Genomic DNA, 472,346 nt, shown 5'->3' with positions numbered 1-472,346 from the left:
ATTGACTTGATACAGTGTCTTCAACTACTGGCTTTTCTCTGAGTGATAAGAGATCAAGAAAAATGTGTTGTCATATTACAGTCTGCACTGTGTGAACAATTACTCTGCAAGTTTGCCATCTTGATGTGATTAGTGCAATAAAAATAACCTGTTGTTACTCCTAATAGCTTGTTGCCTTTCCAGTTTCTTTGAATTCTGCCCCCAAGGTTCCAAGAACCAGCACACTTGGCCTGCTGCCAGCAGCCGTTCATGCATTCCCTTGTATGAAATAAATTTGATCTAGAAGCTCTTGTATCTTGAATCTTTTTTCTACTTGCAGATTTGCTGCTACTATATAGCTGGTTAGTCTGCGGTATGAATGAATCGTAAAAGTAAGCTTTGCTTAAAATGTGCGCATGTGAACATTTGAAATGAGCTTAAATCTGTGTCTGCACCGCATGTATCGGAAACGTGCAGCTGTTGTGAACGATGGTTAGCGATAAATGGCGCTCTGTTAACGGTCACTGACATAATTATAGGCACGATAACTCTCTTGGCGACGGTCATTAACCTGCTGGTTTCGGCAGCCAAAATGCGCTATGTGTCCACCTTACGTGTGTGAAGTTTTAAAAACTCTTTAAAACATTTCTTGCTTTCTGACCATGATAAGACAACTTCATATGCATGCTGAAAATCATTGCACCGCTTTTTGTGGCAACGTACTGCGCGTTTGCGAGCGAACTTTGGAGCTGTTCGAGCCACTGGAGTACCTTATTTTGGGGAATCGAAGGTGGTCCTACCCTTTATTTGTACGTTCGTGCGTGTTTGTATATGCGTGTTTACATCGGTACATACAAAGTTTCGGTTGGTTGGAAGCCCACCCCCTCCGGCTGCACGAATGACTCGTTCGAGCGTAGCCTGTATTAAGAAGTGACCTTTGCTAAGCGCCTGCGAACAATTGGCGCTTGTAGCTCGCGACCACTAGAGAAAAAAATTACCGACGATTACGTTACTTCCTAATGCGAAATTTGAGCGCAGCAAATAAGCTGTTTCACCTTTTCGATAGATTGAGGCAAAGAAATCGAGCAACACATGTATGCGCTATCACAGAATTCTTTTTGTTATTTTTCACACGTATTCCTTTAACAAAGACTGCACTAACAGTTCTTGACAGTCATGAAGGAAGCTTTGTGGTCGGAGAAATAGACTGATATATGTTCGACTTGGTACACCAATGCTTGATTCTCAAAGACGAGATCTATACAAGTGCCTCGCGAGGTTGTCACAGCCGTGGGACGCGTTACGAGCGAGAGGAACGGGATGTTCTCCCGCATATGTGTTAGGAAATTGCTGTTTGTCTTTATGTCAACATTAAAGTCCCCCACTACTAACATCGGTGAGGATCGATGGACGGTTAATGCGAGTTGCAGGAAGTGCACGACATCTTTCGTGAGTGCGGTAGCGGACTCACGAAAGCGGTATCAGTCGGTCGCTGCTAGCGCTGGGGGGATGAAAGGGGGGTGGAGCTGGTTACGAGGCCGACGACAACGCCGACGACGACGCGAAACGCAGGAACGGACGCCAAAGAGCCATTTGTGTAGCCAGCCCTCCTCCACAGTCTCTCCTCCTCCCTTCCATCATCCTCCCTCGCCCGGAGAGCCGACAGCGCGCATGCGCGGCGGCGGAGCAGATTCGTCGGCGAGCTGGTTACGAGGCCGACGACGACGCGAAACCCAGGAACGGACGCCAAAGAGCCATTTGTGTAGCCAGCCCTCCTCCACACTCTCTCCTCCTCCCTTCCATCATCCTCCCTCGCCCGGAGAGCCGACAGCGCGCATGCGCGGCCGCGGCGGAGCAGATTCGTCGGCGAGCTGGTTACGAGGCCGACGACAACGCCGACGACAGCGACGACGCCGACGACAACGACGACGCCGACGACGACGCCGACGACGACGCGAAACCCAGGAACGGACGCCAAAGAGCTGCGCTCTAAAAAGCGGAACACCGCGCGGCATTTGGCTCCTGCGCGCGCGACGAGTGGCTTTGCTGCAGAGCCGGATCACGGCGGCGCACCTATGCGCAACTCTGCTCCCGGCAGGAGCATATGGGGAACCAGCGCTGGATAGGCGGCGCGTCGAAAAGAGTGCGTTGCACGCCGCCCTGGCGACGAAACGCGGCATATTTCAGCCACAAAGCCACAACCAGACGACACACACATACGCAGCCGTATTATAGTTCGTATGTTTCCGTATTCGCGCCGCTTGAAGTGGAGTTTTTGAAAAGAAGCTAGCGCCATCAAGTGAAGAAATGACGAAAGAAGCTTTTTAGGCTTTATATATTTTTCACAGTGCGTCGCGGTGAGCACGTGTGTTTCTTTAACGGTTGCGTCGTGTATCGATGCCATGCTTGCGTGGCTGCCTGCCTCGCAAATCTAGCAGTTATGGCTCCGGTCGTGCTGCGCTATGGTTTCGTAAGTATTAGTTGGCCTGAAGATATTCCATATTTCTCTGGCTAGGCATAAAAAATTCTGATGTTACTTCGCCACAGCAGTCAATGGAGAAGAAAGCTTTATCGCATCAGCTTACACGCGCAAGCAAAGGTTTGAGTGCTCCGCTGCTTGATCCGTAACAATCCTGGCTACATTTAGTACTAATTACATAAATTTGCCGGATGCATCTCAGCGCCGAGTCCTCATCCGCATGCGCATTTTTATAAACACACAGGTGGCTTAGTCGCGCGTGCGCCGGCACTATGCGCATACAACTCGTATTACAAGGCAGCTTCCCTCCCACATAATTCTTGGCAATGAATGGATAATTTTTACCTTTCGTATCGTTCACTTTGTGCGGTGGCGTTGGAAGGGGCTTGGCGGTGGCATTGCGAAGGAAAAATGGTACATATGCCGGGTGGTGCACGCTATTGCTCATTTTGTTTCCGACGAAATACCGACTGCAGATTCTGCTGTTTGGTACTGTCTGCCATGGCTGACCGTCTTCACTATCGAATAAACAAAGGATACACGCGAAATTTGATTTAGAAACCAGCCCGACACCGCTTGATAGAGCGACAAGACGGGAGCTTACTCCGCTCGCCTGACTGCCTGGATCCAACGCCGCCTCCGTTCTTGTTCGTAGGGTTTAGATGGAAAGACGCAGAAGGATACATCCTCCCTCATCCCGACTTAGTTGTGGCACTTGTATGCGCAACAGTATCGTCGGCGCCCTTTTGTTTTCCTTCGACTTTAAGGGCACGCAACGCAATTTTCGTCCGCGGGGGAGGCTGCATTGTGCACGTTCTGACCGCCAGGGCGGCGCTGCAGGCGCCGCGAAAACTCCAGCGCTGGTTCCCCATACAGGAATACTAGGTCAACAGAGCCCTCCTTGCCGCGCTTGTCGGTTTAGGGAAGTACAAAAACTGAAAACATGTCCTCCGAGATCGGGCGGCAAATCTCGGAGGCAATGTGCGAAGCATTGGTGGTGAATTAAGTAGAGAAGGGAAAAAAGCTGTATGCCTAGTGCGAACTCTGCGCACGAGAGGTTGCGCAATGTACTCGGCCAAAAAGCAGAGTTGATGGAATATGTTTTCATCCATTACTGAGACACGCACGTTCCTTTCGAGCGATGTTCTTCGAAGAACACTTAAAGACTTTCCACATACACCTCGGCGAATTCAATTCCCAGCCACATAACTGAAAACTCAAAATTGGGAGTGGGCATTCGAGTACTCTAGATTTGTACGTGCCGTCAGGGACACAGCTTCTCGCCGTGCCCGTCCACCAACATGGCGGCTACACCGACGTCAGTACAAGCCATCCTCTACGATTCGAATAGTCCCACCTATTCGGATCGTATTCGACCCGAGCCTTCACTATTCGAAGTTGTCGCGCACCATATGTATAAGGGGACAACTGCTTCTCTTGCAGTCTACAGGGAGGAAGACAGATTCAAGTGGACACTCTTCTGAACCATTCTGGCGCAGGGGAACCACGCTCCTTGCGCAAACGATCCAGTTCCTACACGAACGTATGAAGGAGGTCACAAGCACAACAGCTACGAGCCGTTGAATAAGAAAGGCTTGCTTTAGGAAACCCACAAATTGTAACTTAGGGTGATGGCTCGAATTAGTGGGTTTTCCGTAAGAATGTGTGAAGCAGTGCGAAGAGGGACAAGGGACACCGAAGAACGAGGACAACCGCTTGTATTCGTTTTTCTTTATCTCTTGTCGCCTTTCGCTCTGCACAACATACTCTCCTACAAATTGGTTCTCTCGATATTGTAACCCGGTGTTGACGTTGAAGAACACAGTAGCAATACTGTGAGAGACAAAACTAACTTTTATTGGGCGAACATGTGCCCACAAAAACAGGTTACACTTACAGCCCAATGATAGCGGTGACTACAGCCGGCAATCGTCCAAAGCCCGATCAACGGGTCAAGCGCTTCGGCTTTATTACATCAATCGCCGAACGTTCCAAACTAATCGCAGGGACTTTCGTGTCTTCAACGAAGTTCTACACTTTTTTGTCGCGCATACATACAGTCAGATTACACAAGGTTCGGTGACAGACAGGGCATGGAACCATCGATAACATTCAGGAAACTGCAGGCGCGTCCTGCGCTGCGTGATAACATTTGTTAAGCGGTGAAACGTGGTCACCCGAAAAAGATAAGTATGTACACGTGTCAATGTAGACAAAGCAATTTATTGTATGCACAATCTCACCATTGTTGAATACCTTCAGAACGATGTGTGGTGATGTAGCATTGCCCTCAGCTCCCGTTTAATGAGCACTATACTCAATAAATAAATCAGGTGATGTGCTATTCTTGTTTTTACATTATTGTCATTACCATGGAATTCTAGATATGATCGCATACCTTGCGTCACACAAGTTTGTCATTACCAATTTTCTCCGGTGACGTGGCCCTAAGTTATTACAGTCAGAACATATATAAAATAACGTAAACAAGCCCCTTTTTCTCAGACGTCACAAATATTTAACTTACCGCGATCGTTCAAAGGAAAAAAAGCACAACAATTACATTCTACAGGTGCTAACATATAGGGCTGTAACTAGGAGGGTAACAATGATGCTCGAGAACAAGCTAAGAACCCCGCGAAGCGCGACGGAGCGAAAAAGAAATATCAGAGCCATTCCACTCTGTGAAGAAGGATGACCAGCGAAGCTGTGCAGGAAGGCCCCTTAAAGGCGAACTGCACCTCGCCGCGGGTCGGCCCGGCATTGCACCAACTTCGCAATGGGCCGGCGTATGGGGAGTGCTAAACGCCTGCTTCACATCTGCCGCGTGTCGGCCTGGCATCGCACTAACTTCGTGGCACAGGTGAAGCAGGCTTTAAGCACTCCCCATACGTGGGCTGATCCTGAAGATAGTGCAATGACGGAGCGACCCGCGGTGGAGGTGAAGCAGGCTTTAAGCACTCCCCATTCGTGGGCCGATCCCGAAGACAGTGCAATGACGGAGCGACCGGCGGCGAAGGCAGTAACAAGGAGGGTAACAAAGAAGCTCGAGTTCAAGCTAAGGACTGCGCGACGAGCGACGGAACGAAAAAAATATCACTGTCGCTCCACTCTGTGAAGAATGATGATCGGCGAACCTGTGTATGTGGGCCCCTTAATGGCGAACAGCATCTCACCGCGGGTCGGCCCAGCATTGCACTATCTTCGGGATGGGCTCGCGTTTGGGGAGTGGCTAACGCGTCCTTCCTCTCCGCCGCTGGTCGAGCTGGTATGCGGTATCATACCAGCTCGACAAGCGGTCAAAATCACGTATAAACCTGAAAGCACATTGTAAGCTACCATTAATTATTTGTTTCCTTACTAACTACACATCCATGCATGGCCACAGTCGTCATTTTATGGATAATTAATTTAAAATATCCTTGTTTCACGTACTGGCTATTGAACATTCCTTTCCCACGATATTGTAGTTGTTCGGGACCTTTTAACAATTTTGTTGGGTCTGCGAGGGCGTCAAAAGCGCAATGTTGGGTTCAAGGAAATCTACGACACATTTCAAACTTCATTAGCCGATAGTCGGATTGTGGTAAGGTGCAGACACTACTTGCTGGAGCCGAGTGCGGTTGCCAGTGGATTGATCGTCTATGGGAGCTCTTGGAGGATAAATGCTTGTCCGAGGTACAAAGCTTTAGTTGTTAAAACACCGTCCAGAAGTGGAAGTGGAGAAAGTGGTCGCGTGGTGTGCTGTTTTCCTAATTAGGTTTGCAATGGGAGGCGTAACATGTTTCGCTTAGGCCAAGTCCTGCGGACCAGCCACGAGTGCTGAACGGGTCTGGACTACCTGGTAAAGGGTGGCCCGCCCACCTTCAGGCATCAACAGCTTGGTCTCCGAAAATTAATTTTACTCGCTCACTGCCAACGATGTGCAAATCAACTTGGGGAAGGATGCTCTCTGAATATCAGTGTGCCTTTTGTAAGTGGCAAAACAGCTGTACTAACTTTTTTTTGGAAATCTCCGAGTAAACAGTCTGTTGTGGTTAAGCAAATTTATTTGCCTACCCATTGCCCTCGAGCATTTTTATTGAATTCGGTATCTAAAAGGAATATCAATCCCACCAGATTGCTGTCAATGAGTTTTATGCGAGCGTTATTCTAGTATATATGTGATGAAATTATTCCGACAAGCTCTAGAGCTTCTTTTGACTATGAAGGTAAATTTGTTAAATTTACCTTCATAATCATTTTACGCCGGCGAATCAGACACATGACATAGGCGTGTACTAAGGGAACAAAAAAAAGCCATAGAAATTTAAGAAGTGCTCGCACAGCAACGAGCTCCCAAGCTCGAGGGAGAGGGATAGAATCCCATGGCCACGGAATTTGGTTGTGAAGCGAACCCCCCCCCTCCCCCCCAAAAAAAAACAAAGAAAAGCTCGTGCACCATGCATCGGGCGATAGTTAAAGAAACCGAGGTGGTCAAAATTATTCGAGAGTCCTACCCCCACAGGGTACCTCATGATTGTATCGTGGTTTCGGAGCGTAAAACAAGGAAATTCATTTTTAAATCGAGTTTTCTGGCATGCTCACGACAACCGCGGTCAGGAAGGCTGTGAAGTTATATCACGCGTTAGATAACACGGAGGAAGAGATTAGTAAGGCAGCAAAACTGCGCGACACAGATAGAAGCGAAAACGCTCCATCCATGACTATGAATTCTTAAATCACACAATTTTCAAACGCCGCGCTTTTGCAACAAAATGAACGTCCATCACACACGTGTTGACGAAGGGAATGAGGTGTTTTAATCTGTCTCGCTTTTATTTCTGTCTAATATTGTTTCCCTCAGTTCCTTTTTTTCTTCTGACTTCCACACAATAGCCACTGTACTCTAACACAAAAATATTAGTTGTGAGTTGACGCATCATCTTATCAGTGCACATTGTTTTTAATTTGCCCTTCGTTAAGCAACGAAGGAGCGCGCTCAAGCACGATGCAGCGCCGCCTATAGTCCCTACCAAGCGCTAATATAGCGGGGCATTTAGCATGCACCAGACAGAAGCGGGTCGGTTTGTCAGGCTTGAATTGGCCTGTCGAGCTCGTGCAAACGCTGGCCGTCGGCCTGAATGAGCGTCGAGTCGGGTTGAGTTGGCCCTACTCTACGAGGTTGATCCAGCCCGACCCGATGGCAGAGCGAATGGAAACGCTGACTGGCCGCGGCTGCAGCCGGTGCTCGGACTAGCACGGAAGCAGTGGGACGTCGCAATTTATGCGCTGTGCAGACAAGAACCCAACCCAATCATAACGACAAGACCCATGAAACTGACGCTGTTCCAGGCGACTGCGGGAACCGGAAGTCCAGTTCTGACGCATAGATATGTCGGCAGGACCTTATATGCCATCGTTGTTCGGACCTATCAGAAGCGAGTTCATGTAAAAATTGGCTGCGATTTAGCTTTGGTTAACCCTAGTTGAACTACGAAAGCAAGAGCTGCATGGCTACGCTTGCGCTGTTAGCTTGTGGTTAAGCGATGGTTTAGCTCTATTGTACAGGTTCGAAGCTATATCGCTTGAAGCTGGCTCCGGTGCATTGCAGCCACACATGATTACCTACGGTAAAATCTTATCTCGTGTAGGGTATCATAACCACGGATTCATGCATCTACGACTGCATACTGTGAAGAAGCAGGCACACAGAAGTGGGTGAAACGAGCGAACAACTTTGTCGCTTCTGCAGAACTTCATCAGAGTTCACTGCTTTCAACAATGATGTTTGCCGAGTAAATGTGGAAAACTCGTTCGAACATCTTGCGATAAACGCACGCCTTCGCAAATCTCGTGGAAATATTTCTTCGCCACGCCTTGGGAGTTACGCCAGCGCCACCGCACCTCTGTGACGTCACGTTGCTAGCGCGTAGTGTATCACGTGTGCAAAAAACATTTGTCAAAAGTCGTGCGTAACGCTCGGTAAGCACCATTGCCTTTCCCCGTTGCTTCGGCCGCGCCACTGGAGCCTCTACAATTGGCCGAGCGTGAAGCCCTCCACTAAAGAAACAAGGCACAGGGGTAACAAATAATGGTCGTGATACGCGCCCACCAAGGGCCGTCTTCTCTGGTTGAGAAGCTAGACGCTGTGAAATATGTGTCGGCTATCCGCTCACTCGACTTGACGAATTGCATTCTTCTCGAACCGAACGAATTGCCTCTGCACATCGGCAAATGTGCGCGACTCCAATACTTGCGGTGCGCCGCCTGCCCGCTCAGGCCGAGCGCCCTGCTCGATTTAATGCTAAACCGGCTTCCGCGTCTAAAGGAAGTTGAGTTCTCCCTCGTTGCTGAGACGGACGTGGACTCGGAAATAAGGGACATGCACAACACCGCGTCGCAAGTACCAGGCACCCTCGCACTCAATCTCCGCCGCATGTACGCCGAAGTGAGCGGCGACATGAACTTCAAGCTTCTCTCGGCGCTCCTGAGCTACTGCCCGAAGCTGGACGAGCTGCGTGTTCATTTCGTGCGCGGAAACTTCATGAACGCGCTCCTGGAATGTAACACCATCCTCGAACAGGGCGTCAATTTGGAAACATTCACGTTCTCTTCCGAGGTGCCAGCCTCCAATCAACGCCTGCAGTCCACACCAGTGGACTTCATGAGCTGCGCGGCCGTCTGCGCCAACGTCAGCTACCAGAAGTCGAGCAACATGTGGAACTGTGTTCTACTCCGAGATCTCGCTGTCGGGTACACAAATCCCATCCATTTGCCGCAACAACTGGTCCTGGTTGCCGTGCACCACGCAGAAGGCTTCACGACGGAATGGATTGGCCTGGCCGGCTTTAGACACTTCTGGACGAAAGTGCGAGAACTCTGCCTTCTGCTGTTTCCGGCACAGCCCTCCGATGGCGTTTACGCGACGGCTGGCGCCGCGTATGGCGACAGTCTTCGCGACTTCATCTCTGTCAAGCTCCAGCAGGTCGTCGAGCTTAACATAAGCGCTTTCCACTTCGGCTCCGACCTCGACTTCACGGCACTACTCCAGGATGGCTCACTGGAGCATCTGCGATCCCTCTCCGCGACCCCTTGTGGGCTTCGCCGCCCGTCTGCTCTGCGCCGTCTGGCGCAGAACTGCTCCGACTTCAAAGAACTGGACGTCCGCATCGATAGGCGCGGCAGCTTCGTTCAGTGCGCTGTCTGCGAAGGTGAGTTCTACAACGATCCCAAAAACAAGCCGGAAATGCAAGACGGCGGCCCCGTGTTTCACAATGCACTTGCCAGGCTTACCCTCAGTGACGTGCATGGCCCTATGTCCCTTTGGTTCATCGAGACCTGTCCAGCGGATTCCGTGCGGCTCTCAGACTGCCCTAGTCCCTCGCTCACAGACTACCCGTATTTGGGTCGGCTGCTCGCCAGAAACAGCTCGCTGAGTTGTCTAGTGCTTCGGCACGATGCCCTGCCCATCGACGAGGCGTGTCTGATGGTGAGTCGGGTTCCTACTCTAAATGTGTCAATCGGGCTGGAACCCGAAATTTCCTCGTTTATACATATGCTCAGTGAGTTATGTACCATGCAAAATATGTGAAAAATCGTGGAGGGAGAGGTAGGACAGACCGCAGACTACCAATTGTCGATGAGGATAGCTATAGGGGCTTGTTGGTATGCTATATATTCTTTTGTTGTAGCGCAGGCTAAACGAGGACAACAGAAAGGCACATCTCACGCACAAAGAGCTGCGTGTGTCAGATGTCCCTCTCTCTTGTCCCTGTTCAGCTTGCGCTACAACTAATTTAGATATACCCAATGTTTTATTGCATGAAACGACAGGAAGCCAATATGTATGTAAAGGGACCACTAGCACGACCCAGAAATGCGCAAACACCTAGAATAGTTTTGCCGCCACTGTGAAATGAAATGCGCACACTTTCCTTTCAGAAGCGAACAAAAAGAAATACAGATTCTGCGCGATGCATTACTTGTTGTGCATGAACCAACCAATCAGCAACAAAGTACTTTTGCATTAGGTGCACTGTAGTTGCGTATCTTTCTTGAAGCAAATGCTCACGGTAACTATATAATTACACTCGCAGACACTGTCGCCCTCTAACGGCAGAAGAAACGAAAAAATAATTATTTCTTCCCAGAGCTTGCTGTTTCGCTCAGAACAGGCAACCGATCGCAACCATAAGTTCCTGCAGTATCACAACACCGATTTGCTCCCATCAAATTCTTTAGTTTGTTTAACACAATTTCTGAAAGCTTAATTTCACTTTATAATGTTTACCGCAGACACGGGCATCGAAGGGTTACATACGGGGAACTGAAATTGCTTCGGCAAAACTTTCTAGCCTCTACTCCTTCCCTGTCGCACTCGCATGTTCCATCGCTCCTGGTGCTGAACAGCGCAACATAATACCATGGGGGAAAAAAGGAACAGACACACATCCTGTTATTCCGTGATATTTCTGCTCAGGTAATGAACTAACAAGCCCAAATGCATGCACTGTACAATGCACCCAAAAAGAAAGGATAAAGCATGTAAATGTCTATCATTCATCCTTGCATCATTTTTTTTCACCATTAGAGTGCGAGTTAAAGGCATATACGCCCTTATTAAATTTTTGGACGTCTAAGTTATTTAAGAATATAATTTTCTCGGGCATCCCTCCATTACAGGAAGCCATCTCCCTCATCGGCCGCCTGCAGCACCTGTGCCTTCTGTCGGCGGTGACGTTACTGGACAGTATCGCCGAGGTATGCGTGCAGACGTTCAGCGACAGCCTGAAGCCTCACATAAAGTGTGTACACGTTCACTACCAAAACTCTACCGACGGCACCGAGAAGCGCGTCACGTGGATGAAGCAGCTTCGCGCTCCAAGCGGTGGCGTCCTGGTTCGAGATGGTCCCTGCTTCCTCTATTGTTCGACGGCTACGTTCATAGGACTCGCCAAGCCGCTGAATCGTGACTTCAAAGAGATCATGTATTGAATGCACCGTCGAGACGTAATAATGTCTCATATATACGCGTAAAAGTGCCTACAATGGTACAGCTTCTCATTTGCTTCTTTGATTTCTATCTTCGAATGTGCATGCCTTATCCCTTGCTTATTTTTCTTCCTTCCCTCAGTGTCTGAACTCGCGCAAAAATGCGCCCTGCAAAACTTTTTGAGCCCTTTAAATAAATCGCGCTACACTCTAAGAACAGTTTACACCCTTTGGCTTGCCCCTTCTGCCACACAAAAACAATCGTCATCTGCCTTGATGCGTTTCCTTTCTTTATCGCTGCGAGCACGGAACTTTCCAGTAACGAACGGCACGCGCGTTATCAGCATAGAACAGCTTACACCCTTTGGAGTGCCTCTTCTGATAACGCGCGTGCCGTTCGTCACTGGAAAGTTCCGGGCTTGCAGCGATAAAGAAAGGAAACGCATCAAGGCAGATGACGATTATCTTTGTGTGGAAGAAGGGGCAAGCCAAAGGGTGTAAACTGTTCTTAGAGTGTACATGTCAGACCATGCTTCAGGAGATCACATGAGACAAATATTGCTCGCTTTCATGAATCGGAAAAAGTAGAATAGGGCGTGACGGCCTCTTCAGCTGGCGGTGCGGAAACGCCGGTCAACACTTCATTCCGTGAAGTGCTTGTCGGTTACGGGTTGTCTAAAAATTGAAAGCACGGCCTCCGTGATCGGGCTGCGGTTCTTGGAGGTGATGCACGAAGCCCTGGTGGTGAATGCAGTAGAGTGGGAAGCAAAGTTCTATGCCCAGTGCGAACAAGGCGCACGAGAGGCTGCGCAGGGTACTCGGCCAAAGACCAGAGTTCGTGGAGTATTTTGTTATCCGTTACTGAGACACGAACGTTCCTTTCAAAGGATGTTCTCCAAAGAACACTTAAAACGAACTTTCCATGTAGACCGCAGCAAATTCAATTCTTAGCCGCAGAACCGGAACGCTGAAAATTCGGAATGTGCAACCGACTGTTCCAAACGCACACGTGGCGTCACACACGCAGCTTCTCGCCGTGCTGGTCCTCCAACGTGGTCAAAGATAAGACAACGGCAATTCAAGGCATCGCATGCGAATCGAATGGTCCTTGCTATTCGGTATCGTATGCGAATCTAGAATTCACTATTTGAAGTTGTCGAACACCATATGTGTAAGGGCACCACTGCTGCTCTTACAGTCTACAGGGAGAAAGGCAGATTTAAGCGGACGCCCTTCTGAACCGTTCTGGTGCAGGAGAACGGAGGTCTTTGAGCGAACGATCCAGTTCCAGGACGAACACATGTTGGAGGTCAGCAGCTCAATAGTTACCAGGCGTTGAGTAAGAAGGGCTTGCCTTAGGAAACCGACAAATTGTAACTTAGGAGGATGGTTTTGGCTAGTTGGCTTTCCATGAGACCATGTCATTCAGCGCGAAGCGGGACAAGGGATGAACAAGAACGAGGACAAGCGTTGTCGTAGTTCTTCATCCCTTCTCCCGTATCGCGCTATACAACACATTCTCCAACAAATTGGTTGTGTCGATATGCACAAGGTACTCTTCTATGTCCACAGTCTCACCATTGTTGGATACCCTCACAACGATGCGGGGTGATGTAGCATTACCCTCAGCTACTGTTTAATGAGCCCTATACTGTAGTTATTATATCAGGCCATGTGCTATTCCTTTTTTTACATTACCGTCATTATCACGGTGGCCTAGACGTGATCGCATACCTTGCATCACACAAATTTGTGATTAACGATTTCTGAGGTGACGTGACCATAAGTTATTAGAGTCAAAACACGTATCAAATAAAGCAAAAAAGCTTCTCGTTGTCAGACTCCACAAATATTTAACTCGCCACTGTCATTGAAAAGAAAAGTGCACAACCATTGCATTCTACAGGTGTTAACATATGGAGCCGAAACATGGAGGGTAACAAGAAGCACGAGAACAAGCTGGGGACCACGCGAAGAGCGACACAACGAAAAATGTTAGGCGAAACGTCAAGGGAAAGGAAGAGAGCGGTGTGGATCAGAGAGCAAACGGGGGTCCCTTCTTTTGCGATGTCAAGACGCGTCGATGTTTCAGAATTCCTCCTTCCGAAAGAGGCTGGTCATCCAACTGGTTCAGCACGACGGAAAGCGATTGTATCTGCGCACTCTACTGCGGGCACTGGCAAAGAACACGACGGATCGTTCCCGCATCGGTGCAGACGCCACATGCAAAGGTGCCGTAAATCCCTATGCGGAACGATTAGGCACTGGTAAACGCGATGCCTAAACATAGCCTGCACAACAGGGTCGCATCTCTTCGAGGAAGTCTTGGTGGAAGCAGGATGCATAAAGTTGGATCCAGGGTGTGTTAACGGCCCTGCATTCGTGTGGTTCATGCCACTGTGGTGTAATGCAATGGCGTGCAAGTAGACGTATTATCCTTGCATCATCGGTCCTAGACAGCGGGATGGATAGGCGGTCGTCTTGTGCATGACCTGCACAAGGAGCCTGATGTTCATTGCATGAGGAGCCAATTGTTCATTGTTCGTGCAAAATGCGCCATACGGCTGACAGTAAACACCTTACTGCCGTCTTCGTGTCGCAGAAAATCGACCATTCGTGTCTTGGTTCATCATTAATAATGTGTACTGCGACTCGAAGCGCATCGAGTTCTGCTGCCTTCGCCGTTGTCAAGTGATGCGTTTTCAACTTGATAGTGGTGGCTTTTGCTGCAATGACTACAGCTGCGGTAAAGCTTTGTTAGCACGGATTCCTCAGTGTCTGCGGGTGTAATACCGCTATTTCTCATTTAATAGGAGTAAGGTAAGCTATTTAAGAGCCGCTGATGACATATCTGCTATTTTTCGGAGGCCAGGCATTGTCAGCTTGATCTTTCGGCGAGTGAGGCACCACCATGGAGTCAAAGGTATCGCGGAAGGTGTGAATCAACATAGTATTGCCTCACGATGTCCGGATACCGTTCGGCAAAACGAGGCACGCGGACTCTCCGCATGTAGAGCGGCTTGAATGTGGCAAGCAGAGCGGGAAAGGTGCCTTACGTGCACGCTTAGTGCTTCAACTTTGATGTGGGTCTTGATGAGGTGTTCCCTGGCGACTGCAACAGTTGCCGCCATCGACGCACTTGGAGGAAGACCTAGACACGTCATAAGGGCCTCTGCCTGAAAGATTTGAATATTACGTTGGCTTCTTTTACATGTGGTAGTCAAAACTGGGAAGCTGTACCGCAAGAAGCTGAGAGAAAGAACCCTAGATAGTTGCAGCGTGGCGTTTGGGGACATTCCCCAGGTCATTCCGCCGAAGAACTTGAGAAGGTGACATATGACTGTCAACCGGTTCTTCATGTACTATGTCTCTACGGGGTGCCAAACACTGTTCGAAGTAGCTCCCAAATGAAAGGGGTTGAGTTGTGTGAGTAACGTTTTTGCCTTTCATTTCATAGAGTATTTTTTTGGAGCTCGTTCTTCCCAAGGTGTGAAACCACATAGCTTAGGGTGCACTAGAGTATTAGAGTATAGGAAGTATTATCGACGGGAACTTGAACGTTATGAAATTTAGCCATACATAAATGAAATTTATTGCGATAGTTTGGTATGATGCGACTGAATTGCGTGCTTGGTTAGGTTTTGCAAAGTAAATATTACAACCTCTACGGCCACCAAATGGGGAGCGCATAGGTACAACCATAAATGAATATTTGAAGGAAATATGTCGGCTATTTGGAAAGAGTTTTTCACATGCGAAGAGTGACCCCGTCGAACCCCTGACCAGAGCTTATTCACTTATTCCAAATTCTATGAAAAATAACATCGATTATAATTTGTACCTTGTTTTTAGAAAATCACGTATAAACCTGAAAGCACATTGTAAGCTATCATTTATTATTTGTTGCTTTACTTCATTGTTTGTGCTTTACTTTTTGCTTTATTGTCCGCACGCGCCGTGGTTGCTCAGTGGATATGGTGTTGGGCTGCTGAGCACGAGGTCGCGGTATCGAATCCCGGCCACGGCGGCCGCATTTCGATGCGCGCGAAGTGCGAAAACACCCGTGTACTTAAATTTAGGTGCACGTTAAAGACCCTCAGGTGGTCGCAATTTCCGGAGTCCTCCACTACGGCGTGCCTCATAATCAGAAAGTGGTTTTGGCACGTAAAACACCATATTTAATTCTTTTAATAATTGTTCGGGGCCTTTTAACAGTTTTGTTGGCGCGGGGAGAGCGTGGAAAGCGCATTGTTGTGTTCAAGGAAGTCTACGAATAATTTGGAAGTTCTTAAGTCGTTACTCGGATTGTGATAAGGGGTAGGCTTTACTTACTGGAGCCAGGTGTGATGACCACTACAACTGGATTTATCGTCTACGGCAATTTTGTGGGGTTTAAAACTTATCGGAGTTTACCAAGCTATCGTTCTTAGACCACCGTCTACAAGTGGAAAGGGTGGAAGTTGTTGCGCGGTGTGCTGTTTTCTGAATGAGGTTTGCAACCGGAGGCGTAATACGTTTTGCTTAGCCCAAGTCATGAGAACCAGCGACGGCTGGTGAACCAGTCTGGGCTACCGGGTATCGCCTCAAGAGACGTCGTTGACTGTCGTCAGCGCAGCTACCCGTGGATAGCCGTGCAATTTCATCAAAGAAATAAATAAGAAAGAACGACCTTCGGCTGAACTTCCGGTTCATAACACGGTTCCTCCCCAAACGTTCCACTTAGCTACCCCGATTTGCGACGCCCCGTGAATAGGTTTAACAGGCGTAAATACACTTGGTTGAATCGAATAGACATGTCGAAATTACGCATGATGATGCCGCACCGCCCCGTTAAAAGGCGTTGTTTCGTTTTCGACGAGTTGGCTCGGGTTCTCTATGTCGACAAAATAAAAACGCCGAGGGCAGAGCCATGACGCAGGCGTGTACTTAGGGGACAAGAAAAAGGCATAGAAATTTAAGAAATGTCCGCACAGCAAGAGCACTGCTATGCGAGCTCCCAAGCTCGAGGGTGCGGGATAGCATGCTGCTGCTATGGCCGCGGCATGTGGATGGGAAGCAAGACGCAAGAAAACGCTCGTCTACCATGAATTGGCGCACTTTAAGGACAGCCAGGTGGTCAAAATTATTCTGGGTTATTCCCTATCATGAGCATGATCGCATCGGGGCTTCGGCGCATAACACAGCGAAATTTATATTTAAATCGAGTTTTGCGGCAGGCTCATGAGAACCACGCTCACCAACACTGTGAAGTTATCTCGCGCGTTAGATAACACGCAGAAATTGATTAGTAAGACATCAAAACTGCACCACACATATAAATGCGGAAACACGTCATCCGTGACTATTATTTCTCAAAACATTGATTTGTTTTTTCAACGCCACGCTTTTCCGAAAACATTTACGTCAATAGCGCACGTGTTGACGAAGTGTGTGAAGTGTGAGCTGTTCATGTTTTAACTCTGTGTCGCTTTGCTTTTGTCTAATCTTCCTGCTATCAGTTTTTGTTCTTGTGACTTCTGTACAATAGCCGCCATGCTCAAACGAAAAACTTTTGGTCGTGAGTTGGCGCATCGCCTTATCGGCGTCGCGTTGTTCTCAGCATATCCTTCGTTGAGCAACCAAGGAACGCTCAAGCACGATATACCGCCGGCGGTATATATCGTGCTTGAGCGTCAGAGCGCTAATATATCGGGGCGTTTTGCATGAACCCAACGGCATCGGGTCAAGTCAGCTTGGCGGGTTGGAACTGGCCTGTCGAACTCGTGCAAATGCCGCCCGGTCGGCCTGAACGAGCGTCGGGTCGGGCTGAGCCGGCCCGACTGCGCGAGGTCGACACAGTTCGACCCATTTGCAGCGCACATGTAAACGCTCAGTGGTCGGGCTACTGTCAGCGCTGAGACTTGAGTGGAGGCAGTGTGACGTCGCGATTTGTGCACAGTGCAACGGGAAGGCTATCACGACAAGGCAAAGACAAGCATCTAACATAATCATAACGACATGACCCATGAAAGACAAGCTGTTGCAGACGGCAGGCGGGAACCGGAAGTGCAGTTCGGACGCGTCGATATCCCGGCACGGCCCTGAGTGCCATCGTTGTTCAACACTTCTCAGAAGCGAGTTCATGTTAAAGGGCACGCGGTCACGCCATGTTCATTCTGCCCAATTTTCTGATTGCCGGGTTCACTTAAATGTAGCCTCTAACCTATAAGTAGGTGTAACCTGTAACCTATAGCCTCTAACATATAAGGTTAGAGGCTATATCGCTTGAAGCTGGCTCCGCTCTATAGCAGCCACACATGCATTCCTACGGTAAAATCTTATCTCGTGTAGGTTATCATATCCACTGGTTCATGCATCTGTAACTGCACGGTGCGAACAAGCAGGCAAGCAGAAGGGGGTTAAAAGAGCGAACAGCTTTGTCACTTCTGCCGCTCTTCATAGCAGTTCGTCGCTTTGAACAATGATGCTTGCCGAGTAAAGGTGTAAAACTCGTTCGAGAACCTGCTGGAAAACGCATGCCGTCGAAAATCTCCCGGAAATATTTCTTATCCACGCATTGGGTGTTACGCCAGCGCCACCACACCTGCGTGACGTCACGTTGCTCGCCCGTAGTGTATGACGTGTGCAACAAGCATTCGTCGAAATTCGTGCGTAACGGTCGGTTAGCCCCATCGCCTTTCCTCGTTCGTTCGGCCGCGGCACTTGAGCCTTTATGATTCGGCGAGCCTGAAGCCCTCCACTAAAGAGACACCGGCACAGGGACACCGAAATAATGGTGGTGCTACGTGCCCACCAAGGGCTGTCTTCTCTGGTCCAGCAGCTAGAAACTATGACACTGGTTCCGGCTCTCCGCGCACTCGACCTCACAAATTGCATCCTTCTCGAACCCAACGAATTGCCTCTACACATCGCCAAATGTACGGGACTCCAAATTTTGCGGTGCGTCGCCTGCCCGCTCAGGCCGAGCGCCCTGCTCCACTTAATGCTAAACCGGCTTCCGCGTCTGAAGGAAGTTGAGTTCTCCCTCGTGGCTGAGACGGACGTGGACTCGGAAATAAGGGAGCTGCACAACACCACGTCGCAAGTACCAGGCGCCCTGGCTCGCAATCTCCGCCGCATATACGCCGAAGTGAGCGGCGACCTGAACTTCAAGCTTCTTTCTGCGCTCCTGAGCTACTGCCCTAAGCTGGACGAGCTACGTGTTCATTTCGTGCGCGGAAACTTCATGAACGCCCTCCTGGAATGCAACGCCATCCTCGAACAGGGCGTCAATTTGGAAACATTCACGTTCTCTTCCGAGGTGCCAGCCTCCAATCAACGCCTGCCGTCCACACCATTGGACTTCACGAGCTGCGCGGCCGTCTGCGCCAACGTCAGCTACCAGAAGTCGAGCAACATGTGGAACTGTGTTCTACTCCGAGATCTCGCTGTCGGGTACACAAATCCCATTCATTTGCCGCAACAGCTGGTCCTGGTTGCCGTCCACCACGCAGAAGGCTCCACGCCGGAATGGATTGGCCTGGCCGGCTTTGGACACTTCTGGACGAACGTGCGACAACTCTGCCTTCTGCTATTTCCGGCACAGCCCTCCGATGGTTTTTATGCGACGGCGGGCGCCGTGTACCGCGACAGTCTTCGCGACTTCATCTTCTTCAAGCTCCAGCAGGTCGTCGAGATTAACATAAGCGCGTTCCACTTCGGCCCCGACCTTGACTTGACGGCACTACTCCAGGACGGCTCACTGGAGCATCTGCGATCGCTCTCCGCGACCCCTTGCGGGCTTCGCCGCCCGTCAGCTCTGCGCCGTCTGGCTCAGAACTGCTCCGACTTCAAAGAACTGGACGTGCGCATAGATAGGCGGGGTAGCTTCGTTCGGTGCGACGTCTGCGAGGGTGCGTTCTTCCTCGATCCCGAAGACATGCCAGAAGTGCAAGACAGCAGCCCCGTGTTTCACAATGCGCTTGCAAGGCTGACTCTAAGTGACGTGCATGGCCATATGTCGCTTTGGTTCATCGAGATATGTCCAGCGGTTTCCGTGCGGCTCTCGGACTGCCCTAGTCCCTCGCAAACAAACTACCCGTCCTTGGGTCGGCTGCTCGACAGAAACAGCTCGCTGACTTGTCTCGTGCTTCGGCACGATGCCCTGCCCATCGGCGAGGCGTGTCTGCTGGTGAGTCAGGTTTGATCTACGTGCTTTCAGTGCCACGAGCATCCTTACGGATGGTTCAGTAATCTAAACGTGTCGACGGGGCGGAACTAAAATTTCCTCGTTTATACATTTGCTCAGTGAGTTACGTACTGTGCAAAATATGTGAAATATGGTGGAGGGAGAGGTAGGAGAGACCGCAGACTACCAATTGTCGATGAGGAGAGCTATACGGGCCTGTTGGTATGGCATGTCTTCTTTTGTTGTGGCGCAGGATAAACAAGGAGAGCACAAAGGCACATCTCACTCACAAAGAGCTGTGTGTGTCAGATTTCCCTTTCTGTTGGCTCTGTTCAGCTTGCGCTACAACTAAATTAGATATACCCAATGTTTTATTGCATGAAACGACAGGAAGCCAATATATATGTAAAGTAACCACTAGCACGACCCAGAAATGCGCAAACATCTAGAATAGTTTTGCCGCTACTATGACACGAAATGCGCACACTCTCCTTTCTGAAGCGAACAAAAAGAAATACAGATTCTTCGCAATGCATTACTTGTTGTGTATGAACCAACTAATCAGCAACAAAGTACTTTTGCAATAGGTTCACTGCAGTTGCGTATCTTTCTTGAAGCAAATGCTCACGGTAACTATGTAATTACACTCGCAGACACTGTCACCCTCTAACGGCAGAAGAAACGAAAAAATAATTATTTCTTCCCATAGCTTGCTGTTTCGCTCAGAACAGGCAACCGATCGCAACCATAAGTTCCTGCAGTAACACAACACCGATTTGCTCCCACCAAATTCGTTAGTTTGTTTAGCACAATTTCTGAAAGCTTAATTTCACTTTATAAATTTTACCGCTGACACGGGCATCGAAGGATTAGATGCGGGCAACTGAAACTGCTTCGGCAAAACGTCCTAGACTCTGCCCCTCGCCTGGCGCACTCGCATGTTCCATCGTTCCTGGAGCAGAGCAGCGCAACATAATACGATGGGAAAAAAAGGAACCGCCACACACCCTATTATTCCGTGATACTTCTGCTCAGGTAATGAACTAACAAGCCCGAATGCATGCGCTGCAATATGCACCCAAAAAGAAAGGATAAAGCATGTAAATATCTATCATTCAACCTTCCATCATTTTTTTTCACCATAAGAGTGCGAGCTGAAGACATTTACGCCCTTACTAAATTTTTGGAGGTCTATGTTATTTAAGAATATAATTTTCATGGGCATCCCTCCATTCCAGGAAGCCATCTCCTGCATCGCCAGCCTGGAGTACCTGTGCCTTCTGTCGGCGGCGCCATTATTGAACAGTATCGCCGAGCTGTGCGTGCGGGCGTACAGCGACAGCCTGAAGCCTCACATAAAGTGTGTACACGTTCACTACCGAAACTCTACCGACGGCACCGAGAAGCGCCTCACGTGGATGAAGCAGTGTCACGTTCCAAGCGGTGGAGTCCTGGTTCGAGACGGTCCCTGCTTCCTCTATTGTTCGACGGCTACGTTCATAGGACTCGCCAAGCCGCTGAATCGTGACTTCACAAACATCTAGATGAAGGCACGGCCGACACGTATTAAAATTTTAGATACGCTTAAAAGTGCCTACAATGATACAGCTTATCATTTGCTTCTTTTAATCCGTATCATCGAATGTGCATGCCTTATTCCTTGTTTATTTTTCTTTCTTCCCTGAGTGTCTGAACTCGCGCAAAATGTGCCCTGAAAACTTTTTGAGCCCTTTAAATAAATCGCGCAACATGCGAGACCTTGCTTCAGGAGCGCATGAGACAAATATTGCTTGCTTTCATCAATCGGGGAAACTACAATGGGGCGTGACGGCCTGCCCAGCTGGCGCTGCGGAAGCGTCGGTGAACACAACACTCCGTTACGCGCTTGTCGGTTACGGGTTGCCTAAAAATTGAAAACACGGCCTCCGTGATCGGGCAGCGGTTCTCGGAGGCGATGCACGAAGCCCTGGTGGTGAATGCAGTACAGAGGGAAGCAAAGTTTTAGGCCCAGTGCGAACACGGCGCACGAGAGGTTGCGCAGGGTACTCGGACAAAGACCAGAGTTGGTCGAGTGTGTTTTCATCCATTACGGAGACACGAACGTTCCTTTCTAGGGATGTTCCATAGACCTTTCCATATAGACCACAGCGAACTGAATTGTTAGCCGCAGAACCGGAACAATGAAAATTCGGAATGGGCAAGCGACTGTTCGAAACGTATACGTGACGTCCCCCACGCAGCTTCTCGCCGTGCTGGTCCTCCAACGTGGCCAAAGATAGGACGACGGCAGTTCAAGGCATCGCATACGAATCGAACGGTCCTTGCTATTCGGTATCGTATTCAGCTTTAGAATTCACTATTCCAAGTTCTGAAACGCCTTATGTATAAGCGGACCACTGCTGCTCTTGCAGTCCGCAGGGAGAAAAACAGATTCAAGCGGACACCCTTCCGAACCGTTCTGGTGCAGGAGAACCGCAGTCCCTGGGTAAACGATCCGGTTCCTAGACGTACACATGAATGAGGTCACAACCACAAGAGGACAAGCGCTTGTCCTCGTCCTTCGTTGTCCCTTGTCGTGCTTTGCGCTCAACACACAGTCTCCTACAAATTGGTTGCCTCAATATCGAGAAAGCAATTTATTATATGCACAATCTCACCATTACTGGACAGCTTCAGAAGGATGTGCGGTGATGTAGCATTGCCCTCAGCTCCCGTTTAATGAGCGCTATACTGTAGTAATTATATCAGCTGATTGTGCTATTCCCTTTTTTTAGATTACTGTCATTATCACGGTGGTGTAGATGTGATTGCATACTTTGCGTCACACAAGTTTGTCATTAACAATTTCTCAGGTGACGTCACCCAAGTTATTACAGTCAGAACACGTATCAAATAACGTAAACAAGCCTCTCGTTTTCAGTCTCCACAAAAATATTTAACTTATCACTGTCGTTGAAAAGGAAAGTGCACAACCATTGCATTCTACAGGTGCTAATTACATATGGCGCAGAAGATAGGATGGTAACAAAGAGGCTCGAGAACAAGCTAAGGACCACGCCAAGAGCGAGGTAACGAAAAATGTTAGGCGAGACGTTAAGAGAAAGGAAGAAGGCTGTGTGGATAAGAGAGCAAACAGGGATCCCTTCTGATGCGATTTCAAGTCGTGTCGATGTTTCAGAATTCCTTCTTCCGAAAGAGGCTGGTCATTTCACGTCTCCTACTGCAAGCCGGCCTCCGCTAGAGTGTGAAAACCAGCTATGACCGCTGGATACATGACAGCAGATTCCACAAAACACTGCATCAATTCATACACAACACAGGCCTCACAGCAAACATATAATACACATATACGCACCAAGAATTATGCCTTAAGGGCAAGTCTTTATCGCAACAAAAAAGAAACTGCTTCAGCTTGGCGGAAAGCGATTGCCTATGCGTACTGTACTGCGCGTACTGGCAAAAAACATCGTGAATCGTTCCAGCGTCGGTGCAGCCGCCACATGCTAAGGCGCCGGACATCCCTATGCGGAACGCATAGGCATTGGTAAACGCGACGCTTAAACATAGCCTACACAAAAGGGTCGCAGCTCTTCGAGGAAGTCTTGGTGGAAGCAGGATACATAAAGTCAGCTCCAGAGTGCGTAAACGGCTCTGCATTCATGTGGTTCATTCTACTCGGGTGTAGTGTATTGGCGTGCAAGTAGGCGTAGCATCCTTCCATCATCAGTCCTCGACAGCGGGATCGATAGGCGGTCGCCTTGTCCATGAGCTGAACCATCAGCTTGAACATTCCTTGCCCATTGTACCACAGTTACGTGGTAGCTTCTGATAAATTATTTCATGTCGTTTCTCCGTAAGGTGGTGTATCTCTTCTGTGATTTCAAATACCATTTGTTCGCGCCAACCGCGCCGTGAGGCTCACAGGTATGCGCCTTGCTACAGGCGCCTTTAGGACTAGCCCTGTGCAAAGCGTCTACGTCTAATCAAACGAATGGTCATTGCACTACCAAAGGACATACTTAACTTTCGCCTACGCCCTAAAAGTTAACTCAGATGTTAAACATCCTTGTCATTCTACTATATGCGACTTGTCCACTGCTAGGCTGTTTCGTAACCGCCCAGCCACTAGGCCACCTCTGTCCCTCCGGTTGGAATCACTCTCAGAAACAACAGGGGTCCCTCTTTTACACAATGTCCTAATGGCTCCTACACAGCTCACACCACCTTGGGAGTGGCAGACTATCCAATGTGACATCTTTCTTAGAACTATCGAAAGAGCCCCGGAGGCACACATATATTCGCATTTTCTGGAACTCAAGGAGAGGTACTCATGTGATGAGTTTTACACAGTTGCTTCGAAGTCTCCAGCTGGTGTTGCTTATGCAGCTCTGAGACCCTCACTTACAACATCTGGACCACTAAACCCACACACCAGTATCTTTACAGCGGAAGCATACGCCATTCTTAAGGCTATTCAACACATACGGCTCACAAATATCGCTAAGGCTATTGTCTTCACAGACTCATTAAGTGTAGTGAGAGCCCTAATTAGCTTACGAAAGCATAGGAATTCGGTTTTTAATGAGCTGTATAGCTTGTTATGCTCCGCATATATGTGCAACCAAGCGATTATCCTTTGCTGGGTACCTGGCCATAAAGGTATAAACGGCAACGTAGCTGCTGACGAAAACACTACGTCAGTGAGTTTTAGCGACCCAGATGGAAATATCCCAATTCCTAATACAGACATAAAGCTCTTTCTGCGCCGTAAATAGAGGAATCATTGGCAAGCAGAGCGGGATACAGAAATATTGAATAAGTTAAATAGGTTACACATCATAAAACCAAAATTGCGGAATTGGATAAGTGACAAAACAGCACGGTACAAGGAAGTACTTCTTTGCCGATTAAGAATAGGACACACTTACAGTACTCACTCCTACCTCTTGACTGGCGGGGATCCGCCTACTTGTAGTAGGTGCGGCGATAGCCTAACAGTCCTCCATGTTCTTATCCAGTGCCCTGCAATAGAAACAGGGAGGAAAAAGTATTTCCTTTCTGCATATGGGGAAAATATACCTCGCCATCTTGCATTTTTTCTTAGTGACGAACCATTTTTTTAAACTGCAAGTAGTCTTAGATTTTTCAGCTGAAACCGACACCCTGAAAATCATTTGGCCAGGCAATTTTTAGCGCATGACTAACAGCCCTGCATTCAAGGGCTCTCTTGAAACTCTGGTTTCAGTGTTATGTTTTATTGCATAATGTTTTAACGAAAGCCCATAGCCATAGCCCACATCACTGCCTAGTCACCGTCATTATATTAGCAACTATATATTCTACGCCATTTACAGCTACAGGTTTTAGGCCCTTTTACAGCCATGTGACATCTAGCATGAGGAATTCATTGTGCACGCCAGCCATAATACATCGTCAACATTACCACTTGTCATGGCGCTCTTTCGCCAAACCTAGCCCTTGCGCCATAAAACACCACACATCATCAACTTCTCATGACGTAAGTTTCCTAATGCGCTTCTGTTGAGGCTTTCCTTTCTTTTTACAGAAAAATGAGAACTGGATGTTTGATGGCCACAGTTTCGGAATCGCTGAGGAACCAGTCGAAGCAGTAGGAGTCTAGAGCAAGGGAGGTCATAACGTGTCGGTAGTTGAGCTGTGACAACGGTGCGATTGAAATGTAGGTTTGGGATTCTAGGGTTATTGGTTATACATTGAGATCACTGGCGAACGCGAACAGTGTTAACTGTGCAGCGGACGCAGTCTCCACTAACCGGGTTTCGAAGTGAGCGATATACATTGAAGTGGTCCAACAATGATTACAAATGAGCTAGTGCAGGATGTGAGTGATGCAAACTTGGATTTCCTCGAGGAGTTGTTTAGTGCAATACGAGGTGGTGGCACAAACGGTGACGACAGAAAATTTAAAACCGTCAGTCACGCCGTGTGTGCTACTGCTATAGCGATTTTGACGTGATTATGAGTGTTTCGTACCTATTAATGGGTGCTAATAAGTATACCGGCAGTATACGCCCCGAAAATATGGACAGGTAAAACGAGCCCCTTACGTCAATGGGGCGATACATGGGAATGTTGCCGTAATAACGACCCCGTAACACTCGGCACGATGCAACTAATCAGCTCAAGAGACCTCGTTGACTCTTATCAGCGCAGCCACGAGTAGGTGGCCATGGAATTTCCGAAAAAAAAATGAGACCGACCTTGGGCTGAACTCCCTCTTCGCAACGCCGTTCCTCCCCAAACGTTCCACTTAGCTTCCCAGATTTGTAGCGCCCCATCCATAGGTTCAGCTTCTGCAAACAAACTTGGTTGGATGGAATAGACATGTCGAAATTACGCCTGATGGCGCCGCATCACCCCGTTCAAAAGCGCGGTTTCGTTTTCGATGAATTGGCTCGGGTTCTCTGTATCGACAAAGTAAGGACGCCGTAATAAGGACATGACGTAGGCGTATACTTAGGGAACAAAAAAAGCATTGAAATTATTGAGTGTCCGCACAGCAAAGGGCACAGCTATACGAGCTCCCAAGCTCGGGGGAAAGGATTATAATCCCGCAGCCATGTCCGCGGCATTTGGATAGGGGGCTATACGCAAAACAGCGCTCTTGAACCATGAATTGGGCGCCCTTTAAAGAATCCCAGGTGGTCAAAGTTATTCCGGAGTCCTCCCACTACAAGGTACCTCGCGATCGTATTGGGGTTTCGGCGCCTAAACCAGCAAAATTCACTTTTAAATCGAGTTTTTCGTCATGCTCACCAGAACCACGGTCAGGAAGGCTGTGAAGTTATATCGTGCGTTAGATTACACGGTGGAAGCGATTAGTAACGCATCAAAACTACGCCACACAGATAGATGCGAAAACGCTTCATCCATGACTATAAATTCTTAGAACATATTATTTTCGTACGCCGCGCTTGTGCAATAACATGAACGTCCATAACACGCTTGTTGACGAAGGGAGTGAACTGTTCAAGTTTTAATCTGTCTTGCTTTGTCTAATTTTGTTGACCTCAGCTACATCTTTTTCTGACTTCTGTACATTAGCCACCGTGCTCTAACGAAAAAATAATAGTTGTGAGTTGACGCACCATCTTATCGATATCACGTTGTTGTAAATTTGCCCCTTGTTAAGAAAAAGAGGAGTGCGCTTAAGCACGATGCACCGCCGGCTATAGTCTCTGGCAAGCGTTAATATGGCGGGGCATGCACCAGACAGAAGCCGGTCCAGTCGGCTTGTCGGGCTGGAATTGGTCTGTCGAGCTCGTGCAAACACTGCCTGGACAGCCTGAACGAGTGTCGGGTGGGGCTGAGTCGGCGAGACGTCACGAGGTCGACCCAGCTCGACCCGTTTGCAGCGCGCATGTAAAGGCTCACTGGTCGGGCTGCGGCAAGCGCTGAGACTTGAGCGGAAGCAGTGTGACGTCGCGATTTGTGCACTGTGCAACGGGAAGGCTATCATGACAAGGCAAAGACAAGCATCTAACCTAATCATAGCGACATGAACCCCGAAACAGAAGCTGTTGCAGGCGGCAGGCGGGAACCGGAAGTGCACTTCGGACCTGTCGATATCTCGGCACGGCTCTGGGTGCCATCGTTGTTCAAGACTTCTCAGAAGCGAGTTCATGTAAAAGCGCACGCGGTCACGCCATGCCCATGCCCATGCCTGTCGGGTTCACGTAAGTGCAACCAGTAACGTATAAGTAAGGGTAAACTGTAAGTGTAACGTCTCAAACATATAGCCTCTACTCTATAAGGATAGCGGATGTATCGCTTGAAGCTGACTCCGGTGTATTGGAGCCGCACATGCGTACCCTGGGTAAACTCTTATCTCGTGTAGCGTATCATATCCACTGGTTCATGCATCTGTATATGCATGCTGCGAACGAGCAGGCAAACAGAAGGGGGTGAAACGAGCGAACAACTTTGTCACTTCTGCTGCTCTTAATCGCTGTTCGCCGCTTTGAACAATAATCTTTGCCGAGTAACAGTGGAAAACTCGTTGGAGCACCTTCCGGATTACCCACGGCCTCGAAAATCACGTGGAAATATTTCTTCTCCACGCCCTGCGAGTAACAACAGCGCCACCGCACCTCCGTGACGTCACGTTGCTCGCCCGTAGTGTATCCCGTGTGCAACAAGCATTCGTCGAAAGTCGTGCGTAACGCTCGCTTAGCACCAACGCCCTTCCCCGTTCGTTGGGCCGCGCCACTCGAGCCTCTATAATTCCCCGAGCCTTAAGCCCACCACTAAAGAGACACGGCACAGGGACACCGAAATAATGGTGGCGCTACGCGCTCACCAAGGGCTGTCTTCTCTGGTCCAGCAGCTACAAGCTATGACACTGGTTCCGGCTATCCGTACACTCGACCTCACAAATTGCATCCTTCTCGAACCCAACGAATTGCCTCTACACATCGCCAAATGTACGGGACTCCAAATTTTGCGGTGCGTCGCCTGCCCGCTCAGGCCGAGCGCCCTGCTCCACTTAATGCTAAACCGGCTTCCGCGTCTGAAGGAAGTTGAGTTCTCCCTCGTGGCTGAGACGGACGTGGACTCGGAAATAAGGGAAATGCACAACACCGCGTTGCAAGTGCCAGGCATCCTTGCTGTCAGTCTCCGCCGCATGTACGCCGAAGTGAGCGACGACCTCAACTTCAAGCTCCTCTCGGCGCTCCTGAGCTACTGCCCGATGCTCGACGAGCTCCTTGTTCATTTCGTGCGCGGAAACTTCATGAACGCACTCCTGGAATGTAACGCCATCCTCGAACAGGGCGTCAATTTGGAAACATTCACGTTCTCTTCAGAGGTGCCAGCCTCCAATCAACGCCTGCCGTCCACACCGTTGGACTTCACGAGCTGCGCGGCCGTCTGCGCCAACGTCAGCTACCAGAGGTCGACCAACATGTGGAACTGTGTTCTGCTCCGAGATCTCGCCGTCGGGTACACAAATCCCATCCATTTGCCGCAACAGCTGGTCCTGGTTGCCGTCCACCACGCAGAAGGCTTCACGCCGGAATGGTTTAGCCTGGCCGGCTTTGGACACTTCTGGACGAACGTGCGACAACTCTGCCTTCTGCTATTTCCGGCACAGCCCTCCAATGGTGTTTACGCGACGGCGGGCGCCGCGTATCGCGACAGTCTTCGCGACTTCATCTCCTCCAAGCTCCAGCAGGTCGTCGAGCTTAACATAAGCGCTTTCCACTTCGGACCCGACCTCGAGTTGACGGCACTACTCCAGGACGGCACGCTGCGGCATCTGCGATCCCTCTCTGCGACCCCCTGTGGGCTTCGCCGCCCGTCAGCCCTGCGCCGTCTGGCGCAACTCTGCCCCGAATTCAAAGAACTGGACGTCCGCATCGAAAGGCAGGATAGCTTCGTTCGGTGCGCCGTCTGCGAGGGTGAGTTCCTCCTCGATCACGAAGACATGTTGGAAATGTGCGACAGCGCCCCCGTCTTTCACAATGCGCTTGCAAGGCTGACTCTAAGTGACGTGCATGTCCGTTTCTTCCTTTGGTTCGTCGAGGCTTGCCCAGCGGTGTCGGTGCGGCTGTCAGACTGCTCTAGTCCTTCGCACCCAGACTACCCGTCTTTGGGTCAGCGGCTGGCCAGAAACAGCTCGCTGAGATGTCTCGTGCTTCGCCACCATGTCCTGCCCTTCGGCGACGCGTGTCTGCTGGTGAGTCGGGTTTCCGCTACGGGCTTTCAGTGCCACGAGCATGGTTCCGTAATCTAAATGTGTCGAAAGCGCCGGAAATGAAATTTCCTAGTTTGTTTATTTGGGGGAAGGGAGGCCTCACTGAATGGCGTACTGCGCAAAATACACGAAAAATGGTGGAGGGAGAGGTAGGACCGAGCAGGGACTACCAACTCTTTTATTGCATGAAACCACAGCAAAATAGTACATAGCCATGGTATTCGTGAGCACCACCCAGATATGCGGAAACATTTACAATCGTTTTCCCACGACTGTGACATGAGATACGCATGTTTCAATCTCAAGCGAAAAACAAAACCAACAGATTGTGTGGTGCGTTGCTTGTTCAGCAAGAAAAAAGTACTATGCAACAAAGTACTTCTGCGCTATGTTTACTGGGGTTGCAAGATTCACCGCAGACACAGACATAGAAAGGTTAGACATGCGCAACTGAAATTGCTTCCGCGAAACGTTCTAGGCTCTGCCACTCGCCTGGTGCACTTGCATGTTGCATCGTTCGTTCAGCTGAACAGCGCAAAATAATAGGACGGGAAAAAAGGGACAGACACACATCTGTTATTTCGTGATATTTCTGCTGCGGTCATGGTCTAACAAGCCAAAAGGCGTGCACTGTACAATTTTTAGAACCCAGAAAGAAAGGATTGAGATTGTAAATGTCTATAACTCACACCCTTGCAACACTTTTTTCGCCATAAGAGTGCGAGGTGAAGATATTTGCACCCTCGTTAAATTTTTGAGGTCTTAATTCACCATCATCATCAGCCTGGCTACGCCCATTGCAGGGCAAAGGCCTCTCCCATACTTCTCCAACTACTCCGGTCATGTGCTTACTATGGCCATGTTGTCGCTGCAAACCTTTTTTATCTCATCCGCACACCAAACTTTCTGCCGCCCCCTGCTACGCTTCCCTTGTCAGGGAATCCAGACCGTAACCCAACCCTTTATGACCATCGGTTATCCTCCCTCCTCATTTCATGTCCTATATTATTTAATTCCTATATCCTATATTTATTTAGTAACATAAATTTCTGCGGGCATCGTTTCATTCCAGGAAAACATTTCCCGCATCCGCCACCTGCAGTACTTGTGCCTTCTGTCAGCGGCGCCATTACAGGACAATGACGCCGCGGAATCCCTGCAGGCATTCAGTGCCCGTCTCAAGCCTCAGATAAAGTGTGTACACGTTCACTACCGAAGCTCTACCGACGGCATCGAGAAGCGGATCACGTGGATGAAGCGGGCTGGCGCTCCAACCGGTGGCGTCCTGGTTCGAGACGGTCCCTGCTTGCTGTATTGTTCGACGGCGACGTTTATAGGACTCAGCAAGCCGCTGAATCGTGACCACAAACAGATCATGTAGATGAAGGCACGGTCGACACATAATAGTGTTTCATAGATGCGCATAAAAGTGCCTACAATGATAGAGCTTATTTGTTTTTTTCATTGGAATCTTCGAATATGTAGGCCTTATTCTTTGTTTATTCCCCTTTCTTCAGTCAGTGTCTGAAATCGCGCTGAAGGGGCCCTGTAACACTTCTTGAACTCGTTAAATAATTTGCGCTACATGTGAGACAATAATTCCGGAGCGCATGAGCCATATATTGCTCCCTTTAATGCAGCGGGCAACGTGCAATGGGGCGTGACGGCCTGCCCAGGTGGAGCTGCGGAAACGCCGGTCAACATAGTGTTCCTGTATATACTCCCGCAGGGAGCAGAGTTGCGCATACCTCTTCCGGCGCCGCTCGCACCGCTATTGGCCGAGCGCGAAATCGACGTCAAATGATCCGCGCCGCTGCGAAGCCCACTTTGCGGGCGCATCGCTGACTCATGCGAACTCGTCGTTTCCGTCAGTGCCATCGCCACTGCAATCAGCGGACCGTCGATCGTGCGTTGAGAGGAGCAGCTGCGGGTTGGGTGCTAAGTTGGCATGGGTGCTAAGTTGGCATATGCACATTTAGCTCTCTAGCTGTGATAATTGTAATATATTCCTTCTCCATGTGAAGTTTTGAGAACAGTAAAATTGATTCTCGTCAATTTATTGTCTTGAAGTGCATAGGCTTATTTATTTTGTTAACTAATTGCTGCCATAGAAGCTAAGCCGGAATTCTATGTGTGCTAGCTTGTGAGCATCATGTATCAGCCTATGGAACAAAAAATTGTTAAATTAAACATGCTGGAAATCTACGTTGTGCTTTGGTGAATGCTGTTTCCTGTGGGCGGGAGTGGAGTGAATGCAATGTTGAATGACGTAAAATTTCCTTGCCTCTGATGCGATAGCTCACAAAGCTTTGTAACCTGACTTTTTGGCCAAAGCTTGCTTCAGTGATTTCATTGACTTGATACAGTGTCTTCAACTACTGGCTTTTCTCTCAGTGATAAGAGATCAAGAAAAATGTGTTGTCATATTACAGTCTGCACTGTGTGACTAATTACTCTGCAAGTTTGCCATCATGATGTGATTACTGCAATAAAAATAACCTGTTGTTACTCTGAATAGCCTGTTGACTTTCCAGTTTCCTTGAATTCTGCCCCCAAGGTTCCAAGAACAAGCACACTTGACCTGCTGCCAGCAGCCGTTCATGCATTCCCTTGTATGAAATAAATTTGATCTAGAAGCTCTTGTATCTTGAATCTTTTTTCTACTTGCAGATTTGCTGCTACTATATAGCTGGTTAGTCTGCGGTATGAATGAATCTTAAAAGTAAGCTTTGCTTAAAATGTGCGCATGTGAACATTTGAAATGAGCTTAAATCTGCGTCTGCACCGCATGTATCGGAAACGTGCAGCTGTTGTGAACGATGGTTAGCGATAAATGGCGCTCTGTTAACGGTCACTGACATAATTATAGGCACGATAGCTCTCTTGGCGACGGTCATTAACCGGCTGGTTTCGGCAGCCAAAATGCGCTAAGTGTCCACCTTACGTGTGTGAAGTTTTAAAAACTCTTTAAAAAATTTCTTGCTTTCTGACCATGATAAGACAACTTCATATGCCTGCTGAAAATCATTGCACCGCTTTTTGTGGCAACGTACTGCGCGTTTGCGAGCGAACTTTGGAGCTGTTCGAGCCACTGGAGTACCTTATTTTGGGGAATCGAAGGTGGTCCTACCCTTTATTTGTACGTTCGTGCGTGTTTGTATATGCGTGTTTACATCGGTACATACAAAGTTTCGGTTGGTTGGAAGCCCACCCCCTCCGGCTGCACGAATGACTCGTTCGAGAGTAGCCTGTATTAAGAAGTGACCTTTGCTAAGCGCCTGCGAACAATTGGCGCTTGTAGCTCGCGACCACTAGAGAAAAAGGCGGAACACCGCGCGGCATTTGGCTCCTGCGCGCGTGAGGAGTGGCTTCGCTGCAGAGCTGGAGCACGACGGCGGACCTATGCGCCACTCTGCTCCCTGCGGGAGCATATACAGCAACACTAGGTCAACAGAGCCCTCCGTGCCGCGCTTGTCGGTTTAGGGAAGTACAAAAACTGAAAACATGTCCTCCGAGATCGGGCGGCAAATCTCGGAGGCAATGTGCGAAGCATTGTTGGTGAATTAAGTAGATAAGGGAAAAAAGCTGTATGCCTAGTGCGAACTCTGCGCACGAGAGGTTGCGCAATGTACTCGGCCAAAAACCAGAGTTGATGGAATATGTTTTCATCCTTACTGAGACACGCACGTTCCTTTCGAGCGATGTTCTTCGAAGAACACTTAAAAAGAACTTTCCGCATACACCTCAGTGAATTCAACTCCTAGCGACCTAACCGAAAACTCAAAATTGGCAGTATGCATGCCGATATTCTAGATTTGTACGTGACGTCAGGGACACAGCTTCTCGCCATGCCGGTCCACCAACATGGCGGCTAGACCGACGTCAGTACAAGCCATCCTATACGATTCGAATAGTCCCACCTATTCGGATCGTATTCGACCCGAGCCTTCACTATTCGAAGTTGTCGCAAACCATATGTATAAGGGGACAACTGCTGCTCTTGCAGTCTACAGGGAGGAAGACAGATTCAAGTGGACACTCTTCTGAACCATTCTGGCGCAGGAGAACCACGCCCCTTGCGCAAACGATCCAGTTCCTACACGAACGTATGAAGGAGGTCACAAGCACAACAGCTACGAGCCGTTGAATAAGAAAGGCTTGCCTTAGGAAACCCAGAAATTGTAACTTAGTGTGATGGCTTGAATTAGTGGGTTTTCCATAAGATTTTTGTTTTTCCCAATCACTCGAGGACCTTTCTGTGCGACCTGTGCCCGGCAGAGGCTTGGTGGGCGAGCTCAGCGCGGTTCCGCACGCTCAAGCCACGATGTCTACAGCTATGCAAATCACCGTTGACGGTGAGGATATCTCTCCCGACGAAGTCAATGAAAGCGCTGGGTGGACCACGGCATTACACAAACGAAAACCCATCATCCAGGACCCGCTCGGGCAGGGCGGCCGAGTCACCGACATGCGACGTGGCGGGAATAAAAGCCAGGCTACGGCGAGTGTCAAGACACGGCTAACGACTGCTTCGAGATTGCCTCACCTACCGAAAGAGCATGTTCGAATCATAATCCGTCCCCGTGGAGGACTGGACATCAAGAAGATGGGCCACTTCAGAGTTGCCCAAGCCCTCACTACCGCTGCTAGACTTACGGAGGCGGATACGGCGGAGGATATTATCTGTCCGAACGTGGTGCAAAACATATTGGTGGCAAGCACGCCATCAAAACGCAACGCCATGGCCTACGCCGATGTGAAAGCTTTACTCATTGGACAAGCAAGCTACGAAGTTAGTACATATATCGCAGCCCCCGAAAACTCATGCAAGGGAGTTATTCGTGACATTGATCCCACCATCGATCGAGAGGAGCTCAAACGCCTTATCATTCAACCCAAGAACCCAAGCGCCCTCGAGGTGAGACGAATCAAGAACACAAGCACTGTAGTCATCCTGTTTGATGGACTCAAAGTCCCGGACTACGTAAAATGCGGTCCCAGTTTAATCAAATGCTCACTCTATCGCAGACAAACTGACGTTTGCTATGCATGTGGAAAGCTTGGCCATAGAGCTGACGTCTGCCCAGCCCCTGAAAATGCCATCTGCCGCGGCTGTGGTGCGAGCAACCCGGACGATAAGCACGAATGTACACCGAAGTTCACACTTTGCGGAGGCCCTCATCTCACGGCTGACAGAACCTGCAAGCAAAGGTTCCAAATTCCGTTTGTAGTTAGGCAACGGAGAAGAGAACGGCGCAACCGCGACCAATCCAAACAACCAACTGGGTCGCCAATGCCTCTCAAGCCGGCCCTCAGCAGCTCGCACAGATCCAGGAGCCGATCCCGAGACCCTGGCGGCGAGGATAGCGGATACCAGGACCGTGTCCCTTCTAGGGGTCGCTCGACGGAACGCTCGTCTTCCAGAGGCCGCAAGGTCCCCGGGACCCGCTCCCGCTCCAGAGGCCACTCTCGTTCCAGGGGGCCTGCAGTTCAGATTCAGGAGCCTGCTCATCGTGGTACCACATGGGCTGACCGGGTCAAGGAATCACCGAAAAAGGTAACGGGGGGTCAATCGCCAGAGCAGGACAGGATTGCACAATTAGAAAGAGAAAACGCTTCGTTAAAATACGCTATGGAGCAGCTCAAAGCAGAAATTGCAGAGCTAAAGAAAGCCAGCAAGCGAGAGTCAGTTCAACCCAGTCAGGCCCCTGCAGTAGAAACGCCCATGGAGATCCCCGTAGCGGAACCGACTGCCAGCAAGCAAGCCAGCAAGCGAGAGTCAGTTCCACCCAGTCAGGCCTCTTCTGTAGAAACGCCCATGGAGATCCCCGTAGCGGAACCGACTGCCATTGGTTTACCCAAAAAGAGGGCGCTGGCAGTTCATGCCTCAGACAAGAGCGCCAGCGTTCGAAAATTGGAAAAAACGATAGATAAAATTGATGAATCCCTCGAAAAAGTCCGAATTGCTATTGACAAACTTGCGGAGGTGGTCAAAGCACTAGGAATCAGATGCGATAATCTGGAACGCCACGTCTCTACAATGGCTTCAGTTACACCGTTGGAAAAAGTGAATGACACCGACACTGAAAGGTCGGCAGCGGCTGCGCTCCGCAGCATTTTCTAATACTAGCTATCTACTACGTCCCACCATGGCGGCACATCACAAAGTAATTAACATCTGGCAGTGGAACTGTAGGGGATTCCATCGCAAAAGGAACGTCCTCCAACAGTTCATTCGGACCCACTCGGAAAAGCCACATGTAATATTATTACAAGAAACGCTCACGGATAAGGTCACCCTTCCAGGCTATAAATCGCATACCCAATATGCTGATGGGAAGAGGGGAATAAGCACATTAGTCTCGAACAAATGTGCGTTCATAGCCCACGATCTGAATCTGCAATCCAATAAGGTTGAACACTCGCTTGTTGAAATAATCCCCAGCGGACCATTCAAGACAAGTATCTTTATACTTAACATATACAGTACTCCCAAAGACCTCAGGCAAAGATTCGCTGCAATTATTAACAGGGCTACAAGCAAGGCCAAGACATTTCCACTCCTGGTGGCCGGAGACTTCAACGCTCCGCATCCAGCATGGGGGTACCAACAAGCTAACCGCAAGGGCGTTGACCTATGGCAAACTACAGTCAATAATCACCTCACGCTTATAACAGATCCGGCTTTTCCGACCAGGATTGGCAACTCCTGCTCTAGGGATACCACACCCGATCTCTTTTTCATACGGAATGTGGAATCGGCATCTTGGTCCAACCTCCAAGTTGACCTTGGCAGTGATCACAACATCCTGGCCACCTGCGTCAACGTGAAAAGCGGGGACCTCAAAGAGTTCATTATTACAGATTGGGATTACTTTCGAAAGATTCGGGAAGAGCGAGCACAAACGAATGACTCAGCACTTAGCCTCGAGCAGTGGGCTGAACAGTTAAAGGAGGACATCAGCGCGGCGACAAAGAAAATCCAGACTGAACTGGAGGTGGACAGGATGGACAGCCGCCTCGCTCATCTTCTAGAAGCGAAGACGTCACTTTTGAAACGATGGAAAGGGCAGAAACTCAACCGAAGGCTCCGAAAAAAGATCGCGGAGCTCAACAGAACTATAGAAGATCACTGCCAAACCTTGAGCAGACAACAGTGGGATGAGGTCTGCAATTCTGTGGATGGCCAGATGAGAGTTGGAGCTAAATGGAACCTACTCAAGCATCTGCTGGATGATACCAATACCAAGTCAAACCAAAGACAAGTGATAGCGAAGGTTCTACACCAGGCATCACAATCAGAGACATTGCAGACCGTACTCGACAGATTAGCTCGCAAGTATCTGCCACTGGGCAACTCGAGTGACGAAGACTATCCCCCCTACAAAGGCTCATCTTGCCCCGAGCTAGATAACCCCTTCAAGACATGCGAGGTAAGGGAAGCTCTCCAGCATCTAAATGGCAGGTCTGCCCCTGGTCCTGATGGCATCCCCAACCGCGCCCTCCGAAACCTGGACGACTGCTCTATAGAATGGTTGACAGAGGAGATTAATGGAATATGGGAACGAGGGGTTGTCCCGGAGTCCTGGAAAATGGCCTCGGTCATCCTCATTCCAAAGCCTGGAAGACCCCCGAGTCTCTCAAACCTCAGACCCATTTCCCTCACGTCCTGCGTGGGGAAAGTAGCGGAACATGTCATACACAATCGAATTTCTAAGCACATCGAGAAACAAGGATTGTTTCCGTACAACATGATCGGCTTTCGTCCGGCCCTGTCAACGCAAGACGTCATGAAACTCATCAAATGTCAAATCATTGACAACACCACAAGAGATATAAGAGGCATCCTAGGCTTAGACCTAGAGAAAGCCTTTGATAATGTATCCCATGCTCACATTCTGAACTCCATCTCAGAGCTCAATTTGGGAGACGCCTTCCACAGATACATCAGCTCGTTCCTACGGGATCGCAAGGCCACGCTCAAAATCGGTGACCTCAAGTCCGACAATTTCAGTTTGGGCCCCAGAGGCACGCCACAAGGTGCGGTAGTCTCACCACTGCTTTTTAACATCGCCATGACGAAATTATCGCAAAGACTCTCCAACATAGAAGGGATCAATCATACGCTCTACGCTGATGACATCACAATCTGGTGCACCGGAGGAAGCGAGGGAGCTGTTGAATTAGGCTTACAGGAGGCTGTAGATCAAACAGAGATGTACCTGGAAAATACGGGGCTTAGATGCTCCCCGAGCAAGTCTGAGCTCCTCCTCTACAGGCCAGTCAGGAGAGGCCCCAAACCTAGAGGATGGAAACCGTTGTCTGAAATAAACATCAAGCTCCACACTAAAAGCGGCTGTACCATCCCCACAGTAGACACCATTCGGGTCCTTGGCATGTTCATCGAATCGAATGGCAGTAATAATACTACGCTCAACAAGTTGACAGCCAAGGCTGAGAACATGATGAGACTCATCAACAGAGTCTCGAATAGGCGTGGAGGCTTAAAGGAAGACAACCTCCTCCGGTTGTTCCACGCCTTCCTCATGAGTCATATTGTTTATGTGGCCGCCATGCACAACTGGTATAACTCCGAGAAAAAACGATTAAACACACTCATCAGAAAAAGTATAAAAAAAGTACTAGGCATTCCGTTACGGGCGAGCACGGACCTCCTTATGCAACTAGGAGTGCACAACACCTTGGACGAGATAATCGAGGCCCTGGAGTCAGCCCAACTGGCCCGTCTATCCTGTACCCCGGCTGGAAAGAAGATCCTGGCAGTTCTTGGGATCAACCCTATCCTCATGGAAGAGCGGAAATATGAAATATCAGACAATCAAAGGAACAACATACGAGTTGCACCGTTTCCCCGTAATGTTCATCCTCGACACAACGTAGGCAGACGCAGGGCAAGAGCCCTCGCCCTCCTCAAGCGTACCAAAGACGATCCTTACTCGGCATGTTTTGTCGACGCAGCCCAATATGGACAGTCGTCTAACTTCGCCATTGCCCTCGTTGATCACAACGGACAGATAGTGAATGCGGCTTCCCTGAAGTGCTCAACACCAACCAGAGCGGAGCAGGTCGCAGTTGCTATAGCACTCCTAGACAACAGCAGATCACAAATCTTCACTGATTCGAGATCGGCGGTCAGGGCTTTCGCTTCAGGATCCATCGCTGAGGAGGCTCACAAGATTCTCAAGAACAAGATAATCTCTCCGCACACCATCACGTGGTTTCCGGCTCACCTCGACCCCCAGCTTGACTCGTTTCCCAATCTTAATGACATTGCCCACTCCCAAGCGCGCGCACTAACCCACCGCGCGGGAGCAAGATTGAGCTCAGACTCTGGGGTTCTCGAGTTTCGGGACACTCTCACTACTTTCAGCGAAATTACTATGCACTATCACCTGGGTAGGAGGACTTATCCTCCCCCTCACTGCAAACTGGCTAGACCTCTGGCGTCCACTTTACGCATGCTTCAGACGCAGTGCTATCCGAACCTGGCCCTTTTTCACATGATCACTCCAGAGGCTTTCAGCTTTACTTGCGCCGACTGTGGGGCTGTTAGCAATCTCGAACACATGCTCTGGCGATGCCCCTCGTTACAGGGACCCAATCGCATCACAGAACAAGAGTGGAGCTCTGCCATCCGGAGCTCGGAATATGCACAGCAAACTTGGGCTGTCCAGAGAGCCCACGATGCGGCGGTTAGGCTCGGCCTACCAGTCCCCACGTGGGAGCGGCCCGCAGCTCTGCCCTAGGGCAAAGCGTCTCAGGACCTTGCTATTAAAGTTCTTTGTCTGTCTGTCTGTCTGTCCATAAGATTATGTGATGCAGTCCGAAGCGGGAGAAGGGACACCGAAGAACGAGGACAACCGCTCGTCTTCGTTCTTCTTTATCTCTTGTCGCGTTTCGCGCTGCACCACACACTCTCCTGCAAATTGGTTCTCTCGATATTGTCACGCTGTGGTGATGTTGAAGAACACAGTAGCAATACTGTGAAAGACAAAATTAACTTTTATTGGGCGAACAAGTGCCCACGACAACAGGCTACACTTATAGCCCAGCGACAGCGGCGAATACAGTCGGCGATCGTCCAAAGTCTGATCAACAGGTCAAGTGCGTCGGCTTTAATACGTCAATCGCCGAACGTTTCAGACTAACCGCAGGGAGCTGCGTGTCTTCCACAAAGTTCTAAACTTTTTTGTCGCGCAAACATGCAATCAGATTAAACAAGGTTCGGTGACAGACAGCGGATGGAACCATCGATAACATTCCAGAAACTGCAGGGCGTCCTACGCAGCGTGATAACATTTGATAAGCGGTGAAACCTGGTCACCCGAGAAAGATAAACATGTACACGTGTCAATATAGACAAAGCAAATTATTGTATGCACAATCTCACCATTGTTGAATACCTTCAGAACGATGTGTGGTGATGTAGCATTGCCCTCAGCTCCCGTTAAGTGAGCACTATACTCAATAAATAAATCAGGTGATGTGCTATTTTTGTTTTTACATTATTGTCATTACCATGGCGGCCTACATATGATCGCATACCTTGCGTCACACAAGTTTGTCATCACCAATTTTCTCCGGTGACGTGGCCCTAAGTTATTACAGTCAGAACATATATAAAATAACGTAAACAAGCCCCTTTTTCTCAGACGTCACAAATATTTAACTTACCACGATCGTTCAAATGAAAAAAAGCACAACAATTACATTCTACAGGTGCTAACATATAGGGCCGTAACTAGGAGGGTAACAAAGAAGCTCGAGAACAAGCTAAGGACCCCGCGAAGCGCGACGGAGCGAAAAAGAAATATCAGAGCCGTTCCACTCTGTGAAGGAGGATGACCAGCGAAGCTGTGCATGAAGGCCCCTTAATGGCGAACTGCACCTCGCCGCGGGTCCGCCCCGCATTGCACCAACTTCTCAATGGGCCGGCGTATAGGGAGTGCTAAACGCCTGCTTCACCTCTGCCGCGTGTCGGCCTGGCATCGCACTAACTTCGTGGCACAGGTGAAGCAGGCTTTAAGCACTCCCCATACATGGGCTGATCCTGAAGATAGTGCAATGCCGGGAAAACCCGTGGCGAAGGTGAAACAGGCCTCAAGCACACCCCATACGTGGGCCGATCCCGAAGACAGTGCAATGACGGAGCGACCGGCGGCGGAGCTGAAGCAGGCGTCAACACACCCCATACGTCGAACAATGCCGAAGATAGTGCAATGACTGAGCGACCGGCGGCGGAGGCAGTAACAAGGAGGGTAAAAAAGAAGCTCGAGATGAAGCTAAGGACTGCGCGACGAGCGACGGAACGAAAAAAATATCACTGCCGCTCCACTCTGTGAAGAAGGATGATCGGCGAAGCTGTGTATGTGGGCCTCTTAAAGGCGAACTGCATCTCACCGCGGGTTGGCCCAGCATTCCACTATCTTCGGGATGGGCTCGCGTTTGGGGAGTGGCTAACGCGTCCTTCCTCTCCGCCGCTGGTCGAGCTGGTATGTAGTATGATACCAGCTCTACAAGCGGTCAAAATCACGTATAAACCTGAAAGCACATTGTAAGCTACCATTAATTATTTGTTTCCTTACTAACTACACATCCATGCATAGCCACAGTCGTCATTTTATGGATAAATTATTTAAAATATCCTTGTTTCACGTACTGGCTATTGAACATTCCTTTTCCACGATATTGTAGTTGTTCGGGACCTTTTAACAATTTTGTTGGGTCTGCGAGGGCGTCAAAAGCGCAATGTTGGGTTCAAGGAAATCTACGACACATTTCAAACTTCATAAGCCGTTAGTCGGATTGTGGTAAGGTGCAGACACTACTTGCTGGAGCCGAGTGCGGTTGCCAGTGGATTGATCGTCTATGGGAGCTCTTGGAGGATAAATGCTTGTCCGAGGTACAAGGCTTTAGTTGTTAAAACACCGTCCAGAAGTGGAAGTGGAGAAAGTGGTCGCGTGGTGTGCTGTTTTCCTAATGAGGTTTGCAATGGGAGGCGTAACATGTTTCGCTTAGGCCAAGTCCTGAGGACCAGCCACGAGTGCTGAACGGGTCTGGGCTACCTGGTAAAGGGTGGCCCGCCCACCTTCGGGCATCAACAGCTTGGTCTCCGAAAATTAATTTTACTCGCTCACTGCCAACGATGTGCAAATCAACTTGGGGAAGGATGCTCTCTGAATATCAGTGTGTCTTTTGTAAGTGGCAAAACAGCTGTACTAACTTTTTTTTGGAAATCTCCGAGTAAACATTCTGTTGTGGTTAAGCAAATTTATTTGCCTACCCATTGCCCTCGAGCATTTTTATTGAATTCGGTATCTAAAAGGAATATCAATCCCACCAGATTGCTGTCAATGAGTTTTATGCGAGCGTTATTCTAGTATATATGTGATGAAATTATTCCGACAAGCTCTAGAGCTTCTTTTGACTATGAAGGTAAATTTGTTAAATTTACCTTCATAATCATTTTACGCCGGCGAATCAGACACATGACATAGGCGTGTACTAAGGGAACAAAAAAAAGCCATAGAAATTTAAGAAGTGCTCGCACAGCAACGAGCTCCCAAGCTCGAGGGAGAGGGACAGAATCCCATGGCCACGGAATTTGGTTGTGAAGCAAACCCCCCCCTCCTCCCCCCCCCAAAAAAACAAAGAAAAGCTCGTGCACCATGCATCGGGCGATAGTTAAAGAAACCGAGGTGGTCAAAATTATTCGAGAGTCCTACCCCTACAGGGTACCTCATGATTGTATCGTGGTTTCGGAGCGTAAAACAAGGAAATTCATTTTTAAATCGAGTTTTCTGGCATGCTCACGACAAACGCGGTCAGGAAGGCTGTGAAGTTATATCACGCGTTAGATAACACGGAGGAAGAGATTAGTAAGGCAGCAAAACTGCGCGACACAGATAGAAGCGAAAACGCTCCATCCATGACTATGAATTCTTAAATCACACAATTTTCAAACGCCGCGCTTTTGCAACAAAATGAACGTCCATCACACACGTGTTGACGAAGGGAATGAGGTGTTTTAATCTGTCTCGCTTTTATTTCTGTCTAATATTGTTTCCCTCAGTTCCTTTTTTTCTTCTGACTTCCACACAATAGCCACTGTACTCTAACACAAAAATAATAGTTGTGAGTTGACGCATCACCTTATCAGTGCACATTCTTTTTAATTTGCTCTTCGTTAAGCAACGAAGGAGCACGCTTAAACACGATGCAGCACCGGCTATAGTCCCTACCAAGCGCTAATATAGCGGGGCATTTAGCATGCACCAGACAGAAGCGGGTCGGTTTGTCAGGCTTGAATTGGCCTGTCGAGCTCGTGCAAACGCTGGCCATCGGCCTGAACGAGCATCGAGTCGGGTTGAGTTGGCCCTACTCTACGAGGTTGATCCAGCCCGACCCGATGGCAGAGCGAATGGAAACGCTGACTGGCCGCGGCTGCAGCCGGTGCTCGGACTAGCACGGAAGCAGTGCGACGTCGCGATTTGTGCATTGTGCAACAAGAAGGGTATCATGACAAGGCAAGACAAGCATCTAACCTAATCACAACGACATGGCCCATGAAACAGAAGCTGTTGCAGGCGGCAGCGGGAACCGGAAGTCCAGTTCTGACGCATAGATATCTCGGCACGACCTTATATGCCATCGCTGTTCGCGACCTGTCAGAAGCGAGTTCATGTAAAAATTGCCTGCGGTTTAGCTCTGGTTAACCCTAGTTGCATTGCGAAAGCAAGAGCTGCATGGCTAGGCTTGTGGTATTAGCTAGTCGTTAAGCGTGGGTTTAGCTCTATTCTACAGGTTAGATGCTATATCGCTTGAAGCTGGCTCCGGTGTATTGCAGCCACACATGCATACCTACGGTAAAATCTTATCTCGTGTAGGGTATCATAACCACGGATTCATGCATCTACGAATGCATACTGTGAACAAGCAGGCACACAGAAGTGGGTGAAACGAGCGAACAACTTTGTCACTTCTGCTGCCCTTCATCAAAGTTCACTGCTTTTAACAATGATGTTTGCCGAGTAAATGTGGAAAACTCGTTCGAACATCTTGCGATAAACGCACGCCTTCGCAAATCCCGTCGAAATATTTCTTATCCACGCTTTGAGAGTTACGCCAGCGCCACCGCACCTCCATGACGTCACGTTGCTAGCGCGTAGTGTATAACGTGTGCAACAAACATTTGTCAACCGTAGTGCGTAACGCTCGGTTAGCACCATTGCCTTTCCCCGCTGCTTCGGTCGCGCCACTCAAGCCTCTATAATTTGCCGAGCGTGAAGCCCTCCACTAAAGAAACAAGGCACAGGGGTACCGAAATAATGGTCGTGATACGCGCCCACCAAGGGCAGTCTTCTCTGGTTGAGAAGCTAGACGCTGTGAAATATGTGTCGGCTATCCGCTCATTCGACATGACCAATTGCATTCTTCTCGAACCGAACGAATTGCCTCTGCACATCGGCAAATGTGCGCGACTCCAATACTTGCGGTGTGCCGCCTGCCCGCTCAGGCCGAGCGCCCTGCTCGATTTAATGCTAAACCGGCTCCCGCGTCTAAAGGAAGTTGAGTTCTCCCTCGTTGCTGAGACGGACGTGGACTCGGAAATAAGGGAGGTGCACAACACCGCGTCGCAAGTGCCAGGCACCCTCGCACTCAATCTCCGCCGCATGTACGCCGAAGTGAGCGGCGACATGAACTTCAAGCTTCTCTCGGCGCTCCTGAGCTACTGCCCGAAGCTGGACGAGCTGCGTGTTCATTTCGTGCGCGGAAACTTCATGAATGCGCTCCTGGAATGTAACACCATCCTCGAACAGGGCGTCAATTTGGAAGCATTCACGTTCTCTTCCGAGGTGCCAGCCTCCAATCAACGCCTCCCGTCCACACCATTGGACTTCATGAGCTGCGCGGCCGTCTGCGCCAACGTCAGCTACCAGAGGTCGAGCAACATGTGGAACTGTGTTCTACTCCGAGATCTCGCTGTCGGGTACACAAATCCCATCCATTTGCCGCAACAACTGGTCCTGGTTGCCGTGCACCACGCAGAAGGCTTCACGCCGGAATGGATTGGCCTGGCCGGCTTTAGACACTTCTGGACGAAAGTGCGAGAACTCTGCCTTCTGCTGTTTCCGGCACAGCCCTCCGATGGTGTTTACGCGACTGCGGGCGCCATGTACCGCGACAGTCTTCGCGACTTCATCTCTGTCAAGCTCCAGCAGGTCGTCGAGCTTAACATAAGCGCTTTCCACTTCGGCCCCGACCTCGACTTGACGGCGCTACTCCAGGGCGGCTCACTGGAGCATCTGCGATCCCTCTCCGCGACCCCTTGCGGGCTTCGCCGCCCGTCAGCTCTGCGCCGTCTGGCGCAGAACTGCCCCGACTTCAAAGAACTGGACGTCCGGATCGAGAGGCAGGGTAGCTTCGTTCAGTGCGCTGTCTGCGAAGGTGAGTTCTACAACGATCCCAAAAACAAGCCGGAAATGCAAGACGGCGGCCCCGTGTTTCACAATGCACTTGCCAGACTTACCCGCAGTGACGTGCATGGCCCTATGTCCCTTTGGTTCATCGAGACCTGTCCAGCGGTTTCCGTGCGGCTCTCAGACTGCCCTAGTCCCTCGCTCACAGACTACCCGTATTTGGGTCGGCTGCTCGCCGGAAACAGCTCGCTGACTTGTCTCGTGCTTCGGCACGATGCCCTGCCCATCGACGAGGCGTGTCTGATGGTGAGTCGGCTTTGATCTATGTTCTTTCAGTGCCACGAGCATGTTTACGGATGGTTTCCTACTCTATATGTGTCGATCGGGCCGGAGCAAAAATTTTCTCGTTTATACGTATGCTCAGTGAGTTACGTACTGTGCAAAATATGTGAAAAATGACGGAGGGAGAGGTAGGAAAGACCGCAGACTACCAACTGTCGATGAGGATAGCTATAGGGGCTTGTTGGTATGCCATATATTCTTTTGTTGTCGCGCAGGCTAAACAAGGACAACAGAAAGGCACATCTCACGCACAAAGAACTGTGTGTGTCAGATATCCCTCTCTTTGGTCCCTGCTCAGCTTGCGCTAGAACTAAATTAGATATACCCAATCTTTTATTGCATGAAACGACAGGAAGCCAATATATATGTAAGGTAACCACTAGCGCCACCCGGAAATGCGCGAACACCTAGAATAGTTTTGCCGCCACTGTGAAATGAAATGCCCACACTTTCCTTTCAGAAGCGAACAAAAAGAAATACAGATTCTGCGCAATGCATTACTTGTTCTGCATGAACCAACCAATCAGCAACAAAGTACTTTTCCATTAGGTTCACTGTAGTTGCGTATCTTTCTTGAAGCAAATGCTCACGGTAACTATGTAATTACACTCGCAGACACTGTCGCCCTCTAACGGCAGAAGAAACGAAAAAATAATTATTTCTTCCCAGAGCTTGCTGTTTCGCTCAGAACAGGCAACCGATCGCAACCATAAGTTCCTGCAGTATCAAAACACCGATTTGCTCCCATCAAATTCTTTAGTTAGTTTAGCACAATTTCTGAAAGCTTAATTTCACTTTATAATGTTTACCGCAGACACGGGCATCGAAGGGTTACATACGGCCAACTGAAATTGCTTCGGCAAAACTTTCTAGCCTCTACCCCTTCCCTGTCGCACTCGCATGTTCCATCGCTCCTGGTGCCGAACAGCGCAACATAATACTATGGGGAAAAAAGGGACAGACACACATCCTGTTATTCCGTGATATTTCTGCTCAGGTAATGAACTAACAAGCCCAAATGCATGCACTATACAATGCACCCAAAAAGAAAGGATAAAGCATGTAAATGTCTATCATTCACCGTTGCATCATTTTTTTTTCACCATCAGAGTGCGAGTTAAAGACATTTACGCCCTTATTAAATTTTTGGAGGTCTAAGTTATTTAAGAATATAATTTTTTTGGGCATCCCTTCATTCCAGGAAGCCATCTCCCTCATCGGCCGCCTGCAGTACCTGTGCCTTCTGTCGGCGGTGACGTTACTGGACAATATCGCCGAGGTATGCGTGCAGACGTTCAGCGACAGCCTGAAGCCTCACATAAAGTGTGTACACGTTCACTACCAAAACTCTACCGACGGCACCGAGAAGCGCATCACGTGGATGAAGCAGCTTCGCGCTCCAAGCGGTGGCGTCCTGGTTCGAGACGGTCCCTGCTTCCTCTATTGTTCGACGGCTAGGTTCATAGGACTCGCCAAGCCGCTGAATCGTGACTTCAAAGAGATCATGTATTGAATGCACGGTCGAGACGTAATAATGTCTCATATATACGCGTAAAAGTGCCTACAATGGTACAGCTTCTCATTTGCTTCTTTGATTTGTATCTTCGAATGTGCATGCCTTATCCCTTGCTTATTTTTCTTCCTTCCCTGAGTGTCTGAACTCGCGCAAAAAGGCGCCCTGCAAAACTTTTTGAGCCCTTTAAATAAATCGCGCTACACTCTAAGAACAGTTTACACCCTTTGGCTTGCCCCTTCTGCCACACAAAAACAATCGTCATCTGCCTTGATGCGTTTCCTTTCTTTATCGCTGCGACCCCGGAACTTTCCAGTAACGAACGGCACGCGCGTTATCAGCATAGAACAGTTTACACCCTTTGGAGTGCCTCTTCTGGTAACGCGCGTGCCGTTCGTCACTGGAAAGTTCCGGGCTTGCAGCGATAAAGAAAGGAAACGCATCAAGGCAGATGACGATTACCTTTGTGTGGAAGAAGGGGCAAGCCAAAGGGTGTAAACTGTTCTTAGAGTGTACATGTCAAACCATGCTTCAGGAGATCACATGAGACAAATATTGCTCGCTTTCATGAATCGGAAGAAGTACAATAGGGCGTGACGGCCTCTTCAGCTGGCGGTGCGGAAACGCCGGTCAACACTTCATTCCGTGAAGTGCTTGTCGGTTACGGGTTGTCTGCAAATTGAAAGCACGTCTCCGTGATCGGGCTGCGGTTCTCGGAGGCGATGCACGAAGCCCTGGTGGTGAATGCAGTAGAGTGGGAAGCAAAGTTGCATGCCCAGTGCGAACAAGGCGCACGAGAGGCTGCGCAGGGTACTCGGCCAAAGACGAGAGTTGGTGGAGTATTTTGCTATCCGTTACTGAGAGACGCACGTTCCCTTCAAAGGATGTTCTCCAAAGAACACTTAAAACGAGCTTTCCATGTAGACCGCAGCAAATTCAATTCTTAGCCGCAGAACCGGAAAGCTGAAAATTCGGAATGTGCAACCGACTGTTCCAAACGCACACGTGACGTCACACACGCAGCTTCTCGCCGTGCTGGTCCTCCAACGTGGTCAAAGATAAGACAACGGCAATTCAAGGCATCGCATGCGAATCGAATGGTCCTTGCTATTCGGTATCGTATGCGAATCTAGAATTCACTATTTGAAGTTGTCGAACACCATATGTATAAGGGCACCACTGCTGCTCTTACAGTCTACAGGGAGTAAGGCAGATTCAAGCGGACGCCCTGCTGAACCGTTCTGGTGCAGGAGAACGGAGGTCTTTGAGCGAACGATCCAGTTCCAGGACGAACACATGCAGGAGGTCAGCAGCACAATAGTTACCAGCCGTTGAGTGAGAAGAGCTTGCCTTAGGAAACCGACAAATTGTAACTTAGGAGGATGGTTTCGGCTAGTTGGCTTTCCATGAGACCATGTGATTCAACGCGAAGCGGGACAAGGGATGAAGAAGAACGAGGACAAGCGCTTGTCGTCGTTCTTCTTCATCCCTTCTCCCGCTTCGCGCTATACAACAAATTCTCCAACAAATTGGTTGTGTCGATTTACACAAGGCACTCTTTTATGTCCACAGTCTCACCAATGTTGGACACCTCCACAACGATGTGAGGTGATGTAGCATTGCATTCACCTCCCGTTTATTCAGCCCTATACTGTAGTAAATATATAAGTTGATGTGCTATTCCTTTTTTTTTTAATTACGGTCATTTTCACGGTGGCCTAGACGTGATCGCATACTTTGCGTCACACAAATTTGTCATTAACAATTTCTGAGGTGACGTGACCATAAGTTATTAGAGTCAAAACATGTATCAAATAAAGCAAGAAAGCCTCTCGTTGTCAGACTCCACACATATTCAACTTGCAATTGTCGTTGAAAAGAAAAGTGCACAACCTTTGCATTCTACAGGTGCTAACATATGGAGCAGAAACATGGAGGGTAACAAGAAGCTCGAGAACAAGCTGGGGACCACGCGAATAGCGACGGAACGAAAAATGTTCAGCGAAACGTTAAGGGAAAGGAAGATAGCGGTGTGGATCAGAGAGCAAACGGGGGTTCCTTCTGATGTGATGTCAAGACGCCTCGATGTTTCAGAATTCTTTGTTCCGAAAGTGGCTGGTCGTGCAACTGGTTCAGCACGACGGAAAGCGATTGTCTCTGCGCACTCTACTGCGGGCACTGGCAAAGAACATCACGAATCGTTCACGCGTCGGTGCAATCGCCACATGCTGTGGTGCCGTAAATCCCTATGCGGAACGATTAAGCACTGGTAAACGCGATGCCTAAACATAGCCTACACAACAGGGTCGCATCTCTTCGAGCAAGTCTCGGTGGAAGCAGGATGCATAAAGTTGGATACAGGGTGTGTTACCGGCCCTGCATTCATGTGGTTCATGCCACTGCGGGGCAGTGCAATGGCGTGCAAGTGGACGTATTATCCTTGCATCATCAGTCCTAGACAACGGGATTAATATGCGGTCGTCTTGTGCATGAGCTGAACAAGCAGCTTCATAGGCACATTCATTGCCAGTGATACCAATGTGATTGTTATCCACTGAAAAAATATTTCATGTACTTTCTCAGTCAGGTGGTGTATGGCTTCTGTGGTTTCAAATACCAATTGTTCGTGCAAACTGCGCCGTGCGGCTGACAATAAACACTTTACTGCCGTCTTCGTGTGGCAGAAAATCGACCATTCGTGTCTTGGTTCATCATTAATAAAGTGTACTGCGAGTTCTGCTCCCTATCAAGTTGAAAACGTGCGACGTTTTCAACTTAATTGTGGCTTTTGCTGCAATTACTACAGCTGCGGTAAAGCTTTGTCAGCGCTCATTCCTCAGTATCTGCGGGTGTAATACCACTAATTCTCCTTTAATAGGAGTTAGGAAAGCTATTTAAGAGCCGCTGGTGACATATCTGCTATTTTTCGGACGCCAGGTATTGTCAGGTTGATCTTTGGGCGAATGAGGCACCACTATGGAGCAAAAGGTCTGGCGGAAGGTGTGAAGCAACATAGTATTGCCTCACGATGTCCGGATACCGTTCGGCAGAATGAGGCACGCGGTCTCTCAGCATATACAGAGGCTAGAATGTGGCAAGCAGTGCGGGAAAGGTGCCTTACGTGCACGCTTAGTGCTTCAACTTTGATGTGGGTCTCGATGAGGTGTTCCCTGGCGACTGCAACAGTTGCCGCCATTGACGAACTTGGAGAAAGACCTACACACATCCTAAGGGCCTCTGCCTGAAAGATTTGAATATTACGTTGGCTTGTTTTACATGTGGTAGTCAAAACTGGGAAGCTGTACCGCAAGAAGCTGAGAGAAAGAAGCCTAGATAGTTGCAGCGTGGCGCTTGGGGACATTCCCCAGGTCATTCCGGCGAAGAACTTGAGAAGGTGACATATGACTGTCAACCGGTTCTTCATGTACTATGTCTCTACGGGGTGGCAAACACTGTCCGAAGCAGCTCTCGACTGAAAGGGGTTGAGTTGTGTGAGTAAGTTTTTTGCCTTTCATTTCACAGAGTATTTTATCGAGCTCGTTCTTCCCACGGTGTGAAACCACATAGCTTAGGGTGCACTAGAGTATTAGAATATAGGAAGTATTATCGACGGGAACTTAAACGTTATGAAATTTAGCCATAAATAAATGAAATTTATTGCAAGAGTTTGGTATGATACGACTGAATGGCGTGCTGGTTTAGGTTTTGCAAAGTAAATATTTCAGCCTCTTCGGCCACCAAGAGGGAAGCGCGTAGGTACAACAATAAATAAATATTTGAAGGAAACATGTCGGCTCTTTGGAAAGAGTTTTTCACATGCGAAGAGTTACACCGTCGAACCCCTGACCAGAGCTCATTCACTTATTCCAAATTCTATAAAAAAATAACATCGATTATAATTTGTACCTTGTCTTTAGACAATCACGTATAAACCTGAAAGCACATTGTAAGCTATCATTTATTATTTATCATTTATTATTTATTATTATTTACACCATATACACTAAGCACCCGCCGTGGATGCTTAGTGTATATGGTGTTGGGCTGCTGAGCACGAGGTCGCGGTATCGAATCCCGGCCACGGCGGCCGCGTTTCGATGGGGGCGAAATGCGAAAACATCGGTGTACTTAGATTTAGGTGCACGTTAAAGAACCCTATGTGTTCGCAATTTCCGGAGTCCTCCACTACGGCGTGCCTCATAATCAGAAAGTGGTTTTGGCACGTAAAACCCCATAATTTATTTCTTTTATTAATTGTTCGGGGCCTTTTAACAGTTTTGTTGGCGCTGGGAGAGCGTCTAAAGCGCATTGTTGTGTTCAAGGAAGTCTACGAATAATTTGAAAGTTCTTAAGTCGTTACTCGGGTTGTGATAAGGGGTAGGCTTTACTTACTGGAGCCAGGTGTGATGACCGCTGCCAGTGGATTGATCGTCTACGGCAATTTGTGGGGTTTAAAACTTATTGGAGTTTACCAAGCTATCGTTCTTAGACCACCGTCTACAAGTGGAAGGTGTGGAAGTTGTCGCGCGGTGTGCTGTTTTCTGAATGAGGTTTGCAACCAGGGGCGTAATACGTTTTGTATGCCCAATTCATGAAAACCAGAGACGGCTGGTGAACCGTTCTGGGCTACCGGGAGTCGCCTCAAGAAACGTCGTTCACTCCCGTCAGCGCAGCTACCCGTGGACGGCCGTGCAATTTCATCAAAGAAATAAATAGGAAAGAACGACCTTCGGCTGAACTTCCGGTTCACAACGCGGTTCCTCCCCAAACGTTTCCCTTAGCTACACCGATTTGCGACGCCCCGAGAATAGGTTCAGCAGGCGCAAATACACTTGGTTGAATCGAATAGACATGTCGAAATTACGCATGATGATGCCGCACCGCCCCGTTCAAAAGCGTTGTTTCATTTTCGACGAGTTGGCTCGGGTTCTCTATGTCGACAAAATAAAAACGCCGAGGGCAGAAAAAGGCATAGAAATTCAAGAAATGTCCGCACAGCAAGAGCACTGCTATGCGAGCTCCCAAGCTAGAGGGTGCGGGATAGCATGCTGCTGCTATGGCCGCGGTCTCTGGATGGGAAGCAAGACGCAAGAAAACGCTCGTCTACCATGAATTGGCGCACTTTAAGGAAAACCAGGTGGTCAAAATTATTCTGGAGTATTCCCTATCATGAGCATGATCGCATCGGGGCACAGCGAAATTTATATTTAAATCGAGTTTTGCGGCAGGCTCATGAGAACCACGCTCACCAACACTGTGAAGTTATCTCGCGCGTTAGATAACACGCAGAAATTGATTAGTAAGACATCAAAACTGCACCACACATATAAATGCGGAAACACGTCATCCGTGACTATTATTTCTCAAAACATTGATTTGTTTTTTCAACGCCACGCTTTTCCGAAAACATTTACGTCAATAGCGCACGTGTTGACGAAGTGTGTGAAGTGTGAGCTGTTCATGTTTTAACTCTGTGTCGCTTTGCTTTTGTCTAATCTTCCTGCTATCAGTTTTTGTTCTTGTGACTTCTGTACAATAGCCGCCATGCTCAAACGAAAAACTTTTGGTCGTGAGTTGGCGCATCGCCTTATCGGCGTCGCGTTGTTCTCAGCATATCCTTCGTTGAGCAACCAAGGAACGCTCAAGCACGATATACCGCCGGCGGTATATATCGTGCTTGAGCGTCAGAGCGCTAATATATCGGGGCGTTTTGCATGAACCCGACAGCATCGGGTCAAGTCGGCTTGTCGGTTTGCAACTGGCCTGCCGAACTCGTGCAAATGCCGCCCGGTCGGACTGAACGAGCGTCGCGTCGGGCTGAGTCGGCCGGACTGCGCCAGGTCGACATAGTTCGATCCATTTGCAGCGCACATGTAAACGCTCACTGGTCGGGCTACTGCCAGCGCTGAGACTTGAGCGGAGGCAGTGTTACGTCGCGATTTGTGCACAGTGCAACGGGAAGGCTATCACGACAAGGCAAAGACAAGCATCTAACTTAATCATAACGACATGACCCATGAAAGACAAGCTGTTGCAGACGGCAGGCGGGAACCGGAAGTGCAGTTCGGACGCGTCGATATCCCGGCACGGCCCTGAGTGCAGTCGTTGTTCAACACTTCTCAGAAGCGAGTTCATGTTAAAGGGCATGCGGTCACGCCATGTTCATTCTGCCCAATTTTCTGACTGCCTGGTTCACTTAAATGTAGCCTCTAACCTATAAGTACGTGTAACCTGTAACCTATAGCCTCTAACCTATAAGGTAAGAGGCTATATCGCTTGAAGCTGGCTCCGCTCTATAGCAGCCACACATGCATTCCTACGGTAAAATCTTATCTCGTGTAGGTTATCATATCCACTGGTTCATGCATCTGTAATTGCACGGTGCGAACAAGGAGGCAAGCAGAAAGGGGTGAAAAGAGCGAACAGCTTTGTCACTTCTGCCACTCTTCATAGCAGTTCGCCGCTTTGAACAATGATGCTTGCCGAGTAAAGGTGTAAAACTCGTTCGAGAACCTGCCGGATAACGCACGCCGTCGAAAATCTCCCGGAAATATTTCTTATCCACGCACATTAGGTGTTACGCCAGCGCCACCGCACCTGCGTGACGTCACGTTGCTCGAACGTAGTGTATCACGTGTGCAACAAGCATTCGTCGAAAGTCGTGCGTAACGGTCGGTTAGCACCATCGCCTTTCCTCGTTCGTTGGGCAGTGCCACTTGAGCCTCTACGATTCGGCGAGCCTGAGGCCCTCCACTAAAGAGACACCGGCACAGGGACACCGAAATAATGGTGGTGCTACGTGCCCACCAAGGGCTGTCTTCTCTGGTCCAGCAGCTAGAAACTATGACACTGGTTCCCGCTATCAGCGCACTCGACCTCACAAATTGCATCCTTCTCGAACCAAACGAGTTGCCTCTGCACATCGCCAAATGTACGGGACTCCAAATTTTGCGGTGCGTCGCCTGCCCGCTCAGGCCGAGCGCCCTGCTCCACTTAATGCTATACCGGCTTCCGTGTCTGAAGGAAGTTGAGTTCTCCCTCGTGGCTGAGACGGACGTGGACTCGGAAATAAGGGAGGTGCACAGCACAGCGTCGCAAGTGCCAGGCGCCCTGGCTCGCAATCTCCGCCGCATGTACGCCGAAGTGAGCAACGACCTGAACTTCAAGCTTCTCTCCGCGCTACTGAGCTATTGCCCGAAGCTGGACGAGCTGCGTGTTCATTTCGTGCGCGGAAACTTCATGAACGCGCTCCTGGAATGTAACCCCATCCTCGACCAGGGCCTCAATTTCGAAACATTCACGTTCTCTTCCGAGGTGCCAGCCTCTAATCAACGCCTGCCGTCCACACCGTTGGACTTCACGAGCTGCGCGGCCGTCTGCGCCAACGTCTGCTACCGGAGGTCCAGCAACATGTGGAACTGTGTCCTACTCCGGGATCTCGCTGTCGGGTACATAAATCCCATCCATTTGCCGCAACAGCTGGTCCTGGTTGCTGTCCACCACGAAGAAGGCATCACGGCGGAATGGTTTAGCCTGGCCGGCTTTGGACACTTCTGGACGAACGTGCGACAACTCTGTCTTCTGCTATTTCCGGCACAGCCCTCCGACGGTTTATACGCGACGGCTGGCGCCGCCTACCACGACAGTCTTCGCGACTTTATCTCCGTCAAGCTCAAGCAACTAGTCGAGCTTAACATAAATGCGTTCCACTTCGGACCCGACCTCGATCTGACGACGCTGCTACAGGACGGCTCGCTGGAGCATCTGCAATCCCTCTCGGCGACCCCCTGCGGGCTTCGCCGCCCGTCAGCACTGCGCCGTCTAGCGCAGAACTGCACCGAACTCAAAGAACTGGACGTGCGCATCGATAGGCGGGGCAGCTTCGTTCGGTGCGCTATTTGCGAGGGTGTGTTCGTCCTCCATCCCGAAGACATCCCGGAAATGCATGACGCCACCCCCATGTTTCAAAATGCGCTTGCAAGGCTGACTCTGAGTGACGTGCATGGCCGTATCTCCCTTTGGCTCATCGAGACCTGTCCTGCACTTTCGGTGAGGTTGTCAGACTGCCCCAATCCGTCGCACCCAGACTACCCGTCTTTGGGTCAGCTGCTCTCCAGAAACAGCTCGCTGAGTTGTCTCGTGCTTCGGCACGATGCCCTGCCCTTCGGTGAGGCGTGTCTGCTGGTGAGTCGGGTTTGATCTACGTGCTTTCAGTGCCACGAGCATGGTTCCGTAATCTAAATGTGTCGAAAGCGCCGGAAATGAATTTTTTTAGTTTATTTATTTGGGGGGGGGGAGGCCTCAGTGAATGGCGTACTGGCCAAAATACAAGAAAAATGGTGGAGGGAGAGATAAGACAAAGCACAGACTACCAACTCTTTTATTGCACGGAACGACAGCCAACGAATACATCAGGCAAAGTAATCGTGATCACCACCCCCCGATATGCGGAAACATTTACAATCGTTTTCCCACCACTGTGACACGAGATACCACGTTCCAATCTGAAGCGAAAAAGACGAACAGATTGTGTGGTGCGTTGCTTGTTCAGCACGAAAAAACTAATTTGCAAAAAAGTACTTCTGCGCCATGTTTACTGGCATTGCGTATCTTTCTAGAGATAAATGCTCAAGGTAACTACTCTAACGACAGAAGAAACAAAAAAAACTGCTTCCCAGATCTAGCTGTTTCACTCAGAACAAGCCACCGATTGGAACCATAGGTTTCTGCTGCAACACAATATCTATTTGCTCCTTTCAAATTCCTTAGGGTGTTTAGCACAATTTCTGAAAGGTTAATTTCACTTTATAACATTTACCGTAGACGCGGACATAGAACGGTTAGATGTGGGCAACTGAAATTGCTTCGGCGAAACGTCCTAGGCTCTGGCACTCTCCTGGTGCACTAGCATGTGGCATCGTTCCTTGAGCTGAACAGCGCAAATTAATACGACGGGAAAGAAGGGACATGCACACATCCTCCTATTTCGTGATATTTCTGCTTCGGTCAGGAGCTAACAAGCCCAAAGGCGTGCACTGTAAAATATTTAAAACCCAGAAAGAAAGGATTGAGAATGTAAATGTCTATAACTCACACCCTTGGGTCAATTGTTTCTCCGTCGGACTGCGAGCTAAAGATATTTACGCCCTCATTAAATTTTGGAGGTATATTTCACCATCATCATCAGCCTGGCTGCGCCCAGTGCAGGGCAAAGGCCTCTCCCATATTTCTGCAACCACCCCGGTCATGTACTTAGTGTGGCCATGTTGACCCTGCAAACGTTTTCATCTCATCCGCCCACCAAACATTCTGCCGCCCCCTGCTACGCTTCCCTTCCCTGGGAATCCAGACCGTAACCCTTAATGATCATCGGTTACCTTCCCTCCTCATTACGTGTCCTATTTTGTTTAATTCCTATATCCTATAATTATTTAATAATATAATTCTCTGCGGGCATCGTTTCATTCCAGCAAAACATCTGCCGCATCAGCCGCCTGCAGTACCTGTGCCTTCTGTCAGCGGCGCCATTACAGGACAATGACGCCGAGGAATCCCTGCTGACGTTCAGCGACAGCCTGAAGCCTCGCATAAAGTGTGTACACGTTCACTACCGAAGCTCTACCGACGGCATCGAGAAGCGGATCACGTGGATGAGGCCGCATGGCGCTCCAACCGGTGGTGTCCTGGTTCGAGGCGGTCCTTGCTTCATCTATTGTTCGACGGCTACGTTTATAGGACTCAGCAAGCCGCTGAATCGTGACTTCAAACAGATCATGTAGATGAAGGCATGGCCGAGACGTAATAATGTGTCATAGATACCCGTAAAAGTGCCTACAATGATACAGCTTCTTTGTTTTTTTTTTCCTTGGTATCTTCGAATATGTATGCCTTATCCTTTGTTTATTTCTCTTTCTTCACTCAGTGTCTGAAATCGCGGTAAAGGGGCCCTGTAACTCTTCTTGAACTCGTTAAATAAATTGCGCTACATGTGAGACAATGCTTCCGGAGCGCGTGAGCCATATATTGCTCATACCTCATTTAGCGAATAACAAACATTATTTTTGTTTCTTCCTACTTTCGGCTATCTGTAAATAAATAAGATGAAGGCTCCTAAGCATCCGTGATTACAACAGGGGAGACTATGGCAGTATTAACAAAGAACTTCAGACTTTTCTTTCTGGCACCTTTTTAGCTTCGTTTTCTGCTCGGTCAGTCAACGAAAACTGGCTTCTGTTTAACGAAAAGCTGTGTGCTTTAGTGGAAACGTATATCCCCCAAATAAGAATAACAGGCGATAGACAGAACCCTTCGTTCACCAAGCACCTTCGACGGCTCAGAAACAAGAAGAAAACGCTATACGCAACTGCAAAGCGTACAAACTCACCCGTGGTATGGGACAAATATAGCTCATTTTTGAAAGTTTCTGTTCATCTTTAAGAGAGGCTAAAGAAAAATACTACTCTCAAGATCTACCTTCACTACTTAAAAACAACCCCCGAAAATTCTGGCAGGTGATTTCACCCAATAGTGGCTCACATCACATTTCACTAAATGATAGGAATCAAGCTCCAATCAGTGCCAAGGAATGCCCAGTCGTCTTTAATGAATTTTTTTCATCCATATTCACAATAGAAGACCATTCTAATCTGCCGGAAGTCACTGATCTAGATTACCAGTACATGCAATCCATCGATGTAACAGAGGATGGTATCACAGGTCTCATAAATAACCTTAAGTTGACTACTTCTTCGGGTGTCGATAATATTAACTCAAAAATTTTAAAGAATACAGTCACGTTATCTAGCAAATTCTTATGCAATAGATTCCGCCAGTCGTTGTCATCAGGCCAGCTTCCCTTAGACTGGAAAATTGCAAAAGTGATACCAGTTCACAAAAATGGTAGCAAGAATTCCCCAGAAAACTATCGGCCTATATCATTGCCAAGTATTTGCTGCAAAATGCTTGAACATATCATTGCATCTCACATATATCATCATCTGGAATCAAATAATTTTTTCTTTATTAACCAACATGGGTTTAGGAAAGGTTTGTCATGTGAGACGCAGTTACTAGAATTCACTACAGACTTGCATTTTAACATGGACCATAATCTTCAAACAGATTGCTTTTTTCTCGACTTCTCCAAAGCCTTCGACCGTGTGGCTCACTGTCGTTTAATTTCCAAGTTATCCGTTCTCAAATTAGACTGCTTAACGCTCTCCTGGATTCGTAACTTCCTCACAAACCGTCAGCAATTTACAGTCGTTAATAATTTTACGTCACCCCTTGCATATGTCAGTTCCGGTGTACCGCAGGGTAGCGTACTAGGACCCTTGCTTTTTCTTATTTACATCAATGATCTGCCCAATAACATCTCATCCTGCATGCGTGTTTTCGCCGATGATTGTATAATATATCGACCCATTCGCAGCCTTGATGACCATCGCATTCTTCAAGAGGACCTTCATCTCGTTACCAAATGGTGTGAAGACTGGCAAATGAAACTTAAATCATCTAAATGCCAACTAATGACATTCACGCGAAAAACAACAACTCATAGGTTTTCCTATTATATCAACTCAAATATAGTATCTCAGGCATCAGCATATAAATATCTAGGCGTAAATCTTACACCGAGCCTTTCCTGGGCCTTTCACATTGCAACTATATGCGCAAACGCTTCCAAATCTCTTGGGTATATTCGCCGCAACTTGCGTAATTGCCCGTCTAACATCCGTAAATTAGCATTCGTATCATTTGTACGCCCTCAGCTCGAATTCGCGTCCCCTATATGGTCTCCCTACCATGAATACCTAATCCACATGTTAGAAGCCATCCAAAACCGAGCTAGTCGATTTATTTCCCGAAATTACAGCTACCAGTCAAGCATTACTCAAATAAAACTCGACCTTTCACTTCAATCACTGAGTAGCCGACGTGACATAGCCCTCCTGTCCTTGCTCCATAGATATGTTCACCAAGTCAAGCCATCAAACTTGCCACTGGAACGCGCGTCTTGCACATCACGACGACTTTATAATGATTTAAGCCTCACTCGCATTTATGGCAACACTAACGCATTTAACTTCTCGGCTTTACCACGCGCGATTCGGTTATGGAATTCGCTTCCTAATAGCACTGTCGCTCAAATGAGCAATGATAAATTCAGACAACTACTAAACCTACAGTCTTCATCATAACAAATATATTCATCTGTACATATGTCATGTCATATAATACGTGACTTTCTTGTTATTGTGGTTTCAATTTTGTTTGCTTTATGTACTCGCGCAATGTACGTTATTTCGCGCAAGTGTTACATTGCCTTTTATGTTAGAGTGAATTGCCCTTTTCATTCCTTTTCCGATAACGCTTTGTATTGATTTAGCGTTTTTTTTTTAACACTGTTTGGAAGCATGTGATCATTACAAACATTTTTAGCTCACATTTTTTAGCGCTCATATATATGTTTTCTCTTGTCATTTGTTCAATGACGCCCTCCTTACTCAATGCTCCCCTTGGGGCCTGTAAGGTACTTTGAAATAAATAAATAAATAAATAAATACACCTTTCGTAGGTTTTCTGTGTCTTGGTGGTCATGACTGCCCGGTTACCAGTCTCTTTTGACCGGGCAGTCATTGACGCCGCGTCTAATGAGTACTCTCTAGATTCCTTTTCAGGTATTTATCATACAGGCCACTTGGGGTTTCAAACAGCCATTCAAGGGGCACGGACATCCTTTCACTATCACCATCTTCTCCTCGCCAGACCTACAAGGGCCCTTTGCAACCCGATCTTCACTATTCACTTTCTTTTTCAAATCATGACACAATAAACGCTCTACGCGAGGACCTTGTGGCCTCGCTGATCACGTCTTGGGATACTAGCGGTTCCCGTGCCCACAATTTCGTTTTCCAATTGGCGCTTTATATGTTCAAAACTGCGCTTTGGGTCTTTTGCGACCCCATTTCATTTTTTTAGATTGGTTTAAGCCTGTTATTGCATTAGTAGGAACGTTCTTCTCCCTCTATTTAATTTCTTTTAGGTCACGAAAGGGAGCAGACTTCGAAAAAAGGCGTGACGGCCTGCCCAGGTGGCGCTGCGGAAACGCCGGTCAACAGAGCCCTCCGTGCCGCGCTTGTCGGTTTCGGGTAGTACGAAAGCGCGAAACATCCTCCGAGATCGTGCGGCAAATCTCGGAGGCAATGTGCGAAGCCCCGGTGGTGAATTAGGTAGAGAAGGAAAGAAAGCTCTATCCATAGTGCGAACTCTGCGCACGAGAGGTTGCACAATGTACTCGACCAAAGACACAGAGTTGATGGAATACGTTTTGATCCATTACTGAGACAGGCACGTTCCTTTCAGGCGATGTTCTTCGAAGAACACCTGAAAAGAACTTTCCACATACACCTGCGCGAATTCAATTCCTAGCGACATAACCGAAAACACAAAATTCGGAGTATGCATGCGAATATTCTAGATTTTGTACGTGCCGTCAGGGACACGTACAGCTCCTCGCCGTCCCGGTCCACCAACATGGCGGCTAGTCCGACGTCAGTACAAGCCATCAGTACAAGACGTCAGTACAAGTCCTGCCTATTCGGATGGTATTCGACCCGAGCCTTCACTATTCGAAGTTGTCGCACACTATATGTATACTTCACTTATCTTCCGTGCACGATACGGAAGATTTAAAACCGACAGTGGTGCCGTGTGTGCTGCTGCTATGCCGATTTCGACGTGCAAAACACAAGTGTTTCGTGTCCGTTATTGGCGCTAATAAATATACCGGCAGTACGCCCTGAAAATGTGCACAGATATAAGCATGCCTTTGAGATCACTGGGGCGATACATGGGAATGTTTCCGAGGCAATACGGTTCCCGTGACACTCGGCATAGTGCTACTAATCGCCTTAAGAGACCTCGTTGACTCTCGTCAGCGTAGCCACCCGTAGATGGTGGGCGAATTTCATCAAAAAAAAAAAGAAACATAAAGAACGACCTAGGCTGAACTTCCGGTTCACAACGCAGTTCCTCCCCAAACGTTCCACTTAGCTACCCAGGTTTGCAGCGCCCCGTGAATAGGTTCAGCAGGCGCAAATAATCTCCGTTGAATCGAGTAGCCATGTTGAAATTATGCGTGATGCTTCCGCACCGTCCCGTTCAAAAGCGTGGTTTCGTTTTCGATAAGTTGGCTCGGGTTCTCTGTATCGACAAGATAAGGACGCCGGGGGCAGAGACTTGACGTAGGCGAGTACTTGGGGGACAAGCATGAGCCGCAGAAATTTATGAAATGCCCGCACAGCAAAGAGCACTGCAATACGAGCCATCAAGCTCGAGGGAGCGGTGTAGCATCCCGCGGCCATGGCCGCGGCATTTGGAAAGGGGGCGAGACGAAAGAGAGCGCTCGTGCACCATGCGTTGGGCACGCGTTAAAGAAAGCCAGGTGGTCAACATTATTCCTCAGACTTCCAACTGCAGGGTGAGTGAGTGAGTAAAGACTTTATTTAAAAACAAGGTATTGACGGGTGACCTTGTTGTTAGGCAGCCACGAGACCCCGGGCCCGGGCGGCTTCTTCAGCTCTCTCGATGACCTTGGCCTGCGGGTCAGGGTCGGAGCTGAGCAACACGGCCTCCCACTGCTCAGTATTACTTATTTCGTGATTTGTGTGATTTTCGGCTGGACACGACCACATAATACGGAATAGATCCGCTTTTTGCTTACAATGCTTACATGTATTAGGGTATTGGTCCGGGTAGTAGTAGCGATAGGATACGGGGTTGGGGTAGGTGTTCGTCTGAAGACGTCTCCAAGCTACTTCTTGTCGCTTTAAAGGGCCCCTGAAACGGTTCGGACAAATTTTGTAGGCGCGTAGGGTACAGCTTAAGTAGAACATTCGCACCACAATTTAAGTGAAGCGTTACGTATTAATGGAGCTGCAAGCGATTAGAAGTTACCCTCCTCCCTAGCTATGCTTTTCCTCCTCAACTCGCTCGCCGAGCGAGCGGCGCTAAGCTCCGCCTTCACTGGTTCAGCGTCACGATGCGACGTCACATCGCTCACTTCCGGTTGTTTAGGAGCACGCCCCCTCCCGCGCGAGACCTCTCCGCTAGCCGCTTGGCCGTCGACCGAGAGCTATCGAAGCAGCGTGCGTTGCGAGCATTCTGTCATAGCGCCGAACGTGTCCGGTACACCGCTAAAAACAGGCAAGCTGGTCATTTCGGCAAATGACTGGAGGCATAAACTCAAGCTGATGAAGGAACTTTAGCGTAGACGTACGTGAGCAGCCTGATCGGTCTGCACTGTTCAGACACTTGCTGGCGCAGCGCTTAACCAGTCAAACAAAGCGCTAATATTGCTCTAACCAAGTCTAAAGCATTTTAAACATTTATAAATCAACGTCTTGATGATTGCACTCCTGCGAAAACAACACACCAGCAGCAAAGAATACACTGCGTTGCTGCTACTTTGTATGGTTGAGCTCTGTGCCACCAGGTGGCTGCACCGTGCAGACCATTCACATTTGCCCTTCTGCTCATCTCGTGGCTCATCCCGGCACAGTCAAGCGGCCAGACCCTGTCCCCTTGCGCTTGCGTTTGCCCTAATACTGGACTCGCGGTTTGCAGGTCGCTAGGTTTGCAGTCCACAAGGCAACAAAGTCGAATCATAGTGCTTGCGAAAAGACTGAGACCGACTCTGACCGCGGAGCTCTCGTCAAAATGGAGTACGTTGTAACACAAGCAGACGACACTTGCTGTGTGCCGGAAGTGCTGAAGTGTACTAAAAAACTATTCTTGTGTATTCTCTTTAAGTTATTTTCTTTTTACAAAAACAAAGTAACTAACATTCCAACTATTACGAGCATCATTTGTTCACCATAAAGTTGGAAAAATTATCGACCACGCGCCCTGGTCAGCCAATCAGATAGCTCGCCCATGTGACGTAATATGGGTTATTTGCATCATATGGGTAGGGGCGGCTTAAAATTCCGCCGAGCAGTGCGCTGCGATCGGCAGCGATGCGTATTTTTAAAACCTTATAATAAATTACACGCTTCACGCAGAGCACTTAGATGCATCAATTAATGACCAGAAGAACCTACTCCAACGACTCAGTACGTTTGTAGAAAATCGCCAAAATCGTTTCAGGGTCCCTTTAAGCGATTTGTGTGCTGGCGGTTACACAGCTGCCCTGGCTAACCTGTAGTGCTGAGTTATTTCCTGGTAACTGACCATGCGATGGGGTACTTCATGGTCGTATCGGGGTTTCGGCACCTAACGCAGTGAAATTTATTTTTAAATCGAGCTTTGCGGCAGGCTTATGAGAAACACACATCGGAACGTTGTGAAGTTATCTCGCGCGTTAAACAACACGGAGAACGAGATCACTTGGGCATCAAAACTGCACCACACACACAGATTCACAAACACGTCATCCATGACTATCATTTCCTAACACATTGAATATCTTGAACGCCGCGCTTTTCCGAAAACATGACCGTCAATAGCGCACCTGTTCACGAAGGGAGTGAGCTGTTTATGTTTCAATCTGTGTCGCTTTGTATTTGTCCAATTTTGTTGCCCTAAGTTATTTTTTGTGACTTCTGTACAATCGCCGCAATGCTATAACGAAAAGTAAATTTTCTGACTTGGCGCATCTTATCGGTGTCGCAGTGTTGTTAATTTGTCCTTCGTTAAGCAACCAAGGAGCGCGCTTAAGCACGAAGTACCGCCAGCAATATCCCTCGCGAAGCTCTAATATATCGGTGCATTTTGCATGAACCCGACAGAAACTGGTCCAGTCGGCTTCTCCGGCTGGAAGTGGCCTGTCGAGCTCGTGCAAACGCTGCCCGGTCGGCCTGAACGAGAATCAAGTCGGGCTGAGTCGGCCCGACTGCACGAGGTCGACCCAGTTCGACCGGTTTGCAGCGCGCATGTAAACGCTCACTGGTCGGGCTGCAGCCGGTGCTGAGACTTAAGCGGAAGCAGTGTGACGTCACGACTTATAGGATGTGCAGACAAGGAGCCAACCTAATCATAACGAGACGACCCATGAAAAAGAAGCTGTTGCAGAGGGCTACAATAACCGGAAGTCCAGTTCCTACGCGCTGATGTCTCGGCATGATGCTACGTGCCGCCGCTGTTCACTTGTCACCACCGAGTTCATGTAAAATCGCGCGTGGTCACCTCAGCCCGATTTTCGGGTTAACGTGGGTGCCGCCTGTGACCTGTAAGTGTAACCTTTAACCTATAGCCTCTAACTTATTAGGTTACAGGCTACATCGCTTGAAGCTGGCTCCCGTGTTCTGCAGCCACACATCCATTGCTTCGGTTAAACCTTATCTCGTGTAGCGTATCACATCCGCGAGTTCGTGCATCTAAACTTTATGCTGTGAACAAGCAGCCATGTGGAAGGGGGTGAAACGAGCGAACGACTTTGTCACTTCTGCTACTCTTAATCGCTGTTCGCCGCTTCGAACAATAATCTTTGCTGAGTGGAGGTGTAAAACCCGTGCGCGCACCTTTCGAGTAGCGCACGCCTTCGCTAATCTCGCTGACATATTTTCTTTGCATGCGTTGGGAGTGACGAGAGCGCCACCGCACCCACGTGACATCAAGTTGTGCACCACGTGTGCAGCGAACATGTGTGAACGGTCGCCCGTAACACTCGGTTAGCACAGTCGCATATACCCGTCCGTACGGCCGCCCCCCTCGAGCCTCTATAATCGACGAGCGTGAACAGCTTCCCTAACGAGACACGTCCCGGGAGCCCCGAAATGACGCTAAGACTGAGCCCCAGCCTACGTTCGTCTTCAATGGACGAGCTGATAAGAACTACGAGGTCGGGAGAGCCCATCCGCGAATTGGACCTCACAAATTGCATGCTTCTCGAACCCGAGGTATTGCCTCGGCACATCGGCAGATGTAGGCGACTCCAAGCCTTGCGGTGCGTCGCCTGCCCGCTCAAGCCGAGCGCCCTGCTCGGTTTATTGCTGGAGCGGCTTCCGCATCTGAAGGAAGTTGAGTTCTCCCTCGCGGCTGATACGGACGTGGAGTCTGAAATAAGGAACGTGCACTACATGGCGTCGCAAAAGCCAGGCGCCCTGGCTTTCAATCTCCGCCGCATGTACGCTGAAGTGAGCGGCCATATGAACTTCAAGGTCCTCTCCGCGCTCGTGCGCTACTGCCCGAAGCTGGACGAGCTGCGTGTTCATTTGGCGCGCGGAATCTTCATCAACGCGCTCCTGGAGTGCAACGTCGTTTTCCAACTTTGCGCGAGTATGAAAACATTCGCGTTTTCTTCCGAGGTGCCAGCTTCCGTTCGACTGCCGCCCGAACCATTGGAGTTCGTGAGCTGCGCCGCCGTCTGCGGTAACGTCTGCTACCAGAAGTCAAGCAACATGTGGAACTGCGTTCTACTCCGGGAACTCGTTGACGGCAGCGTTGATCCTCTCCTTCTGGCGCCACAGCTTGTCGTGGTTGCCGTCCACCACGCAGAAGGCACCACGGCGGAATGGATTCGTGTGGCCACCATTGGACACTACTGGGCAAACGTGAGCCAACTCTGTCTTCTGCTACTTCCGGCACAGCCCTCCGACGGTTTTTACGCGACGGCTGGCGCCGCGTACCGCGACAGTCTTCGCGACTTCATCTCCTTCAAGCTCAAGCAAATCGTCGAGCTTAACCTCAGCGCGTTCCACTTCGGCCCCGACCTCGACTTGACGGCACTGCTCCAGGACCGCTCGCTGGAGCATCTGCAATCCTTCTCGGTGACCCCTTGCGGGCTTCGCCGGCCGTCAGCTCTGCGCCGTCTGGCGCAGAACTGCCCCGAATTCAAAGAACTGGACGTGCGCTTCGATCGGCGGGGTAGCTTCGTTCGGTGTGCCGTCTGCGAGGGTGAGTTCGTCCTCGATCTCGAAGACATGCTGCAAATGTACGACCGCGCTCCCGTCTTTCACAATGTTCTTGCCAGGCTGACTCTCACTGACGTGCATGACCGTATCTCCCTTCGGTTCGTCGAGACCTGCCCAGCGGTTTCGGTGCGCCTCTCAGACTGCCCGAGTCTCTCGCACCTAGGCTACCCGTCTTTGGGACAGCTGCTCGCCAGAAACAGCTTGCTGAGTTGTCTCGTGCTTCGGCACGATGCCTTGCCCTTCGGCGAGGCGAGTCTGTTGGTGAGTCGGGTTTGAGCAACAGGCTTTTCTTGCCGCGAGCATATTTAAGGATCGTTCCGTACCCTAGACGTGTCGGTGGCGCAGGAAGTAAAATTTCCTCGTTTATTTATTTCCTCACAGAGTTAGGTAGTGTGCAAAATACATGAAAAATGGTGGAGGTACAGGTGGGCATAAAGCGTACTACCCGTTCTTTATGAGGATAGCTATAGGGGCTTGTTGGTACGGCATAATTTATTTTGTTGCAGCGCAAACTGAACAAGGACAACAGAAAGGCACATCTGACGCTCACAGAGCTGTTTGTCAGATGTGGCTTTCGATTGTTGTTCAGCTTGCCCTACATCAACATAAGATCCCCGAATTGTTTATTGCAAGAAACGAAATGAAGCCAACATATGCGTAAAGTGATCGCTAGCACCACCCGAAAGGGCGGAAACTTCTACAACGATTTCGCCACCACTGTGACATAAGAAGCGCACACTTTCCCTTCAGAAGCGGGAAAAAAACACTCTCCGCTGTGCATTACTTGTTCAGTATGAACCAACTAATCCGCAACAAAGTACTTCTGCATTAGGTTTACTGCGGTTAGGTATCTTTCATGACATAAACGCTCAAGGTAACTACATAATTACACTCGCAGAGATAAAAAGAAAAACTGCTTTCGAGAGCTAGCCGTATCGCCAGAACAGGCCATCAATCCCTATCATAAGTTAATGCAATAACACACAACCTATTTGCTGCCTTCAAATCCTTTAGGGTGCTTAGCACAATTTCTGAAAGCTTAATTTCTCTTTAAAACACTTGCCGCATAAAAAGACAACGACGGCTTACATAAGGGCAACTGAAATGGTTTCGGGAAGACGTCCTATGCTGAAACAGCGCAAAATAACCTGACGGGATTAAAGAGACACACAGGTCCTGTTATTTCGTTACATTTGTGCTCAGGTCATGAGCTAACCAGCTCAAATGCATCCGCTGTAAAATAATTTTCACCTTAAAAACAGGCATTTAAAATTGGAAATGTCTATCGCTCGCACATTGCATCCTTTCTATTGGCGTAAGAGCGCGAGTTAGACGTTTACACCCTTCTTAAATTTTTGGAGGTGTAAATCATTCACGAACGTAATGCAATTTCCCGCGGGCATCGTTCCGTTCCAGGAAAACATCTCCCGCATCGCCAGCCTGCAGTACCTGTGCCTTCTGTCGGCGGTGACGTTACTGGACAATGTCGCCGAGGTGTCCGTGCTGGCGTTCAGTGATCGCCTGAAACCTCGCATAAAGTGTGTACACGTTCACTACCGAAGCTGTAACGCCGGCATCGAGAAGCGGATCACGTGGGTGAAGCAGACTGGCGCTCCAACCGGTGGCGTCCTGGTTCGAGACGGTCCCTGCTTCCTGTATTGTTCGACGGCCACGTTCATAGGACTCGCCAAGCCATTGAACCGTGACTTCAAAGAGATCATGTAGATAAATGCACGGCCGAGACGTAAAAGAATGTCTTAGATACACGTAAATGTGCCTACAATAATACAGCTTATCATTTGCTTTTTCATTCGTATCATCGCATATGTGTGCCTTATCCTTTGTTTATTTTTCTTCACTCAGTGTCTGAACTCGCGCTAAAAGGGCCCTGCAAACACTTATAGGAGCCTGTTAAATAAATCGCTCTAGTTGCGAGGCAATGTTTCCGCAACGCATGAGCCAAGAATTCCTCGCTTTTCTACAGCGGGAAACGTACAATCGAGCGTGACGGCAGGCACAGGTGGCGCTGCGGAAACGCCGCTCAACATAAACCCCTCAATCTCCTAGAGGAGCGCCAACGACTTCCCCTAACCTCCTCTCAAGTGCCGCGCTCGGCGCGCCCTCGACAGTGGCGCCGCCTATGCTGGCCCTGCTGTAGAAGACGACGGCTAACGCGCTACCGGAGGAAATCCGCAGAAAAGTTCATACGAGCCCTGCGTAGCAGTTTTTGATGCGAAGTTGTCTTCGTCAGTCGCAAACTTGCCTGAATAATGTTGTGTTGGAATCGCTAAAGAAAAAGCTAAAGAAAGGGCCGTTATTTAAGACATAAAGCGCCCGCACATTGAGAGTTCGTGTTGCTGAAACACGATGCCTGGCCAAGGTGCGCTCAAACACGCGCGCAATTACCTCAGTTCGAGGTTTCGACTGCGTGAAAGTATGTGTACGTGGTTCCGTAGCTTAATTTACGTAAATGCCGGATACCTTTGTGCTGCCGGCGCGTGCGAGATTCCAAATGCCTGGGGCCAGCAATGCCTAGCAACTGGGCCGCTTCTACTCCGCGCCTTTTACACATGTGTGTAAGTCATGCACGCATTGTGGCGGCCATGAGAACCTTTTTCACGCGTGCACAGTATTGATAATTCAAACAGCGTACCAGCGCATGTAATCGTTTCTTTTATTTAGCAAGTACGCACTTGGCGGGACAAATTAACACTGATTCCGAGCATAATTATCCATGTCCCCCTCCCTCATTAGTCCGGGTAGCACTTTTATTCAAGCACTCATTTTATATCTGTATACAACGTCTCTCCATTCTTTTGCCACCCGCTGTGGTTGCTCAGTGGCTATGGTGTTAGGCTGCTGAGCACGAGGTCGCGGGATCGAATCCCGGCCACGGCGGCCGCATTTCGAAGGGGGCGAAATGCGAAAACACCCGTGTACTTAGATTTAGGTGTACGTTAAAGAACCCCAGGTGGTCAAAATTTCCGGAGTCCCCCACTACGGCGTGCCTCATAATCAGAATGTGGTTTTGGCACGTAAAACTCCCTAATTTAATTCTTTTGCCTTGTATGTTCTGGAAGAGGAGCTGCGTTGCTTTAAATGGAACATTCGAGGTACACAACACCGGGAACGAAATGAATTCTTGGATTTTACGTAAAAGAGCCACGATATGTTTATAGGCACGCCGTAATGGGGGACTCCCAATTTTGACCAGCTGGGGTTCTTTAATGTGTTGCCAATGGATGGGACACGAGTGCTTTTGCATATCGCGCCCATCGGAATGCGGCAGCGGTGGCCGCGATTCGATGACTCCGCGACATCCCGCCGTCATTTTGTCTGCGCCGACTTTCGTCGCACTACGCCAGCAATGGCGGTCGGAGCGCGCTGGAAAGAAAAAAGTACGCAAAAGAGCAACGCGTTCTTCCACGTGACACAGCTTGGCCAATGGAGGTGCGTGGAGGCCGGGGCGACAGGAGGCGTGGAGGAGGAAACACCGGGGAGAGCGGAGTGGCGGATAGATCTACGAATGGTGCTACTTTTGGAACATTCAGGGGTTTTAGGTGAACAGAGCCCTCAGTGCTACGCTTATCGCATTCGGGTAGTACAGACTCAAAACACGGCCTCCGAGATCGGCCGGCACATCTCGGGGGCGATGTGCGAAGCTCTGTTGGTGAATGCAGTAGAGAAGGAAGCAACGTTGTATACTCAGTGCGAACACTGCGCACGAGAGGATGCGCAGGGTACTCAGTCAAAAGCTTTACAGCGAAGCTGTATACCTCTACCGTCGAAGGATATTTTCGTGTCGTTACGGTAGGCAAAAAACTCTCTGGTGTAGGTGAAGAAGGCGTTAAGCACTCACCATACGTAGGCCGATCCCGAAGATAGTGCAATGACGGGCCGACCCGCGGCAGAGGTGAAGCAGGTGTTAAGCAGTCCCCTTACCTAGGCCAATCCCGAAAATAGTGCCTTAACGCGTGATTTAACTGGGACCTGTCATGTTGACCACATAATGAATTCTGCAAATCGTATACTCTAGATTATCTACGCCTCCACTTCTTCCTCGCCCCTCCCTCTATTAAGCAACTTGCTTTGATAACTTTTGTGCGGCCCTAGTAGATGGAGTATGCCGATGCCATTTTCGACCCCCACCACAATAACCTTATTAACGCCCTCGAGTCGATTCAGAAACGCGGGACACGATTTATGCTGTCAACTTATTCGTACAATTCAAGCATCTCTGCACTAAAGGCCCAAAAAAACTTACCCTCTCTAGCCTCACGCCGTATAATAGCACGTCTTAACCTTTTTCATAAAGTTTTCTATTCCTTCGCTTTTGACAACCCGTACACGAAAAGACCACCACGCCCCCTTCCCCTATCGCATTGCCCCCACAAAACAATATAACACCGTATATCCCCCACAAGCCCACACAGTGACTTTTCAGCAGTCATTTTTTCTGCGCACAGCACGAGACTCGAATGGCCTGCCCACCCAAGTTGACACTATCATCAACCCACTTGCATTCATGCGGCTCATTGAAAATATCCCTTCGTAATTTGTAGTATCTTTCTTTTTCATTACCCCCCCCTCCCTCATGTAATGTCTCAAGGAGAGACGTTTCAGGAAATAAATAAATACCGACCCGACCCACGGTGGAGGTGAAGCAAGCGTTAGGAACTCCCCACACGCGGGCCGATCACGAAGATAGCGCAATGCCAGGCCGACACGCGGCCAAGGTGAAGCAGGCGTTGAGCACTTCCCATGCGTGGGCCGATCCCGATGGTAGTGCAATGCCGTCCCTACCCGCCCCGGAGGTGAAGCAGGCGTTAGGCACTCCCCATGTGTGCGCCGATCCCGTAGATAGTGCAATGCCGGTGCCACGCACGGCGGAGGGGAAGCAGGCGTTAAGCACACCTCAAACATTGGGCACTCCCGAAGATAGTGCAATGCCGGACCAACCCGCGGAGGCGGTGAAGCAGGCATTAAGCACTCCCCATGTCTGTGCCGATCCCATGCTCTGCTTGGTGCTGGGTTCAGCTTTCTTTTCAAGTAACGCCGGTATGCCTTATTATGCATACCTCTGTGGAACACTCCTATTGCGGAAAAAAATATCATTTAGGACACTCTGCCCATTTCCCGTGCTCTGCAAAGCGAGCGCCGCAAGAAGACTTATTTCAAATAGGTTGCACTTCGGCGATCCTGCGATTCGGCGCGAGCTTCACTGCCAACGAAGTTCCCTACAACTGCTGCACAAAACTTTCGGTCTCACGGCTATGCCTTACTCACGCGTGCCCCTTTTAACAGTCAGTGCTCCAACGCACACTCGGGAAACAGCAACTTCCAACAAGATGTTCACGGCGTCCATGTCTACAATCGTATGCGTCGTGGGAGAACTCTCGGCTCTGCACTCAGTCGCGAGGCACATCGTTTTTCGTTCTGTCACCGAAAGCGACGTGAGTTCAGAAATTATCTGCAGGGCTCGCTGCTCCCGGATGGCACAATCTAGCACTCGTCAAAAAAGTTGAATCAAGCCTTGTGCGTTGGGGCGGCACTGCTACGTCGTCCTGTGGGGCCGCTATCGCAACTGCCGGGACAACGTCCAAGGCGTCCGCGTCGTTTGCCAGCGCGCCTTCCATAGAGAGGTTTAGCTTGTACGCTATTCCGGTAAACGGGAGCGGTTTGGGCGGATTACCGGATGGTCGGGGCGTAAACGTGAGCGGTGAAGCCGCCTGGTGTTGTAGAGCTCAACCAGACAAACGCATAGCTAAAACTGCAGTAACTCACCATATCCTGCTTCGCAACCCGTGCAAATTTTTGGCAGTGGCGTAATTGTGAACACGATTACGCCAGTGTCCAAAATTTACGCCAGCAGCTAAGCAGAATATAGTAATTAGCTCTGTGTTTGTGTGGTTGAGCTTTGCGCCACCAGCTGGCGCCACCAATCTGGCCGCTCAGGTTGGCGCCCCCGCTAAACCGGAAAACCGCCCGCGCTTGCCCGAATACCGGACACGCTAAAAGTCTCTAATGTCGAACTACCTGCCGAGGTCATCATCGCAACTGTCGGGGCAACGTCCAAGGCGTCCGCGTTGGCTGTCGCCACGCATTTTGTCGATGTCGAGCTCTCTGCTGCCGTTTCGACGCTCGCTATCGTCTCCATCGATGGCATCGGTACGACTCTTCGCGGCACATTCTCGACTGTTTTTGCCGAACCGGTTCAGGGTGTGGAATTTTCGATAGTCCTTAGGCATAGCGCTCGCGGGGGTTCGATGACAGTCTATGACAATATGGCGACAACCTCGTTCGTGCCAGGCGCCCGAGACGCCATCGAAACTGCTAACAGCCAATTACAAGCCGCCGTTTCGTCACATGTTGGCTTCGGACCAATCGGACAGCAAGATTTCGTATTTCTTTCTTGTTCGACAGCGCTGCGCAGCGTAGATTTGAATGCTCGCGCTTGGCGGGAAAGAAAGCCCGATGCATTTTCGAAGCAGACCAATATGGCCAGGCTCCGGTGAACGGCTGCGAAGTTACGAACGGCGCTGAATTGGTTGCCTTGGGGCGTTTCACCCGCATTAAACTCGCGCCGTCAACTAATAAAGCTTCAAAAGAGTACGCATTTGGGCTGGTTGGTTCATGATTACGAGCAATAAAAACAGCGCTAAACGACGGGACGTGTAAAGGGACACAGACAACGGCTTACTTTTTGGCAAAACTATGAGTTTTCAGGCGCAAATTTTTTTTCGAGCAGGTAAAGAATGATGTGCTGAACGCGATTATTACAAAATTGAAGAATCGACATCCTGGTAAATTTTTGTCTTCCAGACCCGTGTCCCCGTTTATTAAGCAGGATATCCCGCCGGCGATATACTGGTGATACACTGTAAAAACGCTAATATACCGGGCCTTTTGCATGAACCCGACAGAAGCGGGTCCAGTAGGCTTGTCGGGCTGGATGGAATTGGCCTCTCGAGCTCTTGCATACGCTGCCCGGTTAACCTGAACGAGCGTCGAGTTGGACTCAGTCGGCCCGTCTGCACGAGGCGTGGGTAGACCCAGCTCGACCCGTTTGCAATGCGCATGTAAACGCCAACTGTAGGGGGCTGTAACCGGTGCCGAGACTTGCGCGGGAGCAGTCTGACGTCGCGATTTATGCGCTGCGCAGCAGGAAGGCTACCATGACACGGCGTAAAGGCAAGCATCCAACCTAATCACAACGACGCGACCCATGAAACAGAAGCTGTTGCAGAGGACTACGATAACCGGAAGTCCAGTTCTATACGCGCTGATGTATCGGCACGACGCTGCGTGCCGTTGTAAAGCGCGCGCGGTCACGACAGGCTGGATGAGCCCGATTTTCTTACTGTCGGGTGCACATAATTGTAACCTATAAGGTTTAAGGCCATATCGCTTGAAAATGGCTCCGGTGTTCTGCCGCCACACAGGCATTGCTTCGGATGAAACCTTATCTCCTGCAGTGCGTCACATCCACTAGTTCATGCACCTATAGCCTTACGCTGTGTACAAGCAGGCACACAGAAGAAGGCAAAACGAGAGAACAACTTCGTCACTTCTTATGCTCTTAATTGCTGTTCGCCACTTTGAACAATAACCCTCGCCGAGTAATGCCGGAGAACTCGGTTGCGCACCTTTTGGGTAAAGCATGCGCCTGCGCGCATCTCCCCGCAATATATCTTCTGCACGCGTTGAGGGTGACGACAGCGCCGCCGCACCTGCGTGACGTCACGTTGCTCACTCGTAGTGTCACACGTCTACAGCAGGCATCTGTCGAAAGTCGATCGTAAAGCTCGGTCAGAACCGTCAACTTTTCCCGTTCCTTGGGCCGCGCCACTCGAGCCTCCAATTCAACGAGTGCGAATAGCTTCCCTAACCAGGCACGTTCCGGCAATACAGCAGTGATGCTGAGTCTGCGCGCCAACCAAGGGGTGTCTTCTCTGCGCGAGGTGCTTAAAGCCGTGAAAGCGGTGTGGACCATCCACGAATTGGACCTCACAAATTGCATTCTCGTCGAACCCAAAGAATTGCCTCTGCACATCGGCAAATGCACGGGACTCCAATCCTTGCGCTGCGTCGCCTGCCCGCTCCGGCCGAGCGACCTGTTCGATTTAATGCTACAACGGCTTCGCTATATGGCGGAAGTCGAGTTCTCCCTCGTGGCTGAGTCGGACGTGGAGTTGGAAATAAGGCACGTGCAGCAGAGCGCGTCGGAAACGCCAGGTGCCATGGCTCTCAATCTCCGCCGCATGTACGTCGAAGTCGGCGGCTACCTGAACTTCAAGCTCCTCTCGACACTCCTGCGCTACTGCCCGAACCTCGACGAGTTGCGTGTCCATTTAGTGCGCGGAGCCTTCTTGAACACGCTCCTGGAGTGCAACGACATCCTCCAACAGTGCGTAAATTTGAAAACATTCGCGTTCTCCTCCGAGGTGCAAGCCTCCAATCAACACCTGCCGTCCACACCATTGGAATTCATGAGCTGCGCGGCCGTCTGCGCCAACATCACATACCGGAGGTCGACCAACTCGTGGAACTGTGTTCGACTCCAAGACCTCGCTGTCGACAGCGTTCATTCCCTCATTCTGCCGCAACAGCTGGTCCTGGTTGCCGTCCACCACGCAGAAGGCACCACGGCGGAATGGATTCGCGTGGCCAGCCTTAGACACATCTGGATAAACGTGCGCCAACTCTGTCTTCTGCTATTTCCGGCACAGCCCTGCAATGGTGTCTACGCGACGGCAGGCGTCGCGTACCTCGACAGTCTTCGCGACTTCATCTCCTCCAAGCTCCAACGAATCGTCGAGCTTAACATAAGCGCGTTCCACTTCGACGAGGACCTGGAATTGACGTCACTGCTCCAGGACGGCTCACTGGGGCATCTGCAATCCCTCTCGGCGACCCCTTGCGCGCTTCGCCGCCCGTCAGCCCTGCGCCGTCTGGCGCAACTCTGCCCCGAATTCAAAGAACTGGACGTCCGCATCGAAAGGCAGGGTAGCTTCGTTCGGTGCGCCGTCTGCGAGGGTGAGTTCGTCCTCCATCCCGGAGACAGGTTGGAAATGTGCAACAGCGCCACCGTTTTTCATAATGTGCTTACCAGGCTGACCCTCAATGAAGTTCATGGCCGTATTTCTCTTTGGTTGATCGAGACCTGTCCAGCGGTTTCAGTGCGGCTCTCAGACTGCCCTAATCCCTCGCACCCAGACTTCCCGTCTTTGGGTCAGGTGCTCGCCAGAAACAGCTCGCTGAGTTGTCTCGTGCTTCGGCACGATGCTCTGCCCTTCGGCGAGGCGTCTCTGCTGGTGAGTCAGGTTTGACCTACGGGCGTTCTGTGCAACGAGCATATTTAAGTATAGCTCCGTACTCTGAACGTGTCGACGGTGGCGGAACTGAAATTTGCTCGTCTATTTCATTACACAGTGAGTTACGTACTGCGAAAAATGCGTGAAACACGACGAAGGGAGAGGTAGGACAGAGCGCAGACTACCAATGGGCTTATTGCATGAAAAGACAGAAAGTAAATATACAGTCAAGGTAATCGCTAGCGCCACTCAGAAATGCGGAAACATTTACAATCGCCTTGCTGCCACTCGGGCAGTAGATCTGAACACGTTTCTTTCAGAAGCGAAAACAAGAAAAACAGATTCTGCTCGGTGCGTTTCTTGTTCAGTATGAACCAACTAATCCGCAACAAAGTACTGCTGCATTATCTTTACTGTGGTTAAGTACCTTTCTTGAGATAGATGCTCAAGGTAAAAATATAGTTACGCGAGCAGACACTGCCACCCTCTAACCGCAGAAGACAAGAAAGAGAGCTGCTTTCGAGAGCTAGCTGTTTCGCTGAGAACAGGCCACCGATCCCAACAATAAGTTCCTGCAGTAACACACAACCGATTTGCTCCCTTAAAACATTTTAGGGTGTTTCGATGAATTTCTGATATTATTTCTCTTCATAAAATTTACCGCACACAAGAAAATCAAAGTGTTAGATAAGGGCAACTGAAATTGGTTCGGGAATACGTCATACGTCATAGGCTCTGCCCCTCCAATGGTGCACGCAGTTGCATCGTTGCTTCAGTCGAAACAGCGCAACATAACACGACAGGAAAAGGGGACAGACACACGTTCTGGTATTTCGTGATATTTCTGCTCAGGTCACGAGCTGGCCAGCCCCAATGCGTGCACTGTAAGATAATTTGCAGCCTTAAAGAAAAGATTTAAAATGTGTCTATAACTCATACCCTCACATGATGTTTTTCGGCGTAAAAGTGCGAGTTGAAGACAAATTTACGCCGTTATGAAATTGTTTAAGAATATAACGTAATTTTCTGCGGACATCGTTCCATTCCAGGAAAACATCTCCCGCATCACCGGCCTGCAGTATCTGTGCCTTCTGTCGGCGGCGCCATTACAGGACAATGTCGCCGAGGTGTCCCTGCTGGCGTTCACTTCCTGCCTGAATCCTCACATAAAGTGTGTACACGTTCATTACCAAAACTCCACCCGCGCCACCGAGCAGCGGATCACGTGGATGAAGCGGACTGGCGCTACCAGCGGTGGCGTCCTGGTTCGAGACGGTCCCTGCTTCCTCTGTTGTTCGACGGCGACCTTCATAGGACTCGCCAAGCCGCTGAATCGCGACTTCGAACAGATCAAGTAGCTGAAGGAACGGCCGAGACGGAATAAAATGTCTGAGATACGCGCAAAAGTGCTGCCTACAATAATGGAGCTTATCATTTGCTTTTTTCATTGCTATCTTCAATATGTATGTCTTATGCCTTGTTCATTTTATCAATAGCTATTTTTCATTCGTGTCTTCGAATATGTATCAACTCGCGCTGAAGGAGCCCTGGAACGCTTTTTTGAGCCCGTTAAGCAAACCGCGCTGGAAGCGAGACGCGTAGTGCGCGCCGATGGACGCGCCTCTGGTGGCGGCCTTGCGCAGAACACACGGGAGAGGAGCCAGGCGCGCGCCGTAGTTTGTTGTGTCGTTGATAGTGCTTTTCCGTCTTATTGATGTTTCCTGAGCAAAATAGGCAACGCCCTTCGCATGTGTGGGGTGGCCAATGCTTCAAGGAATGTCAAAGAAGAATTTTTGCACGGTGGGGGGCTCAAATACCGGCGAAAACGTGCCGGCGATACGGTTCTAATCACGCCCGGCAAAGCCTCATAAGCGGGAGAAACGATAGCAAACATGGATCGTTGCTTCCGCGGGAAATTTCTTGTTCTCATCCTTTCCCTTGTCCCGTCGGTGTTTTTTTTTTCCACTCCATCATAGTCAGATGCGTAAGCGACAAAGTTTGTCTGCAGTGCAGCATGCTGTTTAAAGGCATTTCATAAAGCTCGGAATGCCGTTTGCCGCTTATATTGTTTCCCGCTTCTTTACCGCGTTGCGCTAGCTAGGCAGCACGACTGCACGAGCTCATCGTGATGTATGGTAAAGCTACTGAAGTTTCCGACAACTGAAGTTGTTTGTTTTCTGTGGCCCGGTAAATCGTCGCACCAGCTTTTGCGCACTTTGTGGTTTTACATCTATTTTATGCGTGGCTTCGTACATGTTTAACTGTTGCTAGTTGCTCCATGCATAACACTTGTTGATTCTTTTGAGCTGCGAGGTTTTCACCCTGCCTCCTTTGTAAAGGGCATAAATCACGCAGTGTCTTATTGGAATGATACCAAGGAAGTACTTCTTTAACAGCTTTATTCTTTTCTCCCGAGGGCATCTTAGATATCGTGGTTTCTTTTGGAAATGTGTTTAGAAAATAGGTAGTCCAGAGCAAGAATTGCTAATAGTTGCTGCATATGGTATTCTTGCTCCATTTTTCGCTGAAAAGTTCGCGTCACGTTTGGGAAGTCACCACACCTCGATGCTGCCTGAGCAGACTTAACACGCCGAGCGATTTGTTTGTTTCACAACGTAGTCCCATCTTGCATGTGAATTTTGTACTCAACTGAATTCTTTCTTCTTATGCTCACGCTGCAGAGGACTAAACCAGGCCTTGTCGACAGCGCTCATCTACTTTGCCTGGCGCTGCTCCGCCTTTAAATATATCGTGTAGCACCTCTCTCTAGCAATATAACAAAATGTACTGAAAAGTTAGTCAGGCATTAGCTTTGTACGTTTCCAAGAAGTTCCCTTGGGGAATTTAACATTGAAAACACTGCAGCGGGAATGAAGTTCATCAGCGTATGCAGCAGGATTGCATCGGCGGTACAGCACTAACACGCGGTTTTATTAACCCGTGCGTTTGGTGACTTCGTTGACTAGTGTATGCGTTTCCATAAATAAATTACGGCTGGCCAGTTGGTGCATGTTGTGTCGTTATGCGGAAATACGGGCGGGAAGAAACGGAGCGGACAGCACAGAGGCTGCCTTACAACTGAAGCTTAATGAAAGGTTTTCCAGGAAGCGGCGCGCCGCTCATGCGCAATCAAAAGGAAGATACAAAGCTCATGCATGATCACGTGCAAACCTTGTAAAACATACCGCCCAGGGAGATACGTCTTTTCTTTATCCGTCAAGCCAACTGACGGGACACTGACACACGTGGAACACTGTGCCAGCCTCAATAATTTCTCTCGCTAGTCAGTGATTAGACTTGTTTACCATTCGGTCCTGTCCACCCCATTTCTTCCCACCCGTATTTCTGCTCAACGACACTACATAATATCGGGGTATTTTGCGTGAGCCCGAAAGAAACGGGTGGAGTCGGCTTATCTGGTTGGAATTGGCCTGTCGAGCTCGTGCAAACGCTGCCCGGTCGGGCTGAACGAGCGTCGAGTCGGGCTCAGTCGGCCCGATTGCACGAGGTGCAGGTCGATCCAGCTCGAGCCCGTTTGCAGCACGCATGTATGGCCTAGGGTTTATATATGCATCGACGACGAAGAAATAAAGAAGTTACTAGTCAGCGCCAGTGTTTGCCGTATCTTTCTTTCCTGGTCCGTCTTAGGTGTTTGAGCTGTAAGTTTCAGTTCAGTTTAAATGTAAACGAGGACTGGCCGGGGCTACAGCCGGCGCTGGGACTAGCGCGGAAATAGTGTAACGTCGCGATTTATGCGCTGTGCAGCGGGAACGCTACCATCACACGGCGCAAAGACGACCACCCTACATAATCATCCGCAACCGATGAAACAGAAGCTGTTGCAGACGGCTGCAGGAACCAGAAGTCCAGTTCCTACGCGCTGGTGTCTCGGCACGACGCTGCGTGCCATCGTTGTTCGAGATTTCTCAGAAGCGAGTGCATGTAAAAGCGCACGCGGTCACGTCAGGCTCGACCGGGTTCACATAAGTGTAGTCTGTACGGTTAGAGGCCATATCGCTTGAGTATGGCTCCGGTGTTCTGCAGACGCACATGCGATCCTTCGGCGGAACCTTATCTCGTGTAGTCTATCATATCCACGAGTTGATGCATCTATAACTTTATGCTGTCAACAACCAGGCATACAGAAGGCAAAACGTGCGAACAACTTCGTCACTACTTATGCTCTTAATAACTGTTCGCCGCTCTGAACAATAATCCTCGCCGAGAAAAGGCGAAACATTCGGCCGAGCACCTTTCCGATAAAGCACGCCTTCGCGCATCTCACCGAAATATTTCTTCTGCACGCGTTGGGAGTGACGACAGCGCCGCCGCACCTGCGTGACGTCACGTTGCTCACTCGTAGTATATCACGGCTGCCGCAGGCACCTGTCGAAAGTCGTGCGTAAGGCCTGTTTAGCACCGTCGCCTTATCCTGTTCGTTGGGCCACGCCACTTGAGCCTCTAATTCAACGAGTGTGAACAGCTTCCCTAACGAAACACGTCACCGGAACACCGCAGTGATGCTTAGTCTGCCCGCCAATGTAGGGGTGTCTTCTCTGGTCGAGCAGTTGCAAGATGTGGGAGTGGCGTGCGCCATCCGCGAAATGGACCTCACGAATTGCATTATTGTCGAACCCAGCGAATTGCCTCTGCACATCGGCAAATGTACGAGACTCCGATCCTTGCGCTGCGTCGCCTGCCCGCTCAGGCCGAGCGCCCTGCTCGGATTAATGCTGGAACAGCTTCATTATCTGGCGGAAGTTGAGTTCTCCTTCGTGGCTGACACGGACGTGGAGTCTGAAATAAGGCACGTGCAGCAGTGCGCCTGGGAAATGCCAGGCGCCCTGGCACTTGATCTCCGCCGCATGTACGTCGAAGTGAGCGGCTACGTGAACTTCAAGCTCCTCTCCGCGCTCCTGCGCTACTGCCCGAAGCTGAACGACCTGCGTGTTCATTTCGTGCGCGGAGCATTCCTGACCGCGTTCCTGGAGTGTAACGACATCCTCCAAAGGTGCGTCAATTTGGAAACATTCGAGTTCTCGTCCGAGGTGCCAGCCACAATTCAACGCCTGCCGTCCACACCGTTGAACTTCATGGGCTGCGCCGCCGTCTGCGCCAATGTCCGATACCGGAGGTCGACCAACTCGTGGAGCTGTCTTCGACTCCAAGACCTCGCTGTCGACGGCGTTTATCCCCTCATTTTGCCGCAACAGCTGATCCTGGTTGCCGTCCACCACGCTGAAGGCACCACGGCGGAATGGATTCGCGTGGCCGGCCTTCGACACTGCTGGACGAACGTGCGCCAACTCTGTCTTCTGCTATTTCCGGCACAGCCCTCCAATGGGTTTTACGCGACGGCAGGAGGAGTGTACCGCGACAGTCTTTGCGACTTCATTTCCTCCAAGCTCCAACAAATCGTCGAGCTTAACATAAGTGCGTTCCACTTCGGCCAGGACCTCGACTTGACGGCACTACTCCAGGACGGCTCGCTGGAGCACCTGCAATCCCTCTCGGCGACCCCTTGCGGGCTTCGCCGCCCGTCAGCTCTGCGCCGTCTAGCACGGAACTGCCCGGACTTCAAGGAACTGGACGTCCGCATCGAGAGGCAGGGTAGCTTCGTTCGGTGCGCCGTATGCGAGGGTGAGTTCTTTCTCTCTCCCGAAGACAGGTTGGAAATGTGCAACAGCGCCCCCGTTTTTCATAATGTGCTTACCAGGCTGACTCTCAATGAAGTTCATGGCCGTATTTCCCTTTGGTTGATCGAGACCTGTCCAGCGGTTTCAGTGCGGCTCTCAGAGTGCCCTAATCCCTCGCACCCAGACTACCCGTCTTTGGGACAGCTACTAGCCAGAAACAGCTCGCTGAGTTGTCTCGTGCTTCGGCACGATGCCCTGCCCTTGGGAGAGGCGTCTCTGCTGGTGAGTCGGGTTTCCGCTACGGGCTTTCCGTGCCACGAGCATATTTAAGGATAGCTCCGTGCTCTGAACGTGTCGACGTTGGCGGAACTGAAATTTCCTCCTTTCTTTTATTTGCTCAGCGAGTTTCGTACTGCGCAAAATACCGGAAAAGCGATGAAGGGAGTGGTAGGAGAGAGCGCAGACTACCAGTTTTGTTTATTGCAAGACAGAAAGAAAATATATAGGCAAGGTAATCGCTAGCGACACTCGGAAATGCGGAAACATTTACAATCGTTGTGCTGCAACTCGGGCACTAGATCTGAACACTTTCCTGTCAGAAGCGAAAAAAAGAAAAACGTATTCTGTTCAGTGCGTTACTTGTTCAGTATCAAAAATCTAATCCACAACAAAGTACTTCTGCATTATCTTTACTGCTGTTAAGTATATCTTTCTTGAGATAAATGCTGAAGGTACCTATATGGTTACGCTAGCAGACGCTGCCGCCGTCTAACCGCAGAAGACATATGAAGAAAGGAAACTGCTTCCAGAGCTAGCTGTTTCCCTCAGAACAGGCCACCGATCCCAAACATAAGTTCCTGTAGTAACACACAACCGATTTGCTCCCTTCAAGCATTTTAGGGTGTTTCGATGAATTTTTGTTATTATAATTTCTCTTCATAAAATTTGCCGCACACAAGAAAATCAAAGGTTTAAATAAAGGCAACTGAAATTGCTTCGGGAAGACGTCATATGCTCTGCCCCTCCACTGCTGCACTCAGTTGCATCATTGCCTGAGCTGAAATAGGGAAAGTAACACGACAGGAAAAAGGGACGCACACGTGCTGTTATTTTGTGATATTTCTGCTCAGGTCGTGAGCTAGCCAGCCCAAATGCGTGCACACTAAAATGATATGCAGCCTTAAAGAAAGGATTTAAAATGTGTCTATAAATAATACCCTCACATGATTTTTTCGGCATAAAAGTGCGAGTTAAAGACACATTTACACCCTTGTTAAAATTTTGGAGGTGGGAATTGTTTAAAAATATAACGTAATTTCATGCGGGCATCGTTACGTTCCAGGAAAACATCTCGTGCATCGCCAGCCTGCAGTACCTGTGCCTTCTGTCGGCGGTGCCGTTACTCGAAAATATGGCCACGTTGTGCCTGATGACGTTCACTGCCAGCCTGAAGCCTCACATAAAGTGTGTACACGTTCACTACCGAAGCTCTACCGATGGCATCGAGAAGCGGATCACGTGGATGAAGCGGGCTGGCGATCCAAGCTGTGGCGACCTGGTTCGAGACGGTCCCTGCTTCCTGTATTGTTCGACGGCGACGTTCATAGGACTCGCCAAGCCGCTGAATCGCGACTTCAAACAGATCATGTAGCTGAAGGAACGGCCGAGACGTAATAAAATGTCTTAGATACGCGTAAAAGTGCTGCCTACAATAATGGAGCTTATCATTTGCTTTTTTTCATTGCTATCTTCAATATGTATGTCTCGTCCTTTTTCAATTTCTCAATTGCTCTTTTTCAATCGTATCTTCCAATACGTATCACCTCGCGCTAAGGATGCCCTGCAACGCTTTTTGAGCCCGTTATATAAAACGCCTCAGAAACGAGACAATGCTTCCGGAACGCATGGGCCAAGTATCGTTCGCTTTCATACAGCAGGCAACGTATGATTTGGCGTGACGGCGTGCCCAGGTGGCGCTGCGGAAACGCCGCTCAACATAAACCCCTGAATCTCCAAAAGTAGCGCCAACCACTTCACTCCTCCTCCGCTCCACCCCCACGCTCGGCGCGGCATCGACAGTGGCGCCGCCTATGCTGGCCCTGCTGTGAAGACGGGTAACGCGCTACCAGACGAAATCCACGGAAAAGTTATTCCGAGCTCTACGGCTAACTTTTTGAGTCGAGGTCTTGCATCATCAGAGGGTAACTGTCCTTAATAATATGTTGGAATCGCGAAAAAATTTTTGAAAAGGGCCGTTATTTACGGCATAAAGCCCCCGCACATTGAGAGTTCGTGCCGCTTAAACAGGAAGCATGGACACGGTGTGCTCAAACACGCGCGTAATTACCTCAGTTCCAGGTTTCGACGGCGTGAAAGTATGTCTACGTGGTTTCGTAGGTTCAATTACGTAAATGCCGGATACATTTGTACAGGCGGAGCGTGAGAGATTCCAAATGCCTCGGGCCAGCAATGCCTAGCAACAGGGCCGTTTATGCTCCGCGTCTTTTACAGATGTGTGCAGCTCATGCACGCATTGTGGCGGTCATGAGAAACGTTTTCACACGTAGACAGTATTCATAACTACAACAACATACCAGTACATGGAATCGTCTTTTATTTATTTACTACAGTGCAAGTGGGTGGAATTTGATACCAAGAACGAACTTGATGGGACAACTGTGCAGAGGTTCCGAAACTAATTATCCCTCCCTCATTAGCACCTGTAACACTTTTATTGCAGGGCTCATTTTATATCTGCATATGTGCGTCTGTATTCTTCTGCGTTGTAAGTTTTCGCAGCGAAGCAGTGTTACTCTATCTGGAACACTCATAGCACACAAACCAGAGAAAAAAACATTATTCTTGGGCTTTACGTACATGAACCACGATATTATTATAAGCACGCACGCCGTAATGGGGGACTCCGATTGAATTTTGACCAGCTGGGGTTCTTTAACGTGTCCCCTATGGATGGGACACAGGCGCGTTTACATATTGCCTCCGTCGGAATGCGACCGCGGTGGCCGCGATTCGATCCCGCGACCTGTTGCCATCAATCCGTCTGAGCGTAATTTCGTCGCACTGCGCCAGCAATGGCGGTCGGAGAGCGTTGGAAAGAAAAAATATGCAAAACAGCAACGGGCTCTTCCACGTGACACAGATTGGCCAATGCGGCAGCGGAGGACGCTGAGGCGATAAGACGCCTGGAGGGGGAAACACAAGGGAGAGCGCGGTAGTGAAAAGATCTAAGAATGGCGCTAATTTTGGAAAACTGGGGGTCTTTAGGTCAACAGAGCCCTCCGAGGCGCACCCCTCGGTTTCAGGCAGTACAAAAACTCAAAACACGGCCTCCGGGATCTGGAGGCAAATCTCAGAGGCGATGTGCGAAGCCCCGGTGGTTAACGCAGCAGAGAAGGAAGTTGTAAGCCCAGTGCCAACACAGCGCACGAGAGGTTGCGCAGTGCGCTCGGTCAAAGACCAGAATTGTTCGAATATGTTTTATTCCTTTCAGTGACATGCACGTTCCTTTCCAGGGAAGTTCTTGAAAGGACACATTGTACATAATTCATAGCTCAGAACTCTCGAGTAATCTCCGAGTAAGCATTTTGTTGTGGTTGTTCAAATGTCTACGCAGTGCCTTACGTAGTGCCCTCGTGCATTTTCATTGCATTCGACGTCTACAAGGAATATTTATCCCACCTAATAGCGGCACAACTGGTCGTAAATGAGTTTTATGCAAGCGTTTTTTCAGAATATTGCAGAATTAATTTTTCAAGCTCTAGAGCTCCTTTTAACTGTGAAGGCTTGTTTGCTAAACCACTTTCAAGCAATTAGAATTAGTGATTCCGGAACTTCCTGTGGCGTAAGTTTTCTAATGTGTTATTGTTGAGGCTTTCTTTTTTTTTACAGAAGCAGAACTGAATGTATTGATGCCCATAGTTTGGGAATCACTATTTCGAGTGCAAAACAAACACCCGTGTACCGCGCATTGGGGGCACGTTAATAAAAGCCAGGTGGCCAACATTATTCCAGAGTCCTTCTACTAAAGAGCGCCTCATGATCATGTCGGGGTTTCGACGCATAAAACAGCGAAATTTATTTTTATATCCAGTTGTGCGGCATGCTCATCTGTACCACGCTCAGTGACGCTATGAAGTTATTTCGCGCGTTATCTAACATGAAGAAAGAGATCAGTAAGTGCCACGATCCACGTGGATTCGTGAAGGAAGGAAGCATCGAGGCACCCACACGTAAGAGAGACGCTCCGCTGCGAGGTGGTGGTGAACGATGACCGACCGCGAGGAGCTGTGGTCGTCGGTGTTTATTTTGTACGGTGAGCCATGTATTCCTACCGAGCCTTGCGAGCCACCGAGCCTCGCGGGCCACCGAAGATTATGCACGATGGGGCGTCAAATGCTCATCACACCCCTTACCCTCAGTTTCTTTAAAACAAGCAAAATATGTCAAGCATCAATGCAAAAAATACCATAGGTTCACGCCTTGACGACGCTCTGCCGCCGTCCTAACCGGTTCCTAAGCGCATGTTATCCAAGCGAGTAACGGTCCGGCGGTCTCCGCGGTCGAGTACTCCGCCTGGGTGCCGTTGTTGGCAGGCCGGGCATGGCAACGCCGGGTGCTGCCTTAGCCAGCCTCACTCCGTCCGAAGTGTCTGCAGTGGCCGGCTTTGAAAGTGGCGCTGGGCTTTACACCGGCACAACGGACGCCGCCCAATTTGCAATGCTTGCCGCCTTCGAGGTCGGCTGTGCTTCGCTGGTAGTGACTGGTGTTGCCGTCGGTCCCCCTGCGGGCTGGACTTGTGAAGTGGTAGTCGATGGTGCAAGCCAGGTTCCGAGGCGAGGCCTAACATGGTCGGCCTGCCGGTGCCACGTGGTCCCGTCCGGCATGGGAACGAGCAGTGACGAGGCGCTGCCAGGAGACACCACCTGTCCGACGGACCAGGGTGGGCCAGGGCGGAAGTTCCTGGCGAAGACTGGAGCTCCCGACTTGGGCGAAGGTACAGAATGGAACCCTCGGTCAGCAGCCAGCTTCTGCTTCAGGAGCGCTGTAGATCGTAGGTCCGGATGCAAGACGTCCAAGGGTGTCTTGACCATCTGGCCCAGTAGCGGCTCACCGGGGGCACTCCCAGTGATATCATGGGCTGTGGTCCGGTACTGGAACAGTACCCGGGCAACCTGCGTCCGGAAGTTCCCAGCATGGCTCTTCTTGAGCTTGCCCTTAACTGTTTGTACAACCCGCTCGGCTGCACCGTTTGAAGCAAGGCGGTATGGTAGACCCATCATGAGGCAGATTCTCTTCTTTTTCAGCCAGGCCATGTACTCTATTCCTGGCGAAAGCAGGACCATTGTCGGACAGGATAACGTCAGGCAACCCCTGGGCGGCGAAGACCTGTCACAACGGCGCAATAGCCGCACCTACTGATAGAGTAGTTAGAGGCAAAACCTCAACCCAGTGCGAAAAGGCATCCACCACCACAAGCAAGTAATATCCCTTGAAGGGTCCCCTAAAATCCACAAGCAGGTGGGACCAGGGTATCTGTCAGAACGGCCTGAGGGTGAAATCCACATGAGGCGAGGCCCGCTGATGCTCCTGGCAGACTTGGCAACTCTTCGCCATGTGAACAATGTCCTTGTCCAGGTCAGGCAAACAATTGTGGGACCGGACCTGTTGTGTGATCTTGGTCTTTTGAATGCCAGGATGACCCGCGTACAGCAACTGCAAGACCCCGGACCGCAGACGTTGTGGGTCACCACATTGGAACCCCACATTGCAGCCCCGCTGCAGGCTAAGCTTGGCAGCTTTGTGGCTATAGGCGCGCCGAACCAACTTCCACCCCCCGGGACACCATCTTGACCACCTGAAATTGGGCTTGGTCCTAGCTGGTCGCCTGTGACATCACAGATCTCGAGAGTACCTCCGCGTACGTGTGCTCCAGCATGGACACTTCAGCAGGTTCTGGAACAGCAGAAGGGTACCTCTGGCAAGGGCAGGCATCTCAGGGCATCATCAGGTCCCAGGTCCTTTCACGGATGGTAGACCAGCTTGTCGCCGCCTTTTCAGGCCCTAGCAGCCCCAACAGCGGTTCGTGGTTTATGACCGGCTAAAATTGCCTGCTCCACAGATACTGACGCCCGATCCCGAACATGAAGGCCAGGCCTTCCTTGTCCATCTAGCTGTAGCGTTGATTTGCAGCATGAAGCCGAGAAGACGCAAACGACACAGGTCATCCCTGGCCATACTTGTCCCGATGCGCCAGGATGGTTGCCACTTCGTACGGCGACGCATCTACCGCCAGGACGACAGGCTTGGTGGGATCGAAGTGTACCACCATTGGATCCTTGGTGATTAACTCCTTGCTGCGCTGGAAGGCCACGTCCTGCTCCTTCCAGACCCAGTGCTGACCATCTCGAAGCAGAAAATGAAGTGGCAGGAAATGATGCGCGGACAGGTTCGGCAAGAATTTCTTGTAGAAGTTGATGAGGCCAAGGTAGTCGTGAAGCTCTCGTGTTGGGGCTTAGGCGCCTTGAGCACAGCATCAACTTTGCAGGGGGACGGGGCTAAGCCAGCCTGCGAAATGACATGTCCCTGCAGGTACTGAACACTGTGGGCCAGGAAAACGCACTTTTCCAACTTGAGCTTGAGACCGGCGTCCTGCAGTCGTGCCAAGACGTTGTGCAGATTCTGCAAGTGGTGCCCGTCGTCGGTGCCGGTAATCAGGATGTCGTCGAAGTACGCCGCCACGTGCATCATGCCCTTGAATAGGTTGTCCATCTCGCTCTGAGAAATGGCTGGAGCTTAGGCCCCACCAAACGGTAAGCGCGTGTACTAGAAGAGCCCCAAGTTGTCGATATTGTGACACACTCCTAGGGGGCATCCTGAAGCACCAGCTGCTAGTAAGCGTCTCTGAGGTCAAGCTTCGTGAGATTCTGTCCCCCGAACAACGCTGACCAGAAATCGTCAATCCGGGGCAGCGAGTACTTCTTGGCGGTAGCGGCGGAGTTGATAGTAATTTTGAAATCACCGCACATCCCGACACTGCCGTCTCACTTGATGAATGGTACGATGGTAGCACCCCATTCACATGTCCTTACGGATGCCAAGATGCCCTCTCGCTGAAAGCGTCGCAGCTCATGGGTAACTCCATTCTTTAGGGCGAACGGCAGTGGCCGAGGCTTGAAAAAAACGAGTTCAGGCTCCCTCGGGTACATAGGTGCCAGCTATCGTCCCGGTGAATGGACAAGCTCCTGGCTGTAACACGCACTTTAAATCGGTCAGGAGACTTGGGACGTCTTTCACCACATGCGGGACGGCTTCTCGGTAGTCTCGCAGACGAACGCCCTGTGCGTGAATCCAGTTTCGATCCAGGAGTGTCGGCGACGACCCCTTGGTTAAGTAAAGGGAAGGAGCCAAAGCGAACGCCGACTTGGGCCTGACCCTAGGCCTGGGAGAGTTGTCCGGAGCAACTGCGCAGCATGACGCCCGAAGTCTGGACGAACACGGTGGAGAAAGTGCGCTTTAGTTTCCCCGCCATGAATTACACACTGGCCCCTGTGCCCAGATCCATGCAAATGGGGTCTCCTCAGATCGACGGTCAGCATGTACGGCGGCACGCACGACGGAACAAGGTCTGTGTGCCACATGTCAAAATTCGGCGGGTCCTCGGTCATGACTTGGAGCCTGGCGCGAGGAAGCTCGAGCCTGCTGCCGCACGTCTCCGCCGCGTATCCTTGCGACGTATTCCCTGGCCGCAGGCTTGTGTGGAACCTGGACTTGATCCAGGCTACTGCTGCTGCTGCTATCCGCTATTCGTCCTTCCACATCGGCATACGCGCGCCAGGTGCCCAGTTTTTCCGCATGTGAAGCACTGTGCTTGGGAGAACGTGTACTGTGAGGAAGAATGGTCCCCACCACAGCAACAGCAGGTACTGCCCTTTTTCATCACCTTGTTTGCCGCCGCTTCCGCCGACATAGAGCCGGTCGAGCGTGCAATGTCACAGGCGTCCTTGGCCGCACTGTCCATCACCAGCGCTGCCTTCACGGCGTAGTCCAGCGAAAGGTCGGGAAGCTCCAGGAGTCGTGTTCGCATGGCGCGGTTGTTTATGCCGCAGACTAAACGGTCCTCGAGCAGCGAGTCCAGCTGGTCTCCAAAGGCGCAGGCACTCGGTAACCCTCAGAGCGCGGCGATGAACTGCCCGAGGGTCTCTCCTTTACGGCGGCTCCCGTTGTTGAAGCGGAACCGCTCCATTTGTTGTGGACGGTGCCGGGTTGAAATGCGAGCGCAGTATGGTGAGCAGCTCCCTCAGCGCCTCAACAAGCGCTGTGGCCTGCTTGAGGAAGTCGAGCAGGAGACTGAAGACGCAGGTACCGCAGTTGACCGCGAAAATGCCCCGCTGTTTGGTCTCGGGTGTGTCGTTTACCCACAAGAACGCGTTGACTTGTTCCGTACAGCCTTCCGTACAGCGCCATGGGGTCAGGAACGGGGAGCGGTGGTTCGCCGCTCGCGGAGGCGTGCGTCGATCCCTGGCCACTCGTCGCCAGTGTCTCGATCCGTCCGATATCGCGAACGAGGTTGAGGGGCTCGAGGCATTCACCGTTAGAAACGCTCCGCAGCGGGGCGGTGGTGAACGATGATCGACCGCAGGCATGTGTGCTCGTCTGTGTTTACTTGGTGCGTTGACCGATGTTGTCCACCGAGCCTGGCACCGGACCTCGCGACCCAACGAGGATTACGCCAGAGGGCGCGTCGCATGCATGTCACGGTAAGGCATTAAAACCGTCCATGACTATAAATTCTTAAAACATTGACTATTTGAACAGCGCGCTCGTGGGAGAACATATATAAACTTCCATAAACACGTGTAGACGAAGGGAGTGAGATGTTCAACTCTTAATCTGCGTCCTACTGCTTTTGTCTAATTTTGCTGCTGTCTCTCTTTTACAGCGAAGCTAAATACCTCTACCAACGAAGAAAATTTTCGTATCGTTCTTGGCGCGGTAATCAAAAAATTTCCCATTATGCCGGGCCGACCCGCGGCGGAGATGAAGCCGGCGTTAAGCACTCCCCATACGTGGCCCGATTCCGAAGATGGTGAAATGCCGGGCCAACCCGCGGCGGAGGGGAAGCAGGCGATAAGCACTCCCCGTATGTGGGCCGATCCCGAGGGTAGTGCAATGCCAGGCTGACCCTCAGGGCAGGTGAAGCAGGCGTTAAGCACTGCTCATACGTGGGCCGATCCCGGAGATGGTGCCATGCCGGGACGACCCGCGGCGGAGGTGAAGCAGGCGTTAAGCACTCCCCATACGTGGACATATCCCGAAGATAGTAAATTGCCGGACTGACCTGCAGCGGAGGTGACGCAGGCCTTGAGCACTCCCCATACGTCAACCGATCCCGAAAATGGTGCAATCCTGGGCCGACCCATGGCGGAGGTGAAGCAGGCCTTAAGCACTCCGCATACGTGGGCCGATCCCGAAGAAGGTGCAGTGCCGGGCCTACCCGGAGCGGAGGTGCAGTTCGCCATTAAGGCGACCACATACACAGCTTAGCTGGTCATCCTTCTTCAGAGAGTGGAAGGGCACTGAGATTTTGTTTCTTTCTTTCTTGGGACTTCAGTACAACAGCCACCCTACTCTAAGTAAAAATAACAGTCATGAGTTGTTGCATAGCTTTATCGGTGTCACATTGTCACAACGAAGGAGCGCACTTAAAGGGACACTAAAGGAAAATGATAAGTCGACGTGGACTGTTTAAACACCATCCCAGAAACCTCGCAACGTTTGTTTCATGCCAACAAAAGACTTAGTTTACGACAAAAGTGCATCTGAAGGTTCCGAATGCCTTTTCTTATATTCAAATATCCCGCCACCCAACCGAGGGAATGTTGACGTTGCATATGTCATCATAACCCTTTGCTGCCTGCCGTCGGTGAGTAAAACAGCGCCCGACAGACGGCGGTACCGAGTCAAGAAGAGCTGTGGATTCGCCGCTGCAGCTGCTTTTGTTCAAGTGGCGTGGACTGTTCGGGCATCCCGCGACATCAAATGGAGGTTGAATTCTTTCGTACTTGCAGTTTGTGCGAGTTTCGCCAGCCAGCAAAGCCACCGCAGCACTACGCGACTAGGAAAGTGCTGAAGTGCGAAAGCGTGCGCGGCGCAGAGTTGAGCGCAAACGAAACCTTTGGGCCGCCCGCGTCATCATCATGGGCAATTTTAATTAGTTCTTTTTTGTTTCTAAAAATGAAATAGAAGTGGACAAGTACAATTCTATTTCATCCTATAATACGACAAAAGGAGCTCGTGCGAAAGAGCGCGCGGTCACGACAGGCTCGATCAGCCCGATTTCTTAGTGCCGCGTTTACATAAGTGTCGCCTTTAAGGTTACAGGATACATACCGCTTGAAGATTGCTCCGGTGTACTCGAGACGCACATGCGCTGCTTCGGCAGAACCTTATCTCGTGTAGTCTATCCTATTCACGAGTTCATGCATCTATAACTTTATGCCGTGAACAAGCAGGCACGCAGAAGAAGGCAAAACGTACGCACAACTTCGTCACTACTTATGCTCTTAATCGCTGTTCGCCGCTTATAATCCTGGCCGAGAAAAGTAAAAAAATTGGGCCGAGCACCTTTTCGGATAAAGTACGCCTTCACGCATCTCACCGAAATATTTCTTCTGCACGCGTTGGGGCTGATGACAGCGCCGCCGCACCCGCGTGACGTCACGTTGCTCACTCGTAGTGTCTCACGCCTACAACAGACATCTGTGGAAAGTCGTGCGTAACGCTCGTTTAGGACCGTCCCCTTTCCCTGTTCGTTGGGCCACGCCACTTGGGCCTCTAATTCGAGTGTGAACAGCTTCCCTAACCAGAGACGTCTCGGGAACACCGCAGTGATGCTGAGTCTGCGCTCCAACCCAGGGGTGTCTTCTCTGGTCGAGGACCTGAAACATCTGATGGCGCACGCCACGTGCGCCATCCACGAATTGGACCTCACAAATTGCATTCCTGTCGAACCCAACGAATTGCCTCTGCACATCGCCAAATGTACGACCCTGCAATCATTGCGGTGCGTCGCCTGCCCGCTCAGGCCGAGCGCCCTGCTCGGATTAATGCTACAACGGCTTCGCTATCTGGCGGAAGTTCAGTTCTCCCTCGTGGCTGATACGGACGTGCAGTCGGCAATAAGGCACGTGCAGCAGTGCGCCTCGGAAATGCCAGGTGCCCTGGCTCTCAATCTCCGCCGCATGTACGTCGAAGTGAGCGGCTACCTGAACTTCAAGCTCCTCTCGGCGGTCCTACGCTACTGCCCGAAACTGGACAAGCTGCATGTTCATTTCGTGCGCGGAGCCTTCACGAACGCGCTCCTGGAGTGTAAGGTCATCCTACAACAGTGCGTCAATTTGGAAATATTCACGTTCTCTTCCGAGGTGCCATCCTCCATTCAAGGCCTGCCGTGGACACCGTTCGAATTCACGAGCTGCGCGGCCGTCTGCGCCAACGTCAGATACCGGAGGTCGACCAACTCGTGGAGCTGCGTTCGACTCCAGGACCTCGCTGTCGACTGCATTGATCCCCTCATTCTGGCGCAACAACTCGTCCTGGTTGCCGTCCACCACGCAGAAGGCACCACAGTGGAATGGATTCGCCTGGCCAGCCTTGGACACTCCTGGGGGAACGTGCGCCAACTCTGTCTTCTGCTATTTCCGGCACAGCCCACCGATGGTGTTTACGCGAAGACGGGCGCCGCATACCGCGACAGTCTGCGCGACCTCATATCGACCATGCTCCGGCAGGTCGTCGAGCTTAACGTAAGCGCGTTCCACTTCGCCCCGGACCTCGACTTGACGGCACTGCTCCAGGACAGCTCGCTGGAGCATCTGCAATCCCTCTCGGCGACTCCTTGCGGGCTTCGCCGCCCATCAGCCCTGCGCCGTCTGGCGCAACTCTGCCCCGAATTCAAAGAACTGGACGTGCGCATCGATCGGCGGGGTAGCTTCGTTCGGTGCGCCATCTGCGAGGGTGAGTTCTTCCTCGATGCCGAAGACAGGTTGGAAATGTCCGACAGCGCCCCCATCTTTCATAATGCGCTTGCCAGGCTGACTCTCAATGAAGTTCATGGCCGTATCTCCCTTTGGTTCATCGAGGCCTGTCCAGCGGTTTCAGTGCGGCTCTCGGACTGTCCTATTCCCTCGCACCCAGACTACCCGATTCTGGGTCAGCTGCTCGCCAGAAACAGCTCGCTGAGTTGTCTCGTGCTTCGGCACGATGCCCTGCCCTTCGGCCAGGTGTGTCTGCTGGTGAGTCGGGTTTGTGCTACGGGTTTTCCGTGTCACGAGCATATTTAAGTATAGTTCCCTAGTCTAAACGGGTCGACGGCGGTGGTACTGAAATTTCTATTATACGTGAAGAACTGTGAAGGGAGAGGTGGAACAGAGTGCAGACAACCAAATGGTGTATTGCATGAAAATTCAGGAAGCCAATATGTATGGTTGAAGTAATCGCTAGCACCACCCGGAAATGCGCAAACACGTACAATAGTTTTGGCACCACTGTGACATGATATGCGCACACTTTCGTTTCAGAAGCGATTACAAGAAAAAACAGATTCTGCATGCTGCGTTAGTTGTTCAGTATGAACCAACTAATCCGCAAAAAAGTGCTTCTGCATTAGTTTACTTTGGTTGCGTCTCTTTCTTGAGATAAATGCTATAAAATGACACTCGTAGACACTGTTGCCCTCTAACGGAAGAAGAAACAAAAAGAAAAACTACTTCCTACAGCTAGCTGTATCGCTTAGAACAGGCCACCAATCCAAACAATAGGTTCCTGCAGTAACACACAACCAATTTGCACCCTTCAAATTTTTTAGGGTGCGTGGACCAATTTCTGACCGCTTAATTTCTCTTTATAAAATTTACCGCACACAAGAAAATCAAAGGGTTAGGTAAGGCCAACTGAAGTTGCTTCGATAAGACGTCCTAGGGCCTGCCCCTCTGATGCACTCACTTGCACGGTTCCTTCAGCTGAAACAGTGCAACATAACACGACGGGAAAAAGGGACAGACTCACGTCCTGTTATTTCTTTATAATTCTGTGTAAGGCCATGAGCTAACCAGTGCAAATCCGTGCTCTGTAAGATAATTTGCAGCCTTAAAGAAAGAATTAAGAATGTGCCTATAACTCATACCCACGCATCATTTTTTCGACGCAAGAGAGCGAGTTAGTCCCATTTACGCCCTAGTAAAATTCTGGAGGTGTGAATTGTTGAAAGAATACAACGTAATTCTCTGCGGACATCGTTCCGTTCCAGGAAAACATCTCCCGCATCACCGGCCTGCAGTACCTGTGCCTTCTGTCGGCGGCGCGATTACTGGACCGTGTCGCCGAGGTGTCCCTGCTGGCGTTCACCGCCAACCTGAAGCCTCACATTAAGTGTGTACACGTTCACTACCGAAACTCCACCAGCGCCACCGAGAAGCGGATCACGTGGATGAAGCGGGCTGGCGCTCCGAGCGGTGGCGCCCTGGTTCGAGACGGTCCCTGCTTCCTGTATTGTTCGACGGCGACGTTCATAGGACTCGCCAAGCCGCTGAATCGTGACTTCAAACAGATCATGTAGCTGAAGGAACGGCCTAGACGTAGTAAAATGTCTTAGATAAGCGTGAAAGTGCTGCCTACAATAATGGAGCTTATCATTTGCTTTTTTTATTTGCTATCTTCAATATGTATGTCTTATCCCTTTTCATTTTATCAATCGCTCCTTTTTAAATCGTATATTCCAATATGTATAAGCTCGCGCTGAAGCGGCCCTGCAACGCTTTTCCAGCCCGTTAAATAGATAGCGCCAGAAGCGAGGCAATGCTTGCGGAACGCATGGGCCAAGTATTCCTCGCTTTCATGCAGCAGGGAACGTGCAATTTGGCGTGACGGCGTGCCCAGGTGGCGCTGCGGAAACGCCGGTCAACATAAAACCCCTCAATCCTAAAGGCATAGAGGGACCTTACTCAATCCCCAAAAGTAGCGCCAACCACTTCCCTCCTCCTCCGCTGCACTCCCGCGCTCGGCGCGGCCTCGACAGTGGCGCCGCCTATGCTGGCCCTGCTGTAGAAGACGGCTAACGCGGTACAAGAGGGAATCCGCGGAAAAGTCATTTCGAGCCCTGCGAAGCACTTTTTGAGGCGACGTTTTGCTTCGTCAGACGGTAACTGTCCTTAGGAATATGTTTCAACTGCAAAAAAAAAAAATGAGAAAAGGACTGTTATTTACGGCACAAAGCGCCCGCACGTTGAGAGTTCGTGTCGCTTAAGCACAACGCTTGCATGCGGTGTGCTCAAACGCGCGCGTAATTACCTCAGTTCCAGGTTTCGACTGCGTGAAAGTATGTGTACGTGGTTTCGCAGGTTCATTTAGGTAAATGCCGGATACCTTTGTACAGGCGGTGCGTGAGAGATTCCAAACGCCTCGGGCCACCAATGCCTAGTAACACGGCCGTTTATGCTCCACGCCTTTTACAGATGTGTGCAGCTCATGCACGGATTGTGGCAGCCATGAGAAACGCTTTCACACGTAGACATCATTCATAACTTGAACAACATACCAGCATATGGAATCGTCTTTTATTTATTTATTACAGTACAAGTGGGTGGAATTTGGTACCAATGGGACAACATTAGATACTTGATGGGACAACGGAAGAAAGGTTCCGGAAATAATTATCCCCCCTCATAAGCACCTGTAAAACTTTTATTGCAGTGCTCATTTTACATCTGCATACTACGTGCGTTTGTATTCTTTTGCGTTGTATGTTTTCGCAGAGAAGCAGTGTTACTCTATCTGGAACACTCAAGGCACACAAGACAGATAATAAACTTATTCTGTGGTTTTACGTACATGAACCACGATATTTTTATAAGCGCGCCGTAATGGGGGACTCCGGTTTAATTTTGACCAGCTGGGGTTCTTTAGCTTGTCCGCAATGGATGGGACACAGGTTTGTTTGCATATCTCCCACATCAGAATGCGACCGCGGTGGCCGCGATTCGAACCCACAACCTCCCGCCATCAATCCGTCTGCGCGCACTTTCGTCGCACAGCGCCAGCAATGGCGGTCGGAGGGCGTTGGAAAGAAAAGATATACAGAAGAGCAACGGGTTCTTCCACGTGACACAGATTGACCAATGAGGCAGCGGAGGAGGTTGAGGCGACACGAGCTGTGGAGGAGAAAACGCCGGGGAAAGCGTGGTGGCGAAAAGATCTGAGAATGGCGCTACTTTTGCAAAATTTAGGTTCTTTAGGTCAACAGAGCCCTCCGTGGCGCACCTCTGGGTTTCCTGTAGTAGAAAAACTCAAAACACGGCCTCCGAGATCGAGCGGCAAATGTCGGAGGTGATGTGCGAAGCCCTGGTGGTGAATGCAGTAGAGAAGGAAGAAAAGTTGTGTGACCAGTGCCAACACTGCGCAGTGTACTCGGTCAAAGACCAGGGTTGGTCGAGTATGTTTTTATCCATTTCTGAGACATGCGCGTTCCTTTCCAGGGATGTTCTTCAAAGGATACTTAAAGAGAACTTTCTATATAGACAGCAGCGAATTCAATTCTTAGTCAGAAAAGCGGAACACTGAAAATTCGGAGTATGCATGCAAATATTCGAAATTTGTACGCGCTGTCACGGACGCAGCTTGTCGCCATGCTGGTCCTCCAACGTCACCACTAAGACGATGTCAGTACAGGCCATCGCATACGAATCGGATGGTCCTTGCTATTTGGATCGTATTCGACCCTAGAATTCACTATTCGAAGTTGTCGGACACCATATGTAAAAGGGGACCACTGCTGCTCTTGCTGTCTACAGGGAGCAAGACAGATTATAGCGGACACCTTTCTGAACCACGCTGGTGAGGGAGAACGGCTGTCGTTACGGAAACGATCCAGTTCTTGGACAAACACATGAAGGAGGTCACTAGCACGATAGTTACCACCCGTTGAGTAAGAACTGCTTGCCTTAAGAAACCCACAAATTGTAACTTAGGGTGATGGTTTGCGCTGCTGGGCTTTCCATAAGGCTGTGATGCAGCGCGAAGAGAGACCAGGGACACCGAAGAATGAGGACAAGCGCTTGTCCTTGTTCTTCTTTGTCCCTTGTCCCGCTTCGCGCTACACCACACACTCTCCTACAAATTGGTTGTCTCGATATAGACAAAGCAATTTATTATATGCCCAATCTCACCATTCTTGGACACCTTCAGAACGATGTGGGGTGATGTAGCATTACCATCAGCTCCTCTGTAATGAACGCTATACTAGATGTATCTGGTGATGTGCTATTCCGATTCTTAAGAGAAAAAGGATTCAGCTGAGCAGTCCATGTAATGCGTAGGGCAGATAAGTGGTGGACTATTAGCATTGATGCGCCGTGTACAATTGTATATATAGGGATATGAATATGTTGGCGTCAGTTGACGCAAAGCAGTGATAGTTGACATAAAAATTGTAACAGCGCAAACGCATGTATAACCACAAAGTAACAAGGACGAGACACCAGCGCTGACTGTCAACTCAATTTGTAGCTCGTCCTTAATTTTTGTTACTTTGTGGTTGCATGTGTTTGCGCTGTTACAATTCTTATGTCAAGTATGCCCCAACTCGCCCAGAAAGAAGTTTTAATGATAGTTGATAGCTTTGGGAAGCGCATTCAACCTGCTGGGGGATCAGTTAGAATGACTTTGCAACGAGTAGTTGAGCAATAGCGACAGAACTTAACTGAGGAGTGCTTTCGTCATTGGACAAGTGCTTGAACATCCCGGGGAAGTCTCCAATCAGGTCCTGCATTTACCTCAATTTCTCGATTATTAAAGCTTTCTTCGTGACAATATTGACACCTTGGAAAATCTTGAACACCAATCTATCACTTTAGGTTGACTTAGTATTTGCCTTTAGAGTCCCTTTAAGCATGATATACCACCGCTGTCGAAGCTCTAATATCGGGGCGGAAGCTGTTGGACATGTCGGTGCATGTTGTGTCGTTGAGCGGAAATGCGGGCGGGAAGAAATGGAGTGGACAACACAGACGCCCACTTACAACTGAAGCTTCATGAAAGGTTTTCCCGGAGGCGGAGGGCCGCACACGCGTAGTCAAAAGGCAGATACAAAGCTCATGCATAATCACACGCAAGCATTGTAAAAAATGCTACCGCCGAAGGAGATACGCCATTTCTTTATCCGTCAAGCCGACTGACGGGGCACTGACACACGTGGCCAGACTGTGTCAGCCTCAATAATTTCTCTCGCCAGTCTGTCATTAGACGTGTTTAGCATGGTTGCATGTCTAAAGAGCGGAGTGCGACCGCAATATTTTGTGCGCGCAGATAGGTGCATACAACCCACAACAGTTTTTAAGGACGCCCAGTGCTTCCTGAGTCGGTCGTTCACACATCAACCCGTTTGGCCAATGTAAATTTTACCGCAGCGGAGCGGAATCTGGTACAAGACCTCAGTGGCGCAGGTCACAAGAAGACTTAAGAGTGTTTTCTTGTCGCTCTGTAACACCTTTATCTTTAGGGCCTTACAAACATTTATAGAGGACGAGAGCGGAGCTCTAACGAGACGTGCGATAACAAAAGACGTAGTTGAAAATTATGTAATCATTCTGACAGCCTTGAGCGCATATAAATATACGACAGGAGAGTTTCCTATCTCTCCCTGTCAAATTGTCTTGTCGGATATTTCTGTGCGCCCAAGGCTGTCAGAATGATTACATAGTTTTCAACTACGTCTTTTGTCATCGCACATCTCGTCAGAGATCCGCTGTTGTCCTCTATAATTTTTTTAGGGCTCTGACGGTAAGGGTGCTTCCGCGCGACAAAAACACCCTTAAAACACCCTTAAGGGTTTAAAAATGTTTACAGTGTAGAGAGCACGCTTCATGCTTGCGCCCTATTTTCTTCAGGTTCTGCGGAACTGCATACATGTACGGCATCACCGTATGTAGGTGTCGCGTCTCGAAAGCTCGGGTTTTCGCTCCAGTCTTTTGGTAGCCGTGGCGGATTCGCTTTTAAACAAGCTCAAAATGGCAACCGCCGCAACCACAGAGGAAAAGCGGAAACCAAGAAAGATGGTGCTCGTTTAGGGCCGATTTACGCTCGAGCCGCCCATCGCAGCAAGCCGCACCGCACGCGTGCGGTCGTGCGAAATATTGCACGTATCAAACGCTTGTGCGCAAATTTCAGTTTACAATGTGTAAAGTATACACTGTGCACACAGTGTGAATGGTAATTTGTGCACAAATGCTGGATACGTGCAATTTTTCGCGCGACCGCACGCGTGCGGTGCGGCTTGCGGCGACGGCCGGCTCCAGCGCTGACGGTCGTTTACCAGATTCCGCTCCGCTGCGGCATGCACACGCTGCTTTTGGCAGAGCGCGCACGTGGATTTCTGCCAAACGACGTGCTAAGCACGCCCATGCTGCTCTTTTTAGCACGCGCGCATGGATTTGTGCCAAACCCCTTGTTAGCATGCCAGAACCGCAGCGACGTCGCGTTAACTCGCTTCACTGTAAAGCTTAAATTCGATCCATCCAACACTACCCCTGCAAATGCACGTACACAAACTTGCATCACTATTAAAAGAATATGCGCAAGTGCGCCATCACGGAAACCACGGAAGTCTACAGCCCGACAGAACGTCTGCGCTGTCGTGGTAACTTATCTGTAAAGCTAAATAATAGATAAGAAAAGAGCTGATTGGGTGAGGGAACAATCACGAGTTGATGATATCTTAGTTGAAATCAAGAAAAACAAATGGGCATGGGCAGGACACGTAATGAGGAGGGAAGATAACCGATGGTCATTAAGAGTTACGGAATGGATTCCAAGGGAAGGGAAGCGTAGCAGGGGGTGGCAGAAAGTTAGGCGGGCGGATGAGATTAAGAAGTTTGCAGGGACTACATGACCGGGGTAGTTGGAGAAGTATGGGAGAGGCCTTTGCCCTGCAGTGGGCGTAACCAGGATGAAGATGATGATGAAGTACACTTATACAAAGAATCCTTTAAGTAGAATGACACAGCCGCGGAAACAATTGTACCTTCGTCACTATGCAAGAGTCTCCAAGGCTGCCACTTATTAACAGTAGTACTCGTGAAGCAGTCGTAAGGCAATGCTTCATGCCCCTTCATCTGTGAAGAACTGCATTCGCTGCTGCTCCCAATGTTAAGCATGCACATGCATCTTTTGGTAGACGCGGACGTTGTTTTCTGCAAAACCACAAGTTATGCATGCACATGGTGCTTTTGGCAGAGCGCGCACATTCAAGTTTACTTTGGCGAAACGGGTCGATGTATAAATGACGGAATGAAGGAGAACTCGGCGACGTTAAAGGCTGCCGAAATGTGGAAACACCCGTGTACTTAGGTTTAAGCGCACGTTAAAGAACCCCAGGAGGTCGAAATTTTCGGAGTCCTCCACTACAGCGTGCCTCTTAATCAGAAAGCGGTTTTTGCAGGCAAAACCCCACAAGTTCATTTTTTGTTTAATTACTGTTGCGGACAGCATGCACCTACCTGCACGCATCAAAGATTGCGGTTGAACTCCGATATTTAGACATGCAACCATATTAACCAAGTCAAATGACAGACTGGCGAGAGAAATTATTGAGGCTAGTCATACAGGCACAATTTTTCACGTGTGTTAGTGTCCTGTTAGTTGGCTCGACGGATAAAGAAATTAGGTATCTACTTGGGCGGTATATTTTTTTTACAATGTCTGCATGTGATTATGCATGGGCTTTGAATCTGCCTTTTGACTGCGCATGTGCGGCCCTCCACTCCCTGGAAAAGCAATCATTAAACTTCAGTCGTAAGCGAGCGCCTGTCCGGTCCACTCCGCTTCCTTCCTGCCGGTATTTCCGCTCGACGACACAAGATAAAAATAGACACTTCTAGCGTGTCCGGTATTCCGGCAAGTGCGAGCGGTTTGCCGGTATAGCAGGGGCGTAAACGTGAGCGGCCAGATTGGTGGCGCCAGCTTGTGGTGCAAAGCTCAACCACACAAACACAGAGCTAATTACTATATTCTGCTTAGCTGCTGGTGTAAATATTCGACAGTGGCGTAATCGTGTTCACAATTACGCCGCTGCCAAGAATTTGCACTAGCAGCGAAGCAGGATGTAGTGAGTTACTGCAATTTTAACCCTGTGTTTGTCTGGTTGTACTCTACGCTACCAGGCGGCTGCACCACTCTGGCCACTCACGTTTACGCCCCCGCAAATCCGGTAATACGCCCAAACCGCTCCCGTTTACCGGAATAGCGGACAGGCTAAAGGTCTCTAATGTCGGGGCGTTTTCCATGAGCCCGACAGAAGTCGGTCGAGTCGGCTTTTCGGGTTGGAATTGGCCTGTCGAGCTCGTGCTAACGCTGCCCGGTCGGGCTGAACGAGCGTCGAGCCGGGATGAGTCGGCCCGACTGCACGGGGTGTGGGTCGATCCAGCTCGACCCGTTTGCAGCGCGCATGTAAACGCGGACTGGTCGGGGCTGCAGCAGGCGCTGAGACTTGCGCGGGAGCATTGTGACGCCGCGATTAAGGCGCTGTGCAGCGGGAAGGCTACAACGACAAGGCGTACAGACAAGCACTCAACCTAATCATATAACGACGCGACCCATGAAGCAGAAGCTGTTGCAGACGGCTGCCGGAACCGGAAGTCCTGCTCGGACGCGTCGATGTCTCGGCACGACGCTGCGTGCCGTCGTTGTTCAACGCTTCTCAGAACCGAGTTCATGCGAAAGAGCGCGCGGTCACGACAGGCTCGATCAGCCCGATTTCTGACAGTCGCGTTTACATAAGTGTAGCCTGCAAGATTACAGGATATATATCGCTTGAAGCTGGCTCCGGTGTTCTGCAGATGCACATGCGCTGCTTCGGCAGAAACTTATCTCGTGTAGTGTATCATATCTACGAGTTCATCCATCTCCAACTTTATGCTGTGAGCAAGGAGACATACAGAAGAAGGCAAAACGAGCGAACAACTTTTTCACTTCTTATACTCTTAATCGCTGTTCGCCGCTTTGAACAATAATCCTCGCCGAAGAAAGGCGGAAAATTCGGTCGCGCATCTCGCCTAAATGTTTCTTCTGCACGCGTTCGGGGTGACGACAGCGCCGCCGCACCGGCGTGACGTCACGTTCCTCGCCAGTAGTGTATCAGGTGTGCAACAAACATCCGTCAAAGGTCGTGCGTAACGCACATTTAGTACCGTCGCCTTTCCCTGTTCGTTGGGCCGCGCCAGTCGAGCCTCTCATTCAACGAGTGTGAACAGCTTTCCTAACGAAACACGTCACCGGAACACCGCAGTGATGCTGAGTCTGCCCGCCAACCTAGGGGCGTCTTCTCTGGACGAGCAGCTGAATGATGTAGAAGTGGCGCGCGCCATCCGGGAAATGGACTTCACAAATTGCATTCTTGTCGAACCCAACGAACTGCCTCTGCACATCGGCAAATGCACGGGACTCCAATCCTTGCGCTGCGTCGCCTGCCCGCTCAGGCCGAGCGCCTTGCTCGGTTTAATGCTGGAACGGCTTCACTATCTGACGGAAGTTGAGTTCTCCCTCGTGGCTGACACGGACGTGGAGTCTGAAATAAGGCAGTTGCAGCAGCGCGCGTCGCAAGTGCCAGGCGCCCTGGCTCGCATTCTCCGCCGCATGTACGTTGAAGTGAGCGGCTACCCGAACTTCAAGCTCCTCTCCGCGCTCCTGCGCTACTGCCCGAACCTGGACAAGCTGCACGTTCATTTCGTGCGCGGAGCATTCTTGACCGCGCTCCTGGAGTGTAACGACATCCTCCAACAGCGCGTCAGTTTGGAAATATTCACGTTCTCTTCCGAGGTGCCATCCTCCGATCGACGCCTGCCGTCCACGCCGTTGGAGTTCACGGGCTGCGCAGCCGTCTGCGCCAACGTCAGATACCGGAGGTCGACCAACTCGTGGAGCGGTGTTCGACTTGTAGACCTCGCTGTCAACATTGCTGACCGCCTCATTTTGCCGCAACAGCTGGTCCTGGTTGCCGTCCACCACGCCGGAGGCACCACGGCGGAATGGATTCGCGTGGCCGGCCTTCGACACTGCTGGACGCACGTGCGCCAACTCTGTCTTCCGCTATTTCCGGCACAGCCCTCCAATGGTTTTTACGCTACGGCAGGAGCCGTGTACCGCGACAGTCTTTGCGACTTCATCTCCTCCAAGCTCCAACAAATCGTCGAGCTTAACATAAGTGCGTTCCACTTCGGCCAGGACCTCGACTTGACGGCACTGCTCCAGGACGGCTCGCTGGAGCATCTGCAATCCCTCTCGGCGACCCCTTGCGGGCTTCGCCGCCCGTCAGCTCTGCGCCGTCTGGCGCAAAACTGCCCCGAATTCAAAGAACTGGACGTGCGCTTCGATAGGCGGGGTAACTTCGTTCGGTGCGCCGGCTGCGAGGGTCAGTTATTCCTCGATCCCAAAGACATGTTGGAAATGTATGAAGACGCCCCCGTGTTTCACAACCCGCTTACCAGGCTGACTCTCACTGATGTGCATGGCCGTATCTCCATTTGGTTCGTCGTGGCCTGCCCAGCGGTTTCCGTGCGGCTGTCAGACTGCCCTAGTCCCTCGCACCCAGACTACCCGTCTCTGGGTCAGGTGCTCGCCAGAAACAGCTCGCTGAGTTGTCTCGTGCTTCACCACGATGCCCTGCCCTTCGGCGACGCGTGTCTGCTGGTGAGTCGGGCTTGGGCTACGTACTATCAGTGCCACGAGCATATTTGAGGATGGTTTCCGTACTCTAAACGTGTCGACGGCGCCGGAACTGAAATTGCTTCGTTTATTTATTTACTCGGGGAGTTAGGTAACGCGCAAAATGCATGAAAAACGGTGGAGGCCGGGAGAGGTGGGACACAGCGCAGCCTACAATTGATTTATTGGTTTACGGCAGCTAGGAAGCCAATATATCGGTAAAGCAATCGCTAGCACAACCCGAAAATGCGGAAACATATACAATAGTTCTGCCACTACCGTGACATGAGATGCGCGCACTTTCTTTTCAGAAGCCAACAAAAAGAAAAACAGATTCTTACTTGTTTAGTATGAACCAACTAATACGCAACAAAGTACTTCTCCATTATGTTCACTGCGGCTGCGTGTCTTTCTTGAAGTAAATGCTCAAGGTAGCTATATAATTACACTTGCAGACACTGTCACCCTCTATCGGCAGAAGAAACGAAAAGAAAAACAGCTTCCGAGAGCTAACTGTTTCGCTCAGAACAGGCCATCGATCCCAACCATAAGTACCTGCTTTAACGCACAATTGATTTGCACCCTTCAAGTTCTTCAGGATGTTCATTACAGTTTCCGACAGCTTAATTTCTCTTTTTAAAATTTACCGCACACAACGAAATCGAAGGGTCAGATATGGGCAACTGGAATTACTCCGGGAAGACGTCCTAGGCTCTGCCCCTCCTTTGGTGCACTCGCATGTCGCATCGTTCCTTGAGTTGAAACAGCTCAATACAACGCGACGAGAAAAAGGGGTAGACACACGTGCTGTTATTTCGTGATATTTGTGCTCTGGTCATGAGCTCACCATCCCCAATGCGTGCACTTTAAGATAATTTGCGCCCTTAAAGACTAAGAATGTAAACCTGTTTAACTCATGGTATGGTATGGTATGGTATGGTATGGTATGAATAACTTTATTTAGGTTCTGAGGGATCAGTCTGGGACTGATGCGGGCCGCTACCACGTCGGTACAGAGAGGCCGAGCCCCTCTGCCGTCACACGGGCCCTCTGGACAGCCCTCAGTTGGTCCGCCAGCACTTCACTGTGCAGCATCCGCTGCCACCACTGTTCACCTCGAGAACCATCACCGGCCAACACCAAGCAGCGCCAAAGCATGTGTTCTAAATCGAGCAAACCCCCACACTTACTACAATAGAGCGAAACCCCGCAGTCCGGATTAATTTTGTTCATGATGACCGGGTTAGGATACGTACGTGTCTGCAGAAGCCTCAATGTAACCGCCTGTGGCCTATTTAATTTAGAATGTGGCAGGGGGAATGCCCTGCGCCTTAGGTAATAGTGCTTGGTGATTTCGTTGTATTAGGTTAACACATGCCCTCACATCATTTTTTCGGCGTAAGAGTGCTAGTTAAAGACACATTTACGCCCCTATTAGTTATTTAGGTGTACATTATTTAGGAATGTAACGTAATTTCTTGCGGACATTGTGTCGTTCCAGGAAAACATCTCGTGCATCGCCAGCCTGCAGTACCTGTGCCTTCTGTCGGCGGTGCCGTTACTCGACAATATGGCCACGTTGTGCCTGATGACGTTCACTGCCAGCCTGAAGCCTCACATAAAGTGTGTGCACGTTCACTACCGAAACTCTGCCGGCGGCAACGAGAAGCGGATCACGTGGATGAAGCGGGCTGGCGATGAAATCGAAGGCACCCTGGTTCGAGACGGTCCCTGCTTCCTCCATTGTTCGACGGCTACGTTCATAGGACTCGCCAAGCCGCTGAATCGTGACTTCAAAGAGACCGTGTAGATGAACGCACGGCCGAGACCTAATAAAATGTCTAAGATACACGTAAAATTGCTGCCTACAATAATACAGCTTATTTGCTTTTTTCATTCGTATCTTAGAATGTGTATTTGTTTATTTTTATTTCTTCACTGGGTGTCTGAACTCGCGCTAAAGGATCCCCGCAACGCTTTTTGAGCCCGTTAAATAAATCGCGCGAGAAGCGAGACAATGCTTCCGCAACGCGTGAGCCAAATATTGCTCGCTTTCGTGCAGCGGGGAACGTACAATGGGGCGTGACGCCCTGCCCAGGTGGCGCTGCAGAAACGCCAAAGAAATAGCCAAAGAAAATATTTACGATAAGGGAAGCTCATTGTTGTTTGAAGCCAGGACAGGTGTACTGCGGACTAAAACATACCGAGCCAGATACCAGGAGATAGATTTGGTGTGCGAGGCGTGTGGAGAGGAGGAGGAAACGGCTGAACACCTGATACTTGCTTGTAAACAACTTCACCCTGCCGTTGAATCTAACGGGGAACTATTCAGAGCTTTGGGTTTTAAAGGCAGTGAAAGTAGAATAGACTTTGAACAGGTAGAAATAACTAAACGGAGACTATCTGATTGGTGGATAATAACAACGCAAAAGTAAAGGAGTAAAGTAAAAGTAAAGTAAAAGTAAAAGTAAAAAAGTAAAAGTAAAGTAAAAGTAAAGGTATGCATGCATATAGAACCATTAAAGGCTAGGTGGCGCGCGCCGCAGCCGCCACCCGATTCAAAGGGTTGAGCCTCAATCATCCATCCATCCATCCATCCATCCATCCATCCATCAACAGAGCGCACCGTGCCGCTCTTGTCGGCATAGAGTTAGTAGAACAACTCTAGAGGAAAAGCTGGGCCGGAAAAGTGGGAACCTCTAGGGCGCCGCCCTGTTGCTACTGGTCAATGTGGCCAGCGCAATTACTATTGAAAGAGCTGAGAACAAGTACAGGTCACCTTATGCTTTGTCACCTAAAAACGCATACCTGATGGCTTTATGAAGGTGGTACGTTAATATTAAGTTTACAGAAAGCGATCGCTAAGTCCCTGACTTATGTAAATCACGATGTACGCATTCATGCAATAAAGGATGACGCGAATTTCGGTTTCGAATCTGTTTTTTGGATGCGTAGTAGTTTCGTTTGACATGCGATCGCGCGTCGACATCGGACGCTATGACACACTCGTGCCTTATGTGCCACCGAAGCCCCGAAGTGGTCTGGCATATACCTTCACATGTAAGTAAATGAATTTATCTCCTTGTTGAGAATATCACGCGAGTAGGCAGCTCTTGTGGTACATCACAATCGTTCGAGAAGCGTCACAGTAGAGCATTTTTCTGCATGTGGAGCGGTGTTTTTATTTGCAGGTTTCCCTTCAGTAGGAAATTGCTGGACAGGCGGACCAGCGCACCGGAATTGTACTGGCGAAGCCACAAGCAACTCAAAGAATCTGTTTAATTGTTGCACTTCGAACAATCATGCTTCTACAAAGGCCACAGCAGAAAAACAGCCTGATGACCGAGTATTTCTGTGCCACGAAGTAATCAAGAGGCGAGTGCCTAATGCGGACGAAATAGAGTGCATCGAGACTTAGAACGACAGAAAGCTGAGCTAGTTCGTAAGGATTCATTATGCAAAACAGAGGTGAGGCGTGCAGACAGGACACAAGAGTAGAGAAGTGGGCGGCGCGCATGTTGTTTGCTTGTAAATACTCTACTCTTGTTTCCTGTCTGCACGCCTCACCTCCGTTTTGCATAACGAGTGCATCAAGCCACATATTAATAGCTTAGGCGTTTTATTAACTGTGCAATATTTTCAACACTTCCTTGCATGCCATTTCATGTGGCATATCTTTTCTGGTCACAAATTTGTGCAGCGAATCTATTTGCATGATCGACTCCGGGCCTGTGGGACCGTTCACTTGCACTTGATGCTGAGTCTTTTACATGTACCCATAAATTGCAGATATGCACATCAGATCCCTGCGAGCACTTTCAAAATTCAATTATTTTCGACAACAGGCACATATGCAATACTGACATAATCCGGAATACCACTAAGCAGCTGGGACACATTTTTGTTGACCATACTCGCAGGTAAAATAAGTACATCATGTGGACAGCTCCAGCTCATTTTCCTTAAGTCGGTGTGTACAAGGGTTATGCAAAAATAATTTTTTTCTCGCGCACCGATTATATTGCTTTATAAGCAAGAGAACCCACCACGTTAGTGTAACGTATCTTGTGCATCACACTAATATGTGCTTTCATTTACCAAGTGAGATGAGTTACTTTTATGGCTCATTCATTCATATCACACTGCAAGCTGCATTCATCAATCTTCAATGGGATTTTGCAAATGTTTAATGAAACATGTTTCCCTTTTATGCAGATATGCAATGGCAAGCCCTTCCCTGTGTTCCAAAGGTAAAATTTAAGCTCTAAAACACAGGACCCCGGGAGTACGAGGAAATCCGCCTGTACACCCAAGACGGAAACGCAATCCCCAAAGTGAACAAGATCAAAATCCTCGGAATGATCATTGAGGCCAACGGAGCTAACGGCGAAACCGTGAGGAAGATCGCAGGCAAAGTCATCAGCGCCACGAGACTCATAAAGAGAATAACCAATAGACACGCGGGCATGAAGGAAGACAACGTCATTCGGCTGATCCACTCATTCTTTGTCAGCCACATCGCCTATGTAGCCGCCTACCACAACTGGTACGTCGCGGAAAAGAACAAGATTAACACGCTCATAAGGAAAACGTACAAGATAGCCCTGGGCCTACCGGAATCGACGAGCACCGAGCTCCTGACTCAGCTGGGCATATACAACACCATAGAAGAAATAGCCGAAGCACAACGCATCTCGCAGCTCGAACGCCTGTCGACCACCACGACGGGAAGACACATTATGAACACGCTCGGCATAACGTACCACAACCAGCACGGCCAGAAAATGCAAATCCCCAACAAAATCAGAGAGACCATTACGGTGGCAACCATCCCAAGAAACGTGCACCCCGATTACAACCGAGGTAGACGAAAGGCTAGAGCCGAGGCTCTGCTCCGTTCATTCGGCAGGGACAGAAACGCGCGCTTTGTTGACGCAGCCGAATATGCGAACGGCCAAACATACGCCGCCGTAGTCATAGACGCAGAATCAAAAATCAGAACCACATGTAGTGTATACACCAAACACTCAGAAATAGCGGAGGAAGTAGCGATTGCGCTAGCCCTCACAGAACAGGAATGCGAAGTCGTACTAAGTGACTCACAAACGGCAGTAAAGAATTATGCCAAAGGTCGAATTTCCAAGGAAGCCATGTCCATTCTGGCCAAAGCGGGCAGATCCAAAACCGCGAGCTCGAGGATCATATGGTTCCCCGCGCACGTCACCACGGAAGGCGACGCGTTCCCGAACCTAAACGAGACGGCGCACCGGACGGCGCGAGACATGACCCGCCGCGCCGAACAGGGCAACGCCTCTCGTACGATAGCGAACGCTTCTCGAGCAGAACGGGACAGGCTCACAAGATACAACGACATCACCAGTGCATATTTGAACGCCAGAAGGATATACCCCCCGCCGAGTCCCAAATTGAACAGGAGGCAGGCCGTCGCCTGGCGACAACTCCAGACAAACACGTTCCCTAATCCATTCCGTCTCAAACGCATCTTCCCAGATAAGCATCAGGACGACACGTGCAAATTGTGCCAGGAAGGACCAGCAACACTCAAACACATGCTGTGGGAGTGCAATGTAGTTATAGGAGGGATGGCAGTTACTCCGGAGACCCTGTCGTCGAGGTGGGCCGCCGCTCTGCGCAGCTCAGACCTCGGAATCCAGACGTGGGCAGTCCAGCAAGCCCGTGAGGCGGCGTTGAGGCAGGGCCTTGACGTTCCTCCATGGGAGACCTGAGCCCGGGTCGTGTTAAACCTTGCCGGACGTACAAGAAAGTTGTATCCATCCATCCATCCATCCAAATTAAAGAAGACATTTCTAGTCAGAAACAAGCAAAAATAGTGAATGCAGAGTATCAGAAGCCCAAGGTACAGAAATTATGAGAAGTGTCGAATGATTTTAAGGAAAGAGTCGTATTTAAAAATGCAAGACCCTTTAGTGGAGGTCAAGCAAGTCAATATAGGTAGAATACTCTGCAAAATTATGCGAGTGAGGGGATGTCATACAATGGGTCAGGAAATGCATTGTTTTTCTGCAAAACAAAAGCTGATTGCCATTACATAAGTCACTTTAGCATCATGATAAATTCAGAAATAAACCAAAAAACAAGACACGCAAAAATAAACAAAACATTTAATGATATTTCATCAGAACTTTTTGTTGGGCTAGTTGGTGCATATTACTGAAGTACTATAGCGCCAAACAGACGACACAAGAAGAAGAGACACAGACATAAGCGCTCGTCCGTGTCTCTTCTTGTGTCGTCTGTTTGGCGCTATAGTACTTCAGCCATTTAATGATGCTCTCTCCACACTGGGATAAATAAAAACAAACACATCACATCTAATGTGGACATATCAGATGCCTTGTGAAACATAAAGGAACAATTCAGTTTCGAGCTATGGCACTTGCCGCATAGATGTGGGGGGGGGGGGGGGGGGGCCTTGCACCAATAGTGATAGTTACCACTGCATTTAGAAATTGAAAGCATTCGTGCAGACAAGGATGATTCTTTATATTTTTGGCTACCACTTCAAATGCCTCCACCAAGTGTTACAATGCTGCATGCAGCCATACTAAGGATCTCGCAACAACACCTGCAGGTAAAAAGCAGAAGCAGTCAAAGTGCTGGTGTGTTCTGGACACTATGTTTGAAAACTTTTATGCAAGAAGAGTGCAAGAAGCAGACATAACTGCATTTATTTCCATAATTCCCCATTTAAATGGCCTTTTCTTTTTGCTTAGACAATGCCTACGCCTAGCCACAGCAGCTCCCTCATACAGACTCCGCAAACCAAGAGGCCGTGGAGGCAAATGCAGGTAAGAGGCAATAAGCAATAGCACTGGTATCGACATTCATCTAATTTCTTTTTATTTCGTTTAGGCAGCCAGCACACCTCAAACAGCCACCTTGACTGCGGGTGTGTCACCCTAGTCGCCAAGGAAACATTTGAGGGAAAGTGACAGGCAATGTGAACAGCCACTTCTCCATGTAAACAATACTCTTTCTCTCGGATGACTCCTACGCCTCACCACGCCAGCACACTTGTGCACAAAGATGCCGCAGAGGCACGTGCAGGTCAGAGGCAAGAGGCAGTGGCACTGGTGTCGACATTTACCCAATTTCTTTCTCTCACACTGAGGCAGCCAGCACACCTCGAACAGCCACCTCGACTGCGGGTGTGTTAGTTGATCCCTGTTGTACATATGCTCATAATAAACTTCAGTAAACTTGAACTTCATAATAAACTTGAAGGCAAATGGTACATTGATGCATTGTATTTTTGAACATTTATTGTACACATACAATATATGTTATACTTTGCAGTGCTACAGAGCGTATTTTGAAGCTTCCCCCTATATTTTGCACCTTTAATTACGTATGTGTTGTGTGGCCCTCAATGCAGTTCATGTTGTAGCAGCTGCTTTGTCTGTGTATCGCACATTGGCTTAAGCTCGTGATATCCACATACTTCTCTCACATATACAAAATAAAGTTCTATGTAGTCCTCAGTGTTACAACAAAAAATGAAAGTAAACAATCCGATCGTGTAATTATGTTTATTACAGTGATTCCTACGACAGTTACTGACAAGTTGACAACTTGAACTGGTCAATCGGTCCATAGCCTCCTCTATTTTTCAAAAATAAAGGAGGCTATGATCCGTCATGGCAAGGAATTGTATGTATACATAAAAAAAGGGGGTATGTGTGTGTTTGTAGTGGGGGTATAGGATTAGGGCGATACGAAAAAATGTACCAACACCGTCCTCTAGACCCATTCCGTTGAGGTACCGTAACAAAACGTATTATGCATAAAATTCATACAACCAACTCTGATATTACTACAGACGCCAGGCGACGCGAGCTACATTTGTCATGATGCATTCGCGACTGCACCGGATGCCCTCCACATTATTCTCGTTAATCGTGCTCACTGCGCCGAGGCAAAAGAAAGACCATGGGCGCAGGTGCCTTTAAAGTATCTCGACCTTGCAAGGCACGGCTGCGCGTGCCAGGGGAGCTGTCCGTGCGAACACTCCCTGGCACACACCTGCCTCGGCGGCCCCAACCTACGTACCGTTCTGCTTCGAGCTTTGATCCCCCCACTGTCCCTCGGGTGCCCTGGAGTTCCTGCGCCGCCTGCTCTACTACCATCTCAGGTGCTCTCCTGAGACTTCCGTTTGTCGGTTACATGTGCCCTACAGCTGGATCATTACTTATAATAATAAAAAACCCGATCTATCGTCACGACGATAGATCGCGAAAGCGGCTTTTGCAACATACCGCGCCCGTGCGAAGATAATTACGGAACGCCAACGAGGAATCTGACCACAGCTTCGAGCTCGTAACGTCGTCGAGTGACACTCCTGCAACAGGCGTGACCGCTGAAAACCGCATACCGCCAGAAGCTTGAACAGGATCATCCCTCGGTTGCATAACTGCCAGCTCTACGGCCAACATGGACCACACCCACACCATCCCGCAACATAGAATAAAGAACCGACTTATGAAGCCCAAACTCACGGCTGCACGCACACATCACAACACTTCAAGCGAGACGCCATGCTGCTACGCTGCTACTGTTGCCGGATTAAAACTGACTACTGTCACCAAGTCTAGCAAGCGTCTCAGGAGCTGGCAACCTCGGCGCGTAGCAACATGGCGGCGCTCTTGAGGTTCCCGATTTTAATGCATGGGCCCTATGGGTAGCTTGTCCTCTAGAGTCAGTATAGTAACTCTATGCTTGTCGGTTTCGGTTAGTACAAAACCGCAAAACACGGCCTCCGAGATTAGATGGCACATCTCGGAGGCGATGCGCGAAGCCCTGGCGGTGAATGCAAAAAGACGTTTTTTTTGCCGCAAGTTAGAACACACACAAAAGGAAGACGCATAGAGACAACACGGGCGCCCGCGTTGTCTCTATGTGTCTTACTTTTGTGTGTTTTAATTTGCGGCAAAAAAACATGTCTTCTAGCAAGCACCAACTAGGCCAACAAGCAGTTCTAGTGAATGCAGTAGTGAAGGAAGCAAAGTTGCACGCCCAGTGCGAACACTGTGCACGAGAGGTGCTGCGTAGTGTACTCTGTCAAAGACCAGAGTTGGTCGAGTATGTCTTTATTCACTTCTGAGGCACGCGCGTTCCTTTCCAGGGATGTTCTTCAAAGAATACTTAAAAAGAACTTTCCATATACACGGCAGCGAATTGAATTCTCAGCCGCAGAACCGGAAGACTGAAAATTCGGAGTGCGCATGCGACTATTCGGAACTTGAACGTGCTGTCACGGACGCAACTTATCGCCGTGCTGGTCCTCCAACGTGGCCGCTAGGACGACGTCAGTACATGGCCATCCTATACGATTCGAATAGTCCTAGCTCTTCGGATCGTATTCGACTCTCGAGAATTCAGTATTTGAAGCTGTCAAACAGTACACTGTAAAAACAGCTGCACCCTTTGGAGCGTATATTTGCCACACAACGATAATCGTTATATGTCTTGCCCGCATCTCCGTTTTTTAAAGGTGTACGAGCCCGGTACTTCCAAGTCGCGAACGGCATGTGCGTTATCAGCATGTACCACAGCATTCTCGACAGGACAGTAGCGAGCGCAGATTTTTCAATAAAGCAAAGGCAGTGGCGTAGCTAGGTCGCCTGGCACCCGGAGCCCTTTGCTCTACTGTCACCCCCCCCCCCCCCCCACCAGGTGTAGTCGAGGAAGGCGAGGATATCGACAATTTTCGGGTGTCTTCAGACGTATATGACACTCCCCCCCCCCCCCCCCCCCCCCCTACTGGGCCCGTGCACTCGGGGCCCTCGGCCCCCCCTGTTGCTACGCCACTGAGCAAAGGCAAGCAAAAGGAATGACAATGAGAAATACAGATTCAAGGGGACACCCTTCTGAACGATTCTGGTGCAGGAGAAGTGTGGCCGTTGCGCAAACAATCCAGTTCCTGAATGACCACATGAAGGAGGTCACTAGCACAATAGTTACCAGTCTTTGAGTTAGAGTGGCTTGCCTTAGGACGACTATAAATTGTAGCTTAGAAGGGCGACGGATTGCGCTAGTTGGGTTTCCCTAAGGCTGTGTGGTGCAGCGCGATGCGGGACAAGGGACCCAGAAGAACGAGGACAGCGCGAAGCAGGACAAAGGACCCAAAAGAACGAGGAGAGCGCGAACAGTGACATAGGACATTACGCGTTGCATAGGACGATTTGAAAGGGTGCGCTTATAATACCCGCGCATCCGTCGAACCACGATAACCGCACCTGCCGGCTCTGTAGGCCTGCGACAGGTAAAATGTGGCTGTAGCTGTATGCTTGCGTATCTGTTTTTATGATCGAGCGTAACTGTCAAGCTCTTCAAATCGGCGATGTCTGTCTGAAGCCGCGAAGCGTGCGAACGAGGAAGACGCCTGGAGGTGAAGGAAATCGCGCGTCTGGGAACGTATACGTTAAAGCGAGAGTGCACTAATTACGAGCGCGCCAGAGTTACTGTATATTCTACCAAAAGCTCTATATGCTACCTTTGGTAGCATACACAGTAAATCTAGAGCACGCTAAAACCCCTTAAACTTCGTAAAGTAGCACCAACAAACACGCGGGCATGCGCGAAGGCAGCGTCATCCGACTCATACAAGCCTTCGTCATTTCCCAGATAAGGTACACGGCAGCGTTTCACAACTGGACGGTTGCGGAAAAAACAAGCTCAACGCGCTCATGCACAAGGCGTACAAATGTGCGTTGGGACTTGCGCCTGGAGTCAGCACCACCACGCTCTTAGAACTAGGCCTACACAATACGCTCGAAGAACTCGTGGAGGCGCAACAAGTGTCCCAACTTGAACGCCTATCCAAGACCCGCCCGGGCAGACACGTGCTTGAAAATCTCGGCATCACATACCACTCGCAACACGGCGTCAAAGTAGACATTCCAAGACCCATACGCGAGCAACTATACGTACCCCCATTGCCTCGCAACATGCACCCCCAACACCACACGGGGAGGCGTAAAGCCAGGGCACAACAAATGAACAAAAGTTACTCTAACGACAAGGAGGCGGTCTTCACCGACGCAGCCCGCTATCGAGACAGGCAGAGTTTCGTGGCAGCAGTTACTAGCCACCGAGGCAAGCACCTCACGAGCGTCACCGTGAACACGGCACATGCCGAAGCGGCAGAGGAAGCGGCCATAGCACTGGCCCTCACACAAACCAAAGCTACATACGTGATCTGTGACTCGCAAACGGCAATTCGCAATTTTGCAAATGGGCGCATCTCGCAAGAGGCGTATCAGATACTCCAGCGACATCCCATACACCAGGGAGAGGCCGACGTTGATAACCGAAGGCATTTGCTGTGGATCCCGGCACACACTGGAATGAGCACCCCCGAAGAAGCGGCTCACGGCGTTGCTCGAGGCCTGACTCACCGAGCAGCATCGGAGGAAGAGCCCCCGCGGGGTACTGCAAACGTCTGGGCATGGGAGGATCGTATTACCACTTTTCACGCCATCACGGCACACTACCAATTACAAAGACGCATATACCCATTCCCTCACGCTAGGTTAGACAGGACGCAAGCAGTACACTTCAGACAATTGCAAACAGACTCTTACAGAAACCTCAGACTCATGCACGCCGTGTATCCAGACATGTACACTACAAACAGATGCACATCGTGTGGCGAGGTTGCCACACTAAATCACATGCTATGGGAGTGTCGGGACCTAACAAACAAGTCGGGCAGTGCCGACCCCTCCGTCTCTTCCACCGCCAGCCTCTAGTCACGCTAGATGACCGCACTGCTCAGCTCTGACCTGACAGCACAACTCTGGGCCGTCCAGCGAGCCGAGGAAGCCGCTTCAAGACAAGGTCTCGGAACCGCGTCCGCGGCGGGTGCCCAGACTCACTAAAATACGCCGGACTCAAATCTTGCTGATTTGAAATTAAAGTTTACGCTCTCTCGTAAAGTAGCGACACTCTCCTCCTTCGCATTCACTCCTCGTTTTTCCTCTCTTTCACGCTCCCTCCTCGACCGTGGCGCCGCCTACACTGCTAGAGCGTAGCAACGGCGCCAGCATGCGGTCCTCGCCACTCCGCAGACGCTTCTCGAGCGAAAATGGCGCTGATGCACGGCGCGAGGGTCCACGTGATGCTATTAGGCCAATAGCGACGCGGCGTCGGCCTCGGCCAGAGCGCGCGAGGAGGAGGCGGCATTCTTCAAAGCGTGGCACTACTTTACGAAGTTTAAGGGGCTTTAGAGCGCGCGGCAAAGTAGCGCCACCTACAGGAAAGTGCAAGTAACGTTGAGCGGAGGCGGGAAGGACAAACGAGGCGAAGCATCGCGCGGGGCCGAAGGTATTGCAGAGGCGCGCCGGTTTGACGTCCTCTGGCAGTTCGCGAGACTTGGTGACATAGCTTTCTTGACAGGGAAGTAGCGAACACAGAACAAGATTATTGCTTGGTGACAAGGTACACCCCAAGAGGGCAAACATTGATGTGTGTGTGTGCGTGCGTGCGTGTGTGTGTGTGTGTGTGTGTGTGCGTGCGTGTGTGTGTGTGTGTGTGTGTGTGTGTGTGTGTGGTTGTGTGTGCGTGTGTGTACGTGTGTGTGTGTTTACTCCCGCAACCCTTTCCCTCTGAGGTGGCTGCGGGAGAGGAGAATGGCCGGTCGCATTCCACGCCAGCGCTCGTGCCTTCGAAGTGGCTTATCACAACATATATTGGATGAATCGGCTTATATGAATAATCTCCTATATTACCACTGCAAATGTAATGGTTAAACGCTCTGTCTTCTTCGGAATTACGCAATTAGCACAGTAGACGATTTTACACCCATAAAGGTGTTTTGTGCGTACATAACTCACACCTCTGGTCTCCCTGGTATTTTTCTCCATAAAAAGCACTCTTATCGAGGATGGAATTGTCAACATTACACCCTTAGAAAGGCCCCGATATTTGAGGGCGTGAGTACAAAATTACGCCCTCAAAGAAGGAATAAGACTGTAATGCGACATGATCATGAAGTATCAAACCTGCACGAATACAAAGGAAATCGACAGTGCTACGCGACGAAATTTGCACTTGGCGCTATCTCGCCACGAGAATCGCCTATTTATAACATTGTGACTGTGTTAAAAGCACACACATCACACCAGCCATCTCCTGTCAGTACAGCACATCTCCTGTCATTTTCTGTCTCTACCATTGTGTTAGGCAGTGCTGTCCACTTAAATTTGCGGAGCGCAAGTATAAATGGTGAAGACTATCGAAAAATAAAGGAAACCAAGATAAGAGGAAGGGATATAGCTCAGACAATTGCAGTAATTAATCCTCTTCGCGCGACCAGAAAACAGATTACGGATAGCAAAATTCGCCGCTCGCTTCTCAACACTATGCAAGACGTAGTAAAGACAATCCAATCGGTATGTATAGCCGCACGTTCGAGGGGCACCGAATGGAACGGTGAGCAGCTGCGTGTTAACGGCCATCTGCAGACATACGTACGAAACCTATTCTGCGCGCTTTTTTGTTTTTGTGAGCAACATAACTGAGCATTGTCTTAAGACAGATTCGCAGAAATTATCTTGCAATGCCATCATCAGCTTTGCTGGGTTGCCACAAGAAAAAAACACTCTCACACCCTTATAAGATATATCACCTACGAAATATACGCAAGATATACTCACCCCAGAGTTACACAAGAGAACTTTAAAAATAAGGTTGTGCCAAGGGAGATTTTGTACACCATGATAACCTTCTAAGGTTGAAACGTTTTACACTGAGCACTACCGAAATATCCCCCCTGCAACAAATAGACGCCGTCAAGCAACATGAAGCTGATATATATATCTATATATATATATATTTTTTTTTTCGAGAAGTGTTCCGCTATCCGCTTACATTGCCAATCAACGTACTAGATGGTTTCTGCCCTTTTTTTTTACCTTATTAGTTGTCTGAGACGCTAAAACCACAGTCTATTCTTTTGTCCCCCCCCCCCCCCCAACATAGTAACATGGAAGTGTCATATGTGTCGGGGTGCCCTTCTGTATCCCGAACGAACATGGAAGATCATGAGTAATACTTGTTGGGGGGCTAGTTGGTGCATGTTTCCAGAAGAGGCCTAGGGTTATAGCGCCGAAAAAACACAGCACCTGCACCTGTCCCGTCTCGCTCAATTGCTGTGTGTTGTTTTTTCGGCGCTATAACCCTCTCCTGGATGGAGGATTATTATTATTTGTTTTGAACACATATACACATATACACAGGTATTAGGAAAGGGAAAGCGAGGGGCAGGCTGGCAACTGCCACCGGAAGGGGCACAACGCCTGCCTACTCTTCTGAAGGGAGGTGACAGCAACACAGAAATAGAAGATAGGAAGGAGGGGAGGAAAAAGGAAAGAGGAAAGTAGAGCAACAGGACACTGCAACAGGACAAATCTAAAGACTAAAGTAGCTCAGCATCCGGAATTAAAGTGACGCCGCGTCGAACAGCCTCCACAATTATCAACCACATCCATGGCTAGTTCGCTATGCGGCTAATTGTGTTCTCCACGATGAGACGCCAAGTAAAGCTGCACGTAATCACCGTTTCACCGTTAGTCGGTTCACGATATACACTATAAGGTGTTTGAACCCGCCACCTCCCATCTTCGAAGGAAGAAGCGTTAGGGTACAGTACTGATCACACACAGTAGGGCCGGTCACTGAAGGTCACGCTACTACAGAATGTTCAATGTTCATGCTACAAACGTGAACCTAAGTTAGTTACTTCTATAAAGGTTAGTAGGGCGCGATGGGCCTGATCACGTTTACATGCACAGCCACTGGGGTATAAACATTCCTCCGAGATGGAGGATCATGCATGCTCTAGCAAGCAAAGAAATCAATGCAAATTAAGCGTTTTGTGGCCCTCATCACATGCTCAAAAATCTCAGACGGACTCTGAAGCATAAATTTCTGTACAGTTCTTTTTTTTTTCCTTTTATAACTATGCTCTGACGTGGAAGCATACAGCAATGTTCGGAAATTCAACGCAAGCTTAACATTCCGAACGAAATGTACGTCACCCGTCGGTTGACATGAACGACTTGATCAATTTGATATGATGTGAGAAAAACCTCAAGAAAGAATAAAAAAAATAACGTTGTTTACATGAAAAAAAAAGTGTGGCCTGCGCAGGGATCGAACCTACGACCTTCGCGTTATTAGCACGACGCTCTAACCGACTGAGCTAGCAGGCCAGGCGAACGTTGCTGTCGTAAATACTTAACAAATGTTTTATTATAAGCAATTGACGTTTCATTAGTGCTTTATCTATTAAAATTATATTTTACAGATGGCTTTTATTCGGCTTGCTGAGTTTAATCGATCCACTAAACACATTTTGGCAGAGGAGTCCTCTGCCAAAATGAGTTGTTTGTATATTGCCAGCCACACACCTATTTCTTAGCATCGTCCGCAGCAACTTCTGATGAAAATTAAGAGAAGCTAACCTCGCCGAACAAAAGAGCTACGACTTCTAAAACTGATATTCATTCTATTTAGCTAACAGCTGCTCCGCATGTTCGTCAATTTTGACCTCCGAGACCTTCAACGCATTGCCAAATCTTGAAGGCTATGTTTGAGTGCGCTCGTTAGATGACATTTAATAAATAAAACTTTAACTACTTCAAAAATTTCCAAGTACAAGTTAAAATGTAATAAAATACTTATAAATTGTTTTTCTTTATTTTAGTTTAATTTATCTTTATGTTTTATTAATGAGCAACGAAAGCTCCGCATCAAAGAAAAGATGGCTGCCTCCATATTGCGTGCAGTGGACAGTGCCGTGATGCGTAGAGCAGTTGGTGCTTCACCGATTGAAGTCGTTTCCACGCGCTCTGTGGAACCGGAATTGATTTGATTGATCGGTTACTTCAGTGCTGTGTCCATCACACACTCTACAACGAGCGTCACGCTGCTGCTGCGATACGATCGGCGACGAACTCCGCGCACTTTCGGTTCGCCCGAGCGTCTTCCCACCCACGTGAGTGTCACTGCGAAGCTTCGTCCGCGCTAACATGAAGCAGAAGGGGCGCAAAATCGAAGATGACCGCTTCAAGCACATCGCCACGGATCCGCGTTTCCGCGGCGTCCCGCGATCGCAGCGGAAAGTCAAGATCGACAACCGCTTCACTGCCATGTTCGACGACAAGCGCTTCAAGCTCAAGTACGTCATGGACAAACGGGGTCGCCCCATTCACAGCACGACGACGGAGGACCTGAAGAAGTACTACGCCGTCGAGTCGTCCGAGTCGGAAAACGAAGACGAGGACCTTGTTGAGCGCCCCGAGGGCGATGAAAACGCCGCCGGCGATGACGCCACCGTCAAACCGAAATCTAAGCGCGTCGATGTTCAACCGACGTCTGCGGAAGGTGACGATGGCACGGGAGAAGACGAAGAAGATTCGGAAGCGGCGGATGATACCGAAGACGAGGACGAAGGTAAAATTGTGTTAGCAACGCTAACTTAACCTTTACCGCCACCATTTACTTTTGACATTAGCTATTTTAGAGTTCTTTTTACACTACCTGTTTTTGCGAGGCTGTCTACCTTGTTACACGCTATTTAATTTCATTTATGATCGTTTCCTTTCACATCTTCGATCATTCTTATACTTGTTTTTATCATAATACCACATGATTCGTGGCCTATCCCTCACAGTGGGTTTGTACCATTAAACAGGGAATAATAATAATCGTTGTCATCAAGTCCGCTTTTGTTTATTTACAATACTGCAGACCCTAATCAGGGCCTAAACAGGAAGGGCCACATACCATGAAGATATTTAAAAAAAGAAAAAGAAAGAAACTACAATATGCACAACTATCAGCAAATATCATAGTGTCAAATAAATCAGATGCATTGAAAAGACACCAAAAGAATAAAAACTTGGGATATATTAAAGGGACCAACAACCGACTTTTAAGGACCTAGTTTTCTGTTGTGCGACGAAAAGCTCACCCTCGGTAGTGTTTACGTCTGCAGCGGTTACGTTCAAAAGCGCGTGGATATTTAGTAAGCAGAATTTTTCTATCTGAGCAGCCCCTAAAAAAGTAAGAGTCGCACCTCCAGTAATGCTGAGAACTGAGAGCAGTGTTCATAGCCCACCTCGCAAATTGTAAAAGCCGTCCATCGTTCTGCTTTCACAGGAATGAGCGCAGCTGTGGTTAACCACTTACATTTTTACCTTTCCAACCATTTTTGAAAATAAAAAGCTGGTGCAATAAGTTCGCATTGTTGTACAGACATTTCTTATATTTTTACTGCATTTTTCCCCAAGTACACGCCCACGTCAGGGCTGGCTGGCCCCCATTGTCGTCGTTCTGTTGATAGACGAGCCAACTCAACGAAAATGAAGGCAAAGGCAGCGCCGCTTTTCTGCTTACTACAAACGAAGGCTTATCTGCACATTGTAAGTCAGGAAAAACTTATAAGAATAAAAAGTATACTGCATTCTAATACTCATAAAAAGACCAGGAACCTCGTACACTAGTAGAGGGTCACATGGTGGATCTCTTATGCAGCTTCATGTTTTTGCTGCATGGGGCATCAAAGGTCATTTCTTTCAACTCTTAGTGATGAATTAAAGATATAAGTCCACGTTTAATGACAAAAACATAGCTCATTTTAGCCACTACGATAGGGACTCATTCCGTCAGCAGGGTTATCTCAATTCATGTTCTGAGTGGTTGTCTATCCCTTTAAAACAAGATATCACACGGCGTTCAAGGCAACAACAAAAAAAGCAGTATGCACAAATGAGCATATGTATCTATTATCCTGCGAAAATGGGAAAGCACAATACACGCAAGTTGCTACAAGGTTTTCAGAAAGCCAAACATAATAATAAAGAAAATGTAGAATGCATAATGCAAAATTCATGCGAAGAAAAAAAAAGCTCTTGTGCTGCTTCACGCAAAAAGAGCATATATGAATATTTAGTGCGTTCTGTACATTAGTTAAGCTTGAAAAAAAAAATTGTTATGTTCTTTTTTTGCAGACAGCGAATCTCAGGCAAGCTCTGACGAACCCGAGGAGCCCGAGAGGGATCCGGCTCGAGGCATCGGCAATGTTGAGACAAGCTCCGAGGAAGACGAAAGCAGCGAAGGTAATTTTCTCAGTCCCTCTCATCTGACACTCGACTCTAGCACTCGCATGGGAACACTGTTCTAGCATGTTCTAGCCTCCCCGAAATATTGCTTCTTCGCCAATACCAAAGACAGAAGAAAGAAGTGAAACGCAGGGAGGTCATCCAGGTAACAATATCTGGTTTGTGAAGGGAAGAGGGGAGGATAAATAGTAAAGGGAAAGAGAGAATATGGCACCACTAGGGAGAGCAGAGCATGTGCATGAAATCAAAACCGCATTGAAGTGTGCTTATGATGCGAGCTGACAGGTTCAGGAGCTTTCATAGTTAACATTGGCAGCCAGCACCACTCCTGGCTACTCTCCCCGTACTCTCGCCATACTGCCGTACTCTCACCAAGCAGGGACCGTCTGCCAATGAAACATTGCCTGAAGGCTGGTTGGCTCTTGGTCATAGATGTAATATTGCGCTGCATACTTGTAACAAGGAATGATTTTCGCGAATCATCACTTTTGTTGCATGCTTGTCACATTGCGCATCAACGGGATTGTGCGATCGTGTTTCTTTTTTCTTTGCGCTTTGTTGCAACTATGCAATATGACCTCATGTACACAACTGTCTTCGAGCAAGGACGTAGGGTCCTTTTTTCATCAAAATATAGCTCGCATTCTGGCTGACAGCTGAATACATTAGAAAATGCTTTTACCGCCACTGATGGATACCACCACTGATGTAATACCGCCATGGGCATTAGAGTTCTTTCTGTTGTGCCCATGCTCCTGTTAAAATAAGCATATAAACAAATACTACTGTGAAACTTCATAGCAAGATAGCATCAGGCACAAAAATGCCTTTGTTATATACAATATTTGTTATATGGATATGTTCGCTGCATGCTGATATCAGCAAGTAATATATTTTTACTTTGTTATATCTGATAATTCATTATATTCATGTTCATTATATAGAGGTTTTACAAACAACACTGTGATGGCAACGCGAGGAGTCCTGTGCAGTTCAGCTTCTGTTCAAATAGTTTTTTTATCCTCCTCACTTTTTAGGATGCCTTCCGAGTCCACACAATAAATGCAAGCTGAAAGAAGCTTCACCAGGCTGAACTAACTTGGTGTTTCTGTGGAGCATCCCTTTAAGTGTGTCGTCTCCCGTGCAGAAGACGAGTTGGAAGCCGAAGGGGACGTGGCCTGGGGTGAGCTGGACCGCGACGCCCCCAAGTCGGACGACATCAGCCGCCGGTTGGCGCTGTGTAACCTGGATTGGGACAAGCTGCGTGCCCACGACTTGTTCATGCTGCTCGACTCGTTCAAGCCCCCCGGCGGCACCGTGCGGCGGGTCAGCATCTACCCGTCCGAGTTTGGGAAAGAGCGCATGGCCGTCGAGCAAGTGAAAGGCCCCGCAGAGCTGGTCGAGGCAGCCCGTAGCGGTAAACAAGCGCTGAAGAGTAGTGGTGACAACGAGGAACTCGACGCCAGAACAAAGAGGTGCGGCACTGTGGTGATGGTGCGCAACTGTTTTGTAGGCGGCACGACGAGAGGTGGGAGCTGATAAGATGTGCACCGTACTCACAACTTAACATCTTTGGTAGTATAAAAGTGCAGACCAGTCGGTCACTGTCAGAGATAAAGTAGGAAAACCATTCCGGACAGGGGAAGCAAACAGACCATGGGCGCTTGCGATATTTCCTACAAAAAGCACATAGGAAAGTCCCCTCACTCAATCAAACGGTCATGCATTCAAACATCATCGCATTTTCTCCGGTATTCCTTTACTTTTACCATCTCTTAAATAGTTACTATTGTAGTGATCGTACCATTTGATAGTGATATATACAACAATGGGATACATACACAATTTATAGCAATGGTTTACCTTTAGACGCAGCACACAAGCAAACTTGGAACAGCACAAACTATCAGGCAATGTGTTTTCAGATCACAATAACATTTTTGCCAGCATTGCTGCTGGCAATTTTGCCTGTTCGGGAAGGTGGTCTGGTTAAATCTGCTCGAAGCAGGTGCCACTCCAGATTTGTTTCACAATCAGAAGACTTCCAAGTGTATAAGACCAATAAGAATAAACGTTCTCGCAGAACGAGTTGATTTTTTTTTTTTTCATAAAACTTGCCGAGACAGCGAAACCACAGAACAAGCCCGAATTCGTAAACGTTATGAAAATTTTGGAAGAGTTGGCAGGTATGCTAATGTACTATCAAAACCAAGTCGCAGTGAGCAAAGCAGGAACATGTGGCAAAAGAGTGACAATAGCATCAAGGCAAATTACACAAAGGCTGGTGTAGCATGCCAAACACAAGCAAGAACTGCCTTGGTACGGCATTACTTCTGTTGAGAGAGCTAATGATGCTTCGCTGATACAGCTGTCTTATCCGATAATCTTCTAATATGCTGAAACGCTTCGGTTACTTCTGTCACTCCAAGCTGTGACACGGTGTAACCCTGTATGCTCTATGTACAGTGCTTACAAGGTCTCGCTTTTCTTTTCGTGTGGTGCAAGGGAGGTTGTGGGGAACAACAAAAATGGTCTATAGCTGCTCAATACGTGCACCATATGATAAGTGGCGTTTGTGAGAAACCTACGAAATGGTTGGAGCACGATACTAGGATCTGTGCAAAGAACAAGCAAATTTTGTCTTTGAAGGTTTCTTTTCCAAGAAACCCATGTTGGTTACTCTGTGGCTACACCCAAATCGATGCCAGCATTTCTTTTCGTCCATGACTTACCCTTTCAGAGCCCATGGTGAACCCTTTCAGTAACTACGAACTACCCTTACACGAGCTGCGACTCTTTCAAGGGTTTGACACTGGTGGTTAAAAGGATGTTCTACATCCACGGCAGGGGTTATGAAGTGCAATGGTTAACGCTACCTGAGCCAGATCTTGTGCGCATACAGATATATCCTCAAAAGCTCCGGGAAAACAGCCGTCACCGTAGCTCAATCAGTAGAGTGTTACACGCATAATGCGGCCTGCGACAGGCTGCTTTTTGTCCACTTTCATTTCCCTGTACCTTATCAATTCTACATCACCATCAAAACCCAAAGTTGATTTCCCCTACGCTTTCCTTAGCCTTACTGTTAGCTTCATGTGGTTGTGCCTAGCAAAATAACGAGCCCCTTGGTTCCCCTCCGTCTTGTTCCTTTCAAGGAATGTGATTTTACCTTTCGAGAGACTGGTCCTTTCGGAGACTGTGACTTACCCTTTCAAGGGCTTGCGGCTTACCCTTCCAGAGACTTGCCCCTTCAGAGACCATGCCTGCAAAGATAGAACAGGTCTCATGTGAGCAGCCAACACGATGAGAATACTCGACAAGAAGCAGAGGGTGGGGAATTGACGACCGGCACGTTCTGCACCGGTTGCTTTGCAGGGAAGCACTGCGCCAGTACCAGCTGAACCGGCTGCGCTACTACTATGCCATAGCCGAGTGCGATTCGGCCGAGACGGCCGACCACCTCTACCGGGAGCTGGACGGTCGCGAGTACGAGAGCAGTGGGACCTGCCTGGACCTGCGGTTTGTCCCCGATGACATGACGTTCGATGAGGTGAATCCAACCTGTCTGGTTGACAATGTCTCGCATGTTTGTCGTTACCTCATCACTCTCATCATAATGGCTGGGCCAGTTGGTGTGGAAGTTTGGTGAGAAATGTGGCACTAACGCACAAGACATAACTGAAAGAGGTGAACGTGTGCACTTGCGTCTCCATGTCCCTTCTGCCGTGTCACATGTTAAAAGCACCATATATTCTATCATGCTATCATTGTGTGATTGAACTTGTCAATCTAGATAAAAGGCACTAATATCAGCCTGTTCAAACAAGACATATTGGGAAAGGGTAAAAGAAAAGGATCTCAAGAACTCAAGTGCATAGATTCATTCCACATCGACATTCGCCTACAGTCGTCAAAGGCCCCTTAGCATTTCTTGTCCCAAGAATAAATGTTATCTTATCCACAATGAATGAATATGATGGCATGCCGACACACGTGTTACTAGAACTAATCTTTTGCATTATATAATGACTTCAGTAATGTCTCCTTCTCTTGTATCTTCTGAGTGCATTACGGTGCTGAAACTGTAACTTTGGTTGACGCCCCCTGTTGCATTGTGAAGCAGAGTTCCCGGAATGACTACACCATCGCATCCGTTCATTTTTCAGGAGCCAACCAGTGTTGCTGACAGTGTTCCCGATCCCCAGAGCTACACGCCGTTGAACTTCGTGACCTCCGCACTCCAGTCGGTCAACGTGCAGCTGACTTGGGACGAGGATGACCCCCGCCGCACGGAAGCCATGCAACGAGCCTTCAAGGAGGATGGTGACCACGACGACCTCAAGGTGTACCTAGCCTCGTCATCCTCCGAAAGCGAAGAAGAGGTCAATCAGGGACAAGGTGAGATCCCGGGCGACCCGGTGAAGGCAGGCGAACGAATGGACAGTGCTCTCGAAAGAAGCTCAATTAATTGGTGCATCCTGTGTGTAAGTAACCCAAAAACACACAGAACAGCCCGCCTAAAGGTTCTATCTAAATATTTGGCTTAGTTTGTGTGCCATATTTTCATACTCATATTGTGAAATAGCTGTTTGATTAAGTATTTAGAGGGAAAGAAAGAATGGTCAGAAACCATTCATAACAAGCAATTACAATGGCACCTTCTGTTCTGCAGTGTTTATTCACTAATATTGATCACAGTCGAGCATTTTCCAAATGAGATGGGTTGCTCATTATGTGCACAAATGTCTTTGCCCATTTTCGCAACAGGAATTTGACGCAAACACTACTTTGCCTCGGATGTTAATTCATTGTGACAAGGTTTGACTGCAGTCTCAGCTTCGTGTGCTTAAGATTGTGCACTACCACATTGTCAAAGAAAGAATACGGTATCATGGCTTTATTTACTTTGCTTCAAGTTTATCGTTCCTGTTGCTTCAATTGAGCGGCAATTGCAGAGTATCGTCGTATGTGCACTGTGTTATCAGGTACTGATGTAAAGGAAATGAAGAAAAAGTCCTCGATGGAAGCCCAGATCCAAAAGTACCGTGACCTGCTGAAGAGCCTTGATGATGGAGAAAAGAAACCAGATGACAACGACGACGATGTGGAAATGGAGGTCACATGGAACCCTGGTTAGTTTGTTACCACTATTCTATGTATGTAATTGCAGTACAGTAGGCTTGCGTTAGTCTCCGGTTAATTCGATACTTCAGTTAATTTGATCCTGTGCACTTTTATGGACCCAAACTTTCGCTGCTTCAATCTTAAAATTGGCCTTCACCACATAATTTGAACTTAACCAGCCAGCGTAACAACCGGCTCCTGTGGTGACCCCAATAGTGACTCCGTTACTGGCAGCTTGTGTATCGGGAGAGCTTAGGGGACAGTGAATACATTTAACATACGTAATCTCACATCGAAGATGCCTATATCTGGCCTGCCCTAGGAAGATTTTCAATCGAAAACAGTAGGTTACGATGTCTGATCATGGTATTTATCCGATTTTTAATGGCTGTCCTGACCCTCATCCGCAAGCCACACCTCCCACTGCCTGTTAAAGTCTTGTGTATTTAGTTGTGTTGAATTTATGTGTGTCGGTCTGTTTAGGCACATCCACGTTATGTGCGGTAACGTTGGTGTGTCACCGCACCACCGGCATTCGGTAATCGGGAGATCACGAGAGGCAGCAGATAACGAGAGGCAGCAGCCGCCGCAGAGCCTGTCTTGCGCAGCACTATGCTTTTATTCTCTCGCTTTTGCCCACACCCTCCTCTGCTTTCCACCTCATGGTACTGCTGTACCCTCCTCCTCCTGTTTCCTCCTCGCGATCTCTTACCTATCACCATCTTTCATCACCCACTGCGCTATGTGTTTGTCCTTTCATCCTTCGTTGTGCTCGTTCACTCAGTTACGAGGGACACTGACACTCAACGTGGGAATGGGCTCCCAAGAGCTGTGGTCTAAAACAATGTCTGTAACCTCTGTATGAGTTCCTGTTTGCATTCCATTGTTATTTAAAGATGTTGTTGAATGAAAATCCTGTTGAAGATGACAGATACAATTTGTAGACTTAGGGCTGGTCATCTGATGCAGAATGGGAGTCATTGAATATTGCTGGGAGAAGAGTTTCGTTTTGCAGGGTCTTTCAATTGCCAGTGATGATAAAAGATGCATATTCAGCACGCCGTCTGCTTCTCTGCCCTTCACCACTTAGTGTTCCCATGTTTATGTACCTAGGTCTCAGCAAGCAGGTTGGAGACCTGGTCAAGAAGAAACAAGAGCAACCCGAGGGTAAGACGCCGTTCCAGGAGTTCTTGGAAAAACGCAAAGAGAAGCGAAAACTCAAGCGAAGCCTTAACAAGAAGGTGAGGAGCTCTTAGTTTTTTTGCTTGTCTCTGTTAAGAGGAAGAGGTTTTCATTAGTACTAATAAAACTCGGATCTTAGATATGCAGTAGACAATATAAGTGTGGTACAAGGCATGTGTTCTGTTATGGCTATATTCTATTATCCTCTATTCTAAGACAATGCATTTTAGTGTTCTTTGTTCTGGCATTCCGTATTGGTGTACTTTGTTGTATTGTATTCGGTAATGCTGGCTATATTCTGAACAAGCGTTGTGGCCCCAAATGCTGCTGTCATGACATTCATTGGCTGTAATGACTTCTGCCTTGCCTCTGGAAGTTCCTGAACCAGTCACCTCGACATTCCAACTTCCCACTTTCTCATTGATCAGCAACGCGGTGGCCCTAGTTGACTCTGTGCCTTTGACATTTCCACTGCGTGCGAAATGCTGCGCCTGCTTTCACCTCTGCAGTGAGCCCTCCTGGCAACTCACTCAGCGGCTGAAGCGCGCAAGGCAGGTTTGAGCAAACTAGATGGTCATGCTCCATAGAGGGAGCATGATGCCCGTAGTATGCTCCATAGATAGTACCCTCTATAAATGGAGCAGAATGTCCGTGGGGGAACCCTGTTCTCTTTTCCGACACACTATTGCGGACTGTTTCTGATGGACAATGCACCTGTAAAATGTCCAACCACTTCGCCTTTTGAAAGGACGTCAGAGTGCCAACATTCTTGGCAGCACAGGTGCTCGTTAACGCGAGTGCCTTTTGCTCATCACTGCTTTCTGAGCATGTGTCGTTCATCATCGTTCGCATCGCTGCAGCTGTTACAATGGCTACTCATGCCTTGTTACCGCTGCCCGCTCGTCTACCGACAATGTCTGCAGAATGCACTCCTCATAAATGCGCTGAGGCTGCACAGGGCGCATGCTCAGCTTCTCTGCATAACAGCTGCTGATGTAGTTGAGGAGAGGGAACTTTGACTGGCTGATGCCGAATGCTGCTGCCACGTCATTTGGCGCTGCCAACTAGGGGTTGCTTAGGTCTGTCAAGGCATTTGGCTCTACGTGCCGAAAAATACTGTACATGTATTTGCTCAACTCTAATGCACAGATTCTTTTTTTCTTTTTTTTGGCAATATTTATAGTACAAAGAAATTGGTGTGTGTTTTTTAATTGAGCACGAGACCAGAACAGCAGTAGTGACGAGCTATCGTTATTGGGCTTCAGCATTGCTGTAAGCCAGTCCTGCCCACAGACCAGCTACAGCCATGCGGATTGGTAGGAGTTGCAGTAGGAGGGCCATCGTCAGGCAGTACGCTTAAGAAATCCATTGTTATTTAGAATGCAACAGACAGCACCGAATATAAGAAGTGATGGCTCGTGGATGGTGATAACGAAGTCTCTGACAGCTGTAAGGAGTGATACTGAATCTACTACCACGCAGACACAGTAACTTTTCTTTTTTCAAAGTCGGAAGAGATTATTATCTTGTCTCCTGCCATAAAAATCTGGCAAGTTACCTGTCAAGAGCAGTGCATTTTCCATTTCTGGCCATCATAGTCAGGTGCACATTATAGTAAAGAGCACAGTGTAATTGAGTAAACAGTAATTTGTGCGGGTGTGTGAGGCGTGTTACTGTTTTCTACATCACCGACATTGTGTCTTTTCGTGCAACAGGGCACCGAGGCAGAGGACTCTGGTGCAGATAGGAGAGAACAAGACAGTGGTGAGGGCAGCCAGTCCGACCAGGCTTTCTCAGACGACGAGCTCCCCTCTGACGTGGACCTCGGCGACGATTTCTTCAAGACAAACGCACCTTCGCAACGTGAGTTGTGGTCAACGAAAGTTCGGCACCCTACCATTTGAGGTCAAAGCTTGATCGATAGACATACGAGCAGAAAGTCACTGACATTCTTTTTTTAACTCGAGCAATGCTATTTTTAATTCATCCAACAGACTGGCTCGCAGATGGGCCTAAACAGGAAGGACTAGTACACTTTTCCTAGTTGACTTATGACTGGCACTTGGAAGTGGCTGGGAAATGAATCTGAGCCAATTTTTCATGGTAGTGATTGTTTTGACTGTTGTATATCCAGACAGAATATAGTTTGATTGAAACCAGAATCAGCATTTAGTTCGTATTTGAAATTTCAATTTGTATGCCCTTAAGAGGAAGCTTTAGCTTGAGCGCTCCTATCTAAATACATGTGAAAGGAGAATTTGTTTTTCTCGGCAACCACTGCACCAAGTTTGGTGAGGTTTGTTGCATTTAAAAGAAAAACTTAAGATCTAGTGGCTGTTGGTCTCAAATTTTTTATTTAGGTTGTCAATTTTTCAAGAAAATGTGGCAAAAATCTAACGTTTTCAGAAAATGAAACTATCAAATTCACAACTGTGTAACTTGGCAATGAAAAATGATGTCACAATTATGTTAATTGCATCTAATTGTACATATAAAGTGGACAAAATTAATATGTTACACATGAATCTCAAGGAATTTAGTAATACGGAAATACAGCTTTTGCAGAACCCTTGTACACAACGTAACAAATTCACGTGAGATATAACTTGACACATAAAAATTTGTCCGCTTTGAATGGCCTGATGGATGCCATTTACAGAACCGCTATGTATCTGTTCTTGATGCAGAGCTATCAATTTGTAAACTTCGTGCTTCTATTTTTTTTTTTTCCAGCTTTCAAATTCTTGCAAATCTTTTTAGCAAAATCCACGCCCTAAATCGAAATTCCACTTCCAACAGTCACTATAATTTAACTTTCTTTCTCAAATGCAATAAATTTAATTAAAATCGGTCCAGGTGTTATCTCAAAAAAACGTTTTTGCATTTTACATGTATTTGAATAGGCTGAATCGGAGTTGGGCCCGAGCTGAAGCTTCCTCTTAAATGCAAACCAAGTTTAGTCTGCACTCTAACAGCAGCTGAAGCCCACCCTCCAGTTAATGTGCCGATAGGAGAAGACCTTTATTAATTTTTATTAACGCTTATCAGCACTGTGTAACAAAGACTGTTGATAAGTTCTACCTGGGACATCATTGCATTTCAAAGATTTTGGGGACGCATGTCTTAAAGCTGGCACAAAGCATACGACTTCTGCTGCAGTTAAAACTCGATCTAAAAGTTCCGATCTAACGAAGAAATATACATTCCCAGGCAGGTACCCATAGGATGGAATGTTGTCATCAACCCGAATTAACGAAACAAACTTGGCCGAACTCGATTTAACGAAGTTTTCCCTGTCAAAATGAGTAAAAAAAGCTATGATTTCTTTCTAATTATAATACAGATGGGTTCTTCTTCGAGTGTGCGCTCTAAAGCTATCGTGTTAAAACATCTAGACGCCATGGTCACATCCCTAGCTTTATTTTCATGAAGCTGCACGCCACGCTCATATATGGAACAGCCAGCTCAGCACCGCCTCGGTAGGGGCGGCAGTGGTTGCTTTCATTATTTCATGGTTTATGGAAAAGATGGCTGCATTAGCGGCAGTACAATGCCGTGGTAGCTTTTGCTTTTAACATTGCATTTTTAGATTTAGAAGGACTGAAACATTTCATTATTGATTTTACAAACTTCCTGATTTAATGAAATAATTAGACCGTGATCGTCACTCTGTTAAATTGAGTTTCAACTGTAAATGGATATGGCTTCATTTGATTTAATTGACATACCATGGTGATTAATTGCACGGGTAGCAAATTTATTAGCTAACGTCACCCTGTAGTTTGTCTTGCAGGTAGTGTGCTTGCCTCTTCAAGTAACCGAGCTGACATAATGTAATTGCAATATCTGCCACAGGAGATCCTAATTAAGTGTGTTTCTGCTAAAACAGATAACCTGGTATAATGGTGGAAGTGCACAACATGTTTCCTGTCGTCACCTTTTGTCCAAGTATTTTTTTCACGAAGACCTCAAGGTAATGTCAACATTGTTTTGTTTTTTTTCTATCTTTGCATTTTCAACCATGCAGCATCGAAAGAAAGTGCTAGAAGCAAAAAGAAAAAGAAGCGATCCAACGCTGAAGACAAGGCAGAGGATGAAGAGACCACGAGAAGCAAGGTGAGCATAAGGAGTTACCTTCGAGGGCTAATGCTACTGATGCTATATAGGCGTACAGCATTGCACAGCTGACTTCTACCCTTTTTAGGTAGCAGCTACAGCATTACTGCAGAGTGACATGTGAATATATGCTTCATAAGCATTTGCTGGCAGGCCAGTTGATTTGACATGATTATGTATATATTAATACAGTGTGTACAGCCAATGGAACAGAAAATGGAGCGGGTTGAAAGTTGGTGCTTGTCCCGCATTCCTGCGGTCATTCGTACGTGCTTATAACATGCACGCGTCATAAGAACTGCACCGAGTACTAGAACAGCAAAAAGACACGAAAGCAATAAAGTGCGCAAGCAGTGATTAACAACCGTACATTCACACAGGGGGATTTGTGAACGATCCAACAGTCGTTAGTCTGCACTTGTGTACGTGCGTGCTTCTTCATATATAGTATATTTATATTTATTTATTGACATTTATTTATTTATTCATTCATTCATTCATTCATTCATTCATTCTACGTGCGCACATTACTACAGTGTCACACCAGCTAGACTCATTCTTTGCTCTACAGAGTCTTTTGCGAAGAATTGCTACAGACCGAGGAAAAAACAATAGACTGATCTCACAATGAGTTTCACTATGCCACAGTTGCCACAAAGCCTGCCGGTAATGGTAGTCCTTCGCGGGATGAAGAGCAACTGTGGTAAGAAGCGTGTCACGTTTTTGCCGTGACAAACACACTTAGCCCTCGAGATCAAAAAGCAGAGAGGCGAGAATAAAAAAACTTCCGCAGTGAGCGCGAGGTTGAGAAAAAGACACCGTCCGAATTCCTTCCATGGTTCTCTGCTAAAAAATCCACAATCGCAATGTCCTCGGCATTTCTCTCGGTGTTGTCGATGAAACCCAAGTACAGAGGAAAACTGGCCAGGAACTACTGTCAGCGTGGCGCCGGCAGGTTTGCCACACACGTGCTCTGAACGTGGCGAGATCTGTCTATTTCAACTTCAGTGCGCCTCGTTGCGTTAAAGCAGCCATGGTGGAAAGTGAAGCACCTTTCTCGAATTGCAGCACTTAAGAGAAAAAAATGTGCCCGTAATCTACCGCGAAGGTTGTGGCATTCTGTTGACAAATTCCAGGACGCGGGTGCAATTCTCAGCTGTGGCAGACACATTCTAAAAGGGGGAGCACAAAGTTAAAAAAAAAAAATGCATGTGTAATGCATTCTTACAGTAGCATTGAAAAAGCCCAGCTGGTGATCAAAGTTAATTTGAAGCCTCCCACTATGGCATCCTTCGCAGTGCCTGTTGTTGGCTTTGGAATGGTAATTGCGGCTCGTGTCGTCATCAACAACAACGTTTGTCACGTTGCTTTCTTTTTCATTTTCGTCTTCCTTTGCACTGTTTTTCGCCCAGTGCACGTGCATTTTCAAATTGGTACGAGCAAAGGTTTGACAGAATTAAAAGAATGGCAGATGTTACACATTTGTTTTCCTTGTTGTTGGTAGGTTCTTTCCTTTGTTTTTCCCTAGAAAAATTTGTGAGCTAAGGTGTTAAATGGCATGTCATCGCTGTACTTGACGTCTGCTGAATTAGTCATGCCATGATCCTCCGTCTTTCTCACTCAGACATGTTGATTCTTTGAAAAAATCAATAGAGGCAATAATGGCCGGACGATAGCAGCATGGAGGAGCATTAGCGCATACCACCAGAGCTAGCCATTAAGTGTCGTATCAGTACAGGTCAGCAGATCTGTCAGGACACTGTCACTTTACTTTGACAGTTATCCTCGACTGTTTCTGCTTCATTCATTTTCTTCTTTCCCTTTCATGTTTATTCCTATTTCTGTCCGAAAAACGCAGGCGGAGCTCGAGCTGCTTCTCATGGACGAAGAGGACGATGGCAAGCATCACTTTAGCCTCAAGAAGTTGCTGGAAGAGAACCAGGCGGGCAGCAACAAGAAACGCAAGAGGAAGGCCGAGAGAAAAGCAGCCCAGAAGGAAGGAAAGGCCGATGGCGACGACTTCCAGGTATGCAGTGCCTTGCAGTCTTGTCGTGCATGCGTGCACCACTGGTGGGAAGTTCTTTGCCCTATTACTGATACCATTCTTTACCCAGGTACCCCCTTTTTTCCAGCAATCTTGCCAACTTGCTATATCATGCATCATTTTAGGCTGCACTGAAGTGTCACCAGGTGGTGCAACATGTCCATGTAAAATTTCTGCTAAGTCGATACGACATCATTACTGCTCATTTTCAGTTTTGCATTTGGGATACGTGTCCTAAGGTGAATCAAATTACAAAGTTATTATGGTTGTAATTATAAAGAAAACCTAGCCCATTGGTTCCATGTACTCTGCTTACACAAAGTTAATTAATGAAACTTTGTTGATTAGCTAATGCCACACCACAATTTGTTGTGCAAGTGATGTTTGCCTCTTAAGGTGATCCAGTTGATGCGACCGACTGGCGCTGTCTACCTCAGGATATCTTTGAGTAAGTCTCTTTCCTGTGAAAAAAGGGAACCGCTCCTGTGCCCTCTAGCAGTTCACAGCCTGAATATCCGGGACTGAATGTTCAACGAGACAGAATAGCTAACCAAGACGGAACTTGCACAAGAAAGAACATCCAACTAAATAAAGTGAATGCTTCAGTATTTGAGAGTATTGACTGGTTAGGGCGCTACTTCAGGAGTACTCGTAATCTGGCAACATTCGTTCGCTCACAAATCGAACCGTCAGTCCATGCCCCACTCTCCTCGCCATGCCACGGGGAAAGTGAGAATTTGCACAGCTGCTAAGCGCAGTCTCACTATGTGTCATTATTTCATATTACAGTTAAACATTGATATAAAGAAGTGTGCTAAATTGGCACTTGACCTCGTAATATTGAAATTTCATTATATTGAAATTCCACCCTTTATGCAGATAAGTCAGTCGTCAACCAAGTTTTCTGACATGGAAGGGGCCATAAACATATCTGGATTATCGGGAAATCAGAAAAAAAAAATGAGTTTCAATGACAGAAAAAATTTCATTTTGTTAGGTTCCAGCATCGGTGACCAGTATGGTTTTATGCGTTGTTGATGATGTCTTCGCATTGACAGTAGACAGCTAAGCCTGCAAAGCTTTCACGTCCAGACTGCCATCTTGGCTGACAGGGTCGTGTGCAGAGGGACAACGCTAACAGTATATCGATCCCTACACAGTCCTATAGATGCAGCATCAAAACCTGTTGGGCAGCGCAAGCAAAACTTCACTTTAATATCGCATGAAATCGAGGCGATGGGTCCTTTCCCAGCGACGGAGGCCTTTCCCAGCAATCTCCACGCACCCATGTCTTGTGCGACCTGACCCCATCTTATGCCTGCAAATTTTTCTCATTTCATCCCACCACCTAATGCTCTGCCGTCCTCAACTTCGCTTTCCGTCTCTTGGTGCCCATTCTGCAACTCTAATAGAAAGTTGGTTGCCTACCCTACGCATCACAGTCACGTAATTTGTTACCATCAGACTACATCTGTGGTGCCATGAAAGTTAAGAGTCTGTGCTTAAGTTCCGGCCAGTTAATAATATTTTACTGGTATAATAATCAACTGGAACTAGACAAAGCCGGTATGTTCTATCGACCAAAGGCCAACACAATTTTTTTCACCCTATAACAAATTGATGTAGCTATGCATTTTCTTTTTTACGTCACAGTAAGGAAGTGGGAATACCTTATTGCCAGCAGTACTTCAAAGTGCTGGCATTATTTCTTCACACGATAGCTGTTGAAGACATCCCAGTTTCTCTTTATATGTGCGCAATTTAGTACGATGCTGTTTCATGTTTTGTTTTTCTGTTTGCTTGAAGAGATACTATGACCGTTGTCTATTTCATTCTTGGCTTGTGATCTGTTATCATTATACCACTTTTAGTATTCAGTGTCACTTGCTACACCGCCTAAAGCCTGGCACTCAGGCTGGTGGCACTGTTTAAAGAAATAAGGTGATTCAAATAACGAAATTCTTTAGTTCTATCGAATATGAATATGTTTGAGAAAAAAGACTTTGGAATATCAAATTGAATACAGAATATTTCCAATTTCCAACAGAGACAGTCAAATAAAAAAAAAATTTTACGTAAATGCTCATTTGCGTTATTTCAGACATCTGATGCCATGTACAGCTAGATGGCAGCTCACCTGAGAAGCTTGTAAATGAGAAAGAAAGGAAAGGTGGTCGTGTCTGGTGCACCATAATGGTGTCGGTGATCATCATCATCATCATCATTTATTATTCCCTTAAGGGCCCCATTTGGGGTATTACATGATGCACCATAACATGGGTGCATAACGCTGGTGCATCATAATGGTGTCGGTGACATAAACGGAGAAACAGCCTGTCACCAACAACCGAACGTAGTCAAATGTAACGCTCGTTCCTAGGTGCAGCTCAGTTCAATACTAACAGCACTATATTTAAGGAATCGAAACACGAGAAATTGAACAAATAATAAACTGCTTTCGTAAATCGAAACAAATTTGCAGACAGCAGGCATGCCTATTAAGCTACTGTGAATGGGTGATCACCATGAATTCATTTGGGACCTGATTCGTCTGGGCCCAACCGGGGTTCTCCTGCAGCCGAATTATTGGGAAGAGGCTCCAGTGTCATCAGTCTTTCTCCTTTTAGGCTCTGTTGTTGTCCCTTAAAGTTATAATATGGTCTAGTTATAAGGTATAGTATATATTATAGTATAGTCTTATAGTTGTCCCTCACATATTTGAATGGAACGAATAGTATCAACAACTTCAAATAGTAAATTCTGAAATCAAGTATGAATTGAACAGCAATGACTATTCAATGCATATTCAAAATTTCAAATATTTCAACACACTTACAAATTAATTGATGCAAATAATTCTCATTTCAGGTGGACCTGGCTGATCCGAGGTTCTCAGCGTTGTACGACTCTCATCATTACAATATTGACCCGACCGACCCGCACTTCAAGAAAACCAAGGGCATGGAGGTGCTGCTTACAGAGAAGCAAAGAAGAAGGCTCGCTTCTCCGGAGGGCGGTGTGTCCAAGGTCACTGCCAAACTGTCGCAGGGACCAGCACCAACGCAACCAGAGCCGCAGCCACCGTCCCAAGCCACTGCAGAGCCAAAGCCAAAGCCAAGCCGGCAATCCCTGTCATCGTTGGCCAGTTCAGTCAAGCTCAAAGTTCAGCAGATGAAAAGCAGAAGTAAAAAGTTGCCATCCTGAGCCAAAAAAAAACTTGCCTTTGTGCTGCACGCTTTCTTTCTTATTCTGCTGCTGCTGTGACGCACTCAATACAAATTTCCAGTGCTTGCAAGTGCCTGAATTCCTGCAGAAAAAAAAAATTTTTTTGACTGCGCGAAAACATAAACGACTCGTCCAAAGCTCACAAATTCTCAATGCAAAAAAAGAAAGAGCACAGGAGAAATCAGCTTCCTGTGTTTCACTGAGGTGTCTAGTAAGAGTAGTGAAGGGCTAAATTTGCAGTTAGCTTCTTAGTATTAATAAAGGGCAATATTCTACACCGCAACACCATGCAGTTTACAATGCACGGCAACCGTAACTTTGGAGCGGTACAGTGAGCAAACTACAGCTAGCGACAAAACCTTGCAGAGGAGATAACATGCGAGAAAAGGTCACAGCGAGAGAACAGAGTGGATAAACGCAGTCACGAAGTCCACTGGCTTTCCACAATCTGCTTGAAATGCATCGATGCGACCGAAAACACTGCAAAGTTTGCACAGATTCAGTCAACTGCAGTCAGGCACAAAAGATAACTGGATGCATGGCTCTGCTAAGGGATGCATGGCTCTGCCAATTATGTGAATCACTGTTTAAGTCACAAAGGCTACTGCACGTCAAAACTGTGAATTCAAGGCTGTGTTGTACCTAGGCTTCACAGCAATTCAACTTTCTCGCAAGTCCCATGCCCTGAAGCTTTTGTTGCAGACTGTACGTCCCCTAATACTACGAAAACTCTCAGCAGGAAGATCATTTCCAACATGGTTCAATGAAGAGGTCAAAAGGTAAATCTTGTATAGCGTAGGCCACGTGCTGAAATTCTGTGTATGTATGTGAAGATAGTGTGAAGGGTGAAAACCTTGTTTCACCACGCTTCCGCTTTGGTGTGGCCTAAAAGGCCCTTCGTACTACTTTAGTGTGAGCTACGCAAAGCATTCCTTTTTATAGATTGTGCAAGCTCTGCATCATGTGTGTGCAGAGTAACGGACGAGAGCCTAGCCCACAAGTTTCTGGACTGCCTCCTAAGTGCTAGGCAAAGGCAGCAGCCGCAATACTAACCTTGGACTCTGGGCAATCACCCACTGTCACTTGAGACAGTACTTGGACCTTGGACTTGTTCAAGTTTGTGGCCTTAAAAGAACAGCTTCCAGTGCAAGACTTCGTTATTAGTACGGGCATGTGCTCATGATGCTAGGGATTATTTTGTGCGGCAACTTGCGTTTGTTGCTGATATTTCATCTTTTTCTTGCCCTTTTGGGCATGTTAGCGGTTGTACATGCTAAGGTGTCCATTTCTTTACGTTGTTCTTTCTTTTTTTTCAGTTTTCTATATAAGTGAAACGGAGTGGCTGAAGCCATACTGTTTTCATCCTCTCAAGTTGGATACTGTCCCAAACCTATCTGCTATATCTATATATCTGTCTATACTCTGTGACAAAGAAAGACTTACACCGACCAAGCAAAACTTTTTAAGAGCCTTGTTCACAATCCATACGGAAGCCTTGTGAACGGAAGCCTTCCACACGGAAGCAGAAGCAAGGCTTCCGTTCACAAGGCTTCCGTATGGAATCTGAAACATCTTGTTCTTTCTTGTTTTTTCAAAAGTTTTACTTGGTTAGTGTACGCCTTTCTTTTTCATGTTTCATCTTGACCAGATGGTCTTCCATCAAACTCTCAATGACATCTATATGCCGTTTCACACATAGCAGGCAAGTTACGAAGGCCAGAGAGACTTTCACAACCAAAAATGTGTGCATCGCACAACACAATTAATATAACATTAGAGCAAAATATGATGCAATAACAGTCAACTTCTGTTATTAATTCGACCCTCGTGGGACTGCAAGATTTGATTGAACTAACAAAATGGCAAAATGAATGAACGCAATTCTTTTTTTTTTCTTCTTTCATTGCCTCAAGTAGTCTAATATTTCTGCTTCTTGCTCTGGAGGTCAGAATCGGCTAGCATGTGGTGAAGAGCACCAACATGTTTAAATAGAATGACAGAAAGCTGAGCTAGTTGGTAAGGATTCATTATGCAAAAAAGAGGTGAGGCGTGCAGACAGGGCGCAAGAGTAGAGAAGCGGTAATAAGAAGGAAGATGCGCATCTTATGGTAGAGGCATGGCATATCTATAATGGTGGAAGTGCCTGCGTGAGTCAGCCTTCGATTACTTTACATAAGGAAGAGATTAAGTGCCTTAACAATTATCTCCCGCGTAGACCGGCACATGTACCCGACTGACACGTGGCATTCCTGAGCTAGCGCAGATGAGTTTTGTGTCTTCTTTCTTTTTTTTGCCTCAGTGCTCCCTTCAGTTATAGTTGGCGTTCATGTTGTCCACTTCTCTGCTCTTGTGTCCTGTCTGCACGCCTCACCTCTTTTTTGCAGAATGTTTAAGTGGCTGCCTCAGTATGACACGACACGAAACAAGCAGGAACAAATGGCTTTATGAGCAGATGGAGTGTCAGCAACTAAAAGAAAAATAAAACGGCTTTACGCTTAGGGAAGCAGTAGCACCGTCTGCTGAATTTCTTGTGCTTCCATGCTCCTGGTAATCGCTGCATGCTCAAGGAGGTGCTGGTGGAGATGGAATCTGCCTTTCTCAAAGCGCGACGGCGCATGCGCCCTGCCTTAGCAGATTAGTAGCGAAATGTTTTGGAAGGGTCGCGCAGCCCAATCGCAGGGGAAGGTGCCACGAAAAAATTTCGAGCCCTTCCCCTACCGGAAAATGGGGGTAAGTGAAGCTTGTCCTGCACGCACCTGATCTGTCACAGTTAAGTAACGCACACGTAAAAGTGCCAGACAGCTTTGGCCTCCCGCTCCCTCAGCTCGGCATCTTCTTGTTGCTATTGGATTGCCTGGGCTCGGCCGGCTCTAAAGGCACGTTAAAGTCCGACATTATCGGCGAGCGTCATTAGCTGCCGGGGGCGTTGGCCGCGTGTGGTTACCTTGGCAGTGCCAGTGCGTCAAACCATCGGTCGAACTATAGACACTGTTGTTCTCGCCAACATAGCGCAACGTGTGCGCGCGTTCACGCTGCGTACGTCCGACTATATTTAGGCTTTAACGGCCGGATCGGCGCGCTGATGGCGGGCCCTTTCACGGCCGAGTTCACGCCGCCGCTCGTCGAACGCTGCCAGTTCCTCGGGGGAACGCACAACGCGTGGCCGTCCCATCCGTTTTCAGAGTGTGAGCTGAACGAAGCCGGAGCAGTGCGCGCGAAACCCTTTCCTGCCCTTACCCTCCTCGGCGGAAGGGAAACGGCTCCGACGGGTTGCGCGCGTGGCGTGAGCGCGCGCCTATGCAGCTGGAATCCTTGCTAATGACTCCCGCTCCGGCGCCGCTGTCAACTCGTCAAACCGCCCTTTCTCGCAGCTGCTCTGTTCCGGGAGCAACTGGGTTTTTGCGTGACCAGACCGCCACCGAAACTTGCGAGCCGATACAAGCTCCGTTTGAAAATGCGCTTGGACGCGCGCTGCTGTGAACACTGCCGTATACGGCGTTGAAACTCCGCTGGTAGCTTGACGTCGGTACGGTGCCGAAAACGTGCATAACGTATGAATGCAACTCCATTTAAAACGGAAAGCGCCCAAGGCTAGTTCATCAGGAGTGGTCCGGTTTGCACCGTGAGTCACATATAGTTGTCGCCTTTCATCGATGGCTAGCAAATTTACGATAAACCCGTGCATTACGCCTGGGCGACACTTAAGTACATCACATTGATCTAGTCTTCTTGCAGCGTCGGCGCTATATAACCTGCTGGTGTTGCAGCACGTGCCCGACATCGTCGATACGAGACCGGCAAGACGCTCGACGTACACCAACGATTGACCGACTACTCCGCACAGTGTGTCGCTCAGACCATTTTATCATACCAGGCTGACAACGACGTAACCGACGAGCACGAGTTGTCGTACTGTGACAGGCCTTCTTGTCGACGGCAACGACAGAACCGGCATGCCGATGAACGTTCGACCGAACTCCACGCTATCGGCCGTCGAACCGACAACGCGACAGCGGCAGCGCCTTCGCTTGTATATATAATTCATTGCTCTCAAAATTAGTCAAGACATGCCGACGAAGAATGCACAAGCTTCAGCCCTTCCAAGGCGTACACATGAAATTTGCACCAATGTTGATATCCTGTTCGGCGAGGCCTGGTGCCGTCGAGTTCGTGCACCCGCTACCGGCGGATCTGAACTTTTCGCGAAAAGTAAGCTGTTAAGACGAAGGAAACTGCTTTTATAGTTCAGTTCTGCCGTCAGTAATTTGAAATCAACTACTCTTCACTTCGCACGGAGCGTATACAAAAATGTATGGGCACTTTGCCGAGCTAAACTGCGATAGGCGAAAGCGTACCTATCTTCCTTTTTTTCACTCGGAACCACCTGTCAACTTTTATGGGTCACCCATCGTTCACCTAAGGGCACCTGTCAACTTTGATTGATCACCCATTGTTCACCTAGGGTCATCCATCAAGCGCTGTGACAGCTTTCACCGGCCGGCCGTGATTGATCACCGCTTTCCTGCGTCCACCACGGACTGTGCACGGACACTCATGCGTCACTAACGGTTTATGCCTTCATAAGCAGCAAACGGCAACGCAGCACTGTGCCAACATCTGCACTTAGGCTGCTGGTCCATTGGCTGCATTGGTGGGTGGGTCTGTACATGTTCTTATGCTGACATATTTCTTAAAGGGACCCTGAAACTATTTTGTACAAACATACGAAGTCGTTAGAGTAGGTCCTTCTGATTACTGACACGTAAAAGTGCTCCCCGTAAAGCGTAATTTATTGCAAGGTTTTAAAAATTTACATCGCTGTGGATCACAGCACATCGCTAGGCTGAAATTTTAGCCGCCCCTACCCATTTGACGTCATTTACCCCAATGACACTAGTAGGGCTACTAGCGAGCTATCCGATTAAGCTGCCCAGGGCTCGTCATCAATAATTTTTCCAACATTATGGTGAACGAATGTTGTTCGTAATAGTTGAAATGTTAGTCAATTTGTTTCTATAAAAGGAAAGTCACAGAGAATGCACAAGAACAATTTTTCACTACACCTAAGCACTTCTGGCACTTCCGGCATACTTGTGTTGCAACAATTGGTTGCAACGTCCTCCATTTTCACGAGAGCTCCGCATTCAGAGTCGTTCTCAGCCTTTTCGCGAGCACCATGATTAGACTTTGTTGTGCTGTGGGCTGCAAACGTAGTGACTGGAAATATGTCAAGCTGCGACATCCTGTCCCTCTGCAAGGCAGCAGATGAGCAAACTAGCTGCAGCGCATCGGACTGCCGTTATCAGATCGGAGCCAGGATTTGCACATTTGCAGCTGTCACGTTACACCGCAGGATTACTACTGCAATAGAGTTTCGCGAGTCCGGTATTCGGGTAAACACAAGCACAAGGGGACAGGGCCTGGCCGTTTGACCGTGCCATTTTACGGGATGAACAGGAGCTGTAATGTGAATGGTCTGCATGGTGCAGCTACCTGGTGGCACAGAGCTCAACCACACACAGCAGCAGTAACGAAATGTAGTCTCTGCTGCTGGTGTACATTTTTCGCAGGAGTGTAATGAAACCGTTTTTATCTAAATGCTTCAAATGTTTTATACTTGGTTAGAGCAATATTAGCGCTTTGTTTGGCTGGTTAAGCTCTGCGCCAACAGGTGGCTGGACTGTGCAAATCGATCAGGCCACCCATGTACGCCTACGCTAGAGTTCCTTTATCAGCTCGAGTTTATGCCTCCAGCCATCCATCGAATTGCCCAGCTCGCCTGTGGTTACCGGAATACCAGACATGTTTGGTGCTGCGACAGAATGCTCGCAACGCATGCTGCTGATAGCTCTCGCTTGGGGTCGACTGCCAAGCAGCTGGCAGAGAGTTTGGAGAGGCTTTGCACGCTCCCTCCTAGAGAACCGGAAGTTGACACCACGACGTGTAATCATGGCGCAGAGCCAGTGAAGGCGGAGCTTAGCCCCAATCACTCGGCGAACGAGTCGAGAAAATCCATGATTATGGAGGAGGGTAACATGTAATCGTCCGTACTTCTTTTAATATGAGACGTTTCACACAAATTGTGGTGCAAATGATTAACTTAAGCTGTACCCTATGCGCCTACAAAATTTGTTCAAACCGTTTCAGAGGCCCTTTAATTCAAGAGATGCAATGTTTAATTTTGCATCAAACGGGAAAGAAGAGATGGGGCATTCGGTACAGCAGAATTAACAACCACCTTGCTCAAGTTACCAACGGTGTCAGCGATGGTATCTGCATTTTCAACAAGGCCTATAAATGAGCGCTTAAACGGGCACAGTTCTCTCTAATAATGCTTTATGGCATACCCATACTGCAAGTATGATGAAGTTAAAGAAAAGCGAGAATCAGTAAGAAAGTAACAGCTTGCAATACATATTGCGGCAACAACAACTGGATCACAGCTACCGTTGTTTTAGTGGCTAGGCCCCTCATATTGACTCGTCTCAAAGTGGAACAATGCGGCTCATATGCACACGTGTGGGTTTAGCTACATTTTGACATCATTTCATAACAGCGTTGCACCTTTCCTTTTATACCTGGTGCTAACAACGACCTGTGGTTGTATATGTCGATGTAAACAAGTGCACCAGCAGCTTTGGCAAATCGGACGTGGAAGGCTGCGCTCGAAGGCTTCTTGAATATGTGAAATGTCTTAAAGAATGTGTATAAAGAATACAAAAAGCAAGGTGCAAGTGCAGAAATCAGCGACAACAAATTCAAACGCGGCCACGCAGCAGACAGAACTCAACGTGCCGTTATCGGCCGCACTGTTGGCACAACAGCGCAATCAGGCCTGCTCACCCAGTATATATAGTCGGTGAGTGTTACGTGGCTTCCAGGGAACAACATACTGCCCCGGAGAAGCCATCAATAATCATTTGTGATCCTAGAAACGCACAACCAACGCACACTCTACACAGGCACAGAAATCAACCAGCAAAAGCCCTGGCACCATTCCAAAACGTCTCAAACGGCGTGCGGCAGAGGGCAGCACAGGAAAATGAAAAAGGCAGATTAACCAATGTGGCAAACCTTCATGTTCAAACTATACGAATGTTCCTTTTAAAGCAATGTATGGTTTCTCGCTGGGGCATTTCGTTGTGTTCCAATTAAATGAAAAGTTGAATAAACTGAGGTCGAAATGACGGGAGTTGACCGTACTACACAAAAGGCGTTGCAAATGTGAAGCCATTTACGACCGAACAATTGGAGCGACATGGTTATGCAAACAGCGGCCATAGTGCTCTGCTTGAGCTTGTGTCCAAAATCTAGTGCATCGTACAGTGGAAGCATGAAAGTGCACAAATAATGCGACATTAGTTATCATCACATATGCAATTTAGGAGAACCAGCATGTAAAATAGTAGTATCTCCATTGAGAGTGCCTCAAATCAACTGAATTGCGAGGTACACAAGGCCAGATTTCTATCACTGCACTAGCAGCATAGCTTCCACAGCCTTGCCTGCCAAGCATGAGATGGAGCATGCATACTACATACCTACTACAGTTAAACCTCATTATAACGAAGTTGTATCTGACACGAAAATAACTACGTTACATCTCATACTCGTTATAAGTATATATTCACTGCACACTGATACTGGTGAGAAAGTTTTTATATTAGTTATATGCAACCATTCATTATAACCGTGTCTGATATATCAAGGCTTGACTGTATATAGAAAAAAGAACCATGGCATAATTTATTAGGAGGGGCGGGCTACTTTAATACACTCTGGGAAAATGGCGTACACTTGAACGCTATGAGACTTGACAACAGCGTCCGCATCAATCACTCCATCTGGGCCTCCTCCTGAGCCTTCTGCGCCCTGCGTCTCTCAGCAATGAGTCTGTGCTTCTGCTTCATGAAGGCATTGACAACGGTGGTGTGGTAGCTCAAGTCACCATCTGGAAAGAGAGAAGTGAAAAAGGAAGTGATTTCTTTATAAGTTACTGTATAGGCGAATGTATAACGTATAACGCGAACGTATCGCATACAGTATAAAGATACTTTCATTACATCCAATTCTTGACGGCGGCAATTGCATCTTATTGGTGAGCACCAAGTGTGTCCTGTGATTTCCTTCTTTCATCCTCGTGTGCAATGCACTACCTTTACTGCTTGTTATATCCGATATTCATTATAAGCATGTATTAGCTACATGCTAATAGTACCGATTCAGGCACCAATCAATTCTGTCCACATTCCTTGCTTTTACAGCATCATAAAAGTGCGCTGCGACAGATCAGATAAAAAATTTATCAATTCTTCAGTGAGCTTTGCCAAGTCTAAGAAATGTGGACTCCATGCAAGAATTCTCTGTGGGAACATCAGATGAGGAAACAAACTTGTTTCATGTCTGGCATACTGTCCATAACTCTGAACCGAAAACAGACATGGCAGTTCTGTAAACTGCGTCTGTTAAAGTATCTGAAGCAGACAAATTTGCCATACTAGTTTTCAGGTTACACGAAAGCGTTACAATGTTTACAAAGTTTGACGTAATAGTTCTGCAGAAACCCGGAAGGTGGAGGGTAGTAATTAACATCCACTCTTCGTAGCAATTGCTAGGATTGGGTGGGTGTCTCATTTTCCTTCTATTAAGAGGTTTACGAAGGTTTCACAAAAATCCTACTCCCAGATTAGTGGCCTATTTCAGAGTAGTAGAATGTCTCAATTTTGTTTTCTCTGTATAAGTTGTCTCAACAAGTGCAATTTACTCCATGGAATTGTAATATTGTTCTTCATTTTTGTTCTCCCTGTCTCAAACAATTTTTACATAACAATTTGATGGCCTAGATAAAAGTCTGCTCTACAATCAGTAGATATAAACTTTTTCTTTTAAATGCAACACACCTCATCAAAATTGGTGCAGTGTGGACGCCTAGGGAAACAGTTTCTGCATTGCTATGCTGTTGAAGATGAGAGATGCCAAGGCAAAGCTTCCTCTCAATGAGAACATGGGGCTCAATTCAATTCAGTAAAAAAATAGAAGAAAAACACAGAAGAATAAGAAGACGTAGAGTCTCACATTTGATGAACCAATTGAGCTCGGCCTCCTTGTACTGCTGGATGATTGGCTCACACTTCTCCGTGTCGTAAAGCTCGTAGGACATGCAATCATCTCGGCGGCGAGAGAGGAGGTTAACAATCTTGCCATCCACTTCCCTGCGCACAAGATTTTCATCATGGCTACCATGCTTGTCAAAATTCAGTCTATTACTCCATCCACCCCGCCAATTTCATTCAGCGAAGCGAAAGTTACAGGTCACTGCGGTGCATCACAATAGGGGTCTCCTCCACTGGGGATGTATTTTCAGACAGTCACTTTTAGAGATATAACTTCTTGCGAGCGCCGATTGAGAAAAACCAGTTGAGCTGATTGGCTGGTTGAGGAAAGCCACCTGAATCATCTAACGGCACTGTAAACTACGTTACATGAAAGTGATAGTATCACCGAAAGTGATCGTTCGAGAATGCGGCCCCTGTACACCTCTGATCGTCCTCTGTGCAACGCCAGGGCCCGCTAAACCCTTTGCAGTCAAGCACATTTGCCCAAATTGTGGTCACTCCAGTCGGGAGCATTTTCGCGCATCTGCATGCCATGCAGAACAAGCACTCAGGTAAACAAATGATTGTTAAATTATTTATTTCAGAAAGTTTATTTCCAGGGGCCCTCAATGGTACTTTAGCACTTTAGCGCTCTAAGCACTCCCACTTTTGCAACTTTTGCTGCCCACGATAGCTGCATCCGTTCGACTCGCAATGCACATATGCTTGGTCACTGTTAATAGTAACAGCACTGAAACTTCCCCTATTTAAGTGTGCTTCCAGTAGTCTTTGATTTAAGGAATTGCACTGTCAGCGGCATTCAAATAAATGCATTGCTGCTTTTGTGTTTTCCTACAACACTGCAGCAGGAAATTGTTACGCAGCTTGCAGGAATACGCATGTAAGTTGGACTTCTCCAGCCAATGGCTAAGTGCCGTCTGAATTAATGCTACGCCACGTCATGGCTTCTTTAGGCAGTGTATCAAGTTTTCCCATCAAGCTTGTGACTAGAAAAAATTTGGTGGTGAATGCATTCGTTGGAGATGATCGGTGCTGTTAATGTGATTAGCAATCTTTCTTATGATGAGTGTGTAATTGGTCATGGCTTATATGTTATGACAATTATGATCATCACTGTAGCCCTGTGCCATCTGTGAATCAAGTCTGTCTGCGATTTATACAAGTCTCACCATAAAATTTGGAGCACTCACTGGCGCTCGTGTACATTGTACAAGACTATTCACGCCATGCATGCAATCTGATTAAAGAAGACTCTCACTACAGAATAGGCAGCAACATTAAAAAAATTTCGCACATAGCAGGCACATCTTAAAACAAGCAATAACTTGATGACAGTGACAGTCAGGTGAGAACAGCTACTGCCAAAAAGTAAAACAGTCAATGCCTGACCATACCAGTTACAACTCGTACTCCGTCATTAGCTCGTACACGCCTCCAAACAGATTTGTTTTGTGTGCAAACCTTCAATGAGATGAAACACAAAAATGAACACGCACAATGGATAGAAGTCTATATTTCTGATGTTCTAGGATCGGCTGGTGCTGCAATGGACTGACTGTTACACTAAATTCTGTGAATGTATCTTTTTTTTTTTTTTTCAAGCTGCTTGCTTTGCGGCGCATATGTACTTAAATGAAACCATGGTGCATATACATATATATAGGCTTTTAAACACCATATATTGCTGGAATTTCAAATAAGCTCACTGTAGACATCGACCACACTAGTGTTCTGTTGAACACTAGTGTACTTGATAGTGTACTTGAGTGTACTAGTGTACAAGAACACTAGTGTACTTGACAACGCCGATTCTCGCTTCCCCACTCGCGCAGACTCAGAAGTATGGTCACATGTGCGCACAGGCGACCGTAAAGCCTGAATGCCCGCTTTCCCAAGCCAAAATCTCCCATTTTCGGATGCCTAGAGGGCAAGAGTTGTTGGGACAGTCGACAGCCAAAATAGCGCGAGCGTTTAGCAGTACGTCCAGAACGAACTTGTGAGCAACTACCTGTCCCTCTTGTACTGCTCGTTGGCTTCAAACTTGCACATGAGGTCGTCCGTGTAGCACTCATCGATGGTCGGCACCCTCCGGTACTTGCGGTGGTACCAGTTGTAATCGGCCCGATTGGGTTCGACAATCTTCTCTGCGTGTAAAACAAGTCACTCGTAAGCATGCAACTACGCAATGCCGCTATCCTCACTTGGTGCGCGCTGGAACGTCACTTCCCAACTTTTAGGAAGATCGAACGCACAGGTATAGACCGTCCTACGGAGTGACCTTTACTGCACCGCTTACCTCGTAGCCAGGTAACGGGGGCGTCGAACGCCGCGTAAAAAGCGTACATAGTTTTTTCGAACCCATTCCTCGGTGGATGATCGCCAAAACCCATAACTGCACGAATAAACGGGCAAAACTTCCGAAGTTTGCACGCTCTCCCGTACAACACGGCGCACGACCATAGAATAGCCCGACCGACGACGAGCAAGTCAAGTCAATTCAGTTTTGCTTCCAGCGTAGCAGTTGAGTATCCAAGATAATTTCCATCACTTTCATTGGTTGTATTTCAATTGCAGTAATAAAATTTATGTACAGTTTATCAATGCATACCCTTTATAGAGTTGCGGAAGTGAATGACGGCTTAGTGAATAAAGAAAAGTAAGAGACTAACCCTGTTTTGATAAGACATGTGATGTAAGGCAGTATAGTAACTCTATGATGTAAGGCCGATGTAAAAAGTTCACATCAATTTTTGCCAACAAACTAAAATACCTAGCGCGTCATAAAAAAACGTTCGCGCTACCTACTAGAAAATATATAGTCTACTTGATAAATACTTGCACCATAAAATTTAAACCTGTAGTGTTTTTATTTTTTCATAGATGACGCGCCAATCTGTAAAGCTAAATTTCTGAGCACTTATGTGATGTCTTTTGTTACTCGGAGCACGCGTGGAGTGTTGTGACTGAACAAATTACCCTAGATTCGCTTGTGACGCTCCACCCCTCTTCGGTCGATAGCTGCGCGAGAAATCTTTCGCCATTGCGCGTTGTTTGTCTCCGGGTTGTGTCAGTCAGCGGAAGGAAAGCACAGCGGCCAAGCAAGATGAATCGTCTCTTTGGACGCGGCAAGGCCAAGGAGCCGCCGCCGAACCTGACCGACTGCATCGCCAGCGTTGACGGGCGCGCCGAGTCGGTTGACAAGAAGATCGCCAAGCTCGACACCGAGCTCAAGAAGTACAAGGACCAAATGGCCAAGATGCGCGAGGGCCCGTCAAAGAACATGGTCAAGCAGAAGGCGCTGCGCGTCCTCAAGCAGCGCAAGATGTACGAGCAGCAGCGCGACAACCTGATGCAGCAGTCGTTCAACATGGAGCAGGCCAACTTCGCCACGCAGACCCTGAAAGACACCAAGATCACGATGGACGCGATGCGGCTCGGAGTGCGCGAGATGAAGCGCGAGTACAAGAAGGTGAACCTCGACGACATCGACGACCTGCAGGACGAGCTCGAGGACATGCTCGACCAGGCCGGCGAGGTACAGGAGGCGCTGGGCCGGAGCTACGGCATGCCCGAAGTCGACGACGAGGACCTCGAGGCCGAGCTGAACGCGCTGGGGGACGAGATCGCGCTCGACGAGGACACTTCGTACCTGGACGAAGCGAGTGCCCCGAGGATTCCCACCAAGGAACCCGGAGCCGAGAGCGTACCGGCCAACCCGGAGGGCGTGCTGGTCGACGAGTTCGGCCTGCCCAAGATCTCCGCGACTTGAGCGCACGACGCCTTTCGGAAACGCCGCAGGTTCTCCGACCGACAGTTGCGTGCGACGGCTTCACGTCGTTCCAGAACTGACACGCGGTGCGGCTTTTCCCCTGTGCTCGAAAAAAAAATTGTGAGGGTTCAGTCAGGCGACGACGACTCGTGAAAGTTTCGGTTTAGCGGCGTCGTCGTTCTGCTGTTTTTAATACACCAACTCGTCGGCACGGCATTGTATGCTCGTATTGTGGGGCGTGGTTTGTTTCATTGCTTGTCCCGTGTTATCCTGCTGGCTAGAAAACGCTTGTTTACTGCATGTTGAAACGTAGTTGCGGCGCGTAAACTGCTGTTTGCATAATCTGCTGTTTGATGTGGATGTAGTTTGTTGATGTCCACATTAAAAGTTTGCGGCGCAGCCACTGTAGCCTACCTTGACGATGTTTCATTTGTGTTTAACAGATGGGTAGTGGGACACACAATAACCACACTTAGTCGCTGCTGTAAGGGATTTGAGAGCTCCAAGGAATGATGTGCATGCAGTTGGCAGCGGAGCAGCTGGAGATTGCCAGCTAATCCGAGTCACCTTGGTAATATGCCTTGTGGTGACGCTAAAATAACTGTCACTGCTTTGCCATTCAATTCGCTGCACTTAACATCTTGCCAACGTTGCGCCATTCATTAACAGGGAGAGAGGAGGTTCCTTTTGGACACTTTTGGGTTCATGTTTTCCCTTTCGCTGCCTTCCTAGCGCTTAATTTTTTGTCCACTGTTGGTGCCATAGTCTGGCTTGTTGTTTCTTTTTCTTCTTCTTAGTTCAGCGCCGTGTTGTGTTGCAAAGCTTCATCTCATGCCCCCTTTCCCAAAACTGCATAATGCCATAGCATCCTACACGCATGTGGGAAGCTACAGCAATGCGCTGTTAAAAATTGTGCACCCCATGCAGGCAGTATAGTGCAATACAAGACCCGCTGAACGGTTTCCTGTCGCATCACCTGTCGCCACGGCGATAGAAATACAGTCGACTCTTGCTAATTCGACCTCAGTTAATTTGACTTTTCGCTAAATTCGAAAGCTCTGGGAAGTGCCATGAAGAAACGATTCATTGCTATGGAAGAAAACCCTGTTTAATTTGAACATGATAGCATGTCGCTTCCATTCCCCACTGACGCCTCTGCATGCATGTAGCAGTTGCTATAGGATAGAGAACAAAATATTCTGCAATAGGTGCTTCCCTAGAAAATGACAGTGACGGCAGCAACCTGCCCTGTAGTGATGATGATGACGTGCCCTGGGCGATGGTTTTTTTAAATATTTGGTCAGCTTCGATTATATGCTGTTGTCTGTGGGTCAGTGACCGACGACGACATTCGCAGTTATCTGTATTAAAGTAATCTGCCGGCGACGACTGACAACTTCAAGGTGTAAAACAAACGAGAAAATTGTTAATTCAGTGTTAACTTGCTGCCTCACTGGAGTCTACACTCTTAAAAAAGTTTGCGCCCTTTGGGGGCTTATCTTGTCCCGCAACTATAATAGTCATCTATCTTGCCCACATTTAGTTAAAGCTGTGTGCCCGGTACTTCCAGGTCATGAATGGCTTGTGCGTTACCAGCATGACATGTCATTCTCAAGAGGGAAGTAGCAAGCGCAGAGTTTTTAAGGAAAGAAACGCAAGCAAGGCAGATGACGCCTCTTGTTGTGGTACAAGATATGCCCCAAGATTGCAAGCTTTTTTAGAGTCCAATTAACTGGAGTCGTTTGTACTAACTTCACTCCCGCATGCTATGTAATGTACGCCCTTTAAGGTGTAAATCTTCCAGGCAGCGATAGTCTAGAGAAGTTTGCACCTTTTGGTGTCTTGTCTTGTCTCCAGACAATAATTGTAATCTCTCTTGCATGCCTTGCATTTCCTTTCTTTAATGCTGTGCCCCTAATGCCAACTGGTCATGAAAGGAATGCTTATTATCAGTGTGACATAGCATCGTTGAGAGAAAAGTTGTAAGTCCAGAGTTTTCAAGAAAGGAAACGCAAGCCAATCAGATGACGGTTATTGTTTGGGGACAGGATAGGGGTGTCCTGAAGGACAAAAACTCGTCTTAGAGTCTAGTGTCGTCAATCTTTCATTTCTTTTGCCCACTGCTTTCCTGCCATAAATGGTGCAGGACATATCCACATGGTGTACCTGGTATAGTGTTGTGGGCATACAGTTTTAAAGGGACACTAAAGCGAAACAATAAATCACTTTAGACCAATAAAGCATTGTTAGAGAACCCTGCAGGCAGTCATTTCAACAAAATAGTTTGATTATTAGACGATAAAATGAAGGTCCAAGTATCAGTATTTGAATTCTGCGCTGAAACCCCAGCGCCGGTACATCAGCGTGACGTCAGGGTTTCCAAAGTATGTTTTCGCATTTGGACCGCGTTGGCTGAATAAATGTTTCCGAAACTTGCCATGTTTAACATATGGTTCCTTTAGAACACAATGTAGTCAATCTGTACCACTATATATAATTAGTAGGCCCTAGAAGATGCCATCAAAATCCAAGACGTCACAGCCCCCAGGAGCGGCAACTTAAGTAGGCGTCGCCACCCGTATTTCGTTTGTGCACTTTTTCTGGCTTACCAAACGTCTTATCAATGTAAGAGTGGTGTTTTCGGTGTTGTAGAACGGTAATTTACTGATGCAGAAGAAATCATTTTTCACTTTAGTGTCCCTTTAAACAAGGAACTGCATACAAAATTAATGGTAGTCATTCGACAAGAATTATTTCATAAGTAGTATACGCCTATTGAAAGTTCAATGAGTTTGCTTGCCCCCGGGTGTCGGGCTGCTGTACCAAATGTGATAACGGAGCTTGCGTGCTGCATGTACGAAATTGTTTCAAGCCTAATGAAGGCAAGAAAACTGTAATGTGCATGTAGCCTGACCCTACAGTTGTACAAATTATTTTTGCACGCATGTTTCTCGGGCTGACATCTTCAGAATGCTCAGGTTGACCAGGAATTTTGCAAAGGAAGCACTATGTACACTCACGCCTCTTTTAGATCTGGAAGTGATGAATTGTGTTTGTATCAATATATGGCATTCTGTCAAATGGCTGCTTTTCTCTTACGTGGCTCAGTGTGTTTGTTTCATCCCTGTACGTTTTCCGACAAGTCACTCTAGAGCATGCAGCCGCAAGACCCACAGGCTGAAGAGGCATGTTCCAGGTTTACAAGTTCTACCTTCGAAGTGAAGGCCTGACTGGTGTAGCTTAGGCTGAGGATGTATATTACAATACGCTAGGACCTACTGCTTATATCTGATCCAGTATGCTTTCAGCCTTTCATTTTTACCCTATTTACAAAAGAATGCTGACTGCTCTCACAAAGAACCTTAGTTACAACCTATAGAGGCCCCAGTCCTGGCCAGCCGCGCCCTAGAGTGCCCAGCAGAGCCAGCAGCTGAAGGAATGGAGGACAAAGTGACTTGCGAGCGCAAGTAGTGGTTCGAGGCTCAGCTGGACCTATGGAAATGGTTGCGCTAAGTTCAAACAAAAGGGTATTACATTTGTGTGCACGCTTGCCACAGTTGTTGTAAATGTGGTGAAATTTGTGTGCCTAAAGCATAACCGCACTGATCTGCAACTACTGTTCAACCTAATTGTGGCCAGCATGCCCATTTAAGTACACTCAGTGACAACCTAAGAATCCAGTAGAAGTTCTGCCTACAAAACTGCATGTGCCCTCTGTTCCTCCCTGTTCGAAAGCTTAGTTCCTGAGAGATACCAGTATAGAAAAGTTTGCCTCCACCGTAACGTCACAGACATCATCCAATGTGATTGTCAGGTTCATCTACACAAATTCTCGTATTTGGACAATGCTGTATTACTGCCCCCCTATTCTTAGGTTATCACCAACTTTAGCATTAGGAAGGAGCATATTAGAAAGGATAGAGAGCGAGAGATAAATAGAAGAGAGAGGAAAGGCAGGGAGATTAACCATTAAATTCCTAATAAACCAGCAGCCATTTTTTCGACCACTTCATTGAGTGGTGTAACGTAGACTTGTTCTGTAGTCTTAAGACTTCACCAGAATTTAGGCAGCCTAGATGTTGGAGAAGAGTGGTTGCCAGGGGTGATGAGGTAACAAAGATACCCTGCTCTGAATACCCATTGCAGTCATCCCTCAAGGTCAACGGCTGAACTGTTCTGCAGCAGAAGAGCTTCTAACAGCAGTCCAAAGACCCTGGTGGTTCTGAACAAGGACTGGCACTGTCCAATGTTGCTATCTTCACAGACCGAATGACCAGCTGTCAATTTGCGTTCTGCATGTTGTGGCTGATGTCCACTTGAGGACTACTGCTCACACTCATTAGGCCAAGCGTGGTCTCCAAGATCGGGTGGCGTACAGTTTCATGCTGGATCCCGGAGTCCATGGTCGCTGCCTATACCCGATCATAGAGTTTCATACAATTAATAAAGGGCACTGGAGAGCTGCAAGCAGGGCAATTCAGCAAGCACAGGAATGAAGTGCATGGATTTGCCTGAGCTTCATCCTTCTGGTTTCAAATGGCTTCATGACTTTGTCAAATTATCATTTTCAAGAAAGTACTGTGTTATAAATAACTAAATAAACGTTATTGAAATTGTCCGATGCCAGGATTCGAACACACAAACTCCAGCACAGAACCTCGATATTGAAAGCGTTACGCCACGGATGCATGGACAAGTGGAACCACTGCAACTAGCGGCGCTCATGCGTGTTTGCAGAGTCTTGTTGCCTTCTGCATAAAAAAAAAAGAGTACAGATTACTTTGAAATTTAGGCAAATCAAGGCAGATAAAGCATCATAAATGAAACCGCAAGAACGTCTGATGCCACACGCACAAGGATCAAACAAATATGCTTACTAACCATCATTCCGATGGTCGTGAAACGATCATAATGCCCGAGTTCCCCACAGCAATTATTGCAGGGAACCCCATGTACCAGGCCTTTCAGCTACCATGGGAATGATGGGCAGTACATGAAACTGTCTAATCTTTGTGCTTGTGCTAAATTTCCAAGTATTCATAAGTTTTAAATGCATGAAGTGAATGAGTCTCTGTGCAGATGAATAATCATTGCAAATCATTGCATTTATAGCACAATATTTTGTTGAAAATGATCAAATTGCAAAGCCACAAAGTCAGTCAAAGGCAAAAGAGTAAAGTTTGTGTAAATCCATCCGATATTACAGTGAGCTAGAAAAAAAAAAAGGTAGTGGTGCCCATGATTCCCGCGTTAGCTGCAATGCCACACTTGTAGTTCCCGTAGATCACTACTGCCAGACTCCCCTCTAGAAAGTTTTGCATGAAACTCTATGGCCGAGACAAAGTACCATGGAGATTGAGCTAGGCCCAGCTTTAAGTTATCTTTTGCTTCTTTGCAATCTGTTTCATTACTCCACTCTCGGTAGCCTATAGATCAGCGACAGCAGGACCCACACATACATTTACCGCAATGTAATGGAATACAACATAATTTTGCCCACATAAGCACAATGCACTTGTGGGCAGGTCAAAACAAAAGGTGCTTACTCAACATACATAAATAAATGTAACAATACAGAGTCAAAGTAACTGTACTGTTAATAGAACACAAGGATAGGTCGAAATATAGGGTCATCAGTACAATAAGTCATTTCACTCTGAGGGGCTAACCATACCCACTTGAGGTTTCAGACATCTAGTAGCAGCTAGTTGAAATTAAGGCTGCCTTGCCACTTTCCTACAGCAAGCGAATATTTGGGGAATCTCTTAATGGTGGGATTTTCCCAGAGTTGGGTAGCCGTCATTTTTACTTTGAACCCATTTGAAGAGCAATTTCGTTAGCGAGTGAAACTTCAACATTTTTTACATCTCAGCAATCTTTCGTTTCATTGTTGTATTAAATCTAGCCTAGTTGAGCGCTTTCACATTTAAAACAGCACATTCGAAAAACATGCATCCAGAGCAGCACGTCTTTCAAACACTGATGCACAGTACCAGATGACGTTTCTCAATAACTCGTTATTGCAAAGCCAGGTCAATAAAAAAAAAAACATGCAGGAACTATTGACAATGATTGTTAATTTAAGCGAATACCCAAATCCTTCTAGAATACTTTTCCGTTAATTAAAGGAATGATGTGCTTGAAGGTGTAGATTTGTTGCAGTAAGAATGTTTACCTAGAGTTTACTACTTCATTGCGTAACACCGTAGAGAACATGGGCATTAACCAGAACATCTGTAGTGGCAGTATAGGGGTGCTATTCAAATTTGGTAATGGTAGCATACTTCAAGCCAATTGGAGAGGCCCAGAGGCCTGCTATGGCCTCTTTTTGGCAATGGCGGCTCGGAATGCTGTCATTACGAAATTTTACAATGTTCAAAGCAGTTCCCTAGGTGGCTATACATTAGAAGCCAATTTGTCATGTTTGCGTTATAACCCGTGCTGTGAGCACCGCCTTGGAAGGCAACTGCCATCCTCACTTCCCGGCACCTCCACAGGGGGCGCAAACCACAGGGAAAGAGCAGGGCTGCCCTTCCTGAACACTTCACCACACCAGACTCTCCACAGCTCTAACGCAAGAGCACGTGCACGTCAAAGAGCTGCAATACAATTGCCGGCTGGTAAGGAATAGGGATGTACAAATTTTCAAAGCCTTCGAATAACAGATCGAATAGCATCCAAATGTGTAGTCACTATTCGTAAATGCGAATATTTTTCAAATGCTTTTCAAATATTGTGAAACGTTGACTGCATTCAAATAAACATAAAATTGGAGCATAAGTACGGTAAATTTTCACTACCACCACCCCCACCCTCCCACAGACATAGTACAGACATAAAACACGAGAACTTGCGCACTAAGCAGGCTACCGTCACTTAGGTAGCCATACTTCACAGGCTGCAGAGCGATCATTCGCTCTCTGAAGAGCCATGTGCATGCAAAGAAGCTACTTTCTTGCTCCCAATTCTCTATCCACTTTTTTAATAAACAATGTTTCATAATGTACTATATGTAATGACAGAAACTTGCAGACTTCAAGAATACTGGGATGTGAACATCATTTTATATTGATTCTGATAATGGCTATTGATTATTCGAAAACTATTCAACGTTTGATTCAGTCTTTGAAATCACTATTCACACACCTGTAGCAATGAACATGTCCCCACAATGAGTTGTGCAAGAGCATGTTCCCATTGCATTGGTGCCTTTGTAACTGTGGTGCGAGTCCAACCTCCACCTCAGAAATGTGTGAAAGAGCCAAGGAAAGTGATTTAGGAAATTTTGCACCCATGCCCTTCCTTGCCAAGAAGTTCATCGAGAGCATTTCTGCTCGCCCATGACGTATACAGCACAGATGACAAAATACATCTTGCATCCCAATCAACTATGAACCTTTCTTATAAGGCTGAAAGCATCTCGCAACTTCTTAAGATTGAGCCTGACTACAATGTTCAGCACCTCTAACCAGGTATTAACAAAACTGATCCGATCTTTTTTTTCTTTTGGGATCGGCATTTGCCATAGAGACTAGAGAGTGCAACGGCGTCAGCAGGTAGAGTATGTACTTTATTTCGCCACAAAGATATGTTTATGTAGTTGGTATGGTGGGGAAAAAAGCAGAGTGACACCAAGAACAACGTAGTTGCTGCCTTGCATTGATGGCTAGCAGATTTATTGGAAAACCTCTGTGTTATATTTGGCTGACACTTCAAAAACATCACGCTGATGAAGCCTTCTAGCATCGACCCTCTGTTGCTGGTGGTGGCAGCGTGTGCCTGACAAGAGGCGTCATAACGCTGGGTCACGGTGCTGGGTAGACATGACACCGATGCCAATGATTGGCCAACTATTCAGCACAGTGTGCCACTGAGACCATTTTATCATAACATGTTGACAAAGACGCAATCGACAGTCTTTCTTGTCAACGGCACCAACAAAATCGGCATGCTGACCGTAATCGTTCAACTGAATCGATAATGCAATAGCCACTGACCCTTCGCTTGTGTATATAATTACAATTAAATCTCGATATAACAAAGTAGGTAAAATTGGCAATTTGCTTCGTTATATAAAAATTTCGCTGTATTGAAATTTGACCTTTTATGCAAATAAGTACACAGCTGCTGATAAATTTTTCTCACTCGGAAAGAAACCACAGAATTTTCTGAATTACCGGGCAATCAAAAAAAGCAAATTAGAATGAGAAAATTCATTTTGATGAATTTGGAAGTCGGCGACAAATGATACAGTTTCATGCCATGTCGACGACATCTTCACATGGGCGGTACAAATTAAGTGAAGCCAGGTACGCTATTGCGTGCACTCTGCTCCCGCAGCTGATAGCGTTGCCTGCGCTGGGACGACACTATCATGAAGAGTTCCAGCAGCAGGCAGCGAATGCTTCGTCTGCCTTTCGCTCCGAGTTACCAAAACTCAAGATTACACAACCTCCAATACTAAACATGCGGGAAGACAGTTTACAGGATGCCACGCCTTCTCGTCATGCCCGCTCTTTGCACACGTGGCTGTTTACCTCTAAAGCAGGGTGCGCAGCTGCGTATACGCTCAAACCCGCTTACACCCATGTGCAGCCACCGCCGAGACGAAGGCTGAAAACCGCTGTTTGCTCCAACTTACACCTCCAACCCTCGTGTGCACTTGATCGCCTTACCACGAGCTCGCTCCCATCCCCCGCTTTCCCTTTGTTCGCACGGGAAGGTGGCGCTCGCGAAGTCATCATCTTTCTTGGTTCCCCCTCGCACACTTTCACTCACACCTAAAGCACAAAGCGCGCGAGGCGCGATGGGATCTTATCGCACTTTATATGAGACACGATGCGGCTCCACTTCGGCAGTCGCACTTGTCGTGCTGCGTGCGATTCGACGTGTTTGCAAGCAGCTGGTTGTAATGAAATAATTTGACCATGTGCGTCTGTGGAAGTTTCTATTTATTGTCTCGGCATTCCCCTCCGGTGGAAGCGAAATTTCGTTATATTTAAATCACACACAAACACACTTCGTTCTATTGAGGTTCTAAATACATGGTGTTCTATGGACAAGAGGTTCTGAAAAGTTAAAATATTTCGTTATATTGAGAATTTCATTATACTTGAACATTCATTATACATTATTTTATTATACAGTTGAACCTCGATTATTATATCGAGGTTCAAATGTATTTGTACTCAATATTGTCAAAACATGGCTTTGAAGTTGAAATGCCCAATCTTCAGCCCTCTCAAGCCGCACGCATGAAGTTTGAGCCAAGGCTGATCCCGTTTAGTTCGTGCACCTGCTACCGGTGGGCCTGAACATAAGCAGTTACGATGAAAGAAACTGCTTTTTTACAGTCCAGCTGTGGCCTGGGCTATAGCGATTTAATATCAACCACTCATTACTTTGCACGGCATATACAGAAACAATGGCGACACAGCGCTGTACCAACATCTGTAAGTCGCATTTCCTACGTGACTGGGTGGGTCTGTACATGCTATGCTGACACATTTCTTAATTCCAGAGAAGCACTGTCTACCTCTGCGTCAAACGGGAAACAAAAGACAGTGCATTCGGCACAGCAGCATAAACAACCGCCTCACTCAGTTACCAATGGTCATCAATGGCATCCGCGCTTTTACGAGGAACTACACGGTCTGTGAACGAGTGCTTATGTCGAGCATAGTTTTCTCTAATGCTTGATGGCACGCACACACTGCAAGTACGATAAAGAAGATAGTCTCACTTTTCTTCTAATGCTACGTTTTCAACATTATTCCATATCTGTGATGCATCTTTCTCCGAATATTTGACCTCTTCGATGTGCAAAATACCTAAAGTATGTAAAAGGAATACAAAATGTGAGGTGCATGAGCAGACATCGACATCAAACTCCAAGGCAGCAACGTTGACAGACGGAACTGGCATGTCTTTATCAGCTGCACCGTTAACGTAACAGCTAGCGCAACTCGGGTCTGCTCACCCAGTACTCCGCGAGTGCCACACGACTTCCAGGAATGACATGCTGCTCCGGAGATCATTGAGATCCACAAAGCGCACAACTGACGCACACTCAACATGGACGCGGATACACAAATCAATCGGCGAAAGCTCTGGCACCCTTCTGAAACGTTTCCGGCAATGTGCAGCAGAGGGAACATGAAAAAAGTGGATCGATTTTACGGGGTTTTTGCATCCACAACCAACACCAGGGCATTGAGAAGTGCATGCTGTGCAGAGTGGAGGACACTTTTTACCAGGTAGTTTTTAATGTGCACGTATATCGAACCAAAGTATGCAAGCATTCTTTGCACCACCCCACCGTTTACATGCAGCTACCACCAGTGTTTTCTGCAATACATTTGCATGAAACTCTATGGCTGCTGCAAACCCAACTTGCGACCTCATGCTTTGGCAGCTTGTCTAAGCCGCCACAGTGCAACAATTTTAACCCCCTCCGTGCCACACTACTATGCCGAATTCAGACAGGAAATGGCCATATTTATCAAAAACCGGTTGCAAACATGTGGTCTCGTAGGAAAAATTCGCTTCTACTCGCACTGCCCCTTGGATGTGCTGCCACCCAGAAAAAGTATTTTAAGCGGACAGATACTTTTTCTTAACTGGAAGTCCCGATAAAATTACTGGCCCCAGGGCACCCAGATTAATTCCCAACAGCTAAAGCGACTTCGTTCCAGAGTGCATTCAGACTCCAAAATTCAGAACAACCCTGCATTGCAACTTTGGCATTACAATCATTCAGCTCACAGCGCAAGAGTGCATTAGCCACAATTTGAGTGTAGTCCGTGCTTGAAGCTTCAGACATTATCGTGCCGCAGCTTTTCGAGTTCCGATGAACTGTCCTTAACAAATAAAGGCAATTAAGTTTCTGTGCACGCACAACCACTGCAAATTGTTGCACTCATAATGCAACATTTAGCTGAAATTGATTAAATAGTAAAATGAGGCTCCTTGGAGCAAATCGATGTACAACCCACAGTCCCATGCCGGCGACTGAACCATTTAACAGACCGTCGATTAAGTGCCGCGGTCAAATGGAGCAATTTTTGTAAGGAAACTTCTACCAAATCCTGACCAAGCAGTACGCTGTAATGGCAGCAGTCTACACCGTTAATGCACCAACATAGACAAGACCACACATATGACTCCAGAATGCACATTTATTGCCCCACCGAGCCAGAAAAAGCTTTAGGCAGTCCCTTCTTCCTTCAACTTGTCCTTTTTCAGCGGGCCCTGCAAGACAAACAGGCAAAAGAGCTCAATGAAATGGTGGACACGGCAAGACAATTGCAAGCACAAACAGATGTCAGAAGGATCAGTAGGAAGGCAGTTTGGGTATGGTCATCAACGACTTACAGACAGCGCATATCCATGTTTCTCATCACACAACCAACCGAAGCAACAGAAAAAAAGAATTTGAGGCAGCGGTGCCCCACTCACCATGAAGTTGTGCTTCTCGGCCGGAGTCTGGAATCGGCCATGTCCGAACTTGGACGATGTGTCGATGAACTTCAGTGTGATCTTCTCCAGGGCGGTACGCTTGGTGTGCACCAGCAGAGACTGCACAAGAAAATCGACAAGTTTTTTTAAACAAAGAGCTTGACACGACAGCAACGCCCATCAACAGCGTCAATGAATGGGTCAGGCCTATCATTGTTAACATCCACCACAACATTCTCGGCATTGTTCGGCTCAATGAATTCATCATAATGGACAGATGTGCACTGTGCTTGCATGAACATATGGCCCCCACACACATGAAGTGCAGCAAATGTTGCTAATTAGTATGGCATTGATTGTTTGTGTAGCCTGGACACAACATAACCCTCTTGATAACTTGCTTTGATTTGATGACCTCTTGATAACTTGATTTTTACAACTTCGTGAGGTACATATAGTCAAACGATAATTGCACTGATGTTAGCACTGGGCTTCTTGTCACTTGTTCATGCAAGCACAGAGCACACAGTCAACGAGCAGCAAACCATCCTCACCTTACGCATCGTGATGACCCTTTTCTTGGGACCCATGATACAGCCCTTCAGCATCACATAGTCGCAGTTAACCACACCATAGTGGGGGAAGCCACCCTGGAAAGCGCCAGAACCACAATGGAAGATTAGCCAACCACAAATGACTGTGTACAATGTCAAGTTAGCTTGGCTACAAAGTCAGTCCGTCCTAGTTCAACCAAAATAAAAACCCTCAGGAATCAGGTCAGATACATTCATCACTCAGAAGCAAGATCAGCTTGTCATTTTGCTGCTGCTGTAATGGCACCCACTAATGCAACATTCAAAGTGAACATGAATCCCGACTGCAGATGCATATCCCTGCCAAGTCCTAATATAGTGTAAGATGTACAGTTGCAAGCTGCAGATAAAAATAGAATTTTTAAGGATTCTGCTAGCTTTGCAGATTATTAAAAAATATCCATCCTCAAATTACTGCAATTTAACATCTAAATCTGCTATCTTTATAATAAAAGATGCTAGTTTCCTGGAGTAAGTTGGGCAAACTTTCATACCCTCAGTTTGCACAAAAAATATGACATAAAAGCATTTCTGCAGACCAGTGTTCACCCATTTGCCGATTCATTCCGCCAAGGATGGCTGTGGACATCACGAAATGTAACGGAATACATGTATGGTACAGGGTAACCACCGAAAAAGCAGCAAACTGCCAAGCTGTCCAACCATCAGCGAGAACAGAGACAGCACTAACCATGGGAGTGATGCTCTTGTTGGAGGTGTCGTAGTCGGTGGCCGCATTGTTGATAACCAGCTTGCCGTCCTTCTTGTGGACGCCCTGGCCAATGCGGTAGATCTTTTTGTTGATCTCCGTGCGGTGGTGGAAGCCCTTCTGACCGGCACGGGCCACGGTGAACTGGACACGGCTCGGATGCCACGCACCGATGCAAGCAACCTGGGTTGAAGCAGACGACTCACGTTTAAGAGCAAAGCACGCTAAACCAAACAAGGCAGGAGGTTTATGCAGCTTGGTGGATTTTAAGCCCAATGGGAAGACTACCACTTAGTTGGTTACCATGCTATTGCTACCAGGAAGCACTAAATGTAAATTAGAAAGTTTTTTTCATACCTATTGCTGGGATGAACCTCCGTGCCTGACATGAGTGATCTCCGAGAATAAAATTTTTTATAACTGTGGTTTGAGGACTCCCAAAACTAGCCAGACAACATGCATTTAACCTTACAAAGCCAGAGAGCCACCGTACCATCAGTAGGTTATAACTAAGCTGCGCAGACGATGCTGGTAACAATGAAGGTAATGTTACATTGCATTATAACTAATGTGCAGACGACACTGGTAACAATAAAGGTACTGCTACATTACAGTGATTACATTACAGGACAATGGAACAGCCACAATACATGAACACAGTCCTTATGGATAACCCACCCCAAGTTCCCCAGAAGCAAGGATAGAGAGAGAGAGAGAGAGAGAGAGAGAGAGAAAGAGAGACTCGTGCACCCACCTTGCGCAGACCCTTGTGCGTCTTGCGTGGCAGCTTCTTGGTGTGCCACCGGCTGGTCACCCCCTTGAAGCCCTTGCCCTTGGTCACACCAATGACGTCAATCATCTCGTCCTGGTTAAACACCTGGGACACCGGAATGGGCTTCTCCATGTGCTCGCGGGCCCACTTGATCTTGGCGCCCACGGTGCCACCGTTCACCTGCAACACAAAAGAGAGCACCCACTTCAACAAACACTTTTTTAGAGATGAACTGCAGACACGGCTACTTCAGAAAAAAAACCAGACGTCACAGTGTTCTAAGAGACTAGGCTTAAGTTTGTTCAGAGGAAAAGTGAGATGGCACATGGTGCGGGCTTTGCAATGGATAATTTTAACCTTTATGGCACGCGACATTACTTCTAAATCGGTTGCTGACCAGAGCCATGCTGCAAACATTTCAAACAACTACCCTAAATTGTGCAGCTTGTACACAGCCATGTTAGTAAATATTTGAATAAACTTCAAGGACCGACAAGATGCTGACGACAAGGGCAACACCGATGCCTTGAAAAGTAGCGTCTAAAACAGCTACAAGTGGCATTCACATAATCTTGAGCACTTCAATTAATTATAAGGGTTTCAAAGGCCTTAAAATGGCATTTTGATACCCAAGGGGCTTTCAAGGACAAAACAAAGCTCTTGCCAGTCAGCTCAACAGGCAGAGCCACACACACACCTGAATCTCCATGATGTGGGCCTTCTTTTGGCGCCTGTGCATCAGCTTCATCTGGGTGTGGGCAAGGACGCGGATGACCTTGCAGTACTTCTTCATCTTCTTGAAGTCGCGCTCGATCTCCTGGCGGCCGAGGTCTTCCTGCCACCGCTTGCAGCTCTTGGTGAACGCCTTCTTCTTGGACTTGTACCAGTTCTTGTAGAAGCGGCGCCGGCACTCCTCGCTCAGGTGCTCGGCCCAGATGGTCTTGAAGGCGCGCAGGCCCTTGGGCGTCTCGATGTAGCCCACCACACCAACAATCATCATGGGCGGTGCCTCCAGGATGGTCACCGGCTCCACGACTTCCTTCTTGTTCACCTCTGCAAAGGTGACGCAACACGAAAGTTCGCTCCTCATGTTCATGCTCTTCAAATAATGAAACAATCTACAAGTGGCCAGAGCTTCACATTACAAGCCTACCACAACGAAAGCTTAACGCTTAGCCTCTCAACACGATGCATGCATCTCTGCTTTAAGCTCCACATGCGTTCCGAGTAATGCTGAAAATGGCTACAATACTCTGACAACTTAATCTTGACTCCCTGTCTAAGGTATAATTACTGTACTATGCTCTACAATAGCGGTCTTTAAGGTGCAATGCCATAACCAACACTATAACGGTGCAGTGTAAGCTATAGGTTGTATCATCCAATCTGAGCAGAAGTGCTCCTTTACTGTGCGCAACTTCATGGCTGTGAAGTTTGACTCAAAAGAGGCTTAGGTAACTGCAGTACCCAATTCCATCCAAGTAACACCACCCTCCACATTATGAAGTCAGGGGGTGCACTTTCATATATGCAAGCCTCCCGTTGTCCCTCAAGCCATTCATTACAATTACCTCAACGGTCACAAGCTCTCAAGACGCAGACACGCTGACCAGACAGGGAAGGTGACCCAGCTGCCAGTGGCCTCTCGAAGAGGCGTGCACATGGCCGTGGCGACCAGAGGTGCACCGCCTGCCCCGGGTGTAGGGGCAGGCGCGCCGGAACGGGCACTTACTCGATCCAGGCTTGTCGACTTCGCGCACAATGTGCGTCATGCCGGCCTTGAAGCCCAGGAAGGCGGTCAGGTGGATGGGCTTGGTCGGGTCGTCCTTGGGGAACGCCTTCACCTTGCCGCGGATGCGCTTGCTACGCTTTTTGGGCACGAAGCCCATGGACCCATGCCTGGGCGCCGAAAACTTGCGATGAGACTGCAAGGGAACAAGGAAAAGTGGCAAAATGTAACAACATGTGGCAAAATGTGCTGGTGACAAGCAATCTCGTGTTTCAAGTCGTGCTGCATGTAAACTTTAACGTGTGTGTAGAAGGCGGCAGAAGGATGTTTTGAAAGAGTGGTGACAGCCATTAAGTCACCTCGTTAAGATCGTAGCTCCTATCCTCGCAGAAGAGTCGGCTTGACTGTAGTTTGTCCAGACGTTCACACTTCTGCCGAGAACGCTAGAGCTACGCGGAATTTAAGCGTTCGTGACATGAGTGCGGCTGTCTAACATGTTACATGCGCTAGACCTGACAATACACAGTTAACAGTGCTACGGGGCAGGCATTTAGGAACACGGCGTAACAACGGCTTAGGGCAACACGCGGACTTGGCATGAATACCATGCGTGAAGCCGACCAAGCAGACGTGAGGGGCTTAGCACGTACGCCATGTTTAATCGACTTCAGCCTGTATCCGTTTCCAGGTGTCCGAGAACGAAGAGTCCGTTAGGGGCTTGGCGTTTGCCACTGGAGAGAATCGAACACGTGCTCACCGATGTCGCATCCAAACCATATTCGTTAGCCTCTTCTAAATGTAATACAATCGGCACATTTACAAGTAATTATTCGATTGCATACAAGTAACGGGAGTTATTAACCGAGAAACATTTGCCACTACGACGCCAGTCTTACTCATATGCACGTGGCCGTTGGCATGGCCTCGGCAATTTTGTCGCACCAGAACACCTGTGATTATGCTAATAAGCTTCAGAAAAGCTGCTTCCTGCGGCAACTATCTGTAGTCCTTCAGGCACTCTGGCGATATTCGCAACGTGGTACACAACCTGCATCGACATGTCATGGGTGCAAGCCAGATTACAGTGCGCCTGGGGGAAACCGAATATGCTCATTTTATTCTGAGACTTAAAAACATCGCGGCACGAATTCATAGAGCAATTCAGTACGAGAACGAGCCAAAGCACATTTGCCAACAGCAAAAGGGCTGTCGCATAGAGGGCTGTCGCATAACCGGCAAATATCGCACTAATTAAAACCAACTGGCTGAAAACTATGTGTGTAACAAAACGCCTGATAAATTCATTAAAATGGAGGCATCGATTGATCACTGTTCGTTCAGAAATTAAACCGATGCAACACGATTGAAAGCCACAGAAATAGCAAAACGAACCTACCATGATCGCAGCGTCCCGATGAAAGAGACCAGTTCCTGCGCGCACTCGAAGTCATTCAAAAAAAGGTGGCAGCACTAGTCTGCTTAATTATGCAATTCAGGTACCAGATCTTGTCATTTTATTTTGCATATATTACAAATAATGTTATAAACTCTCTAACGAGTAAAAAGTATACGGTACATGAAAAACTTTCTCAACTGCTTTGCAAAAACTGTCGCATCGAAATCCAGCATTGAAACCGAAACCTGGTGGCGTGCTAGGCCCACGCTTCTCGGGCGCGAACCACGTTTCTTCGAGTTGGTCCGTGGTGTTTTTGCGTGTGTTTTTGCCCCGAGCATGTAAAATGGCACCTAAGAAGTGGCGCTTGAGAGCGGCACAGGGACCAACATGTGTACCGATCGTCTCCTTCTCGCACGGCTCGCTAAATGCCTCGACGCGACTGCCCACCACCGTCTACGAGCAAAAGGTGACCACCGCCGGCCGCACCAAGACCCGGCGCATCCTGGCCTCCGAAGCCGACGGCTTGGAGTATGTCGGCGAAAACTACGGCGAACACGGACTCCGCGCCAACGCGCACTGCAACCACTTCGTGGCCGTCGAGAATGTGAGCACGGGAGCCGTCTCGCTTTACCCGGCCGACCTGATCGCCATGCGGCCTTACTTCGCCAGATCGGCGCCCAGCGACAGCACCTCGAAAGCGCCGGACAGCAAGACGTTTCGCGAGAAGGTCGACGCCCTCGCGACAGCCTTCGGTAGCAAGCGCAAGAGAAAGGCGGTCGAGACCCGCCTCCGACTCAACGTCGAAGAAGACACGCTTCACGAGACCACAGCCAGCACTCTCGCAGCCGTCAAGGACAGTCTGACGGCGCTCGAAAAGGACGCGACAGGCGGCGGCGGCGGCAAGTCTTCGACGTCGGTCGCCGAGTCGATACCGCCGCAGAACCGCGATGCGACCATCCCCCAGGACGTGTACCGGATCGAGGACGTCATCCCGCCAGAGCACAACGATTACCTCGACGAGGTGGCCGAGCCTCTGCTGAACGCGACGCCGGACCAGATCGCCCAGTGGAGATCGGATGCCACGTACCCCGAGTACGTCGTCAACCGCGTCGAACGCCTCTCCAAGGACCCCGAGAACAGGGCCATCGAGGCGAGGCTGCTAGCCTTCTACTGCATGCTCGTCTCGATCTCCCGCCTGAGGTACACCGACGTCAAAAAGAGGGACCCGCTGCCCGACGTCGCGCAACCGCTCAAGGGGATCCTTCTGGACACGTTCACGCTGACCGCGCGCAGCGAACGGGGCGTGACGTCACGCAGCTTTCCGCAGCGGATGAAGGACAAGGTGCTCGCCTACATCCTGGTGGTCGTGCTCGTGCTGGAGGACTACAAGTTCGACTTCAAGACGGTCCAGCTCGACACCAAGGCGTCGGACAGGACGCTGACGACGCTGGCGTACGCGCTCGGCTGTCACGTGGGCACGAGAAAGACGCCGGGGACGCGCGTGGGAAGCAAGTTCCTCGAACTCAAGCTGCCCCTCGTGGACCCCAGTCAGCATCAGAAAGCCAAGAGGGGCAGGATGTGAAACGTGTTCTTGTTGCATAAAGGGATGTTATATAGTGACGTTACAGAGCTGTTTCTGTTCCTGTGGACTATAGTTTCGCAGTACCTTTCCAAAGGTCTTTAACAGAGACTCATTGGAGGCTGGTCGATGCCATGTGAACGCTTTTCTGTGACACTCGAGCGGTTTTAATGAGGCCCGGAAGATGCTTTTTACGCAGGTGTCAGCTACACATTGAAATGAGTGCGGTGAAATTTGGAAACAACCTAGCTAGTAAGCCTCTGACAAAGCTGCTAAAGAGTGAAAAAGCGGCACTAACAGGACAGGCGAAACATGCTAACGACCGCTGCTTCTCAGATTCCATGGAGATCTGGAAGAGTGTGCATGCGGGGAGTAATTTCTGGTCTCAAACGATTGCCAATGACTGGTGTCTTCGGGCCACTGTCACCCTACTTCAGCTTGCAGCGACGTGGCATTTTGGAAACCACGAGGAGTCATCTTCCCTTTGAAAAGAGGAATAGCTATCTTTGCATTCTGCTTCTTAATTCCATGCACTACACATAACTACAAGACCTGACTCGCCAAGTTCACTGGAGGACACACGTTGCAAAGAAATGGGCTCTTCATAATGTTTGTGTTCACCCTGTTCTTGCAACCTTAACTCCTGTGTGCTCAGCAACAATTCAATAAGAACCTGTCAACGTCCCACTTCAGTTAATGCGGCTATGAAGTGTTGAGGCCATGCTGTGCTGTGAATGTTATGTAAGGTAAGATGTTTTAAGTTGGGCAGTTGCACCTTCATATATGTACAGGTGTTGGAATCAATGTGTTGGAATGTACCAAATGTTGCACTGATGTCTGAGATAAAGTGCTATTCTGAACCAAGGCGCTGACTTGTTTGCACTGATATTTTGCGCAGATGTGCCATTTCACGGCGTGTCTCGCTTAACGCCGTGACTGGCTTCATTGGCTGTCTGTCTCGTGCAGCACTTCGCAGTGTGAAACACATTACATATGCAAGCCAAAATTAGGTCATTATGTGGTGCACCGGTAGTTGAAGAAAAGGAGGTAATATTTTGTGGTAGAATTTTAGTTTAAGAAAAGCCTGAATGCTGCTCGTGACTGAACGCATGAAACTAAACTACAAAGATCTCTTGCTTGAGTTTTTTGCCTTCTTAAGTCCTCATCTGTATGTACTATGATGCCATACCAACAAGCCTGCATTGCAACGCTAGTTGGCACAACATCGTGGCGGCCTGGGCTAGTCTGTACACATGTTACAGGGGAACAACACGAAAAGACGAAGGACACACAAGTGGTTTGTGTTCCCCTTCTTGTCCTTCGTCTTCTTGCACTGTTACCCTGTAGTTGACTCACCGTGTAGTTATACTAATACTATTAAGTATTGCTGTCTCACAGCACAACCTACTCGTACAGTGACTTCAGTTTGGGACCAATTGGCATATTGAGCACATTCAATTCATTGCAAGAGAATGTCTGTTGTGAAATCACTGGCTTCGATTTGTAAATTGCATAAGAAGTTAAAATTTGATTAGCAGCCTTTATTAATTATTCAATTATGTAATTTTATTTATTGTGGAACTAATTTTCTCCCCTTTGAGTAATCTGGATCAGTGAGTTGATTTTTGCCACAGACAATATCTAAAATTCTGTTAATGTTAAAAAAAAGAAACACAGTATATTTTCAATATGAATTCCTACACAAATATGCATGACTTAGTCTGGTACTATAAGGCCAGAAGGTTTCTTTTATAGGAATACATTTGTGGTGACTTGTTACGATATATTTATTAGTCTGTAAGCAAATGGGGGCACAACTCTGAAACTGATGTTTAGCAAATATAAATTGCCTGTATGCTAATATATGCACCAATTCAAATTCCCAACGGATATCAGAAAATTTAATTCGGGGGTCTTACGTGCCAGGGCTACAATCTGACGAGGCACACTGTTGCGTGGGACTCTGGATTAATTTTGACCACCTGGGGTTCTTTAACGCACACATAAATCAAATTACTGTCTTACCTCACTTTACGAACTCTTCTATCCATGAACGATCCTGTTTGAGAACCCAGCCGCAATTCACGAACTTCATATCAGGCTCATAGAGACAGCTCATGTGATGCATAGATGATGCCAGTTCTTGTGAAATAAAAACAACTTATAATTTATAGTACTCTTTCCTTATTACTGATATTTAAGGTTAAAGTTATGTATGTGATGAAAAGTTAATTTAACTGTACTACGAAGTTTGAGAGAACACCTGTAACCAAATCGTGTCACTGAACGTGACCATGAAGACTAATGCGAGGTATTTGAGAAGATTGCGTCCATGGATAGGATTATGGAGGAACTTCTTGACAGGGAGGCTAGCAGTGGTGCCTTTTAATCTATTCTAAAAAAGAAAGAGTGAGTGCTAGGACTTCTTTGAGAAGCACTTCCCCCAACATTAGCTTACTGAGAGAGTGTTGAACCTGATGAACAGCAATGTGATCTCAATTACTGGGGGCTGTGCAGTCACTGCAGTGTAGCAAAAAAAAAAAAGTCGTGCTACAAATTTTTTGCCAGCACTGAGGAAGAAACTCCTGAAGATCCTCGCGATGTACTTATTGGAGTGGCTCTCCCTTCATCCAAACACCACCCAACAAAAGTGAGCGATCTTCAGTCGCTTTACGTAGTGTACTGCACTGTACAGTAAACTCGATTCTATGTTCTTCCATTAAGACAAATGTTGTTTAAATCCCCAGCTAGAGTATGAACGGATTAAACACACATACATTGCTTCCAATGCTAAACTCTGCTTTGGTTCACGACCAATTCTGTTTGTGACCAGAGTTGCAGAACGAATTAAGTTTGGGAACTGAGGTGGCACCCTACGCGCCCCTGTTGTCCATAAAAATGTGGCCACCATGGTGGAGATAAAACTCGTGACCTTGAGCCCAGCTGCACAATACCATAGCCACTGAGCTAAGTGGTGGGCTTTCTAATGGGCTGACAAGAAACTACGATGCATGGTTATAATGAACTGATATGAACGCCTATCAGACAAATACAATATACATCAATTAAAAGTTTCGTTAAACCCCATCGAAAGGGGAAAGAAAGTTGTTTTTAAACTCCTGCTGCTCCTCGTCGGGGCACCAGCAACAAGTGCCAGAGCGCCGGAAGGAGCAGCAGAGAAAATTCGTGTGTTTCTCCCAAAGCAAACATTCCACGCTGCCACTTCCTTTACCGTTCCTCCAAAACTCGGCAGGTCACACGACCTACAACACACAACGTGCAGGAGAGGAGTGCTTCAAAAGCATTAGCATTCCCACCTTAACAGTGCGCCCTCCCAGAATCGGCCTATATATGTGTTGCTTCCTCTTTTCCAGCCTTCAGTTGCGTTGCACTGGCTGTACTAGGCTCAAAGTTCTTTCAAGGTTGCTGTAACCCAAGACAGCTGGCTTCGAGTCGGCAGGAAATGATGGGGCGAGGGTGTATCTCAGTTGCATGGAGCAAACACTAGACTCAGCTTTGCGTACGTGTAACTGACGCAAGTGGGTCGAGTAAGAAGTTGAGCTCACCCCGCCCGACCCGACAGTGTTTGTATATGCACCTTGACAAGCATGCTGGATAAGCGCAGTGCAAAGCATTAGACCTTATGCCCCCATGACACTGGTCAACCACTGTCAACAAGCGATTGCCGCTTCGCCCTTACATTCTCTGTATATCAGCCGCTATGGTCCTGTTTGGACAGAAGTTTATGCAGTGGTTAAACAGGAGCAAAGTGTGTCGTCCTCCATATATGTATAGTAACTAGGCACATGCACATTTGAAATCAAGATTCCCCAACAAAATGTCACCAGATCTCGCAAAAGTCCCCAGATCTCTCTCTGCAGACTTTCTGGCTCGGGTAAATACGAGAAAGAAGCTCTCGTCTCAAACTGCCCATGTTTGTCGGAATACCAGTCTCATTAAAACAACAGCATTACAGCGCACGCTGAATGGATGAAGCTCGAGGCTGACAATGACAACTGACACCTGTCCTGCCAGTCTATCCACTCTGTGCATGCTGAAATGGACAGTCCACTTAGTGGACACTTACAGAATACCTCCCTTATAGGTGCTCCTGCAGAGGGGCGTTTTGATCCCAATCTAATTGGGAGTTGACAAAATGACGTAGCTTTCACAGAATGCTTGCCATCACTGCTTTTCTCGGTTGGCTACAGTCACACATACTGTTGGCCAAAGTGTGCAATAGATTATTAGTGACTTCTTTGCCAAGCATCTCTCAAAATCATGTTAAATAAACATCTTTTGCTGCCCACGCTTCGCTGGCGCTGTGCGAGCGCTGCATCACAGTGTGCAATCTTTGCAACGAAGTGACCTGTCTAACAAAGAATTTTGGAGGTCCTGACCGCTTCGTTGTAATGGTATCCGACTGTATTTGATGTCGCAATGAGAGATTTGTGTTCTTGCTACACGTTAAACAATAAAAAAAATATGGTTATCATAAGTACGAAATCTGTGATGAGAAGCACTGCTTCACCAGCTTGTAGGCGCAGTTGGGCTGTAGTGCACTCTGGCAGAGCAGGAGCTCGCAGGCCTGGCTTCTGGCTGTGTTCAGGAGAGTATATTTCTGCGGAGGACGTGGTACACCAGTACTGTGCCAAAATTGACAGAAGTGGACTGGAACAGATCCGCACAATATTGCCCATCGAGAATGCCATTCCCAATGATGCTGAGACAAAGCTCAAGGCACAGGTATGAATTACTACCTACTACGTGTAATATCGTTTTCGGCAAGTTGCTTCCTCGCCTGTGGCTCTTCTCCACTGAAAATAGCAAATTTGTGTATGAGCGCATCGCAAAAATTTTGGGCTCCTTATAGGCATGTTTGGATATACTGAATTACCTTATGCATCGAACAATTATGGCTGGGTTTGACTGTTTACTGTGGGGACACTGTGCTGTCCACTAGTGCACCAAGAGGCCCAGCGCAGGTGGGATCTTGTTTTTTGCGTGGCCGACAGCACAGATGTGTCATAGGCACGTGCAAAATTGTACTTCACTTATGATTTCCGTTGCTAATGACTCACCTTTGTGCGTAAAAAGTCCTGCTAAGCCTTCAGAAAGGTCATGCACGTACTATTCTAGCCAACCTTGTGCAGTTCTCGGCACAATCCGCCTTTTTTCATTTTCTTTTGCTGCCCCCTGCCGCACACCACTGCAGACATATTGAGAAGGGCTCTGGCTCTTTCGGCGGTTCATTTGTGTGCCTGCGCCCATGTTGAGTGCATGTTGGTTGTATGTTTCCTGGTTCGCCATTAATTATTAATGGCTTCTTCGGGTAGCATGTCGTACCTGGAAATCATGCCTCACTCCCCGACTACTGAATGAGCAAGCCTAAGCGCGCTATTGTGCTAACAGTGCAGCAACAAAGGCGCGTCTGCTGACGCGGCTGCCTTGGAGTTTGTTGTCGCTGATTTACACACTTGTATGTTGCTTTTTGTATTCCTTTTACACATTCTTTAGACATTTCGCATTCAAGAGCGCCACCTTCCACATCGGACTTACCAAAGTGGTGCATTTGTTTACATCGATCGATATCTACAGCCACAGATTGTTATAACTGTTAGCTTCAAATATTGTGGAAATGGTGCACTAGTGATATAAAATAGTCAAAATGTAGCAAAACATTTCTATGCATATGAGCCACATTGTTTCACCCCGAGATGAGTTGATATGAGTGGCCGAGCCACAAACGCAACTGTGATCCAAGAAAGCCCTTCTCACTACAACTTGCGCTTGTCGGTTGTGCCGTTGCCGGCCTGGCAACGACACATCATCAAAATGGTATGACAAAATGGTCTCAGCGACACAACGTGCTGAGTAGTCAGCCAATCGTTGGCATCGGTGTCGTATAGGTCTTGTATTGACCTCGTAAAGAAGTAGGCGAAGTTAGGCGCGCACTGTCACCACCAGCAAGTGAGGGCTGGTGCTGTAAGAAGATTTCGTCAGCAACATGAAATTTTTATAGTGTCGTCCCAAGTGTAAAGCTGGGGTTTTTCAATAAATGTGCTAGCCATCAATGAGCAACAACACAGTTCACGGTGCAGCCTGGACGAAGCTGAGGCCGCTTTATGCTTTAAAGTAGAGTTGCCGTATATGCTCCTGCAAGGAGCATATACGGGGTACACTAGTCGCGCCTCGAAAAAAGGCAGATTGTCTGAAGAGCTCAAGTGCTGTGCTTTGAGCTGCACTGACATCATCTACCAACAATGTCTGGTTCTAGATAACTTGCATCTGAGTAGTGCTGGCACACAGGTGAAATGTTCCAAATCTTTTCGTTCTTGCCGGTTACCAAGGCTTCAACAGCTGTTGGCCAGTCGAACCCAGATAGATCACATGTGAAGGGGATCACAAAAATTCAATATAAAGGCAATACAACATATAAAATAAGTTTTATACAAAAACTAAAGGAAATTTTAAAGCTGTTTGTTCTACACAATAATTCGTTACATGTGGGTTCGATATATCCGGGTTCGAGCGTGCTTTGATGTAGCAAAATGTGACATTATTTAATAGATGAATGGCATTGCAGACCTGAACCTACTTACCATCAAACGAGCAAAGTGAAGCATTTTTACAACCATTGGCAACAGCACACTGCGTGCACTCGCAACTAAAACATATTTGTATCGAATGCAGAGTAGTTCAGGTAAGCGTCATTCCCGAGTAGTTCAAGCATCATTCTAGAGCCAGCAACCAGCAAGCAACCTTTTCTTGTAGGAGTGTGCGAATAGCGATTTTTGAGACTGAATTGAATAGGAATCGAATAGGTTTAGAATAATGAACACCTGTTATCGCATATTACATAACACTCATCCTAGTATCACATCCTAGTATTCTTAAAGTTGGCAAGTTATGAAGTGGTATGTTACTAAGGGTTATTGAAAGCATGAATGCAGTATTAGGAGCAAACAAGCAGTTCTTTTGCATGCACGGGACTCTTCAGAGAGTGCGAATGATAGCTGTATAGACTGTAAAGTATGGCTACCTAAGCAACATAGCCTCCTGCACTATGCAAGTTCTGATGTTTTATGTCTATGTTATGCCTACATGGGTGAAAACATACCTTACTTTTGCTCCAATATTCTGTTTAATTGGGCACTGCTGACGTTTTGAAATATTTGAAAAAAAAAAAACATGCACAGCATGCACTAGTGGTGCAAGGCTGTAGTCAACAGCGAAGCTTGCGATCACCTAGCTTTTATGTGGCTTGCCTAAGTTATTTGTAGGTTTTGCGAGGTTATGCTAGGTTTTGCCAAGTTGTTGGTAGGCTTGGCTAAGTCGTTTCTAGGTTTTGCGAGGTTATGGTAGGCTTGGCGAAGTTGTTCCTAGGTTTTGCTAAGTTGTCTCGGCGGTCTTGATGCTGGAAGTTTTCGAGCAGTCGCAAGCTGAAATCGCTTTCTCGGTGACGTCAGGCATTCAGGTGCCAACTCACGCGTTTTCTGGACAAACTCGGGATCCTTGACTCGGCAGCGCCTCTTTTCAGCATGGTGCTCCGGATCAGCATGGTGGTGACACACTGCTTCTCGCGTGGCAGTACGGCGCTCTTCCTGGTAAGCCGCTTCTTCAGCCGTACGGACTTTCTTCGGACTTCCCATGGTAGCAGCACGTACGCACGGAGTGGAGGAGGCGAGAGGTGTGTCGCCGCGTCGGCTGTCCCGAGCTTTTACTCGCCTGTGACACCACGACTCCGCCCTACGCGAGTGGGGTGTGAGGAGGTTACATGGCTTGGTGCTCTCGCAAGTGGTTGCTAGGCAACACGAGGCGGCACAGAGTTGGGCTGAATTTTCTGGCAACGCTCCATGGCGGAACTAAAAGCTTAAACAGCTCCACTGTTAATATTTTTTTCACTGCGAATAGTGACTATTTGATTCGAAGACAGAATTGAATAGGGCACTATTTAATTCGTTATTCGAAAGTTTCGAATATTTGCACACCCCTACTTTCTTGTCTGCCCTCAGGTTCGGGCAAAAAGCTCCGATGAAATGATTACACACGTAGCCACAAAGTCACCAGTGCTGCTTTCAATTGTGTGCATTTATTAAAATATATTTATTACAACCGAGAACATTTCTCAGGAAAGAGAGAGAGAGAGGCGGTTCTGCAGGAGAGGGAGTAGTTTCATTTTTTTTTTACTCGTCACCAGTGTCTCGTATTTGTGTCACCTTTTTTTTTTTCAACCTCAGACCACCACCCGATTTTTGTTTTTGGTAACCACCAGTCAGCCAGCGTCCAACAGGAAACGGAAAAGGACAACAACAAAAACACGCAGAGTCATCATCGGTGCAGGTCATTGTCACCGGCACCGCGCGATGGGTGCAACACGTTTCCTCGTATAGAAAGGTAAAAAAACACTCGCCGACGCAGTGTCATGTTGCTTGCTTGGCACGCCCACCGTCCCGTTGTTAACTCTGGTGCGCCCTCAGTATAGAACGAGGATGGGTGAAGGAGGAGCAGGGGGGAGGGAGGTGGTGTGTGTGTGTGTTTTTTTTGCTTTGGTTAGTTACGTCGGTTTCATTATATACATGTTTATACAAGCTTCACGCTTCTTTCCCACTCGCACGACAAAGAGAGAGACAGGCAAAAAAGAAAGGAGGCTACACGTCTTTCTTCTAGATTCCTCATCGTTTCACTGTATGCTCACTTCAAAGTGGCAGAAGAAAAAAAAAAGAGGGGCAAATGTAGGCGTCCTAAACATCTCGTTTCCTGACAGCCGCTCACTCTCCAACGATCAAGTCTCGCTGTTATCATTGGCTCTGAGTCGCGCTGGGATAAGAGAAAGATAATGGACAGAACTCGGAATGGCGGCAGGTCCAATTGGTTGGTCATCAATACCCTCCGACAATTAGTCTCAGTAGCGACAGTGACTTTTTTTTGTTTTCCGTCGCTACAGTCACCAGCACCAAGTCATGCTAGGATAACGAAAAGATGACTGACAGAAGTGGGAAGTCGGACTGACTAATCATCATCCTTTTTTGCTCACAGTTAAAAGTTCTAGAAAGCGTTTTTTCAGTGGTTGTTCTTACAAGCTTATATCTCTGCCACATGAGCATGGAGTCTGATAATGTCTAATGCCTTAAAGTTTCTCAATGCTGTTAATTTCAAAGGTGGGACCACAAATCAAGATTTAATGTCACTAAGTGCCACAATCATGATTCGGCTAAAAAATTGCACTAATGTTGTTGTGTAATCTGAAAATATTATTTATAATTCATAAATAGTTGTTTCAGTTGACCCAAACCTAAAAAAGCTTTGTGGAAATTGGTATTCATTATGCTTTCACCACTGACAAAGTAGCTTTAAGCAACGCACAAAGTAGTATCAAATCCACTTGAAAGATTGTGCAACTATGGGGACAACCTGATACTGTGTTAATTTCAGAGATGATGCCACACACCTGAGGGTTAACATGTTCAAGTGCCAAGATTCTTACATGGCTAAATATTGCACGAACATTGTCATGCAATCGGGAGAGATTACACTCTACAAATGGTTTCAATATTACCCAAACGCAAATTTTAACCAATTTTAGGGACATCAATATTCACTTATACCTCATTGTTGACAACATAGTTTTAAGCAGAGGACATAGGCAGTGAACATTATATCTGTTAGTGAGGATATAGACAGCAGATATCCACACAAAAACTTGTCATGAATGCTTGGAATACTACAAATTTTTGTTGGAGAGCTGTTTGTTGAAAGAAATATTACTGTTCAGTATAAACGGTGCGAACATGAACAAGCAATCAAAGGGCAAATAAACTGTGGCAAAGTAATCAAGTTGTGGATGACATTAGGCAAAATTTGTGTGTATCATCATCAATCTAACAGCATTAAACGTTAGGCATTATATACTCACTGTCATGCTATGTGCATCAGTGGCAGGGATATTAGCCATCAGGATGAGCAGTCATGTGAGTCGAATATTGCTCCTGCAGCTCACCTTTAGCATTCTAAAGGTGCTAAAAAGAATTCACATTTGTTTTGAAAGATCCCGCGTTTTCTTCTAAACAACTCTGCAAAGTCCTCAAGCTGCTCCTATGGAATCGTAAGCAGATGTGGGCGTGATAACGCAGGTAACTAGTGTAAAAAAAAAGGTCTAGGTTCCGAATGTCCAACAAATGGTTTGTCTTCTCTTAGGCATCAACACAGGTACAAGGAATTCGGCCCTAACATTTGTCGCTAAATGACCACACAATCAGCTCCAACTTATTATGCCAATGAACACATGCATGTTATGTTGGTGACCTTAAATACCGTTTCACGTGCATTCATTATGCAAAATTGAGAAAAGTAATGTTTCTTCAAAGCGTCCCGTGATAAAGGTGACAGATTAATACTTGATCACTGAACAGCCTTGCATTAACAGATTAGCATTTCTGTGTGCCCAGTGACTTGCACAATCGGTGACAGAAATTCTGCCAACTTACACCCAAAAAGTCGCGAGGGGGAATGCAGCCTAAGAAAAAACGCAGATCACCTGCGTGGGCATGTTCATTTTCCCTTGCCTGTGGTATTTTGCGCATAACATAATGTGCAGTCAGGGCTGAATGATTATCATGCACTCTGTAAAAACAAAAAAGGTTAACTAGCAACAACTGCCCTGAAACACTTGCACGCACAGTCCAACAATACCACAAGTTTTTCCGTATCATACTCGGGAAATCAAAGGATTCCACGTCAACTTCGCATGATCATACCTAAAGGATATCTCAATTGATCACAGACCACGTTTTGGTTGGGAATGCCGATGCCATTTGCCTGTTGTATTTCTAGTCTCTTATATCGCATGCAATGGCAACGAAAAGGTCACCACAAGTGACCAGCAATCAGTGGCGAAACTGTGATACACGGCACCTCAGCTGGCAACACGCCGATAGCAAGAGTAACCAGACTGTTCCCACCTCTCATGCTCGAGAGTAATTTGGTGTACAGCTTGTAAAGAATGACAGCTGGCCAGGATACTAACTCGAGATGGAAAGATCCAGACGTGGATTCACGACTATTTCGATGCCGTTGCCGACAAGTGCCAACCTCCCCGCGCTGCAGACGTGGGAAGAGTCGAGCACCCTCGCTATCTGTCCAATTCTTGCATGTCAGCGCTGCATATCACTATTTCACTGCTTCCGTTGCCAGTCGCTTGCATTAATTTTTTTTCTACTGCCACTGTATCTCATTACAGCCAATAATACTGAAAGTAAGAACGCACAAGGTCCTAGACGTAACAAAGTCACCAAATGTCACTGCTACTTTGGTAGTGAGGCCTTGTGCCTTGAAATTTATGCGTTGTGTATCAGCCGTTAACTAAATATTCTCCATGCACAACCTGGTAAAGTCAAATGGATAACAACTGGGAAACACCGCCTGCGGCTTTTAGACACCAGTGCTGAATATCACTAGAATAATAATAATAATAATAAAAAAGAATGAAGAGCTTTTCTGATTAATGATACTTGAAGAACGCAATAACTTTTGTGGGATTTGAAGTTTCTTTTTTAAAAAAAGGAAGACGAAGAAGAAGAAATTAACTATGCAAAAAGCGCAGAGATTTGGTAGAAAGTGTTATGTGGATCAAACAATGCTGCAATGAGCTAAGCTATGCTAAAACTAAGTAGTTTACCATAATTAACAGGGGTAACATTAATGAGGTAGAATAAGCAACACTAATGATATTGTTATGCAGTTCCTGGACATTCAAGAATGTTGCATGGGCAAAAGCAAGCGTTTTAGCACCCAATAACAGTACCTAGGTGATGGAAGCTGCTGTCAAACTGTCACAGAAAGCTGGACTTTGTTGTAGAATGTTTGTCAAACTTTGTCTTATAGTCAAACCTCGATGTAATGAACATGGCTACAAAACATCAGCCATAACAAAGTAAGCCTAACACTTAATTTGCTGTGCTTTATTCCAGCGAGTATTCTGCTTCTAAAACAAAACCAAAATTGCAAGGTCTGAGACAATATTTGATAGAGCAAAGCAAACATCTGTTTACTTGGAAGCTTAATGTATGTATTCTGGTAGCAAGAATGTAAAATACTCAGTGTGTGCAACTAAGTATGACTTGATCCTTGAAACTACTCGATTCAGCAGTTGCATTTTAGCTAATGACTTGGCTTGGCTGGCCTGCAGCCGGCAAGCCAACGTGCCTATCCTGTGTGATCATACCGGTTGCACTGTTCCGTAATAACGAACGTGCACAAGTGCATCTGTAATTTAACGTTGCTTACATGCCATCTTTCAGCACGTCAAGCCACTGACGGCTCATCAAAATTGACAACAGGCCATTCACTGGCCTGTCAGAGGCAATAGGCTTGCATTTTCTTGCAATAGGCGTGAATTTCTTTTCTGCCGATGTCGGCGTAAAACTATTGAGTAAACCGAAGGCATGTTTGTGTCAGTTTGCAACTTACATATGACGAGGTCTGACATCCAAGGTTTGTCAAACTTTGTTGTGTAAACTTTGGCGTAAAAATTTGGTCGTGCAAAGTCTGTCATAAAGTGAGAATGTGTTACCGCGACTATCTTTCAAGATTAAAACACAAACAACTGAGAAAAAAAATAACGACTGACATCACACACAAAACCCATACGACAATGGGAGGTCAGAGTGCATCTGACTAGAATCAACAGGAAGTTTTCTCGATAAACATCTAAAAACATAGAAACACAAACTACTAAATATAACCAGTAGTATATCACAATTATATAACTCTAAAAAACAAAAGCCAGAAAATAAATCACACCTGGTGTGACCTAATTTGGCAATGAATGCCACTCAGATGTTCCTTTTTGTGCTGCTAGCTCAGGTAGATATAATAAAAAAGGAGTTGTAGCCGTACCTCTCTAAATTGCAACTTCTGGCATAGCACAATGCATTGTAAAAAAGGGTTGGCCTTCCACTGTTAAATTGAACCCTGTATATAACAGTAAAAATGGCAGGGCAAAAAAAATAGAAAGAAGGGGGAGGGAGGGGGAGGGGTGATCCGCAGACATCAGGCCCAATACAGTACGACGCTACACGCACAACGCCACATCGCCGCCAACAAAAGGGATGTTGTTGCAAAGCTCTCTCCATATGGAAACCGGCGTGAAATAACAGTCAACACGTCACCACCGCACATTTGAGAAAGAACATCCACAGCAAAAAAAAAAAAAGAAAACAGGGATCATCAAGCAGGTATACTATCCTGTGTCACGGAGTCCTTGTCAACCAAGCACCACAGTCCACCACATCCTGCCCTGTACAATCACCACGCGCAATATGTGACGAAAAAAACAAACAAAAGAAGTGGGGAGGAAAGGTTTGCCATTTCCCCCTCCCCGCAATCAATGAACACAAGCCTGCAGAAGCCGGCAGGCAAATTCTTGCACAGAGAGACAAGTGGGCTTCGGCAAGCACAACAACAAGTCTGTTCTCGTCCGTGCCTCTCAGCCAAGCGATCACTCCGTCTTTGTTGTTTTTCCAACACTTAACAGCTGGATGGCGTTTCTGGAAGACGAGTTGCATCATCGTCTTCCACGCTGAAGGATCTAACAGGTCTTGCCTCGTTCTAGCCTCGCTAATTTCACTTCGAGTCTTCCCCGTGTACGACCAGCAGTGCCTTCTCATCACTTCGGCCTCCCAACAACGGTCGCTCTCGAAAGCAAAGCCACGAGAAAAATGTCACAACGACATCACTCGCTTTGCAGGATAGTCCTGCTATATACATATATATAAAAAAAGAAGACAACAGCAACTTTCACAGACCCGTCGCTTGCCTCATCAAACAGTCTGGAATGCCCAGTACAACCCTGTCAGTTGTGAATGCCATCGCCAACGGCGATTACAACGGCTCCACGCTTTGCGACTCACTGGTCTGCGAGAGAGTGATCTTGCGCCATCTCTCGTCGAAATCGGACTACCGATCCCAGCAAGCAAACTCGGTGTTGGCGACGCTTTCTGTTCTTCCAACAAACTTGTTGGAAGAACAGCTCGTGCACAGCGCGCACGAGCTCGCGATCAGCCTTGTGACCACACTCCGTCCTCTTCTGTCCTCACCGTTACATGACGAAGAGCCAAGAACCTTCTGCTTCTACGGGCACTCGCTTACCCGCGCTTTGCCCCGGCAGATTCTCCATTTTCCCGTGTTGCTGTGAGACCAAGGCACACAGGAGTCGTCTGCTACGTAGGCTGCAAAATCTGTCAAATACTGTTTCGGAGATAGTGCAGGAGCAATCGTGCAGGAGACCCGAAATGGTTCTGACGGTTCTAGGTGACTTTCTGGTTTTCTTTGAAGTAAGTTGTCCTTACACTGCCATTTTTCTTTAACTCGTGAGTGCAGCCAGTGCCTGAACCACTTCGAAGGCCGACTGGTGTCAGGTGCCACTCTCCTGCTCCTACAGTACGTGGCGTTTGTTGTACCATGGCCACAGGTGCAGTCCGAGCGGCTGTCGAACACTTTCGTCGTAGAACTTGCCCGAGGCCAGTCCGTGCCAACCGCGCGGAATGGGTCATCTGCCGTCACACATGACAATGCTCGCTACCAGAAGTTGCGGCAACTTGTGTATGCACCGACCGGCCTCAATAAGTCCCATGACGACATCGTTTGATGACCACTCCAGAGGTTGTTTTTGTTTTTTGCTGATACCACCACTGTTAACTGTTCTATCCGCAGATGGCAATGGCTCACCGCCTTTCATCACTACTGCATTGGCAAACTGACTCTTACAGGCAGAGCGACTGATGTTCGTTCCTGCAAACGGCTCAGTTTCGCAACGCTCGCGAGGGACTTATGGTCTGGCTTTCATGGCCGAGCTCCTCTACGTCCTTAAACTGCCCTCACGCTCCATATTGCTGCGTCCAACACCTCCCACTGTGAACCGACGTGACAAGACCGCCTTCTTCCTTTGCACGCGCACGGTCGCTCGACTGTGACAGGCACTGCTCAGATGTTGACATGAGCCTTGTTTCCACAAAGGCCGACACTGGGAGAGAGAGAGAGAGAGAGCTCTCTCGAGACACGTCCGCACACGCGCATGCAGGCTTCGGCAACGGTGGCGACGGCGACGACGAAGCCGTGGCGGGGAGTCACCGGCAAGGGCGACAATGGGTGGGGAGGGGCCACGATCACGTGTCCTGGCGGGTGATGTTTATGCGGTGGCTGTCGCACAGGTCCCGGGTGAGGGGCAGGCAGTTGAGATAGTGGCAGAAAGAGCACTCGTAAATGGGGTGCACGTAGAACAGCAGCACGAGCCCCACAAACAGGGCCACCGACACGATGAGGCAGGCCCAAATCAGGGCCACCTTGGCCGTCCGGTCGTAGCTGCCGAAGGAGACGTACGGCAGCAGCGCGTACGACAGCAGGAAGCCAAACACAAAGCCGAACACATGCGCGTAGTTGTCCACCCACGGCAGCAGGCCCAGCAGGAAAAGCACGGCGGCGCCCGCGCCGAGCTTGAGCAGCGCGGCGCTGGGCCGCTTCAGCATCTGCCAGCAGTGGATCACCTCGACGAACAGGCAGGCCAGCAGGCCAAACTGCGAGCCCGCGGGACCCACCTGCGCGGAGAGAGGGGGCGGTGCCGAGGAAAGTGGAAAGCCAAGATTATGGGGACGTCAAACGCCATAACAATGCGAAATGCTGAGAGGCAGAGAAAACAGAAGGCCAGATTTTATTCACAGCTAACTTTGGCGTGGCTGGTAGATGGCACACTGACAGATGACATTAGTCCAAGCTAGCACTGTACACTGTTCTCTTGTGGATGCAAATAGGTGGCTGCAACCAATATGGGTCGCTTACTACGCAAGAGGACGGTTTGCACAGGTGAAACATATCAGTTTCAAATCCTATAGGTCTTAAGAGTGTGTTGAAATAGAGCCATTAAATTACTTCAAGTTACCTAGCAGGAGGTGCGGCACCACCAAGCTTTTGTCTCGAAACAGAAGTATTGCACGTACCTCGGCCCTGTATGGAACAAATATGGCGCTGGCCAGGTTTCCGGCCACCCCAGAGCACATGTAGATCACTGCTGTGCGCACAGGGCCCGCCAATTTCTCCAGGTCACGCATCACAAACAGCTGCACTATCACAGTTATCGACAGGTGGAAGATCCTGCACAGATAAGGGCCAGCGAAAGGACACGCGTCAGCATCCAGAATGCTTATCAAAAGCTCAACGTGGTCCAGCTTGGCACAGCCTACCATCTGTAAACGCAGATCTGGGAAACAGCTCAGACGTTAAGAAGAAATAACCGAATGGGGAGAGATGGTACTACAGGTATTTCTGCATCACAAGAGTGGCTGATGTTCTGTATAACTTTGCAAACTACTATAAATACATTTTCCTACCTGAAACAACGTTTCCATGAAAAGCATCCTTTTTCTTACAACAGGCGCCTTAAATTTACATTACCGGTGGATATACAAGACAAGCAGCCCATATAATACACGTCTTGAACAAGGATACCTGAGGAAAGGGGGAGAAAGATAACATGGTAACACTAGCCTTTTATCATCTTCCGTCTCTTTCAAACCACGCCTACATACAGAACCTCACAGATATGCTAATGTTAAAACATCCAGCATTACTACTACAAAATTTGTTATATTTACAGAGCTATAGAAGTATGGTATTGAAGCTGCTGCTCGTAACTATGTACCTCATGAAATGTTTTCTCATTTTGCAAGTCTTATTCTTACCATATGTTTGTAATGCATGCTCCCATGTTTAGAACGACAGAGAGCTGAGCTAGTTGGTAAGGATTCATTATGCAAAAAAGAGATGAGGCGTGCAGACAGGACACAAGAGTAGAGAAGTGGACAACATGAACGCAGGCGTTCTTGTTGTCCACTTCTCTACTCTTGTGTCCTGTCTGCACGCCTCATCTCTTTTTTGCATAATGCTCCCATGTAATTCATTCTGTACATCTGCTGTTTTGTATACTCCATACTATCACTACTGTTGCCGGCTGCACTTTTTGTTTAAGGACAAATAGTGCATCGTGTCAGGTATCGGGCCTTTGACTCCCGCAGGATTGTTACTGCGTCCTTCCTGCAAGCAAACAGATGTGAACTGGCTTGGCTTGGAAAATAACCCTGTCCATATTTGTACAGTTAATCCAGAATGACTTGTGGAGTTGAAGAGGTAGCCTGCCTACCCTGCGTGGAGGAACAGCGAAGTCCACAACCGGTAGAACTGGTCAGGCACTTCAGGGTTGACAAATGGAATCATGCCACACACATCGTTTAGGCAGGAGACCTGCGTGCAAGCAAGATTGTCAAACACAAACATGAGTGTGTAGTAAGCTATGCTGCATAGTGTGCATAATAGCCTCACATACATAAAAGTTAGTGGAAAGGTACGGTACACATTTGTATAACATGCATGAAAGCCCTCACACACAATAATATAGCAGCAGGTCTGAAGGGAAGACGTCCAGAATACCATGAAGAAATTCTGCAGTTTATGTGTGCATGGCTACATTTTCGAACAAGTGATGCTAGCTTTGCGTGGCTTGTCTAGACCGCACTGTATTCGCAAAGAACGAATGGTAAAATGCGCTTTCGTCTGTTCTCACCATCTTTGAGGTCAAAGTGTTAGCAATAATTCAAGCAAATGTCGGGGCTGAAGAGATAAATTACAGTGCTGCCAGTCAGCGGTGCTGATTTCCTTACTCAAGAGACAAGTCACAGGGTATTAGTGATGACTGGTGCAAATTTGCCAATTCAACAGACAAGTTACTGTGCTCACAGAAATAGCCATAAGGTCAAATGCTACCTGGGAAAAAAAAATCAAGTTTGCTATAGCAATGAACGAATCTGTTCAACTTTGTCAACAGACTAGAGAAAGTGCGACGGTGCCCGACCTGTGAGCAGAGGGCGGCTTCCTCGTGGAAGAACCCGCCAACAAAGTCGCAGTAGTCACGGGTGGTGATGTGGCACTCGCCATACACGCCAATGCAGCAGGGACGGCCGACCACCTCGCACGACATGTGCGCGTCGGGCACCTTGCGGCTGGCGTGCGAGCGACGGCACACGGGCCACTTGGTGATGTCGTCCGGCCACTCGAAGGGGAACACCGACGCCGGCTCCTCGCAGTACCTGGACGTACACGTACGACAAGGGGCTTCGTAAAGCATACGACAAGAGAGTGGAAGCCCCGCTCTGTCTAAAGGGGGCCGAACATCGTAAAATCTGGCCTGGAGCGTAGACTACGGACACGGTGCCGACTACCCTTCTGTCTTCTCTCTATGGTTGTCGTCTGCCTGTCTGTGTCTGTCGTCTACACTTTGCCCAATTGTTTATAGCATACACTAACCAGCCCATTTCAGCACACTCGCGTTGTGCATCAAAGTCAGGGGGGAAAAAAACCCAAAAGCCAAGCACGACTTCTTGAAACATACTTGAGGTACTTGAAACGTACTTGAAACATACCTGTATGACTGTACTCTGTAAAGCATATGATACAACATAAAGAGCCTTGCTTTTTCATACATGAGTCAAAAGCTAAGCCACAACTTGTCCCAGTACTTACATGTACACACACAAGCAAGAGCTTGTCAAAACGTTTCAACAATAAATCATCAGCCTATTTTATGTCCACTGCAGGACTAAGACACCTCCCAGTGATCTCCAATTACTGTATTGTGCCAGCTCACTCCATCTCATGGTTGCAAATTTCCTAATTTCATTGCATAGCCTCATCTATCCCTTCCCTCTGCACCCAATCAATAGACTGCTGCTTATCTGCTTTACGAGTTACATGTCCATTTCTTCCTCTTGACGTCAACTAGAATATATTGGCTACCCCCAACGTATCTGCATACTGCCGTCTTCCTGTCTCTTAATGTTACGCCCATAATTTTTGTTCCATTTCTCATGGCATTGAGCTTAGCGTTCTCTTAAGCTCATTGTTATCCTCAAAAATTGTAGATGAGCATTTAAGCTTACGATTATCTTCATATTCTTCAAAAAGAAATTAAAAAAGAAACGGAAGTGTAAGAAAAGACAGCGCTGCATTCTGTGTCCTCTTGTTCAGTGTCCCGTTTTTAGTGATGTTTACTACCAAAACATGTATAGTATTACCAACCGCCTAGTCGCGTTACTGAAGTAAAGACCATTTGCCTCTGGCAAAATCTGTGCCCACGTTTTTTTACACAATTTGTGTGGTGGACAATAATTTTTTTTATAGTTTATTTTTCTTGGTTCTTTCCTTGGCATCGCTTTGTTTTGGCTTCTTAACAGCCCCCTCCTTTATCTAAATATCGCAACTCACAGTTTCTCAGTCTTCTCCCGTGCAAGATGCACAAGTAAACTTCACAAAATCTTGCATAGCTATCCTCTCGCAAAGTGTGTCGAAAAGCAGATATTTGAAGAAGGCAGGCTTTCAGTGCCGCTGACCTTGGGTCTTGACCGCAGACAGAGCCTGACAGGCGGCGCTGGGTCATGCCCCGGTCCTGACCAACAGCTGACGGGTCGGCAACCCATCTCGGTGGTCCCGGTTGACTCACATTCCACTTCCTCCACGTCGAAATCACCTCCTAATCAGCAGAGAGGCAAGCGCCAGCTCCAAAGTGTTAGGTACGCACGTATATTATCAACTTCACCTGCACCAATGTGCTAAGGATAAAACAGCATCTTTAAGGTACTCGTCAATTTATATTTCATGCAGCTTAAATTTCGTTACATGAAGTGCTCATGTAAGTGTCGAATCGTGAAGCTACAAAGAGTAGTTTTAGAGGCCACATGTGGCCCAAATTGCCAATGTAAGGTTAAAGCTTTATAGTCTCGGTGCCTAACCTCCTGACGACAAAGTCAAGCATGGCTTAACACAAAATGACTAGCAGCACTTCCGATAAGTTCACTCAGATGGATAGTAATCACTAAAGCTCATGGTTCACCTGTGCTGACAAGTAAGGTCATGCTAGACATAACCAGCAATGCTTGAGGTCTGATCAAGTTTCAAGTTTCAAGTTGTATGTATAACAGCCGGACTGTCCTAATGGTAATGCTAATTAATGCTACTACTAAATGAAAACTGCACGGAGACACCTTTCTAAAGCGTTTACAGTTGTTCAAGCCTAGAAAGATGAGCCAGATAGATAGATGAGAGATAGTCAGATGCATTAAAGAGACTACAAAGGCAAATATTGTTTAGCATAAAGTGGCAGATTGATAGGTTTAAGTGATAGATGTAATAAAGGTATTATGTCTACCTAGAATAGACCTTTTGTAAGCAAGAAAGTCACGTTAAAGCGTTTACAGTTGTTTAAGCCGAGAAAGATGAGCCAGATAGATAGATGAGAGATAGCCAGATGCATTAAAGGGACTACAAAGGAAAATATTGTCTAGGTTTAAGTGATAGATGTAATAAAGGCATTATGTCTACCTAGAATAGACCTTCCGTAAGCAAGAAATTCACATAAGCGTGAGACAGTATTGGCACTGCCGCTATGAGAATACAGCACCAGCTCCCGTCAAGTAGTATGTCCGGTTTGTAACTGATAAAAGTAGCGGCAACATCATCTGGTGATAATAAAAGAGTTAATTACGATGCATTTTAATGTGAAACTTTAGTCGTGACAATGAAAGCGCCAAACCAAATGGGCATTCCCAAAAAATTACACGTAACATGATCAGCGGCACACCGTACCCAGACTGCCATTATGCCTGTGACAGGATGCTTTTGTGTACGCAAAGTGGTGCCCCTCTGCAGATGGTCAACAGAAGTTTGTTAGCAAGCTAAACTGGTTCTAGCATATCTATCTCTACAGGTTACTAAGCGCATAATCTGATTCAGAAGCTCGAACCAGAACTGTCACTAGGCCTTGTGCTGCAGCCAGCGTAGCGTCCACTGCACTTTGAAGATCTGTTTGAGAGAACTATCCTTCTAAACTGAACTATCAGAAGTGCTGGGAGTGAATTAACTCTGGGCTTAACATAGCCCGGCGACAAATACGATCGCGCGTACACAGCACATCGTAGACTAATGAACAGACGGTGCAACAAATGAAATACGACATAACCCCTGCCACACAAGTTAAAAAAAAACAGGCATAGGCGTCACCAAAGTTGCTATTTTCAGAGGCGGTGCCATACGTGAACATTTTTTGCAATGAACTGCCACGATTACGCTATGCTTAAACACTGCACGACTATTTTTCACCCTAATGTAAAAGTTTGTCTCTTAGAAGTATTTTGATTGATTGATTGATTGATTGATTGATTGATTGATTGATTGATTGATTGTGTTTAGCATCACAAAGCAACACATAACGGCTATGAGGAGCACTGAAGTGGAGGCCTCTGCATCAATTTTGACTACTTGGGGTTCTTGTGCCCAAAACAAGGCACGCAAGCTTTTTTTTTTCCCTGAAAGTGGCCTAGTTAAATAGTTAAAAAGTTAGAATAATACCTGTGACCTTGTGCTTAGCTGAGAAACGCCAGGGCTGCTGAGGTGGGTGGAGCTCTCAACGTTATCCAAATGCAATGTTAAAAGACTCTCGCAGAAAAGGAAGTGCTGACCTTTGCTTCGCAGCTGACACAGCAAACTTTAAATAAAAAGGCCGGCACCAGGCAGCCAGGGCCGCATTTGGTGGCTAGAATCTACTACAACGTAAATGATTTATGCCTGCACAAGGCACTCGTGATAATAGAAAATCATGACTCATGAATTTGAGCATCGTCATGCAGAAAGACATGGCAGTCAGGGCTAGGCACGATCTACAGGTTTATGCGTTTCACGGGTAAAGAAATGCGCCGGAGTCGTCGGGACTGAAACAACATAAAAACGAACCTCGTTAAGTTTTTCACATATGGCAACCAATTAAATTTAATGTTATCAACATTGAGAATTTTGATTATGCCATCAGTCACTTAACATCACTTTTTGCGCCTGTGTGGCAGGGGCGTGACAACACGAGTTGATATTCAATGCGAGTGCATCAGTCATGCTTGAGCATCAAACGCCGAGCTCTGTTCCGACAAGCAGCACTCTCAGCCAATGCCCATTTGACGATGCGCATTAAGAGACGGCACAAATTTCAACACGGCCAAAGAGCACATCACACCAAGTTCATTCAGCTTTTGTCGCATAAGAAGAGTGACTCATGCCAATAATAAAGAAAAGTGAGAAATCACATCTGCCAAGCCAGCTGTCGTGAGCACTGCACACAACCGAGTCTCTTTAGCAGTCATGCGAGGACATGGCACACACAGTGATGCAAACAAAATTGTATGCAGTCAAATCATAGCGTCAGAAAAGTTGCTTTGTGCTACGAATATACAGAGAACCAAACAGAAAGGTCAAATAAATGGTCAGTGGTCAGAAATCAAGAGAGAAATATAGTGAAACCAACAAGATGTTTCTTGACAAACACAGGCCCAAGCACTTAAATTTATGGGGGGGGGGGGGGGGGGGGAATAACGGAGTACTCAAGAATATCAAATTACACAACAAAATCACTTCAGTAGATGCATTAAGAGAAGCTGTTCTCTGTTAGCAGTGGGACTTCCTCGCTGCGAACGCAACCAATGAACTGTCTCGGATCTACTCAACTTGTGCCCTGAGCAAGCAAGATCTACAAGAATAAAAATTCTCTAACTTCATAAACAAAAGTGAAAATGTAATCATGAGTGAAATGAGAGCATCTCAACACACCAGCTACTATATTTTTTCCCCTAGAGATTTTAAAAGAATCACCTGCAGCAGATAGTGCAGTCCTGCCTATTCAGCTGAACTACTAGGAGAGGTAGACATAACTTGTGCAACTAATCACAATGTGCAACTACCTAACTTAATTATATGTTATTTACTTACGGGCACATGCTCTGGTTACATATAAGGAGCTGGCCAGTGATTGACACATGCCAATGTAGAGATAGTCCTATGAATAGCACTGGTTTCAAGATAACCATCTACAATATTTGCTATGTAATACATTGCTGTTCCACTTAATTTTGCTTATCAGTGCGAACATTGCTGTTCCACATACTTTTTGGGTGCAAGCATTGTTGTTCCATTTAACTTCACTTATCACGTACATACATTGGTCTTTCACCTAATTTTTGCCCTAAACGCTCCTGTTCCACCTAGGTTTTGCAGTCAACATGGAAATACATAGCAATTTAACTTAGTTTCACCCGTCAGCACATAAACGCATAGCTGTTCCACTTAGTCTTTCCATCACAACATAAATACATTGCATTCCACTTAGTTTTACCGATAGTTATATGGGTAAGTACATTGGTGTTTCTTGCCCATCAGCGCATGAAGAAGGTTTCTTTGGAAAACAGTATACGGAACGTAAGTGCCATTCACTGTACTTTCAGGAATGGATATCTTTAAACTGGTGGCAGTCTCAGGACATTGCTAAATGCACACTACTTCACTACTGCTGAGCTCGATTTACGCAACTGCAATGCAAGCTCAAAATCAATTTGAAATTTAATCAGGATCAGAGCAGCTTTGGCAATTTGGTAATTGCATTTTAAGAATCCTCATGCAATGTACAGTTCTTCAAGTGATCCACCCCATGACGCAGCAATTGCGCTAATCTGCTACAGACTGTTAAAAAAAAATCTGTTGTAAGAAACAGAAATGAAAATCTCGTGGTACAGAATGAGCAGCTCGAGTAAACAATTAAAAGAGAAGACGTTAAATGCCTTTGCATAAACATTACAAGTGTGATTCATAGCAACAAGGAAAAATTTAAGACATTAAAGAGCATCAGACATGGCATAAGCATGAGAATGCCTTGACTATGCAGTGATTTTCTGCCCACGCTGCCCTCTCTTTTCTCTGAACATTTGTCTGATCCGCATAAGCCTTAGCATGTGTGAGTGAATGTGCATGATTCAGATGTATTGGCACTCAGGAGCCATCACCAAGGCCCAGCAATTAACAGCTAAGACCTTTGCTGTGCTATGGTCGCGACACATTGGCCATCCTTCTAATAATTTTTATCCCAGATAGAAGACGTGCAGTATTACATCAGTTAATTTTAAGCGAAAATGTAGCAGAGCAAGGAAAAGGGATGCTTATAAAGTATGATGGTAGTCGCAGGAAAGGAGATCAGATAAAATCCTTCTTCCTTGTTCGGCAACCCGCCCTTGCCATCCCCCCCCCCCCCCCCGCCCCTTATCCAGTCCCTATCTTGAGAACACCACCTCTTGCTGCACCCTCTCTTGTTGCTCTCAACAATGTTCATGATGCCTTGAAACTGAACAACACACAATGCTTCGGAATAGTATATGGTTATATGACGAAGAACTGGCAACCTGCAAATTGAATGAATGTTTGGTTGTTATTGGCGCAAGGGCCAGGTATGGCAACCTGCAAATTAGCACGCACATGCAAGTGTGAAGCAGAAACATCAATGTTGGCAATCGGTGACACAGTGTACAAGTTGTTCAGGCTTTGGTACGCGGCATCACCAAGGAGTGGAGAACAATGAGAAATCCAGCCAGTGCACCGTGCAGAAGTGCCAAAAGGCAACACCGCGACAAGCACGTGCGACCAGATGCCACGGTTAAGTACAGCAGGCATGCGAAAGCAGGCAGTTTTAGTAGCATGCATTGTGGCAGCCATAAAGCTGTCAACATGAACATGGCAACACGAACGAAAGAAAAAAAAGCCCACAAAGGTGCACAGATGCTGTCTAAAGGACAACTGGCTAACCTGAACCTAACTAAATTCAAATCGAAGCTAAACAGTTAAGGGGAAGGAAAACAATATACTGTCAGCTCGGTTTTGCACATTGTAATCATGGCGCTGCAATTGGTTGTGCACAGGTGACCTTCAGAGGGCGTCATTTGTATGTTATCACAAAATGGCCTCCGAGGCCTCCTATCACGAGGCCTCCTGCAACTCTTTCGTGCAGTTCCTCACGTCATATCAGATAAACTGCAGGACTGCTTTCTCAACGCTTCTGTGCAACCCCTGGAGCGGCAGAAAAGGTAGGTGGAAATGTGACGGACAAAGAAGGTTTGCGTACCCCAGCCATAATTCCTCGTGTCTTTACAACCAGCAGCGTAGGAGATTGGATGAGCGGGGAATGGTGGAAAGGGTGTCAGCGAGTTTGGCGGGAAAGGAGAGGGGTGAGAAGAGAGAGAGAGAAAGAGACAGAAAGAGACACACAGTGAGTCGACGACAATGAATGACACACTAAAGAACAGGCTACGATAGCCAGGGAAGGTTCACCAGCTCCCTTGCCGACGTGGGCTGTTCAATTTTCATGTTGTCAGCCTGCTGCTTAAACTCAGTACAATCAAGTTCAAGGAAACTGCAAGTAGTTTCATTAGACAAAAAATTTAAACCGACCAGGGCCGACAATCTGTAGCGATTATACACCCATTCTTTCTGCCTTCGTCAATGGTTCGCATGTCACCATAATTGCCAGGATAGCCACAGTTGCCGATGTTCGGACCAAGTAGCCGATTCCGCCATGGCTGCTGGGATCGGCTAGTTGGCATGAAGATCTGCAACCACGACTATACTGGCAACCTTGTCGGCATACCGGCATGCAAGCCGTAGTAGCCGGCGTCAACTTCTACGGCTCATATGCCCAATATGCCTTCATAGTAGCATGTTTACATGCTACTACGGTATTGGCTACTTGGCGTAAAGTGCAATAAGAAATGAGTAGAAAGAAAAGGAGCCATTACAAAACGCAGCTGCTGGAAATTTTTTGGCTTCATTGGCACGAACGAATTTCAGCTTGTTTGCCTGACAGCAGCATTTGTAGCGCAGCTGTTGTAACAATGTTTGAGCTGGACCAATGTGCCCTTCTACATCAAGTCAATTTAATCAATTGTCAGTCAAACTGAACTAATTTCTAAACAATACACTGCATCGAGATGCTGAAACATGAACTCGGGGAGATATTGGCTCAGACTACCATCTACAGTGTTTCTTTGAGGAACACCAGTTGTCGAGGTGGTCCGACTTTCGTCCATTGGATGGATTAGTTGACATGCACCCGAATGCAGCCATCCGCAAGGATACGATGACAGGACAGTTGGCTTGGTATGATTACATTTTGGCTTGGTGTGATTACATTGGCTTGGTATGATTACAAAAGACTAGGGGTGTGCGAATAGTGATTTTTGAAACTGAATTGAATACAAATAGAATAGTTCCAGAAGTGAATCAAATTGAATAATTCTCAAATAGTTCTTGAACAAAGAACAGTCGTTATCACAATTCATATAAAACGATGTTCACATCCCAGTGTTCTTAAACTTGGCAAGCTTAATTCTGTCATTACATAGAGCGTTATGAAATGTTAATTAAAAACTCAAATGGAGCATTTGGAGCAAACAAGTAGTGTCTTCACATGTGCAGGACTCTTCAGAGAGCACGAATCATCGATGTACAGCCTGTAAGGTATGGCTACCTAAGTGATGTAGCCTGCTCCACTACGCAAGTTCTCATGTTTTATGTCTATACCATGCCTGTGGGTGTGAAAATTTGCCGCACTCTTGCTCCAATTTTATGCGTAATTGGGCGAAGTTGACGTTTTGAAATATTAGAAAAGCATTCGAAAGTCTCAAATATACGCACACCCCCACAACAAAGAAAGCAAGCGCGCCTGTCCTGCGTTCTTGTCTCTCATCCATTGTTGCATACATCATGTACATGATATGAAATTGTATGCACACAACTTTCTCAACCTTTCTCGGTTCAAGCGAGATCACTCCTGCTCAGGAGAAAGGATAATGAAGCGCTGCCGTGGCAGCATTCGAGTGGATCTCAATCCGCCCTTCACTCCTTAGCCGTTTAGTATGGAAAGCTTTTGCTGTTGCCCGTGCTTACCCACATCTTAACTCTGTAATGCCCAATGTATAGGGCTAAGGCGAGTTCGATACCTCAGTATTATGGTTTAAGCATGACAAACTTCATGAATAATCTACAGTAGCGTTTCTGATATGCTGGAGCAAGTTTTAAGTTGTGCCGAATTCAGAAAGCCACTTATGCTAGTTAGGTTAGTATACTAATGGAGCTTCTACTCACACATTTCGTTTTATTTTTTCATACAAATGAACTCTCCATAGCTCGAAATAAAGATGAACACATTCTAATTTTCCTCTATGTAAAACTATGGTTGGGCACTACAGGCTTGATAAATGCGACTAAAGTAGAATTAAAAACTGATTGAAAGATCTCACTCAGCAGTCAACTAGACTTAAGAGGCTCAGAACAAGAGGTGGAAGGGATAGCAACACAATTATAAAGTAGTAATGCGACGCTCCGGACACCTGCTAAATAAAGCTAGCGGTGGCTGGTTGCTTTAATTGTGCTACTTTTAAATAGAGTATGTTTAACTGCATTCATTAAAGAGGTCCTGAACCACTCCTCGGGCTTGGTGAAAAAACATAGTTCGCGGATAGCATAGCAGTTGCCTGTGTAGGAATTAAACTTTGGCCACCCTGCTTATTGCTGTCGATGCCGTTGGCTCTCGCCAATTTTGACTAGTGTCGAACACTCAACTAGCCTCAAACCACGTGAAAACTTAAAGGGACACTAAAGGGAAACAATAAATCAGTTTAGACTAATAAAGCATTGCTTTAGAACCCTGCAGGCAGCAATTTCAAGAAAATAGTTAGAATATTAGACGAGAAAATGAAGGTCAAAGTATCAGTATTTGAATTTCGTGCCGAAACGCCAGCGCCGGTACGTCAGCGTGACGTCAGGGATTCCAAAGTTTGTTTTCGCATTTGGGCTGTGTTGGCTGAATAAAGGTTCCCGAAACTTGGCATGTTTAATATTTGGTTCCTTTAGAACACAACATACTCAATCTGTACCGCTATATATATAATTAGTAGGCCCTAGAAGATGCCATCAAAATCCATGACGTCACAGCCCCTAGGTGCGTGAGCTTAAGTAGGCGTCGCCACCCGTATTTCGTTCTTGCGCTTTTTCTGGCTTACCAAACGTCTTATCGTTGTAAGAGTGGTGTTTTTGGTGTTGTAGAAAGGTGATCTACTGATGCAGAAGAAATGACTTTTCACTTTAGTGTCCCTTTAAGCTTCAAAATGCGCAAGTTGGATGTGGCTACTACCCGTTGGTCAAGCTGGTGAAGGACGAAGCTGGTTCACACCACATAGCGCAGTCAGTCTGTAGCATATGAGTGTGAGCACGCACTCAAGCCCTGTCGTGCATAAAGCAAACACTGTGAACTACTGTTGCACGTAGCTGCGGGGTGCTGCAATGAGTCCACTGGGTCCTGGCTAAGCACACTATGGCTCACTGAGGACAACTAAATTTGTCTTACACTTGTCTTACATTTGGTCGTAGGAGTCAAAATTGGAAGTAGTGGCATCTATGTTAACATCCAAAATCAAATTTGAACTGCATGCCATAGTGGCGTTCAACAAGCGGAGCGTTGTGGGCATGCCCTGCTCTGCTGTAGCCTTCGCATTGCTAGGCATTGAAGAAGGTGCGGAAACACCGCAAAGGCCGTTTTTTGACTGCCAATAACTGCTTCTGCTGAACACACTGAAGTGCTTTTCGTGGCAAAGTGTTTCTAAAATAGCCTATTTTAACTTCAAATGCATTTCTCCACTTTGATAAAAAGTGGTTCAGGGCCCCTTCAGGGTTGCTTAGCTCGTTTTAGAAAAGTCTGCTTCTGCATGCACAAAACAGAACTACAAGTACAGAGCAAACTGGGGCAGAAAAATGCAAGCACCATGACTCTTGACCTTTGTGTTTTGACCTTTCTGCTTGGCGCCTGAGCTATGCACCCTTGAAAAATTAGCTGCTTAATGCACACAGAACAGAGTTCATTAAGAGAAGAAGTAAGACACCAGATTGACGAGAAAAAAAAGCAATACACATACAAAATTTCTTGCTTGCTTCGAAAACCTTTACTAGCGAAAGGCTACACCACGTATCATTACAGAGATTTAGGCTGCCTGTAAAACATATAATGGCTTATGGAGCACAGGCACACTGGAGGGGCAGATGTGTGCAAATCGATTGTGGTGCCATCTTGTGATGCTTACATCAACTAGAGCACACAGAAATATAGCTGCTGCAATCACTTTGTACCGTACTGCCTGGTGTACGCAGCAACAATAACTTACGTTGGATACAACTTTCTTCTTTTTTTTCCTTTTCTGCAGGAACAACACGATGCAAAAATGTTTCTAACAGGCTCTGGTTAAGTAAAACTTCACCGCGGCACTAGTACCAGTGCCGCCGCAGAAGTTGACACCTCTGGTGTATCGGTAATCCGTAAAGTGTAATAGTTTGCGGACAGTTCACATAGCGAGCCAAAATTGGAGATTTTTATCCTGTCTGCTTACGTACGAGCATTATGGACTACTGGAATTGCAGAAACGTAGACGTGAGCCCATGCACTCATTGTGCCAGCTACACAGAGTTCAACTACACCACACAACACTGGTGTTTCCATGGCAGCCCACGCACTGCCTAGTGGCTGCTGTACACCACTAGGCAGTAGCGTAACCACTAACACATACCAGATATTTTTTTTTTTTTTAGACAAGAAGCAGTCATGCAGAGCAAATATGTTTCCAACGAGTTGTGGCTGACTATATGCATCACAAGACGATGCTTCAAATGTTTAATAACTGTCGTCAGTCCATGTCTCGTGTATTCCAGTATTCCATAAACTGTAATCTGCTTACAGACGGACTAAAGCACTCTTAAGTAAAGGTTAGGAGCGACCACAAAATTTGATAGGAAGAAGGAAGGACACAGGACAGCTACTCGCTTACAACTTAGTTTGACGCAATAGTTCTGCGGAAACCCGCAAAGTGGAGATAAATAATTATTAAAGGAAAAACCAGACATCCACCCGTTCGTAGCAATTGCTAAAAAGGAAACCCATACGGGTTCCTCGAAAGAAAAGTCTCGCAGTTGAAGAAAAATTCGTCCTGGTCCAGGACTTGTACCTCTGGTTTTCCTTTTACAACTTAGTTTATTGAATCCAGCATGCTAAAAAGAAACCTTCCCCAGATTGTCAGGCATGTGCACAGTGATGTGGGCAGAAACAATAGAACCTTGCTGATACTATCCCATTTCGTACAATATCCCGGCACACATGTTAGCGATCGAGAACACAAAAGGTGACCCCCTACAGTTACGGTCCTTTTTAAATGGGTTCCAGGAAACGCAAAGTGTATCGTATGATACACTTTCCGGCCACTAGATCCCATGCGAACAAGAAAAGGCGTGAGGCACGAGCAATTGAGAAAAGTAGGCGCCCGCCGCAGTAGCTTCCTCGCCATACTCACCTGCCCGTGTCACATGAAAATGGCAGCACAAACGCAGCTTCCTATTCTGGTAGCAGCGAATCTCTTCGCAGGTCATTGCATGTTGCATTCTCAGCTATTTCCGCCAACCCTCTTGCGATAACCATCTTCACCTACCTGTTTCACAGAGTGTGTGGCGTAGTGCCATTAGAAGTAGGCTGCGCGTTTCTAAGAGGTGATAACCCCCACGCCTCGCTGTTCCTTGCTGTAGACAGTGCGTAGTGAGTGTCATGTTTCGCTCTGGTGGCATCGAATCTGCTGTCGCCCACTAGCTTGATTTCGTTTCGGTTTCATGACACCGCCTCAAAGCGCTACGCAAGAGGAAAGCACGGCACGTATCAGGCCACATGGGCCCCATTAGCTCGTCGGGCTCACGTGTCGCAACAATTCTCACCGAGTGGACCCGTCAAAACTTCTTGCAAAAATGCCCCGCCAGAAGAAGCTGCTGACCGATGCCAAATTCGAGGAGTGCAAACGCTACCTTGCCGAAGCTACAAAAACAATGTACGCCTCGGGCCACTTGGGCCCAACCAGCTTGGCGTGTGTCTGTGTCTTGCGCTGTAATGATTCAGGCAATGTTTCGCATTACATAGCCGTCAGCTACTGTAGAGTCTGCCAAATTGTTTAGTGACTTCGGATCGTATGTATTCCCTGCTAGTAAGATTTTATCACGTTTTTTCCCAACACGTATGGACAAGGCTCTACGTATATCGCGCAGACAGATAGATGCATTAATAATAGGACCCAAAAACCTGACTTAGCCCTAAGAAGTAAGATGCTTCCTCACTTGCCGGCGCTTGTCAGGAGTGCTCAATCAAGCCGTTGTTCATGTCAATTAGTGTGTAAAAAGGCTCGTAAGAGCTCGTAGAAAAAAAACAATGTCACAGGCGAGCCGGCTAGAGGCTTAATTTATTTGCCAGGATGATGACACATGTATCAGTGATACCTTTGTTTTACCAAGGAAAACTGAATTCGACATGATAAGATTCTCTGAATGCACTCTGCAGTCTCCACTGTGCCTGACAATCTGGGAAAAGGTTTCTTTTCGATGTTCTCGATTCAATGAACTCAGTTGTAAGCGAGCACTCGTCCTGTCTCCTCCCTTGTCCCCGTCAAATTTTGAGCTCGTTCCTACCCTCTAAATATGTACCAACCCGGCCAACAACGAACGTTACTAAAGCTCTCTATTGGCTCTGTTCGGTACGGCAAAACACACACAACCCAACTTGCAGAAGCAGCACACTTTCGAACAAGTGAAGCAACAATCAACATTCACAAAGACAAGGGGAGCACAAGGGAAAAAGGAAAAAGCCTGTACACTTGCTTCTAAATCCGACAAGCGGATTCGTCTCAACTGCAGCGACAAAAAGCAAAAGCCAGCATGAGGAAAGAGCGTGACGGTGCAAAGTCGAGTTTCCGACTCACCGAGCACTTGTCGCGGGAAGTCTGCACGCAACCTGAGCGGTCGTTGCGGACGCAGCAGGCCGTGTTTCGCTCTTTCCGCCGGTCCTTGGCTATGCTGTCGTGGATCCGACGGTCTCTCCTCATACACGGTGTAAACTTGGCCCCTAAGTGAACCAGGTCCGCCTGAAAGCAGTGGAGACCATTTTACATTTGCATAATTCCAATAACTGCTTGTCTTCACGTGCTTGACAGTTCTAATGCAATGTACTTGTATATATTACTGTTCCGACTGAATCTTTCTTTGTGCTGATACCCTTGTATATTTGTCCACAGGTTCATTTGGTACTACTATTGCGTTCTATTTCTGCACAATGTACTGTCTTTCTAATGCAGCTGTATAATATTGTGTAACATTGTTTAGCATTGCGAAAGTGTATTTTTATTTGTCAGTACCTAGCAGTTCTTTTAGCTTGCATTGATTACACTAGTATTCCCAAATGGGACCATGTTCTAGTCAAAATGGTTAAGGCCTCAAGCAGTCGACACAAGTAAAAAGCTAGACTACAACTTGCTCACACATGCCTACGCAGTGATAACTTGATCATTTTCTCAATCAATACAACAGTAAGTCCAAAAGGTAAAGTAAATGGTAAGCCTGTGAGAACCAGAGCTGCACAGGGATGGAGCATCAGCCGCCAGCACCAACATTTCGTGAAGCGGAGTCATCTTCAATGAAAGCAAGACAACATTTTGAAACGAGGACACTCCACTCAGGCCAAAGCATGAGCCTGATTCTCCTGCGATTCTTCTACGATGATAAGGCACGGTCATAATCAAACTACAGACTAATCGGCAATACACATGGGTACAATTAAGGTCCTTATCGCCACAATCCGCTTCCTGAAAGCACCACTCCACGATCCCAGAAGTCTTCATAGAAGCAGTTATTACACCCCTGTACCGAGTCAGTCAAACCCGTTTCATGCCCAGAATCTTCCTAACCCTAATCTAATCACCTCTGCTACCACTGCCTGCATTTCTCTACCTTTAGAACCTCCTCTGCAGCCACTCGAACAGACCATTGGTCATGTGCTCTATGCAATACATGGCCAGCCCGACTCCAGCTCTCACTATCAATCCATCGCTCGTTACACATTTGTTAGGTTCTATTCAAGCCTCTTTGTTAGGAGGAAGCCGGGTATTGATAAGTAGATCAAAGCTTGTGTCACACAAGACGAGACAAGCCAGGCAGTACAGAGAAGTAGCTACAAGAGTCACTCCTTTCCTTTAATCAAATATACAGCATTGTCACATTACTTTACCTCAAAAGGTGACCACGGTGCACAACAGACACAAGGCACGCTCACATGAATGCAACAGAAGTGCATTGAATCAGGTTCAAGTGTATTGTGAGTGACGCAAATGAGGCAACTTGCTGGCCAATTGTATCGCATGAAATGCCCTGAACAGGAGTAGTTCTGAGATGAAAAATACATATGCCAGCTGCGTGAGTGAACAGAAGCACATAAGTGCACTTTCTCACCGCCCTGGGCCCGATCCAGAAGTTGTCCGGTTCATAGAAATCTACCTGCTGCAACGTTAGTGTCGTCACCATTACCTGCAAGGAACAAAAACAATGTAGGTCAGCTGATGGGTGCTAAACTAACACTGACAATGTAGAAACACATCCATTTCACCGTGAACAGTGAAGCGGAGAAAAAAAATTATTGTCCGTTATATCTGAAAGTCTGTTGTACGCAGGTCCGTTGTAACAAGCATAGACTGAATCAGTTTAGACTGATAAAATGTTCTTTAAGAACCCCAGTTTCATTAATTTCTAATAGGTTGAATGTAAAAGAAAAGCTGAAGGTCAAAGTCTCATTTTAAAACAAACAACAGGACCGGCGCCGGTCCTATCGTTTGTGTTCTTCTTGAGTGCTGGTCTTCTGCACCTTGCTTTTACTGATTCAAGTATAGTGTATGGTACGGACTTTGCGTAAAATGTACCGTAAGGTCTGTGTCCCTCTTGTCACAAAGTCCGCGTTAGCGTTTCTGTGCGCTCCAGTTCTGGAGTGACATAAACCATGTAGTTGCGCCATACCAACAAGCCTCTGTTGAAGGACTTCTAAATGATATGTCAGTGTGACGTCACTGATTTCCGTGTATATTCTCGTATTTGGGCCGCTGTGGCTTTGTAAAAGGTTTTCAACAACTTGCTAAGTTCAGTCATGGGCTCTTTCAGAATACAATGTATAGTTCACGTTTGACTTTAAGAAATTAATATAATTAATATATTAATATAATATATAATACAAGGCCCAAGCAGACGGCGTCGAAATCCACGACATCATGGCAAGCTGACACGGGTACTTCAAGGCAGCATCACTGCCCGTCTTTTTTTTTTCTGTCATTTTATGCTTGCCATGCCTCTTTTTCTGGTGTGCCTCTTACATTCTCATGGCAAGTGTTGCTTTTTCGCCATTGTTTAATACAGCTAAATTTAATTATATTACTATATGTGTTAGTACTGTAGTACATTATACTACATGTTAATACTAATACTAATACAGTTAAACATCATTCCTTCCCTAGTGTCCCTTGAACTTGCACCCAGAGCATGGTACGCAAGCATTCTTGCATTCCATTCCCACTGGCAGTTGTGCTTGGGATTCGGACCCGTGACCTTGCGCTCAAGAGCAGAACGCAATAGCCACTGAGCTACCGGTGTAGGTATCTGTCTAGGATATACAGGGTGTTGTCTGCTACGTTGGCACTTTCCAAGTTCCCCGATGTTTACTGGTTTTTCCCTCGAATGTGTTTATGAAAATTCCCTAGCAGTCTGTAGATTCAGATGCGAGGAAAGAAATGGTGATCAATAGCTTGCCAAGTTGTTACCGCAACCTATAACCTACAACAACTACTACACCTAAGCTATGAGTCAGGTTGGATGCGCTATAAGAATTGATTGAATTGAATGTTTTGCAACATTCCAACCAACTGGCCAAGCTCACACTCGCAAGACCAACAAAAGACGCCATTATTTGCAGATTGTGCAGGATCAGCTTAAATAAAAAACTTGGCTTCCATCTGGCATACCGATAGCTTTGCCATTAATACTCCAAGTACCGATTTTCCCAATTCGAAGCAGATGAAGTGAAAATTAATTTATTTTCCCTGCAATGTCACAGAACCGTGCTGACTTCCCCAATTCTAAGGAAACAGTGACAATTTTTTTCACTGGAACTTTACAGAGTCGTGAAGTTCCCCACAAATTCCAGGTTTTCCCCAATAGCAGATGCCCCACACAGTGCATTGTCCAGTGGTGACCTTTGCAGCAAACTGAGCCGCAAGTTTTGGCACAGCTTTTGGAAGTGTGTTTTCGGGCACCAACTTGGGAATTTAAAATCTCAGAAGGAACGGTAGTGCGAAAGCGCTTGCAGGCTCGAAGCAACTCGTCTCACCAGGCTCGTCCTCTGCGTCTTGTGAAATCCGACGGGACCGAAGCCGTAGACGGCCAGCGAGATGACGGTGATCAGGACCTGGACTATGGTCACCCAGTAGGTGAAGTACGGCCTGGACAAGAGATGTGAATGTGAATGAACGTGAGTTTATTTCTAAAACTGGCAACCAACTTCAAGAAGAGGCAAGAAACACCTGTACAGAGATGCCTGACCCCACGGACAAGGAGCCATACAACGCGTATAAAGGAACACAAATTTTGTGCGATCATTCTAATCGAACAAAGAATAGTTGGTGTTTAAAGGGACCACGACACGTAATTTTTCTGGATTAAATTGCATGTTAAACCGTACCTGTCCCACACCTAGCTGGCAAAGTTTGAGCGCATTTGGTGTGCAGAAAATCTGCACTTGAAATTTTTTTTAAATGTAGCAGTTAAACCCCACAGCAGTCTGAAAACATTGACAGGGGACAAAATGAAGTTGCGTTGTCGACGTGCGTAGTATATGCGTGGTTTCATTTTCACAAGTGCCTCTCAGCAGTCAGCCCGAGATAGTTCCTGCAATCGCTCGGGCTTTTTTTCTCATATGCAAGTGAAAGAATTGTGGGAACAATGCAATGGGCCACGGCCTTCCTGTGCCGTTGGGTGTGAGAACGTGGTGCGGAGCAAGGAAAGTCCGGCACGACATGCACATGGTTTCGGAATCTTTCGGAGCAGACGACACTATGGTGGCCCCGCACACGTCGACAATACACATGCCAAGCCAAAGTCGTGGTCGCTGCTGATGGAGGGAGAAGCTTAGAGGCAGCGATCTCAAAATTGAAATTTCGCGTTAAAATGTGCGTCGAGAGCCCAGTTCTTTAGAACGGAAGAAGTTTGGGCGTGTTGGTGGGATACATACAAACTGGGATACATAGCGCAAGAATGGCACAAGGACGAAGCAGGAACACGGGACATGTTCCTGCTTCGTCCTTGTGCCATTCTTGCGCTATGTATCCCAGTTTGCAGGAAGCCCAGTTCTGTTTTTTTTTTTGTGAGTGCGTAACCATACTGGCCCCTCTAGTGTCAGTTACAGTGATAAACTGAGAAGAGCAGAACGACCACGTTATTGCCCTTTCAATCAATGGCTGTGAAATGCACAGATATCCCAAGCGATTACAGGAGGCTACAGCTCGTGTGCTCAGAGAGAGACAGGTGTGCGCTCCCCCTGTCCCTCCCCTCCAAGGGGACTGGGAAGTGCAAGAGCTCACCTGTGGTCCTCGATGTCCTCCAGTTGCTGCCGCACGTCCTGGGTGATGCGGTCACGCCGGAAGCTTCTCTGCAGCAATTTCCCCACCATGCCCATCCCATACTGGCGCCGGTTGGAGTTCTCCAGGCACCAGTCGATCACCTGGTGCGACGGCAGCGACGAACGACGTCGTAAGAACACCACCACGGGCAAGTTCGGTACAGCTTGCGAAAGAGGAGGCCGCTGTCGGCTACAGGCTGACCTAGCACAACTACATCATACTTGAGGCCACATAGCAGAAGCTACCCGAGCAGTGCGGTGACAGAAGTCTCACTCCATGTGTTTCGCGCTGCAGTCGTTTTTTATTTGCGACGCTTTCTGCGGGATAACTACTTCACATGTTGCAGCTACAACTTGCAGACGTGAGGTTATGTCGAATCTTTCTGCTGACAGTATGCACCATACAATGTTTTAGTTGCAAGCACAATTGGTGAGCTGTGGCCACTGGTTGTAGAAAAGTGTCACTACACTTGTTCAGTAGTAACTGGGCTCATATCTGTGATGCCCTTGATGTAATAATTATGCTATTTTTGGTCACATAAAGGTATGAGACAGTGTTACACCAAATCGCATTACACATACCTATAGCTCTCTCTCACGTGTGACGCACTAATTCTTGGTCGCCCATGCAAGCAGTGAGCGAGTCTATCTGGCCTGCAGCACCGCCTGCCACGTATGCCATGGAGTACAGGAATAACACAAGAACTCAGGTCGTACCTTATCACCGATGCGGTTCATACCAACGGAGAGGCGTCCGTCCGTGGCATCCTCATGGACCGAGGCCGGCCTCTTCCACCGGGTGGACTCCTTCCGCTGGCCCTGCACCATGGCCGCAGCGGTGGTTCGGCGGGATGCCAGGTGCGGAGGTGGCTCCACGGGGGTGCGAGGCGTTGGCCACACAGGCGCGGCAGCCGCCGCTACGGCCGACGCCGATGGCGTGGCGCTCGGCGTCTTGTCGAAGAACACGTCGTCCACGAGCTCGTCAGAGGGCGCGGCCATCTGCAACGTAGGTGGGGGAACGTCTTTCAGCCAAACGTGTTCACAAGCGCAGCCAGGATGCAAGCTACTGTGAGAAGGGAAGCGGCATTGGGAGGGTGTCAGCGACAAATTGTGTCCTGTTGCGACCTGGCATACGCACTAAGAACTTTCATTATCTTAGTTACAGACACCACTGTCTCTCACAGCGCATCCACACAAAGGAAAGAATCCAGATTTTTCGTGGCTGACAGTGCATGGCACGACTACACATCACGGATTGCTGTTGCAAGCGGCTCGTTCACGATCCACACGGACACGAAACGCCAAGCTATTTGTCACATCTGGATTCTGGTGGTTGAACATTGCATATTTAGCCTAGGATACTTTTGGTAATAATTGCAGTCATTTTGCCAAAAATATAACTTTAGAGGGAACAAATACATACTCACGATGGTCCAATATGTACAAAACAACAGCCATTGTAGCCAGCTGTCATTGCCTGACAACCTTCCCCTTGACGTTACTGTCAAACAAACCTGCAGCTAACACTTGCAGACAGTGCTGAATAGAGAGCAACAACGTTTTTCCTGCTCTGTCGCCTGCTCGCCTCACTTATCATGCTAATTCTCTTCATAGCTGGATGTTGCTGCAGAATTATTGCCTGCAGAACAGTTGTCTGCGAAACCATCCACTGGGTGGATACACTTTAAGGGAGGCATTGCTGGCGAAGGTATAGCATGTCATTTCGTTCACAATTGATAAACCTGGCTGTATTCACCATGCTGTATCTATACCTTTATACAATCAACCCCTGTTTTATGAAGTTACCTTATAATGTTAATGTCAGGCAAGCATGCAGAAATCCTAACAAAGTAAGATGAGAATTTCTGCATGGTAAATCTCTTCTACCCCTTCAGAAAAAAAAGGGAATGAATGGAGAAAGCGAGAAAGTAAGAGAGACAGTCACTCGGCAGCAGTGATAGCAGAAGACGACTTCTCCAACTGGCACTGGAAAGCACAGCCTTATGCTTAGTAGAAGGCCACTTTCAAGTGAGCCCTTTCAGGAAATTTTCTTCACCGAGTTCCTTGAGTGGCCCCACGTGGGATGACGGACTAACCTGGGAAAGGCTGCCGAGGCTGCTGCCCTCGGGCACGGCTTCAGGGATGTTGACGTCGTCCGCCGAAGGCATGAAGCTGCGGCGAAGGGAGCCCTGCCTTGCCAGCTGCGGCCCTGCCGACAACCGCTTCCGCACCTCCTGAGAAACAGAAATCGCCCTGCTTAGCAACGTCATAACCGCAGCAACATACCTGCCAACCTGCGAACATTAAACCTCTGCCATACTACGCTAACGTCTTTTGTTTCCTCTGCCAGGATAAACTCACTCCCGCTTGCGCTTCCCCAAGGATGGTGCACTGCCACCTACGAGAAGCACGACAAAGCACCGAGACGAAACCAACTCGTTGATGGCATTGCTAGAAAAAGAAAAGTACCGCTGACGAGCTGAGCTCGTCCTTGGATGACTTTTTTTTTTTTACCAGAAACACAAGGACGAACCCAGCTTGGCCGTGGCATGGATGGGGGTTAAAAATTCGTAAAAATCCCCCAGGCTTGACACGGGGGAAAAGCGGGGTAGCAAACATTCCTTTTTCTAAAGTTTGTCCTTAGAACGCACCTTCTGCGAGATGCATACACACTTAATTATCGGCAATTCACCTTGAACGCATATTGTGGAGCGTGACGGCTGTCGGGGAGGAGAAGAAAGGAGGTCAGGCACACGCTCGAGTTATTTTGCATGGCGTCTTTCGCTGCCATGAATATTCCGGTACCATGAGAACATTTTGTCATGCATTTCTTTGCAATCTCTTGCTGCCAAATCTTTCAACACCATTCGAACTTCCTCGCTTGTGAACGGAACTTATTTTTTGTAAAGCCTGATACAACATTAGGAAAATCATAGAATGAGCCCTAACTTGTAAACTTGACAGGAAATTCGGGGAAGTTGGCAGGTATGCATTACAGCTGCAAAAAAGGTGGAAAGCACTTTATTCAAATGCGCAGGGGCGCTGAGAGGTGCTGACAATGCTTCAAAGGGCAAATCCAGGAATATGACACTAGCCACTGAGTTGAAAGCCCATGACGGAGTGTCTCCCACAATTCCTTCTCTGTCAAGTGCTACTCTTTACTGGATGCTATGCGTTGAAACAAATTGTCGCTCAAATTATGCAACTACATCCTTGAAATTGAATCCCAGATGCCGAAGAAACTGTAGTACACAAATGATTCAACCTTTCTGATGCCCACTGCAATACCATGTGTCACTTGCAGCAGCAAGCATATCGACAAAAAAGGAGGAAGTGACCAAAAGGGATAGTTGCACAGTTAACTGCTAATAACTAATTAATACCCCAGATCAATGTCAGCATGTGCTTGGGATGCGTCATTTTAGAGTTGTGTCACCTTCTTCTGATGAGTGTTTTACTACAGATGCCCACATGATTATCTGTTTCACCACTTGCCAGATTGCTATCCCAATGCATCGTCCTTGAGCCAGTTGGGATCCTTTAAGCTACTTTTTTCATCATTCAGCGACAATACTTCAAACAAAATTTCCATTTGATTGAAACCCATTCCTGAAATAGACTGCGTGACCTTGCTTGCATCTAACATGGTGTATTAGGCACATATCACCCTAATCACAATTGGCCAAATGGCCATTCCCTCACCGTCGTGAGGAAGGTGAGACCGTCCCAGGTCATCTTGTAGACCGGGTCTCGGTGAAACGGCTCCGCCGCAGTCTCCCTCGCGGAGACCGTTCTCCGCACGACCGAGTCCTGGGTGTCGTCCACACGAAGAGGTTGTAGATGTGATAGGTGCCAGTCCTTCGATCGCATGTACTGTTCCTGTGAGCCATTCAGTGAGGAAAAAAACAAAGAGCCAACATGAATACACTGATGTTCAGAACATACTGTCATGCCACAATGAAATGCGAACCTAGAGTAAAACTTTGCCTCAGCAAACTTCTTAGATGAAAAAAAGAAAAAGAAGGTTCTGTAGTAATTATTATAGTGCTCAGGATATTTGGCCCAAGACGCTCAGGGCGGCCAAATGTATACCAAATGTTCTAGGAAATTATGCCTGCTCAGTAATAAACGACAGATGTTTCCCTGTTTATCCATTTCTTTAACTACATAGGCCTGACAGAAAATCCTCCAATTAAAAAGGTTAGAAGGGATTAAGTCCTTACCTGATGCACCGAGTACTTCTTGACATTTGCAAGCATCATACTTCTACACTGAAAGCTGTGCTCCAACTCAACATGTGATCCAAAAAGAAGCCGGTATACCAGAAAATCCCCCACAAATGGTGATTAACAATGCATTGCAAAGACAAATTTAGCCAGCTGGTGGCAATTAACACAACTGACTAAACCCTTACTGCATACTAAACAGGTACACCAAGAAAGGGGACCCTATGAAGAAACAACAAAGTCAGCTGAGCGTAGCCCAAAGCTCTCACGAGAGCCTATCCATGCCAACAAGGCAAGCGTGTGGTGCTTCAAGCAACACATGTGCTAGCTTTCCGGAAATAAGTCTGAGCACACATGACCTACATACACGACACAGAAAAAAAAGGCAAGATAAAAAAAGTAAAAGTGAGAAATAACCACCATGCGCAACAGGCACACAGGTGCAAGCAGAAGCCAGGGAATTTCTTTTTCCCCAATCCACCTGCCGATTTCAAAATAATGATTCACCTGCCACTGACCAAATATGGATGGAATTACCATGTTAGCTCTGTTCTAACACACCCTCATTTGCAACAGGCACTTGATTTTCACGGTCAGGAATTGAAAACGCATTAGCCTTGAGTATTCACTTAGCAGATTTTCATTGTAAGAGAGAAAATAATGGCAGTTTGCTCTCGCTTGGAAAAAGAACTTTGGCTGAATCCAAGGAACATTAAGGTGTGAGACACCCTTCGTCCCTGTCGGACAGTTCCTTATTGCTATACAAACAGTGCATAGCATCTCATCTTCTATGCCGTCTATGGGATTTGTGTACCGTATTTCTTAAATGTCTTGCAGGTTATGGCAACCTAACGAGCTTACAAAGCGGGCAAAGAGCAGCAGGCCGTAGGTCTTAAGGCTGCAGCTTAGATATGGATTGGTATGGATTACAACAACCTTGAATGCCAACGACAATAGCTTGTCATTATTGCAGTTGTGGTTTCAAACTTGGTTCCAACATATGTGCATGTTATTCTTTCATGAATTTTTCAAAAAAGAAAAAGAAAAGACAGTGCACGCTAGATTAGAGTAAATATGGTTTAGTATTCACTGGCTTGGAAAATAGCAGGCACCAGCACGCTTTATCTGCATTTCACTTGATTACTATGGATTTCCGGAAACTCCTGTGGAAGTATCTCTGAACTGTCATCGCGTTAGTTTCACTTGCGATTGCGCATTCCCCCTCACAGTGAATTACACTGGTACCCTCTGGAGGAACTATTTGAATCTTCGAGTAGGTGTTCAAACTACACTCACCTTTCGCAAGATTAGCAAGTGCAGGTTGGGGCGCAACTTTTCTCGTAGTGGGCATGTTGCCATTAAAACTTGTAGCGACATATTTTTGAAGTTGTAGAGCTTCTCACATAGAGAAGCATGACAATTACCAAGTACGGTGGCTGGGAAACATTTACAGGGTTCTTTTAATTTGATGCTAAAACTGGTCTCAAAAAGCTGGGCCAGGCATTATCGAAATTATTGTGATGACGTGACACTACAGAGCAGAGATTTGCTGGTGTCGAGCAGCCGTAAGCCTGGGTATGACGACATTGATCATAAACAGAAAATAAACGAGACTGCTGAGTGTGTTACCCCCGGCTGCCCCCATACGTGACAGCCATAATGATCGCATAAGAAGAGCGAGACGGTGTATTGTGACGTTTTGTCGCACCCACCTGGTGGGTATGAGAAACGGAGAATGGTTATTAGAAACAGGCATTAGTATAATAAGTTATTTCAGGCACTCAGATGCATGCCAGCTTTTCTTTCTTTTTTCTTTTCTTTTTTTTTGCAGTTTAGAGGGCTTCCTTGATTGTATTAACAACGAAACGTCTAAAACGTCCTATCACTGCTCATTTAAACCTTTCCGGGTCCGATCCTTTTCTTTTTTTTTGTAAGTGAAGTGAATTTCATATTGCATACACCTGAATGACAAAAGTCAGGAAAAAATAAAGAAAAAACTTCCACTGGAGTTCTCGGCAACTAATCGAAGGTTTTTCTCACGACCTGCCGAAAAACTCGATGCGATGTAAGCAGCACGTTGTTCTCCAGACTTCATTCACAACCATAATGGTGCTAAGTGTGGCCACAGATTAGTATATGAGGACCACTTTTGTTTGCCACCTAAGGCAGGTTATGTCCATTAGGCGGAATGTTTCAAAGATACAGTGCAGGGGTGTAACCCGAGTGCAATGTGGTACATGAACATCTGCAAAATCTCAGGGAGAGCCATACATTTATCCACGGCACGAAGTCAACTACTAATTATGCAATCAGCATTGCTGACACTCGCGTTTCTGAGAAAATTGTGCGGAAACTACTGACGATGACTGTCAAATTAAGCAAACAGCCGAATGCTTCTAGAAAGAAAAATGCCTTATTAAATAAATGATGGGCTTGAAGGTGCATATTTGCCGCAGTGAGGTTATTTAGGTAGCGTTTGTTGTTTCATAGCACAAGTCCGTAGAGAACAGAGCCGTTAGCCAGTACATCTGTAGCGTGATAGAACATGGTTATAACAATGCGTTTTGAGGACAGGACACAGGATGCATACAGGGCAGATGCCGAACGCAAAAGTGCGCAAAAAGGCATGTTGCGCTCCTTGTAAGCTGCCAAAAGTAGGTGGCATACCGCATTCCGCTCTCTTGTGGCAAATGTTACGTCGGCCAGACTGGTTGTAGAGTTAATGACTGTTTGAGGGAGCATCAAGCAAATGTGCAAGCTCTCGTAGCGGGAGGTCACTTGACTGACCATTGCAAAAGGTGCCAGTGTACTCCAGTGTTCAGAGGCACTTGTATACTAGGAAGTTTCAAGGCTCAAAGAGAGAGGGAATTGTTTGACGCATTATGTATAAAAAAAGAAGGAGAAAGTTGCATTAGCACTGCATCGCCTAATTTATCAAGAAAAGAAGAGATATATTTGCAGAATAAGTATCAAAGTCCACAGATATGAAGACGGTGGAAGGTGTTATAGCATGGTTAAAAATGTGTCTTTAATCTTGCGCAGATCAGGACTTTGAGTAGTGAACTTAGACATGATATACTTTGTGCCAACAAAGTGCGCTGTGGCAATGTTGTTGGTAATGTTTTTGTGCAGCAACTGCTGCTCGTGTAGTTTTTTTCAGCAGTAAAGCTCTGTTCAAGTTCGGCATGTGTTCTGTGTGCATTCTGTCTGTCCTGTCCTCAATACTTGCCGTTATGACCATGTTCCATCAAGCCAGCAACCAACTAGTCCATCTAAGTCTGTTAACATCTGTAGTGATAGCACAGGTGGACATCACGCACATCTGGAAGAGCTATAACAGCTGGAATTCGCTGACAAATGTGTCTCGCAACTGGGTTACGAGAAAGCACGCTCCCCTTGCATTGGCGCCTTCATATTGGAGATGAAAGTCCACCCTACAGCCGCACGCCACCAGCCACGATAACCAGCCAAACAGCCGAAGCTCGCTTTAATAGTTTTGTCGTTTGTTCTTTTCTATGTCATATATTTCCTGCAAAAATCATGTTACTCCTAAAGGAATCACTGGACCAGGAAAAGGCGAACGTCACTAATTATGCCCGTGTGGCAGGGTTGTTATTCCTCTCCCAAACAAGAGATGCGCACTAAGATTACCCAAGTACACTGACCTTGATCTCGCCGTAGCGCTTGCTCAGCAGTCGCTTTCTCCGCAGCGTCCATCGTTGGCAGCTTTCGGGTGCAGACTCCTCGTCGAGGCCGAAAAACGACGCAGTGCTTTTTCTCACGTATCTGCGAAAGTGTAGATGACAACAAAACAATGTTATAAACGAGAAAGCGAGCCTACAAAACCAAATCTTCTCGAGGAATACCCGCAGAAACTGCCCTGCGTTTTGCCATGACTGCATGCCATCATCAGCGGTACATTTAGCTAACCGCACTTCGGCTCAAATCTGAAAAAGTTGTCTGCATTCCATGAAAGAGCTCAAAAGCCTCAGATATACTTAGAGCACCCCATAAGACTTGCTGCGAACACTAAAAAAACAAGTGCGCGTTGAATACAGAGGCCCAGCTTAGGTGTGAATGTCACGGTGATGAGAGCATCCTGTGATAGAAAAATACACAGCATATTCCCAATAAATGGCTGTCAAATAACACCTTTATACACACTTTTTTCATCATACTCTAAAAGTTTGAAGAAGCTTTTCAGAAAGCCTTCTCTTTTCTTTATTTTAAACATGAAAAGCTACGCCCAAATTCCATTAACACCTGAAATGAATGCATAAGCACAAGCATCCCCTTCAAAATGGGCTAGTGGCAAGCACTACCAACCTCATTCGTTTGTTCTGTAGTGTTCTGCCCTGACCCTTAAGATTCACTGTTTGTGGTAAAAGCCATTGAACCCTTGCAGAATTTTTATACACTATACTAACGCATCATGGTTTGCATTATCTTCATTTTTCCATTATGTTATGACACCTAGTGATGTGTGAATTCTGAGGCTTTAATCCGACTGCACAGTAGTGATCCAAGGTTAAAACCCACCTCTTGATGGTTTCACTCCGTGACAGCTTGGGCCTCCGTCGGACTTCGACGTCGTCGTCTGCCGCCGCCGCACCCGTCGGCACCATGGCAGACGACATTGAGGATGGCACAGATGACCCACGCGAGCCGCCGTATGGCTGCTGGGATGGTGGTGGGTAGGTGTGGTGCATGGTCGCCATCTGCTGCGTCTGCTTTTGCTGCTGCTGCTGTTTTTGCTGCTGCTGCGTCCGAGCCGGCGGGAGGGTTCGTGGCGCGGGTACGGGAAACTGTCCGGCCTCGTACAGCGGGTTTTCGATGAGGTCTAGCGTCGGCGGTCGGCCCCCTAGAACGAGACGGCCCCTCCGGAGGCCCCGTGGGGGGCACTCCATGTCAAGGGGACCGCGCAAGTCGCCGCGCCGTCAATGGTGACCCCGGATTCCTGGCCTCCTGATGGTTGATAAGTAAAAGAAAGTGGAGGGGGGGGGGGGTAGGTACTGTCAGAACAACTTCACAAGTAACTTCTCAAAGCAACATGTCGCACTCCAGCTTATCGGGTAACCAAAGGCAGCGAAGCCCCGCACTACATGTACATACTTAAATCACGCTGATATTACATGTACTGGCAAAACTACAGCCGAAAGAATGCATTCCAGGTAGCCTTAATTTGTGCATATTACAATTTCCCAACATAGTACATTCTGAAAGTGGAATTGCATCTTCACATTATTTGCTGCTAATCAACCTGAGACCACACCCTGTTTCCCACTGGAACAGTGATGGGGCACAGCTGATTGTGACTCGCTTGATGCATTCAACATTTCTTTTTTTTTTTCAAATTTGAAATTTATGCTTTTGTAATTTTGCACTGTGCACCCATTTCTGCTCGAAATTCTGTCCTATGTCGACACAATGTCAATGATAATGATGGCATAATGAAAAACACGATTGAAAAATCACAACAAAGACTTGGTTTCAAGTTTTTAACTGCTGTTATATTAGGGGAGAAAAAGGCAGTACAAAATTCACATGTTCCATGTACTTAATGATAAGAGGTAACATTTCAGTATTATACTTGAGACCCCTTTCTGTCAATGTGTATAAAAGACCAATCAGATACTACTACTACTACTACTACAAATGAGCACTGGAAGTGGAGACGAAACTTGGGAGACAAAACCAGCACACATGCATCTCACTTACGCTATGTTTACAGCAGCGTGCTTTGTGCCAAACTCCTGCAAAATTTCCTTCATATGAAATGCCACGCTGTTCCCATCTCTCACTCAAGAGCACTGCCGGCGTTGCCGGTGCGGCGGCAACGTTAGGAGTTGTGCCGATAAGCTGCAGATAAGTAGAGTGGACAAAGCACGTTGACTACTATGTGCATTGCCGACCACGTGTCAGTGTGCCCACACGACTTCCTCGTTGCTTTCCCACTGGCCTGCAGGTAGTGGCACTTCCTAGAGCAATCGACGCCACAGGAAATTTACAGCTGTTTCTTTTTGGTGCTATCATAGCTGGACACCATAAGCTGTCCCTAAGCTGTATCTTGTAGTTGGTCCCCAACAACAGTAACCACTGTGTTATATCGCTACAAAGATGAAGTAAAACGTTAACGAAAGACAGATAAGAAGAATGCACCACCGCTGATATCGAACCTGTGAGATCTCCCCCATCAAATACCGACACACCAGCTGACTGCACCTCCGAGAGCTCTTGTGGTTACTGAATACTTTCCAAGGTGGTTTAATCAAAATTGCGAAGGACTGGCAAAGGCTACGCGACATTTCCTCAAACTGGGAAATTGCTACTTAATCTCGACACACATATAGCCAATAAAAAAATGGCAGTGTAACCACAAGATACAGTCATGCCTACAGATCCATCTTGTTTTCAATACACACTTCAAGCATTTCTTGGAACTAAGAATGTTTTCACTGCACTATGCTCAGTTGCTAGCTTACTCGGTCACATGTCCACTTATCCTTGGCTAGCTTGCGTTTCTCTGCTTTCTATTTATGTTAGTGTAGTGACATTATTTTCCCATGAAAGCCTCTTTTATTACAATGTAGACCTGAAAAAAATATTACCGATGTTTTGCGTTTGTCTTTTAAATTTAAATATTTGACACCACTCTGATGCTGCGCACATACTTTTAACTAACTTTTGAAACATGTGTATGTGTAAGATTCACCCCCCCCTTCCTCTGGTGCATTAAAAATAAACTAAAATAAATAACCCCCAAGGTAAAAGAAGTTAGGTTACATAAGTTAGAAGTGAAAGACAGGATAGCAAGAGGCAGAAGCAGATGTCGCCATTCTCCTTAGCAAAAGTGGAGAGTAACACTTTCCGGGACGTTGCATTGCTTTTTCGCGATTCCCGTAAAAAAACAGATTAACGGTGTTCTACTGCCATTCAATACACTCTCAGATTCTCTTTTAATGGTTTCAGCAATAAATGGGTCTCTACATGAAGACATCTAACCAGAAACTTTCACTTATATAAGCAATATGGAGGGTTACCCTCGGACTGTCTTGCTGCCCTACAATAAAGGGTGCCACTTACTGCCTTATTCTGATCTTTTCTGCACCACATTTATTCTCAACTGTGGAAGAATTGCACTGCCCTTCTGATGGTAATTTTCTCTGCAAGCAATGGTACATTTGACTGTCTTCTAGAGTGCTCAACTCAAACTTGGATTGCAACAATACAGAGCCCACTTTGAACTGAAATTTGAGAAACTGACCAGTGCGAAACGTTTGGCCAGTCTACAAAGCAATCAGCAGCCGCAAGCGGAAGAATGTCAACTCTCCTGCTGCAAGCAGACATGGCGAACGAACAAGACACGCAACCCACTGCTACCGCCACGACAGGTGCCACGCAACCGGCATTTGGCTGGATCTCAGTAGCACTTTGGGGTTGAAGTTACGAGCACCCCGAAGGCGCTGCTCTCAGCCGGAACAAGGCGCTCTGAAGGACCATGGAAATGTGTTCTGAACACCTGATTTTGACCAGCCAAATGTAAAGCCCATTGCCAAAGCTCTCTAGGGCACTCGAAAGCGACTAACCAAATGTATCAGGATAAACTGAAACGTGAACTGAACATAGTTAGCCAGAATGCCTGCTATGCACAACGACATGGAGTGCAATGAGCAATCGCCCTGTAGCTGGCTTTCGAGCATGAAGTAGTTTCAAGTGTACGTTTTGAAATCTGAATTAAACAGCTGTTACAAGTACTGGCAAACCTGGAGACGAAACGATGCACTGAAGTAGTTTTGCAATTGTTCGCGTTTGAATTTATGCTGTCGAGTACCCACATTAGTCTTGACATTAAACAAACTATGCAAGATTCAAAGGTTTGTGAAACAATAATCTAACAGCATGACTTGATTCCATGTTCTCTATAGCAGTAGGTTTGCAAATACTTTCGAATAAACCAGGGCTGGTAAAAGCTAACTGGTGGTTGTGATCACAGACCATCAACAATATCAGGCTGACTTACGAGGGCTCATGAATTCAGAGGTTGATGCAAGTCCTTTACACTGAGGCATCCGTCGACCATAGGAACGAAATAAAGCAAAGCGCAAATTTCAAATGGGACGGAAAGAAAGCCAGGACACAGGACAGGCACTAGTATTGAAAAACATTATGAAATAATTCACTAAAAGTTGATCTAGTTTACATCTGTCATTTACGTAAATGAACAATGGCTGCACGAGGAGGCTGTGGACACTTTTAATTTGTGTTCAAATAGTAGTTCCTGTAAACGTGCAAGTACGAACAACTCTTGCAGCTTTTTACTGCGTAGTTCTCGTGCTAAGGAATCCCCCTGCTGGAACTTTCCTTCTAAGGATGGTAAATCAAGACAAGAAAAATATTGAGCCTCAAATGGAAACCTGAAGTTTCCATTCACATTGGCACACCATGTACAATACAGTTCACTCTTACAGAAACGGCTACCCCGTAAGAAAGCCAATGTCATGCTTACCAATAGGCAAATGTGGCTGATAGGATGAATTTGGCTCACATTTATGCATAATATATAATCTGCATGCATTCATGCCTTAATTCAGCAGTAGTTAGCAGCCAAATTCACTTGCTGGGTGTCCGCTTTGGGATTAAAAAAAGAAGTTAACTGAATTCTGGAATTTCAGATGACAAAAACTATGATACGATTATGAGGAAGGCTGCTGTGGGGCACTTCGGATTAATTTTGACCACCTGAAGTTTTTTAATGAGTGCCTAAATCTAAGTACATGAGTGTCCCCTATAAAGTGAACCCATAGTATCAATACCACGGTGGTATTTTATCACCAAGTATTTGAAAAGGGTGCTTAGAATGAGAGACAAGGTAAAGACAGAAGACAGAACATGTGCGCTGTATAACATGGTGACAAAAAGACACTAAATGGATATATTAAGTCAAGCTAGACTAAGAAATAGGGAGTCTGTAATACCAAACTCATTATTCACAGCGAGAACAGAGCTTTTGTAAGCGAGGAAACAACAAAACTGAAAAAAGAAATCAGCGTGTCATCTATCCCGGAGTACGGCATCGGTGGTATCAGAAAGATGGCACACCAATGCTGGCATGGCGAGGTAACAGGTGACTGTTGGGCCACCCGAACAAAGAGAAGCCCCCAAACGCGGAGGCACCTGAGAGCAAACAAATGAGATGCTTTTGAGGTTTGCAGCGCGACTGTTGGCCAGCCATGTGATCCTTTGTTACATGCAGAAGGACGACGTCACGGTGACGTAGAGTTGCATAAGGTGGCCAGACTAAAGTGCTGCCTCAAGCAGAAGTGAAGCCGAAGCTGACACACCACGACACAATAGTATCTCTGGTGACATCGGCACTGCCTGCTAAACAGTAGCACGCCCTCTCTGACACCCGCTGATTCACAGAGAATGACAGAGAAGGAGGTCGCATGGGGGATTACATCATCTGTTTTTGGTGAGAGCGATGCAAATTGAGAAGCAGGAGTGGCACCTTTGGTGGAATATTTCTACATGAAAAAGTCATATATTGGCATATTGACTTTGTCATGTAGACAAATAAAATACACAAAGATACACTTGTAGGCATTAAATAACCTACTAGTACACCTTGGCCTAATATTTTACTTGAGTGTCCCCTCAATGAAACACCGAAGAAAGTACTGCAACAGCAATATACAAACGAGCATGCAACTGCTGCGAGGACATTTGCACCTTTACCTTGACTCTTGTTCTGCGTGCCCTTTTTTAAAATTAATCAACGCAATCTTTCCGAGCTTGCTATTGTTCTTCTTGACGTTAGTGGTGTCAGTTCCCGGGTCAATGCTGCTTGATGACAGAGCAGTAGGTGCAGAAAGAAGAAAAAAAGGGGAGAGGGGAAAGAAAACGGAAAGCTAAATAAATAAAGCCGGTTGAGAGAAGTGTCACAATCAACTCTGGCTCCACAGCTGAACGAAACACTTGTTCTGACAGGTCCCTTTTCTTTTCTGCTGTTACTGTCACCCATCTGTCAGCGACGTGCTGCTGCCTGCTGACTGAATGGAATTGTCTGTTCCACTGGGGCTGTCGGAGTGATTGAAGTGGTTCGCACAGGGAAGTTGTTATCTTTACGTGCATTCGCTATTTCCGCATGATTCTGCACCACTCTTTCATTCCACTTCTATTATGCATGTTTCGTTTGCCCGATTTCGTTCCTTCGTATGCATGACAGAAGCTTGCGTAGCTTGAATGATTGAAGCATGTATGGAGCGTTACAACTGAACGAATGGGCTTACTGGTTTAAGCTTAACGAAAAGGGCTTAAGTGAGAGAGCATTCATAAACCCTTTTTTTTCTCAATCTGATTACTGGTAGGCAATGCAGAACCTGCAATGACTCAGTCATAATTCCAATAATGAGTATGCAGTATACTGTGAGAACATACTTATGAAGGCTGGCTTGTACATGGTGTAACATGAAACTGGCATGACGATGGGAATCGACGAATAAAAGAAAGAATTAGTGCCAACTAGCAAGCATCAGATTCATTATCGGCTCATTCTTCAAACAGTAAACACAAGGTAAAAGCAAGCAATAAAGGTGACTGATCTTCTGACTAGCGCTAGTTGTTTGTGATCTATCGTGCTCTGAGCAGTGTGAGAGGCAGACAAGAGAATAAACTGGGACAGGGGATGCGTCGTTTGCTCCCTATTATGTGTCTTTCATGCTGTCCACAGAATAAAGGAGCATTGTTTATATAAGCAAGAATTATACATTATACACGTCTGTAGTGCCCTGAGAACATGCCAGATAAAGAAAATGACAAATTATTAGCGGATAAACTCACAGCTGACACCCTATTTCCCCTGCCTAAAGGGTGACACTGTGCGACTTTTCATCAGCATGATGTATGCCCACAAGAATGCCGACAAGAATCGCCAAGTTGAATTACTGACAACAAACTAGAAAGAGTTGATAAATGCTACAGCTGGTGAAACTCGGAGGACCTTCTGCATAAATTAAACAAAATATGGCACTACTACCTGTCCCATGATTTCATGTTATTTTGCAATACCACTCAACTGCAATTAGCAAGGCAGGTCTAAATACTACAGTCAGGAAGCACCGATGTATGCTTGACATTTCCAAAAGTTTCTTCAGGCAGTAAAAGCGCAACTTAAATTGATCATTTTCATTTGTTACAAGAGGGACTAAATAAATACATTATGCTCATTCGATTCAGTATATTACAATAACATTAACTGCAGATAAGTCGGTGCCGCACAGGTATAAAAACAACTTGGAAGGGCCACTAAAAAAAAAAGCACTAATTCAGTTCCAGGCCGATAAAGTATTCTTTCAATTCTCCATTTTAGGTAATTTCGATTAAAGAGGTCAATCATTTGAAGAGAAAATGATGTATTAATGTTCTGTGTGTGTTTTTTTTAGTCTCATGCTGAAACCCCAGTGCTGGCATGTCAGTGTGATATCACTTAGCAGGGAATAAGTTTGGGCGTGTTGGTGGGATACATTCAGACTGGGATACATAGCGCAAAAAATGACACAGGGACAAGCAGAACACAGGACGAGCGCTCATCCTGTGTTCTGCTTGTCCCTGTGTCATTTCTTGCGCTATGTATCCCAGTCTGATATCACGTAATTCACAGAGTCTTTTAATATTTCGGCCATATTGGCATGTGAAGCATCCTTGGAACTTGCCACATTCAGTCTTGGCAATTCAACGTAGTCCACCTTTACCAAATAAAAAAATCAACAAATCCTGAGCAGCAGATGCTGTCAGAATCTATGATGTCACGGCAAACTGGTGCGGGAACTTCAATTCAGGTAGTGTCGCCACGCATCCTATGTTTTTACGTCTTTTTCTGGCCCTGTCTGGCCTCCTCTCACAGTGACAGTGACTGTTTCCTGGTTTGTATAAGCACGATTGAGTTGACATTTTAGAAATGACACTACAATTAGCAAGCAAACTCACTGCATTCACTGACGCTGTCACCATGCTCATGGTTGATGTCATTAAAACATGCTCATGTAGCTGCAAAGTTAACGTAATAACATTGGGACCTACAGTACAATGATGACCTACAATATTAGGTCTTCATTGGTCATTAAGTCCTTGACACCCACTGGCCTTAACGTCACCCATGTAGCACAGGTAGCCCAGTAAAAAAAAATATTTCGAGTAGCCCGGGACAATCACAGAAGATACGCTGAAAGCCTCGTGACATTTACCTACGATGTACCAGTTTCTTCCTTTCTTTCTTTCTTTTTTTAGTTCCAGTAAAACAAAAACACATTGTACAACAAGACAGACCCCACAGAAGCAGTACATTAACCTCTGCCACCAATTCACAGTAATTTGACCAACTATGATGGCTAAACGCGGTAGATGCTGTTGAAGTTGTTGAAGCAGCTCCTATAATTGTCTAGTAGTCGCAAGCAAGACAGATAGAGGCAGTAGTTGGCATGCGTCCATCTTGCTGGGTCAGCTGGCAGAAGACAGAACATGAATGATAATTTGAAATGATTATGAGGTCTATTCGGCAAGTTGGTAAGAGAAAGAGAGTATAACTGGCTACAAAAGTTTCATATGCAGGGCTCCTTAATCTGGTTAAGTGTGTCTCACATTGTTAAGCTATTGTCGGACCTCATCCTCGAAGGATGTCACTGCTTTAGGCCTGTATGCCTGAACTTGGAATGACTTGGCAGACGACAGAGAAGTAGGAGGAACAGAAGTTGTCTTCCTAGAGGCATATCATCACATAAAACTAATGCGATCAGTCAACTCTGGCCAAAAGTTGAGTGTCGCGGCGGAGGAAGGGTTTGTCGCAGCACCCTGTGACAAACGTGGTAGACCATGCTACACAGCTTGCTGCTGCCACCTCGGAGGCTATAAGCAGCTGACGCAGCTATGCGCACGGCAAAGTTGAAGCAGTTATTTCTGTGTTTTTCAGGTCACAGACATATTTTTCATTTAATTTCTCAAAGTGAGCAGTCATGTACTACTGAGAATGTCCTCGCAACCCACGAAATCAGCCAATAGCATTGGTCTACCAAATATTTCCGATGACAACATTGCAGATGTGAGAGCAGGCAACTGTCCACTGCTTTTGACAAGAGTTTGTAAATTCCCTGCTGTATACAGTGCAATAATATTTGGTTCACAGTCACCTTGTTAACAGATTGTTTTTTTTACTATATTCAAAATGTTTTGGCTGTGGAGCTCTTATATTCTAAATACATGGGAATGGGGAAAACTTATTGCTCAGAAAACACAGAACCGAATTTGACGAGGTTTGTTGCGCTTAAAAGAAACAATTATAATCTACCAAATGAAGGAAGATTTTCATTTTACGCCATATTCCTTTAATTTTTGAAAATCATAGTACTTCAAGAAACTCGAGTATCACGTTTGCAATTCTGCAACTCAACAGCAACAAATGATATTGGAATTCTATAAACTGTATCTATTATAATGTTGAGTAAGGCAATGAACGGGCTCAGTTGGTGGACGTTCATTATTGTATTGCGCTTAGTACTATACTAACTAGTGTAATACTAACTGCAATGCAATCATGTTGCTAATATAACATCTAAAGTGGACGAATTTGATTTGTAATGCACCACTCTGTAATCACCACAAATAATTCTGGGTACAACTTTTGCAAGACCTTCATAAACATTATGATTTAAGCTGCAAGCTCATTACATTTGCCCACGCCAGATTCTCTAATAGATGCAATTTACAAAAGTGCAATGTCTCTCTTTCTTGCTTTTTCTTTTTTGTGCTGAGTTACCGATTTGTAAACTTTGCGTTTCTGCTTTTTTTTTTCCAGTAATTTTCCAAAAGAAAGATGAGGCCCAAAATTAAAATTCTGCTTCTTGCAGTTGGTAGTATTAAATAGGTTTATAAATAAATAAATAAATAAATAAATAAAATAAATAAATAAATAAATATTTAGGTTTTGCTCTAAAATTCCACAAGCTTTTTTCAAATAAGTTTAGCGGTCGTCTCATATAAGAGCATTTCTGCGTTTTACATGTGTTTGACATGGGGAAACCCGAGTTGGCTAAAGCAGAGAACGGACATGACACAATGAATCATGCTTGAAGCGGTATGAGCCTTCGAATAGAAGATGAAGAAGCGCGGGAACCGGGGGGACAGAAGAAGAGAAGAGAGAAGTGAGAAATGTAGACGAGATGGACGCCAGTTCCACAGCAATGCTTTAAGTCTACTGTGTCCTTTAACTAGGATTCCATGTTGGGACCGGGAGGTCAAGCCTCCTAGCCCTATCACGGGCGTACTGGACAGCCAGGACTTGAGGGATATGATCAGGAGATCTGATCATTCCTAAAAACCGATTCCGGGAAATGCCAGGGCCGAGCGACCCACACTCCCAGAGCAGATGTTCAAGCGTGCATATCTCCTGTTTGCATGCTTTGCATATAATATTCATGTCTGCAATGTTATACCATTTCTTTATTTGTGCAGGTGAATAATAAGACTCTGTCTGTAATTGTCTAAGTGTAACTGCTTGTGCTCTGTTTAGCCTATAGTGAGGGGGTGGAAACTCCCTCCTTCCCATGTAGTAATGTTTTGTAATTTCATTGTATGTAATGAGCGTATCTCTATGCAAGTTCTCCAATCCAGCAGAATCAAAACCATATGTAAAAGCGGCCCGGTCTGTAAGGTCGCGGGCGACGCTGTTGGCCGATTCATTTGGATTGACGGGAATGCCATCGAGTGAACCAAGGTGCGCCGGGAACCAATAAATGTAACGTGTAACATTTGTTTGCCTTTTGTTAATTATTCTCGCAGCCTGCGGGGCAAGCAGGTGGCAACACCTTGTACAGGACCAGATTAAAGTTTTTCCTCCTCCTCCTCCTCCTCCTCCTTTAACTAGGAACGCTACAATGCTATTATCACTCCCTACGAAATGTAGACAAGGGTGGGACTGGCTCCGAACGAAAGATGCTAAAGGGAAGGCAGCAAAAATACAAATAAAAATTATGGGGTTTTACGTGCCAAAACCACTCTCCGATTATGAGGCACGCCGTAGTGGAGGACTCCGGAAATTTCGGCCACCTGGGGTTCTTTTAACGCGCACCTAAATCTAAGTACACAGGTGTTTTCGCCTCCACCGAAATGCGGCCGCCGTGGCCGGGATTCGATCCCGCCACCTCGTGCTCAGCAGCCCAACACCATGGCCACTGAGCAACCACGGCGGGTAACAAAAATACATGTGGAATCGAAAAAAGTAATAATAAAGAAAAGAAGAAATCACGAATGGTCAAAGGATCAAGTTGAGAATCGTAAACCATGCATAAAAATTAAAAGTACTGACGAATATGCACTAAAACGCCAAAAAAAAGAAAAGAATGAAAAAATATGGTGAATTTCCGGTGAAGCTTTAAAAAAGAAGAAAAGCAGTGTTGTGAGACAACCAGTTCGAATTACTGGGCAAGTCGCGGAGAAGGAAAAGCAATCATTCCCCTGGCTGAAACCAACAGCCAGAGAAAAAGAAATATCCAAAGAAAAAAGAAATCTCAAGAAACGCCAGCAATGCGGTGCTTTCGAAGTCGGTTTGTTTTATTTCTTTATTGTTTTACTTATGATATTCCAAGTTTTAAATTGAAAGAGCACGCGCGGAACAACGTTCCGGCGATGTATTTCAAAAGATTATTCGGAAAAAAAAAATATGCGCAGGGCTCACGGCTATGGAAGAGTCAAACAGAACAAATAAATTGAGAATAAACCGCTTATGCCCCCCCCCCTTTCCCCAAGCGCTTTTTGTTCTCAATATGACTACAGGCTGCTGTAAATGCCTTCCGCGAATCACTGTTTCGAAAGCAAGCGACAATGGTCCCCATCTTCATCGCTTTCCCAAAATCAATCATCGCAACGAAAAGTCGGCCACTGTGACGATATAAAAGCCACCGCAATATCAGCGCGCGTAAAAATAAAGAAAAAGAAACAGGCTTCCATCGCGCATAGGGCATGACGCAAGCGAAACATTTTTTTTAGACACCGATAATTGATTCCGTGCGACCGTCTAAATTTTCTCCCACTGCCAGCCACTCATCCTTCCATCGAAAATCAGTTTCAACAAAACGTTGCGTCAAAAAATGTTTGGGCTAACTAAAATATGAGCAATTCCACCTATAAACTGATAACTAAACCAAATACAACCAATGGTGTTGCTTTTACCCAAACAGTTAAAAAAATACTTGCAAAAGCAAGAACAGAAAGAAACCGCAAGCTGGTTTCACTGCCGTGTACGCCTGCGCTGCAACGGAACTAACGTTGCGGGAGAACCGGTCGAGATATTAAAAAAATATATATATATATCGATTTACAGATGAAAAAACACACACACACACAAATTTGCAAACGACGACTGATTCATCAAGGCATGGGATTATTTCAGCAACGCGTCAAAGTTAGTTATGATGCCTTCGGCAAATAAAATATTGGTGTGCACAGATTCGAATCGTTGCTATCTATTTCGGCTGTTAGAAACGAGTTTCTTTAAAAAACAAAAGAAAGAAAAAGAAACCTGCAGAGCACAACAGGTTACATCAGAAAAAAAAGCTCACGACATCTGATATCTCCACAATGTCCTTATCGCCTCTAAGCCTCAAAGTGCACTCTAAACGGAACGATCAGCTGAAACGTTCCCCCACACTTTACCTACGTCCCCATTGCAACTGGCGAGTTACCTCCTCCGTGCAACGTTATACATCAGCGCCAGCGTAATCGCGCAGTCGACCCAGATTCACGACTCCCACATCACTTTTGGTCGGTACGATAGATCGAATGAGCGCCAACAAGGCCCCACCGAAGAGCAAGGCCAACCGGAAATGCGAAGCCTGTGCCGAACAAAACGGTTCCCCCAGCAAGCGCGCTCCTAAATTTAACCACCCTCGCAACACAACCCCGACAACAGTGCCGACTTGAGGAATAAACAGGCGCCGCGCAGCAGCTTTTCTACGCTTCGAAGTCGAAACGTAACGACGAAAAAAACACACCGCACCGATTTACTATTTTATTTTCGCTCCGCGGTAAGCAACATGACCACGAGCCATTCTTCCGACACCATAACACCACCGAGAAACCGGGTCAAAATAATCCGGCTTTAAGCGAAGGCAAACCGCCTAGGCCTAAAAGGATAGGAATCATCGCTTCCCTTACCTCCGATCGCACCGTTACCGATTTTAGGAAACCCAGGACGCCACGGTTTTCGACGACGCTGGCAAAATAAAAGGTGCCAGGGGGGGCAAACGCCGAGAATCATCATGTGTTTCGCATCACCGATGTTTTTTTTTTCTTTTGCTCTTTTTTTAAGACGGGTGGAGGTTTGGCCAAGTACCTACGATATATCCTCGAAAAGCGTTTCGCTGCAGATACATCTTTCGCACCGAAAACGCACCTTCCGTACACAGGCCCCCCCAAAAATCATAACGCAGCTTTCGAGCGTCGATCCGCAAAAACACAGCAGCGAGGAGGTCACGAAAAAAAAAAAAAGGCAACATGCAAAAGCTCGCAAATCCTGCGTCGTCCACAGAGAAAAGCGTCAGGTGTTTCCGTACACCGTTGGTTGCGGGTGGCGCGATTTACCGATATTTCTCGGTCGGATCGCGTATTTTACCGAAACAGTCAACGCAACAGCATTCATAGGAAGTTCCTACGCGCACCCGCAAGGGAGTGTACAGGCTGGGAACGAAAAAAAAAAATTGGGGCATAAAATGTTCCAAGAAACGTAAGCAGACAGCGGAATACATAATCAACAAGATCCTCGTCGGCCGCTTGACCCTGCTCTGCTGGCTTCGCCCGCAAACAGCCACGCCTCTTCAAGAAAAATAGCTGATCGCACCGCAGCCCGTTCAACCACAACAGTAGCTCAGAGGTTTTCTTAGACCGTCGATGGTTATTAGCTCGCGGGGGAAAAAAAATGAGGCGGAACGAGGCGCGAATTTCACGGATAAGAAATGGGAAGAGAAAAAAAATGAAAATAAAAAAAGGGGGGGGGTTGCTACTTACCACGTTAGGCTTACGTTCCACGGGTCAGCTTGGCCGCGCGGCATCTCGTCGCGAAGCTGCTCGCTCCTTCGTTTTTCGCTCGCCGCGTATCTCCTTTCGGCTTTCAGGGGGCCAGTGTTTTCCAAAATGTCACCGATCCACACACACAAACACACGCACGCACGCACACACACACGGCAACGACGAAGGCCGAGCTTGCAGGAAGCGCGCTTCGGCGGCCAAGTTTCCTATCCGTATCGTCCGTGCAGCATTGTGACACTCAGCGGCGACGCAACGGACAGTTCTTCGTTGAGATTCCGGGGCGCCCGTACGTCCCGTCACGTCGCTTGCTCGGCGATCCACGGTGCACCCGAAATTCGTCCCTAGGCCACACGGCAGCCATGTTTCCTGACGTTTTCGGATTGAGCCAGCGGACACGGCGCGCCGTCTGTGCGGCTTCCGCCAACACTACACGGAAACGATAAAAGGACCGAGCGCGCGTTTTTTTGGCATCGCGCACAGTTGCAGACGGCAGAACCGCACGCCTCTGTTTTCTACCAACTCGAGGAGCGAACAAAACACTGAAGTTCACGGGAACTGATATTATTGACCCAGTCAGCCTTGGCGCAAATTTAAAGAAATGCAGGATAAGAGGATGTACGGATAGGGCCGCGGTTAGGTTAACCAAACGCGTATACTTCGACCTGTCTGACAATTCTTCCAGGACATAATCAATAATATAAAACGTGTTATTTATGCCGCCGTATTTTGCCTTGACTGAGAGGATCTTTTGTGGTGGCATAGTTCTTGCTTTTCATTTACGCAGGAGGTACGGGAACTGCCGTCGTTTTTCTCGAGAACACACGCTGATCGAAACAACAGTTCCTGGAATAACGGCCAGCCCGCGCTCCTTCGGAAGCGCCTGGCGCGCCGTATATCGCTTTGCGACGTACAAATTTCCTGTCGTGGAAGTTTCAGAGGAAGGCTGCGACAAATGACAATATGTCAGCACGGTTGGGAAGAAGTGACTGCGCTGAACGTTGTACAACGTAAATTAAAACGGTCTTCGAAGTGCGGAAGTTATAAGGTACGCCCGTGTGTAGCATACATGAAGCGATGTCACTGCAACATTACTGTCAAAGTGGTGCTTCACCAGCATGACAAACTCGCAGAATTAAGGAAATTTAATAAATGCCAGTTAAGGATCGACTGCAATGAGCTGGAAGAAGTAATAAACGAGTACGTCATATGATGTTTATGTTCTTCGAAAACTCTCACACAACAGGTACGATGACTGCTCTTGCAAAATGCCCTTAAATAGAACACCTGACTGCTCATTAAACTTTTCTAAGCAATCTCAGGTAATGTATCTGCCATAAATCCCAGGTCGATCTGCAACACCAAAAAAGTGCATTACGAAACTGAAACCGAAATCATTTATTGTACACTTTTCCGACCGCGTTTACAACGCTAGAAAACTGTAACAAATAGTATGCCTTTAAATTGAGCGTTCGTCTTTAATAATTACGTTGCGACACGGCGCTTTGTTATAGCTCACCCTCTTGGGGTGGCTACTGCAAACGCCACGAAAAAGCCCAACCACCATGCCAACCACCAAAACCCGTGAAGCTCGCAACATCATATCGTCGTCGACATCAGTGTGAATCGCGAAAAATTTGTGTTTTCGTCGAGCACCGGTGAGTAAAGATGGCTGCCCCACCTCCACTCGATGACAAGGCTCTGTGGCAAGACGATGATTCTCTCGGCGAAGAGGTTCTGCGGATGTCCGCCGACGAGATCATCAGCCGGACGAGGCTGCTGGACAACGAGGTTAAGATCATGAAGAGCGAGGTGATGCGCATCTCGCACGAACTGCAGGCGCAGAAGGAGAAGATCAAGGAGAACAACGAGAAGATCAAAGTCAACAAGACGCTCCCTTACCTCGTGTCCAACGTCATCGAGCTGCTCGACGTCGACCCGCAGGAGCTGGGCGAAGAGGACGGCGCCAACGTGGACCTCGACTCGCTGCGCAAGGGCAAGTGCGCCGTCATCAAGACGTCCACGCGGCAGACCTACTTTCTGCCAGTCATCGGCCTGGTCGACGCCGAGAAGCTGCGCCCGGGAGACTTGGTCGGTGTCAACAAGGACTCGTATCTCATCCTCGAGACGCTGCCGCAGGAGTACGACTCGCGCGTCAAGGCCATGGAGGTGGACGAGCGACCCACTGAGCAGTACAGCGACATCGGCGGTCTCGACAAACAGATCCAGGAGCTGGTCGAGGCCGTCGTCCTCCCCATGACCCACAAGGAGAAGTTCGTCAACCTCGGCATCAGTCCTCCCAAGGGAGTCCTCCTGTACGGACCTCCCGGAACGGGAAAGACTTTAATGGCTCGCGCCTGCGCCGCGCAGACCAAGTCTACCTTCCTCAAACTGGCCGGCCCCCAGCTCGTCCAGATGTTCATCGGCGACGGAGCCAAGCTTGTTCGGGACGCCTTCGCGCTGGCCAAGGAGAAGGCGCCCGCCATCATCTTCATCGACGAACTGGACGCCATCGGAACGAAGCGTTTCGACTCCGAGAAAGCGGGAGACAGGGAGGTCCAGCGTACCATGCTCGAGCTTCTCAACCAGCTCGACGGTTTCAGCTCGAGCGCGGACATCAAGGTGATCGCGGCCACCAACCGGGTGGACATCCTGGACCCGGCCCTGCTGAGGTCCGGTCGTCTGGACAGGAAGATCGAGTTCCCGCACCCCAACGAGGAGGCCCGGGCGCGCATCATGCAGATTCACTCGCGCAAGATGAACTTCGACAAGGACGTCAACTTCGAGGAGCTGGCCCGGTGCACGGACGACTTCAACGGCGCCCAGTGCAAGGCGGTCTGCGTCGAAGCGGGCATGATCGCTCTCCGGCGGGGCGGTGAAAAGGTGACGCATGAAGACTACATGGACGCTATCATGGAAGTGCAGGCCAAGAAAAAGGCCAACCTCAACTACTACGCTTAAGCGGGGTGGTAGAAGTGTTTGCTTTCTTTCTCCGTTTTTTTTTTCTCATTAAAGCCTGTTCTTTAATTCATGAGTGCGTGTTGTTTCTACTTTGCGTCATAGAGTTGTGTTGTTTCTTTCAGATGCGGAAACTTCATCACATCATACATGCATTGGTTCTCTGCTCTTGTTTCATAGAATTTTTTGTAGATGCACAGCCAACTGAGACATATTTCAGAAATATCCGGAGACTGTGTAGCTACTATGTTACCAACACATGAATTCCCTACAGTCGAACCCATACCAACTCATGAATTTCAAACACATGTCCTGTTTTATCCATACGTGAATGAAACCTGCAGTCACATCAACCTTATATGAGCTCTGTGCTCTTTCAAGTATTTTGTGATTCGTGGCATTTGTCGTTGCCGAGTTGCCAATTGCAATGCGTTTCAGGAATATTGGCAAACTGCGTAGGTCTTTGCAAACACATGAATTCCAGTCATGTATTGTTGGAAGTGCTCCACAAATTCAAGGAACTTGAGAGATTTCAATGCGAAGCTCACCAGTGCAGGCAAATTCTTTAAGTTGGTGTTAAAGACATTTTGGTATTTCTTATAACTGCATGGTTTAATGCAGTAAATTCATCACACATGCAAAGAACATTGCCGATGGTTTAGTCACAGTTTTATGATTTGTATCCACTGCTGCACCAGAGTCTATCACCGGCTGTAACGTGCAGTTGGCCTCTATGCCAGCATAATGTTCTGTGATAATGGTCCATAAGGAGTACATGGAATCTAAACTTTATAAGACAACTTGCAAACCTACTGTATACTTCGTGTCACAGGTGGTAACAATAAACCGCTACACAATCGCAGGTGGTAGAAACTAAGCAATACAATCGCGTGCTACGCAATGAGGCTATGTCAACGCTGCAAGAACAAAAAATATATTTGAACTGTTTCACAAAAGTTTTTAAAAGCGCAAGGTTATAAAGACATTGTCGATGATTTAGTCTTTGTTTGAGTGGCATGTTTGATGCCCGAAATTCACTTCAAACACATATGCCGATGGTAGTGCTTGCGGTCTAAAAAGAGAAACTGCAGCTGAGGTTCTGCAAGGTGGACTACGCCGCACTACTTCAGACCGGACGTCAAAACAGCTGCGCGCCAATTTTCACGTTGGGTAGATACCGCGATTTCTGAAGACTTGTTGCTGCTTGAATGGGACACTGACGGAACCCTGAAACGTGCCACTTATTTGCAGTTTGTCTGAATGCGCTACCGAAAGGATCAACGATGAGCTCGTCAGACGCCTTCAGGATCCTCATAGCCACCGATTTGCATCTCGGCTATGAAGCGAAGGACGCCGAAAGAAGTAAGCGGGCAAATGCGTGACATTTAGCGAATCGGAAAAAAGTTCGCGCAGGCCTTTCGACGCGCGTCTACTTCTACAAAAAGCTGCGATCGCAAAGTAAAGAGCGTTATGTTTCAATAATGATTTCGCGTGGAAGTTACTTGTTACGCATTTTATTTCTGTGTGCACGTCGTGGCCTTGTTATTATAATTGACTTGTTGATTACTCCTGCCTTTATTACGGAAACATCGTCACCACACCGTCGAGCACATTTCGAGAGTTACCTTATGTCGTAGATGTTAGGAAATAAGTCATAGCTTGCGCGATGGGAGTGACGTTCACTCGTGATAATGAGGATATGGGTAGCTGCAGTGGCGTAGCCCGGGGGGAAGGGGGGTTGCACCGGGCACCCCCTGCTTCCGAAATTTTTGCGTATGTTGCCTGCCCAAACCTCTCCTACCCTCTTCTCATCCTTTCCGTCCCTTGTCAAGTGCGTACGCCCCTCCCTTCCATCCCTCGAAAAAACTTCCTGGCTACGCCACTGGTAATACGTGTTTCTGTGCAGTATGAAGTACGAGATTCGTGACCATTGCGCCGATTTTCTCTCCTTGCTGCAGAGAACGACTCCATCAGGACGTTCGAGGAAATACTCCAGATCGCGACCCAGCAGAATGTCGACTTCATACTGCTCGGTGGGGACATGTTCCACGACAACAAGCCGCCACGCTGGGTTGAACACGAGACATTACGGTAAGTTCGTCGCTTCGTGCATGTGTGCGCTTCGTACGTGTGTGCCATCGTGCACCGTTTCGCATTTCCCCGAGACGTAACTTTGTAGGCTTTGACAGAACAGCGTTGGTTTCAAAATCTCACCACCTGAGAACAGCGTTCTCACATGATGAGCCGAAAACCGTAACCTCTCATTTTTACTTGTCCTTCGTGCTCAGAAATTTGTTTCTGCGATAACTTAGTACTGCTATAAAAAAAAAAGAAGGAATGAGAAGAGAGACTAAGAAAAAACTGTTGAGTAAAAAGAATAAGAATAATTTGGCAAGAACTGTGAAGAATTGAGGCAGTCAGTGCACACAAAGGACTGTCAATTAATTCATCTGCATTTTCTGGACTAGTTCAAGACCCACTGTTGTAGCTCGAGAGGCTGTAACATCCAGCTGCTGACTGGGAGGGTGCAGGTTCTATCTTCACCGCGGCAGACACATTTTGCTGGGGATGGAATGCAAAAAACACTTGTGTACAGTACTTTAGGTGGACGTCGACCTTTGACTGCCAGGGTATTTTTCACATGCTTGTTCAGTAGACATTTCGTGCTACATAGAAACACTTTCTTCATCGTCATTTCCGACTGGCACAGAATACGTCAACAGCTTACAAATCTCTTCATCTGTGAAAGTGCAGATGGACCTGCCACACTGGTTTGCCATGGCTGTCTTGCTGAGACAGAGTGAGAGAGCACTAAAACGTTTGCTCCACCTGCTATCAAGAGTTTACAAGATTTATTTGTTTTTACAACCTCTCTATATATGGTGCAATAGGTATGCAATGTTCATTTTGGCTCGAGTGGCTTTTAAGAGGCAGGGAATGCGTTGATAAAGTGTAGTCGAACAAGGAACGCCACTTTAAGCCAATGTTTCAACACGGGGACTTATCTTCATCAGGGCAGCAGCTGGTTTCCTTAGCAGCACTTTTATGTGCATCTAGCTTACTTTCCTCCTCACTCAGTAGGGGAGGAGGAGGAGTAGAATAGCTGGGGGCGTGGTGATGTGTAGCTAAGGTAAAAAAAAAATGTAGTGGACGGATCAAAAATGACAGGAAGGAAGGAAGGACAAAGGAAAATTCGGAGTAGCTCCAGTGAGAGTAAAGACAAACAATGGGGGTATCTGCTTTGGGTTCTGCCAACGAGTGGAAATAACCGGAACCAGGAAACAATTTGGTGCCGTCTAGTGGCACTGTCACGAAGCAAATAAAGAAAATTAGACAATTACCAGCCATGCAGCTTTGCCAAGACTGCTTCAGTAAGTATATACTAGCGCTAATTTATTATCAATTTAGCCAAGTCAAATTTTGTTGCAGTTTCCCTTTAATGCAACATTCTTCTTCAGTTTCCCTTTAAGAACACGTGTAACTTTCATTACAGGCTGCTGCGCCAGTACTGTCTTGGGGACAAACCAGTGCAGTTTGAGATCCTGAGTGACCAGGCAGAAAACTTTGGCTTCTGCTCCTTCCCCAACGTTAACTACGAAGACCCCAACCTCAACGTCTCGCTCCCGGTGTTCACCATCCACGGAAACCACGACGACCCGACGGGATCCGAAAACCTCAGCATCATCGACGTCCTCGCGACGTCGGGACTCGTAAATTATTTTGGAAAGGTTAGAGTATTTTGAATGCTCTCGACTTTCTTTTTTGGCGTCAAGTTTCCTACAGTAATCACTGGAGGGAAATGCGGCGATGGGAGCTGCAAGTATTGACTTTTCTGGAATGACGGGTAGTACATGGATTTAGCTTAACTTGATCGTTCCGACTTCAAATCACTCTGTGACTTTGTTAACCGACAATTTCCAATGAAATACTGCGACATAAATGAAACAGTTTGCTGTGAATATTTGTGTGTGCAAATACTTACTGCCTTCATGCATTTAGAAGGATAAACCTTAGTAATTATAGCCTTGTGTGAAGCCACAAGTGCAAGGATTAGACAAATCTGTGTAATAGCCCATATTTCTATGGTAGCTGAATGACTGCGGTGCCAGTCTAGTGATTTTTGCAGGAAACTTTACAATTTAGGGCGCACAATTTAAGCAAGCATCCTGCATCAGTTATCAGTTAAGAAATTACTGATACCCCTAGCTAATTTCCATGCTATGTGGCACTGCTTGTATTTTTGAAATGGCACAGAAACTTACTGTACCTAACAATTAAAGAAAGGGAACCTGTTTCCCCATTTGCAGTTGCATTCTTCACTCTTCTGCAGCTCGATCAGGATAATGAAAAAAGATTTAAGAGAAAGCAAGAGCTGTAGACTAGATTATGTTAGGTTAGGTTATAAGAAAAGAAAAACAATGAAAGTAACAGTAGACTTCCTTTCGATAATTCGACTCCGGTTAATTTGATTCTGACCGAAGGTTCCCGTTGGCACCCATGCATTTCTATGAGCCCAAAGTTTTGTTATTTTGATCCTGAATTTGCCTTGCTGGATAATTCAAACTTGACCAGTCGGCATGCATTTTCCTGACCCCTATGGTGACCCCAGTAATGATTCCCAGTAAGGGAATGATTACTTTACTGGCAGAGTCTGTTTTGGCAGAGTTTAGGGGACAGTGAATGCATTGAATGCATGCCATCTGTTGAAAGTGCCTGTTTGTGGCCTGCCCTAGGAAGGTTTCCAATCAGTAATGGTAGCTCACCATGGCTGATTATGGTATCTACTCAATTGTAACGTGCAGCTTCTATTATTTTTTTTCTTCAAGGAAATTGGGTTGAAACCGCATTTGTGGCTTTCATATGCTTTGCCGCATAACATGGTTGTATTGCGGCGAATGCTGAGCTTAGGGAACCTGGTGCCACTGTGAAACGTATGTTAGACCCTTGCCCATTTTTAATGCTAAAAAATCGGGTGCACGTTACATTTCTACTTTGTTTAGGAGCTTTAATGTTATCTGTGTTTTAGTTTTCTACTTTGGACACACAGAAGGCGGGTGCACGTTTGATTCAGGTGTGTGTTAGAGTTGTGGAAATACTGCAAATGTATCAGTGGTGTGTTCCAATGTCTTCTTCTGCATCTTATTTAATTCGAGCTGCCAGATGATTCAGTCAGTTTTGTAGGTCCTGTCAGGTTCGAATTAACGGAAGTTGGCCGCAGTGATTACCTAGTTGGTCTGCTCGGGGTCTTGCATCTTTAATTTATTCTTCTGTATTTTTTCACCTTCAGTAGCCGTGGCATTCCGCTGCTGAGCATTAGGTTGCAGGAGCGACTCCCGGCCTTGGTGGCTGCATTCCCGTGGAGCTGGGGAAAAAAAAAATCGCACACACACGCACGCACACACTCATTTACGTAGGTTTAGGCGCTTGTAAAAGATCTCCGAGTGCTTTAACTTAATGACTTAATTCGGAGCCCCTACACTACAGTGCCTCTCATAGCCCGCGTGTACCCTCCAGATACGTTAAAACCAATAATTTGCTTCTTTATCTTTATTTTTAATAGCATTTGAATGGAACATGGTATTGTAAAGTTACATCTTGAAAAATCGGTACATTATGTGATCATAGATTATGCTTATTGGAGTCTTTTCTGAAGGTGAGAGAAAGTTTAATGACAACTGAGGAACTGTTCCGAGAGATTCCCTGTTGCAAGTTTGTGCTGTTGTGACGTGGTGGTGACAGCAGTGAAACGAAAACTATAAGCAGATGATGAACATGCACGTGCTCACACACGCTCTCTCTCTCCACTCACTCACTCACACACACAAATGTTACTGTTTGTTCATGTCTGTGTCGTTGCTTTTCATGTGCCCAATCTACCATGACAGAAAATCACCAGCGTGACCAACAATTATTTTTGCTTGTGGCAACAGCGAGACAATCAAACAAAGATGAGGAGGTGTTTTATTATCTTCTTTTTTTTACAGCAACAATTTTTTAAATTTTTATCGAGGTGGAAACTTGGGCCTGTTCGTGTTGCATACTCAGATATGGGGACAGCCAGCCAATCAGATGAAACGCAAGGAAAAGACCGGCATGACTTTCTTTTTTTTTGTGCTTGATCTAAGTGCAGTGGTTCTCAGACATGTGAAGTGTGTTTTCTATGAGCTTGTCTTCTGTTATACTGTGAAGCTGTGCACCAAGTCTGTCATTATTCCACACCAGGTGACAGACCTGACGAACGTGCGGCTGTCACCCGTTCTGCTACGCAAGGGGCGAATGCTTCTGGCTCTCTACGGCTTGGGCTGGATCCGGGACGAGCGGCTACACCGGCTGTTTCGTGAGAGCAAGGTAAGTGTTAAACCTTTGTCGTCATGAGCATTTACCGACTTTGCATGACTGAGCGTGCAAACAAACACTAACTGTACAAGGAAACGTGGACAGGGTGTTTCCTTGAGTACTAGGTACTTGGTGCTTATTTACTCAGTAAGTCATACTAACAGAAGTGCACCACATAGCTTATCTGAACGTTGTAGGGATGAGGGAAGAAGCCAACGGCACTACGCCTCGGCATACTGCCAACTGCAGCACGGTACAAAAGCTTGAAGAAACAATGGGCGACAGCCACGTGTACACTCGGAAATAATTTATTACGCTTGCAACTGACACTTCAAGCAGGCCATCTAGCTATAGTTTGCATCACTGTGGGTTCCCTCGAAGACAACGCTAGGTAAAGAGGGGCTTCCGACTTACCTGCTGGGGTACAGGCGGCCGTGGCGACTGCCACAGCAGAAACGTAGTTGACTAACCACACGGAGAAGAAAAGTGGCGGTGGATGCTTTTGCACTCGTTGCTTGTGTTTTGTATGCGCCCTTCCCAGTGTCTTCCCCCCTTCCTCCCACTCCCCATCTCCGATGAAGTGGGTGCAACCCCCCCCCCCCCCCACCTGCACCCTGAAAAAGTTTTTGCCTATGCTACTGGAAATCACACGAGTCTCCCAGTGGCACTGATAGTGCTTCCAGTGCCGTGCACATCCCACGTGGAGGAAGTTCCCCTTTCCCCAAACCTACATGGTGCACCTGCCCGATGCCGGCCGCCCGTGCCTTGAGACTGGAATTCCCACGGTGTTGTAGCGAACTTTGAGGTTGTTTGAATTGGAAACATTTGCGACGCCGCACGGAAAGCGCACTAGTGAGAGCAAACACATACTAGTTAGCGATCTGTTTCTGAAAGTTTTCTTTATTCCTGATGCCGTCGTTAAGTGTGCAGTCTCCAGTCAGTGTTGTGTTGCGAGTGATCGCTGCAGGAACCGTGTTATCTAGTGCTTATACTTTAGTGCTTCCATCTGAGGATGCCTGCACATCAACTGAAGGAGGAATATGTTCCTCTTTGGCACCAAAATGATGTTCAGATTCACTAAACTCGCGTTGTTTCTGTCTGTAAATTGCATGCTGAGAAAACGTTGCCGTCCTTCCGACGTTTCGTGCCTAGAAAAGCGTGTACGAATTCTTTGAAGTTCGCCTATAAACACTGCCCTAGCATGCGGACGTTGCAATATGCGATTATCTGTAGCTGAAGATGTTTCCAACAGGTGCTTACCTCGGCAGACAAAAGAAAAACCAGCACAAGCAAGCACATGTGTGTGTCAGGTGATTCTCGACATCTGTTCGAAACAATATTTTCGCGTGTTGGGAGGGGACTGACACATGAATGCAAAGGATCAACAGTAGGTGTGTGCAAATGCCGAGTAGTAGATTTCGAATTGAACATCTAACTGAATAATAATACCGTAAAACAGCTGGATATTGAATCGAATATATAACATCCGAAAATTTTCACAAAACTTAATCCTTACAAATTTTGGGCAAGAAAATAAAGGGCTGCACCTGCTCGGGAGTCTGCTAGCATTGCATAACAACAATGTTGAAAAGCTATCGGTAACATAGGTGCACAGAAATCAAGATATACAGTGTGGTGTACTCTTACTAATGCGAACACCAAATTAGTATACTAGCTCAGTTCTAGTTTGAGAAGGTCTGGAAAATATTTCTTCTTTATCTCAATAGAATTTTCGTTGAGTAGTCTCTATTTTTGTTCTTCTCTGAAACTAATGAATTATGTTGTACTAAATACATACCATGGAGGTTCTCGGTTTAATAGTGGACCTGGGTTTCGTGGCAATCTTTTATTTATTGTACAGAAAGTTTTTCATTCTGGCTATTAGGAAACAGAAGGGCTGAACCAACTTTATGACAATTGGGTTATCGCAAGGCCAATCTGTGGAAAAGGCGAAAAGACCGTGCATCACGTGACTTGATCGCTGCTCCGCACGCAGCCAGCGACAACATTAAAGAGCAGACGCAGTCCGTGCCGTTTTATTCGGCATGACTTGCCGCCTGTCAAAGAATCTGAAACCTGGAGAGTCATGGCATGTCCGTGCGACGCTTGCTTATTATGCAAATTAGGTGTTTAGGTGCTCTTAGAGGGGAGATGGCGTGTGCGCACCGACATAAACTGCATACTAACCTTTCTATTCTTGATATGCTTCGCCGCATAACACGACTGTATTGCGGGCGAAGCTGACTAATAAAGCATAAATTACCTGGTGAAGGCCAATTTGAGACCGATTTTGTTCTGCTTAACCAGAGTTCACGAAAAGAAGCATTACATTTAAAGAAGTTTGTTAACATTGTTCCCATGGATGGCTAAATAAAGTTTGTACCCTTGTCCCATTTATCTGGCATTTCCGTTTAAGGGAGTTTTGTTTATCTGGATTCCGCCATATTTGAAAAGTACTTGTACTTGTGAATAGTGACTATTCGATTCAAAGACTGAATCTAATAGGACAGTAGCCGATTCCTCATTCGAATTTTTTAATATTCACACACCTCTATTTATTAGAGCATACTTGCTTCTTTTTTTTTCATATAAGTGACATGATGTAGCCTTGAGCATATTGTGTCTAACCTCTCCAGTTGGACTTCTTCCGACCGTATAAAGTAAGTTTCAGTGAGATGCCTTGTCAATTTTCGTCGCGTCTTTGCGACATGTTGCAGGTGCGAATGCTGCGTCCCCGCGAGTGGACCGACAAGTGGTTCAACCTCTTGGTGCTCCACCAGAACCGGGCCAAGCACGGCCTCACTGACTACATTCCCGAGGACTTTCTCGACGAGTTCCTCGACCTGGTCGTCTGGGGTCACGAGCACGAGTGCCTCATCGAGCCAGAGTTCAATGGCAGGTGCGTATGTGCCGCGATAACGCGTGCATGCTTCCCTGCATGGCTCCTTTGGCTTGGTGCAAAGGAGAATTTGGGGCCTCCTCTAGAACTAGCCGCAGTAGCTCATTCCAGTGAGAACTCAACCACTCCAGTGCATCGAAATTACTACAACGTAGCTCTATGTTGGTCTGGTTGAGCTCCGTGCCACCAGGTAGCGCCACGATCCCTGCCGCTCACATTATTGCTTCTGGTAATTCGTAAACGGTGCGAAGTTTGCAGATGAACTAAAATTTTTTAATGTGTTCCTTGTAGGTTCCATGTAACTCAGCCAGGCAGCCCCGTGGCCACTTCGCTGTGTCCGGGTGAGGCGGCTCCCAAACACGTTGGCATTGTGGAGATAGCCATGGTTGATGGCAAGAAGTCTCACAAGCTCACCAAGGTATGATGTGAAGCTGTGCACGAGAGCTCACTTGCTGACGTGTGACGCATTTGCAGGTGGTTTCAGAAGGCCAGTCAAGTGCCAATCAAACGAGCTGTCATTATCACCTGGCTAGAGTGAAGGGTAGCTCTGGGCAGGCTAATCCTGCATTCCATTGGAAGATTCGGAGGAGGAGGATCAGTATCACAGGCAAACATTTCAATGTAGAGCAGTGCTTTCCAAATTCGGGGTTATAACTATTGGAGCCCACTGCCAGAGTAAGGATGTGAGAGGGCACAAAAGACAAACCTAAGCAGTATGCTCAGTAGATCACTTCCAGTGGTGTCACTTCCAGGGGATGACTACTGTTTACTAAGCCAGCATGGCTGTCGCTCTATTGTGAGGCATCGTGCCAGACACTAGGTGATGCAAAAGTGAAAATACACTCGAAAGTGATCGACCTAGAAAACTGCTTCTGGTTTCTAGTTTTACCCCAGTCACACGGGCACTTTCGATTGCGATGGAATCCAATTGGCATCAAATGTATTGATCGTGGTTTTCTCCTTTGCGAGAGCTGTGGAAGAGTGTCAATCGCAATAGAGAAATTAGATCACGATAGGGCTCAAGCACACTTGAAAGTGCCTGTGTCACACTGGTATTATCTGGAGCTAAGGTCCATTCCTCCGATTTCAGTAGAGATGTTTCACCTACTTTGGTGGTCAGAATCTATATGCAGTCTCCCATGTATATGGAACATGGAATTGGTGTGAAGTACACAGAACTTATACGGAGTAATCCACAAGTTGCTTTGGGGAATCAAATCCAATTTTAATTTGACTTAGTTTACTTTTGCACGTCAGCTCTACTCAGTATGGGCTACCGGTTAGCCTGCTCCCAAGTCTTGCCTGCTAGACTAAACAAGTGTCGTGTCGACGTTTTGTAGCTTTTTAATTCAGAATGACTTCCTGCCTTTACCAGATTCGCCTGAAAACTGTGCGGCCCTATTACATCAAGACGGTGTCGCTGTTTGACCTCGAGGAGAAGATTGCGGCCATGGGCAAACGAAGCGTCGCCAAAACCTTCTCCGAGCACGCACTGGACTTTTGCACCCGGCACATCGAGGACATGATTGAGCAGAGCATCCGTGAGCACTCCAGTGAGTTCAGTCCGTACTGTATTTGCATGAACACACCTGTGTCGTTACTGGCACAACGGACGCACTTGGGTAATAAATTGTAGCCTCCAGTATTGGTCACGGAAAATTGGGACGCTTTGTTCTGTCTGACACCACCAGACTTGGCGCCGGAAGATGTCATCTGGTTGTTTAAAATAATGGGGATGACCATGTGCATTTTGCATATCTCTCTTTGATCGTCGAGTGCCGTAATTACCCACTTGTAACGTACACCTTTTTTTTTCTTTTTCGTGAGAAAGAGTCTGACAATTGAAGCACGTAGCTTGCTAAGCTAGGCACACCATCTGAGATCGCAACCTCAGAGGCTCCGCCTAGGTGCGCCACTCCGCATGTCAGTGATGGTGCCTGTGTGCGGCGTGGCAAGAACCAGTGCCTCCACTTCGTTCCCTCGCTGCAGCACACCGTGCAGGGTGGCAAAGCTGGGCGTGACCTCTGAGAGCGCATTAGCGTGGTATTGTCGGGTGATCACTCAATGCATTGGGCTTCTCGGGCTGGAATGGACTTATCAAGTTAATGTAAATGCCAGCCGGTCGGGCTGATCGAGCATTGAGTCAGGCTGATTCAGCCCAACTGCACGGGGTAAGTTAAACCAGTCCGACCCGGTTTGCAGCACGGAACTGCTGAGACATCACTATTTGTGCATCAGCAGCGAGAATGGTGTCAGTAAAGGCAAAGAAAAGCACTGTGCAGTACAACCATGTCGTAACGACAAGGCCTGTGAAATAGAGCCGTTGCAGAGGGCTGCACGAACTGGAGGTCCACCTAAAACATGTCGATGTCTCCTCCGCCTAGACTCGTCGGAAGCAAGATCACGTAAATGTGGTCACGTTGGGTTTGGTGAGCCTCATTTCTGACTTGACTCGCTCATGTTGGGTTCGTGTAAATGTAGCCACTTTCACGTGCCGAATGCATCCTTGTATACAGCCGACCGAGTTTCTGGTGCTGTGCTAATCTCAGTATCTTCGCATATTGCCAAGAACACGCTGTCGGCTGTATGCTTTGACGGGTTCGTGAAATCTCGCGAAAGTAAGCCCATCTCCGAAAGTCCCCGAGGTCGCCCGAGAACACCGCTCCAGCTGCATAGTCCGCGCACCATGATGTGCGCTACATGCTGCTCGAAAATGATGGACTTCGTTTGCAGTGCAGCGTGCTAGCTGTTCCCTTCAACCAGGTTGCCATTTTGCAAGTTTCACAACAATACGAGTGAGCCAAGTAGAAAACAGCAGCGAAAGACCATCTCGTTGGAACAGAAGGAAGCTATCGTAAAGGCCGTCATGCCAAGTGCTAAAATGTTTCAGTAAAACACGTTGTGGGGCCAGTTGGTGCATAGCTTTCAATAGATGAAGCGCAAATAGTTACGGCACACAGGAAGGCATGCAGACAGGACAAGGCACCTTGTCCTGTCTGTATTCCTTCCTGTGTGCCGTCACTATTGGCGCTTCATCTATTGAAAGCTAAAATGTTGCATGTTGCACACGCTGGAGATTCTCATGCTGTTGTTTCATGAAAATTTCATTGCATACGTGACCACAAAGCCGTAGTCGTCTTTGCATGTTTGAAGTTGCGCACACCTGTGTACATACAGTACTGCAGTGAAGGGCATTAATCAGCATAATGAAGCTATGGATGTAACAGTAATTTTGGCATCCCCTTCAACTTAGTTATAAGGAGTTTCAAGAGTGGTCACCTAGCCTGCTTGCGCTAATCAGGTATTATACACATGCCTAGCAGTCAAGCATTTTGCATATCTTTCTTTGATCTTTTTTCTCTTCATCAAAACCTCTATCTCTATATTGTAGTCACCTATGCCTTTACCAAATCCAGTTCCATCAATCTCTTCCCTTCTTTTTTTCCACAAATGCTCTAAACATCTCTTGTCTATCTCGACTGCTGATGAGTTAATGCTTTACACTGGCAAGACTGAAGTGCCATCCGTTTGTTGTAAACGTAAATACTCTGACAAACAAATTTTTCGTTATCAAAAAAGAAACAAAAATTCCATCTCTTTCTGTGCACTTCTGTGAGCACCACGTCATCTTGACCCTATATTTTTCATATGATTGAATTTATATTTTTTTCTCTTACTTTTGGATTGCCTGACATACTGGAGAAACCATGGCCGACCCCAAGCAAATGCCTCTTCCTAACCACAGAAATATTTTTTTGCAGGCTCTGGGCCGCAGCCCAAGCTCCCACTCATCCGCCTCCGCGTTGAACACGGCAACGACCACGAGACTTTCAGCCCTCACCTGCTGGCCCGCATGTTTACCGGACGTGTGGCCAACCTGCGTGACATTGTGCTCTTCACCAAGCGACGAGGCACCGTCAACAAGGACACCGGTGCTGTAGACATGAACTTTTTGCAGGAGATTGCAAACCCCGAGGCACTGGCGCGGTCGCGCGTCGAGGACCTGGTGCGCGAGTACTTCGAGACGGTGGATGACACGCTGCACATGACCGTCCTTACTGACGCGGCGATGCAGCGGGCCATGAACCTGTTCGTGGACAAGGACTGCACCGATGCCATCATGGGGGCCGTCAAGATGCAGGAGGTTGGCGCTTTGAAGAGATTGTTTTAGGATAGCGCTTTGGCTGTTTTTGTGGATGCAATGCAAAATGGCTCCAGTGACGCTATACGCATGTTCTCAACAAGACTCTTAACGGGGTGTTCCGCATTGCGAATGCGTAGCCAACCCTAGGTGCTGTGGCGCCATCTACAAAGTAGACTCTCATTAAAATGAACCTCGAGGGACCAGTGAAATTGGTTCCATTTATCAGGAGTTCCATTTACTGAGAGACAAAGCCTAATACAATTGCATAAATACAAAACCAACCAACCATGAGGATGGTGTCCCATTTAAGAAGCAGTTCCGTTTAAGCGATTTCCTTTTATCGGGATTCCACTGTATATAGAAATCGAAGCACTTTCGTGGCAACAGTAGCATCTTTTCTTTGGCCTGGAATTGTCAGAACCATTGGCTAATCTCATTAAGGATGAGAAAGCATAGGTAATAGTACTTTGTTCTCGAAGAGAGACGAGACTCAGTGAAAGCTGATTTTATCATTTATGTTTTGAAGTCTAAAAAGGTAACGAATGGTAAGACAGAATACAGAATGAGTTAGACGTGTTCATATTTTGTAGTGCAAAATGACACACTGGCACATAGAAGGCAAGGAAGAACGGTAGTGCAAAAATAAAAGAAAAGGAAAGAGGATGAGATGAGTACATGCAACACATGTGCTTCTAACAACTGAAAATTTTCACAAAAAGAATGCGGTTGACTTCTGTTTATTCGACTGTATTTAATTAAATTTTACGGTTAATTTGATCTCATCCGAAGGTTCCAGCTGGTGCTTATATATTTCTATGAACCCAAGCTTTCTTTGTTTCAATTCTAAAATTGACCCGCACCAGATAATTCAAACTTGGCTGGTCATAAAGCACGTGCCCAAACCTGGTGGTGACCGCACTGGTGACTCCAGTAGCGGCAGAGTCCTTCTCAGCGGCACTTAGGGTACAGTGAATGCATTGAACACACGTAATCTCCCATTGAAAATACCCATACTTGTGCGTTGTCTTGTAGCAGCTTGCTGGAATTATCCAGCGCGTGAGTGTGCTGGATGCTTAGTGAAATCTTTTCCAAATTTTTGCACTCCAAAGTGGGGGTGCGGGGCTTACATGAGGGCACGCCTTACCTGAATAAATACGGTACCTATTCTAATGTGCAAGGGAACAAATGTTTGCTTTGCGGTAACCGATGTTTAGATCTTGCATTTTCTGTTTTGTTGTAAGCCTGAAACGAAGTTTTGCCACCAGAATATTGTTATATCTATAGATGTATATTATATCTATACTTACACAAATTTTTTGGCTTGAAGTGAAGTTGAAGTGAATATAGTAATAGTAAAATAATTTTGAAGTGAGCAGTTTGAGTAGTTGTGAGATTTACATCAAGCCTTGATGTGGGATTTGCATAAAACATAAATAACATAAATGGCACCAGCTTTCTCTACGGCCACCATTTTTCTGCCGTAGTGATTGTGGGTCATGTCTGAAAAATTTCAGCGAGACACCGTGTGGCGTTCAAAATAGTGGATCGATTAAATAGAGAAGGTGGTGGTATCGCAGGGTTGTTCAAAAAATCCATTGGCAACTAGTAACTAATTTTTCGTCTTTGGTTTGCCTTGGCTGTGAGCCATGTTAACAGTAATGCAACTTGCTCACTAAAACCAAAACGATCTCTTGTACATGTTTTTCAATTTATAATCGCTCATTCCAAATACTTTAAAACTTTCTAATACTGAAATTAGAACCTAGGTGAGTAGTATCAAATGGCACAATATTCAACTAAGTGATTGGGGACATCGAATATTTGCACAAGCCTAGTTATGTCGATGCTCTCTTGTACCGTTTTACTATCATAGAGTAAGTTTGGTCAGTGACTGTGTAGTAACTAGTGCTGCTAGATAAGCTACGTACATCATTAAAACTTCTTTCTGGGCGAGTTGGTGCATACTTGACATAAACACTATTACAGCGCAGACACATGCGTCCTGTCCCTTATTCTTTGTGGTTGCATCTGTTTGCGCTGTAACAGTTTTTATGTCAAGCTACGTACAGTAGTTACTGGATTCGTGATGCACGTTACTGGCACAAAATAAAACAAGACACCAAACACTGAAAATGCTGGGCTTGTGCAGCGTTCGTGGTGTTTAGTTTCTGCGCTGGTCACACGTACATAACTCTGTACGCCAATGAAGTTTTTGTTGCACTTTGGATTTTCAGGCCCGAGCAGTAACCGAGCTCGGAGACGTTCCCGAGAGCAAGCTGATTGAAGAGATTTCTCAGCTCAAGACGCGCTTTGCAGACCAGCCCGACATCAGTGCCGAGGAGATCGAAAGACGAGTGACGCAGGTATCGAACCGTGCTGAACGGCGCAGAGGCTCGGACGACGATGATGACGAGGGCGAGGTCAGCCGGATCGAAGATTTTGACGATGACGACGACCCTGACAGTGTTGCGAACTCAAAGGCATCGCGTGGAAGGGGAAGGGGGACGTCATCCACTAGAAGAGGCCGTGGGAGAGCCAGAGCTGCTTCATCTTCCGCAAACACGTCTTCGACGAGAGCTCGAGGCAGGCAGAAGCGTGTTAACCTATAAATTACACTGTGGTAATATACCTATATATATATATTTTTTGAATGTGGACAGATAACAGTGTGTTTTGTAACGAGCTTTTAGAAATTGGTGTGAATTGTCATTCCTGGAGCGTTGCACAGTTTGTCACGCCGTAGTTTTAAAATGCGGTGTGAACAGCATAGGCAAGGGAGAGAAGTTATGACAACACCGCTTCTGCTTTATTAAAGTACACACACCACTCATGACTGAACAAACCAGCTTGTCAAATAGGAAACAGCAGCTGAGCTGCTCTGTTTGTGTAAGCTCGCTCTAAGCAGTTTTGCCTTCCCCCTTTTTAAAATCTTTTTATAAGGTATTGTTTATATAATGTAGCGGTGCAACACTTAGTCAAACCTAAGATGTCAGTTTTGTCAGTTTCAATGTTTCTGTATGATGTAGTTAGAACATCTGCTATATATTTTTCTCGTGAATTGAGATTCTAATTCCAACATTCCAATAACTCGGCATTTTGTGGCTCCTGGCAATTTTGACCACCAGATGTTGGAAACCTGAATTAACATTATTTCGAGGTGTTTAAAACTTTACAAGCAGTCTTTAGGAAATGAAGGAAAGAAAAAAAAAGAAAAGACCAGTCAGGAAATTAGAATCAATTTGCTTCTGTGTATTTCTTCCCTGAAGGTGTAACCCTAGTTCTGAGATAGTAGAGAGCATGTAAATGCATGTTATATCATTGCCATTTTGTCGGTACACAGGTGTGGAGTTGTGGACTGCAGCGCTGGCGGTGATGTCTTGTGATGCCAGCCAAACTTGTGCTTATGTCAACCAGCCAGCTTGTGCTTTGCCATGCGACTTAAAGCCATACCATTTCTTTTTCTAGCTTGGCACAAAGGCTATCGCAGCGACTCGAATTTCTTATTGGCGATATACTTTCTCGTGCCAAGAAGTATGACTCAACGAAAGACCGTTACTGCACGTTCTGGTTCAAATGCCACATCACCAGGTGGTGTTGTCCGCGTTCCCGCCCCATTATATTCTGCTAGCACGTTAAAGCCAAAATGAACACTATATGCGAGCTAAAGCTATCTACTGTCACAGTTATCCAGCTTGCTGGATGACCGTTTCTCTTGTGAAGTGCTTTTATGCAAGTTATTAGTTTTTATTTTTGTTGCATTTATGTACACTGATCTTCTGTTCACCAATATGTGAAGTAGGGAGGATAGTTATGTCTGTGTTACTTCAGCAGTTTCAGCTTGTAGTGAAAATAGGTGAGGTTTATGCCTACACCTATCCCCTCCCCCCTCTCCCCCCGAAGAAAAAGAAAAGATGTAGCAGTTGTAGTTTGTAGGGAAAATTCTAGCAAGTTGTGCTCACGCCTCTCTAAAGAAATGTCAGTTGCAGCTTCAGTACGATTTCCTAATGATGCAGGAGAACCTCGTGAGCAGTGTGAGAGGTAATGCTTAAATTTTTGTTGCACAAAAACAAATGTTCATGTTCTGCGGAAAGACAACAAGGTGTACATTTACACATCAGGTGCGATTTGACATGTAACCTGTTATGCTTAGCAGCAAACTTTATGTTGGGGCCAGCTTCAATTTCCCTATCCCAAAATACATGTGAAATGCATAAATAATCTAATGAGACAACTGACGAACCTATTCAAATGACGTTTTCTTGCATTTAAGATAGAACGCTCAATTTCAATTATTGTAGGAAACAAAATTTGAATTTAGGGCCAAACATTGGTAAGATTTTAGAAAAATGGAGCACAAAAATTAGACATCCCTGATTCTGCACACAAAACATCTGAAGTGGACTGACATAATGTGCGAGCTTAAAGTTTACATAAAATTGTTACAATGTTTACGAGGGTTTTCCAAAAGTCCTACTCACATGTTAGTGGTATATTTCAGAGCCATGCATAACACATCATGTTTGTTTGCTGTAGATGTCCCACTAGATATACTTTATACAATTGTGATATCATTTTATTTAATTGCTCACTTTGGTGTGAGCTTGATATGTGTAACGAAGTCAAAACAGCGGGAAGGATGGAACAATGAAGTACACAAACGCTGAAGCACCGACCTTCAACTAAAATGTATTGCATGCTACACTCTAAATACAAATACACAAAACGGAAAGAGAATTATGTTTTCAATGCAAGGGAACGGCAGGATTCCTTTTCCCTTTTGTGTATGTAAATTTTGTGCACCGCATGCAATAAACGTTAGTTGAAGGTTAGAACTTTGGCATTTGTGTTCTTACCTAGTTGTCCCACGATTCACGCTGTTTAGACTTCATAGGTACCAGCTAGCCCACGTCATATGCTTATTTCCTTTCTTATTTTAATTTTTTAATTTTGGCAGTTTTCAAACTTCTGCAAGCAAGTTTGTGACCTAAATTTTTAAAAATCTGTTCGCTACGTTAAGGAGATTTTAACTGTTTCTTTTCGTGCAACGTACATGCTCAAATTAGCTGCAGCAGGTGCCAAGCAAAATGATTTTTCTGTTCTTGTCTGTTGAGATATTGCTACTGAGGCAAATAAAGCTTCCTCATAAGTCACAGCACATTTGGTGCTCTCTAGCATGCGTCCATGAGAAATACGAGAAAGAACACAAGGTTTGATTTTTAAGGCCAGGACTATCGTAAAATCCACTCTACAGCAAGCATCTAAACATGGAAAGCTCTTTTGGGGATTCTTCTTTGTTTCATGGTACATCATCTTTTCAGCTGAAAAGCTTTTACCCTGCAGAAAAAGAGGAAAGGGGCAAAAAAAAAAAAAAACTTCAGTACTACTCAAGAATGCAGAATACAACCTGATATACTCACATAACGTGCTGGATATTATGATATTTGCCGATGTGTGTACCTGAATATGACATGTAAACGTGTGCCAAGGGTCTTTCCCGTTGAACACTTCTTGTGATGTGCTTTATAGTTGAGTATTTATGTTGAAACAGTATGGCTTTTCGGGCATGATGTTGAGTGTATCGTATCTTTCGTGGGCCTGCCTGACTTTGTTGAGGCAGTAACATACGTTAAGGGTCAATTTTTCGTTGAAAGGTTAGTGTAGTGCCTCGAGTTCAAATTGTGCACGAGGTTTAACACAAGTTGTGTGCAGTGAAAGGCTAGCGCTGCCAGAGGTACCTGCCGCATTAGTATCTGCTTCTTCATGTGTGAATACTTTGGCGAAAATTTTTGTAGCTGAAAAACTGTAGCTGTTGTTTTTATTGCCACTGCAATTAAAGTTTTGTTGTTGCTCACTTCTTCGTACTTAGTAAAGATGCGGCTGTAAGGGTTCTGAAACGGTAAACAATATCTGTGATGGTCACGTACAGATTTTAATAAGAATGTGCACACTTGGGACTTCAAATGTCAGTGGAAGTTAAATATAGTTCTTTTGTGAGTCTGGCTTACAACGTGCGAGGCAAAGAAAGTGCATAAAATATTGTCACCATCACCACCCTATTATATTGTCGTGACATTCAGGTCCCTACCGAATTCTACGACTGGTTTTGGATGTGCTGTACGAAATTGCTTCCGAAGAGCCAGGCTCGTCGTCCTTACAGCCAAGAACTTGTTCATGTCACCCGTGTAAAGCCCTACGTTCGTGCCTTTGCCGGGCCATAATCGCTTGCGCTGGGTTGGTGCTCCAACCCCGGCGGCGTAGTATCACTATGCAGAACAGGATGTGCAGACAAGAGACGATGACAAAGAAGTGTTGTTGTTGCTGCAGCGCTTCGGCTGCCATGTTCCAGTGTCAGCTGGTGCCTTCAGCATTTGCCTTGCATAAACAACATTCGTGCTTGTCTCCGCCTCGCAACAATATAATTAGTCCACTGCGGGATAAAAGCCTCACCTCTAGTTCTTGCATCAGTGAACACCACGTCTGCAAATTTCCTAATCTCATCACATCGGTGTTGTACTTGACTGCTCTTCTCTCCCCTTGGCGCCCATTCCTTAATTCGAAGCGTACTACCAGTTATCTGCTCTGTGCACTATATGACTTGTCCCACTGAACTTATGCTTCTTAGTCTCAGTCACAATGTCGCCAACACCTGCACGCTTACCAATTCGTACCGCTGTGTTCCTGTCTCTTAATGTTAATAACAGCTGTAATTGTGCCTGTTATTTCCCATTCTGCTCCTTGTTTCACACTTTCAAGCGTCTTCTCAAATTTCTTTGTTCTGATAATGGCAAGAAACATGTCTTTGTACATGTGTATACTGGTGTACGCACACATACAAAGACATGTTTATATCAAGCTTGTTGGAACCAGTGCCAAAGCTAATTGTTTGTAATGCAGTTGGGGCATGTAATTGTGCAACCGGATTTTGTAATATTATTGGCTCGTCATACTACTGCATCTGGTGGCTCCTTTTGTATTAAAGGGAGCCTAAAAGAAATGCTAAAAGCAACACCAAATCAGTTTTGATGGATAAAACAATTCTTTTCAGGAATCCACTTTCATTAGTTCAGTGGTTATAAGTTGATCGGTAGAGGATAAAACGAAAGGTAAAATTTTCAAATTTTGCACCAGAACACCAGCACCGGTTCATGAGTGCAACACCACAGATTTAAAAGTAATTCTTGTTTTACCAGTTGTGGCCCAGTAAATGTTGTTGAACCTCGCCAAGTTCACTCTTTGACTTGCCTAGAATACACTCCAGTATATCTTTACCAATAAAAAAAAGAAAAGAGGCCGGAGCCGCTACCATCAAGATCCACGATGTCACGGCAATATAGTGTATATCGCCACATGCCTTTTGTTTTCGCAACTTTTCGGGCATGGCAAAACCTGGTAGGCAGAAACACATATGTATCACTTTAAGAGGAAGCTTTAACTTGGGGCCCATTCCAGTGCCGCCCAATCAAATACATGTAAAATACATAAATGCTTTTATGAGGCAACCTCTGGACCGTTTTGAGTGAAACTTGGAGAGGAAGCTAAATCTAGTGACTGTAAGAAGCTGAATTTTGATTTAAGACCTGAATGTTTGTTTACAAAAATTGCCCAAGCTCAGTGAGCATTAGAAAAATTGAAAATGTGACGCTTACAAATTAGTAGCTCTCCACCAAAAGCAGATATCACAGTTCTGTAAACTGCATCTGTTAGTGGCAGACAAATTTGATATATGAATTTTTATCTTACGCAAATATATTACAATGTTTACTAGAGTTTTACAAGAGTCTTACATGCATATTAATGGCATACTAAAAAGACAAGTACAATACATAATTTTTGTCCACTTTAGATGTAATATTGGGTGCAGTTTACAAAATTGTGATAGCATTTTTCATTGCGGAGTTACAGAGTTGCAAACTTCATAGTTTCGTTTTCTGAAAATTGGTGATTTTCATGAAGCTCAAAATTTTCTAACCTATATGAAAACTTCACTACTAACCGTCACTTACGGTTCTCAAGAGTCATTTTCTTTTAAATGCAGTGGTTGCCGAGAAAAACGATTTCTCCGTTCCCATGTGCTCAGATAGAAGCCCCCGAGCTATGGTGGTGGCTAGGATTGGGCTTGAACCAGAGCTAAGGCTCCCTCTTCTGCCGCTGCGTTCAGGGGTTCTGGGAACTGCTGAGCAGTCAAGATAATCAAGAGGCGTTTGAGTATCCACATAAAAAAAAAAACGAAAGCAGAGAAGAGTTTGGTAGAACAAAACTTGTTACACTCTTAAATTACTGTTCCAAATAAAAAGAAACCTCAGCGATGGTGTTGTGGGCTAGAATGCAATTTGGGGTACAAATGGTTCACGGAACGGTATTGTCCTTCTGTGTGATGGCATGCAAAGAACAATTTACTAATTGGGAGCGAGCTATCCTCGGAGTTAATGGAGCTCAATCATTTGCTAAGGTCCTCAATCAGTTGTTGTAATTCGTTCCCAGTGTTGCTGAACAGGACAATATCATATGCAAACCGAAGGTTGCCAAGATATTCGCCATTGATCCTCACACCTAAGCCTTCTCAGTCTAATAACTTGAATATACTTTTAAGTACGCAGTGAATAGCATTAGAGAGATTGTGTCTCCTTGCCTGACCCCTTTCTTGATAAGTAATTTTCTAGCTTTCTTGTGGAGAACCGAGATAGCTGTGAAATCTTTGTAGATATTTCCCGAGATATTCATGTGTGCCTCCTGTACTCCTTGGTTTCGCGATGCTTCTGTGACTGCTGGCATCTGTACTAAATGAACTGCCATTTCATAATCTATGAAAGCCAGATAAAGAGGTTGATTGCATTCTGCAGATTTCTCAATTACCTGTTTGATGACATGGCCATGATCCATGGTATTATATCCTTTCCTGAAGCCAGCCTGTTCTCTTGGTTGATTGAAGTCAAGTGTTGCCCTGATTCTGTTGGAAATGATCTTGGTAATTATTTTATACAACACTGAAAGCAAAGCTAGTGAGCCTATAATTCTTCACTTCTTTAGAGTATCTATTCTTATGGGTTAGTATAATGTTGGACTACGTATGTTAGTAAATAGTATACAGCTAAGTCAGTCTTGTACTCTTTCTTTGAGCCACAACCCCTTGTGCTTCCTTAATACTTTCTGTTATTGAATATAGTGCATGTCCAGATAGAAAAGAAAAAGTAGGCTGTTCACCTTAACGGTTGCTTGATGAGCCGCTTTCACGAACAGAATCGTCATCCGCGTTATAATAAGCTTCCCCTTTAACGGCAAACTTTTCAAAGTGCAACTAGAAAGGAACTTGAAACCTTTTGCCAAATTCAACCAGTTTATTCTTAGCAAAGCATGTTGCAGGGCAGAAATCTTTACTCATTGTCACAGAACTTTCTTTCAACTCCGAACGTTTCAGAAGGACTTGTTCCTTTGTTTTCTAGATGGCAAACTTAACAATCAAGTTGCGGTTCTTTACAGTGCAAAGACGTTCCATGCTGTGTGCTCTTGCAATGTTATAGCTTTGTAAGTATTGACACGTGTACTTATCTTTATCGGGCAACCACGTTTCGCCGCTTAACAACTGTAATCGCAGAGCGAGGGACGCGCCTGCATGTATCCGACGTTTCTGGAAAGTTATCGACGCTTCTATCCGCGTGTCTGTTGTCGCCGAACCTTGTGTTATCAGATTTCATCGCGTGACACGAATGGTGTAGAACTTTGTGGAAGACACGCGGGTCCCATCAGTTAATCTGGAACATTCGACGACTGATCTATAAAAGCCGACGCGCTTGACCCGCTGATCAGATTTCCGACGATCGCCGACCGTGTTCGCCGCTATCGTTGTGCTATTAGTGTAGCCTGTTTTTGTGGGCACAGGTTCGCCCAATAAAAGCTAGTTTTGTATTCCATCGTATTCTTGCTTTCTTCACCGTCACTACCCCGTGACAGTATATTGAGATTTTACGTATCTTTAGTGATTTTCATTACTTTCTTAGACTGCGAGGCACCCTCTGAAGCTACGTCGAGCGATTACCTTCAAATTGATCGCGACTGTACTCCGGCACCAGGCCGGGTGGCATCCCTACGCATGAGAAAAACCGGTGGGTTTCCTGCGCGGGACGGGTGTTTGAACCGCGGTACCTCCGCCATAGGAGGCGGATCCTCTGCCACTAGGCCATTGCTGCGGTAAAAAAAAAAAAGGAATCTGGCATGTCCCATGCCGCCAGCCTCCCAATAGTTGGGCGTTCGTCGCTGATCCTGAAAAATTGGGCCACGGTACGCCATCTCGTGTGCCTGCGCAAGTCGCTTGTGAATCGCTCACAGGATCGTCGCATCGCAATCCCTTGCCACTTCGGTAATTAATCACGGAATGCAGTACTTAAGCGTACACTCTTTATGATACCAAACGGTACCTAAAATTATACAAGGTCTGCTAAGCTTGGTGGGGGTGTCTGCAAAGTTCGGCGTCGTCACGCCTTGTCACCTGCATGGATGTGTCAAGAGAGGGACAGAGTAAACTTTAATGAGCACCAGCAGTTCAGTCGGCTGGGCCTAGGCCTCCCACGACGGGACGTCGAGGTCTTGCCTCTTCGCCGCTTCGTGGGCCTGCTGGGTCGCCCAGAGTTGGTCGTCGAGATGGGAGCTGCGCAGGGCGGAGTCCCAGAGCTCCAGAATATTCTGCGGGCTCCTGTCGCTGAGCCCGCGACGCGGCGGAGAGACTCGGCCTCTCTGTCCCGACGTGGGAGCGGCCCGCTGCGCGCTAGTGCGCGCCCTAAAGGACCCTAATAAAGTTTTTCATCCATCCATCCATCCTGTTGCTGTTTTCAATTGCTACTTCGGTAATTAGTACCTGCATTTTTGTATTTCATCACACATTCATCATACTTCTCATTTGAATCCCTACACAACGCACAAGGTTATTAGTGCCCTTTGCCAAGACTTCCATCTGCCCGTTGGCGATACTGAAAACCGCCAGCACGCGGTTGCCGTCGGTTGATGTCGTTTAACGCAATTTATGAAATCAATGACGGACTTCAGTTTTCTAGCGCATACTTCTCACAGCAAAAATTGTTATCTACACAATGTCTGTTAGGTCGCTGCGGAAGAATCGCCTCGCTATGTCTTATCTCGCGGAAGTTTAACGAATCGCCCCCGGGCCCTCGAAATACCGTCAATTACAGCATTGTATTGTATTGTATTGGGTTTTATGGCGCATAAGCAACTCAGGCTATCATGCGCCAAACACATGGTATAATTTCGTTCGGTAATCACAACTTTCAGTACAACTTTCCACACACGGTTAGGAGTATTATCCCACATATCCAGACGAGGTCTACAAAGTTATTTCAATGTTTCAGCTCACCACATGGTCTAGACTGCCTGCGACGACGTTTGAAAATCGGCTGCTCATAAAACGCAAGGCATGGTGCAGACTCAGGAGAACGCGATTCGTTATGATCCAGCTAACACTTCCACGCGCGTGGGCCAAGAATGAGGTGCCCCGTTGAACGATTATCGCCGAGAAGACCCGTTTGAAGCCGCTTCTGCGCAGAGCCCGGTAGTATAGGGGGTAGCACAGCGGCGCCAGTAAATCCTCCGAACCCTTACCACACCAACGAGCTTTCGGAGAGAGCCTTGGCCAGCTCCGACCTCGAGGATCAGCAACGGCTCATTGCGAGGGCCCAGGACGCGGCCCGAGCTGGAGTGAGGACACCTCCCCAAAGCTATTCTGTAAGAGTCCACCTAGTGGACTGTCCATTTCGGCCGCTTGTCTCCTCCTCGCTCGCACCGCTACGTCGAATCAGCAGGGGCCGAAATGGACAGTCCATTAGGTGGACTCTTACAGAATACCCCCACTGTATTCACCTAATAAAAAATGTTTATTCTCTCTCTCTCAGGCAGAAGCGTTCGCATCACCCGCCGCTGTGACACGATGTTTCAGGCACCTCCCTTTGACAAAGGTCGAGGCGCATTGATGACGTACAGTTCATACACTTTCTGCTTTTGTATTGGTATGTTCGCATCCGTTGCCGTCAAGTGGACCACAGGTTCCTTGGCGCCAACAAATGCGTGCAGTAATCGTCTCCGTTAACGGACCCCCATGATTCGAGCGCTGTAACTGACACAGGTTAACCTTTAAAGAAACGATACTTCCCAGACCGTTTAGATAAACCGAAGCAATCCTAAACGAGTTTCTTGCAGCTGTTTCTTGCTGTGCACGGAACCTTTATATCCATTCATCTGGCAGCCTTTTTCGAATGTCGATATTACACTTTGTGACCGTAGCCGGTGCGTGTCAAAGAAGCGCCATTACGCAAGTCCTCGAACGCGGTCTGTGGCGCGATCACACACGCACACACGCGAGCGCGCACACAAACACAACTGCGATTGAAGAACTCGGGTCCGCGCCACACTCGATGCGATGTAATCTCGAAGGCCATGGTTCTCGGCGCACTGCGATAGTGATCGCTCTTGGCGCCAATGAAACGGAACGGCTCGCATTCGCGAGCCGAAATACGTGGCACATTTCCTGCAGTTTTATGCGAAGTATGCGAAGCATACTAGCCGCACAACCACGCTCTTCCTTGCTGCGCCGCGCGCGGCCGCGTAGCTACCATATGACGTCATAACAGCTGCAAAAGCGGAGGCTCAACTCGTGCGCTCGCTTGTGGCCGCGTAGCTACATAGCCGGGTCTCAGCTCGTGCGCTCGCCTGCATGAGTTGCTTCTTCGTCTAGCCGAACCAAATATAGCCAAGCAACAGCAGTTCACCAGGCTAAACAGTGGTTCAACAACTAAAATAAAGGCTAGCATGCTTCGCATCCTGGGCTTAACCTTAGCTAAGCCGCAGCCATTTTTTTGGCCCTGAAGTCTTCTCAGGGTACCTGCGAAGCCCGGAACAGACGCCAGCATTTCGCGCATGAAGATGGCGACGACCGGCACCGAATGAATGTCCGAGAAGCGATCGGCGACGTGTGGGAAGCACCTTTGCTATGGACGACCAAACGTAGAGCCTTGGTCAATAGTACTCGTCGTTTCGTCTGTGTGGCGTGGTTCGTGCTGTGCTCCCGACACTTCACACCTCTGGAAGACTAGTATGCGAGTTAATTTCATGCGTCCAGGGTGTTGAAACTTTTGGCATATCGTACGATCAACCTTAAGCCGCATGTAGTTTGCTTGGCGGTCACAGCCGACGTAGCCCGTAGCCCTTTGACAAGGGCTCACGCGAAACGCCTTTAAAGAAAGGGTCAATGAGAGTTGCGCCTGAAACTGACGCACCGAGAACGCGTTACCACATTATGGCTTATATCCTTACAAATGCACTACTTACACACCCTACTTTGGTATCGTTATGCAGAGGAAAGAAGCCATTACACGACCATGCACGAGTTTCGTGCATAGATGGCGCCACTGTCGCGCCATGTATGACGCAATCTGAGCAATACTTAACCTCGCGCACGACATTCAGAAGGGCGTATAGTTCGGCAGTACGTTATCTCCTTCCGAGCAGGAATGGTCTCGCTTGAGAGTTCTCACAATGCCATGCTAGATACACATCAAACTAAAACTTGTGCTCATCAGGAGTCGCAAGGCCTACAAATGTGCAGTATGTTGCAAGAGATTGTCACGTTTGCTTGGCTATCAGTGTTCAGCATTTGTACATCAGTGCATAAGTGTTTTAAGTGGTCGGATAAGTGAATAAGCTTGCATAATCCAGCTCCTGGAAAGGCTTGTCTAATGCGCCTGTTCCCGTTTAGTTCATTATTTGCTGTGACACCAAGATACTTGTGTTTACTTAGTTTTTTAGTAGATGGGTTGCGAGGATGCACGGTAGCGATAGTACAATATTTTGTTAGGTTCGTCAGTGATTGAATGAATAACTGTTCATGGAATGAATTAATTGTGTTATTAGGTCGCGACAGTATATATTCAACTTGGTTTAGCATTTAATTTGACCCATTAGCATAAAATCTAGCAACGACTCAATTAAACTAGCCACAATTCAACAAACTCAAACGCATCAAACCTTCATGGTGCAGGATATGGATTAAATACAAACAAACAAACAAACAAACAAGCGAACAATTACACCAGGGAAATTATTTTCATTATATATTCGCACAAAAAGGATTCGAAGGCACATAGAATATATGACATACGTAACAGCGCAATATCAGTGTAATATCAATGATTCGATGGAACAAAAAAAAAAACGTTTTAGGGTATTTAAAATAAAAGTATGTGAAGGCGCTATATCAAATTGCCAAAAACTGTTATATTAGATCCAACACTTCAGGGTGCCTAAAATGTCCTTCCCGTTATCGCAAGCTGAATGCGATTTCCTATATTAGTTCCAGTGCAATTCTAATGTACGTTTACCGTAAATGTTACGCAGTGGTATAAGGAATAAATTGCATTGAGCTGGGCTGTGAGTGTTTCTGGGTTGTCTTAGCAGGATGTCGGTAGTTGATAAGTTGTGATGTTAACTTGATGACAACGAACAAACGCTCAAATTGTTCGAGGTGAAGTTTCTCAATGGGCGCGTTAAGTTAGCGCGCTCCGAACTCCAAAGGAGCACGCTCGAGTGCGCTCGAGTGCGACGCCTTCGGAGCTTAACTTAACGGCCATTTTCGCCGACTGTTTTCGGGTGCACGAACGTGCCGTCTGGCGAATGTTATGTTGCTTCCGCATCCGCTATTGCACTTCGCGCGCTTCTCGAAAATGGCCCCGCCGACCGTACTTCTGCAGCCCTTGTTTAGACGATGAAGAGGTAGAAGAACTTGACGCGCGGCGACGGAGGCAGCAGCAGCAGCTTACGATGCTATGCAAGCTCAAAGCGCGCCAACACGTTGCCGATCTCGCCTGACAGCAGCTTCAGACGCCCGGCAGCGCGGCGGCGAGAGGAACGAGTGGGCAAGGAGAACGGACTTGCATTGGTGGAAAGAGTAGGAAACACGTCATTTTTCCGGAAGCCGTAGCAGGTGCGCGCTCTCGCGCACCGTTTCCAGGATGGTGCGCGTAGAGCGCGCTCCGCAATCACGCACCGGAAGTCGCTTTTTAGCCGTTAAGCTTAAAAGAGCGCGCTCTGCTGGCTAGAGCGCGCTCGAGCGCCTTAACTTAACGCGCCCAATGTCAACGATGCAGAGAGCGACGCGCGTGCACTTTCGTTGCCGTCCACGCATGGCGCTACGGTCGCTGTCGTTGCGCACGGCACCGGAAGTGACGAACAATGTGGTGTGTTGGGGTCGTTCTCCGTCCACGAAGTTGTTGGTCTGTCGCCGGAAGTCGTAGGTAGCGTAGATGCGGTCGCCGCTCCTGCTTTCGCCGAAGCGGCGTGCCATGGCCATGACGTCGTTGGGCCACGTGTCCTGAACCTCCGTCTTGTGGCCGAGGAACTTGAGCGTATCCACAATCTCCTGCGCGTGTTTGTGCAGTAGCGTATGGCAGTACATTCAATGATAATGATGATGATGATGTATTGGTATTCTCTGTGAAACAATGTGGTGAGAAATAGTCATCTAGCCTGCTTGAGTGAATGTATGCTAAACATCTGCTTTTCACACCAGCCATTTTTGTATTCATCTCCATAATCTTTTTTTCTCCTCCACCAAGCCTCGTTCTGCTAGCTCTGCCTGTAAGGGATCCAGTCGTATAATCTCTTCCCTGATTCTTTTCCACCAATACTCTAAACGTATCTTGCCTTTGTTGACTGCTAACCGGTTGATCCTTCAGTCCACTTTAAATCCATGCGCTTCTGCAAAGTGTACGTTACCTGCAGGCTGAGCTCGCTGGCTGAATTTCGCACTCCCTCAGGATGTGCTGGCGGTCTCCGTATTTTTGCTGCAAACATTTGATCCGGTATGTCTTTGTGCTTTGGCAGTCAGCTGGATCCTCAAACAGCAAGGTACTGCCCTGCGTGTTATCACGCAGATTTCTTCCCGTTCACCCCTTCCCGTTCTTGTAAGTCATCGTGGTACCTTTTGTTTCTGTTTTATTTGAATTCGATTAACTGTCTGTTTCTCTCACCTTCTTGTTGATGACTCCTCGATGTGTACTTACACTTTCAATTACCTTGTACTTGGCTGCCAACTTTCTTCTTACTTCGTTCTGTGTCCATGCTTTTCATGTACAGATACTTGTGCGCTTTAGCCGCCCATTCATTTTCAACCGCGCTCCCGAGTCCTCCTTCAAAACAAGTTTTGCTTTGAGCTTCTCCGACTTCAAAAGAGGCCCAACCTATATCACCCTGCACTGCATCATTAGCCTCATTTGTATTTTCGCCATGTGTCCCGAAAGCCAAACGGCCTACCGATCTTTGGTTAACCTCCAGCCCCGACAAGATATCGTATTTTAAGCGCACAATGACTATTTCGAACGCTAGCGCTGGTACTATTACTCCTTTACAGATTCCACGCACTAGCGCATACTTATTGTGGCCCCAAAGTGCTCCACGTTTCATTATTGCTGCATTCTGCTTCCCCTTTATTTTTCATATTATCTTGGTGGGTGCTTGAGTAAGCCTTTCCTTCGTTTATGTATACGCCGATGTACTTATATTGCTAGGCTATGGGTATGACTTGCTGTTGAATTGATTGATGACAGCATTGCAATTAAAAAAAAATGAAACTGGTCACTCGTCCGGATTGTTGCTCCATCTTGTAATAAAGCCATCGCAGGTTCAGGAGGCAAGTACCGTTATTCGGCGAGGTGGACGAATTGAGCTAGTTGGTTAGCGTTCAGACTAATTACCAGCGCAAGAACGAACTTAACAGGAAGCTTTAGCTTGGCCCGCTTGGTCTAAACAAATGGGAACGGAGGCATCGTTTCTTTCGATAGCCACGACACCAATTTTTGATGAAGTTTTGTTGCATTTTAAAATAAAAAAGTTCGAATATAGCGAGTACACTCACTAGAATGTTGATTTAGCCGTCAATATTGTTTTCTTTTTTTTCGATATTCCTGAAACGAGAAGATTTAGGAAAACTGAAGCATCAAGCTTACAACTCTTCGATTCTGTAGTAATACGTGTAACGATACGACGATTCCGTAAGTTACACATACTGATACATGACTATTGCACGCCCCTCTAAAATACACCACGGATTTGTGACAAATGTACTTGCATAACTTGCGGAAACATTGCTTCATACAGGTATACGCGCAAGCTGTAAACTGATAAAACATATTTGTGCGCTTTGGACGCTACATCAGATGCAGCTAACAAAACTGCCATACCTGTCTTTTGCGCAGAATTACGGATTTCTGAGCATCGCGCTTCAATCGTTTTGAAACTTGCCAATTTTCTTTAATGTTATGAAAAAGCTACAAGGCCCGGAAGCAAAATTCTGCTTCCTACAGTCGGTTAAATGCATCTTACTTTCGCAATCTGAAGCAAATTTCATTGAAACCTGTTCTTTTGTTGACCAACGAGAGAAATTATGCGTTTTACGTGAATTTGAATATTGAAATCGGTATTGACCCCGATCTAAAGCTTTCCTCTTACGAACCAACACAATAGAACACTGGACAAGTGCTAGTATTGTACAGTGGACTCGCGATCAAACAGTTTCTTGTTGCCTAGGAGGGTTCGCCATGCAGGACGGCGTCGTTCTTCGGTCGGTTGAGTTTGGGAAAGTTAGGGTTAAATACTCACGCGACTGACGGTGCTCTCTGCGTACAGCGTGTCCGGTATGAACTGGTGGTGCAGACAACCCCAGTCGGATGCTCTCTTCACCGTCTGGTCCATCCACAGCACACGCATCACCACCTAAGAGGTCGCGGGCGAAGGAGAATTACCCCGTACCTCATTGCATTCCATTCGATAAAAAAAAAAGTGTTATCACCCTAAGGGGAAGCTTTAGCTCCCAGGCTCCTATATAAATACGTGGGAAAGGAGAAATCGTTTTTCTCGGCAACCACTAACTTGGTAAGGCTCGTTGTATGTAAAAGAAAATGTTAAAATCTAGTGACCGTTGGAAGTGGACTATCGATTCGGGCCACCGATATTTTTATAGAAACTGTCGTAAATGACAAATCTTCAGAAAACTAAGCTATCAAGTTGACAATTCTTTTAACTTCAGGAACGGTAAGCGATATCACAGTTCTGTAAATTGCATCCAATAGTACAGCTAAAGCGGTCAAACTTGATGCATTTATATATAGCTCTGCAAAATACCGTTCTTATGTGAGCATGACTTTCGCAAAACTCTTGTAAAAATTGTAACAACTTGCGAAAGCTGTAAATTTAAGCGAAACATAGGGTAAAAGCAAACCATACGGCTGTACGGGTAGTTGGCGTCATACCAGCCGATGGCGTGCCGTCGATAGGATTGCATTACGGCTCCCTAACGACGGGGATGCAGTCACGCTTGGACTGAAACACGAACGCCAGAAAACGAAACAATCGCAAGAGACGCGTTTCCCTCTCTATTCGGCTGCATCGTGCATGCATGTGCATGTGTGACTACGTGCGCGCATGCATCTGTATCCGACAGGCTCGGTGCCCTGCGTGTTCTTGTTCATCACAAATTAACGCTGTTAGAAGAACAATAGCAGCACTATGGAGGAATTTATTAAGGAGTCAGTATAAAGGCCCGGTGTGCTGAAAGCAAATCGTTGCTAATTATTCGTAACGCTTTAACCTAGCCTATATGTTCGGTTCCAGGAACGGCTTGCTCAAGAAGTGAACCCCTTTTTGTTCGAGGGTCGCTTATTATGGGTATACCAGCGCAACCATTCCACATTTGCATGTGCTGACGTCAACGGGTGGTTGAACCTTTTGGCGGCATCACATGACCAAATACACAGTACATTGTGAAAGGCCGGCCGGAGTAAAAAATAACTAAACGACGACCCTATTACGAAAGATATTAATTAAAAAAATAATGACTATCCTGCAAAATTCAACGAATCAATCAATCAATGGTTTCATTTCCTTTTCAGTAGGAGGAGGCGGCACAAAAAGCAGTGAGAACAGATTGACGATGGTCCCTGTTCCCTTTGTTTGGCATACACAGCAGATGGCATAGCACGCGTTACGTATGTTCTGTACGTTTAACAAAAATAATAATTTTAAAAAACACGCAATAAACGCGGCACGTACGCCGGCATTTGCTAAGTACAGTTGGGAAGGTAAACTGTCGATGATTAGAGGAGAAACCTTCGTTTCCTCCTCTAATAATGAACCCATTACCGCGAAATGAGGGAAAATAGAGTTTTGAAGCGACACTACGTAACTCTTAGCGGAAATTCCCTGACTGCTAAGCTGTCTGAGAAAGTCGTATGGGTTTTATTTTGTGCCTTCGCGCTATTGTCGGGGGGATGACACTTTCTTTTCCTTTCAAGAACCGTCTTACACCTTGCGAGATTCCCCACAAGTGATTTGCCATATTTGATATTAACTGCCAGGCTTATAGTGTTTCTTCTTGTTCTTAAAGGGCACTCAAAAATGCGTCTTATCGAAGTCGAGCAATGCATTTGATGTTAAACTAGACTATTTTAGAAATACCTTGCAGCAAAAAAGTACTTCAACACGTTCAGCAGAAGCGGAGCCAGTGGCAATCGCAGATCGTCTTTCATCCCCTTCGCGGTCTTCCCGCTCCTTCTTCAACAGCGAGTTTTAGCAGCGCGTTTGCCTTACGCTCCGCTCCGCACGCATTTCACGCGCACCGGTGGCTTCTTAGAATGCATTTATTTCACTTATCTAACAAGCGCGTTAGATTAGAGAGGGTTCGTGTATTGAACTTTGCCAGGTGTTGTGCCACATTGCGTGCCTAGCATCTAATCAACGAGTGCTTCCCACTGTATACCCCTCGTTCTTCTGAAGTGGTTGCCCTTATGACAACCTGAAAAGTTCCAGGAAACAGCCGAACCCTTTCCGTGGGTCGAACTGAGGAGTCCGGGGACACATAGCCCTTCGACGAATCCACTGACAGCCTTCAGAATTCCGGAGAACTGCTGACCCCTCGCCGTGGAGGCCTGTGGCAGGCAGTTTGGACTTCTCCCGCGAAGAAAGAGGAAGGCGACGTGGTTGACGTCAGATCTTGCCTCGACTTGTTCCTGCCAAAGGGATTTAAGGCAGATTCTGGCCACTGTTAGAAATAGAGTCGCTACCAGCCATCCCGTCGGTCGGATTCGCTCTTCGGCACCGCTACTTCTATGCTAGCTATTACCTGCTATATGTTGCACATTGTAAAAAGCTTTTCGTCTCCTCTTCGTCTGCTCCAAGAGACCGTCCCTCGTCCTCGACCCAGGGTCAGTTTCCTCGACATAGGGTCAGTTTCCAGTGGCGACCTGTCCGGGTTCAGAGATCCTTAGCACCCTCTGCTGCATTACAGGTCTGACCGCCGCCTTGGTCAGATGCTCCGCAGATGCCGGGGACTGAGGGCTATGGGTGAACTGTAGAGGTCATGAGGGAGGTAGCGGCCGAATACTGCTCCAGGTAGATAAATTCCTGTTCTGGGGTGACAGTGTCTTTGGTTGAAGCTTCGTGGGCCTTCCTAATTTGGTTGCACCTGGATTAGTATAGCCCCACTGGCGCTCGGCATACTTTATTTGCCGGTGTCAGGCGCCACTCCAAGCCTGGTAATGTAGTGTACTAAAAGAAAAAAAGACTGAAGGATTTGAACGTCTGACCAAAGCAACAGAGCAACCGGGATAGGTCGGTCAGGTAACCCTGTAGGGGGCGAGGCCAGCTTATGGCGGAGAAGGCCAACCCACAGGATGCTACATGTCTAAAAACTCACTTGGTCGTTATTATTTATATATTGCATTGTCCCTGGTCGCATTGAGAGGCTAGAGAGAAAGAAAATAATAAAAAGAGAAAATAATTGGGGAGAAATGGTTTACGACTGGTTCTAACATCGTGGCTCTGACTCACGCATAAGCAGGCGTCCTTGAAAACGGCTAGGTGTCCTAGACATTTCAACAAGTTCGAACAGCGCTTACACGAGAACGAAAGGGGAAAAAAAGATGGCGGAGCGGGTCGGCTTTCTCACCCGAAAAGCGACGAGGCACGTATGCACGGACACACAATGAACTGCTTACTAGTGCGTCTAGCTGTCACAGGACTGCATGGTGGCGTGAAAATTCACTTTACACCATTCTTCTCCAAGAAGTGTTGAAAATTCACTGGATCTAAATTGTGGACTGTTGTCTCTCAACAATACTTAGTAGACCCCAAGCCGCAAAACTGCACCTTAGCACCTCCACGCGGCCAAGACTGATGTGGCGTGCATTACTCAAGTCATATTGAGTACGCGTCTACCTCTAGCAGCAATGATCGACCTTCTACTTCCGCAAAATCCAAACGAACCCTCTCCCATGAATTTGCAGCTATTGACCATGGTTGAATCGGTATTGATTGCGACAAATGCCGCACTCCGCAAAATTTGGCAGACCTCACATGTTCGCACCATGTCTTCTAGATCTGTATCTAGATTTGGCCACCAAATCTAATTTCGGGCTAGCATTTTGATGTTCGTCATTCCTGAGTGGCCCTCGTATATTAAAGACGGAACATTTGGCCTGAGAGGTTATGGAATAACAACCCGATTGTTTTACAACAAACAACCCTGCTCTATCGACAGCTCGTGTCGACGATTAAAAGAGGGGCAGTATTGCTCTTCTATTGTTGCCAACCGCGCCACGTCCTGTCCATTACTGCGCTCAAAACCATATCCATGCTTGTTTCTTGAGCCACTTCCTTGGCTGTAAAGAGAGCCTCTGATAGTGGAGAAAAAAGACTTGTTCATCCCTCGCAGCTGTTTCCAATAGCAGCCTTGATAAACTATCTGCGTGGCCTACTTGTTGACCCTTCTTGTACATACTTGATGAGGTACTGATAACCAGCCAAGAATTTTTTCCATCGCTGCTCTCTAGCTATCCCTACTTGACTGCAGTGTCTCTCTGGATCGAACAACTACGTGAGCGGCTTATGATCAGTCATTATTTTGAACTGCCGACCGAGCAAGTACTTATGGAACTTTTTAGTGCCAAAGGTTATGGTTAAAGCTTCGCACTCGATTTGTGCATAGTTTCTTTCGACCGCTGTATGCATGCTGGATGCGAAAGCGATACGTCTTTCGTTGTGACCTTGGGTACGTGCGAGCACCGCTCCAAGGTCATATGCTGATGCGTCACACGTAAGACGCAGCGGCTTGTTTCCATCGTACAAAGCTAGCACCGACTCCTCGCTCAGAAGAAGCTTGCATTTTTGAAAGGTGTTTTCACACTCTTTTGTCCACTCCCACAGACAATATTTTTGGAGCAGCTTGTAGAGTAGTTCTAAGGTCGCTGAAGCAAGGTTTGGGTACGGGCTAGTTGGTATTCCATGGTATCAATCGTCACTTACAGCGCATACATAGACGAGGGACTCAGCGCTTGTCTTCGTCGTCCTTTTTGTCCCTCGTCTATGAATGCGCTGTAAGTGACGATTGATACTAAGGTCGCTGCAGTGTGGCAAATGAGTCCAGCGTAAAAATTCACCAGTCCTAGGAAAGCCTTCAGTTCGGAGTCGCCAATTGGGGTTCGAGCTCTCGATATGGCTTCAACCTTATCTTTCTCCTGACGCTTCCAACTCAAACTCTTTTTCTACCTTGTCCTTCAGGGCGTACGGCACTGGTCTGGCTTTACAGAATACCGGTTGTGCTCCCTGCTTCAAAACAACTGAACCCACAAACCTCTCTATAGTTCCAATTGGGCTAGCGAACACGTCCTTGTATTTGTCTAGCAGCCCATCCTGTTTAACGATTGTGTTCACTCGGAAGACCTGTGAACAGTTTAGGCAAATGTTTCAAACAGGCTCGGCCCAGCAATGCCGGTACGGTACGTCCTGGTTCATTCGCAGCTACCACAAGCGGCAGTCTCAGAGAAGTGACCTCATGAGTTACAATGACACTACTCTTCAATAGAACACTTGAGCCATGGTATGTCCATTAGCGGAACTGCACAGGCTGATATGGCTATGTCCAAAATATTTCACAAATTCGCCTTCAGGAATAACAAATACTGCTCAACCTGTGTCTGTATTCATAGCAATTTCGCAGCAATTTTCATAGCCCGTTTACATTCGTATTAACTTTGCACGGCTGAATTCTTTCTCCTAGCGCGTACAATTCTAAACTAGACACAACTTCCCTGGTGAGATTGCTCCGCCTTGTATTGCACATGCTAGCTAAATGTCCCGTCCGATAACAACTGTAGCACCTTGCCTTCATGTGTCGACAGTCCTGCTGGTGGTGGCGAACTCCACGACGAAACCACGCCGGTATCTTATCCTTGCCAGCAAACAGTTTCGTTGCGCCCGCTGCCCCACGTCGCCGACTATCGCCTGTCGTCCGCGTGGTCGTCGCGCTGGTTCTCGTGTCGACCGCGCAGTCACCGCGTTGCCACTTGACGTCCTCCTCTGGTTCTCGAGTCACGCTGGGTACCGGTAGCATCTGCCTCGCGTGATCTTCTGCGGATTCCTCGGACGTTGCACTAGCGCGCGCTTTGTCCCTCGTTGGGACCTTGCCGTCTTCAGCGGTCAAAAGCTTGCACCGAATAGCCTCGCAGCGCACACCCACGACAAACTAGCTCCGAGTGCCACAGTTAAAATCATCCTGAACGCGCGGTTCGTCTCCAAATGCTTCTGTTCTGCGATGTCAACCGGAATCCCTGTGCGCATTTATGGAAGTTATATCGCTCTGTCACTGCCGACCGGCCCGACGTGTAATGATGCAGAAGCGCCGATTCTATCCCTTCATACGTCTTCAAGGGCCTCCGCAAACATCAAGTTCCGCAGCGTGGTATATGCGCCGTCACCCAGTATCGTGATACGCCCGTCCGTCTTGCTTTGCTCGTCCAGCTTATTCACTCTCACCAAAGCCTCGAACCCATAGTCGAACCGCTCAAGTTAGATAGCCATGTTACCTGTCGTCGTGCGGTTTTTGAAAGGCGCTCAATGAATGGTTGGCGGCCAGGGGACAGTGGTGATTTTTGAGCGTCGTTTGTGATATGGCTGCTGCGGTTTGTAGCTTGAGTCTTGGCCGGAACGTTCGTGGCTTCCTCGTCGCCATTGTTAAAGGCTAGACAACTTGTTAGGAATGGGTTTATTGGCAATGGCTTCTCGGTAATTAAAATGAAGACACCAGAACCCTTGCTGGGGTAGGCTATATATATCGTTTGGGTGGCGCTGAATTGCAGCCGAGCGTTGTCTCCTGCTGGTTATAAAATGCAACACGGGGCATCTGTATAGGCTCTTGCGCAGCTCCTGGCCTCTACGAAAATTGTCTCGCCAGCTTTGACCGTCAACTGAAACGTCATCTTTACGCAGCCTAACTAGGCGTTATAAGGATACAAGTAGATCGTATTTAGATTCGTAGACGATTTCTTAGTCATCTTTAATTTAGATGCACCGACACGCTTAACATTAGTGGCTATGTCGGTCGTAGAAATCTTTAGCAAGTGTTTTCCTCGCTGAAGTTCACATTTCAGCTCAATTCAATTACGGGGTTTTACATGCCAAAACCACTTTCTGGTTATGAGGCACGCCGTAGTGGGGGACTCCGGAAATTTCGAACACCTGGGGTTCTTTAACGTGCACGTGAATCTAAGTACCCGGGTTACATTCAGGTTTTAGATCTCATACTTTTTAATGGAAATGACCCCATCTGCTAGGCTTACATGCCGAGATCCAGGAAAGCCATTCTACCCTCCGATTCCTCACATTCGAAACTGATCTAAAAGGGCAATCTCTAAATCGTGTTCCAGGTCGGCTCTCTTGAAGTCCTGCTCACAGAGGATTACGGAAAGCTTCGGTCAACAAGTAGCAAGGCTGCAACAGGCGGGTTCCCAGCGTCCGCTCCTTCAAGCTGTCCCAGAAACGCTGCTTATAGTCAGCTGCGTAAAAAGCCTGTGGTAGACTTTGTAGGTATACCACGCCGAAGAGGCGTTTATTCTAGTTTGTGTCGTGTATCTTCATAAGCTTTCTCACAACTTGCGGAAAGTCTCTGGGAAGCATGGGGTGGATCTTGCGTCTTCTGTACCATGCAAGATGGCACGACTGTGCAAAACGCGTCATAGGAAGTCAAGTAAGGAAATACTGTAGGACGAAACACGACTATCAGCAATGTCCACTTCTGTCGCGTGCATTCTTTTAAGCTGCGGTTGTGTTTGCTTTGGACACACTGGCCAGTGCCTGAACGACGGGCTGCGACAGCACTTAGGTTAACTGAAATCAAGAGAAGGGTGCTTTACGCTGCAAAAGTTGTGGTTGCTATCTGCGGTTGAAGAATGCAGAAGTTGCATGCCGTGTGTAAAGAAAATTAGAACGAGAGCTTTTGGAAGCGATGTTAACAGGACAATTTTGAATCTGATATGTGCATTAGCGTGGTTTTCGGTGGGTTTCCAAACAAAGAAGAGCGATTCATGGGTAACTAGGTAAGCTGGTTCACTCACTTCTTTTTCGTTTTTTATGCCTCTTGTACCAGTTGTGCGCAGGTGAGAGCGTACACAAGCCTTCTACTTATCACGTTTCATGAAGTGATTGTGCAGGCATTTGTATGCAATTTTTGTCGTATCGCCTCGTTTTGCGCATAGTCTTTTTACGGGGTGTTTCGGGGTGTCTTGGGCGAATGCGCAGATTGTCCTGCTACAGTGATACTTTTCCAATAAACGTCCACAGTTGTCAGTAGCGCTAGTCCCCTCTCTCTCTCCCGCCTTACTTTGTCCCGTCTTTCGCACTTCGCTGTACTCAAATATCATCATCATCATCATCATCATCATAATAATCTCATGATATTAATTAATCTTATGCGCGTCATTCTTGTCATGTCATGTAATTGCCATGCCATACATATCGTGACGTTCATGTCATGTAAGTCATTCATGTCATGTAATGCATGCCATGCTATGTATATCCTGATATATATCCAGTTAAAGCAACGACCACGACGGCATCCCGATCACGATAATTTGCCTATCTGGTCAAGCTAGCAGGAAACTTGGGTCACTGGATTGCGTAAGAATCTAGGCAGACAGACTCATAGTTGCTAAAGTAGGCAAAGAATGCTTGGCATTAAAAAATTCACTCCACCCGAGTATTCTCTCTTCACATTTCACGACACCACCGCAAGGTGGTGTAGGAACTGGAAGGCGACCTGTTATCATGGTGGCTGTAGATTTTTAATGCGTTAGCATTCTTTGGGCACTTCACGCGCTTTTCTGGGGCTGCGTTTGTACTTATGTTGGTTGCATTTGAGAGAAAACGTTAAATTGTAGCGATTGTTGGAAGCGGAATTTCGATTTAGGGCCTGGATGTTCTAACAAAATTTGTCGCAAATCGGTACATTTAGAAAATATAGAAGAAAGAAATTTACAAATCCGTAACTCTGCACTAAACGCGGTTATCGCATTTGTGTAACTGCATCCATTAGAACATCCAAAGTGAACAAATTTTATCTGTTAAACAACTTGTATTTTACGTGAATTTGTTAGAATGTTTACAAGGGTCTTATTAAACGCCCTACTTACAATTAGTGGTTCGTTTAACGTCGACCATTGTATAATAGATCAATTATGTCCGCTCTTGAGGTAGTATCAGATGCAATTCACATAATTGTGATATCATTTTTCATTGTTCAGTTATAGAGTTGTAAACGTGATAGTTTCGTTTTTAAAAAAATAGCGATTTTTAAATATTTTTGATAAACCAACGATGGTTTAAATAAAAAACCACTTCCAACATTAACTAGATGTAAAAGTTTTCTTTAATTGTAATACCCCTAATTGAATTTCATGCAGTGGTTGCCGAGAAAAACGAGTTCTCCTTTCCCTCGTGTTTAGATAGGAAGCCCCCGAGTTAAACCTTCCCCTCAAGTCTATGTCTCACACACTAGTGTTCAACATATTATTTTCCTAATATTTATAAATACTATGCGAGCAACCTATTCCGAAATCGACTGAGCACAATAGATTAAATTTGCGTATGCGCGAGTAGCCTCTAAGCAATACACTCAAAGTCTAAATACGATTTTGTAAGAGATCTGCAAGTTGGCGTCGCAGCGATACGTACCCATCGGCCATTGTCCCACAAACGCTGCCGAAAGCGCAGCGGTGACGAAGTGGTATAGACTCACGTTTTATGCGTCGTAGTCGTCGAAATCGTGCTACTGGTATCCGTCGCTTCGCCCGAGCATGCTCCCCGCGAGTTCATCGTCTTGTCAGGACGCGAGGCGCTCACCCGACACTGCCGACCGCAGAAGCGGCTCCTCCCTGCGGCGGGCCCTTGGCCCAAGCCCCACCGTCGTCGACGCCCGGTGCCTTAGAAGAGGTACCCCGAATCGTGTACCCTTTCCCTGAAGCCACGTTCTGCCGCGCAGCCTTTGGTGCCCGCTTAGAACTACCGACGACCTCGTCGGCGCTGCTCTTACGACTTCGACGCGACGTGGCCTTTCTAGCGGGTGTGATGCCTCGGTCGTCGACAGCCGCCGATTCTCCGTGGCCGGTACCCGCCGTGGTTGCTCAGTGGCTCCGGCCACGGCGGCCGCATTTCGATGGGGGCGAAATGCGAAAACACCCGTGTGCTTAGATTTAGGTGCACGTTAAAGAACCCTAGGTGGTCAAAATTTCCGGAGTCCTCCACTACGGCGTGCCTCATAATCAGAAAGTGGTTTTGGCACGTAAAACCCCAAATATTATTATATTATTATTCTCCGCGGCCGGCGTCGCGACGGGGTGTCGGCCCCGACGCCCTGTCACCCTCGTCTCGCTTGTCCGATCGTTCGCGGCGGTTTGGGCTCGCAGGCTTGCCGAAACCACCGAATGAGGTGGTCGGGGTCTGGACGCCTTCGGGCAACAGAAGAGGCTGCTGGACGTTAACCGTGGCCTCCCCGGGCCTCGCGGTGCTCTCGACGGAACTCTGTTCTTTAGCGGCGTTTCCGACTGGACCGGAAGTCGTCTGGGAGGTCGGGTGCGACACTTGGGTGAAGTCGTTCCCGACGCGCACTTGCCAAGTCGGGGCTCCGCCGTTGGGATTGAAACTGCCCGAGAAATTGAAGGTGCCGTCGAGGTTGCGGGCTGGCCCCTCGGCAGAAGTTGCCGAGCAAGTCGGAGACATTGCACGACTTCCATGGGGCGGCCGCAGTGTTCTCCGGGGGACTGGCGACAGTGTCTGCGCACGCGGTCGCGAGTCGGTTGACAGCGACGGCAGGAGTCAGGGACTCTTCGCGTCCACCTGCGGCGTGGTTCGGCTCCTGCGAGACACCGGCACCACTGCTGGCACCACCGTTGTCCAACACGTCGGTGCCGGTTGCAGCCGCGGGCGCCTTCTTGGTGTCCTTTGGCCCTCCTTTCCTTCTAGCAACGGACGACTTTTCTCGAATGCTGCTGGAAGGCTTGCTCGTAACGTCACACTTTGGGCTCTCGGATCCCGCCTTCGTCTTCTTGGCTTTCCTTTCCGTGTTACGACGCATTTTCGTAGACGCCGCAGCTTCCGCCTTGCCTTCCTCGTGACTGGAAGCGCTGGAGCTGCGGTGAGGACTTTTCGACCTGCTCGCCGATTTCCTTGGGGACGAAGCGTTCGCCAACCCATTAGGACTACGCCCTGCAGGCGCGGTCATTTTGTGACCCGAAGATGGTGTCAACTTGTGCGAACGGCCGACTCTCGACACCGGTGTAGCCGACGCGGCGACGTTCCCCGCAGGCTGTTGGTCCGCGTTCGCCGTCGCAGCCGCTGCGCGCTTGGGATTCCCGTTCTTCGGTTGGCCGTAGACGCCCGTTAGGCCTAAGCCATCAACATGGCTGACCTACCTCTGCTTTCGTTCTCGTCTGTTTCATTGAGGAGCCTCGGGAAAAGGCGGTAGAAGCGCCCACATGATTTTGCCCGCTGCGGTCGCCTCAGTTCAGGTCCTTGTGGTCGCTGGCGTTTTCGAAGTTTTCGAGGCCCCTGACGGTGGCCGATGACGAGCTGGTGGACGCCGTGGCAGTCGTGTAAGGCGGGACCTGCAGAATTCTTTCTGACGCTGACCAATATCAAGTGATGATGATATCCTCCGAAAATGGCGCAAGCCCACTTGTAGGGATGTGCCTAGGATTGGTGTGGCAGTACGAAAACGTAAAAGACAGTACAGAAGACGATTTATTCACGGTTAGTTAACGTCCCTACGCAGCTCTGGGGCTATGAGAGACACCGCTGTATATTGAGGGCTCCAGGCTGATTTTGGTCACGTGGTAATCTGCAACGTGCACCTAAAACGACACGAGCGTTTTTGCATTTCGTTCATCGAAACGCGGCCGCTGTGACCTAGAATGAAAATGGACCAACGAAGAAGGAGATGATGAACGACCTCACTGCTGTTAAATTTCACAATTCCCAGGCGTAACAGAAATTGAAGAATTACCAAGGTAATTAGACAACGGATTAATTCGCTAATTGTACATTAGCATTCGTCGTGGAAGTAACGGCCGCGTATTCAAATAACGTGAAGAGCGTGAATTGTAGTTTCACAGGCCATTCCGTAAGAAAAGAATGTGCAAGGAAAACAAGGGATAATGATGTCCTACGCCTCACTGGGCGATCGAAAGGTTTTGCTAACACTAGAATAACACATCGCGTATAGAGATCAACACATCCATACTGTGCAGAGACTGTGCCTTTACAACGCCATTTAGAAACATTACTGCACAGAACGAAGACGCTCTGTTCTTGAATCTCGCGTCTAGAACACTGTCCTGGCGGCCAAACAAACTGCCAGAGCACAAGGCCACTAGCATGGCGAGAGTGAGTGAGTGAGTGAGTGAGTGAGTGAGTGAGTGAGTGAGTGAGTGAGTGAGTGAGTGAGTGAGTGAAACAACTTTATTTTGTCCACCATAGACGTGAGCAAACGCCACGCCACCTGGCTAGGCCCACTCGGGGACCATCAGGTGGAACCTGACGGCCCTGTCGCGACCCTCTGGACTGCCAGGGTGGCGAGAGCAGAAAAAGGCCATCGCTCAAATGTATAGGAACGCATGGTTACTATCCAGCCGGTTTCGCAACGCGTGTATTCATTAGCGATACCACGTGATGCGAAACACGTGGCCAGCGCAGTCCGGAAGAGGCGGCTCACGAGTTCTAGGCAATTGCCTTGGGCACCACACATTTTCCCTGCACCTACTTACCCGTGGCAACTTGAACGTCTTGTGCTTCCGGCCGCAGCAGAGACACCGTTTTACAGTAACCACACGAGCGTAACGCCAACCTCTTTATTGCCCGCTGACAAATACTAGAGTACAAACACTGGTCACGAGCATAGAGTTTCACGCTAGCAACACTAGTGGGAAATTATGGCTGTTTAAAGACCGGTATGGGATTGGCGGTCTGGGCCTGGATTTACCCTGAACTTCGTCCTACCGACTCCGAACTCTTCACATTAAAAACTGCTCGAAACATTTTTTTCATCACGAATTTCTTGTATGTCTGCGATTATACTTATCCACCCTGCAACTTCTGCAGTTGTTTGGTTTTTAGTGATGCGCCCTTTTCCTGCGATCATTACTGTACACGATCTGGCGTCTTGAATTTTCATCATAAGGTTCCTCTCGTTGAAGTTTGTCCTATGTTGTGTCAATGCCACTGATATCATAGACTGCTCAGGGCTTCAGCAAACAAACAAACAAACAAACAAACAAACAAACAAACAAACAAACAAACAAACAAACAAACAAACAAACAAACAAACAAACAAACAAACAAACAAACAAACAAATAAATAAATAAATAAATAAATAAATAAATAAATAAATAAATAACAAGCCATCTATTTCCTTAAAGATTGAGAGCTTTTCGGCATGATCAGTGCTACCCAACATCAATATAGAGATTGGGTGCCACCGATGTTCGAAAGTGTTACTGTTTATTTATTGGCTGGCAAATACTTAAATGCATTGGCTGTGAGCGTAACAGTCATTTACTACTACAAGGCCAACGTTGTGATGACCGTATGCATAATAGCCGAAGAAGCTGCAATGAGCCGTGACAACGAAGCCACGTCTTATCGTACCAAAATCCGTGCTAATTCTGATTTTAACTGGGGCTGAGAGATTTCAGTGCCATATTTCCCTCTAGTGATCTCCGTATGAAACTCTATGGTCACGAGGCCCAACGGAAACAGGAAGTGTTTCTTTTTTTTTCTTCTTCCAATAGAAAGGCTACGTTTGGTCCCGTAACTTGATGCACCAAGCCGGGAATTAGCCGCCTTCGCACCGAAAGAACAACAGTGTTGTTTTACAACGTAACACATACCAGCACAGCATCGCAACACAAGGCATCAATGATTTGCGGACTCAGCGGCCAAGCCGCACTGTACAAGGAAACCGATTTCGGTGAGGAATACTTTCAATGCAATCACATACGTTCACGGCGTTATACATAGGAAGGCTGATGCTGAGATACATGTTTATTTCGTTCACTATTATGTTAAGAACAGGTGATGTCAAGAACTGAAATTTGGCTTCGTCGGTGCCGATTCATCCTGCTGTCTTAGATGCCAAGCAGAGCACAGTAAGAAGAGAGCGAAGAACGTCGCTGCTCAGAATTGCAAGGCTTTATTTAAACCAAACAAATAAGTAACTCTAAAGAACCATCACTCATGTCACGAACGCGGAAGAAACCCAGACAAGGAATGAGGGAGCAGACAGGGAAGCTGATCCCGTGCTCCCCGGATAGTCTATCTCCTTAACGGGCCTTGCAAGTTAGGAACAGCTGACACAGCCAACAGAGTTCTTGAAGGTAACGTACGCTTCTGAAAATCTTCGCATACGCTTACTACTGTGCGGCAACAAGATACCTGCATTGCTAAACAACGGCTAGCAGCCACAGCTAGCTCACGCACTGATCAGCCAAGTTGCTCCAGATGCAAGTACAGCGGCATTGTCCGTCATTTTCTTATTGGGTTCTGCTTGCTATCGAAAAATATGGATGTTAAAAAGCTGACCACGCGGTTATCTAGTTACCGACTGAACAGTTTGTGATGATAGCTCTGAACTGTCATGATTCGTGCTGCTTTACCCTTTTTGGCAGTTAATCTTCTACCTAGAGGCGGATGGGATGTCCATTCATGAACGAATATATAACTGTTGTCTCACAACAAATTGGGTGATATCCACACGCGAATTTTAAGGGGGGGGGGATGGAAAGTTGTATCTACGTGGTGATATCAAACAGGATGTCCGAACACGATGATCACTGGAGCGACAAAGACGAGCTCTGTTCTTTTCTTCTTTTTTTTGTAGTTGCACCATGGTTCGATGACTGTAAAGAAGGATTCAGTATGTGTTTACAGAAAGCAGCTAATTACATTACTAAGCCGGAAATTGACATTGGGACGTCCTGAAGCATACAAAAACCTGTCGTGTTTAAAACACAGTGTTTTTGCTGACGGTTCGCAGGGAGGGAATACGCTCGCGTGGTTGCCAACAGTTCCCGATGGATTACAGGGAGACATTAAAGAGAAGCATTAGGTCAATTTGCATTAAAGGACTGTGCCTTCACAATTATGTTTAGGAAAATTGCTGCACAATACGAAGACGCTCCGTTCTTGAATCTCGCGGTGAAACCCGAGCACGGATGCGTTCGTGTGACGTCAATTAGCTTAACAATTTTTCTTGTATACGGGCCAGTTTTGGTGCAGAAAGGTTGCCAATCAAACCTCATTAGACTGACTGGTTTGTTTGTTCAGAATGCAAAGAAGTCTTTTTTTTTTCACTGATAAGCCATTACCTGGACCGGAGCAGACGCTGCTAGAAATCCATGAGATCGCGGCAAGCTGGTATACGGGAAGCTCAGAAAGACGCTGTCATCCGTTTTCCATTCTTGCGTCTTACCGACTTACCATACCTTCACTCACGATAAGAGTGGCTGTGGTGCTATAGAAGAAGCACAATTTAAGTATACAGTTTAACTTAATGTTTCCCTTCAGTGCCAGTTAGGTCAAGGGCCATGCGAACAAGAACCGTCCCCGACAGGCGACATGTTTATACAGATACATCCGGGGATTTGCCAAGCGTAGGCCGAACTCGAGCAGTGGTTTTCTACTAACAATTCAGTGCTCATGACCTCATGAAGGCATGCGTTATCGTCGTTCATGAGCGCAATACAACACTTAAGGACAAACAATGAACAACTGTCGTTAGCAGAATATACATTTATAATTACATCCGTAATTCAGAACGGCTACGCAGAGAACCGTTCCGAGCGGTTACGTTCGTGTACACCTTGTGTTTCAACGCTACGTTACAGCACAATGCGCCAGAAAAAGTACTGCGAAAGCATGTTGCAGCGTTTCGCTACGTCGGATATAATGACTAGGAAAACCTTTGCGAAGCACTTCAGACCACTCACACGCAGTGCGAATTCGGGCGGAGACGACTGTACATCGTGTCACGTTGACGCCACGTGGTACCTGTACTGTTTCATACAAACTGGACGGAATTTCCATTGTAAGAAAGCGTTTGTCAAGTCTTCTGGTCTATAATCCTCTAACCTTGATCCAGAACTTTGGCTCTTGTGTTGTTTGAGAAAAGCATTGCAATCGTAGCACGTCAGCAGCACCGGTAGACCATGATGACCATAATCCACACGTAGAACGCAGTACGTGTCTAATGCACGGAAAGTCAACTATCCCACTTATCACCGCCGAGTGGCTTGCGAACATTTCGCGGAGGGGTTAATCCGCAAAGTGTGGCATTACAACAGAGCGCCTTGTACGCGTGGATTGTGTCGGGTTAACCACGCAGCTTGTACATACCTGGCCCTGCAAACATGCGACATGCTGAAGACCTTGCACGGGAACGCTCAGAACATTTCTACGGGGCGCAGCAGTCTTGTAGCTCTGCGTCGAGGCAGGGCTCACATTCTTCAGCGGTCACTGCCCTTAAGTTGCCTCCGGTGGCAGCAACGCGCAGGATCCCGCCAAATCCCGACGTCAGTGGGGCACCCACGCGCGCACACCTATACACGGTTCAGCTTTCCACGTACAATCGGAGCACGTCTTGCAGCGCGATGCGGCTACGCGGTTCAGCGTTCCACGTAGAAGCGGAGCACGTCTTGCAGCGTGATGCGGCCGCGGGTGGCTTGCCTCACGGTGGCCGTCGCAGTCCTGGCCGGCAGAGACCGCCGGCCCGCGCCGCTGCCGACAGTTCGCAGGACGCGGGAGCGAAGCGTCGCATCTACAGGGGGTGGAAACAGACGCGGACACAGAAGCTTCCAGCCAGCGGTGACGAGCTTTGCGTCGCCAGCGGGTCGTCGAAGGGCAGGGAGAGAGAGAGACCACTGCCCCGCGTCTACTGAATGCTACACGACTCTTGCTCTGGAAGCACACCGAAAAGAGAGAGAGACACACACAGCACACTGGTCAGCACCTGCCGCTGGAACATTTTTGCACCTCTCTCTTTCCCTCTGTGGTTAGCTGCAAAGGCTCGACCTGTGGCTATAGTTTAGCTGGCAGGACACTCCATACGAGATGTCGTTGAGAGATCTTCTAGTCATGCTGCTTGTGATATTGGTGCAATACTAACGCGAGGAGCGCTGATTAAAACACAAGCAGGATGTTTTGCTGGTTTTCACTTTATTCGCGAGAAACAAAGAAACGGGCATACAATAAGTGTATAACAAGCATCATATGTCAAAAATTACGTTTCTTGAAGAACATCTGCGTCCTGTCAACGGAAATGTGGAATTTAATGTGGTTAGCAAAAAAAAAAAAAGTTGTAGAACACTCTATAAGAGCAAAGAAAGCAAAGAAAGCAGTGTACTACAATTAAGGCGAAGAGAAACCAACAAGGCAACAGAAACAAGCAGGCAAGCAAGCAAGGAAACATGCATGACATCGTTTCGTTTGGCGTCGTCTTTGAAGAAACCTCCAAATAGCATTTACCTGCGCCATAACCGTAATGTATGGCCACGGCTGTTTCCGCAACATGGCTAGTGTTGCGTCATTCATGTCTGAGCAGAAAACAGTAATAAATATGTCGGTAAATAGTCGGGTGAACGGATTCCAACCATCGGGCCCAGCGGCGTGCGCAAAAGTTCATGAACTCAAGATGGTTTTATCACTGAAGCCCCGTCCACATGCTATCAGTTGAGCTCCATGGCCGATAGTGTTCACTGCTGGTTCCAGGAGGGAACATTATCAGGCTAACACTACTGACGTTTTATCTAGAAATACTCCTCCTGCGCCTTGCTTATGTTGACTGAAGAACAAAGTATGGTTAATGCGGTATTTTGATGGGCTTAGTTGGTGCATACCGACATGTTCGGCTAGCGTAACATTACACACAGGGACGACTTTCCGTACTTGTTTCATTTCTGTTCCCTCCGTTGTAAAGTTATGCTGACGGAAACTGTAGAGGATAGTTCGGCGTATATTAAGCTCAGAGAAAAATGAGGGAGTTCGCAGAGCCTGCTCAGAAGGTGTGATATAGAGGAGCCATTGCTGATAGCCACCGAGGGTTAGAGAGATGTCAAAAATGTTTCGTGCACGTCAAGTGCTCCAGTGCCCCTGAAATACTTCGGATCCTTCTAACACGGTGTGCTCGTGCGATAGACGTGCTATAGCGATGTACAGAGACCTACGTTTCTGTTCTTGCAAGGCACTTTGCACTTATTGATGCTTCGATATCAGTCAAAGTTAGCAGCATGATCACAGTTTCCGATCCGCATTGCTCAATAACCATTTTGCTTGCCCGGTTTGTACATTAAAAAAAAAATTGCCTCCCTACGCACACCACTTCATCAAAGACTGGTGCGACTGCAAAGAGCTGAACTGGTTTCGCCTCTTGTCGGAAGCAAGAGTTTTGGACAAACCATAAAAGACATGAAATTCCAAATGTTTTGTTGTATGACACAGACCAGAAAAATGCAATTTTGTTGCAAAATTTAAGCAATAACAAAACAGCAGTAAGTGCACAAACTTCCAATATCTTTATTTTAAAAAGCACAGGTCCCTGTACAACTCTCATCGGAGCGCACAATAATATTTAGCAAGCAACCGAAGCCCTTGTGCATCAAACGCCAATCAGTCACCGTCATCAATATTAGAGAGAGAGAGAGGGGGGGGGGTGATCAGGTGGCCACGACAAGGCAGCGTGTCACGTACAGTGCAGGCCAGAACATCACGGATAGAACAGCTTCACGATGAACACAGCACGCGGGTAGTCAAGATGTTAAAGACGTACAACTGATTCGACTCCACTGTGCAGAGAACCACGTCGCATCTGGACTGAAGAAGACACTGTTCTTCAATCACGTTTCCTTATGTTTCTTGAATTGATTGAGAAACAAAAACTTCCTTTAGTGCATTCAAATAGGCCACGAAAGCACCTGGCTTACAAGCTCGTCACCCATAGATGGCTGTAGGGTGTCATCAAAGTGCAGCGACCTCTTCCGCCGAGGTCTCGTAACCACCACCTCCTACTACTTGAATTCGCACGCAATAAAAGCCTTACAGCAAAGCGTGAAAAACTGGTGCATAACGTTTTGTAGCGCATCTTGTCGCATTAACAGGCTTCGTTGTAAAAGTTTTCCCTTTTAATTTTACTCTTTGCTGTTGGATATACTTACGTAGCTGGCTTTTTTTTTTCTCCGTTGCTCTATTGCTCACGAAAGCCATAGGCTTCCGTGAGCAATGAGCGATTCCGTGAGTCGAATGAGGTACCCGCTGTGCTTCAGTAACACCTCACGGCAGTTTCCGATCGATAAACATTCTTTACACGGCGCCCGCGATCCGAATGCACTGGAGTGAAGGTGCGTTTTTCAAGCAACTCCTTTTCGTCGTAAGAATAATCAGGAACCATGATTGAAGCAGAGTGTCCTCTTTTTTAGTCGGGACCTGGCATTGTGCCCTACACATTGGAGTCAAGGTAGAGCTTCTCTTGAGGCTTGATATTGCGTATTGAGAAGTAGCCGACCCTAAACGAAAACAATGTCTTGTTGATGTTCATAAAAAAAGAAGAGAACAAGTGGAGAGACAAAATTTCAGAATGCCAGCTCCTGAATGCCGTCAGTGTAGTTCTGTCGTGGAGCTATTTGTCCTGAGTGCTGCACCATCCCTGTGCCACTCCCCCCCCCCCCCCCCTGACCCGTACTACATCGTTCCATAGTCCTTTGATACTGCACAACCACTGCTCCCTGCCTAGACCTGCGGAGCACCTCTGTTGGACAGCATTACTTATTTAATGAAATTTGATACATGTTCTAGAGAAAATATGTAATTTATATTGACGCTGACCGAAAGTCTGGGAAAAACATCGCGAAAATCACAAAGTTAGAAAAAGCACTGAAGCTCCTTGTTCGCAAATTAATAATAACTTAGCAGTGTTTATTTAGTTTATTTTATTGTTTTCACCGATTAGGGCTTCCAGAGCGGACAAAGTTGATTTATGATGCATCACGTTCCAGTAATTTGTGAGCAAGAATTTTGAAAGACTCACGTGAACAAAGCAGCTGTTTATGATAAACTATGCACTAGTACATTATATTTGTCCGCTTTCTATGACCTGAGAGGTACAGGTCAGATGTTGTGTGTCTTATTTCAATGTTCCATTAAGTTTGTATAACTAGACGCAGCAATTTCTTTCTTGAAACTAACCGGCATCAAAGATTTTGAAGAATCAGGGTCGTAAATAAAGCAGAATGCTTCAACAGTCACAACAATTTTACCTTTTTTGCTTAAAGAAAACAACTTTAATTCAAATGTGTCGAGAAGGTGATTAAAAAGAAGAACACGTATTTACCTCTCAAACATGTTTTTCTTATTTGAATAGAAAATTTGGAGGTGGCCCCAAGCTAAAGATTTCTCTTAATGGCCACTTATATCCGCATATCCACGCCACCCACCACACCTCCTCTCCCCCCACACACCTCCTTTAATTTTTGCCAGGAACATGCACCAGCGCGTGATCACGAAATACGAATTACCTTTCTTCCTCGGGGTCCTGCGGTAGCCGTCATGTAGCTGCGGCAAAGACTCAAGGGAGTCCCTTCTGAAAGGGGAGACAAAAGCGTTAGCTTAGCACAGCGTACACATCACCACGAACATTTCCCTCTACTTTCAAGATCTCAGATTTCCTTCTTGTTTATTTTTTCAAACTGCTCTATGGAGCACAGCGTCAGTGCTGTTTGCGTGCTCTTGCAGGAAAACATGCCACAGCTTAGTTTTCTTGCAGCGTTACGGTGCCTGGTCATACGCGCCCAAGCGCGCCTAGACGCGTCTAGACGCGCTTTAACCAACGAATCACGATGCTGGGGCCACGCACGCAGCCCCCCTATTCTCCTGTAGTTTCGAACAAAATTTGCAAGAAATAACTCTAGCACTACAACTCAGCCGGTCACGAGAATGATGGCTAGTATGTAGATTTATTTAATCTTGATGATTTTGGTTTCCGTCGTTCCTTTATCGGTATCTGTTGCGTTTCCATCTTTCTAAGCATCCAAAGAATGATAGCTTTTTAAGCGCACGAAGGCTATGCGTTTCTACACGTGAGCAAATCATTGGTTATTATCGCACTTATAAATCAATATATTTTGTCTAAAATTACCAATCCTGCGAAGTCACGAACCCGTTTAAAACCAGGAAGGCTAAGCTTAAAAAAATCTATGCACTACTTATCGTTCGCGTGGTGGCTAAACTGTCACACCTGCAGCTACCGTAGGCACCAGTGCCACGGTTCTTTACAGAAATTCATGTAAAGAATTTTATTGAGGGAACATTGCTTTCCTTCCCCTGTAATTGTTGCAGCCGTTTTCAGAGCATGGACAACTTCCGACGTGCGCTATTATCATTCTTACGCTTTAGCCGGCAAACTATGAGGGGCGGCAAAACCGGCCAACCATAATCAGCCTCTGAACAATGTGACCAGCATCTGAAAGAGTGGCACGCTCTGGGCGATGGCCCACTTTTTATTTCGCTAGTAGAGGCTGTCAGAATAAAAAGAAAGGGGGGGGGGGTGAGCTATGGTCAGTTTCCCAAAGTTTAGCTGAATAGGCTGGACCACCGCAGACATGCAGTCTCGTCGAGCGACGCTAGCCGTTAAAAAATTCATGAAAATTCATGCTGCATGATTATATAATGTTACAATACCTACCTATACGCAGGTTTACATTTACAAGACAAAATCTTAAACGGAAATCAACACTACAATGGCTTAGCAGCCAAACCCCTGCAAGTTGTTCTTGTTTACACCACGAGCTGCAGTCACCTGCGGAACTATCAAGAGTTCAGATCTCAGTTTTCACAATAAAATGAATGAATATGCTGACCGGAAGCTATTTGTAACTTTGGAAGCTTTTTTTTGATAGTATCCACACTAAGAGGGACAAACTTCAGTCAGGCCAGGAGGCATTCGTGATTAATCTGCTCAGGCCAGAAGGAAATCGTTTCTTTCACTGTTTCTGTATCTTCAAACCTTCGTGGGCAGATTTGCGATCGCTGCAGCAGTGGTGTTCGCTGTCCTCGTCTCATTTTCAAAATGTCTAACAATGCCGAGGTGCTCAAGTTGCTTCAACGTGATGCGACACCGTGTACAGTAAAGACATTCGAATGGTGGCGCACCGGTAGGCCGGATGAAGCAGCCTCCGATCCAGAACAGACGACGTGCCGTTGGCGAGGGCAGATGACGCCACGGAGCTTGCGTTGGAACCCACGTAGCGGCGCACCTGCGGCGTTCCCGGCGACGTACTTTCGACCAACTGGCTACGCGAGCGCTCGGCGGTGCGCAGGAACCTCCTCTGGTTGGCCAGACTGGAAATGCGCCTCGTGCTCTCCTCGATGTCTTCTCGGTGGCTGACGTAGTTGGTCAACTGGAGCGAGAAGACGCGAATGCGAACAAATTGGTTACAGCAGTGCTCCACACGCACTCCCTCACGACGGAAAAGAGAAAGTCACACGGAGCTTAGCCGTTGTAAAGACCAACTGGCCGCCTTGTGCTGGCTTAAAGAGACCAAGAAAGTTACAAGGTTCCACTTTGATGCTTCTGTTGCGTAAAGATACGTAAAGTGTCCTCTGAACGAGTATGAGTTATTAGGCGGCGCCACTCGTACACACACATATGGATATCACCGCGCTTTATCTGGTCTTCGTTATACCTCCATGAGAGGCAAGCGTGACAGCAGACGTCTTCAGAGCGCATGGAGTACATACCACGAAGAAGGCCTCCGGGAAGCCCCAGCTATCTCTATTGCTTCGGTGCGCTCCTAACAGCTGGCACCATTTTTCACGCAGATATGGCGGCCTAGGAAGCAAAAGTCGGCTACAAGCGCTCCAGACTCGGCTTGACCCAGCTTGGCCTGGCTAGTGCTAACTTAAGCTCCAAATTAGACGTCTTCTGTACAGCTTATAGTGCATGTCTTTAAGACTTCTGCTGCAAGGTCTGATGGAGACGTAAAGGCTCAAGTACGTTTTTAAAGTCGGCCTCCAAATCTTACAAGCAAAATTTACGCGCATTTTTTACCTCCGGGTTACAACGATTAGTTCAACACCATCAGTGGAATGATTACATCGGTATGTTATCGTCATATAGAAATGCTCCGCAAAATACAATAATCAACCAGTGCACTACAAAACTTGTGCATGAGACGATTTCGCAAAGAGCGCTGTCGGTGACAGCGCTTGTCAATATTTGTCAATTTAAATTTACCGCGTCATCCGAAACCAAAGCTATGCCAGTGTTTCGTGTGTCCTTGATCACAATACAACAAAAACTTTCAATGAAAATGTTTAAAGTTATTATTTAATTTGTAGAAGTTTAAATAAAGACATTCAAATGAAGTTTCACAAGCTAATATAATATAGAGTCGCGCAAGAATAGGTGCGCTACTGTGGCTTGGCCGCTTTCAACGCTGGCACCTCCGTGCTCCCATGTATTGAATCCGCTTGAATATCGCGCATTTTTTAACGTGTTCAACGGATTTGTTCCGTGCGCGCATCGCCTGCTCTGAGTCTTTCTGCGTTGAAAGCGCAGCTTCATTTGGGTAAGTGATCAAACTTTTTGCCTCGTTTTGAAAGCTCTGTTGCACGACTTTAGCACCATGACCAAGTTGGTTTATTGTTTCACATCATTTAATGCATGTCGGTTATTGTATCGTATTTCCTTGAGGCACGTCTAATGTCGCGGACACAACTTAATAGACTGGTCTAGTTGAGATTACATTTTGGTTGGTGTAGGATCACTCGGTGCCGTTAGTATCTGTTCTCCGTGTTAAAATTGTTACATCGGGAACCGGTTCTCGCCGAGTCCCCGCATAGTTTCCTCATGGTCATAGTTCCCTCGTACAGAGGGAGCATTAGCTTGGCTTCAGGAGGGCTTGTGGAGTTCTGGGGCTATTGCTCAGCTTGCACAAGCCGGATAGTAGACAACCTTTTGGCTTGAACAAGCTCAAATATAGATGTCTTCTAGATGGGTTTGTGCTACCTGGGGGTGTTCTCTTTTAATCCCGGTTCTGTCTTCGATCGTCTGCTAGCCTCCACGGGAAGCAGTTCGAGGTGTAACAATAGATGACTTCGAAGTTCTGTAGGGAGCTCCGAAACAGAGCTATCGAGAGGCTCGGCTATCGATGTAACTTTGAGACGCCTCTAAAAAGTGGCGCCACTTATGTGACCAAATATGGCTGCGCCTTTCAATTATGGCCAAGCAGTTCTTGAGGAAATCTGGAAGGTGGAAGAACCTTTGTGAGAGGGAAATGTGCCATCCCAGAGAAGCACGAACCTACTAAGGAAACCGTTACAGTCTCCTCAGAAAGAAAGTTTCGCAGTTCTGGAGAAATTTGTCTTGTGTTAATGATAGAACTCGGGACCACCGACTTTCCGGGCGGTCGCTCTACCATGTGAGCTTGCCAGGAGGTCGGCAGAACAACTGTAAGAAGGCAGAGCGATCGCCTCGAAAAGGCATTGGTTCGGGGTTCAATTCTTGGACTAGTCAGAAGTTCTTTCAACTGCGAAGCTTCTTTGTATGAAAAGAAAACTGTGCTATTTTTCCTTTGTAGCTTCTGTGTTACATGCAGGTGTACGGCAATTTTCCGAACGACTGAAAGTCAAGCAAGTGGGCAAAGATTCACAGGAATGAAACGTAGGCGTGCAAACACGGACTCCAAGTAGAACTAAAAGGAGTGACATTTGCGCTCTCTCTTCGAAGACAGCGTTCTCGCCACTTTTCTGCATCGGGTACGTCTGTTTCTGGCCTCTAGCCTCTTTAGTGGACTGATCCCAAACACAGCGTTGCCTAATAATGTGACAAAGATGCTGCTGCTGACAATCATATAGTTCGTTCGGCGAGCCGCACCAATGACTATATGATATAAATGGTGATGATGGTGATGACAATCCGTACGATAAATGACGACGGCTATGAGGATGCTGATAATGGTGATGATAATGACTACGAGGATGATCATGACGACCGATGACAAGCGTCCAGGAAGACATTACCTTTCATCGATTTCGACCAAGCGTTAAATCGCGCTTCAAAATTTTTTTCATTCTACCTATCGTTGCCCACGTTGGCACGCCCGCATTTCAGTTACCAAACCAAGGCAATATTGACACGTGTACTTATCTTTATCGGGCGACCACGTTTAGCCGCCTAACCAATGTTATCGTGCAGCGCAGGACGCGCCTGCATGTAAAAGAAGTTTCTGGCATGTTATCAACGGTTCCCTCCACTGTCTTTCCCTGCAACATGTGTAACCTGATTGCATGTATGCGCGACGTGAATAGTGTAGAACTTTGTGGAAGGCACGCGGGTGCCATCGCTTAATCTGGAACATTCCACGACTGATCTATAAAAGCCGACGCGCTTGACCCGCTGATCAGATTTTCGACGATCGCCGACTGTGTTCGCCGCTATCGTTGTGCTTTAAGTGTAGCCTGTTTTGTGGGCACAGGTTCGCCCAATAAAAGCTAGTTTTGTCTTTCACAGTACTGCTACTCTGTTCTTTAACGTCACTACCACGTGACAATATTATATATATATATATATATATATATATATATATGGCACTGTTCTCACCTCCACGGGAGGCAGGTGTGACAGCAGACTACTTCCGGGTGTGTGCGGCGGTTCGGAGACACTGTCACTGCTCCCGCCGCTGCTCCCGTTGGCGCCGTGGTGCTGGCCGTGGCGGGTTGTCCGTACTCTCCTCGCTCCTGCGATTGCCCCTCCTCCTCCTCCTCCTCCTGCGTCTCGGTGAGCGCGGAGAGCCTCGTGTCTCCTGACCGCCACGTTGTCGCTCTGACTGAAAGAGGGGCCGGCACAGCGGGGGACGCCGTCAGCAATGCAACGGACACAGGCCGAGGAAAGAAAAAAATATGGTTTCGCAGACAGAGCACCGTTAGAACATTTACGCACTCCAGTTTAAAAAATCTCAAACCTAATAGTTTATGCGAGTGGACAACCGGACATATAACGAACATATAATACTCGCAAACAGGATCCTCGACAAACCGCAACGGTTTGCACCGGGGCACCCTAAAATCCCTAAACTTCGTAAAGTAGCGACACTCTCCTCCTCGTTTCTCCTCTCTTTCACGCTCCCTCCTCGACCGTGGCGCCGCCTACACCACTCAAGCGTAGCAACGGGGCCAACATGCGCTCCTCGCCACTCCGTAGACGCTTCTCGAGCGAAAATGGCGCTGAAGTACGGCGCGAGGGCCCACGTGATGCTATTAGGCCTATAGCGACGCGGTGTCCTTCTCGGCCAGAGCGCGCGAGAAGGAGGCGGCATTCTTCAAAGCATGCCGCTACTTTACGAAGTCTAAAGGGCTTTAGGGCTCCCTGGTGCAGGGATGGAACCATGGATGAGGACGCTATGGATGAGGTCGCCTGGAATGAAGACGCCTCAGTGCTTACCCTTGCGCTATGTCGAGGATGTTGTAAGACGATCATATAACCGAGCTGCACAGCCGAAAGGGGGCTTGTTAGCACTCTCTGGCTGTCGCATCAGGTCACAAACGAGCCTTTTTTTTAGATCGCATGTCGCCGGCCTTTAGTTCAACGCCCCAGCCATAACAGTCGCAGAAGACACTATGGAATTTCCCTCCACCGAGAAGAATTAAGTTCAGCGCGCACGTACAACTGGTTTTTGTCCAGAAAGACCCACAGGCGGTCCAGCACTGGAGCATTTTAGCTCGATCCGGTGGTCATGCCCAGGGATTTCGGACATTGCCCCCTTCGGGGAATTTCTTAAACTTCGCCGCAATGCACCAGCGTAACTTAATGGGCTGCACTTTCAAGAAATGAGAATTCGAAAGATCAGCCAAATTTCAAACAACTTTCAATTAGCGACGTAGAGAGGGCAACGTCTCCCTTTAATAAGATATGCACTTACGGCACTTAGTCGGCACTTGGCCCTGCGCTAGAGCAGCGTTTTCTGTCCTGAGACTCATCAGACTCTGTGTGGCTATCAATTCTTGAAGATGTGAGGTGAAATATTCAAGATGTTCAAGAGTATGATTTACCCCTATTAGAAAGAATGTACTTAGCACAGTCTGTATTTTGCCGCCGAGTGTGGTACGTTTGTCACGTTGTACAGCTACCATCACGGATTATTAGGCCATTCCAGTCCTTTCTTGGTTCGTTCTTCTGGTCGCTAGCAGTACAGAACTGTTCTGTCTCGCGGCGCTTGGGCAACCACGCTCTCGCGCTGGGTTCGCGTTGCCATCCATGTCTGTCCGCTGCCGGCTGCTTGCTCTGCGAGCTCTGCTCCGTCTGTTACAGTGTGATCAGTGTCCTGCGCGTGAACTCGCTTGCTATTTCCTTGGCACAATAATTCGTTATATGTTACCGAACGCGTACATAAATCGCGGACCACAAGCGTTAAACGAACCTGCATTTTACTCTACAGCCGTGTAATTTTATCGCCGAATACAACAGGTACGTCCTGATGTAGGCGTTCTCGAAAACCGTGTTGTAGATAATATGTCAGCCTTACTGCTTCCTCTAGTTCCCCCAGCGCGCCGCGCACGTTCCAGTAATGTGTAGTGGGATGCGATAACAGCGTCATTTCTGCCTGGCCACATACGCGACGTCATGTGGCGTCTAGGGTGGCAAGTGATTCGAACTCGTGACAGGCTATAGAGCGGTGGGGCCTTGTCCCATATTCGCTGTGTCCGAATTGCCCCTTTCAAGGATCCAATAAATATGTGCTACTGCAATGCGTATTTGCCAGGCTATTTTGGGAGGCCGTCCATACTGGTTTCCGTGGTCTTGGAGTTAACCGCTTTATTACATCTGGTTGCTGCTCACGTGGCCGCTTTGCGCTACTTTTAATTGATGCGGGGGCTTTTTGTCTATGGCGTAACCGGTGCGAGGCAGTTGCTGCGGGGCATTGTCGCCACGCTCTGTTTCCACTTATGGGGAGGCTCTACTCTGAACTAATACTGTCGTTTCTGTCAGAGGAGTTACTCTTCTTTGGGGAAGAAGAGTCCCTTCGACAGTGGTCATGCCGTTTCCTGTCCTTGTCCGATGGACGCGTATGGCTTAATTTTAGGCCAGCCTGGTTCTTGTAGCCAGGCCATAAAAAGTATCTACTGAATGTGCATAAAATGCAGGTGCCCGTGATTCCTGTGTGCGCGTGCTCACGTATACATGATCATTTTTGTATGTACACATTTCATAGCATCACTTCAAAATTATGTAAAGTGCCTCTGTCACATCACCCTTCTACATAACTATTGTGTACACTTCATACATTGCACATCATTTTATACATGTGGCAAATAGTTTATGTGTAACTATGCCTTACCGTGGCCTATGCCGTTATATCTTACTGAAGACGCGGACGCTACTTTGAAAACGTACCGTGTGTACGATGCTTCGTTTTTTGTGTATGTTATCGTTCTGGTGTAATTGTGTCGTGATTGTGACTCAGCGTTCGTATCGTCTCTTCTTGAAGTAAGCTTTTTCTAAACACAAGCACAAAAAATCATGAACCATTCCTCTCCGTTAAGGTGGACGAGCAGCGAAGCCGCATAGTACGTGGACGCTTTGCTCCTCGGGAGTCCGGGCTATACGCGGCCTCCCCATTACGACGAGAGAAGTGAAATTCAAAATGGAGGAAGGCAACTTGTCCTTCTGCTTTTTTATATATATACACATTCGTCTGGACGACGGGACCAGCGCGCCGAGGAGCCGGAGGAAACTAGACACGAGTGACGTTTCGACAGCAGCGCCGCCACGGGAGAGCGGAAGGAAAGGAAACTAGATACGCAAGCGCTTGGAACGCCGACAAAGAGAGGGTGGTTCGAACTTCGACATGGCCGACGCGGGTCGCATGCGTGCACAGATGCAAGTCTTTGAGAAACCTTTATTATCTACCTGGGAGTCTACTGATGTTGAAAATGGTGCCTATAGATAACTACTGTGCTCAAAATCCACATCCGAGAGACGCCGACGAGCTGCAGCTGTGGAAGAAGATGACGACGAACGCCTGAGACCTGAGTATTTGCTGACACACAGAGAGAGAGAGAGAAAAAAAACATTTATTCGGACCATCGAGGTGGTTGCTCTTGAGGTCGAGTGGGTGGTGTCCTCATTCCAGGACTCCACTGGCCATGGCTGCTCGACGTACTTGCTGGACGAGAGCTTCTCTAGCCATAAACAGCTTCGCTTTAAAATTTGCTAGAAGACTGTGAGAACAACAGGCGCACAGGGAACAGAGAAGTCAAGTCGGCATAACGGATATATACCAATGGAACTTGACTACGGTTCACGCTGAATTTATTGAATCACTGACTGATCCCATGAAGACTGACCACATGAAGGGAAAGACAGGGGCTTGTGTGTCAGGACCTGAGTATTTGAGGCATGCACAAACAGCTTCGCTGTAAAAAGATTCAATGCCATTCCACTCTGTGAAGGTGGATGCCGAGCGAAGCTGTGCATGTGGGCCCCTGAGTGGCGAACTGTCCATTGCCGTGGGTGAAACGCCGTATGCACATAAATGGAAGGCGGGGCGCGACTAGTCCCTCCTCCACGATGTTATGCCTCGGAAGATGATGAGGCACCCGGAGGGTATACGTATACCCACGTATTGTTTTAAAACGTGGCACGATACCTTTTAGTAACGAATTCCGGCACGTATATAGAACAGACAAGCACCTTACCGCACTCCGAGGGCCCACACTGCCTCACCGTAACCAATGCGATCGTGCATTGGTCGATGCCCCGCAGTGAAGTTGTGGTTGTGAGATCACTCGAAAAACCACAAGTGGCCACACACAACACAGGCCACACAAAATTGTTTCCCCACAATCTCCCTCGGAAACCTGGCCGTTGCTCCGGTGAAACGTTCCAAGTTTGCGGGATCGGGGCCCACATGGACGGTTCGCATTTCTATCCGCCTCGCGGTCCTGGTGGACAGCACGCTTACGGGACCACCACCACGGGAATGTGGAAGGAGATACGCAAGCGCTTGGGAACGTCGACAAAGAGACGGTTTTGCGAACGTAGAAATGGCCGACGCGGATCAAAGCGTGCTATCGCTTCTGAAAACCTCAATATCTCATACAGGTTGTCTTTGGACCAAAGACATTAAACTTATTTTTGCAAGCTGGCGGAGTGCTTAAAGCCTGCTTCAACTCCGGCGCGGGTGGTCCCATTATTCTACAATCTTCGCGATCGGCCCACGCAAGGGGAGAAGTTCTCGACCTACACGGCTCCACATACGCACGCAATTTTTTCCAGAACCTAGCTATATGCAGCTTCGCTGTAATAATAATAAAAAAAGAAGACTCCATGAGTTTGGCTAGTCTGTGCTGTATCTCATGTGCTACTGTTCTGCACCAAACACATTTTGGTGCTCGTCACAAAAGCGCCCATCTGCACCAAGAGGAAGGAGCTGGAGCTCGAATTCGCAAGGCTTGATGGACGCACGTAATTCTAACGCAATAGCGCGAAGGGCCCTGTGACGCAGAAAATCCGGCATCCCGCGTCGGACGTCGCTTCGGTAAAAAGAACTTTGAACAAAGCATACCCACCCACGCAGGGCCTCATGCAGTGCAAGGAAATTACTGAACTAATTGAACTTCTCGAGGTAAACATCCTAAAGTACGGCTTATACGCAACCTACTGACATGACAGCGTCGGAGTGCAATTTCATTATAGGAGAAAACGTAATTCTGTTAATGCGGCAACGCAAACACAAGCTCCTCATAAGGCAATAGCGTTTTCCAGCCGCCGTTTGAGGTCTGTCTTACTAAGAGCGACACGGTCCCCTCGGATCCTTCCACACCTTTAAGAACCACAATGCAAACTTCGTGCACAGGATTCGTTGCTAGCGTTTACCGGTGAACAAGCAGTTACGATGGGCCTGAAGTGTTCTCTGATGGAGCCGAAGCTCTGCTACCTTGCTTACTGCAGGCTATAGTTACGATGGGCCTTCAGTGTTCTCTGATGGAGCCGAAACTCTGCTACCTTGCTTACTGCAGGCTATCTTATGCAACCACGAAAGCTCTTCTGGGTATTTCTGCGACTGCCGTTACAATATTTCGCAAAGATATAAACAAACCACAAACCAAAAGCAGCAATGGCAAAAATTTTGCTATCTGTGCAGGCCTTTTAATCTATCACTAGTTATACAACGAACCACAAGTAAGTGCGGTGGCAACCACAGGCACGTTCACCTGCCCGGCGTAGCAGTGCTAACGCTTGCACACTGGCGGTGGCAGTACATTCACTGTACGAATGGATTGATTGATTGACTGCGGTGTTTTCTGCTGGCGCGTTTAGTACTGAGAAAGTTTTGTACCGTACGAGCGCTGTTTGAGCGTGGCGAATTAATTCGTGATCGATAGGACGGGTGTCAGGCGGTGCATCTTTTATCGCGATCGCGTCCTATCGGGATGACATTTCTCAATCCCGATTGCCTCCTTTGCGCAAGCTGCAGGAAGAAACCAATCGCGGTCGGATAATTTTGACCCCGCTCTGACTGGATCTTGGTAAAAGAATGCGCCGTGTGACACTGGTATAAGAGAGAGATAGAGAGAGAGTAAGAACTTTATTGCATATAAATAAAATAAGGCACGATGGTTGGAGCCTCTGTTCCAGGGCCCCACTGGCACGAATGGTTGCTGGGCCTGGTCCAGAAGAGCCAGCTGACTCTCCCTACCCTCGTCCGTAAGCCATGCGTCCCACTGCCTATTCCTCATTAGTGGATGTTGGTGTAATATGGGGCTGTCTATGTGGGGAGGCCTCCTGGGGCACTCCCATGTGATAAGAACGTTGAGCTTGTCTCGCTCCGCTCTGAGCCAGTTGTGCATGGAATTGCACAACTGGCTCAGAGCGGAGCGAGACAAGCTCAACGTTCTTATCACATGGGAGTGCCCCAGGAGGCCTCCCCACATAGACAGCCCCATATTACACCAACATCCACTAATGAGGAATAGGCAGTGGGACGCATGGCTTACGGACGAGGGTAGGGAGAGTCAGCTGGCTCTTCTGGACCAGGCCCAGCAACCATTCGTGCCAGTGGGGCCTGGCCTCGGTCTACCCATCAGGACCCATACCGAGGATCTCTTGAAGCTGGGGGTACATAACACCGCCGAGGAGATTGCCGAAGCCCAAGAACGCACGCAACTCAGTCGCCTGGCCACCACAGCGGCAGGTAAACGAATCCTCGAAGAGCTGGGTTACCACCCTGCGGAATTCTCGATGGTCAGTACCCCGATCCCTAGGTGCATTCGAGACAAGTTCGTAGTGGCCCCTGTGCCCCGAAACGTCCATCCCGTCCACAACGAGGGCCGACGCAAGGCCAGAGCAGCCGCCATCCTCAAACAGATCAAGCGACACGACATTAGCGCAAGCTTCGTCGACGCTGCGGAGTACAGTGACGGGAAGACCTTTGCCGTCGTTGTGGTCGACTCGAGCGGAAACATTTCCAATAGCGCCTCGATTCGCACTTCAGACCCCGGAATCGCCGAGCAAGTCGCCATCGCCCTCGCCCTGCTAGACGGTCGTGGGTCCGAAATATATAGTGACTCCAAAACGGCAGTTAGGGCTTTTCAAAAGGGTTGCATCGCCAAGGAAGCTCTTCGTCTTCTTAGCGGCTCGAGTCCACATGCTCTCGCAAACCATTCAATTCACTGGTTTCCCGCACACGTAGGATCGGTCGAGGGTGCTCCCCCGAACCTCAATGAGTCTGCCCACGAGGCTGCGCGTGACTTCACCGACCGCGCTTCCTCTATAAGGGGCACTGACTCCCCTCCTATCTACGGTCACAGGGACGCTCCTGCTACTCACAACGAGATTATTAAATATTTCTACATGTCCAGAAGGGTCTTTCCACCCCCTCACCCCAAGTTGAATAGGGCGCAAGCCGTTTCGCTTAGGCTCCTACAAACCAGCACATATCCGTGTCTGTCCGCTCTCCACGAGGCTTACCCCGACGTGTATCGCGACGACGCCTGCCCGTCCTGCGGCCAGACCTCCACTCTACCCCACATGCTCTGGGAGTGCGGGTCGACATACCCCAAGTTCATCAAGGAGGAGTGGGACTCGCTTCTGCGTAGCCCCGCTCTAGAAAAGCAAATCCTGGCTGTCCGGCGTGCCCGCGACCGGGCCGGTGGGCTAGACCTGCCGGTCCCGACGTGGGACTAGCCGGGTGCGCGACGAGTTCGCGTCCTCGCCGGACCTACAATAAAGTTTATTCACTCACTCACTCACTCACTCACTCACTCCCATGTGATGTGTTTTAGTGTGGGTGTGCTGTGCACCACGGGCAGTCGTCAGTGAACCTCGTGGGGTGCATATATTATCCGACTCACAAGCGGCTTGCCGCCTGTTTCTACATGGAACGGCACCCAAATCAATATTCAAGAGAGAGAGAGAGAGAGATAAAACTTTATTGTGTCCTTGATGGGGTTAAGGGGTGGCGGGGGTCGGGAGACTAACCCCCAATCCCCCCCCCCCCTTCCTCAGACGGCGGCCAGTTCTTGCTTTCTGGCGGCGTCTTCGGCCATCCGGACGGCCCAGAGCTGCTCCTCTGGGTCTAAGCTGAGCAGCAATGTCTCCCACTGCTCGGCCGTACTAATGATGCGTGTGTTAGTGCGGGAGGTGTTGGTGGGTGAGGCTTTGGGGCATTGCCAAATAATATAATTGAGGTCGGCGCGGGCTTTGCACGCTTTGCAGAGTGGTGAGTACGCATCGGGGTACATGCGGTTGTAAAGCACGGGGTTCGGAAAAGTTCGTGTCTGAAGGAGTCGCCAAGTGGTGGTTTGAGACTTCGTCAGTGTTTTGTGTGCTGGGGGGTAGCGTAACCGCTCTCTGCGGTAGTGCAGTAGAATTTCTCCGAACGTGACCATTCGGTCCCGCGCGTGACCGCGATGCAGAACAGAGGGCTGGTCGGGATCGGAAGACGCAGGAGAAGGATGATGCGCCCGGTGTGCGAGAGCTCGGGCGGCATCGTGTGCGGCTTCGTTTCCAGCCAGACCCGAGTGACCAGGGGCCCAGATGATCTGCACGCGGCGTTGCCTTGAGGGAGGAGTCCCAGAGAGAATCCTCTGCGCTTGGGGTGCTATTAGTCCTCTTGCGTAGTTACGAATGGCCGTTTTTGAGTCGCTGATGATGCAGTGTGCATTGGTAGCCGCGTAGGCCAAAGCGATGGCCGTTTCTTCTCCTACTTCGGGTTGCGTGGCGAATATTGATGCGGCCGCGGAGAGGTGGTACTGCGAACCCGCGACTGCGACGACCGCCATGGCGTTTTGGTTGGGGTAGTCTGCTGCGTCCACGTAGGTTACGTCAGCGGCTTGTTCGTAGCGCTTTTGTAGTTGTTTAGCTCTTTCTGCACGTCGCTCCGGATTGTGTTCAGGGTGCATATTGCGAGGTATGGGCGGGATAACTAGCTGATCACGAATGTTTGGAGGGATGGGTACTTTTGGTCCGAATTGGGTGGTGTAGGTTATGCCTAGGGTGCCTAGAATGTGCCTGCCCGTGGTGGAATGGGCAAGTCGTTCGTATTGGCTAATACGGTGCGCTTCAATAAGCTCGTCTATGGTGTTATGAATGCCTAGGGCGTCCAGTTTCTCGTTAGAGGTGGTGATGGGAAGATGTAGGGCTTGTTTATAGGCCCTCTTGATCATGGTATTGAGTTTGGTCTTCTCAGTTGCATTGAGGCTAAGGTACGGGGCGACATAGGTGATCCTGCTCAAGGCGTAGGCGGTTACCAGGCGTATAAGGTTGCTTTCCTTCATGCCGTGATGTCGATTTCCGATGCGTGCAATGAGGCGAGTGGTTTGGTGTACATGATTATCTAATTGCTTGAGTATGTCCGTGTTTCTGCCGTTTTGTTGGATGCGTAAGCCAAGGATACGAATGCTAGGTACTGTAGGTATGCGTTGCTGGTGCACGCGGAGTTCCATCTCGGGTGGGTGAGGGTCTGGACGTCGACCTCCCCAATTAGGCTTGTACAGAAGGAGCTCCGATTTCTGTGGGGAACACGCCAGGCCGCGCGGTTCTACGTATGCAACGACCTCGTTGATGGCTTGCTGCAGCGTGTCTTGGATGTCTCCGTCGCTGCCCCCGGTGACCCACAGGGTGATATCGTCTGCGTATAGGCTATGCTTGAGGTTGGGGATGCTAGCTAATGCAGGCGGTAGTCCGAGCAAGGCCACGTTAAACAGAAAAGGGGATAGAACCGATCCTTGCGGCGTGCCTTTACTGCCTAAGTGAATAATTGGCGACTGCAACCCTCCGATGGTAATGGTGGCTGTGCGACCTGTAAGAAAATTCTTTACGTAGTTATAGGTTCGATGTCCAACCTGGAGTTGTGCCAGTTGGTTCAGTATGGCCTCATGCGTGACGTTATCAAAGGCTTTGGTTAGGTCTAGCCCCAAGATGGCTCTGGTGTCCAGCCTGGAGGTTTTGTCGCCATCGATAATTTGGTGCTTGAGCTGAATCATGATATCTTGAGCAGAAAGTTTCGGGCGGAAGCCAATCATGGTATTGGGGAAGAGGTCGTTGTCGTTCATATGTCTGTGTAAGCGTGTGAGGATGACGTGCTCGAGGACTTTTCCGACACATGAAGTCAGGGAGATAGGGCGGAGGTTTTCGAGTAGGAGGCGCTTCCCGGGTTTGGGAATCATAATAATTTTGGCTTCTTTCCATTGTGAGGGGAGGTTTCCAGTTTCCCAGTATGCGTTAAAATAAGCTGTGAGGGCTAGTATAGAATCCTCATCTAGGTTGCGAAACATTTTATTAGTAATGCCATCAGATCCCGGGGCTGAGTTAGGGCGGAGTGCGAGGATGGCTTCACGTACTTCTGCTGCTTCTATGGGCACTCAATATTCAAAATTTTAGTCACTCAACTAGAGGGGCACCACACTATCGTATGGTGTCCGGCACACGAGCGACTGGAAGGAAACGCGGGGGCAGACCGTATTGCTCGAGGATTAAACGTCTGAGCAACGGCATGGCTATAGCGACGACCTTCCACCGAATTCTCGCGACATCCTCCTACAGCAAAGGCAGGAGGAGAGACGTTTTGGATATCCTCACTCCGATTTAAACAGCCAACAGGAGAGGGACTGGCGTCGTAATCAGACGAATACATACCCCAACCTGCACCACCTACACATAATACACTGGTATAAAGATCTCAATCCTGACACACCAACCGCTGCCCTTCCCTTCGTGTGGTCAACTAGTCAGTGATTCAATAAGTTCCACGTGAACGGTAGCGAAGTGCATTGTTATATATCCGTTACGCTGACTTTACTTCTGTGTTCCCTGTGCGCCTGTTGTTGTCATAGCCTTCTAGCAATTTTTTACAGCGAGGCTGTTGATGGCTAGGGTTCCGTGTATATTTCTGCTGCGTCAACAAATACTCAGGTCTCGCGCGAATGCGCTCGTGCCACTGCTCGCGCGTTCGTAGTCGTCGTCATCCACAGCTGGGTCGTTGGCGTCACTCGGATAGACATTTTGAATACATCGTTTATCAACAGGCACCATCTTCAACACCAGTAGACTCCTAGGTAGATGATAACGGCTTGTCAAAGATTTGCCCCTGTGCTACCCGCGTCGGCCATGTGTTAAAGCCGCTTAAACTGCGTAAAGTAGCGCCACGCTTTGAAGAATGCCGCCTCCTCCTCGCGCCCACTGGCCGAGGCCGACGCCGCGCCGCTATTGGCCTAATAGCATCACGTGGGCCCTCGCGCCGTGCTTCAGCGCCATTTTCGCTCGAGAAGCGTCTACGCGGTGGCGAGGAGCACATGTTGGCGCCGCTGCTACGCTCGAGCTGTGTAGGCGGCGCCACGGTCGAGGAGGGAGCGTGAAAGAGAGGAGAAAAGAGGAAGAGTGAAGGTGTAGGAGGAGAGTGTCGCTACTTTACGAAGTTTAAGGGGCTTTAACCATGTGTACGTTCGCACCGCCCTCTCTCTGTCGGCGTTCCAAGCGCTTGCGTAAAGGCCAGAATACATGGAGCGAATATGCGACGAATAGTCGGCGTTCGACGCCCGGCGGCGCACGCGCGACGCGCGGCGGCGGAGAAATCGTCGTTCGCCGCCGATCTAGCTGGCGCAGAAAAGTTCGTCGGGCGTCGACGATACCGGAAGCGGCAAACGAGCGGCGCCCCAAAGCGAGCCAATCAGGTCTCATTATCCGCCCCGACTTCCGACCTGGCTTCCCCGCTTGTCCGTATATCCCGATCCCGCTCTATCGTTCACGCTGGTCTCCCGCTTTTCGTATTCATGGTATTCAAAGAGGCGCGGCTGGAATTTAACGACAAATTAATTTCGGCTGTTCAGAAGCGTGCCATCCTGTGGGACATTTCTAAACAAAATTTTACGCGTTTTTAGAGTGTTCCGCAATTCAAAAGCAATAATAGTTGTCGTTAAAGTTTTTTTTTTGTCATGTGTTTCACTACAGCGCTTTTGCCTCGTCTAGCCACACTGATAACAACGCAGCGGCTCGCCGGCGGCGGCCGCCGTGTCTTCGCTCCATGTAGCGCAGCCCGACGAACATACGGTGTCGCGCCGCGGCTGATTTTCTGCCGCCCGAACTTCGTCGTGAAAGTTCGCTCCATGTATTCTGGCCTTAACTACTTTCCTTTCCTACCGCTCTCAGGTTGTGGCGGTCCCGCCGAAACGTCACTTACGCCTGGCTAGTTTCCTCCGGCTCCTCGGGGAGGCGGTCGTCCACGCGAATGTGTACATAATTTTAAAAAAAAATGGCCAGGCTCAGCTTGGTTAAGCCAAGAATGCGTTGCATATTGCGCGAGTTGGGGGCCCAGCTTTTCCTCCGGCTGTCGTGACGTCACGTCACGTGGTTGCGCTAAAGATCAATGGTGGCTGCCCGGCCGCGCCCAAGGGCTGAACTGAGTGATTGCAATATGCAACGCATAAGAAGAGAAGCAACTTAATAACAAGCATAGCACACTTGAAAGAGAATAGACCCACATATGAAAAATGGCGCAGCAATGAAAAATGGCTCATACCCTCAATGGTGGCTGCCCGGCCGCGCCCAAGGGCTGAACTGAGTGATTGCAATATGCAACGCATAATGGCTCATACCCTCAATGGTGGCTGCCCGGCCGCGCCCAAGGGCTGAACTGAGTGATTGCAATATGCAACGCATAAAAAGCAGAAAGGCAAGTTGCCATTCTACACGTTGAATTTCACTTCTCTTCTATCGTCGTAATGGTGAGGCCGCGTATAGCCCGGACTCCCGAGGAGCAAGGCGCCTACACGCTAAGCGGCTTCGCTGGTCATCTACCTTCACGGATTGGAATGACTCACGATGTTTATCTCTTTAAAGCGAAGTTTGCTTGCCAAGTTCGAGGCATTTTTTCGTGCTTATATGGCCTCTGAGACCCGCTTTCTCGCGGGAAAGCAGGCGCTCTGAGATGCTTGGTGCGTTTCCATCCACGGTTGCACTAGGAAAAAAATATATATATATGAAAACGACGCACGAGAAGCACCACGAGTGTGGAACACGACACTATGTATGCACCACTGTAAACTTAAATAAATAATGTATGTGTGATGCACTGCACGTAACTATGTGTATATAATGTCCGGCGTGTCTATAATTCACTGCGTGTAAGGTCCTGCCCTTGCATGCTAATATTTATGCCTCGAAAAGCATGCTTCATATCACACATACACTTGGTTCACTAGCCAATCACTTCAAGAATTATTTCTTTTACGCAGTTGTCAATTGGAGTCGAGTCTACGTGTTCTTTGTTCTTTTTTTTATTTGGTTCTTTTTGTTTTTCCCCCCGTGATCGGCGGACTAGTTACTCCGTTTGGGTTTTGTCACTAGGTTGTAGACACTTTACAGCGTTTTGTGTTACCGGTGGCGTTATTGTGTTTGCTGTCTGTCTTGCTCGTTATTTGCTAATCCAGTGCGGGAGCTTAGCTACTACGGCGTTGGAGCTCGAGATGGCGGCTTTGATCCGGGTCGCGGGAGCCGCATTTCGATGACAAAATGGAAAAAAAGAACAAGAAAAAAAAACCATCGCATGGAGCGATTCCTTAGGCTGTCTATTTGTTGACTGCGGCAGCACCAATTTCGCACCGCGATTACAAACATCTTGGACTTGCTTGCTTGCTTTCTCTCTAACTAAATGCCTGACCCATATACTGGGGACTGGACAATTAAGAACCCAGCTCGGTTACCGGGTGGTTGGTTGGGGAAGGGGTGAAGTGGTATAGTAGTGTATGAGGTTAAAGAAAGAATATTAAAAAGTTGAATAAATATTCAATATGTAAAGGATAATTATATATGAGGTGATGTTAGAGATAGAAAGGCACGCATTAGATTATTAAGTCGTGACTTTATCTCCGTTGTCGTTTACGCAACTTCCTTGCTCTATGGCACAATAATGCATGTTAGGTATATATAAGTACGTACATCAGAACAGACAAGCATGGGCCCTCTACTATCTTATGCTTAAGTAGGCTAGATTTATTTAGTTGAAATATGGAACTTTATGGAACTTTTTGTTCAAAGGTGTTCGTCCAAAGGCTTTTGCTACTTCCTTTTTCGGTCGAGGCGGTTCAACGTTTTGCTGCTTGAATATATACGATTATAGAAATTCGTTGCATAATGTTTGTTTTTATTTCTTTCCTGCGTTTTTACGGTTCGGATGCGCTGTGGTCGGTTCACTAAGATTTGAGTACTTGTGAACACTGTGATATTTATTACGCGCTTCTGCAATTCAGTAGGACAACGTCCAAGCGCCTACCTGGCCGACGCATCGGCAGCGTCGCATCTGTGAGGACATTTAAATAAAAAGTTCATTATACCATTTCTTAAACTCAACGTTTGTGTAAACTAGTGTTTACACAAGTTGGTTTTACACAAATACAAGTTAGTTAGTGAAATACAAGTTAGTTGACACAAATACTTGGTTTTCAGGCTTCAAGAGCCGTTTCGAAAGCCTCGCCTCGGGATTAATTAACTATATGAGGCCCAAAGCTGTGGTACTGCAACTGATATCCCAAGCGAAACGACGCAGTGCCACTTAAGAGATTTGAGCGAATATTGTTTCTTTCTTCTTTTTTTTGCATTTGCAGCAAAACGTTGGGCACTTGGCGGTGGATTTGTTGCCAAAAAACGGATCCATGTGAAGCAAGTTTTTTTTCTTTTCAGCTGTATAGCCTGCACACGCAGCTGCATAGAGGAGAAGCCGAACGGCAGGTTTCGTTGGGCTCCTGCTTCGTCCACGTTAAGTGAGATCCGCCGTGGTTGCTTAGCGGCTGTGGTGCTGTGCTGCTAAGCACGAGGTCCAGGGATCGAGTCCCGGCCACGGCAGCCGCATATTGATGGGGGGCGAAATGCGAAAACACCCGTGTACTGAGATTTAGGTGCACGTTAAAGAACCCCGGGTGGTCTAAATTATTCCGGAGTCCCTCCCCCCCTCCCCTCCTACGCCGTGCCTCATAATCAAATCGTGGTTCTGGCACATAAAATTCCACAATTTAATTTAATGTTTAAGCCCGAGTCAAAAGGACGACGATGGCGATCGTGAATTGAAATAAACACACACAAACATGCGCACGCACGCACGCAATCACGCAAGAAACAAAAAAATAAAAGAACATTTGTGCGCTTACATTTAGGTGCCGGTAAAAGAACCCCGGGTGGTCAAAATTAATCCAGAGCCCCCCATATATGGCTTGCCTCAGAATGGCGTCATGATTTCAGCACGTAACACCCCGGGATGATTAGATAATTTCTGTCTACTGTTTCTGCATCTCCTTACTTTTAGGGCTATTTTTTCTGTATGTACAGTCCATCCAGGCTATACACTCCGTCCAGTATCCAGACGGTCCGATATGTAGTCTGGATACTGCTTCATTCCTGGTTTATTATTTTTTTTTTCATGCGCACCCAGTGCTAAAACGCGTCACAGAGAATGTGGAGCACAGGGGACATATCGCAAGGAGTCTCCATACATACAAGGTCTTCTGCATTGAGGCTTACTGTGCTCCGGTTCATACATACACTGTAAACCGATTTATACCTTTAAGAGGAAGCTTTAGCTCGGGCCCAACACCGACGCCTCCTATTCAAATACACCTGAAACGCAGAAACGCTTTTCTGAGGTAACCACCGGGCCGATATTAATTGCGTTTGTTGCATTTGGGACAGAAAGTGAAATTATAGTGACTGTTGGTAGCGAAATTTCGATTTAGGGCCTGAATCTTTAGAGCGAAGCTCTATATGTTTAGTCGAAACGAAAATCTGTCTCTCCGCGCCTGCGTACAGAAAACTATCATAATCAGCAATAGCTCGAGCGTCGTCGTCTTCTTCCTCAGTGAGTCTCGTTGCCGCTCATCATTCGGGCGTAGAATTTCACTTTCTTCCCGACGCTGCCCCGGATGCAGGAGCCGCCGGGGACCTTCTCCGTAGGCGTCGCCGCCGCTGGGAGGCGGCTATCAGACGTTCACAGCTGGCAGACCAGCTCTGGGCCGTCCGGCAAGCCGAAGATGCCACTCGAGTCCAAGAACTTCGAGCCGTCACCTGAGGCTATCACAGCAAGAACTGCCGGACTATTCTTTATTAAAGTTTCTTCTTCTTCTCTGCTGCCGTAGTTTTGGGGAGGCCACGTTACCGGGGGAATGAGCCATTGCTTAAGGGGGGATGAGTAACTGATGGACAGATTTAATTTTAAAGCAATTTAATTTTGAAGAATCGCAAGCGGCAATACCGGGTGGATGCTGCTAAACTCGTCCCCGAGCAAACTCAAGACATCGAAAGCAAGCGACAACGGCGGACTGCGGACACACCGTCACCGACGTCGTTCTCTCTGTCTCAGCCTAACGTGCGCCTCATTAAGAAACACAAAGACGTAACCAATAATTAAGAAAGACTTTAATGCACTGTCGGGATTAATCCAGTGATAAAACACCCGGGCCGCACGTTTCAGCTTCACTGGTTAACCATCTGCACGGAGTGCTTGGGCGGTGATTTTTTTTAGAATAACATTTTCAAAAATTGGTAGGTTTTAAAAAGAAAATAGAGCCACGAAGTTTACAAATTCGTAGCTCTGCACCTAGAACATATATCAAAGTTCTGTGAACTGCACCCATTGGAGCATGCAAAGCGAAAAAACCTAACATGTCAATATATATAAATATACGTGAATCTGTTACGTTGTTTACAAGGGTTTTGCAAAAGTTCTAATCACAAGGTGGTGGTCTTCTTGAAACCCATGCATGCTATACCAATGTTGTCCGCTTCAAATGTACTATCAGGTGCCATTTACAGATACGTGATATCGTCTTTCAGTGCTGAGTTAGAGTTGTAAACTTAATAGCTTTGTTTTTTTTTTGAAATCCGCGCTTTTACCAATATTTATTAAAAATTCGCGACATAAATAAATATATTCGCAGCCAACAGCCACTACACTTTTTTCTTTTGTATGCGACACACTTAATCAAATTTGGTGCTGCCGAGAAAAACGATTTCTCCTTTCCCAGGTATTCATACAGGCGGCCCGGAGCTAAAGCTTCCTCTTATCTCTGATGCCCTTTATGTTAATTTATGTTAATTTTATGTTAATCTATTACTCGCAAGGCGTCGCGCACCTGAAACTACATTTACCGGAGAACGAGCGGAGTGACAAGTTTCTGAGACCCGTGGCCACCGGCCACCGCTTGTGAACAAAACGTAGTCCGCCGCGTACGGCAGTAATGCGTCGTTTGACACAATCTCATACCTCCACGAGCGTAGCTTCCGCAACGCCACCTGCTAAGTATTGTCACGTGGTAGTGACGTTAAAGAACACAGTAGCAGTACTGTGAAAGACAAAACTAGCTTTTATTGGGCGAACCTGTGCCCACAAAACAGGCTACACTTAAAGCACAACGATAGCGGCGAACACAGTCGGCGATCGTCGAAAATCTCATCAGCGGGTCAAGCGCGTCGGCTTTTATAGATCAGTCGTGGAATGTTCCAGACTAATCGTTCGGACCCGCGTGCCTTCCACAAAGTTCTACACCATTCGCGTCACGCGATGAAATCTGATAGCACAAGGTTCGGCGACAACAGACAACCGAATAGAAGCATCGATAACTTTCCAGAAACTTCGGATGCATGCAGGCGCGTCCCGCGCTGTGCGATAACATTTTTATAAGCGGCGAAACCTGGTCGTCCGATAAAGATAAGTACGCGTGTCAGTATAAACAGGAGCATAGACCCTTTCCATCCGCGATGTGGCAGCAGCGCGTTCGAAATCGGGGTAATGAGCCATTGCATCCCAGAGAACATCAGGTCAGCCATTTGTGACAGTCCAGTTAGCCAAGACAAAATAAGTGTTTTGTAGCATAGCATACTGCAGGCACATATTCTTGATCTTTTCAGATATAAAGAACGTGCACCGTGCGTCGAAATCATGTATGGGATTGTTTTTGTTGTTGCACTTAACAATACAATTCACTTGTCGAACTCAAATAGAAAAAAAAAAGAAAAACTGAGGCCAGCTGGAAGTTCCTATATATTAGTAGGCTATTGTACGTGTTCTTGCGGAGAGCTTGACCGGAAATCTTCCGGGAACTGACAAGGAAATTTATTGACCCGTAGGCACGCTTACAACTGTGGTATGAACGAAAAGTACAATATAAAGTACACCCATGAGCAAAAGTATACGGACCACAAGGTCGCCGAAAAAACAGAATTTTTTCGTAATTAACACGCATCAATGAAAACTGACGGGTGCACTAGAAAATTCGTAATGCCAAGTTTCGAATACAGTCTTCACTTTCTACTTGCATTCACAGACAGAGGAGAAAATGAGTTTTATCGTGCAATCCCTGGTCCGTATACTTTTGCTCACGGGTGTACATCACATGTAATGCATCATACCTGATGTAAACAAAACAGGTTAACAAATGAAATCATAAATGGTGCCTACTTGACACTGCGTGCGAAAATGGATTGAGGTATGAAATTACGGAACGGTGTACAAGCTTTGGTTCCTCGCACGCTTTCTTACCGAACCGTCCATGTTAACCTGGCAGCTTGCACAGCTTTTGTCTAGATATTTTCCGATTGGTCATGCTGTTCGCCAATCCTGAGCAATAGTGGTAAAGAATTTCGATCGCGCTGCGTGCCTTTAAAGCTAACGCATGTAAACAGAAATTGCAAATGTGTGCGTCGGCGTTCACCACCTCGTGTACTTATCCAACGTAGCGCTAGAGGCTGCGTGTCGGCGGCGTGGTGTCGGCGGTGGCAGGTTTGCGTTAGCTTGCCACTGTAGTTCTATAGGATCTAGACACCATAGCAGGGTGTATGTAGCAGTGGCGTAGCCAGAAATTTTGTTCGGGGGGGGCTACGCCACTGGCCCAATATATATATATATATATATATATATATATATATATACATATACATATATATATAGCTGCACCTTGCAGCTCAGCCTCCTCCTCAACAGGAAGCTTTAGCTCGGGTGCTACTATTTAAGTACATGTAGAAGGGGAATTCGCTTTTCCCTGCAACCACTTCACCAAATTTGAGGAGGTTTATTGCATTTAAAAGCAAATGTTTAAGTCTCGTGACTACTGGCTTGGAATTTTTCATTTAGGTGGTCAATTATTTATTAAAAATTGGCCAAAATTAAAAATTTTCAGAAAACGAAACTATCAAGTTTAAAACTCCGTGACTCAACAATGAAAAATATTATCACAATTCCGTGAATTGCACCTAATAGTAGATCTACAGCGGACAAAATAGATATGTTACACATGAATCTAAAAAAATTTAGTATTGTGGAAATACGGCTTTTGCAGAACCCTTGTACACAACGTAACCAATTCACGTAAGATACAAATTGACACAGCAAACTTGTCCGCTTTGACTGTCATAATAAATGCCGTTTACAGAACCACAATATCTGTTCTTCATGCATAGCTATTAGTTTGTAAACGCCGTGCTTCTATTTTTTCAAACTTTCGAATTTTCCAAAATATTTTAAACAAAATTCAGGCCCTAAATCGAAGTTCTGTTTCCAACAGACACTAGGATTTAAACGTTCTCTCTCAAATGCAACCAATTTCAATTGAAGTGATTAGCAGGATTATCTCAGAAAAGCATTTCTGCGTTTTACAAGTATTTGAATAGGCCGCGTCGGATTGGGCCCAAGCTAAAGCTTCCTCTTACACAATTTATCGAGGGATCAAATACATGAATAATAACTGCATTGTCATTGCCAAAGATGCTGCAAACGAATTCTTGAAAGCTACGCACTGTAAATACAAATAAAATATGTATTTTTTCATTAAATATTGTACTCGTATGTGCCAAATATTGTGCCCAACATAACTGACGTCAATGCTTCCATGTTTTTGTCTATTTATTAAGTAAAGAAAATATCACACGAACTTTAGAACTACGTCAGTTCGAAACCAGGAAAGCAGTGCATGCCGCTGATATGAAAAATTAAAAGGCAACGAACTAAACAAGTTGAGGACAAATATGTTAATGAAACTTTGTCATTCAAGAACCGTGCTTACATTCTTGTATATGTGCAATGGCCAGTGAAAAATCTCAATGACGCTGTCGTTTGTTCCAATGTATTACGCAGGAGTAGCTGTTCCTTGTCGTGTATCGTGAGTAATTGCACCGAAGTTATAGTTGCGACAGAGAGCACGTATAAAAAGCAGGAGTTCTTCAAGATATATGAGGGCAAGTCACTTGAATGAGCCAACAACGGGGTACATTATTTAAAAGTAGTCTTCATGAGAATTTAGACATTTGTCCTATTGACTAACGAGTTGCGTGATTCCCGTCTTATAAAATTTCTTGGGTTGCTGCTTCAAAAAGTCTGTATCTGGTTCCCTTGAGCTGTTTTTTCGGTTGCCCCAAAATGTAGAAGTCGCAAGGTGACAGGTCTGAGCTGTATGGCGGGATTTTGAACCACTTGAACTTGGCCAGTTTTGTATTAACCGCATAAGCGACGTGGGGACAGGCATTGTCGTGGAACAAGATGACCCCATTCGTCAATTTTCCACGTTGTTCGTTCTTGATTGCGACACGCTGCCGTTCTGGCGTTTTACAATATCGGAAACAATTGATAGCCTCTCAAGATTTAGCAAATTCTATCAGTAATGGACCCTGTTGGCCTTTACGTTCTTTGGGCGTGGTAAATTCGAATGTTTCCACTGTAAGCTTTGCCGTCGTGTTTCAGGCTCGTAGTAGTGGCACCAATGTTCGTCCCCGATCACAGTTGCAAACAAGAAGTCGTCATGCTCATTGTGATACCCGATCAGATGAGTCAAGGCAGCGCGAAACTGCTCCGTCTTCTCGCGATGGATAAAAATCTTGGGGATCCATTGCGTACCAAAGAGCCGATAACCGAGAAGCTCATGAATTATGGCGTGAACGGAACCGTGACTGATGTTCAGACGGTCTGCCAGTTCATCGACGCTTATCCTCCGTTCTTGTTGCAGCAGCTCATGAACCTTTGAAATTGTGTGGGGGGTGATTGCACGATGGTTTTGGCCCGGCCTTGGAATGTCTTTGCAACGTCCTTTGAACCGTTTGCTCCAACGCTTCACAGTGGTCAATGAAATGCAGTGTTCAACGTACACGGCAGTCATATGGTGATTAATTTCTGTTTTGGAAACACCATCAGCTGTCAAAAACTTCGCGACACCGAGCTGTTCAACTTTTGAAGTGTCCATTATGTGACGCAATTATATTCAACTCAGTGTATGAGAGCATTAAAGAACATTTATCTTCACACCTGCGTGTCACTTTTGTAAATGAGACATACCGTTCTCCTACGCGCATGCCTCGCAGATAATGAACCGAAGCATTATTGCGCGGTTAGGGTAGGCTCACTTTCATTTGACTCGCCCTCGTACATTAGAAATGCAAAGATACAATGGGATATGCAAATGCGAAAATACGGCTTGATAAAGGACAAAAAAGTGTCACTGGAAACAAAGTTCACTGCATGTATACACAAAACTTCGCAACAAGATATTCAAGTATACGTATAAGTCTCCAATGAGTCTATGTATGTAAGAAGAAGTAACTGTATATAATGCGTCAAACAAGGCAAATAAACATGTTGCACAATCATAGATTCACAGAATCCTAGATTCCACCCCCATTCTATCCACTCCCCCCGATGTATTGCGCGCGACGGAAGGCAGCGCGCTTGCTCCCCGCTTTTCTCCTTTGCGCACACAAGACTGAGCCACCATCGTCGGTTCAACCATTCCACCTCCCCTCCTACGCTTTCGCTCGCACATACAGCATGCAGCGCGTGGTCACGATGGTATCGCCCTTGGACTGGACTCCGAAACATGAGGGCGATGGCAGGAATGCGCCTGGAGTGTCCATATAATTGCTTTCGCAATAATATAATAAACGTATCCGGCAACTGAAGCGTCCCGTCGCCCATTACTTTCCGCAAAATAAGTATCAAAATCGAACTTTCACCATGCGACAATTCCCTGCGCCGCAACAATGTACTTTTTTTTTCTGTGAGGCGGAGGCACCGAAATGAAAAAAACAAAAAACAGGAAAGTATGTTGGCCAGAATCTAATGCCTCCTTCGGGCACCTAATGGGGCTACGGAAGGAATACCGAAGAAAACATGAGACGCTTGGTCCACTGAGAACCATACGCATACTGCTCAGTATCCTACAGCGGCGAAACAAGACTTTCCGGAAAGGTTCCGCTCAAGGAATGCGGTGCAATCCTTCGAGTCCCCACAGTAATGCGGCGAGCGACCATTGTTTTTTTTTTTTCTCGTCTGCTAGCCAGAAAGCGTCCAAAACTCTGTCCGGTGAAAATCCACTCGGCCAGAGCAAACCGAACGCACACCGAAGTGTACCGCATGGTGGTCGGGGCCATGCGAGAAAAACGTATGCGCTCTGGCTGGCTCTGGCAGCCCGCGGGTAGGGTAGCCAGAACAAAAAAAAAATTGAAGAGGCGTAATGTGTCTTCGCGAATAAAAGTCAAAGTAGAAAAATACATAAGAACGTTGTTACTTTGGCTGGCTTTAGTGTCTTGACATGGATCTTCTGGCGTAGGTAAAAAAAAATGTTGATATTTTTTTATGTGACATGACGGCACAAATGAACCACCCCAACGCTTCGTCTCATTAGACCTCGCTGCCTGCTTTGTCAACTCGTCTGCTAGTGTGTTGATTTGGCTTGTCTCGTCGTATGTTCCGGTGTAGACTTTAGAAAAGTCAATAGACTTTGGCGTCAAATGTTTATAACAATATTAAACCCACAAATTTCCGCAATTGAAAATCTAAAGCACAACTTTGGAAATGTCAATGCACCTTTCACATCAAGAGCTTATGAGATTTATACCAATAAAGTTTCGCAATTTATATCCATGCGCTCCATAGATTCCGTGGCCTCAGGGAGATGCCGCGGCGAGCCCGCTCACCATCAAAGCGCCCCTGAAACTTTGTGCTCGGATGAGACTGCTTGGCGTTATGTGACTCCTGGTGTATGGGCGTTGCCATGAAATCCAGCCTGAGTTTGCAACCTTCGCGGTTAAATGCCTTTTCGAGCGCCAAAAAGACATTCTAGACAAAATCCGGAGTGATTTCCGGCGCCGGGGACCGCTTTGGTCGGCGGTGCATGGACAGCACGAAAAAATTTCGGGGGGGGCTGAAGCCCCATAAGCCCCCCCCCCCTGGCTACGCCCCTGGTATGTAGATAACCGTGTAGACCCTTTACGCGGAGTAGTTTGCTCTAGAGGAACGAGGTGGCGCTTCCGGTGGCACGCTGCACCATGCCTTCAAGCGAAAGCCCACGAATGCGAAACCATTACCCCATACTGCCCGTGCGGTCAGCTGCCGAAAATGCAACTGGCTGGTTGCGCACGCGGTGTGCTCCATTCGTGCTGCAGAATGTGGATCGGCAGACGTGTGCAGCAGGTGGGTGCAATAACAGCGACGGGCGCATTAAGGAATGGAATTACTCCGTGTGGCCAAGTTCTCGGACCACTGGTACCCGAGACTGCCCGATGTTTCCGGTCCTTCGGGGTGCGACGGTTTTCCGCCGTGCGTTGTATTCGCTAACCTCCAAAGAAAGGACATCTATTCCGGAAAGTCGGCATGAGTGAGTATACCACTCGTCACACAGCGGCAAAGAGAGCAGCGCCTCTTCCCGGCATAGTACGTTACTCGCACGATATGCAGACGCATCCACCCCAACTCAAACTAACGCCCAGTCTATCGCCCACGTATCAAGAACAGACGAACAGGCGCACTCTAGCATGAATGCGCCGAGGCATAAGTGACTGACTACACCGACAACATACGAACGTTCGAAGCTGTACGTTTCGTGATGATCCAGAGAGAGAGAGATAATTTAATTGAAAGAAGGCAGAGAGGTCGGCCTGAGCTAAGGTGCTCTAGCCTGCTACTCTGCACAGGGGGAGGGGGAACGGGGACATAAAGATGTGATGAGGGATGATGATGACATAGCAAGAAGGATGCGCAAAGGTGAAAGCAAGTTCAGCACTCTGATGACAAACATTCACAAATGTCATCCATGAAGCCACAATCAGGTTTCGCATCAAGTCTGTAGAGTGATGATCCAGAGTAAGCGAATGACTATAGGGATAACGCGCTCTTTCCTCCTCTCTGGTTTGTGCTAGCCGGCGCCACGCTACTTGAATGTGTTGCCGTCGCGTGTTGCAGAATATTTTGGAGATGCTTTTAGCTCGTTCTCCGTGATATTTAGGCAATGTCAGTTCATACAAGGTCGTCACAGGATCACTGTGTAGCCTTCCGGCGCAACGGTATAACTATACAGTATACGCGGGAATTCTCTTGGCCGCCAAAACATGCTTCGTGCGTCATGTATACGTGCGATCAACTATTTTGTGTTGTATCGGCTTTCGACTTGACGAAGAGGGCCGGCCCCTGTGAATGGCCCAGTGCAAATGGGAAAATCTCAAACTCTGATCGCTTGGCATGGAAACTAAAACACAAGAGTGCTCGTGTACGGCCAAACCAATGCAAGCACCCCAGAAACATCTAAGCGCAAATCGGTAAACATTTCAGTCAGACACCGGATTTGTGCTCACGCATTTGAAGTCTAATAGACTTAGAATCGCCATGGTACATCTTATTTTGTTATAGCGCAAGCTTGACACGGACAACAGAAGGCACATCTGTCACACACAGCGCTGTGTGTGTCAGATGTGCCTTCTGTTGTCCGTGTCAAGCGTGCGCTATAGCAGAATAAGACATGCCGTACCAACAAGCCCCTATTGCTATCCTCATCGCCATGGTACGTCTCCATTAGCCTCCTGCAGGTATGAGGCCGATGGCATTGCTCAACACAGCCATCATTGCGATTGGGGTAACAACATGATACACATAAGCTTTGTCATATCATAAGAAGCCAACAAACACTGACCCCAAGGACAACATAGGGAAAATTACTTGGGCTTAATAAATGAAATAAAGAAACGCTGAATTAATGGAAATGAAAGTGGATGAAAAAACAACTTGCCGCAGGTGGGGAACGATCCCACAACCTTCACATTTCGCGCGCGATGCTCTACCAATTGAGCTACCGCGGCGCCGTTTCCCCATCCACTTTCTTGGGTATTTATGTTTCCTAGTAGAACCCTGGGAGTGTTAGCCAGCGCCACCACTCACAGACCTTGGCGACGGACGTGGAACGTCGTTTCTGCCGCAGGCGTCGCGAGAACGTGATCTTTTTCGGGTGAAGGTGACTGGTCAATAAACCTACACATGCTACCTGAAGCCATCAATGTTGCCGGATTCGAGACCCTTGTTATGTAATAAACGAGAAGAAAATTGCTCAAATCTTTGCCCGATTTTTACTAGTCAACATAACTATTAGACATAAGCTTCATGGAATTCGGCATTTCTTCTTTTTTTTGCCCTGTAAAGCATTGTTATCCAAAGGGGATCGCATGAAAAGAATCCGACGGCTATTTGTGAGGACACAATTTCCGCAAGGCGGAATTGGAAGGCGGATTTGTTTGCAAGAGCAACTTGCAGTCAATCCTGACTCTGGGCTTATTACCAGTGAAGGCTCTCGAACTAATGGAAAGAAAGAGCACTGACAAAGAAAAGAAAAGCTTTGGGCAGTTGGCCCTGCGAATATCGGCCCTCCAATCTCACTTTTTTTGTTTTCACTCACTAGGGTATGTGAGCTGGAAATGTGGAAAGCTTTTTTGAGCGCCGGATATGAATGGATGATCTTATCCAAAATGAGAAATAAACATGTCAAGCAAGCAAGGAGCACTACAACGAGTTTAATTGCTGTAAAAAAAATCACGTACCGTGACATGATTCGACAGTGTCAACCGTTACTACTACGCAACTTAACTTAAAGGGACACTAAAGGGAAACAATAAATCAGTTTAGACTAATAAAGCATTGTTTGAGAAACCTGCAGGCAGTCATTTCAAGAAAATAGTTTTAATATTGAGAAAATGAAGGTCCAAGTATCAGTATTTGAATTTCGCGCCGAAACGCCAGCGCCGGTACGTCAGCGTGACGTCAGGGATTCCAAAGTTTGTTTTCGCATTTGGGCCGCGTTGGCTGAATAAAGGTTCCCGAAACTTGCCATGTTTAATATTTGGTTCCTTTAGAACACAATGTAGTCAATCTGTACCGCTATATATAATTAGAAGGCCCTGGAAGACGCCATCAAAATCCAAGACGTCACAGCCCCCAGGTGCGGGAACTCAAGTAGGCGTCGCCACCCGCATTTCGTTCTTGCGCTTTTTCTGGCTTACCAAACGTCTTATCGTTGTAAGAGTGGTGTTTTTGGTGTTGTAGAACGGGGATTTACTGATGCAGAAGAAATCACTTTTCACTTTAGTGTCCCTTTAAAGAAAAATGGAGCGCCAAGTGCGGAGCTGTTGTCCTCGAAGAGCATTCGTATAGATGCATCCTGCCAATAACGCTCGCTGAATCCCGTGACGTCACGGTGCAGGCGAGCTACTGGTGGCCCCAGCGGGTCGGGGAGAAAAAGAAAATGTTGCAAATCGGGAAGGCACAAAGAACATGCGCAGTGTAGTTTTAAAGCCTTTAAGGCTCCGGTGGCAGGAAAAGAAAATGGCGGTCGCATTCCATGCCTGCGCCTCGCACAGCTGGACATAGCCCACATACGACCAACTTGCTTACACATTAATGCCACCGACACTATGTATATACCTCAACATATGCGATGGTCAATGTCTCTGTTCTTTGCCGAATTACGCAGTGAAACAACGAACGTTGAATAAATATTCTAATTGCAATAAATATACGACTTCAAGCCCACAAATAACGCAGTTTTCTAGCAGCGTTTGTCCATTCGCTTACATTCACAATAATAGCCCACGGCTTCTCTAAAATCTTTTTTTTGTGTGTGTGGGCGAGGGGACGGAGGAAAGGAAGGGAGAGACGGAGCTTGTGCTTTTCATTCTAAGATAGTGATGTAATATGCGCGTAATCGTGTAGTTGAGTACCACACCGTTAGGTGTCCCTGTAATGTGCTGCGGAGTGAGGTGGGCGGGAACGCTCTGATTCAGTCTCTGAAGCCTTTTCGCTCATACCGGTCGCTAATTTTGAATCGCTGAGCACATGCAAAGGGTATAAGCGCGAAGTTATCAAGGAAGGGGGGCGATCTCTGCTCACCTGGACAGGGGAACGCCTTGAGATTCGACGCGGTCGTCTTCCTCCCGGAGAGGTTCCATGTGGGACAAGTCCCACATGCTCTCGCTGGAGCCAAGAGGTCGGAGGCCCAAGACAGAGTTTGGCTGCGGTTGGTGGGTGATAAGATAAGAAGCTCATTTACCACATAAGTATTTACCACATAAGGGGTGCCGATGGCAGGATAAAAGCTGCGCAACGGCTGCTTGACTATAGGCAGCAATACGGCAACATAGCCATTACACACACGCGGCAAGGGAAAAAAAGTACTACCGCAAAAGCAGAAATGTCACAACCCTGCACGCGTAAAAATACTTTTGAAGTGATCGAAAAAAATGGCTGTGGCTTAGGTAAGGTTAAGCCCAGGATGCGAAACATACTAGCCTTTATTTTAGTTGTTGAACCACTGTTTAGCCTGGTGAACTGCTGTTGCTTGGCTATATTTGGTTCGGCTAGACGAAGAAACAACTCATGCATTACTTCTTCGCCTTCAAGAGTGGAACGCGACAGCGTTCCCGTCGACCCGCCAAGGGGTGTAAGACAATGGGCTACAGGGCAGCGACTACGCGCCCCGCATTGGACGCGGTGAGCGTCGAGCAAAGCAGCGTTCGGCGCGGCAACGAAATGTGCGCCTGAGCAAGAGACGCACGCCTTAGAAACAGCGCGTTTCTAAGGCAACACCGCATTCACTAGAGGCGCTTTTGTACCGCTTTGAAGCGTTGTACTCGTGGCTCAGTGGTAGCGTCTCCGTCCCACACTCCGGAGACCCTGGTTCGATTCCCACCCAGCCCGTCTTGCAAGAGTTGAGCCAAAGCCACTTCTCCTCTGTCGTGACGTCACGGTGTCACGTGATTTCATGGTCACCGCCGCGCCTGAGGAGCTGGGTTGAGCCCTCGTAATATGCTTCGCATAAAAAAGAGGTTTATATTCACAAAACCATTTGCAGTAATGTGTCTTTAGATACGTGACGTATGCTTTCGTAAGGCGGTTTGAATTTGTTCGGTGTTGAGGGAGAACAGTGGGACAGTGTTATCCCCTTTCTTCATTATTTGCTGCATACCAATTTCAATCTCAGCTAACTTCTATGCTTTTCTTGGCTTCATTGTCAATTGGCTTTTTAAGATTGCATGCTTTACGTGAGAGGATCTCGTAGAACATGCTTACCCGGTAAGGATTCACGTTCAAGTGTTTCATGACGGAGTCTCGACCAGTGCTCAGGTCATGGATTTCTTGCTGGTAGATGCGATACAGTTCGTTCAGTTCCCTGGTGGCTTGGGCTGTTGGAAGTCGACGACAAGAGAAGCAGTCGAGATAAGGATAGTATTAACCCGTCCGCTAAACACGACACAGTTTACGGAATTCACGGAGTATACCAGCACGCCGGAGGGCTAGACGCACGAGACAGCATTGGTAGCGCTATCCTGCGATGCTGACGGCTACTAGAGCCCACAGAAGTACAAAATGCGATGACCGTGCTCTACCTATTTGCTGAGTGAGTTGTAACAGTCGTTTTGAGAATGTGTTTTTTGAATATTTTTTAGTTTCCGCGAAAACAGTGATGCGGCACAAAAACGTTCCCATGACTTTGTTTTAGTGAGGAAAAACTCACAAGGCAGAGCTACGAGTAGTGCCTTTGCCATATAGATAGCTTGGTCTGCGGTGTTCCTTAAACTGCAATGACTGTAAAATTTATTACGTGGTGTGCTAACGCAACCAGTCCAGCGTTACCTTACTCAAGGCAACGGAAGCGAAACTAGAAGCCCGTATGCTTATTATCCTTTTCTACTGAAGGCGCGGGAAGCAACTGCAAGAGCCAAAAACACACCACGGCCACTATACTGCTGGAAATCGACGACAAAAGAGGCAGGTGAGACGATGATATACAGATTTAGCCGGCCGTAAGTGTGTCACAGTTTATGAGACATCGGAGAGGCAGGCATCCGAAGCAGCACTGGTAGCGCCATCTATAGTGACACTGACGTAAACAAGAGCACACACGGGTAGAGTTGCAATGACCGCGATCAACCTAGCGGCTGGTGCAAGGCGTATGCAGCAGTAGCTGTTAGCATGTATGGTATATTTCTGTCTGTTTTACCCCTTTTGAGAGTACAGCGCTGACGCGTCACAAAGACATTTCCAGTGCGATGCAGCTGAAGTAAACGTAAGAAGAGGCACGGCTATCAGCCGTGCCGCTGCCACTTACGTGCCTGCTGTGTTACTGCATTCCTTAAACTGAACTACTCGCACACTGTCTGACGTGTAGGACAGCTTAAACTAGGACTCCAGAAAAGCACTTTAGATTTCTTTAGGTCGCAAAAGAAAAGGAAAGTAAGACTTCGAGGCAGTTTCGACAGCCAGAAACTCACCATTTCTCGCTTTTCGGCGTCGCATTCCGGAAGACAGTTCTGTGCGACAGAGAAGGACAGGAAGAAAAAGACGAGATGTGCTCTCTTGGGCAATGTATCCATGTTTTTAGGCAAGAACAACAACAACAACGTCACAAGGATGCTTGCTCAACCGTTGGAGAGTTTATAGCACGTTGAAAAAAATGTTTAGTCAGATTTATAGTTATTAGTTACGTTCTATTGTTTTGATTCTGTCTGAATTACTTCAGTTGATTTCTAGGAATTACTAATCGCTAATAACATCCGCATCTTGGCCAATCCCATATAGTGGGTGTGAGCCAATGACAAAGGGCGGACAAACAAACAAACAAACAAACAAACGACGAAATGAGAGACTCGCAATTTATTCGTGTCATGTTAAAACATGTGCGACGCAGTGGCTGGAATAAGGGAGGAGCAAGTGTGTACCACACCAAGTAGCAACAACTGGATGCCATCAGACAGGGACGACCTCTCGCCCATATCTGACGTCGTTTTGTTGTTTATACTAAGCACCCGCGCAGCACAATGCCACAACAACTGGCGTAACCTGCCACCGTTCAAGACGGTGGCTTTGAGGGGAACCTTTAACTCGAGGTCAGCTGAGATTTCCGTATATTCAGATACTTGTAAAAGGTAAACAAAAATATTCTCACGAGACAACTGATGCACCAATATGAATAAAACGTGTTTCACTTGAGAAAGAAAGAAACATTCTAGTGACTCCACAGCAAGCGTAGCTTTAGAGCGATAGCTCTACTACTCCAGGTACAAGACCAGAAAACGCCTGGTTCCGTAAACCTGACCTTCAAGCTCAGCCAAGGTCAATCTGGGACTTGGCATGCCACTACCAGCGGCTGCTGCGCTCGCCGCGTGGGCGCCCATATCTTGCACGCTATCCGCAATGCGGGCAAAGTGCGCCGAGTGCTGGTAGTTTCGTATATGCGCTGTGCTTTCCACCCTTAGTTTCGCGTTGAAGCGAGACGCAGCGTGAAGGTCAATTCGCTCGCTACTGCTGCCGCGCCGAGCAGCGTCTGCGTGTTGCCTTGTGCTACGATTGTAGATGCGGTAGTTGCTGACAGCGCGGAGAAGCCTCTGTGTCCTTTCCCAAACCAAGCAAAACCGTGCTATCGCTCGACAAACTTGGTTTAACCGCGTTCAACCACGGAATCTTTTTTTTGCACATAGGGCCTGGCATTTCTGATAATTATCACCGTAAGCCAATAAAAAAAATTAAGTCAATGCTTACAAATCCGTAATTCTATATCAGCAGCAAATATAGTAGTTCTGTAAATTGCGTCGGTGAGAGCGTCTAAAGCGGCCAAATTCGATATATGAATTTACAATAACTCTGGAGTTGTTGCACTGTCTAGGAGGGTTTAGCAAAACTACATACTAATTAGTGGCACATTCCAGAGTATTGTATAATACGTCAGTTTTGTTCGCTTTACATGTATGGTATGCATTGGGATATTGTTTTTTATTGATAAGTTGCAGAGTGGTAAACTTGACCGCTGGGTTATATTTAAGAAATTGCAAATTTTCAATGTTGCCTATAAAAAGTTGATTGCATAAATAAAAAAAAAACACTTCATTGTTAGACTTCCTCTATTGAATACAACAAATCTGATCAAATTTGGTGCAGTCGTTGTGCAAACACGATTGTTCCGTTTCCCTGTGTTTAATATCTGTCCCTGAGCTAAAGGTTCCTCTCAATGAAGAGAAAGAAGGAGAGTTCGGGCGAGGAGAGCAGGTCTCCAGCCGGCTTTACCTCATTGGGGTACGGGAGAGAGACAGGGAAAAGGGGAGGCACATAGCAGGTGGTAATGCAATAGAACATTCGACTCTATTTGTACACGTTGCACTCGTAATAAAATTGTACTGATTAGGTCGGGAGCATCTGAGGGGTCGAATAGATGAGCATACGAGTTCAGCAAATGTATTTCTTTCGCATATGCGTTGACTGTTCGGAGACAGTTACCCTAGACCACGGTGTAGGACTTAGCCTCTAGGTGAGGACACCTGAGAGGCGCAATCTACCAGATAAAGTAGGAACGACGCGCGTCCAGCAGCCCGATGACGGCAGCGTTAACGGTGACGGCAGTGACATCCGCACGTGTATATATATATATATATATATATATATATATATATATATATATATATATATATATATATATATATATATATATATATAGTACCTTCCTCCTTCCCTCTCCTTTCTATTCTTTCCTTAAACCCCTTCCCCTGTGCAGGACAGCAAACCGTACGTGCGTACGGTTTGCTCTTGTGAAAAAAGAGGGGATGTTCACACTTATAGGGAGCCGGTGCTATTTGCTTTAACGTCCCAGCTACCAGGGCTTGGATGTTTTCGTCTTTGAGTTTGCCCTAATCTGACGCTGATCGCAAGATTAGGTCAGATTAGGACATTTGGAGGTATAGGATTCTCTCGACTGACGCAATACAAAAATAATTGGAGATTGATGGGGAAAGGCCTTCGACTGTAGTGGGCGTAACCTATATCACGGAGAAAGGAAAACGTTGGGAGACAGCATTACGTCACGCAGTCAGCCTCGGCACGCGAACGCTCCGTGAAGACAGCCATTCGCTCCTCAGAGGCGGTGTAACACGTGACCTCTCTTGCTTTGTGATCACGCAGCAAGAATCGAGATTTGCTGAGACCTTTGGTTACCAGGAGCTATGCCAGTAGTTTTTATGCGTTGCATGTTGCAATCACTCAGTTCAGCCCTTGGGCGCGGCCGGGCAGCCACCATTGAGGGTATGAGCCATTGTTCATTGCTGCGCGTCTCATACGCGGGTCTATTCTCTTTTAAGTTTGCTATGTTTGTTGTTAAGTTGCTTCTATTTTTATGCGTTGCATATTGCAATCACTCAGTTCAGCCCTTGGGCGCGGCCGGGCAGCCACCATTGACCTTTAGCGCAACCACGTGACGTGACGTCACGACAGCCGGAGGCAAAGCTGGGCCCCAACTCGCGCAATATGCAACGCATTCTTGGCTTAACCAAGCTAAGCCTGGCCATCTTTTTTATTCGGTGCGCGTTCGTTCGGTTGTCCTGCCGTGGATCTGCCTGCAGAGCGGGAACACTGAAACCAACCGCGCACTTTGACGTGCGATCACTTGGTGGGCCGACATGTGTGGCTTCAATCGCGCTGCGCGATGCTCTCTCCTAACTTTTTTCCTTCCTCCATGATCTATACTGATGACGATAACGACAGTAAACTCCCCCATAGGCGACGACAACGTGGACATGGCAAACACCGAATCTGAAATGCGCTTTCACAGCAATCCCGAGACCGGAGAGGACCACCACCACCACCACCACCACCACCACCACTACCACCGCCATCATCATCATCATCATAATCATCATCATCATCATCATCATCACTTCCAAACACACAGGGCCCTTTCAGCTGCAAGTACCTCACAAAAATTTGCTAATACAGCCTACGGAAAGTATAGATGCTTTCCCGTTAGGTCTACGGCTCTCGCGTTTCTGTTCTTCTGTGCGATTCACTCAGCAAGCACGCGTGCAAGCTGTGAAACGTGAATAATAATAATAATAATATAAAAGAAACGTACCGTCGATGAGCACCTTCTGCTTGCCGATGATCTCGTCGCACAGCAACCGCTGGCGGTCGTACCGCACTATCATCAGGTCCCGCTGCCTCAACTCGTGCTCCCTGATCAGTTGGTCGGTCTGCATCTCGATCTCTGATGGACACCTCCGGTCAAGGAGAATGAGGTATTCGCGGCCTGCTACAGCTTATTCACAAAAAAAGGTAAAAAGGAGAGCTACCCCGCATACTTAGGAAACACATTAAGACCACGGACAGCAAAGCTTATAAAAGTATCAAAAATAACGTACAGCGCAAAGGACAAGGACAGCGATAGACGACATACACAGCGCTGACTTCCAACAAAATCTTGTTGGAAGTCAGCGCTGTGTATGTCGTCTATCGCTGTCCTTGTCCTTTGCGCTGTACGTTATTTTTGATGATGAATTACCAACTAGCCCAAGCAACCACCCTAGTTCGCCTATAAAAGGTAAAGGAAAATTCGTCAGCTTTCCTTCTTTTTTCTCAAATGTATAGGAAATGTACATAGTACCACTGACAAGCATGCTTCACTATCTTTATTCGGTCACCGCTTTTCACCGGCTCAGAAATGTCTGCACATATCAGAAGTTCATCGAATGTTATACTTTCCCTCTCATGCATCTATCCCACATGTATTTACGCGTAAATGTCAGAGATATCCTTGCTCATCAGCGCAGAGTTTGCAGGAAATACCCGCCGCCTCAGCCACAACTAAGCAGGGAAGAGGCCCACGATTGGCGCACAATACAGACAGGGGTATTCCCGCATCTAACAATCCCAAGCGCCATGTATCCCACTCACTATGGGGCCAATTGCCCGTGGTTCGGTGGCATACCCACCCTAATGCACGTAACCTGAGAGTACACTAAGCGCCCTCACAGGCCAAATAGCAATAACGCATTGGAACAGTGGGAGGAACAGCTCGCCCTTACCGATTTGGCAGGACAACAAAAGTTGCCTAATCAGCCAGGTCAGGCAGGCGGCAGAGGCTAGTGGGGCCCTGGAATGAGGGGCCCCGACAACCACTCCTTAATATAGTTTCCTGTCAATTAATATATATATATATATATATATATATATATATATATATATATATATATATATATATATATATATATATATATAGGGTGTCCCAGCTAACTAGGACTACGATTTTCAAAATACCCAAGAGCTATAGAGAAATCGTACCGACTGCATAGTAGCCGTAGTCGTATGCACTTGCGGCCAACATATGTTTTATCAGGAAGTGTTACTCAATTAATTACTTTTAATTAGTGAACTTCTTATTTATTGCTTGAATCGCCAACATATCAATTACAAAGTTGTACGGCGCCTTAAGTAACCTCAGAATCAAGCATTTATTTCCTGCTGAAGGGGTCCTGGTTGTTTTTTCCAAGGAAAAAAACACAAAAGCCCGCGAAATACGGGACATACGAAATGGTTGAGCACTCGCACGTTTTTTTTTTTTGCTATTCCGGTCTCTCTCTTCTTTTTACTTCCGGTCACTATCTCCATCTTTTTCTCCCCACACCCCTTTCCCCGTGCAGTTCTGTTGAGGCGTCCTCCTGTGAGAGACAGTTACGGCACTGCACTTATCTCTTCCATTTCTCTTTAAAAATCACTTCCCACACACACTCAAGCGCCTAGAAGCAACCATTGAAAGAAGTATGGCTGCATTCTCTTATCGCCGCATCGTACAAGGCTCCGCAACGCTTATCAATGCGTCAGCGGCGTGTTCTCTTGATGTGTTGTTCTTTTTACGTGTATGTATGATAAATACCATCCCAGTCAAACCTATGTATTATATTGTCGTCCAAATGTTGTTGGAATTTGTTTCTGTGCTGTTCTTTTCCCATTTCATTGTAATTCCACTCCTGCTTGGGCCACATTGGCCTGCAATATTGTGAAATAAATAAATAAAAAAATCACATAGCGTGAAGCCCTGTACCGAGCTGCCGCCGCTGGTAAAGCCGTGTATCCGTGGCTGTTCGCTTGGGGGCGCTAGAGTAGCGGCGCGAGAGCGCCTATGTATTTCCTATTTTGGGTGTTTCGGGCGCTTTTGTTTTTTCTCGGAATAACCAACGAGGCAAAGCTGAGCACTAGACAAATGCTTGATTCGGAGGTTATTTGAGGTGCCCCTACAACTTCGTAATTGATATGCTTGCGATTCAAGCAATAATTTAAAAGTCCACTAATTAAAAGTAATTAATTAATACTTCGTGATGAAAAAAAAATGCTGGCCGTAAGTTACATACGACTACGGCTACTACGCAGTCGGTACGATTTCTGTAGAGCTCTCGGGTATTTTTAAAATCTTGGTGCAAGTTAGCTGGGACACCCTGTATATATATATGTATATCATAAGCGACCAACGACCAAAGACACCAAGGACAACACAGGGGAAATTACTCGTGTTGTCCTTGGTGTCTTTGTTCGTTGGCTTCTTATGCTATGATTAAAAATTGGAAGCTTATCAAGGTTAAGCCCAGTGGATGCTTCGCATCCACTGGGCTTAACCTTAGCGTATCCTTAGCGTTTGGAGGCATCTTGACCGCATACACGCCCGGCGCAAAGACGCTGGCGCGGTTGCGGGCACAGAGACTGACGCGACGGCGGGCGCGCGCGCGTCATCCCTGGCGTGACGTCACATATGACGTGATGCAGCGATGGTGGCGCCGCCGCCGCGTCGCGCGCGACGGCGCGATATGAGGCCCCATCTGCAGTCGGTGTGACGTCATCACGTGACGTCATGTCACGTGACCTACTTGAAGGTCACTTGAAGGTCAATGGTGACCACCGCCGGGCGTCGCGCGAAGGCCCGAAACCTACGTTAATATGCTTCGCATAATAAACATCGGGCCCCTCGATTAACCCCCTTTGTTCTCGTTGATTATATATATATATATATATATATATATATATATATATATATATATATATATCGATAGTTCTATTCGTTGGCTGTTGTCGCCAACGTTTTCGCAATCTGAGTGTATGCGCGACGCGAATGGCACAGCACTTCCTGGAATACATGCTGGCACCCGCGATTACTCTGGAACCTTCGGCGAGTCATATATTGGCCTCGAGGGCCGCCACTGGAGAGACTGGCGCTGCTATAGCTGTGACGTAAAAAGTGACATCACGTTAGTCATGAAAGCGTTAGTTTCGCGATTGACAGTTTTTGCTGCTGTGTTTCTGACCGTCTCTACAACGCGACGCTATCAATGAGGGATAAATTTGACGTAGGCTTTTATGTTTTCACGAAGTCTAGAAGTTCCACTTGCCCATGGTACAGCATTCCATGCTTCATTTTTTTTTCTTTTCAGAGTAGCTGAAGTCAAGAACGCAAACGCGGTTTCCTTCGACATGGCTCTCAGCCTCTACTCTTTGAGCTGGAACAGACTTCATAACGAAAACGTTATATGGTAACTCAACGGCTAATGTCCACTGCAAGGTAGATGCTACACTGTTCAACCGCCAAAGCTGCTCAAACCAGGTCTTAAGTTTTTCACGAAATGAACTCTGAGAAATTCTAAAATTGCAGGCGGCAAAAAAAAAATATGGAAAGACTTCCTTCGTAGCGTACGCCTTTTATCTTAAATTTTCTCCGACCATGCGTGCGAGAAAAGTGCGAAATAATGTTACCGCTCACAGTGTGAAAGTGATGTCATTTCGCTGGCGCCGTTTCCTTACAAGTCGCGCAGTGGAGCCTGTGCGATGCGATTACATCCCCTTGCCGTCGTACTAAAGCATATACAAAGGGTGCCAGATATGCTAATGCGTGAGCATTAAGGGTATCAGAACGGAGAAAAAAAAATGTGTGTGTGTGAACTGTGGGAATCCGGTCACGTGGCAGAGGCAGATAGGAAATGCACCGCTCCGGACCACCGTCCGCTTGACTGCGTTCTTCGAAGAGGCAGGACGCATGTCGAGTGAGCTCCTATTCCAAACTTTACAATGTGGTGAACGTGGTTTTAATCGTGGATCCGGGACCTCAAGGAGGCGAGACTCAATGCCCTAGCGCGTTTTCCTCTCGCATTTACCGCTAAATCGCTAATGAACGATCTTTTTTTTTTGCGCAAGCACTCCCACGTATAGCCGTACTTGCGTATAGTTAACACATCCTCTCAGGAGTTCAAGCCCAGCGCTAAACTTCACTATCGATGTCGGCGCTGCGCGCAACAGCCAATTAAAAGAAATTCTACAATCCACGCCTTATGTCATACTTTCTGGTGCTGTATTTAAAGGGAGGACACTAAAGGGAAAAAAAATATTTCTTCTGCATCAGTAAATCACCGTTCTACAACACCAAAAACACCACTCTTACAACGATAAGACGTTTGGTAAGCCAGAAAAAGCGCAAGAACGAAATACGGGTGGCGACGCCTACTTAAGTTCTTGCACCTGGGGGCTGTGACGTCTTGGATTTTGATGGCATCTTCTAGGGCCTACTAATTATATATAGCGGTACAGATTGGCTACATTGTGTTCTAAAGGAACCAAATATTAAACATGGCAAGTTTCGGGAACTTTTATTCAGCCAGCGCGGCCCAAATACGAAAACATACTTTGGAATCCCTGACGTCATGCTGTCGTAGAGGCGCTGGGGTTTCGGCGCGAAATTCAAATAATGATGCTTGGACTTTCATTTTCTCATCTAATAATCAAAATATATTTTTTAAATGACTGCCTACAGGGTTCTCAATGAATGCTTCATTAGTCTAAACTGATTTATTGTTTCACTTTAGTGTCCCTTTAAGTAAATAAAAAAGTAAAATGAAAATATATGGTCACGAACGTGAAAGATAGGGCAGTTTGCCTACGGTGGCAGCCGAACCCTCATCTTCTGGGCGACCCGCGTGGGAAATGCTCTCTAGCGACCGAGCTACGGCGGCGGCTGTCCTTCCGTTTATTTCATTTCGCTGTTTGTGTGACAAGCCTAACCCCCGGAGTCTTAGCGAGCGCCAGTCACGCACACCCAACGCGAAGATGTGAGGCGGCATGTAAACTATACAGGCGTCACGTGGGACGTGACCTGAGGAAGAAGCAATCCGTCGAAATAACATCTTCGAGGCACCGGGTCTAGCAAAGCCTTGCTAAGCACTCAACGAGAGGTGCCACAAGAGGAACCGAATGGTGGGATCTTTTGTCAGTAGACAACCACATGAACCCGAGACAATGAAATCAAAGAACGCCATGTACACGTAGAAAAAAAAGGGACTGTTTCAGTAAATTGAAATGTGGAATCAATAAGGGAAAAAAGGATGTGAAAGGGGAAGCAAGACCACTTACCACCGATGGGATTCGAGCCGACAACGTCCTCACTGCTCGCTATATATTAGTTCAACTCCGTGGCTTTTCCTCCATCAGTTTCGTTGGGTGTCTAAACACGAAAGCTAGCCCTGGCAATGCCAGACTGCGCCATTCCCTACAGATAGCGATGGACATGGAACAACCTTCAAGCGTAGGTGAAACGTCGAACGTGGCATCGTGGAGCAGGCGAACTGGCCAATAAACCTTCGTGTGCTGCCTCAAATAATAGAAGCTGGCAGAATCAAGACCCTCCTTTGGCTATGCACCCGTTGTATGGTGGCTTCGAGCACTCGTCGATAAAAATTCGTCCTCTGGGTTTCCCTGATTCTTCTTACGTGAGCGTGTTCATCATTGACAACGGTTCGTGCCGTTCCTTACGGCACGTCCCTCCATATGTAAAATTCCTCGCATATAAGTCACTTGTCAGGCCGAAACTGGAATACGCGTCAGCCATCTGGAACCCGCATCAAGCATGTCTCACCGACGCATTAGAATCAGTTCGAAATCGTGCTGTTAGATTCATTCATACCTCATACTCGTACGACGTCAGCGTTTCATCTCTGAAATCGGAATCCGGCTTCTCAGTGCTTTCAGGTCGACGTCACATTTCCAGTCTTTCCCTGCACCACAAGTTCTTCTTTTCTTCCCTTAACCAAGAGCCTTACATCACAGCAGCAGCACGCATATCTCATCGCACCAGCCATCCACTTCAAGTGGCGCGCCCACGTGCACGGACAACCACCTTCACAGCCTCCTTTTTCTTCCGTACCGCCGCAGACTGGAGCGGCCTTCCCAGCAACATCACTACTACCACTTGTCCATCTTCGTTCACAGAACATCTAACCGACGACTTTGTTGAATAATTATTTCTCAGGATGTTTTCGCTATTTTTATAAAGAAACCCACCCCCTTATGTAATGCCCCTACGGGGCACTTTAATGTAACATACTGAACTGAACTGAATCGATTATGGTGGTGATCGTAGCGTGGAGTGCCAATCGCGAACGTTGCTAACGTAACAGAAGTTTTGAGCGTGCGAGTCCTGTTTAGTTCGCAGCGCGACCTACTTGTAAGGTACCTAGCTTTAAAACTGCGATCGTGTCGCGACTACAATTTCTAAGAAATAAATAGTAGTAAACTGCGCGATTTATTACGTGCTTTTGGCGATAGGTCGGTACGAGTACCATGCTGTCGGCTTCTCCACAACGATTAAATTGTCAATTGGATCAAACGGTGACGTGCGGTGAAACGAATGTCTGACGGCAATGAAGCAGCTACCGTGTGGCGCTGCTCCGATGAGGTGACTCCACGTGTGGGCGCATTTGGGAGCGGCGATTGTGCAGCTATAGATTCTTTTACTTTAGACACCTGCTTCGCACGTGATAGAAGCTATTTTGAATTGATTGAGCCAAAGGATACTTTCCACTTCGAGTTTGTGGACTTGGGTCAGTAACCTGAGGAGTTCACGCTGCTCTTCAGAACTCGCCACGTTCGGCAAATTCTGAAAAAAAGAGGAAAAACCAAAGTTCACCTTGCGAAAGCCAAGAAGCTCGGTTTATAAGCAGTTTAAATCAATCAATCTATCAATCAATCAATGAAAAGTTAATTCATTAATCATATCAATTGTTAATTTAATATCACCATATTTAGTTATGATTTCATCAATCAATGCTAGCTTCATGATTCGTACAGCATTTCTAACTAGGCAAATTCATGAGTGAGGCAATGAATCGGCTAACTTAATTCTTATCGCAACTGTTCGTCAAGAGTACCAAGCCGTAAGTCAAGAGGGAGAGAGAGAAGGGAGGAAGGAAAGGTAGGGAGGTTAACCCGTCTGAATCCAGTTTGCTACCCTACACGTGGGGAGGGAGATGGCGAGGGAAGCTTTTGACAGCGCGCTTAAGGTCCTGCAGCTAGAGGCGATAAGAACACGTGTGACAAATAAAGCACTCGGCTTATCACCGATGCCTATTGGAACTTGTACAATAATTCGACTCCTTCCTGGGCTAATTGGTTTGTCACGCTGAAGGAGAGGTACGCGCCCCAGCAAGGCCAAACGCCAGCCAAGCCAAGCTAAGTCAGTCGAAGTTACCTCTGTTAATCTGTATGTGTGTTCCCTGGCTTCTTCGAACTCCTTCTCAACGTCCTCGCGCATGGCAAGGAACTTCTGCTGCTCCCCCTGGATGTACTCGATGTCCTCCCAGGCTTGCCGGATGTAGCCTGGTTCTTCTTCCGGTGAACCTGCGTAAGGACCGGAAGTGCGTCATTAAGACAAGCGATGGCATCCTCACGGAGGAAAGACATATCCATAGAGTTAAATGAACCCACTTTGGAGGAAAAGCTTCCCATAGCGCCCATGCATTGAAATAGGTAACGTCAAGAACGCCACCATGTGGCTACGATGTAAAACACAGAAATACTTTTAAAAAAAGAAAGCTGCTCAACTAATGTGAATAATGTCGCTGCATTTAAGAACGGTACAGGTTATTTGTACCAACAATAGAGGAAGGAGAATGGTTATTTAGAGCATAAACACCCCTTTTTTATAAGAAGTCGTCGAAAATCACTGAGTTTAAGAAAAAGATGAAAACAGAAACACTGAGTCTAGAAATGTGTAACTCTAGAACCAAAAAACGCACATTGAGGTTTTGTAAACTTCATCTGTGTGAGCAAATAAGCTGGACACATGTGATATATTAATTTATAGAACATGCTAAATTGGTACGATATCTACAAGGGCTTTGCAATATTCCCACTGAATGATTATTAGTAGAGCGATGTATAAATACATCAATTCTGTTCACATAAGACGTATTATTAGGGGCTGGTAAAGAAATTTCTGATATCGTTTTTTTTTTCTGGTGGGTTGCAGGTTTGTAAAGTCGATGAGTGCTGCCCGTCTCCGGCAAGTGGAGCATCTGGGGCATGGACGAGTACAGCTCGCCCTTGGCCATATTGTCACAAACACGCATAGCAAGTACGGCTCGGGCGTGATAGTTAAATGCCTAAGCTAGCGCCGCGACAAAAATGCCTTCTTGCGGTCTCTACAATAAACGTCATCGCCGTATGGGTCGTCGACAAAGGACACAATATACACCGTCTATTCGCGACGTTATTTGCTTCGCCATATACTTGCCTTCGCTTTCCGTCGCTTCATACTTGACCTTTTGGGTCTCCCATCTAAGAAAGGAAATAAGAAAAAAAAAGGTGGTCGGTCAGTCACAATGAACCTGGCCGGAACATTAGTTTGCACAGGCGTATCGAACAGCGGCAACGCAAAGGGTGGCTTTTATGTACCCGCGCTCCGCGTTGTCTCCTACGCGGCCGCTTCCAGTCAGGGCGCCGGTCGATACGCGGCCATTACATTAGTGGTAGCGCCTTTATGCCCGTCGCTATAGCGCATATTGCTGGCACAAAGAGGGACTTCCCTTTCGACGACGAAAGGTCACTCTGCGCGGCCGCCGCAGGAGCTGCCCCGGGGTGAAGTAAAAAAAAGCGGGAAGGCTTACTGGTTGATGACGATGCTGAGCTTTTCGAGGTCGGTGCTGAGTGCGAGCAGGAAGTTGTCGATCTCCATCATCTTGCGTCTGTTGTGAGAGAAAGTGTGAGGATCGCGGTGAGCTTACAACTCGGCAAGGATGACAATAAAGGGTTTTGGTTCGTCCGTAAATGTGCTGTCGGCTCCCGTTTAATTCGACCTCTTGCTTAATACGAACGCACTCGAATGTCCCGGCGAGAAACCGTACATTGATATAAAAGGAACATTTGTTTAATTCTAACACGAAAGCGTGTGTGTTCGGTAAGTTTCCGACCCCCCTGGCATCCCCTTATGCGCGCAGCAATTAAACGGTTGAAAACGCAAAAAAAAATCAACAGACGGAGCTACTAATACCCTAGGCAACGACAGTAACGGCAGCAAATTGTCCGGCAGTGATGATGTGCTGTGCCCAGGGTGATGTCTCCCTTGACGGTTTAGTCAGCGTGGCCGATAGCGTTGAGGATTGAGGGTCACTGAGCGGCGACGACTTCTATAGTTATTCTCAAGCAGGTATACAGTTCTTTTTTCAAGAGGTGGCGGGAGGGGGCTCTGATATTGAGATGGTGATTGATGATGATGAGGACTGCACAAATACTTACGATCAGTACTACTACTACTACTACTACTACTACTACTACTACTACTACTACTACTACTACTACTACTACTACTAATAGCAATAACAAATTTATTCGCATTCGCAAGTCATCACGAGGAGCACCACGAGGAGCACTACCTCCTCTCTCCATATCTTTTTTCGCCTTGCAGGTTGATGGGGAGAACAAAGTCCGAAATCGGTACCAGCTTTCTTTAGGATGAGTTTATCACGTGGGGACGGGTTCTCTTCGATAATTGTTAAGCACTTCGTATCTGTCCAGAGCAAAAGAACAGTAACAGCTGAGAAGAAGGAGTTCATGAGTTTTTAGTCAAGGACAAATCACATCTATGGAGGTAAATAGTATAATGTAGGTTGTTGACGTTGATGGCGACGGCTATCGTGATGAAGACGATCGCGATACATAGCTATTTACGCGTTTTATGCATGCCTATAATAGACTGATAGTCAACGCAGAACTACAAGCGCAAACTGATTTCGTTGGAAACAGAAAAAAAATTGGCGGTGGCTTAGCTCGGCTATGCCAGGACATACGTAGCGAAAGGTAAGGCATAGCATGGTTAGCCTTAATTAATCTTGATTGCAAGTCCAGGTTAGTCTGGTTGTCTAGCTATGTTGCGGCGTTTAGCCAGTCGTTCGGCGCGCTGTTCGTCTGTTTCCCGGGCGATTCGTTTCCTCTTAATCTCGTTCCGATGTCGATTCCAGGACTCCTCCTGCTTATCAGAATTGTCGCCGTCCATACTGCCACCTCAACTGTGGTTGCGGCGCACGCGAGCTCTCCTTTTCAATCCTCCGTCATGCTATCAGGCATGCGATGCAGCTGGCGAAGCGAGTGGAGGCGAGCGCAACGACGAGGAACGCGGCGTGACGTCATGTGCCTCCTCAGAGCACCGCCAAGGCGAAATCGCAAGTTCGCGGCCAGTAAAGCTTTCGCTTTAAAGAATGACCCACGCACCTGACTTCCATCTGCCGGTTGAAGGCGTCCATGAGCGCTGCCCGTAGTTCGCGGATCTCCCGGTCGGCGTCAGCCCTGTCGTTGTGCTGGTGGCGCTCCCTGGAGGCCGAGTCGGCCTTCCTCTGCTCTTCCCGGTGGTGGTGGTGGTTTTTCTCGTCGTTAGCGTCGTGGTGTCTGTGCGCCTCTTCTTCGTCATCTGTAGACCCTACACAGATGACCAGCTCGAAATGACGTAACGAGCGCGGAATTCAAGTGCGGTAAACCACAGAGTTTTGTAATAAAGTTATCAGGGGACAACTCCTGGTGCTGAACTAGTTCATCGATATTGGAGAATCTTGATTAGTGCGTGATTCACGTTCATTTATGTTTCTGCATCCCCATCTTTGTGCCAAATTCCCGATGGCGTCATTGTCAACGAACCTTGTGGACCTCGGGAGCTTGTCAAGCTACGACTTCTTTTTCCCGTGGTCCACTGCCCTTTGAAGCAGGAAATAAAATGAAATGAAATTATTTTTTTTTTGCGATCGTACACGGTTAGGATGATAAGGTACGTACTCCTTAGTTTTTATTTACTGTTTTCTTAGGTTCAGTTGCGTCGCGTGCTAGCCTCAGAAAGTTTCTTAATTACACCTAGATGTCTTACGTTAGCGGCGTGCGAATGGTAATTTTTGAGACGGAGTCAAACACGAATCGAACCGCGCCAGAAGCGAACCGAATGCGAACCGCATAATGCGAGAGACGAATCGAATGAAATACAGAATATTTTTTCGAATAGCTTTACAATAGCCCTTACCATAAATATCAAACTATTTCGACATTCTTGTATTCACCACCTTAGAAAGGCAGCATTAAACACAATTGGCTAAGCATGTTGTTCGCGAACTCCGGGCTTCTCGGGGCATACGTGCGGTCATGCATTATGACGTAAAATTTAAAAAGGCAACCTCGTTTACCAATAGTATCTATGTATACATCCGTGATCAAATCAGATATAAATGCCAGCTTTGGCGATGGCTGAAAGATTGATAAGCGCGTTTTGCTTAGTTCGAATGGTCGCGGCTGATAGTACCGCTGTTGTACAAAGTATGTTGCAGTGAAAGGTATTCGTACTTATTCTGATAAAACGACAGAGGTGCTGCGTTCATAAAAAGTAGCAAAGGGTATCCACTGCCGAATGACGCATCTAATAGGCATTTTATTGATCCGGTTTAGCCGGAATAGCCAGCGTCTGAGCGACGCAGCGCGCTGTCCACTATTACGTCCACTGTTATTAGGGTGAAAGTTATCGAATTTTTGCTTCGATTTCACGTTAGATCGTGTACAGCAGACGACGTAACTAATTTCACAACTATCAAAAAATATTCAGATATACGAACAGTGACTATTAGATCTGAGGACCCAATCGAATAGTGACTATTTGATTCGAGGATTAAATGAAATGAAAAAGAATATATATAAATATTCGATTCGTTATTCGAAAGTTATCTTACGTGCATCACTGCAGTGCATAATTTTCAAAGCGTAAACGAAATCTTCACATTTCCTCGCCGTATATACATTCCACTCAAGCTAGGCAATTCTTGGTAACAATTGATCACCACGTTCATAATCTTTTATTTTCCGCTCTAAGGAGCTATCTTGTTTCAAATATTTTCCGACCGTCCAATGCTAAAAATAGGCCGACAGCGGAGACCAATTACTGCCACGCAACAAGTTTCGCGCGAGAAATTACTTTCAAATGGGTTGATGAAAGAAGCCACAAAGTCGTTTGGAGGTGTGACGACAAAGAACATGCAAGCAGATGTGGTGCCCGTCATTTACGATGCTGAATGAACAACTACGCAGACTTCGCTGTTCGACTCTGAAGCGAAATTTCCCTCTGGTTGCCTTAATATGAGGCTCTATAGAATGAATGCTCGGTTTAAATGAGCGTTTATTAAGTTTCTTTTCCTTGCTTCCAGTGGGTGGCCTCATGCATCACAAGCGACTTATAGGTGATGGCGGTAATGATGGCTATGATGATCATGATCATCATTGATTGGCATCCTTTTCGAAATGGGGCGGCTACAAATGGACACCTAACCTTCTTGAGTTAATCAAGTAATGTATAGATATTTATCAGACTAGCAATTTGTCTGTCTCCTTTAACTTTTTTCTCTTCTTAAAACCTCTATATCCACCTCGTATACTTACTGATGGCCGTAACGTTTGAAAACTTTTTTATGTATTTTTGCGTTATCGATGAAATGAGAATTGTCTGTCGGTCAAATTTATCAGCAAAATTTGTCCTACTGTGGCTCAATAGATAGAATAAACTTTAATGTCCAACGGATAAGGCGATCTACCCACCCCCCGACACGCAGGTCAGGGGGCGAGTGCCGCCGCCTCAGATGCAGGCTTTGAGGTCTTGGGTCCCAGCAGCCTCTTCAGCCAGTTGGACGAGCCGGAGCTGGAGCTCAGAGTCCGAGCTGCGCAGCAGGGTATCCCAGGTGTCTCTACTACCTATTTTGTGCGTTCCCCTGGGAGAGTACGGACATTCCCATATTATGTGGTCGAGGGTCCCTCTCGCCCCACAAAGATTGCATTTATCGCTCCTGGCCTCGGGGAACATGTGGTTCGCCATAACCGGGTGCGGATACGTGTAAGTTTGTAGTCGTCTCCACGCGGCTGCTTGTCTGTTGTTTAATTTTGGGTCTGGCGGGGATACCATGGCTCAAGTAACGCAGACACTCAGCGAAATGGATCAATACTTTCGCAGTGCATCGCCTAACTTGCGCATTGTGATATTTCGGCAGTGGTCATACAAGATGTACAGAGCGTTGCATTCTGCTTCGGCACCACTTGCAAGTGCAGTGAGGAACAACAATTTATATCGCTACTCGTCTGCACGTGGAACCCTTCCTTCACCTGGCCTTTCATTTTCGTGCAGTTTCAGGCAGGAAATAAGAAAGGCAATCTGTCGTCAGAGTTTTTTCACGTTATGACTATGCAGGGACCGCCTGCAATTTGTGCTTCGCTCGAAGTCGACCCAGTTTTTCCTACCAGCGTTAGAAACTGAACAGATATGCATCGACGTGGAATTATGCATGTTGTTTCTCTCCATTGAGGAGCAGGCGCTGCTCAAAAAAAGGGAAAAAAAGTGAGTTTGCGGAGGGGGGTGGAGGGTGGGGGCTTTTACGTAACAACTGCACGTTCGAACCAACTACTCACAAGTGCGGCCTGCTACCTGCAGCGCAAACACCGCACCAGTTCCCGGTCTCCATGACAACCGGTCGTACGCGCATTTTGTTACACGAGTTGGCACGCATAAACACGTGGCGTCGCAGTATAACTACGGACGCTTATCCCGCGCTGAGAATGAGAAATGGTCGACAATCGATGTCGACTCCGAGAGCTCAGAATGAGAAATCACCGAAGCCGAATGCCAGACGTGTGATCAATCGCATTAAATCTTCACGAAGTGCACGTGGTCTCTTTGAATAGCACTGATTTACGCAGCTCAGTGTATACAAAGAATAACCGACCTTCATAAGAGATGGTCGTTTCCATGGTTGCGCCCACCGAAAAAATTGTGGGCTCGGTTGTTGTCCGTTTATGCAATGCTGCTTCCGAGAGCCTGTCACGCTTTGTGCATAGGTGTTATGTGACCTAGGTGTTGTACATTGGGCGACGTATCCGTACGCAACATCTGCACCTTTGCCATCTTGAACTAATCGCGAGCCATCACTGTGTTATCTTACGAGCGCTGGAAACAGTAGAACGCGCCTTATTGGAAAGCCCAGATTATGTAAATGAAACAGATGGTTAGTTAGGCGTAGAAAGTAGCCCATTTCGCGCGAGCTAAATAGAATAGTAGGGCTGACGGGAGGCCACGAAAAGCATTTGCCAAGCTTTGGATATGCTTTTCTCAGTGTTCGAGAGGCATTATTTGAATCGTAGAGGCGTGCGAATATGCGAAAAATTCTAATCCGAATCGAATCATGTTTGGGATTTGATTCACGTTCGATTAAAACATTCGTTATTACAAATCGCAGAAAATCTGTTTTTGTTCGACTGTGAGGGATAGAAGCATTTATGGGAGTTGGTGAAACTATTGTAACTTTGCTGCCGTAAAAGGAGCCAGCAGGAATCCCTTTGTTCTTACCATCGTTCTTGGAGTCTTTGACCTTCCCTGGCCCTTGAACCATAAAACTCCATTAATCGTCATCTTTGTTCTTAGAATACATACCGCTATCTATCTATCTATCTATCTATCTATCTATCTATCTATCTATCTATCTATCTATCTATCTATCTATCTATCTATCTATCTATCTATCTATCTATCTATATATCTATCTATCTATCTATCTATCTATCTATCTATCTATCTATCTATCTATCTATCTATCTATCTATCTATCTATCTATCTATCTATCTATCTATCTATCTATCTATCTATCTATCTATCTATCTATCTATCTATCTATCTATCTATCTATCTATCTATCTATCTATCTATCTATCTATCTATCTATCTATCTATCTATCTATCTATCTATCTATCTATCTATCTATCTATCTATCTATCTATCTATCTATCTATCTATCTATCTATCTATCTATCTATCTATCTATCTATCTATCTCCACTGAACCTCTTCGGCGAGCTTCACCGTTATTGAAATGAACAGCCCTGCTCGTAATCTCCATGCATGCTGTACTGTAGGAGGAAGGCGTCACTCAACTGTTGCCGTTGTGTCCGTTGGCACCGTTCGCGGCCATCTTGTTGTCATCCGGCGCGTCGTCCGGCGAGGTTGTCGCCGAGGGAGACGAAGGCTCCCTGGACGCCACGGAGTCGTTCATCTCTATCCTATCCTGGAGCTTCTGGATCTCCTGTCGAAGCTCGGTGATGATGCTCTGGTACTGCTTCACGTGGTGCGACACGTCCACTAGGTTGCAGCGGACCTTCACGGAACAAGGCGGGAATAGCGACAGAGGGAGGCACTGCTTATTGCACACTGGAGATGTTTGCCACGCCTAGCATGGAACTTCGTAGCAAGAGGGCAACACATCAAATTAAGGTTTCATATGTAGTGGATGCGCACACACACACACACGCACACGCACATGCACACAGAAGCGCACACATCAACAAGTAACTAGAGTGTCTTCTCAAGTCCAGTGCTTCTGAGGAAGGCTAACAGTGCCCTTGCTTGTGGGAATAGCACTAAGAGGACCATGCTTCAAGGTCCAAGTGCGTGGTGCAGCTCAAATGATCTCACCGCCGAATTTAAAGCGGATTTCACAACAGTCCTCAAGCGAGATCCTATAGTGCGCGCAGATGCGCAAAACACGACGCAGGCCATCGCACAAGATGCAAACACACTGCACTAGCCGAACGCGTCAGTTCCAGTTCTCAGGCAGTCCAACATGTGTGCGTGTAGATAGGTGAAATGTTTTCACTTCTCTTTGGTTTTGTGTGGCGCTACTGTCATGTGGAGCCTGTGGGTTTTTATGTACGCTTATTTCTTGAATAAAGGTTCCAGCCAGCGAAGTGTCTGTCTTGTTCGTACCTGCGTCCAGCTCTAATTAGCGCTGCTTTTTGCAAGGTCATCAAATCAGTGTCGCGCAGACGTGCAAGCAGAAAACCAGACGGGAGTCGGGTTGCGTCTCTCGGCACTGTTAGGTCATTCATTTGAAGAAGGCGCCACTAGTGCTCTGCAACTCCTGCGCTCCGCCCCAAAGACACTGCCACTGCTGCGACAAACACGTGCAAACAGCTAAGCTTACTGCACTGGTGGTACCCAAAGCAATGCAATAACCCATACCGCTTCTGCGGCAAATACGCCAGTTTGTTGCCGCACTGCCTCCGGGTGTCAAAAATTCCGGCGGTTCCCACCATCTCCAACCTCAGCCAGTCCCAATGGCAGGGCCTCGCTGCTCAACTCTAGCCCGGACGATCAGCGACCTCCCTCGGCAACCAGCAACCGGCCTCCCTCGGCAACCGATGCCACAGGCATAAAGTTTTCACTATAACAGCTACAGAGAAATTTGGCGCCACCATCTATGGGAGTTTCTTAAGGGGCGCCGTGCCGTCTTCGGAATGACGGTATACGTGTCTGCGAGGCTTGTGTAGGCTGGTGTTGTAAGAGGCTTCGTCTAGAACGTAGGTATGGCTACACAAATAACGCGTTCTGAAAGTAAAATCTTCATAAAATGTTTCCATTCACGCATATTACATCTTTACTCACCTACAATGCGTGACCAAGCGAAGAAAAGCAAGAACAGACGACAAACTGTTTCAAAGCGAGCGCGAATCTTGTCGTCTGTCTGCCAACTTTAGCGACCAGCTGATACCTTTTACGTATCATATAGTTGTACACGCAATAGCAAGCTCTCATAGTTGAACAAAACATGTTTTTGTGCAATAATAAAGCTTGAACAGCTTTTTACGTGCTGTTTTAGTCGAAAATTAATCATTGTCACAGAGAGAACGGTGCTTGCCTGGCTCTCCGAGAGCGATGCCAATCCGAAGTCCCAATATACCGGCATTCCCTTGCATGCCACAGCGATGCAGCGCCAGATTTCCCTCTAGGTAATATAGTGAGAAACTCTATGGCCACAGGAACCATGGACTAAGTCCATGGCCTCTACCGCAGGGAGAGGATGGACATAAATGACTTTGCGTTTACTACTGGAACCACTGCGTTGTCGCTTCTTATCAAGTGATAACGCGGATGCTCACCTTGTTGGTGATGTTCCGCGCCCTCTCAGCGTAGACGAGGGTGTTGCGTGACTCGTCGTAATGCGTCGATGGGGGCGATATGTGGGCCACCATGACGGTGCGGCAGTTGCCGGACAGCGCCTCCTTCAGCAGCCGGGTCAGCTTGCTGTCGCGGAAGTTGACGTACTTGGGGTTCCGTGTGGCTGCGAGGAAATGTACGACCCGCGTGTATAGACGGTGGTTTCCCTCACGCGACAACAGCGGCGAGAGTCATCATCATCATCAGCCTCGTTACGCCCGCTGCAGGGCAAAGGTCCCTCCCATTCTTCTCCAACTACCCCAGTCATGTACTAATTGTGGCCACGTTGTCCCTGCAAACTTCTTAATCTCGTCCGCCCACCTAACTTTCTTCCGCCCTCTGCTACGCTTCCCTTCCCTTGGAATCCATTCCGTAACTCTTAATGACCACCGGTTAACTTCCCTCCTCATTACGTGTCCTGCCCATGCCCCCATTTCTTTTTCCTGATTTCAACTAAGATGTCATTAACTCGCGTTTGTTCCCTCACCCAATCTGCCCTTTTCTTATCCCTTAACGTTACACCTATCATTCTTCTTTCCATTGCTCGATGCGTCGTCCTCAATTTAAGTAGAACCCTTTTCGTAAGCCTCCAGGTTTCTGCCCCATTGAGAGTGCGGCCCCAAGAAACTTCCGGTCACGGGCCATATCAGTGTGCTGCAGCGGAACCCAAAGCGTGTTTTTAAGTTGTTTCACTGTGCGGAAAGTCTATTTTTAGGTTTTGAGATAAAAAAAGAAAACATGCGCCTTATGCCTCAAGACTAATACATAAAGTCTTCGTATAACCTACGCCAAGATTCACTTGTAAAATTGTCATTAAGTACAGAAAAAGAGTGTTGAAAATCTGCGCGTTTACATTTTAAGAGGAAGCTTTAGCTCGGGTGCTCCTATCTGAATACATGTAAAAGGAGAATTCGTTTTTCTCGGCAACCACCGCACCAAATTTGGCGAGGTTTGTTGCATATAAAAGAAAAACCTAAAATCTAGTGACTGTTGGTTTGGGATTCTCGATTTAGGTCGTGAATTTTTTATTAAAAATTGGCAAAATCGAACATTTTCAAAAAATTAAACTATCAAGTTTACAACTGGCAAGGAAGAAATAGACAGGGGAACGGTGGGGGGGGGGGGGGAAGGGGGGATGCCTAGAGTTGTACGCTGACGCAGGGAATGCACGGTAGCGGATATCTCGTACGCAGTTTTTTGTACACCAAACTAACGAGTTTAAGGACACCTAAGCGCCACTGATACACGGCTTCCCATTTCTAAACGACCGTTAAATAGCCCGTAAGGTACCAAGTCCCAGGGCGCTCCACCGCAGCTTGCAGCCTCTGCCAAGCAAGCGATAAGCCCCGGGTGTTCTCGCTGACCTAGGCCCGTTCTAACGGCGGTCACTGCAAAATGCAAGAGCTCTACTGATGTGACCGTGGGCTCCGGAGAGTCATTAGGACAACCAGCCAGGGGCGGCCGGTGTCAATTAGGTACTGCTGCGATATTTTTTTTTTTGCGCACACACGTATAGGATCACATACGATGCGAGCAACGCGTGTACAACTTCTAAACGCGACGCTCGGCTGACCTCGACGCAAGCAAATGTGGGCCGATGCGGAACGGGGGGGAAGCGTAGCAGGTGCCACTGCGCAGTGCTGCATCGACTGTGGAAGCTAGCGGTTAAAGGGACACTAAAGTGAAGAATGATTTCTTCTGCATCAGTAAATTACCGTTCTACAACGCCAAAAACACCACTCTTACAACGATAAGACGCTTGGTAAGCCAGAAAAAGCGCAAGAACGAAATGCGGGTGGCGACGCCTATACTTAAAGGGGTTGGGACACCAAATTTTGAGGCTATAAAAAGCATGTTGTAGGCTGCTTCGGTATGCAAGGACACCCCGAACGAGGTATCGGACACTGCAAACATTTCAAAATAATTTTAATTCAGCTCCAAAAAGTCATTAAAAACTCCTTCTCGTAGTCGAGACCCATCGCTAGCGCGGCAGCTACTACGTCACAGAGGAGGAACGAAAATATTGACGTCATAGCACACCAGCACAAAAACGTGACGTATGATGAGTAGCGATGAAATGCCGGTTACGGAGCCTGCTGAGCCGAGCGACCGAGCATAGCCTCCACTATGACCGAGCTACAGGCATATAGAAATCCTTTCTTAATGCAAAGTAGGGGTAAGGCGTGCAGACACGGACACAGGAGGAGAGAAGTGGACAACACGAACGCCGCACGGCGGCCCGCGAATGGCAAACTGCGTGCGGCGAGTTGCTGTGCCGACGGGCCTTTGCACGTTTGAGTGTAAAACAGTAGCCGGCCGACTCCGAAAGGGACCAGGATATGCGGCGTTCGTGTTGTCCGCTTCTCTCCTCGCATAGTCGCATAGTTCGGCAGCTCGGAGCGGTCTGTCCTTCGCTTGGCCTTTCTCAGTGTGAAGGCCCGTCCACGTTACCGGCACGGAAACTCGCCGCACGCCGTTTGCCGTTCGGGGGCCCCCGTGCGACGGCGGTTTTGCTTGCGAACGGCGAGATTTCCTAGCCGTAGAGAGCACGGGCACCGGGCCCATTTGTGCGGCAGCCGTACGGCGAAGCGGCCAATCAGCGTCCGAGGAGTGGTCACTCTGTGCACCGACGGCAGCTTCACCGCCTCTGATCGTTCGGCGCCGCCGATATCGTGGCTAGGCCTTTTACGGTTCACTTCGAAGCTAACGCTAACGGCGCTTCGGAATGAATCACCGACTCTCACAAGCCGCAATATTTTCTTACCGTTGTTGTCGCTCTTCGCAATAATTATAATAATCGCGACATGCACTTCGAATCGCCAGTTGACCTCTGCTGGCAGAGCACGCGTATGCGCGAGCAGACGACGCAGCATAGTTTTACGTCACTATATTTTGTGGCCCACGTGACCAAGCCATGTTGCGTTTCCTCCTCTGTGACGTCATAGCATCCCCCGGAGCCCAGAAACCGAAACCGAAATCGCTCGGTATAATAATGCGATTATTAAATTATTTATCGGATATATATGAATCCCGCTGTGTGTATCGTGCTCCCTGAAGCATGACGCAACGTTTGAATTAACAAACGCATGAACGAAAATTTTGATGTCTCCACCCCTTTAAGTTCCCGCACCTGGGGGCTGTGACGCTTTGGATTTTGATGACATCTTCTAGGGCCTACTAATTATATATAGCGGTACAGATTGACTACATTGTGTTCTAAAGGAACCAAATAATAAACATGGCAAGTTTCGGGAACCTTTACACAGCCAACGCGGCCCAAATGCGAGAACATACTTTGGAATCCCTGACGTCACGCTGACGTACCAGCGCTTGCGTTTCGGCGCGAAATTAAAATACTGATACTTGGACCTTCATTTTCTCATCTAATAATCAAACTATTGTTTTGAAATGACTGCCTGCAGTGTTCTGAAACAACGCTTTATTAGCCTAAACTGATTTGTTGTTTCGCTTTAGCGTCAGTAACTGTTTCGCTTTAGCGTTTAAGTAAGGAGAGAGACGGCGACATTGCATGCGGTTCCTTACATGCGTATACGAGCTGCGAAGCTACAGCCGCGCAGGAAAGAAGGGTTAAAAAAAAATCGAATTCCCCGTTATTCGTGCCCTTCAGTTTCAAGTGATAACGAGAAGAAAGGGGGTTAACCGAGGGGCCCGATTTTTATTAGTCATGTCATAAGAAGCCAACAAACACTGCCACCAAGGACAACATAGGGGAAATTACTTGTGCTTATTAAATGAAATAAACAAACGATAAATTAATGGAAATTAAAGTGGATGACAAAAACAACTTGCCGCAGGTGGGAACCGAACCCACAACCTTCGCATCTTTCAAGTTTCAAGTGGTAAGTTTCAAGTGGAAAGATAAGTAGAAATGGTTGCATTTTGTACGCCACTGTGTGTTTAGAGGTTCAATCGACGACTGTTCTACTGATCGGACACATCATACAATGCCTCACGAGCGCTTTCTTGCTTGCAAAGGTTCCGACTTTTTAGGGGAATTGGCGGCAGACTCGACAGTCTGGCTACTCGAATTTTTTTCTTTATCCGTATTCATGACAAATATTGTTACATTTTGAAGCAGACTTCCTATCCTGCAAGGAACTCTGTTCTGGACGTTAGACAACGTGACGTAGTTCTGATTTCCCAATATATAGGCAGCCATAGGCGAGTATACATATACGCACCGCCCGTATGCGTGACGCAACGGCCTGTTGCCGAACCAACTTTAGAGTGACTCCGCCACCTGCTACATTTCGTGTTCCGGCGTCCTTTCCGCCTCACTGAGCCTCCTCGTACAGTAAGAGGATGTTTCGCAATTTGCGGAGGGATATAGTTTACTAATTCACCTTTAACGTTGGCTTTTCAGCGTCCCTTAGTCTCGGTGAGGTTCCAAGCATAGAGTTTCCTACAAGAATTACTAGAGGGAACTCTGGCGCTAGTGTCGACGGGAGCTGCAATGGGAGCGGTTGTCCTAGCATGGGAATTATGGGAAGTACATGGATTTGCCTAAACTCCGTCCTTTTGGCTTCAAACCGGCTTTGTGACTTTGTAAACTCGTCATTTTCAACAGTATAGTGCGCAATGAATAATCAAATAAACATAATTAAAATTGCTCGACAGGAGGATTGGAAGACAGGGACTCTAGCACAGAAGCCTGATATTGAAACCATTAAGCCACGAACGCATGTATCGACAAGCGAATGAAACGCCCTTATGAAGTTATCGCGGGCATGCCATGCCTTGAGACGCTTGGCGCGTTTCGACTTGGCCCCCTGGACAAGCTCAATTGTTGCAATTAATAGCAATTGTACGCGCTCCTGGCGTCTTCTGCACTTCGAAGAATATAGATTGCGCTGAAATATACGACAATAAGATTTACGTAGCGTAATATACAAAGCCACAAGAACGTTTGAATCCACAAGCACGAAGATCAGGCAAATCCATGTACTTCCCATCATTCCCATGGTAGGACAACGACTGCAGCCCCAGAGTTCCCTCTAGTAATGTTTGTAGGAAACTCTGTGGTTCCAAGCACATGCTTGTGTTCGGTTATACGCCCATGGACTCAGACGCTTCCAGATCGCGGCAGTGTTGTTATTGAGGCCGCGTGAAACGAACGCGATCAATGTCTGGCCTCGCGGGGTGGCAAATACGTAGAAATGAGCTCCGTGCGGCTGCCTGGCAGCCTCGGCAGTTTTCAAGTGACGCCGTGACTTCAAAGAGAAAGTCTTGTTGCTGACTTCACACGGGTTTTGCCGTATCTGGAATCTGGGTATCTGGTAACCACTTCCATGACTTCAAAGAGAAAGTCTTGTTGCTGACTTCACACGGGTTTTGCCGTATCTGGGATCTGGGTATCTGGTAACCACTTCCAGGAAAGAGGCGGCACTCTTGCGACTACAGAGCATCGTAGCGAGTAACAAGGAGCATCAAAATGTGAACGTCAACGAGACGAGAAGCGCGAATTAGTCGCGGAATAAGTAAAATTAACGATACGATTAATTACATTGCGCCATAGACCTCACTACCACCGGGGGCCGGACCACCTGACATCTTCGTAAAAAAAAAATTGGATCAACAAAGTGTCGACGCTAAACAACACGAGATAGACGAAATTGGCTGTGGAGCGCGATACGAAAGGTACGAAATGAATGGAAATTGAATATGAGAAAGCAGAAAGAGACGCCATACAGAGATATAATAAAATTTAATCATTCAGTTATTTTAACCACCATGCACGCCGACTTGGTTTTCTATAACGTCTACACTTTGTTGACCGTTTTATCTTATAAGTACCTAAAAGCGCAGTCATTTCAAAAACACATATCGCCGTGATTTGACGCAAAAGAAAAGACGCGTTCATTTCTACATTCTCCCGTGGCGTTTGCGTAGCGTTGCGACGAATTGCAATGCCTTACTTCAGGCCAAGAGGCCAAAGCCCAAGGCTAAGTGCAACGAAATTTCATAGTGGCTAAACTGGTTACGAACTTATCAGTTGCATAAACTAGTTAGGCAACCGAGGCAAAGCTGCAGGACTGACAATCTCCTAACTTTATCAAATACCAGCTTTCAATTAGCGCCCGAGCAGACGATGCGTGCATCTGGTGGTTAGCGGATATAACCTAGGTCCCAGCACGTCGCCTCCGAGATATTTTTCAGCACGGCGCCGAATCTCGGAGGTCACGGAAAGGAGCGACGCGTTTTTAGTCTTGCGTCGCTTCTGGCGAGTGGTAATCGCGGCGTTCAATTTTTTATAACTTTGGTATCACAAACATCGGCCATTGCGCGCTTTTCAAGACGAATCCACTCCTACTTCAAACGTAAATTTTTTCACAGACGGTGTTGTACGTATACGCTATCTGAATGTAGGCTTTTTACGCCGTAAAAAGAAGAAAACGACCCGGTTTGTTCCAGAAGGCCTTGAAACGAAAGCAACAGAAACAAACATTTCTGGCGCCTCGTCGCATTAACCACGACGTGGTGTGTACATCACGCGCGAGCTCAGCTAAACTGCAGGTGGGTTAAAAAAACATTAGCGTCGCGTCGCTTACGAAAACGTGCCCTAATACGTGTCCTCCCGCAGTGGACGGCGCCTAGGCCCTACAGCTACGAAAAGCCAGGTGCAACCACCAGAGCGGACACGCGTAGTGACAAAAAAGAAGGCAGCGCGGTGTTGTAACCAAATTAGAGCGAAGGGCAGACGACATACACCGCAGGAGAGACAGGTGACCATTTGAACGCTGCGTACAGCGGTCGCAGAGAAACGAATGCAAAACTCGTTTTAGCGTGCTTCTTACTCGTGTATCTGTAATTCGTACTGCAACGGGTGTCCTCTAAAAGCTCACAAGAATGTTTCGCTATAGCCTGTCGCAGATGCCACAATTGTACTCCTGGGACTGGATTAGCCGACGGGGCGGACTTGAAAGAGAAATTTAAACGCTTATTCAACTAACAAAATCGTTCTAAAGGCAGCACACTTGTGGACACATCATCATCATCGTCATCATCACACTACCATCATCACAGCATCATCATCATCATCATCATCATCATCATTATCATCAGGAGCAGCAGCAGTAGCAGCAGCAGCAGCAGCAGCTTATTTTGATCTCCACTGCCAGGACGAGACCTCTCCTAGTGATCTCCAATTACCCTCCATCTCGCACTAGCTGCTTCCAGCTTCCGCCAATAAATTTCGTAATTTCTTCACCCCTCCTAATTTTCTTCTGCCCTCGACTGCGCTTTCCTTCCCTTAGCAGCCGTTCCGTAACTCTCGACCGGTTATATGCCTTACTCACAACGTGGCCTGCCCAGCCCCATCTTTTTCTCTTGACGTCAACTATAGCATATCGGCTATCCCCGTTTGCTCTCACATCCACATCGCTTTCTACCTGTCTCCTAACGTCACGCTCAACATGTTTCGTTCCATCGCTCTCTCTTTGCGCGATCCCTAACTTGTTCTCGAGAGCTTCTCTGCTAACCTCCCAGTTTCTGCCCCATATGTTAGCACTGGAAGAATTACAATGCCATGTGGACTCTGGGACATACACGAGTGTAAATTTTATGTTCGCTTTTGCGTTCGTCTATGTGTTCACAAATGCGCTGCCTCTAAAACAATAATGGACTAACCAGCCCATCGATATCTATCTCTTCAGTGATTCATTACCAATGTTTCGCTAATTTGGTTTTAAACTAGGTAATTTACTAAACGTACCGCAAATTACGAAGTGTAGCCGGATCGCTTCGCAAGACGCGTCCACTTAAAACGACATCAATACTTCTTTTTGGCCGAGTTGAATGAATGAATAGAATTTATTGATAGGAAAGACAGACGGGTTGACCTGAGCTAGTGCGCTCTAGTCTGTTACTCTGCACTGGGGAAGAGGGAAGGGGAGTGAAAGTATTGGAGTTAGTTCATCTTGAAACACATGGGTAACGGAGCAAACAGACGACCGCAAGAATGGAGACACGTATACGAAGCGCTTGTGCGTAGGTTACGCCTTCTTGTGGCCGTCTATTCGCGCTGTCAGCCATACGTTTCAAAACGCTTAAAACGAGTGCCCAATATTCTACGGGGGAAAAAAAAATAGAGGGGCTGGCTCATTTCGTGGCGTACCATTAAGCAGCTCCATCCACGGGGTCGCAAGCACGAGCCACAATTTTTTTGTTTTGGCGTTGGAGTCGAGCATAGGCGAATGTTAGTTTAGTAAATCCCTAAATGTCCAGTGTGGACTTCCTCCATTCCTTGGCCCAGTCTTGTTGAGGAGGCTAATCCTTCTAGTCAGCTATAACTAGTGCTATTGTGCACAAACAAGGAAAAGGAGAACTGCACTTTTGTAGGCTCACACTATAGTGCGTTTATTTGCTGCCAAAAGTTAATAAACAGTATAATGTCTCGTTCTTTCTGTTTCTCTTATATATATATATATATATATATATTGTGAGACGAGGTTTAGGCAGCCAGTCTCTTCTTTATTCTCCCGAGACAGAGCCCCACCACCAGGCCCCAAAACGGTGATGATGAGTATGTACAGGTGAGAATATGAAGCGTATGAATAATGCTCACACTAATTGCCCCGCACGCGCAAGCGGAGCCAGGAGGGGAACGCCGAACGAATCGTTTTAGGCGCGAAACGTGAACGATCTCCGAACCACGACAACGATGGTCGGAAGAAACGTCTACGGGAGTAACGCGATAGTTCACGGGGGATGTTTGTTCGTTAATAATATAGGGTCCAAGAAAGCGGGATTCAAACTTCTCGCACAAACCGGGTGCACGAATGGGCGTCCAAAGAAGCACTTCTTCTCCGGGACGAAAGGAGACGTCGCGACGAGAGATGTCGTAACGTTGCTTGCGATCTTGCTGGCTGACTTCTGTGTTGAAACGAGCACGTTGACGGCATTCCTCAAGTCTCGAAACGAACTGTTCGGGCGTACTGTCTGAGGTGTTAGTTGGAGCATTGAAGAAAGCGGCGTCGATGGTGAATGTCGGTGAACGGCCGAAAACTAGGTAGAAAGGTGAGTATCCCGTAGTTCGTTGGATAGCGGTGTTGTGAGCAAAAGTCACGAAAGGTAAAAGTTTGTCCCAATTATCGTGGTTTGGCCCGATATACATCGATATCATGTCTATCAGTGTGCGATGAAATCGCTCGGTTAAGCCATTTGTTTGTGGGTGATATGCGGATGTCGTCTTATGAAGTGTGCCACAAGCTCCGAGTACTTCTGCGAGCATTGCTGACATGAAAGTCTTGCCGCGGTCGCTTAACAGCACACGAGGGGCACCATGGCGCAGCACAATGGCATCTAGAAAGAAGGTGGCGATGTCGGAGGCTGAACTAGAGCGTAGAGGAGCGGTCTCTGCGTAACGTGTGAGCTGGTCAACAGCTGTCACGACCCATCGATGACCCGCTGGCGTTATGGGCAGAGGGCCGACTAGGTCTATCCCAACGGTGGCAAACGGTGTCTCGGGACATGGGATGGGCTGTAAAAGCCCAGCAGGAGGCGAAGTCGGTCGTTTCCGCCGTTGGCACTGAACGCAAGAAGCGACGTACTTGGCCACAAAGGTAGACATGCCTGGCCAAAAGAAACGGCTCCTAACGCGGTGGTATGTTTTGTGGAATCCCAAATGGCCAGCAGATGGGTCGTCGTGCAAGGCTTCAAGCACTTGTGTGCGCATCGAGCGTGGAAGAATAGGTACCCAGCTGTGTCCGTCGGAGTTGTATATGTAGCGGTACAGCACATCGTTGTCAAGCTTAAATAGTCGCAGTTGTCGACGTAATCTGGCATTTGGTGCAGATGTAGTTCCGCACAGGCGTGTTGGATGATGCTGTCGCAGTAGGGGTCAGAACGTTGACACGAGGCGAGGTGAGTGAGGTGATTGGAAGATAACGTGTCAGTAACCATGAGAGGTAATAACGGGAGTGACGACTTAGTCTCATCATCAATTGGCGAGCAATGGAGAGGTGTACTCGAAGCTAATAATGGCAGCGGGCAGCGAGAGAGAGCGTCGGCATCTTGATGCTTTTTCCCAGACTTGTAGACAACGTCAAAGTCGTACTCTTGTAATCGTATCACCCAGCGACCAAGTCGTCCGGACAAATTTTTGATTGACGACAACCAGCATAAGGCGTGGTGGTCGGTTATGACCGTGAAATGGCGTCCGTAAAGATATGGTCGAAATTTTTGGACCGCCCAAACTACTGCGAGACATTCCTGTTCTGTGATCGAGTAATTCGTTTCGGCAGGTGTTAGTGCGCGACTGGCATAGGCAACAACTCTCTCTCGTGACGTGGTATCACGCTGTAAAAGTACAGCACCGATCCCATGGCCACTAGCGTCGGTGTGCAAGCAAGTCGGTGCGTTGTCATCGAAGTGGTCGCTGGTTAATGCCTGCTTGAGGGCTTGGAAAGAAAGTTCGCATTCATCTGTCCAAGGGAAAGCAGAGCCCGACGTGAGCAATTTGTGTAGCGGCGACGCCATGGCTGCAAAATGACTGATGAAGCGGCGGAAGTAGGATGCCAGGCCTAAGAAACTTCGTAATTGCTTTTGATTTTCAGGGCGAGGGAAGCGATGCACGGCAGCAACCTTTTCGGGATCCGGTCGAATGCCATCTTTGCTGATAAGATGGCCCAATACTTTGATGTGCTTTCTGGCAAAATGGCATTTCGTTGTGTTGAGTTGGAGTCCAGCGTTGGAAATGCAAGTGAAAACTTCGTCCAAGCGCTCAAGGTGCTGACTAAAAGTTGTAGAAAAGATAACGATGTCATCTAAATAGCACAGACAGGTCTTCCACTTAAGGCCACGTAAAACTGTGTCGATCATGCGTTCAAATGTTGCAGGGGCATTACATAAACCGAATGGCATGACGTTAAACTCGTAAAGTCCGTCTGGCGTTGCAAAGGCTGTCTTGTCCTTGTCCGCTTCGTGCATGGGGATTTGCCAGTATCCGGATCGGAGGTCTAGACTAGAGAAATATTCTGCACCCTGGAGGGAGTCAATGGCATCGTCAATTCTTGGCATCGGATATACGTCTTTGCGCGTGATCTTATTAAGGGCTCGATAATCGACGCAGAATCGTACGGAGCCGTCTTTCTTGCGAACCAGCACGACAGGAGACGACCAAGAACTGGAGGATGGCCGAATGATGTCTCTTTTGAGCATGTCATCAACGTTATCCGCAATGATTTTCCGTTCTGCGGAAGACACGCGATACGGGCGGCGGCGTACAACCGAACTGCCTTCGGTTTCGATGCGATGTACTGCGACGGAAGTGCGCCCCAGAAGCTTGGAGTGGACGTCAAATAAGGCTCTGTGTTTGTGCAGGAGTGCCAGAAGGTCTTCTTTCTGCGCAGTGGTCAAATCGGGATTTATCGCGGCCGTTAAAGCAGCGGCAGCAGTGTGATAATCAGTTGTGGTAGACAAAGGTGGTGATTCGGTGTGAAGCGGTACCAGCGAAAGAGGTTCGGTGTCAGTAAAGCATGTCACAGTAGAGCCCTGGGAGAGCACAACTGGCGAAGAAGTAGGGTTATGAACAGCGACTGAGGCTCTACCGTCCTGAAACCGTACTAGGCTAGGAGTAAGGCTAAGCCCACCAGAAATGCAGTAACCACTCGGTGCAAGGAACACATCACCATTAATAATAGTGTCGGAAGTCAGCGTCAGAATATGCTCAGTGCCCGCGGGAATGAAACAGTCGGTAGACGTGACAAAACGCAGGCTGTGATCATTGACAGAGGACGAAGATTCAGTGTCTGTCATATGAATAGTTCGCTGACGGCAAGAGATTAAAGCTGAGGCGGAGGACAGGAAGTCCCATCCCAAAATCATCGCGTAAGTGCACGAAGACAGCACGACGAACTGAATGTGGTGGAGGATGCCATCAATGAAAACGCGCGCAGTGCAAACACTGGAGGGCTGAACAAGAACTGCATTAGCACAACGAAGGGGAGGGCCATTATACGGTGTCTTCACTTTTCGCAATCGAGAACACAAGTCAGCACTAATAACGGAAAGCGATGCACCTGTGTCAACCAAGGCTTCGATTCGGACACCTTCAACAAACACCAAAAGTACATTTGACGGGCGCTCCGGAGGCATTTCACGTTGTCCAAAAGATGCAGCTTCCCCTCCTGAAGCTGCACCTTTTAGTTTTCCGGGCGGTGATCGGAGGACGAAGTAGCCGGTCGTAGAGGGGAAGAAGAGCGCCGCAGCGGTGATGGAGAGCGACGACGCGGGAAACGCGATGAACTGGCAGTGTTGAAGTCCTGTGGAGATGGGGAACGTGGTGGATAATAAACGTAGTCAGTACGCCGACGTCGTGGTACAGGGCCAGAAAACTGATCCCTTTCAAAGCCGTCATAGCCACGTCTTTCATCTTGCTGACGGCGTCGGCAAAACCTGGAAATGTGGCCACGGATGCCGCAGTAGTAACAAACCGGTCGAGGTGGGCTCCATGTGTTATAAGGCGGAACAGGCGATGGTCTTGCAGTGAGAGGATTCAGGGACATGTGCGGTGCAGGTGCGTGTTGTGGTGGCTGCTGGGGGGGTGGCGCTATAGAGGCAACCTGAGCGTACGTTGGCGTATGGATAGGGTGCGGGCTCGTGATTTGCGGGCAGGTCACTGCAGCTAGCTCTTCCCTCACGATATGGCGTAGGCCGCCACCAGGTGGCGTCAGATGGACCTCAGGAGGGTTGGACGAAGCTTGGGCGTGCAGTTCCTCACGGATGATGGAGCGAATCAAAGCACGTAGCTCGCTGTCGTTGGACGCCTTGAAATCAGATGTGTCAGGGTGCAAGCGGAGCATATGAAGGTCATCGAGACGCTGACACGTACTGATGATGTCGGCGACGGTAGTGGGATTCAGCACTACAAGAGCATTGAATGCCGCAGTCCCAATACCCTTGAGCAGGTGGCGTACACGGTCACTCTCTGCCATCGAGGTGTTCACGCGGCGGCAGAGGGCGAGGACATCCTCTATGTACGAAGTGTAGGACTCGCCTGAGTGCTGTACACGCTCAGCAAGCTTCTTCTTAGCGATATCGGAGCGGACAGACGAGTTCGCGAAAATCTGGCGTAGCTGGTGTTTAAAGATGCTCCAGTTGACCAAATCGAGCTCATGATTGTAAAACCATGTTTTCGCAACTCCGGTTAGGTAGAAGGCGACGTGAGCAAGTTTTGCTGATTCGTTCCAGTGGTTGAAGTCACTCACGCGCTCGTATAGCTCCAACCAGTCTTCAACGTCGTCACCTGGAAGCCCAGCAAATACCGGTGGATCCTTCTGAGGGGTGGTGACTGTCCAAGAAGGGGTTCCCGCAGGAGTCGGCAAGGTGGATGTCGAGGTACTGGTCTGCTCGTCTTGCGACATGGTCGAGTGCAGGAGGTAGAGGCGGCGACCCGAGCGGAGCTCCAGGGATGTAGCGTAGGTGAACCTGGAGAGAGACCGGGAGCGAGAGGGCGAAGGGACCAGACAGCACACTCCACCACTTGTGAGACGAGGTTTAGGCAGCCAGTCTCTTCTTTATTCTCCCGAGACAGAGCCCCACCACCAGGCCCCAAAACGGTGATGATGAGTATGTACAGGTGAGAATATGAAGCGTATGAATAATGCTCACAATGTATATATATATATATATATATATATATATATATATATATATATATATATATATATATATATATATATATATATATATATAAGCACGCTTTTCGAGGCATAAATATTAATATCACAGAGCACCGTGTTACACGAAGGAAGGATCTGATCTGCAGTGAATTATAGACAGGCCGGATAATACATACGCATAATTACATGGAGTACACCCTACATGTATAATTTGCTTAAATTTTCAGTGGCGAGTCCATAATGTCCTGTTGGACACGTTTTGTTCCTGATGCCTCGGTTCCTTCTAGTGCATCTGCGGATCAAAACGCTCCAAGCGTCTCAACGTGCCGGCTAGCCCGCGAGAAAGGAGGTGTCCGAGGCCACATACGTGCGAGAAAGTGTATCGAACTCTACAAGAAAGCATCGCTTTTAAAAAAACAAAAAAAGTGGGAAGACTATGAGAGTAAGCGACGCACAGAGAAGAAATAAGTCGAGCCAGCATAACGGATACATAAAAATGCAATTGAACTACTGTTTCCCGCGGAATTTATTGATTCACCGACTAATTGACTGCATGAAAATAATGACAGGGGCTTTGTGTGTGAGGATTGAGATTTTCTTTTTTTACCAGTGTCACGCGGTACATTTTATGATCCCCGTCGAGTCCTGCCGGTGTCAGAAATTCTCGACCGCGATTGCCTTTCTCCCGCACTTCGCGCAAAGGAGCCAATCGGGATCGAGAAATTCCATCCCGATAGGGCTCGATCGCGATAGAAAATGCACCATGTGACAACCGTTTTAGAGAACATGAGTTAACTCGCCAGGTTCAAACAGTGCTCGTACGGGACAATGCTTTCTTAGTATGGTAGTCATTTAACATTGAAACCCGCCAGCAGCACACAACCAATCCATTCATACAGCTAATGTACTGCCGGCGCCAAAGTGCGAGCGTTACTGCTACGCCGGGCAGGTGAACGGGCCTGTGGTCGCCACCGCACTGCTACGGTTTGTTGTGCAACTAAAAGGCCTGCGCAGAGATAAAAATTCACTCTACTCCTCCTATTGCTATATGGTTTATTCATATCTTCGCGAAATATTGTAACGACAGTTCCGAAAACACCCAGTACAGCATTCATGGTTGCATGAGATGGCCTGCATTCGGAAAACCGCCTCTGATTCGGCTCCATTCGCGTCATGTAGAAGTTTTGCTTTTCCGTAGGTACGAGTATGACGAACAAGTTCCACTCATGCTGAGAAGGTGGCAAGACAGAGAAGCTGCAGTAAAGCACAACTAAAACGATTACCCATTGGCGATGTACACTGCAATATTTGGCGTGGCGGCATTCGCATACAATTGATCTAACTATTAGCCGAAGACGTTTCGACTGCCTGCGACTTGACTAGCGCTGCTGCTTCGTGCACTTATAGAGAGTGGACCAGAGAGAAGAGAAATTCGCCGCGTCTTGTAAGCACGCTGCTCTTCAGGAGTACTCACTGTACGTGGCCTTTCCATAGCACTTTCACAATACAAATACGTTGATAGACGGGTTCTTCATTTGCGTACGAAAGTGTAGTTACGTCACTCCCGGCTCCGTATGCTACAGTCAAGCTGCCGGCGCAGCGGCAGCTTGCGCAAGGGTAACCTTTAGCGGGAAGTGTGTGCGGGGGAGGCTACTTGCTTTGCATTGCATGCAGGCGCAGGGGCGCCTCAACATCAATTATGTGGTTCGCATGCTTGTTGTGAGCTTGTTCTTTATTGAAACGTATGCTGTTATGTTGTATGCGTGAATCCAAAGACTGCATGCACTGCTCATTTCACTTTGCTGAGTTCAGGTAGCCTCTGCCTTAGGGGGGTACGAGCCCCTGCATTTGGGCGTGTGAGCCATCGATGATGATAGTTTTCTGTCGAGGTTACGCCGCAAAGGAAGCCCGGGGTCCTAGCCATAAACAGCTTCGCTGTAAGAGATCCAGAAGCCTTACCAAGGGCGTTGATGACGTTGCCGAGTGCTAGGAGAGATTTGTTGATGTGCGCTCCTTCCTTCAACCGCATACCGGTGTTCTGGACAAGAAACAAAACAACAATAACAAAAAAAGTCGGTGAGGAGGTCGACTTGATACCAAAGGGAGCATTTCACAGTGTGCCCTAAAGTGCTAGCGTCCCCGGAAATGGCACTCCTGGGACAGTTGTGCCGGGCACATCGATACGTGTTTCCGACTTTTACCTCATTTTCGCTGCTTTGATATTGTATTTCTATTCAGTTTTGTATCAAGAACGCGCGGGAACTCAGTGTGCGATCTGTTGGGAAGTTTGATTTATTTGTCGTTGTTGTGAAATCTTGTCAATTTTGGTCACTTGCTTTTTCACGTGTAACATCCTGTGCCGTAAAAGTTTTTGCCCGAGCTGTGCGCGTCTCGGTACGGTTCTAGCACAAGAGCAAGACCACGGTTCAAGCACAACTTGGAGGGGATGCGCGTCTACGCCTAACGTGCGCGCTCTGAGATAACAACAGACACCCCACGACGGTACATAATTTCTTCACCCAACTTACATAGAAAGAGAGTCTAGCTATGCACGCAAACAATTTTAAGACGGATTCTGTTACAGGCTGGTACGCTACGAGCTTGAAGAAACAAATTACTAACCGGTCCGCACATCACATTTAGATGTAGGGAGCAGCATCTTTACATACGTGAACAAAGGGGGAGCGTGTCGTAAACTTTGTCGGGGTAAAAAAATGCCGGCAGAAATCCTCTTATTATGACTGTCTATGTCAATGTGATTAGCATTGAATCCACTTAGTGGTGCACCACACAGCCACCGCCGAAAAGCGTCGTGCATGAGACCAGTGTTGCAGCGGGGCTCCCCTCCAGTGCTTCCCTCCCGACACGCTGCGCCATCTGGCGATGCCAAAGTGAAATATGCTCGCGGCGAGTGTCGTGGCTGTACGTACAGACAAAATTGGTCGAATATATAGACGCGGTCTGGAATCCGCCCAGCACCAGAGAAATTTGAAACAATCTTTTTTTTTGCCATTGAAGAGCGGCACGCATATACCGAGTGGCCCCCACCCAGTGGTCCAAGTCGACGTTAAGGATTTTTCACTAAAGAGCTGCACGTACCCCGTGGCAGATTCCCAGAGACCCAAGTGGGCATAAAAGAGGTTCGTTGAAGAGGTTGATTCGCTGAAAGAGGTTCATTCGTTGAAAGTTCATTCACCGGGTACGTTCCACCGGGCACGCACGCGGTGGCAGGTACCCTAGCTGCGACCCCATTTCACCTGACATTTGTTATCGAACAAGGTTCCCTGAGCACAGTAGTCCCATTCTCTATCCATTAGACCATAGACTACCCAGTGGCCCAAGATTTAGTGAGAAAAGGTTATATATGAGCGGACATGTCGATAGGTATCACGTAAGTGTTAATTTTCTCGAAAGCTGGCTGTAATAATATGAATAAATGACAAGTGCACGGGCCCGCATGCACCTGTTCAAATTGCGAGTGGATGTTCTTCGCCATCGTTTCCTATATAATTTTGAAGGAAACGATGTGGATGAGATGAGAGTTTCAGGTAGCTCAGAAACCCAAATGTTAGGCAGTGAACGAAAAATAAGGCAATCAAAGGTCCCGATTTCTGTTAGTCCAGCCGCACGAAGCCAACAGCTAGGCATGTAGGTTAGCGTTGAGAAACTTCGTTAGATTGCTTTGACGCAGGACGTTCGACTATGAAAAGGAAACCCCAAAACAAGCTTTCACTTCTTTAAAAGAATTCTCTGCCCAAAGGGTGACAGTGACAATGATGTCTGTTTGATGACACAAATTTTATGGTGTTTTCGTACACATCATTATTTTTTTACAAGTACCAAAGTGCACAAGAGCCACCGAATTAAGGGCAGCGCAATTTTTTTGACCGATAGACGTCGAGGTCCGAGACGACTTCACCAAACCTCCGGAGTCGCAGAAAGTCGCTGTGGCAACATGAAAGTGGCGTCGTTCTCGGTTTTGCGCTGTGTATTGCTGAGAAGGCCTCCGGTAGTGCATGGCCATGCTAACCTCTTCGCTAACTAATCTCCAGCTTAACCTATGTTTTGCGTATATTTAGCGGCAGTAGTGCCGTGTAGTACACTTCACAAACATCGCTGCTCAATGCGTTCTGAGTGCAAACCTTGGTGTTGGAGGCACGCTCGGAGCCGGCCAGGTCGACCATGAAGAGCTTGCCGACGCGGTGCCGAGCCGAATCCGCATCGGAGACGTCTTTCCTTGACTGACGGATGGAGACCCGCAAGAGGGCGTGCGACCGCGATGACGTCTGGTTGGCGGCCGTCGGCTCCACGGTGCGACGTTTATTTCCCTTCTGCAGAAGCCGTAAGACCTGCGTGGAAACGAAGAATGTCGCTTAATGCGGGCGAAGAAAATCTCGGAACGTTGCACAACTAGTGCTCGACGAAAAGTTACCGCTTCGCGCAGAGACAGGGTACAGTGGAACAGACGCTACTGGGTTAGTGCATTCTGTGCCTGCGTCAGCGTGGTCTGCACAGAGGCAGACGGCACCGCAACAGTACCGTCTTTCTTGTGTGAGTATCGAACAGAAGACAAGAAAGGTTGCTTTCTTCAGCGCCGAGAGACTATTTTGAATCGGGGTCCTTAGTGAGACCATTTTTGCATGTTACTGTGCAGACGCGGAAACAGTCAACGACTGATGCTTTTTTGCCTTCTTTCAGGTGTGAAACGCTACTGAAAGCGGGCGCGCTGTTTGCCGGAATATGACTGGAAACACTTTCCACCCATGAAAAGATTGTTTACGCGAAGATCATGTGATTGGTTTTTCGACTGTTTCTTCACAAACGTTTTGTTTGCTTTCGCCCTCGCTGACAAGTTGTATTGCCAGTGCTCGCACTGGTTGGTGAAGTCTTTCGACTGAAGCCTCTCGCGTGTCATATGCGCATCTGAGATCTCTTATCAACACAGAACGGTTACTTGCGGTAGCAAATTATTTTTTTGAGCATGCACTGGTTTGTGCACATTGTCCGAAGCCTATTGATTGTCATGCGTTTCTGCATGCAAAAACAAAAGGAGACGTAGGAAGGAACACGCAAAGGTGTGCACAGAAGTCCCGGAGGCCACATTCACTATTCTCCGAGGCTGCACCCCAACATCCTATCAGAGCAAACATACAGGCTTCACCAAAGACCATAGTATATGGGCGCCTTGCTGGCGCGAGCTCGCCAACGTGCGCCTCAATAGGTGTTTCGCGAGCAAGAGAATGCACGTCAATGAAGTCGTGCACAATGAAGATTTGAAATTGCTGTTAGAAGTCTTTTAGTGGCAGTTTCACGCGAAAAAGTCCCTAATATTACCTAGAGCACCGCTTATTTGCTAGTCTACATATTCATGGAGCCGGCCAACAGGCATCACTCGTGTTACAGGTTTGTTAGCTTTCACAATGTTCGCTTTTCGCATCGAAATGACTTGCAGGTTTATCTGTCATGGGTTCATCCTGAGTGCCGTATTTTCTGTATTCTTGGAATTGGAAACAGCGTCTCCAGGGACACAAACCCCGATCTTACCTTTACTGCGGACGTCCCCTGGGCAGAGTGGAGTCGACTCCAGGAAACCTTAGGTAGCGATCACCATATTCTCCAATTAGATGTAGCACACACCCGTAAACAGACCAAGACCGGAATTGCACGGCTAACCGATTAGAAATCCTTCAGGGACAAGCTAGATTCCGGAGCAAGCATAAGTGACATTGACGAGTGGCTCAAAAATGTATTAGACACAGCAGAACGTCACACCAAGATCATACGACTCGATGCCGATACACCCGCGGTCGACGCGCACCTCCTACATCTCTGGGAGGCAAGAAGTGGCCTCCTGAAGAGATGGAAGCGACAAAAGCTTAACAGAAAGCTAAAAACACGCATCGCTCTCCTTACCAAGCAGGCTCAAGACTATGCGGAACACCTCGTCAGGCAGAACTGGCACGCTTTCTGTGACAAGCTACAGGGGACTTTGAGCACGAAGAGGACCTGGCACCTCCTACGCGTACTCCTCGCCACTGAACCCACCAAAACGAAGCAGAAGCAACATCTTCACAGTCTTATCCACAACCACGCCGGATCAGAAGAACACCTCCTGCGAGAACTACAAAAGAAACTATGCGGAGATGCACCCTCTACCGCGTCAACTCGCTGCAAAGAATACTCTCGAAAACCGAACCCAGAACTCGACCGACCCTTCACGGAGGCCGAAATCCACGTAGCCCTATCCAAGCTGACTAGAAATACTAGCCCAGGTAAAGACAGGATCGTTAACAAACACCTACGCAACCTACCGCAGCAGGCCACCGAGGCTCTCCTCCGTTACTGCAATGAGTGCTGGGAGAAAGGAGAACTGCCTGCTGTGTGGAAACACTCGGACATCACCATGATCCCCAAGGCCAACAAACCTCTCAGCTTGGAGAACCTACGCCCGATCTCCCTCACCTCGTGCGCGGGAAAGCTTTTCGAACATATGGTGCACGACCGCATTACCCAGTACCTAGAAGACAACGACCACCTACCAGACACCATGTTCGGTTTCAGGCAGCACCTCTCAACGCAGGATGTACTCTTACAACTAAAAGAAGGCCTTCTAGATCACCTAAACAATCGAAGCAAATACTCCATAGTGGCAATAGACGTCAAGGGAGCCTTTGATAACGTTAGCCACGACGCGATCCTCAACAATCTCGAAAGCACCGGCTGCGGCACTAGGACCTACGCATACGTCAGAAACTTTCTGATGGACCGCACGGCAACAGTCGGAATCTGCAACATCCGCAGTGAAAGCTTCCTACTTCCAAACAGAGGCACTCCGCAAGGGTCGGTCATTTCACCGCTACTCTTTAACGTAGCTATGATCAAGCTACCCCCACTACTCGAGACCATACCAGATCTGCGTCACGCGATGTATGCTGATGACATCACGCTCTGGACCAGAGCTACGAACGTTGGAAGGCAAGAAAGTAGCTTACAAGAAGCTGTCGACACCATCGAAAGCTATCTCCGAAACTGCGGCCTCCGCTGCGCCCCGGAGAAGTCTGAACACCTCGTCCTGAAAGCAAGAACGAGAGGCCGACCACCCAACTATGAAGAGCCCGACCCCAGCATCACACTCAACGGGACAACAATCCCGAAAGTCGGCAGCGTGCGAATACTTGGACTCCACATCCACAAAGACGGATCGGGAGCTGCCAGCCTACCGAGACTAGAACGCACCCTTTCGCAAGTAACGCACCTCATCAAACGGATCTCAAGCCAAAGAAGCGGGCTCAAGGAGCAAGACACTCTAAGAATAGTACAAGCGCTCCTCACCAGCCGCATCACATACGGCACGCCGTACCTGGCTTTAAAGAACGCTGAAATAGAAAAACTGAACATCATGATAAGGAAGGCAATCAAAGCCGCCCTGGGACTCCCCGCCATGGCCTCTACATCACGTCTCCTTAAGATGGGCGTCCACAACACGTGGCAAGAGCTCGCCGAAGCGCATAAGAACAGCCAGCTGGAACGACTCAAGCTCACGCCCACAGGGAGATCAGTACTCCGAAACCTAAACTACAGCGAGACGTATGTCGCAGACATGGACAAGAAAGAGCGAATACCACCGGACGTTCGAGAGTGCATTTCCATCGCACGTGTCCCGCGTAACATGCATCCCATATATCACAAGAGTAGAAGACAGGCTAGAGCCAACGCCATCAAAAGAAGTTTCAAGCATGACCCGAATGCCCGCTACACCGATGCGGCCAAGTATCCGCATCGAAACGCGTACGCTCTGAGCGTCGTCGACTCCCAAGGCTCCGAGCTTGCATCGGCAACCATCAAGGCACGCAACCCGGAAACGGCTGAAGAAGCGGCAATCGCTCTCGCCACCACCACATGCACAGACGCAGCAATTATATTCACCGACTCTCAGGCCGCCTGCAGAAACTTCTTGAGGGGCGGCATCTCGGCCGATGCACTCAAGATACTAAAAAGACGAAGCACTCCGCTCCCGTACACCTGCGTAACGTGGGTACCCGGACACGAGGGACTAGAGGGGAACGAAGCGGCCCACGCCGCTGCCCGCGAGCACGTCAGCCGGGCTCCCCACTCCCCACGCGCTCTCGGACCCGTGACAGAAGAGGCGGAGGCCGTACCCACCAACTATTCGGCCATATTGCAGCATTACAGGCTCGAGCGTCGAGTGTACCCTCCACCGCACCCTAAACTCGACAGAGAAGAAAGCCTAATCCTTAGACGCCTGCAAAGTAACACATACACGCACGGAACGATGATGCATCGCCTCTACCCGACACTCCACGGCTACCTCTGCCCACTGTGCAACGTACCCGACACTCTGGCACACTTGCTCCTGGAATGCCCGTGGCAGGAAGGCAGCGAAATGCAACCAGAAACGCAGGCAAACGACCTGTTCGAAACGTGGGAGGCCAAGCTAACCCTCGGGGACCTGGAAGACCAACGACAACTCGTCGCCAGGGCTAAGAGGGCAGTCGAAGCCAGAGGGTTCCTGGACTAAGGAGCCCTCCCACCTTAGGGTGATACCCGGCCTCGCTCGGGACACTGTTTCGTCTAATAAACGTTTCTCTCTCTCTCATATATAACACACACACACACACACACACACACACACACACACACACATATATATATATATATATATATATATATATATATATATATATATATATATATATATATAAACGAGAAGAAAGGGGGTTAACCGAGGGACCCGATATTTATTAGTCATATAATGAGAAGCCAACAAACACTGACACCAAGTACAACATAGGGGAAATTGCATGTGCCTAATAAATGAAATAAAGTAATGATAAATTAATGGAAATTAAAGTGGATGAAAAAACAACTTGCCGCAGGTGGGAACCGAACCCACAACCTTCGCATGTCGCGTGCGATGCTCTACCAATTTAATTACCATCCACTTTAATTTCCATTAATTTATCATTACTTTATTTGATTTATTAGGCACATGCAATTTCCCCTATGTTGTACTTGGTGTCAGTGTTTGTTGGCTTCTCATTATATGACTATATATATATATATATATATATATATATATATATATATATATATATATATATATATATATATATATATATATATATATATATATATATATATATATATATACAAATCCTGTGGCACTGCACTCTCCTTTGTATGCTAACCACATCGACTTCGAGAGAAGGTTATGTTCCATGTCCAGCCATATATGTGTCGACCGATTCCTCCCAACTTTTCTTTACTTGCCGCATGTACGCAATTTGCTGCCAGCAGGCGGCGTGGCGTGACTGTCGTGTCCGTCCGGTGGTAATAAGCGCGAATACCCGCAGGGAGGTAATCTCGGCGATGACGATGTACCCGTCGCCGCCTCCGATGTCGATCAGGCACGGCATTTCCGTGTTGCGCTTGTTTGCACTCGCCCGTCAATACACACCTCTGATGAAGGGAAAGCACTTTACGGGCGCTCTTATATATACAGAAGGTCGGCGCAGTAGTGTGTATATTTGAGGGACACTCTTCGAAACGGCAAAAACGGCCATACGCGACCACCACTTCAACTAATTGCGACACGGTATGTTTGTTATCCACGCTATACTGCTAAGAGCGCAACTCATGGGCTACATTGTTTGTTCCGCACCTCGAGGCAACGCCGTCTGTGATGAGAGTTGTCGTACATTGGAACTCTCCGGATTCATTTTTGGCTACCCGGAGCTCTCTAAAGTGCCGTTGTAGACCTATGGACACACCACTCTACCTGCCATTCCATCCATACGGAGTAAGGCTCTCGCCCCAGCCGGTAATCGAAGCCAGGAGAGAGAGAGAGAGAGAGAGAGAGAGAGAGAGAGAGAGAGAGAGAGAGAACATTTATTTATCCTGAGTTTGGGCGACTTCCTCGCAGGGTGGAGCCCTTAGTTCAGGGCCCCATTGGCTCGCGCCACTCCGCGTGCCCGCCGGATCAGCCGTCGCTGCTCTTGCGGATCTGAGCTGGTCAGCGCCTAGTGGCTAGCACTATAGAACTTGGTAGCCATTGAGCTGTTACGGCAACTTTTGCATCTCGAAGTGGAAACGGATTCAAAGCAGGTTCACTTATAAGTCGCTTTTCAGTCTGGAAAAACGGGGAATTTCGCCGTATCCAGAGCATGCAACGTCCAACTGAAAAGGGCAGACCTAATTTCCTCGTTCGAGGATCGTAGTGCATCACTCAGTTCATGGTCTTGCAGGCTAAAGTCTACAACGTATACCACTTTCTCCGCAGGCACAATTCGCAAGCTTTTGTTTCTGACTGTACGGATTCCCTTCGAGGGCCGCTTGCCACTTCACTACTGACCTGTCACTGACTGCAGTGACCTGAATATTCAATAGACTGAATAACCAGGTAAATGTAACTTTAAAATCGTGCCAAAAGTTTAATACAATACAAGTTATAGTATGTTATTTGGTGCTATTTAGTTTCATTGAAGGAATGCAAACGACAGCCCAAGTTCAAGGTAGCCAACCGGGCAAGTCCTTGGTTAACCTCCCTACCCTTCCCTCTTCGTTTCTCTCTGTCTTCAAATGTTGGTAAAACGTTTGTGAAAGTGTCTTATGCAATAACGACTCTATTGGCAACGATGTGTAAGGGACAGCGTTATGCGTACGACTGTGCGTTCATTGAGGCAGTAAATTGGGAATGAACGAATGAAACTGAAAACCCGATTGTTACTGGACTTGGGAAGCAACAGAGCTCCTTACCTCGGAAGAGTTGGTGACTTCCACTTCTGAGAGTCCCAGGACTTGGTTGCCACCCATGGGGTCTTCGCGAAGTTCCAGATAGTTGTTGGAAGTGTTGAGCAGGTCCCGGATGTTCTCGTTATATATCTACCCGCAAAAATAAAGAAACAAAATATTCGGTGAACTGTACAATCAGCCTTAAGGGCTCGTATAACAATCGTCTTAAAGTCCCTAGCTAAGTTACCTGATCTTATGTAGGAATAGACAAGTACTTAAATGACTTATCTGCGTACGTAAGGACGTCATAGTTTCCAAAAGGTCGGGCAGAACTCTATTTGTCGGAAAACCTTTTAACGTTCCTAGTCAGAGTGGCGATTTGAGTTATGCATGCATCGCGAAGTTGTATTAGCGCTAGAAGATGCGGAGAACGAAAGGGACGTACTGGACATAGGAAGCGCTGCGTGTCCTGTAGCCCCTCTTCTTTGTCCGTGTTTTCTAGCGGATAAAAAATAATTTCGTAACGTCCCTAGCTAAGTTAACTAAGTATAGATAGCTGAGATTCCTAGATAACTTATCCAGGGGCGTCAGGCGTCCGACAAGTCGGGCGTCCTCCGCTGGAGGTAGGATAATTTCTCTCCCTCCCCCACGAGGCCTCGGTGTCCGAATACGCAACGCCGCGAATCTCAGAGGCTGTCACTACTTATTCTTATTTATGTGCGTATAGAAAGCCCACAGGGGAGCGCCATTCCAGAAGTGCTTGAATGGTTCCCGAATAAGCGTAGCCGTAAATAAGGTATATACGCACATACTGAGTGAGACGGCAGCGCCGCCGCATCTTTGTGACGTGACTCACTGCCCGAACCGATAACATCCATTCGCTTCTGACAAAAAAAAAGTTGTTCGGAGAAGTTGACGCGTACCTCCATGTACGAGATGAGCACACTGGTACGGGTGGTGGCGTCGTTCTGCTTGGCGAACTGGAAGAGGTCGTCGAACACCCGCACCATGAGGCCGGGACTCTTGTCGGTGCCGACCATGGTGTAAGTCTTGCCGGCACCTGCGAGCAGAGGTTGTTTGTTTGTTTTGTTCGTTCATTTGTTTAATGACAAAAAAAAAAACGCTCAAGAGCGGTTTGTCTTGGAGCCAAGGCAAAAGGCGGCACTAAAAGCCACCTGACTAGGCCTTCGACACCAGACAGCACGCTCAGCAGACAACATGAGCGCAACATGCTTCAAAACACACCGCAAAATAACAAACACATACAAATTAGAATGCACGTACAGAGTATCAAACACGGTAAAGCAATATAAGGAAGAATGACATAATTAGTCGTTAACACATTCATTATCAACATGACAGATAACTATTAAGGACAATGGACTACAATTTCACAACGCGTTGAAACGCCGTTCAACGCCTTGCCGTCACAAAACGGTTACGCCATAATCGTACAGCTCCTGACTTCGGTAGTTGTCACATCCAATGTGGGTCTGCGTGATCGACCTTAGGGTATACTATGTACCCCTTGTGCTTATCGCTTGCATATAGCCTCCCTGTCCCGGCTAAACAAAATCGGCACCCTGGCGGGTCCATTCAGTCCAGGTGGATCGCGCGAAACACCCTAAGTATGGACATGTAGACACGCGTTCGACATATAGAAAGTATAGAAAGCGCACAAAGGAAGGAACACCGTTTTTGAAGTGTTTGACGGCTCTCGAATAAGCGCAACCAGATAAGTTTAGTCACCCGTGGCCCCGTATGCGAAGACTGCTCCGTTGAAGCCCTGCAATAGGTTCTCGACCAGAGGTTTGCCGACTTGCCGGTATACTTCCTCCTGCAAAACAAAAGTTCACTTATTGTATTATTCATTTCACGATCCACTGATTCACGTTAACAAACCGAAACATCACTTCGATAAATAAAACGTAAAAATGTTCTGCTACAGCGTGACCTTGAACCAGATTATTGTTGGGCAACTCATTCTACACCCCTTATCGAAACGTTTGCCTATAGGCTCACACTCCATTTGCTTAGCTGCTGTCGATCCCGTCATGTCTGCGTCTTCCTGTGAGCCTCTGTCAGGTTGGTCCTCTCACATTATATTCTACAAAATATTCTGCGGAATGCCATTCCCGTGCAATATTTGAGCACGAATGCGTCAGTAGTTTTTGCGGAAGGGATATGTTATACACGGCTTATTTGGATAACATTCGACACCTTAAGTTATATGTTTTTATTTTTACATACTGTAGCCCTAGTTATGGATATGACAGGAGTGAGGGGGCGTTATACGACTGCACAGCAAATAGACAAAAAAATAAACGAGAGATAACCAGTTTGTAATTGTACGGCTGACATTGTGTCCGTCGTCCTCTTGCTAGGTCTCAAGAAAGAAAGCTTAGACTGCTGTTTGAACAATATTTTGCTTACTTCTTTCGGGTTTCTGTGCTAAAGCATGCGCAGAGGAAAGTACGGTATGCGCCGCGACACGACAATTCCTTTGAAAATGCTACTCTTTCACTCTCAACATGATTGGTAATTTGTTCCTTCACTCCGACGTTCTTTTAAGATATTTCCTTCGGGCTGACTGCTGAAGCAAGAAAGTGTGTCTACTGCACTGTCACTTTTCTTACTTTTCAATATCATTATTATATTTTCAATTAGTTACCCTATTACAATCATGAAAGCCACCTATAGCCTCTTGGCCTACCCTCCCCCCCCCCCTGGTGGTGTCAACCCCCCCCCCCTCTGGTGGGTTGATGCCACCCCCTTTGAGGTCGTTACGATGATAAGCAGGTGCCATTTGGTGTAAATATTGTCCGTTTTCGCCCAAAATCGGCACACCAAGGCGCACTTTGCTGTGAGCGCGCGCGCGCGATACCTGGGAGCATCTCTCGTCCAGCGTCCAGTCGAAGGTGTACCGGTGGCTGACCACCTTTTGCTGGCTGCTGCCGTTTCGGCTTTTGTCGGTGGACTCGGAGCTCTGCGGGTCCACCAGTAGCACAGTCTGCGACACACAAGCGACAAGGGGAAAATAAGAGATACACACCGAGCGGGACCCTTCTTTAGCGGTAGCGGACTTATTAAAACGACACTAAAGAGAAAAATGATCTGGATCACTAAATTGCCTCTCTACTACACCAAAAACACCACTCTTACCACCACAACACGCTTGGTAAGCCAGAAAAAGCGCAAGAACAAAAGACAGGTGGCGACGCCCCTTGAAGTTTCCGCACCTGGTCGCTGTGACGTCATGGATATTGATGGCATCTTCTAGGGCCTACTTATTTATATATCGGTACAGGTTAACTACAGTGTGTTCTAAAGGAACCAAATATTAAACATGGCAAGTTTCGGGAACCTTTACTCAGCCAACGCGGCCCAAATGCGAAAACATACTTTGGAATCCCTGGTGTACCGTCACACTGCTGTACTGGCGTTGGAGTTTAGGCGCGAAATTCAAATACTGATACTTCGACCTTCATTTTCTAGTCTAATAATCAAACTATTATTTTGAAATGACTACCTGCAGTGTTCTCAAGCAATGCTTTATTAGTCTAAACTAATTTGTTGTTTCGCTTTAGTGCCCTTTTAAGTATTTCCTTTGAAAGATGGCGTTGTTCCATCACGTCAGTCAGTCGGTTTACCACAGTTGTGTGGCACCTGCGGTGTCGATATATATATACATATATCGCTTGATGCGGAAGTCAGCGGGAAAGCCAGCCACCTTCGCCAGCCATAGGCCGGGACCGCGACGCTCCCCGGTTCCGGCCTAACCGTCAATTCCCGCCGACGACGTGTCAGAACGCCGTGAGTCCACTACCGAAACCGCGGGCGCATTGACAGGAACGAGCCAGCCCGAACGACGGCAAACAACAGCAAAAACAGGACGGAAAGGCGGGGACATATCCACGGCAAAACCGTACACACAACGCGACAGTGCGAGCAACACGGAAAGCCACGAGCGAAACACGGGGGGAAAAGTAAAGGAAACAGCCGATGGGGGGGGGGGGGGGGAGGAGGGGGCGTTCGTTTTCGCGATCGCTGTGGCACCCCAGTCACGTAGCAGAGAGCGGTGCCGCGAGCACGAGAAAGAACACAACGGGAAGGAAGGGGAGGTCGGTTCCCCTATCGGCGGGCGGAGGAACCAGGTAGTGACGGAGAGTGTGGTCTCGCTTGACCGGCCTCGCGCCTGTCAATGGACAAGCGGCAGAGCGTATAAGGACCCCGAAGGATTCTTGTCGCTGCCGTCGCAGTCCATGCGGATGAAAAACAGCTATCGTTAAACTCTACGCCCTTCAGCTACGAATCACGATCGACTGTCGATAAATGCGTGAAATTTACTAAATTTTATGCCATAGGTGCTGGAGACTCCGTCGAAAACAAGTGAAGGTGGTAGGATGACGTCTTGCGCATTTTAGAGTGTCATCCTAATTTAGAGAGTAATTTTGTAAAGTACGTCATGCAACGTTTTCTTTGATAAAAACAGTTGAATCGCACACTCGAATTCCATGAACGAGGTAAGTTTTCGCCGCAAGCTTTACTAAAAAGGAGGAAAAAAATGCAATTCTTTCGCACCTGCTACCGAAACGCCCCACGTCATTTGTCCCGCCAAACGTGCTAGTGACTTCGCCAAATAGGTCGCCTGTAGCGATGCATTTCACACTCGAAAGTAACATGGATGTACTTTAGGTAAGCAGAATGAACAATTTATTACCTAAGCTTAATGTTCGGGTTCTATGCCTTGCCACCACTGTACAGTTTTACACCGCGGCCTAAGGGGGCGTAGCTACTGGCGTGAATTTCGTTTGCGTGAGAGTTTGCCAGACGGAAGATCCAAGTTTTCCCTGGTTACTTTGCATAGATTGTTGTCCGAAGCAATAAAAAGCGAAGGAGTCGAAAAGTGCCCACGTGAGCTCACAGTGTTTTTTGGCACGTCATGAGCGCTTGTTTATAAGCACGCAGATTTTCTACAACGTAGGCATGGCGGCCAGTCTTCGATGCGTGTGGAAGCACAAATGAGCCGAAATAAGAACGAGAACGAGCAAGAGAGAAGACATACTTTCCGTCGCCTAATCAGCGTTCGTTCGTGTGTGACATCTGCAGCGGAACCGTAGTCTCACTCTATGTGATCGCTGGAGAGAATGGCTGTGTTGTAACCTGAACACCCTTTTGACAAGATTGTGCATGGGTACTCAATACCTCGGTGCTAGCTAGGGTCTGGGTAAAAGCAGCGCTTATTTATTGCTGGGGTTAGGGTACAAGGCACCCCCGACAGGGGCAGTTAAAAACTGAAAAATCTTGAATAGATCAATTCCTTTACTCAACGTCCGAAGTGACCATGCACCGCTATCTCGCCATAGATAGAACAATGACTCGGTGGTAGCTAGGGTCTGGGTAAACCCAGCGCTTCGTTGTTGCTGGGGTTAGGGTACAAGGCGCTCCCGATAGGGCCAGTGAAAACCTGAAAAACCTTCCATAGATGATTTCATGGAATCAACGTCCCAAGTGATCATCGCCATCTTGCCATAGATAGAACCACCGTTCTAATTTGTTAGCCAATACGGGATGGACCTCCACCCGGCGCCCTTCACTCGTTAGCCATTTAGACCTAAACGACTCATTGTAACGGACGCCAGCAAGCGTTCACGTTCCTTGAAAAGGTGAGGAAATCTTTAATGTATTTAATGTAAAGCTACATAATGTTCAGCCCAAATAATATTGTCCCCGTATTACAATCGCAAAAGACAGGTCTATAAGTGTGACGTATAAATCAAACAGATAGAAACACATCCGTTGAACGGACAGAAACTTCTATTTCATAAGAGAAGTCACAGACTGCATAAGCGAAGAAGAAGTAGGCAGCAGCTCTGAGCAGCTCTGAGAGAGAGAGAGAGAGAGATAGAGAGAGAGAGAGAGAGAGAGTGCGAGAGGAGATAGAGAGAGGCTTATTATAAGAGACAACATTATATTTATGTCTTTCAAGACAGATGTGCAAATCTGCTGGCCCTCCATGTTCAGGTGGTGGATACGCAGCTGTAGGCGCTGCTTCAGGACTCCTGCTGTGGTACTCCTACAGCTGTAGGAGCTGTATGACATGTGAGAAGGAGGTAGCCGATGTACATGTTTTCCTCTCTTTGGACACTGTTCCTCTCGCCAAATTTAAGCGCTCGAAGCTGCGTCCTCTGTCATAGCTTGCTTCGCCAGAAATATAACTGGTTATCTGTAATTTGTTAAGGAAAAAAAGTAATCAAATTACAGTGAGCGTTACCATGTAAACGAAGTCATCACTTAATTACAAAATTTCTAAAAGAAATTAAATTGATTACAAGAGATTAATCACTTGTAATTCTCTTCGTAGAAGTCTGGCATGTATAAGCGATGTATCGCACGGTCTCTAAGACCTTATTGTTGACACCGAACCTCAAACCCTTTCATCCTTATGAAGAATACTAAGGGAGTGCCGTATTCAAAGTGGGAAAACACATGTTAAGCAAGCGAACACTGCCAGTGACCAAAGGTTGATCGTGCCCTGTCAGACTGATCGAATCTCGCTTTTTTTGCGTGCAACAGCTCTAAAACACACTAAACCCTTGAGGGTGTTCCGAGCACCCAAAAAACACCCTTTTGCGAGGCGGGATTTAGCGAAAAATGTGGGTGTGGGGTATTTTGATTTGTAAGACATTCGTTTTAGGTGAGACAAGATTAAAATTATGTGTCGCCGAAAGTTACAGTTTCATAATGATGCTGGAGTACAGCTCACTTGACAACTCACAAAGGAGGCAGCAATGCATTGCATCGCGTCTGCTTGTTTTCTCATTTTGTTCGTCTGGTACGTCGACAGGATGAACAGATGCCGTGTTGCTATAGCAACCGCGGAGCATCGAACTTTTGCGTTAGGTAAGAAAACACCAGGGGAACGCATCACCGAAAGCAACGGTTCTGTGATGCGGCACAAGCATAGTTCTCCCATGCAGACTCAGAAAAAAAAAAGCAGACTTGTGTGCCATCTGTTTGTTTCCTGCATTTGGCTTGTTCGTCTGCTGTGGTTAATTCCAGAAATGAGAGATTGCCTGAGCCTGCTACGCTGCGCCTTATCCAGTCTGAGATGTGGATGTCGATGACCTGCGTGACGCGCTCTCCAGGAAGTGAGTGCCTGACATGTCACGTGACAGTTCGCAGCACGCCTTGCGTGCGTTTTTGATAGGCCCACGTGGAAGTAGTTACTTGCACTTCCGCTCATCTGGTTGCACTAAGCAGTGAAGAACAGACGACAAGCACACGGAAAGCACAGAGAACAGCGTTTGGGGGTTGTTTGGTGGTCATATGCGAAAACAGTCCTTTGCTTTCATTTTCGTGCGTGACAAAGAACAGCCGATGATACGTACTCCGCTGCCAACATCGGCTTACGTATGCAAGTCAATAAGAGAGATTGCTCGCAGTTGGACACGCACTGTTAAGCAATGCTCTATCGCAGATTACTCTACGCGCCGGGATTTACCCGAAATGTCAGAGGCAGATGACAGTGATGTGCTGCGAGATCATTATTCATTCACTGAATCTTTCTGTCACGTATTTCCCTGAACTTCGCTAGGAACCTTACTAAGCATTCGAGTGCAACTCACTTAAAGAGATCACCTGGACTACCGCCCTTTTCCGAGACAAGCTTTTGGACACCTGGAAACACGTAGGCCATTCTTACAAAAGCGATGTTGCAGCGCCTCGATGGATGCATTCTTGAGTAGCCACTCCAAACAAACTTCCAACGCGCGCATGTGTATTTGTGATGTCTGCGTGTCTTTCCAGGAACGTGACCCTTAGCAGAAAAGAATAGTAGGCTGTACTGTCTGAACGTGAGGCGTTCGTGGGACCACGTTCACATCATTTGTTCTTGCATAATGTATTTGGGCTACTAATCTGTGTATTCGCCACCCTTTTGCGCATCTGTTAAGTTTTGCGATTACGCTTATTAGGATGGTGACCTACCTAGCAGTATAATATTTGGTATATATTACATCTGCGCTGTAATTTCTCTCTTGTGTATGAATTCAAACTTCGCCGTATCCAACGATCGTAGCGGGTCGTGGCGCTGTAGCGGAGGCCAGCTTGCAGCAGGAGACAGCGTTACGCTTGCAAATCTGGGCAAGTCCCTACTAAAGGTGCGTTCCAATTCTGGCCAGATTCTGAGACAGTTTACGTACACAACTAAGCTGACAGCTGACTCTCCGCTTAGCCGTCCACTTGGCCGTTTGCGGCGAGTATTCGAACGCAGCCTAAGTGGGAGGCATCTTCTTTCGTCACAGGAAGGACACAGTTTGGACCAATTGACACGGTTGATTGCCAGTGTCGACGCACACGGAATGCGCAGAATTTCTAAATTTACAAGCTTTACTGTGCGTGACATCACGCACTTCCTGCATGCCTTGCGGATGGTTCCCTGATGCCTTCCTAAGTAACCCGAGCTACAGTTTCTGCCCAGTTCTCTTCTCTTTCGTTTATCGCGATCATTGCTATTTTTTACATGAGGTGGGCCTGGGAAAATAGGCCACCAAAGGACCGGCTATCTCACAAACACGAAAAAGAAAGCCCAGAGACTAAGAAATGTAAAAGCAACGACAACAAGAACAATCAGAGCGAATGGGGAAAAGAAAAAAAAAGATGTCTGAGGAATAAAACATCATATAAATCAAGCACAGCCTGCCATACCCTACGCGTAGTCAGAGAGTGTAATATACAAGCCCCTTGGCAGCACGCGAATGTTCCATCACAGCCCACATTACCAGAACCTTCGTGCAGGAATAGAACAACAAGAACTACAGAACGACCACATCGTGGAGAATGAGGCACACCACTACAAATACTGTATGTTACATTGTTACAACAATTTCGAAAAAAAAAGAAAAGCGCATTAGTTACTGTTGCGAGCAATCGTAAAACATATGCTACTTTCCCGTGAAAATGGATTAAAATCACACTGAAATGAAATGAAGTTTGCTTAATTGTGCACCGAATTTCGTTCTGACGCCTTAGTAGCTGTGCGTCATTCTGCCGCGCTGGAAGAACCAATAGAAATGCGTCGCCGGCCTTAGAATTAAATTTCAGATAAAAAGAAAGAGAGAAATAATTTTAAAATTATGGGGTTTTACGTGCCAAAACCACTTTCTGATTATGAGGTACGCCGCAGTGGGAGACTCCGGAAATTTGGACCACCTGGGGTTCTTTAACGTGCACCTAAATCTAAGTACACGGGTGCTTTCGCATTTCGCCCCCATCGAAATGCGGCCGCCGTGGCCGGGATTCGATCCCGCGACCTTGCGCTCAGCAGCCTAACACCATAGCCACTGAGCAACCACCGCGGGTTGAGAGAAATGAGGGATAATTCGTAGTGGCCGATATATAGGACACAGCACGACACGCCGTTTTCAAAGTGCTGGACTGTCCCACAATATATCGTCGCAAGTGGCACCCGCGCTTGGAGTAGCGTTACCGAAAAGCCGTTATCACCCGATGACGTGAGAACTACGCACGGATGGCGTGACCACGCCGCTGCAGTTACCGCCACTCGCGTGATTTTTTTTTTTCAAAACGCGGCAATGAGCGCCCATTCCCAACCTTCGTTGTTTCACGCTAGTCGAGTGTCGCTGGAAAGATGGATGACATGCTATGAAATGCGGCTCGGCAATGCCGTGACCTCGAAAACTCATCTCAATCGCGTGGCCTTGCGCTGCAAAAGTTGGACTTGCGAAACCCCGAGTGATGTATACTCGCGGACAACTTTCTGCGGCTATGCAGGGAAAGCTACGGGAGGCAGAATGCGCCCAAGTGAGAGCGCTTCTGGAAAGAGTCCCGCGTTTTTAATCCACGTTAGTTTAGGCCGGGGAAGACAAAAACACCTTATTATTTAAACCTTATTAAAAACACCTTATTTAAACCTTTAAACACCTTAAACCTTATTATAAACAGTTAAAACTGGCTGTGGCTTAGCTAAGGTTAAGCCCAGGATGCGAAGCATACTAGCCTTTATTTTAACGCGACAGCGTTAAGGAGCTCGTGTCGCAGAAAAACCGGTGTCGTCGGCGTCGGCTCAGGCGTGCGTCGCTTGCTCAGGCGCACATTTCGTTGTCGCGCCGAACGCTGCGTTGCTCGACGCTCACCGCGTCCGATGCGGGGCGCGTAGTCGCTGCGCCGTAGCCCATTGTCTTACACCCCTTGGCGGGTCGACGGGAACGCTGTCGCGTTCCACTCTTGAAGGCGAAGCTTAAGCGTCCGCTTTGCTGCTGTTATGACGTCATATGGTAGCTACGCGGCCGCGCGCGGCGCAGCAAGGAAGAGCGTGGCTGTGCGGCTAGTATGCTTCGCATAATAAGACAGAACATACCACTGAGTATAAAGGTTTACTTATTTTGCGGCTTTTCCCTTCCGCGTCTGGGCAAACGCGAAACCGTCGCACGAGGAAGCTGCGTCGACTCATCGCCTGTTACGAGTAACCAGAAGCACTGTCAAACGCTGCCGGACTATACTTGGTGCAGTAACACATGTCCAGCCGCCACGTGCCCGTAGCTTTCCCTTCATAGCCGCAAAAAGTTGTGCGCGAGTGTAGTTTAGGTTCTGCAGTACCAGCGCTTAGACGAAGCACCCACAAAAGAGCAACGCCTACATTTCGCCGAGTAGCAACCGTACGAGTTGATTGCGTCATTGCGTCTCACCCTGAACTTTATAAATGCGAAAAAAAAAATCTGCGAGCTCCGTCTTATCCCTCCTTTATGAGAATCTGATCTGTGCTATACACCATCTGGCCCAAATGTTTACGTTATCCAAATGGCGGCCGCTCCGCCAGGCTGCAGTGTTCAGCTTGGTGGTCACGAGGTCGTGTTCCAACGACAAACTGAGCTCACACTGACTGAGGTGACAGCGCAATTTAAAAGAATCCCAGTTGATGGAAAGATAATATGCCGCCTTGCAATGCGGCTTCTAGAGTCTCTCAGGTGTAGGTATAGGCAGTCAACACAGTAAGTCGAGTGAGTGAGTCGGTCGGTCCTTCAGTGTCTTCTAGATAACTCTGACAGAGCGACTGACTGGCCTTCAGTATGACAAGCAATTACTCGATCAGCCAATCACTAAAACAAAAACTTGTATTTCAGTAAACAAAATTATCAATATATTGCAATAGTTATTATTACGTAGTTGTTCAACAAATAGCAAACATCACAATCAACTAGTCACGCATTCGATCACCAAATCAGTCAACTGACGGTAGTCGAATCGTACCCCCAGAATAATAATAAAAAAAACACTTCACTGTGACGTACGAAACAAGTTGCTTTTGATGTGCTTCGTCACATTCCCGCTTACATTCACTTTTAATCAAGCGAATCGGGCTAGGCTTTCAAGCTGTCAGCGGTAGTCTGGTCTGTTTCTTTCCGTTCATTGTCTTTTTTATTGCGCCTTATCTTCTCTCGACCTACAGCGGCTTACACTGAGCGCACATTAACGACTATTCGTCATCAGTACACATTGCACTCTCACTCGGTTACTCCACGCACACGCGTAGCTACAAAGCAGTGTGTCACACACGCATACGACTGCCAAGCTTCGACAACCTAACCCAAGCTGGTTGATGCGAACACAGAGAGTGCGTTAATGACATACCCTTGACAACTTAAGAGCGTTGTTGGTCAGACGCAAAACATTTTTTTGACGAATGTAGCTGGAGGTTCGATTTTTCCCCAGTCATCCACGGTCATTTCCATATCACTAGCTGTCATTATAGTCCTTATTACCTCACGGGTAATTGCGGCAGGTAGCGGGAAAGCCCGACAGGAAACGTACGAGTTGAGTGCCACTGAGAATCAACACATTCGCACCGTATAAACCGGTACCTGTAAAACAAAGAACAGGGTAATAGGAACGAACGAAGTGCACTCCTCCGGTGTACTGTAGTTGCTCATTTATAACGCACCCTGGATCGTAACACGCGGTCAATTTCCAACGGCCACAGCCGAAAAACGCCGTTAACACGCCACCCCTTCCCCGATTTGTATATTTCAAAGAAATGATGAATACAGTGCTGTTGACTAGTTACTTAGCACGTTTTTCATTGTAACCGAAGAAAATCGGCTGAATCCATCTGGCGACGATGGTCGACAGCAATGTGTTTAGCGCTGAATCAATATATAGCGACTCAACGTACTGCCACCAACTAAACGAGCTAACGCATTAGGCGTATACTGCAGTGGCGCCCCTCTTTCGCACTTCCCTAAAAGGCTTCCCACCTCTGTTCCCTAAGAACACTCGACGCCATCTATCGGTGCCGCCGCGAAGCCTCCACGTGGCCTCCGAGATGCGCGGGGCGTCGGTGCACGCGAACGCGTCGGTGCACGCGAACGCGGTGCACGCGAACGCGGAGCCCGGGTGCCATGCGGCACCCGGGCTCCTCTCTCGCGTTTCTTTCCAAACACGCCGTGCCACCTGGTGGCGCTGCCGAGAACTCTACGTGTAGCCTCCGAGACGATAAGCGTGGCGCACGCGTAGCCTCCGAGACTGCTAAATGGGTCCTCGCCTGTCGCACTGTCAGTGGCGCATACTCGCTGACTCAAGTTGGCGAGAGGTTCGTTGAAGACCGGCACATACCCTGCATATACCTCATTCGAATAGAAAACTTCCTTGTGCGATATTTCCTTTTTGGCCAGTAACCAGTAACATTTGTTGCTGACACTTTAGCGGCTGCGCGATGGGGGTCAGGTACGTGTTCGCGTATACGACAGCGGCGGTGCAGGCTGACGCCGCGGTCCAGCAACGCAGCCAGTACGAAAGCCCCAGAGCGGCCTTACGACCAGAACGTCCGCGATGAATCATCACTTAGAACAGGCAGCAAGCAGACCCCTACACTTCTGCCGAAAGAAGTCGTTTACACAGCTTCGCCGCATTCCATGCATCGGTTGCTCAGGTTGGCACACATCTGCTGAAGCTTCTTCTTCGAGGGGACGGGAATAAAAAAAATGCGCGCGTTAGAATTGAGTAAATGCGGTACGTGTACCCCTGCAGTCACGAAACGTGCGAAACAAGTCGCTCGCTGGCCGCACGTTCAATAAATCGACCAATGAATGGATAATGAATGTCATCGCTGGAGGGTATACCGCTGTGCACGACACGGGAAGCGCGAAAAAAGAAATATTAAAAAGATGTCAGCTTCTGGGGACTCGATCGAAGCTACACGTCGCGGGACGCCGTTAGATACTTCACGAGCGAAAATTCGCTAGAATCGTTGATGTGGCCCTTTTCCCTTAGAAAACAGGCAGCGAAAAAAACACCCCTGCAGAGGGACAAAACAGTCACAGAAGCCGCGTGAAAAAAAATAATAAGGCTGGTAATTCTCAGTATCGAGCTCTTCGTAATCACGGCAATACAAAACGACGCATAACAAAAAAAAAAGAATTCTGAGAAGTCGCAATTACATCTTTTGTTCTCTTTAGCTTTAGTTTACTTAGTTATTTATCGAGAAAGATAGTTGTTTGCTACTTTCAAGGCTTGATGGATATATATTAAATTGAAGGCCTTTCAAGTGCTTCCTGTTCATGCCGCCCCATCCTCGGCCGACCCCCTGAAGCATGCGTGTAGCAGTTTCTGACGTCACTATCCTGATCTTGTAACAGGAAACTTGTTGGAGGAATAAAAATGACCCCTCTGTTCTTGACACATTCTTGTGTCATTTTTGATCGAGGCTGATCGCCCAAGCAAAAGATATCTCTGCTGCTGCTGCGTTTATTCACTTACCATCTGTGTTATTTAAATATGTAAGTAATCTCTCTTGCATATTTATGAAAGCCTCGTGACTTTCGATTAATCCGCCTGGGCCTGTAGGTGTCAGCTGCCTTTGAGGTTGGCGTCAGCGTCGCGAATAAATACTTTGTGACGACTCAGTCGAGGCCGCTCAGTGTTGCGCCGATGAGCTCTCGTGAGAGCCATCAGCCATGAAAGCCAAAGAGCTCTCGTGGTTAGGGCCCGGGCCGCCGCAGAAGCCACAGGGGTCCCGGACTGTAGGGACCCCTCCTAGACTTTGTTAGGGGTTGGCCCTTAAGGCCTCTCCCAACTCTCTCTTGTATGTATGACCATTAAAAGTTTTCCACCACCACAACCACCACCGATGAGCTTTTCCAAGCACCTGTCGATGTAGTTCACCGAGCACTTTGTTCGCGCCGGGCTGTCTTGAGGATGAGCCAATTCATTGTAGGGAGGAACCGAAGGCCAGGAAAAGGCGATCGTTCAAAGCAAGATAGCGAGATTTCTCGATGTCTGTGCTTTATAAGAAGATATGGTTTGTAGGGATTCCCGATGAAAAGGGATAAAATGCAATCTACTCGGAAGTCGAGCATGAAGATATATACGTGCAGAGAAAACCGAAACAGGTTTATTCCACTCTGTGAAGTTCTGTGTACATGATTTACTTGCCGCTAAGCTCTGCCGCTAAGCCACCACGACGGGTAAGATTTTACGATGTTATGTGTAGTGTTCGCGCTTTATAATCGGATGGGACGTACATAAATTTCAGAAGGACGGAAATTGTAATCTACCCGAAAGTATAGCTCGAAAGTACAGAAAATAAGAACTAAGAAATAAACTTACGTTTTCTTCTTCAAACTGCGAGATTACGCAAAATTCATTTGCTTACGCTAAGAATTTGTGATATATATTTTTTGTGCTAGTGATCGGATGTCAAATCACGCAAGTTGCCCATTGAAGTAGGGTAAATATATTTCCAGCCTTCGGCGAAGTTTGTACAACGTATACGCAAGACGCTGTACCCCCGTCGTGCGCTGATTCAGAGGGCCTACGTTAGCCGTGAATGATGCGCTAGTTTCAAAGCTGAATGAGAAAGATGAAAGAAGGCTAATTGGTCGCCGCTACGACATTCTGCATATCTCGTGCCGCGAGCCTTTCTCACCTCTGATAGCGCTCCCCTATTGCCGACTGAATACATCATCATCATCATCATCATCATCATCATCATCATCATCATCATCAGCCTGGTTACGCCCACTGCAGGGCAAAGGCCTCTCCCATACTTCTCAAACAACCCCGATCAAATATATGGATCGTTCGTTTAGCCAGTTCCTCACTTTGACCCTTGCTTGCCTGAAGTGCTTCCGCGGTGTTAGCGGAAGGCTTGGTAACCCTGACATGCGTTTTAAGCTAACTTCAAGACACTCTGACCGCGGGAAGTAGGATTGACAGCTGCAGCACTCCAGTAGGTTTCGTTAACCTATATTTATCGGCGTGCAAAAAATAACCGGAATTCATTATTTCACGTCAATAGAACAAAGGGCATCGTGGAAGTGTCAAGAGTCTCTAGAGCGTTGTATCAGCTCGTGTTAATAGCCAATATCACCATCATACCTAGGAATGTTCAGAGTGAGAGACTGTGTCAGCGAAAGCAATCGCATGGGAATAAACAGCCATCGTTACGTGTGGTGACGCGTAGGCCACATCGCACTACGAGTTGCACCGGACTCTCAGATTGGTGCAGATATCTTATTCTCGCGGTATTAGTGTACGGCGGTCGAGAATGGTCAAGTTTAGTTGCACCTCTTCGCCTAAGAGCACCTGAAGTTCCACTGTAGCCACCTTAAACGATCATTTGTGCCCGAGAGGAAAAGAAAGCGAATTCAAAACCACCCGTTAACAAGAAGCTACAAAACCTACCGTGTACAGAAGGCCTCTCACGGCATCAATACGTACGAACAAATACGTATGACTGGAAACACTTCGAGGACACCGCGGTAATAACAGCACTTCTAACCACAATGGGTTAGAATTCTATCTTGAAAGAATGGTCACATCCCTCCCAGTCAAGGGAGATGACTCGCTCCCAAACATAGTCACTGATAAACAAGCAATTAACCTTTTTAAAGATAATTCGTGATAGTCGATGGTATCACAAAAAAGAGTGATTTGACAGAAAACTAATTTGTACCTCAACACAAAGTCAGTTTACGCCAGGAAAGTCAATAGAAACACAACATTTTTACCCCTTTTAAGAACGAAACTGTACAAAAGACTGCGTTCAAGGGCGAAATATTTCACATGCCGCTAATTCCTGCTAATACAAAGGTACATACCTAGAAAGATTCGCACGTAAACGTTCGTCAACTTCAACAGCAAACGCCTACAACAATGCAACAATCTATCCTCGCAGTATCCACAACCATCGCGCTGTGAAACTACGCGCGAGTCCGTTGCGCAGATACGTCGTCAGCGTTCCCGCGCGGCGCGTCTCCTTCAATCTGCGTCTGGCCCACGGGCAGGTCCCAGAAGGAGCACCTGTCCGGCACACCCATGGGCTCGTGGGGCTGGCAGTCGAACGCGTCGGCAAACTCCACCAGGTGCATGAGCGGCACGTTGCACCTGTTCTCGTCGGTGCTGTACAGACCACGCCTTCTCCGACGCCGCCGCGAACCGTAGGCGTTGTGCGGAGAGCACAGCTTGAAGCAGTGGTTGAGAAAGAAGAGCTGTTCCCCCGAGAACTCCAGAAAGGTCGGCTTCTGGCCGCGTTCCTGTATGTACGAGCGGTACCTGTAAGCACCCAGCACGGCCGGAAGTGAGGCGAAGTCGGCAACGTCCTCTTCGGTGGCCTCGACGTCGCTTCCGCCATCGCCATATGCCTGGCTAAGGCACTTGACCCTGTCCCGGTACTCATCGAGCACGTCCGCAGACCACCAGTCCCGGAGCCTGCCGTGGGCGTCTCGGTCCTTGCCTCGCTCGTCGAAGCCGTGCATCACCTCGTGTCCCACGACAGAACCGAGGCCGCCGTAGTTGAACGCCGTCCACGTCCCTTCGTCCAGGTACGGCGGCTGCATGATGGCTGCAGACACGAACATGGCGTTCAGCTCGCGTTCGTAGAAGGCGTTCAGATCGAGCGGGTTGAAGTCTCGCGTGGCCACGTGAACACCCGCGGCGAAGTTGGCGAGGAATAGCCGCGTCGCGGAGCTGGCGGCCCCGAGCGACGTGGACAGGTAGTCGTCCTGCACGTTGAAGTCGGCGTAGTGCTGGTCCAGCGCGTCCTCGTCGACGAGGTAGGCAGGTTTGACGAGGACCTCGTCCATGCTTCTGATCTTGGCCTCCGCCGCGCTTCTAGTCGGTTCGTCCAGCCAGGGAGTGTTCGCGAAGATGGCCGTGAACTCCCTCCTGATGTCCTTGGTGATCTTCTTCGCCAGGGTCTGTGCATCGAGCGAGAGGCATGGTAATCATAAAAACAGCCTTAACGTCCGGTAGAAGAAACCTACCACCTCAGCAACCGAGATCGTACTGTAGACGAGATTGAAAGGGCTTGAACAAGCTTGTATGCGAGTACCCTAGTAATCTTGATAATCAGTGGTTGCGTATGCCGCAAGCAAAGCTTACAGCCGTAACCTAAGCTCTCAAATGACGTGTAAGGTATGCCCTGACTGACTCGCTTACTAATACCACGCACCGGAAAAAGATAACGAACCAGCAACAGCAGTATCCCACGGGTCTATTACTCGGAACGCCTTACCCAGCTCTCAAGACGCCTTGACGCTTCTCGTTCGTGAGAAGACAGGCAACTATTCTTCATCAACGTAGACGAAGACACATTCTGTCTGTCTACTTCTTCTACTTGGATAAAAAAACATCACAGTGACACCTTAATTTATCTGCTAGAGACGAGGGGCGGCTTCTAGCTTTGAGATTGCACGATTGCACAGCGACGTGAAAAGCGTGAAAGAGGAGGTGGCGTCCTGGATACTCCTGTGAACCTCACCTCAGCCTTCGGCGTCGGTGTATTTCTGAGTAACGGGTAACCAGCGGCGAGCGGCATGACATCGACGACGCGACGGAAGCAGTCGTTCACGTAGCTCTGCTTGTCCTTGAACACAAAGGTGGCCGCCTTATAAGACGCTCGCGGAGCGAGCTGGCGAAGCAGGGTCCAGCCGAGGAACATGGGCAAGAGCAGGGGGTCTTCGTCGGCATGCATCAGCACTCTTCCCACCTCGCGTAGAGCATGGGCGTTGCCGACCTTGACGTGGTGGTCACGTTCGATCCTGGAGTACGGCTGTATCTGCTTGTTTATGACGTCCACCCAGACCTGAGGATCGACGTCTGGAACCAGCGACGGCAACTCGTCATACTTGATAGCCTGCGCAGGCTCGTCGTCTGTTCGCAGAGCGGCTATGATGCGCGAGTCCACGTCGGTGATTTTGGTGGACGTGGCTTCGGCTTCCGACCGCTGGAAACCTGGGAGTGCCTGTAGCTGGGTCAGGAAGAACTCTCCCAGCTTACCGGAGTCCTTGAGGATGTTCCTCCGCTGCAACCACGAGAAGAGTTCGTCGTTCCGGCCGATGTCGACGGTCAGGCGCCCTTCGTCCTCGTCGTGGTCGACGAAGAGGTCGACCACGAACATGACGTGAATCTTCCATGTGAGCGACAGCTCCACCATGGTAGCTACCAGCCTGTCCGCATCCTGGGGTTGTACGTTGGGAAATTCGGTGTACAACTTCATGAACTCGGCCAGCTTCTCTCTCTCGGACGTCTTCTCGGCGACGACGTTCGTGCACGACTCGAGCATGGCGGCCGCCTTGAGCACGGCCGAGTGCCCCGTCTTCTGCATCAAAGCAGAGGACGGTCGTCTGCTTCGTGCCATCAGGAACGCATGGGCTCGTTGTAGACGACTTTGGTTCGAACGGAAATCGAAAGAGCCGCTATCGTTCGACGAGGACGGAGTCGCATCGAGCCCGACCGAGCGTATGACCAGATTTCTAGCCGGCGACTTCGCTTCCCGAGCCTTTGCGGCGGCGTTCTTGAGGGCATCTTGTGCGTGCATCATGGTCTCCTCGGCGACTTTGTCGGCGACGCTCAGGTGACCGTGGGCGTGGTCCCGATTCCAGCCGCCGCATACGAAGCGGTAGAAGTTCTCGCACGGCTGCACGGTACGCGTGAGGGACAGTTCGAGAAGCCGCGTGAAGTTGGCGGTTTTGCGTACGCTACCTTCGTCGACGGGCACGTAGAACAGCAGGTACCAGGCCAGCGTCGCAGCCAGAGCCACAACGCAGAGCAGTCCGAGCAGGACCAGGCAGAGCTCCGTGTAGTCGGCCATCACGAATTCCGCTTCCGTCTCATTTACTGTGCTGTCGTCGGTGCTACCGGAAACCTCCTGAGCCATGACGACCGATCCCTGGCGAATTCGCGGCAGGCTATCCTGTACTAGGCAGGACGGGCGTCTGGACGGCTCGGTCCCGCGAAGGAAGCCTACAGAGTAGTCCTAGATGTCGTTTCCTACGACCTAGCTACGCTAGCGTGAACGCTACGAAGGTGCACTGGCGAACGTGTCGACGAAGTCGTCTTATCGGCCGATTCTCAGCGCTCTGCCCTCGAGCTTCGGATGCGGAAGGTTCCGGGAACGGCGTGAGGGATACCATGACACTGGTGATGACGCCCGTGAAGTAGTAAATTTCGTAAACTAATGAAGACGATGTTTGGAAAGGAGGTATTTGATTCCAACAGAAACTCAATGTAAGCAGTTTGCTTGGGACCCAGCGAAGAAAATATCGTGAATTTGGGACGCAAGCGGAGATGACTGAGCGTGAACACCGAGTGCAAAATATTATTTTTTTTTCGTGCATTCATAAATGGTTCCCACCTAAAGGAGAGGGTGTTGATGATGATACCTTCAACAACGGCACAAACCCACTGTGAAGGATATGCTATGAACAGGGTGGTATTGTAGCAAGACTTATAAATGAATGTATGAAGGAAGCCATTCATCAATAAAATAAAGTATCGCTTATTATGACATAGCCGGCCTTGTAAAGAAAAAAAATAGAAGAAGCAATCATTAGAACTAAAAGTCATCAATAAGGTAAAGCAAAGGATTTGCGGAAAAAGAATACCCTCGTTAGCTTGTTACTACTCTAGCTATTTGACAGCATACTCTCAAGATTTATTCTCTTTCATTAAAATGCAAAATTTACATACCGGAAAGAAATGAAAATCGGCAACATTCCCTTTACCTTGCTTCTAGAAGTCTTCTTCATCTTTCTATTCCTTTTTTTTTTGTCTATCACACAAATCGAGGCTGACACAGAGAAGTACAGATACAATGACACTGTGAACCATTCTGGATAAATATGAAGCACCTATAAGTACAGGCGATTAAAACTTGAGGCTCTTTCTGAATTCGCTATTCGTACCATCACAGGGCAACATGTCGGCATCTGCAGCTCGTTATTTGTTTCGCGGCGTGCAGGTCATTAGTGCCGTTCACCCATTCCTTCGATCGTTAACTGATTCAATGACTCACTCACTAGCCAGGTCTGGGGACCCGTCAGTGCCTCGCGAAAGAAACAGGGGAAGCAAGATGTCCGATTGTGCCAGGAATTCTGTATTGAGTTGAACTCTGTATGGAGTACTGAGTCGCCGTAACTCAGACACGTCTCACGGAATAATCTTTTTTGGGGGAATTACGTATGTACTTAATTCCTCTTTTTATGACATTTTTATGCACATAGTGTACGGAATATCTCTTATTCGCTCCTGTCTACCATATCGCAATATTAAGCACACCATAAGTACGCGGGACTCTTTTATTTTCCTCATAAATTGTTTTGACGATTGTTACTGCTTATGTGTTACAATAAGGTATGGAAAACTGTGTAACTGCAATGCCTGTTAATGAGTCATGCTTCTAGCTTTAGTGTAACACCTTTAACCGTGTTGAGTATGGGTGGTAGCAAGCAAATGTGTACATATGATATATTTTACTTCGACTTAAGGGAAGCCCACCTTTACAACCTCCAATCGAAAAATTGGGAGGATGCTTAAGCTTCGCCTTCAAGAGTGGAAGGTGATACCATTAAAAGATCCCCGACTGCTGCTCACGCTTCCCGGCAACTGCAGCTTATGTAACCGTAATGTTTGCTGGGAAACGCTGCGCCGAACGCTACGCCCGAAAGCGAGCTTTCTGGTAGAAACGGTTCAGCACAATGCGTTGGCGGGCTAGTTGGTGCGAATCCATGAATACCTTGTTTAGCGCAAAACAGACACAAGAAAGACGCCAGGACAAGGTGCCTTGTCCTGTCGTCTTTCTTGTGTCTGTTGTTTTGTGCTAAACAAAGTATTCATGGTAGAAACGACACGCGATGGATGGATGGATGGATGGATGAATGTTATGAGAATCCCCTTTGGAACGGGGCGGTGGGTTGCGCCACCAAGCTCTTGCTGTCATACTGCCTAATGCCCTACCTAGGTTAAACAAGAAAAAAAAAAGCCACTATGAACTCCCACAAACAAATTTTCCGATCCCCTATAGGAAACTTTGCTTTTGTACGTCTCTGTTTTTTGTCGAGTCCCTACTTTTCTTCTACCAATCCTCCAATCGCCTCTCACTAATCCCTATTGCGGCCATGTTTACTTTTTCACTGCTCTCGCTGAACCAAAGAGCTTTAAGGAGGCTAGTGGTGCCTAAATCGACCTCTGAGCAGACATCTTCACCTTTTAATAAATCATGCAACATAGTTTCCTTAGCTTTACCGCAGCAAGCACACGCTTCGAAAATAAATGCGATGTGGTGGATGCGAGCGCCATCTGGAGGTGTTGCAAGGAAGCGGGCCCCATGGCTTCCGAGATTGGCGCAAGCAAATGTTGGACGCCATGGTCGCCCAATGAATAGTAGAAATGATGGAAAAGGGGTTTGTGTTTGAGTTTCTGCGTAACAGAATTATCTTTTCTCGTGTACTCGAATTACAATCCGACGCTATTCTGTCTGTATATTGAGTTTAGATTATACTTCACGCTTTTATGACGCATGTTTCTTTGAGGAATTCAATTAGTTCAGTAACATCTCTGAGCCACTCGGATGACTTGCGTGGTTGTGGTTCGGAATGATTTTTCGCGAAGCGACGTCCGATGTCAATATTGAATTGTTTTTTTTTTCTTTGCAACATGGGACCTTTAGCGCTGTCGCATTAAAAGTGAGGTAACCTAATCATGCCAAGAGGGAAGACGAAGAAGATGAAATTGTCGAACAGCAGTAGCGGCAAAGCGCAAAGCGAGGCGTCTACTCTTGACGACAGGTACTGTGCCTTCATTACATTCTGAAGTTTTGCTACAAGAAAAAAAGATTTGCAAACAGCGGCACTTTTTCTTCTGCCTAGAGTTCCGTTATGCCCTGTATTTGCGAAAACGCGCGCGTGCGTTGAACTGCCAATTTACTTCAGGATACATCTGACGAGCAAGTGAAAACAAATTATTTTCTTTGCTTCACTCTCCCCACTTTGAGAGTGCTGGCCGAACATGGGTCATATGGTCGTGTGCCATTGGGTGTGCCTACTCTTGGTCAATACTTTAGAATGGGAATGTGGGACTGGAGCACAAGGAATCATCATTACCATCATCAGCTTATTTTTATGTCCGCTGCAGGACGAATGCCTCTCGCAGAGATATCCAATTACCCATGTCTTGCGGTAGCCGATTCCAACTAACGTCTGAAAATTTACTAATTTCATCACCCACTTATTTAATTTTCTGCCCTCCTCGACTGCACTTCCCTTCCCTTGGCACCCATGCTGTAACCCTAACTGTACACCGGTTATCAGCCCTACGCATTACATGGCCTTCCCAGCTCCATTTTTCTCTCTTAATGTCAACTAGAATATCAGCTATCCCCGTATGCTCTCTTATCCACACCGATCTCTTCCTGTCTCTTAACGTTACGCCTAACATTTTTCGTTGCATCGCTCTTTCCGCGGTCCTGAACTTGTTCCCGAGCTTCTTTATCAACCTCCAAGTTCCTGCCTCGTATGTTAACGCAGGAAGAATGCGATGATAGTACATTGTTCACTTCAACGACAGGGATAAGCTTCCAGTCGTGATTTGGCAATGTCTGGCCAAATCACGATAAGGCATAGAAGATAAGAGAGATAAGAGAGAGATAAGAGAGAGATAAGGCATAGAAGCCTTATCTAAGGCTTCTATGCACATATGTACATTTACATAAATGCATGTACGTGTATTTAGATGTGTGGCGTACTTCTCTGCGCTAAACCCTTCTCGTCAACATTCTTCCCTCAACAAGCATCGTACGTCGCCCTCGTCTTCGCGACACAGACGACATCGACAGCTGCAGGCGACGATGCTGGGCTGGTGTCATCTGCTGCTGCTGCTGCTGCGACTCTGAAACTGTAACAAGTTTCGCGTCATTTAGATTCCAACAGCACGTCGGATCTGCGTGTTCTTTAAAGCCTTTAGATTGCTTGGGAGACTAGCCGCGATTTCTTGCAGCTGTCCCACTGTTTTCGTGGGCCAGTCGCGAAGATGGTGCAAGATAACACAGCTGCAGAAACTGCACTGTGGGACGCCGTGCCACCGTGCCGTGGTACCGATGGTACCGGTGGTACCGCTGGTAATGGGAGCGCTGTCGCATTCTTCCCTCGTGGCTGCTAGCGTTTCGACACGCTGTCGTTGAGACGCTGCACCTCTGGTCGAACACGCTGACTCTGTCCTTTTACGCGCTGGGTCTGCAGCGCCCGCAGGCGGTCTTAGAGGCTGCAATGGGTTCCTAACTGGCCCTTGAGGAAACGGTACTCGAAGTACTTGTTGGCTCCCTCGTACTGGTAAGGGACGGTGGCGAAGGGAAGCGCCGCCAATAACCCGCGGTGCAACATAGTGTCACAAATAACCGCATACTAAATCGTGCTGAACATAATTTCGGATAGCAACCGGGATTGGTTCTTTTAGTTTCTTTCTTTCTTGGGGGTTAGGAGGTGGGAGGGGGGCGAATGAGAGAGGGGCGCCGTTCTTGGTGTCAAATTCTGTTTACCGCGTTCGCCAGTCTTTGCGGAGACCGGGGAAAGGTGTGGGCAAAGACCACGTGCTCTTCATCGATCATGATACAGACGTCGACAGTTCTGCCTAGAGCGCCAGAACAGCGCGCTGCGAGACGAAAAAAAATCAATACTCTCGCGTTTGCTGCTTCGCTTAAAAACAACGCTTCGTGAGCAACGCCAATCACCTAGACACGTAAGCCACAGAGTCTTCAGCGCGTGGACCTTCACCGCCTTGGCAATTGCTTTGGCATTACTCTTTACTTGCGCTGTAGCGCGTTGCACGAGCCCTCTAGGTGAGTGTGGAGGGAGTCTGTAGTACGACGGCGAAAAACATAATATGCCGGTGGCACGCTGTCAACTCCGACGGCGTTCAGCACGGAACTCCGGCGGAAGCGAATCGAGCAGGAAAAAAATGCCGAGGCCGTTGCTGGCGCGACATCCTAATGTTATGCACGTGCCAGACATCGAGACGACGACGTGTTGCCCTTAGGCGCGCAGCCACGCACGTCACACAAGGAGCGACTCGTCGTTAAAGGAGGCCACTGTCGCGGAACTGGCGACGTCGATTTGCCATTCGCGAAAGGTCCACGCGGGCGAAACTATTTGCAAGGGGCTAGAGTGCACAGACTTAAACGCGCGGCGCACGCGAGATTTCGGAATACGAGATCTGTTTGTCGAAATGACTCGTGGAGAGGCTGTAGGCAAGGGTAGGAAAAGCGATTGGAGAAGCGGTGGCACCCCGCGTAGCGCAGGATGCGTGTGCTATGCTATGCGGGGCCAGAACACCGCCCCGAAAAAATAAAAAATTGCTCCAAGAAGTTTTGACGCATACACTTTGTATACGTGGATCGTATAAAAAATGGCTATCGTGTGAATGCGACCGCATAAATGGCTGTCCTCATCTGCAACTCAGTGTGGACGGATTTTTTGGAAGCTGTATGGCGTTCGAGAATGGGTCGCGGAAATCCTAGTTGTGCGAGGTTTGCATTCGGAGCGAAAACTCCGAGAAGTGGTCTCTAACCCATTAAGGCTGCCGCAGAAGACCTCTGACCAGTTCACTTTTGCATCATCATCATCATCATCATCATCATCATCATCATCATCATCAGCCTGGTTACGCCCACTGCAGGGCAAAGGCCTCTCCCATATTTCTCCAACAACCCCGGTCATGTACTAATTGTGTCCATGCCGTCCCTGGAAATTTCTTAATCTCATCCGCCCACCTAACTTTCTGCCGTCCCCTGCTACGCTTCCCTTCCCTTGGAATCCAGTCCGTAACCCTTAATGACCATCTGTTATCTTCCCTCCTCATTACATGTCCTGCCCATGCCCATTTCTTTTTCTTGATTTCAACTAAGATGTCATTAACTCGCGTTTGTTCCCTCACCCAATCTGCTCTTTTCTTATCCCTTAACGTTACACCTATCATTCTTCTTTCATAGACTTTTGCATAGACCATGTCTTATCGCTGCGTTCTAAACGAACAATCTTACCAAAAGAACAAATCCCGGCGTTCCCTGCATACACTGCGCGATGAACACACTCTTCAACGAAAAGGGGCAAGGTTCATGAAGTATGAAAAATATTTTTTTTAAGAATTCCAGGACGCCTAAGCACTCCTTATGAGTCGTCAATGCGAAAGCATTATGTCCGATTGAACGCCGCTGAGCCTTTTCTCGAGTGTTTCGCTGCGAGTAAAGTGCTACAGCGGCACATGCTTGCCGAGCCAGCAACCAGCAGCAGCCTGCGGTGCTAACGCCGCTTGCCACCGACGTACCGCGCGACGAAAGACTCTCTCCTCACGCAGCACCTGACGCGTTCGTGACGTGGCGTCGCAGCCAGCGGGAATTCAAGGGCCGTTTCACTGCTCCAGACGATAGACGCAGGCTTTTTCGCTCAATGAGCCATTTGACGCTTGCGCATCAATAATAACTAGCCTCCTAAATCGGGGGATGAAATCACCGCGCCCGCTCTCGTCGCGCCGAAGTGACGTCACGTGATCCCACTTTCGACGCAAGAACTGTTGCAGCGCCGGCGCTTCTAGAGGTGGCCATCGCGCCCTCTGATTACTTGTAACGTAACACACGAGGAAACAAACACATTCGCTGCAGTGGTTCAGACCAAACAGTCACTTTAAACGTGACAAACATTCACTCCCATGTTTCTTCGTGGAAGGAAATTAAGTGTAAAATGCTGCCTTTTAATATAGCTTGATAATCACCAGAAATACACGCTTTCATACGGGCATTCAGCCGACTCATAATGAATTGGTTGAGGCATAACATGCTTAACAGCCTGCCAGGATACTCTGGTGGTTAATTAAGGATTTCATGAAGGTTTGCTCCTTTCGATACCAATAGAAACAATGACGAATTTACTGACTAAACTACAATCACAACGCCAGGAGCATTAGCCACCTTTATTTGTTGTATGCGGCATAGATTGGTATATGGGTTAGGACCTCTCAAACGGAACAAGCTACAGTAGCCTATTAATATATAGAACTCTCCAGCTGGCGCCAGTTTTGCTTTGTGTGATAGAAAGATTGAAAAGTAAATTTAGCTCCTAAATGGAACAAGGAAGCTGCTTGCATAAGTTCGATGGATGGTGTACGTTCCTTACATCTGAGCACATCAGGAGCAGGTGCCTATAGTACATTAAAAAGAAAAAAAAATGCTATTTTTTGCTTGGCCAACTTGACTGTTCAGAATGCATGACCGGAATATTTCTGAGGTCTAGGACGCACCGATGCCACAACGTGGACAAAAAGGGTCTACACTCGCATCTGCGGCAGTGAAGGGAAAGCTACGGAGGGCCGGAGTTTCAGCCCATGCGTTACTCGTTTCAATCCACCTGCGTTTGACAGCGCTTTTTGGTTCCTTGGAGCAGACGCTGAATCAGTGGCTCTTCGACGTGCGACAGTTTCGCATTTGTCCAAACGCGGAAAAGCAAAGCAGAGCAATAAGTCAAATTTATTCCCTTTACGCCTCATCAGTGTCGAGCTTCTTTCAGCAATGACGCACTTCCAGCGTCAGTTTTTCTTTAACTGACGTTTTTTTAAACACTGTTGCCGACCCTCTGTGGCGTCACACTGAACCACAACCGGCGGTGTTTGGGTACGAAGTTGGGAAGTGGAAATTAGTCCTACGTTATTTTTTTAACGCGCAGGCATTATGTGCCCCACTGAGCGAAAATCCGTTGTAGTCCGCGTGACCGAAACATGGCGTGACCAAAAATGGCCGACCGCGCAGAGTAAAAACACGTAACAAAATGCTCGCACAAAATGCCCCGACCAGTCCCACTAGCAACATTCTGCAGTATATTTTTCTTAGGGGAGCGGTTGGGGACGAATCTTACCCACATTTTTTTTTACTTGTCACCGACTATAGGGGTTGTGCACTGACGTCATCGAAGCCGCCATATTGTTGCATAGCCAGCACGGCGCAAAGCTGCGCGTTGGCACCATGCGCTTGTCTCCAGTAGCACAGAGGAGGCTGTGAACAGGGGAGGTATTCTGCAAGAGTCCACCTAGTGGACATGTCCATTTCATCTGCTTCTGAAGTGCTGATTGGCTATGGCGCCTTGTGCTGCAGACGTGCAGTGCAGCCCAGCCAATTAGTACTTCAATAGCAGACGAAATGGACATGTCCACTAGGTGGACTCTTACAGAATACCTCCCCTGGACAACAAAATGGCATTCGGTGACGTCACGTGCATACTCTCTATAACGTCCTGCATTTCGTGCATGGCAGCGTTGGCCGTCCGAGCGACACCGGCAGCAGGAGCGGCGGTTCGTCGTCGGGCGTCTACTACGCCCGGGTTCTCCTCAAGCGCTGGCGCTGGCGCTGCTGCTGCACCGGATCGTGTTGCGTCGCCGTGCCGCTGATCGTGGGACTCGTCGCGTACTGGGCGGGCGGCAATCAGAACGCGCCCTTCTTCAGGGGCGGCCGCCTCAGCGGCAGCACGCTGGTCGACGTGTCCGAGCAGCCTACGCTGCTGGCGTCCCTGAACCGGTCGGTGGAGCCGTGCCACAACTTCTACCGCTTCGTGTGCGACGGTTGGCTGCGGCGGGCGGGCGAGAAGCTGACCCTCGTCGAAGAGGTAAAACTATGACAGTGCTCGCTATAGAGCGACGCGAAAGTGCGAAATAATTTGGATTACGATCGTGAATCGCTCCAATGCAATGTAAAAAAAATGGCTGTGGCTTAGCTAAGGTTAAGCCCAGGATGCGAAGCATACTAGCCTTTATTTTAACGCGACAGCGTTAAGGAGCTCGTGTCGCAGAAAAGCCGGTGTCGTCGGCGTCGGCTCAGGCGTGCGGCGCTTGCTCAGGCGCACATTTCGTTGTCGCGCCGAACGCTGCGTTGCTCGACGCTCACCGCGTCCGATGCGGGGCGCGTAGTCGCTGCGCCGTAGCAAAGCCACCTAGAAACAGTCTCTGTAGCACGCTGCAACCTTCGCTTCTCATTCTAACGAGCAGCTCTGTCTCCAGGAGGCATCTCACCTCGTGAGTGTCTAGCAGAGGCAAGCGCAGCTGCTTATATACCGCCGCGACGCCGCGAGCGACGGCGCGAGTTGGAGCCCCGTTTCTCCTCTGTCGTGACGTCACGGTGTCACGTGGTATTGAAGGCGACACCGCCGCGCCTGAGGAGCTGGGTTGAGCTCTAGTAATATGCTTTGCATAAAAAGATAGTTGTGCTGTAAGCACAGACAGTTGTCAATGTAGGCGAATGGCCGAACGCTTTCAGAAAACTATACGCCTTACTAAAGCAGTGGTGCGCTTGTAGGAGCACCATTTTTACAGCGGAGCTGTATGCCTCTACCATCCAAGGAAGTTTTCATGTCGTAAGCAAAAAAAAAAAACCCTCCCCATACATGGACCGATCCCGGAGATAGTGCAATGTCGGGCTGACCCGCGGCGGAGGTGCAGTTCGCCATTAAGGGGCCCACATAAATAGCTTCGCTGGTCATCCTTCACAGAGTGGAAGAGCACTGAGGTTTTTTTCTTTCTCTCTCTTAGGTTCGGTGGTTTTACGACAACCCGCGCATTCAAGAGTGCATCTCGAATATATTTTTATTTTACCTAATTTTTCTAAGACCTCCCTGCAATCTCCCCAATCAGAGGGCGTCCGCAACTATTAGGCACTGTGGAATGTCGTATGGAAATTGCCGCAGTGTACGTTGCCAGGCCCTCTTTTAGAGAGCCTTGCGACCAAGGAGATTTGAGGGCATGTGCAAGGCGAGGCCTCCCTTTTCCTGGCTGTACACCCGCGAAGAAGGCCGAGTGTCGGGCTGGGCGCGTCCGGCGCCATTGTTTAACCGGTGCGTAATCGTTGGCAGCGGCCTCTATAGAGAACCCTCGACCTTCCACAGTCGACGCTGACAATCAGCTTCGAATATAGTATACTGCGCTGAGGTCTCTACAGCCGCGCTTACGTGAATGCGGCGGTAACTTGTCGCATTCCTTAGCTCATCAACGGTAATTATGCGACTGCATTTACATGTGATGCATTTCCCTCAGTCAGAAACGAGCTGAAGCCGCTTCCGGCGATTTGGATTCCGCCGTTAAGTGAGGCATAGCACACGGCGGCAGCCCTCTCTCTCCTTCAAAGCGATACGCCTGCGTTTGCATGCACCGCCCGAGGAGGAATGAATCCCTTCCCCCTAAAACCCATTAAACTTCGTAAAGTAGCGACACGCTTTTAAGAATGCCGCCATCTCCTCGCGTGCTCTGGCCGATGCCGCGTCACTATTGGCCTAATGGCATCACGTGGGCCCTTGCGCCGGCTTCGATTGTTTACAGTCGTGCTTCAGCGCCATTTTCGCTCGAGCGGTGTAGGCGGCGTAACGTCGAGGAGGGAGCTTGAAAGAGAGAAGAAACGAGGAGGAGTGAAGACAGACTAGACAAGTTCATACACTACTCACCATTCCCGAGGTAGCGGAAATGGTGAATCCGTCCGTCCGTCTCTCTGCTTGCTTGCTTGTTCATGACGTGCCGGACGTAAACGGCAATACTAAAATCTCGCCACCATTCGCCCAATCCAGCTGGCTCTGACAGCACGGAGAAACGCGGCGACGCTCTTGAGACACGTCGAGGTGCCCGTGGTGGGGGAAATGAATGCCGTCCACAAGGCGGCGCTGCTGATGCAGAAGTGCCTCCTGCTGTCGCGGCGTCCGCCGAGACCGGAAGTGCTGTTGGCGTTCATGGCCAGCATGGGGCTCACTTGGCCCCAGCCAACGACCATGAAGACGTCAGGCCTTATAAGCCTCATGGTGAACATGTCGCTGAGGTCAGTAGGAAGTTCGGCTTGTCAATCAATCAATCAATCAATCAATCAATCAATCAATCAATCAATCGATCGATCGATCAATCAATCACTTAAGCTTTAGGAAAAGAAAATTCAGATGTGAATCCCAGCACGTCATCTCAAATAGAAGGAGGTGTTGCAGTGACATGAAGTCTGTTAATTTATAGATCCAATAAGCTTAGGTTTCAAGAAGATGAAATTCAAACAGAAAGCCTAGCCTGTCCATCCCAGTCAAGGGAAGCTTTACAGTGACATTTAGCCAGTCAGTCAGTTGGTTGATCAATTACACGCTGAAGCCAGTGCCAGAATAATAATATATCGGATTAATATAGACGAATTGTCACTCCCGTGACGAATCCTTTGAGCCGAGTGAGGAGAAACGTAATCAGGCAGGCTCAGTTTTTTTGTGTGTGTGACAGGCAGCTGTAAACAAAGGACCAACGACTAAATTTACTTCGAGCGTCCAATACTCGTATGCCACTTGCTTCCGTCAGAATGACTTAATCGCGAGTCTTCCCTTATATACTTGTTCCAAAAGTGAACCTCATTACGCTGACGTTAACGCGCTTGAGTTGCATAACAGCCCCCCACCCCTTGTTTTTTATTGCTCACATTGTGCACATGGAGGGCTGCATGGGATTACAGCACGCTCATCGCACAGCGCGTATTCTACGCGCCGACGGACGGCCGTCGGTATACGCTGAAAAGACTAAAGCCCCTTAAACATCGTAAAGTAGTGCCACGCTTTGAAGAATGCCGCCTCCTCCTCGCGCGCTCTGGCCGAGGCCGACGCCGCGTCGCTATTGGCCTAATAGCATCACGTGGGCCCTCGCGCCGTGCATCAGCGCCATGTTTGCTCGAGAAGCGTCTACGGAGTGGCGAGGATCGCATGTTGGCGCCGTTGCTACGCGCGAGCACTGTAGGCGCCGCCACGGTCGAGGAGGGAGCGAGAAAGAGAGGAGAAACGAGGACGAGTGAAGGCGGAGGAGGAGAGTGTCGCTACTTTACGAAGTTTAAGGGGTTTTAGAAAAGGCGCCTCAAGTACGCCCCTTGTGGCCGGTCTGCTCATTAGAAGGCTCGGTTTAATTGGCAATCTTCGCCGTGGTGGCCGGGTGGCGTTCTGCTGCCGAACAGTATGTTGAGCGTTCGATTCGCGTCCTGGCACCGCGCAATTGTACGTACGAGAACCCGGTGTGTGGCAAACAGCGTATAGACCATGCTTATTATTATTCTCTTAGCTGAGATGCTTGTATCGGCGCTACTATAGCGTGCGCTATAACAGTAGCGAGCCTTCGGCTTTAAGAAAAATCCGGTCCCGTGGCTTATCAGTCTATACAACGCCGGAACAAAAAGGCATGTGTCGAAGTTTTTTTCGACGTACGGAAAGTGTCTTTTCAACGTTTTCAGATAAAAGAAAGGCGCTCAATGCCCCGAGACTAATACTTTTTTTTTGTGTATGCCTAACGGCTATAACTTGACTTGTAAGACTGGGATTATATGTGCAGAGGTAACGTGCTGAAAACATTCACACTTCTGTTCCAACGCCCTCCGGACACTCATCCCTGTTACCGTACTCCCGCTAAATTTAGAGGGCTACGTCAATGGGCTAATGTGGAAGCCGTCCAGGGTGTTACGTTCGTAAACAGCGAAAAGGTCTATTACACCAGCGTGGCTGTTCTCTGCATTGTCGAATAACTACTCTTTATCGCAGCTGGGACCTGAACGCCATCTTCGAGCTGCAGCTGCTGCCGACGCCGAGGGCGGCTGGCGGCCGACCTCGCTGGTGGCTCTCGCCCAGTTCTCAGCTCAAGTCTTGGCGCCGAGAGCGCCGGAATCTCGGCCCGGAGTACCTGACGCGAATACGACAGTACGTAGAAGGCTTCTCGGACGCTCGGGTGAGCCAAAAAAAACTCTTCATTTATGGTTGTGTGGGATAAGAAAAGAGCAGATTGGGTGAGGCAGCAAACACGGGTAAATGACATCTTAGTTGAAATCACAGAAAAAGAAATGGGCATGGGCCGGACATGTAATGAGGAGGGAAGATAACCGATGGTCGTTAAGGGTTACGGACTGGATTCCAAGGGAAGGGAAGCGTAGCAGGGGGCGGCAGAAAGTTAGGTGGGCGGATGACATTAAGACGTTTGCAGGGACAACATGGCCACAATTAGTACATGACCGGGGTAGTTGGAGAAGTATGGGAGAGGCCTTTGCCCTGCAGTGGTTGTAACTAGGCTGATGATGATGATGATGATGATGATGATGATGATGATATAAGTTTGCGTATGCCTTCGAATAGAGTTAGTTGTGAGTTCAGCGCTATCCTGTGTGTTCCTGCCTTCTGTCTTCGTCACATTGCGCTGCCCCTTCAATATGTTCATTTGTGGCGTTTGCAGTTGGTAGCAGAGACCCGTTAGTAACAGTGACTACCTTGTTTTAGTGAGTGATTCGATACTAACTCTAGCGATGCAGTTATACCGATGTAGTAAATAGTGTGGCAACTATGGCAGGGTACAGCTTTAGAAGGCACCGGCATGCGCCCCTCGAAGGTGGATGCACACGAACCTCCGCCAATGTGCGCGCACTCTAGACTGACGTCATGAGCCGGACGGCCGGGTGACCCCGCCCACGGAGAACAATGGCCGCCCGCGCTTCGAACTGGGCGGAGTCGCGTCAGCGGGGCTATTTCTTTAGTCGCGGAGCAAACGGCTGCCGCGCTTTGGCCATCTGGACGGGGCTTCTCCTGCCATCTTAAGTTCTACCCGAGTTAAGAATTCTGACTACAAAGACCACTTTCTTTAAGAGTCGCAGCTATACCGCAAAAAGCGTTCCCTTGTTTTGATAGACGCGGGAACTTGTTGAGTTGCAGGACCTTTGCAATCAAGGCAACTCTGCAGGTCACCAGATCGCTGGTGGAATCTGTATTCGAGGCCGACGACGAAGTGCTGCGGATGACCAACGTCTACAGAAGTGGCGGAGAGTCAGGGACGATCAACGAGCTCGCCCAAATGGCACCCGGGTTTCAGGCAAGGCTTGAGAGAATTCGAGAGGGACGGCCTATTGAACGTTCATCAATCGTGTCACTGACGGGCTCTTGCAAATACCAAAGCTACGGAGCGAACTATGAGGAACGGCGCATAAGTGGTGACAGGGAGTTGCGGAGGACATTATGTGATTGCAACTGCATCAGGTTCAGTAACCCATTCAACTTCACTGACGTACTGGTACGTTTCCGCGTATCTGTCCTGCCGTGTTCCTTTTGACATTCCTTTTGTCAGATAAGAATGTGAGGACAGCATCGATAATTGTCATTATCCGTGTAATTTTGTCATTTCTCCTCAACCAATAATAGACCGTTTTCGTCATTTTATAATGCTCGAGAAAAAAAAGACGACGCTGGGTGTGCCTCACCCCCCTCCCTAAAAGAGAACCTGATAATCAAACGATTAAGAGAAAGCTTTAGATGAGAACGCAGACAACGTTATACTCAGCACCTCTTAAGTGATTTCGGCTAGGCTATCTCTATTCAAATAAAGAAAAAAGTAGAATCTGCCGATTGCAGGGTCTCGTTGTTTTATATTTTACAAAAAATGTATGAAGGGGCTTATCTCTTTCTTTTTGCTACAAACGGGTGGATGACCATTTTTGGTTTCATGAACGCTCCTAAACCTTGCGAGCTTAAGCAGAGTCAATTTGCCATGTTTTCTGCTTTGAGTTCTCGACTAATTCAGCCTTGCTATGTGATCTGCTATAGCCTCCTCGACAGTTCGTTCACATGGAAGAGCAACCGCACAGAAAAGGCTTTGGCCCCCTGTTCGCCGTACTGGAACGAATTTTGTTTTTCAACAACGAAGCTTTCTACGACAAATACCTGTGTCGGGTTTCATTCGTAGCTTCAGGGACGTGAATCTTACCATTTTGTCAACCAGGGTCTGGTAGACGCAGACGTTCCCTTTGTTTAGCTGGCTGCTTCCGGGTGAGTGACAACTTGTTCTCTATTTTGCGGAAACTCGCCACAACCTGCGGGTTTCTGCAGAACGGATTCGCCTAGTTGTCCTCCGAGATTTGGAGCTGTGCCCACTACCGGATCTCGGAGGCTACGCGTAGCCTCCGAGCCACTGTAGCAGGCAACTGCCATCCTCCGTGTCGACTCATTAAGAATGATGATCGAGCGACAGCGTTCGCAGACGTGCAGGGTCTCTTACCCTACAGCACTTTTTCTGCGAAAGGCTCTGCAACCTGGCGCTAATAAGCGATCCATATTCTGCTTGTTCTGGTAAGAAGTATGATAGGTGTAACGTTAAGGGATAAGAAAAGAGCAGATTGGGTGAGGCAGCAAACACGGGTAAATGACATCTTAGTTGAAATCACAGAAAAAGAAATGGGCATGGGCCGGACATGTAATGAGGAGGGAAGATAACCGATGGTCGTTAAGGGTTACGGACTGGATTCCAAGGGAAGGGAAGCGTAGCAGGGGGCGGCAGAAAGTTAGGTGGGCGGATGACATTAAGACGTTTGCAGGGACAACATGGCCACAATTAGTACATGACCGGGGTAGTTGGAGAAGTATGGGAGAGGCCTTTGCCCTGCAGTGAGCGTAACTAGGCTGATGATGATGATGATTCTGCTATACTCTGCATGTTGTGACGACGCAGACATCCGCGTGGTTGGAGGCCCTCAACAGCGTGACGCGCCCGTACTTCAAGGTCCGCGGAAGTGACGTAATCGCCGTGGCCAATGTGCGCTTCCTGGTGGCTCTGCAGCGCCTTCTGGAGGAAGTGAACGCGCAGAAGCCGAACGTGGTTCCCATGTACCTTAGCTGGTACACGCTGCGCAGGCTCGCATGGACCGTCGCACCGGATGCTCCCGAACTGAGGCTGTCGAGCGAACCGGAACACGAGTACCGGTGCTTCAGCGCGGTGAGATTACCAGCCTGAATACCGGCGCAAAGAGCAACCGAAAGAGAAAACGATTGGCTTAACGTCGAGCGACAGGAAGACAGCATTGTGCATTGCAGATCAAACGTAGGTCTCACCGCAATTATATATACTTGATGACAGTCGCCGAAGAGTGCAGTACAAGCTCGGTGCACCAAACTGCGTTGTATCTACTTTACGTGCATGCCTCCGAGATCCGAACCATAGTCATAGTGAGAGATCTCGATATTCAAAGTATGCCTCCGCCATTCCGTCATACAAAAGACAGAACGTAATTGGCGGATGCATTTGTACAATTGTCTTCGAGTTGGCCAACGGTGTTATCGACAACGGTTATCGTTGAAATGCAGGGAACCAAATGAACTTGGGCAGGTCATGTAAGGTTTAACTTTACTCACGCACACAGGCAAGAAAGCAAACATTTTTGAAAAGAAGTAATGAGAATGCAACAGCAGTAGAATTATGGGCGAGCATAAATAGTTAATGAGTAATAATATTGTAAGGGACTCATCAAAATACTAATTTAATGTTGAATAAAACCAAGGTGTGTTTATAAAACACGTGTAACTCGTTGGATGTATAGTGCGGTACATAATTGGACGTTACTAAACAAAACGCTGAATCACGGTAATAATAAGTAAAAAAAATCAACAAATTCCGAATTCTTAGCATTCAGGCAACTAAAGCCGAAATCAAGATATGTATATCAACAAAATCGGTTCCAAGATAAACGCAGTCGTAGAGGCCAGAAGATAATTAAGTGCTGTCAACTGCAGTCAGCTGACGCGAAACAGGGAAATCGGAGATAGCCGGGAGAGACCACAGATTTCTACACAGAGGTTCCTATGGGGAACTCTGACGACCTTTGAGCTGCATTCGGAATATGGGCCTTAGATATGGATTTGTCTGTTCTTCATACTTGTCAGTTCAGGTGTTCATGTGGCCTGGCTTACTACGCTTTATGTTTGTCTGCTTCGAAGCAGTCGTATTTTTCTAAACACGGCATGGCAACGACTCTACGCGTATACATGTTTAACTATTGCGATTTCTGGCATTTACAACTCGATATTTCGTTGAAGTACCTTCAATCTGCTAAGTCAGGAAATCCGTTCAAAAGCCACAAGGACAATGCTTGGAAAAAAATTGACTAAAGGCTTAGCTTGGTTAAGCCTCGAAAATTGCGAAAGCAATAGCCTTGGCTGCGCCTTGGTTCGGCTAATGGTGTGGACATGGTTGCCCTTTGTTAAACTTATGGCTATACATCATCCGACATAGCGCAAGGCAGCGCGCCGACCACTGCGAGGAGCCGAGCTGTAGCCCCATTTATCCTCCTAGCGTGACGTCACACCAGCGAGCGCCCTCTCTTGGTAGCGCCGCAGCAGCAGCGCGTAAGGCTTCGCCTCCACCATCGATGCCGCGAGCTGGGGCCCCGTCTCTCGGTCTGCCGTGACGTCATACGGTCACGTGACGCGCAGCTGTGTAAGGAGGCGCCACGGCCACGGATGGGCCGAAAGTGCGAGCGGTATTGCTTTCGCAATAAAATTACCGCGCCGGTTGAACCGCCACACCTGCGCTTCCATCGGGGCCGACTGATGCTCACTCCATACATGTCCCGCCGTACACCGTCCGTACGCGTGCGGACGTGCGGAAAACAGCACACGTCGCACGCAAAGGAAAAGTTCTGGCTTTTTTTTTTACACAGCTCGTGCGGACCCAGTGCAAAACCGAAATTTGTGCATCTGTATGTGACATGCGCAGTTTTCAAGACGCGCCTGCGCCCGTGCTCGTGACATGCGGAAGACAGTGGTGAAGGCCGTACGGATTGAGCGTGAGCCGGACTTTAGATACTGGCGTCAGAGAATCTTCTCGTCAGTTTTCGTTTTCCAAGTGGACACAGATTAGGCTGCTGCTCCCGACGATGATAATGATTCCCCCAACACGTCTCGCACAAAAGCCTCGTTTGGGATCGCTAATCCAACGGATTCTGAAAGACCGGAACTGGCTTCCCGGAACCTGTCCCTTAAGTGCAAAGACGTTCATTCTCGTGATCTATTAGCTGACGTCGTGTAAACGCAAGTTCGCTGCCACGATCCTCTTGAAATCCGTTCGGACTTTCAGGGTTACCTTGAGGGTTTGAGGAACCTTCAGGTTCAGCGCGCGCCCCGCAGGTCCACGAGCTCATGCCGCTGGCGGCAGGCAAGCCGTTCGCGGACGAGGCCGCCTGGGACCTGGCCCTCATCGAGGAGCTCTTCGAGGCCTCGAAGCGATCGTACCGGGAGCGCATCGGCCGCAGCACGTGGATGGACGAAGCGGCGCGTCGGTTCGCCGACGACAAGATACGCCTCGTGCAGGGCGTCGTTCCCGCGCCGGCGCTCATCTGGAACGCGAGCGCGTTTGCACGCATCTACGAGTGAGTACGTAGCCGCCAATGATTCATCGATCGATCGATTGCACGGCCGGTTATTTATTTATTTTACCAATACAATAATGCCACCCCTTGGCAGGCCCAGGCAGGAGCGGCAATAGAGAATGAGAGAGAGAGAAACGTTAATTAAACGAAACAGTGTCCCGAGCGAGGCCGGGTATCACCCTAAGGTGGGATGGCTCCTTAGTCCAGGAACCCTCTGGCTTTGACTGCCCTCTTGGCCCTGGCGACGAGTTGTCGCTGCTCTTCCAGGTCCCCGAGGGTTAGCTTGGCCTCCCACGTTTCGAATAGGTCGTTTGCTTCTATTGCTCGTTTTGCGTGCGTTTCTGGTTGCATTTCGCTGCCTTCCTCATGACCTACCCTTCCCCTACAGGAATATGGGGGTAAGCGAAGCTTGTCCTGAGTGCACTGGACTTTCATCACAGTTGAGTAACCTACGGGTAACGGTGCCGGACTGCTTCGGTCTCCCACTCCCTCAGAACGGGATCTTCCGTGTTGCTGCCGGATTGCCTAGCTACGGCCGGCTCTGAAGGCGTGTTTATAGTCTGGCGTTATCGGCACGCGGGTGAGCGTCGGAGCGCGTTGGCCGCGTCCGGTTACGTTGGCGGCGCCAGTGCGTCGAACTATCGGTCGAACTATAGGCGGTGTTGTTCTCGCCGTGGTGACGTAACGTGTGCGCGCGCTCACGCTGCGTCGGACTATATTTAAGCCTTGATGGCTGGACCGCGACGCGGCGGCGGCGAGCGCTTTCGCGGGCGAGTTTCTGGCCGCTGCTCGTCGAAGGCTGCCGGGTCCTTGGGGGAACGCACAACGCTCGGCCGTCACATCCGTTTTCCGAAAATGAACTGAACCCAAACGATGCCGGCGCAGTGCGCGCGATACCCTTTCCTGCCCTTTACCTCCCCGGCGGAAGCGAAACGGCTCTGATTGGTTGCGCGCGTGGGGTGAGCGCGCGCCTATGCAGCTGGAATCCTTGCTAATGACTCACACTCCGGTGCCGGTGCAGCTGTCAACTCATCAAACCACCCTTTCCCGCAGATGTTCTGTTCTGGGAGCAACTGGGTCCTTGGGTGACTACATAGTCACCAAAACTTATGAGCAAATACAAGCTTCGCTTTAAAAAGAACATTACGTCCACAAGAGTGACTAAGCATGCGCAATCTTGAATGCCCGTTTCACACAATGACGTGAACACAAGCGTGGCGAGCCGAGCAAGTCATGACAGCACCTATGAGAGCTCTCAGTGCTGCTTGGTACTAGGGGTGTGCGAATATTGAAATTTTCGAATACGAATCGAATACGAATATGGCAAAAAACTGTCTTCGAATATCGAATCGAATATCGAATATATGTGTACCATTAAAAAAATTGCAAAACGAGGTAACAATAGCTTTATTACCCTTTTAAAAATAATATTTCATTTTACGAGGCTGCTTCAGGTTAAAGATGCACTCATTCTAGGTAATGCACTCAGGTAATGTAAGGTAATGCTCCGTCAGGTAAACGCTTGTTACAGATTATCGCGAAGGAAAATTGACTGCTCAACATGTTCAGAAAGTAAAGGCTCTCTATGCACTGTGACAACATTGGTCCAGGTAACATGTTCTAGGTGCATATTTTATTGCGCATACTTACAAATCCCGAAAGTACATCATATATTGTTATGAAAGAGCCCTAGAATAAAGCTTGGTAAAAAAAAATCGAAACTGATCATGTCTCATGGCCTTGATGCAGATAGACTGGGACAGAGCGTACACATTCTTAGTAAGGTTCGTTACAGCACTTAAGATCCCAGTGCTGTAACGCTGTGTCATCGTTTTGTACCTTCATTTGTCCTTGTTTTGTGTTGTGATGTAACGAACCTTACTATGAATGCCAACCAACTGGCCCAACTTGCCGTCTTGATGCAGAGCATACAGATAATGAGCCGATCATGTGAAGCTCTCAGTGAATAAACATGTTCTTAGGAGAATGTGGAGCAAGCGTATAATTCGTTAATTGCTAAATTATTCAGTCTGTCCGTATATATTAGCCGTTTCGACCATTATTCGGCCGTCCTCGAGTATTCGGGAATTTACGAATATGCATTTCTCGAATCGAATACGCTTCGAAATATTCGATTCGTATTCGAAATTTCGAATATTCGCACACCCCTATTTGGTACTGATTCATCGGATAAATAAATAACGAAATAAGTAAATAAATAAATAAATAAATAAATAAATCGGTTTAACGTCCCAAGAGGAAACAGAAAAAAGGAACGATATTGCAAAGGCGGAAAGGTCGACCTGAGCTAGTATGCCGTGGCGTGCTGGAAATGATAAACTTGACAAAGACAGGAAGAACGTATGGGTATTTACGTTAAAAACGTGAGGCAGTGGTTTCTTTTAAGTGCCGACTTCAGTCCGGTGCTCAGCAAATAACACTTGAGCAAATAATGCCATCGCTGTTGCTTTCTTTCTCTCTTTCTTTCTTTTTCTCTCTCCCTTCCTTCTTTTCTTTCTTTTTGTGGCCGTGCCGTCAAAACGGTGTGGCCAAAATAGCAGCTTCAGGTAACGCATAACTTTCTATGCCTGCAAGGCAAGCACCCTCCGCTGTGGCACACACTCAGGCCAGCCGCAAAACACGTTCTTCGGCACGTGGCATTGTCCACACTTCGTTCCGCACAGGCGTTTCATGGCAAACAGGGTGGATATGCAGGATGCCGCAGAGGTGGGGCCCCGAAATGACGTAGACCATCTGGCTGCCTTTAATATGCGCGCCATCGGGTTAAATACAGTCGCTCATTGTATTTCCGTCAATTTCGTGGTAGGAGCCCGATCTCACTGGGAAAAAAGTTTAAAAAAAAGCTTTCCTATTTTTAATTTATTTTTCTTCTATTTCGCACCAGACCCCCAGCGTCGGTACACGGCAGTGAGTGACGTCATGGATTTCAAAATATTTTTGCTCTTATTCGGGGCCGTTCTGGCGCGATAAATACTCTCGAAGCTTGTTAAACGGAATGTAAATAGAAAAAAAATGATTCGGGTTGTGATTAGCAAATTGCCCGTCCACAACAGTGAAATATGTCACTCTTAATTACCGCGACAATACGTTTGATAAGCTACAGAAGGCATAAGAAGGAAAGAAAGGTGGTGGCATCGAGGCACTCGATGACCTCCTCTAATCGAGTCACTCGATGACCTCCTCTAACCGAGGCACTCGATGACCAACTTTTTCTCTAACCAAGCTTCGTGCGTCTGCGCACATGCAGCTGCGTCCCGCAGAGCCGAGAGCTGTTCTTCTTGCCGTCCCTGTTGGAGACCAGGCATTGCAAGCAGCGACTGCTTCTCGTCACGGCGGCGAGCGGGCAGACCTCGGCGGAGACGATCACGTGGACGTCCCCCGCGGTCTACCTGGTGCGCTACCTGGACGTCTACAACAGCGTCGCCATCATGGGCTCCGTGCTCTATCCTCCCGTGCTTCAGGCGAGCGAAGCGAACTTGCATTACGGCTGATAATAGTATATAGAGAATCGGCTCTGCGGATTGTTTGGTTCCTTTACAGGTCATTGATCGTTCATTCACTCGCGAAAGTTTTTCCTGTCAAATTTCGTTTCCGCGTTGTCTCTTACTATACAGCGCCTTTAAATCATTGCGTTTCTGAAAAAGAAGAAAGAAGTCATTAGTTGGGTTGAACTCCCCAAAGGCTGCACTGACGCTGTATAGGAGACGTGGTAATGGAGCGCTTCTGAACAATTCTGTCAATTCGAAATTTTACGTGCACATAACAGGAAGCACGTCAACCGCTTTTTTTTTTCATTTCACTCACATCGAGAAGCGGCAATTGCGGCCGTTGCGGCGACCTTCACTTCTGCGTAAATCCGTAAGGTGAATGAAGCTTCGTGAAAATGGAAAAAAAAATCAGCCTCCATCACGTTATAATACCAGGAGGATCCAGAAGAACACGTATAAGTTAGGGTTTCTTAAAAAGAAAAAGCTTCGAAGTTGAAAAAAGATCATCCTGGTCAGGGAGTCAAACTCGGGATCACCTCCTTCTCGGGACTGGTCTCAGCTAATTAGGAGCGTGGGAGTTGGAAGAGCGAGGTAGATTTGACCGACAATTCAAACCGTAGAAACGATCGCTATGTAGGAAAAGGGTTCTGCGAAAATGCGCTGTTGGTGGAGAAGGTTTCATCAAAACGCAATGGAAAAAAAAATTGGCTGTGGCTTAGCTCGGCTATGCCGGATATACGTAGCGAAAGCTGAGGCATAGCATGATTAGCCTTGGTAAATCTTGATTGCAAGTCCAGGTTAGTCTGGTTGTCTAGCTATGTTGCGGCGTTTAGCCAGTCGTTCGGCGCGCTGTTCGTCTGTTTACTGGGCGATCCGTTTCCTCTTCATCTCGTTCCGATGTCGATTCCAGGCCTCCTCCTACTTATCAGAATTGTCGCTATCCATACTGCCGCCTCAGTGGTGGTTGCGGCGCACACGAGCTCTCCTTTTCAATCCTCCGACATGTTATCAGGCATGTTACACAGCTGGCGAAGCGAGCGGAGGCGAGCGCAACGACGAGGAATTCGTGCGATGTCATACCAAACGGCGGCGGCGAAAGGCGCGGCGCTACGCAGCGGCGGAACACCTGAGGCTCAGCGCTACTAGTGGCGCATGCGCAGTAGTGACTAGGGAGCAAGAGAGAGAGAGAGAAATATCCGCGGCAAGGCGCCCGGTGTGACGTCATGGGCCTCCTCAGAGCACCGCCACGGCGAAATCGCAAGTTCGCGGCCAGTAAAGCTTTCACTTAAAAAGAAAGTCATCCACATTAGGGAAAGCGAGTAGCTGCGGCTCCAGCCATCGCCACCAATAATTACGTTTCATGTCAACTGCTGGACAAAACCATTCGCCAGCAACCTCCATCTGCCCCGGTCTTGCGTACAGCCCATTTTCATCGCATACCTGCAAGTTTCCTCATCTCGTTACGTCACCTATAATCCATCGCCATTCACGTCGGCGTTTCCCTCACCTTGGCACCCATTCACCTGCCCTAACAGACCACCAGTCACCTGACCTACGCGTTACATTTTCTGCCCGATTGTACCACCTTTTCAACTTCAACTGGAACATCGGCTACACTCGTTTATGCTGTAATCCATGTACTGCTGTCATCTTGCTGTCTCTTAAGGTTACACGTACACTTTTCCCGCTGTACAGTTGCCCGGTCTCTGATATCTCTTCTCAAGTTCCTCTGTCGCAAATTTCGAAGTCGCATATAGGTCCGCGTGTACTGCTTTACCAGAGACACTTCGCAGAGAAAGAAAAGCCCGATCACTTTGGTAAAATAAACACGCTCTCGTAATTATGGCTCGCAGGTGTCCGGCGACCACCGCGACGTGTTCAACTACGCCGGACTGGCGTTCCTCTTCTCCCGGCTTCTCTTCGGAGCCATCGACCAGCGGGGAAGCCTTCGCGACAGCACCGGTTCCCCGAGACCCTGGTGGAGCAACGCGACTCGCGAGGGCTACTCGCGGGCCGTCCGATGCTTCGAAGACCTGTACCAGTTCGACGCCCGGTTCATCGGCGACGACATCGGCGCCGCAGTGGCGACCTCTGTCGCGTTCGCCGCGTACGAGCAGCGCCTCCGAGACCAGTACGCGCGGAACTCGGGTCTCTGGGCGGGGCTCCGGTGGCTGACGTGGCCCCGGTGGCTGAGACGGGCTCGCCTGAACGAGTTCGCCGACGACAGGGCGTTCTTCATGAACCAGTGCCTCCTGTTGTGCTCGCGCAGGGCCTCTCGGCTGTACTCGGACGGGTGGATTCCGGCCGAGCAGAAGTGCAACTTGCCGCTGAAGAACAGCCCGGACTTCTGGCGCGCCTTCGGGTGCAGAGAGGGAGACGCGATGAGGGCCGAGAAGTCTTGCGAGCTGATTTGATTCGCGCGACCGCCTTGTGCCCGCCGCGTTCCACATTCCAGTATTCCGTCTGTTGAAGTGCTTATAGCTCTCGTCTAGCATTTTGCATGCGCACGCACACAAAAATAAAGAATAATAATGGCGTCTTATTTTGAGCATTCCTTTATGTTTGTGTATCAACATAGGGGACTGAGCTGTAACATTTCATTCTTATTTAGGAACATGATTGCGCATTGAATGCTATGGTTTGGACATCGTCTCGAAGAAGACGGTTCCCGTGGACACCGGACAATGCAATGAGGCCAAGAGATTTTGTAAACTTGACGCGACGCAGATGATGAGATTGGTGCGCCGAGAAGGTTCCACGGGAAAGTTAGTGTATACAGTATTCTTTTCAATATCAGGCCCCAATGACATTTACGCTATAATCTCTTATCTACAGTGGTTGTAGATGTTCAAGAACTCCAACGTGCAAGTTCCAGTGGTGTTCAAGAGCTCGGTTTGTTGGAAGTACGCGCACAATCAGGGCTTCAAACTACAGCCTTTGTTTACGTGTGTAGCTCTAGCGCTCCATATTGCACGACCAGGATGAATTCTCATTCTAGGACTTTTTCTGAATTGACGACGTTTACACCGACGACAGATTTTTTGTTGCGCGAGAAAAAGTCATAATGCACTGTAAATATCGTAGAAGAAACACAAGACCGGACTGTGCATGCACAACTGAACACCCTTGGAGACATGCAAATGCTCTATTCTGGTGGACTCCATTAGCAGCAGTTCGTGCCTCTTTCCGCACTTGACTGCATTTCCAAGTGTTTGTGTTTTACTAAGTGCGCTTAAGTTATTATTTTCTTGTGTGAAGAAGGCTGTCTTAAGGCGTAGTATACAAAAAAAATATTAAATGACTCGGTTCTAAGGCTTGGCAAAGTGAACCTACGCGTCACCCTCGAGTGCGACGACTCCTCAATTCAGGGTTAAATTTGAAGCCAGCAATCACGCGCCCAAGAAAAATTAGCCACAACTCCCTTCTAAAAAAATAGAACAAGAAAAAGGCTTGCCTATACTGGACTGGTAGTACGTAAGCAGAGGTATCATTTCTATAGGCACCTCGATGTTCGCGGTTTTTCACTGCCAAAAGTGCGCGAAATCGGCCGAGTAGCACTTCTGCCGCGAGTACTATCACGTTGCGTATATAGAGTAGCAGACTGCGATGCAAAGACGTGTGACCAATCACAGGGCTCAAAGGAGGATGACGTACCTTGTCGTCGATCTTGTGAGCAATGCACGTCAGTCCTTTGTCCACCTCCGACGGCAGTATGGGCCGCACCCTCAGCGCCACCTGAAAGGTAGGAAGAAAAGAATTAACAGTGTAGAACAAATGCAAATCAGAAACACCAATCCCCAGAGTGCGGAGACTTACGCCGCAGTCACGCGTTTGATTTCAGTGACCATTGCAATTCGGGGCCCTGACTGGCTCCTTTGTGTGAGCTCGCGGTTGACGCCCATTCTACACTCCCTCCTACATGCATTCAATAGTGGAAACCTCACCCGTATGGAAAGACACACTGCGTATATTCAATAAGCATTGCATTAAAAGGGACCCACGCTCTTCAATTTGTAAACGTTGCTGAGCGTATACCCTTCCAATAACAACAATTTGTGATGGAACCCTGCGACTTCCTGCTTCCGAAAGCGTAGTACCTTCATAAAAAGGAAAGCTTTCATCCGTCTGACAGTATTAAATAGCGTAGAGCTGAACAAATTAAATCCTGCGGTTTTACGTCACAAATCCACGACGTCATCATGATGGGGCATGCTATTATAGTAGGGGACTCCGTAATAATTTTGACCACCTGACATTCTTTGACGTTCTCCCAATGCACGGCCATAGAAATGCGTCTGTCGCGGCCCCGATTCGATCCCACGCCCTCCGGCTTAGCAGTACAACGGCAAAGCCACTACACCACCACGGCGGGTGAAGCTATACAAAGGAAACCTATACGGCTTTTTTCCATATGCGTGTCGGCATTCTTGCACTTGGAGTTGCCAATGTACTAGGGCATCATCGTGCAACTTGCTAGCCTCCCGTTTAGCTCAGATTGTAGAGCCATCGACCGCTGAGCGCGTTGGTCCCGGTTTCGATACCCGCACCAGGACGAACTTTTCTTCCAAATTGCGAAACTTTCTTTTTTAGGAACCCCCATGGGTTTTCTGCGTAGTTTCGTGCTGCCTAGGGCTGGCTGTCGATTATTCCGCTTCGATAAAGTTTCTCCAACATGCGGATTCCAGCAGAACTGACTTGCCAAGTACTCTCAATGTTGGTGCTGCTGTTGTTGCCGTGACCTGAAAACATGGCGCCTTGTTAGCGCGGAACAATCATCAAGGCAGTTGGGATAAGTGCACCGTTTCCCTCACGAACGTTAAAAAAATGACATACCCTTCCCGTACCGGAAAATGGGGTTAAGCGAAGCTTGTCCTGCGTGTACCTGACCTTCGTCATGGTTAAGTAACCCACAGGTAACGGTGCCATCGGCTTCCCGCTACCTCAGCTCGGGATCGTATTCTCGTTGCTGTCGGATTGCCTGGGTTCGGGCGTCTCTAACGACTGGATCGGCGTGCCGATGGCGAGCGCTGTCTGCTCCTCAAGAGTGTCCCAGCCCAGCCAATCAGAACCCCAACAGGAGACGAAATGGACATATCCACTAGGTGGACACTTGCACAACAACCACCAACTCTTCCAGCAGCGTGCTTGCGCGTTGCATCGCGCCAACATTTCGCACCCGCTTTTAGTCAAAGACCGTGCAAGTAGTTCAAGAGCAACGCCAATGCTATCGCTGTCAGTGATTTGCACTTCGTGCGAAACTATTTATCGCCCGCTGCTTGCCACGAGTAGTAGCAGTTAACGCAGGTGCTCAGCGTCCGTTCTTGGGCCACATGACGCGAGCGTTCAGTAATTTTAACGCGACAGCGTTAAGGAGCTCGTGTCGCAGAAAAGCCGGTGTCGTCGGTGTCGGTATCGGCATCGTCGGCGTTGGCCGTGAGCGATAAATCTCAGCAGGCACTTTTTTCGCCATGACGCCGAAAAGTGGTGAAAAGTCAACGCGGTTGGCTAACGCTCGCACAGGCGCATGCGCACACGCACACACGCCATACACGCACGTACGCACACATTCAAGCGTTCGTCGCCGCGTCAACCCGCAGCGGTCACGTGGACTGCGTGGACGTTAAGGAGCGCAAACGAAGCTGCCATATTTGCGGCTGCTCGATCAAAACGCCGTGACATGGTTTAACGCTCATATAGCTTATAGGGCTGCGAGCCTGGAAAGATGTCTTGCGCGTCGTCAACGTCAACTCTTATCCTCAAAGCAAGTGTAATCACGCTTCCACGTCACCAGCATAACTGGCGGCCTCTTTCTTACGACGCCCCGCAAAATCGTGGGTCTCTTTATTTGTTATTGTAATTTATTTCGGTGTCTACGGGAAACACGCTCCACTTTTTTCTGTTCTCTCGTTCGATTCTGTTATGTTTGTTCCTCTTTCTTTCTTTCTTTCTTTCTTTCTTTCTTTCTTTCTTTCTTTCTTTCTTTCTTTCTTTCTTTCTTTCTTTCTTTCTTTCTTTCTTTCTTTCTTCCTTTCTGTCTGTCTTTCTTTCTTCCTTTATGCTTGTGGACGTCTCCGCGGGGACCAGTATCCCCCAAAACTGTAGAAAAATTCCAGTCACGGTTGAGCAAGAGGCGCTTCTGTAGGCACAAGCAATGACCCGCATTCAAATTAGCAAGCACGCTCTGAATATTGTCTTTGTTCGTCGCAATGCCTTTCTTTCCCCTCCATTTTTTTTTATCCATTGACATAGCGTAGGCACACGGTGTCAGCCAATCTGAGCGTATACTACAAGCGTCGAGAGGTCATCGTTCATTCAACCCAACCGCATCGCGACCACAATATTTCTTTTTTTTTATATTGCGAGGGGAAAAAAGGAGGGATAGGCACTGAAACCAAGCAAATGGGCTGGGGACGGGTGTGCCATAGGCTAGGTGCGAGATGGGTTATGCTAATCGCGCCAATCTGTCTCAAATCAGCTGATTGACTAGGGCGTGGGCTCGATCACCCGTCGCGCATTTGGAGGCTGCTCTGGTTGCGCCTTTGTGTGTCGTACGTACGTTTAATCTGCTTCGGTTTTCTTTTTCCACATCGCTTTTTTTTGTTTTTTATTATTCTTTTTTGCCGCACTCCTGTCCTAGATTTCGGACTTCGATGTGAAGGTGGATGACCGAAATTTGTCATTTTTCTTGCGCCGTCCAAGAATACTTTTTATTGATCAAAATAAGGCGACAACCACATGGAGCGTGTATTAGGCGTATCCTTAGCGTGTCATCGACTCACTTATAACGTACGCAGGTGTATTTCTGACCCACATGCTGTGTATTTGCGGCGTATATCCATGGCGTACATCAAGCGTACTTCAAGCGCGTTTATATCGCACTTTCCGCTTATCTTACACGTGTTTCTAGCACATTTGCGACGTGTATCTGGCGTATTTCACGTGTAAAGGAAGGCCGTCCCGACAGTACACTCCACCACAGCACCTAAGCCTTCAGACAACAACCCAAAAGCTGTCGCGTGGTAGTACACCGTTACATAACTTACACCCCTAGAAATGAACAAGGGTGTGAAGCGGTCTGTAATTCACACTGTTACACTCTCTTGGGTGTAAGGGCGTGAGTTATAGATAAGTTTGAACTCTTTTCCCCTTGTGAGGGTGCAAATTATTTTACAGCGTACACGTGCGTTTAAAAGAGGTGTACCACAGTTGGCGTTCGACAGCGAACGCGTCTCGCAACTCCGTTTTGCGAGAGCGCGCGCGACCTTCACACCGTGAAAATGCTTACACCCGTAAGGGTGTTTTCTTGTCGCTCGGGTGACACCCCCAGCCTTAGGGCCTTACAAAAATTTATGGAGGACGACAACGGAGCTGTAACTAGACGTGCGATGGCAAAAGACGTGGTTGATAAACTATGCGATCTTTCCGACAGCCTTGGGCGCACAGAGTTTCATATCTGTCCCCGTGAAATTCTCCTGTCGGTTATTTCTGTGCTCAGTTTCGATGTTGGAGAAGGCGAGGAAGGAACATCGCTTGCTGCTCTAGTCGTTCTAGTCGAGATAGAAGGAGAGACAGCGCCTACGCTGACAGTGAAGGTCGCCTCCTGGCAGCACGGTAACGCGACATTCGAATTTATTCTATAGCTCCTCAAATGCTGCAACAAATTGAAGAATCCTAGCGGCAAGGCGGTGCCTAGACGACGCCCTATGGAGGTTTCCGCGTATAGCCAAAATGTAAAATGGGGCCCGACGAGCGACCCTTCAAACGCAGTCTTTGCTCAAGGGGCTGCGTAATCTCAAATTAGGTATGCCTGTAGAACTAGTCATTTTAGGTGTTCGTTGGTTTTTTTCTTTTTTTTCTTTTGTTTCAAAGTGAGCGAAAAGCCGAACGCTTCTAGAAAGTCGGTCGGTTTATTTAAACGAACGACGCGCTTGAAGGCGCACTTTCGTGTGAGTGTGGATGTTCGGGCATGCAGCGTTTTTTGATTCGTCGCGCAATTCCGCAAAAAAACAAAAAAAAAACAGGATCGCTAACCTCAACAACAGCGGAGGTAGCTCCAAACTTCTTGCATAAGAGCACGTGTGCTTCGAAAGAGCTGCGATAGCTGCAGGCGTTGGACGACAAAAGCGTCCCCCAGAGCGAATGCACGAGAGCACGTGGTGTTTGCATGGGAACCTTTCTGCCTGAGGTGAAACTCCGGCCACCACCGACCAGTGTGTGTGTGAAGTGATTTTTGGAATAATAATAATAATATTTGGGGTTTTACGTGCCAAAACCACTTTCTGATTATGAGGCACGCCGTAGTGGAGGACTCCGGAAATTTCGACCACCTGGGGTTCTTTAACGTGCACCTAAATCTAAGTACACGGGTGTTTTCGCATTTCGCCCCCATCGAAATGCGGCCGCCGTGGCCGGGATTCGATCCCGCGAACTCGTGCTCAGCAGCCCAACACCATAGCCACTGAGCAACCACGGCGGGTTGATTTTTGGAAAGGAAACGGAAGAGGTGAGTGCAGCGCCGTAACTGTCTCTCACAGGAGGGCACCTCAACAGCACTGCACGGGGAAGGGGGAATGGGAAGAAAAAGATGAAGGAGAGAAAGACAGGACGAACGTGGGAAGGGGAAAAAGAAAGTGAGTGCGGGGCTCAGAGCCGCGCTCTCAAGTGCGTCGCATTGCAGTAGTCTAGCAGTGCCGAAAGAGCGTGCTTCACGATGGACGAGTGGGCTGCAGGGAATAGCAGTGCGGTCGCCGTATCGTAAGTCAGTCCCAGTCGCCGATAGACTGTACACAAGTCCGTGCGCTCCACATCGAAGGCAGGGCAGCGAAGTAGTAAGTGGTCGAGCGTCTCCAAATCGGCGCAGTTGCTGCACGCGGGGATTTGGAGACGCTCGACCACGAAAGCGGCCCGAAAGAGCCGAAAAAATGTATTTGCTTTTGCAATCCAGCGCAGCGCCTGAAATGCCTCCGTGGTCACTGAAAGGACGGAGGCTACAGGATAAGCTGTCATACAGCTGCCGAGGTACAACGCGTTGTCATTGGCGAAGGCTGTCGCCTTCAAAAGACCGCTACCAGGTAGCGGGTGGCCTCGCACGTGAAAGGTTCTCGCAGTACTGAACGCAGAAATGGCTCCTGGCTGAAAACGAAGGGGATCTCAAGCGTATGTTCGCCCCTGCGATTGTGACCTCTAAAAGCGAAACAAGACCTTAAGAAAGGAAAGCGTTTTTTGTCTTCAGTTTCAAATGTCCATGAATAAACAGGGCAGCTCACACACGTTTATTCCAAGCTGCGACACGAAATAGGGTTTTTGACCCCAAGATATAGCGTTATTTAGCACAAGAGACTAGTATCAAGCGATGAAATTGTATAAAGCATTTAACATTCAGCACCGCTCGCCCGTGCGTACTGGAACCAGCGCGGCACAAACACAACCAGCGCAGTTTCCAGTGCGAACCAGCGAATTGCAGCGAGAATCAGCGCCTGTACAGCACAAACCAGTGCGCCCCAGCGTCAGGGCAGTGGAACCAGCGTCTCTTCCAGTGTGACGTAACTCTTATCCAGCGTTCTCACTGGTGGTCCAGTGAGTCCCAGCGAGCGTACCCAGTGCGACCCAGCGCCAAAAAACGCGCTGGTTTCACACTGGAAAACGCTGGTTTTTGCGATAGGGGCGGGTACTCACAAACCGCCTTTGTTTCGAATAGAGTTTCGTCCGCCAGTCAGCGTTGCTGACGCAGTGCCTCTCCAGAGGCCTTGTCTGCGTAGCGCTATGCTCATAACTCGCTGGTGGCGTTTCGAAACGACTATGATTGAAGAACAACACTTGGCCCAAGTTTCCATGGTATCGCAACTGGGCGGCCACTGATTAGCAAAATCACACACGTAACGAGCGGATTTCAACATTGGGTGGAGCAGTCTGGACAGGCGGGAAAGAAACAAAAGAAGAAAACGAAAAAAGAGTTGGGAGGGGTAATGGGCGGTGGCGTAGGGCTGACGAAACGCGTCTAAGTCGGCAGGCACATGTGGTCGCTGTGTCCTCGTTCGGTGATCACCGCCGAGAGCCCCTACAAACTTTTTTCGGTCTGCCCACGATACCCCACTTTTTTTGTTCTTGGCACGTGATTACTCAGAGATATCGGTCGGCCTTCGCACTCGAGGCATGAAACAAGTGCAAGTCACTGTCCACGCTACGGTTTCGGCAAAGCCTGGTCGTTATTTATTTTAGCCGAGTTTCTCATTTAGGGTTAGCGCATCTTTTGTACTCCATCGTTGGGGGCCCCGAACTTCCTCTCTGCGCATGCGTACTTACACCCAGTGCTAAACGAGCAAGACGACGACCTAAAAGGAAGTGCCTATGAGCGAAACAATGAAAGAAAGAAAGAAAGAAAGAAAGAAAGAAAGGAAACCATAGTGCTACTTTGACGTCGTCTCGCTGCATATTAAATCGATCACGATGGCCGGATGTTTTGTCACCACCTTTTTTGTCTGGAACTCGTATAAGATGATTAGTGAGGGCGGGGTCACCACTTGCATTTTTTGTTTTTTGTTTTTACTTGTTGGTTCTTCTCGATTCTTCGATTTGTTCGTTCTTCATTCTTGTTCTCAGCACGTTTGTTCCTGGTCTGTGTATCTCTTTTTAGATTTATGCTTGTAATCGACTTTTCTTTTTTCATGACGGGCAGTGCTCAAAGCTTGTTCGGTGTCAGCGCACTACGAATAATACCCGCAGCACCGAGCTAAATATTTCTCTCGCAGAACACGTCAGTCGACCGCTTTTCAGTAACTCTAAAGTTTGTCTGTTACGGCGTAAATAGTTGAGTTCTGTGTTTCCAACCTTATACTAAACGATTCTGGTTGTGCCTCCTGACCTTCCTTCCTTCCTTCAAATTTTTTTTTAACTTATGCGCTTCTGATATTACATTTTTTTTATTGTCTGCTGTTGTTCACGACGCAACTAAGCGCCCACCACACAAGCACTTTTTTATGCGAAGCATATTACGAGGGCTCAACCCAGCTCCTCAGGCGCGGCGGTGACCATGAAATCACGTGACACCGTGACGTCACGACAGAGGAGAAGTGGCTTTGGCTCAACTCTTGCAAGACGGGCTGGGTGGGAATCGAACCAGGGTCTCCGGAGTGTGGGACGGAGACGCTACCACTGAGCCACGAGTACAACGCTTCAAAGCGGTACAAAAGCGCCTCTAGTGAATGCGGTGTTGCCTTAGAAACGCGCTGTTTCTAAGGCGTGCGTCTCTTGCTCAGGCGCACATTTCGTTGCCGCGCCGAACGCTGCTTTGCTCGACGCTCACCGCGTCCAATGCGGGGCGCGTAGTCGCTGCCCTGTAGCCCATTGTCTTACACCCCTTGGCGGGTCGACGGGAACGCTGTCGCGTTCCACTCTTGAAGGCGAAGAAGTAATGCATGAGTTGTTTCTTCGTCTAGCCGAACCAAATATAGCCAAGCAACAGCAGTTCACCAGGCTAAACAGTGGTTCAACAACTAAAATAAAGGCTAGTATGCTTCGCATCCTGGGCTTAACCTTACCTAAGCCACAGCCATTTTTTTTTAATTTCTTCGTAGTTGGAATGGAGACCCTGCGAGTGAAAACCAAAGCCGTGGCCTCCACTTCAACCACAGTATGCGCCGCACCCACTGAACCACCAACGTTGGCAGTCGATTAAACAAAGAAACTATCGATCGGTCATTCGCAACGTCAACTGGTGAGCCGAAGGGTCCGTAGCAGCATCAGCCATTCTCTCAATCACTCGATCAATTTGACCATACGCGCTCATCAATAACCTGATCGACCTACGAATCACGTAGGCCGAGCAAGTGCTACTATACCCTCCCTCGTCTGACGTCGGATCGTTCGACTCGGTCGAATGATGCCGAGCCCAGGGACCTGTTGCTTTCTAAACATTGCCTTGAATATTTATTTGGTGCTCGGACATTGCCCGCTTAGCACTGCCGCGCCTATCGTTTATGGCGGAGCAGCTAGGGTATGCGCGACAGAAACGCTCCGTTTATCGACGTCTCAGACTCAGCTTGGGCGAGCCGCCAAACGGGGCCTGTACTGGTCGTTGAGGCGAGTGTTGCTTAAACAATGACCTCCGAGATTCAGCGCTGTGGTCGTGAGAATATATCGAGCGCTAAATATCTCTGAGACGATGCTTAACTCACAGAGTTTCGCACTAAGATTACTGGACGCAAAGTCACAGTGGGGATCCGATTGTTCTGCCATGATTGAAATCGTGGCTACAATAAATGTTTTCTATAATTTGCATAGATTTATTTTAAAAAAAAGTGCGTTATAGCTTCCTGTACTGCTCTTTGCGATTCAAAAGCTGGTTATGATATCGCAGCCCACGTCGACGGCTTCCGCCGAGTCAGAAAAACAAATCTTCGAGGCCGTGTATTTGCCTATTGCAGGGACCGGAAGTCATCGAGAGTGCCCGAAACACCGCATCACCGCCATGTATTGAACTTCACTTGTTGAGAGGCGTGCTAGCCGCAGCAGCCTCCGTGAGAAAAGCCAAAGGTTTTGCAGACACAAACTATTCTTTTATGCGAAGCATATTACGAGGGCTCAACCCAGCTCCTCAGGCGCGGCGGTGACCATGAAATCACGTGACACCGTGACGTCACGACAGAGGAGAAGTGGCTTTGGCTCAACTCTTGCAAGACGGGCTGGGTGGGAATCGAACCAGGGTCTCCGGAGTGTGGGACGGAGACGCTACCACTGAGCCACGAGTACAACGCTTCAAAGCGGTACAAAAGCGCCTCTAGTGAATGCGGTGTTGCCTTAGAAACGCGCTGTTTCTAAGGCGTGCGTCTCTTGCTCAGGCGCACATTTCGTTGCCGCGCCGAACGCTGCTTTGCTCGACGCTCACCGCGTCCAATGCGGGGCGCGTAGTCGCTGCCCTGTAGCCCATTGTCTTACACCCCTTGGCGGGTCGACGGGAACGCTGTCGCGTTCCACTCTTGAAGGCGAAGAAGTAATGCATGAGTTGTTTCTTCGTCTAGCCGAACCAAATATAGCCAAGCAACAGCAGTTCACCAGGCTAAACAGTGGTTCAACAACTAAAATAAAGGCTAGTATGCTTCGCATCCTGGGCTTAACCTTACCTAAGCCACAGCCATTTTTTTTTTCGTTGTGTGTTTTCCAGGCAACAAATAAATCACGACGCTTCGGAGTACGGCTTTCACAATATATAGATTAAGTGACACCAACAATATTCGTATCCGTACTTGCAATATAAGCTAATTTTTGTTCGTCATGTTCAGAGAACCACTCATAAGTAGAAATCAGGCACTATGTTGTACCAGTTGTGGCGATGTAAACATTTTTCTCGAAAAATGAGCGCCATCAAAAGTTGACAAACCACACAGGTTGAGGTCACCGACTAAATATGGTAACAGTAACAAAAAAAAAGGCACTAGCATCGCATCAGCAGCACTTGTGCGAACGCTAAAACATTTTCTACTCGCGGTACAAGACGACAATGATTTATATTGGCACGTCCATCGAAATGAGGCTGTGACAAATAGCTTGGTTGGGCTAATTACTATTACATACATGCATAGCAGTCTAGCATTGTGCGTATCTCTCCTTGGTCTTTTATATCAATTAAAAACCTCTGTCTTCTACAATTACACGTGCCAGCAATGATTGCGGTTATGCCGGTCTGCCAATCTTTTTGCTGCTCTTTTTCCATCAATGCTCGAAATGACGCTTGCTTTGCTCGACTGCTGTCCAGTTTATGCTTCCATTTGTTTTATGATCGCAGCGCTTCTGGAAGCTAAGCGTTCCACACAGGAGTTGCTGGATGAACATCTTGGCATTTCATTTGCTGAATCGCTTCCTGACGTTTTCTGTAGCAGACACACCTCATCCGGTTGCGAAAACTTGCTCCGGCACCTTATTGACCTAAGGAAGCCAGCTAAGGCCCCAAATAAGTCACTGTCCCTTGCATGATTGTACAAAGACAAACTAAGTTTGCCTCCTATTTCATTTTTGACGTATATGTAATTCACCGTGGTCTTTCCTGTTTCCATTTTTTGCATCGAATTTATAGCCTCTGTTTCTCTCACTTTCCTTTTTTAATTACTCAACGTTGTCTAGATCTAGTTTCGATTGCCCTGTAGTTGGTTGCCAGCTTTCTTCACCTCTTTCCTCCATTCCGTGCCCATGAGGTGCAGATATTGGGGCACATTTCACGCCCAGTTATTTTCACCCACGTTCCTGGCTCTTTCGTCAAAACTAATTTTGCTCCGCAATTGATCAACTTCAAGAAAAGCCCTAACCCACGTCACCCAGCACGGTGTCGTTTGTGGTTTTATCGTGGGCATCCAAAGCCAGTCGCCCCACCGCCCCTGCGGTTGATCTCCAACCCCGACAAGGACTCGGACTTTACGCGCAGGATGGCATTTGTGAAAGTTAGCACTCGCACTATTACTGCGTTACAGCTTATGCAAAGTGCTCTGTGTTTCAGTATTGGTGAATTCCACTTGACTTTCATCCACAGATTATTTTGGTGGATGTTTCAGTAAGTCTTACCTTAGTTTATGCATACACCCAGGCATTGATATCGTTTGACTGTATGACTTGCTGTTGAATTTATGTCAGGTCATTACTCGGTCCTTTTCGCTGATAACGCACTGACTACAGTCCTCAAAAGAAACTGTGCAGTATGACTACGGCATAAAACAATTTTTTAGCACGATTCCCTCGCTACTAGGATAACGGGGAGCTAAAGATTGAAATTAGCGTGTTGTGCAGCCTACGCGTAGCACTCAAGGCCTGTGGTGCAAGAACAATTTCACCCGAAATGCATCAAAATGAAGAGTGCGTTCCTGTATATATGCGTGTGCGTGACCAACATTGGGGCCGAACAAGTAAAGCGTCAGCCTAGAATACACGTTTAGACAAGAGGATTTGTAGCCGTCAGGGCCAAGAGGACTTATCGACGTCAGCTCTCCAAGAAAAGCAAGTCTTCCGAAGCGCTGGCTCCAGGCTATATAGCGCTTCCCTCATTCACAAGATATCGATCAACTAACGCCTTCCAGTTCCTGCGTCCCTAGCTAGCTGTCTCATATTTCGTCGGGTTGTGCGTGTCAAACGCGTGAACGCATGTGTCGGGAGCTTGACAACCGACAAGCAAGGCTGATAGACCCTTACATAACATCACGCACTGCCAACGTTTACGTTTCAACTGGTCACGTCAGACGTCCTTGGCCCGCAGCAGTTTTCCAGTTGGCTTTGTCTTCCAGCAGGGCAATGCAAAAAGCGGTTTCGTTTTTTGTTGTTCTCCTGCACGACGCGTATCGACCAGCCGTTCGCGTGCCATCGGGCGATTAGGAAATCCATCCGGGTGGGTCCGACAAAAAGCGGGCGCCGCATAAGCATGTATAGGCGGCTTAGAGCTAAATGGGCTGCACATAAAAGGAAAGCGATATTGGCTGAACGCGCAAGAGGAGAGGTGGAGAGACCGTGATGGTCCATTCGCGTTACTGCAAAACGGTGCAGCACTGTGGGAACTATAGATGTCATTTCAGCAAGTGATAGACCGATAGTTGTTAAAAAGCAGATAGATGTACAGACAGGTGGAAGTATACCGATAGACAGGGAAGAAGAGGCACCGCGAAATTAAAGATATATAGATTGCGAGATAGACGGACGGAAATGTAGATACACATCTCGAGAGATAATAAATCGATAATGGATGATAGCGAGACCGACAGACTGGCTCAAAATAGAACAGATGACGCTAGCGCTAATTAGCTTAATACACGATAAAATAACTAGATAGTGAGCTACTTAAGGAAAAGCCTCCTATCAAATTATTTGTATGCTACGTTTAGAGGTGGTATTTGCGTAGGAGAACAAAAGCCTGTAATAGTACCTAGGCAATTTCAACTCTTAAGTGCTTACGAAAACAGTGTGTCTGTGTTCCACTTTCCACGAAATTGTTTCCCATTATCGACTAGGCAGGAGGACATTTCCACCCCCTCACCCCAAATTGAACAAACCTCAGGCTACCACACTCAGACTCCTGCAAACCCGTTCGTATCCCACTCCTCGATCCCTTAACAAGATAGATCCTGAACACTCACAGTCGTGCCCCAAATGTGGTCATGGCTCATGCTCTTTTGACCACATGCTCTGGCTGTGCCCCGCCCTTAACGCCTCTCCACCCATCACGAGAGAACAATGGCAGGAATCTCTCAAGAGCAGCAACCTCCACTTTCAACTCCAGGCTGTCCAGAGGGCCCACGACATTGCGGCGGGACTTGATCTCCCGGTCACATCGTGGGCGGAGCCACCGACTTGCTCTTCGGGAGCCTTCGGTGTTGGCTCCCCAAGATCTCAGTCCCTCAGGACTAAAATAAAACTCTTGTCATGTCATGTCATGTCTCTGCCTTGTTCCGGCATGTGAGCTTAACTTAAAGATATGATCGCGCGCATCTCTCACTAAAGATGATACGAAACTAGTGTGGAAGCCTTATGACTACCGTAAAAAAAAATTTCATATGTAAACGCCGCAATAGGGACACCACTTTATGAAGTAATCTTGACTTGCCGAGGTCTTGCTAAAGCACTTTCGATAAACTTCCCGCAATCTTTATTCACAAAAAAGTTATGTAGAGACAATTTCATTAGGCAATGCCTAAATTTTGTATATCGCATCATTCTTTCGCAATGTATTTTAATGTTCAGAGTACAAGTCATTAGTAATTGCCGTAATTTTATTACACGTAGATTTTGGGCAATTTACTAGAACTCCTTTAGGCCCCTTTACAGCCACGTCACATTAACTTCACAGAGCCATCAGTCCACTGCGAAATTATTAACACTAGCATGGCGCTCTTTAGCCATACCTGGCCCTTGAATTAATTCACTAATTAATTATTTAATTATTTATTTAATAAATAAATAATTAATTCAATGGGCAATGCCTTGTCTATGAGATACACGTGGACCCTTACAAGGATGTCTCAAGCGAACGTACAGACGTTGGACAGGACTTGAGTAGATTATGCATAGACGGATAATATAACTGAGGTTTCTTAGCGCACGAAAAGGGACGAAAGACAGTGGCAAGACGCGGACACAGCGCTAGCCACTGTCTTTCGTCCCCTTTCATGCGCTAAAAAACCTCACTTATGGAATACCAACACCCCCTAACCTACGCTCTTTCAGGATAATATATGCAGCTAAATGAAAAAAAAAGACCATCGAAAAGACTCCTGTACAGCGTCAACAGGTCCTCTGAGCCCCTATTTACGAAAATTGGACATGTCAAGGCGGTACGGATAAAGAAATGTTTCATATGAAGGCGAAGTATTCTATAAGCGGTCTGCATGACACCAATAGACTGTTCCGGTTCTAATAGTTAGTTCATTTAGACAGTCAACTCCCCTTAATTCGACCTCGGTTAACTGAACCTTTACTTAATTCTAACACACTAGAAAGCCCCGGTGGGAAACCGCACATTGCTCTGTGACAAAAACTCGTTTATTTCAAACGTCAATAGGTCGTCGCCGTATTAATAATGGCTTTGTACTGAAAAATCAATTCAGAAGACAGACAAAAAATGACTTCACGGGAACTATCGACGACGTCTCTCAACCTAAGCGAATAGCCGAACGCTTCTACAATGCTATTCGCGTTACTAAAGAAATGATACGCTCGACGGCGTGAACGTTGTTGAGGTGAGGATATTCACGTATCGATTGTTATTTCATGAGGTAATTCCGTGGAGAACCGAGTCGTTAATCAGCGCATCTGTGGCGGTGGTATAGAGAGAGAGAGATAGAAAATAATGCAGAGAAAGGCAGGGAGGTTAACCAGAGGTAGTTCCGGTTGGCTACACTGCACAGGGGGAAGGGTTAAGAGGGATAAAAGGAGAAACATAGTGGAAGGGGGAGACAGAAAGACAGGGAGACAAGCACGTGGTATAGGTGTCTATACATAACACGCAATTCCTCATGCGTGTTGTCTCCACCGGTGCGGGCGGCGGCGGGCGAGGGCGACCGCCATCTTTCTCTCTTACAGCCGCCACAGTGGGAGAGGGTGGCGGGAGGAGAGTAGGGCTGTCCGTTCCGAGCGCTCTACCACGGCATAAAACGCCCCAGCGCTCTCACGTGCCTCATAGCTATAAACGTTGGTGTTCCTGGAGGAACGTCGCACCGCAGCTCATTTGCAGGAGAGGACGTGTGCCTTGTCTCGCCGGCGAAAGACCGACCACCACGAAAATTGGCGAAAGAGGGCACACAAAGCTACTACTTTCAATATTCTATACGATCCACGAGGACTTTCCCTAATCTGAACTGCCATCTATAAAGTTTTAACACAATATTTTTCTAGATTTGCCCCTCTGTCTCTCTCTCTCCCTTTCTCATTAGGTTTCATCTGCGCATAATCTGCAGCATGGGTGATTTACGCGGAATCTAGAGGGACGCAACGCAGTTTACGGTAGCGTGTAGGCCCAAGTCTACAGGTCTTCTTGCTCTATACGTTTACGAAACGTCGCAGTACGACCAACTGCTGACCAGGTCGATCCTCCCCCGCACTGCACGTTTTTCTTTGTGGTGCAGGCAGCGTCCATTATGGTTGCACTCTCGCTACCGGGTCAAGTTTGCGCAGTGTGCTTCTTTTGCTGCTCGTGAGCACGACGTCACCGCCTGGAGAGTGTCCCTGCGTAGTCGTTGTCAACAAAGACCGGGCACGCGTACGCTTATATAGAGTCGCAGCCTTTCAGGCATATTACTTTCCCAGTATACGTACTACCCCCCCCCCCCCCCTCCACCCCTTTGTATTCGGCTGATCCTTTTGGGCGCAAACGTTCCGTTAGCGTGTGGTTTGCCCTTGCCTTGGTGGCCTGCTTTTCAAAAGCACTTAGGCGATCGTCGTGAAGGTCGGCTCCCGTCCGTTATTCTTTCTCTGTCTTTTCTTCTACCTACTTTGAAGCGGTGCATTTCGCTTTCTTTCGTTTCTGTTCAGGCGAGCTACGTAGCTGATGTTGGTCATTAACTGTGGCATCGGTGAGCCGTTTAGCTTCTGGAGTGGCGGGTTAATCGATAGCAATGAGTAACGAGAGAGAGAGAGAGAGAGACAAAAGGGGAAGAAAGACAGGGAGACAAAGCCGCAACTGAAGGTGGAAAAAACAGTACCACATGTAAAAGGGTTTGACAGAGTCTAGAAGAACTTAGGCGCTTTGCTAACTTTCTTCTCTTTGCTATACATAATCCATAAAGGTCTTCTCGACGCTAGTTGGTTGAGATGGGTAATGAGTCAGACTTTCTTATACTCGGATGACTGCGTAATGTGACTCTGAGTCCATAGGCTTCCTGTGCGACATGGCCAGTCTATGTATGCTACAGTAATTTCAGCAACGTGTAGAGACATTCGCGACCTTTTTTTGAACTTTCACACTAAACATAAAGAGGCCAAAAAAGAAAGGAATGAACAAACCATCATTTTTTAAAGAAAATGCTTCTTTGCCTTAATCTTTGTTCTTGGCGCATTTTCTGAAATGACCCTGTCAACCCGCCCAGGTGCTCGGGTGCTCCTATCATTATACAAGTCTAAGTTGAATTCGTTTTTCTCGGCAACCACTGCAGCAAATTTAACGAAGTTTGTTGCATTTCAAAGAAAAACCTTGAGATATCTAGTGACTCTTTGCGTACAATTTTTTATTTATGTGGCCAGTTTATTAAAAAAATTGGCAAAATCGCAAATTTTCTGAAAACAGAACTATCAAGTTTAAAACTCTGTAACTCGCCGATAAATATGATAGCACAATTATGTGAATTGCTTTTGATAATACATCTAAAGCGGACAAAATTTATGTTACACGTGAATCTGAAAAAATTTGGTAACATGAAAATACAGATTTTGCAGAGCCCTTGTAGACAACGCAACGAATCCACGTAAGACATAAATTGAAGCATAAAATTTTTATCCGCTTTGAATGATCGAATGGATGCCGTTTACAGAAGCGCGACATGTGTTCTTGATGCAGAGCTATTATTTATAAACTCCGCGCGTCAATATTTTTCCGCCTTTCCGAATTTTCGAAAATTCTTTTGACAAAATGCAGGACCTAAATAGAAATTCTGCTTCCAACACTCACTAGAATTCAACTTTCTCTCTCAAATGCAACAAATGTAATTAAAATCGGCCCAGGGCTTATCTCAGAAAAGCGTTTCTTCGTTTTACATGTATTTGAATAGGCCGTATCGGAGCTGTGCCCATGCTGAAGAGAGAGAGAGAGAGAGAGAGAGAGAAAGCAAGGATAGGAAAGGCAGGGAGGTCAACCAGAAGAGTATCCGGTTTGCTACCCTACACTGGAGGTGAGGGAAAGGGGAATAGAAAGAGGAGGAAAGAGAGAGAGTAAGCACTGAGTACGTGTGGGCGGGACACTATGCACAGGGACACTATATACGGTCTCTTAAACCGGTGTACCTCAAGTACTGCAGTAATGCACGATTCGCTTTTCGTGCCAGTGACGGGTGTGGCCACGGTCCAAGTATCTTTGACTCGTTGAAAGGTCGTAAGTCTAGTCGGTGCAAAGTTTCCTGCAGAGAGAGGCTGAAGCTTCCGCTTAAACAAAGCACTTCTCACGAGTGGACCAAGAAGCTGTAACTGCTAATGAAACAGCAAGCTCTCGCGTACAAAGACGGGTAATTGTATGTAATCTACGCACAGGGGACGCGTTAGGCTGAGCACTATCGGCAATCTTCTAGCCACCAGCAGTCAAGATGCGGTAGCCTCTTTTTCATTGAAGTATAGTTCAAGGTCTCCCTGTTGAACCTTAAATCTGTTTTCTTTCAGATTCTATGTCTTGTGCCAGCTGATAAGGATTCCGTTTGAGTCCAACGCACTTCCACAACAGAAACGAACGAAAAATTCTCATCGGCATAATTCGCATTTTCTGATTAGGTGCCCATCATCTCTTCCACAAATACGTCAGCATATGCCCATATTTTTTTTTGCGCTTATCAATTTCATGAATGTGTGAAGAAGAAGCCTAGTTGAAAGTAACGCTTCTGTCCGTTCTTTTCGTTGGCCCTTTCATATTTGCTACACAGCAGTTTGTGCTGCTATCATAAATATAAGGAAAAACGATGTTCGGTTTCACTTCCCCAAACCGCACAGAGGAATATGAGAGACGTGTCAGCACCATTCATTTCCCGCCTGATGGCATTCATAGAACAAATTTATTTGTGGAGCTGGATTACTCTAGAGGCGCATACTATTTACACATGAAATGAAAGTGCACATCTTACTAATTGGCTAAATTTCACTAACGAGCGTTTTAACTAATTAATTGGGCGCACATACTGCAATACACGAATTGAAGCCGGGGAATTTTCAAAACACAAGTACTTAGAACTGATTTTAAATATAGCACCAGTTCTTAGATAAGCGCTGCCGAACTTGCACTAAAAAGGCTCCGTTTCACTTACTTTTTTCACAAAATACCTTATTATACATGGAAGCTCAAAAATTTACTGGACGTACAATGGATTTTGTCCCAAACTTTGGTTACGCATATTTCGAAATTGATGTCTTCCTCAGAATTTGTTCCAAGTGGATATAACTTTCGAAGTCACCGGTCTTCAATTCGAAAAATTACCATGCGTGCCTAAAGTAATCAGTTTAAAAGGCAATAATTAAAATAATGCTAATTAGTAGAATGTTCATTCGAATTCCTCGTGTAAATAATGACCGCTTTTGTGAATAATCTAGCTCAAAAAGTAGAATTGTGCAGCATGACACGGGTGATTAAACAGTTCTGTTAACGATAAAAAAAGAACGCCGCACGTATATGCAGAATCTACAAGTACCTGATACGACAACTTTACGTTTTTATATCTCCTCCTTCTGTCTTAAGACAAGCTCTAGCTGATATTAAGACTATTGTGTCCCACAAATTCTCCAGAATTTGTGTGACACAAATTCTCCAGAATTCTCCAGAATTTGTGTGACACAATTGTCGATTCTTATGTGCACGACCATAAATTTGCCAACTGCCTACACTTAAAGTACGAGGGGAGCACCAAGGACTCCCTTTTGTGGTAGTAAGTAGTTAGATCATATTTAACTCCGTTTTCAGAGTAAGCTAGCACACGCGAAATGCAGAACGTTCACTCACTTTGTGCCCGATGGGTGAAAACATACTTTATGGGTGTTGCACGAGAACTCGAGAAAAATTGAGGTAAATGTGAGACAACCAGTTAATCCAAAAAAAAAGAAGATGTCTGCAGTGCTTACTTTGTTTTTAGAGTGCGTGCACATTCTATGGACTTGGAGCCACGTGCTAATTTATGCCACACATGCTGTCTTTGATGGTCTATAGACTATATAAACAGTTAAAGACACCTGTTTTCATAAAACGAGGTTATGAGATCCTCTAACACACTTGCGTGGTTCCAACTACGGTGCCCTGGTAACGAAATAATTTGAAACATGCAGTACGTCTTATGTAGACTATTTCATAGACCACTTTGCCTACCTATCTCAAAGACTGCCCAGGCGCTACCGCGCTGCCTGTGGTTGAGCGTCCTTGTTCAGGCGGCTTTGACACTCCAGTGTGCCCTTTGCCGTGCATATGTAATATTTTATCCGTCTTCCTTTTCCATTTTTCACTTATCGCGCTGCCGTGGTCATAGGGTGGGGGTGGGGGGTAAAATGTTTAGTTTTTCTTTTAAGAATACCAGTGTCGCCTAACGAAGTCGTACGGGTGAAAGGGAAAGGGAGATGAAGCGTTTCATGCTGCCAGGGTATATACCGCACTGCCCACGCAGTAAGAATATGGACTCCCTACCAACTTCGCATCCCCGTTGTACAAACACTACTGCGAAAAACACGACGTTTCGTGAGCGTGCATGTTGATTTCCGCGGTGAGGTATCCAAGTAGGAAAGAGTAACATATTCATTCCTCGAAAACAACAAAATATGCTGTTGCTGGGACGCTGATGTCATTACTGCTTCGACAAAAAACCCATCGCAAAACGAAATACGAGTACTCCGCGTGAGTCGCGGTCAAGTATACCTAATCCCCACCGATGCGTTTCAAGATCGGTCGTTTATTGCGACCCCTTATCGAGGGCCCACGGTATATTGAGCGTCTGGTTGGAGGAGGGATTGGCCGAAACAACGCGAATTGTGGGACGGCTTTTCTTGGACGGACCCTTTCCCGTTGTTTTTTTTTTTCGCATAGCGGGGTGATGAACACAAGTCACGCAAAAATTTGTAGCGAGGACTTCGTCCACGTCGATGGTGCACTATTGAGCGCGTCGTTTTCGGAGCACATATGCGTTGTTGTTCAAGCCGAGGCCAAGTTCACTCGAGGTCACAGAAGTGCGTCATCTGCATATGCTTCCAGTTGTTCACTTGCGAGTGACTTGTTGGTTGCGAACGCGATTTGGCCGTTATGGAGGACGTGTACGTAGTACGGCAGGCTGCAGAAATGTCCCAGCGAATCGGGGCCCACATTGACGAAAATTGTATTTTTTTTTATATGGCAAAAACTCCGTAAGAACAAATTCCAGCCAATGGCGATGCCAGTCATAATTAGGGGTGGTGTTTGGCAGAGAGTACTTACGAACGAAAGGCTTCGCAAGTTCCGCCCCAATTCTCGAATTGATTTAGCTTTTCGTTGAGAAGCGCCGTTTCTCATTGGTCAACCAGCCTTTGCTGATGGTTTTCTCCCACCCTTTCTATCACGCGTTCTTACGAATGAGTCTAGCGTAAGAAGTGTTTAAAGATACGGCTCTAGGCAAGAATTAAAGCGTGCATTAGCATCAGTGCCGAAGTGCCAGAATAACCGAAGTTGGCAGTCTCGATGCAACAACTGTCAGGGAAGACCGATGATGCTCATTTTTTAAAAGAAAGCACATCGATGTATATGAAAAGCTAACTGGTCATTTTGCCAGCATTAATTCGTTACACTTTTGCCTGGCTGTTCACGGGATGGGCGGCCCTGCGTAATATCTCGGGGACAGTACGGGAGACAGAGGAGACGGAATCAAGTGGCAGTTGATGGTGCGCGCAACCGTCGGACAAGAAATAGGGAAAGGAAGGAAAAAGTGGAGAAGGAAGGCAGGGAGGTTAACCAGTTTAGCCTAACCGGTTTGCTACCCTACACATGGGAGCGGGATGGGGGGGATGAAAGATGGGAGGAGAGAGAGAGAGAGAGAGCACATAACACAGCAAACGGAAAGAATTACGTAAAGGCGAGGAGGTCAACCAAAGGGACGTTCGGTTGGCTAGCCGGCACAGGGGAGAGGGGACGAGGGATTAAAAGAAGAACGAAGAAAGAATTTGCAGTACAACATAACCCTTCATTGGCATCTTGGTCAATATAACCTGCTTTGAACGGATTCTGACAACAACAAACAACACCATCGCCAACGTGGGTATATTATATCAGCAGAGCAGAAAATAAGATTCAACGCACGATTAGTTCAAATGTACGTGCCTCTCAGAGTAACGGTACTCACTCTTGCTCGCGTGTCTGCCCTATTAAAATCGGTTTCGCTAGAAATGACACTGCCGATGAGCGATAGAAAATCTGTATGCGGCAATGTCAGTTTCACCTAAATGCACCCTCAGCTTTCCTTGAGCCTGTGGGTGAAATAATCTCATGGCGCGTCATGTGTTTGTGAGCGCAAGACATCACGTGCTCATTTCACATTGTGCACTAAAGGGACACTAAAGAGAAACCCTAGAGAAACCCTCAATTGCTATAGACTGATCAAGCAATCTGTAAAAACTACTTCTTTCGGCAACTTAGCGGCGACACGTTGATCACAGGAAGAGACAGCTGTCAAGGATACAATTTTCTGAAACTTCGCGTCAAAATCCCAGCGCTGACACGCAAGTGTGACGTCACAGATTACGATGTAGTTTATCGTATTTCGGCTTTTGTAGTTCAGCAAAAGTTCTTGGAACTTGCTGTGTCCTGCCTCTGGCTCTTCTAGAATACAGTGTAGTTCATCTTTTCCAACGAAAAATTCTGACATAACAAAAATTTTTTCACAGTAAAATTATGATTTTTTTCTTTTGTATCCTTGAAGGGTTATTTTACTGACAGGTGGTGTCCAAATCCACAACCCCCTGACAGATCCCTTTGAGTAAGCGATACCAATCTCTAAGGCTATGCTTTTGCTGACTGCATGGGCCGGAAGCAATTGATGGACCAAGAAATATGTATATGACCGCCATGATTTCGACACCATTTATGCAGATCGTTTTCCTCTTTAGTGTTTCTTTGATGACGTCATGTGAAGAACTGGAATCACCATAATGTGTACCGAATTCAGTCACTATGAATGATGAGATCGCGAGAGAGAGGGATGCCGATTCTTATAGTAGCAGTAACAGTTTGCCTGGGTGCAGGCGATACATGCTACTCCAGACGTTGGGTCATGAACGTAGCATACAGTGAAGCAGGAAGTACTAATTGAATTCCAGAGCGATATACAGCTATCATTACGTTGCAGTATTACTGAACTGACGGTTACGTGTAATGAAGGAAAATACCATAAAACGAAATCATGTCAGGAGAGGGCAGAGTGGTCAGTGCGGCGAAGTCCGTGAGCTGAAGTAAAAGTGTTACAAGAATCGCGATTTCCACATTCCGCATTCACTACTACTACACTACTAAAGTGTTTACAGGTACCTGTTTCCCTCTATGTACTCGGGCGAACTTGCAACATGAGTTTAGGTTTCGCAATTTCGTAGCAGGTAACGGACACAGAAAGAGGTAAAAGTGCTGAAAATCGCTTTCATTTGAGACGACATGCAGACAAGAAAAAAAAGAAAGGAAAAAAAAGCAAACGCCTGACATAACATGTACTCCAGTAAAAAGTACTTGAGCATGATAATAAGCAAGGTTTCGCGGAAAAAAAACAAAATTTGGCGCAAGAAACAAAAGCGAAGAAGCACCGGACGTTTCCAAAAACGAACTCTGCCCTGCGTTGAAAGCGAGCGACCCGATTACGTGACAGCAGACGACGGAGCAGACGACACGCCAGTGTTGCCAGGCGTTCATTTCCCTGCTTTATTTTTCTTTGTTTTTTTAGCCAGGAGGTGCCTCTCAGCAGGGGCACCATTCTTTTCCAATTTTCTGCGCTCACGTCCCTCTCCGGGAATGACGCCACTTGAACCCCCTTTTTTTTTCTCTGAATATACGCTTTGTTTTGCTCCTTTTTTTATTTCGCCATGACTGCACCCCGTGGCCGTCGGGTCAGCGAAAATGTGACGCGGCATTTGCAGCGGGACGGCGGCCTTACGTCTCGTTTTAAGTGTGTTACGTGAAGTACGATAACGTTAACACGGTCGGTTGATCTGGCTTTTCGGAACATTTCTCTGCTTTCAAAATTGTCGATTCTGTAATGTGCATTCTGTGTGTGCCTGAAATCTCATTTTGAAAAAGCCTTTTTTTTTCATTCACTGTAACGGCGGTTAAAAGAGTACGGAACCAAAATTCTTTAGGCTGTGTTTCTTTTGCGGCCAGTAAGAAGCTATTGCCCCAATAATAATGCTAAAGAAACTCGTTTGCCCCAGCGGGCGACGATTGTTTAATTATATATGCTGGAGTTTCACGACTACTGGCGGTTTCGATTTCCAAGAACACTTCGTTTCCCGTGACGTAAGAGGCAAGCTTGTAAACAGCGATGATCACGTGAGCGCGCAAACCTGTGACGCACGCTATTGCACCGTCGAGCGTGTCATTTGAGCTCCTGTTTCGTCTGCTTGTTTGGTGGGAAACCTGCGTATCGCTGCGGCACCATCGTAATGTTTCGTTGGACAGATGTCCACTACGCAGTATGATCAGGTCACGAAGTACCTTTAGCCGCGTTTTAGCGTGTCCGCAAACTCCTTGCCGTTTGTGGTTTGCCGGGTAACCGTAGAAGTGCATGGCAGGGACAACGCTGACCGCGACATCTGGTTATGCAGTGTCTACCAGGGAGCACGCAAAACTAATCCTTCATTGTGTGAAGCCTTCATTTTGTGACACCCATTGGTGTCACCCAAACAGCGCCTTCTAATTGCACAAAAGCGTGCGGTAAGGCTGATAGCTAATATACCGTGGAATACTCACACCAGAGAATATTTCAGGCAGTTCAATATTTTAAGTATAACTACCTTGTATGTGTTCAAACTGCTTTGCATTTACAAAACTGCTGTAGCAACGAACAATAACCTCATGCTAACAATGTTTGAGCTTGTACGTCATGAACCTGCATATGATGTACGTCACTCTATGTCATGGACCCTACCGTTAAGTCGCATCAAATACCGCATACAATCTTTATCGTACAATCTACCTAGGTACCTAAATGTTCTCGAAGATAATCGTTTTTCTCTTAGGTTGCTTTCTACACAAACTTTCACGGAATTGATAAATCTTTTCGAGCCTCCGAACGAATAGCTCACCTGTGTAACTGTATGACAATGCATTGTAGCGGACTTGATTGAATTCTATTTATCTGTATTTTGTCTACATAGGGGTTAGAATTGTATAATGGGAATTGGCGAAGAAATTGTATAATTGCGTTAATTGCGTAAAATCATGACAATGCAATACATTACGTGTAAAATTACAATTATGCAATATATTACGAGTATTGTGATTTTGAATTCTGTTTCTGTGTATACTTTGCAACCTGTCGCATTGTCTTCGTTTTTCACTACACTACTGCTCTGTAGGGCGTCATCATCATCATCATCAGCCTGGTAACGCCCACTGCAGGGCAAAGGCCTCTCCCATATTTCTCCAACAACCCCGGTCATGTACTAATTGTGGCCATGCCGTCCCTGCAAAATTCTTAATCTCATCCGCCCACCTAACTTTCTGCCGTCCCCTGCTACGCTTCCCTTCCCTTGGAATCCAGTCCGTAACCCTTAATGACCATCGGTTATCTTCCCTCCTCATTACATGTCCTGCCCATGCCCATTTCTTTTTCTTGATTTCAACTAAGATGTCATTAACTCGCGTTTGTTCCCTCACCCAATCTGCTCTTTTCTTATCCCTTAACGTTACACCTATCATTCTTCTTTCCATAGCTCGTTGCGTCGTCCTCAATTTGAGTAGAACCCTTTTCGTAAGCCTCCAGGTTTCTGCCCCGTAGGTGAGTACTGGTAAGACACAGCTATTATACACTTTTCTTTTGAGGGATAATGGCAACCTGCTGTTCATGATCTGAGAATGCCTGCCAAACGCACCCCAGCCCATTCTTATTCTTCTGATTATTTCTGTCTCATGATCCGGATCCGCAGTCACTACCTGCCTTAAGTAGATGTATTCCCTTACGACTTCCAGTACCTCGCTGCCTATTGTAAACTGCTGTTCTCTTCCGAGACTGTTAAACATTACTTTAGTTTTCTGCAGATTAATTTTTAGACCCACTCTTCTGCTTTGCCTCTCCAGGTCAGTGAGCATGCATTGCAGTTGGTCCCCTGAGTTACAAAGCAAGGCAATATCATCAGCGAATCGTAAGTTACTAAGGTATTCTCCATTAACTTTTATCCCCATTTCTTCCCAATCCAGGTCTCTGAATACCTCCTGTAAACACGCTGTGAATAGCATTGGAGAGATCGTATCTCCCTGCCTGACGCCTTTCTTTATTGGGATTTTGTTGCTTTCTTTATGGAGGACTACGGTGGCTGTGGAGCCGCTATAGATATTTTTCAGTATTTTTACATATGGCTCGTCTACACCCTGATTCCGTAATGCCTCCATGACTGCTGAGGTTTCGACAGAATCAAATGCTTTCTCGTAATCAATGAAAGCTATATATAAGGGTTGGTTGTATTCCGCACATTTCTCTATCACTTGATTGATAGTGTGAATATGATCTATTGTTGAGTAGCCTTTACGGAATCCTGCCTGGTCCTTTGCTTGACAGAAGTCTAAGGTGTTCCTGATTCTATTTGCGATTACCTTAGTAAATAGTTTGTAGGCAACGGACAGTAAGCTGATCGGTCTATAATTTTTCAAGTCTTTGGCGTCCCCTTTCTTATGGATTAGGATTATGTTAGCGTTTTTCCAAGATTCCGGTACGCTCGACGTTATGAGGCATTGCGTATACAGGGTGGCCAGTTTCTCTAGAACAATCTGCCCACCATCCTTCAGTAAATCTGCTGTTACCTGATCCTCCCCAGCTGCCTTGCCCCTTTCCATATCTCCCAAGGCTTTCTTTACTTCTTCCGGCGTTACCTGTGGGATTTCGAATTCCTCTAGACTATTTTCTCTTTCATTATTGTCGTGGGTGGCACTGGTACTGTATAAATCTCTGTAGAACTCCTCAGCCACTTGTACTATCTCATCCATATTAGTAATGATATTGCCGGCTTTGTCTCTTAACGCATACATCTGATTCTTGCCAATTCCTAGTTTCTTCTTCACTGTTTTTAGGCTTCCTCCGTTCCTGAGAGCATGTTCAATTCTATCCATATTATACTTCCTTATGTCAGCTGTCTTACGCTTGTTGATTAACTTCGAAAGTTCTGCCAGTTCTATTCTAGATGTAGGGTGAGAGGTTTTCATACACTGGCGTTTCTTGATGAGATCTTTCGTCTCCTGCGATAGTTTACTGGTATCCTGCCTAACGGAGTTACCACCGACTTCCATTGCACACTCCTTAATGATGTCCACAAGATTGTCGTTCTTTGCTTCAACACTATGGTCCTCTTCCTGAGTTAAAGCCGAATACCTGTTCTGAAGCTTGATCTGGAATTCCTCTATTTTCCCTCTTACCGCTAACTCATTGATCGGCTTCTTATGTACCAGTTTCTTCCGTTCCCTTCTCAGGTCTAGGCTAATTCGAGTTCTTACCATCCTGTGGTCACTGTAGCGCACCTTGCCGAGCACGTCCACATCTTGTATGATGCCAGGGTTAGCGCAGAGTATGAAGTCTATTTCATTTCTAGTCTCGCCGTTCGGGCTCCTCCACGTCCACTTTCGGCTATCCCGCTTGCGGAAGAAGGTATTCATTATCCTCATATTATTCTGTTCCGCAAACTCTACTAATAACTCCCCCCTGATATTCCTAGTGCCTATGCCATATTCCCCCACTGCCTTGTCTCCAGCCTGCTTTTTGCCTACCTTGGCATTAAAGTCACCCATTAGTATAGTGTATGTAGTTTTCACTCTACCCATCGCCGATTCCACGTCTTCATAGAAGCTTTCGACTTCCTGCTCATCATGACTGGATGTAGGGGCGTAGACCTGTACAATCTTCATTTTGTACCTCTTATTAAGTTTCACAACAAGACCTGCCACCCTCTCGTTAATGCTATAGAATTCCTGTATGTTACCAGCTATATTCTTATGAATCAGGAATCCGACGCCTAGTTCCCTTCTCTCTGCGAAGCCCCGGTAGCACAGGACGTGCCCGCTTTTTAGCACTGTATATGCTTCTTTTGGCCTCCTAACTTCACTGAGCCCTATTATATCCCATTTACTGCCCTCTAATTCCTCCAATAGCACTGCTAGACTCGGCTCACTAGATAACGTTCTAGCGTTAAACGTTGCCAGGTTCATATTCCAATGGCGGCCTGTCCGGAGCCAGTGATTCTTAGCACCCTCTGCAGCGTCGCAGGTCTGACCGCCGCCGTGGTCAGTTGCTTCGCAGCTGCTGGGGACTGAGGGCCGGGGTTTGATTGTGTTGTTCATATAGGAAGTTGTGGCCAAGTACTGCACCAGGGTGGCCAATCCTGCTCTGGTGAGGGAGTGCGTTACCGGTTGTGGTCACCGGGATCAGGCCACACTCCAGGCCTGTTTATGCAATTTTATCAACACGCGGATTTTTTTTTATTCCGGTGGAAAATTGCCGGCACCGGGATTCGAACCACGGACCTCTTGCACGCGAGGCGGGTGTTCTACCTCTACGCCACCGCTGCAGCCACTGTAGGGCGTAGGGAGTCCTCAAGATAGATAGATAGATAGATAGATAGATAGATAGATAGATAGATAGATAGATAGATAGATAGATAGATAGATAGATAGATAGATAGATAGATAGATAGATAGATAGATAGATAGATAGATAGATAGATAGATAGATAGATAGATAGATAGATAGATTTCTCTCAAAACAAAGTACAGAAATGAGAAAGGACGGAAGGGAAAAAGCTGCCGAATGCAGCTTGAGGACTGTAGGGCGTAGGGAGTCCTCAAGCTGCATTCGGCAGCTTTTTCCCTTCCGTCCTTTCTCATTTCTGTACTTTGTTTTGAGAGAAATCTATCTATCTATCTATCTATCTATCTATCTATCTATCTATCTATCTATCTATCTATCTATCTATCTATCTATCTATCTATCTATCTATCTATCTATCTATCTATCTATCTATCTATCTATCTATCTATCTATCTATCTATCTATCTATCTATCTATCTATCTATCTATCTATCTATCTATCTATCTATCTATCTATCTACTTGAGCTAACCGTGGGTCAGACCCGGGACTTCCCCACGACCTTCAATATGCGGGAAAGAAAGAATAGGTTTCGCCCGCTACCACCGGCACTAGGAAACGAACTCATTCCCACTATCAATATCCAGTCGGGAACCGGATTAGCGAGCCACTGAGTTATAGCCCTCTTTTATTTTCTTCATGGTGATCATTAGAGTGATAAAAAAACGTATGTACAGGACAAATATAGGCTATTGCGAGCAACAAATGTCCATATTGCAAGAAAGAAAACTGAGCAGCACATATAGAACTAACATCATACAACCTTCATCATAAATGCACCACATCTGAGCTCGTACTTAGAAAAAAAATTATTCATCTGATAAACTAATGACACTATGTCTTGTCAAAGTAACACACTCGGCTATCTACGTACAGCTGCCAGCCTTTCTTTATATAGAGGTAGCAAGCAGAGAAAGCTTCATCCGGGACACCCTTCAGCTGTTAGTCGCAGCAGTTTGGATTGCTGCCATATCGTCATTACACTTCCTACATTCGGCAGGGAATTTCACGCAGTGAAACAAAAGGAAATAGCACGGTGGAAGGTGGGGGTAAATATGAGGGACGTGGCATAGGAAGAACATGATGTGTGGCCAGATACTCCGGGACTGGCACAGCAGCGTAAGGCCTCACCTTGTCGTGCAAGAAAAAAACCACTTTCCATATGACGGCAAATCAATACAGCACCGCCTAATTACTTGGCGCAAGCGTTTCAGCATGTCACTCTAGAAGTTATGGTTTATCGTTTGTCCCTCTGGCAAATGTCCGCGGTGGACCCTGCGCCTATGGTGTCATAAGATGCAATCAACATTGTTTTGTTTTCGATGGTTGTCACTTATCTTTTTGAGGGGGATGGGAACCATCACCTGGCCGTTCGCTGTTTGGTCGCTTCGTTTGAGGGTTATAGAGTTAGCATGAATTGTCATCTAAGGCAATGGTTGCTTAACACAAATGCCCAATCACTTCTGGACCAATACAAAAGTTCAATGAGCAACCATTCGTCTGGTTGTTTTCTGTTCGTCTGTCAGCGTGTGGGCCAACTTTTCTTTTACATTCAGTTTCCACTTCTCTAAATCATCGCGTAAGATCTAGTCACAAATCTCTTTTCAGTTTAAGATGTCCTGATATCACGCGCACGAGCAGTGACACAGCGATTTTCATGCAGTCACTGTCCCACACGTTCCAGAACAGCAGTGTGACGTTGCGTTCACTGTTTGGCCGACTCTGCCATCGATCTTGCACCGAATTTCCCGAAAGCTTTGGGGCCGTTCAACGACACGGCTTATCGATTATAATTCGTAACCATAGACATGCTGAATCACGTTTCATGTGCCACAGAGGGTCAGCCTAACGCTGAAGTTAATGTCGACTCACTTCGCGAAATGTCCATCCATCACATCCCTAGCGCGATGTCTGACTAAATGCCTTAACAGTGAGTTGAAAACACAATTCGGCCTCTTAATGAGTTTTCATGGAAATTCTTCCAAGGCTCTCTCTATTCTGAGCACATGCACACGTTTCCAAGGCTCTCTCTACTCTGAGCACATCAACATTGTTTTGCTTCTGGTGGTTGTCGCTCATCTTTTTGAGGGGGATGTGAACCATCACCTCGCCTTTCGCTGCTCGGTCGCTTCATTCCTACTCGCTACTCGCTGCTCGGTCCCTTCATTCCCTACGTTCAAGCCCACTGTGGCTTTGGCAGGCCCTATTCATGCACTGTATGTTTCTCAAGTCATCAATAGAGTATTATTACTATTATTATTAAATGCAAAGCTGCTCAGTGATGGCCATTTTTGTGTTTTACTATTTTAAAAAATGTTGTGAAAGATTTTTGCTTGATACCTTCTTAAAAAGGGTATACAAAGTAACCTCACATCTCACTAAAGCCTACAAAGAAGCTAAAGCTGAATATCTAATGAAGAGACGAGCTAAACTCAGTTTTCAGCGACAAGTCAGCCATTGATCAAATTAACGAGTCCAAAAGCTGAGCGACAGCTCAACTTGGAGCTGAGATACACGATGCCCATAACGTGGCGGCTTTGTCGTATTTACGGCTGTGCAATTACCTCCGGCACATCTAATCCGCTAAAGCATCGCCTCAGAGATCCGTTTTTGCAAGTGCGAGGGAGCGGTCGCTGGGCGCCGTATGTCGACACTACCAAGTTCGATAACTGAGCTGTCGCTCGAATTTTGAGCTTGGTAATTTGTGCGGCTGCTGCAATTTGTGCTCCATGCATACAGAGTGCGGCCATCTGTGCACGTATTTGGGAGGCCACTTCTAGCAATATAGTAGCGAACGAACATAGTGTCATGTGCATCAAAAAACAAAAGAAAATAAACATAAAGGACTTACTTTTCAAAAAATCGTGATCTCGCCTATGAAATTATGTTGCCGTCGTAGTAAATGAGTCATAGTAAATGATAACGAACGAATTGCTGAAGTGTGCTTAAGTATTTGCATAGTAATACACAGCGCAACGAGCATTCCATGCATCGTTTCCAGCTAGATCAAACTGTCCACAGACAAACAGGATATTGATCGCCAGATTGTGATCGTCTGATTCAAGACACATGGACTTTCTCAGAAATATATCGCTTCGAAGCACCAAACTCCCGCCATTTCCATGCATACAACGGCACCGCAATGTCATGTTTGCCTTTAGAGAGAGAAAAATCACTAATGGCGAGACCGTGAGTTAAGCCCGACAAAAGCATCGATAATTCTATCTGTAGATATTACGCCGATGACTATAGCGAGAGATCGTGATCATTAGGAACGGCAGGGCAATGCAAACATTACTGGAACATTTGAAAAATCAATTAATACCGTACAGTGAAGCTACATATGTTTGCGGGAACGTTCGATAGTAGAATAACACTTCGAACGTAAATCACGGAAGACAGATCATTATGGTAATCAGAGATTATGAACTAAATGAGATGTGAAAGCTACTTTGCGGAAAAAACCGAGTCACGTCATTGGGCAGCAGGCATTTATTGATCCGGTTCCTTCCCGTCTCACAGGCGGGGTCAACCATAACAACGGAGAGTTCTCGAAAGCGATCACCAAGGACTGAGCGGATTTGTCGAAGCTGCTTTTAATTGAAGCTCCTGCTAACGAAAGGCAGTGTACAGAATGAAAATGGGCACAAATTCAAAGGCTCAACGAATCACTTAGCAAACAGGTATTTATCCATAAGCCTTGACGATAATCTCAGGAGGATAATCCCTGTTGTTGAAACGTTAATTCCAGTGTAAGGCTTCCCTTGTACGCCCACTGCTGCTTACGTTGTCTCTGAGGCTTTTCCAGAGATTAGTGAAGACATCGAATGATTTACATGAAGGAAAAAAAAGACATGAAAGGAAGACCGCTAGTCTTTGGCTAGTGCTGTACTAACTTGAAAATACGCCGAAAAAGTCACGGCGCCAGCAAACAGTCTCAGAACACTGCAAATCATGACGCATACGAGCGACAGCAATCGTCATAGATGTTTGCCGCCAAAATGGTTGACATATACAACCGTGTTTGACGGAGATAGCAGTAGTATAGACTGTCGTCTGGACAGTCACTGACGTGGACAGTTGCACAGGCTTGTCGTAGATAGCCGTAATGAGATTACGTGTACAACTACAGTTTGTGTGCTGCACATCTGCTGCGAGTGAGACCATCCAAGTACGCCACAATTTAAGCTCTTTTGACGGTTTAGACCCCACCGTCTTATGGGATCTCTTTTCCTGAGAGTATAAAATTATGAATGTCAGCGTACCGGCTGTCCTGGAGTCTTTTCGTCTTCGAAGTTGCTGATTTCTTCTCTCCTTAGGAAATGATATACATCTTTGAGCTTGTTTAAGCGCACGAAGGGGAAAAGAAATGGGCATTCATCCGTCTTGTATAGCACGAAGTTACAAAGGAAACCCGTACGGGTTTCTCGGAAAGAAAGCTTTGCAGTTCAAGAAAAATGTGTCCTGGTCCAAAATTTCTTTATTCAACTGCGAAGCTTCCTTTCTGAGAAACCAGTATGTGTTTCTTCTTTAGCTTCGTGTGAAAAACCCGGGCATACGGAAATTGTTTTTCTTTTCTTCAACATTCCTTCCCCCTGCGGGCTTCCGCAGAAGCGATTTGCCTATTTGTTTTAAGTGCGTTATGTATTACTTTACTCATTACTGATCAGGTTAAAGAAACGTTGGCATCCTAAGTAGAGCTAAAGAGAGAAAGACAGAGATAAGAACGACACACGGCGTTGTAGTATATCGCCGTGTGTTTTTTTAGTGTTTGTTCGTGTCATTTCAGCGCAATTATATTGAGGGGGGGGAGGGAGGGGAGAGGATTCCAGTACGGCAGACCAACTAACCCGAAATACTGCCTTCACAACCATTTGTTCTCTCGCCCATCATGTGCACGGCTTTACAGAGCACTTAATGCACTAAAGATAAGAAATTAACTGGCATATAATTGTTTATTGTGTAAAATACCTTGCTTTCAACTAATTCCACCTCGCCGCCTCCACCCATACATTTGTGAACCAGCAATTACTGACATGGCTGAGGCACGAATTGAAAATAAGCAAAAGAAAAAAGGAAGGCTCAGTGTAAAATATGGTTTCGCTCTGGTCAAGATCACAAAAGTCTTCGACCCAGCTGGGACTACTTACTCTTACAAGAATCAACAAGGAATGTTTGAACCAACGTCTAGAGCAGAAATCGTTGCTTGAGAACGGATTGGCGTGTTCTCTTTCACGCTGGATCACTTACTCGACAGAACCACGTTTCGAGCCGAACCGAGCCAAGCCGATGCCGACGGCACCGCTCTCCTATACGATAGAGACGGGTCCTTGCTTCGGAAAGAGATTTCTATCTTTCGAGTTGTAATAGCTTTTGGGCCATGTGACGACCTTCAAGCACTCAGCAGCCCTTTAAAGATTTTCAATCTGCTCCTAGATGGGACAAGGGCAAGCAGTGCAAGAACATGGACTAGAACGATCGAGTCGATGAAGCCGTGAGCCACATGTCTGATCCGATTGCAACGTCATCAATCATGCACGGGTTCCGTCGTCAGACCCGCTACACGTCGAGAAAACCGACCCCACGGCCGAGACCTTGAAGCATCACTTCGGCCAATGTTCGGACGCTGCGCTTGCTGCTGGGGTCGCAATGGCCGAGCGTATAACGTCGTGAGGCTTATCGACCAGGCTTCACCTGAGGAAGGATACCAGCAGGTCTATTCATTTTCCTTCTCTCTCTCTCTCTCCTAGAATGGCTTGTTTCGGGGGAAACCGAAAACGTTGAATACAGGAAAAAAAAAGCGGGATTGAATCGAAAGTGGTCGATGATAGCGTATCTTTTCTTTCGTGCTTTTATTTAACTCGTCTTTCTTTCTTTCTTTCTTTCTTTCTTTCTTTCTTTCTTTCTTTCTTTCTTTCTTTCTTTCTTTCTTTCTTTCTTTCTTTCTTTCTTTCTTTCTTTCTTTCTTTCTTTCTTTCTTTCTTTCTTTCTTTCTTTCTTTCTTTCTACGTATGCGCTTTCGTGTCTGCATTACTTCGCTCTTGTTAGCTCCTATCACTGTTGAAGGAGCGCAACCTTTGGATCCATGTAGCCTTTGCGAGAGAAAACATCGAAACGCCTTTCGGAACCTTTCGCGAATTCGTCTTCTCCGTCACTTGCCTTGTTTATTATTTTTTTTTCGGGCACGTGCGCGCTATTTTGACACGCATGCAGACAAGTATGAAGAATAGAGAAGCAGGAGAATGTGGGGGCGGGCATCGACGTGATGGTTATCACAGAGCTCGAGCTATACTGGTCACGTAAGGTTAAGTTGTGCTATGGAAGAGTACGTGGCCGTCGTACGACGTCTTGTAAAAATTTTTAGAGGGACACTAAGGCGAAACACGAAATCAATTTCGACTGATAAAGCATTCTTTTCAAAACTCCATTTAGGGTAGTGTATAGCGGCAAGAGGCTGATGACTATCGAAGAAAATGAAGGCCACACGTCAATACTTTGGAACACTTCGCGTCGAACGTTAGCGTCAGCGTGACGTCGACGTGACGTCACTAATTTCACAGTCTCTCCTCGTATACTGCCAGCTGTGGCGAGATAAATGTTCATAAAGTGTGCCAAATTTAGTTCTCGACTTTTTTGTGATATAGTGTAAAACGTCATCGCTGATAAACAATCAACTAGGGCGCAATAGATGACCTAAAAATACATGACGTCACTGTAGGCTAGTGCGGGAACTTCATGGCGGTACCGCCATTAGCCTTTCGTTTTTGATTGGTTTCTCGCCTACCAAGCCTCCTTTCCCGTATGAGCTGTTTTTCCGGCATTGTGAAAGTGCAATTTAATAATACAGCCTGCATCCTCGTGTACATGTCCATGGCCACAGTCGTTCCTCTGTGGCACACTGTTAGACACCAATAGCTATAAGCCTAATTTAGTTTTGATTTGCAGACCGCGTACCTTCATATTTTTCTTTTACCTTCGTCGGCAATTATACGATATAGACGAACGCACCGATTTCTTGGCGTCATCATTGATAGAGACTTGTCTTGGAGCCCTCACATCTCGTACATGACAAAGCGTTTGGCCGCCACTGTGGACGTTCTTGCGTTTCTCGGCGGGACGTCCTGGGGTGCAACAGTACCGTCGATGTTGCAACTATATAAAGCACTGTTTTTGGGCTTCCTACGGTACAGCTTACCTGTACTAGGAAATACTTGCATTACGAATATTCGCAAACTCCAGAGCGCGCAAGCCCAAGCACTCGGGACTTGTCTCGGTCTTCCCAAAACTACGTCATCGATTGCGACAGTGGCCATAGCCAGAGACGCTCCTTTGACAGTCTACATTGATACGGATGTCCTGAGAGCGCACATCCGACACCTGACTCGGATTCCCTCACACCATCTTGCTTGCTTGCCAGCAAAAATACCACTTTCAATTTTTTCTAAAACTATTGTAAGACATCAGTCCTACTTGCCATCAGAATTTACGCCCGCTACACAAATGTCAGATCCATTGTGGTGTCTGCACCGGCCGCAAGTTCGACTGACAATACCAGGAACCAGAAAGAAAGCTGGAGCGTCAACGCAAGCTTTGAAACAAGCAACTTTGGAGCACATTTAGGCCAGTGACAGACTAAGAATGCCGCCCCCTACCGCTGTTTAGTGTACGCGCTTCGTTCGTGCTTGTCTTTCTTTCTATCTCCCCCTTCCACTCTGTTTCTCTTTTTATCCCCCTTAACCCTTCCCCCTGCGCAGGGTAGCCAACCGGAACTACCTCTGGTTAACCTCCCTGCCTTTCTCTGCATTATTTTCTTTCTCTCTTACCTTCGTCGGCGAGAAGCTGATGGATGATTATCGGTGGAGAGAATGAAAGGCGAAATTCTGTTACTGAATTGCGCGTCCTTGCCAGTAGGTCAAAAGTCAGCAAATGGTTTGCCCACAGAATACTCGTTTAGGTAAGTGACCCAGTCTGATTGTTGTGTTCATAGGAGGTTGTGGCCAAGTACTGCACCAGGATGGCCAATCCTGCTCTGGTGAGGGAGTGCGTTACCGGTTCTGGTCACCGGGATCAGGCCACACTCCAGGCCTGTTGGTGCAATTTTATCAACACGCGGATTTTTTTTTTTAATCCGGTGGAAAATTGCCGGCACCGGGATTCGAACCACGGACCTCTTGCACGCGAGGCGGGTGTTCTACCTCTACGCCACCGCTACTCGATTGATAATCGCCAGTCAATCGATTGATAACCGAACGAACGAAGCCGTTTTACTGACCTTGTCGCGTGGAAACCTAAGGCGTTGTAGAACCACAGAAGAACTTCAGTTTGGCCTAGTTAGTGTTTACTGCATATCATATTGACCGCAAATAAAGACGGGGGCAGAGGAAGAGAACAAAAAAACGACACCACCCGTGTCGTTTTTGTGTTCTCTTCCGCTGTCTCCGTCTTTATTTGCGGTCACTATGATAAGTTGCAGAACTCATTTACCTTTATTTTGTCATGTGTAGGGCAATACAGATGAACATCGGCAAAGTTTTTATCGCTGCTTCTACAAGACAATAACAGGCTGCTTAGATTGAGAAAGCCAGCGCAGTTTTTACTGTGTGCCAACGCTTCTGGTCGACACTCAACAGTCTAAATTAAGGAAACAAAATCAAACAAGAGAAAGTATCCGCATAAAAGACTTATCACGCACAATCATCCATCACAGAGACCCGAGCCGTCGCGACACATTTTTTTGGTGCCACCCACACAACTTCGTCGAGGTGGCGTTGACAAACGACTCTGTTATACAGCGCCCGCCTATACGTCCCACTAAACCAGGTATTATCCAAATTCTGGTCGTGGTTCTGACCACCACGCGAAGGTCGATCGTAGTATTCCAAGCGCATGCAAATAAAGCAGCTCACCGATACCGATTACTTCACCGGTAAAGTCAAGTCAAGCACGTTGTTTATCTTCGTCGCCGCATACACGCAGTGTGCGATTTATGTAAAACTTGCTCCTTGCGCGTGTTTGTTGGAGCGATTTTATTGCTTTATCTCCAGTCTGCAGAGAAAGCTTCACCACAGAACACATGCTGATTTCCTTATTCAAACATACATGAATGACAGAAATGCTGTTGCCCGCTGAATTGCATTGGAATAACATTGTGGCGTTTAAGATGCAAAGCTGAATTTTATCGAATGTAGGAACCAGAATATCGATTAGGGCAACAAATTTTTTTGGTAAAATTGCTGCAGATTGGTAAATTTAAAAAGAAACGGAACCGAAAAGATTGCAAATTTGTAGCTCTCCACCAAAGGCAGCTATTGCAGTTCTGTAAACTACATTCGCTAGAGCATCTGAAGCGGAATGATGCGATGAATCATTTTACAGCTTGCGTGAAATTGTTCCAACATTTACGAGTTTTTTTTTTAATTCTTAATAAGTCGCATGTTTCAGAGACCGGTGCATAATAAGTAAGGTTCATCCGCTTTAGGCGCGTCCATAGATCCAGTTTACGGAATTAGGATGTAGTTTTTGCTGCTGAGGTAGTGGTGTAAACTTGATGCTTCAGCTTTTTCTTTTTCTTTTTAATTTTGCCATTCTCACGAATTTTTGCAATAAAGATTTACGGCCTTAGTAAAACGCGGTGAGTTGATGCCAAGGAATAGAATTTCGACTTTCCAATTTATTTAGATATCAGCTGCCGAAATAAGGTTTCCTCCTAATTTTCTTGTACAATAATTGTACAATAATTGTACAATAATTGCACAATATGTGCGAGCATCCCGTTCTTTACAGAAGGCAGATTACAAACGAAGCTAGATAAGATTATCAGATACGGGCAATGTAAAATTTATTTTCAGGGTTGTTACAAGTTTCGCACAGCTTGCAAATGTGATGTCTAGGGTGCAGTGCAAACACTTCATACTCTGGCAAGCCAGTGAGTACTCCGAGATTTGAGAGTATATGCTCTCGAAAAGAAAAATGGCACTCTTTGAGGTTTATCTCGTTTCCCAACAAAAGGTAGCCGTCCGTCTTGTGCGACTTTCTTTCCCTTAACACCGGACGTCCGGTGCTTCCGGGTCACAAACAGCACGAGCGTATTAGCGTGCCACAGTGTTCTTGACAGTAAAGTACCGAGCGCGGCTTGCACCAAGGGTGGATATATTTCACAGGGTGATAGAATGGAGCGGAGATGAGAAAGTGTTACAGCATTCCCGAAGTACGGCGCCGTTATAGCTTACGGGTCAATATATACAAGTGCAACTGTTTTAATTTGAGAGGAACCTTTACTTCGGGGTCATGCACATTTTTTTTTTCTGATACGCAGAAATGTTCTCATTGTCCGACTGGGGAACAAATTGGAATGAGGCTTATTACATTTGTGGGACAAAGCTGAGTTCTGTCGACTGGAGGAAGCAGAATTTTTGTTTTTGTATGTTTTTGAATGTTTACAAAGACGCAACAATGGATCAAACACAGATGTCGCTGTTCTCAGAGCCACACCTGTCAAAGAGTCTAACGTGGCCACTGGCGCAAATAAATTTGTAGATCAGAGTTCAAGTAAAAGTTTCCAACGTTTACGAGGGTTTTGGGAAAGTTCTACTCACAAATTAGTGGCCTCTATTAGAGAGGGGCATAATGCCCCAACTTTGCCTGCTTTAGATGTCTCAATAGAGGCACTTTACAGAATTGCAGTATCGTTTTTATTACTCAGTTAAAAAGTTGCTAATCTGATTATTTTGTTCTTTCTTAATGTTATTTGCCTTTTTGAACATTTATTCTCAAAAACACAATGGTGGCTTTAGTCGTAAATCTGCTCGCTACATTCTGGGTAACATTATTCTTTTAAGTCCAGTAAACCTAATCGTATTTGGTGCACAGGATGAGGCGCAAAACGATTTCTCCGTTCACGTGTATTTTTGATGGCAGCTCCTTAGCGAAACTTCTTTTTTCGTTGCACGTTTGCTCGTGCTTCTAACGCGCCCGCCAAACTGCACAATGACTTATCTAAGCAAAGAAAAGCTTTAAGGGGAAGGTCCATATCTAAGCCGACTATCACGCCACCTATTCAAATACATCTACGACGCATAATCGCGTCTATGAGACAACCGATGGGCCGATTTGAATGCAATATTTGTGGCTTTTGCAAGAGGAAGTCCAATCGCAGTGACTGTAGGCAGCATAAGCTTTATGTATGACCCGAATCTTCTTCAGAAACTTCGCTAATACTCGGAGTTTAAAAAGATAGTAGCACGAAATTTGCAAACCTGTGGATCTGCACCAAAAACAGGAAATTGTTCATATGAATTTGCAGCTTACGTGAATTTGTAACAACGTTTAGTAGGGTTTTGCAAGGTCCCCGTCACAGATTAGTGGCATTTTTCAGAGGGGCGTGCAATACACCAGTTTTGTCTGCTTTATGTGCAGTATTAGTTGCAATCTACAAACCTGTGAGATTATTTTCCATTGCTGAGTTAGAGTTGAAAACGTGCTAATTTAGTTTTAAGAAATCTTGCAATCTACAGCAGTTTCTGTTTTAAAAAATTGACGGCCTAGGCAAAGGTCAACTTTTTTCCCCCATACATGAAGGATCTGCTGTGGTCTTACATAGCTATGCCATAAGATCACTCATTTACTTTACCAGAGTTTCAAACGACCTGTCGGCAATAGGAACTAAATACAAACGCTATTGTGTCACTATGATTTTTTGGGGTCTGACGTGGCTACATACCCGCCTATTGCAACGCCGCGCAGCACCAAGAGAGAGAGAGGGAAAACATTTATTCGGACCATCGAGGTGGTTGCTCTTGAGGTCGAGTGGGTGGTGTCCTCATTCCAGGACTCCACTGGCCATGGCTGCTCGACGTACTTGGTGGACGAGAGCTTCTTGTCCCGCCAGGGCATCGCCGGTCAGCACCAACATTCTTGTCTCTCCAGCATACTGATATCGCGTTCCCAAATTTCGCAGGCTCACTCTCACCCATCAGGATTTGACTGTTCTCTAAAACGGCGGTTACGTCGGCTTACGCATTGTCACCGCTCATGTGTGTTTAACGAACAGAGAAATAGATTCGGTCAATCGGGAAACGTGGAAGCTGACCACGGGTTCCGCTTAGCTACCCTCCGCTGCGGATATCAGTATACGGATGCCAAAAGGTAAGTGAGAGGAAAACAACGCGTACAGTCCTTCCGAGTACGCAAGCTTAAGCCGTCAGCGCAGCCCGCGATCATGTGATAGCGCGGGCAGGTTAGTGAGGCTGCCAAGCAGACGTGACCCGCACGAGTAAAACGAGTTGCACAATGGTACGGTCCACGTTCGTAACACACTCACGGAGCGATTCACCCAGGTGCTCTGCACGCTTAGCTGGTGCAGAAATAATAGAAATGCAAAGAGCCTCGCGGTAAGTACAGCAACTGTAATTAAATATATATTATCACAATAATTAAAGACATCGGCAACGGCTGCAGCTGCCACTCGTTTGGTCGAATGTGTGTTTTTTGTAAGTGCGTTTATTGCATGTGTACGTGTTTGTGAGCATCAAGTTTGATGCTTTACATGTGTGCGTGCGTGTGTGCGTGCGTGTGTGCGTGCGTGTGTGTTGATAGCTTGCACCTGACGGTGCTGGTCCTCCAATATAGCCGCTTTAATGATGTAGTGCCATAATATTTACTGCTATAAGTAACCTAGGTGCTTCATTATCAGAGACGCGATTGGAGCGTGGCTGGCATCTGTGCCAGGACCACGAGAAAACCACCGCGCGAGATGCCAGCGGACGTAGCCTCTTCCCGCGCTGGTCGTCTAACATGGCGGCTAGGATGACGACCATGCAAGCCAGCGATAACCTCTTCAGGTTAATCTCTTCTGGCTCCTACTTCGTTTTCGTAAGTTTGGGGAAGGCAAGGACTTAAGCAAATGAAAGCGTAATACAGTCCTTTATACAGTCCAGTACCTTTATAACGAAGTGCAATTGGGGCCTCCCTCCGAAATTATTCGTTTTACAGGGCACTTCGCTGTAAAGGTGACGCACCGCCAAGCTACCAAAAGAACCGGGACAAATTTAGTTCTTCGTCTCACATGTGATTTCGTTGAAGGCGTTTGTTGCAGGGGAACTCGACACGTTGCGCAATCGTACCAGCGTGCCACGAACACTTGTTTGGAGCACCGAGCCATTCAGAGGGAGTTTGCATTGACGTCGAACAGTTCATGAAAACTCAAAAGTCAATAGACATAAGGACGAATGTAGTCCTTCAAGCTCAGGGCTGTCGTCAGAGTTTTGTTAAAAGTCTGCAATTTTTTTTTATTTGCACGTTGAGCTACCTGGACAGGTTTATCGACAGTCGCGCTTTACAAGCGAACACATGGAAACGTAAACTGTCGAGTTTTTTTGAATTTTCCTCGATGCCGAAAATTCTGGTCAAGGGCTGAGGCATTTCGGCTGAGAGTGAGCTGAAGGCTGCATTTTTATTTCCCCTCCGAGTTTCGTGTGAAATAATTTGCACTCCGCTTATAACAATAGCTTAGTATTGAGTTATATCACAACCCCAAGTAAATTTAAAAAAAAGATTTAGGGAGTGTAAAGTGGTAAAACCTTGGCAAGAAGCTATAATGTTCATAAAAAAATTTACATCGGTTATATCATACGAAGAAGTACAATATATGGAAGACTGTTTCAGCAAAAACTTGCAGCTGGTATGGCAAATGAATCCGCCTTTTAATATCTTACGTTATTATTTTACATTCATGACATATCAGACGTGAATCTTACAGAATAAGACGTTTCACACTGAAACTTCTTGAAGTTGAATCAAGTAGAAACCAGGGCGGTCTAAATAAATCAAAATGACCTTACCGTCTGTCAATACTCTATATTTATAGAATAAATTTTGTCACAGTCCGTGTTACAACTCCACAATAAACAACATTCTAGCTTTTATCATGCCACTCCGTAATAAAGGCACATTTACGCCTCGTGCAAAGCGTGCCTAGACTTTCGAGGTGGTGAACCCACACTATACACCAAGGTTCGTCAGAAGTCGCGGGCCCGAGGGTAGCGAAAACCGAACCTCATAGACGTCAGGTTTGAGCTCACAAAATTCGGAATTCCAAATTTCAGAACCGTGTCCCGATACAGATAGCAAATATCACACCATTCGGCGACCTACAAAAGTATACAAAATCCTTGAGACTTGTTGCGCACACGGCAAAAGAACAATGGAGAAGAAGACAAATGTTTCCTTACCAGAAGCCGCTGTACTTTGGCTTCGTCGCCATTTTCCGAGGCGGGCGCCTTCCGGTTCGCCATGTCACCTGTTTAGTTCACGGCTGGCTATTCTGTCCTACGGCACGTCGATTGCATTTGCTCTAATGGACGCTAGCAATTGTGCGCCGTTTCCCGTTGAAGGCACAGCACACCATCATACGAGTTTCTTTCACTAGTTGAGATAGTATGACGTCCAAGCAGCCTCTGTCAATATTTCTAGGTTGCCGTTAAAATGAGCCGTCTGTTGTGCTTGACCCTAAAGCAGGCTAAGATGATCGCTAGCAGACGACAGGCAGTGTTCACTGGCATTCCTTTTCGCACAGTCATGGCACGTTGGATGCGTTGTCAGCAGACGTTGAAGGAGATGCTGCATATTCAAGGATGACTGGGCAAAGCGTGTCATTTTTGACACTGTGCAAGTCGTAAGGAAGGGAGTGGTTACTAACTGATGACGCAGCTGCATATGAAGGAGGCAGGCGTCGTACACGTGTTAGACGTATGTCAAATGCCTTAAATAAGTTTTACCAGTTTTTAACAGTCGACGGTAGCCCTCTTTCGATAGGTTCCTTGTAAACTGAGTGCTTTCCGAGACGCCAAGCGCAATCTGCCTACGTGCCGGGATGCACACCTCGGTGTCACTTTTGCTGCGAATCTTCCAAATGTCGTTGAAGTAGATGTCTGCACATTTGGCGACGCAAGTCAGCTCGGCGCCCTGACGACAAGACCCTACTAATAACTGGCCAGGAAAGCGTACTTCCTAGTCTTTGTCAGCAGAAGACCTTGTAGCCGGTCGCGCGTTGATATGCAGGCTCGCGCATACCGACTAAACTTGTCTTTATCGATATCTTCGCAAAGGACGGCCAGTCGTGGTGTCGTTCATTGGTGGAAGTGCGGCCAAAACCGCAGCTGCCTCGTCACGGAATAACAGTTCTCACAAATACAGGCAACGCACTTGTCGATAGAAGTGTGTCATCGATGCGGTGCGCGTTCGACTAGCCACATGAGGTGTGAGCTGCGACGAGAAAGTGGCGTGCTTGAGTCGCGTTCAGCTCAACAGCGCAGGGAAAGGGAGACGCGAACACGTCATAGGTGACAGATGACTTTGAAGAACAGCGCACGTAAACACGTTGCAGGTAACAGACGACGAGCTCTCTTACATTTGCGCAATAACTACACGAGACGACCAATGATGGAACACGTTTCACGGCAGACGTCAAGCTTGAAGTATGATGTCGACGACATCATACCTCGAGCTCTTGAGAAGACGATATAGCACGCAACACGCTGCGAGCCAGACGACTGATTTAAGTTCCAGAGCAGGCGACACAGCTATAGCTCGACGCGGCCAGACATCCAGACGTCACTAAGCTTGAGGTGAGGCATCGCTGTCATTGTACTTTGCACAGCAGACGACAGATGCAAAAACTATTGCTGCGTGGCAGACAAACACCCGGGAAGCGTGCAGAAGTACAGCAGACGACAGATGCACGCGCTATGCAGAGTGCACGATGAACATCCAGGAAGCGTGCAGACGAGAAGCAGACGACGAACGACGAACCGCGCGCGCGTTCCGGTACACTGTGTTCTGGCTCGCGCCGCCGGCCTCAGCTTCGCAAAGCGTTCCGCCGCCGTCACTGGTCGTCTGGCACAGGCAAAAGGCAGCTCGTTCCGTTTAAGCGGGAAAAGCAAAAAGGGATCGATGCCGGAGGGCGGCGTGCGGACGATATACTGCTGGGTGGAGCTCTCTTTTCAGCGTGGCGCCAGTCGATGGGAAGCAGTCACGTGACAGCGTACGTGATCGAGCCCCGGTCACGTGTCCTCGCGTATTCGCGAAAGCGCATAGACGACGCACAGGCTTGCATTTCGCCGGAGCCCGGCAGGCAGGCGTAGGGTCGATGTTCCGCCGTCGTCGGTGAGGCAGTGACACACTTTGTTTCATTTATTTATTTTGCATTTTATTTGTTTCCAACTTTTATGGCACTCTGTCTTGTTTCTTTTTCTCTGTGCCTCTTTATATTCGTTTATTCTGGTAAACTCGTAGCTCTTTGTAATTTTTGCCCAGTTTCACTTCAGCCGTCTGCTTCCACAAGGGGTGAACGCAAGGAAAAGTTAACTGCGACTTCATAGTTCCCGGCATACCTTTCATCACGTGTCTTAACTCCCGTGACACCACGTCCTGCTGCATATATTGGCTCATCCAGAGACAACGGGCGTTTATCTGGACCAGGAGCTTTTTTATTTCGAAAAGGCTCTGACGTCATCAGCAAAGCCACAAACGCGAAAATGATGGGCGTGGTGATAGCAACTTGGAAACAACACAAGGGCTGCTTGCCGTAGTGGGGCAATCTGCTACTTGGTGCGTTATTGCTGACAAGGATACACGCCTCAAAACTCGGCCACCTTTGCTTCTTTCCTTTTTCGGTTCGGTTCCCAAGGGCCGTGGCGAAACTGGGTTGTGTTCGTGCACCCGAAAATTGTTTTGCTCGCGACCGAAATAGGAAACAAGTCGCGTAAACGTGGGTGGCACTGAACATATGGTGCTCTTTCGTTTCGTTGTGCAACCTTGTTGGCGTTGTTTCCAGAAGCCGAAGTCATGTAAACCTTCGGGTAAGAAAGAAGAAATAAGAGAAATAGGCTCATGACAATGAAGTGCGCAACAGCATATGAGGAACAAGTGTGGCCTGAATAATTGGCCCTTTTCGAGTCTACCGCCCGCTGCGAGTGTACTTACGTGACTGAGCATTGGTCACGTGTCCTCACGAATTCACAAAATGGCGTGAACAGCAGCAGTGGCGGCTGGCTCGAATTTCGTCAGAGCCCGGGGCGTTGGATCGATGCCCATGTGCCTCACAGGATACTCGAAAACGCAGTTATATATATATATATATATATATATATATATATATATATATATATATATATATATATATATATATATATATACACTGTGATATATATACAGACTGTGAATATTTACCCGGACCCAGAACTGCTTTTTTTCTGGTATATATATATATATATATATATATATATATATATATATATATATATATATATATATATATATATATATATATATATATATATATATGTTCTGTGTTCTAGGAGACATTCTCGATATCTTCTGTGGCAAATTGCACCGTTTCATATTCAGGTAGATTACTGGAAGCGGCGAATATTAAGAAAAGCCTACGGAGCTCATTAGAAAGGCCCACTAATTAACATTTTTATGAGTAGTTATAGAGCACATGTTGTAATTGAAGAAATGAAGCCGGACGATAATAATATCGTACCGAATCGGCCGAAATTGCGACAGTATATCACGAGTTACGAGATATTTGGAGCCAAGATCTGCTAAAAAAATGCCTCGGCGTTGCAGTTAACATCACTCCGGGTTGACGGGGAGAGGCTTTGGGAAAACTAGTCATTGGAACGTTAGTCTAATTCCTAACACATTTTGGCGATGGACACATCGAAACCGGTGCAAGTATCCCCTACTTCTAGGCTTCAATTTCGAAATTTCAACATGCGTCCTACAGTGAATAAACAGAAAGTTAGAGGAAGTTTTTGTCTATTAGGTAACCGAACATTGGGGCTTATCGTGCAACTAATGTCTTCCTGAACGCGTAGGATTCCGCCATATGCCATAGGCTGGTCTAACTGCACTCTCGTGATGGAGATACCACCACGGTGGCACAATAACAAGAGAAATAAATCAACATTTGCTCCAAGTCCGCGTGTACAAACCACGGGGGTACAAAAAGAAAGAAATCAACGTTCGTTCCAGGTCAGCGTGTAGAAACCACGGTGGCACAAAAAAACAAAGAAATCAACGTTTGCTCCAGGTCAGCGCGGAGAAACTACGGTGGCACAAAAAAGAGAAATCAACGTTTGCTCCAGGTCAGCATGAAGAAACCACGGTGGCACAAAAAAGTGAAATCAACGTTTGCTCCAGGTCAGGGCGGAGAAACCACGTTGGCACAAAAAAATCAATGTTTACTTGCTCCAGAGCAGCATGGAGAAACAACGGTGGCACAAAAAAAGAAATCAACGTTTGCTCCAGGTCAGCGCGGAGAAACCTCGTTGGCACAAAAAAATCAACGTTTGCTCTAGGGCAGCATGGAAAAACCACGGTGGCAAAAAAAAAAAAAATCAACGTTTGCTCCAGGTCAGCATGTAGAAACCACGGTGGCACAAAAAAAAGAAATCAACGTTTGCTCCAGATCAGCGTGGAGAAACCACGGTGGCACACAAAAAAAGGAAATCAACGTTTGTTCCAGGTCAGCGCGGAGAAATTACGGTGGAACAAAAAAATAAACGTTTGCTCCAGGTCAGCGTGTGTACTAAACTTGACCAAGGATGTGCCATCGAAGCACTGCATCCATGTAAACGATGGAGGCGTACTCGTGTCCAAATACCAACGTTTCAATCTTTGAGAGGAGGGCATAACACGGCGCCAGCCTCGCATTAAACGACTGAGACGCGAAAGCAGATCACTCAACGAAAGCTCCTCGGTTTAAGACAGACAAAACATTGATGATTCGTTGACTTTATTTGCAAATGACCTGCGTAAACCACCAGCACTGTCAATGCACGCTTGTGACACAGTCGCTGTACAATGATCCCGGTCTCATCTCCCAGACAATAAAACTTCTCATTTTGCGACGACAGAAGAAAGAAAAAAAGAATAGACAAACATACGACGTGCAACGAGATAGGGGGATGAAAGTAAAACAAAGAGCGAACATAAACATCATTCAGCACGAGAATGACCACGCATCGTGACACGATGGCCAACACGTGTAAGGCATCAGCATCGCGAACACCGCGCGATCGTCTAAGCAGTCGGAACGTCGTTCAGAGATAAATACCTGCACAACCTCCACACCGGGAGAACGGCCCTGCGGCAAGCTGACACCATTTCCAACACCTTTTTCTGAAGATTCTCTTCTACACGCGAAAAAAAGGGGGGGAGGCGGAATCGGAAGGTACAGATACACGCCTAAATCGGTGTTTTCACAAGGCGTGTCGGCGATGAGTGGTCAACAAAAATGAGGTGATACTATGCAAAAGCAAAACAACTTAGATTTCATTTAAATTATTAAGCCAAGAACGCGACGATAAAGGATAAAACGTGAGGGCTGAAGTGTTGGGAGTTATTTACAACTTATTAAAAAAAAACTGTCACCGGTATATTTTGAAAAGCTGTCACGTCAGCGGCGTGTTTTACGTGCACAGCCTTCCAGTCAACAGCAGCTCATACAGTAAGAGCCGGTCTTTCAATGATTACAACACTGCATGGCATGCATGGTGATGATTTCACTGCTTTGCTTAGTTACGTAGAAGTACAGAACTATCTATCTGCCCAGGTGAATGCGAACGCTACCTTTATATAAACTTTGGGTGGGAGGTAATTGTCAGCATCCGTCTGCGGCAAAAGTGTGACAATCTGTAGCGTCATATGAAGACAAGAAAGCAGGAAAAAAAAGCTTTATCTTTGTCTTTAAGCCTGTAGTGGATGTTATCAGACGTCGCTAGCGTGAAGCAGATTTTTAAAGAAAAGGATGCGCCTTTTGCTCTGTATCAATGACAGCCCAGACCAGGACCACCTACATGTCCGTAGGCGATTGCAACCTTCTCTGGCGTTCTTTCAGCCAGACGCGCGGCAGCGCACTCTAGGTATGCAAAAACATTGAGGTACGCCAAAAAGCGCAAGACACTTCTGACGCGCTGGACAGGCAGCAGCGAAATGCGACATCTTATACTTCAACTGACGTCACAGAGGCTGTAAACGACGAGCAAACACGACGACCAAAAACGGAAAAAAAAAATCGCCCGACTACAACCAACCCCCGATTTGTCGCACAGCGTCCGCAATCTCGCGATGCACTTCCGTGCTGACGGAGTCTCTCGCGACGGCGCACGACACCGGCGGTGACGTAGAAGACACCTTCACGACGTCACTTCCCGCCGTCGCGACCTTGGGCAACGTCGCACCCGAGTACAGACCGCAGTTGCCGTGACCGCGCAGTATGAAGTTGGCCTTGTACGCCGCAATGCCTGCCGGGAAAGGACCCTCGTCCACGGACGTGCCTTCCTGACTCTTCAGCAGGTCTTCGGAACCGCTGCGACGCGCACTCGCCAGCGTGGAAAGCCGAGAACTCTTGGGGAAGCTCGCAGTTAGGCCTGGCTTGCTGCCGTTGCTAACGGTGCTGCCGGGTAAGGTCTTCGAGCCGTCCAGCGAAGTCTTGCCGGAGCCGTTCTTCGGCGTGGAGTTGGACGACGACGCCGTTAGCCTGGAACCGTGCTTCTCCAGCGGCGTCGACGCGGACCCCTTGGCGACGTCACCGGAAGCCGCCGGGTCCGCCCGATTCAGCACGGACGAGGACGCCGACAGGTTCTGCTGCTTCCGGAACACGGTGGCCAGCGACGCCGGTTCGTTCGATCTGTCGAGCAGGATGCCGTTGCTGATGATCTCGTGGGTGGACTCGTGGTGCTGCTGCTGCTGCAGCTTCCGCCGGTCTTCCGACTTGCTCCGACGCCTGGCCGTGGCGGAATCGACGAAGCGGTGTACGCCGACGACGCGGGGCTTCTCGTCGCCGGCGGCGTCGCAGCGGGACGCCGAGCGGCTGTTCTTGCGGAAGAGCTTGGGCTCCGGGAGCGCCGGGTAGTTCCAGTCGATGACGTCGTCCTTGTCGGAGCTGCCGTCGCTGTCGCGAGCGGCGCCGTTGGCGGCGGTGGCCTTGCTGCCGCCGCTGTGGTTACTGCTCGCGATGCTGGGAAGCACCGCCGAGGCGTTCTTGGTTTCGATTGCCTTCGGTGTGCTTGAGATCTGGGAACAACAACAAAACAAGAAAGATACATTTTTTGCTTTCTTTGGTTGGTTGATTAAGGAGTTGTAGACAAGCCCGACGAGAGCGTATAATACAGACTGAAAAATCATCCAGTTCAATGGCTTCGTTAAGTTAACTTTGATGCAATATCGTTTGCCATCTCCATCCCCACTCTCTTTACGATAACCGTAAGTTTCCTCTCCAGAACGAGCACACTGGGGAAATATTTTAAGTATGTCTCATCTGCGTCTCATCTTACCACATTGTCCGCGGCGATTCCTTGTTGCTTCATGGCAAGAACTGCTTAACGCGATGGCAACAGTGTAAGCCAGTGACACTAGGAGCGCCGATAGTATGGGGGGGCGAGCTCCACCACTAGAAAAGCTGGCGCCACCATCGGCATGACGTGTTATGAGGGATCACGTGGACACAGCGGCCCCGTCGGTTGCTTCGAAAGCGGAAAAGCAAGCCGAAAACAGAAAGTTTGAAGCTCCACCTGCGCTGCAGTTCTGATCAAGTGTGGAGGTTTACCCGCTTCGGGTGTCTGCTTGGCCACACTTCAAAGCACTATAATAGATAGTGGCTGCCTTTGAAGGCGCCCTGCGTGGTTAGGCTAATGATCAGTGTCGCAGTGCCGGACGTACGCGACCAAGCCCGCAGGATAGCGAGCCGCGTGAATCTTGGATCGTGAAACTTAGAACCGACAAGCAGCCATCGGCTACAAGCAAGCACTTCCGCGAGGAATATTTCTGCTACGGTGTCGGGACTGCGATGTTCAGTGAGTAAGCCCTCACTGAAAGACGCTCGCCCGGGCGAGCTGCCCCGGATAATGCTATGAAGCTTTGATCTACGAAATTGTTGATGCTAGATACTGGCAAATATACTACAATGGAAAGGGAACGGTAAGAAGAACTTTAGAAAAGGGCATGACATATGCTCAGGTTTGTGTTAGCACCAAACACTGAATGAACTGGATTAAGAAAAATAAGCAGCAGGAAGTTGCTCGCTGAGAAGACCGATAAACATACAGTGCAATGAAACTTGAGAAATGCTATTAAAACGTCCAAGAATTTAGATGAAGAAGTAGAAGAAGAAGATTTGATCGTCTCGAAAGCGTATCAAAAGTTGGCGTAGGCGTCGAAGTCCCTGACATGCCGAGGATGGCGAGGCTGCCTTTAACGAAGATAGGTCCTTCTATCGAAACGTTGGCCAGCCTTTCTGAGGCACCTTATCCCTGTTTACAAACTTTATACCACAGTGAGCTATTCCATCTGTTAGCCCCTTTCTTGACTTATAACGAAATTATTTTTGAACAGCTCCAGCGTTCAGGCAATAGTCCAGGCAACATTGGTTGATAGCGTCCAGGACGATAGCGTCAAGGCAACATTGGTTGCTTGTGTACGGTCAAATGCTCATATGCTAAGGGTTGAAGCTCACGGCACGGTTGGAAAACGTGCTCGCAGCGAAAGCGAAACATTGCGCGCGGACATGCGCGCATACACGCAGTCGGTCGCTACGAACCCATGTGATCACTCCATTGAGGCTTCGTTCTATTATGCTCTGTTTCGTTGCACAGTTGAAAACATCGTCCTGGTCCGAGATGAATTTTTCTTCAGCTGCGAGGCATTTTCTTTCGAGGGACCCGCAAGGGTTTCCTTTGTAGCAACTGCTACGAACGGGTGGATGTCCGATTTTCCCTTTATCAATTACTCCCCTCCACCTTGCGGGTTTCCGCAGGGCTATTGCGTCACATGTCCACACATACCTTGAGCGAGGCGAGCGCCCTCTTCTCGGCCAGGACCATGTCGTCCGAGTCCGACTGGAAGCCGTCGGGCGGCCGTATGGTGGGCACGTCGATGAGCACCTCCTCTCCGGCCGGCTGCTCCGTCTCGGTCGAGTACTCCAGGAAGCTGGAGCGGCCCGAGTCCGTGGCCTGCGCGTCACTCTGGTCGCTGTCCTCCGTGTCCGAGGTCTTGGAAGACGTCTGCGAGTCGCAGAGAGACGAGAGAAGTTCGAGCATTGAAACGGCAAAAAGAGAGCAATCCGAGACGCGATGTACACGTGCCTCATTTTTTTTTTGTAGCGAAGTTGTTGATCATCATCAGTTTAAAAAATTAAATTATGGGGTTTTCCGTGCCAAAACCACTTTCTGATTATGAGGCACGCCTAGTGGAGGGAGGACTCCGGAAATTTCGACCACCTGGAATTCTTTAAAGTGCACCTAAATCTAAGCACACGGGTGTTTTCGCATTTCGCCCCCATCGACATACGGCCGCCGTGGGCGGGATTCGATCCCGCGACCTCGTGCTCAGCAGCCCAACACCATAGCCACTGAGCAACCACGGCGGGTTCATCATCATCATGAGTTATTGTTCCTTGACCCCTTTCAGAGAGAGAGAGAGAGGAAGGACAGGAACATTGTTTAACTGCGCGAACAAACGGACCACAAAGACAGCATGGGACATGGCCAGGCGCAGACTTGCAACTAATGTTTATTCCACAACGACTACATATAAGCACACCCCCGACATACACCACTGCGCGTGCGCGTAAAAAGGCAAGATAAAAGAAAAGTAAAACCTTGTATAAGCAAAACGCGACCTACCTACGCTCGTCAATAAACCTCATCGCACTGTTGTGTAAATAAACTGAGGTGTCACTGACCCATTGTTGTCCCTTCTCTCTAATATGCATGGTACGCCTCTAGTAGCTCTCTGGCTCGGCTATCACGGCAGCGGCACAAAATCTTTACTTCCTTCATGATCGGCTTGCACGTGCACGCCAAGCAGTGGACAGGCAGGTGCCCATTCGTTTTATTTCTGGCTATAACTGTTTATTTCTGTCTATAACTACTTGCCAACAAAATTAGCTCCTCGTATAACATGCTGCTCTTTCATGACAGTATTCATACCTCGAAAACCGCACGCACAGAGACGCACGTTTAATGAGCCAATCAAACCAAGACTGCTTCGGTTCACAACGCCGTGCTCCCCGTCGTCTTCGGCGTTTCGTCTCCCGCCTAGCGTCTAATAATCGCAGCGTCTGCAATGCGGTGTTGAGACTAACTTTTTCTTGCGTTTAACATGCTAATTAAATAGACGTACGCAGTCGCCGAAAAGGGGTTCACGTAACGAATGTACGCTGCACGTTGCAGTGATAGCAGGCAAATATTTTAAGACAAGGCTCGCAGTTAGCTTGAGCCTGAGCGGAGGCTGCTTAGGAGTGCCCGTCCGCAGCACCTCCTGATGGGCGTTTCTTGCAATACATTTCTACGCATGAAATAGCACAGTTAGGCAAAGTTACACCCACTGGGGTGTATCTCCGCCACACAACGGTAATCATCATCTGGCTTGCTTGCGTTTCCTTTCTTGAAAACGCCGCGCCCGCTACTTTCCTGTCGGGAATGCTATGCCATGCTGATAACGCGCATGCCGTTCGTTACTGGAAAGTACCGGGCTCGCCGTGTTAAAGAAAGGAAATGCGGACAAGACAGATGACGATTATCGTTGTGTGGCAAAAGGGTGTAATTTTGCCTAAGAGTGTATACACTCCACACTCTTAGAAAAATTCACACTCTTTGGGGCGTATCTTGTCCCACAACAATAATCGTCATCTGTCTTGCCCGCGTTTCCTTCCTTTAACGCTGCGAGCCCGGCACTTCCCAGTCACGAACGGCATGCGCGTTATCAGCGTGACGCATCATTCTCGAGAGGAAAGTAGCGAGCGCCGACTTTTCAGGAAAGGAAACGCAAGCAAGCCAGATGACGATTATTGTTGCGGGACAAATATACACCCGAAAGGGTGCAACCATTTTAAGAGTGTAAGAAAATTTTACACCCTTTGGAGTGTATGTTGCCACGCAACGATAATCGTCATCTGTCTTGCCCGCATTTCCTTTCTTGAAAACGCTGCGCTAGTCACTTTCCTGTCGGGAATGCTATGCCATGCTGATAACGCGCATGCCGTTCGTTACTGGAAAGTACCGGGCTCGCCGCGTTAAAGAAAGGATATGCGGACAGGACAGATGACGATTATTGCTGTGTGGCAAATATACACCCCAAAGAGCGCAACTGTTTTTAGAGTGTAGAGAGAGACATTGAACAAGAGCGGACACTCCCATGGAGCCCAACGGCCGAATCGACTGTAGCGCACCAAGCGGATGGCATTAACTCCTTCCGGTTTCGATTTTGGGCACGCGAGTTTCGAACGCAAGGTGGCGCGCGCTACACCGGTTGCGATACTCGGCGCATTTTTCTTTTTTCTTTCTTTCGCTCCTGCGGTTCAATCACGCGTGGTCAGTGGAGTTTCGCTGCCTTTAGTGCACGTTCGTCGGACTGGCACATGTCTGCGAAGTTTCGTAGCGACAGCTACATTACGCCAGGTTTTCTCCTCTTCGCCGTCGCCGCACCTTGAGCCATGGCCGCACTGTGACGTCACACCACGGCCCTCGATTCTCCGGCAACTCGGCTCGTCGCGGTCGCCGCGCGGCCACCGCTCCTGCCGTCGGTAAAACCTCTTCGTAAACGACGTTAGGATGGATAGTTGGGCGTGTTGGTTAAGCATGATTTCTGAAGTGAAGGCGCTAAAATGACGGAGGACGAAGAAGAAACACACACACAGGGCGCCTGTGTGTGTTTCTTCTTTGTCCTCCGTCATTTTAGCGCCTTCACTTCAGACATCACTCTTCGTAAAGTAGCGACACCCTCCTCCTTCACTCCTCCTCTCTTTCACGCTCCCTCCTCGACCGCGGCGCCGCCTACATTGCTCGAGCGTAGCGACGGCGCCAACATGCGCTCCTCGCCACTTCGTAGACGCTCTCGAGCAAAAGTGGCGCTGAAGCACGGCGCGAGGGCGCACGTGATGCTCTTAGGCCAATAGCGACGCGGCGTCAGCCAGAGCGGGCGGGCGAGGAGGCGGCACTCTTCAAAGGGGGGGCCTACTTTACAAAGTTTAAGGGGCTTTAGCCGTTGGGACGCTGGCTGCGCCCTCTGCATGATGTCCTCCACAGCTGTGATAACCGGGAGTACAGAAGATGGCGAGCGGTGTGAGTATCTTGGTCATGGGCATAGGCCAGAATGGAACGTGAAACCGACACGTAGTACGGCTACCCTTACAGCACGTGTGTGTGCTGATGTTCCTGGCACCTCTGTCTATCGAGTACTTCGTCGTCAACGCAGAGAAGCTTTTCGGCCAGCGCCACAGTTTAACAACAACATGTCTAACTACAAGCGAAGCCTAAGCGCAGCCGGGGGTCTGTAGATATCGCTACTCGACTAGGTTTAACTAGAGCTAAACCACAGCCAATTTTTTGTTTGAATAATCGGAGAGAGTAGTCACTGAAACAGGCGTTGTAAACAAATGCGAAGCACTGAGCGTGGTCCTGGCTTAACACGTTTATAGGAACGGCCGCTTCAACACAAATGAAGTCTTCTCTTGTCATCATTTGGTGCATAGAGTACGGCTTGCCTCTGTACTCGTCGCCCACACCTTGAACTGTGGGTGAACGGGTGCAGAAAACGTGAACAGAAAACGTGCCTACCTTTGGTTCCTCGATCACTTTCTTGAGAGTCAGCACTTCTTGCTTGAGGTCTTCGCACTTCTCCTTGAGCTGCGGAAGGTATTGACAGTGTACCCTTGGTTATATTATCTTGTGGCGAATTGCGGACAACAGACTCGACTGCTCTGCTCCGTTACAAAAGTAATTTAAGTTGTGTTGACGTTATTGCGTTTAAAAAGAAACATTTTGTTGAAAGTACAACAAAGTACCTGCATCATCTTTACAATGATGACAGTCATATTGCAGAAACATTATGCTGGGAACCCTTCCCATGTTCCTCTGTTTTTGTGTTTATGAATGCACAAACACAACACAACCTAACCGCACACATTAATTTGGGCATTACACGGGACTGATTACTTGCACTGGGTTCCGGTATAGTATACGATGACAGTGGTAAAAACAAGATGTGGATAAACACAGCGCTTATCAAAATTCTGACAGCAGTTGCACTGACTGTGCATTTTTGACGCGAGCGCAACGTTTTAGCTAATACATCGTTTTCTGCTTTCTGTACTTGCTCAGTAAAAGCAGGCCCAAATGAAGTTGCGAATTAAGTTCTCGCAATTGCGTTCTTTGGCTTGTGCTATACGCACAGTCGAGAACAAAAGTTTGGGACCAGTGGTGCCATTATTTTTTTTCACAACCTGCGGATAAAAGCTTAAATCTAGTGGTACAGCTTACGCGGGCCTGTCCGACCAGCGTCATTCATTAAAACAATTTCACTTTGCCGCGGCTACGCTAAAAGAAATCTTTGTTGTTTTTTTTGCTGATGCCATCGTCTCTAGACTTTTGCTCTGGACTGTGCGTACACATGCAAGTCGCGCATGCATGCGTATGTATGTGCACCCATGTGGACATATATGTGTAGGTACACTTTCTGTCTCAGTTAAACCAGGCAATGAAAACACATTTGCAGAGGCTTAACTTTGCTTCCGAGTACAAAGCAAATACCGGGTACAAGAAGCAAACATCGAATGTTTAGGGAGGAAGATACATTAAACTAGCACATTAAAGGCACCTCAAACCGAAATCGCTAGAAACCTGCGCAAAGTGAGCAAAATAAGAAGGCTCTAATCCGCTTTCAGTTCAAATGTGAAGAAATTTATAGGTGTGAGTGTATGTTGAAATATGACGAAATCTGTATGTATGTATGTATGTATGTATGTATGTATGTATGTATGTATGTATGTATGTATGTATGTACAATGCAGGGTGGTCATTTTGAAGTTTTAAGTAATTTTTAAATATCGCCTGATACCATCATTCTAGTCCTTGAGCTGGATTATTCAGAGCACATACTTAACTAATTAGCTACCATTGACTAATCAACTTCTTAATTACCTTACGGCATATATTGCAATCTACGAATTGTAGTCTGTTAGCTTGCAAGACCACTTGCACTCCCAGGATGGCACCAGTATGGAGGTATTAGTTTTTTAATTGTGAAACGAAATACATGGGCGTTCCAGTTACTTTTTCGCTTCAATGCATAAAAGAACAAGAGCAATTTGTTAAAAAAATAAGTGCACCACCAGTGCATCTTTATGGCGAGTTTGATGGCGCACATCTCCAAACTGGCGTCATTCTGGAAATTCATTCCAAGTAGACATGCCTGACAATCTCGCCGGCTACAATAAGTAAATTGCAATATGTGTCACAATGTAATTAATTAGGCAGTTAATTATCGAATGTTTGTTAATCAGTTGAATATGTACTTCGAATCATCCTGCAAGTAATGTACGCCTCTCTGAACAACCGCGCTCAAGGACTAGAATCCTGGCACCTTTAACAGGGGATATTTAAAGATGGCATCGAACTTCAAAATGATCACCCCGTATAATTGAGCGCCACGAACAGAATTTAGCTACGCTAGAAGAATATTGTGAAACTAAAAGTTTAGAGATTGTTTCTTAATCACAAGCTTAACAGTATACGTACCTCTCGCTCATTTTGGATCAGGTTCATCTTGTCTTCTTCCAACTTTCTGAGAGCACGCCTGAGAAGTTCCACCTGAAGTGATAGATAAAGATCCCACGATCCCGTATTGCCGACTTTCAGATGAATTTCTTTCGAACTGTACAATGTCGACAATTGTTTGGTGGAAGAGAAGGGACTGCGGGCCGGAATCGAACTTTGCAATCTCGCAGACACCAGGTTTTTTTTTAGTCTCTTTTATCAATGAAAATTATTTATTTAACACAAGTGAATATATGGAAGGTGCGAGAACCTTCACCCGTCGCCGGCGACTGCTTTTCACGTAAGAGAAGTTCACTCAAACGTGTGCAGACATGCAATGACAGAAGTATATGGTAGGTTAATAAACCGCATTGGAGAAAGCCCCCATCAAAAGCTATTTCTCATAAAATTACACTTGGGATGGGTAATGGACGTAGTGAATCGTGCTACCGACACAAGTATGATGCGGTAATATACATAGAAGCACAGGTCTGCTAACGCCAGACAGAACAAGAATACGCAGTACAGAAGCTTAAGGCTTTAAGGATGTTAAAAAAGAAGCTCCCGAGTTCTACACACTCCTCCATAACCCAAGGTGGCTCTAGCAATTTACTGATTTGTTTATTTATTTATATATTTATTTCCCGCATCCTTATGCGTTAACAACGTTTTCAGTACATCACTCCCGCACCCACTTTGTCGCGTGAGACCTAGGGAGCTATAACAAAACCAAGGCTTCAATAATTCATTCATTGAGATACGTAACAGATTCTTACTTGAACGTTCACTGAGGGGGTTTTGCAAAGGAGTTGAAGAACAAGGAGCAGATAGTATATTCACGTTTCTTTCTTTCTTTATTTCTTACACCGTTCATTTTTAGTCACCTGGGTTTCACCACAGCATAATGTCAGAACGAAATTAAATACGAGCCTGGAGGTGCCTTTCATGCAGATACTACCAAAGTGACTCTCATAAAACATGTATTTTTGTCCACGAACCATCGTGAACGATCTTCGGGTGTATCGGCACACTTGACGACTTTTGACTCCCGCACTCACTCTCGCGGTTGCATGATGAGCCCTTTCATGAATAACACCACAAAGAGACTTCCGAAGCTGAGGCAAGACTTCCTTGGGCCCTTTGCGGTCTGAGATTCGGTCTACTGCGAATGTGAAAGTGGGGGCCGAAGGCACAGCTATAGGCTCACCTCCGTGCGCAGCTTTCCGTTCTCGTTGCCCACCCGTTTGTGCTCGTTGAGTGCCGTGCCGACGTCGAGGTAGTTGCGCTTCCAGCGGCCTATCTCCTCCCACACGCCGTCCGTCGAAGGGACGCCCTTCTCCTGGAGGTTCTGCACGAAAGGTCGAGACAGACGGACTCGTTATGACGAGTATACCTTCCGTGCGGGTGTTAAAAAAGAAAGAAGGATGTGCGGAGATCACGGACGATTAGTGGTGAATGTCAGCGTATAGCCGGACACTACTGGAAATGCTATGAAGAGTGTACCTTCCGTGCGGGTGTTAAAAAAGAAAGAAGGATGTGCGGAAATCACGGACGATTAGTGGTGAATGCCAGCGAACAGTTGAACACTACTGGAAATGCTATAGCGGATGTGCTGCGAAATTCTTTCGAGGAACCCGTATGGCTTTCCTTTGTGGCAATTGCTACATACGGGTGGATGTCTGATTTTTCCTTTATTAATTACTTGTCTCCACCTTGCGCGTTTCCGCAGAACTATTACGTCAAACTCTTGCCTTTGCTTCGATTTGTCGACAGATTCGACTTCGCCCTGCCATCTGCTAGCCGCCTGGTTAGCGCAGATGGTAGAGCGGCTGCCCCGGAAAGGCGGTGGTCCCGGGTTCGAGTCCCGGACCAGGACGAATTTTTCCTCAACTGCGAGGCTTTTCTTTCGAGGAACCCGTATGGGTTTCCTTTGTAGCCACCGCTGCATACGGGTGGATGTCGGATTTTCCCTTTATGAAATTCGGTAAGCTTGACCTTTCTGTACGAAAGGTCGACAAACGGACTCGTTACGAAGTGTTACCTTCCATCGGTGAAAAAAAAGAGAGGAAACAAACACACACACAATGAAGGCGCAGAAATCATCGAACTATTGGGGTGAGTGCAAGCGAACAGCCGATGGGCGATATGTCAAATTCCGCAAGTAGGCTGGCTTTCCCACATAGCTAACACGCCCCAACCAATATGGCCGCCTTTCCAGCAAGGATCGTGGGTATACCTGGGACACGCATTTCCAAAGCTAGGATGGTGCGGGGGGGGGGGGGGGGGTGAAGGAAGCAAGAATGGCGTCGGCAGCATACCATGTTGACCGACAACCCGAGGTCCGCCACCGCGATTAGGCCGAGATAGCTCTGTGGGGAAGCCTGCTTGCGGAATTTCGCGTACACCCTAGCCTCGTTATTAAAGGAATGATGCGCTTGAAGACGTATCTCTGTTGCAGGGAGGACGTTTAGGCGGCGATTCCATTTCTTTATTGCGAGATTTCGCAGAGAAGGTAGCCGGTAACCGGCGCATCTCTGGCGGTAGGCATATACGTAACTCGACTTGTCATACGCGTGTTGTCTCCAGCATCGCGAGGGTCCGAGGGGATGACTCCCATCCTCCTCTCCCGCGGCCTCCGCAGGTGGAGAGGGTGGCGGGAGAAGAGGACGGCGTCTTGTCCCGAGGTCTGCACCTCGGTATTTAAACCTTCGAAAGCACGAAAGCTCTCGCGCGAAAGCGCGAGAGCAAGAGCCTTTTGCATCGGCACCTTTGCATCGGTTGCGAGATTCTGAACCCCGTGAAAACGACTGAAAGAGAGTGAGAAAAAAAAAAACTATTCGGGGTTGAAAGACACTGTCTTTCTGTCAGTGTCTTTCAACCATAGCAACTGGCACGCTTACCTTTTCGAGGACGCTGACGTCGAAGCCGGCCTCTTCGAGTTCGCTCTGCAGGCGTACTCGCTCGGACGGTGTCTTGCTGTTCGACAGCAGGATGTTGAAGAAGTACAACGCAGAGAACTGCTCGCCGGCCGGGAGATGATGATGGAAGAAAAAAGAAAAGAGAACGAAGAGTAGAACGCGTGATTAGAGGATCGCATCCCGAGAACCGGCCTGCGCAGCCCTTCAGCTGTGGTTTGCGGAGAACACAGACACACATTCGAGAGTGCTACGAAACCACCGTCCCTACTATACAGCGATTCCCTGCTAGAGTGCTAAACATAACATTGAGCAGAACTACAATAGCAATGTCGTCTTCGCAATGATTCTCCGCCTGCGCTAAGAAGGGCCACGCTGACACTTGTAACAGCCAGAGGTCACCGCGAGCTCATACCATGCTCGTCAAACTTGATATCCGGCAAGCGCAATAAATCGAGACACAAAGACGCCTGAGCCTACAGGTCGTCTTCCACTTATTACCCGCCGTGGTTGCTCAGTGGCTATGGTGTTGGGCTGCTGAGCACGAGGTCACGGGATCGAATCCCGGCCACGGCGGCCGCATTTCGATGGGGGCGAAATGCGAAAATACCCGTGTGCTTAGATTTAGGTGCACGTTAAAGAACCTCAGGTGGTCAAAATTTCCGGAGTCCTCCACTACGGCGTGCCTCATAATCAGAAAGTGGTTTTGGCACGTAAAACCCCAAATATTATTATTATTCCACTTATTGGCATCCTCATTTACCAAGTAGTTATGAATTTTTATAATAGTTCCGTACCACGCTTTAACAAGAAAATTTCTATGACGACGTAAGTATTGTGTTCCTGGTTTGTGGTCTGAACTCCTGCTCGACGATAGGTGAAAAAAAAAGAAGCGTGAAATGAGTGTCCCAAGGCACATCGCTTTGGTAATTATTTCGTAGTGACGGACAAATAATTATGGCGAAATAGAGATATTACAAAGGACAACATGCGGTGAACTCTGCGAGTATCTCAAAAGTCACAAGAGTTTCAACGATGCCTAAAAGGAGTTGCTGTTTGTAAATGTAAAAATTAATACAAAACGGCGAGCAATGAAGAGAATTGGCCTACCTATAGCACAAGCACATACCTGCAGTACCGCTCTGCCGTCGTCCTCTATTGCCACTAGCACAATATATCAAGAGAAAAAATGTCAGAGTCCTGTGGCTCATTCCCTTTTAAACTCAATTATTGCGAACGACAGTCTGAAATTCGCGAGATTTATCATGGCTACCGGGCTATATGTTGGCTCGTCCATACTTGAGATTTCCGCAACTTTCCAAGATGCAAAAAAAAAAAGCTTATACGATCTCCAAGATATCTTCCTCCGCACTAACGCGTCTAGCCGAAATTTCGTTAGCCAGGAACTTCCACTTCCTTTCGAGTTTGTGCAACGGAACCATCGTTTGCCTGGCGTTGTCGAAACTCCGGCGTCTATTCCCGAGCTGCTGCACGCTGCCACATGGCCACCGTGCCGGAGTTCTCTGCATCCTCGAGCCCTTACGCGTCTTCCTACGCGCAGTCCGGCGAGTTCCCCTTTCCAGAGGGGCGCACCTGTGACGTCAGGAGCCTTCTAAAGGCTCGTGACGTCACAAGTGCGCCTCTGACGTCACGAGCCTTCAGAAGGCTCGTGACGTCACAGGAGGACTCTAGAATGGACCGATGAACGGTTACATTCAAATTAGTTTTCCTGCTCGTACCTATACTGAGCAAAGTAAAATTTCATTTTTTTTTCTTCAACCTAACCCGGCATTCTGTTTTCACTGCATACCGTGGCGTGATGCGGCAAAGACGTGGTACAGAGGAATGCTTGGGAGACGGAGCGACCGAAGAAACATCACGATCTTCGGCGATGAACCGCGGAAGGCGACTTTTGCAAACGAACGCAAGAGTTATAGAACGTTGTCACTTTGATTTCCCAGTTCGTAACACCGTTTCGCAGTATGAAAAAGAAAAGGAAAATAATTGTAGGCACAAAACGGGGGTCGTGCTCTGACCTCGAATCCGGCCGTCATCTTCCCTCCCCCTAGCAGCATGGACACGAGGAACTTGAAGCGGACCGGCTCCCCGAAGATCAGTCGCACCGATGACATGGCCTCGAGCACCTTCATGTGACCCGAAGTGTGGTCTTCGCACGTCTTTGTCAAGAGCTGTCGGGGCAGAAAAGCAAATACAACGTTTGAAAAACGCGAACGTGTAACTTACTATACATTCGAAATTGAGAGCGCTACGGAATCCGGTCGGGTCGGTACAAAACATTAAGAAATGAAACAAGATATTTAGCAAGGTTAACGTTTAGGCTCCCACACGGGAGAGTTGTTCACCAAATCACAGTGGTTTTGCGAACAAGACTCTATTATTTCATTACTACATATTTGTAGCAACAGTACGATCATCCACTATGGTGACTCAATCAGATGCCGGGCTGAACGCATAGTCAAACCGCCAATACAGTGTGATTTTCTTTCAGCCCTGGTGTCTTCTAAAAAAACACGAAATAAACATACTGGCTCGTTTTTTTATATATATATACGGTTTACAGGAGCGTGTTATCAATTTGTAATGCTAAGGTAACGGAGTTCCACGCAATATTTATCAAAGTTTGCCAACTTTCAGCAATAGAAGTACTAAAAGTTTTACACTCCAAATATATCTGTCCTCCTGTTCTTAAAATTCGAAAAAACTTGGCTTTTTTATTAAATTTAGTGCATTCCGTTCATATCGGTTCATCGGCGTACAATGTAAAGCGTGTCTGTGTTTCATAATTAATCCAAATAGGGTAGAGCGGAGCTTCTTAGCCCTGAGCCAAAGTGCCACATAACTCTTCGAAGCGCAAAACGTATCTTAAAGAATAATACCATTACAGAAAAAATATGATTAGAGATAAGAAAACACCACTCAATAAAACAAGACGGAAGTTATATAGTATAAGACTGAGATTTCAATTGACAACGAATTGCAAAATATTGAGGACGTTAAGCGAGAAAGTGTAAAAGTATAAGGTTGAAGATTAATATGCAGAAGACAGAGGTAATGTTCAACAGCCTGGCACGGGGACACGAATTCATGATCGCCAGTCAGCCTCTAGAGACTGTGAAGGAGTATGGTCACCTAGGTCAATTACTTACAGGGTACCCTGATCACGAAGAAGAAATTTACAGAACAATAAAAATGGGTCGGAGTGCATACGGCAGGCATTGCCACATACTGACTGGGACCGTACCACTATCATTGAAAAGAAAAGTGCACAATCATTGCATTCTACTGGCGCTAACATATGGGGAAGAAACTTTGAGGTTAACATAGGACAAGTTAGGGACCGCGCAAAGAGCTGGGGAACGAAAAGTGCTAGACGTAATGTTATGAGACCCGAAGAGAGCGGTGTGGATAAGAGAGCAAACAGGGATAGCCGATATTCTGAATGACCTTAAGACAAAAAGGAAAAAAAAAAACAGAAATGGAGCTATGCAGGCCACGTTTTGGGTAGGGCAGATAACTGCTGGACCACTAGAGTTGCAGAATGGGCGCCGAGAGGAGGGAAGCGTAGTCGAGGACGGCAGAAAATTAGGCGGACAACAATTATAAAACAGTTGTCATGTCAGGTAACCACTATGCTTTCTTAAAAACAGACAACTCTGGAGGACCCCTACCTCTATAGCAAGCTTCCGAGACTTGCTGCAGTTGGACATGATGCTCGAAGCGATGGCGCAAAGCCCGCTGCCATGGTTGATGATCTTCCCGAGGGATTTCTGTGAGAATAAATACAGCCCAGAGAAAATAAACAGAAAAGAACGTCAAAGAGGGTAAGCAAGAAAAAATTGACAGTCACTTTAGCGTACGCCAAAGAGAGTGAAGGCGAAAGACTCCGCGCTTAAGAGACATTCAATAAATTACTTCACGTTCTGATCACCCAAAATCATTGTTTTCCCAAGGCCTAACAGTCGACACTAAACAGAAGCCTATGTTTATGAGTTATCGAGTCGATATTGACTTTTAGACAGACACGCTTCCAATTTCATGTCAGCAATTTATTTGTTCGTGAGCATACCACAGAAGGCACATAGAAGCCGGTTAGCTGCATCATTCATCTGGCGTGTTAGACATATACGTGTGTCAGACATTTAATTTGAGGAAAAAATCTTACTTGGCATCGAAGCGAGTAGAAGAGGCATTGTAAGCAGTCCAGTTCTTCAGACTGAAAGAAAAGGAATAAAAACACACGTAAGAAGTAGGCTAATAAGCGACGGATTCTCTTTCAATGTCAGTATTGCGTCACTGCCACTGGCATGTCGGCAAATTCAGCAAAACGATGTAAATTTGGCGCTTCCAGAAGCACGTAAACGACCATGTTCAAGGTCGCCGCAGGGCTCTTCAAGCTGGTGCGAAATTTCACTTTACCTAAGCAGGTTACAAATGAGAAGAGGCAAGAATACTATTGAAACGCGCTTGTCAAACACGTTTCGCAGGCACCTTTCTCCACTCCCACTCCTCCTGGCTACGCCCTTGGCTCATTGGCTACGCCCTTGGCTCATATTGGCTCCCTGTTGGCTCATATTGGCTCGCGAGGTCGCGGGTGCGATCCCGGTAGCGGAGGCTGCACTCAGATTGAAGCGGGATGCGCAACACGTGCATGTATTCTGCATTGGGAGCACGTTAGCGAACCCCAGATGTTCAAAATTAATCCGGAGTTCCCCACCACGGCGTCCCACAACATCAGATGGGGTTTCTAGCATATAAGCCCCGATTTTTATGTTTTACTTTGTTTTTTTGGACGACAGCACTGACGCTGGCGCTGCTGTTTACGCCCGCAGAAACGCCATTCGCTTATGTTGTGTTGGTTGCAGAATCCCCTCTTCTTCAAGTCTGCTGACCCGCAGGCATGTCGTTGAGCGGAGAAACAAAAAACGTCACTGACGGGTTGCGGAATATTCTGCTTAACCGAAGTGGCGGTTGAAGAGATATTTCGTTGGGCCGGATATCACGGGACGACAACCACAAGTTTTACACTGTTCCTGATATCCGAAAATTCGACTTAACCGGGTTCGTCTTAACGGTAGTTTAACACTGCATATGTACTTTCCTAATCCTGTCGACTCGCCGCGAGACTTGTTGAGTGAGCGTTGAGCACAATGCATAGTGTCGCAAGCAGAAGAAAAGGAAGCCGAACGAAACTTCAGCAGCGTGGCGCCACCTTTTAGAAACGCCAGTATACGCGAAGCCGCGCTCACGTTTTCGTTGTATCCAAAGCCTCAGAGCCGCACGCGTAGCGGTAACGATTCCGCCGCGATCTCGGAGTCCCTTACACGTCGGGACAGTTCGTGACAGCTGCCGACAGACGGCAGCACCAAATGCAGCTTCGCGCTAGTGGCGGCAGGCTGGGCTACGGGCGGCGGTCTTTTTGACATTTCTTGGTATGTCGGCTAGATGTGTTTCTCTTTAATCGCTGATATATTATTACTTTCCCGTGACAAATTTTATTTGTGGCACCCTATTTCAAAAGTGGATAGTACCTATACGTGGCAAGGTTGACATGCCACTGCTTTCAACTAAACTCTTTCGCGGCTACCCCAGCTATGCGACTGCCCCCCCCCCCCCCAAAAAAAAACATAATGCAAAAAGATAGGAGGCACCCATAATAGCCAGTTTACCAACAGAGGAGTTGGAGGATAAATACTAGAGCAGTAAAAATGCGTAGGGACTTCGGTGGTATAGGAGAGCGGCCTAGGCGTCTTTCAGTGTGCGCGTGGTGCTCTCGACGTTTGCAGAGAGACACAGATACTAGTATATTATTATTATTATTATTATTATTATTATTAACACCAAATCGTTTGTAGTCGGCTTTTGAAACCCACAGGAAACTCGGATAGGACATTTGTCGCTCTCTGCGCCAACGCTATGCAGCAGCAACCCAGACTGCCATGAAAAAAAAAATAATAAAACAAAAGAGAGACGACAACTGGCAAAACAGATAACAAGCTTGCGTCAGGAAAGGTTTGTAAAAGTGCACTCTCCAAGCTACGAATTTGGCTCAACTCCCTTCTGCGAGGGTAGCGCGCGTGCGAGCTTTCATGCACGGACATGCATCGCTCCTTTCTGTGCCACTGCGAGGAAGAGAGAGAGAGAGAAAAGAAAGCAAAGCTTCTTGCGCGAGATATTTCAATTGTCCGACTTTCAGTCAAGCCATGCAACGGTAAACCGTTACAATGCACGTCGCCTCAGTCGGCAGACAAAGAAATGCAAAGCAAAGGAGAAACTTAAACGTAGCTTCGCGCCTCGGAGATAGGGAGAGGGAGAACGTTGGAGCCAACGGAAGAAAACAGCTCGGAGGAACCATTTCGCTTTGTTGTTGCGCGCGAGGTCGTTCTTCGTCGCCACAAGCGAGGGGAGTGGGACAGTTTCGGTTTCGCACTTGAACGGCGACGCCACCAATCTTATCGGCTCCCATTGAAAAGCACCGCGCGCTGCCATATACGCATACGTGCCGAGCAGCAAGTGGCGCGAGGCGTCCGCGAGAAGAAGGGACCGCGTTGTCCGTGCGCATAATAGGGCGCGGGCGCGCGCGCTCTTAATTTCGGCGAGCTCCATTTTCTTTTGTTGGCTGTCGAAACGTCTCGGACCTCCGAGCGCGTGCCCTGTATTTACACTTTGCGCTCTTCTCGCATATACCAGACGTGAGATAGAAGGGCGGAGTGGAGGGGAGTTGAGGGGAGGAGGGGGTGAGAGTTCTTAGCCAGCTTCGCCGTACTCGCGTGGGCGGAGCGGAGTCGTCATTGTCGTAAGAGGGTCGAGGGCGCGTCGCGAGGCTTAACGCACCATCGCTAGGCCTAACTTTCGTCACTCGCTCTACGCGGTGAAGAATGCAGCTATACAGCTATAACGGTATAGCCTTATGCGGCAAGAGCCGGTATAATAAACTGCGTAGCGCATTGCAGTGAAACGTTTTTTTTTTTTAAGCAGGAGTCGTGGCTTTAATGTGAAAACGGACCCGTAGTTACACCTTTCTCGTGCACTCTCTATAGCTCTGGCTAAAGGAGTTGTACGGCATTGTGCTGCTGGTCATGAGGTACGCGGGTTGCTCTGATGGTGGTGTTCGTAGCAGTGCTCTGATCGTGGTGAAGAGGGCTAAAGTCCCACCGGTATCTGTCGCTTTGAACTGTCTAATTCTACTTGCCGATGACGCGATCTGCGACTTGCAGGTCTGGACGCGCCGCTCCACATACGCCAGTGTACGTATGCTGCGATCTCACGGCAACCGCTCCGTCACTGGCGCGATCCAGCATGTCTTATCCACGCCGCATGCAGTCGTACAAACGCAACAAAAACTACGTACTTTGCCATTTAAAATCAAAGCAAAACGGATAACGTCGCACTGTGCCCTGCGTGCAACGTTCGGGAAGACATGGCCCAGCTAATCTGGACTTGTAGGCTCCTTAACATCCGTAGCGAACGTTCACAAAATACTGCTGTCCCTTGAGCTATAAGGCACGTCCTTGACCCGAGAACCAGCGCAGCGGGCGTATCTCGCGCAACGGAGGCACGATTTAAGCTTACTCAGACGCAATGGTCTCAATGACATACTTTATAATTTGTTGCAGTCTGTTTTGTAGCTGTGGCGTGCACTGTGCATATCATTTCACTTTTCATCGTACCCATCTATAAGCATAACATACAAGGCATGCTGACATAGAGTCCTCTTCACGACTTATTAAAAAAGAAACTCTCTCTCTCTCTCTCTCTCGCACGCGGGTGCAGGCGTGACAACATGG

At 47.5% G+C, this 472,346-nt stretch overlaps 22 protein-coding genes, 1 long non-coding RNA gene and 1 other non-coding gene across 44 annotated transcripts in view; 16 read left to right on the top strand and 8 right to left on the bottom strand.

Annotated features, from left to right (window-relative positions):
* Window positions 1-8,345: 8,345 nt before the first annotated feature.
* On the top strand, window positions 8,346-12,324 carry LOC139048985 (uncharacterized). Its single transcript, XM_070524000.1, has 2 exons — window positions 8,346-9,929; window positions 11,123-12,324. The coding sequence occupies exons 1-2, from the start codon at window positions 8,532-8,534 to the stop codon at window positions 11,432-11,434; spliced, it is 1,710 nt and encodes a 569-aa protein (XP_070380101.1). The 5' UTR covers window positions 8,346-8,531; the 3' UTR covers window positions 11,435-12,324.
* Window positions 12,325-17,115: 4,791 nt separating this feature from the next.
* Window positions 17,116-21,382, top strand: LOC139048984 (uncharacterized). The gene is made up of 2 exons (XM_070523999.1): window positions 17,116-19,601; window positions 20,837-21,382. The coding sequence occupies exons 1-2, from the start codon at window positions 18,204-18,206 to the stop codon at window positions 21,140-21,142; spliced, it is 1,704 nt and encodes a 567-aa protein (XP_070380100.1). The 5' UTR covers window positions 17,116-18,203; the 3' UTR covers window positions 21,143-21,382.
* Window positions 21,383-26,736: 5,354 nt separating this feature from the next.
* On the top strand, window positions 26,737-76,368 carry LOC139049018 (uncharacterized). Of its 3 annotated transcripts, none has more exons than XM_070524039.1 (2): window positions 26,737-29,313; window positions 75,904-76,368. In XM_070524039.1, the coding sequence occupies exons 1-2, from the start codon at window positions 27,916-27,918 to the stop codon at window positions 76,210-76,212; spliced, it is 1,707 nt and encodes a 568-aa protein (XP_070380140.1). In that variant the 5' UTR covers window positions 26,737-27,915; the 3' UTR covers window positions 76,213-76,368. The 3 variants fall into 3 exon arrangements, with proteins under 3 accessions (XP_070380140.1, XP_070380139.1, XP_070380138.1); XM_070524038.1 differs by lacking the exon at window positions 75,904-76,368 and adding an exon at window positions 30,404-31,846 and having other exon boundaries at window positions 26,742-29,313; XM_070524037.1 differs by lacking the exon at window positions 26,737-29,313 and adding an exon at window positions 73,233-74,854.
* LOC139048983 (uncharacterized) lies at window positions 43,302-46,627 on the top strand. Its single transcript, XM_070523998.1, has 2 exons — window positions 43,302-45,077; window positions 46,315-46,627. Exons 1-2 carry the CDS (start codon window positions 43,680-43,682, stop codon window positions 46,624-46,626), a joined length of 1,710 nt encoding a protein of 569 aa, XP_070380099.1. The 5' UTR covers window positions 43,302-43,679; the 3' UTR covers window position 46,627.
* Window positions 52,883-56,744, top strand: LOC139049022 (uncharacterized). Its single transcript, XM_070524044.1, has 2 exons — window positions 52,883-54,810; window positions 56,097-56,744. The coding sequence occupies exons 1-2, from the start codon at window positions 53,413-53,415 to the stop codon at window positions 56,403-56,405; spliced, it is 1,707 nt and encodes a 568-aa protein (XP_070380145.1). The 5' UTR covers window positions 52,883-53,412; the 3' UTR covers window positions 56,406-56,744.
* LOC139048982 (uncharacterized) lies at window positions 64,191-67,356 on the top strand. Its single transcript, XM_070523997.1, has 2 exons — window positions 64,191-65,801; window positions 66,957-67,356. The coding sequence occupies exons 1-2, from the start codon at window positions 64,404-64,406 to the stop codon at window positions 67,263-67,265; spliced, it is 1,707 nt and encodes a 568-aa protein (XP_070380098.1). The 5' UTR covers window positions 64,191-64,403; the 3' UTR covers window positions 67,266-67,356.
* A 2,654-nt stretch (window positions 76,369-79,022) lies between the features above and the next one.
* Window positions 79,023-82,263, top strand: LOC139049019 (uncharacterized). 2 transcript variants are annotated; one of them, XM_070524040.1, is made up of 2 exons: window positions 79,023-80,772; window positions 81,833-82,263. In XM_070524040.1, exons 1-2 carry the CDS (start codon window positions 79,375-79,377, stop codon window positions 82,139-82,141), a joined length of 1,707 nt encoding a protein of 568 aa, XP_070380141.1. In that variant the 5' UTR covers window positions 79,023-79,374; the 3' UTR covers window positions 82,142-82,263. The 2 variants fall into 2 exon arrangements, with proteins under 2 accessions (XP_070380141.1, XP_070380142.1); XM_070524041.1 differs by lacking the exon at window positions 81,833-82,263 and having other exon boundaries at window positions 79,034-80,494; window positions 80,571-80,773.
* Window positions 82,264-85,193: 2,930 nt separating this feature from the next.
* On the bottom strand, window positions 85,194-85,853 carry LOC139049301 (uncharacterized). Its single transcript, XM_070524679.1, has one exon. The coding sequence runs from the start codon at window positions 85,851-85,853 to the stop codon at window positions 85,194-85,196; it is 660 nt and encodes a 219-aa protein (XP_070380780.1).
* A 5,192-nt stretch (window positions 85,854-91,045) lies between these two features.
* On the top strand, window positions 91,046-95,285 carry LOC139049013 (uncharacterized). The gene is made up of 2 exons (XM_070524032.1): window positions 91,046-92,804; window positions 93,818-95,285. The coding sequence occupies exons 1-2, from the start codon at window positions 91,401-91,403 to the stop codon at window positions 94,124-94,126; spliced, it is 1,713 nt and encodes a 570-aa protein (XP_070380133.1). The 5' UTR covers window positions 91,046-91,400; the 3' UTR covers window positions 94,127-95,285.
* Window positions 95,286-101,566: 6,281 nt separating this feature from the next.
* On the top strand, window positions 101,567-105,156 carry LOC139048981 (uncharacterized). The gene is made up of 2 exons (XM_070523996.1): window positions 101,567-103,245; window positions 104,762-105,156. Exons 1-2 carry the CDS (start codon window positions 101,848-101,850, stop codon window positions 105,068-105,070), a joined length of 1,707 nt encoding a protein of 568 aa, XP_070380097.1. The 5' UTR covers window positions 101,567-101,847; the 3' UTR covers window positions 105,071-105,156.
* Window positions 105,157-105,975: 819 nt separating this feature from the next.
* On the top strand, window positions 105,976-110,536 carry LOC139048980 (uncharacterized). 3 transcript variants are annotated; one of them, XR_011508049.1, is made up of 4 exons: window positions 105,976-106,320; window positions 106,452-107,510; window positions 110,016-110,090; window positions 110,155-110,536. It is a non-coding gene; the product is annotated as an uncharacterized lncRNA (long non-coding RNA). The 3 variants fall into 3 exon arrangements; XR_011508048.1 differs by having other exon boundaries at window positions 105,984-106,635; window positions 107,476-107,510; XR_011508047.1 differs by having other exon boundaries at window positions 105,991-106,320; window positions 107,476-107,510.
* Window positions 110,537-118,440: 7,904 nt separating this feature from the next.
* TRNAI-AAU (transfer RNA isoleucine (anticodon AAU)) lies at window positions 118,441-118,514 on the bottom strand. The gene has a single exon. It is a non-coding gene; the product is annotated as a tRNA-Ile (tRNA).
* A 545-nt stretch (window positions 118,515-119,059) lies between these two features.
* LOC139048979 (ESF1 homolog) lies at window positions 119,060-137,109 on the top strand. The gene is made up of 11 exons (XM_070523995.1): window positions 119,060-119,757; window positions 121,317-121,424; window positions 122,575-122,902; window positions 124,803-124,977; window positions 125,594-125,825; window positions 126,413-126,559; window positions 127,665-127,792; window positions 129,449-129,596; window positions 131,761-131,849; window positions 133,708-133,875; window positions 136,762-137,109. Exons 1-11 carry the CDS (start codon window positions 119,334-119,336, stop codon window positions 137,095-137,097), a joined length of 2,283 nt encoding a protein of 760 aa, XP_070380096.1. The 5' UTR covers window positions 119,060-119,333; the 3' UTR covers window positions 137,098-137,109.
* A 7,731-nt stretch (window positions 137,110-144,840) lies between these two features.
* On the bottom strand, window positions 144,841-148,735 carry ND-PDSW (NADH dehydrogenase (ubiquinone) PDSW subunit). The gene is made up of 4 exons (XM_070523994.1): window positions 148,531-148,735; window positions 148,243-148,378; window positions 146,194-146,330; window positions 144,841-145,069 (listed from the first exon to the last, which is right to left on the bottom strand). The coding sequence occupies exons 1-4, from the start codon at window positions 148,622-148,624 to the stop codon at window positions 144,954-144,956; spliced, it is 483 nt and encodes a 160-aa protein (XP_070380095.1). The 5' UTR covers window positions 148,625-148,735; the 3' UTR covers window positions 144,841-144,953.
* A 439-nt stretch (window positions 148,736-149,174) lies between these two features.
* Window positions 149,175-153,101, top strand: Vps60 (vacuolar protein sorting 60). The gene has a single exon (XM_070523993.1). It carries the CDS (start codon window positions 149,338-149,340, stop codon window positions 150,001-150,003), a length of 666 nt encoding a protein of 221 aa, XP_070380094.1. The 5' UTR covers window positions 149,175-149,337; the 3' UTR covers window positions 150,004-153,101.
* An 8,059-nt stretch (window positions 153,102-161,160) lies between these two features.
* On the bottom strand, window positions 161,161-166,733 carry RpL3 (ribosomal protein L3). Its single transcript, XM_070523992.1, has 8 exons — window positions 166,660-166,733; window positions 165,267-165,459; window positions 164,232-164,587; window positions 163,517-163,714; window positions 162,745-162,945; window positions 162,015-162,110; window positions 161,461-161,580; window positions 161,161-161,253 (listed from the first exon to the last, which is right to left on the bottom strand). Exons 1-8 carry the CDS (start codon window positions 166,660-166,662, stop codon window positions 161,209-161,211), a joined length of 1,212 nt encoding a protein of 403 aa, XP_070380093.1. The 5' UTR covers window positions 166,663-166,733; the 3' UTR covers window positions 161,161-161,208.
* A 150-nt stretch (window positions 166,734-166,883) lies between these two features.
* Window positions 166,884-169,105, top strand: Polr1E (RNA polymerase I subunit E). The gene has a single exon (XM_070523991.1). The coding sequence runs from the start codon at window positions 167,003-167,005 to the stop codon at window positions 168,239-168,241; it is 1,239 nt and encodes a 412-aa protein (XP_070380092.1). The 5' UTR covers window positions 166,884-167,002; the 3' UTR covers window positions 168,242-169,105.
* A 7,196-nt stretch (window positions 169,106-176,301) lies between these two features.
* rho-5 (rhomboid-5) lies at window positions 176,302-227,558 on the bottom strand. Of its 2 annotated transcripts, XM_070523988.1 has the most exons (16): window positions 226,979-227,558; window positions 213,467-213,892; window positions 212,593-212,713; window positions 208,404-208,580; window positions 206,798-206,935; window positions 205,419-205,700; window positions 204,664-204,803; window positions 203,415-203,526; window positions 201,497-201,571; window positions 199,975-200,136; window positions 193,266-193,286; window positions 187,672-187,811; window positions 186,138-186,372; window positions 185,430-185,530; window positions 184,231-184,384; window positions 176,302-183,831 (listed from the first exon to the last, which is right to left on the bottom strand). In XM_070523988.1, the coding sequence occupies exons 2-16, from the start codon at window positions 213,832-213,834 to the stop codon at window positions 183,403-183,405; spliced, it is 2,655 nt and encodes an 884-aa protein (XP_070380089.1). In that variant the 5' UTR covers window positions 213,835-213,892; window positions 226,979-227,558; the 3' UTR covers window positions 176,302-183,402. The 2 variants fall into 2 exon arrangements, with proteins under 2 accessions (XP_070380089.1, XP_070380090.1); XM_070523989.1 differs by lacking the exon at window positions 193,266-193,286 and having other exon boundaries at window positions 226,979-227,553.
* Window positions 227,559-228,605: 1,047 nt separating this feature from the next.
* On the top strand, window positions 228,606-230,027 carry Rpt5 (26S proteasome regulatory subunit Rpt5). The gene has a single exon (XM_070523990.1). The coding sequence runs from the start codon at window positions 228,665-228,667 to the stop codon at window positions 229,955-229,957; it is 1,293 nt and encodes a 430-aa protein (XP_070380091.1). The 5' UTR covers window positions 228,606-228,664; the 3' UTR covers window positions 229,958-230,027.
* Window positions 230,028-231,107: 1,080 nt separating this feature from the next.
* On the top strand, window positions 231,108-249,184 carry mre11 (double strand break repair nuclease mre11). 2 transcript variants are annotated; one of them, XM_070523987.1, is made up of 10 exons: window positions 231,108-231,316; window positions 231,913-232,045; window positions 233,448-233,682; window positions 236,177-236,302; window positions 239,008-239,189; window positions 239,481-239,607; window positions 240,565-240,742; window positions 242,951-243,333; window positions 245,568-245,953; window positions 246,674-249,184. In XM_070523987.1, the coding sequence occupies exons 1-9, from the start codon at window positions 231,238-231,240 to the stop codon at window positions 245,940-245,942; spliced, it is 1,818 nt and encodes a 605-aa protein (XP_070380088.1). In that variant the 5' UTR covers window positions 231,108-231,237; the 3' UTR covers window positions 245,943-245,953; window positions 246,674-249,184. The 2 variants fall into 2 exon arrangements, with proteins under 2 accessions (XP_070380088.1, XP_070380087.1); XM_070523986.1 differs by having other exon boundaries at window positions 245,568-249,184.
* Window positions 235,049-449,184, bottom strand: LOC139048971 (kinesin-like protein KIF19). Of its 6 annotated transcripts, none has more exons than XM_070523981.1 (24): window positions 447,257-449,184; window positions 405,692-405,772; window positions 363,924-364,049; window positions 362,789-362,876; window positions 361,963-362,099; window positions 361,064-361,189; window positions 354,430-354,636; window positions 352,247-352,325; window positions 336,590-336,771; window positions 334,590-334,809; window positions 329,863-330,067; window positions 328,263-328,340; window positions 327,890-327,933; window positions 326,846-326,994; window positions 326,173-326,254; window positions 319,424-319,555; window positions 315,801-315,839; window positions 314,599-314,711; window positions 313,420-313,541; window positions 286,350-286,575; window positions 282,899-283,146; window positions 281,266-281,330; window positions 260,986-261,099; window positions 235,049-235,316 (listed from the first exon to the last, which is right to left on the bottom strand). In XM_070523981.1, the coding sequence occupies exons 1-24, from the start codon at window positions 447,317-447,319 to the stop codon at window positions 235,180-235,182; spliced, it is 3,063 nt and encodes a 1,020-aa protein (XP_070380082.1). In that variant the 5' UTR covers window positions 447,320-449,184; the 3' UTR covers window positions 235,049-235,179. The 6 variants fall into 6 exon arrangements, with proteins under 6 accessions (XP_070380082.1, XP_070380084.1, XP_070380081.1 ...); XM_070523983.1 differs by lacking the exon at window positions 235,049-235,316 and adding an exon at window positions 253,506-253,816; XM_070523980.1 differs by lacking the exon at window positions 235,049-235,316 and adding an exon at window positions 257,453-258,748.
* Window positions 377,044-380,481, bottom strand: LOC139048970 (neprilysin-1-like). Its single transcript, XM_070523979.1, has 2 exons — window positions 378,819-380,481; window positions 377,044-378,255 (listed from the first exon to the last, which is right to left on the bottom strand). The coding sequence occupies exons 1-2, from the start codon at window positions 380,214-380,216 to the stop codon at window positions 377,260-377,262; spliced, it is 2,394 nt and encodes a 797-aa protein (XP_070380080.1). The 5' UTR covers window positions 380,217-380,481; the 3' UTR covers window positions 377,044-377,259.
* On the top strand, window positions 382,996-404,576 carry LOC139048539 (neprilysin-1-like). 4 transcript variants are annotated; one of them, XM_070522942.1, is made up of 9 exons: window positions 382,996-383,124; window positions 388,629-388,977; window positions 390,922-391,166; window positions 392,896-393,079; window positions 394,079-394,207; window positions 395,837-396,100; window positions 398,287-398,528; window positions 401,797-402,010; window positions 403,891-404,576. In XM_070522942.1, exons 1-9 carry the CDS (start codon window positions 383,039-383,041, stop codon window positions 404,449-404,451), a joined length of 2,274 nt encoding a protein of 757 aa, XP_070379043.1. In that variant the 5' UTR covers window positions 382,996-383,038; the 3' UTR covers window positions 404,452-404,576. The 4 variants fall into 4 exon arrangements, with proteins under 4 accessions (XP_070379043.1, XP_070379044.1, XP_070379046.1 ...); XM_070522943.1 differs by lacking the exon at window positions 394,079-394,207; XM_070522945.1 differs by lacking the exon at window positions 401,797-402,010 and having other exon boundaries at window positions 403,891-404,357.
* A 2,626-nt stretch (window positions 449,185-451,810) lies between the features above and the next one.
* mwh (multiple wing hairs) overlaps window positions 451,811-472,346 on the bottom strand; it is a 349,065-nt gene continuing 328,529 nt past the window's right edge. For all 6 annotated transcript variants that reach the window (XM_070523973.1, XM_070523975.1, XM_070523974.1 and 3 more), the window contains 9 exons: window positions 468,725-468,775; window positions 468,231-468,329; window positions 466,578-466,730; window positions 464,527-464,643; window positions 462,834-462,974; window positions 461,609-461,680; window positions 459,650-459,718; window positions 455,876-456,094; window positions 451,811-454,109 (listed from right to left, as the gene is read on the bottom strand). In XM_070523973.1, coding sequence (XP_070380074.1) covers window positions 453,117-454,109; window positions 455,876-456,094; window positions 459,650-459,718; window positions 461,609-461,680; window positions 462,834-462,974; window positions 464,527-464,643; window positions 466,578-466,730; window positions 468,231-468,329; window positions 468,725-468,775 — 1,914 coding nt within the window. In that variant the 3' untranslated portion in view covers window positions 451,811-453,116. The remainder of the gene's footprint in view (window positions 454,110-455,875; window positions 456,095-459,649; window positions 459,719-461,608; window positions 461,681-462,833; window positions 462,975-464,526; window positions 464,644-466,577; window positions 466,731-468,230; window positions 468,330-468,724; window positions 468,776-472,346) is intronic.

Source organism: Dermacentor albipictus, chromosome 8 (genome assembly GCF_038994185.2).
Source record: "Dermacentor albipictus isolate Rhodes 1998 colony chromosome 8, USDA_Dalb.pri_finalv2, whole genome shotgun sequence".
Taxonomy (NCBI): domain Eukaryota; kingdom Metazoa; phylum Arthropoda; class Arachnida; order Ixodida; family Ixodidae; genus Dermacentor; species Dermacentor albipictus.
The sequence above is the reverse complement of the archived record's forward strand: the minus strand, read 5'-3'. Positions and strand labels throughout refer to the sequence as shown.

Coding starts and splice junctions, on each gene's coding strand:
- LOC139048985 (XM_070524000.1), top strand. CDS start 8,532: ATGGTCGTGATACGCGCCCACCAAGGGCCGTCTTCTCTGGTTGAGAAG. Junction 9,930..11,122: donor TCGACGAGGCGTGTCTGATG/GTGAGTCGGGTT, acceptor CCTCCATTACAG/GAAGCCATCTCCCTCATCGG.
- LOC139048984 (XM_070523999.1), top strand. CDS start 18,204: ATGGTGGTGCTACGTGCCCACCAAGGGCTGTCTTCTCTGGTCCAGCAG. Junction 19,602..20,836: donor TCGGCGAGGCGTGTCTGCTG/GTGAGTCAGGTT, acceptor CCTCCATTCCAG/GAAGCCATCTCCTGCATCGC.
- LOC139049018 (XM_070524039.1), top strand. CDS start 27,916: ATGGTGGCGCTACGCGCTCACCAAGGGCTGTCTTCTCTGGTCCAGCAG. Junction 29,314..75,903: donor TCGGCGACGCGTGTCTGCTG/GTGAGTCGGGTT, acceptor GTTCCATTCCAG/GAAAACATCTCCCGCATCAC.
- LOC139048983 (XM_070523998.1), top strand. CDS start 43,680: ATGGTCGTGATACGCGCCCACCAAGGGCAGTCTTCTCTGGTTGAGAAG. Junction 45,078..46,314: donor TCGACGAGGCGTGTCTGATG/GTGAGTCGGCTT, acceptor CCTTCATTCCAG/GAAGCCATCTCCCTCATCGG.
- LOC139049022 (XM_070524044.1), top strand. CDS start 53,413: ATGGTGGTGCTACGTGCCCACCAAGGGCTGTCTTCTCTGGTCCAGCAG. Junction 54,811..56,096: donor TCGGTGAGGCGTGTCTGCTG/GTGAGTCGGGTT, acceptor GTTTCATTCCAG/CAAAACATCTGCCGCATCAG.
- LOC139048982 (XM_070523997.1), top strand. CDS start 64,404: ATGACGCTAAGACTGAGCCCCAGCCTACGTTCGTCTTCAATGGACGAG. Junction 65,802..66,956: donor TCGGCGAGGCGAGTCTGTTG/GTGAGTCGGGTT, acceptor GTTCCGTTCCAG/GAAAACATCTCCCGCATCGC.
- LOC139049019 (XM_070524040.1), top strand. CDS start 79,375: ATGCTTAGTCTGCCCGCCAATGTAGGGGTGTCTTCTCTGGTCGAGCAG. Junction 80,773..81,832: donor TGGGAGAGGCGTCTCTGCTG/GTGAGTCGGGTT, acceptor GTTACGTTCCAG/GAAAACATCTCGTGCATCGC.
- LOC139049301 (XM_070524679.1), bottom strand. CDS start 85,853: ATGGTCCTGCTTTCGCCAGGAATAGAGTACATGGCCTGGCTGAAAAAG.
- LOC139049013 (XM_070524032.1), top strand. CDS start 91,401: ATGCTGAGTCTGCGCTCCAACCCAGGGGTGTCTTCTCTGGTCGAGGAC. Junction 92,805..93,817: donor TCGGCCAGGTGTGTCTGCTG/GTGAGTCGGGTT, acceptor GTTCCGTTCCAG/GAAAACATCTCCCGCATCAC.
- LOC139048981 (XM_070523996.1), top strand. CDS start 101,848: ATGCTGAGTCTGCCCGCCAACCTAGGGGCGTCTTCTCTGGACGAGCAG. Junction 103,246..104,761: donor TCGGCGACGCGTGTCTGCTG/GTGAGTCGGGCT, acceptor GTGTCGTTCCAG/GAAAACATCTCGTGCATCGC.
- LOC139048979 (XM_070523995.1), top strand. CDS start 119,334: ATGAAGCAGAAGGGGCGCAAAATCGAAGATGACCGCTTCAAGCACATC. Junction 121,425..122,574: donor GGAAGACGAAAGCAGCGAAG/GTAATTTTCTCA, acceptor TCTCCCGTGCAG/AAGACGAGTTGGAAGCCGAA. Junction 126,560..127,664: donor GGAGGTCACATGGAACCCTG/GTTAGTTTGTTA, acceptor TTATGTACCTAG/GTCTCAGCAAGCAGGTTGGA.
- ND-PDSW (XM_070523994.1), bottom strand. CDS start 148,624: ATGGGTTTTGGCGATCATCCACCGAGGAATGGGTTCGAAAAAACTATG. Junction 148,379..148,530: donor CCCCGTTACCTGGCTACGAG/GTAAGCGGTGCA, acceptor TTTTACACGCAG/AGAAGATTGTCGAACCCAAT. Junction 146,331..148,242: donor GAGCAGTACAAGAGGGACAG/GTAGTTGCTCAC, acceptor TCTTGTGCGCAG/GGAAGTGGATGGCAAGATTG.
- Vps60 (XM_070523993.1), top strand. CDS start 149,338: ATGAATCGTCTCTTTGGACGCGGCAAGGCCAAGGAGCCGCCGCCGAAC.
- RpL3 (XM_070523992.1), bottom strand. Junction 162,946..163,516: donor CGCACAAGGGTCTGCGCAAG/GTGGGTGCACGA, acceptor GCTTCAACCCAG/GTTGCTTGCATCGGTGCGTG. Junction 161,254..161,460: donor CCGAGAAGCACAACTTCATG/GTGAGTGGGGCA, acceptor TTTGTCTTGCAG/GGCCCGCTGAAAAAGGACAA.
- Polr1E (XM_070523991.1), top strand. CDS start 167,003: ATGGCACCTAAGAAGTGGCGCTTGAGAGCGGCACAGGGACCAACATGT.
- rho-5 (XM_070523988.1), bottom strand. CDS start 213,834: ATGGAGTGCCCCCCACGGGGCCTCCGGAGGGGCCGTCTCGTTCTAGGG. Junction 186,373..187,671: donor GTCTGCGGTCAAGACCCAAG/GTCAGCGGCACT, acceptor GTGTACGTCCAG/GTACTGCGAGGAGCCGGCGT. Junction 183,832..184,230: donor TTGTTCCATACAGGGCCGAG/GTACGTGCAATA, acceptor CTCTCCGCGCAG/GTGGGTCCCGCGGGCTCGCA.
- Rpt5 (XM_070523990.1), top strand. CDS start 228,665: ATGGCTGCCCCACCTCCACTCGATGACAAGGCTCTGTGGCAAGACGAT.
- mre11 (XM_070523987.1), top strand. CDS start 231,238: ATGAGCTCGTCAGACGCCTTCAGGATCCTCATAGCCACCGATTTGCAT. Junction 231,317..231,912: donor AGCGAAGGACGCCGAAAGAA/GTAAGCGGGCAA, acceptor TCCTTGCTGCAG/AGAACGACTCCATCAGGACG. Junction 240,743..242,950: donor GAGCATCCGTGAGCACTCCA/GTGAGTTCAGTC, acceptor ATTTTTTTGCAG/GCTCTGGGCCGCAGCCCAAG.
- LOC139048970 (XM_070523979.1), bottom strand. CDS start 380,216: ATGGCTCAGGAGGTTTCCGGTAGCACCGACGACAGCACAGTAAATGAG. Junction 378,256..378,818: donor CACCGACGCCGAAGGCTGAG/GTGAGGTTCACA, acceptor CTCGATGCACAG/ACCCTGGCGAAGAAGATCAC.
- LOC139048539 (XM_070522942.1), top strand. CDS start 383,039: ATGCCAAGAGGGAAGACGAAGAAGATGAAATTGTCGAACAGCAGTAGC. Junction 391,167..392,895: donor ATGGTGAACATGTCGCTGAG/GTCAGTAGGAAG, acceptor TCTTTATCGCAG/CTGGGACCTGAACGCCATCT. Junction 402,011..403,890: donor TCTATCCTCCCGTGCTTCAG/GCGAGCGAAGCG, acceptor TATGGCTCGCAG/GTGTCCGGCGACCACCGCGA.
- LOC139048971 (XM_070523980.1), bottom strand. CDS start 447,319: ATGGCGAACCGGAAGGCGCCCGCCTCGGAAAATGGCGACGAAGCCAAA. Junction 361,190..361,962: donor TGCTCATCTCGTACATGGAG/GTACGCGTCAAC, acceptor TTTTGCGGGTAG/ATATATAACGAGAACATCCG. Junction 258,749..260,985: donor CAGAGAGCACCGTCAGTCGC/GTGAGTATTTAA, acceptor AAACACGCGCAG/GAGATTGTGGATACGCTCAA.